The sequence below is a fragment of the Lagenorhynchus albirostris genome, chromosome 11 (genome assembly GCF_949774975.1).
Source record: "Lagenorhynchus albirostris chromosome 11, mLagAlb1.1, whole genome shotgun sequence".
Classification (NCBI taxonomy): Eukaryota; Metazoa; Chordata; class Mammalia; order Artiodactyla; family Delphinidae; genus Lagenorhynchus; species Lagenorhynchus albirostris.
In genome coordinates this window covers 71,123,044-71,615,370 of record NC_083105.1, presented here as the reverse complement: position 1 = coordinate 71,615,370, position 492,327 = coordinate 71,123,044, and the positions used below count along the sequence as shown (strand labels likewise).

The 492,327-nt window shown below is 35.3% G+C and overlaps 2 protein-coding genes and 1 non-coding gene across 3 annotated transcripts; 2 read left to right on the top strand and 1 right to left on the bottom strand.

Annotated features, from left to right (window-relative positions):
• Positions 1-171,876: 171,876 nt before the first annotated feature.
• Positions 171,877-174,081, bottom strand: LOC132528922 (14-3-3 protein gamma-like). The gene has a single exon (XM_060165091.1). It carries the CDS (start codon positions 173,925-173,927, stop codon positions 173,175-173,177), a length of 753 nt encoding a protein of 250 aa, XP_060021074.1. The 5' UTR covers positions 173,928-174,081; the 3' UTR covers positions 171,877-173,174.
• Positions 174,082-255,776: 81,695 nt separating this feature from the next.
• CNTN1 (contactin 1) lies at positions 255,777-485,591 on the top strand. The gene is made up of 24 exons (XM_060166540.1): positions 255,777-255,791; positions 322,533-322,668; positions 324,058-324,090; positions 332,514-332,646; positions 336,095-336,267; positions 338,023-338,118; positions 345,378-345,584; positions 348,863-348,962; positions 349,116-349,297; positions 352,140-352,264; positions 352,916-353,033; positions 356,784-356,934; positions 362,506-362,633; positions 362,943-363,118; positions 378,470-378,590; positions 400,445-400,603; positions 411,144-411,293; positions 419,793-419,863; positions 422,275-422,509; positions 424,845-424,948; positions 432,105-432,291; positions 441,768-441,880; positions 442,664-442,820; positions 485,304-485,591. Exons 2-24 carry the CDS (start codon positions 322,608-322,610, stop codon positions 485,378-485,380), a joined length of 3,057 nt encoding a protein of 1,018 aa, XP_060022523.1. The 5' UTR covers positions 255,777-255,791; positions 322,533-322,607; the 3' UTR covers positions 485,381-485,591.
• On the top strand, positions 365,777-365,907 carry LOC132530110 (small nucleolar RNA SNORA18). The gene has a single exon (XR_009543668.1). It is a non-coding gene; the product is annotated as a small nucleolar RNA SNORA18 (small nucleolar RNA).
• Positions 485,592-492,327: the final 6,736 nt, after the last annotated feature.

Here is a 492,327-nt window from a genome sequence, read left to right as displayed (position 1 = left end):
ATGGCAGGATTTCCTTCTTTTTTAAGGCTGAATAATATTCCATTGTGTTTATATATCACATTTTTTAATCTGTTCATCCATTGATGAATATTTAGGTTGTTTCCATATCTTGGCTAAAGTGAATAATGCTGCAATGAACATAGGAGGGCAGGTATTTCTTCAAGATCTTGATTTATATTCCTTTGGTTAAATACCTAGAAGTGAGGTTACTGAATCATATGGTTACATTCCTACAAACAATGTACCAGGGTTCCCTTTTCTCCACAATCTTACCAACCCTTATATTTTATTTTTAATAATATTCTTCTTAACATGTGTGACGTGATAGCTCATTGTGGTTTTGATCTGCATTTCCCTGATGATTAGTGAGGTTGAGCACCTTTTCATATTCCTGTTGCCATTTGTATGTCTTCTTGTAAGAATTGTCTGTTAAGGTCCCTATCTTATTTTCAATTGGGTTATTATTATTATTATTTGCTATTGAGGTATGTATTTCCCTTATATATTTTAGGTATTGTTTCCCTGCTGTGCACAAGATTTTTAGTTTGATGTAGTTCCACTTGTTTAGGGGTAGTCCATGAAGAGGACAGTAAGCAAATATATATGTCAGGTGGTGATAAGAGCTATTAAAAAATAAAGCAGGGTGAAAGTTTAGAGAGCATATCTTTTAGACAAGATGTTTGGGAAAGACCTCTCTGTTAAGGTGATATTCGAGGAGAGATGTGAATGAAATGGAGTCATGTCAATTTATGGGGTAAGAGCTACCTAGAAAGTAGCATGAGATCTTTGCATACTACATGCGAAGTTACTGCAGTATGACCAGACTATTGTTTAAGACATGAGACCAGAAAGATTTTGAAAACCCACAGCCACCGTTCTACATTCCCACAAGCAATATTTCTTTACATAATTGTCAGCACTTGTTATTGTCTGTTTTTTTTTATTATAGTCATTCTATAGCTTATTTAACCTCATTTTAAGCCCCAGTTTTCTCACTTGTAAAATAGGACTAATAAAAATATGTGCTTCATAGGTTTGTTTGAGGATAGGATGAGAAATATGTATAATGCATAAACATCTGTTTTTCAATCAGTGTTATTATTCTACCTTTCCTCAACACTGCAGGTCAATCTTATGGCAGTTTTGTAAAGTGACTTCCACACTGCTTACTTTATTTCAACTTAGAAATTGAGAAAACAGAGACGAAAATAACATTCCTAAGTATATAGGAAATAACCATTTCATAATAGTAATTTGAAAGGATATTAGATAGAGGCATTATCATAACTGAGTTTTGTCATAAAGAAATATTTCAAGCTTTGGGGGTTGAGAAGATGAAGAAATACAGGGCAACAAAATGTTCTACTGTGCTCTAAATGTGGCACTTGCCATTATTCTACAAAGTAGATTATAAGAAAATAAAAATTTTCAGCTACACTTAAAATAATTTTATTGTGTTCCATAGACAATATTCTATGATTATATTTTCAAAATTTGTTTGGAAATAATTTTTGTTCATTTTAATCCTATTGTTGAGCTGGTTGGTAACTAATCCAGCTAAAACTATGTGGACATCTGATATTTTTCCAGAATTATCAAAAGCCAATTTCACTTTCACTTATGTGTAGAAATCCAAACTTGAGGGTAAAGAAATGCCAAATTTGTTACTGTATGGGAAAAAGGAATGGAGAGACATTCCACTTAGTTGTGACATAGAGACACTGCCTAAATCATAAAGTGGTTGTAAGAATCAAATGATATACTTGATATTCGGGGTTTCCTGTGAAAACCCTAGTCACATGGAAAGAGCTTTGTTGCCATTCTTATTGCATTCCTTGCTTTCCTTTTTTTGTCTCTCTAAGACTCTGCCATGTTCCTAACCTCTATCTACTTTCCTCAGGGCTGGAGCTACTTGATGCCTACCTTTAGCTCCAGCCTTGCACAGTCTTTAGGGTAAGTTCTAGCAGGCACCAATGATTAAGCAGCTCCCATTCAACTTTCTAAATCTTTGTTGTGAGTCTCGTGCTGAATTAGACTCCGATAGCTGAACTTTCACCTTGTTCCTGAAATGGACTCACCTTCTTTACCAATTTTGAGAAAACACCCTTTATTTTCCTAGCACTGGATTTCTTTCTTGGTAACTTGCACATAGCAGCATCTCAATTAGAGGATTCACCTTGCTACTTTAGTACCTCCTATCCCCACCCTTTCTTTCTCTGTCTGTGTCTCTTTGGGTTTTGGATTCTGCTCTTTACTAACCAATTTTTCCTCTTCTGTCTGTTGTCTGCCTTGATTTCCAAACACATTTTGGCTCAGTTAGGTAATTTTGTTAATTTGTATGTGACTTAGGCAACACTGAACCTCCTCTTCCAAGAGTATATTTATTGCCCTAGGCAATAGCTCTTCTGTCAGAGAATGCTCAGGAAATTTCTTTGCTTCTACAGATTATTCATGGACATTGAAAGAACTGTCCACCCATGCTCCTTGATTCACATGAGCTCAGGAGTCTTGTGACAAAGAAAATGAGCTTGCTATGAGGGTTCCAGTCATTAATGGACTGGTCTTTCCATGGTTAGAATCATATTCAACTGAATTAGAGATTGAGCTCTTAATGATGCCAGAATCTTCACAAAGCATTAGCCACTATTTCTTATGAGGCTCATGAGAGAGCTACATGCTTTAGGAACAATGAGAATGAGATGTAAGCTGCTCTTACACTGTTAACCAGACTTGTCCTGGTGACATGTGTGAAATAGTTCCTTCTCTATGAATGGAAATAGAGGTCAGTTAAGGAGGCAATGTTCTCCTGTCTTCTCTATTCTCTTCATTCTGAGTTAATTCAGTGGACTTAATACCAAGTGTATGGTCAATTAGGGTATGGCTGTCTCAGAAAAGAAAAGAAGTAAATGAGTATCAGGGAAATACTTCTAGCATATTTATTTTCTATGCTTTCCTTTTCTTGTCCCTCTGGAACTCTGCCAGATTCCTAGCATCTCTCTACTCTCTCCAAGGCTGAAGAGTTTTGCATTGTGCCTATGTGTCCACTTGGTTCTAATAATAAAACGAGCATTTTACTTGTTGTCTTTACACACTTCTATAATTATGAAGTGTCAAAAAAATCATTTAATTCCTATAAATTTCCCACAATATATTTGGGTGAGAATTCACCTGTTTTATTTTGCTTCTTTTCATGCACAGCTGTGTAATCCAATCTGGTATACCAAAGAGTGCTATGTAATAGACACCATACTGATCCCTTCTATAGATATTTACTGAATAGCTGCTATTCTAAGCCTTGGAAATACAATGATTCATAAGCAGTTAAGATTCCTTATACAGAGTTTACATTCTAGATAAGCGGGAGTATAACAAGATATAAGTGAATATTATTAGGAGTTATGTGGAAAGTGAAACAGATTGTTAGTACAGAGAATGAGAACATGATGAAGCAGCTACTTAAAACTTTTCTTAGTGTGTCATTCAGGACAGAAGAGGATACTATAATAACAAATTAACTCCAAAATTGTAGTGTATTATAGCAACACGTTTATTTCTCACTCATCCGAAGTCCACCCTGGGTTTTATAAACTCTCCAGGACAGCAATCCTTCAGGTATTGCCTTAGTAATTAAAGCTACTTTAATCTTATGCTTTACCATCTCAACATGAGACTCTTCAATTGTGACAGAAAGGGAAGAAGGGAGATTAGAACCCTGAGAAGAGAGATTAGAACACTTCTCACGGACTCAACCTAGAAATGATACATTTTACTTTCGCTCATGGTCTGCTGATCAGAACTGGTCAAATGTGCTTAAGCTGTTCCAGCAGAGTCTGGAAGTATAATCTTCCAAATATCTAGCAAAGAGAGGTGTGCACTACTGATATTTATGCCACATAGGAAGTTCTCTCTGAGACCTGAATAACAAGAAAAACCAGCTATGTGAAGATAAAAGTGAGTAACATTCTATGTAGAAGAAACAGGGAGAGCAAGTGTCCTAATTTTGGAAGAGAAAGGCCAATGCACTAAGGGAAGAGTGGTAGAGATTATGTCAAAGAGGAAGGCAAGAGACTGATCACAGAAGGCACAAAGACCAAGTAAATATGATAAGAAATCTTTGACAGTGTTTAGAAAAAGAAATGATGTGTTTTGATTTATATTTTAAAAATAGCAGACTGATTCATATACAGACAATTGCTTGCATAAAGGCAAAAGTGGAAGCAAGGTATTATTGCAAGTACCCACATAAGAAATAGTAGTGGTTTAGCCTCATGTGATGTGGTAGACTGAAAAATGGTCACAGATTCCTCCCATCCCTTTTTGCACAACTTTTGCTACAAGGCTTTACCTTTCTTCCCATCAAAAAGTGGAGCCTATTTCTTCTGACCTTGAATCTGGGTTTGACCTGATGACTAGCTTTGGTGTTACAAGCAGAGGCTTGAAAAAAGAACTAGTCTGTTTGAGCTTTTTCCATCTTGATCCTGGATGTTCTTCCACTATCATATGAACAAGCCCCAGACTGGCATGATTGAAGATGATGAATGAACCCAGGACAGGTGTTCCAGTCATCCCAACCATCCCAGCGATCCCATGTAAGGCCTCAGATGTGTAAGCAATATAATTCTAAATCATTCAGTCCTAGCCAGACCAGCCCACACTAGAAGAACCATCCACTTAACCCACATAATTGTGAAAAGTAATAAATTATTGGTGTTTTAAGATACTAAGCTTTTGGGTGGTTTGTTATGCAGCAAAAGCTAACTAATGATTGGCAGTTAGTGGTAGTAGCAGTAGTAGTAGTAGTATTAAAAATGGAAGAAGTAAATAGATTTAGAATATGTTTTGGGAGTAAAGCTTGTAGGACTTGCTAATAGTTTAGATACAGAGTAAGAGAGAGAAAGGAATCAAAGGTAGATATTAGGGTTTTAGTATCATTTATTAAGATGAGTAAGTCATCTGTAGGGAAGGGGTAGATCAGAACAGAATTATCCATAATACCAACAAATCAAATGCTCCAAATTTAAACAGTATTTATTCTCTATCATTATTATTTTTCCACAGAAAAACATATATCTCATAGCAAATTTAAGAGATAAAATGTTAAAAGGTATGCAATATAAATATGAAATGAAATAAGTTAGGCAAAAACTCTTTATTTTTTCATTTTTAATTGGAAATGTCAGTATGAACTCAGAATTTAGTTTCTTCATTCTAAAAGCATGCATATTTTCTAGTTTTGTCCACTCAGTTTTCTTGAAGCAATAACAACTAGTAGAAAAAAATATACCTTGTGCACAGATTTTCATCTTCAAACATTTCCTACTAAAAGGAACAAGGTCTCCTTAGAGAAATGGCAGATTCTTCAACTGGATACTAAACGTAAAACATGGATCTGAGATATCTTGTCATTTCTGAAAGCAAGGAAGCTTTCCAAAACTCTTGAGATCATGTCAAAAAGGCACAGAAACCAGTTTGAAAGGGCTTAAATTGGCCAAAGATAGATCAGCTTGAGCATCAAAACAATAATTATTAAAATGCACTGAAATAAATATAAAATATAATATATGGGTTTATAATGATACTTTAAAAAAATCTCTTTAGCAACTTTAGGATAATTGTTAGATACCAGTTGGTTTTTCTAGAAACTGATAAAGGGAAAGAATCAAGTATTTGAAGGAGAGGTCAAGATGGCAGTGTAGAAAGATCCTGACCTCACCTCCTTCCACTACACACCAAATTTACAGCTATTTACAGAACAATTATTGATGAAAAATCCAAACCTACCAGAAAAGATCTTCTACAACTAAAGATATAAAGAAAGAACCACAAGGAGACTGGTAGGTGGGGAGGAGTCATGATATAGTTAAGTTTCATACCCCTAGGAGGGTGACCACAAATGGGAGAATTGCAGAATTTCTCCCAAAAGAGTGAGGGGTCTGAACCCCATATCAGGCTTCCCTGTTTAGAGGTCTTGTGCCTGGAAGATGGCTTTGAAGGCCAGTGGTGCTTACTTTCAGGAGTCTCAGAGGACTGGGGGAAATAGAGACTCCACACTTAAAGGGCACATACAAAATCTCACATGCTCCAGGACCCAGGGCAGGAGTAGTAATTTGAAAGGAATCAGAGTCAGACCTACCTGCTGATCTGGAGTGTCTCCTGGAGAGGCAGGAGGCAACTGGAGCTCACTCTGGGAACATAGACACAGGCAACAACGATTTCTGAGAGCTTGTTTTACCACATGGACACTGGTTCTGGCAATCTCCATTTTAGAATACTTTCTCTAGCTTATTAGACTCAGAACTTAGCCCCACCCTTGCCCAACAGCTTGTAGGCACCAGCACTGAGATGTCCCAGGCTAAGCAATTAACTGGGCTGGGACATAGCCCCACCCACCATCAGGCAGACTGCCTTAAGATCCCCTGAGCCCAAATCACCCCTGGACATGGCCCAGCCCACCAGAGGGCCTATGACTTGGCCCCACACACCAGTGTGTATGCACTATACCAGGAGCCCCCAGGGTCTTGCCTTCAGAGACCTGGGACCCAGCTCCACCCACCAGCGAGCAGTCCTCAGCCCCAGAATTCCTGGTCCTGCCCACCAGCTAGCCTGCTTTAACGTCAGGACCAACCTCACCCATTAGTGGACAGATACAGACCACAGGACAGCCACAAACCTGAAGCCTGTGGACACAGCCCACCTACCAGCAGGCTAGCACCTACCCTGGAACTGGCTGGGCTCTGGCCCCACTCTCTAGCAGGCCAACACAGGCTTCAAAACACCATAGGCCCCTCAGCGAGCTGTGTCAGGAACCAGTCCCACCAATAAGCAGCCTGACACCACCTCTGGAAACCCTGCGGCCAGACCCCAAGATGTGGCTCTGCAAGCCAGTAGGCTGGTACTAGCTTTAGGATCTGGCTTCACCAACCAGTGGGCAGGCACCAGCCCTGTGGTCTCCTGTACCCCAACTCTGTCCACCAGTGAGCCAGCACTAGCCCCAGGGCCCCCCAGGGTGTATAGCCAGCTGCATCATGACCCAGCCCTACCACACAATGGCTGTCAACATCCACACAAGGCAAGGCCAGGCAAAAAACTGGACCAGGGCCAACCAAGCCTACCAGACTGGCCAAAGTAGTCAGCCTGCCAGAAAATAAGAATTCATGCAGCCTGTATAAGAGGAACCCCAAAGAGCATATAGCTCTGATGTCGAGAGGGGAGTGTGCTGCTGAGATGCCTAGGACATCTCCTACAGAAAGCCACCTCTCTAAGGTCAGGAAATGTAACCAACCTACCAGATATGTAGGAAAAAAAAAAGGAAGTTAGGCAAAATAAGGTGATGGAGGAACATGTTCCAAATGAAGGAATAAGATAAAACCCCAGGAGAAGAATGAAGTAAAGTGGAAAGAGGCAACTTACCCAAGAAAAAGTTTAGGGTAATGATTGTAAAGATGACCAAAGAACTTGAGAGAAGGATGGATGCACAGAGTGAGAAATTAGAATTTTTAAACAAAGAGTAAGAAAATACAAAGAAAAAACAAACAGAGATGAAGAATACCATAACTACAATGAAAAATAACTAGAAGGAATCAACAGTATACTAAATGATATAGAGGAATGGAATAGAATAGTGGAAATCACTGATGCTGAACAGAAAAAAGAAAAAAAGAATGAAAAGAAATGAGGACAGTTTGAGAAACCTCTGGGACAACATCAAGTGCACTAACATTCACATTATAGGGGTCCCAGAAGGAGAAAAGAGACAGGAACGTGCTTAGAAGAAATAATAGCTGAAAACTTCCCTAACTTGGGAAAGGAAACAGGCTTCCAAGTCTAGGAAGCATAGAGATTCCCAAATAGGATTAACCCAGAGAGGAACACACTAAGGAACACTGTAATTAAAATGGCAAAAATTAAAGATAAAGAGAGAATATTAAAAGCAGCAAGGGAACGGCAAGAATTTTTACATACAAGGGAACTCTCATAAAGGCTATCAGCTGACTTTTCAGCAGAAACTCTGTGGGCCAAAAGGGAGTGCCATGATATATTTAAAATGATGAAAGGGAAAAACCTAAACCCAAAGATACTCTCACAGCAAGTCTCTCATTCAGATGAGAAGGAGATCAAAATTTTACAGAGAAGCAAAAGCGAAAATATTTCAGCACCACCAAACCAGATTTACAAAAAAGTCAAAGGGACTTCTCTAAGTGAAGAAGAAAGGCCACAACTAGAAACAAAAATTATGAAAGGAAAAAGCTCATTGGTAAAGACAAGTAAACAGTAAACGTAGTAAATCAACCACACACTGAGCTAGTAGGAAGGTTAAAAGACAAAATTAGTAAAATCATAATGTATCCACAGTAAGCATTTGAGAGATATATGAAATAAATAGATGTAAAATACAATATCAAAAACAGTAATTGTGAGGAGGGGAGTACAATTGCAGGGTCATTAAAATTCATTTAAAATTAAAAGATCAGCAATTTAAAACAATCATGTATGTATAAAGATTCCTATATATAACCTTTATGGTAACCACAAATCAAAAATCTATAATAGATACACACACAAAAAAGAAATAGAAATCCATACATAACACTAAAGATAGTCATCAAATTACAAGAGAAGAGAACAAAAGAAGATGAAAGGGAAATAAAAGAGCTACCAAAAAAAAAACAACAACAAAACAATTAACAAAATGTTGATAAGAATATACATATCAATAATTACCTTAAATGTAAATGGACAAAATGCTCCAGTAAAAAGACATAGAGTGGCTGAATGGATACAAAAAGAAGACCTGTATATATGCTGCCTACGAGAAACTCACTTCATATCTAAAGACAGAGTGAGGGGATGGAAAAATATATTTCATGCAAATGGAAACCAAAAGAAAGGCAGAGTAAAATAGAGACACAGATGTAGAGAACAAATGTATGGACACCAAATGGGGAAATTGTGGGGCGGGTGGTGGGATGAACTGGGAGATTGGGATTGACATATATACACTAATATGTATAAAATAGATAACTAATAAGAACCTGCTGTATAAAACTAAATAAATTAAATTAAATTAAAAAAAAGAAAGGCAGAGTAGCAATACTTATATCACACAAAATAGAATTTAAAACAAAGACTGTTACAAGAGATAAGGAAGAAAGTTATATAAAGACAAATCTATGAAGATATGACAATTGTAAATGTATATGCACCCAGCATAGAAGCACCTAAATACATAAAGAAAATATTAACAGACATAAAGGGAGAAATAGACAGTAATACAGTAGTAGGGGACTTTAACACCTTACATCAATGGATAGATAATCCAGAAATGAAATCAATATGGAAAGATTTGCTTTAAATGACACATTAGACTAGATGGACTTAATAGATTCCACCCAAAAGCATCAGAATACACATTATTTTCAAGTGCACATGGAACATTCTCCAGGATACATCACATGTTAGGTCATAAAAAAAAGTCCTGGTAAATTTAAGAAAATTGAAATCATATCAAGCATCTTTTCTGACCACAATGTTATGACACTAGAAATCAACTACAAGTAAAAAACTGCAAAAAACACAAACAGGTGGAGGCTAAACAATATGCTACTAAACAACCAGTGGATCACTGAAGAAATCAAAGAAAAAAATAAACCTGCAGACAAGTGAAAATAAAAACACAACAATACAAAATCTATGGAATGCAGTAAAAGCAGTTTTAAGAGGAAAGTTTATAGCAATACAAGTTTATTTCAGGAAACAAGAAAAATCTCAAACAACCTAAATACATACCTAAAAGAAGTAGATAAAGAACAAACAAACCCAAAGTTATCAGAAGAAAAGAAATCATAAAGATCAGAGCAGAAAAAAATGAAATAAAGAATTAAAAAACAATAGAAATAATCAATGAAATGAAGAGCTGGTTCTTTGGAAAAGTAAATAAAATTAAAAAAACCTTTAGCCAGACTCATCAAGCAAAAAAGGGAGAGGGCTAAATCAATAAAATCAGAAATGAAAAAGAAGTTTCAGCTGACACCACAGAAATACAAAGGATCATAAGATACTACTATGAACAATTATATGTCAATAAAATGGACAAGAAGAAATTGACAAATTTCTAGAAATGTACAACCTGACAAAACTGAACCAGAAAGAAATAGAAAATACAATCAGACCAATTATTACTAATAAAATTGAATAGCAATTTTTAAAACTCCTAACAAACAAAAGTACAGGACCAGATGGCTTCAGAGGTAAATTCTACCAAACATTTAGAAGACAAACATTTGTCCTCAAACCATTCCAAAGAATTGCAGAGGAAGGATCACTTCCAAATTCATTCTATGAGATCAGCATCACCCTGATACCAAAACCAGACTAAAGGAGAAAATTACAGGACAATATCATCGGTGAACATAGATGCAAAAATCCTCAACAAAATATTAGCAAACCAAATCCAACAATACATTAAAAGGATCAAACATCATGATTAAATGGGATTTATCCCAGAGATGAGATGCAAGTATTTTTCAATATCTGCAAATCAATCAATGTGATTTGCACATTGACTGACCAACAATTTGAAGAATAAAAACACATCAACAAATTGAAGTATAAAAACCATATGATCATCTCAATATATGCAAAAAAAGATTTTGACAAAATTCAACACCGATTTATGATTAAAAGCTCTCCAGAAAATGGACATAGAGGGAACCTACCTCAACATAATAAAGGCCATATATGACGAACCCACAGCTAACATCATTCCCAATGGTGAAAACATGAAAGCATTCCCCCTAAGATCAGGAACAAGACAAGGATATCCACTCTCGCCACTTTTATTCAACATAGTTTTGGAAGTCCTAGCCATGTCAATCAGAGAAGAAAAAGAAATAAAAGGAATCCAAATTGGAAAAGAGGAAAACTATCACTGTTTGTAGATGACATGATACTATACAGAGAAAATCTTAAAGATGCCACCAAAAAATTCTAAAGCTTATCAATGAATTCAGTAAAGTTGCAGGACACAAAATTAATATACAGAAATCTGTTGCATTGCTATATACTAGGAATGAACCATAAGAAAGAGAAACTAAGAAAACAATTCCATTCACAATTGTATCAAAAAGAATAAAATAACTAGGAATAAACCTACCTAAGGAGGTAAAAGACCTGTGCTCAAAGAAGTATAAGACACTGATGAAAGAAATTGAAGATGACAAAAATAGATGAAATGACACACTATGTTCATGGATTGAAAGAACTAATATTCTTAAAATGATCATACTACCCAAGGCAATCTACAGATTTAATGAAATTCTTATCAAAATACCAATGACATTTTCCACAGAAGTGGAAGAAATAATTTAAAATATTGTATGGAAACACAATGACCCCAAATAGCCAAAACAATCTGGATAAAGAAGAACAGAGCTGGAGTTATTATGCTTCCTGACTTCAGGTTATACTACAAAGCTACATTAATCAAAACAGTGTGGTAATGGCACAATAACAGACATATAGATCAATGGAACAGAATAGAGGACCCAGAAATAAACCCACACACTTATGGTCAATTAATCTATGACAGTGGAGGCAAGAAAAGAAATGGAGAAAAGACAGTCTCTTTAATAAGTGTGATGGGAAAACTAAAAATCAACATATGAATGAAATTAGAACATTTTCTAACACTATATACAAAAATAAATTCAAAATTGATTAAAAATCTGAATGTAAGAAGAGAAACCATAAAAATTCTAGAATAAAACATAGGCAGAACACTTTTTGATGTAAATTATAGCAGTTTTTTCTGGATCTGTCTGCTAAAGCAAAAAACAAAACAAAACAATAACCAAAAATAAACAAATTGGACCTAATTAAACTGAAAAGCTTTTGCACAGCAAAGGAAACATACTGAATGGGAGACAATATTTGCAAATGATATGACTGACAATGGGTTAATATCCAAAATATATAAACAGCTCATACAACTTAATGTCAAAAAAACAAACACCTGATTCAGAAAACATGAATAGACATTTTTCCAAAGAACAAGTACAGATGACCAATGGGCACATTGAAAAATCCTCAACATTGTTAATCATCAGAGAAATGCAAATGAAAACCACAATGATATATCACCTCACACCTGCCAGGATGACTATCACCTGGTTCCACATCCATGAGTTCAACCAATCTTGGATTGGAAATAGTAAAAAAAAAATTCCAGAAATTTCCAAAAAGCAAAACTTGAATTTGCCACATGCCAGCCCCTATTTATATAGAATTACATTTTATTAGGTATGATAAGTAATCTAGAGATAATTTAAAGTATACAGGAGGATGTGTGTAACTTTATGCAAGTATTACACCATTTTATATAAGGGACTTGAGCATATGGGTATTTTGGTCTCCACAGGGGTCCTGGAACCAATCCCCCACGGATATGGAGGGATAACTATGTTGTGATTATATTTTTCTTTTTAATCCATATCTGTTAGACATATATACTCGAGTATTTATTGGTGAATGATACGATGTCTCTGATGTGTTTTAAAATCTCCAGGAAAAAAAAAAGTGATGTTACTCTTGGGTGTTTCCTTTGATACATGCTGGATGGAGTTTGGCAAAAGGAATTCTCTGGAGACAATGAGGCATAAAAGGATTAATGTCTGGCTTTGACTACACAAAGGTTTGAAATAAAATTCACTTGTACTTCAGAGAAATACCCAGACTGTGGCTTTTTTCTTTTTATAAGAAAGTTATACTAGGTTCTCAACACTTCTGTGCTCATTTCACACTTTGAAATATTACAATTGCTATTGTAAACTTGAAGAGATTAAAAGACCCAATATGACATGATACAAGTCCACAGCATTATAGAACATTTACTCTTACGGTGTGACAATAACTCACAATGTTTGTAGAGCATCAGCTCTTACCACACTATTGCCTTGATTGCCCTTCAGCACTGTAAGCTGTGGTTTATTGCCCTGATCATGCCCTCTTATCCATTCACATGTCAAAAGTTCTTGAATATTTCAATAAAAATAAGATCTATTTTTGGTGTCAGCCTGCAAGTTTCAGTGTTTGACATTGCCATTATAATATGCATATTCAATTAATTTACAAGGAACAAGAGTGTATAGCCTGACTGAAAGGTTTGAGGCATGCAATTTGAGTACCCAAGGTCACATTACTGTACCTGTTTAGGTAAACATTCCCAATAATAGAGTTACTTATATATAAAGTTGATTTCCCCTTCACCAAAATATTGAAGAGAAGTGAGCCATGTGACATGGTCGAAGCTCAAAATATTCCTTTGGAATAGCATGTAAGCTATTGCTTTAAAAATTCAGAAGCATCTTGGAAGCTAATGACCTATGGCACAACATAAAAATCATGTAAGCACTTTATGTAAGGGAATTGGTTAAGTCTTAGTATAATCATACTTAATGACTGGTTTTGTCAGTCAATATGGTCAAAGAAATGTAATTCCATATAGTTCCATATGCTATTTAAATCTATACCTGTATATTGGAGAGATTTATTTATTACTTTAGAAGTTTTTCAAGAGTGTTCTAAATTACTGTTGTGTACATGAAGCCTTTAGTAAATAATTCTTTTTTTTGACTTAACTTTAATCTCCATCTTCTTGCAATAAAATTACTTACAAGAACTTTCAATAAAAGTATAAACACATTATGTTGTGGTTTGAACAAAGTCCTGATAGATGTGAGAGAGAGAGAGAAGAAGGGATAGGGCCTGATGAAATAAAAATTCATCTTTTAAGACAGGACAAGAAAAATTTAAACAAATTTTTTTCTCTGCCCATTTGTTCTCTTCCCTTCCATCTAGTGTGCATCGTGTTTCTGCATTATGTGTTAACCAGATCTTTCCAATGGCAAAAACACCTGCTCAATTGTAATGATCAATTTTTTTCTTCTGGCACCAGCCATGTAACTTCTTAGAAGATAACATTCCTTTCTCAATCCTGTAGGGGGTCACAATGGCCAACCACTCACCTTGTATGTTCAGACATCTCTGTTGAACGTTATGTACAATGCCAATATATCATTTTCCTCAATGATAGCAATTGGTGCAGAACAGACTGGTCAGATGGCCTGGGGAGATGCTGGGTCACACCTGATGGAAGTTCTTAGCTTAAATTGTTACTTATGACCTTATTACTATTATAAGGTAGTACTACTATATTACTTTATTCTGACTATTTTATAAGATTATTGTTTCTTGCATTACCAAATATGTAATTTGGACTGAACCTTCAATAAAAATAATAATGACTAGGTGACTTGAAATGATTGACCAAATATATAGTTCTACAGGGTCAGTGATTGTAATAGTGCTGTTCTAGGTATGGGAAGAAGCAAAAAACCTCCACACACTATAATTGGTGACCAGAATCTTAGGTGTAGATCATCAAAATATAAAAAAGACCAGAGGAAAGAAGGGAAGCCTAGAAAACTTATACCAGAGTTCATACCTGAGCTACTTGGCTGTTTTACCAAAAGGAAACATTAAATTTTATAGCTCTAATCATCTTATACAGAATTGTATAGAACATGTGACGACACAAACTTTGTCCCAGTTCTGGACTATGAGAAGAATTTTTCATCAGACTATTGGAGTTCATTTTAATCTTTTTCAAAAGAAATAGGTGTGAAGAATGTAAATATTATGAAGGAAATTATGTGCAAAAACTGTTCTTGTTTATGTAAGTTATTCTGACAGTTTATTAGGAATGATTGTATCTCAGGAAAAGAGACAAATGCTCATTCTGCTTATGCTTGTCATAATTATTATCTATTCTTCGTTAAATTTTTTACTGAGCATCTACTCTGTGCCTTGCTCTGCAAACGTGCCATAAGCATGTTCTTGCAATCATGGGTGGTTATAAGATGTGATTGCAAAGGAAATAAAAAGGAACTTACTTTAAATATGGCACAACATAAGGTTTCTTCGAGATAAGGTTTAAGATGAGACCTGAAAAATGAGAAAGTGCCAGCCACGCTAATAGTGAGAAGAGCATTATGGGCAGAAGAAACAACGTAAGAGAATCTTGGCATTTTCAAAACCCAGAAAATCAGCTCATGTCACTTAATTTATTAAGGCAAAGAGTATGCTGAGATGAAGCCAGAGAACAGGTAGTTGCCAAACATGTAAGGTTTTACAGGTAAAAGTATGGCTTTTGTATTTTATTCTAATTATAATTTGTCTGTATGTATATATTTATAGAACTTGGATGCTACGCAGAGAATAAATTGGAAAAGGACAAGGGAGGAAACATAAATGTTAAACCTAGTATTTATGCATTACACATCTACAGGAAGAAAATTATGACAGATACAGCCTTTGGTTTACAGATAAGTGTTTTTCTTATTATTACTCAGTGAAGTGTTTCTGAATTCAGGTTGCAGCAAAATCATTGTTGCTTGCAGATGATTCTGCAAATGCCAGAATTATCTAAATATGTTTATGTCTTCTCTAAACTCTCAATTTGCCTTCATCCATCTTTAAGTCAGTAATCTAGCTGATGAGTTGGTCATAATTCAACCAGACACAATCAGTGTGGACCAGTCATGATTTCTGTCATGGAGAAATGTGGAATAAGAGCAGGGGGGCATAAAAACTGACATCCCTCCCCAAGGACAAATTATTGTAAGTGCCTATACATAAAAATAAAATAGTTTGGATTTCCCTATGCTGAAGATTGGGCTAAGAATTCATTTTTAAATTGGATTAATTTGGAAAGAGAGAAACTATTTGCATAATGAAGCAATTAAAATAAAGCTCAGAGACATTTTACTAAGAAGGCTGTATTTCAAGGCCTAAGTGAACTTAATAACAATATAAACTCTAGTGTAAAGTAGGATCCAAGTCCATCCCATATCTAACTTTTAGTGATTAGTAATCAAATTCAGTGATGAAACATGATGGAAGAATTGAAACATGAAAACAGAATTGAAACATGATGGAAGAAATCCATTCTTTTGTAGGAATAATACAGCAGTTAATATTTCCCAGTCTTTTTACTTAAATTTATATATTTTCAATTTTCAAATAGAGATATTTAAAAGAATTAAGATAAAGTATAGGCAAATAGTTCCTTCCCTTATGACATTCAGTTTTACTAAAAAACAGACCAGCAAGTGTACATTTGAAGGACTTTAGAAACTATTTTTTTTTTTTTTTTTTTTTTTTTTTGGTATGCGGGTCTCTCACTGTTGTGGCCTCTCCCGCCATGGAGCACAGGCTCCGGACACGCAGGCCCAGCGGCCATGGCTCACAGGCCCAGCCGCTCCGCGGCATGTGGGATCCTCCAGGACCGGGGCACGAACCCGTGTCCCCTGCATCGGCAGGCGGACTCTCAACCACTGCGCCACCAGGGAAGCCCTAGAAACTATTTTATCTACTACCTGGACAAGCTAAAGAAATCTCCAGAGCAATAATGTAGCAGGTTAATTTATTTCACATTGGCCCAAAAACTAATGTATGCAATATTACCGAAATTTTGTCTATTGCTATGGCAGGGCTAAGAAAGAGGAAGCCCCCTGTGGTTTGTACCCTCAAAACTTTTTCACATTCTCTGAAATATTGATGTGTGTTTCTGCAGAGGTGTTCTCTCTTGTTACCAGAAACTTATTCTGTTTAGTTAAAAACTAACAAGACATAGACACTAAATAGCAAATTAACAAGTACTATAATCCAGGGTCAAATTTAACCACAATAGTAGAAAGAAAATACTTTCTGAACACCACATTTGGCATCTTAATCAGTGGAATGAGCAGGCAGTTCTCAAAAACCACATGCAAATAATCAAAGAATTAGTGTAGGGTATACAAATGATCCCACTCTCAATGCCATCTTTCACAACTTTTTCTTTTTCATGCAGATTCACTGGGCTACTTCTTTTGGTGCCTGCCCTTTCAGGAAGAGATACTTTATGATAGATACTCTTCTTTAGTAATAAAATGTGAAGAGTTGGACCAGTACTTTTTCTTTCAGTCTTTTCTACCGATTTTCTAGTTACTCTAAATACTTAAGCATTCTCTGTTCTAAATAATCATAATGAAGTGCTTAGATTTTCTTGAACATGCTCTTCTATGTCATTTTTGTGTCATCATTTATTTTCTCTTTCCCTATTTTGTTCAAGTGATAAATACCAACTTGCCTATCATTGCCTGCCTGCCTGCCTGCCTGCCTGCAAGCCCTTCTCATGAGAATGCATGACTCACGGAAGAAAAAAAGTCTTATATATCCAGAGACCCTGCTCCATCTCGGCATAGCTGACTATATCAGGATGGGTAACTGATACAACTGGGCTAATAGGATTCTCTTTCCCAGGATTTTGGATTTTGGATATGAAGGGGCTGTACCAAACAACCTTAGGATGTACAAAAACAGACATGGAGAGGGACAAAACCAGAAGTGGTCATGGGAACAGAAAGATCATTTAAAGTGAGTTTAGTTGGCACCAGCAAGCCAAAGCATCATGGAAACTGAAATGATGACAAAGCAGAAACTAAGAGTCTTAAGGAGGAGAAGTGAAACGACTGGAAAGAAGCAGAATTGAGAGACGATGTCGCCTTAGAGAAAGAGGTTGAGAGAGCGAATACATCAATGTGCCACTCTCAAGAGGCCAAGCTGTTTTGTTCTGCAGAGAGAGATTGATTTTCTTCCATATTTTTTAGTAAATTCCTTTTCAACTGGAGTATTTGGAGTGGGTTTCTGTACTTAACAAAAATTTGTCTTAAAATTTTTTTATTTTATTGTAGTACGGGTACTTAATATGAGATATACCTTCTTAAAAAACTTTTAAGTGCACAATAAAATATTGCAGACTATAGACACAATGTTGTACAGCTGGTCTCTAGAATTTATTCATCTTGCTTAACTGAAACTTTATGCTCATTGATTAGTTTTGATCAAAACACTGTCCTTCTACATTTACCTCTATTCTACACCTCCAGTTCTGCAGTCATCTCTCTCCAGAACACCTATCTTTTCCTATCCTTCCCTCTATTCTCAGGTGCCTCATACATCCTGTACATGTTCTTTCACAACCCTCATAAACCTTTGCCGGATGAACTTTATGTGTCTGTCTCCCTTATGTTAGATGGTAAAGTTCTTAAGAGATGAATTCTATCTTTTGAGATTTATATTCCTGACACCTAGTACTGTGCCAAACACATAACTTGCACAATAATAAATATCTACAGAATAAGTAAGTGAAAGATTGAGTGGATGAGTAAATAAAATAAACTTTAAAAATCTCAACTGTGCATTCTCTTTCTGTTCCATGCTTTCTTCTTATTCTCTTTTTTCCTTCTAGAAGTTCTATACTGTACTAGTGTTTTCCAAATTCTAGTCCACAAGTAGATACTTACTTGGTAGCCTAATAACAAGCTGTTAAAAATTCAAATTTAGTGGGACAGAGGCGTGGGCTGTACATTTGTATTCGTAAGCATGTTTGGGAACTCATGTTTTCAGATAATATGACTTCGGACTGTAGGAAAACTACTTTTTCCAGGATGAGTGAACTTTAAATGGCTAAATCCCACAAATCCTTTTTCATCATCACCCTGTCAGTTCTACTTTCAGAAATTGCCACTGTTACCTTTATTCATTTAAGAGTCTCTCTCTCCCAGGGAATTTGAAGGTAGTTCTACTTTAATACTCATGCCAGGTTTCTAAATCTCCCTTAATCTTGATCTTTGGCTTCTCTTCTTAAATTTCAAATCATTGTGCCTCAAAGCCTGCATACTGGTCCAGCAAAGCAAAGGGAACTGAACATTTTAAAAAGATACCATAAATAACAAAATAGCCCCAGAGATAGTCCCAGGCCCTGGAAGGGGAGGTTGCAGGGTAGTGTGGAAGCTGGAACAGTAGCACATATAACTTCAAAGCCTCTGTTCCACTCTTTCTCATAGACTCAGATTTGGATGGATCTCATACATTCATCTATTCCAAACTTCTTGTTAAAGATAACTCATCCCTTAGAGGAAAAGTGACTTGCCCAAATTCACAGAGTTAGTTGGTGCAGGGCCAGAACTGAAATATACATCATGGGTGATACAATCAAGTGCTCTTTCTAGGAAATAAACAGAATTTTTTCCCCTTGTTTTATATTTTTAATTGTTTTTTCCTGATTATACAAACAATATATGGATACAATAATTTTGGAAAACTGCTTGGCAGTATCCACTAAAGCTGAGCATTGGAAACCATGTAGTGTAGAAATTCTGCTCTAGGTATACACTCAACAGAAATGTGCACATATGTTTACCAAGAATGTTCATAGCAGCATTAATTTTAATAGCCCTCAAATGGAAACAACTCAAATGTCCATTAACACTAAAATGGATAAATAAACCATGCATATTTAGAAAATAAAGTGCTACCTAAGTCATTGAGAGTCAAAAAAAAAAAAAACTAGCAACTACATATAATAATACAGATGAATTTTGCACAAATAATATTAAGGCAAATAAGCCAGACACAAAAGAGTATATATTTTATGATTCCATTTTTGTAAAGTTCAAAACAGGCTAAACTTATAATAAAAACAGAGGGTAGTTCCCCTTAGGTGGTAGTGTTAGAGGAAGGACTACAGGGCAGAAAGGAGCTTCTTGACTTTCAGTAATGGTTTGTTCCTTGATCTGGGTACTGGTTACACAATGTGCTTACCTTATGAAAATTCATGGTGTTATAAATTTTGCTATGGAGTTTACTTTTTGATAAATTTATTAAAGTATAAATTATCTTAAAGAAAGGATAAATAATATCTGTAGGGCTTCCCTGGTGGCGCAGTGGTTGAGAGTCCGCCTGCTGATGCAGGGGACACGGGTTCATGCTCCGGTCCGGGAAGATCCCACATGCTGCGGAGCGGCTGGGCCCCTGAGCCATGGCCGCTGAGCCTGCGCGTCCGGAGCCTGTGCTCCACAATGGGAGAGGCCACAACAGTGAGAGGTCCGCTTACCGGAAAAAAAAAAATTAATAATATCTGTAGAAAATTAGGAACTCACAGAAAATATTAAACAAGCTGAAATCAACTATTAATATTTTTGCATATTTTCTACTGTATTTTCTGCATACATACAATCTGCACTTTTATAATCCCCAAAGTTCAAAACTAAGTTTTTTTCATAGCTCACATAGCAACAAAATTCTGACCTGAGCAGAATTCATTTAGTGACAAATTTTGGCCTCGACTGTTATGAGGTTGTTTATAGTTTTTATTTATCCCACTTGGGGTGAATATTCATACATTTCTCACAGAAAGACTAATGTGCTTGAATATGGAATATTGCTGCAGACATCACTGGTTTGCAATCTTTAAATTATCTTTTAAATACTAAAAGTTCTGAGTTCCAAAATACATCTGGCCCTAAGAATTTAATATATAGCTTTATGTATTTTTTAAAAAATGTTTTAAAACTTTTATTCTTACTTTCAGAGAATTCAAAGAAGATATACAGATGAAATCTGACAACACATGTGAATTTATTATGGTTTTATATATCGTGATAGGCAAAATAAAGGCCTCCCAAGGATGTACCCACCCAGATCCCTGGAACTTATGAATATGTTAGGTTACATGACAAAGGAGAATTAAGGTGTAGGTAGATCATGGTTGCAAATCAGCTGACCTTGAGATGAAAAGATTATCCTGAATTATCTGAGTGGGCTAATGTAATCACAAGAGGCCTTATGTGTAGAAGAACCAGAGAGATGGCAGTGTAAGAAGGAATCAGACCAACGCTGCTGACTTCTTTGAAGATGGAGGAAGAAGGCCATGAGCCAAGGAAAGCAAGAAGTCACTAGAAGCTGAAAAAGCCAAGAAAACAGATTCTCTCCTAGAATCTGCAAAATAAATAAATATATATATATATATATATATATATTGCCCTATCGACACCTTGATTTTAGCCCAGTGAGACCAGTTTTGGACTTCTGACCACCAGAACTGTAAGATCATAAATTTGTGTGGTTTAAGCCACTTTTTGTTTGTAATTTGTTATAAGCAGTTATCAGAAAATTGCACATATATATACACATATATGCCATAAAATTTATACACACACATATATGCATACATATGTGCATCCACATACGTAGTTGATGTATATGCTTATATGCATCCCTAGCCAATATCTAAATCATGCAGTGCCTGGCACAGGGTAGAAACTCAATAAGAATTTTAAATATATAAATGGATGAATGCATGAATAAATGAATAAATTGAATGACTACTCTATGTTTTATATATGCAGATAGGGATGGAGTTGCATATGAGTTGATAGTAGAGAGTTAGCTCTTGGCCTGTGTAATAGTTAATTAGTACTACATAACAAACTCAAAACTTCTGTGGCAAACAACATGAACATTCTGTCTAGCTCACAAGTTTTCAGCTCAGCTGGAGTAGCTTAGCTTCACATTTCATGTCAGATGGGTGGCTTTGCTTTATGTGTCTCTCAGCCTCTTCTCATGGTGATGGCAGAAGAATGGTGGTGGCCCAACCAGCCAAGCACATAACCTGCATCAAGTCTGCTAACTCACTGACCAAAGTAGATTATACGGCCAAGTCCAAACTCTAGGGGCAGGAAGTATATTTACCTTCTATAGGAAGAATTTCAAAGTTACATTAAAAAGGCATGAATACAGGAAGAATGGAAGAATTGAGACCAAAGATTTATCATAACCTCTCTTGCTTTTTATCAAGAAGTACTGCTGAAGCCAAATATAGATATTAGAGTATGCCAGATAAGACCTTCAAGCACCCTAGAAGGAAAGTGTACACTGTCATGTAAGAAAGAACATGTGAATAGGATGCAATTATCAAAAAAAGAGGGTTTTATCTGATTAGTTGGGAATTAACTAGAAGTGTGGGTATGTTTTAAGACAGGAACTTATAAATATCAGGAAAAGCATTTTCTCCCCTTTTAAATGGGTTTATATTGTAGAGCAATTTTAGATTCACAACTGATGAAATAAAATTTATATTTTAAGGCAGGACAAGAAAAAATTAAACATAAAATTCTCTCTCTGTGTTTTACGGGCCTCCTCCTTACCTCCCTAATGTGCAGTGTGCATCTGCATTACACATTAACCAGAGCTCCTCAAAGATGGCAGTGCCTGCTCAACTGTAAAGATTTTTTTTTCTTTCTTCCAAAGCTAGCAATGTAATTGCTTAAAGAATAGTGTTCTTTTCCAGCACTGTAGGGGGTCATGGTGACTTGCTTTCTGCTTGCTTTGTACATGTTTACCTGAACTATGTACCCTTAATGAACTTTACATAAAATATCAGTATGTCATTTCGATGTATGATCCTGTCTCAAAAATGTATATGACTGTGCCTTTGACTTCTAACAGGCTTCTAACAGTTCTCAGAGCTTTCTGAGAATTTGCTTCCCAGGTTATGATCCTCAGTTTGGCTTGAATAAAATTTGCTTTTTTCTTTTTCACTTGATAGTTAATTGAATTTTTGTCAACACAGCAAAATTTAGCAGAAAGAATAAAGCGTTCCAATTTATCTCCTGCCTGCACCCCACATCCCATTACCTATCCTTCCCCACTGTCAACATTCTGCACCAGAGCAACACATTTGTTAACTTGATGAACCTACATTGACTTATTTTTTATCACCCAAAGTCCATAATTTGTATTAGATTCACTCTTGGTATTGTACATTCTATAGATTTGGAAAGATGTATAACAACATTTTACCTCCATTATAGTATCTACAGAATAGTTTCACTGCCCAAAAAGTCCTCTGTGCTCCATCCTCCCTCCCCACTACCCCCTGGCAACCACTAATTTTTTACTATCTCCATAGTTTTGCCTTTTTCAGAATATCATATAGTTGGAATCATATGCTGTGTATCCTTGTCAGACTGGCTTCTTTCACTTAGTAGTAGGCATTTAAGGTCCCTCTGTGTCTTTTTATGGCTTGATAACTCATTTCTTTTTAGCACTGGATAATATTCACTGACTAGATGAACCACGGTTTATTTATTCATTCATTCACCTACTGAAGGACATCTTTGTTGCTTCCAAGTTTTGTCAGTTATGAATAAAGCTACTATAAATATCCATGTGCAGGTTTTTGTGTGAACATAATTTTCAGCTCTTCTGGGTAAAATACCAAGGAACATGATTGCTGGATTGTATGGTAAGAGTATATTTAGTTTTGTAAGAAACTGCCAAACCATATCCCAAAGTGGCTACACCATTTTGCATTCCCACTAACAATGAATGAGAGTTCCTGTTGCTCCATATTGTCACTAGCATCTGCTATTGCCAGTGTTCCAGATTTTGACCATTCTAATAGATTTGTAATGGGATCTTACTGTTTTAATTTGCATTCCCTGATGACATATGATATGGAGCATATAAGCATATGACATATCCTTTAATATGCTTATTTTCCATCTGTATATATTCTTTGATGAGATATCTATTCAGATCTTCTGGTCTTTTAGTTGGGTTATTTGTTTTCTTGTTGAGCTTTAAGAGCTCTTTGCATATTTTTGATAAGAGTAACTTTATCAGATGTATCTTTTGCAAGTATTTTCTCCTGGTCTGTGGCTTGTCTTCTCATTCTCTTAATATTGTTTTTCACCAAACACAAGCTTTTAATTATAATGAAGTTCAGTTAATCAATTATTTCTTTCATAGATTGTGACTCTGGTGTTGTATCTAAAATGTCATCACCATATCCCAATCATCTAGATTTTCTACTATGTTATCTTCTAGGAGATTTGTAGTTTTGCATTTCACATTTAGGTTGATAATCTATTTGGGGTTAAATTTTATAAATAAAAAATTTATTTTTAATGTGGATGTCCAATTTTTTCACAACAATTTTTTGGAGAGACTATCTTTTCTCCATTGTATTGCATTTGCTACTTTGTCAAAGATCAGTTTACTATAAGTATGTGGATCTATTTCCGGGTCCTCTATTCTGTTACATTAATTTGTCTATTCTTTCAGCAGTATCACACTATCTAAATAACTATAGGTTTATGGTAATTATGGGTCTTTTGCCTCTCCATATAAACTTCAGAATTAGTTTCTTGACATTCACAGAATAACTTACTGGGGTTTGGGTTTGCACTGTGTTGAATCTGTACGTCTAGTGGGGAAGAACTGCCATCTTGAGAATATGAGTATTTATGTCCATGGACAATTTCTCCATTTATTTAGTTCTTTGTTTTCTTTCATTAGAGTTTTGTAGTTTTCCTCATATAGATAGAACTTTTACATGTATTTTTTTAGATTTATAATAAATATTTAATTTTGGGGGGGGTGCCAAAGTAAATAGTATTGTGTTTTCAATTTCAAATTCTACTTGTTTATTGCTGATATATAAGAAATCTATTGAATTTCACATATTAACCATGTATTCTGCAAACTTGCCATTATTGTTTATTAATTCCACAATGGTTTTTTATTTTTGAGTGATTCTTTTGGGTTTTCTACATAGATAATCATGTCATCTGCAAACAGAGACAGTTTTATTTCTTCTTTCCCAAATTGTATACATTTTTATTTTCTTTTTCTTGTCTTATTGCATTAATTAGAACTTCCAGTATGATGTTGGAAAGAAGTGATAAGTGGGCGTATCCTTGTCCCTTACCTGGTCTTAGTGGGAAAGCTTTGCATTTCTTACCATTAAATATGATGTTAGTGTTGATTTTTTGTAGATCTTCCTTATCCAATGGAAGAGAAAAACATTCTTAAAGCTGAAAACTATTAGGTTTAATTAGACCCCATTAGTTTATTTTTGTTTTTATTTCCATTACTCTGGGAGATGGATCGAAAAAATATTGCTGTGATTTATGTCAGAGAATGTTCTGCCTATGTTTTCCTCTAAGAGTTTTATAGTATCTGGTCTTATATTTAGGTCTTTAACACATTTTGAGTTTACTTTTGTGTGTGTTAGGGAGTGTTCTAATTTCATTTGTTTACATGTAGCTGTCCAGTTATCTCAGCGCCACTTATTGAAGAGATTGTCTTTTCTCCATTGTATATTCTTCCCTCCTTTGTCATAGAGTAGGTGACTATAGGTGTGTGGGTTTATCTTTGGACTTTCTATCCTGTTCCATTGATTTATATTTCTGTTTTTGTGCCAGTACTATACTCTTTTGATGACTGTAACTTTGTAGTATAGTCTGAAGTCTGGGAGCCTGATTCCTCCAGCTTCGTTTTTCTTTCTCAAGATTACTTTGGCTATTCAGGGTCTTTTTTGTCTCCATACAAATTTTAAGATTTTTTGTTCTAGTTCTTCAAAAAATGCCATTGGTAATTTGATACGAATTGCATTGAACCTCTTGATTGCCTTGGGTAGTATAGTCATTTCACAATATTGAGGGAGGGAGACACAAGAGGGAAGAGATATGGGAACATATGTATATGTATAAATGATTCACTTTGTTATAAAGCAGAAGCTGACACACCATTGTAAAGCAATTATGCTCCAATAAAGATGTTAAAAAAAAAAAAAGAATGAGGAAGCATGCCTTATAAGTATCTGGTGGAAAATATTCTAGGCAATGAAAACTTAAGTTCAAAGGCAATGAATTATGAATATGATTGATGTTTTCCAAAGTGGAAAGGATGGCTAGAAGAGTGAGTGAGAGGACAATGGCAAGAAATCAGATCATATAGGACTTTGGAGACCATGGCGGGGGGGGGACATTGGATTTTTTTTTTCTAAGCTTTATGAGAAACTAAGAAGCGTTGAGAGCAGAAAACTGACATGACCAGTTAAATTTTGAAAAGATTGCTAGTAATTCTTATAGTGAGGATTGTAGTGTGAAGACCTCAGAATAGAAAGCAAGAAGACCAATGTTTTGATTTGCAGTGGTTCAGGCAAAAGGTGGTGGCTGTGGCTGTGGCTGTGGCCGTGAGAAAGTGAGAAGTGGAAAGGATGGGATAGAAAAGGTGTAATGTTGACTCTAAAGTTTTGGTCCTGAATAATTAGGTGGTGTCCATTCTCTGAGGTGGGAAATATTGGGAGCAGAAGAGAGTTGTAGGGAGAGTTTTGTATATTTTAACTTTAAGATGCCCATTTAACAACCAAGTGGAGATGCCATAGAGAGAGTTGGATATCTGAGCCTTATATTCAAGGGATGGTTTGTACTAGAAATGCACATTAGGGAGTCATTTGAAAACTATAGATAATTTTTGAAACCATGGTAGTAGACAAGATCACCTACAGATTGAGTCTAGTTAGAGAAGTTTTGAGGTTGGATTTCTGGGGCACTCCAAAAAGCAGAGGACGAGAGCCCAGAAGAAGTGGCTTGTAAGGCAGGAGAAAACCCTGGGTCTCTAACCATATACCCTGAATATCTTTGCTATGCCAATCTATCAATAGAATGTGACTTGATCACTATTTCTCTAAATCTCTAAATTTCATAAATATTAGGAACAAATATTCATGCCAATAGTTTTTAATACAATATTGGTAATAAAAGTAATTTTGAGACAACTTGCCCATCTCCATCTTCCACACAATAACTAAAAAAATAATAATAAAACTGACTTTTCCTTTAGACACTCCTGATCAAATTCTAAACCTAAACTGGAAAAGAAACCCAAACCCCAAACTTATTGTATATTAAATATGTATAACTCTCACTCCTTTGAGAGTAAACACAACACATTAGAGATATTCCAAACAAGACTTATGGTTGGTGTGGGGATTCACTCATGCACACAGAGCAATGGGCACTTAGCATACATACATAGGTGCTTTCCATGCTTCATATTGTGTGATAGTCAGATACTGTGTACTGATAATCTAAAAGCAACTAGAACAGGGTGATGAGAAAGTCTGAAGTTGACTCAGATTATCCAAAAAGTCTCAATTGTGGATAATCTCAATTTTATTTGACTCTTATTTTGCTTTCCATAATTTGTTTACCATTGTTCAGTTTCCGGAATTTCCAACAGATTTAATAGGTTCAATATAAAAAATGTTATTAGAAGCAAACATTTAAAATATGGCAAAAGCTAAAAAAATTAAAAGGTTAAATATATGCTAAAAATTGAGGCTGTTTTAAAAATGTATAATTTTGTCAAATCCCCTTGAAGAGATTTAGAAAAACTTTAATTCAATCCATTAGAAAAAACTGATTTTTTTTTAATAGAAAGAAGTCTCTGGAAAAGAAATTAGTCATAAGGGCTATTAAATCTCCTAAAATGATAAATTATATAAATATAATTCCACTGGAAATTATATTAATATTCATAAAAATATTACTTTTACTGACAAGATGTTATTTGCTTTATTAAAATCACCTAATTTGAGGAAAATATCCTCAGAGACATACGAGAACACTGGGTGGTAGGAATATTAAATATGATAAAATTTTAAAACTTTAATCCTCCTCTTTAATACTACTTAATTTTCTTATTTTCTTTCTCCTTATTTTTTGTAACAAACAAATTGCTTTAAAACCTGGAAATTATTGTAATGTGTCCTTGGTGTGATGGCTTACTGGTATGGCCAACTAGTTTTCACTGATGAAGAAGGTTATACTGTCTAAAAAATAGCTTTCCAAGCATAGGATGGCAAATTAGCATCCTTGAATTCTACTTCTGTCTTGTTTCTGGGTGGCAAATTATGCTCAGAAATGGAGATTGTCCTTGGCAAGAATTTATTTAATACAGGTTCGCTGTGGGAATTATAATATTTCACAAGCCTATAGCATATAGGATAATGTTTCTTAGTAAGCCAATAAAGAAATAACATACTCCAAACCAATAATAGATTAATTGCACTATTGTTCCAGGCAAGGGGAAGATGATAGGAATAAAGTCAAATTTAGTTGAGGTGTAACTTTCGATGAATTGATTATTAGGAAAGTGGGTTAGCCAGCTAAGAGGGATCAGCCAGCTGCCCAAGCAAAAGTGAAATCCCTTGTTGCTAGAGTGTGTTGCTGGGAACAAAGGCACTGATGTTGGTAGGTAAGGTGGCCTCCCTGGAGGAGCCTGCAAGTTTTCATCACTGCCAACAAAGAGTTGTTATGCCTGGGTTGGAGCTAATGCCCCCGCCCCCAAGGTCTTCAGAGAGAAATTAAGATCAGCAAAGAGTAAACTTGCCCAGATCAAACACTTGGAGTTGCTGGTCAGACCTCTGTATTAAAGCTAATCGTCCCCTAGCCATGGTTGCTCAAGCCCCCAGCAGTGCTGGTCACTAGCTGAGCTACTGAGTGCTTACCAACAACTACAGATGTGAATAAAAACATCCTGATACAGCTTTCTCAGTGTAAATATTTTCACTCTTAGAACAAAACATATTCATTCTTAGAAACAAATAACAAGTGGATTTTAAATCATATCAAGCCAATACACAACAACTTCCAAGTCATTCAAGGAGTTATAAAGCAAAGCATATAAAATTAGGTTTGGTCTATTCACTCTGGATGATCTCGATGGATACTTTGATTTTGAATGATGTAACCTCACACTGAGCTGCTGGATTCCAGGTGTAGCAATTATTTATACTAGAGTTGGACAGGTAATACAAATTTCTCTTAATTAAAAAATAGATGTTTTTGGGCTTCCCTGATGGCGCAGTGGTTGAGAGTCTGCCTACCGCTGCAGGGGACACGGGTTCGTGCCCCGGTCCGGGAAGATCCCACATGCCGCGGAGCGGCTGGGCCTGTGAGCCAGGGCCGCTGAGCCTGCGCGTCCAGAGCCTGTGCTCCGCAACGGGAGAGGCCACAACAGTGAGAGGCCTGCGTAACGCAAAAAAAAAAAGAAAAAAAAAAGATGCTTTTAAAATTATCTTAGCTATGTGAATACATATTTTGCCATTATGAATCTATGTTGCTCTAGAAAAATTTTTGGCTCAACATACTCTAAAAATCAGCACTAAGGATGTGTCAAAGTTTTTAAAATTGCAAGAAGAAAGGAAAACATACTTTCTTCTGAAAACTGTTAACTCTCACTTTAATTTCTGCTATCCTAGATTGAACTCTTTGCTACTATATGATTTCTACTTTTGGAAGCAAAATGTCAGACATTAAAATATCATTAGAATTTACCTGCTTTGTTAAAAGATGCATTACTGCATAGTACTTCAAATCTGGTTTAAACACATCTCCAAAGCAGAAATATCTATCCTTAAGATGTTGGCAATTGTCACCAGGTTCAAATTGTGCTAACCTTTTAAGTCACATGCAACTAATTTTCTACTTTATTCATTTTGAAATTTTACATTATTTTCTGTTCCTATCTTCAATGTTTCTGTCTTAGTTCAGGCTGCTATAACAGAATACCATAGAGAGAGTGACTTAAACAACAAAATATTTATTATATCTCTCACAGTTCTGGAGGCTAGGAAGTCCAAGATCAAGGTGCTAGCAAATTCAATATCTAGTGAGGATACTCTTCCGGGTTTACAGCCAGCTACATTTTAGCTGTATCTTCACATGGAGCAGAGAGTGAGGGCTCTGGTCTCTTGCTCTTATTATAAGGGCACTAATCCTATCATCAGTACTCCACTCTCATGACCTCTAAACCTAATTACTTTTCAAAGGCTCCACCTCCAAATACCATGACATTAGTGGTTAGGGCTTCAATAGATGAATTTGGGGATGGCACAAACATTCAGTCCATAGCAGTCTCTTTTAAAGCATTAAACCAATAATAATGCCAGTAACAACAACTTTTATTTGTGGAACACTTGCTCTGAGCTAAGCACTCTTCTAAGGATATTACAAACATACTAGCTCATCTAATCTGCACAACAAATCTGTGAGGTAGGGTAATTATTATCGCCTCCATTTTACAAGGAAAACTGAGGAAAAGTGACACTAAGTAGCTTGCTTAATGTCATTAATTTGGGATGTGGCAGAGTTGGGATTTAAACTCAGTCTGATTTTAGAGCCCACTTTCTTCATCAGCATGTAACATAGATTATTTCTTTACTTCTGTTTTTTTTATTTTGTTTTCGTTTAGCTTATTAGTAACTTTTAACAAAGAGTATAGTACATAAAACTAAGGAAAGCAATCTCTAGTTCTTGCTTAATAACTGATCATTAGCTCTAGTGATTCTTAAAAATATAACTCCCCCAACAACCAGGGCTCTCCAGCAAATCAGTGACTGTGTTTCAGAGCCTTGCACAATTACGGATTTATTTGATCACTGCTGAGTTGGGATAGCATGCTAGTCTTTGTGAACAGCACCCAGGTAATTAATTTCATGTAAGAAACGTGTTTAATGAGAAGATGGTAGAATTAAAGAGAAGGTGGGTATCAGATTAGAGGCATCCTGAGTAAGTCAAATTTCTCTAAATTGGGGGGATTTTTCACTAGTAGTAATTAATACCTGGTTTAATTCAGAAAATTTTTCATCTTAAAATTCAATTAGGGAGTTTCTATTATGAATTAACATAGTTTCATGTAAGTATGTGTTTCCCTGGATAGTCCAACAGTATATTAGTAGTAACAGTTTGATTAAAAGTGTTCATATCAAAACAACAAATAAAGCATGCTTTTATGTCCTCTTTTCATTTCAAAACCATTTTGATTATTCAGCCATAGGTATTTTAGAGAAATCCTTAAGAAGATCTTCTGTACTATTAATTTTCAGTTGCCCATAATAGAGTTCTTTGCTGGTCTTCAAAGAGCTTTTCAACAGAATGTTATTACATTAAAGAAAGTGGCAGGCATCATTAACCGTACCATACAGGCAATCGCTCCTGAGGCATAGACAAATAATATTGCCTGACATTACAGAGCAAATCAGTTGCAGAGCTAGACTAATGTTCTGATCTGTTATTCATGGCATAATCTGATAAAAAAGTTAAAACTTTTGTGAAATAAAAATAATAATAACCCCCCTGCCCCAGTTCTAACCTGGGGCAAACCCACCAGTTTGTGAACTTACTGTCACGTAGCTCTGACACTGTTGTAATAAACGTTTTCAGTAAAAAAAAGAATAAAAAAAATAATAACATCATGAAAATATCTGTGGTAGGGCATGGAATTGGAGTACATAAAAATTTGTATTTATAGAATTCTTATGTGAAAGGGCTTTTAGGGAACAAACTTGTCAAATTTCCTGGTAAATTACAGGGTAAGTGATTTACTCAAAACCACACACAGTTTTCTCATGATAGAGAAAGTATAAAATTTCATTTTATTTTCATTCTACGGTTATTGAGAGGATAGTGTATGCCAATTTTCTGCAGTGTGGCAGGAATTCAAAGATGAATAATGTAGTAGGATTGAGAGTAGAGGAAAAAAAGGAAGTAAAAAATAATTGTAATGTGGCATGATTCTTTCTATGAGACGGAGAGTCCACTGTTTTCTAATACTGTTCTGCCCCTATAGCACTGCCTCCTCATATTCCAAGTCAGGAAAACAAATGTACTGTTGTTACCATGATCAAGTTTTGAATGGAAATTACTCATAATTATAGTTACTTCCAAACTAAAATCTGGAAAAGTCAAAGTTATAGCTGGCAAAGTGTTTTGTCAAATTTTGTCAACGTTATCTTTCTAGAAAGATTATCCATCAAGTATATATATGGATATAAATTTACATGTATGTTTATTAACATTATTAAACTTAGTTTATTAAACTTATTAAAGTTAAATTATGGCATATTGTATTTCTTTAATTCTAACTATTGAGCATTCATGCCTGAGTTTTCTGATCAAATAATCACAAATATGAAGGTTTCCCTAGGAGCTTACAATTTATCACTGACTTACAGATGCACATTCCAGCCAAAAAAGGAAACATGAATAGATGAGGAAGTCCAATAATTAATTTAAATGATTCATTTTAATTTGGGACTTTGGGAATACTTATAGATTTTGTAGTACATACATAAGCCTAGCAGAAAAATGATAAAATGAGAAAATCATCACTCAAATTAACCTCCAATATTCCTGGAGGAATTGGAGCAGCACTGCTCAATTGCTCTTACTAGAACTGCTACAAAACACTCTTTTAATCCACAAAAGGAATATAAATTTGAGCGGGTACTTTAAATAGTGCAAGCATCTGGTATACATTACGTTTTCCCAAATAGTCTCATACTAAACTTTTTTATACCTGCATATTCTCTTAGTATATACCACTCTTTTTAAAATTCAAACTAAATTCATACTTCTCAGGGTAAGATAATAGCTTAGAATCTCCTATAACCCCACATTTATTTTCACATAATTGCTTTCTTTTGAGCACATTATTACCATTTCTGATATCTGATCATCCTGTGCCTGATCCTAAGCACACCAAGGATAGCATATCATTTTCTACAGATGTTAAGTTTATAAAATTAGGTTTGCCAAAACATCTTTAATATGAAAGAAATAGGTCTCACAGAAAGGGCTGCCACTGGTTTTCTGAACAGCATTATGCATGTCACTGAACCTCTCCATGGTTACTGCTTTTTTTTTTTTTGAACACATCTATTAGGTATAAGAAGATCTGAGGGCTTTAAAAAATATCTGAGAGAGAAAAGGAGTGCCCTGGGGAGAATTCTCTTAAAATCAGGATGTGACTAAGGGACGTTTGATATAATGTAGTAGAATATAGAGTATGAAAAAAACTAGTGGAGAAAGTGGAGCCAGAATGATGAGGGGAAATCGGTCAGCTCTGCAGGATGCAATTTTCTGTTTGTTGTTTGTTCTTATAGTATTTCTTTGTCAATATTGTCTCTATTTTAATATTTCTAGATGGATGTATATGTTTAATCTAACTTTTTATACCAATAGATGCTATTACACAAAAAAATGTTAAACTCTCAAAAGGCAAGTCTAAAAAGCAAATGTTTTGATTAATAAGATCAATGTGATTTTAAAAATCCAAGCATAGAAAGCTTTTGCTCTTTTGTTCATAGAAAGAACTACTTACAGTAATCAGGATTTAAATCAACATGTAATTTATTAAAGATAAAAATAAAATAGCCTAATTTTCCTTATACTTTGAAGTTCTGTTTACAAATCTCATTATGGAAGTAACTAAAATGCCAATATTTCCCTTAAAGTTTTCTTGGATTAGTGTTTGATCAACTTAATTTGAACAGAATAAATTCCCTTAAACAAGAAGTCTCATTTATAAATTTAATTAATTAAATTTCCTGGAGTATTTTGCACTGTTTTTAAAAATACATCATATTTGAACTGTAAAACACTGCTGAAAGAAACTACAAAAAAATTGCTGGAAGAAATTAAATACTCTCTAAATAAATTAAGAGGTAGTCCATATTCATGGATCAGAAGACTCAACATTATGAAGATAACAATTGTCCCCAAGTTTGATCTTCAAATACAATGTAAAGCCTATAAAAATCCCAACTGACCTCTATTGCTAAAATTTACAAGCCAATCCTAAAATTTGTATTAAATAGCAAAAAATTCCTGAAATAGAGCAAAGTTGGAGGACTTACACTACCCAATTTCAATAACTAATACAAAGCAACAGTAATCAAGACAGTGTGGTAAAGATAGACATATAGATCAATAAAAGAATTGAGGGTCCAGAAATAAACCTCTATGTATTTGACCACTGAATGCAGCTAGAGGTGCTAGGTCAATTTCAATGGGGGGAAACAGTGGTCTTTCCTAACGAGAATGAGGAGAAAATTGGTTTTCCATATGCAAAAAGATGAATTTAGACTCTTACATCACACACTGTACAAAAATTAACTCAAAATGGGCCATAAACCTAACTCTACCAGCTAAAATTATAAACTCTTAGAAGAAAACATAGAAGTAAATCTTCATGGTCCTGGGTTAGGCTAAAATTTTTTGAACTGATGACAAGCGCAGGTGATAAAAAAAATAGTAAGTTAAGAACTTTGTGCTTCAAAAGACACCATTTAAAAAATAAAAGAAAAGGCACAGAAAGAAATAAAATATTTGAAAATCATATATCTGGCAAAGGACTTGTATCCAAAATACAAAAAGAACTTTTATAACTCAATAAGAAGGGAAATGACCCAATTCGTGAATAGATATTTCACCAGAGCAGGTTTATGAATAATCCCATGAAAAGATGCCTAGCACAATTAGTCATTAGGGAATTACAAATTAAAACCACAATAAGATATCACTTCACATCCACAATAATGATGGTAATCATAAAGAAAGACAACAACAAGTATTGGTGAGGATATGGAGAAACTGGAAACCTCATCCATTGCTGGTAGAAATGCAAAATGGTGCAGTCACTTTGGAAAACAATTTGGCAGTTTCTTAAGGAGTTAAATATAAATTTACCATATGACTCAGAAATTCTACTCCTAGGTACCTATCCAACCAAAATGAAAACATATATCCACAAAAAGGGTTTTATGTAGATGATCACTGCAGCATATTTATAATAACCAAGATGTGAAAACAATCCAAATATCCATCAACCATGAATGGGCAAACAAATTGTGGTGTATTCATACAATGGAATACTACTCAGCAATAAAAAAGAGAGATATTACAGCATGGATGAAAGAAGCCAAACACAAAGATCATATATTATTTTATTCCATTTATATGAAATGTTTAGGAAAAAAAATTCCATAGAAATAAAATTAGATTAGGGGCTGTGTATGGAAGGGAAACATGGTAGTTGAATAATGGTCCCCAAAGATGTCCATGCCCTAATCCTGAAAGTCTATAAAAGTGTAATCTTACATGGCAAAAGGAATTTTGCATAGGTCATCAGGTTAAGAATTTTGAGATGGGAAAATTATTCTGGATTATTTCGATTATCTGGGTGGGCCCAGTATAATCACAGGAGTCCTTATTAAGAAGAAAGCAAGAATGTCAGAATCAGAGAGGAAAATTTGAAAATGTTATGCTTCTGGATTTGAAGAAGGAGAAAGAGGCTAGCTAAGAACAAAGACATGCTAACAGCCTCTAGAAGCTAGAGAACATGTTACTGAGTCTAAGCTCTCTCTGCTTGCCGCATGACAGGACAATAAATCAGGAGACAAGGTGTTAAGGCAAGGAATACAACTTTATTCGGAAAGCCAAGCATCTGAGAAGGTGGTGGACTAGCGTCCTAGAGTACCATCTTCTTGGGGTCTGGATGCTAGTTTCTTTTATAGAACAGAGAGGGGGAGGAGGTGAGGGAGTAAAGTTAAAAGGCCATAAATCTTGCAAAACACCTCCTGGTTTGGCCAGCCTTGGGGAGGGGATGTGTTAATTTCTTCTTTCTTACAGCCATTCACAGGTGGGCAGGGTCAGAATGTTTCCCTGTGAGCTGAACAAAGGCACTTTAACATTTAGGCAGAGGAGCAGTGTTCCCCGAGGGAGGCCATTATGTATGCCAATAGCTATAGACAACATGATTTTAGTGATTATAGTAACAAAAAGCAATGGAGAGCAAAAGTTAAAGTAAAAGAAACAGATCCAACATGGAGTCAGATTTTGTTCTTACTGCTTACAAACAGATTATATAAGAAATGACTAGCAAGGGAACAGATTCTCCCTTAGAGCTTCTGGAGGGGAAACAAATCTGTCGTCGTCTCGATTTTAGTATTAAAAGGCCCATTTTTGACTTCCTACTGCTAGAACTGTAAGACAATAAATTTGTGTTGCTTTACACCATTAATCTTGGGTAATTTGTTACATTCATAATAGAAAATTGGGCTACATTCCTTCTAGAGACTCTAGGGAACAAATTATTTTTTGCCTTTTCCTGACTCTAGAGGCTTGCCTGCCTTTTTTGGCTCATGGTCCCACATTACTGACTTCTGCTTCCATGGTCACAACCCCTTCTCTGACTTCTGCTCCCTCTTTTATTTATAAGAACACTTGTGATCACATTGAGCACACCGACGCAAGATAAATCTCCTCATCTCAAGATCCTTAACTTTATTACACCTGCAAAATCCCTTTTGCCATTTAAGATAACATATTTATAGGTCTCAGGGATTAGGATGTAGATATCTTTGAAGGTAATTATTCTGCCTACCACACTTCATAAATATGTTAAAAACTATATACTTAATGCCTATTTAAGCATTTAAAAAAGTTAAGGTTATAAATATATCAAATCAGTGTCTTGAAACTGTTCCAATTCTGTTTATAAACTAAATAAAATTCTGTTTAAAATCACTGATTAATAAAAATTCAAATTACTCTCATATTTAACATTAAAATGTTCATATTATGAGTTTTATTTATTTCAACATTTCTAAATTTAACTGTAAATCCTCCCAGGGTTGAAAGATAGTAATCCAAACAACTTGGTTGAATATCTTTTCAGTCTCAGGAAGCCTGAAGTTACTGGTACAATTGCTTCTTAATCTGAAGATTAAGATAAGGATATATGAACAGGTGCCACTTATGTACAGGAGTTAATGAGCCCCTTTTTATGGATCTTTAATATGAACATTCATGTTCACAGCCTTAGATATGATTGGTTTTGCAAATATGTGTTCACCATGTTCAAGTGGCCACTTGCTTAATTCTTTCATACATCAACACTTATTTCTACTTAATATGATTCAATATATTTATTAACTGTCTGATTGAGTCCTGCATTATTTTTGTTCTTCCCATGTAGGTCACCACATCTCTAAAGTCATTCTGATGGCATCTTGTTAGATTCCCACTTTGTTCTTGTTTTTGTAACAAAAATCTCCATACTATTGGCAACTTGGAGGTTGTGTTGAAGTTTTGCAAATAATACTTCTCTAAGCTAGTTTATACCTTTCCTCACTTTTGTGAACAAAGTCTACTGATAAATGGAATATTGCCTGCCATATCAGTAAATGAAAGATGTCACACTCATCAGTGATCGCAGCCACAGCACGGTGAGCTGGTGAGCCCTGGGAAAACTCTGGAAAGAAAAGAATACCTGCTGTCTAGCAACCATCAGACTACAGCCACTCCCTAGTGAGCCCTGAGGAAACTCAGGATGTGAAAACACAAGATACTGGCCCCAGATAACTGAGGTGCTTATCAAAGGAATGATTTCAGTGAGCCCAGTCCCTTGAATCTTCCCATACATAGAAAAGCACTAAATTCCTTAACTTGAGATATCTAGTTTTCTTTTATTAACAGTAATCTATTTTTCCTACTACCTGCTTCTTGTTGTAAAACTCCTATATAGCCTAACTTCCCCCCTCCCCCGCCTCCTCAGAGCAGTTTTCTCAGGGTTACTTGAGATGTTGCCTCCCGGGCTTGACTGTCCTAAAAATTCCCACCGAATAAAACATAACTCTCAACTTTTATGTTGTGAATAATTTTTTAGTTGACACTACCAAACTGAATTTAACCTTTCTTACTGATAATATATTGTCATTAAAAAAATTATTTCTGTGTTATTGATATTGATGAGTTGCTGTGGCCTAAGCTTGTTCCTAGAATATATACCAAAATATTCTTTTTTGAAATCTATGAACTCCATTGGCTTATTTTTATTAAAAGGAATAGAAAATTTACTTGAGAAGCATAACAGGCTTTTTCAGCAAAATTAATTCTTCTGTTATAACTTATAACAATATATATACACATATACATAATATATTGTATCACATATATACATATCACATATATACAATAACCTTATCATTTCTATTTGCTTTATCCCACCTACTGAGCTGTTTGCAACTTGTAAACTCACAAAGCTTCTGCACATTAAAGGATTAATAACACCTTCTTGAAATCTTCAACAACTTATTTCCTGTTCAACTTAGGGATAGAGCTCAGAATCATGTACAGATACCTGGTAACATGTTAAATTAAGAGTATATTTTTCTCATGTATAAATGAGTCCAAAATTCAGTAGTCTATGGTTGGTGCAGTGACTGAATGCAGTCATCAAGGACCTAGGGCTTTTTTAGCTTCCTGATTTTCTAACCTTATCATGAGACTCTCATCCTCATGCCCATGAGAGTCTATGGTCATATAGGGGCATGTATTGGAGTCACTCCTATAATCACTATTACAATAGTGTATATATATGTACATACACTATACACTCTATATATACCATTATACATACACTATACACTATAATAGTGACCAGTCACTTTTATAATGTGTGTGTATATATATATATATGTACACATATGTACATACACAATGGAATATTACACAGCCATAAAAATTGAAATCTTGCCTTTTGTGACAATATGAATGGTTCTAAAGGGTATTATGCTAAGTGAAATAAGTCAGACAGAGAAATACAGATATCCTATGATCTCACTTATACATGGAATCTTAAAAAGAGAACAAATGAACAAACAAAAGAATGCAACAAACTCATAGATGCAGAAAATAAACAAGTGGTCGCCAGAGGGGAGGGCTGTGGGGAGATTGAGTGAAATAAATGAAAGAGATGAAGAGGTACAAACTTCCAGTTATAAAATAAATAAGCCACGAGGATATAATATATAGCATAAGAAATATGGTCAATAATATTGTAATAACTGTATGGGAAAAGATGGCTACTAGACTTAGATTGTGGTGACCATTTTGTAATATATTTAAATGTCAAATTACTATGTTGTAACCTGAAACTAACATACTATTGTATGTTAACTATATTTCACCAAAAATATAAAACAAAATTTGTGATTTAAGAAAAAATAAACCACCAGTGGTTATCTGTATAAGTTGAACTGTAGATATATTTAGTTTTATATTTCTATATCTCTAGTTTATGTAACTAGTATGCATTTTTTCATAATGCAAATATAAAATAAAAGTTACCATTTTAAAGGGGGAAATTTAGCTTTCCTTGAAACCTTAACAAAATACACTTCCATTTATATAACCTTGTTCTGCATGGAGTTGTCAGGTCACTTCTAACTGACAATGAACTCTGCTCTTAATAAAATTGGGGTTTTGATAATAAATAAGAAGCAAGGGGAGAATGTATTTTGTGTAGGCAAATGGCAGTGTCCAATGTAGATTCAATGTATGTTGAACTTTGTATTTAATTATTACTCAGTTGTACCTTGCCTAAAAGACTGATTTGGAAATAGGTGTATATGCCTAATGATTATATACAAGTTGGTACCTAAACGATATCAGAGTCATGACATAGTGGGAAAAGCATGGTTGGATTCAGTCCTGGGTTTTAATCCCATCTCTATACATCTTATCTTCTACTCTGAAAAGAATGAAAATACCTGGTTTTTGGTGATTCTTAAAAAAGGATAAGGCTATGAAGTGTGACCTATATAGAGGGATAAATGTAGGACTGGAATTACCAACAAGGTCGTATGGTTAAGCCATCCACAGGGAGCTTATTCTAACTCTCTCTATATTGTGTTAGGCCTATTTGAGTTCCAGAGGTGGGAAACTCACAGTTTTTAAGGAATTAATTCTATTGTCTAGCTATCTGTCTTTTGTAAAGTTCTTTCCTTTATTGACTCAGATCTGTCTTCTATTTTATAGCCAAGGCTCTTACAAAAGTAAGAACATCTCTTGGAATTTAATAGTGCTGTATGATAAGTAGACCTCTTTCTATTCATAGTGTTGGATTTGTTATTATTTTCAATATAATTTTTATTTGTTTCAAAGGCAAAATATTTCCTGACACGTTTTCCATTGCAGTAACATTTCTCTTCAATGTTTGTTGCCAGTGTAATTCCAGTAAATAGGTGCCTTTATAAATTAACTTTGATATTACCTAACTAGTGGATATGAATGTGTCCAGTTTGTCCATTTCCTTTCAGGGAAAGCACATCTGGTACTCAGAAGCATTGCTGCAATCTCACACAAAGAGAGTTAGTTGATGAAGCTACTTGAATATCCCAAGCACCAATGAAAGCAACTTGGCTCCCTCTGAATACTCTATTTCATGCCCCAAATACTATGTGAGTGTCTAAAACTGCACATGTCTTTCAGATAGTTTTTTGCTTCCATGAAACCCAGGCCAATATCAAAGGCATTCCTCTATCTTCTTGGTGCATTATCTGAATCCCAGGGTATCTTCCAAGCCTGATGTTTTCATGGAACTGAGAGTCAATAGCCCCATCTGCCCCACCGGAAGTGCCTTTGCCATCTGGCTTGAGGAAATTGGGTCATGTCTAACTTGTTCAAAGTGAATTGGTAGTAAATCTTTCCTATGTGCAGCACAGACACAATCATGAAAAGACTGCCTCTGAAAGGTGGAGAGACACATCTTTGGAGTGATGCTTAGCTTATTTTACCTACATGTGCTGATCAGGAAAGCATCAGTCTAATACCATTTATGGAACGTCTATTACATGCAAGATGTTTTATATTCGTTATCTTTAATACTCATAAAACCCACATGTAAGTTTTATTTCCCCACTTAACAGATCTGTTCCTAGGCTTAGAAAGTTTAATTGAGATGTCCAAGGATGTGCAGCCCAGTAGAAGTGCACATTGGATATCCAAACCTGTGTCACTTCCATGGTCTCCAGGCACACCTGCATTCCACCACCTAAAATCAACTTGCTGTGTGATTCTTCCAGCTTCTATGTCACTCACTTATACATGGACAACAGGAGTTAGCATTATTTTAATTTGTATTTATTATCTGTAGGGATTTTTTTCCTCTGAAATAATAAACAAGCTTTGTTTTTACACAAAACAAAACAGTATTTGGACTCTAACATTTTCAAAAGTCAGAAAAGAAGAGAAAGTCCTTGAAAGACTTCCATGAGTTTTCTTTTAGAATATGCTAGTCACTGACTTTCAGCTCTTTCTCAATTGCTAAGATTTTTTACTTACTTGAAAACAAAATGTTTTAAGCCAACTTATCAGCATTCATTTGGGAAGAAAGGAAAGTTAAGTAGCATGCAAATGTGATTTAAAAGAAAAAAATATTATCTAGTTAAAACTGCTAGATCATTTCAAATGACAAGTCTCAGTCAGGAAAGAAAGAAAGCTAAGGCCAGATGTGTCACTATCTCAGCTAGCGAATAAAGGGTTTCAGAAGGAATTGCTCTTTTGTTTAAAATCGTGGTCTATAAGAATTTTTGTAGACAGTAAACTCAATGTACATTTAAACTTGACCCTCTCATCTTTATTGCTGATTGAACCAGACATTCTTGGAGTACAATAGGAAGACAATTTCTTTGCAATTTCCAGGATCAATTATCTGGTTGAAAGTGCCAAACAAATGTTTTAGAACTTTTAGAATATTAATTAGAGAAGTCATTTTTTGTGGCAAATTGTATACTACAAGAAAAACATTTCTATGTGGTCTATAGAACAAAAAGCTTTCTATCTCTTTTCAAGTAATTGAAATATAGAAATTGCATTTGCTTTCAGAGTAACTGAGATAATTTTTAGAGCAGTATATAGATGTAGGACAACATAGTAAAATGACATGACTAGATGCAATACAAATAAAAATAAAAAATCACGAATTTCATGCAGTTATTTTCTTTTTACCAGCAAATTCCTTCTTTCCAAAGTGAACAGACTTCTAAAAATAGAACCTGAGGTATTTCATTTTTTATGAAGTTCCTTCATGACACCCTTTCTTCCTGGAAGTCTCTAGGTCACCCAATATGCTGCAGTAGACTTAAATTCTGTTGATCTTTGTCAGAGGCCAGAATGCACAGTAATTTAGATTCAAGACTCTGGATGTAAAAGCAACCAGCGGCCAGGGCCCACAGATAGAAAATCTAATTCACCTGAATTCGCTAATGATAGATTCTTAGAGAGAGGCAGGCTGGAGGTCAAACCTGGGAGATGGGATAGAGATTACAGTTTGGAATAGAGCTGGGGACTTTAGAAAGAACATGAGTGGGATACTATATGGTCACACTGGTCTGGGAGAAAGAAACCAAGTGTTAAGGCAATATAACATGATATGATTCCTGCAGTCCTGCTTTGTCTTATCTTCTTTTGCTATACATCTTCCTTAGATGACATTTTCAATTATCATGGATTAAAATAACATCTTTTATTAAGATGTTATCTCCCTTTTGAGTACTGATTTCAGAAACTTCTTCCCACGTGGTCTCCACCAGGGTGTCAGAGTTATAGTCTTTAAAACAGAAATCTTGCATTTTCCCCCAACTCACTTTTCACTTCTACTCTTCTTCATTTTAGTAAATAGCAACATGAGTCTCCTGCCAATTGCTCACTTCAAAATGTCTTTCCTTTTCTTCACTCACCTAAGCCCCATTGATTTTATTTCCAGAAGATTTCACGACTCATTTCTCTGAAGGTCCATTGACATTACCAAGTTCAAGATACTATCACCAATTATTCAGATCACAGTGTTAACTCCTAGCTCATTTTATTTTTTTAAAAAAATTTTTATTGAAGTATAGTTGATTTAGAATGTGTTAATTTCTTCTGTACAGCAAAGTGATTCACATACATACGTTCTTTTTTTTTTTTTTTTTTTTTTTTTTGCGGTACGCGGGCCTCTCACTGCTGTGGCCTCTCCAGTTGCGGAGCACAGGCTCCGGACGTGCAGGCTCAGCGGCCATGGCTCACGGGCCCAGCCGCTCCTCGGCATGTGAGATATTCCCAGACTGGGGCACGAACCCGTGTCCCCTGCATCGTCAGGCGGACCCTCAACCACTGCACTACCAGGGAAGCCCCATACATTCTTTTTTAAAATATTCTTTTCCATTATGGTTTATCACAGAATATTGAATATAGTTTCCCATGCTATGCAGTAGGACCTTGTTGTTACCCATTCTGTATTTAATATTAATAGTTTGCATCTGCTAACTCCAGACTCCCACTCCATCCTTCTCCCACCTCCCCACCATGTTGGTGACCACAAGTCTGTTCTTTATGTCTGTGAGTCCGTTTCTCTTTCCTAGATAAGTTCATTTGTGCTATATTTTAGATTCCACATATAAGTGCTATCATATGGAATTTGTCTTTCTCTGTCTGACTTACTTTGCTTAGTATGATAATCTCTAGCTCCATCCATGTTGCTGCAAATGGCATTATTCTGTTCTTTTTTATGGCTGAGTAGTATTCCATTGTATAAATATACCACACCTTTATTCATTCATCTGTCTATGGACATTTAGGATGTTTCCATGACTTGGCTATCATGAATAGTGCTGCTATGAGCATAGGAGTGCATGTATCTTTTTTAATTATAGTTTTGTCTGGATATATGCCCAGGATGGGATTGATGGATCATATGGCAACTCTATTTTTAGCTTTTTGAGGAACCTCCATACTGTTTTACACAGTGGCTGCACAAACTTACCTTCCCACCAACAGTGTAGGAGAGTTGCCTTTTCTCCACACCCTTTCCAGCATTTGTTATTTGTAGACTTTTTAATGCTGGCCATTCTGACTGGTGGGAGGTGGTACCTCATTGTAGTTTTCATTTGCATTTCTCTAATAATTAGCCATCTTGAGCATCTTTTTATGCACCTGTAGGCCATCTGTATGTCATCTTTGGAAAATGTCAAATTAGTTCTTCTGCTCATTTTTTGATTGGGTTGTTTGTTTTTTGTTGTTGAGTTATAGGAGCTCTTTGTATAATTTAGACATTAAGCCCTTGTCAGTTGCATTGTTTGCAAATATTTTCACCCATTCCATAAGTTGTCTTTTCATTCTGTTTATGATTTCCTTTGCCGTGCAAAATCTTGTAAGTTTGATTAGGTCCCCATTTGTTTATTTTTGTTTTTATTTCTGTTGCCTTGGGAGACTGACTAGCTCGTTTTCTTCCTTTCATTCTCGTCCCCTTATGACACACTGTTAGCCAGCAGTGAGAAACTTAAGATATAAATTGTACCACATTATTCTCTTGCTTAAACCTTCTCATGGTTTTTTAAATTAAAATTTTTTTTTACTGAACTCAGAATAAAATCCAAAAACCTTTTAGTGATCTAAAAACCCTGAATTATCTAGTCCTAGCTTCATCTTTCCCTACCTTTCCCACCCCACCACACCTAACATCCTCTATGTTCTGAACATTCCAAGCTCCGTCCTATCTCTGCTTTTACATGTGCTCTCCCCTGGTATGTACTTATCCCAAATTTCCACATGACTAGTTCATTCTCTTTATTTAGGTCTCAACTTCAATGTTATATCCTCATGAGGTCTTCCCTGACCACCTTTCCTAGTGTAGGGTCTCATCTGATATTACATTGCACACTATTATTATAACTTGCCACTGTTTATTTCCTTTTTCCCCCTGTTACTCTCACTACAAAGTAAGCTCCATGTCTTCCTTGTATACTGAAGTATCTCAACCATTTCTTAAATGTATGATTAAATAAAATAAATAATTTCTGAATGATCAAAAAGCCTCATTTGTTTGTATGAAGGAACATTTGAGAAGATGGACAAGGAGAAGCTTCTCTGGTTAGGGACGGTTTCCAAGGAGCTCTGGGTTGACAACATTCAGGAACAGGAGTTCCTCCAGGATTCCTGGTCAGCTTTGAGTTGATCAAAGGTTGTTGTATCTCTTATATTAATTTATCTTACTGTCATTCCATCTGCTAGCTGTTAAAGAAGAAGTAGGATCATTGAACACTTCAAGAACTATGGAGGTCAGAGAAGCCATATGCCAGATGGGGCAAATTTTCTTGGGTTCACAATGGACTGTTTATTGGTAAAGCTCACCTAATAGCTTCACAGAGGTTTGGAAGTGAAACCAGAAGAGATGGTCTAATGGCAAAATGGGCTGCCATCAGATGGCATCAAAGAGTTGTTTCTTCTTGCATGGCTACGTATTAACTTTGCCCACAATTAAGAATATTAAAATATGATTGTTTACCAAATATATTTAAAGCATTAATGGGTTTCCCCATATAGTATTTATATCTGTTTATTTCAAACAGTACCAATTTGTGGAGTCAATGGGAAAAGTCCACTGCCTAAAAATGTATCTTCAGAACAAAAAAACTCAAAATTTCAAATTTATTGAACTTAAAATGATGGGTTATCCTTTTCTAAAAAATTATTTTTTCTCTAAGATCTTAGAATAAACATAGGATATATATGATGAACGTTATGATATAAACATTTTATATTTGAAAATGAATTAATTCACTTCACACCAATTTGACTCAAAAAATAATATGTGTTGTTGCATTAGGTGCGCTCAATAATAAGGCACTAACACCTTTGTAATTTTATAAGTTATTATGATTATTTTGCTTCCATGTTAGAATTGAACTACTTCAGGTTTCATGAAAGGCTTTAACATTTTGAACCTGACAGTAACTACAGTCATCTCTCTTCATCACCTACTCTAGTCACGGAAAACTCACCATTCCCCAAACACTTCTTTTGCTTCAGTGCTTTTGCTCATGCTAGTCCCAGTTCTGGGAATAATTTCACCAGCTCTTTCTACCTGACAAGTTCTATTTATTTTTCAAAATCCATCTCAAGTGTCACTTCCTCTGAAAAGCTTTTCTTCCTTTCACTGTCCTTTCAGTGAAATTTAAATTTCTATAATATTGTGTGTGTGTGTGTGTGTGTGTGTGTGTATATATATATATATATATATATATACACACAGAGAGAGAGAGAGAGAGAGAGAGAGAGAGAGAGAGAGAGAGATGGCACATGACACTTCATTCAATCATTCGTCCAGTAAATTATTATTTAATTAGCCATGCACTTTACTGGGTGCCAAGAAATATAACAATTGTGTCACTGTTGGCAAAGACTCTGGCAGAATAAGGAGACATTATATGGACAATTATAGAATGATGAAGGCTATGAAGACCTTTAGGAAAACAAGTCTTTTGCATATAATAGAGGCTCTCCTGGACAGTGAATCTAAGAATGAATAGAAGTTAGCTAAAGAGACAAGAATTCTAGGCAGAGGAAAGAGCATGTGTGAAAACCCTCAGTTAGAAGATGACATATATTAGTTTAAGGAAGGACTCAGTGTGCCAGAGCAGAGAGATTGAGGGGAAGAATGACATTCAGATAAGATAGAGAGTTAGGCAGGGGGTAGTTTGTAAAGGCTGCTTAAAGCCTTATTGAGGATATTGGACTTTACCCAACAGTAAGGAGCAATGAGAGAAGCTTTTAAGAAGAGGAATAAAGTAAGCAGACACTGTGTTTTTGATGTATTATTCTGATTGCAAAGTGCAGAACAAATAGAGGAGAACACAGAAGGTTTAGGGAAGTATAAGGAGGTTATAGTAATAGTTTAGGCAAAAGATTTCTGTGATTGTACAAGAGCCTTAACCATGCAGATGGAGAGGAAGTAGAGTGATTTACATGTATTTAGGAGGCAAATTGACAGGGCGTGGTGATCGGCGGTGAGTAGCGAGAGAGCAGAAGCAATCCAGGGAGGCTTCACGGTTTCTAGATTGAGCAGCAGCTGGATAGACAGTCTTGCTAATTCTACGAGTGAATAGATTTTTATTTACCAATTAATATTTAGAATTACATTGATGCTCTATTTTTTAATGTGGTCAAGAATTATATAATAAGAATGAATGTAATGATACATTAAATCTAGGATATGGGATTTCTAAAATTCATATTAAAAAGACTTTCCAAAGAAATATGAATAGCAAAAATTTTCTGTTATGATAATAAATGGGTATATTGGACTGGGAAACTTGCAGTAATAATAATTCCTGCTATCAAGCTCTTTCTGTGGCTGCTTCTCAAAGGAAGCATTTGTAGCTCTCTCTCTTTATTTTCCTGTTTTTAGTAAGGTTCACAACCTTCTGTATTGTGCATACATAACACCTTAAAAATTAAAAATAGAATCTCCAAGCTGCAGATATTCTAATTGAACATTTTAGTAACATCTTTTCTTTGTGTTAATCAACTTTCTAAAGTGCAAGCTATTTTTAGCACCAGTTACACTTGTACCTTTGGGTCCAATTCTAATTCTCTTCACATCGCAGACGATCTCTCTGCAGCGTTCTCTTTGAAATCAATCAGTGCTTTCAGGAGAGAAAGTTATGCAGCGGAGGATGAGAACTGGGTCATGGCGAGCATTCTCCTCCACATAATGCTGAATTCTTTTACTTCCAGGTGCAGAGACGGGGTAAGATGACTACCATTTAGAGAGCACAAAGCGGGCCATTAAAATAGTCGGAAAAAAAAAAAAAACCTTACCTCAGTAAGGTTACTTCAGACTGGCTGCATTGTTGTTTTGGTTCCAGAATTTTAACTTTACCAACATAGTGCTAAGTAAAATTGCTATAAAAATATTCCTAGTCTGAAAAAAGGCAAGCAGTTTCTAACGTAGCATGCTCACACCCGCATTTCCTACTTAGAACCTTGAGAAGACCCAGAAAAGACCGGTAGACAATCTACTCCTTGACAAATCATCTAGTTCCAGGAACTTTAGACATTTCCATTAATTTTAAGTTTGAAGGGATTTAGAATGAGGAATACAGTGATTTGCCCAGTTTTTAAAGGGAAAAATGCAAACCCACCCATCTGAAAAAAAACTGCAAGATCTTTCATCCTTCTTACCCATCTGACAAAAAATTGTAAGATCTTTCATCCTTCCCCTATGGTCTATCTTTTCATTAGCAGTTCAGATTCTGTATCAAACAGAAAAAAAGAAAATAATTTCTGTTATTTTCATTTTGATTTTGAAGTGGTCAGAGGTGTTTTTCCAGGCTTTTCTCTCCACCCCCATAATTCAGGTAAATTGGGGCAGGTTGGGTTGGGGTAGACAAGAGTCCTGAAGAAACCAGGAGGAGACTTTCATTGCATGTACTACATTCATTCATGGGATGCAGGAGATTATTTCCACATCATAAAAGAGTTTATGAGATGATTATCTGGAGATTGATATAAAATTTGGAGCTAGTTCTTCTAATTTTTCACACCGAGGTGAAAAATTGCTTATTCATCCACCTACCCACTTACCTATTGAGGCAACTGGTCCTTGTTGCCTTCAGAGCCTTTAAATTGCCTCTGAAAATGGAAGGCACTAAACATTCTAAAGAAAAAATAAATATCGGAATGAATTTCTAAGAAAAAAAAATACCAAGAAGAATTATCTCAAAATTCAAGAAAAGGAAAAATAATTTTGAATTTCCACAATAAATAAGTAAATATAAAAATAGAATCTTTGACTCTCCTGAAACATAACTTGAAGAAAGAAATTGTAATGCTGGACTGGAAAGTGTGTGCATGAAGAGTCAGTTTCTGATTCTGTCCACTACACACATCTTCCTCTTTCATGGCACAGAAACTAAATAATAAAAGCTCTCTATGTTCTAGGGAAAAGAGCTTGAAATTTGGGAGAGAAGAGCAAGAACCTTCCCATGTGGGTATCTGGGAAAGGTATCTTGCTTTTCCCCCTCTCAAGGCCAAAATCTGGGCTTGATAGGTACCTTCAAGTAGGTTTAGCATTGGAGAGCAGGGGTGCCTTGTGTCCTATCCTTTATCTGGACTGTTAGGAGGGAGGAGTTATGTAGATCACCCCAGTCATAATGGATAAGAATGGATACAGGGCAGTTCTAGGAAGAGAGAGACTATCACCCATTTTCTCCTGCTCTTCATGGGTCCAGTGTGGATGAGCATCTGAATGATTTCCATGTCCCCTTGAAAATGATACAGAGGAAGGCTGAAAAAGTACAGGTGTCATGCCTTGGGGCTGGGATGAAGAATATGTGGAATGAACTATATTGTCCTGGCAATTGAAGAGCAAGGCAGTGCCATGGATAGCAGCAGCAGATGGCAGAGGGGCTGGATGGAGATCATTCAAGGTTAATATGGATCATATATATCTTGGCAAAGGCTAACAAGGGAAGAAAATGGCCATGGTTAGATATCAACTTTTCCTGTGGCCTTAATCATATGTAAGTACTGCTGGAGAGAAAGAAATTTCCCTCTAACCCTCTGACTGATCTAAGAATTAAATTGACATGAGTCAGATTAACAGGAGAAACTCAAACAAAAGTTTAATAACATGTATACATGACAGAGACCCAGGAAAACTAACTCACGAAAATGCCTAAAACCCTCACCTTAAATACTATCTTCAACTAAAAATAAAAGAGGATGTTGAGGGTAGTGGTTTGGGACCTCAAAGGGGAGGAAGGCAATTCACATGGAGATGGAAAAGAGAATTTTTGGTAAAGAAATGTTTGCTGAGCAATGGACAGACTGTGGGACACAGAGTGGACTCTGATCTCTAGGCCCTGCTGTGTTTCTCCCACCACAACTAGCCCATATTCTTTGTGGATATCTCCAGTGATAGCTCTATTCCAGGAACAGACTCTTTAGGCAGCTAAAGGGGAGATAAAAAGAAAGACTTCCTGAGTCTTCGGTTTCTTAAAAATAATCAGCATAAATTAATCCTCATGTTTTATTTCATTTCTTTTTTGGCCATGCCACACGGCTTGTGGGATCTTAGTTCCCCAGCCAGGGATCAAACCAGGCCCTCGGCAGTGAAAGCACAGAGTCTTAACCACTGGACCATCAGGGAATTCTCAATCCTCATATTTTAAAAGAGTGAATTTTATGTTATATGAATTATATCTTGATAAAGTTGTTACTAAGTAAAAGGAATTCCTGGAAAGTTTGAAATGGAAATATAATTTTTGTGTTATTAATGAAACACATGAAATAGATGTCATGAGTGCATCTTCATGAAATGATTGCATAGTTAAGAAAGTTACTAAGTGATAAATCACTTTTTATGCAGTAGGGATTTTTTTTGTAGGCATTTATTCAAGATGCATGCATTCTATTGAACAGTGACAACCTAAAAATGATTTATTGCTAATGATATGCAGCAAAATCCAGAAACTAGAAAGTGAGGTAAAATCAAAAAGAAGAAATGAATTATTCTGGGAAGTGGGTATAAGGCCTTTATGAATGGTCATCCTAGACCATGGTGACTATGATGAAAGATACAAATTAGCTTTTAAGATATCTTATTTTCTTATTTCTGTTTCCTATTGCCTATAATTCCTTCAACATGTAGCATGACTTTTTTCTCTTTCTTCTAAATGGTACAGAAAAAAAATGTTGATTTTTAACTACTTGACAATTAGTTATTTATGCAATGAAAAAAACTTGGATTTTGCTGTTACAGAATTAAAATTAGTAAAAGAGGTTTTTACTAGATCATAGAAATAGAAATCCTAATATGTTTTCATAATTGTTATTTGATTACAGAGTAACAGTCATCAAACTGGAAACAAGTTCTTATGTATCAATATATCGTATAGCATTTATCAGTACCACTCAGATATACAGCCTCCCTGAACAACAAAAAAAAAAGTTTGCAATAGGGTATGTAGTGTGTGCATAGTATTAAATGTTTGGCTTAAAGTACTGTGTTTGAATTTTAAAAAGAAATTGTGTAGTAGTCTAAATTTCAGAGGGAAGATATTGAGGCTGAAGTGTCCAAAAGTTTGAGACACACAAATGAAGAGACCAAAACTCTCCAACTTTGAAGTCCAAGAAAGGGGCATTACAACTTATGAACTAAACTGAGGGCTACACTATAAAGAGTGTAGTTTATGCTCACTAGAATATTCCTTCTTAAGCAGCTCTTCAAATGGGAGAGAGAAACTTTTTCCTGTTTTATTAGCTCTATTCAAATGTCTGAGAAACAGAATCTCCTTTGTCTCTTAAGCTGCAATGGAGCCACTATCTCAGGGATTTGGCATTTCCCTTCCCTTATAAAACTCAGCAAACTATCAGTTAACCACAGATCGGTAAATTTGTATCATTATTATTGTGGCATCTGTAGTGTTTTATAAAGCAACTGATTTAATAAAATCACAAATGTGAGAACTTAAAGTAAATCACATGAATAAGATCCATGCATGTCTGTCAGACTCTCGGGGAGCTCAGGAACAAAATGGTCATGGTGGCAAGGGTAACATTTACATACAGGCTTCGCCTCACCAAAGCTAATCTGGTTAAGAGTACTGTTAAATGTCTGACTTGCCAAAGCAGAGACTGATGTTGCTCTTAATATACCACATACTTCAGAGGTACCAGAAAACATTTGGTGGCAGGTTATCACTTTGAACCATATGATACTGATTTGTTCTCCCTGGAAGAGGCACTTATCCATGGACTTACTGAATACCTTATTCACAATTTCAGAATTCCTCATGATGTTGTTTCTAACCAAAGGACTCATTTTCTAGGGAGAAAAATGGAACAATGTGCTAGAGGCTGAGGAATTTCCTGGTTGTACTATGTCTCTTGTTACCGCAAATATATCCTTATAGAGTAATGAAACAGTATATTGAAGACTCAGTTATGGCATTTTCTGGAAGGTAGTAGTACCTTGTGAGGTTAAGAGACTTTTTTGGAGAATGCATTGTATGAACTTAAGCAGTGATTCATGCTATAATTGGCCTTGATTTTAAGGAACACCATTATATTAAATACCATTAAAAAGGAAAGAAAAGAAAGTGCTACCAAGTAAACAATGGTTTGAAATTATTGTAAGAAGCAGGCCAATGTCAGAGACATAAAAATCTTTTAAAAAAAGGAAAAGACAAAATAGAAAAATATGGTTAATGATACTTTTTCTTTTATAGCCATAATATAAAAGTTGAGGAAACAAGGAGTTGAAATAAAAGTGGTGCTCTAACCCACTGCACCAATGTCACCTTCCAAAAAAATCCCTGCTATTAAAAAAAAAAACAACCTATTCTGACAATTTAATTATGTGGACTTGTCAAAATTTTATTTCAAGGTTGTTCAAAGAATGAGAACTAAGCAGGCCAATTTAAAGGTTGATCTCTTGCTGGTGACACTTATAGAAAAAAGAGTTTTTAGATAATCAGTAGAAGGCTGGGTTTCTGATTGGAGTCATTAGACTTCTAACTGACACTCAGCTGGCAATTAAATGGTGGACAGGTGACTAATTTTCTAGAACAGATCTTATGCTTATTAAAGTTCATCAGGTAAGCATGCAATGGTACCTAAGCAATTTCATTAGAAATTGTAATTTCTCAGAAAGAGGTTGTGAAATTATACCAGACCAGGTTTGAGCAATATTTTTTTCAAATTATAAAAAGGAGAAATGTTTCCACAGGGGACATAACAATGGTTGCATTTTAGGCTCTTCTTGCAACAAGCCAAACAAAATAAAATAACATCAAATGGGATGCGAGTAGAAGAACTGTATTTTCCAATGATTTATCTAATTACCAAATAGCAGTAGGGCTAGTTTTTCACAATGAGGTGTATGTATGGAGCGAAGTGGTCTTCTGTGTTACCTCTTCTACTTGCTTATGTAGTGGTAAAATAAGTTACATTGACCAAATGAACATTCAGCCAAGACCATGAAGGAGCCAGACACCTCAAGATAAAGACTTGGATCAACCTACAGACCAAAAACATAAGCTATCAAACAAAACAAAACCACAAAAATAAACAAAACTAACCAGCTAAGATGCTGGGTGAAGGCAAGAGGTATGGCAAAGGTCTCATGAATACTTATAGAAATGACTATTTAAAGAAATACATAAATTCTTTCTATATTGTGTATATATCTACACCTAAGTAATTTTTTTCTCCTCTTACCTCTTCTACTCTTTTATGTATCATTAATGTTAAATTTCTAATTGAACTTATAGGTTTGTAAATAAGAGAATAATCTAAGCTGCTATAGTTAGTCCAAAATAAAGTGTCTTAAGATAAAAGTTTATTTTTCTCTCATGTATTATTCTGGGTTGTGGTCTAGGGCTGGACCGTAGTTTGAGCCATTGCCAGGGGTTAGCACTCCATTCATTGTCAACTTTCCCATTCCTAGAATGCTTTCACTGTCTGTCATGCCAAAAATAACCCAATCCCACATCCATATTTCAACCTGGAGGAAAGAGGAAGGAAAAAGGGGAACAACATATTTAAGATGTCATTTTAGCTGAACAGAAGAGGAATGAGTATCACCCAAAGACGACTGTAGTAACTGAATCAAAAAGATTCAGTTACTACAGAGAATCAAAGTTATTGGATCAAAGGATATACATACTTTTGAATTTCTCTACATGGACAAATTGCTTTCTGGGAAAACTTGTTCTGGAGTAGACATTCCACTGGCAGAGAATGAGTGTCTGTTTTCAGTGTTTAGTCTTTATAGTCACTGATAATTTAAGTGAAAAGTGGTACCTCGTTGGTATCTTCATTTAAATTTGATTACTAGTGAGGTTGAACACTTTCCCTATGTTTTTGGCCACTTTTATTTCTTTCATTAGTTTGTTCATGTCTTTTGGCAGTTATTCTGTGAGGTGGTAGCATTTTTCTTGTAGATTTGGAAGAGCTCTTGTAATGTTAGTGACTCTTTGTTTGTCATAATTGCAGATATTTTTCTCCACTAGGTTGCTTATTAGTTTTGTTGCTTATATGTATGAGTGTGTGTGTTTATATGTACACAGGTTTTTAATTTTCATATTGATGGATCTATATATATATTTTGTTTTATGCTTATTACAAATATTCAAAGTTTTCTTCTAAATCTGGGAGACAACTTTTAATTTAACTCATTAATCCATTTGAAGCTTATTTTGGTGAAAAGTATGAGTAATAATCTGAGTAATATGATTCTCTCCTCTTGGGGAGAGGGTGACTGCATTTATATCTCTTTAGCAATGGGTATTTTAGGTTGCCATTGTTATTGTTGAAAGTTAAGTATAGAAAGAAATGTGTGTATAAATGTTACTTATCAAAGAGATTGGATATGGCAGATACAGTGAAATGGCACTCACATTCATTCACTCCAACTTTCTCCTAAAGTGGGTTTCCTACACTGCAAAAGTTGGGAAGTTAAAATGGCACTTTAAAAACTCTCTTGAAGCTGAAGTTGAGGGTGACAATTAAGTTCTGTCCATTAGATGTCTACTAGATGGAGCTGCCTCCAATATGGAAGGAAGAAGTCTCCCTGCTGCTTTGGGTGTTGTTTCTGGCAGGCACCACTGTATACTTGTTGTTTTTTTCTAAAACTGGGTTCTAACCACTGACTTGTAGAGTGGAGGTTGGTATATTTTTGTAAAGGTCCTCATAGTATATATGCTATATTTTTGGGAACAGGAGGCCACACAGAAGCTCTGTCTCAACAGCTGAACTCTACTGCCGTCATGAAAGAAGCCATAGACAAGGTATAAATAGAGGTGAGTGGCTGTGTTTGGTGACTGGATTTGGCCTGGGAAGCTCATTTCTAGAGCATGATTTGGAGAGGTAGATGCAAGGAGCATTGTGGTCCAAATTAGCATTTCATTCTCTAGTCACTAACTTCATGGGTGTCAGCGGATAGTTGTGGAGGTGCTGACTTCTTTTTCTCTGAACCACAGCTGTTCTTTGGATCAGTTTCAGAATTGGCCTCCCTGTTTCTTCCTAATTGGTAAAGATTGTAGTTCCTGGTGGGTCAGTTCAATGGTATTGATCTGGGAGTCATTACTGGAGACCCAGACTAAAGATTGGTTTTGTACTCCTTCAGTGATTTTTGTAAGCACTCAATTCCTTACATTAAACTAATGTCTGCTTAAAATATATATAGAATATGTTCTGTTTCTTGCAACTGAAAACTGTCTGATCCTTGCCTATCTCTATACATCAGTCAGAAATCATAACTCTCAATAGGCTAAATGCCAAGAAAGAGAAGCAAAGGCCAAGTGCATTCTAAGATATTTGGTTGTCTAAGAAATACACCCCACCCCCATTTTCTCAATGGAAAGCACAGACAACAATGTGAACAGTGCATGTTGGTCTTAGTAAGAAATACTGGCAAGGAAAGTATAAGATCTGACCTTAGACTCAACAAAACCACACTGGATTATGGTTAGGTGTCACAAACTGAGTACATCAGACTTTTTTTCCATTTGGACAGGAGTGCTACCAGCATCCAAGTGGACAATAAATGGCATAAGAGGTGTTCTGCTTTTTTTTTAGCAAATGTTAGGCCTGGGTTGTTGCTCCCTATTCCAAATTAGTAAAAATAAAATAATTTATAGCTATGTTAAAAAATGCTGATGATTGAGAGGTCAGTATAGTTCTGAACATTCTTTTCCAGTATAAACAGAAGATTAGAAATTGTTAGAAGGCATCTGATTGAAGCAGACATGAAATGATAAAAACCTAGAGGTAAGAAGAAGTGGAGGCAAGGATGCAATGGGAGAGAGCAGAAGTAAAAAGGTATAAATAGAAATACCAACAGCAATCACACAAAAAAAATCAATTTTTCAAAAGAGAACACAATAAAGTTGCAAAATATCAAATCAATGGTATGGTAGAAGAATTTTAGTACTCCTTCATTATACAGAGGAAAAAGACACAGTTGAAAATGAAGGGAAAATGACATCTAAGGAGGAGAGAAAAATAGAGTTCCAATCTAAGAACTATTTACATTCCAAAGGAAACTGAACATAATAAGCAATTACCTTATAGAAAATTTTTCTGAGGTGAAGAATAATTGCATCTGTGGACTGAATGTACTTGCCAAATTCCAGGCAACTGCAATGAAAAAAAAAAAAAAGAAAAGACCCATCAACTTTAGATTTCAGAAAAACAAAAATTGGGCTTCCCTCGTGGCGCAGTGGTTGAGAGTCCGCCTGCTGATGCAGGGGACACGGGTTCGTGCCCCGGTCTGGGGAGATCCCACATGCCGCGGAGTGGCTGGGCCCGTGAGCCATGGCCACTGAGCCTGTGCGTCCGGAGCCTGTGCTCCACAACTGGAGAGGCCACAGCAGTGAGAGGCCCGCGTACCACAAAAAAAAAAAAAAAAAATTAAAAAATAAGTAGCCATAAGAGGGGTTTATCAAAATGATGTATTTAACAACCAGTATTGCACAGAAACAAACCAATGAGATAAATGGTAGCACTGGCTTGGCATGGCCTTACAACTAAGTACTGTCTTAATAGCATCCCTGGTTATGACATAACTCTGTATGTTTTCACCTCTGTGTGAATTCAATGAAAGATATTTTTAAGTAGGCAAGGTCTCAGAACATGTATTGCTAAGAATATACTCTTACTAAGAAAACTACTTGGAAGTGTTCCTTACAAACAAGGGATGAATTAAAATCAAGATTTCGTTGCTGTCTTGGGAGTGTGTGGGCTGCCACCACTAAGAGATGCAGGAACAGGTGCCAGTCGCTACCCCTGCTGACCTGGGGGCATGCGGGCTGCTGATGCCACTGGCAGACCCACGAGTGGATGCCAATCTCTGCCCTCATCATCCCAAGAGCATGCATAGGCTGCCATCCCTGCACACCCTCATATCAAGGGGATAATGGCCAGCATGCACTGAGGAAAAAGGCAGCTATCATCCAAACTAAAAGCAACTCCTTGATTCTGGACAAGATGGTGGAGCGGAAGGACTTGAGCTCACCCCCTCTCACAAAAACACCAAAGTCACAACTAACTGGTGAACAACCATTGACAAAAAAGACTGGAACCTACCAAAAAAAGATATTTTGCATCCAACAACAAAGAAGAAGCCACAGTGAGATGGTAGGAGGGGTGCTTTTGTGATATAATCAACTCCCATACCAGCCAGGTGGGCAACCCACAAAGTGGAAAATAATTACATTACAGTTCTCCCACAGGAGTGAGAGTTCTGAGCCCCACATTAGGCTTCCCAGCCTGAGGGTCTGGCTTCAGGAGGAGGAGCTCCCAGAGTATTTGGCTTTCAAGGCCAGCAGGGCATGAGTGCAGGAACTCCACAGGACTGGGAGAAACAGAGACTCCACTCTTGGAGGGCACACACAAGGTTTCACATACACTGAGATCCAGCACAAAGCAGTGACTCCATAGGAGCCTGGGCTAAACCTACTGGGGGGTCTCGCAGGGTCTCCTGGGGAGATTGCTCATTGTGGGGGCAAGGACACTGGTGACAGAGGCCCCAGGGAATATTTATCAGGTGAGCTCTCCCAGGGGTAACCATTCTGGCACCAAGACCTGGCCCCACCCAACAGCCTTCAGGCTCCACTGCTGGGATACCAAACAACCAGCAGGGTGGGAACACAGACCCACCCATCAGCAGATAGGCTGCCTAAAGTCATACTGAGCTCACAGCCACCTCTAAACACACTCCTTGACACAACCCTGCTCACCAGAGGGACAAGATCCAGCTCCACCCACCAGTGGGCAGGCACCAGTCCCTCTCACCAAGAAACCTGCATAAGAACCTGGACCAACATTGCCTACCAGAGGGGAGAAACCAGAAGCAAGAGTAACTACAACCTTACAGGCTGAGGAAAGGAGACCACAAACACAGATATTTAGGCAAAATGAGATGGCAGAGAAATATGCTCCAGACAAAGGTACAAGATAAAAACCCAGAAGAACAACTAAGTGAAAGTGGAGATAAGCAATCTCCCTGAAAAATAAATCAGAGTAATGATAGTAAGGATGATGCAAGATCTTGGATAAAGAATGGAGGCACAGACTGAGAAGATACTAGAAATGTTTAACAAAGAGCTAGAAAAATTAAAGAACAAACAGAAATGAAAAATACAATAACTGAAATGAAAAATACACTAAAAGGCATCAAAAGCAGAATAACGGAGGCAGAAGAACGAATAAGTGAACTGGAAGACAGAGTGGCGGAAATCACTGTCATGGAACAGAATAAAGAAAAAAGAATGAAAAGAAACAAGGACAGTCTCAGAGACCTCTCGGACAACTTTAAACTCACCAAGAGTTGCATTATATGAATCCCAGAAGGAGAAGAGAGAAGAAAGCATCTGAGAAAATATTTGAAGAGATTATAGCCAAAAATTTCCCCAACATGGGAAATGAAACATTCACTCAAGTCCAAGAAGTGCAGAGTCCCATACAGGATAAACCAAGGAGGAACATGCCAAGACACATATTAATCAAACTAACAAAAATTAAAAACAAAGAGAAAATGTTAAAAGCAACAAGGGAAAAGCAACAAATAAAATTCAAGGGAATTTTCATATGGTTATCAGCTAATTTTTCGGCAGAAACTCTGCAGGCCAGGAGAGGGTAGCACAATACATTTCAACTGATGAAAAGGAAAAACTTACAACCAAGAATACTCTAGCCAGCAAGGTCTCGTTCAGATTCGATGGAGAAATCAAAAGCTTTACAAATAAGCCAAAGCTAAGAGAATTCAGCACCACCAAACAAGCTTTACAACAAATGCTAGAGGAAATTCTCTAGGCAGAAAAGAAAAGGCCACAACTAGAAACAAAAATATTATGAATGGGAAGCTCACCAGTAAAGGCAAACATACAGTAAAGGTAGGAAATCATCCACATACAAACAGTTGTAAATGTATATGCACCCAACATAGGAGCACCTCAATATATAAGGCAAATGCTAACAGCCAGAAAAGGAGAAATCAACAGTAGCACAATAATAGTCGGCGAAATAAAACAGTGAAAATGTTGCCTGATATACTTTTTCTTCTTCAAAAGCATCCTAATATAACTGTACTGATTTATGGGACTGCTATTACCAGCAAATGCTTACATAGAGATTTCTGCTTTAACTATGGTTTTATAAGTGTAATTTTCTGCTATAGTGGCTGGCACACTGATATTAATAGATGTTATTTAAGTACAGTTTGCAACAGAATAAACAATGTCAAACAAAGGTCATTTCTTATTGACTGAGAAAATGAGATGAAATTAAAATATTCATGTGTAATGACAAAACCAAGGTTTGTAAACAAAATATCCTAGCCACTGGCAAGGGTGATTAGTAGAAGAAGCAATATGCTTTAAATATTAGAAAAATAATTAAACTTTCATTCATGCCCTGATCAGAGTAAAATAATATTAGAGATTGTTTATCTTAACTTGACCCCAACTCCCATTCTGCATTGGAAAGATTGCTGATGGAAATTATCAAGTTGGAGAATACTACTTTCTAATTTTTTACTTCAATATACATCTAATTTGACTACTACCTATCTGTCATCTATCATCTATCTATCTATCTATCTATCTATCTATCATCTTTTATCAATCATCTATCATTTTAAATTCCTGTAGTGATATTTGTATCCTTGCATGCAGCATGTAAACAGAACCAACTCTTAAGATTTCTATTAAGTAGGCAGAGATTTATCTTCAGCCCCCTCCTTTCTACCTTTTCCTACCTCCCGTCCTGACTCCCACCTCCCTTATCCTCAAAGGTTTGCATGCTGCTGCTGACAGTCTACTTATCACTACTTCCCAGAGATGGCTAGATGTTTCTAATATCCATGTTCACCTCTGCTTCCCACTGACACTGCTAATTACATTTTCCAGCCCTTTTCTCAGGTATGGCAATCAGACTGAGTTCAGTGATGTGCGACATTTACAAGTCTAGCCCTTAAAGTCTCCTTTGAGATCCCCCTTCCCTTACTCTTCCCTTCTCTGTTAACCAGATGCAAAGCATTCAGTGGAAGACTCAGAGGCCCTCGGTGATAGTCATTTGATAAAAAGAACCTGAGTACCCAAAGGACTATGTGGGGCAGAGCACCCCCTTTCCCACGGACTCTACTCCAACCCACCTACACATTGGACCTTGAGAGGAATCAAAAATAGTTCACTTTTTTTTTTTTTTTTTTTGCGGTACGCGGGCCCCTCACTGTTGTGGCCTCTCCCGTTGCAGAGCACAGGCTCTTGATGCGCGGGCTCAGCGGCCATGGCTCACGGACCCAGCCGCTCCGCGGCATGTGGGTTCTTCCCAGACCGGGGCACGAACCCGCGTCCCCTGCATCGACAGGCGGACTCCCAACCACTGCGCCACCAGGGAAGCCCCAGTTCACTATTTCGTTAAGGTTTGGGATTTGGGAGTTATCTAACAAAAGTTAGCACACTTTGAAAAATACAGTGTCCTTATTTCAAATCATTTGTCCACTCTCTACTTACCCCTTAGGACAGGATTTAGGAAACCACAGCCTGTTGGCCAAATACAGCCATGGCCTCTTTTTGTACAGCTTGCACTATAAAAAATGTGTTTTTTTTTTAATATGTTTTAAAGGATTTGCTTAAAGAATGAAAAGGGGGCTTCCCTGGCGGCACAGTGGTTGAAAGTCCGCCTGACGATGCAGGGGACACGGGTTCGTGCCCCGGTCCGGGAAGATCCCACATGCCGCGGAGCGGCTGGGTCCGTGAGCCATGGCCGCTGAGCCTGCGCGTCCGGAACCCGTGTTCTGCAACGGGAGAGGCCACAACAGTGAGGGGCCCGCGTACTGCAAAAAAAAAAAAAAAAAAAGAATGAAAAGGAGACAGAAGAACAGGAGTAGGAAGAGGAGAGACAATGTGACAGATAGCATGTGCATGAAAACCAAAAATATTTACCATCTGGTCTTTCAACAAAAAAGTTTGCCAATCTCTGCTCTAGAATATTAAGGCAGCCCCAAATCCTTTGCAGAAGCCTCAGTATTCCAGGGCTGTCCATCATAAGATCTCCAATGTCTATGGTAAGGATGTTGACTGAACTCTACCGCAGCTTTCACTATCCATGTAACCAAAGAGCACAGGGCTCTCTGCAGAGATACAAACTTGGCATTGTGTGGGCACCCTAATGCAGCCCTGAGCCCCACTTTTCAATATGGGCACCCAAGGTAGTTCTCTTTGTGCTCATAGCTTCACAGCTTCCCTTGGAGTAGGGGTATAAGCTTTTGGTCTTAATTCTTCATTGGCTGAAAAACAATCTCAAATACCTGGGAAAGGAGAAAGTCTTCACTATCTCATGGTTGTCATGTTCTAACTTATATTTGAAACTTCTATCAGGGTAAACTTTGTCCCCACAAAATCTCTCTTGGACATAAAGATATGAAGGGAGACTAATTGATACCCGTTATTTATTTAGGAAGAGTGTATCTGAGTGTGTGTATGTTTCATGTGCTTAGGGAGTTGTCTACACTAGCAAGCAGCTGGTTAATAATAAACTTTTACACTTGCATTTACATAGGGCTGACCACTGAATAAAAGTATTTAAGATTTCAAGTGGCCAGTAAAGAAGGTATCTATGCCAGGCATTGCCTTTTGAAAGCATGAATTTCCTGTCCCTGAAATTATTTTTAAAAATTAGTAATTACTGAGTCAAATATATTTAAGAACATTTTGAGAAGTAAAACCTGAGGTACTGGGGACAGGAAGCAAATACCACAGCTTCCCTTGGTTGGGAAGTTTATGTGTACCTTGTTAGGTTATGGGAGACAGAGTCTTAGTACCTAAGTATAGGGAAAAACTTTACAATGGCAGTATCTAAGCCAAACTATCCCAAACACTGCTGAGTCTGGCAACCGACTTATCATAGAATATAAAAAACAATTTTCAATCAATGAAGCATTTTAAAATCTCTTGGAATTCGAACTAATGTTGGACTAAGTCATAGTTCAACTACAATAAATTTAAAGGCAGAAAAATAGTAACAAAGAAATGGCTGATTGCTTAAATAATTCCAGACTTTCTGACACCTGCTGACTGTGCAATTTTTTGATCTTGTCAATGTTTTGTTGAAAAATAAGTCTTATCCCAGAGATGTAATTTTATCTAATCAATCATAAAAATTTTAATGAGTTTATGTTGGAAAAGTTTCCAAGAAGAATTAAGTTTTAAACCTTGGGTTTCAGAGAACATGCTAAACAGGCCAAATGTCATCATGCTCTACAAATATTTTAAGATCACATACCCATACTAGAATAAATCACCTATTTCTCCAAAGTAAATGGACCACTGGATGCAATGGCCCACTCTCTCTTCCATGTCTGAGAGGACTACAGCAGAGCCGAGAGATTCTGTGCACAGAACACATGGATGAAACAAATGCTCTTGCCAAGCTCCCACCAACAACTTCCAGGGAATTAACAGTGACAGGTTTCCTGATGTTAGCTCATCGCCTCCACCAGGCTTCTTAGCCATTGTAATTCCCTGAGGAATTGACTGGATAAACAAATCCACACTAATTTAACATCAAAAACTAATGTTTTTTGTGCCTTCAACAAATTTAATAACTTTGGTTTCTTGACAATGTTTGCCCTCACAGGGAAGAGATGTCAAAACCTTTTGTCAAGCCCTAAAATTACTCTTACTTGTTCAAAGTTATTTTAGACAGAATGCTTGAAGACAGGAAAATTGGCACAAACTGTCAGTGTTTAATGTTGTCGGCTTAAACTGGAAGGAACATGGCATACACGATTTTTCTGTGTTTCTGGGATAATGGTGATGTTTCTTAGCAGGTGAGAGTCTTAGGATTTAGAGCAGGGATTTAAAAAATTTGCTCTTTTCCCAAGGGAATAACATTATTTTTGTAGAGAACATATTTTAATCTATTTAAATGTATTTTAATTATTCTAAGAATGACTGGTTAATTTAAACTTCAGAGAGGAGCTAAGGATGAACTTCTTAAAAAGTCTGGCATCAAAGATTACACCTGGACAGTGCTAATGTGTCTTGTACATGGTTAAAATCTAAAGCCAGCCATATGGTTTCTATAGGAGGGCAGTTTGCATGAATGAGCAGGTCTGTACTCTCAGAATGACATACCATCACTTGTTTATAGACCATTCCCATCTTTGTAATAAAAGAAAGTAAGAGAAATTTTCCTCTGGAATTTTATTCCCTTATTTTCCTAATCACCCTTTTCTTGCCTTCAACAACAGAGCCCCCTGAATGGAGACATTTAGGAAGATTGCAGTGTCTCTGCCCACTTTGTCTTGAAATTCTGTAGATATGGATCTCATATTTTCTAGTGTTAATTCTGATTTGATATTAAAGCATTGTTCCCTAAACCAAAGGTTAATTTCTTTTCCTCCAAAATAGTTTAGATTACCTTTTTTAGATTACATTTTTAGAACTATGTTATAAAAGCTTATTTACTGCTCTTTGATGTATTTTATTTTCCCTTGTATTACTTCATAGTTTATTTGAATAGTGGATGGTTTCACATAAAACTGAGTACAGCTATTTGAGTTTTTGTCTATTTTCTTTTTTAAATTGATATGCAAAAATTGCACACATTTAACATATACATTTTGATGAGTTTGGACATATGCACACACTGATGATACCATCACCACAATGAAGGTGCTAAACATCTCCATCATCTTCAAAAATTTACTTCTGTTTGTGTGTGTGTGTGTTAGGAACACAATGTAAGATTTTTCCTCAACATATTTTATTTTATTATTTTTACTTCTTCAATTTTATTTTTATTTAGTTTTAAAATTTTTATTTATTTATTTACTTTTGGCTGCATTGGTTCCTCGCTACTGCATGTGGGCTTTTACTAGTTGCAGTAAGCGGGGGCTATTCTTCATTGCGGTGCATGGGCTTCTCATTGTGGTGGCTTCTCTTGTTGTTGAGCATGGGCTCTAGGCACACAAGATTCAGTAGTTGTGGTGCACGGGCTTAGTTGCTCTGCAGCATGTAGGATCTTCCTGAACCAGGGTTTGAACCTGTGTCCCCTGCATTGGCAGGCAGATTCTTAAACCACTGTGACACCAGGGAAGTCCTTCAACATATTTTAAAGTACACAATACCATGTTTATCACAGATCTCTAGAGCTTATCCATCTTGCATAACTGAAACACACCCATTGAGTAACAATCCCCCATGTCCCCTTCCCCCATGTCTATTTCCTTATATTTTCAAAATTACCATGCTTTAGCAAAATGGTTATAAAAATCAACTCTTTGCAGAAAAATCATTTAAAAATAATAATTTTAATAAGATGATGATTTAAGGCAATGCTATATTTTATGTCTAAAATATTTTTGCATTTTTCTGTAAAATACCAACGAATCATTTCTTAACAATGCCTGTGAAAGTGCAAAGTTGTATTTCACTCATGCCCTGAAGAAGGCAAGAATAGCCTAGAATACTTTGTTTCACAAAAAAGGCACCTTCATTAGGTCTGAAATGGCCTGTAACTTTGAATAAAATTATTTAAATAAAGCTAAATGCAAACTATTGAGAGATTTTCAACAAAGAGAATTTGACAGGAATCAACAACAAGGGCCATTAATTGCCCTGCTTCTAGAGGTAATATCACACCCTCGTGATGTTTCTGAGATGATGGAAAGCAAGGCAGATGGGAAAGATGATGTGGCTGTTAAATGTCCAAGAATATTTTATCCAAGCAAAAGTAAAAGGTGTCATGTAGATTTGAAGAAGAGGAGACTTGAATTTACTTTCAGGGTAGTTGCCTAAAGACAGCTATTTTTTTCCAGCCTTGAGATATTTTGATATACCTAAGATCTTACATTTATAAAGCAATATACAAAAATATAATAACCATACCTACTCAAAAAAGCTTCTGTTACCTCAAAAGAAAGTGGCTGATATATTGTAGGGAGTGCATTCTCACTTTACCTACCCCAAAATATCATTCACAAAAGCAAGGTCAATGGGGAACTTTCTGGGAAGTCATGCTAAATTTCAGGGGCAGAGATACTATGAAATAAATTTAATTAAGAAATTTCAAATTGTAAGTCAGAATTTAAGCAACAAGATTCTGTGACAAATAGCAGACTTATGTTTCTTGTAAGTAAATGAATTTAGACCTTTATCACACTTTCTAATGACAGATGGGGGATAGAAAAAACAATATATTTAAAGAAAATATTCTTTAAAATATAGTTTATTTTTGTGTGTGTATGGTGTTAGGGAGTGTGCTAATTTCATACTTTTATATGTACCTGTCCAGTTCCTTAAAAAACTAAAAATAGAACTACCATATGACCCAGCAATCCCACTACTGGGCATATACCCTGAGAAAACCATAATTCAAAAAGAGTCATGTACCAAAATGTTCATTGCACCTCTATTTACAATAGCCAGGACATGGAAGCAACCTAAGTGTCCATCAACAGATGAATGCATAAAGAAGATGTGGCACATATATACAATGGAATATAACTCAACCATAAAAAGAAACGAAATTGAGTTATTTGTAGTGAGGTGGATGGACCTAGAGTCTGTTATACAGAGTGAAGTAAGTCAGAAAGAGAAAAACAAATACTGTATGCTAACACATATATATGGAATCTAAGAAAAAAAATAAGGTCATGAAGAACCTAGGGGCAAGATGGGAATAAAGACACAGACCTACTAGAGAATGGACTTGAGGATATGAGGAAGGGGAAGGTAAGTTGTGACAAAGTGAGAGAGTGGCATGGACATATATACACTACCAAACATAAAATAGAGAGCTAGGGAAGCAGCCGCATAGCACAGGGAGATCAGCTCCAGGCTTTGTGACCACCTAGAGGGGTGGGATAGGGAGTGTGGGAGGGAGGGAGATGCAAGAGAGAAGAGATATGGGAACATATGTATATGTATAACTGATTCACTTTGTTATAAAGCAGAAACTAACACACCATTGTAAAGCAATTATACTCCAATAAAGATATTTAAAAAAAAAAAAGAGGATAGCAAAGAAAATAAACCATTTTCCAAGGACTTACTTGCTTTAGGCCCTGTGTTTTCAAATATGTCACCAGATACAATTCTCAAAATAATTTTCTAGATAAATATTATTATCCCATTTATATAGATGAAGAAACTGAGACCCATGAAAAATTAACTAAAGTAAACCAAAGCCAGGATTCAAATTCATTTTGACTGTTAATCTCATTCATTTTCTATGCTCTCATAATTCATCCTTTAGAAATCATAAAGATTAATCTTTATGCATTTAAATGACTGATCATTGCTCAGTGAAGGACATTTGTGTCCTAGAGATGCTCATTTTCCATTCAGATCTTGAATCTCCAAAGGGACCTCTGTTTTTGGCTCCAGACCACGTACAGGGAATTTTAACTGTGGAATCCACAATGTGGGAACCAGCGGAGGCAATCCAGGGAGACTTGACTGTCAAACTGTTAGAATGTACTGATGGAGAAATCCTTCTGGGATGGCTGCTGTTTTCTGAGTTAGGGATAGTGATCTCCCTTTAAGATACAGAATAATGTAGCTTCTGAGAGGGAAGAATGTCATTGTGGAGAAACACTCTCCTTTGTAATTAACCTCTGGATTCCTGGACAAGATGTGACTGGATTTTCATCCCAGGATTTCAATCATTTTCTATACTACTCTCTCTCTCTTTGATTTTGTTTCCTATGCCAAGTTGTTCTCCCTTACAAGCTCTAAGTTACTAACCTGTCTTCCCATTCCACATCCTTTTTCTTTAATCTGATCTCTCTAATCCCTGCTTTGTCTTTTGCATCCTCCCATCATTGATTCCACCTTGACTATTTATCTGGATTTCCCTCTCGACCCATTTTTATTTTATATCCTGCTCTGTTTTCTGGTTTGGGCCACACTGTCTCCCCCCAAAAAACCACTTTGGAATCAGGGTCCAGGATCTTAGATGATTTCCTTTTTTCTGCATTCATGCTAAAATCTCTGGGGGCCTCATTAAAGTTGGGACTCTGTGAACAATATGAACCTGATGACTGTTCTAGAATATATTGACTTTAGCATTCTCTTGCACACTCTTGTCCCCTTTTCCTTCCATTATTCTGACTTTCATTCTCCAGTGGGGCCCTCCATGTCACCCAGCAACTATACCATGTTTTCCTTTAGTACATTCACTTTTCCACTGCCAAACATGACTGTTTTATGCCTTCATTTTTCTCCTCCAACCACCAAGTACCTCCTTGTCCCTTTCTAATCTCAACTGATGACCTTTCCTCCTCCACAGAAAATAGAAGAAACCAGATGGGGAAATTCCATATGCTTCCAGTACCATCCCTACAAACCTACTGGTAATTTGCCTTTGCCCCATCACTATGGATGAAATATACACCATCTTATCTAACTAAGGTCAATCCCTATATTTGATCACTAGATCCCAACCTTTCATGCCAATTCAAATAAATTAATTCAGCTGCTGTCTCCTCTCTATGGCATCATCAATTTTTCACTTTTAATAAATCTTTTGCAACATTATACCAATAAGCTATATCTCTAATCTATACCTCTCTTGCTACTGTCCCTTTCCCTCTCCCCTTTCCAGTAAAACTTTTAAAAAATGTTGTCTATATTTGCTGCCTATGTTATTCTCTTCTAATCTTTTTCTGAATCCAGGACAATCAGGCTTTTAATTCACTGAATCAACTCTTGTCAGGGTTTCCAATGACCTGTTCGTTGCCAAGAACAATGGTCAATTCTCTGTTCTTATGTAATATTTAATAGGATTGAACATTTCTGCATTCTCATTTTCTTCACTTGCTGTCTGGAATATCTGTCTCCTTCTCATTCTCTGTCTCTCCATCTGTGTCTCTCCCTTTGTCTCTCCCCCACCTCCTCTCTCAGTTTGTCTCTCCTGCCTCTCTCTTCCTTATTAGCTATTCCTTCACAATCTACTTTGCTGGTTCTTACCTATCTCTCCTAACTCTAAATTGGAGGGCTCCATGACATAGCTCTCAGATGTCTTTCATTACTCCTTAGGTGATCTCAGGCAAACTCAAAGCTTTCAACATGTTGTAAATTTCAAAGTTATACATTGAACCCAGGTGTCTCTGCTGAACTCCAATCTCATATACCCAACTGTCTACTTGACATGTCCACTTGACTGTCTAATAGATATCTTAAACTTAACATGTCCAAACCAAATACTAATTTTCCACATCTCTGCCCCATACCCCCAACCCACTTCAAGCCACTCTATCTCAGTAAATAGCAATTTCATTCTTTCATTTCTCAAGACAAAACATTACTATTTCCTTTCTTTTTCACAATATTCAACCTATTAACTAATCCTACTTGGTCTTTGTTCAAAATACATCTAGAATCTCACTACTTATCACCAATTCTACCATTATCACCACTGTCCAATCTTGTTTGCATTATAGCAATAAGCTATTAACTAGTCTTTCTATTTCTACACTTGTTTCAGTATTCAGTTTATTTACTAGACAGCAGCTAGAATGCCATTTTCACAAATGTAAGGTCAGGTACATTTCTGACCAGTGACTTCCCAACTCACTCAGAGTAGCAGCCAGTGGCTACATTGTAGGTCAGATGGCTCACCATAACCCCACCTGATATCCCACCAGCCTATCAACCCCAACAGGATAGGTCTTTTCTGATAGCTCCAGAAGAAAAGTTTCAGAGGAGATTCTTCTTGGTCTGGCTTGAGTCTTGCATTCTTATTCCTGAACCAGTCACAAGGTCCAGGAAGATGGAGAACTTTGGCCAGTCCTGGATCATATTCCCTTCTCCATGTTTCAGGGGGGTGACCAGACTCACATAACCACATAGAATGTGTTCCCCAAAGGAAAGAGGAATTCTATTACAGAATAAGGAGGAAAAGCTGCACAGATAAAAACAATGCACATCTACTACATAGACAATAAAAATTCAGAATGACAGGTGTTTCACATGAAGAAAGCTTTTTGATGTGTGAAAAAAAGAGAATTCTTTTTGTGTGCCAGGAATGCTCAGAGATGGTAAAAATACCAGTGGAGAGTGCACAGGATGCTATTTTAATATTTATTTTTACCTAGAATATCAGTAAAAAACAACAAATGAATAACATCAAACTAAAAGATAAAAGATTAATTCTTTACCACCTTTTTCTTTTGTCTTCCACATGAGTGGCAGGTAAAAATGTGCTCCCCCAAAATAGAATATTAATTTAAAACTAGCTAAACTCAAGATGGCAGAGAAATATCAGAGTTATGAATTCTCAATAAAATTAGTGAAAATATAAGTATTTAATTGCTTAAAAATGAAAATAAAGAGTCGAGGTCAAGATGGTGGAATAGGAGGGCCTGAGGCTCACTTCTCCCCATAAGTACATCAAGAATACATCTACAAGTGGAACAATTTGCACAGAGGACCTGCTGAACACTAGCAGAGGATCTCAGAAACCTAAAAGGACAAGAAAAGATCCCTGCATAACCAGGTAGGATGAAAGAGAAAAAGGGAAGAAAAAGAAAAAAGGAAAAGGGATGGGACCTGCAACCCTGGGGGGAGCTGAAGGAGAGGAGAGGTTACTGTACCCAGGGAGGCCCCCTCACCAGTGGCGAAATGTACTGAAATAGAGGGGGCCTCAGGGGCTATTGGAAGAAAGTGCAGTGGCTGTTCTGTGGCAGGCAAGACAGAGTGAGACTTGCATGGATTATCTGTGCCATAGCTCTGCATGCCCCAGCCTGAGACAGAAGTCCACCAGTGCTGGTGGGGGCTGGGTGCTGAAGCATGGGGTTAAGAGAGTAGACCCAGGGAGAGGACTGCTGTTGGCTCATGGAGTCAGCCTGAGGGGGTAGGAGTGAGAAGCTCTGCAGCTGAGAATGCTCCTGGATGAATCGCAGACTGCCTTGGAAGTGAGGTGTCATTGTTGAGTGGTGTGGAAGGGGCGGGGCCGCCATTGTGGCTTTTCTCCCTACATGCTAGCTCCTGCCTCCGTGGGCACTGGGAGGGACTCCCAACAGAGCAAGTGTGCGTGCCCCAGTTGTTGCCACCTTGTCCCCCTCACGCTTGAGTGAGCATTTGCACCCCAGTCTGTTGCCTCTTCCTGTCAGCCCTTGCCTCTGTGGGCACTAGAGGGGGATCCCACAGGAGCAAGTGCATGCCCCAGTCATGGCCACCTTATCCCTCTCCTGCCTGAGCAAGCATGCGTGCCCCAGTCAGTTGCCACCTCTTGCACCTCCCACATAAATGAGCAAGCATGCTCCAGTCAGTCACTGCCTTTGCCCCTTCTTGCCTGGGCAGGGAGCAGATGCCTGAGGGTGGTCCACATTCAGAGGTGGGGCCAAAACCAAAGCTGAGCCCCAGGGGCTGTACAACTAAGGAAGAGGAACTGAAATCTCTTGTTCAGCTGCACAAGCCATGGATTAAACCCCTGAGATCAGCCTGGTATATCCAACACCTACGGAACATCTGAATGGACAACGAGTGCTCCCACAACTGAGACCAGTCTAGCTTTAGCAGCTGTGAACTTTGGGGGCAAGTACAAACAGGAGTTGGGCCAGGTCAGAGTCTTAGCTGATGCCACAGTGCCCACAGCAAGTCCAGAGACCTACCTAGAGGTCTTGAAGGGCCTCCTGGGGAGGTGGAGGTTAGCTGTGGCTCACTGTGGGGACAAGGACACCGATTGTGGAGGCCCTCAATGAATTTTTTGTTTTGTTTTAATTTTTTTTATTTAATTATTTTCTTAATTTTTAAATTTATTTTTAATTTTTCTATTTTAATTTTTTAAAATTTTTTGTTTGTTTTTGTTGTCTTTTTTGGCTTTTTTGATTTTTGTTTTGTTCTTTTCTTTCTCTTTTTTCTGTTTTTTAGTTGTTTTCATGTGCTTACTTTTTGTTTGCTTTGCTGTTTTTGTTAGTTTTGTTTTGATTGTTTTGGTTTTGGTTTTTTTTTTTTGGTTTGGTTGTTTTCTTGTTTCTTGTTTTTGTTTCTGCTTTTGTTTTTTGTTTTAGTTTTGTTTCTTTTGTTTGTCTTGGTTTTTGTTCATATGTTTGTTTCCTTTTCTCCCCCCCATTTTCTGGCCATGCTGCATGACCTTTGGGGTCTTGGTTCCCCAACTGGGAGTCAAACCTGAGCCCCTGTGGTGGGACTGTAGAGTCCTGGCTACTGGACTGCCAGAGAATTTCTGGCCCCAGGGAATATTAATCAGGGTGAGCTGTCCCAGAGGTCCCCATCTTGGCACCAAGACCTGGTTCTAACCAACAGCCTGCAAGTTCCAGTGCTGGATACCTCAGGCCAGACAACCACTAAGACAAGAACTCAGCCCCACTCATCAGCAGACAGGCTGCCTAAAGTCATATTAAGCTCACAGATACCCCATAACACACCACTTGACATGGCCCTGCCACCAAAAGGACAAGACCCAGCTCCCCCCACCAGAGCACAGGCACCAGCCTCTCCCACAAGGAAGCCTACACAAATCCCTAGACCAACCTCACCCACCAGGGGCACATACCAGAAGCAAGAGGAACTACGACCCCACAGCCAGAAGAAAGGACACCATAAATACAGTTAGACAAAATGAGATGACAGAGGAATATGTTGCAAATGAAGGAGCAAGGTAAAAACCTAAGAGACCAACTAAATAAAGAGGAGATAGGCAATCTACCTGAAAAATAATTCAGAGTAATGATAGGAAACATGATCCAAGATACCAGCAATAGAATGGAGGCATGGATCGAGAAGATACAAAAATGTTTAACAAGGACCTAGAAGAACTGAAGAACAAACAAACAGTGATGAACAATATAATAAATGAAATGAAAAATGCACTAGAAGGAATCAACAGCAGAATATCTGAGGCAGAAGAACAGATAAGTGAGCTGGAAGATAGAATGGTGGAAATCACTGGAGTGGAATAGAATAAAGAAAAAAGAATGAAAAGAAATGGGGACAGTCTCAGAGACCTCTGGGACAACATTAAATGCACCAATATTCAAATTATAGGGGTCCACGAAGAAGAGAAAGAGAAATGTTCTGAGAAAATATTTGAAGAGATTATAGGTGAAAACTTCCCTAACATGGGAAAAGAAATATTCACCCAAGTTCAGGAAGCACAGAGAGTCCCATACAGGATAAACTCAAGGAGAAACACACTGAGACACATTAATCAAACTAACAGAAATTAAATACAAAGAAAAAAATATTAAAAGCAGCAAGGTAAAAGCAACAAATAACATACAAGAAAATCCTCATAAGGTTATCAGCTGATCTTTCAGCAGAAACTCTGCAGGCCAGAAGGGAGGACTGCATGATATATTTATAGTTATGAAAGGGAAAAACCTACAACCAAGAATACTCTACCTAGCAAGGCTCTCATTCAGATTTGATGCAGAAATCAAAAGCTAAGAGCATTCAGCACCATCAAACCAGCTCTACAACAAATGTTAAATAAACTTCTCTAGGCAGGAAACACAACAGAAGAAAAAGACCTACAAAATCAAATGCAAAATAATTAAGAAAATTGCAATCAGAACACACATATCAATAATTACCTTCAATGTAAATGGATTAAATGCTGAAACCAAAAGACACAAACTGGCTGAATGGATATAAAGACAAGACATATATATATGCTGTCTACAAGTAACCCACTTCACACTTAGGTACACATAGAGACTGACAGTGAGGGGATAAAAAAAGATAGTCCATGGAAATCAAAAGAAAGCTGGAGTAGCAATATTCATATGAGACAAAATGGACCTTTAAATAAAGAATGTTACAAGAGACAAGGAAGGACACTACATAATGATCAAGGGATCAATCCAAGAAGACATAACAGTTTTAAACGTATATACACCCAATATAGGAGCACCTCAAAACATAAGGCAAATGCTAACAGCTATAAAAGGGGAAATCGTGAGTAACACAATAATAGTGGAGGACTTTAACACCCCATTTACACCAATGGATAGATCATCCAGACAGAAATTAAGGAAACACAAGCCTTAAATCACACATTAGACCAGACAGATTTAACTGATATTTATAGGACCTTCCATCTGAAAGCATCAGAATACACTTTCTTCTCAAGTGCACATGGAACATTCTCCAGGATAGATCACATCTTGGGTCACAAATCAAGCCTCGGTAAATTTAAGAAAATTGAAATCATATTAAGCATCTTTTCTGACCAGAATGCTATGATATTAGAAATCAATTACAGGAAAAAAACTGTAAAAAACACAAACACATGTAAGCTAAACAATATGTTATTAAATAATCAATGGATCACTGCAGAAATCAAAGAGGAAATCAAAAAATACCTAGAGACAAATGACAACAAAAACATGACAATCCAAAACCTGTGGGATGCAGCAAAAACAGTTCTAAGAGGGAAGTTTATAGCAATACAATGTTACCTCAAGAAACAAAAAACCCTCAAATAAACAACCTATCCTTACACCTAAAGCAACTAAAGAAAGAAGAACAAACAAAACCCGAAGTCGGTAGAAGGATAGAAATCATAAAGATCAGAGCAGAAATAAATGAAATAGAGATGAAGAAAACAATAGCAAAGATCAATGAAGCTAAAAGCTGGTTCTCTGAGAAGAAATACAAAATTGATAAACCTTTAGCCAGACTCATCAAGAAAAAAAGGGAGAGGATTCAGATCTATAAAATTAGATTATAAATGAAAAATTAGATTAAAAAGGAGAAGTTACAAAAGACACTACAGAAATACAAAGGATCATAAGAGATTACTACAGGCAACTATATGCTAATAAAATGGACAACCTAGAAGAAATGGACAAATTCTTAGAAAGATACAGCCTTCCAAGACTGAACCAGGAATAAATAGAAAATATGAACAGACCAATCACAAGTACTGAAATTGAAACTGTGATTAAAAATTTTCCACAAACAAAAGTCCAGGACCAGATGGCTTCACAGGCAAAATCTATCAAACATTTAGAGAAGAGCTAACACCTAACCTTCTGAAACTCTTCCAAAAAACTGCAGAGGTAGGAACACTTCTAAGCTCATTCTACAAGGCCACCACCACCCTGATACCAAAACCTAACAAAGATATCACAAAAAAAGAAAATTACAGGCCAATATCACTGATGAACATAGACACAACAATCATCAACAAAATACTAGCAAACCAAATCCAACAACACATTAAAAGGACCATGCACCCTGATGAAGTGGGATTTATCCCAGGGATACAAGGATTCTTCAATATACACAAATCAATTGGTGTGATACATCACATCAACAAATTGAAGAATGAAAACTATATGATCATCTCAATACTTGCAGACAAGTTTTTGACAAAGTTCAACATCCATTTATGATAAAAACTCTCCAGAGTTTTTTTTGAGAAAGCCTACCTCAACATAATAAAGGCCATATACAACATATCTACAGCTAACATCATACTCAATAGTGAAAAGCTGAAAGCATTTCCTCTAAGATCAGGAACAAGACAAGGATGTCCACTCTCACCAATTTTATTCGGCATAGTTTTGGAAGACCTAGCCACAGCTTTCAGAGAAGAAAAAGAAATAAAAGGACTCCAAATTGGGAAAGAAGAAGTAAAACTGTCACTGTTTGCAGGTGACATGATACTATACATAGAAAATCCTCAACACAATACCAGAAAACTACTAGAGCTGATCAATGAATTTGGTAAAGTGGCAGAATACAAAATTAAAGCACAGAAGTCTCTTGATTCCTATGCACTAGCAGTGACAGATCAGAAAGAGAGATTAAGGAAACAAATCCATTTACCACTGCATCCAAAAAAAAAAAAAAAAAAACCTAGGAATAAACCTACCTAAGTAGGCAAAATACCTGTACTCAGAAAACTATGAGATACTGATGAAAGAAATCAAACAGATGGAGAGATATATTATGTTCTTGGATTGGAAGAATCAATATTGTGAAAATGACTATACTACCCAAGGCAATATACAGATTCAGTGCAATCCCTACAAATTACCAATGACATTTTTCACAGAACTAGAACAAAAATTTTGCAATTTGTGTGGAAACACAGAATACCACAGATAGCCAAAGCAATCTTGAGAAAGAAAATGGAGCTGGAGGAATCAGGCTTCCGGACTTCAGACTATACTACAAAGCTACAGTAATCAAAAGAGTATAGTATTGGCACAAAAACAGAAATATAGAGAAGTGGAACAGGACAGAATTTACAGAGATAAACCCACACACGTATGGTCACCTAATCTATGACAAAGGAGGCAAGAATATACAATGGAGAAAAGAGAGTCTCTTCAATAAGTGGTGCTGAGATAACTGGACAGGTACATGTAAACAAATGAAATTAGAATACTTTGTAACACCATATACAAAAGTAAACTCAAAGGGATTAAAGACCTAAATGTAAGGCCAGATACTATAAAACTTTTAGACGAAAACTTAGAGAGAACACTCTCTGATGTAAATCACAGCAAGATCTTTTTTGATCCACATCCTAGAGTAATGATAATAAAAACAATAATAAACAAATGGGACCTAATTAAACTTAAAAGCTTTTGAACAGCAAAGGAAACCATAAACAAAACGAAAAGAAAGCCCTCAGAATGGAAGAAAATATTTGCAAATGAAGCAACCAACAAAGAATTAATCTCCAAAATACACAAACAGCTATATCAGAAAAACAAACAACGCACTTAAAAAATGGGCAGATCTAAATAGACATTTCTCCAAGAGGACATACAGATGGTTAAAAAACTCATGAAAAGATGCTCAACATGGCTAATTGTTAGAGAAATGCAAGTCAAAACTACAATGAAGTATCACCTCACACCGGTCAGAATGGCTGTCATCAAAAAAATGTATAAGCAATGAGTGCTGTAGAGGGTGTGGAGAAAAGAGAACCCTTCTACACAGTTGGTGGGAATGTAAATTGGTACGACCTTAACGGAGAACAGTATGGAGGTTCCTTAAAATACTAAATCTAGAACTACCATATGATCCAACAATCCCACTCCTGGGCATATCTGGAGAAAACCATAATTTGAAAATGTTCATTGCAGCACTATTGACAATAGCCAAGACATGGAAGCAATCTAAATGTCCATCGACAGATGAATGGATAAAGATGTGGTACATATATACAATGGAATATTATTCAGCCATAAAATGGACTGAAATTGGGTCATTTGTAGGGACATGGATAGGCCTAGAGACTGTCATACAGAGTGAAAGTCAGACAGAGAAAGACAAATATGATATGTGGAATATAAAAAAATAAGGCTGCAAATGAACTTATCTACAAAACAGAAATAGAGTTACAGATGTAGAAAATAAACTTATGGTTACCAGGGAGTGAGGCTGGGGAGGGATAAATTGGAAGATTGGGATTGACACATACACACATATATATAAAATAGATAACTAATAAGGACCTATGCTATAGCACAGGGAACTCTACTCAATACTCTGTAATGGCCTGTATGGGAAAAGAATCTAAAAAATAGTGGATATATGTATTTGTATAACAGATATATTTTGCTGTACACCTGAAACTAACAAAATATTGTAAATCAATTATACTCCAATAAAAATTTTAAAAAATTAAAAATAAAACACAAATACTTTTTATATATTAAAAATGATTTACCATTTACCTGGGTTCCGATTTTTAAAGTTATAATTATAAAATTATCTGTATATGTTTTCCATAGAATCCATTATTGTCTAAATTATATTTCACTATTTCTATTTTTCACTTTTCCTATTTGACTATTTTTATTTCTTTTACAGTTAATTAAGAGATGTTTCTCTTCCAGTATAGGAAGCAAAGACATCTTTAATAGAAAAGAAAGCAATCAGGTTTGGGGGTTACTGGCTGATCATGTATTCTTTCCTTTGTACTACTGCTTCTATCAAACAGGAAGTGAAAAGAACGTACTGGATACAGCATTAATTACCTGTGGTTCAGTCCTGAAAGCCAAACTGAATTTCTCTGAATAATGAGGAACTGCTGAAAATAAACATTAATGATTACTTTAATTACATTATTAATACACAATAAATAATTACATAATTAACATCACATAATCAATAAACACTAAATGATTACATTAAGTATTATTGACAATGAATTCTTACTCTTTGTGAATCATTTTGCTTATGCCTGACTCTTTTATAAGAACTTGATATCCTTAAATTCTTTAGCCTTCTGTGTGATTCCTCTCTTTAAAACCCAAATAACAGTAGTTTGCATTTTCCTCTCTTGCCTTACTTACAGGAAATAATGTCTTTTACCAAGTTTCCCTCTCCAAAGATTTCTTGGTAAGTTTTAGGAACATTTTCTTGTTCCATGAATGCTTCCTGTATGTCACTTGGCATCTTCAATTCAGGCTGCTTGTCTGGGCTTCTATATACATCACAGCTTGCCAGGTCAATATTACTCTTCCAGGATATTGGAGCTCTCCTAAGTGTAAGAACACATCCAACCAATGATTCCTTAAAGTTTACTGTTTAAGAAAGTTTTACTCAAAGGACTGAGAACAGAAAAAGTTACAATGTAGACTAGGGAAGGGAATCATGGAAATCCCACCATGCTCTCTTTTATCAGGTAGTAGACAGAATAGTTTCTAGAATATATATGCCACACCATTCCTCCAGGGATCTGCCATAACTCTCTTAACCCTCAGATTGCCACTTAGTTGCAGGCACCAATTTCCCTTTCATGATCTTTCCATTAGGACTTTCCTACACAGAGTCCAGATGTGTAAACTGAAGAGATACTGTGCAAAACATTTGGTACTTCAGTACTCAGAAATTTTCCTTTCTAGAGAGGAATTGGATTTATACTTGCATATCTAAAAGGTCTCCTTAAAGAGTTTCCCAATCCAAATCCAATCATACATACATATATGACACATACACCATCTTCATGAAAGAGAATTCTGTTTCCATCACAAAAACAACATGCAAAGTTGCATGTTAACACTATTTAAGAGGAGAACTCAGTAAATATATTTTAAGATAATGAATCACATTTTAGAAATGAATGTAAAAAACTTAAGCCTCTCTGGGGATACAAGAGACTGCAATGTACCCTCTCATTTTCATGAATATGACTTTGTTAGTCTCTTAGAATGATCCTGACTTTCAAATATGAAAATATATCACTGTGAATTTAAGGAGTAAATGATTGCCACAATTAAATCTCCAAATCTTTCTATAGGCCATTTCTAAAATTGGAATGATTTGGAAGTTTCTGGAGCAGAAAGTGAATTACCAGAGTCTACATTTGCAAACTGTTAGCATAGTTTTTAGTAGCTCTACATTGATATAATTATGAAAATAATGCTTCCCTTTCTGAGGGTTTGAATATCCAGGTTAAATTGAAAGAACAGCAGAAGCAAGATGCAATGTCAGAAGATGGCACTACTCTCCAAAACAGAAGGGTTTCTTTTGTCCAGCAAGGTTTCTGCAGTCTTTAACTGGTGGATAACAAGCAACAGGTGGAGAGACAACTGACGTTTGGTTGATAAGTGTGAGGCTGAAAAATCTTTATGTCTAATTCAAATGGTGGTATCATTAGAAAATATAATAATTTTCTCTTTTATTCAATGCACATTTATTGAGTACTTACTATGTGTAATGTTCTGAATTGTGGTGGCTATAAACAAGAAACTGTGCAAAAAGCTAACAGTTTATCGACATTAGATACATATTCATGCACGCACACACGACTGTTAAATAACCTACCATGTAATACATACAATAAGGAAAGGTAGAAAATGATTAGGCAGTTCTGAGGAAAGCCATTCTAGGCACAGAAAGAAGGCAGAATTAGGAACAGCAAAGGGAATAATTTATCTGGAAAAATGGAGTACATGTAAATGGAAGGTGGAATATGATATTGGGAAGATAAGTTGAACTGACCTTGGAGGCCTTTGAGGATCACACAAATGCTCTTATTTCATAATAAGCCTACATTATTTCATCATAATAAGGTTCTACTAAAAGCTTTCAGCCAGGGAGAGCCATGATCAGGGCTGTGCTTCAGAAGTCAGTCTGTTTGGTGGTGTGAAGAAGGTAATGTTAGGATAAAGGAAGAAAAAAAAAGTCTGGAAAAAATTTGACATACTAACAGCTGGTTCTTGAAAGTTGTCATTCAGAAATCATTAATGCGTTTCAAGTAGGAAAAATAGTTTGACATTTAAGGGTCCATATTTAATGTTTATCCAGGCTTATGTAAGTTATTAAGCTGAAACTATTCCAGATGTTTCACGATGTTTACTAAAGTTTCTTTCTGGAATTTCTTGTATTTGCAAATATATGGCAATCAGGTGTTAAATGCTTAGAAGCAGGAGGAAAAAAGAAATGTACCCTTCACCACCCCCCTTGCCGTGTCATACACGAACATGAGTGTGTGAAGCAGAGTGTCTACTGCATTGCTTACTCTAAAAGCACAAAGCTGGATCCTCTGGGCAGTGACAGAGAAAGGAGAAAGCATTCACAAAGGATTCTTGAGAACATATTTGTTGTTTCTTCTTTTCTTTTCAAACCCTTTTCATGCTGAACATTTTAACTGACCTAGCCTTTGGAGAGTTAAGAGAGTGTCTGGAAGATGGAATTGAAAGCTGCCTCAGAAGAATTCTTGTGAAGAAAAAAACCCCACAGTGTTGGAGGTGAAGGAGGTTTTATTTATTACACTGTATCTGGTAAAATATGTTGCTAGCATTCATGCTGACAAGTGTAGAAGAAGGTCACCATTCTCTGGAACTGAATCTTCTTTATCCATTCTCTCATTTATCTAATAAAGGTTTACGAGTACCAAGTGCACATTACCATGCTAAGGCCTGGGAAAACTGTCAGGGACTCCAGCTTAGGGCATAATTAGCAGAACAGCTAAGGAACTTGGGAACAAGAAAAGAATGGTGTGTTCAGGAGCGGGACATGCCAGGGAATGAGGCTGATTAGAAAGCAGAGACCAGATCATATATGCTTGCATAAATTATGAAAAGGTCTGGAATCTACCCTGTAGCAAGTGTGATTCTTTCTGATGGCCATTTTACATACTGAAAGCCTGAAATATATAAACTAAGTACTTGCAAACAAAGTCTGTTCTGGTTGGCATTCCTTTTGATCCTCTTTTGAATTTTTATGGCTCACTCAATATTGACACAATAAAGAAAGACAGTCGCTAGAACTAGAGCTATCTGCTCTGCCAGGTTTTGGGGTCGCTGGTTTAGGCCCTAAATGTGAAGTTGGGCAAATTGAAGTACTTTGCAGTTAGAGGACATTTAGTTGTCAAAGCAGCAACCTCTGTGAGTGAAATTTCGATTGTGAAACATGCGATGGGAGAAAAGCTATGAACACTTACTGAATTTGCATAAGTAAATGAGTTAATTTGTGTGAAATGCTTAGAGCAGTATTTGGCACATAGCACTCAACAAGTAGCTAACTCAATGTTAGCTACTAATAGTGATAGTATTATTTAATTTTTAAAAGAGAATTAGAGTAGGAAGAAATAAGAAACATTATAAATATGGAATAGGATTATTTGCTTGTTAACTCAGCACCAAGATATCCCAAGTGATACTTCAACAAACACTGATCAGCACATACTCTGTGCCAGGCACTGATATAGGCCGTGGGGACACAGCAGGGATCAAAGGAGACAAAAAGCCCTGCCTTAGGGAGGTTACATTCTGGGAGTTTGGCTTAAGCTTTGAAGTCTGGAGCCAGGGTCATATAATTGACTCCAAATACAACAATGACTCTTCCCACCTCTCCTGCAAAGCCTAATGAAGAGGATTCTGGTGAGGGGCAAGATGATGGCCAGAAGAGATGGCACCAACCCAATGGCTATCACCTGAGTGCAGGACTCCACTATTTTTTCTGGCTGCTGCTTCTGGATCTCCTGGCCCAGTGGCCCCTCTCCCCCCAAATAATCTGCTAAATTCTCCCTCTGTGGAGTGATGGTTTCTTTACAGTATGTGATTCTTTTTCTGTAAGAATGTTGCTCCTGCTGCATGGTGGGTACCAGTAGAGACGAGTTCAATTATGAACTGAATGCTAATCAATCAATTATAACTTAGAAGCTTTAGAAGTGTGTTTTTCTCAGAAGCCTGACCTAATCTATCATTGCAAAACTTATACTTTCCAGGAAAGAAAAAATCTCCCTTTTCTTTGTTTAAACTATATACTAAATGTGGGAGCAGATGATGTCAATAGAATGAAGAGTTTCCTGGTCTAAAAATACATTTATTATTGTTTAAACCATATTTTTTCTTTGTAAAACTAAAACCTTACCTGGAAAACTTTAAAAAATTTCACACAAACATCTGTGAAAGTTGGTAAATTTATTCTACTAAGTGATGATTCCTTTAACTCTGCTCTGAATAATGCCCAAAACTTGCTTTAACACTGCTCTACAGAGCATTCAGTGCATACTTCATCAGTCCAAGCACTTCAAAAAAATCTCTTTTTTGTGTGTCTTTTTATCTTTTCACCCACAGGGATGTAGGGTTGATTATTTTATTGATTCTGAAGTAGTTGTTAAACCAGGAAGTATACTAGGGCTTTCAGGATTGAACATTTGAAATGGTGTGGATAGACTCAAACAACTCTGCCTTCTACACATATGTGCACACACACATACACACAAACTATCTTTGGCTAATAATGGAATCATAATGGATTAAAACATCCAGTAAAAGAGCAGGAAATTCAGGACAATTGGTTTGTGAGAATTTAGAATAAGTGTTATTTACTTAGAAGATGGATTTATGAAGTGTAAATCAACCTAAATTATACTTTTTTATGAGGGGTTGGAAATAGATTCCAATAGATAGCTGAATAAATAGCTGAATCAAGAGAATTATATATACTACTATGTATAACTTTCACTGAAATTTTAAACAAATGTCTCAAGATATTCTTGAGGAATATCTCCAGAGCAATGTATATTGGATGACAATAAAGATAGAATTTTTAAAGTTGGTGAACAATTATTTCCAAATATATTCTAGTAAGATGTACCTTAAGACATCTGCTTCTATTTAACATTGTATCAAGAACAAAGTGACACAAGCTATCTTCCCAAATCTGTGAATCAAACAAAATTGGAAGGGTAATATAATGGATAATACAATAAAAATGACAAAGAACTGTCCAAGACCTCAACAGTCCAAAAGATTGGAACTGACAACCTTACATTTAAGGAAGATTAAGGTTTTCCATTTGAATAAAAACAATTTTTAATTAAAAAAAGAAAGTATAATGTGTGAGGTACCTGACTTCATAGAAGTTTATGTGAAAAAAAGATAGTTTTAATTGACTAGAGATTAATATAAATATTTCATGACTATTAAAGATATTGTATAGACGCAAAGAGGTAAAATAGTTTTAATCTTCAATGGTCCTGATATATGTGGTATATTACATTTAGTACTTAATGTGATATTTTAATAGAAGTGTCTATAAACAATGCTATTTCCAAAGGAATTAAAATTACATGGTGAAAGGAATGGAAACCACCTAATGGGAAGAAGCACTGAGGGTCCTAGGAATGTTTAGACCATAGAAGAAAGCATATATAAGAGAAACGCCAGTTGTATTCAAATATACAGAGCAACATTAGGTGGATGAGAAATTGATTTATTCTATATTGGTCAAGAAGACAAATCTAGAATCAGTAAGTGAAAATTAAAAAGGGGCATTTGACCCTAGTAAAGACTTTTCTGGAGGTCAAGATGGCATAGTAGGAGGATGGTGGGCCAACCTCCCCTCCAAATATATCAAAACTACGATGACAGGGCTTCCCTGGTGGCGCAGTGGTTGAGAGTCCACCTGCCGGTGCAGGGGACGCGGGTTCGTGCCCCGGTCTGGGAGGATCCCACATGCCGAGGAGCGGCTGGGCCCGTGAGCCATGGCCGCTGAGCCTGCGCATCCGGAACCTGTGCTCCGCAACGGGAGGGGCCGCGACAGTGAGAGGCCCGCGTACCGCAAAAAAAAAAAAAAAAAAAAAAACTACGACGACACATAGAGCGACTCTCACTGAAATCAACCTAGCGGCTAGCAGAACAGCTCTTCTGCAACGAAGGTTGTAAAGAAAGATGCACAGAGTCTGGAAGGAAGGGAGGAGAAGCAATCTGGTTGGACCCGCACATCTAGCAGGGGACACAGGGGACAGGCACAGAAGAGGAGGGGTATATCACAGGTTCAGGGATCCTCTCTGGGGAGTGAGACGTTTGATCTACATATTAGGAACCCTAGCCTTGGCGTCTGACACAGGGAAGAGGAGCCCCCTAAGCTGGTTTGAAAACCCGTGGGGCTTACTGGAAGGCTGTAAGAAACTGAGACTCTGCTATTAAAGAGTGAGCACACATGCTTGCTTACTCCCAGTCACAGTGCAGAGAGAGCAGACTGAAAACTGTCTAGGGAGCTGGCAGTGTAACATGGCCAAGCAAGCTTACATTGAGATTATGTGCACATAAGTCATTTCCAAATAATACAACCAGTTTTCTTTAACATCCACAGCATTCCTTCATTTCAGTTATATATAAGTAAAAGGTTTTTATGTCTGCTTGAAAACATTTCCTTTCTTTTTTCTTTCTTTTCTTTCTTTTTAACCTACATATGCCCATCCCTTTTTCTTCCTTATTTCTAGAGAATCAAATTTACTATCAAAATCACAACCCTAATTTCTTCCATAGGCCTGTTTCCTGGGAGCATTTTATGGCCTATGCCTTATGCCTTGTCATGTGCATCTCTTCTTTGGGTTCACTTAGAGATAGGCCAGGGGCAGATAACTTAGAGACTTTTAGGCCATGGGGGAAAAGATATTTATTCTTTTCTTCTGAGAGCTGGAAAGTTATTAGGAGATTTTTGAGCATAGGATGACATGATCTATTTATATTGTAAAAGTATCATTCTTTCTATGGCTGAATAGGAAAATGATGGCAGAGATCCAAAAAGAGGCAGGCAGCCAGGGGCAGTTATCAAGCAGAACTGACTGTAGCTTGACCTAAAGTTAGTAGTAGGGGTGATAAGAAACGCTAGGCGTTAGTATATATTGCATTGGGGTTGAAAAAGTTCGTTCGGGTTTTTCTGTAAGATGTTACAAAAACCCAAATGAACTTTTTGGCCAAACCAATATTTTCATATATTTCTCATAAAGCATATAACTGGCACGAGAGAAACTTTTGCCACATAAAAACTTGAATTTGGTCTCTGAAATTATTACTTTATGTCCTCTTTCATTTGGTAATTAGTAACATAAGGGAAAGCTTAAAAGGGCACGATGTTGTAGTAGTGAGCATTTCTGCAAAAGGGCTGAGAATGGTTATTAGTCATCAGTTTAGCTTTTCTATGCCTCTTTTTCTTAGGAAAAGAGAAAAATGGACTCTTTAACACTAAAGTTACCAAAGTGGATAAAGTTATAAACCATATAAGTTATGGTTTATGCAAGTGTTCATTTTTGTCTTAACAGTAGACTCATCTGTACTACTGTTGGTAATAAATGTCTGACTTGGGAAACACATGCATTTTCTGAAAATGTAAGCACTTTAGGATATAAATGGAAAAGCTTTAATGAAAACAAAACTACCTCACTACCATTAGTCTGCTTAGACATTATATATATATATTTATATATATTTACTTGGCAGAAAGTCAGTGTACGTTCCCTCTTAAGTTGTGGTAAATTGGGGAGTTTTGAATTCTCCAATATAATAAGTGTATGGTATATAATTTTTTGGTCTAAATAACTCAGTAGAGTTGAGAATTAATGTTCTCAACAGAAAAAACTGTACCTCCATTCTTCAAGTACCTGTTTTGTCCAAATATCCTAACTTTTATTTAGGATGGTTATTTGGATGGATGGCAGGGAAGATTGGTGAGCCTATTACAGCAGCAATGTTCCTCTGTAACATCATAACCAGTGGCTACACAGAAACTTGGAGTCTATCTGGAAGAATCCCCTATATGCTGACAATCTGACAGTTTTTTCCACCTTTTGAGAAGGGAGTGGCTATCTATCTTGTGCTCTCATAGTTTGGGAAACAATGCAAAATTTATGTAACTGGGATTTTTAGAATAAAATGGGAAATTACTTGGCTACCATTGGGAATAGTTATAAATAGTTTTTGTGTGCTTACTAGATTGAATGTACAAAGTTTTATTTATTTATCTATTTAATTTTTAGTTTAAGCTGCAAAATTTCACTTGGCACAGCTCTTAGAATGTAAGAGAAATTTAGAAGCAGCTAGAGTTGCCCTCCTTTTCACTTTTGTTGAGATTGATGCCCGAAGCTTGATAGAATACAAATTTGTGCGACTCCATCTTATAAGTGGGAACATCCTGTTTACTTAGGCACAATACATACGGTGTTGATTTGATTCTTTGCATAAATAATAAGAACAGAAAAGTCAGCACAACAAAGGAAGAAGGAAAAAACAATTGTTGACTTGCTGAACTTGAGCAGTGTTGAACTTGAATAAGTTGTAGTGAAGTGACACAAAGTAATTGAGAGAATGGTGGAATCGGAGTCTAAATATCTGGATTTGAACCACAGCCCTGACACTCAGTAGATTTATGACCTTGGGCAAGCTACTTGCTTTCCCTGAGTTTCATTCTCCTCATTTGTAAAAATGAGGATAATGATGCTTGTTTTGAAGATTTATGATGAAATCCTGCCTCAAAAGGAACCTGGCACACAGGCTACTTGAATCTGAGAACTCATTGTTCTTTCATTCCAAGTTGCCTGGCTTCTGCTAATATTTCATTATCTTTGAAAGTTTTGGCTTAACTATTTAACAATAACACTTCAAAGTAATTCCAATGTAAGCTGAAGTTAAAAGGAAGGATACTGAATGAGCTGTATATTTATTTTTTCTATTTTCTTATTCTAGAAAGTTTACCTAAAGTTTTGGAAAGTGTACATCTTGTTTTATTCTTTTGGTGGTTGCCTATACATTGGAAATTGTCTTTCAACTAATTTATTTAATTATCCATGTGTAAAGCTATTGATTTCTGCTACTTTGTCACTATTATTTGATGCTTCTGATCCAGATAGCTTTTGTTGCTCACTGTCAGGTATTTTATAACAGTTTTTTCCCCAGCTTTAAAAAAATTATCATCCAGATATGTTTGAGGAGTGTAAAATATTTAATTGATTTTTCAAAACAAGTAGAAATTTATGATTGAAAACAAATAATAATTATTATAAAATTAAAGATGCCTTTTCAAATTATAGTTATGCTTTAATACTTACAATTTCTAGAGTTCCTAATATCTGCCCCTAAGACGATGTTGGAAGAGATCATTGAGAGGACATGACCCCCAGTTGACACTTGATCTGGACCCAGGCAACTGGAGGCGCCTCCGCCCCTCCCCTGGTTTTGGAATGCATGTTCTGCCCACAATTCCTGCACTAGGTGCCACTTCAAGGATGTAGCCTTGAGAGAACAATTTAGTGTTGAGACCATCTGGATGGTATACATGACTGAACCCAGTTAAGGTCTCTCTATATACTTTTAAGATTCTGGTGGGCCGGGGTGCGTGGAGATCTCCTCATCTTGTGACCACCCAAGACAAGTCTCATTTTAAGTTTCCTTGCTCATTAAACCTGGCACCTACTAATCTTCTGTGGTCTGCCTTTTTCTTTGGTTTCTCCTTGCCCTCTGCGTATAAGGGCCAGTTTCAGATTTCACCTGGGAAGCTCCTGAGGTTGCAACCAACAGGCGATGTACCTGATCCCTCTACCTCTCCCTCCTGCCTGGAGATGTTTCTTTTAGCTCTGATTTCCCTTTTCTTGATGTCTTTATGTTAATTTATTTCTTGTAATTTTTTCCCCCTTGGAAGGATACATAAGTGGTATACTTCATGAGACTTGCATTTCTAAAATTTTATTTTTTTTGTCCTTGCAGATAAATGGAAAAGTGGGTTTGATTCCCAGAAAGAAAGTTAAAATATGGGTCAGTGAAAGCTCAGTGTCAGAATAAGGTACTTTTATTTGCATTCCAATTATGACCAAGACTAGCAATATTAAGTCTTAAGGTATAGAAAGTATTTCTCGGGCTTCCCTGGTGGCGCAGTGGTTGAGAGTCTGCCTGCCGATGCAGGGGACACGGGTTTGTGCCCCGGTCCGGGAAGATCCCACATGCCGCAGAGTGGCTGGTCTCATGAGCCAGGGCCGCTGAGCCTGCGCGTCCTGAGCCTGCTCCGCAGCGGGAGAGGCCACAACAGTGAGAGGCCCGCGTACCGCAAAAAAAAAAAAAAAAAAAAAGAAAGTATTTCTCATGCGATGACTTTTACACCTGTTTCATTATAGTTATTAGCACTAAATACCTCCAAGAAATCGCCAGTGTTGTGTGTTTATTTAGCTGGGACAAGAAGAGAGAGGACAAGTTTATAAATATGGTTCTGATCCACAGTGATCAAGTGGTAGCAAAGGAAGTGTTCTGGTGGATAAAACTTTCAGGGCATAATAGAGAAAAGGACAAATGAATGATCTAGAGTATCATTCCAGGAGAATTTTTTTTTTAATTGAAATATAGTTGATTAACAATGTTGTGTTAGTTTCAGGTGTACAGCAAAGTGATTCAGTTATACACACATACATATCTATTTTTTTCAGATTCTTTACCCTTGTAGGTTATTACAAAATACTGAGTATAGTTCCCTGTGCTATACAGTTGGTCCTTATTTGTTATCTATTTTGTACATAGTAGTATGTACATGTTAATCCCAAACTTCTAATTTATCCCTCCCTCCACTTTTCCCCTTTGGTAACCATAAGTTTATTTTCTCTGTCTGTGGGTTTATTTTGTATACCCACTTTTTTATATAAGTTCATTTGATCATTTTTTTTTAGATTCCACATATGAGTGATGTCATATGATATTTGTGTTTCTTTGTCTGACTTGCTTCATTTAGTATGATAATCTCTAGGTCCATCCATGTTGCTTCAAATGGCATTATTTCATTCTTTTTTTATGCCTGAGTAATATACCATTGTATACACATACCACATCATCTTTATCCGTTCATCTGTCAATGGACATTTAGGTTGCTTCCATGTGTTGGCTATTGTAAATAGTGCTGCAATGAACATTTTCAAATTATGGTTGTCTCCAGATATATGCCCAGGAGTGGGATTGCAGGATCATATGGTAGCTCTATTTTTAGGTTTTTTTTTTTTTGTGTGTGTGGTACATGGGCCTCTCACTGCTGTGGCCTCTCCCGTTGTGGAACACAGGCTCAGGACGCGCAGGCTGAGCGGCCATGGCTCACGGGTCCAGCCGCTCCGCGGCATGTGGGATCTTCCCAGACTGGGGCATGAACCCGTGTCCCCTGCATCGGCAGGTGGACTCTCAACCACTGTGCCACCAGGGAAGCCCCTATTTTTAGTTTTTTTTAAGGAACTTCCGTATTGCTCTCCATAGTGGCTGTACCAATTTACGTTCCTTCCAACAGTGTAGGAGGGTTCCTTTTTCTCCACACACTCTCCAGCATTTATTATTTGTAGACTTTTTGATGATGGCCTCTCTGATCAGTATGAGGTGATACCTCATTGTACTTTTGATTTGCATTTCTCTAATAATTAGGGATGTTGAGCATCTTTTCATGTGCCTTTTGGCCATCTGTATGTCTTCTTTGGAGAAATGTCTATTTAGACCTTCTGCCCAGTTTTTGATTGGGTTTTTTTTTTCATATTGAACTGTATGAGCTGTTTGTATATTTTTCAGATTAATCCCTTTTCAGCTGCATAATTTGCAAATATTTTCTCCTATTCTGTAAGTTGCCTTTTCATTTTGTTTATGGTTTCCTTTGCTGTGCAAAAGCTTTTCAATTTAATTAGGACCTTTTTTTTTTTTTTCCTGTTTTTGTTTCCATTACTCTAGGAGATGGATCCGAAAAGATATTGCTGCTATTTAGGTCAGAGGGTGTTCTACCTATGTTTTGCTCTAGGAGTTTCATAGTATCTGGTCTTACATTTAGGTCTTTAATCTATTTGGAGTTTATTTTTGTGTGTGTGGTGTTAGAGAATGTTCTAATTTCACTCTTTTACATGTGACTGTCCAATTTCCCCATCACCACCTACTGAAGAGACTAGACTGTCTTTTCTCCATTGTATATTTTTGCCTCCTTTCTTTTTTTTTTTTGCGGTAAGCAGGCCTCTCACTGTTGTGGCCTCTCCCGTTGCCGAGCACAGGCTCCGGACGCGCAGGCTCAGCAGCCATGGCTCACGGGCCCAGCCGCTCCGCGGCATGTGGGATCTTCCCAGACTGGGGCATGAACCTGTGTCCCCTGCATCAGCAGGCGGACTCTCAACCACTGAGCCACCAGGGAAGCCCTGCCTCCTTTCTTGAGTGTAGTTATATTATTAACTTGAGTTCATTTGTTTCTGATTGCATACAGTTCTAGGGTTTTTTCCTCATTTTTAAAAATTTTAATATTTTAAAAAGGAAAACATTAGTATGCTTCTAAATTTCAAAACTACACAAAAATTAAGCTAGAGAAGCATCATTCCCAGCTATGAACCTTCTCCTAGCTTCTTGCTCCTTTTTACCCCTTACAAGTAATTGATTTCATTATTTTATGACTTATCCTTCCTGTTTCTTTTTGCAAAAGTAAGAACACACACACAGTGTATCATGTACTGATATGCACTTTGCTTTTTCATTATTGTAAGCTAAAAATCACTCCATATTTATTCATATAAGTCTTCCTTATCTTTTTACAGCTGCATAGTCTTCCATTGTGTGGATGTATAGTAGTTTAGCCAACCAATCCCCATGTTTGGACATTTAGGTAGCTTTCAGTATTTTGCAGTTACAAATAATATGCAACTTGTATTTTTATAGTGTTCTAAACATATCTTCATGGTAACTTTCTAGAAGTGGGATTTCTGGTACAAAGTGTAAATGCATATATAATTTTGTTAGATATCGCCAGATTCTTCAAAAGGATTGTACAATTTTGCATTCCCAAAGCAATGTGTGAGAATGCCTGTTTCTCCACAGCCTTGTCAGCAGAGTTCATTATTAAGCTTTTGAATTTGTACCAATTGAATGTTGAAAAAAGATATCTTAGTGAGGTTTTAATTTGCATTTTCTTTATTATAAACAACATTGAACAGCATTTCATGTGTTCAGGGATCATATGCTTTTTGTGAATTCATCTATATTCATATCTTTTGCCACTTTTTCTATAGAATTTTTGTCTTTTTCTCCCCAAATTAAAAAAAAAGTTTATTTTTAGTAGGCATATTATCCCTTTATCTGTAATATATATTGCAAAAAATTTCTCCTGATTTGCTATTTTGTTTTATTTTTTATATTGATAACTTTATGGAAATTATTCTACTGTCTACCTGATAATTCTGATAAATTTTATTTTACTAATGAATTATCAATTTTATTTACATTTTCAGCTTTTTGTGCAGGTGTGCAAAATTTGCTTCCAATTATATTATACTGTATTATATTATTATAATATATATTTATCCCTCTGTATCAATAATTATCTCTTTCATGTCTTCTCTTTTTTTAAAAAAATAGTGTTCATTTAGCTAGTGTTTTGTCTATTTTGTTGATTTTTTTAAAAGTCAGGAGTTTGACTGAATTTAACAGGCTATTTTCTTTCCTCTACTGAGTTAATCTCTACTTTTATCTCTATTATTTTCTTTTATTCTCTATTATTATCACTTTATTTTCTATTATTTCCTTTTATCTCTATTATCTCCTTACTTACATTTTTTGAACTTCTTGAGTTGTGAATTTATTTATTTACTTTTCATTTATCTATTCAAATGGAACAAGAACTGGTAAACTTTTTTTGTAAAGGGCCTATATAGCATACATTTTAGGTTTTGTGAGCTGTTTCAACTCTGCAGTTGTAGTGAAAAAACAGTCATAAGAGAATAAGCTTGACTGTTTTTACAGGTCACACAAAACAGGCATTGGGCTGGATTTTCCCCTTAGGATTGTAGTTTTCTAACCCCTGTTATAGATGTTTAAGGCTATGAATTTTCCTCTGATTATTACTTTAAATATAGCCCACACATTTTAATACATAATGTTTTTGTTATCATTCTTTTTTCAGAAACTTTGTAACTTATGATTATATTTCATCTTCCACCTGGGAGTTATTTAATAGAAGGTTTTTTATTTCCATGTGGAATTTCTTTTAATTTCTAGTTGTTTTGTATTGTGATCAGAGTGTAGTTGTAACTGTTAAATTTATGGAAATTACTGTTCCTTTCTTTGTGACCTAATATATGGATAATTTTTGTGAATATTTTATGTGCATTTGAGAAGAAAGAATATTCTCCATAGCACTGTGTAATGTTTGATATATCACCATATATTCTATATTATTGATTATGTTATTTAGATTTTCCATGGCCCAAGTTTTTTCATTTGATATGTCTTGAACTGAGAATAATGTGTTAAAGTCTCCTATTTTTAATATCTACTTCATCTTTATCTCTCACAGTTTGTTTTAAATAAATAGTTAATATATGTGCATAGATCTTATAATTCTTATTTCTTAATTGTGAATTGTGGCTTATAGCATTTTAAAGTCCCTTTTTTGTTCTCATTTAATGTTTCTGACTTAAATATTACTTAGATATAAAAAAAAACACAAGCCCTGCTTCCTTACTGCTCCCATTTGCTATCTACATTTTTGCCTTTGCCATTGTTTAACACGTTTTAAATTTTATTTTTTCAAATTTTTATTTTTTTATCAGTTATCTATTTTATACATATTAGTGTATATGTGTCAATCCCAATCTCCCAATTCATCCCACCACCACCCCATCCCCAGATTTCCCCCCTTGGTGTCCATATGTTTGTTCTCTACATCTGTGTCTGTTTCTGCCTTGCAAACCAGTTCATCTGTACCATGTTTCTAGATTCCACATATATGTGTTAATATACGATACTTGTTTTTCTCTTTTTGACTTACTTCACTCTGTATGACAGTCTCTAGGTCCACCCACATCTCTACAAATGACCCAATTTTGTTCCTTTTTATGGCTGAGTAATATTCCATTGTATATACATACCACATCTTCTTTATCCATTCATCTGTCAATGGGCATTTAGGTTGCTTCCATGACCTGGCTATTGTAAATAGTGCTGCAATGAACATTGGGGTGTATGTGTCTTTTTAAATTATGGTTTTCTCTGGGTATATGCCCAGTGGTGGGGTTGCTGGGTCACATGGTAATTTTATTTTTAGTTTTTTAAGGAACCTCCATACTCTTCTCCATAGTAGCTGTATCAATTTATATTCCCACCAACAGTGCAAGAGGGTTCCCTTTTCTCCACCCCCTCTCCAGCATTTGTTGTATGTAGATTTTCTGATGAAGCCCATTCTAACTGGTGTGAGGTGAAACCTCATTGTAGTTTTGATTAGCATTTCTCTAATAATTAGTGACATTGAGCAGCTTTTCGTGTACCTCTTGGCCATCTGTATGTCTTCTTTGGAAGAATGTCTATCTAGGTCTTCTGCCCGTTTTTTGATTGGGTTGTTTGTTTTTTTGATATTGAGCTGCATGAGCTGTTTATATATTTTGGAGATTAGTTCTTTGTCCGTTGATTCATTTGCAAATCTTTTCTCCCATTCTGAGGGTTGTCTTTTCATATTTTTTATAATTTCCTTTTCTGTGCAAAAGCTTTGAAGTTTCATTAGGTCCCATTTGTTTATTTTTGTTTTTATTTCCATTACTCTAGGAGGTGGCTCAAAAAAGATCTTGATGTGATTTATGTCAAAGAGTGTTCTTCTTATGTTTTTTTCTGAGTTTTATAGTGTCTGGTCTTACATTTAGGTCTTTAATCTATTTTGAGTTTATTTTTGTGTATGGTGTTAGGGAGTGTTCTAATTTCATTCTTTTACATGTAGCTGCCCAGTTTTCCCAGCACCACTTATTTAAGGGACTGCCTTTTCTCCATTGTATATCCTTACCTCCTTTGTCAGACATTAGTTGACTATAGGTGCGTGGGTTTATCTCTGGGCTTTCTATCCTGTTCCGTTGATGTATATGTCTGTTTTTGTGTCAGTACCATATTGTCTTGATTACTGTAGCTTTGTAGTATAGTCTGAAGTCAGAGAATCTGATTCCTCCAGCTTTGTTTTTTTCCTTCAAGGTTTCTTTGGTTATTCAGGGTCTTTTGTGTCTCCATACAAATTTTAAGATTTTTTGTTCTAGTTCTGTAAAAAATGCCATTGGTAATTTGATAGGGATTTCATTGAATCTGTAGATTACTTTGGATAGTATAGTCATTTTCACACTATTGATTCTTCCCATCCAAGAACATGGTATATCTCTCCATATCTTTGTGTCATCTTCGATTTCTTTCATCAATGTCTTATAGTTTTCTGAGAACAGGTCTTTTATCTTCTTAGATAGGTTTATTCCTAGGTATTTTATTGTTTGTTTAACACTTTTGACTAACTGTTTTAAGTGTATCACATGTACACAGCAGAGAGCTGCGTTTGTTTTATGAGCCAATTTGAAAATCTTTTTCTTTGGTAGGTGAGTGAAGCCTGTTCATATTTATTGATATGATTGATATGTTGCTTCTTTTATATTATTTTATAATTACTGTGTCTATTGTGTTATCTTTACTGTACTTCTTTCTGTATTTTTTGAGTCTTCTTTCCTCTATTTAAAAAATTTCTTTTGGTTATGAGGAAGTTTTATATTTTATTTTAACTATTGCCTATTCAAGTGTACCTTTTATATTACCTTTAATCCACTTATTTCCTGCTTAATATATCAGTATGCAGTTTGTAAAATTTAAATGGTACTCTTTGATCCCCAACTATTCATTTTAACAATAGTCAATGATCTTAGTCTACTTTCTCCTTTCTTGTTTTCTCCTTCTATTCATTAGTTACATTATTTCTACTTTTTCAGAATATGTAATGTTTACATAGTATTTTTTCACCCATGTACCTAAACCTATATCTAATCCTGTATTAGTTCTACAATTAGATGTACTATGTGCTCACCTTCTGTTCTTTTGTAGAAACCTCCCTGAGACAGGCTGGGACCTGGGCCCCTTTGCTGCAGTGCTGCAGTGCTTGCATCTGGACACACCTCTCCTCCAGCAACAAAATATAAAGAAACTGTATGGGACTAAAAATAACTGTATGCATGTGCTGTTGGAGTAAATTCTGGACAAAAGATACACAGAGACCAAAAAACCCAACTGCCACTTTTGAAAAGCTTTGAGCAAAAGCAGGGGGTCAGAAGTAAAAGCAGGGTACTGTGCATGACCCCTGCACACAACATCACCTAAGGGGTGGGAAACCACCCAAGCCACCCCTCTGGCCTGACCCCTGGACACATCGCTACCATTACTCCATATAAGGAGCAAGCTCGTGCCTCCCTCAGGGAGCCAGCAAGTAAGGGAACCTGTTGTTTGTTCTTGCTACCCCCTACTGCAGCAGGAGCCCCAATAAAGCCTTGCCTGAATTTCTTGTCTGGCCTCTAGTCAATTTCTCTTCATTAGGGAAGGCCAAGAACCCTGGCCGGTATGATCCTCGGTCATTATTTGTTTTGATGAAGTTCATCTGGTAGTAGAATCCCCATGAAGAGAGCTCATGGTTACAGTATATCGTGAGTTCCTTCTCATACAAACGTGTTTATTTTTAGAAGCTTGATACTTGAAGTATTGCTTGGCTAGATATAAAATCCTTGGCTCAGACTTCTCTTAGACTTTTTAAAATGCTGCTATCGCCTTGCTTTTAATGTTGCTCTTGAAAAGTTTGGCACCAGTGTAATGGTTTTGTCCTTATTGTTTGATATTTTTGTCCAGGAATCCTGATGATTTTGCTTTTGTCTTTAAAGTCTAATAGTTTTACTAAGATTCGTCTCAGAGTTTACTGTTCTGGGTCAATTTCCTCAGGTATACAATGGGCCCTTACAGTATGTACATTTAGCATTCTTTTGAAAGTTTTTTTGGATTACATGTTTAAATACTACTTCTGTTAGATTGTTTTGCTTTTCTTCTTCTGAAACTACTTATAAGCATGCTGGGCCTTCTTTGCCTTCTTTCTGTTTCATTCAGTCTCTATCTAAGCACTTTTATTTCCTTATCTTACTTCATTTTCTTTGTTACTTTTTTCCTTCTTCAATGTCCCCTGTTAACTTTTCTTTTGAATTTATTATCTTTTAAGTACTTTGTAATTTATTCTTCTTTTCAGAGATGGCTTATCTTTTTGTTAAATTCTTTCCTGAGTTCACTAAACTATGTTATCTTTCTTTCTTGTGAGGAATTTATTGGTAGTTATTTTTTATACCATTTTTAATTTTACTTTTTACATTTTTTTTTTTTTTTTTTTTTTTTTTTTGCTGTACGTGGGCCTCTCACTGTTGTGGCCTCTCCAGTTGCGGAGCACAGGCTCCGGACGTGCAGGCTCAGCGGCCATGGCTCACGGGCCCAGCTGCTCCACAGCATGTGGGATCTTCCCGGACCAGGGCATGAACCCGTGTCCCCTGCACCGGCAGGCGGACTCTCAACCACTGCGTCACCAGGGAAGCCCTACTTTTTACATTTTTGATTCTTGATTTTTTTTAATTTATTTTTTAACATCTTTATTGAACCATAATTGTTTTACAATGGTGTGCTAGTTTCTGCTTTATAACAAAGTGAATCAGTTATACATATAAATATATCCCCATATCTCTTCCCTGTTGCATCTCCCTCCCTCCCACCCTCCCTATACCACCCCTCTAGGTGGTCACAAAACACGGAGCTATCTCCCTGTGCTATGCAGCTGCTTCCCACTAGCTATCTATTTTACGTTTGGTAGTGTATATATGTCCATGCCACTCTCTCACTTTGTCCCAGCTTACCCTTCCCCCTCCCCATATCATCAAGTCCATTCTCTAGTAGGTCTGCATCTTTATTCCTATCTTGCCCCTAGGTTCTTCATGACCACTTTTTTTTTTTTTTTTAGATTCCATATATATGTGTTAGCATACAGTATTTGTTTTTCTCTTTCTGACTTACTTCACTCTGTATGAGAGACTCTATGTCCATCCATCTCACTACAAATAATTCAATTTTGTTTCTTTTTATGGCTGAGTAATATTTTACTGTATATATGTGCCACATCGTCTTTACCCATTCATCTGTTGATGGACCCTTGGGTTGCTTCCATGTCCTGACTATTGTAAATAGAGCTGCAATGAACATTGTGGTACATGACTCTTTTTTTTTTTTTTGTGGTACGCGGGCCTCTCACTGTTGTGGCCTCTCCCGTTGCAGAGCACAGTCTCCAGACGCGCAGGCTCAGTGGCCATGGCTCACGGGCCCTGCTGCTCTGTGGCATGTGGGATCCTCCCGGACCGGGGCACGAACCCATGCCCCCGGCATCGGCAGGCGGACTCTCAACCACTGCGCCACCAGGGAAGCCCATGACTCTTTTTTAATTATGGTTTTCTCAGGGTATATGCCCAGTAGTAGGATTGCTGCATCATATGGTAGTTCTATTTTTAGTTTTTTAAGGAACTTCCGTACTGTTCTCCATAGTGGCTGTATCAATTTGCATTCCCACCAACAGTGCAAGAGGGTTCCCTTTTCTCCACACCCTCTCCAGCATTTATTTTTTGTAGATTTTTTGATGATGGCCATTCTGACTGATGTGAGATGATCTCTCATTGTTTTTCAGTTTGGTTGCTCTCTTCTTTCTTTCTTTTTCTTTTCCTTTTTATTATTCTTCATTTTTTAAAAAAAATCTTCAAAATATTTTTTTTGTTATTTTTTGCAGTACATGGGCCTCTCACTGTTGTGGCCTCTCCCATTGTGGAACACAGGCTCTGGACACGCAGGCTCAGCAGCCATGGCTCACGGGCCTAGCCGCTCTGCGGCATGTGGGATCTTCCCGGACCGGGGCACGAACCTGTGTCCTCTGCATCGGCAGGCAGACTCTCAACCACTGTGCCACCAGGGAAGCCCAAATCTTCAAATTTTTGTTTGAGGATTTAAAATTCAGATTAAAGTGTTGTGTTGCAGTTTTCTCCTGTTTGTGTTTATTTTTTATTTTTTGAGTAGAAATTTTCTCAACTGAAATTTTTGATTCACATTTTCTCTTTTCTTCTTCTAATAGCTTTGTATGAAATTTGTCTCTTTTTTTTTTTTCTACTCTTGAGTATCTAATGGACAAGATTACTGGTTTGAGGGCTACTTCTTTCAGTTTATCAAAATATGTTTGTTAATGGATACTCTTGTTTCTTGTGGTGATGATAGAGGGTGACAAGTTGTTTAATTTTTGCCCCCTTTTGTTTCTACAAGATTATTACTTCCCATCCCCTTCCCCTTTCCTTTCCCTTTACTACCATATCTTCCCAAGGGGCACCATTCTTCTCTATTTACCTTTCTCCTGAAGAAGCAGTTCTTCTCTAAGGCTGCTACCTCCCTTTCTTCCCAGTTTTAAGTACCTTCTCAATGGTTGGTGCAGTGAATTTCCACATCTCAGACCAATATTGGGGCATTTGGTAATGAAATTTTTTTCTAGGGGTGCTTTTTCTGTATTTCATGAATGTACTCTGTCTCTCTTCTCAAGCAATCTCTCATCTCCACACCCACAGGCATGTAGCCACAGTAAGAACTTTCTTGGTCTCTGGTACTTATTTCTTCAGTTACAAGTAATTTTAATTTAGTGGTATTCTCAGTCTTCTAATAATGTTGAAAATTTGGATCACATGTTTTATTTGCCTTCCTTGTTGCTCTTTTTTGGTTTTGTTTTGTTTTGTTTTTGGCTAGTGTGTGAAGAGATTCACATTTGGCAGTCACCATTATCCTCTATACATAAAGGTTTTTTTTGTTTTTTTTTTTACATCTTTATTGGAGTATAATTGCTTTACAATGGTGTGTTAGTTTCTGCTTTATAACAAAGGGAATCAGTTATACATATACATATGTTCCCATATCTCTTCTCTCTTGCATCTCCCTCCCTCACACCCTCCCTATCCCACCCCTATACATAAAATTTTAAATAGATAGTTATTTTTGAAATTAAAATTGTATCAGAAAATACATGGCAAAGCCTCCATATGTACTGTCATAGCAAGAAGAATCTCTCAGTCTGCAGGTTATATTCTGAAAATATCCATTTCTTTTTAGCAGACCAATATTGTGTTGTTTTCCTGGAAAACCACCTTTCTCTGAACAAGTTAGTATGTTTCAAGAAATGTTTTTCATAAATATATAACAGAAATAAATTAGAGTTAGTATCTCTGGACTCAATCTTGTGATCCTGGTACTTAATCTGGTTAGTTCATGGTTTAATTGAGTAGCTTTTCAGCTCTTCCTTTCCTCCCTTCCCATAAATTATCTTAGGCTTACTCTAGGCTCAGGGAAATTTAGTGTGTGGTAGCGGAGTGAAAGTTTGACTACATAAGCAGAAATTATGAGGGTATTTCAATTATTTGAAGGAATTAGTAAATTACTATCATTAGGAAATAAAACACCAGGTTGTTTAATATAAAAGTGTCAGAAGACTTTTCTTAGATGGACTGTCTGCATCAGTGTAGTGGTAACTAACTCTCCTGAGCCCACCAACTGCCAAAGGAGCAAAACCAACAGCCTGCTCCAAGGAGACCAGATGGACAACTCTACAGGACAGTGCATCCAGGGAGAGCTGTCTGTCTGTGACTGGGTGAGTGCTCACCAACAATATTCATTGATTATTTTACTGCCTGCCATGGATATTAAAAAGAAAAACAGTCACGGTGTCATGATTTTTATTTATGCTAAAATATCTGTTGAGGATGAACCATGTTCCATGCACTGTTCTAGCACTGGAGAGACAGCAGTGAATAAGACAGACCAGGTCCTTGTCCTCATGTAGCATATATCCTGTAGAGAGAAATAAATAAGATAAACAAATAAACATTTAAATGCCAAATATTATTTTCTATAGTAAAGTGCCATGAAGGAAAAATAACAGTGTGATATGATAGAGAATCTGAATTAAGGGATGTCCATTAGGAGTGTTATCACAGAAGTCTTCTCTGAGAGATGACATTTAAGATTAGACTTTTTTTATTAATTTTTTTGGAGCATGGTTGCTTTACAATATTGTGTTAACCACCACTGCACAACAAAATGAATCAGCCATACACATACGGATATCCCCTCCCTTTTGGACTTCCCTTAGGTTACCACAGTGCATTAGGTAGAGTTCCCTGTGCTATACAATATGATTAGACTTGAAAACGTATAGAAAGCTAATCATATGAAGAACCAGAAGAGCTTCTTAGAAAAAAGGAAGAGCAACTGAGTTTGGCTCACTTAAAGAACAGAATTTTAGGAACAGCCAGTATGGCTGGAACATATTAAGCAAAAAACTGAGTGATTTGAGATGTCAGAGAGGTAGACCAGAGCCAGACATATGTAATGGAAAAATAATTGTTCATTTGAACTGTAACGCAAGGCCATCAGAGAATTTAAAATGAGGGAGGACTTTAATGAGAGGGGACTTTCAGAATATGAGGACATCCTCTGGTGGAGGAATCTAGCTCCAACAACCCCGGATCTCCCCTCAAGTCTGTTGACCTCTTCTACACATACTTTCCAAAGAATTGTGGAGCACATAAAAATCTTCAGTCCCCACTCATGATTTTCAAGCCCACAGTCCAAATGAACCACTGTAGCGTCTTTTTCCTTTGTAAATGACTTGACCTATGTCCTTTGAGTTCATACTAGAAATCTGCTACTCAGAAAAGGAATTCTTGGGCTTCCCTGGTGGCACAGTGGTTGAGAGTCCGCCTGCCGATGCAGGGGACACGGGTTCGTGCAGCGGTCCGGGAAGATCCCACATGCTGTGGAGTGGCTGGGCCCGTGAGCCATGGTTGCTGAGCCTGTGCGTCTGGAGCCTGCGCTCCGCAGCGGAAGAGGCCACAACAGTGAGAGGCCTACGTACCGAAAAAAAAAAAAAGGAATTCTTGATACTGTAAGAGCTACTTATTTAACCTAGAGTGACTAATAAGGTTGTAAAGAGCAATGGCAACATAGAAAATATTCAGACATTCAGGTAAACTGGGAAAGTAGGTTAAGTGGCTTCTAGCCATATACATATGATTAACATATATACATGTATTTTAAATATATAAAATACATCATGTATATACATGTATGTCTAATATATATGAAATATAGGATATATGTATCAACTCCCCCAGATAGAAAACCAGTTGGAGAGGAGTCCAGGCTTTGAGCCAATTTTTTTCAACGTCAAATGGTACAGATTTTTGGGAAAATAAATAATTATGTCCAGATAAAGGTTAAAGTAAAATTTCTTTTAAGCAGAGATTCTCATTTGGTAATTGGATGGCAGTGAAATGCTCAGATTTGCTGGTAGTAGGTCATAATTTCCTCTTAAGCTATGCTTTGTGCTTTTTTGTATACTGAGGTACTTATGCTATATGTTCCTCATATTATTACTGAATACTCAAAGGAAGGGCAATAGCAGTAATGAAATGGCATTTCTGACTTAATTTTCTTCAAAAACAAACAAATTTTCTTCAATTCAGAGTCCCAAAATATAAATTTTACACATTTTGTCTTTGTCTAGATGGATTTATATTTTTTGGTTCCTCTATCAGCAAATTGCCATATTTCTCATAATTAACTTTCAAGGTAATAGTTCATTAAGGTAAAACATGATTTATATGTTCTTTTTATAGTGAGTAACTATTAATGTGATACTAAAAAAATGCTTTCCATTTCAAATATAAGCAAACTAAAAAATTGCAATTTTTAACTATAAAACTGTATCTATGCTATTCCTTACCTTCCATCTAGTTAATTTATATTTGTTTTTAAAGCTTGAATTAATTTGCCACTTTCCTTGAAGACTTCTCAGATAACATGTAACAGAAGGTAGAAGGGAGTTACTTCCTTTTTCTTTAGTTCTTACCAGGATTCCCAATCAATCAAATATAGCCTTTGCCTTCAAGAAGCTTTTTATTTGTAATGAAGAGAGATATACCAGCAAAAGCCTATAATAAAATATTATAGTATCATAATAAATTTATTTGTAAAGCATAGATGTACAGAAGAGAAGTAACTGTATCTGGGTGTGGGTGTGAGAGGAGAGTTTGGGTTTCACAAAAGAAATAGCAGCTAATACAGTTTCAGAGAATACACGGGAGTTTATCTGGTTGAAAACAGTCTGGGTAAGGGAAGAGAGAAGAATAGTTCACAGGTTGAGAGAACACTGGATGTGAAGACAGGGTCAAACAAAAAGCATGGTATTATGGGTGCTCTGTTTTGTTTGTGTTCCTAATTCATCCTTTTTTTTTTCCCCCACAGGCAACAAACATTTTTTTGAGTACTTATTATGTCCCATGGACTGTTTGTTCTAGAAATGAGCACACAATACTGAACAAAAGAGAGTCAATTTAAGCCCTAGTGGAGATTAAATTCTAGAGAGAAGTAAGGGCATATTCTGCAAGACAGGCAATAAAGCAAAGGAATACAAAAGTTGTATAGTATTGTAGTTGATGAAAAGTGCCACTGAGGAATAAGGGGTAGGGATGTCAATTTTAAATGAGGCAATCAGGGGTAGGCTCATTAAGAAGATAACATTTTAATAAAAATCTGAAAGAGTTTATACAGAAAACAAGGAAGGACATTTCAGGAAGTGAGATCAGCAAGTGCAAAGCCCTTACCATTGGAGTGTGCCTCACTTATTGGAAGAATAGCAAGGAGACCAATGCAGTTCCAATCCATTTTTTTATTCTCTTCATCCTTATGCTTTAGGCATCATCAAATTCTCTCAATTCTTAAGCATGACTTGCTATTTTATATTATGTATCTTTCACATTCGTTTTGCAGCTCGGAATAGCTTCTTAAGCTCTGGATACTAACAATTCTTCCTTTGAAAGTCAACCTAAACATCATCTTGTTTTTCCTCTCTCAGATATACTGAGATTCTGTTTTCATAATGTTCCTTTGTGCCACTAAACAAGATAATTATTTCAGTTTGGGTATTTTGAGTTTTATATGATTTTCAATCATCCAAGTAGAAAAATTTACTAGAGAAACGGATTTGTGAGTCTGCAATGCAGAGTATATCCAATGTTGGAGACAGAGATTTAAAAAATTATCTTATAGGAGAATGTTAGAACCAGAAGAACTTATAATATCACACACTAGAAAAGGCAAAGAGATAAAAGAGTCAAGCACTGGGTATACAATTATTTGTTAAATTAATATTGATAGAAACAGAGAGAAAGAGAAAAAGAATTTGGGGAAGGAGCTTTAGATTTCTTAGAGAACTAAGAAGAGAACCAGGAAAGAAGTTAAAAAGTAATAAGGATATGTGAGGGTCACAATGGCAAATTTTCAGTTCTCAAGGTCTTGTTCTGTAATTAGAGGAAATGCAGGGTCAGAGTAATTTTTCATGAAAGAGACTTAAACATGATTTTATGAAAGGAGGAGGTCTAGAAAAATGGATATTGTCAGGATAAGAGATATAAATGACAACTGCTGAAAAGGAGACAGGAGGAGGAAGGTGGAGAAGAAAACAATATATTTGGTTATAATTGAAACTAGTCAACCTTCAGTCAGAACATCCATGAAAATCCAGGGAAAATCTGTAGTTACAAAAGCCTAGTAAACTAATAATGTCAAACAATAATTTGCTAATTTCTGGATAGATGATTTCTTTTCAACTTTTATGTCTCTTAACTTTTTATAGTTTCTATAATAAGCATAATGATTTATTACATTATGTTAGATTATCCAAGAAACTGATTCTAGAATCAAACTTTGTGTGCAGAAAATTTGGGGTGGGGGGTAAATTTGTATTTAGACAAATTTTCTTTTTTGCCCTCGAGCATAGTTGTAGTTGCAGTTTTAAAATCTTGGTCTGCTAATTCAAATATCTGCCTCTAATCTTAAGTATGTTACCTTTTCCTGTTTTTTTTTTTTCTTTTTGTAGGAGGGGTATCAGGAGCAGACAGGTTTTTCTAGTTATTTTAGATTATATCCTGGACACTGTGACAATACATTGTGGAGATTCTGGATTCTTTTTTCTTTCTTTTTTTTTTTTTGAAGCGTATTAATATGGTTCACTTTTTGTTTTAGAAGGCAGTTACCTTAGCTGAACTCGAACTTCAAACTCTGTGTCCTGTTTGGCAGGCAGCAGTTGAAATTTCTGGTAAGTTCTTATACTAGTTTCCTTTGGCTACTGTAACAAATTATCACCACAATAAAACAAAACAATTATCTTCTCACTTAAAACCACAAAATTTATTTTTCTCACAGTTTGGAAGTCCAGAATGTCCAAATCAGTATCATTGGGTCAGAATCAGTGTCAGCATGGCCACCCTCCTTCCAGAGGATTTAGGGAGTATATGTTCCTTGCTCCTTCCAGGTTTTGGTGGCTTTGGGAATTCCTTGGAATATGGCTTCATCCCTCCAAATTTCAAGGCCAGAATTCTCAAATCTCTCTCTCTGCTTTGTCTTCGCATGTCTTCTGCTCTGTGCATAGTAAAATCTCACTCTGTCTCCCTCTTATAAGGATACATGTGATTGCATTTAGGATGGAGCAGGATAATCTGAGATAATCTTCCCATCTCAAGATCCTTAATCACATCTGCAAAGACTTTGCCATACAAGGTAACATTCACAGGTTCCAGAGATTAAAGAGCATTATTCCATCTACTACAGTTCTGTTAGCCTTATTGGGGCTGCTCGGAGTCTTCCCTGTGTATCCACAGTTCAGAAGTCAGTTTAAAATTTGGCTTATACTCTCAATCGAGGACTCTCTCTTTCTGTATCTCTCCTTTCTGTGATTTCCCCCTCTCATTTTCTTTGTTCCATCATTATCCAGAACTCTGTCCTCTGGTTCTTTAAACCAGAAATTTTTTTTTTTTTAAGACTTATCATGTTGTCTTCTGATTCTTCAAGGCAGAAAGGTTTTATTTATTTGTGTATTTATTTATTTTAGTTTTATTCATCCTGTTTGGAACATACTGGAAACTTTCCTCAAGACAAAAGCTGTATAAAATGGGAAATTCACTCTCTGTCATTTCCCTTTCCCACGTGTAGACATCTTGTCAAGTTCTGCCTGCTTTTGACTATTTTCCAGTGGCCTCAAACAGGTTTTATTTTTTCTTTCTGCTAGAGCTTATCATTTGTACCTGTATGGAGGATGGTTCCACAATAGCTATTCCTCTGTCAACAGAAGCTGAACTTCTATGTTTTTTTAAGAGTACATGGGACTTTCGCCAAAACTGCCTTATAATTTTGTATTATAAACAAAGCCTCAAAAAATTGCCAAAGGTTGAAATCCTTTCAGAATATTTTTCTGACAACAATAAAATTAAACTAAATATTTCAAACAAAAAGATAAGTACCCGAAGTGACTATAAACTAAACAACATATTTTAAAATTATCATTGGATCAAAAAGCATGAAAAACAGAGAAAACAGAGTTTAGAAAAATATTTGACCTGAATGATAATGAAGATAAGACATATTAAAACTTGTCAGGGGCTTCCCTGGTGGCGCAGTGGTTGAGAATCCGCCTGCCGATGCAGGGGACACGGGTTCGTGCCCCGGTCCCGGAAGATCCCACATGCCGCGGAGCAGCTGGGCCCGTGAGCCATGGCCGCTGAGCCTGTGCGTCCGGAGCCTGTGCTCCGCAACGGGAGAGGCCACAACAGTGAGAGGCCCGCGTACCGCAAAAAAAAAAAAAAAAAAAAAAAAAAATAGAGAAGAATACCAAATCAAAACTGAGTGAAGTAAGAGAAAGGAAGTAATAGAGGTAAGAGCAGAAATCAATAGAATACAAAACAAACATACAATAGAATAAAATAATAAAGCCAGAATTGATATTTGAAATGATTAATAAAATTTCTAAACTGGAACACTGACTAGTGAAAAAACAATATTTATCAAAATTAAGAAAATTGGACTGTATATACAAATCTAATATATATTAAACACATAATAAGGGATATTATGAATAATTTGAGGTCAATAAATTTGGATAAAATCGACAAATTCATTCTTTTGTTCTTTTCCTGTTGCTTTTTTTAAAGGAATCATATATATAATTTTTGGCTCTGGTGCCCAGAGTTTTATTTTCTGTTATTTTAAAAATATTTATTTATTTATTTGGCTGCATCGGGTCTTAGTTGCAGCACGTGGGATCTTTCGTTGTGTTGCACAGGCTCAGTAGTTACGCTGCGTGGGCTCTCTAGTTGTGGTGTGTGGGCTCTGGAGCACGTGGGCTTAGTTGCCCCAGGACATGTGGGATCTTAGTTCCTGGAACCTGCCTCCCCTGCATTGGAAAGTGGATTCTTAACCACTGGACCACCAGGGAAGTCCCCCCCTCCACGCCTTGCTTCTTTTGGTTGTTTTGAGGGTAGGATATATATTTGGGTAGATGACCTTTTATAAAGATGCTGATACTATATTCTTAGCAAATAGTTTTATATTGTGCAACTTTACCCCTCATCTTATGGTATAGGAAACCGAGTTTTAAAGTTCAGTCTCTGTCCTCTCAGTTAGTTACTAGAGTAGAATGAAGGTCTCTTAACACTCTGTTCTATGGTCCTATGTCCACCTCAGATGGTGAAGGTGTCCATCATTTCAAGGACATACTGAAGAAAATAGAATTTTCAGTATCTATAACAGCAGTTAGGAAAGAAGGGAAAGGACATGCTAATTAAGGTTGTTAGTGAGAGTTCATAATAGTATATGACTGCCTGCTCTCCATAAAGAGAGACTGAAGGTGCAATTTAATAATTGAATTGAGAATTGGCCCCTCCTTATGCGTTCCTTGAGTTGAAATAATTTGGAGGGCATATTGGCTATAAATTAAGGAGTAACATGCTCTTTTGTTGCATTCCACATTGATTCTTATTATACAAATTAAGCAATATTAAAGAGAAATAGTTGACTCTATTGTGAAACAATGGAATCTGTGTGAAGATATCCTTGCAATGTTAGCATGTGGCTTTTTTGTAAATCTGACCTTCTGGTACACAGTAGTCAGTGACAAAACAAAAAAATAGTCTATTCTTACTCTTAACCTCCAAAAAGATTGCAGTGGTTCTCGGTGAGTAGCAAGCTGCTGCTGTTGACTGTATCTCTAGTCTTTAGTACTTGAAAACTATCTGCCCAGCCTGCTTCCCGCCACGTGGTACTGATAGTGTGTGTGTGTGGGGGGGGGGGGGCTGTGCATGCACACACATCCCTTTGCCTGTGTTCCCAATCGGCTCTGTAAAAGCTAGGTCAGTAGGCTGATGTGATCTTCCTTGAGATGCTGCAGGCTGGGTTTAGCATGATTGTCTTCAAACCAGTTTCTGCTGTGTTAAGTTTGCTTGAAATTTTGATTGGAAAAGCACTTTTTTTCTTACTCTCCCACCCTCTTTCCCATAACAGGCTGTTAGCAACTGTTCTCCTGGGAAGCTTCAAAGTGAGGAAATGGTGGGTTGAGCAGAGGAGAAAGAAAAGGAATACATGCTGTGGAAAGCTGTACTGTTGCTGTAGTTTCCTTTCCTCTCACTGAGATTTAATCACTGGTTGGAGAAAATTGGAATGTTTCAATAATGAGGGCCAGTGCAGGGTGGAAGAAGGAGAGGATGGCAGGAGAATTCAATAATAGGGCCAAGGGGAGATTAGCAATGTAATGCCCAGTAAATTGTGCTCTGGAACTCTGCCAGTGGTTAGGGAAGCAGAGCCATCCAGGGAACAAGGCAAATTTTCCTAGTGTTTCTCTTGAAGATTTGCAAATAATACCAGGCTGCCAGATAAGGGAGATTGAGACATGTTTCTGCAGTTCTCTTCTTCCTCACTTTAGGGACAATGTGTGCTAGAGGCAATCTGTCTAGTTGATCACCCATTTCTATCCACTTTCTTTATATTCCCACACTAGCCCCAGTTATTCTGATCTCAATCTCGTGAGGCAGACCCCAAACATAAAAGCAAACTGAGTCTCAGATACTGATTATGTCCTACTTAATTTCCAGTTAAAATGGCATGCTTTCATATATATTTATAGATGCTGGAAGATGAGTATACCATTGTGTCCGTTCTGAAAACTTCAATAGACTGTGTGGTTTGGGGAGGAGACTGGCTAAGCACTCTCCTGGATGAGATATACCGAAAAATTTATTGTTCATTTAGGTGGAAAAAGTAAGGAACTGGGTTCTAGAGCCAGCTTTGCCCCTAACTAGATACACAACCTTGGGCAAGTTATAATGCCTGAATCTCTTCTTCCTAGAATAATGGGTCGAATTGATGACTTCTAATGTTCTTTAAACTTTCAAATTTTGTAATGCACGTATTCATCAATAAGTATAGGTTGGATATTTCCTACATGTGAAGCATTATATACACAACTATTTTTTATTACCTTTTGTTTCAAAGGAATACATTTCCATGGCTACTTCAATTTCCCCAATTGTGAAATGGGGCTAATAATGATGCTCCTTCTTACTTAAGAACATAGATGGGGATTGTATCTGCAAGTGATTTGGAAAATGTAAAATGCTCTGCAGCAGATATTTCTGATATATCCACATACATAATAAACATGTATTCCAGGAACAGATATGGAAGTTTTGCTCTCTGAGATGATAACCAATAACCTGGAGACAATTTGCTTTATCTGAAAATATATGAGGTACCTATGACCAGATGAACTTAAACTAATACTGTTCCCAAGTTGTCTGTGTGCGTATGTGTGTGGGCACACACCAGCTTGCCTATTTCATTCTTCACTAATATTTGTTGAAGAAATGAAGGAATGAAAGAATGAGGATAGAATAATTCAGTAATCCCATGCTAACCTCAATGCTCAGTGTTTTTCCTTGATACTCTGCCTTCTCACTGCTTAAGTCTAGAGGAGGGTGTGCTATAGTTCATTGTGACTCAAAATAATCTATGCTCAGGGATCAAAAGATGTTATTGTTGATTATACACACTTCCTCTACAATATTTTACTGTCTTGTTTCTTGAATCCCTTTTTAATAAGTTCAATGTATTATTTTTACTTCATTCCCTAACACCTAACACAGCGTGTGACACAGATTAAGTGCTCAGTAAATGCAGTAAGTCATCAACAATTTGTCCAATTCAATGGAACAATTGGTATGGGTGCATAGGTGGAGGCATAAGGCTAACAGGAATATTATGTAGAAACATGAATGATGGGATCTTGAAACTTGCTATTACATTTTAGTTATTTCTATTCAGTGTTAAAAGGGTTTCTGACATAAGAGTCTTATCTATTGTTCACTATAAATTATCTCTAAGATTCCTTCTGACTTCCAAATACATTAATTTGATTCCTCCAGTTTCATGAAGAGAACATTGAAGAGTCTGGCTTAACAGTGATAAGAACCATACGCACGAAGAGCCTACACTTGTTTAACATTTGATAACAATGTCATCTCCACAGTTGTCCAGTGAGCCACATCCATCATAAGCTCTTTGAGGCTGGGAGCTCAGTCATGGTCATCACTAGTTAAGACAGCTACTTAATTTAGGTGGATGAGGAACTTGGCTATTTGCAGAAAGGAAGCAGCCTGTGAGGGAGAAGACTGATTCCTTATATGGCATTAGAATAAGACACCTCCCTACCCTCAATTTTGCTTGTGATTTTCTATGATTATTCCTCAACTAAGAAGTCCCTTGAATTCCACAGCTTTCTGACTCCACCTGGACCAGTGGCAGAGATAGAATGTGGGCAGAAAATGGTTTTACCCTCGTCCTCCTTCACCTAAAAGGCAAGCTTGGGATCATATAGATTTGGGTTGGCTTATCCACCCTCTGCTCCTCAGGGTTTGAGCACAAAAGAAATGATGGCCCAGTATCAGGAGAAAGGGAACAGATTGATTAGTCAGGCTGGTGGTGATTGTTTGAAGACTTTTACCACCAAATGAACTGCCCAAGGCAAGTCTCTTATGCAGTCTGGCTTTAATTGCCGCCTTTTACTCTTTTTTGAGAGGTTATTATCGTAACACTTTTCCATCGAAAACAGTGTTCCTACCAGCGGGTATTTTGGAGTCTCCCTGCGCTACAGAATAAGCAGTTCAACATTTTCTCCACATGAAACACTGCCATGTTACATTTAGGGGAAAGAATGGAAACTTGAAATAAAATTCTCATGCTTTTTCTTTTTCTTATGATTTTTTTCACTTAATTATATGTATTTTTCTATTTTGCTTCATTCGTTACCGAAGTTCGTGCCTCTGTATCGAGGCACTCACTGCTCCTGATATTTTCGCTGTCAAATCTCCCAGAGCAGATGGTCCCTTCAGGGAAGCTCTGGAAAGTGCTGGGTGTCTGGTTCTGGCTGGTCCCTCCCTCCCTCTTGGGGTCTCAGATGACAAGTCAACAAACCAGTTTCCCTCCTCTTAGGGGTCTTTGATCCAGTAGCAGCAGGGTTTGGTTCCAGCGACTGCAGAGACCCTTTGCGGTTGGGTTTAGCAGCTACCCGGGTCCGCAGCGAGCCCTGGTCCTGGGGTGAGAGTGACATTCCTCCTGTCCAATCAGAGACTCGGCTTTCTCTCTGGTGCCCGCCCCAGTTCCCTCGCCGCCCCAATAAGCGCTCTAAAAGGCCGGGCTTCTGCTGTCAAGTAGCTGGGGTGGGCTCGGCCTAGGCGAGGAGGGGCGCCGGGTGGGGAGATGCTCTCCCAGGTGTCTGTGGCGGAAGTGGGAAACCTGTAGGTTATGGTCCAGCTGTGCCGCGCCAAGGCGAGCAGGAGCAGGGAACAGGTAGGAGGCAGGACTTTCCCTTCTTTGCAGACAGAATAAAGAATGCGTGTTTTCCTGCTGCTGTTGCCTCCCTTCCCCTTCCCCCAGCCCCGCCCCGCCCTCGTCACCCCCAGATCTCCTGTAGTCGCCGCAGCTCTCATCGAGAAGGACCGCAGGAAAGACTGGGTGGAGGGTGTGTGGTGCTGGGAAGGAGGGTTACGGGATGCCGGAGCCCGGGGTGACGGGCGGGGCAGGGCGGCAGTACTACGGGAGAGGGCACCGAGCCCCCTCTCCGTCTCGTCAACTTTCCTCTCGGAGGCTGCGGCCGCCACCGCCGGCGACTCGCCCAAGGGATGCCAAGTCGACCTGGCAGGGGAGGGTCTGGGAGAGCAGACCTGTCAGCAGCCGGGAACCTGCAGGTCTTCCTAAATCGAGAAGAGAAGAGCATCTTCTCCTCCCCACGCCTATCCGCACCCACTCGTTTCCCCTCTCCTCCCTTGCCTCTAGACTAGTACAACCCTGAAAAACTGGGAATGATTGCGCTGAGGGGAAGAAGGACTTGTATGTTCCCTGGCCGCTGTTAAGAACCGGCTCCTTTCGGGAGTGGGGGGTTGGGAAAAAAGCCTGCAACTCGCAGGGCATTTTCCAGTTAATTACGTCTCCACTGAGAAGACATCAGCCCTTCTCCCCTATCTGCAGCAGACTGAGGAGGGAAGAGGCAAGGAAGGCTTGGCTTCTTCTCTCCTAGCCTTACGCTCTTTATCGGAAACCACCTTCTCGCCTAGTTTCTAAAAGATGGGTCTATCCTGGGGGATTTGCGGAGAGTCAAGTAATCGTGCCGAAATGGGCTCCCAGGGGCTGCAAGGCAGCCTCCTTGGGTGACCGCATCTGGGTAGTAGGTGTTGGCCCAGTGCCGTTTCCTGCCGGAGTTAGACTGCTGGAAGCAGTAAGCAGAATTGCAGAGAAATTAGACGCTGCATCACTCTCAGCGATTGATGACACCCTGCTTTGACAATTGCTGAAACATTCGGGTGATGGGAAGGGGGGAGAGGGGAGAAGTTGCAACCTTTTCTCATTTATTCATGACACATCCAGCATGGGCATTTGTACACGTACTTGTGTGTGCATATCTCCAAGGTGGAGCTATATATAGCTCCTGCTCACCAAGCCCTGTTTGCCTGCTGCTGAGCAGGCTGCCTTGGTCTTCTGAAGCAATCTGGAAGCACTGAGTGGGAGGGGAAAGAGGGAATCAAATTCTCCATTAGGGGAAAAGCCAGAGAAGATGCACTCAGACTGAGGAAACCTTGCATGAAATAATGTTTCTCTATTGCACATGAAGATCAATATTTCCAAATATTATTTTGAATACATTCTTAGAGTGCTATTTGATCTTCATCCATTTCCCTGCATTTTTCAGCTTCACATGAGCCTTATCAGCCTGAAATGTAGCACATATATCAAATAAATATGAGTCATATGTGGGATATTTTATTAAATTCATCAGAGCATAATGGTTTCCCTATGCCTGTACCTTGGTTGATCGGTGGTAAATTTATTTGGGTAGTAACTCACAGCTGGCAGTATTAGGGGATCTGGGGGAAAATCCCAGATCCACCCACTTTATAGGATATAGAACTAAGGGACCTTTGGAATCTTGGAGGGTAATTTTGATATATTTCTTTGTACAAATTTTACTTGTGGACCTGATATTTAAACTTGTGCTGCTGTTTTATATCATATCTATTTGCATGACATGGACTTTCTTTTATAGGTGTATGTGCATTTATTTTTCCCATTGGCTGGAATTAGTTAATCTTGATGAAAACCTTTCCATTTTCTTAGATGAGAAAACTAAGATTTAGAGGACATAAGTAATTTGTTTAAAATCTTCTGAAAGTCCACTATTTCAACCCTAATATTCCAACAACCTACTGTGAATTAATTGCATAGCAGTTTACCATCAAATAGAATTCTTCAGTTTCCCATGGTTTTTGGACCTGGTAACAATATTTGATCAATATTGATACAGTATAGACCAAGGTTATTCAGTTATTCAGACACTAAGTCTGTTTTGTTGCTTGACCATTATTTGTATGTCTGATTTGTCTTCTAATTAGGCAGTTAGTACTTTGCAGAAAAAGACCATGACCTACATTTTGTATAGCCTACAGTTCTAAGTAGGCTCAAATATTCTTACTGAGGAAGAATCATCATAAGGAATTGTTTGGATGGATGAAGCAATGATTTTGGGTAATCCATTTATTGATAGAAGGCTATGTGTTGAGAACTACTTTTGGAAACTTCCTTTGGCTCCATTGTCTTCTCCATGAGCAGGAATGAATGACATGAGACATTTCTATATCCTTCCAAAGAATGATTCTATTTCCTAGTAGAGGTTATGACTGTGTACAGGTTATTCTATATATACTCTCATATCTTCTTCCCCTTGAGACCAAGTTGAAAGATAGACAATCCATATTTCTCCACACAAAACATGCCATGCCATGTGCCTTATTTTTAAAAAAGTGATCAACAGGGTCCATCCATTTCTACAGATAAATTGGCCATGATCTATGTCATATCAAGAACCAATCCTCTCTAAGTCATCCGTAAGCCCTTCAAGTCCAGTACTTGTTTTCTTTTTATTGGTACATTCAGTTTTCTTCCCTTTTGATCTGCCATTTCTGCTGTATTGTCCATCTCCTCCTTGAAATTTTACTTCTTGGTACCACAGTGATCTGATGTCATAATTATTCTCTCACTTTTTATAACCCTGTCTTTGTGCCCCTCTTATGTCTTCTTCCTGCTCCTAGCTTTCAAATGAATCCCCCAAATGGATGGCAATTTTATTAGAAATAAAACTTTCCTTTGCATTTCCGTTTCTATTCTCTCCTCCATGAGTCATTCCAAAATATTATCCTGGTGGCTAAGAGCACAGGTATTAGAAGGAAGCCTAGTTGTGTTAATATTCATATATCACTAGGCAGATAAGTGAATGTCAGTAAGTCAATTGGAAATTACAACAGCACTTATCTCAGAGATTTTTATGGGATATTTTTCAAGTATTAAGTGAGATAATGCATGCAACACATTTAAAATAGGTATTGGTCCATAGTAATTACTCATAAACAATAGCTGTTAGTAGTAGAAGTACTGTTTACAGTAATGATAATGTACATAGTGACAACCATTTTTTGCTTTCCCCCCATCAGTTGTCATCATCCTTAAGTTGGCTTTTAGTAAAGGATACTGCTGTTTTCTAGGCTTTTCTGATTTGTGATCAGTTTTTTTTTTTTTTTTTTTTTTGTGTGTGGTACGTGGGCCTCTCACTGTTGTGGCCTCTCCTGTTGCGGAGCTCAGGCTCCGGACGCGCAGGCTCAGTGGCCATGGCTCACAGGCCCAGCTGCTCTGCGACATGTGGGATCTTCCCAGACTGGGGCACAAACCCGTGTCCTCTGCATTGGCAGGCGAACTCTCAACCACTGCGCCACCAGGGAAGCCCTGTGATCAGTTTTATTTATTTATTTTTTAGATTTCCTTTTCTCTACCTCCAAATGCCTACCATCCATTCAGTAATAAATTTATTCATTTCTATTCTCAACCTAATTTGTATTTTTCTCTGTTTTCCTTAATACCAGTTTTCATCTGTCATTGCATACCTCCATTAGTGCAGTTATCAAATATCCCAGTGTATAAGTTTCTCTGCTTTAATCTAAGATGTCAGATATTATTATTGGTATAATGTATTTTTAATGCCTCATATTGATTCAATTCTGCTTTGAAACCTGCACTGTGCTTTACTTTTTATCTTGAAGGGCACTGGCTTTGGAGAAAGAATACCTGGGTTCAAATCCTGAGAACAGGACTTACCAGGTTTGTGAACTTGGAAATGTAGCAGGTGGAGGAATGGGGCATTATTTCGCTATGGTTGTCTGGATGACTTACTGTGTAAAGTTGTATTTGAAAGTATATTCATTTAATATTACATTTAAATAACATTTTTATGATTATAAGGAAATATGGGATCATTCAGGAAAAATTGGAAATAAAATATAATTCTATCATCATGCACAGAGATCCACTATCAACCTTATAGTTTTATTTCTATGAATATGCATAGGTATTTTAAATTTACAGATTTGAAATTAGAGTGAATATTCATTTATGCATTCAGCTTTTTCCCCACTTAACATCATACCATAAATATTCATTTATTTTATTTAATATTCTTACTAACCATGTTTTTTTTATGGCTGCCAAATAATTTTTATATAGAGCTTTTAGATAGTTTCCAGTTTTTCACACTTATGGAAATGAACATAAACATTCATTAATCTTTACCTTTCTGACCATTTCCTTACAGTAACTCCTTAGATGTTACTGGATCAAACATATAAATATTTCCAGACTCCTAATGCTTATAGCTAAATTGCCCCAGCAAAAAAACTTGTGCAGAAATTGGTACTCAGTTTAAGCTGATTTGGCAATAGCTTTATTAATACTTGGTACTGTGGTTAAAACAATTGAGACTATTTTGATAGCAGAAATTAGGTATCTAGTTATTCTTTGAGTTGTGTTTCTATGATTTTGAATGAGTTTGAGAAATGTTTTCATTTCTCAAATTGTTTATCTCCTCTTTGTATTTCTTAATTTGTGGATTTCATTTGATTATTTTTTATTGGGGTAATCATAGTTTCTTCATATAATTAGAAATCTGTTGTAAACTGAAAATTTTCCTCACCCTGTTTTTTTTGCCTCTAATTTTTTATGTGTTGAACACACAGAAATTTGTAACCTTACTGTAGTTTAATCCATAAATTGATTTGCAGTAATATCTTTCATTTCTTTAATGCTCAGAAAACTTTCTGCTACCTCACAAAGAACTGAACATAAAAGCACACATTTGAGGGTGCTATTGCTGAACTTTTCTTCTTTGAAGTAGTATTTGGCTTATGTATATCATGTATCTCTGTGTGAAATGGCTCCTGGGGACATAAATACACTCACAGTCTATTGAGATCCCATTATTATTTATGTGACTTTCCCATGAAGTGAATAGTACCTTTATTCTTCCTGAGCTACTGTTGTCCATTTTAGAAGTGCCACAGGGAAAAATGTACTATGGAAGATATTAAAGACCAGGTTACTCCGCCAGAGCAGGGCACACTGTTTGCACAATTATCTGAATGACTCAGGCACTAAATACTGCTTTTGCCAGGATTATCCAGATGGTCCTTAATTCACTGGATAATTGCTCACCCCTGTACTTGATTTTGATGATGTAGACTGACTGTGTCATCACTTTTCCTGCACTGTTTTATTTGTTGCTATTCTCTAAATGCTTAGGGTTTGTCACATTCATTTCTCTTCATGAGAGGCAGTTTCTATGGTCCTAAGAGCACACATTTTAGAGTTATGTAGAGCTTTGCACAAAACCTAGCTCAGCCACTTACAAGCTGTGTGATTTGGGGCAAGTTACTTAATTTCTTTAAGCCTTTGTTTCCTGTGTAGGAAATGAGGATATTCTGAGGATCTTCAGAATTCAGAGCCCGTACTTCAGTCCCACTCTCTGTAGTCTTCTCAAGAACATTCTCCACACTATAATCAAGTGTCTTTCTGAAACCAATCTCAACAGGTGCCTCCTCTGCTGAAAAATTTTTGATAGAGCTCTCTCTCTCTTTCTCCTTTTAATAACAAGATGCCAGAAGTCCTTTAGGTTGTACTTAAAGTCCTTTACTAAATGGTCCTTGTTTACTTCTCTAAATTCATTTCCTCATTATTCCAGTCTCTTTGATCTCCAATCTCCCACAATGCCAATCATATTAAACTGTTTGCATTTCCCCTTATTCAGCATATATTTTTCTCTCTTTTCCCAAACTCCACTTCCCCTCCATATTCTATTTTCTGCCAGACATTACCTGTCTCATTGTCTGCCCTGTAGTTGATCTGCCTAACCTCTTCACTGCCACCATCTTAGGGAGGACTTCTCTGAACTTCCAGGCTGAGTTTTTTGTAAGCCCTTGAAGACAGAGACAATGCCGTATTCCTCTTTGTGCCCAATGAAGACTTTGACATATATTTTATGAAGAAATGAATTAAAGAAGGTTAAGATTAAACACCTTTTTAAGATTTCAACAAGTTAAGAATTTATATCTCTACCTTGGAAACCAAGAAATAAAACTAGAAGCTATGTCAATCTTCTTAATTTGTCAAGGATTAACTTCCTGGTTTTGTTGATTTATACAGCAAGATAGGTAAAACAGAGTCTTTTAATAAGCAATTTGTCAAGATAAGACATGTCTAGGACATTGAATAATTCCCGAATGCTAAATATGTAGCTAACTCTTTTAAATAATTCTTCATTTTAGAAGGAGGAAGAAATATATAATTATATGGATAATGTAGATATATAAGTTTAGCTGTGTTTGAACTAAATATTGGTGAAATTAATCCCCTTTCTCTTCATTTAATAAAAATCTTCCATTGGTGTGGTCTCTGGAAGTTTATAAAGCATGGTTACATGTATAACCTTGTTGGATCCTTTGCAACAATTCTGAAAGTTAGATCGAAAGGTGTGGTTAGCCATTCTTACAGATAAAGAAACAAGCTCAGAGAAATAAGTAATTTGCCTAAGATCACGTTAGTGGCAAATCTGGACAAGATGTAAGGTAATCTTACTCATACTTGCATGTTTGGTCTATTATGCTCAGCCAAAACATCTCACAGAGAGGTGCAGTCCACCATTCTGTCCAGGTCAAGGACATTGGTCTTGAAGGATATAAATAATCCACTGAGAGTCCTGAACAATCCAGTAAAAACTTACTGCACTAATACCTATGTATAGTTGTCACTTTGGTTTTTAATAGCTGAGAAGTAACGCACTGGCAGTGATTTTTGATTTCAACTTATTGTAAAATCGTGTATTTGTTTAATTGATTGATTATGTATATTTATATTTGTTTACATATATATAAAACTTCAGAGTGTATTTCTTTTTATTTTTGGTGACAAGTACAATACCCTTTCCCTTATTTATTTTTACTAGAATATTAAAATGCTTTTTCTAGATATTCTTAATTAAGTAGAAAATATCCAGCTTTTCAGTTTGGCTCTTAGCATATATTCTCTACAGTCTTGGAGAGTCAGATGAGTCAAATATGTTTTTCAGAAATAGTACAAGAGTTGAAAACATTTTTATGAAAAATAGATGGGTGCTTACCTACAGCATTGATCTAGCCTAGTTTAAAAATGAAAAAGACAGAAGTGGGATTCCCTGGTGGCATGGTGGTTGAGAGTCCGCTTGCCGATGCAGGGGACACGAGTTCGTTCACCGGTCCGGGAAGATCCCACGTGCCGCGGAGCAGCTGGGCCCGTGAGCCATGGCCGCTGAGACTGCGCGTCCGAAGCCTGTGCTCTGCAATGGGAGAGGCAAATAAAACACCAAAAAAACATAAGTATTAGACTGATTTTTTTTTGTTTGGTTGTGCAGATAATGTCTTCTCTATAACCACACTTCAGTTATTAACAACAACCATTTTTTGAGTGCTCACTCTGTGTTGAGCATTATTTTAAATGTGTTGCACATGATATCTCATAACTTAATCAAACCCAGTGAAATGGATTTTATTTATTATTTTTACCATTTTACAGATGAGAAAAAATAGATATATTAAAAATCTAATGATTAAAAAAGCTAGAATTCATATGCAGGTTAACTAACTCCTAAACCTAGATTATTAAACAGTGTTTATTCTGCTCTCCATGATATCTAGTTTTAGTATTTTGTTAGTCACAGTTTAAATTTCCTGCATTTGAGGTGGCCATCTATCCCTAGATCTCACATGTACTTAACATCAACACAACAGATAGATTAAATCATTCTAAATTTATATATGTTTTATTTATGGAAATCTCATAAACAAAATGGTCTTTCACTACAGTGATTTACATGGGGCAGTTTTCCAAACATAAATTAAGTAATTACAATGTGCTATTTTAAAATTCATTATTTTAACTTTAAACTAAGTAACAGAATTTTGTATGCTTTTCTGCCCTAATTTTGCTTGCTGACGTTACAAACCATAAACAGTAATTCTATCCTAAGACATCGAATCAGATCGTATTTAATTGTCATGGTTACTGAAAGTACAGATTTGCTATCAGTAACAGGCAAGATTGCCTGCTAAGATATTATAAATAATATTTATAATATTCCAGTTTGAGGCTCAACTTATTTAATATAACAGAAATTTATATCAGATGAAAATTCCCATTGCATATTATTTTTATACATTAAACACAATATATTTTAACTGAAAAATTTTAAAAATATCTACTGGATTGATTTACTGTATGTTTCTTTAGCTTTCAAATATTATTTTAGAGGTCATAACAACTCTTTTGGTAGAATTAACTAATTAACTAATTAACTAATTTTTTCCCAAAAATGTTATTTGGTAACTAAGACATCTATTTCAATAAAACATTGCATTGTTTTTTTAAACCTTTTTAATTAAAGAGTAACAGAAATATAGAAAAGTACACAGAAAAGAGTCAGCACAATGAGTTAAACAAAGTATTTACATCCATGAAATCAACACTCAGTTCTGAATAAAGAACCTTGTCAGCCCCCAGAAATCCTTCTTCCAGCCACTCCTAATCATTACCACCTTGCTTTTCCCCAAAGGTAATCATTAATTCTGACTTCAAGACCATGGAATCATTTTGCCTTTTTTTGAAATTCATATAGACAAAATCATGCAGTATGTGACTTTTTTGTATCAAATTTCTTTTGCTCAACCTTTTTGGTGAGATATATCCATGTTTTTGAATGTAATAATAGTTCATTTTTGTTGTCTTATAGAATTCCATTGTATAAATACTCCAAAAATGTACCTATCTTTCTATTTGATAGACATCTGGGTTGTTTTCAGTTTTGTGTAATAGTTTTCCTATGAACACACATTCTTTTACATGTCTTTTTATACATGTATGTGTATACATTTTTGTTAGGATATAAATAAGATTAAAATTGCTGAGTCAGTGGCTAATGCTTAGTAGAAATTGCTAGATTTTCCCAAGAGGTTGAGCCAATTTCCAGTTCAATCTGTGGTGTATGAGATTTCAAGTTACGCATTAGCTTTGCCTTCACTTGGTATTAATAGTCTTTTAAACTTAAACTATTAGAGTAGTTGGGAATGTGTGGAGTTGGATATCTAATTATGGTTTTAATTTGCATTTTTTTCATTAATATGTAGTTAAACACCTTTTTATATATATTTTGGCCATTTGAATATGATGTTTTGGAGTGTCATTCAAAGATTTTGCCCATTTTACTATTGAGTTATTTGTCTTTTATTTATTGATTCATAGGTGGTTCCTTATATATTCTGAGTTTGAGCCCTTAGAAAATATTTGCAAATATCTTTTCCCGCTCTATAATTTGCTTTATCATTCTCTTAATGTTATCTTTAATCAACAAATGTTCTCAGCTTTAATGTAGTCCATAGTTAGAATTTTTTGTGTTTTATTTAATAAGTCTTTCCTTATTGTAATCATGGAAACATTTTTCAATATAGTATTTGTGCCAGACACTATACTGTTTTCATCTAAACAAAACCTGTAAAACTCATGTATCAATATTAATAATTTCTTATAAGAAAATTTCTCAAAAATTCATCCTTAAGTATTAGATTTTTTTATGCATAATTTTATCAAGTGAAGGAAATTCCCTACTATTTCTATTTGTTAAAATTTTAAATATTTTACAAAATTTTAAATTTATTCAGATGATCATATGATTTTTATCTTATCTTTGTTAATTAAACAAATTATATTGATTGATTTTCAAATGTTAAACTAGAATCCCCACCCAGAATAAATTTAGTTTATTATGTATTTATTACCTAGAATAAATTTAACTAATTCATTATGTATTTATTACCTGTTAATGTATATTACTAGATTAGTGTTGATAATGTTTTATTTAGGATTATTCTAGTAAGGGTTTGTGAATGATACATTTTAATTTCTTGTAGAATCCACTAGTGAAGCCATTTGGCCCTAGAAATATTTTTGTGGCAGTATTTTAAATTAAAAATTCACTTACTTTATGTGTTATGTGTCTATTCGTATTTCCTAAATATTATTTAATCTTTTTTGTAAGTTGTACTTTTCTAGGAATTTTCCCATCAAAATTTTCAAATATATTGGACACTGCTCTTCAAAATAGTCTCATACAATCTTTTTACTATGTATAAGATTTTTAACGACGACTCTTTTCATTCATTTAAATCCACCCACAGAGCTGACTATTCTTAACATTTTGTATATATTTTAAAAGATTTTTATGAATAGAATATAGTTTTATATATATTGTTACTACTATCAAAATGCACCATACTATATGTAATGTTCTGTCACTCATTTTTTCTATCTTGGCCAACTTTTATTTTCACACATTATAGTGCTAACACATCCTTTTTAGTATTTGCATAATATATCTTTGCATGAAACAATTTATTTATGTCCCCCTTATTGGATCCTTGGGATATTTCTAATTTTTTTTTAAAGAATGCCACAAGAACATTATTCTACATATACATTTGTACATTCATTCCAATATTTCCCTAATACATTTCTAGAGTGAAATTGCTAGCAAAGAGATACATCTTTTACATATTATCAGTATTTCCAAATTGTTCTTCAAGTACATTATAACAATATATAATCCTAGTGACATAAATAAGAATGTTTGCTCTTGAATATCCTTCCTTGTACTGCGTATGATCAATCTTTCAAATACTTTTAGAAGTTTTCTTTCCAAATCAGACTATTATTAAAAAGAAAATATAAATAAAGCACAATTATGCACCAATGACATCATAAAACATGAATTTGGTATTTCCCTATTGATTGTTTACTTTTATACATAAAAATATTTTGTGTATTATTGGGATTGTAAAAGATTTCAATTAAATTTGACAGTAAGTTGGTTTTATAAAATTTAAGTGCTAAAAATCTCTCCTGCCTTCATTGTTTGTTATTTTAGTATCATATATTTTCAATATAATATATGGCTATGTTTGCTCATGCAGGAAAGAGTATAGTACTAGCTGTTCAGTAGACATAGATTTAAATCTAAATTCTGGCACTTAGTAGATATGTATTCTTAAGAAATCTACTCAACTCCTGTAACTCTGAGTGGCTTCATTTCCTAAATTGAGGAAAATAGGTATGGAAGTAAGTTTGCAGTATGTCTGTCATCTGATTATTCACTAGGTTTTATTTAGGTGATTAAACTAGTTAGGCAAGGCCTTTTCTCTTTCACTTGCCTATTTATGACCCTCTCAATGCTACTTGTTCTTCAAGGAAAACAGTTTCCAGGTATGAAAAAGGACTGTCTCCCATGAAAAATCTATAAAGTAGGTCCTTCTGCTAGAAATGGAAAGAAATAATGTGATTAATACTTTTTTCCGTCATTTATTATATATTGTATTTGTAAGTGGAGGAAAGGAAGAAGCAGAGAGGGAGGGAGGGAGGGAGGGAGAACAGAAACACACATCTCCTATGTGGTAGGCTTTGTAGTAATGAATAAGTCAGACTTTTTCCTGCCTTCAAGAGACTTCTAAGATAAGTGGGGAAAATAGATGAAAAGATAACCCCAAATTGTGTGATAAGTGCTTTAATACAAGGAGATTCAACATGTTAGGTGAATATTGTATGCCAGGGACATTTAGGAGAGTATGGTTCAAATAACTGAAAGAAATCTAGTATATGATAGAGTATAAACTATAAAGTAGCAAGACATATGGGCAAAGAGGAGAAAATAGTAGATCAAGAAAGTATTTTTAAAGTGTTTGTATTTTACCCTAGAAGCAATAGTCCCAAGTAAGGCAGTGATTTAATTGAATATCCTAAAATGTTTTTTTGAGAATTTAATGAAGTAAAAGAAAGATATTAGGTGTGAGAAGACTTTGTAATTTAAAAAATGTTAAGGAAGTTAACTAGATTTGAAGCAGCATGTCTAGATAATTCTTGATAAGAAATATTGCTACAATATTGGCAGGGCTGTACTCTCCAAATCAACTCTTTTAAAAAGCCCTCCTAATAATTTCATTTTGACTTTATTTTGCTATTAGCATGTTATAAAACTTCCTTTGAGTAAATAAGGAGAGAAAATTAAATATATATTTTCATCTCAATCTTCCCATAGCTTCTTTGAGAGCTAGATTTCTGCTAAGACATATATACCTTTTTATTTTTTATTATTATTTTTTAAACATCTTTATTGGAGCATAATCACTTTACAATGGTGTGTTAGTTTCTGCTTTACAACAAAGTGAATCAGCTATACATATACATATATCCCCATATCTCCTCCCTCTTGTGTCTCCCTCCCACCCTCCCTATCCCACCCCGCTAGGTGGTCACAAAGCACTGAGCTGATCTCCTTGTGCTGTACGGCTGCTTCCCACTAGCTGTCTATTTTACATTTGGTAGTATATATATGTCCATGCCACCCTCTCACTTCATCCCATTCTCTATGTCTGCATCTTTATCCCTGTCCTGCCCCTAGGTTCTTCAGAAACTTTTTTTTTTTTAGTTTCCATATATATGTCTTAGCATACGGTATTTGTTTTTCTCTTTCTGACTTACTTCACTCTGTATGACAGACTCTAGGTCCATCCACCTCACTACAAATAACTCAATTTCGTTTCTTTTTATGGCTGAGTAATATTCCATTGTATATATGTGCCACATCGTCTTTATCCGTTCATCTGTCGATGGACACTTAGGTTGCTTCCATGTCCTGGCTATCATAAATAGAGCAGCAATGAACACTGTGGTACATGACTCTTTTTGGATTATGGTTTTCTCAGGGTATATGCCCAGTAGTAGGATTGCTGCATCATATGGTAGTTCTATTTTTAGTTTTTTAAGGAACCTCCATACTGTTCTCCATAGTGGCTGTATCAATTTACATTCCCACCAGCAGTGCAAGAGGGTTCCCTTTTCTCCACACCCTCTCCAGCATTTATTGTTTGTAGATTTTTTGATGATGGCCATTCTGACTGATGTGAGGTGATACCTCATTGTAGTTTTGATTTGCATTTCTCTAATGATTAGTGGTGTTGAACGTTCTTTCATGTTTTTGTTGGCAATCTGTTAAATATCTTTTTAAAAGCCATAGAAGTTCATGGAAGTTCATAGCAGTTCACTGGACTTTGGATGTCATTTCTAGCCATGGCTGAGAATACCACCATGCTTATTTTATAAACACACATGGTTTACTCTTTGAATACAATTGTATTTTTTATAGGGGCATATAAAATAGCCATTTGTAATATGACTAAATCACTAAAAATGTTTTCCAGTAGTACTCCCAAAAGGTGTTTTGTTGATGAAGGAACAGGGAAATGTGAAGAGAGAACAATGTTTTGGAATCTTTAGCTTCCTGGGTGATCTTTGGAGTTTACTGGATTGCTAAGAATATTAAAATGAGATTTTTGTAGCCTATCCAGTTCTCAGGATGGTTGAGAAAAATGAATATTTTATTTACAAACTCAGAGCAAAGATCACTTGCTCTAATTCTTACATACATATCAATAAAATGGATGCATTATTTTATAATATTAAGTCCTCCAGTGGCTTTTTAATCCTGGGTACTTTTCTCCAATGTAAATTGTATTATGTACTAGAATCTTCAGTCTAAGTTGCAGTTACATTTTCTTCCATTTATTTGATTTTATGTTTGAGAGAAAACATGGTATATTACTCATGGCTATGCTTTTATTTTGGGAAATCAAAATTGTATCACTAAAATGTTCTGTTCACATTTTTCAATACCTATTGGTTTCTGACAATATGCTGAAAATGTTCCACTGCATACTGTCTGATTTGAGGTGGTAGATATGAATGTAATAACTGCTAGTAAATTGAAATATTTCTTTAGAACCAACTGAGAAACAGTGTTACAAATGTTACCACAAATCATGTTTATTCATATTGCCTTCTATTTTTAAGAAGAATACTGCAGAACAAAGGAATTTGGATCCTTGCTAATATGTAGGGTAAGGAGACAATCTTGCTGGACTCAGCAATTATTTTATTTTATTTATCTTTTTAGATTTCTTAGTGTAATTCACACATAACCTAGTTACTTCTGTTTTTGAGTTTTAAATCCAGCCTTCCTCCACAACCCTTCTGTAACGCATTCTGGAAGATGACATTAATATTTATGTTACTAAAAACATCATTGTGAAGTGGAATGCCTTAATTAATTAAATATTGCTTCACTCAGCATGTCTTCATCTCTACTGCTATCCTTAAGCCTATGATGGAGGAGGGATCTCTCCTCTTTCTTAATTCCAATTCCTCTACTTTTTTTCTGGATCTCAATTTTCTACAACATGAGAGAAAATTTGCTCTTATGCTCATATGCTTCCTCCCCAGAAATGCCAATCTTTCTTTCTTAACTCCCTAATATTCCCCTGCCTTCAAACTTTTCAGTTGTTTTTCTACTAACTTTTCTAGGTTCTTTTTAAAATTTCATGTTTTCTCGTCTCTTCCAGAATTACTAGTCTACAGTTTCTAAATATGACCTCAGCTATAGCAACATTCTCCTTCCATTCTTCTGACTCATTGTAATGGAAGAGGAAAGCCAACTTCTTCATAAATTTTTTTTTCTCTTCCTGGGTTCTGGATTACACCCTTCTATCATTTTAGGGTCCTCACTATATTCATTACGACCTCTTTCTTGGATCTTCAACTTTGATCTCTCTACTGGCTTCCTGATGCCAGCATTTAGGCATGCCTAATTCTCTTTCATTTGAGAAACAATGCAGACAAAATTAAACAAACAAAATCATCCTCCAACTCTTTCCTCCCACAAGCTACTGCAGTCATTTTTCCCTTTTCTCTTTCACAGCCAAGTTTCTTTGAACGTTTATCTATGTTTGCTTTACCATATTTTGCCTTCAATTCTCTCTCTAACCTTTGAAACCTGGTTCTTAAGCCAGACATTTTAGTAAAACTGTACTTTACAAGGTCTCCAAAATATCCCTTAGTTCCTAAATTCTGTGGATACCTTTCAAATATCACCTACTTGACCTTTCAGGAGAAAATTTAACACTGTTGAATTTTCCTTCTTGGAAAGGTCTTTTCATAGTTTGGATTTATTGTTAAGAAAATATTCATTTCTCTTCCATTCCCACTGTTAATAGAGCATACAGCTGTACCAATTGATGTGTGTTCAGTCATACGTCTTGCTTTGCCCATTGTAATAATACTAGATGTGTACTAAGCAAAAATTATGCATCTGAGTTTGGCATGGTTCTTACACCCAGTCATCTGCATTGAGAAGAACATATGCTGGGAAACTGCTGATCCAAGGTGAAAGTGGAAACATATGAGCAGACATGAGGGCAATACAAAGCTTGGAGACAGACCCAGTTACTGTACAGCCTAAAGCATGATTGACCTAATCAAACTGTGGACCCATGTGCAAGAGAAAAAGCTATTGTAAATTTGGGATGTTTGTTTTGCAGTGTTATTGGGCAATAGCTGATTGATATAACTCAGTTCCTTGAGATTTCATGAAACTATCTTCTGGTTTTTCTTTTAAGTCTCATAAACCTTTGTAGGCTTTGTAATCTTTTCTTCCAGAGGCTTCTGCCCTAAACCCATTACCTCAGTTTGAATACACTTACTATGAGATCCTATTCCCAGTGATGGTTCTGATTGCTATCTATATGCTGATAACTTCTAAATAATTAGCTTCAATTTGACCTATACATCAGACCCATCTTGTCAAAAATGCATTGGACATCTTCACTTGGTTGTTTCACAATCACACCAAACTCCATTTCCTGAACACAGTGCTTCTGCTCCACAATACATTTCATATTCAACCACAGGGGGGATAAAACTAAAACAGCTATGTATCACCAACATTACAAAAATTAATATAGAGGTTATGATTTATTGCATTTTTGCTTTATGCCTTTAAATGCATTATCTGACTTGTTGCAACAACTCCATGGGTTGTAAATTATTAGCCCTCCTTTGATGGACATGAAGTCCAATTAAATAAAATAAGATCAATAGCTAGTAAGGGACTGAAACAGATCAAATTCAAATCTGTCTGACCCCATAGTGTGGACCTACTTATAAAATTTTATGGGCTGCTTGTTTAAAATCTAAATTTAAGGACCAGACTCTCCAGTGATCTTTTCAAGGTGCTGTACTGCATACACATATTACCTATTCAGCAATAACTATCTCTGTTCCCTCAGAAGAAACTTTTTTGCTATCCTCCACACAAACCACCCACATTACTGCTTCTGTGTCTTTGTTCATGCTATTTATTGTAAATAACGGTAGCTGTCTCCACATATATCCAGATTCTCTCCTTCTCAGATGCACTTCGTTTAAAGATTAAGGCTTTAAGAGATTCTCAAACTATTTCTCGTGACAAACTATTTCTAATGACGTATAACTTGTATATATTATTTAATAGTTTCATATTCCAGTTTCTTTAGCTGTGTCTTGAACACAAAGACTTGTGGTCAGCCTCTTTTGTGTTCATTTCAACACCAAGTACATTTCATTGAAAAGTTGAACTGAGTATTTTAAATGAACTATTTTATTTTTAACCCCTATTATTGCTTTTTCTTTTACTGCTCTCTCAAAAATATCAATGAAGTATCATATCACCTAGAGCAATATTTCTCTCCCTCAAATCATAGATTTATATAATCATTGAAATAATTATAGGAATTGACTTATTTATGTTATTAAGTAAATGCAAATAAAGTTAGCCAAAATCAAAGCTGCAATCTCAGGGAGCTTAGTTATCAAGGTCTTCATCATACTTGTTTATATGAGACTAAATAAAGTATGTGAAAAGTAGAATAGAGTCACTCAGTGATTTCTGTTTCTTTATGCTAACAATTTCTTGATTATTTGACATATTTTAGGTAAGTTTTTCTATTTATGAAATGGCCTAACAGATGTAAATTGTTCAGTGTAGTTTCTCACAAAAGAAGCATTTGATAATAGAAGTGCTGGGTAGGTCATGCTGAAGATGTTATGCTTTTAAGGTTCTATCACATTAAAAAAAGTATCGTGAAGGCAGAGAAGATAGTCATTATTCAGGGAAAATACAGAGGAATTATCTATGTACATGATAAAATAAGTGAAAAAGTAAATAAAATGTCCAACCAAAACCCCTCATTTTCTGTTACCTTAAGAACCGTTGGGAAGTAAATGTATATGTCTTTTCCACATTTAGTACTTTGGTTTAATCTATTATTAAATGGCAGAATCATACTGTTTTTCCTGATATTTTCAGATTACACTCTGCTCTATTTCTCCCTGCTAAGAGAAACAAGATGAGGTCAAATGACCTCACTGGGTAGTAATTGGGATTCTTCTGAATTTCTTTTTCCTTGACTACCTAAGTGGTAAGAGATGGGATGATTAATTATGACCTCACTCTATTCTGTTGTTAGACGTTGGGGTACTAACTAAAAAAATTTCAGGTTTGACCACATATGAATATAAATATGTAGTCTAAAGTCAATATAAATTTTAAAATTGTTAGTTTTTTCTTGGATTATCCATATAATAGGTCTTCTCTAATTATGAGGATAACTGAGTTGACTTAAGCATCTTGTCTGTTTGAAAATTCTCCACTATAGGCACACTAAAGATTTTCAGCATTTCAAGAACTAGATATTCATTTTAACCATTAGCAAACCCAGGAAGTTTTCACAGTTTGGGCAATTCATGAAAAAATGGAACAGACTTCACAGACTCTTAGTATGGGGGATTTCTGGAATTAATAGGTTGGGAAATAGCAATTGTAAAATTTTACTCAGAGGATCACATAATACTGAATTATAACCACCCCCCTCCACCGTCCATTTCAGGCATGATTAAAATGTTGATCATTAATGATGCTATATTTTCCATCTTTATTAGAAAGTGAAAAGATACAGTGGCATATCTAATTACTAATTCTTTATTATATTATAAGGATGCTCTCATCTCTTGTGTCTTCTCAGAAATAGATGTTGCTTGACAATATTATATATATTGTTTGTTTTAAGAAATGACACTTTGAATTAGTTTTCCTGAAGACATTTATTCAATTCTGAACTGGTTACCTTGTAAGATGTAAATTGTCAAGAACTCTAATATGAATTGCTTTATAAACACATATATAGGCATTCATCATAAAGCAACCAAAATGTAAGGCTTAATTTCAGTGAGCTAAAAATGTGTTTATTATGTTAAACATTCTGTAGTTCCTGCAACTTCTGGATTTTTGTACTATCCAGATCCCAGGGGATTCTGATTTCTTCAGGACCTGCTGAAATAGAGTATGACTTTGATATTAAATTTTAGGTTCTGTATTCAATCCACTCAAAAATGGACTGCAAGTGTATTGTTTCTTACAGAAAGGTAAATATTGATCTTTTCAAATCAGAACCTCATCAAATCCTCATGGTCATTTTGTAGATGACTGAAGAAATTCCCTCTGTGTGAAAATTATTTTGTAAGCATTTTTATGGAAAAGGAAAAATAGATGCAGAAAGGAATGAGATGACAATCTATAACACCATGGATTATGAACTGAATTTTATTTGCTTTAGATATCCTCTGAGCTTGTGATTCTTCAGCATGAAAATAAGTATCACTGGAACAGTTTGTTAAAGCCAATGCTCTCAAAGTTTCTGATTCAGTGTTCTGAAGTGGGGCCTGATAATTTGTATTTTAACAAGCTCTCAGGTGATGCTGATGCTGTCTTCTCAAGAACCACCCTTTGGGTATTCCTCTAGTTACCTCTGGTACCAATCCTTTGTTAACTAGTAACACTTACCTTCAGACAATGATAACCACACCAAGAGTATTAGCTAATGGAAGAAAATAACAGAACAGCTTACTTTATTGTATAGGATGATGCTGCATTAGCAGGATTCTTTGCCTTGATTTAACATTACTAACACAGTTTTTCCTTACTATCAAAAAATAACAAAAGTAATCTTCTAGGGCCTGATTTGATGATTCTTGTGTTGGAGAAAATATTGATATTCCTGTTGATTTTGAGAAGTAAATTTGTTATGGTCTCAAGTTTTTATTACAATCAACTCTGGGGAGAACAAGTGGGATACCCATGATGCTTTCTCATTAACAAATAACTTCAAGCTCCTTAGAGTCTAGTAGTTAGAGAATATGAGGGTGAATGTAATTTGCTATGACAACTAGTAAATGTACCCTTGAGATTAACTATAAAATTCCACAAATATTCCTAATATTTTGAAAGTCAGGATGATAGAGTATCTCACAATCTTAGCTGGATATTAAAATCACCTGGGTAATTTAACAATACTGATACCTGGGCCCCACAATTTAGACGTTCAAATTTAATTGGTTTGGGTCTGGTCTTGACATATTGAAATGGGTAGAGGAGAAAGATTAAGGAGGGAAGTCCAGACAGGAAGCCAACTACCATTTCTTGAGACCTGCTTTCCATATGTCAGGAACTATATGAGACATTTTATGAATATTGTCCCTAAACCTCACATAAATTCACAAGATAACCATCAATTAAAAGCTTTTTAAAATCTAAGATAATAGACTTGAATAAAGGGATAAAATAACTTTCTCATGGCAAGAGGTTGTTTAATAAGTGGGAGATTGGTCATTAGAACCCAGGTTGAGGTGGCTCCAGTGTCCATTCTTCTTCATTTCTTTGCATGGGTACTAGATGTCTCTTTCTTCTATCTCAAGTCAATTCTATTGTTTCCTTGAAGGAGCATTATAACTTCACAAGGAAAATAGTTTCATAGCTCTATATAAAAAATACAACTTTGTTTTTCTTGCATTGGTTTAGGTTGAAATTTAGCATTACAATCACCATTGGATAAAATCACTCCTGTAAGCACAGTGTACCTAGTGAATTGGAGGAATCTCTTTTAGTATTTCTCAAGCAAAATAGGGGCCTCTTGTAAGTAATTGTGTTTATGAATTTTTTATAATATTTGGTTTTCATATTTAGGTCTGTATTATTCATTCTTTAATCAGGTTTAAAGATACTAAGTAAAATGGGATTTCTTTGGTTGTATATTTTATCTTTCAAGAAAAGGTTCTAAATTTTTAATTGACTGACTTATAAGTGCAGTAGATTATGGTTTAATTTTTTTCTCTGTTTTTAAAATTATGTTTTCATGTATAATTCAGCCTTTATAATGTTTTTTATTCCATCTGATAGATATCTCTTTTTAAAGCAATGTACATTCTCGTTTGAAACCAATAACTTGCTGGATAGTTTTAAAGGTGGTCCTGAGGGTTATGAAAGTTTTTTCAGTGCTTTCTCTGGTAAGGAAACTGGAGCTTTCCAGTCAACAGTAAGAGTTGGCTTTAATGAATTCAGTCCTGTCTGTAGAGCCCAAAGTACAGAAAAGAGGCCTCTGGGGAAATGGCTGAAGTACTCTACCAGCCCAGCATTCTGGAACAGCATGATTGAATAGAGTACTTAGGTGGCACTATGAGGCAGAGATTATCCCTTCTTTACAGATGAAGAAACTGAGGACACCTGAGGCTACATATTTAGAACCGTAAATCATAGGCTGGCATTTGGACTCAGATCTGATGGACTTTGCACCTATCCTTTAAAGTTTTCCCAGGCTCTACTGTTCTCTTTATTTGAACAGACTGGCTTGTGTATTTCTACGCCCTGGCTATCCATCTGATAAAAATTTGGCATTTCTTTTCATCAAAGCATATTTTCCAAAGGTGCCCTTAGGAAGACAGTCTCATTGAATTTTATTTCTCTTCACCTTAGATGGTATGAGGTGTTAAGTCTTTTAAGAGATGCTATTTGAAATCACCGTTATCTGACTACCTGCATGTTACTACAGTTCAAAACTTGTTAAACATTGGACTATTAAAGTTAATTATATGGTTATTTGTCCCTTGAAGACAGAAGTGTTGTTCATTCAGCTGGAAATAATGTGCTGAAGATGGAAAAGTTAACAGTTGCTGATTCATCACATGGAATAATGCATATTTATGGATATTCTTTTATAATAATAGAGAATGCTAAATAAATCAGTAATATATGAACACAATGGGAAGATGGACTAATAGTCACTTTGACTTAAAATTGAGGATAGTTACATTTTCAGAGTATAGTATTTAGAGAAACTTTATATAGAGGCCTAATAATTTAGTCACCACAAAATCCTTTTAACCCAATAATTTGCTATATAATTTCTAAGCTATTTTATAAGCAACTTCTAAATAACAGTCCTTCTTAACCTGATCGTCTGGCATATAAAATACAGATACTAAATATAGGAGTTGAAAGAAGGGAAGCAGTGGCTTTTAAGGAAATGAGCATTCAACTTTGAATCAGGACCAGAAACTTGACTATATTTCATGGGAAATTGTAGAACCCAACTTATCTCATTATGCTTTGAGGTCAGAAAAATAAATCATTCTTATTTGTTTAGTATATTCTTTCATGGTTCAGAGGAAGTATATAATATGTTAGCTACATAAGTGCAGAGGCTCTTAAACTGCAAAGTAAGTATTAAGTATCTACCAAGTGTTAGCATCATTCTAAAGTTAAAAGAGTAGAATTCTGTTAAAAGATCTACCTTGTTGGTCCTAACACTGACATTCAGCAATGTGACTTTCTCACACTAATCTACTTACGAATCTACTCTCTATATTTTTCACTCAAATTTATCTCTAAAAAATGTTAAAGTCAAAAAAGTGAGTTTAGAAGAACATACTAATTAGCAGTAATTTGATCTCTTAAGTTCTAGCTTTAGTCGTTGTCTTTTAAAGATTTAGTTCAGAGTATGTTTGTTTCATTGTTAAACACTATAGATAGATCTCAGTCTAAGTAACAGATACCCATCTCAAAGGTTTTGTGTGTGTGTCTGTGTGTGTATACACACGCAAGAGAAGAGCAGTATAAAAAATGTTATGACACACAGTCAAATAACATTTAGCTTGTATGGCTGTTTTGTGTTTTTGAAAATTGAATTTTATTTGGAATGTGAAGGTAATATGGTTGCCAGATAATTAAATCCTATTATAAATCCCTTTGAAAAATTAACTATAATCAACTAGTTTTTTATGTAATTCAACATTTTTTAACATAATCTTGTTAGATTATTTAAACTGAAGCTCAGCTGTGATTGTTTCAAATATAAAATAAGGAAAATACATTTTTGCCCTTTGAGAGAACATTATAAGTTGATCCTCTGTCTTCTCTTTCCAAAGCCCAAGCATCACAGTTCATCATGACATCCTCATTTATCAGAGTTGTTTAAGACAATGAAGCCCACATAAAGAATGCAATACTTTGTATCTCAGTCCTCCTTGAGCATCTCCAGACACAACTTTTCACCTTTCCCATCGCATTCCCTGCCCAAAAAAGTCAACAAAATAAGCTAAATGGGTGATGGCCATATAATCACTCAGGACCAGCTCCTATTTTCTCTCTTATGTTGATCTTTTCTTTTTTATATATAAATTCATTTATTTTATTTTTGGCTGTGTTGGGTCTTCGTTGCTGTGCACGGGCTTTCTCTAGTTGTAGCGAGTGGGGGCTACTCTTCATTGCTGTACATGGGCTTCTTATTGTGGTGGCCTCTCTTGTGTGGAGCACTCTAGGAGTGCAGGCTTCAGTAGTTGTGGCTCGTGGGCTCAGTAGTTGTGGCTTGAGGGCTCTGGAGCACAGGCTTAGTAGTTGTGGTGCACGGGCTTAGTTGCTCCACGGCATGTGGTATCTTCCCAGACCAGGGATCGAACCCGTGTCCCCTGCATTGGCAGGCGAACTCTTAACCACTGTACCACCAGGGAGGTCCCTGGATCTTTTTTCTAAGTTTTAAAATTCTTTATTTATATAGAGAACTCTAAAACATCATCTTATTTTCACTGATAAAGAGAAATGCCAATTTGACTTTGATAATCCTAGTACTTAATATTTATTTGTAATTTATTGTCAAAGGATGCTGATTGCTATTGGAGCATGTTACATAAATTTGAACTGTGGGGAACATCACACTTCTCCATCAACTAATAAGTACCTCATGGTGGGGCTACGCAGGATACAAGAGAAGTACAGGTCAACATTTCCTTTCTTATAATTCTAGAATTCAAAAAAAGCTCTAAACATACAACATTGTGATTCATTTGGTGATAAAACCTGATTTTGACTTGAACTCATTTGGTAGCAAAACCTGTTCTGAACTGATCTGAGGCCATTTCTATCTTATGTATTTGATCTGGAGTGAATATACCCAATTTTTGCTAAAGAAATATTGATGTCTTTGATTACATGTTGCTACTCCAGACAGATATACACACTTCCAAAGTTCCAAAAACTCCAAACATATTTTAATCCAAAACATATATAGCCCCATGGACTTTGGAAAAGGGATTCTAGGTCTGTTAGACGTTGTCCTTGCACTCCAGCAGCTTGTAGTTTATTGAGGTGTATGACAGGAACACTACCTTTAAACACATAGTCAACAAATAGTTACTGAAAGTCTACCAGTTGGCAGATATTCACACACATACAGATATATGTATATATTCTATGTATATATATATGTATAATATAAAACTATGTTTTATATATAATGTATATAATGTTAATTTTGCAACATAAGAGAAAAGTAGTACTAGTTTAGAAAAAGTCTAGTGATATAAAAGGTTTCAGAAAGTAGTAGAACTTCTCTCTTAATCATTTTTGAATTTGTTTCTTCATAAAATAAAGCAAAAGCACAGTCAATAAGGAAACCTCTGTATGTACACTGAAGGTAAAAACAAATAAGCCTGTAAAGTTTTGATGAAAACCCTCCAGTAAGTGTGTTTTTCTTTACATATAATAGAAAGCTGTTTTGAGGATAGATCAGTGTAACAAGTTTAGATCAAAGAACCAAATAGAATTTAGTTGACTTTCATTACTGCCCTTACTAGATATGACTTTAGGTAAGTTATTTAAAATCTCTAAGCCTGCTTTATTATCTGTAAAATATTAATAATAAAAGCAGCCACCACATAGACTCGTTAGAGGATTACATCAGGTGATGCATGTATTGGAGGATGTCTGGCACATAGGAAGCACATTTATGCTCCTTATTACGAAGCTGTTCTCATCCAGGCCCAGTGGATAAAGATAGTCTTAGGCTATAGAATTCTATGTAATTCATTCTTAGCTATTCAAGGGAGTTGTTTTCATTGCATGTTATATTTTCATTTGATAGGATAAATTTTTCTATAATTTTTTAAGGTTTCATATCTAATAATGAAAGTAGTTATCTGGTGAAGAAGCCATCTTCAGCTGCTCTAGGCCTTTATGTTTATTACTGGAAGTCTCTCAGCTGACTCACATGAGACTTTTAGATTTAATTTCTAGAATTTCTCCAGGAAGCAGAAGAAATTGGAACAGCAAAGTGTTTTGTCTTATGAAATACTTGATGTGTTATTTACTCCTGATGAGTTCAAGTTTAATATCTAAGCCATTCAATACACTCATAAGGTGATCACACCCTCTGCCCTATAAGAATCTCATTGAAATAAGCTACAATAAGGTATAAAACTAGGTGGTAAAATGGAAAGGGATGATATTCATAATAGAAACTTTGACATATTTTTGCTAGACACAGTGAAGTCATATTAGAATGAAGGAACTTCTAATGTGACCAAGAATCTCTGTATGTTTAAAAGACTCATAGAAAAAGGAAGTGAAAGAGATGGTAGCAGGGCCATGTTATGACTTTCATGAACCCCAGGCACTTCTACCTTTATGGGCCCCTTCCTTAATAAAAAATAATTACAAGTGATATTTTACACCAGTCTTGTTATAAAGATAAATATAATCCAGGCTGGATTTATTATTATATATTCATTAATAGTATATCTATTTTCTCTTCTTTTAAAGCAAATTAAAATTAAAGCATTTTTGTGAACTCCTAAAAGTAACACAGACCATAGGCATTGTGCCTATTGTGTCTGCCTCATGGATAAGCACTATCCTGGATGCTAGTAGAACTTCACCAATCCTTTTTCTTAAAAGCCAAGTATCAATGCAATACCTGGATTTCTACAAGAGCATTTAACAGGCATAGAATACAGGAATGGCCCAGCCAAACAACGGTTCCTTCAATAAAGAGAAAGAAAACTCATCTTCAACATAGACTGACAGATCCTGTCCTGACTTTGTCCAGTTCAGCTTAATTTCTTTCCATCACCATCCCAGGCTGCTGCGATTCTGGCTTAACAAAACGAAAGTAAAGTAATTGAAAACTACTCCCTTGTCTTTTCATTTGTACTCAGAAGATTTGGAAATAGATCCTCAATGTTCAGTATTGAAAAAGCATAGACCGGGCTTCCCTGGTGGCGCAGTGGTTGAGAGTCCACCTGCCGATGCAGGGGAAATGGATTCGTGCCCCCGTCCGGGAAGATCCCACATGCCGCAGAGCGGCTGGTTCCGTGGGCCATGGCCCCTGAACCTGTGCGTCCGGAGCCTGTACTCCGCAACGGGAGAGGCCACAACAGTGAGAGGCCTGCGTACCGCAAAAAAAAAAAAAAAAAAAAAGAAAAAGAAAAAGAAAAAGAAAAAGAAAAAGCATAGACCGTACTCTGTGATCACAAGCAAACAAAAGAACACTTCGGTTCAAAAGACAATGACATTTGAAAAATAAGATAGAGTATATTCTTATGCATTTTTTACTTCAACACAGTAGAAAATTTTAGGATATGTTAGGTTGACTTAAAAATAAATCAACTTTTGATTTTAATCAAATAAATAAATCACAACTTTGCAATTTAAGAGCAAAAATGATGATGAGAGAATGATCTGAAACAAGAAAAATTGCATGGAGTGAAAAACACAACTGCCAAATTAAAACTCAAATAAGAATAGCGACCATTGATGGCATTTCACAAAATCAGTCATGTAAATGACATGTTTAAGAAATTCTCCCAGAATTGGGAAAAGTATTAAGAGACCAAGATAACAAACGACAAAGGGTATGTGACCAAGATAGCCTTAAATTTCCCATCAGTGACTAATTTTGGACAGGTTTCTTCCTGACTGCAGGCCTCTCTCATCTCCCTTTTCTTGGAGGATTTACTTTAGAAAACTTATAATTGAAAATTCTTTCTCTGCCCCCATGAAATGTATATAAATTAGTCCCCAGCCTCTAGCCAGTTTTATAATCCAAGAATGTCTTTCTCAAAAACCTGGGAATCATTCCTTCGAAATATAGTCATCAAGAAAGATCTCTATCTCTCAGTTTCTGTGGGAGGGCAGGAAACTAAACTCAATAAGCACAAATTAGCAAACAGATGGTCTAATAACACTGACCCTCCCACTAACATCTTTCAGTACTATTCCACTAGCTCACCCCAGCTCTAAAAACTCTCGCACCATTTGTTTCAATGGAGTTGAGTTCAGTTTCTTTTCTTACTGCAATAGTCTTGAATAAAGTCTTCCTTGCCTGCTTAAATTTGTCCAGTACAACTTTACTTTGACACATCAAAGCCAGATCTTTTTGATTCAAAGGATATTTAATAAGCATCTAATAATAATAATAACAACAAAGTACAGGAATAACTATTGACTGTGGGCCATGCCCAGGGTGAGGCATCTCGTCTTAGTCCAGGACAATTTTCCAGAGAAAGTGAAGCCATGAACTCACAGTAGCTGGGGGACATGCACTGACCAGTAAAGGAGATCTGAAGGGGGCCGACAACATCTACCATAGACATGCTTTCTGTTGAGATTAATTTTGGCTGCAAGAAAGAAAAAATCTGATGAAAGTGGTTAAAACAAAGTAAAGGCTTTATTATTCTCATGAAGCAAGAAGTCCAGGGATAGGCAGTTTAGACCTGTGCACGGCTCCAGTATGTCAAGGATCTGCACTCTTTCTCCCTTCCTTCTATAGTGTCCTGCTAAGTGTGTGGTTTCATCCTCATGGCTGCTAAATCTTTGTACATATCACCACATTCCAGGCAGGAGGAAGGGGAAGAGCAGAGGACCAAAGGGACAAGCCAATCAGTATACAAGCTCTATAGGTAAAAATCTCTTAGCTTTCCTGGTAGTACTACCCAGTGACTTCAGTGAACATCTCATTGTTAAAATGAGATCACACAATACACCCCTAGTTGTTGAGAATTTTAGCTGTCCACCTTCTTGTAGCAAAGGAGGTCAGATGAGAAGGAGGATTGGGATGACTCTAAACGCCCACAACATTTGCCAAACTGAACAATTTTACATTTGAGTTAAATGACTCTCATAACCCTTAGGAAAACAGAGATCCAGTTCTAAAATAATATGATATTAAAAGTAGCAGAGTAAAAAATACATATAAAATTACGCAATAGGCCTAAGCTATATTCAGAAAAAATTATGTTACATAATAAGGACTGAAAATAAGTGAACTAAGTATTAAGGTAAGCAAGAAAAAAAGTAAGAAAATATGCTTAAGGAAAATAAAGAGAAAATCATCAAAAGCAAAAGCTGACATTTACAAATTTGAAAAAAGAAAAGGGGGAAGGGGAACTGCCATTGTAAACTTAATCCAATACTTGTTCTTTACAAGGTCAGTAAAATAGACCAAGCGTTGGGCAAGACTTATAGGGAAACAAGGGAGAAAGGCACTATATTATGTTAGGAATGACGTAGGGGATGTAACAACATATTTTGGGTGATTTTTCCCCTTAATAAAGAAAATACTATGACAGTTATATGTTAAGAAAAGGCAAAAATATGGATAAAGTGAAAGTGTTTTTTAGTAAAAGACAAATGACCAAAATTGATCCCATAGATAATAGAATAGCATGGGGAAAATGGTTAAAGCAGTAACTTAGTTTCAAAACAACATAGGTCAGATGGAAATGGAACCAACAATAGAGCAAAGTATTCTCAGCACAATTTAAAAGTAAATTTAAAGATTAAAAATAAAGTACATATCCTCTAGATTAGATATTTTGCTTATAGATGTTTTTCTTGAGGGAAGAATGAGAGGTGTATATATAGATTTATGTGACTAGATATGCAATGTCGTGCCATTCATTAGCACTATATATTACAGAAAAATATGAGAAATTATTTAAATACACAAATGTAGAGGATCGTGGTTCATACATGCAGTCAAATAGATTAGATTGAATTGTATGACGTTGCTGCTATCGACCATTTCTAATTTGTTATATAAAACCAGTGATTTCATATGCTCCAAACTAATAAATACACACACTTATATACCCCAATATTTTAACTGTGGTTATCTCTGAGTGGGGGGATTATTAGTGATTTTAATTGTCTAATTAATTCTAATAAATGAACAAAATGAGCACACAACTTGCATGTATTACTTTGTAATGTTCCACTAAATTATGCACTCTTGGGGAACAGGCATTTGGTTTTGGTAATCATTATATTCCTGGTGCAGGAGGAGCCCTGCAAATATTTGTTGAATCAATAACTGAAAAAATATTTATACTATTAAAAAAGATTTTAAATTGCAAATGAGGAGAGCTAGAGAAATTGCTCCTTAAATTATTTGCCTCACCATGTGAAAGGGTTAAAGCAATTTTAAGCCTATCATGGCTCAATTTAGGCAATTATTTTTCCTTAATGTATTCCATATGTTTAGTATCTGATAAGATGCTATTATGAGATGTTACATCGACTTTATGGTTCTCTTTGAAAACATCCAATTAAGTTTCACAAATATAACTTGATGTGAGAAATAATGAAAACACCAATGATTAATGGAGAGATACAATTGCAAGAGAAAAATGTCTGCCCAACAGTTCAGAATAGAATGGTAACATAGTGTTTGAATCTATAATAATAGTGGTATATGAAATTGTATCAGATACATTTTACTGATTCATTATTCAAATTCTCAAATTTCAAAAACTGTGTCCTGGAAGATATACTACAACTTCGTAGACCATGCTCATGGCTTGCGAGGAAAACTGCATTTCAGCACTACAGTTATTTTCTCTAATGTAAAGAGTGGCACAAGAAACCACTGACTGTGATGGTCCTTAGTGCAAAACAAGGTTGAAATCCACATTCACTCAGAAATCCTATTAAGTGCCTCTGCTGAAGAAAAGGCAAAAAAAAAACATTGAAGGGTTAATGATTTGCCTACAGATTTTTTTCTGTCCATGTGTTTGGATAAGCTGACAGGAGTTAATTACATAAAATTCTTTTCTTTCAAATAATTTCACTGATGTAAAACTTCCAATCCAGTTGCATTCTTTGACAATTATTTTAAATATCAAAACACTAATTTTTGCTTACATAATATTAATAAATGATGCAGGCATTTTGCATCATTCTCTGTCCTTACTCATAGAGTTGGCATATACTTTAATTAGATATACAAAAAATACAACTACTTTGTTATTTTTACTGGGAAATTTATTCTTTCCGTCATTGATGTGGTAACCTGCCAAGGAATTAGGAGTTTTTGCATTCTTTGCATTCTATTTATAAAAGAGATACAGTTCCTGGGTATGAACTTGGGCTCTGAGTGAAGATAGGTAGACCAGGAGAGGGTATTTATTAATATTTTAAGTAGATGCATTTATATTTTGTGGTTGATGTCATACTTGATTTGCAATTTTTGAAATATAAAATACAGTGTTCTTGGAATACAATGTTGTCCAGTAACAAAGAGCTTATAAACCCAAATGAGGTTCCATTTATTTTCCAGTATTTTTTTTTTCTTGGTCATAAAAAAATAGCTTAAAATGAAGACTGAAATATACATTCAAAGCTTGCATTCCTTATATGCTATAAAAGTTAGATTTTTTCCAGATATTAAAATATATTTTGTGGCAATATTTGGCATCAAAACAGAAGACTCATATTTTCTTATCATGCTGTCATTTTCAAAAGTGTTCAGGTAAGGAGATCTTTTTCCTGAGAGGAAGAATTCCAAGAGATTTTCGTCACCATGAGACAAAGAAAGTCAACAAGCTTAAAAAGCAGCATGAAGGACTTAGATTGATTGTGGAAAAGTCTTTATTTCCAATAATACTTTTTTCAACATTAAACTAGGGAGAAAAATTGCAGAATATTTCCAATTTGATAAAAAAAATTATATAATAAGTTTAAAAAGTTATATTTAATAAGAATACATTTTCTTCTTTGTCCTGCCTTTTTGCATTCACCCTTAGTACCACATAGCTCCATTTAATTTGGAAAGTTTGTACCTGAAAGACAGAATACAATCTCTCAATTGATCTCTTTGTTTGTGAAGAGCACTGACGATTGATTTGATTGCAGCTCCTGCAGTTAAAGGAGTGTTCATTTCATGATCAAGTAGCTTGAAAATGCTTCCTTAAAATGAATGTTTCTTTTCTATTTGGTGATTCTTTTAGTGCACATCAGGGTCCTTCTTGCCTGGGCTTTCCCTGAAACCCTCCTTTTGACATTTCCATTAAAAAATAAAAATTAGTGTTTACTGATTAACATCTCACTTTAAGAGCTCTGCTAAAAGCCATATTCATGAATCAAAGTCAGTGTGTACCACTTGTAATTAACTTGACAAAATTCAGCTTTCCAGGCTAATCTTCTTCTGGCTGCTTTAGGTAATGGCTGTCAATTCAGCCATTCAGCAATTCAGCCACAAAACAATTGGAGTCCACTAAAAAGGAGGGGGGAGCATAAAAACTAGTGATTAGTCCGTGTTCTCTAGCTGGGAACATATTCTAATTAAAATTCTGAAGTATAATGAGGAAACAGAAACATCCAAAAATGTTGACTTGAGATTCACATATTTATAATTATATAAACCAGCCTAAATAAGATCAAATTGACAGTAGGGGTTAAATGAGAGTCAATGTAATAAATATCCTAGGGCTTACCATGTGAATGTTTCTGAGCAAGATCCTGAAACAGTAGATCATCTGTTGCGCTACAGGGCTTTGTGGTTAAGAATGCTGCCTCTGCAGTGAGACATGCTCAAATACTGGCCTTTTTCTAGTTGTATGATTTTGGAAGCACTATTCAACTTTATTCTGCTTTATTACGTTTTCTCATAAAAAAGTTAGGAAAAAAAATACATACCTTGCATGTTTATTTTAAGGGTTAAACCAAAAAACAACCTTAATTCACTGCCTGGCATTTAGTAGATGCTAAATAATTATCATGTATTATAATTCTATTATTATCATAATCTATTACTTAGAGAAAAGCCAAGTACACAAATTGTTAGAGTATAATATAATAATATAATAAGCATGTTAAGAAATATACAAACAAGTTGCCCTTAGGCTTCAGAAATGGAGAACAAACATTTTGGCTGGGAAATCTTGGAGAATGAGAAGTTGACTTTGGAGATGTTCTTTAAAAAGATAGGTATAGTTTATCAATAAGGTGAGGATATCTATTTTAGTTAAAGAGTATGAGCAAAATCATGCAACAGGAAAAGCATGATGTATAATTGAGGAACAGTAAAGCATTCATTTTACTGGAGCATAAGATTTTGTAATAAAGCAAAAGAAGATTATTCTGCAAGGAAATGTTGGATAAATATTGTGAGTTGAATATATTTAGATCATCAATAGATTGTAGAAAGTTTCAAAGGATATTTTGATCACTTTTTGCAGGGCAAAATATTCCAATATCAGAGAGTCCAACAGAACCAAAGCAGACTAAGCCCTCCTATAAAATCTCAGTTAGCCTCTGTTTAATAATTAAAGCCATTTATAAACTTACAGAGATTAAAACTGCTAGGTTTTATGAAAGCCAATTTAGTACTGTTTTTTAGAAGCAGCAAGAATCTTAAAAATATATGGCAGTATGCTTAAAAATGTACATTTGGTTCATACAAAGAAAGGACAGTTAAGTAGAATCTTTTAAATAATATTAAAGGCCTCTATCTTTGTTTGGCTAGGACACAGGTTTTGCTCCTGCAGAACAGGAGCTGTGAACAGAACAGCTACCTGTGGTGTTTGTCAGTTTACACAGTTTTTGGACTTACACTTGAAGATTCTGATTCCATTTGTTTAGAATGCAACTCAGGGCACCAATAATTTTCAGACACAAGGGAATTTCAATTGTAAAAGAAAGAGCAAAGACACTTGCCCTTTTTCTACTCTTAAATCATTAAAAGAATAACAAAAAAAATATAACCCATGTTTTTAACAAAACTAGGAATATCTGTCCTTTTGAATCACAATTTAAGAAGCAGCATTGTCAAATACAGTAAATATCAATCCAGGGTACGGGAAGATCCTGACAGAGGACATATGCAGTTATGTGTCTCAGACACAGCCAGCTAAATACAAACATTGTTCAGACAATTGGAGTACGCTAAAGAGAAAAAGCAAAAACCCTTGGTTTGAGCCAATGGAAACAACATGTTTAAACCATTTATATAAGTTTTGGAGACATTAAAAATGATACTGTAAAGTGTTTAAGGTCACAAATGTGTAGCAGTAGAGTTTTTAAATCTTTAAGAATGATACAAAACAAATTCAGGCCATTTCTATATCTCAGAGGATAAGGTAGTCAGATTTAGCAAATAAAAATACATTCAAATTGCATATCACATGAGATATATTAAAAATTGAGTCATTGTTTATCTGGATTTCAAGTTTAACAAAGAGTCCTGTATTTTATATGGCAACCCTACTTGGGAAGTGGTCTAGAGGGGTGTACAGAGGTTCCAATCATATCTGTGATGTTTGATTTCCTTAAGGAAAATCAGAAGCAAATATAATCAAATGCTAGAATTTGATAGAGCTTGGTGTTTAGTACAGGCATATCTGTCTTGTAGTCCTATTTACTATTGTAAAAATAATTTTAAATATAATGGGTGAACAGACTTCTTTGGTAGTAACAACACAAAGGAGAAGCTACCTTGGCATAAACTTATCAGTAATTGTCCAGTGTCCATATGAAGAAAACATACTACACTATTGAGGGTTAGGAAGATAAGCATCGATAGAAAAACATGCTATATTTTGTTCTTGGATAGGAAAACTTATGATGTAAAAAAAACTGTGCTTTCTGCGTGAATCAACAATTTAATGAATTCCCCTACAAAAACTCAATATAATTTTTTTGTGAACTAGACAATATAAGAGATTCTAAACTTCATCAGAATAAATAAATTTGCAATAACTGCCAGATAAATCTGAGAATGATGAATAATAAAGGAGATAACCCAACCTTGTAATAAAATATACATCTACTGTTGCTAAAATGAGGGCTATGCAAAAGTATCATAATTACATTTTCTTAAATAAATTTAGTTATTTTTGGCTGCATTTGGTCTTCGTTGCTGCGAGTGGGCGTTCTCTAGTTGCTGTGAGCAGGGGTTACTCTTCACTGCGGTGAGCGGGCTTCTCACTGCGGTGGCTTCTCTTGTTGCGGAGCACGGGCTCTAGGCATGCGGGCTTCAGTAGTTGTGGGACACGGGCTCTAGAGCGCAGGCTCAGTAGTCGTGGTGCACGGGCTTAGTTGTTCCGCGGCATGTGGGATCTTCCCGGACCAGGGCTTGAACCCGTGTCCCCTGCATTGGCAGGCGGATTCTTAACCACCTGGCCACCAGGGAAGTCCCATAATTACATTTGAGTGAAATGGCCATAGAAATAAAATTGTGATAATCATTGCATAACATGGATTTACCCACAGTAAATATATATATGTATGTATATTTTACATTTTTTTGAAGTATAGTTGATTTACAATGTTGTGCCAGTCTCTTCTGTACAGCAAAGTGACTCAGTTTTAGACATACATACATTTTTTTTAATATTCTTTTCCATTATGGTTTATCTCAGGAGATTGGATATAGTTCCCTGTGCTATACAGTAGGACCTTGTTCTTCATAGTATTTTTGAGTCTTTGCTATCTTTCTTATCTTTTTCTTTTTTGCTCCAGTTCAGTTCTTTGGGACTTCCCTGGTGGTCCAGTGGTTAAGACTTCACCTTCCAATGCAGGGGGTGCAGGTTCAATCCCTGTTTGGGGAGCTAAGATATCACATGCTTCGTGACCAAAAGAACAAAACATAAAACAGTTCAGTTCTTTATCACCTTTCATCTGAAAGTTGTAATAGCTCTTTAACTGCTCTTAATACTGGCAGGTCTTTTCTTCAGGTCTTTTCTTCCACCTCGGTCAAAATGATCTATCACAAACACACATAATGTGTTAACTTCCTGACGTAAAATAGTTTGAGGCTCTCCATTGCATCCTAGACAAATGTAATCATATTAGCATGGAATGAAGGACACTCTAGGACCCAGCCCTACCTATCTCTTCAGTCTTGTCTTTAGCACTCACATAACTCAGAAAGCTTTCCCCCATCTCCTCCCGCATACCAGACTATTTCTCACTGCCTGGAATTTCTTTTCAACTTGCTTCACCTGGCCAATTTTTTTCATCTAAAAAATTAATTCAGCTACTATACCTGCCCTCCCCAGTGGGAAGGACTAAATGTACCTTTCCTGGGTATCTCCCTGTAAGTGTCTATTTTATAACTCATGAGTGCATCTTGGAATTTTTAAATTATATACCAGTCTTTTTTTATTACTCAATGTACTCTTCAAGACAAAATTTTATTTATCTTTTTACACTTACTTCCCAGCATACTGTATACATAACTGTTGGTTAATAAATATTGAAGTGACTTGTTGAATGTCAGTTGAAGTCCTTTCAGTAAAATATATCACACATGTGCTCAGACAAGTGATATCTCAAACAAACAACCAAGCAGGCAAACAAATACACTAAAAGTCCTGGAATAGGAAGGTGGATAGCAGTATTTCTAGTTTTACTGGCTATATCCTTACATCTATTTGTTTATTTCACTTTAAATCAGCTTCAATAATTTTGATTTTGACTTCAATTAAACTTATACATAAAATAAATCAATCATAATCTGTATTTCTTCATTTTTCCAAATGTGGTTCCAAGAAAATCTCTAATGAACAAGGTTCCCTCTTTTTTTGGACCACCCATCTTTCTTTCCTATATATGCTCTGTAAAGTATCACATATTTTACCACAAAAAGATATGAATGATGAACTGAAACAATAGCTTTATTTAGATATAATCTGACCTTTTAGCTTTAATTAAAGGCTATTGACTAACCCCCTCAATAAGACTGAATTTGATCACTTTAATATACTTAGATTTCATTTTAAATGACATTTATTGATTACTTATTTGTACCAAACATTATAAATATCAGCTGAATACTTGAAACAACCTGTGCGTTGCATACTATTTTTACTTTCCTGGTGAGGAAATATGACATCGAGTGGTGAAGTAAATGTTCAGCGTAACAAATAGTAAATGTCAACTCTCAGAGAAGCAAATTAGACTAATTCATTTTACTTCAGACTTATTTTTCTTGATCACAAGTATGATCATGTTTTTACTTACCTTCTGTGATAGAGGTATATTAGAGTACAATTATTACTATATGAATTGAATTTTAATAGAAAAATTTTGAAAATTCTAGAGATAGATTCATAATATATTATCATTACTAATAAAATACATTTGAACTTGTTATTTTGTTTTTTTTTTAATTTGTTTTGAGAGGCAGAATTTCTTTTCTCCATTCATTCTAGGGGAAAGAAAATCTAGATTTCTAATTTTTCCAAAGTTTTATTATACTCTCAAGAAATGAAGCAAAACTACTTCTACTTATAATAGGCCTTTCTCTCAAGTTGGACAAACTGGCCCAATAATATCACATTACAATGAGAGTTTGGCTTAAAATGTTTAAAATATAACCTGTGTAACCTAGCCACAACTGGAGGGAGCCAATAATGTTCTCCTACTGTTTGATGACAAAAAGAACTTCAGGGAAGTTGCATTTATCCTGCTCTTTCACTATGCAGCAAGGTGACTGCCAAGTTGAGTTTCACAATAGTCTAAATGTTCTAAAACTAAAAACATTTGGTGGAGTGATATTTCACCATAGTAGCTCTATTGGTCAATAGCTGAACCAAGAGTTTACACAAAGAAGAAAAGAGGAAAATGCTTTGTCTTTTTTGCAGAGAATTCTATCCAAATTAACTTGCATTTGATTACTTAATACTTCAGAAATGACAAAATTTTCAAGGGAGTATGGTTTGTCTTTGCTGCTTTTCAACTCTCTGTCACTTCTATATCTCATCCTCTTTCATGTCCTTTGCCTTATATCCCTAGAGACCTTTCAGGCTTTGCTACTAGTTCTAAGACTAGAACTTGAAGACTGTCTGATAAGAATTACCCTTTCCATAAATATCTGCTTTATAATATGGTGCTCTGATAATTTTCCATTTCAATAGTTTATCAAATGTCATGCCAGAAATTGAGTTAAGTGTTAGCATGTGCTGGATATTCAACTAATATTATTGGAAGAGAAAATGATACAGTGATGAATAAGACCCAGTCCCTACTCTGGAGGAGACTATGGTTTAGTAAGAAAGTTAGATTAGCCAATAATTAAATTCTGTTACCTTACAATAGATAATGTGTCAGATACATCAGTACAGTGTTATGGAAATGTGGTGAGCAGAAAAAATTATTCTGCAGGATGCTGACAGAGGGAAAGGAGGCTTCATTGAAGAAGCAACTTTGAGTCTTGTATTTGCAGGCAGTGATTGAGACAGATGTTGAGGCATGCATAAACCAACGGGGTTGAGAAAGAACCCAACATGTCCTGAGTCTTTCTGTTCAGTTTGGCAGGAACACACGGGGTTGGGTAGGGAGTGTTAAGAGATAAGCTTGGACAATTACACTTGCTCTAGACTTTCAAGAGCTTTCTTTGAAACATTAATGAGTTTGAATTGTTACCAAATGGGCAATGGGGACAACAAATATTTTAAAAATAGTTAGGAAGAGTGACATAGAGAAAGGGAGATAGTTGCAATAATTAAGAATGCCAGCTTTGCCTCTTACTAGCTATGTTAACAAATTATCCTTTTTGTGTGTCAGTTTTGTCTATAAAATAGTGCGAATGTGTATGATTGGTGTAAAGATTAAGTGAGATAATAAAGACTAAATATTTAGAATTAGTGTTTGGAAAAAAAATTTAAAAACACTATAGATGAATGCATAAATGAAGTGAGAGTGGAGAAGATGCATCAAGTTAAGGAGCTTTCTAGAGTAAAAGAGCCTGTAATTGGTTACTTGTTGCTTCGGATAGGAGAGGTAGAGAAAGAAATGAAGTTACCTATTAAGGTTTCCAGCTTGAGAAACAAGTATGGTCACATGAAAGCTTACAGGGGGCCAGGAATGATTGAAGGAATTACTGTTAAGACTTTTGTACAAAATCTTTTCAAGAAAACTCTGGTACATTCAGTTCACTTTGGAATACAGAGGACTGGGAGTTAGAATAGAGATAGTCGTTGGGATAGACAGACTTGGGATTTAGTAAGAATGGAGGATGATTGTTTAAGCCATTCAAAAATGAGTGCATGGAGTAAGAGATAGAATCACTGGGGTACTCCAGTTTCTAAGATGGACAGAGGGGAAATTTCTAAAGATAGATTTATAGTTATATTAGAAATGGAGGTATTCCAATGCAAGGACTCTTGCATGGAAGCATAACACATATGCAACATTATATTTTTGAAAAATAAAATCACTTTTTAAATAGAACATTAGAGGGAATAACTTTTCCAATCACAACCATGATTATCATTTTACAACTCTATTTTTAAACTTCTGTTTCCTAAACAAATGTTTCTTTATATATTTGTGATTGGATTATAATAATTTACAACCTGCTTCTTTCACTTAACATTTAGTATGATCATTCCCCCCAAAAAAACTTAATATGATCCATATTGTCACATAATCATAATCAGCACATTTTGCAGCTATAATAGTCCATGTTGAATTGTACCATATTTATTTAACTATTTTTAATTGGGAGATATAATTTTATTTATTTACTTTGTTCTGGCAAATATTTTCAGACATAAAATTCCTTTCTAAATTTCTCATTTTTCTTAAGTAGTTCTATTTATGAGACCAAACACTGATCATAAAACGTCTATTCAACAGAATTGCTATTTACTTTTACATTAAACTAACACATAAAACTTTCCAACAATTACCATTGTCATAATTATTACTGTCATCTTCAATCCCTTCATTTCTCAGTGATTTTCATTCAAGATATTGGTATTGACATCAAGTGCTCCATTTAAAAAAAATCAGATTTTGGCCAGTCTTATTATTACCAAATAGTATTTAATTGTTAAAACACTTCAAAATATTAAAAATACTGCTTCACAACCTAAGTGTCCATCAACAGATAAATGGATAAAGCATATGTGGCACATATGTACAATGGAATATTACTCAGCCATAAAAAGAAATGAAGTTGAGTTACTTGCAGTGAGGTGGATGGACTTAGAGTCTGTCATACAGAGTGAAGTCAGAAAGAGAAAAACATATACAGTATGCTAACACATATATATGGAATCTAAAAAAAAAAAAGGTTCTAAAGAACCTAGAGGCAGGACAGGAATAAAGATGCAGATGTAGAGAATGGACTAGAGGACACAGGGAGGGGGAAGGGTAAGCTGGGATGAAGTGAGAGAGTGGCATGGACATATATACACTACCAAATGTAAAATAGATAGCTACTGGGAAGCAGCCGCATAGCACAGGGAGATCAGCTCCAGGCTTTGTGACCATCTAGAGGGGTGGTATAGAGAGGGTGGGAGGGAGGGAGATGAAAGAGGGAATAGATATGGGGATATATTTATATGTATAACTGATTCACTTTGTTATAAAGCAGAAACTAACACACCATTGTAAAACAATTATACTCCAATAAAGATGTTAAAAAAATATACTGCTTCAAATAATCTTAGATATTTGTTTAAAAAACTTAATTCTTTATTCATTATTAAATAACTAACTATATGAGTCACAAATGTATATGAATATAGAATAAATAGGCATAACTGAGGAAATTAATTTGATAACATAGGTCAATATAAAAACCCATTCTGTCTCTATCATTTAGTTTCCCGTTGAAAAATGTAATATTTCCTTTGGTCTCACTTGTTGCATTTTTTACAAATGAAATAATCACCTACCAGTTTCAATCTCATTTTTTCAAGCCGTTTGAATTTTGTATATATTGTAATAACATCCTGGGTCCTCTTAATAGTATTGAGGGTCTCTTAAATTGTTTCATTTCTTCATTTAAAATAATCATTAAATGATAACTATGTGCTCAGCTTTCGCTCACTCTTGTCTACTTTTTTAAACTTTTCAGTGTAAACTTTAGCATCAAATTTGAGTGGGGGGAAGGGAAAAAAATAGCTCAGCAAAACAGTTTGCTGTTAGAAGATTTTGAAAATACTTTGCTATGAATTATTTTGGTTTCCTTTGAAATTTTAATACTGTTGGTGTTTTTACTGATTTGTGTCCCCCCCATTCTATATTATCACAAAGAGAAATTTGTTTGATGGCACTACAAAAAAAAGTTTAAAAGGCATTGTCTGGGTTTAGAAATATACACTTAATAGAAAGTTCCCTTGCAGGGTTTACGGGACCTGGAGTTAATTAATTCAATTCATTTAGGATCTGCAGAGCCTTGTGGTTTGGTTGGATTTCAATGGGGTTGAAATTTTGTACAAAATACGGCTGATGACTTGCCAATAAAACCTCTACATAAAGTAAAATAGAATCTCATAGCACACTGAATGAGAGACCAGATCTTTTATAAAACTGGTAGAGGGATATTTTAATTTTATGTTCTATTTTCTGTTTCACTTTGGAAATTCTACTTGTTTGCACATAATTCTTAACATTCATTTTGCTTTAACCTGTGATTCTACTTAATTAAAAAAATAAAAACAAACGTTTGAGCACCTATCATGTTCAAGCCACTCTACTGCATTCAAGAACATTAGAGCACTCAGACAACTCTCCTTAAGGAATTCCTATTCTGGTTAAGGAAACAGACTATATGCTTTTTGGCAGATGAATTAATTTACGAATTGAACAAATATTTACTGAGCATTTCCAATATACTGAATTAGAGACACATTTGTAAAAAGATAGGAGTTGGGTGTTTGGTAGCATCAAAAATTAATAAAAGTAAGTTCAGATAATGATAAATTCTAAGAAGACAAAAAAGCAGGGGAAGGGTAGAGAGTGGTTATGTGTGCATGAATATGTGTGTGTGTGTGTTTGTGTGTGTGTGTGTGTGTGTTGGTGAATATTTTACAAAAGATGGTCAGAGAAGTTCTCATGAGAGAAGTAGGCAAGGAAAAGATGTGGAGAAATTAAAGACAAAGAAGGATTACAATGCAGGGACCCATGAGCCTAGTGACTAAGGGCAGAATGACAAATCCCAGAGCAGAAATGAGGAGGCAGTGTGGGCAAGTACAGAGTTATGTGTGATGCTTTTGTCTTTTCTTCTAAGTATAGGAACACACTAGAGGGTTTTCAGCAGGGTTGGGACCTGATATGATTGCATTTTTAAAATATCAGTTTGGCTGCTGAATGGAGAATGAATTACAGGGGGCAAAAGGAGAAATACTCTAGTCAGAAGGTTATTGCTGTAAAATAATAGCATAAACAACAATATAAAGAGGTTATGAGAAAAAGTAAGTCATACTTAATGCCAATGGACTTAACTTTGATTTGCTGTTAAAGAAATGTTCCTTAATAGGAGTCTGTGATACAAAGAAGGGCAAGTCCATCACAGGCAATGGAAAACTGTTTTGGTAAAAAAGATCTGAGTTTACATTACCTCTTTCTGGGCAATGAGTAGTCCTAGTTGAGTGAAATGGAGTATCTATGAAGAAGAATATTAGGCAATAAATCTGTGTAGGCAAGAGACCCAGATTGTGGAGAACATAAAATACAAGTTTAGGAATTAGTTCATTCTGTAGGCAGCAGAAATAACTGTAGATATCTGAAGAGAACAATGGAATGCACAGTTTGGTGCTTTAGACAAGTTGATCTAGCAGTGGTTTGTAGTATTTTTTGAGGTACTACACTGGATGCAAGAGGATCTACTAGGGAGAAAGGTATCCTGAGGGATATGAGGTGAGCATCTGGGTAGAGACCTGGTTTCATTGTTAGGTGAGAGACAATGGAAAGAAAGTATTAATGTAATGGGTACAAAGAGAAGGAAGGACGAACGGTAACTCCAAGTTTATGTGGAATATACGTATCGCCTTTAATTTTTCAACAAACTGATGATGTAGGTAATATTCTTATTTTACAAATGAAGAAACTGAGGTGTTCAAGGTATAGTAGCTTGCCAAGTTCTCAGCGCTAATGAATGTCAGATGGGATTTTTAAACCCAGGTAAATTATATAACACTGTCCCCAAAATGCTCTGAAATAATTTAACGTTTCTAAAGATTGGTTGTGTATGCATATTGTACTGAGTTCTCAAGATATTTATTTTCATGGAATAGTTTTTATACTTGATAACTGCTGTGCTCATTTACAAATACTGCTGATTCTGTACTCCAGATATTTAAAGCAATCAAAACTGTGTTTAAATAGAAATTTGGCTTTTATTCTCATTGTTTTCATTTAATCACAAAAATAGTATTAATGTATTGGTTTCTAATGTTTTATATATTATATGTTTTATTGCATCTACTCCCTTACTGATTTAATCAACTATAACACTCTTATTGTAAGCCAACACACAGATAAAAAAGTGTGATAAAGTCAAAGGAATCAAATTGAGGAAACAATTTAGTAGAAGGGAAAATGTTTTTACAATAAGTTTAAATAGTTTAAACTTATAATTTAAAATAGTTTAAAAATTATAGGTGCAATATGTATTTTTAATCTATCTTTTCTTGCCAAGTTAATATTAAAATGTGTTAGACCTGAAAATAGATAGAACACCCCTTATGTTCTTATACCTGGTCTTAAACAATAGCATTCTTTGATATTAATGAATTATTTCAATTTAATTCTTTCAGTTATTTAGAAATGATGAACTTGGTGTTCTGACTTATTTGTTCTATCTAAAGAGCACTAATACTTTATTATCTCTCTGGAATTTGATTCAATTTTGTAAGAACAGTTCAGGGACTGAACTATGTAATAATTGTACAGAACTGACCCTTTCTAAATATTTAATGTAAATCACCATAAATTAATATTTATTGATTTCACACAGTGGACCAGGTATTATAGCAAAGTAAATCTACAGTATATTTAAAGTAGACATCCTATATCTTCATTGTCCACCTTTCAATGATATTTTTGACTGAAAAATATTTCTTTTGATTGTTATGCTTAGTTTTATACATGTTTTTGCAAATAGTATTGTGAATTATGTTAATACTAATTGAGATAGCTTTCAAATGAAGGAAATAAGGCTTCTGTTAGGTGGCTATGAGCCAGAATATAAGTTCAGTTCAATAATTTTTTTCATTAATAACCTGGTAGGTGTGAGGTCCTGAGTGAGCACTGAACAAAAAGAATAACTATCTATATAACAACAATAGTGATAGTTACACATAACATTTAACACTCTTAACAACCTTGGGAACCTGATCTTATTTATGATCACCCCATTTTCATGGATAATAAAAATGAGGTTCTAAGGTTAAATAACATGACCAAAAACATGGGATAGCAGAGCCACAATTATAATCCAAGTATGTATGACCATGAGTGCTATAAAATGCTCTTAAGTACTATATTTTTAAAGCAATTAAAAGGTATGTCAATTGACTAATGAAAATGTTTGATAAAATAAGAATTTTCCTAAATTTTGATCAAGCCATGCAAGATATTATATTGGTTGTTCCTTTTCCTTAGAATGTTACCATTGTTGTAGATTTATTTACTATATAATTTGGTCTATTCTTTGGAAAGATAATAGCATGGAAAGTAGATTTAAAGGGAAAGAAAATTGATATAGAAATATATATTTGGTAGTCACATTATATAGTGCAGATAAAAATTAGGAGGGTCTGAAATAAATTCATTATTTACTATACTCGTGTAAATAGTAAAAATACATAGTATAAACAATATTTAGTGAGTGCCTAATATGGGCTGGAGACTGGTGTAAACACAAAGTCCTCAATCTCATTGAGCTTACATTTCACAAAAAGTAAATGTATGTCAGGTGGTAATAGGTGCTGTGAAGAGCTGGGAGCCTGCAGAAGAGGGGCTTTGGGGTTGGGGACAGGATTTTCACTATTTTTTATACTTGGTTAAGGAAGTCTTGAAACTGTCTTGAGATAGATGGAGTCATGTACTATGTCAAAAACTCCTACTACCTCCTATAAAATGAGAACAAAGGATTGACCATTAATTTGGTGGTGTAGAAGTCTCCAGGGTCTTGAAAAAGGTCTTGTATGGATTGGTAAGAAGATAAGCCTGATTGAATTGGCTCAAGACGATGTGAGAAGAGGAAGGGGAGACAGTATTAACAATTCTTTGAGTTTTGCTATAAAACAAAGCAGAGAAATGGAAGAGTAGTTGGATAGGAATGTGCATCAAGGAAGGTTTGTTGTAATTTTTAAGATGAAAAAATTTCTTAAATCAGGTTGCATGTTGATGGGAATCATCCAGTAAAGAGGAAAAATCCATGAGACAGGAGGTAGGGTGATATTCTGGAATACTGTCCTTGAGTAGCTAAAGAGGTATGGATGGCTTCCAAGTAGAGGAGGGATTAAATTTAGGTAGAAGTAGGGCAGCTCATGCAAATTAACAGAAGAAAATATGTAATATATGGATACAGATGAAAGTAAGTGGGTGGAAGTGGGTGGATGTGTACTAGCAACATTTAGAAGTTTGCTCTTGATTGCATTTTTTTTAAAGAAATAGAAATCATAGATAGCTGAGAATCAAAAATAGAGAAAAATTCTAAAGAAGGGATAGAAGTGTGAAAACTCAAGAGAACTCAGTTTGGTGAAAGAGGATTATACAGAAAAATATGTATTTTGAGGATGTATGTTTAAGGTCCTGTGGGTCATTCAAGAAGAGAGGATATGCAATCCTTTTGCTTAGTCAGGAGATTAAGACTAGAAAAAGATATGAGTACTAGTGGCATAGTTATAGTAATTTAAGCCATGATGAAAAAGATATGGCCAGAGAGAATGAGCAAAGTGAAGAGAGGAAGTCAAGGTCATAATTAAAGTATTTCGTCATTTGTTTAGGCAAGGGAAGAGTGCCAGCAAAGGAGAAAATATAAAACAACAACAAAACAGAGAAGGATAAAGAAAACTAGGATAAGGTAACTAGATGAACATTTACAAAAGAGAGTGTTCAGTTTTGGGATTTTTTTTTTTAACATTCTTACTGGAGTATAATTGCTTTACAATGGTGTGTTAGTTTCTGCTTTATAACAAAGTGAATCAGCTATACATATACCCCGGTCTCTTCCCTCTTGCATATACCTCCATCCCACACTCCCTATCCCACCCCTCTAGGTGGTGACAAAGCACTGAGCTGATCTCCCTGTGCTATGCGGCTGCTTCCCACTAGTTATTGGTTTTACATTTAGTAGTGTACATATGTCAATGCTACTCTCTCACTTCATCCCAGCTTACCCTTCCCCCTCCCCATGTCCTCAAGTCCATTCTCTACATCTGCGTCTTTATTCCTGTCCTGCCCCTAGGTTCTTCAGAACCTTTTTTTTTTAGATTCCATATATATGTGTTAGCATATGGTATTTGTTTTTTCTCTTTCTGACTTTACTCTGTATGACAGACTCTAGTTCCACCCACCTCATTACAAATAATGCAATTTCGTTTCTTTTTATGGCTGAGTAATATTCCATTGTATACATGTGCCACATTTTCTTTATCCATTCATCTGTCAATGGACATTTAGGTTGCTTCCATGTCCTGGCTATTGTAACCAGAGCTGCAATGAACATTTTGGTACATGACTCTTTTTGAATTATGGTTTTCTCAGGGTATATGCCCAGTAGAATTGCTGGGTCATATGGTAGTTCTATTATTAGTTTTTTTAGTTTTTTAAGGAAGCTCCATACTGTTCTCCATAGTGGCTGTATCAATTTACATTCCCACCAACAGTGCAAGAGGGTCCCTTTTTCTCCACACCCTCTCCAGCATTTATTGTTTGTAGATTTTTTGATGACGGCCATTCTGACCAGTGTGAGATGATATCTCATTATAGTTTTGATTTGCATTGCTCTAATGATTAATGACGTTGAGCATTCTTTCATGTGTTTGTTGGCAATCTGTATATCTTCTTGGGAGAAATGTCTATTTACGTCTCCTGCCCATTTTTGGATTGGGTTGTTTGTTTTTTTTTAATATAGAGCTGCATGAGCTGCTTGTAGATTTTGGAGATTAATCCTTTGTCAGTTGTTTCATTTGAAAATATTTTCCCATTCTGAGGGTTGTCTTTTGGTCTTGTTTATGGTTTCCTTTGCTGTGTAAAACTTTTAAGACTCATTAGGTCCCATTTGTTTATTTTTGTTTTCATTTCTGTTTCTCTATGAGGTGGGTTGAAAAGGATCTTGCTGTGATTTATGTCATAGAATGTTCTGCCTATGTTTTTCCTTTAAGAATTTGATAGTGTCTGGCCTTACATTCAGGTCTATAAACTATTTTAAGTTTATTTTTTGTATGGTGTTAGGGAGTGTTCTAACTTCTTTCTTTTACATGTAGCTGTCCAGTTTTCCCAGCACCATTTATTGAAGAGGCTGTCGTTTCTGAATTGTATATTCTTGCCTCCTTTATCAAAGATAAGGTGACCATATGTGTGTGGGTTTATCTCTGGGCTTTCTATCCTGTTCCATTGATCTGTATTTCTGTTTTTGTGTCAGTACCATACTGTCTTGATTAGTGTAGCTTTGTAGTATAGTCTGAAGTCAGGGAGCCTGATTCCTCCAGCTCCGTTTTTCTTTCTCAAGATTGCTTTGGCTATTTGGGGTCTTTTGTGTTTCCATACAAATTGTGAAATTTTTTGTTCTAGTTCTGTGAAAAATGCCCTTGGTAGTTAGATAGGGATTGCACTGAATCTGTAGATTGTTTTGGGTAGTACAGTCATTTTCACAATGTTGATTCTTCTAATCCAAGAACATGGTATATCTCTCCATCTGTTTGTATCATCTTTAATTTTTTTCATCAGTGTCTTATAGTTTACTGCATACAGGTCTTTTGTCTCCTTAGGTAGGTTTATTCTCAGATATTTTATTCTTTTTGTTGCAATGGTAAATGTGAGTGTTTCCTTAATTTCGCTTTCAGATTTTTCATTATTAATGTATAGGAAGGCCAGAGATTTCTGTACATTAATTTTGTATGCTGCTACTTTACCAAATTCATTGATTAGGTCTAGTAGTTTTCTGGTAGCATCTTTAGGATTCTCTAAGTATAGTATCAGGTCACCTGCAAATAGTGACAGCTTTACTTCTTCTTTTCCAATTTGGATTCCTTTTATTTCTTTTTCTTCTCTGATTGCTGTGGCTCAAACTTCCAAAACTATGTTTAATAATAATGGTGTGAGTGGGCAACCTTGTCTTGTTCTTTATCTTAGAGGAAACGGTTTCAGTTTTTCACCATTGAGAACAATGTTGGCTGTGGATTTGTCATATACGACCTTTATTATGTTGAGGTAAGTTCCCTGTATGCCTACTTTCTGGAGGGTTTTTGTCATAAATGTGTGTTGAATTTTGTCGAAAGCTTTTTCTGCATCTATTGAGATGATCATATGGTTTTTCTCCTCCAGTTTGTTAATATGGTATATCACGTTGATTGATTTGCATATATTGAAGAATCCTTACATTCCTGGGATAAACCCCACTTGATCATGGTGTATGATCCTTTTAATGTGCTGTTGGATTCTGTTTGCTAGTATTTTGTTGAGGATTTTTGCATCTATGTTCATCAGTGATATTGGCCTGTAGTTTTCTTTCTTTGTGTCATCTTTGTCTGGTTTTGGTATCAGGGTGATGGTGGCCTCACAGAATGAGTTTGGGAGTGTTCCTCCCTCTGTTATATTTTGGAAGAGTTTGAGAAGGATAGGTGTTAGCTCTTCTCTAAATGTTTGACAGAATTATCCTGTGAAGCCTACTGGTCCTGGGCTTTTGTCTGTTGGAAGATTTTTAATCACAGTTTCAATTTCAGTGCTTGTGATTGGTTTGTTTATATTTTCTATTTCTTCCTGGTTCAGTCTCAGAAGGTTGTGCTTTTCTAAGAATTTGTCCATTTCTTCCAGGTTGTCCATTTTATTGGTATATAGTTGCTTGTAGTAATCTCTCATGATCCTTTGTATTTCTCAGTGTCAGTTGTTACTTTTCCTTTTTCACTTCTAATTCTGGTGATTTGAGTCGTCTCCCTTTTTTCTTTATGAGTCTGGTTAATGGTTTATCAATTTTGTTTATCTTCTCAAAGAACCTCGTTTTAGTTTTATTGTTCTTTGCTATTGTTTCCTTCATTTCTTTTTCATTTATTTCTGATCTTATATTTATGATTTCTTTCCTTCTGCTAACTTTGGGGATTTTTGTTCTTCTTTTTCTATTTGCTTTAGGTGTAAGTTTAGTAGTTTATTTGAGATTTTTCTTGTTTCTTAAGGTAGGATAGTATGTGTATAAACTTCCCTCTTAGAACTGCTTTTGCTGCATCCCACAGGATTTGGGTCATTGTGTTTTAATAGTCATTTGTTCCTAGATATTTTTTTATTTCCTCTTTGATTTCTTCATTGATCTCTTGATTATTAAATAGTGTGTTGTTTAACCTCCATTTGTTTGTATTTCTTACAATTTTTTCTTGTAATTGATATACAGTCTCATAGCGTTGTAGTCAGAAAAGATAATTGATATGATTTCAATTTTCTTAAATTTACCGAGGCTTGATTTGTGTAACAAGATATGATGTATCCTGGAGAGTGTTCCATGGGCACTTGAGAAGAAAGTGTATTCTGTTGTTTTTGGATGGAATGTCCTATAAATATCAATTAATTCCAATCTGTTTAATGTATCATTTAAAACTTGTGTTTCCTTATTGATTTTCATTTTGGATGATCTGTCCATTGGTGAAAGTGGGGTGTTAAAATCCCCTACTATGATTGTGTTACTGTCGATTTCCCTTTTTATGGCTCTTAGTATTTGCCTTATGTACTGAGGTGCTCCTATGTTGGGTGCATAAATATTTACAATTGTTATATCTTCTTCTTGGATTGATCCCTTGAACATTATGTAGTGTCCTTCTTTGTTTCTTATAATAGTCTTTGTTTTGAAGTCTATTTTGTCTGATATGAGAATTGCTACTCCAGCTTTCTTTTGATTTTCTTTTGCATGGGGTATCTTTTTCCATCCCTTCACTTTCAGTCTGTATGTGTCCCTAGGTCTGAAGTGGGTCTCTTGTAGACAGCATGTATATGGGTCTTGTTTTTGGATCCATTCAGCCAGTCTATATCTTTTGGTTGGAGCATTGAATCTATTTACATTTAAGGGAATTATTGATATGTATGTTCCTATTCCCATTTTCTTAATTGTTTTGGGTTTGTTATTGTAGGTCTTTTCCTTCTCTTGTGTTTCCTGCCTAGAGAAGTTCCTTTAGCGTTTGTTGTAGAGCTGGTTTGGTGGTGCTGAGTTCTCTTAGCTTTTGCTTGTCTGTAAATTTTTAAATTTTTCCATTGAATGTGAATGAGATCCTTGCTGGGTAGAGTAATCTTGGTTGTAGGTTTTTCCCTTTCATCACTTTAAATATGTCCTGCCACTCCCTTCTGGCTTGCAGAGATTCTGCTGAAAGATCAGCTGTTAACCTTATGGTGATTCCCTTGTATGTTATTTGTTGTTTTTTCCTTGCTGCTTTTAATATTTTTTCTTTGTATTTAATTTTTGATAGTTTGATTAATATATGTCTTAGTGTGTTTCCTCTTGGATTTATCCTGTATGGGACTCTCTGTGCTTCCTGGACTTGATTAACTATTTCCTTTCCCACATTAGGGAAGTTTTCAACTATAATCTCTTCAAATATTTCCCCAGTCCCTTTCTTTTTCTCTTCTTCTTCTGGGACCCCTATAATTCAAATGTTGGTGGATTTAATATTGTCCTAGAGGTCTCTGAGACTGTCCTCAATATTTTCATTCTTTTTTCTTACACTCCTCTGCAGTAGTTATTTTCACTATTTTAACTTCCAGGTCACTTATCCATTCTTCTGCCTCAGTTAGTCTGCTATTGATTCCTTCTAGAGAATTTTTAATTTCATTTATTGTGTTGTTCATCATTGTTTGTTTGCTCTTTAGTTCTTCTAGGCCCTTGTTAAACATTTCTTGTATTTTCTCCATTCTGTTTCCAAGATTTTGGATCATCTTTACTATCATTATTCTGAATTCGTTTTCAGGTAGACTGCCTATTTCCTCTTCATTCGTTTGGTCTGGTGGGTTTTTACCTTGCTCCTTATCTGCTGTGTGTTTTTCTGTCTTCTCATTTTGCTTAACTTACTGTGATTGGGGTCTCCTTTCTGCAGGCTGCATGTTCATAGTTCGCGTTGTTTTTGGTGTCTTCCCCCAGTGGCTAAGGTTGGTTCAGTGGGTTGTGTAGACTTCTTGGTGAAGGGGATTAGTGCCTGTGTTCTGGTGGATGAGGCTGGATCTTGTCTTTCTGGTGGGCAGGCCTGCATCTGGTGGTGTGTTCTGCAGTGACTGTGACTTTATTATTAATTTAGGCAGCCTCTCTGCTAATGGGTGTGTTTATGTTCCTGTCTTGCTAGTTGTTTGGCATAGGGTGTCCAGCACTGTAGCTTGCTGATCGTTGAGTGGAGCTGGGTCTTGGCATTGAGATGGAGATCTCTGGGAGATTTTCACCGTTTGATATTACTTAGAGCTGGGAGGTCTCTTGTGGACCAGTGTCCTGAATTTGGCTCTCCCACCTCAGGTACAGGTCTGATGCCCGGTCAGAGCACCAAGACCCTACCATACACACGGCTCAGAATAAACAGGAGAAGAAAAGAAAGAAATAAAGAAAAGAATAAAATGAAATAAAATAGTTATTAAAATAAAAACTAATTATTAAAAGTAAAAAAATTAAAAAACAATAAAAAAAAGAAAGAAGAGAGTACCCAAACCAAAATACAAATCCACCAATGACAAGAAGTGCTAAAAACTAAATTAAAACAAAAAACAAACAAACAAAAAACAGACAGAACCCTAGGACAAATGGTAAATGCAAAGCTATACAGACAAAATCACACAGAGAAGCATACACATACACACTCACAAAAAGAGAAAAAGGGAAAAAATATTGTATATTGTTGCTCCCAAAGTCCACCTCCTCAATTTGAGATGTTTCGTTGTCTATTCAGGAATTCCACAGATGCAGGGTACCTCAAGTTGATTGTGGAGATTTAATCCGCTGCTCCTGAGGCTACTGGGAGAGATTTCCCTTTCTCTTCTTTGTTCGCACAGCTCCTGGGGTTCAGCTTTGGATTTGGCCCCGCCTCTGCATGTAGGTCGCCTGAGGGCCTCTGTTCTTTGTTCAGATAGGACGGGGTTAAAGTAGCAGCTGATTAGGTGGTTCTGGCTCACTCAGGTCGGGTGGAGGGAGGGGTACAGATGTGGGGCAAGCCTGCGGCGGCAGAGGCCGGCATGACGTTGCAACAGCCTGAGGCATGCCGTGTGTTCTCCCGGGGAAGTTGTCCCTGGATCACGGGACCCTGGCAGTCGCGGGCTGCACAGGCTCCCGGGAGGGGAGGTGTGGATAGTGACCTGTGCTCGCACACAGGCTTCTTGGTGGCTGCAGCAGCAGCCTTAACGTCTCATGCCCCTCTTTGGGGTCCGCGCTGATAGCTGCGGCTCGAGCCCATCTCTGGAGCTCATTTAGGCGGTGCTGTTAATCCCCTCTCCTTGCGCAACACAAAACAAAGTGGCAAGAAAAAGTTTCTTGCCTCCTCTGGAGCTCCAGACTTTTTCCCGACTCCCTCCCGGCTAGCCGTGGCGCACTAGCCCCTTCAGGCTGTGTTCACGCCACCAACCCCAGTCCTCTCCCAGCGCTCCGACCGAAGCCTGAGCCTCAGCTCCCAGCCCCCGCCCGTCCCGGCCAGTGAGCAGACAAGCCTCTCGGGCTGGTGAGTGCTGGTCAGCGCCGATCCTCTGTGCGGGAATCTCACTGCTTTGCCCTCCGCACCCCTGTTGCTGCGCTCTCCTCAGTGGCTCCGAAGCTTCCCCCCTCCACCACATGCAGTCTCCGCCCGCGAAGGGGCTTCCTAGTGTGTGGAAACCTTTCCTCCTTCACAGCTCCCTCCCACTGGTGCAGGTCCCGTCCCTATCCTTTTGTCTCTGTTTATTCTTCTTTCTTTTGCCGTACCCAGGTACGTGGGGAGTTTCTTGCCTTTTGGGAGGTCTGAGGTCTTCTGCCAGCATTCAGTAGGTGTTCTGTAGGAGTTGTTCCACGTGTAGATGTATTTCTGATGTATTTGTGGGGAGGAAGGTGATCACATCTTATCTTCTGCCATCTTGAAGCTCCTCCGAGTGTTCAGTTCTTAAACGAGTTCGAATAGGATGAAGACTAAAAATAGACCACTGCATTTTGAAAATTAGGAGACTATCGGCTATCTAACTGGCAATTATTTCTGAGGAGTGGTGGGTGTAAAGCTGTAATCTAATTGCCTGAAGTTTTAAGGTATTTGACCATAACTGTGGAAGGAAACATCTTAAGAGGTTAGTAGCTGTAAAATGAGGTGGAGTCCAAGGATTATTTAGATTTTAATAAAAGTTTACTAAGTATCTGCTCAGTGCCAGACACTGTCCAAGGTGGCCTTGAACAAAGTGGACGTTGTAAACAGAAGAGAAAAAACACCAGTCCTCACATATCCTGCATTCTAATTTAGGTTATTTCTTTAGCCTGAGAAGCCTTGAGCATTTTTAAGTTTTTTATTAGGAGAAAGATTTAAAAGAGAGAGATGAATAAAAGAGGTGGTTCCAAGGCGTGACAGACTGAAGGGAAGTTCGCAAAGGGCATGGGGTCATTGATATCACAAGAGGAAGCCACTATAAAATGCAAAAAAATCCCAAACACCTGGATTTTCAGTTTATGGCATTTACATGAACAAGGATTTTGTACAGAAACACAGTGGTTCAGTGAGAAAAATATAATAGGTTTCAGAAGATTGTGATTCTATCCCCACACTTAATTAACTATACAAACAGAGGAAAGGCCCTTGAGGGACCATGGTTGCTTCTGTGTAAATTAGTGGTATCTCTTCAATAGCAAGGTGTTCTTACATTGGTTAAATGAGATTATAGATTCTCTAAACAGCCTTATAAGTCAAAACTTTTATTATAAGAAAATGGTAATTGACAGGGCACATCTGCAAATCTTTTGCCCTATATTTTGTAGTTCTTACAATTTAATTTTTATAATCATTATTTTTATTTATTAGACTATAATTGTAGTAAAAATTCATATTTTTTAACAAAGTGAATCAGTTATACATATACATATATTCCCATATCTCTTCCCTCTTGTGTCATATTTTTATTTGATATTTTAATGTTTTTATATTTGTAAAATATGTTTACATTTATAAAACACTTGATTGTTTATTATGAGCAAGTTAACAAAATAAATTTAGAATATATAATTCCCCTTGACAACTGTGCACTAATACAAGAACAAAGACATTATTATGCCTTGTATGATCACATGTTACAATAGATGAGCCTTGGCTTACAATGACTGCTTTGTCTGATGTTTATTAGCCCATGCCTTGGTGCAGTTGAACTTGTCCTAAATTCACTGTTTCAGAGCTACAACGTGTATAGTGCATTCATTGTCCTGTGAATAATACTCTCTTGCTTGAGTCAAGAGACTATAACCTTAGGACTTCTAATGTTCTTTTCTTATAGGTTCTAGAAACTCCTGCTAAAATGTTGAAATATGTAAAGACATTAAAATAGTTCAAATGGTGGAAACTTTATCTGATATGATTTTGAAAAATAACTGTGTAATCTGTATAGGATGAGAATTATCCCTCATTTTCCTTCTTGGTGCAAGCACTAATGAATGTCATCTGAGTGTGGATTTCAATTTGTCGTTAATCTATTTAATTCCAAATAAGACAATTCCATGATACACTAACTTTTTTATAATTCTAATCTCTATTACTGGGAGTTTCCAATAATTCTGAGATTATTACTTATTTTTTTAAATTGATACCACAAAAGTTAAAGACAAAAAATTTGAAGTGTAATATTTTAAATGCTAGAATGCCTCAGAATCTTCTTAGACATATAACTCTGATTTATAAAAACAGTAATGCTCTTTCCCCTTAATCTCATCTATATTACTAAGTAAACAAATAAATACTTAAATTCAGAAATATTCTATGACTGCCCAGCTACATGTTTGGAATGTAGAGCCTAGAATCTCTTCACTACTGCAGTATATGTCATTGCTTTTGGTGGTTTTAATAATTAATTCTGCAAATATGGTGGTGAAGATGGAGTGAGATTTGGCTCAACCCTGCAATAAGCTAGTTTTTCCTGTGCAGGGGGCCGCAAACCATGTATCTACCCTGAGGCTCTGGTGATTCTGCCCAATTCCCCCTAAACAAAGTGAAGAGAAGGAAACTTTACTCTCCTTCCCAACTTGCCTCCTTCCTTTTCACCATCTTCATCTTCAATATTTGTTGCTTTCTTAACTGCTATATACTGAATAGACTTCTATAAAAAAGGTGGAAAATACTAAAGAAAACTATAATTACTCATAGCTCTGTAACTCAGAATAACCAGTCTTAATACTCTGCTATCCAATCATCTTTTGGTATATTATTTATAATGAACACTGTAATGAATATTTTAGAAAAATTAGACCATTTATTTGATACTGTTTTGTAACCTATGTTTAGATTTGGCAGTGTGCTTGGAGCAACATCAGCTATCCTTACATATTCTTCAAGATTATGATTTTTAATTGTTCTATCACATGCTAACGTAAGGATGCATTACAATTTATTTAGTTAATCTACTGTTGGAAATTTATATTGTTTTTAATTTTTTGCTGTTATAAAATAACCATATTTTTTAGACTTTGCTTCATATTGCCAAGTTACCTACAGGAAGTTATCAGTTGCTATCCCAACTTAGTATGAGAATCCTCACTTCCTTGTATGTTTCACAATACTGAGTACACTATACTTATAGGTAGATATATAAATACAGAAGTCTGTGTCTGTATGTTGTATATGTGTATGTATGTATATATGTGTATATATGATAAAGTATAATATATAAAACATATAAGTGATGGTATCTTACTTTTTGTTTTATTTTATATTATTAAAAATTTGTAAAGTGAAACTTTCATATATTACTGCCTATCTCTATATCTTCTTTTGAAATGATTAATCATGTTTATTGCCCAATGTTTTCTTCTGAGCAATAATCTGTAAGAGTTATTCGTGTTTTAATGATATTTTCCTTTTCCTATTATCAGTGTGTTGCAAATTTCCCCCAGATTGTCAATAAGTTCATAGTTTAAAAAAAATCAACCTGCTTTCTTTTTTGTTTTGAAATGCCATAATTATTTCATCTGATGTTAGGTCTTTTTACATACTTCTAGTCCATAAAAATATTCTATTTCTATTTTATTACCATTTTTATATTATTGTTGCTTTATAGTAGATTCTAATACTTTTAATACAACCACACCCATATAAGTTCTGTAAGTTTTTTAAATTGCTTTATTATTCTTGCTATTTATTCACTTATTCTTCCAGAAAAAAAAACCCACCTATTTATTTTCTTTTTTCTTATTTACTCACTCTTCTAAAGAAATATAGTTTGGAAAAGAGAAGTAACAGCAAGTTTGTATGTTAATGGAAACAAACAGTGAGTGTTGAAAAAAATTTTTGCTACAAGAAGAAAAGGGGAGACTTACTTGCGTAGGCTAGAGCAATGGGATCTTATGCACCAGTGGAAGTTCTGCTTCTGTAGAATAACACATGGTGTTTACTCAGTAAGGATGGCTATGGGGGAGGAAATGTTCACAGTCTAAGGAGAGAAAAGTAAGTACAAAATAGTAATCTAGGAGAATCTAAGAGAGTGAATGGTCTGGTTTAATAGCCCTTTTCAAGATACTGTTCATGAATGTAAGGTGAAACCATTCAGTATGATTCTACAGTGTGATATTTTTCCAGCCATGTTTAGATACATGGCTGTAGGGAAAACAGGTGGAATTGATTTTGACTAGGGTTGGATTTAGTTAAGAATAGAGTGAAGCAAGAAAGAGACAAGGGAGTTGGAATTTTAAACAGTGAAGTGATTTAAGTGAAGTATCATGAAATTTATCACCAGTAAGGAAAGTGGTGAGGAGCTGAGTTGGGGATGAGGGACAGAAAACAGGTGGTACCTCCATAGATTGTAGGTCCTGGTGGGGAGGAGAATCACTGGAGTCAGGGTACTTAGAGTGAGTGAACTGGGAAGAAAGAAGGTGGTAGTCAAGGAGTATGATGTATAAATTGAGACTATGGTGGTTTTTTATTTTATTGTTATGACCAGAGGAGATGAAGTAGTGTTGATAACAAGATCACTGAATGAGTGGAAATCGAGGACCCTAGAGGCCAGTGTGTTGAAGGAGTTATGGGTATAGATATTAAAATCACCAAAAGCTGATATAAAATTAGTGTTGGAGATTGTGACAATGAGCAAAGATTTCTGAGAAATGGATATGTAGTTGTACCGAGAAAGGGTACTGGATGGGCGACTTAATATGAGATTCAAAGCTGAGGATTGTTAAGGAGACCTGGTGCACTAGATGTTTCCTATGCCTAGAATGTTTTCCCCCCAGACCTCCCAATACTTTTCTCCTTCTTATTCATTTATTGGGTCTTTGTTCAATTATCACCTCCTTCAAGAGACTTTGCCCCATCCTCTAATCTAAAATAGTCCCTCAAGGCATGCTCTACTTTGTATTTTACTTGTTTTATATTTTAATGGCATTTATAACTAATTGAAAACATCTTGTTTATTTACTTCTTTTTATACACTGGTTCTCTTATAGAATATAAATATTTTGAAAATAGTGATTTTTCTTATCTTGGTTGTGGCTGATTTCCCAGACTTAAGATTTCTGGCATATAGTAGGCAGCCAATAATTAGTGGTTGAATGAATGAATGGATATTCATAGGATTAAATAGTGTCTCCCACTTTCCCGTGACTTCTTCCAGAATCCAAATACACTTTCTTAAAGCCACCTTCCAATTCAGAGTATTCATTCTTATAAAAATTCCTATTTACAACCTCCCCTCAAGAAAGATGAATGTAAAACACAAGTAGGAAAAGGTACAAAAGTAAGCTTGTTCTGTTTGCCTTGTGATAGTTATTGAAGTTAGGACTCAAAGATGTTGTCACTCATTACTTCAAGAAAGACTCACCAGTGGGATAATGAACTTGAAGTATAGTTATCTTCTGATTTATTGTTTTCAACTATCACTATACTGATATACCTAGCAAATAGCTGCCCAAAGATTAGCACTCCACAACAATAAACTTGATGCCCCTCTCAGTATGACTATACCCTTTGCTCACTTTTTTTTGGAAATCAGACTAAAGATAAATTTAAAATCTTATTAGTCAGAAAAAAAGAAGGAAAAAACCCATTTATCTGTCTTCAGTTGTTCTTTCTTTATACAAAAATCTAAATATCTTTATATTTTTATGCTAAATACAAAGTACTAGAGATAAACTTATGTTCTTATGTTTTGACTATAAGTAGAAATATCAAGTAACTAATTAACATGCTATTTAGTTTATGTATAATAAACTAGAAATAGCATGGTATAGAAGAATGAGCCCTTGGTGTTGTTAAGAACTAATTAAGATAACAAATGTAAATTAATTTCCCCTTCTTTTCTTTTTAACATACCAAATATGTGTTATTTATCTTCTTACACAGAATAAAATTATCCACCTTAATTTGATGCCCTAGGCAAGAAATTTTTTCCACATTGTATATGGTTATTATGTAGCATGATTCTAATTGTTGCTGTCCTATTTTTATAAAGTGTCATTCTGTAATCACATCAGTAATGTAATGTTTCTAATCATTTACATTTTAATCCTCTGGCATTATGAACATTTTACACAGTAGTTGATTTATGTTTATATACTCAGAATATTTCAAGTTCAAAACAAAGTGTTCTTTTGGTGTTTTGAGTATTTTATACACAACTGAAAGAGAAATTTGCTTCTATTTTCAATTCTGCTGCCATTTATTGAGCACCTATCAAGTGAAAGGCTCTGTATTAGTCAGCTTGGGATGCCATAGTAAATACCATAAACTGGGTGGTTTAAACAACAGAAACTTATTTTGTCACAGTTCTGGAGGCTGGGAAGTCCAACATCATGGTTGGGTTCTGGTGAGGACTCTCGTCCTACTTTGCAGATGGCCAATTTCTCAGCGTCTCCTCACATGACAGAGCAAGAAGAGAACAAGCTCTTTGGTGTCTCTTCTTCTAAGGACATTAATCTCATTGTGAGGTTTCCACACACATGACCTCATCTAAACCTAATTATTTCCCAAAGACCTCATCCCCAATACTATCACTTTGGGGGGTTAGGGCTTCAACATGTATATCTGGGGGAAACAATCCAGACCAGAGTAGACCTTAAATTAAGAAACACACACTATTTTTTTTGAAGTAAAAATCAGTTAGATTGTAATTGCAAGAGTTTACCACTATTTAGATTTCCTGTTGGAATGTGGTTCTTTACAGCTGCTTGAAAATTATATTTTCTATATATTATGAAACACTTATGGGCACTCTACACTGTAAGATTTTGCATCCAAACAGACTGCAATCTGGGAAATTTTGTTTGTTTTTTTTGTTTTATGAAAAAAAGTTTTTATATTTACAAAACTAGACAGAAAAGTTAATGAACACTTATAAACACATGACCAGTTTCAACAGCTATCAACTCAAGATGAATGTGGTTTTCTCTATACTTCACCGACTTGTACGCAACTTACCGCAAATCTGGAATCAATCATTGTCTCAAAGTTCTAGTATTTCTTTAGTATTTCAAGTTTTCAATTTTTCTACTGGGGTATTTTATTGCTACTAAGTTGGTTATTGTTTTTTTTTTTTTACTTGTTTTTCAGTTGACAGAGTAGGATAAATATGTTTTGTTTTGATTTTGAAAATCATATATATTCTTAGTTCCTACTGATTTTTACAATTGGAATTCAAGATTTGAGGAATTTTAGTTAATTACTTCGAACTTATATTCTCCCATGACAAGAATCTCTGCGTCAGGAACATCAGGGGTGATAAATTTATATTATCACAAAATCACATATTTATTTCTTCTAATGTTGTACATATAACAGTGTCTATAATGCCAACACTACCACCAACATTGTTATTACTGATAAAAGGTAATTTGCAGTTGTTTTGCCCATAGAATAGCCCACTAGGAATCTGAAGTCAAATTACTGTGTATGTGTATTTTCAAAAAGTTATTTTATAGTGAAAAGAACATGAGATCACCCTCTTCACAAATTTTTATGTGTACAATACAGTATTGCTAACTATAAGGACACTGTAGTACAGCAGATCTCTAGAACATATTCATCTTGCACAATTGAGACCTCGTGCCCATTGTTTAGCAACTCCCCATTTGGAAGAGTTCCTCTCAGTGTGGTCATACCACCAACTGGATACACATTTAGGATCATTGGTTTCATTTTATTTTTAATTTTAGAATCTCCTTGTTTAAAATTTGGTTTTGTTTTATAGTCACCTGAAATATTTACATGGGTCAGTGACAAAAATGCAAAACAAATTATATTAAAAAAACTAGCTAGTAGCTCATGTCTTGTATTCCATTCTTTTCATCCCCTTATTTATTAAAAAAGTTTCCACTTACATTGTCATATATGTGTGTGTGTGTATATATATATACACACACACATAAGTATATACATATGCATACATATCAGTAGATGAATGGTAGCCCAAATAGGCCATATATATATGTGTGTGTGTATATATATATATATATATAGAGAGAGAGAGAGAGAGAGAGACAGAGACAGAGACAGAGACAGAGACAGAGACAGAGACAGAGAGATGTTATTGAAATGACAATCTGCTTTTCTTTCTCTAAGTGATTTGGTCATTGTATATGGATGCACCTCCCCCATTTTTTTTTCTTTTTCTTTAAAGTCTGATAATTTTACTAGGATATGTTTTGGTGTGGGGTAGATTATTTTCCAAGGTATGTATGAACTTTCAAAATATAGTTTCAAATCTTTTTCCTTTTTTTCAGGAAATGTTTTAGAATTGTAATTTTTGGTATTTGTTCTATGTTTTGTTTTTACTTTATAAGGATATAAATGAGCTACAGTTCAAATTATTCAATTAATAGTGATTAACATAAGGTTTACCACATGGAGTCAGTTTTGGCCAATACAATCAGACTTTTACTAGTTCTAATGATGGTATGTTACACAGTATTTCCTCTTTGATCTCATAGTCAAAGACTAGGGATGCACTCTGTTACCTGGCTTTCCCAAATTCAACTTTACCCAAACTATGTGCCACAGAACATTGAAATGTTTCTTTGGTAAAATACTTACTCTATAAAATAAGTTGAGAAAAAAAGGTAGATTAGTCAAATTAAGCAGGCTTATTGAAAATGTGCATTATAGTCTTCAGAGAAGATTACATGTAGTGTTCTTCTTCAGAGAAGCATATTTGTAGCATTTCACAAATGTATCTGACAAGTAACATTTTTACAATAAACACATTAACATCTCTAAGTGAGATACAATTTGGAAGATATTGACTTAATTCATTTGCTATGGAACTGTCAACAAAGTTATATAAACACATTCAATTTTTAGTATTTTTCCATTTGTACCAACTTTTAGAAAAATATAATCTACAAATTAATGCAGTAACATTTTTATTTATGCAACACTTTATTTTCTCATAAAATAGTAGGGTATCTTTTTAAAGTATCCTTGACTTAGGAAATTATGATAATATAAGATTTATTCTTTTCTCAATACTCACTAGAATACTTTTTAATCTGCAGTTTTCCTTTTTCTTTTTTGCCTTGTAAAGTGTAAAATTTTAGTAAACTATTTCTAAGATATATGAGTCAATGAATTTTGATTACTGGCTCTCAACTTGGCATTGGAAATGTGGCATTAGACCATATTTTGAGTTTTATGTTATTTCTTAGATGGATAAGTTTAAGATACTCTGAAGAGTAAGAATTTTTTTTACCTCTGACTAATAAGAGTTGCAAATATGAGTGTTCATTTGGTATTCATTTTATTATTATTATTATTTTAAACATCATTTTTACCTCCGCTAGAAGACTTTTTTCTCTTTTTTCTGTTCATTTGGATTTTGGGGAGTGCTGGTTTTGCAATGAATAATCATTGAAAGCTAGAATCATAGAGAAATTAGAGTGTTGTTTTGAATATGCTAAATTTCTAAGCTTAATCAAACTTTCAAATTAACAGCAGAACTTTAATATAAGCTGAGTGGCATGGGGGATAGCTGATTGCTCTGTGTTTGTTAGCATCAGTTGTTACCATGCACCTTGACTAGCATGGGCACCACAAGGTCTCCAATTTCCAGACTGTACACTTTTGATTCCTCTTTAGTTCATAATCAAGCTCGACTGTATTACCCTTTGGGTTACTACAATTAAGCATGTATTTAACTTAAACTAGACCTTTTTATTTCTTTGAAAAGAATACTGAGTACCTACATTATGGATTTCACTTCTGTAAATACAAAAAGTTCACTCCTAAGTTAGCCATCTGCAATTTCCAAAGAAGAGGAAATTCATTTTTCACACAAGAGAGACTGAAGGCAAGCTCTTGACATTTTATGGAATTCATTCATCAGAGATGGACTGCTAAGTGCACTCTTTAATTTTGTAAGTAATAATTAAGATGAGAAAGAAAAGGATTGGTCCATGGGCACACAGTAGACACTATCACCTTAGAGAACAGATTAGAATTTAAAATGATCTTAAAAATTCAAAGAAATGATCAGAATTTATCCAACATAAAGTTCTACTTAAGCAGAAAAAATATCTGCAATATTTAAAATGAGTAATATGTACAATCACAAAAACTGAGCATGGGTTAAAAATAAAACAAGAAAAAGAAAAAAGGTAATACTCCTTATATAGTGTCCAAGGGTAAATACTCTACTGCATATAATAGTGAGAAAAAGAATGGACTTGTGTATAAGGAGCTCAGTTTGAATCTTCACTCTTTATGTATAAGAACTGACAGAGAGCCTACTTTGTGCTGCACCATGTGCAGGGTCTGGAGGTACAATTGTGAGTAAAATCATGCATGGTCCCTTGTCTTCTATGGCTTATATCTAGTGGATGAGACAGAACTCAATCACATAATAATAATAATAATGAAAATATATAGTTAAATAGTGAGATGAGTGATCTGAAGACAAATAAGATCAGATTATAAAACTGCATATTAAAGGAACCTTAACCTTGAGTGAAGGTTAGCAAACACTTTGCTGATAGAGGAATTTAAGTGAAGATCTGAAGGTTTAGTAGAACTTTATTAAGTAAATGATGTGAGGAGGAGGTCATGCAGCTAAGAATATTCCAGGGTGGGAAAAAATAGTGAGAGCAAATATTACGTGGAGGAAGGGAGCATAGTGTTTTGGGAGAATAGAAGGAAGGTCACTGTGGCCAGTGTGCAAAGAAGAGAAAATGGAAGGAATGTGAGGATAAAGAGGTGACTGGTGACAGATCATGGAGGGCTTTGCAGGGGCATGCTAAGGATTTTGACCTTTGTTCAAGGTGCGACAGAACAAGAGGAGGAAAACAAAGTGGGGCTTCAGAAGGATGTAACATCCATGGCATATTCATTGAAAGGCACATGTATTTACTGTGAGTAGGTTGCATTATCTTCAAAATCTCAGCGGCTTATAAGGATACTTATTTCTCACTCATGTGTCTGGCATTGCCTGGAGCAGCTTTGCTCCAAGCTTCAGTCTCCAAACTTGGAGTCTCTCAGAATTTCTCATTAGGGATTCAGTATGTACCCGGGCATGCCTTTCTTATATCAGGAGGTGGAGGAGGTGTGGGTGGTGGGTAGGAGTCAGGGACAGGAATAGCATGGGCCAAGCCAAACCAGGCAAACACTTTTAAATGCTTTGATCACAGATGCCTCATTCACATCTGCTTACACCACTGCTTCCATTAGCCAAAGCTAATCACATGACCAAGTTCAAAATTCATAGAGTGGGAAACATGCTCCTTCTATAGGGGCAGGGGAGTAATTATTTGGTGAACAATAATATAATCTGCCAAAGGGCTTTCTAGAAACCATGGGTTGAAGTATGAAAGAAAAATTACCCTGGGCCAGTAAAACAGGCAAGGAAGACTTTATTCAAGACTGTTGCAACAGAAGAGAGAAACTTGCAATGGGGAAAAGAAAGAGAAAGAATTAACAATTGCAAGTTTTCTAAAGTAAATGCTCTAAGAAAAGGGAGGATATCGAAAGATATCTGTCTAAAGTTTAATCAAGTTGAGAGGAACTTTAAGGCTGTCTTGGTCAGAAGGACGAACAAGCTTACAGTTAGAAACATCTCAGAAATATCCCTTATAATCTTTCTTTATGAAATGATACACTTCCAGGAATTGTTTAATTTCTTCTTTGAAGCATGGATTATTTAGCAGCATACTGCTTAACTCCTCAACAGTTGAGGGTTCTTTAGACACCTTTTTGTTAAACTTCCATTGAGATTAGAGAACACACTCTAATTGACTTGTGAGTCTTGCTTTATGGTCCAACATAAGAACAATGTTTTTAAACGTTCCATAAGCACTTGAAAAGAATGTATATTTACAGTAACTAGGTGTGGTGTTTCATACTATATACTTTAGGTCACACATAAATATAACATGCAGTACACTTTTTTTTGTTTGTTTTTTTTTTTTTTTTGGTCAAATAGGAGTTAAATATTTATTATCTGATAATGATTTTAGTTTATTTTCCTACAATGATTATTTGGGGAAGGAGTGTTTTCAGGGAGGAAAAACTGACACACGAGGCTCCTGAAACTGGACAGAATGTTTACAAATAGAGCTCTTCCTTTAGGATTTTTCTACCAGTAAGCTCCTAGCACCTGAATTTTCACACACTGCACCACAAACTTTCTCAAAACGACCGCCAACTTCTACAACCCAACAGCTTTTCAACCCACCCGAGTGCATGCCCTGGGCACAAGGTACAGTACGGAAGACTCAAGTGAGGAGTGAGACAGCAGTGCAGTCCCTGAGGAAGAAGCTATGGCGGCTGAAAAAAATCAGGATTTCTCTGGAAATATCAGCACAGTAAATGACATACAGACCTGAATTTTCTCTATTTTTGTGGTGTTTAACGTTTCTATTAAAGTGATTAATCATTTTTGTGGTGGATTTAAGTTAAGAAGAAAGAAGGACAAAAATCCCACAGCCATCTGCCAAGCACCTATTCAACAAAACCTAAAGTAGCTTTGATTCTCCTCAGGCAAGCCTTTTGGCCTAGGAGACAGATAACAGCAAAACCAACCTGGATGAGGCTGAATAAGGATGTAAAAGCCAAAATAAGAAAAACACACAATCACAATGGCTTGATGTCACATATGGCTGTAATGTAGAAATACTGTAAACTGCAATTTAGTGTTAATACTGTCAACTAATCAGAAGCTTCTGAAAACTGGCAAGGCCTAAACCACAAGGATAAATATACCTTATGTTCTAAGTCTATCAGCTTGGGATTTTAACTATTCCATGTCTGGTAGAGTACACCCTGAAAAACAAAATGCACAGCTAAAACAGATGAGCTAGAAAGTACCCAGAACTTAAAAGACAAGAGCATATGTACATAAAAATCCTTATTGGAACCACAGAACTTATTGAATGAGGGCTATTCCGTTTAAGTTTTCTTTTCATCTTAAAACCCTATTTTCTAGCAATAAGTTAAATTAAGGACAGCTCCACTTGCATTAATCTACAGAACAGTCCATATGCCAGTGTGAGGCTGCTATTCCAATACCAGCACAGCTAGCCTGACTTTCCACTAGTGGTATTTTGGCAAAAATGTCAAAGAGGCGATCAAAGACAGGACAGGTCGTGGGTTTCTCCCTAGGAAGGTCATCGCTCCCTTTCCCTCCCCCACCCGACCCCCAACTCATGGGAAAAAAATAAAGACTGCAGTAGTAGCATCAGCGTGTGCTGCCAGTCCACCTGGGGGCCTTAATTATTGCCTTCTCCACCGTCGTCGTCTTGCTGATCGCTTGTCCAGAGCGTGAGGTTGTCTCGGAGGAGCTGCATGATGAGCGTGGAGTCCTTGTAGGAGTCCTCGTTGAGAGTGTCGAGCTCAGCAATGGCGTCATCAAAAGTGGTCTTGGCCAAGTGGCAGGCTTGCTCTGGGGCGTTCTGGATCTCATAGTAGAAAACGGAGTAGTTAAGGGCCAGGCCTAATCTAATGGGGTGAGTGGGCTGCATGTGCTCCTTGCTAATCTCATGGGCTTCGCTGTAGGCCTTCTCAGATGACTCCACGACGGTCGCCCTCTTCTCTCCAGTGGCGACTTCAGCCAGGTAGCGGTAATAGTCCCCTTTCATCTTCAGATAAAACACTTTGCTCTCATACTGGGTCTCACTGCAATTTTTGATCAGGTAGTTATCCAGCAGGCTCAGCACATCCTGACATACGGCCTCCAATTCCTTCTCTATTTTTTCACGGTAAGCACGGACCATCTCTATCTTCTTCTCATTACCATCTGCAGATGTCTTCTGCTCAATGCTACTGATGACCCTCCAGGAAGAACGGCGTGCCCCAACTACATTCTTGTAGGCCACAGAGAGAAGGTTTCTTTCTTCATTGGACAGTGGCTCATTCAGCTCTGTCACGTTCTTCATGGCCGCGGCCATGTCGTCGTAGCGCTCCGCCTGCTCCGCCTGCTCCGCCAGCCGGGCTTTCTGCACCAGTTGCTCGCGGTCCACCATCTTCACGGGCTGGGTCGGGCCGGGCGAGGAGACCAGGGCGGCCTGAAGGGCTCGGAGGGCGGCTGCGGGCGCGGCTGGAGCCCGTGTGCCGGAAGGACCGACCCACGAAGCGAGGGGCTGTGGCGACGGCGCGAAGGCTGCGGCTCGAGCTGCGACCGCGGGACCGGGCGCGAGGTGGCTGCGGCTGCTGTCTGCAGTACACTTTTATATATATTAAGATATTAGGTCAACTGAGGATATTGCTAACAAGACTTGATAATAGATTGTGTATGGGGAGACTAGAGTTAATAAAGGAATCTAGAGTAACTAGATTCTTGTTTTATGGTTTGAGCCAGAGTATGAATGGTGATTATATTTCCTGAGGAGAAGACTCAAAAGGAACTAGTTGGAAGAATATGTTAATTTTGGCCATGCTGAGTTCAGATGCTTAATTGACATCCAAGTGAAAAAGTCCATCCACAGCAGTAGGAGTTCAGAGCTCAGGGGTAAAGATGGAAATGGATATATAGATTAAGGAGTCATATAAATGATCCTTAGCAGCATGGATTTAAAGAGGTCATGTTGTGGGAGTGTTTAGTCAGAGAAGAATCCTAAAGCATTCCATCTTCAGAGATAGAATAAGAAGAAAGAACCATCAAAGGAGAGCAAGAAGAAGTAGTTAGCAGAGCAAAAGGAAAACCATAAGAGTTTGGCTAATAGAGTCAAGGAAAAATGTGTTTTTAAGATGAAGTGGTTAACTTTGTTGAATGCTCCCAGGAGGTTAAGTAGTATGAGAATAGAAAAGTGACTATTGGTTTTGATAACTGGAGATGCTTGGTAACCTTAACAAGAACAGTTAGCAAAAGCTTATATAACATTTATCTATATTTTTTTCCAATAGAAAATTTATAACATTATTTAATCATGAAAGAATGAATGGAAGATTAAAAACTATAGTTTATACCTTATACCTTAAGCTCATAGTTTTGAAGGGAATAAGACGTGCAAAAAAATTAAAATAAAATTTTGCAAGTCCTATGCTAAAAATATATCCCATTCTATAGAAGATGGAGATGTGCATGACCAATTTAGCTCAGGGAAGCTTTCAGAGAAGGAAATGTCCTGCAGGCTGAGGCTTGAGAAGTACCTGGCAGTTTTCTAGACAGATGTTGGAGGAAAGAGGTTCCCAAAGGCACTGACGAGTAGGTTCTAAAGACTCAGAGGTAGGACATTTAATGGGATATTTAGAGAACTGTACAATCACCCTCTGAGATATGTAGAAATGTGTGTGATAGGGAGGTTGGTCATGCCAATGACTATAGGGTGTTACAAGCATTTAGTAAGGGGTAGTAATACTAAATTTCCTGGAATCTTTGAGTGGATTCTCCTTCTCAACTTATCCTGTAAACCTCAACAGAGCATTGCTAAACAGAGAAACACTATAGTAGAGTATGCTACATGGCTGAGAGGATGAGTATTTGGAGAGTGGGAATGAAGTCCAATATGACAAATGTTTTAGAAGTAGAATCCATTTAATCTGATGGCAGATCAGGTAGGTCTGAGGTCACGCAAGGTTGCGACTGCCACATTTTAGACATAAATCACTGTGTGGCTAGCAGTTATTTTCAATCAGATAGAAATATAGGGACAGAAGCACATGGCATAGAGTGGGAGATGACAAGTTTGTTTTGGAACAGGCTAAAGGGTTTGTGGTACATATCCAAGTATAATGTCCAGCAGATAGTTGAAAATAGGAATGTGGACTTCAGAAGAGATTGGGAATGGAAATAGAGTTGAAAATCATACGTTAATATTAAAGGAAACCCAGAGTAGGTAACATTTCTCAGGGAGAGTTAGTAGAATAAAGAAAAAATAATCAAGATAAAAAATAAACTTTAAGAATTTTATATGCTTTATTCAAAATTCTTTTGCCATACAAAACTTGTCTGTGTTTTATAAAGTTGTTTTAAGGAAAGCAAATGTAGTGATGCAAGAAACTGTATATTTTTAATATACTCAATCAGAGTATTTGGAAATTTCTATTTAATTTTACATAATATCTACTCTGGTAATTACTAGTGGTCAAGTAGTACTATGATGTAAAATGTTTACTCTTCAAGTATTCCCTAATAATGGAATTGTTTTATTTTTAGTGTCTATTCTTTTCATGTTACTTAAATACTACTTGGAAAGTTACCATACTAAGATAACTAATTATCAAACTAAGATAATTTTCCATTCACTTTTCTATTTTTTTCCTGTTTTTTTTAACTGAAAATAACTTTTAAAGTGTTTTTTCTTAATGAAGTGACTTTCCTAACCTAGTAAATTGTAAGAATCATTAATAGTTCTTCAATCTTTGAATTCATGTTCCTAGGAGGGAAAATCTTAATGTAAGAAATGACTTCATTGCAGTATCTTAATTTAACATTTTATACTTCTGTAGACTGATAACAATGATTTTAAAATTAATTCTCTTTTTACTACAAATGGAGATTGGCTTTACAATCTTACTTCATATTCTTCTTCTATTTTGTTATCTTTTAAATTCCTCATGACATTTGTGTAACATTTCGTAATTTACAAATTATTTGTAGTTATCTTGTAACTAATTCTTACTACAATTTGGTGACATGGGAATTAGTAATGCCGTTTTATGGAAAAGGACACTTCAAATGAGAAGTCAATGTTTTACAGCTCATAAGGGTAGAGTGGGCCCTCAGATCAGCTCCTCTTCTTATATGTCCAGAGTACTTTGACCACACCTGAGCAATTTCAAAACGATATCATATTTTTATTAAAGCACTTGCTCATGCTGCTTTTGCAAATCCCTTGTGAACACATACTAAATTAGAAAATTGTATCCTTTAAAGAAAATAGCTATGACATGATTGATTCCACCATCCCACCCCATACCTGACTTTTTTTTTTTTTAACTAGGTACAAAGGTCTCCGATGAGATTGAAAAGAGTACTACATGTTTGGGGTTATAACAAAGAAAGGTTATTTTCATCTCCAACAGTTCCTGGCTAATCACAGTGTTCCATGCCACAGAAAGGCCTGAATAATTTCGTTAAAGAAAGCACTGAAGCCAAGAATTAGCATTCTTTCTGGGTGAACTGCAATTGCACACAGGTTGACCTCTCGTTTCTGCAGCAGTGTTTTCATTATGTCAGTTGAAAGGCTGCCCCCTCTGTTCAAAGCAAAATCAGAAACTTACACAAGGAAGTGGATCTTCAGCAAGAAAATATCTCTATGGTGCCCTTTGTCTACTTTTTTTCTCAAATTTTAAATAATTGAAACTTTGATGCTTGTTGCTATCAAGGACTGTCTATTTTGATATTATTATACATAAGGCTGTGTTCTTTTTTTTTTTTTTTTTTTTTTGCGATACGTGGGCCTCTCACTGCTGTGGCCTCTCCCGTTGCAGAGCACAGGCTCCGGACACACAGGCTCAGCGGCCATGGCTCACGGGCCCAGCCGCTCCGTGGCATGGATCTTCCCCGACCGGGGTACGAACCTGTGTCCCCTGCATCGGCAGGCGGACCCTCAACCACTGCGCCACCAGGGAAGCCCAGGCTGTGTTCTTTATATGTAACTATACAAGCTCTGGTGGTCTTTCCCAAAACAGTGTGCTATGATGGTCAGTGTGAGCCACTCCTCCAAAAGCAGCATCAACAAAGGGTCTGAGATCATGTCAGGGTCCTCTAGTTGTGACTTATTATTTGTAAATTACAAAGTCATATTTACTGTAGTGCTTCTGTGTGGAAGTATAAAAAAATTATTATTGTTATTTTTATTTGTGAACTCAAAATGTTTGTTAAAAAACTTAAAACTAAAATAAGTATAATAAGTCCATCAGGTGAAATTAAGTAGTTATAATTTATATCTTTATCTCAAGCACATGCACAACTTGATTATTATTAAAAATGGGAGGATAACATTATACTAATTTGGACCACCTAGTAAACATGATTTTAGTACTATTCAATATCACAAAGAATTGTGATTTTTTTGGAAACAACAGCAGAGTATAAAGTGCATCTCACATTTGCCCATGGCCAACAATTAAAATTCCATTTATAAGGAGGACAAAGAATAAAATTGTAGATTTAGTGTTTAATGATATTTGTACCAACATTTATGTATTGAACTGTAGTTACTCTGTAATTAACCAATTAAAATGAAACAAGTGGCAAGTATAAGGACTTATTTAGCTAGATATAGTGTCTAAGATCTTTATTTAAAAATTTAATATTTTGTTCATCATGGATTTTTGCATTAATTTTGATGTTTTAGACTATTACATTAAAATGTTACTTATCTTGATTGCTAATTTTGGGAGGTTCCCTTTAAATTTTGCACTGGGGCAAGTGCCTTATTTTTATCACCGTGGTCCTGGTCCTGGACTGTGTTTAGATATTTTTAAGACAATAATAAATTTTGATATTTGTAGAGATATACCTCTAGGAAAGGTTTCATCCTTAGCCTGTTATCTTAACTAGTTGTCTGTAAATATCTCTTTGACACAATGCTAGTTGGAAAAAAAAAGAGAGAGAGAACTATATATCGAGAGGATAAGACACAAGGGTTTCAGAATTGTACTGCAGAGAAGTGAGAAGAGAGTTCTGCCAGATTATTTTGTACTCTGGTACAGCATTCTTTTTAGAGGTTGTGAAACTGAAACCATAATCCTGTCAAGTTTGGAGAAACCCTATAGCCTTAGGTAAGCCAAGCTTTGAATTTCAATAAATATTAACAAATCATTCTTTATGAAGCAATCAAATTCGTTTAGCACCACAAAGGATGTCAAAGTTACCTGGAGAGAGGGTCCCTTGTAGAACACATTGGCAGTCTTTGCAGCCCCAATCATTCTGGAGAGGCAGATTCGCCAAGTCTGCCATTTAGAAAAGCAATAGCTCTCTGGCCTGTTTTTTTTTCAGAAAATTTTCGGAGGAATTAAGATTCTTTTGAGCTACTTAGGTGTGATATTATTTGGAACTGGAAATAAAACTTGTGCTAGAAGAATTAAATTTGTCTGAAAAAGTATATAAAAATAAAACCAGAAATTTTCTATTTCAAAATTTTTATAAAATATTGCCATTAGATTTATTAACTATATATCTGTATGTAGTCAGAACTTTGGATATTGAAGCCATGAAAATAATTTTTAATGTAGTTTATGCCAATTTGCATTTCAAGGTTCAAACTGACAATTTAGAAGCTAGATGCTGTCATAAAGGCTTAAGAGATAACATATAATTAAAAATATAATCACAAGAATTTCCAAAAAGTGGGTATAAAAGGAGATGATCAGAGACTATGCAAAAGAGATGAGACTGGCTTGGCTTAATTAATGCTTTTTATATTACTTGAGATATACTGGATAATCTAAAGCACATGCTGTGTACAAAATAATAAATATGAAATATGAAGCAATTATATTTTACTAGTGACAGTGAAATAAGCCAAGGCAGGTGCATTATGAAACTAATGGTATGGAAACTTCCTTATTAGGGTTTCAATTTTAATTAATTGTTTTCCAATCCCATGAGTTGAATCTTGCTTTGCTTGTCAAGTCAGAAGTCTCAGTGCATTTTCATTTGTCGATAAAATATTTTGTGACATACTGAGGAAACTTGCTCCAAGGGAAACTTGGAAAAGATATCCAATAGGGTCTCATGAAACCCTTAGACTTGTACGTTATTCTAATAGGAAATCACATTAGAAATAAATCTCAATGTAGTATAGCTAAAAAAAAAATGTTACCTGTGAAATCTTGTTGACTTACTCAGAATCACAGTTAGAACATATTAGAAACTTGGCTGAAATCACTTATGGGCTACAAACCAGAATCTTTTCCTCTTCACCAGCTTGACTCCCTGTAGTCTTGCCTTGAATGTACATTTCTCACATTGGCTTTAGTATAGTTAACTGAGCAGCTTTATTTTCAACTAAGCTAAAGTCAATGTCTAGTGTTATTTATTTTATATTATTATTCTTGTATGTATTCTGCTAGAGATGGGAAACTCTGTATATTTAAGAGGATATAGAGTTTAGACAGTTCATAAATAAGAAATGTAAGAATATTTAACTAATCTATGTTGCTGTGGAAAGTCCTTAATTTGGGATTAGTTAATATAATTGTAATAAGTAAGAAAGGTTTGCACTTCTGTTTTGGTGAGCATCTGACCTGCAGCGTTCATAAGCAGGATGGGCAACTATGGGATGAGGCTGCCTAGAGCACTATCCCAGGAGGAGAATGTCCAATTGTAAAATCAAAATTGGCTTGGGTGGGTGGTGGAGTTCTAGCATAGGTGACTGAAAATAAAATATAGAATAAGTTGTTATTATTTAATAATACTAATTATTTAAATATAACAATTTTATAGAGATTTTTAGTGGTTGCAAAAACAATATAAATGTTCCTTATCTTCTCCCTCCACCTCAACCGCTATGTATTCGAGGAAAGATGTGAACATGGAGGTGGTTGGGGGAGTGTTTTTCTTTCCCTTTGGGAGTGGCCTCTATAGCACCAAGAAAGTGTAAGGTAGCAGTGGGAGAAAAAGCAATGAAATTCCTTTGGTAAATAAATTAAATACATATTTTCTTCATTTGAGGTCTTTATCCCTCATCTTAGACTACTTTGTATGCATTCTATTGGTCTTCTCAACATTCTTCAGTAATATTGAAAGAGTAGACTGCTTTCTAAATTAGGACATAATTAGGGATATACACATATAGCAGTTTGGATGGAGTTACACGGCAAATGTCAGAGGATGGTTAGAACGGAAGTCTCAAGGGCTGCTGATGCCTCAGATTTCTCAGGAAAGCCTGTGTATACTTTTATATGTTAAAGTAAGTTTGCTTGAGAAGAAACTTGGATAGCTGGAAATTGGAATATTAATACTAATATCACCTCTAACATTTTTCTCATATTTATGTTTTATCTGTAAAATAATATAATGTAGATGTTATAGAGAACTGTGAGTTATTCAAGTGATTCTAAATAGAGTTGTTTCTAAACTGCCTTCTGAGTCTTAAAGATAAATGTATTTTATGTATATTGTATAAGTAAAAGCAAGGAGAATATGTTCTTTCCTTGATTGGAACAATCACATTCGTCTATAATCATACTCTCTGTTGCATTCACTTTATGATAGATGAATTACATAGGCAAGTGTGTGGAATAGGAATTTTAACTATAATGTGAGGAGCTTAAAACCAAAAAATAAATAACTAAAATCTACTTTGGAATTAACATTAAGAAAGAAGAAAAATAGAAAGCAGGCATGTAATACTTGTTCAAGTGCTATATGCTTTGAAGATTAACTTTATACCTGTAGGATTTTTGCCATGTTTCCTGTCACCTGAGTAACCCAACACACTGAGTTGAATACTTAGGGTCACCAAAAGGCGTGTGAGTATCATTCTGTACCTTCATAAGCTCAAAGTTAATAGCAGACGTTGGGAAGCCATCGAAGGTATCTGAACAGGTTAATCAGGTGATTAAGGCTGTGACATAGGAATTTTATCTGGAAATAGAGTGCTGGATAAAGTAGAATGAGGAGGCTAGTTAGAAAGTTGTGATTATCTAAACAATAGAAAGGAGTGCTTTATTAGGGCAGGACAGTGAGATTAAAATGGTGTACACTCCATGAAAATTGCCACTTTCATGCACTTACCTTCTAAGAAGTAGAAGCAAAATGCACCGTTTCAAACTGAGATAGTGAGGAAGAAGGGATGAATGAATACTGAGCCTTACTGTGTGCCATCCACAGGTATGCCATTTACACATATTATTTCATCCAACAGTAACAGAAGTACAGTCCACAGGAAAAGAAAGAAGTTATGAAGGGGATTAACAAAGAGGGGCACCATGCATTTCAGACACAGAAGACCTCTAGCATAATTTGGAGAAGACCTTTAGCTCAAGAATTGAGCATCAGTGATTCTGGAACTAAAAGGAAACATCTAGAAATGATCATTAAAACTTGGAAAGTATATAAAATAAGTCATGTATGTTCAGAGAAAAAAATAAGAGAATACTGGTCCAAATTTTAGTTAAGGTCTGTTACTTTTATTGGGTGACAGAAAAAACACAGGCCAATGATAAGGACAGATAAGCCAAGAGACAGCTAGCAGGATGTCCAAAATCATGCTGTATCATAAAAACCAGAGAAAAAGAGAGTTTTAAAAAGGAAAAATTGAACAAAAGCAATATATGCTGTAAAGAAAATGAGGAGAAAGAGGATTAAGGCAAAGCTTTATATTTTGAAATTAGAAAATAATTGGTGATACAAAACTTTGAGAAAACAGGAACAAATTTGTAGCCCCTTCTGAGAAAAGTCAGCAATTCACAGACCAGGCCAGGATATAGCAGCTCTAACACCAAACAATATTTTTGAGAAGAGGATCTTGTTGAGAATGCCATTTAGGAAACTTCTGGGAGCACCATTGGAGAATACAACCAAGCTAAGGCATTCAAACTGTTTGATTAATAGACCTTAAAATAGGTCCAGGTTCAATCTGGAAGAGATTGAGAGATGAAGCAGAAGCAAATCAGGGAAATAGATATCAGTAACATTTATGGGATGAGAAATTCTGAATAACCTCACTCACCAAGTTTCAAAAAAGGCAAATGAACAATTATGATCAATAAAGAATTCTGATACTGCAAATGTGGATTCTGGGTTTAAAAGAAGAACCAATGTCTTGCTGCAGGAAAGAAACTGTGTCTTGCAGCATAATATGTTATGGTCTCTGTAGCCCTGGTCCTCAGCAAGGTGCCTGGCACAATACACTGTCTGTAAATGAAGCAGGAGTTTAGTGAATGAATGAAAAATAGTGGGTTTTGAACAGGAGAATGAAATGACTAGGATAATATTTTAGAAAAGTCACTCTGTCTGCAATAAGGAATAGGTTTGCTCTGGGAATGATTGTAAAAAGCCAGGCTATTGCAGAAACATATACGAGAGCTTTAGAAGAAATAACCATGATTGTTTAAGTGGAGATAAAGAGAAGTGGGTAGATTTGAGAGGTGTTTGAATTGAAGAATCACCAGAACTTGGTTATCAGAAGTATGAGGTAAGAGTGAGGGAGGAGCTGGGATGGTGCTCAGGTTTCTGACTTGAGCAATAGGATGAAATATGATGCCAACAGATAAACCAGGAGAATATAAAAGGGATTAATTGGGGGATGGGTAATGATATGATAATGAGTTCAGCATTAGATTTGTTAAATTTGATATCTCTGTGGACCATCCAAGTAAAGATGATCAGTAGGCAGATCTCAGAAAAGAGCCCTGGACTAGCAACATTGAGATGAGGGTTTTATCAGCCTAGATTTGCTTATTAAAACCATGAAGGGAAATAAAACTGCCCACAAGAAATATACATAGGCAGGCGATAGAAGGACAGAAAAATGTCTGAGGAATGTCTTCGCTAAAGGATGGGCAAAGGAGTTCACAGAAGAAACCAAGGAGTGGTTTAGGGAGTGGAGACAAAATAAGGAGAGTATGGCACTGCTGAAGGAAAAATTAAGGGTGATACAACTGCATAAAGGTCAAAGAAGATCAGAACTAAATATATATGTACCTTTAGAATTGCTTTTATTTAGGCCACTGACCTTGATGAGAGAAATTTCAGGGTAGGGAAGGAGGAGGGAGCTATCTGCAGTGTTAAGACATGAGTGGAGCCTGAACTCTTGGAGTCAGTGAGTGTGTTGGGGAAGCAAGACAGGATTGAGGAGAGTGATGTAAGATGCAAATAGAAGCCAAGGGTTCAAGCTCCTCTTTTCAGAAGTTGGGTGTTGGATGATGAAACAGGGCTACAAGTTTATATTATTATATTAGATCCCCCAAACTTCCTCCCAAACTGGCACCTGTTATGTGGAGTGACTGTGGATAAAGGGCCAGGTCCAAAGCACTAACTGTGCTTTGTTTGGTTGTTTTTGGCTTGCAATGTTATTAAGGGTTGTGGACAGGAAAGAGAAGAAGCATTATTATGAGTCATTTTTTTTCTAAAAGCAGACAAATCCCAGTATTACCATAATCCTCCCTCCATTTCATTATTTTCTCACTTTCCTTATCTTCCTGCTATTCAAAACAGGCCAGAATATTTTGTCTTTCCTCCACCTAAGACATAACATAAGGTTTTAAAAGTACTCCTTTCATGGAATTTTGAATTACACAATTTACCCAAATTAATTTTATAGTTTATAAAAACTTAAAAGTGCCAAAACGGATTATATTGTCATGCTTTGAGTCCTCTTCCTTGAGAATAAAATATATATGTATATATAATCAGAGTGGTATTAAAAATGTTTAACAATAAAATAAGTCCTATCTATATGTATATCTTAACCTTTATGCATATAAATATTTATTTATCAATCTATCTATATGTAGACATTTGCACAAGCTTTCCAGAGTTGTTCTTTCATAGGCAAACGGCATAAATATGAACCTTGGTTGGTATATCATCCTTTTTAAAGATTATTGCAATGTACCCACCGTATCTCTTGACTCTGATCTTAATATTTGTATAAAACAGCACCTTCAATAAATTTTACCTCCATGAAAATTAATACCTGAATTAAAGAAAACTGAATTCCAGACTTGTTATATGAAACAAACGGCTGATAAAACATTCTATGTAAGCCTATAGCCTATTCCCTTTCTGCACTGACTGGGCTTGGCACTTTCAATTTGAGAAAATGGCAATACGGTTAAGTGCATTTAAATTTTACTTTCATATTCATCCTCCACAATAGTGCAGATTCAGACCCTTTCCATCCTTTCAAATCCTCAAAATCTATATTTATTTTTTAAAATATAAGAATGGATGTATAAAACTAGGAGATGATGTAATTATACATAGTATAACATTTTATTGACTTTTGTATGTTAAATTTCTTCTATTGTGAACAGTAGAGAGTTTCAGAGACTTCAAAAACCAAAACCAAAAACAAAACAAAAATAAAACAAAATGTATTAGCTTTAAGATGGTGCTCAGCATTCTTAAAGTTTTTTTTCTGACCCTGCTTTGTTCATGTTGCTATTCTAAGCACTTTGTAGCAACTGTTAGACATTAACCCTGCTTTTTTTTAAAAAACATCTTTATTGGAGTATAATTACTTTAAATTGTTGTGTTAGCTGCTGCTGTATAACAAAGTAAATCAGCTATACATATACATATATCCCCATATACCCTCCCTCTTGAGTCTCCCTCACATGCTCCCTATCCCACCCTTCTAGGTGGTCACAAAACACCGAGCTGATCTCCCTGTGCTATGCAGCTGCTTCCCACTAGCTAACTGTTTTACATTTGGTAGTGTATATAAGTCCATGCTACTCTCTCACTTCGTCCCAGCTTACCCATCCCCTCCCCCATCCTCAGGTCCATTCTCTATGTCTGCGTTTTTTCTTTTTTTTTTTTTAACATTTTTATTGGAGTATAATTGCTTTACAATGGTGTGTTAGTTTCTGCTTTATAACAAAGTGAATCAGTTCTACGTATACATATATCCCCCTATCTCTTCTGCCTTGCACTTCCCTCCCTCCCACACTCCCTATTCCACCCTTCTAGCTGGTCACAAAGCACTGAGCTGATCTCCCTGTGCTATAAAACTGCTTCCCACTAGCTATCTATTTTACATTTGGTAGTGTATATATGTCCATATATACACTACTACTCTCTCACTTTGTCCCAGCTTACGCTTTCCCCTCCCCATGTCCTCAAGTCCATTCTCTAGCACGTCTGCGTCTTTATTCCTGTCTTGCCCCTAGGCTCTTCATGACATTTTTCTTTTTTTTTTTTGATTCCATATATATGTGTTAGCATACAGTATTTGTTTTTATATTTCTGACTTACTTCACTCTGAATTACAGACTCTAGGTCCACACACCTCACTACAAATAACTCAATTTCGTTTATTTTCATGGCTGAGTAATATTCCATTGTATATATGTGCCACATCTTCTTTATTCTTTCATCTGTTGATGGACAATTAGGTTGCTTCCATTTCCTGGCTATTGTAAATAGTGCTTCAATGAACATTGTGGTACATGTGTCTTTTTGAATTATGGTTTTCTCAGGGTATATGCCCAGTAGTGGGATTGCTGGATCATATGGTAGTCTAATTTTAGTTTCTTAAGGAACATCCATACTGTTCTCCATAGTGGCTGTATCAATTTACATTCCCACTAACAGGGCAAGAAGGTTCCCTTTTCTCCACACCTTCTCCAGCATTTATTGTTTGTAGATTTTTTGATGATGGCCATTCTAACTGGTGTGAGGTGATATCTCATTGTAGTTTTGATTTGCATTTCTCTAATGATTAGTGATGTTGAGCATCCTTTCATGTGTTTGTTGGCAATCTGTATATCTTCTTTGGAGAAATGTCTATTTAGGTCTTCTGTCCATTTTTAGACTGCGTTGTTTGTTTTTTGATATTGAGCTCCATGAGCTGCTTTCATATTTTGGAGATTAATCCTTTGTCCATTGCTTCATGTGCAAATAGTTTCTTCCATTCTGAGGGTTTTCTTTTTGCCTTGTTTACAGTTTCCTTTGCTGTGCAAAAGCTTTGAAGTTTCATTAGGTCCCATTTGTTTATTTTTGTTTTTACATCCATTTCTCTAGGAGGTGGGTCAATAAGGATCTTGCTGCGATTTATGTCATGGAGTGTTCTGCCTATGTTTTCCTCTTAGTGTTTTATGGTGTCTGGTGTTACATTTAGTTCTTTAATCCATTTTGAGTTTATTTTTGTGTATGGTGTTAGGAAGTGTTCTAATTTCATTCTTTTACATGTAGCTGTCCAGTTTTCCCAGCACCACTTATTGAAGAGGCTGTCTTTTCTCCACTGTATATTCTTGCCTCCTTTATCAAAGATAAAGTGACCATATATGCGTGGGTTTATCTCTGGGCTTTCTATCCTGTTCCTTTGATCTATCTTTCTGTTTTTGTGCCAGTACCATACTGTCTTGATTACTGTAGCTTTGTAGTATAGTCTGAAGTCAGGGAGCCTGATTCCTCCAGCTCTGTTTTTCTTTCTCAAGATTGCTTTGGCTGTTCTGTGTCTTTTGTGTTTCCATACAAATTGTGAAATTCTTTTCTTGTTCTGTGAAAAATGCCTTTGGTAGTTTGATAGGGATTGCATTGAATCTGTAGATTGCTTTGGGTAGTATAGTCATTTTCACAATGTTGATTCTTCCAATCCAAGAACATGGTATATCTCTCCATCTGCTTGTATCATCTTTGATCTCTTTTGTCAGTGTCAGTATAGTTTAGTGCATACAGGTCTTTTGTCTCCTTAGGTAGTTGTATTCCTAGGTATTTTATTCTTTTTGTTGCAGTGGTAAATGGGAGTGTTTCCTTAATTTCACTTTCAGATTTTTCATCATTAGTGTATAGGAATGCCAGAGATTTCTGTGCATTAATTTTGTATGCTGCTACTTTACCAAATTCATTGATTAGGTCTAGTAGTTTTCTGGTAGCATTTTTAGGATTCTCTATGTATAGTATCAGGTCATCTCCAAATAGTGACAGCTTTCTTCTTCTTTTCCAATTTGGATTCCTTTTATTTCTTTTTCTTCTCTGATTTCTGTGGCTAAAACTTCCAAAACTATGCTGAATAATAACGGTGAGTGTGGACAACCTTGTCTTGTTCCTGATCTTAGGGGAAATGGTTTCAGTTTTTCACCATTGAGAACAATGTTGGCTGTGGGTTTGTCATATATGGCCTTTATTATGTTGAGGTAAGTTCCCTCTATACCTACTTTCTTGGGGGTTTTTATCCTAAATGGGTGTTGAATTTTGTTGATAGCTTTTTCCACATCTATTGAGATGATCATATGGTTTTTAACCTTCAATTTGTTAATATGGTATATCACATTGATTGATTTGAGTATATTGAAAAATCCTTGCATTCTGGGATAAACCCCACTTGTCCATGTGTATGATCCTTTTAATGTGCTTTTGGATTCTGTTTGCTAGTATTTTGTTGAGGATTTTTTATCTATGTTCATCAGTGATATTGGCCTATAGTTTTCTCTTTTTGTGACATCTTTGTCTGGTTTTGGTATCAGGGTGATCATGAACTTGTAGAATGAGTTTGAGAGTGTTCCTTTCTCTGCTATATTTTGGAAGATTTGGAGAAGCATAGGTGGTAACTTTTCTCTAAAATTTGATAGAATTATCCTGTGAAGCCTACTGGTCCTGGGCTTTTGTCTGTTGGAAGATTTTTAATCTCAGTTTCAATTTCAGTGCTTGTGATTGGTCTGTTTATATTTTCTGTTTCTTGTAGGTTCAGTCTCAGAAGGTTGCACTTTTCTAAGATTTGTCGATTTCTTCCAGGTTGCCCATTTTATTGGCATATAGTTGCTTGTAGTAATCTCTCATGATCCTTTGTATTTCTGCAGGGTCAGTTGTTACATCTCCTTTCTAATTTCTAATTCTGGTGATTTGAGTCTTCCCTTTTTTTCTTGATGAGTCTGGCTATTGGTTTATCAATTTTGTTTAACTTCTCAAAAGCCAGCTTTTCGTTTTATTGATCTTTGCTATTGGTTCCTTCATTTCTTTTTCATTTATTTCTGATCTGATTTTTATGATTTCTTTCCTTTTTCTACTATAGGGTTTTCTTCTTCTTTTTTTTTTTTTTTTTTGCGGTACATGGGCCTCTAACTGTTGTGGCCTCTCCCACCATGGAGCACAGGCTCTGGACGTGCAGGCTCAGTGGCCATGGCTCACGGACCTAGCTGCTCCGTGGCATGTGTGATCCTCCTAGACCGGGGCATGAACCCGTGTCCCCTGCATTGGCAGGCAGACTCTCAACCACTGTGCCACCAGGGAAGCCCCTTTTCTTCCTTTTTTAGATGTTCTGTATCTAATTGCTTTAGCTGTAAGGGTAGATAGTTTATTTGAGTTTTTTCTTGTTTCTTGTAGTGGGATTGTATTGCTATAAACTTCCCTCTTTGAACTGCTTTTGCTGCATCCCATAGGTTTTGGGTCATAGTGTTTTCATTTTCATTTGTTTCTAGGTATTTTTTGATTTCCTCTTTCATTTCTTTAGTGATCTCTTAGTTATTTAGTAGTGTATTGTTTAGCTTCCATGTGTTTGTATTTTTTACAGTTTTTTTTCCTGTAATTGATATCTAGTCTCATAGTGTTGCAGTTCGAAATGACACTTGATATGATTTCAATTTTTTTAAATTTACCAAAGCTTGATTTGTAACCCAAGGTATGATCTATCCTGAAGAATGTTCCATAAGCACTTGAGAAGAAAGTATATTCTGTTGTTTTTGGATGGAATGTCCTATAAATATCAGTTAAGTCCATCTTGTTTAATGTGTCATTTAAATTTTGTGTTTCCTTATATATTTTCCTTATGGATAATCTGTCCATTGGTGAAAGTGGGGTGTTAAAGTCCCCTACTATTATTGTGTTACTGTCAATTTCCTCTTTTATGGCTATTAGCATTTGCCTTATGTATTGAGGTGCTCCTATGTTGGGTGCATAAATATTTACAATTGTTATACCATCTTCTTGGATTGATCCCTTGATCATTATGTAGTGTCCTTCTTTGTCTCTTGTCTTTGCTTTGAAGTCTATTTTGTCTGATATGAGAATTTCTACTCCAGCTTTCTTTTGATTTCCATTTGCATGGAATATCTTTTTCCATTCCCTCACTTTCAGTCTGTATGTGTCTGTAGGTCTGAAGTGGGTCTCTTGTAGACAGCATATATATGGGTCTTGTTTTTGTATGCATTCAGCCAGAGTGTGACTTTTGGTTGGAGCATTGAATCTATTTACATTTAAGGGAATTATTGATATGTATGTTCCTATTCCCATTTTCTTAATTGTTTTGGGTTTGTTATTGTAGATCTTTTTCTTCTCTTGTGTTTCTTGCCTAGAGAAATTCCTTTAGCATTTGTTGTAAAGCTGGTTGGTGGTGCTGATTCTCTTAGCTTTTGCTTGTCTGTAAAGGTTTTAATTTCTCCATCAAATCTAAATGAGATCCTTGCTGGGTACAGTAACCTTGGTTGTAGTTTTTCCCTTTCATCACTTTAAATATTTCCTGCCACTCCTTTCTGGCTTGCAGAGTTTCTGCTGAAAGATCTGCTGTTAACCTTATGGAGATTCCCCTGTATGTTATTTGTTGCTTTTCCCTTGCTGCTTTTAATATGTTTTCTTTGTATTCAATAGTTTGATTAGTATGCATCTTGGCATGTTTCTCCTTGGATTTATCCTGTATGAGACTCTCTGTGCTTCCTGGACTTGACTATTTCCTTTCCCATATTAGGGAAATTTTCAACTATAATCTCTTCCAATATTTTCTCATTCCCTTTCTTTTTGTCTTCTTCTTCTGGGACTACTATAATTCGAATGTTGGTGCAGTTAATATTGTCCTGGAGTTCTCTGAGACTGTCCTCAGTTCTTTTCATTCTTTTTTCTTTATTCGTCTCTGCAGCAGTTATTTCCACTATTTTGTCTTCCAGGTCATTTATCCTTTCTTCTGCCTCAGTTCTGCTATTGATTCCTTCTAGATAATTTTTAATTTCATTTATTGTGCTGTTCATCATTGTTTGTTTGCTCTTTAATTCTTCTAGGTCCTTGTGAAACATTTCTTGTATTTTCTCCTTTCTATTTCCATTATTTTGGATCATCTTTACAATTTTTACTCTGAATTCTTTTTCAGGTAGACTGCCTATTTCCTCCTCATTTGTTTTGGTCTGGTAGGTTTTTAACTTGCTCTTTCATCTGGTGTGTATTTCTCTGTCTTCTCATTTTGCTTAACTTACTGTGTTTGAGGTCACCTTTTCCCAGGCTGCATATTTGTTGTTCTTATTGTTTTTCCTGTCTTTCCCCAGTGGGTAAGGTTATTTCAGTGGGTTGTTTAAGCTTCCTGGTGGAGGGGACTCGTGCCTGTGTGCTGGTGGGTGAGGCTGGATCTTGTCTTTCTGGTGTGCAGGACTTCGTCCAGTGTTGTGTTTTGGGGTATCTGTGAACTTATTATGCTTTTAGGCAGCCTCTCTGCTAATGGGTTGTGTTGTGTTCCTGCTTTGCTAGTTGTTTGTCATGGGGTGTCCAGCACAGGAGTTTTCTGGTCATTGAGTGAAGCTGGGTCTTAGCATTGAGATGGAGATCTCTTGCAGAGCTCTCACTGACTGATATTACATGAGGCCTGGAGGTCTCTGGTGGTCCAATGTCCTGAACTTGCCTTTCCCACCTAAGAGGCTCAGGCCTGACACCTGGCCAGAGCACCAAGACACTGTCAGCCACATGGCTTAGAAGAAAATGGAGGAAAAGCAAGAAAGAAAAAATAAAATAAAGTGAAATAGAATAAACAAATTTATTAAAATAAAAAATAAGAATATTATTAAAATGAAAAAATTAAAAAAGTTTTTTAAAAAAAATAAGACAGCAACCAAACCAATAAAGAAACTCACCAATGATAATAAGCACTAAAAACTATGCTAAGATAAATATAAAAATCAGAAACTAGTCAGTCATTTACAGCAAACCCCAAGTCTACAGTTGCCCCCAAAGTCCACTGCCTCAATTTTTGGATGTCTTGTTGTCTATTCAGGTATTCCACAGGTGCAGGGTACATGAAGTTGATTGTGGAGATTTAATCCACTGCTCCTGATGCTGCATGGAGAAACCTCCCTTTCTCTTCTTTGTTTGCACAGCTCCTGGGGTTCAGCTTTGGATTTGGCCCTGCCTCTGCATTTAGGTCACCCTCTGGTGTTTGTTCTTTGCCCAGACAGGAGGGAGTTAAAGGAACGGCTGATTAAGGGGCTCTGGCTCAGTCAGGCCGGGGGGGAGGGAGGTGTATGGAATGTGGGGTGAGCCTGAAGCAGCAGAGGCCAGCATGATGTTGCAACAGCCTGAGGCACGCCGTGTGTTCTCCTGGGGAAGTTGTCCCTGGATCACGGGACCCTGGTGGTGGTGGATAGTGACCTATGCTTGCACGCAGGATTCTTGGTGCCTGCAGCAGCAGCCTTAGCATTTCACACCCATCTCTGTGGTCTGCGCTGATAGCTGTGGCTCACCCTCATCTCTGAAGCTCATTTAGGCAGTGCTCTGAATCCCTTCTCATAGTGCACCCTGAAACAATGGTCTCTTGACTCTTAGGTATTTCCAGACATTTTCCCAGACTCCTTCCTGGTTAGCTGTGGTGCAGTAGCTCCCATCAGCTATGTTCACGCCACCAACCCCAGTCCTCTCCCTGCGCTCCGACTGAAGCCCGAGCCTCAGCTCCCAGCCCCCGCCCGCTCTGGCGGGTGAGCAAAGCCTCTCAGACTGGTGAGTGTTGGTCGGCAGTGATTCTCTATGCAGGAATATCTGCTTTGCCCTCTGCACCCCTGTTGCTGCACTCTCTTCCATAGCTCTGAAGCTTCTCCCCTGCCACCCCCCGTCTCCATCAGTGAAGGGGTTTCCTAGTGTGTGAAAACTTTTCCTCCTTCACAGCTCCCTCCCACTGGTGCAGGTCCCATCCCTATTCTTTTGTCTCTGTTTTTTCTTTTTTCTTTTGCCCTACCCAGGTATGTGGGGAGTTTCTTGCCTTTTGGAAAGTCTGAAGTCTTCTGCCAGCATTCAGTAGGTGTTCTGTAGGAATTGTTCCACGTATAGATGTATTTTTGATGTATTTGTGAGGAGGAAGCTGATCTCCACATCTTACCTCTCCGCCATCTTGTAGGTCCTCTTTAAATCTTATATCCTGATAAAGGGTAACATATATAGGTATATTATGAATAAGCCATGGTTCATGTTCTTTTTTGTACTGTTTACATTTTACTTCATTTGAAGAACCTTTCCTTCCAATTCCAGGTAATGCAAAGAGCTGTAAGGCTAGAAATCATCACTCAGGAACAAAAGTGTACAAATATCTACATCCATGAATTTAATGCAAGACTACAGAGAGATACATGATGTTTTGTTATTTGTAGGCACCAGCAAGTTTTCACAACCTAAGATCAAGATTTAACACAAAGAGTTATTACAATGGCTACTTGAAATGGTGCAAAATTGCCCTGGGAAGTATGACCAAAAACAAACCAGCAAACAAACAAAAACAAACCTTAGAGGTCAGTGTAAGGCAAAAATGTACTGTAGTTAGTACATTACTGCATAGTTACTTTATAGGTCAGTTACACATCTAAATAGATCTTAATGCTAGAAAACAAAATTTATTTGAGTCATAAGTGTGGTTTATTATTATCTATTGTGAAAGCTACAAATGCAACTATTTAGGGCATTTACCTCATTCCACAGGGTGACCTGTAATGCTGATGCAGCCTATAGCACTAACATTTCTCTATTATTATTTTATTTTATATTTCTATCATCATGATTAAGTTGGGAGGATCTACAATATTCTGAGACAGATGAGATCTTCTTATGGCTAGGTCAAATATTGGACACATAAAAGTAAAGCCTCATAAAAATACTAAAATCCATTGAATTGTACACTTAAAATGTGTCAATTTTATGGTATGCAAATAATATCTAAATAAAGCTCCTTAAAAAAAAAAGATAGAAGCAGGACAGGATATCACTTGAAGCCACTACTGATTGATGACTTGGGATTCCTGGATCTTCTGTGAAATACAGTAGTGTCAGTTATTCATCTCCAACTTTTTATCTTAAATTGCTTTCTTTCTTCCAGATACTTTTCCATCTTCAAAAATGTCCAGTCAGCTTCAGCTCATAAAAACAAATATGAAACAGAACAAATCTTTATCCTTCTTTCCTCCTTTTCTGCCTTCTCTTAGGTTTTAGATTTTTTTTAAAATGTCTGCACATTCTATTTCTTCATCTTTACCCTCCACCGAGTTCTGGCCCCTCACTTTATTATCGGATTGAGACTGACTGTGCAGCATTCACTAGTTGTTCTTGGATTGCCAGATATAGTGATTTCTGCACAGTTCGCATCTTCCTGGAACTCTCTGAAGTAAGGGACATTCTTGAGAATCTCTTTTCATTAACACATTCTTTGTTTTTGGCTTCAGTGATGCTATTTTTAACTTGTCATATCCCATCTCTAATTAGAGTTCTACAGTGTTATTTCTTTTTTTGGCTTATCTTGTAGGTCCCACTTCTCCCAATCCTAGACGCTTCCCAACTACATTCTCTCATTCTCTTGGCATTAGCTCTCACACTTCTATGAAAATGACACCCAAATCCCCAGCTCATCCTTACTCACTGTCTTAACTTTGGGTACATATTTTCCACTTTCTTTTTGATTTCTCCATCATCTCATACTGAACTTCAAAAAAGGAATCTTTCCTCTTCCCCCAGACTTTATCTCCCAATCTTAATTAATAATATATTCATACATCTAGTCAACCATCTTATGATATTTATATTATCTACAATTCTTATCTCTTTCTTATTCTCTGTATCCAGGCAGTTACCAGGTCCTGTCATTCCTATCTTGAAATTTCTTTCATGTTATATAAAACCTTTCTCTGTTTTCATAGTTATAAACTATTCCCAGGACTTTAAGGCAGGGAAGGGACTGTTACATATACAGTCTAGTAGCACAGAATTCCCTCAAGACCTTACTTTTTGTAACACTCCAGGAGGCTGTCCTGACACAAAATTCATCATAATGTGAAAGAACAATGTCTTTAGAATCAGGCCAGGACTGGAGCTATTACATATGGTTCATTGCTGTAAATTAGAAAAAGAATCCTAAAATATACATCTTTCTATCAAAAAATAGTCATAATATTGATTTTTTCAAGACAAATAAACTCTATTGACACCTGTGGGAAATTTTCAATAATAAATATACCAATCTACCTCATCTATACCCTTATATGTAGTGTTCTAACAAGTGCAGAAATTACACAACCATACATGGTAGCACTGCATGGGTCTAATTTTTCAAATCCTGGCCCTACAGCTATGTAACATTGGTAATATACTTAACCACTTTAAACTTCAGATTTATGACCTATAAAGTGTGACTAATACTACTATATCTTTCAGAGTTTTTAGCAAGGGTAAATAAGAAAAAAAACTATATATATATATATATATATATATATATATATATATATATATATATATATATATAAAATTAGCAACTTCAAGTTTACCTGCGTATGTTCTCAATCTGCTGCCCCAATAGTACAAATCATTAAAAGATGCCAGATTGTGGAATTCCTTACACTAATATAAAGATGAGATGAAAATACTGTTGGTTTTAACAGCTCACTATAAATCATTAAAATTTTTACCTCTGAGAGTATTTCATGGAGGACATTTCAAAAGAATTAGAAGAGGGCTTCCCTGGTGGTGCAGTGGTTGAGAGTCCGCCTGCTGATGTAGGGGACACGGGTTCGTGCCCTGGTCCGGGAAGATCCCATATGCCACGGAGCAGCTGGGCCCGTGAGCCATGGCCGCTGAGCCTGCGTGTCTGGAGCCTGTGCTCCGCAATGTGAGAGGCCACAACAGTGAGAGGCCTGCGTACCACAAAAAAAAAAAAAATTAGAAGAATAGATGTCCTATTTTTCCATTAACTAAGGGTTGTAGCCCAGAGCCTAATGTTTATACCTGAAAGCTGCTGTTAGCTATTTGGACAAAATGATGAGAAAGCTTTTAGCACACTACAAGAAAGTGTCTTGGTTTCATCATTTCCATGTTATGATTATATTTTATTATTCTCTTATATTAGGATCAGCAAACTACAGGCCATGGGCCTTATGTACTCTTTTTGTAAATAAAGTTTTATTGGGACACAGTCACACACATTTATATATGCATTGTCTAGGCTGCTTTTCCACCACAATGTTAGAGTTGAGTAGTTGTCACAGAGAACTGTTGGTCCACTAAGCAAAGAATATTTACTATCTGGCCCTTTTCCTAAAATATTTGCTGATCCCTACCTTTCTGGTCACTTTAAAAATATTAATTCACTTGAACTTCAATTTTGCTCAATTTTACACATATGAAGAAAAAAGATTGTATTAATCTGGAGTATGGTGAGACTTATTTTTCCTTCCAAAGTATATTTTATGGCTCAACAATGGAAAGTTAGTTTCTGTATGCTGCCTTAAACATGTACAATTCTCAGGTTTTTTTTTTTTTTAAAAGAAAACAATACAAACAAAAACCCCCTAAGGCAGAAAAACCTGTTTCTTTTCACCAGATTTTTATTGGCATTACCTAGAAAATATTTCCTGTAAGAAATAAGCTTTTTAACAACTGATATTTTCCTTTCTTTTAACATTAAAAAGTGATAGTAGGGAAACATCCATTTAATAGTCAGAAGAGCCATGAATTTGATGACATAGTGATGGAGTTATTTCCCTGTTGGAAACTATTTTTGATTGAAATTCAGGGAATTCATGATTACCCATTTTTTTCATTAAAGCAAGTAGTTGAAACCATAATTTTCACACGGGAAAACAATTCATATTTTGCAAGATTAAAAAAATTAATACTCTACATTAAAAGCTCAGTAAATAATGGTTTCTCAATAGTAGTTAATTTTTTATAATAAAGATTAAGTTCATTAAGTAAAATATGTCAAATTATTTCAGCATACCCTTCAAAAAGTCTATTTAATGATCAACTCCCCATCAGTTTGTTTTGAATTACTTAACTGTTCCTTCTGTGTGCTACTTCTCATTTTTAAAAATGAATAAGAATTTAACACTCCTCACCTTTTTTCACCTTTAACTTAAAAGAATTCTACCAAAGACATTTATAATTTAAAAGCTCATTGTCTGGTGTCATTTGGATGTGTAGATATACCTAAAGGTATAATTAGTTATGGAGCAAGGAAATATACAGCAAACTTTAAGATATTTATTTTTTATCAGGCTTTCCAATTTCCTAAATATCAATGGCCAGGGAATGGACCTTAATTAAAAGAACATCCTCCAAGAAGTTTGCTGTCAGTTAAGACATTCTTTGTAGTGTGTTTTAGAGTCAAGTCATGAAAGTTAAGTTTTCCTATTATTAACTGTGAAGCAGTTAAGAAATACTTTGGGATCCAATATAGAAAATCCTCAAAGTTAAATAAAATTGTTAGGAGAAATGAAATCTGTTTTTAAAAGAAGAAATTGATTACAAAAAAGTAGCATTTCCACTGATATCAAAATATAGGTACAAAGCACAACAGGTGCATATTAGCTGGATTATGAAAGATATTCATAGACAAGCATAGTTCAAAGCAATCTAGTTCTGGTTCCTGCTGCTGTCATTGTTATGAGGATTCATTTTATCTGGAAATATAAATCTCCCTAAAGTCACAGTGGTTCCTGGGGAAAACATAAAGAATTTGAGCTTAGAATTTAGTCTGGATTCCTAAGATCTTTTGGACCATGTATCTTTCTCCTGAAAAAGCTTCAGACCAAATTGTAGTCTATATTTTATATTGTATTCTAGACTGTGGTCCTACAAAGCTTAAAATTTACCTCCTTTGGGGACTATAGCTCATCAGCACAGGTATATGGAAGAGTTGTTCTGTACTCTTATTATACCAGGAGTGCTGCTCACCAAAACAATCAGTTTATTCAAGTAATTGGAAAACAATGTGAAGTATTTATACACAGTGAACACAGCCTAAGACAAAAACTATAGTTTGGGAAAATAATAAAAAGTTAGGGTTGGACAAGATGGCCATAAGAAGTTATCTATCTCATTTTGTATAAGAAAGGCATACTGGAAAGATAACAGGTAGACTTGCTGTATCTACATTCCAGTTGGGAAAAGGGATAAAGAATAATCTGAATGATTAGGCTTTAAAGTTTAAGGCCATTAGAGATTTGGAATGTTTGAGATGAAAGATCTGAAACATCAGCCAAGAATTTATTTAGTTGTCAATAATGTGGGAAACTATTGATACAATATGGTTCTGGGATATCCAACATAGAAAATAAAATTTGAAATTGTTTCTCACACTTGTCTTTGTCTCATATTTTTATAGTTTCTTTTTTGAGGAAAAAAGAAAAAAGACCAAGCTTCATTTTAAGGTTAATCTCAAAATTCCATGAATGAAAAGAGAAGGACTTTAAGGAAAGGTCAAGGCACTCTAGTCGAGCCTCTTGTTTTGGTTAGAGGTTCAGGGCTTATTGAGTAAGAAGATGTGATGTGTTTTCTGGAATGACCAATCGCACGAAAGGGTAGACTTTCTTTTTAAAGAATTTTATGCAAAGATGACAGAAGTCTCTTTTCTTTATGAAGATGTATGACTCATTAATGAATCAGTCTTTGTCTTGCACTAGACAGCAATCACATGCTCACTAGTAAGGTTGCTTCTGTTAGCAAGAACTGTCTCATCCATAAGCAGCTAAAAGTGGAAGCCAAATACATGAAAATAAGTTGAATGCAAAACAAACTCAAGATTTTGAAATGTAAGTGATCAGCAAAAGGAATGATAACCTTGGAATATAAGTAATGACTGTATTAGGTCTATTAAGCTATCTATGAATAGATGGGTAAAGTGCTAGGAACAGGCAAACCCACAATCATGTCTGGGACAAAGGGTCTCAGAAGAGACAAAGGGATGAAGTCAGATGTGAAGAGATTTTGTGTAAGCCACCAGAAGAAACACGAACACTGCACTCTCACACTTGGGTCTCTATCTCATTGGGCATCTGTCTCGATCATTCAAAATAGAAAATTTTAAATCTCAGCTCAGGCTGGGCCATTACACATGGCCCCAATCCTATGCTGAGTATGTGGCAGAGAACCCTGGGTAAACTTTCCTCTCATTTCCTAAGGGTTCCATTGGAGACAAGTTTTCCCCTCACGTATTAGGAACAACTTACATGTAGAATGAATTCTGTTTTTTTTAATATCTTATGTGGGATAAGAGGAGAGTTGGCCATTGTTATTTCTTCCTTCCATAAAATTAGTCACCAAAATGAAGTATTGGAACAAGAGTACTCAAAACAACATCATTAGGTGAATAAGGCAGCATAAAAGGCCATAAATTTAATTATCTCTGTGTGTACACTGTCTTCTCAATTGTACCCTATTACAAAGTGGATACTTATTGATTTACTTAGTGTCTGCTTATATTTTGTTTTCTGCATCTGTTGTCATTTTCCGTAAGGAGAAAAGAATAGCTTTCCCTTAGAGTAGCAATGTAAATGATCAAAGTAACAGATCTTTGGAAACTAAGTTCTCTTTTTTCTGTTCTGTTCCTTCTACTGTTTTTCATTAGTCATCTCAGGAGATTAAATTTTCTTTAGAATACTAATTGGATGTAATTTTGCCTTGTCACTTAAGAAATTGTTAATCCTGGAAGTTAAATTTTGTGACAAAACAACATTTTAATTGATTTACTTTTCAAATCTGCTGTAATTAACCAAATGTGTCTGGTTCTTGAGGAAGAGGTCTATAATTCTCCTGTATGAAAATATCGAGCAATGAAAGTCTATCTGGAAAAGATTTTTCTCCCCAGCCAAACACATGGTTTTTCCCCTTAATTAAAAAAAAAGGGAGGTATTCTAAATGCCAGCTGCACTTTTCCGTTGACCAGAGGAAAGCTCATAACAGCCTCCTCTATCTTACTGAATGCAGCAAACATGCTTCAGTCCTCATCAGACTTGTTCTCTGCAGCCTCCATACTCTTGCCTTGTCAAGGTCCCTCCTTCCACAGATCCTTCTTCATGTCTTCCATCATGCCATACTCTGTTGGATTTTCCTGAGTTTCTTTGTTTCTCTTCAGTTTCCCTTGCTGGTTCATTTTCCTCTGCGCATGCCTGCATTCTCCAGGGCTCTGCTGGCATTAGCCTCTCTTCTCACTTCCCAACTCTCGTACCTTATGCAGTACAGCTAAGTCTTTAACAACACAGGCTACATAAACTGACTACCTATGTTTAATCCTGTGCATTAGTTTCCTGTTTCTGTGTAGCAAATTCCCACAACTTTGTGGCTTAAGACAACACTCATTCAGCATTTCACAGTTTTGCAGGACAGAAATCTGGGTGGAGTTCAGCTGGGTTCTCTGCTCAAGGTCTCACCAGGCTGAATTCTAGCTGGAGGCTAGGGCTGAGGACTCATCTGAGAGGCTTGAATCTTCTTCCAAGCTCACTAGTGTTGGCAGAATTTAATTTCTTGTGGTTGTAGAACTGAAGGTCCCATCTTCTTGATGGCTGTTGGCCAGGGCCTAGTGTCAGTTCTTAGAAACTGCCTGTGATTCTCTGCCACGTGACCCCCTACCTAGACCTTCTAACACTTCCAATTTGACGTTCTTTTAAAGGGATGAACTGATTAGGCTAGGCCTACGTCATCTCCCTTTTGTTTTTAACTCAAAGTCAACTGATTAATAACTAAATAGTAGGAATTGTATCCCATCACAATTACAGATTTTGCCCTGCACAGGAGAGGAAATTGTGTGTACAAGGTACGTACACCAGGGGTTAGGAGTGTTTGAGGCCATCTTAGAATTCTGCCTATCACATCCTAGTTCTGCCATTTACTAGCTGCATGAATTTAGGCAAGTTATATAATTTCTCTGTACCTTGGTTTTTGCATCTTTAAAGTGGGATAATAAATAAAATATTCTTTGTGGAGTTATTTTGAGGACTAATGGGATTGATACATGTAAAATCCTTAGAACTGTGCCTGATACATAGTAAGAGCCTGCAAATTTTCAGTTATCATTATTAATCTATTTTCTCTCCATAGATATTGCATCCACTCCCATGACATCACACAATTACTGATATTCTTATGGTAGATATTGCTTTTCCAAATAATTGCACTTTTTAAATCTAAACTTATGACTTCACTTGCAAACCTGATCTTTTCTAGTGATTCTTATCACAGCAAATAGTACAATTATACTATTATAGTATAACAGTTCCTTATGCTTTCCAATTTTCTCTTCCTTTCCTACCATTCATTCATTAAAAAATTATTTTTTGGAGTATCAACTATGTACAAAGCATATGATGACAGAGGATATAATGGTCAGTAAAAAGATACAGTCTCTGCCCTCATAGAACTTATAATCAAGTTAGAGAGACAGATTATACTGTATCACACAAAACTTATTAAAATAAACCCATTTTCTCAATATCTTTTGCAAACACTCAAGTCAAAGCCACTACCTCTCTTTCCTGAACTAGAGCAATAACCCTTCACTGGGTTCCAACATTCACTCTTCCTCCACTTTTTTCCTCCTCTCAGAGCTACCCTCTTCAAGGAAACCTTATTATGTCACTCATCTGCAGAAATCCTTTCAATGGCCTCTTGTAATATGTAAGATAAAAACAAATCTTCTTCATAACCTGCCGTGCCCCTGCCAGAGCTCTCCAGCTCTGTACACCCCCACTCACCCCTCCCGGTCTGTGCTTTAGCCCTATGGCCTTCTTCTTGCTCCTCCATGGTGCCTCGCTCCTTCATGCCTCAGCACTGTGCACCTGCCAGTCCTTCAAAACTGGCCACTCTCTCTCTTCCCTGCTCTGTCTTTGCCTGATCATTCTGAGTTTAAATTTTATTCCCTCCAAACTAAATCAGCATCCTCATTATACTCAAAGTACCATATGAGTCTTCTTCATCACATTTAATATAACATATAGTTATGTATTGATTTGAGTCATTATTTGATTAATATCTGCCATCATTCTGAAGAAGGGATGTTTGAGACAAGATCTAAAAGAAGAGCTTCAGCCACATGAAAAGTTATATTTCATAGATTTCAAGTGTGTTTTGTTTATGAGGGAATATGACATAGCTTGTATTTTAAATGTAAAGACTAATCTCAGAATGGGTATTTGAGGGGCAAGCTTCCTATGTAACTACCTCTGTGTTAATTCAGACCGAGCTTACCTTATTAGTATTTGGGAGGGAACACATTTGTGATCATGAGGGTTACTGAAGACTTGAACAAGAATGTGAGAAAGTGTTCTTTAAACTATAAAACTCACAACATGACTTTTGCTGCTGTTATTGTTAATATCACCAAAATATCAGGTTATCCAAACACTTGAGCTCAGTTGAATTTGATCCATTAAATTACACCCAAATACTTGGTTTACTTTACCAAATTATTTAGGTCTACCTGTGTTTTTTTCCTTAAATTTACTTATGTGTGTGTGTGTGTGTGTGTGTGTGTGTGTGTGTGTGTAATACCATTCTATCAATATGTAAACATACATTTGGAATACTCACACATATACATATGGTGTATGTGTGGTGCGTATGGTATATACACACGCTTCCTATAGTATATTTTAGTCTAGTGTTCATTATCATAAAATGGGTCAAGTTCAGAAGTCCTATTATTATAGCTTTATTTAAAATGTTAATTTTTAATACAATTTAATAATGCTTAATAAGATGATATTTGGGATATAACTCATCAATAGGCTTTGCAAATAGTGAAACAAGTCAAATTCCTTTAGCTTAAAAGTGTTTACTGATTTTTAAAATATATTTTATGAATATTCCAAAACTTTAGTGGTCAAGGCAATAAACAAAAACTTCTAGATGATGAATATGCTACTAATTTTTTGTAGAAAATATTAAAAATCATTGCTAAAAGTAAAAGCACCTTTATCTTCAAGCTAACTGACTGTAGTTTCATAATTATTGACTTGTAGATATCTGCTTTGGATGGTTTCTGAAGCCAAATTCAAAACAATCTTAAGGTAAGCTGTTTACTCGGGGGATGTGTATGTTTATGTACGTGTATTTTAGTTTTAAAGAATAAAAATTATGCCAAAACAGTGTGTAATAGAATATTCAAATGTATTTTTAGTAACTGAGCATGGAGAAATTTTCCGGTTCATGATAAACACTCAATGTTATTGGTTCTGTTTTATCTGTTATTTCTCAACTTCAAAAATATCAAAACATGATAAACTGTTTGATGATTACTTATTAAATGTCCTTTCAGTGCCCTCTCGCACAATAGCCATACAAGTAAATCACTGTGTAAATACATAAAACAAGTAAAGGACAATTAATCCTGAGTTAATAGAGGTTGGAATGAGTTATCAAATATGGGCTGAATGAGAAACCTGAGGCTGGTTAAAGTTATGTAGCTGGTAAGTGGCACAGTTACAAGCTGAGGCCTAACTAACGCCCAAATTTTGGTTTCTTATCACTGTGTAAACTACCTGGAAAAGATAAGAGTTAAACCGAATTTTGCAAATTTTCTACTGAAGAGACAATGAGAAGGGAACGTTTTGTGCTATGACGACCGTTAACAAAAGCGTGAAAGATCCTATAGATATGCAGTGTGCTAGAGTGACAAGTTGTAATGAAGAGCATTTGAGAAAAATGTAATAAAAATTGTATAGCCAGAGCAGATTGAGATTACGGACATACTTTGATGGATAATATTGAGTGACTGTTCCAGTTTCATCTCTAGTGTCCTCTACCTGCAAACTACTAAATTGGATTATTGCCATTGGAGTTGGGTACAAGAATCCACAATGTGGTCAGGGTGATCAGTTAAAAAAGATAAAAAGTATTGAATTAAAAGGGATCTTTGAAAATTACCTAGTCCTGTCAAGACATGAAGTGATGTCCTAATTCTAATAGAGGCCAGAAGACCTGGAAGCAAACAAATATGACAGCTCTTTATGATAGATTAGATAAGAGGAATGAAGGAAGAACAGAGAGGGTTTTAAGATTATTCTCACAGAAAAAAAGGAAAAATTTTAAAACTGATAGAAAAGGAATATAAACTATTTTGTTAGAGAACAGAATGAGTTTGGTTTCTCTATTTTGCATCTGAAATATTGAAGGGGACCCACATTCACAGTTCTTACAGGACATAGAAAGTTAAATGAAGAAAGGGGTGAAGATTGGGTCCTAATTCCATTAAATGTATTTATTACTTTAGAGGGGGTGATTACTCTGGAAGGATTAGTATAAAAATAGAAGAACATATGGCTGATATTTAAACACCATTTTCAGTTGAACATTTTAAGAACAAAATATAGGGGTGTAAGCTTGAAAAATATATGTAAGAAGATGTAACTTGTATGCCTTCTATATGTAACACTAAATTCTCAAAGGTTTTATTTGTTTTGGATTATTGTTTTGGGATTTTGTTTATTTCTTTGTTTGGCAACATAGTGTATTTCTTTTAAAAGTAAGTAATGCAAATTACTTAAAAATCAGCTCTGGAAAACATTTATTTTAAATGCTGACAATGTTACTTCTTTTACTTTAAGGATTTTCTTTCATTGGGCGTTACCATTATCCTGTTAACAATGCTTCAGGCAAAATACAATTTTAAATTACTTTTATTTAAGAATCTAAGCTCTCATTCATTCATTGTGCAATGAAATATGTGAATTAGATGGTAAACAAGAAGAGAAAGAAAGAAGGGAATCTCTACTTAGAGTACAAATTACTTCATTTGGAGTGATGTCTCTCACTAATGCTGGCCTACAATTCTATAATATTTCTAGTAATACTAAAAAAATTTTCCCTAATATTAGTTTAAAATACAGGTTAAAATAATATGTATACAGAATTATAAACTTCTTACATTGTACTAAACATACTCACTCATAGATTAAATTCATCAAATATCTATTCAGTACCTAAATTCAGTGCTAAATTCTGGGCCCATTACAATACTTTTAATACATATGGCTTCTCTTTTCAAGATGCTCACAGTCTAGTTAAAAAAAAACAAACCCAAATATATAAACAAATTATTACATCATAACATAATCCCTTGTTATGGAAGGACAAAGGATTGGATTACTTCTGATTGAGTGGATCAAGACTGGTTGTAAATATCAAGGAAATGTAGATCTTTAATTTACAAATCAAAAAGTAAACATACTTTCTAAATCTAAAGATTTGAGCTTAATTATGTTTATTTAAAATATAAAAGCAGTACAAAGACTAATTGAATTTCTTAGAGTTTGATTCTCAAAGACTATGTTTTTTTTTTTTTTTCTATATTTGGAGTCTGGAGGAGAGTCTTTATATAGTGCTATCAATACATTTTTAGAAAGTAGAGACTTAAAATGTGAAACATATTGCCTGTGGTCTGCTAATTTTTCTTGACATTAGTACCATCAGGAACTGTACTTGTTTCTGGTTTTATTTTTAAATTTATTTATTTATTTATTTTTGGCTGTGTTGGGTCTTTGCTGCTGTGCTGGGGCTGTCTCTCTGGCTGCGGTGAGCGGGGGCTGCTCTTCTTTGTAGTGCGTGGGCTTCTCATTGTGGTGCTTCTCTTGTTGTGGAGCACGGACTCTAGGCATGTAGACTTCAGTAGTTGTGACAGGCAGGCTCAGTAGTTGTGGCACGTGGGCTTAGTTGCTCCGCAGCATGTGGGATCTTCCCGGACCAGGGCTCAAACCTGTGTCCCCTGCATGGGCAGGCGGGTTCTTAACCACTGCACCACCAGGGAAGCCCTGTACTTGTTAAATGCATGAAGAAGTTGAATGAAAAAACTATCACTTTGATAACAGTTTTACTTAAGGTAATAAAACCCTTGTACAGGCAACAAACTGTATTACTTCAATTTTTTTTTTCTTTTTTTTTTTTTGCGGTACGCGGGCCTCTCACTGTTGTGGCCTCTCCCATTGCGGAGCACAGGCTCCGGGCGCGCAGGCTCAGCAGCCATGGCTCACGGGCCCAGCCGCTCCTCAGCATGTGGGATCTTCCCGGACCAGGGCACGAACCCGTGTCCCCTGCATCGGCAGGCGGACTCTCAACCACTGTGCCACCAGGGAAGCCCACTTCAATTTTTAGAAACTAAATTTAAGTAGGATTAAAAATAATTTATAGAGCGTTCCTTTTCTGGCAGCTGTTAAATGAAAAACTCTAAAAATATGACTATAAAATACTTCTTTTTAAATGCTTTTCTGAAAGGGTAAGAAAGCAAAGAATCCAAAGGGGGCAAAAACGAAGTGAAAAAAGAAACCCAAGAGGTAAGTAAGGGAAACACTGGGACAGAAGATGAAGCAAAGGGCTAACTCTAGTTGTAGTCTGATAGAAGTGTCTCTCTCAGAGAATCAGAACCCTTAAGGACAACACTCTAAGAATAAGGGTCTATACAAAATAAACCTACCACCAAGAAGGTACATCAAAAAAACATGCCTATCTAGACACTGCACTGGGTGGAGGGACACAGAATTGTCCTTAGAACTCAGAATTATTAGATGGCTTTCACTGAGACTTGGTGGCAGAATTTACCTGTGTGATCAACGAACTTTATCCAGTAATTTAGAGTGGTTCCAGATTCACAGTCAGTGAGTAGAAGCAAAATAAATCACTTGCTTTGTGAATCCAAATTGAATGTTCCCAAGATAAATTTCTAAAATAATTAGTTACTAATTTAAAAATTGCAAAGCATAAAGAATAAATTAGACTTGAGAGAAAGCTGAAAAAAACCATACAGAAGACATAGTCTTACAAAGATACATTGTATTGGAATGATCAGATTCAGAAAAGGAGTATGTTGAATATTCTAAAATTAAAAGAGAAATTAATTTTCTATTGCTATTTTTATTTTCTATGACAAATTACCACACACTTAGTGTCATAAAACAACAAATTGTACAAGTGTCACCAGATGAAACTCAAAGTATAGGCAGGATGCAATTCATTCTGGAGGCTCTAGGGAGAATCGAATTAATTTCTTGTTCATCTGGGTTGTTGGCACAAGTCAGTTCTTTGTGGTTATAGGACTAAGCCCCTTGTTTTATTGTTGGCTCTAGGTTGAGGGTTTCTCCCAGTTTCCAGATGCTGCCACATGACTTGACTTTGGGCTCCTTTTTTACTTTCAAAGCCAGCAAAGGCAGGTTGAGACTTTCTCACATCATATCTCTCTGACCTCTTCAGTCCAAGTTGGCAGTGTCTCTGCTTGTATAAGATTCTCAAGAGCTCTGTGGATTTTCCATAGATGTCACAAGGATTCAATCCATTAGACAAAGAGGCTCATGCGCAGATCTTTCCAAGAAAATCTCTACTTTTGGCTTCTGATGAGATGACTGATGGGATTTATGATAACTTCCTTAATTTTTTCAAAGAGTCTTTTATGTTACTGATTACTCTGATCTTTCGATCTTTCTGAAATAGCTCAGAAAAATAATCTCTTAATTTTTAAATAAATTTAAATGAATATCTTAATTTTAACATTTTGCCATATGGGAAGGCTGAGAATTTCCAAAATCATCAAGTTCTGATTCCTTTTTGTTTAACAGTTCCTCTGTCAGTTTATCTCTTTCCTCTTGCATTTACTCTAAGGGAAAAGAAGAAATCAGTCTGCACATTCAACACTTTACTTGGAAATCTCCTCAGTTAGATATCCAAGTTCATTGCTTACGAGTTCTGTTTTCCATATAACTGCATGACACAAGCCTGCTAAGATTTCTATGTAACAAAAATCCCTTTTCCTCTGGTTTCCAATAACATGTTCTCATTTCTTTCTGAGCCCTCACCAGCAGCATTCTTAAAATCCATGTTTCTATTAATAGTTTGTTCATGACCATTTATATTTTCTATGAGGCAATTTAGGACTTCTCTGTAATGCTCTTTACTTCCTTCTGAGCCCTCATGGACATTCTTTAATGTCCATATTTCTGCTAACAGTCTATTCAAAGAAAACTAGGCTTTTTCTTCCATACTTCATAAAATTCTTCCAGCCTGTACCCACTGCCTGATACCAAAATCAATTTCACATTTTTAGATATTTGTTACAGAAACACCTCAATTCTAGTACTAAAATCTATATTAATTTTCTATTGCTGCAAAAAAAAATTACAAACAGTGGCTTAAAATAGCATAAGTTAATTATTGTATAGTTCTATAGAACAGAAGTTCAGTACAGTACAGTTCTCATTGGACTGAAATTAAGGGTGGCAGATATGTTCTGGAAGTTGTAAGGCAGAATCAGTTTTCTGCCCATTCACATTACTGACTGAGTTCAATTCCTTGTGGATGTAGGACTGGGGTCCCCATTTTCATGCTGACTATAAACTGAAGGTTGTTCCCAGCTTCCAAAGGCTGCTGCCTTTCTTGGTTTATGGCCTCTTCCTTACCTTTCTACAGCCAGCAACACTGGGCTAAGTCCTTTTCACATTGCATCTCTTGACCCATTCTTCTGCCTTCCTCTTCTGCTCTTAAGAGCTCATGTGATTGGATTGGGACCATCCAGGTAATCCAGGATAATCTCACCATTTCAAGGACACTACCTTGATCACATCTGCAAAGCCCCTTTTCCCAGGTAAGGTAACATATTTGCAGGTTTCTGAGGATTAGGTCATGGACATCCTGGGAGTGGAAGGAGGACCATTATTCTAACTACCAAAAATATATTTAAAGAAAAAAATGTCTGAAAATATGAGCAAGGAACCAGACAATGTAAAAATGAGAAGTGGCTTTGGAAAAGAATAATAGAAATGAAACATATTATAATTGAAATTATACACTTAAAAAGCAGTTTAATAGAATTGACCCAGCTAAATTTGTGATCCAAAGAAATAATTATCAAAGACAGAAACATCACAGAAAAAAAAATACAAATTACCAGAGAGACTATGGACCGTGGAACAGATGATGAACAAAATGAAAAGATGTAAAACATGTAATTAGTGTTCTAAAATCAGAAAATAGATATAAGGAAGAGGAAGAAATACTTAAAGAAGTAACAGCAGAAAATTGTTGAAAAATACTTAATCTTCAGATCTTGGAAGACTAAGGAACCTGAGACAGGATAAATTATAAGAAAGTTTATGTGTAAACACATAAAAATGAAACTGCAGAATGCCAACACTAAAAGAAGAACTGGAAGCAGCTAGAGAAACAAGACAGCACTGTTAAATGGAAGGTGATTAGATTAATGGTCAACTTCTAAGTAGCTAAAATGGAAGCCAGAGTTACCGGGATATGAGATCTACCAGAGGATTCCATTTTTCTGTGAGCAGCCCGTACCTCACGCTACTCTCTTCTTCCAGTTATGGGTGTTATTGTGAAGGCTTATTTGTATTTCTTCACTCAACCTTTAAATACTGTGTAGTATTTCTAATATCTAACAAATATGAGCATAAATAAAAGTATAGCACATATAACTATCGATTTATTCAACAAATATTCATTATCAGTTCCCTGTGATGCTCACTAGAATGCAGATTCTATTCTAGGCATTGGGGATATAAAAAAAAAAAATCCATCCCCGTCAAGTTATCTACTTATATCAATCTCTCATGAATTAGAGGTTGTAAGCATAAAGTCACACCTTTTTTATTTATAACGTAAATCCTCTCATTTGTTTGCCGGTCATAAACCTTGATATCTTTATAACTTTTATATGATTTTCAACAATTCCATGCACCCTCCTAAATGCTACAGTTTGCTCAGCACTTAGCAGCTATCATCAATCAAAAGTAGTTTGTTTAACACCAAATATGTGCTCACTCTTGCACTTGGCACTTTTGGGAACAATGGGAAAAACACTATAGCCCTAGTGTATCTTTCAGTGCCATTAAATACTATTTATTATAATGAATTTTGGCAGACTCGCCTTGTTATTTCTGTTGCACAACTGAATTATTTTATATGCTTAATAAAGTTTCTCATTAATTATATTAGAATGAATTATTGAATATATATTAAAAGCTGTGGCTTTATTTTTTGAGCATGGCTAATGTAAGAAAATTGCATGAATTTTTATTCCATTTCATCAAAACAATAATTGTTTTCTTCAATAAAAGAAAATCCAGGAAGAAACAGGGGATTTAGTGCCTGAGATTCAATGAACAGTAAAATAAAATGACTGTGAACTTTTCATAAAGCAAACATAAGCTTTATTTTCTCCCAGAATTGCACAACAGCATTCATCTGGAGTTTAAGAAAACATTTTACTAATTACTAGTGAATAATAATTTACTAAATTTTGCTAGAGGTATAATTTTATCTGGAAAATATATAATGTCTATGACATCCCTTTTGTAGAGGATAGAAGATTAGTGTCAAACAGGATTGGTTTGAATTCTAGTTTTGCAAATTACTAACTGTGGTTGATTAGGCAAGCTATGTGTCATTTTTGAGCCTTCTTCCCATGATAAAAAAAAAAAGCAACTGGAATTCAAATGCAGTCACATCTCTTTTATTTTTTTTTCACATAACTTGAAACTTGGCATGCCCATATTAGCAGGAAGTCCAATGCCTTCCTCCTGAGGTCCTTGCTGCCCTCACTCCCATTGCTGAAGATTCCCAGAGGATCACTCTGTCTAATGTAGTCTGCCCTGCTTCCAAATCCCAAGCAGAAAGAAAACAGGGGAGTCCATCCATTGCTTTCTGTCAGCATACTTGGAGCTGCTATGGAAAACTGATCCCCCAGCAGATTCCACCTGGTGATTTTGCACTGCTACAGGGATGTCCTGTCTGAACTGATCCCTGCACACTGTGGACTTAATAATTCTATTTGTCATCAGCTATCATTCCTGCAATTCCCACCATCATATATTGGCCAGGACAGGAAAGGCTGCCAGCCTCAACCTTTCTCCAGGAATCTCTAAATTATGGTTCTGAGCTTGGGTCAATGGCCTTGTACTCCCTTGCCACAGGGTGACCTTGCTGAGGCTCCTGATATCCTTTCCTGCTGACAACCTCAGTCAGAAACAGAAATCCTTTAAGGAGGTTTCAATAACACTAAATCACAAAAGGATATTCTCCAACCCCAAGTAACCTCTTGGAAAACTTAGTGACCCGCTCTTGTGGGAGGTGAGCCATATTTTAGCAGGTCATAAAAGGTTCTAAATAATAGAAAACGTTCTAAATAATCTTTCCCCAGGAAGATAGGTACCTACTAGGTTACTAAGGACAAATCACATGACTCTTTAAAAAGAGATTCTCTCTAGATGACTTACTGACTTCACTAGAGAAGCTTCTTCTCTTCCTCTTAGGTTCTGCCTCATCAATTACATTGTACATCCTGTTGCTGAGAGAGTAAATGAGATGACACATAGCAAATGCCTATCAGTTCCCACTATTTAGTAGACACTTAATAGATTCCAATTTTCTCCTTTGTCTTATATTCTTAATTTTTAGTTTAAAGCTTTACTGTTATTTTGATTATTCACATAAATTTCATAAGTGAGATTATAAAACCAATAAGGGAAGAGAGTTATGTCTTGTACATTTTTTAAGGCTCAGCATAATACCTTACAGAAAAATATTAATTACTATGTAATTATTGATTTAGTTATTACTTTGAAGTTTATTTTTCCATATGTAGATAATATAATCTTCTTTTTAAATTTCCTTGTATGACTTTCTGCTATCATACTAAATTATTATTCTGAGCAGAAGCTTGGCATGGAAAGGATATGAAATTCTAACATATATATTTGCATTTTGATTACTGAATCACCTATCAGTCAATAACACTTAAATTGCTTAGAAATTTTCACAAGCCCTTGAAATGATGGGTTTCATTCCTTCTCATAAATGGTGAGGCAAGAACACATTAGTATGTGTTGCACTGAAAGGAACTGAAGGGAACTTAAATTTGAATTCTAAGTCTCTGCTGACACCTGTAAGAGTATAGACAAGCCATTCAGTGTGCCTCCTGTAGCACAAAGGGTAACAATAAAAAAATTATTATAATGATTAGAGGAAATAACTGTGTAAGTGCTCTATAATAAGAGCCCTTTAATTTAAAAAATGCACACTTATTTTGAGAAAAAATGGAGAATAAGTGAAATAACTCATAATCTCACCTCTCAATAATAAATTTTTGTTAACATCTTGAGATATTTTGAAGTCACAGATACATACATTTTAACATTCTATTTTTTTAGTTCATCTTATAGTGTGTTGAATTTTGAAACTTTTCATGTCACAAATTTTTCAAAACCATTTTTTAATATTATAACATATAATTTGGCCACTTCTCTTAGTTACATGGTTTTTTTCCTAATGTTTCACTTAAAGATAATTTTATTTTTAACATCCTTGTAATGTTCTTATATTCATGTATATGAACATTTGTAAGATTCTTACATTTTAGATTTACATCTTTAATATTTGCTACTTTAACCTTCCTTGTTCCATTTAATCTGGAAATACCTCCATAGACCCAAGACTTGTACAAATCTATTATTCATTTTACTGAAATCCACACTTGGGTGCTGCCCTGGGCTAGTGTTACTAGTACTCACTTCATCTATTGAAGTCTAGTGGCTGCCTGCCCCTCTCTCACTCAGCTTAATTTTTCTCCTCTTTCCACGGTCCACATTGAATCTATCTTTACTAGAGTGTTATAATAATTCATCAAACTGTCCTTCCACCCAAAAAGTATTCTTTTAATTCATTTGATTTTCTAGGGTTTTATTTATTTATTTTTTAGCACTTACAATCACATCTATTTTTTCTCCCTTCTGTGCTTTGCTTGTTAAGTTTGGTGTCAGAGCTGTAGTTCTAGGTTTATACAATGAAAGTGGTAGCCTAAATCATATTCTACAGAGTACAGTGCAAACATGGGAAAGTTAAATATAACAACTTGCCATTATATAGCCCAGTAGCTAATACTTTGGAAAACAGAATCAATATTCAATTTATTGCAGCAATTATAACACTGAGCTCAAAACAAGATAAAATATTACAGACATAAATATAAATTTTTTTCTTTTATATTTGAAAATATAATTCTATAAATATGGGGTGGTAAGGGATCTGACTTGACACCAATTCATATGAAATTATATAATAATAATAATATATATAATAATATATATATAATATATATAATAATAATATATAATAATAATTATACTTTTTTAGAAGGACCACAAGTATACGTACCAACAAAGCACACTAGCAGCTGATATAACTCATGTCAAAATACATTGTGTTTATAAATCAGAAGAAGGGTGGCACTTTTCTCACCATGTTTCTGAGATTCTTTCCAGCAGCAAATTCTAGTACATGAGAGACTCCTACAAATATGTATGAGTCCTGCTGTTAAGCCCTGTGTCCGGCTGGTCTTTGGAGCTTGTCCTATCCAGCTGATACCCTTAGCTACCTCTAAAGGGTAACACAGATGATGTTTAGGAGTCAGTGAGTTCCCCCTGCAGCTTCTGAGATGGACAGTCTTATGGATAGGAAACCACATTCCCCTCTTATCTCAGAGAACCATCCCTACATCTGTGATACTATCACTTCATTCTACCAGGATACCTCTTACAAGACTGTTCCCTAAGTTACAGCTTCCAACTGTGGTCGTAGACTACCTAACTAATAGGAAACTTACAGTTCTTGCCATGCATCGTGGAGTCCCACAGGAAACTAGAGTGGGCTTTGCTCTCTTCTCCCTGTCTGTGCCTTTTGGCCATCTCCCATCTGTCCAGTTCCCAGGCTCTGACAACACTGGAAATATCTGGGATTCTGCTGCTCAGTAACTTGCAAGCAGGAAGGAGAGCCAGCACCCCACATTCAAAATCACATCCAAATCTCAAGGGAGGGTTTTCTGTTCACTTCTCCTATACCCTACCAACACCAAACAGAGGCAGGGGAACAATGTAAGTCTCCTATTTCTCCATAAATTCTTCTCTTCAACTCTCTTTCTTAACCTTCTTTTAAAATTTCTTCGATGTTAAAAGATCCTAGGAAATCAGTTCTGCCTATTTCCCAAGGAACCACGACCCTAACCCAAATTGAGGGAGGATCCTTTGCAGCAGTTAAGGGCTGGGCCTTTATTCTCAGCCAGCTGAGGATTGTCACCACAGGATTGAACCCTGCCTTTTCCTTTCAGACACAGCTTATAAAAGAGGCTTACCACTAGTCTATGGCTGAGGTTAGGAAGGAGCACTTTCCTCAAATCTTTATTTTATGTTGTTACAGCAATTCTTATTACTCACTTCAGTTAGAACTAATAATTTTCTACTCTTTTAAGTGCTGTATTTGACAAATTTAGAATTATTACACACGTTAATTCACATGATATGTATGTAGTTTATCAACTAGTTCCTTTTTACATTTTAACCAATGAAAAGGTGATCACTTTTAAAATGTCATCAATTTATCTTTGATTTTCCTTAAGCCATGTCACTGTATTGCTCCTGGTTTATCACCTTGATCTAGCAATAAGTACAGGCAGCATTAATGCTGATCTCTATTACCGCTCAATACATCTCAAATTCTTTTCTATGGTCTGGAATTCCCAATGTTCCATTTATGAATGCTCTTTGTGATCAAAGCTGGACCATTTTCCCAGCAAGCCAGTTAAAATACATATGGGCATTGATTTGTTTCTTTTGAAACTAGGACATTGATTCAATTATCATATTGGAGGAAGTTCATGTCGGTAAATTTATATCACTTCTCTTATACATATCTAATAAATGTTCCACAATTCAGGATTTTACCTAGAAGTATGTAAAATGAAAAAAATATTCAGGACCTTGACAAAATAGAGTTTAGTTTAATATCACTGTCCTTGCACAATGAAGAAACCACCTGAGATAAATATGTTCTTCGAGTAGCACTTTTCATGAATATTTTTTAGCTATTCCTGTAAGAGACAGCAACATTATTTTTGTATTGCTGAAGTGCTTTGAGAGTAATGTCCTGGTGACAGCATAAACAAAACACAAAGGCCAGTTTGTTTTTATACCTAAATGGGGGATTGTTGGTGAAGAGCTGTGCCAGCCAGTACAGAGTGGGATAACATTTTATTCCTCTCAAGATAGATGGATTGCTGAATTGCCTGAGTTCCTGCTGTTTTATACCTTGCCCCTTGAATTTGAAAATGAATAACTGCTCCTTTTATTCTGAATGGATAGTGAGAAAATATATAATTCAGTAAAACTCAACTCATAATATTGTCATTAAAATTATGTCCACCTGGTATTTTATCCACACAATATATTGCCAAAATATTAAATGTCTTATTTATTAAATATTATATTTTTGGTAAATTATATCATTATAAAACAGGGTATGGGCAATTTGCCAGTGGGTTACACTTTTAAAATGTTCCTTCAAATGAAGGGAATTAAGTTTTACATCATTGATAAAGCCATTACTTGAAACTTTTTTGTTGGGAGATAATAAATTCAACAAATGTCTTTTGAGTGCCACAGTGAAAAGTCTCTGTAGGGGATAGACATAAAAAGAAAGCATAGTTCCCACAATCAAGCTCTAAACAAGCTCTAAACAAGTAGAGAAAAATTATTACATGTACAGAAGATTATAACAGAGAGATGCAGGAAAGTTACAATGACTATGAGACAAAAAAGGGAAAGTACTTCCCATGGAGATGAATAATTGAAAACGATGGAACATGGAAAAGGAGTCTCACAGCTGAGGAGGGAGAAATTAGAAGAAAGAAAGAGAGTTGGATCATGGAGATCCTTAAATACAAAGAGAGAATTTGATTTTTGTCCTGTAGATATAAAGGAGTTATGATGGCTAGTTTTATGTGTCAGTTGACTAGGCTGTAACATTTAGTTGTTTAATCAAACACCAATTTGGCTTTGCTATGAAGGTATTTTGTCAATGTGGTTAGCATCTAAAATCAGTTGACTTTAAATAAGTAAGTTATCCTCCATAAGGAGGGAGGACTTCAACCAATCACTTGAAGGCCTTAAGAGGAAACACTGAAGTTTCCCAGAGAAGAAGAAATTCTGCCTTAAGTCTGTAGCATCAGCTTCTGCCGAGTTTCCAGCCTTCTTGCTTACTCTAGGGATTTCTTACTTGCCAGCCTGACACACACAGTCAACTGAGCCAATACCTTAGAATAAATCTTTTTATATATAAACACATATATATCCTATATACTGTACATATATATTCTATATGCTATACATGTATTCTATACATTATACACACACACACACACACACATTATGTTGGTTCTATTGTTCGTTTCTCTGGAGCAGCCTGACTAAATCAAGACTTATTACAAATTTTAAACAAAACTGTCTTTATAACTATTATGACACAATTAAGTCTTGTAATTTTAAGCTTTTATTGAACATTAATTTATGCCAGGCTTAAATGCTTTGAGAAAAAATAAGCATAAAATATAGTACCAGTTTTAGTAATTTTCTGCACTCTGCACAGGAAAATACTGTTTTTTCCAAATTCTTTCATTTAACCAATCAATACAACATTGCTATAAAATAGATATTAATAATGAGGCTATTATTATCTTTCTAATTTTACTAATGAATAAACTGAATTTACAGCTAATATATGTGAGGCTTAGGGACAAACTGCATGCTACAGCTCATGAAATGTTGTGTATTTAACCACTAAAGTGCACATCTTCTAATGTAAAACAAATTGGCTGCAGTCAATGACACATGATCAGAATAAAACTATGTTCTTAAATATTCATAAAAGAAAACATAAACAGGCATATTTATTAGAGAAGAGAGTTTTTAAGCAGATAAGTCTTCATGGGTGGTAGAAGGAGTCTGATGGCTTCAATAGTGAAAATAGGGAAGTAGCTTAGATCATGACTACCAGATCTAAGAAAAGTTAAAGCAATTGTAGTGTTTTCACAACCTCAGACAGCCACCTTCCACCAGATTTTAACAAACGTTGACAAACTATTACAGTAGTGCTATTCAAAGTATGATTCTAAGACTATCAACATCAGCATAATGACTCAGGAATTTACTAGAAATGCAAATTTGGAAGCTTCAAGACAGATTTTATATATCAGAATATCTTAGAGTGAGGCCTGGGAATTTGTATTTTAAAAGAGTTTACCAAATGATCCATGTCATGTACAGTTTGAAAAGCACTGCACTACAGCAGCAAGGACCAGCAAATAAGATGTGAGGTAGCCACAGCAATCAGAGAAGAAAAGGAAATAAAAGGAATCCAAATCAGAAAAGAAGAAGTAAAGCTGTCACTGTGTGCAGATGACATGATACTATACATAGAGAATCCTAAAGTTGCTACCAGAAAACTACTAGAGCTAATCAATGAATTTGGTAAAGTTGCAGGATACAAAATTAATGCACAGAAATCTCTTGCATTCCTATACACTAATGATGAAAAATCTGAAAGTGAAATCAAGAAAACACTCCCATTTACCATTGCAACAAAAAGAGTAAAACATCTAGGAATAAACGTACCTAAGGAGACAAGAAACCTGTATGCAGAAAATTATAAGACACTGATGAAAGAAATTAAAGATGATACAAATAGATGGAGAGATATACCATGTTCTTGGATTGGAAGAATCAACATTGTGAAAATGATTCTACTACCCAAAGCAATCTACAGATTCAATGCAATCCCTATCAAACTACCACTGGCATTTTTCACAGAACTAGAACAAAAAATTTCAAAATTTGTATGGAAACACAAAAGACCGCGAATAGCCAAATCAATCTTGAGAATGAAAAACGGAGCTGGAGGAATCAGGCTCCCTGACTTCAGACTATACTACAAAGCTACAGTAATCAAGACAGTATGGTACTGGCACAAAAACAGAAATATAGATCAATGGAACAGGATAGAAAGCCCAGAGATAAACCCACGCACATATGGTCACATTATCTTTGATAAAGGAGGCAGGAATTTTCCAGTGGAGAAAGGACAGCCTCTTTAGTAAGTGGTGCTTGGAAAATTGGACAGGTTCATGTAAAAGTATGAGATTAGATCACTCCCTAACACCATACACAAAAATAGGCTCAAAATGGATTAAAGACCTAAATGTAAGGCCAGAAACTATCAAACTCTTAGAGGAAAGCATAGGCAGAACACTCTATGACATAAATCACAGCAAGATCCTTTTTGACCCACCTCCTAGAGAAATGGAAAGAAAAACAAAAATAAACAAATGGGACCTAATGAAACTTCAAAGCTTTTGCACAGCAAAGGAAACCATGAATAAAACCAAAAGACAACCCTCAGAATGGGAAAAAGTATTTGCAAATGAAGCAACTGACAAAGGATTAATTTCAAAAATTTACAAGCAGCTCATGCAGCTTAATAACAAAAAAACAAACAACCCAATCCAAAAATGGGCAGAAGACCTAAATAGACATTTCTCCAAAGAAGATATACAGACTGGCAACAAACACATGAAAGCATGCTCAACATCATTAATCATTAGGGAAATGCAAATCAAAACTACAATGAGATATCATCTCACACCAGTCAGAATGGCCATCATCAAAAAATCTAGAAACAATAAGTGCTGGAGAGGGTGTGGAGAAAAGGGAACACTCTTGCACTGCCGGTGGGAATGTGAATTGGTACAGCCACTATGGAGAACAGTATGGAGGTTCCTTAAAAAACTACAAAAAGAACTACCATATGACCCAGCATTCCCACTACTGGTCATATACCCTGAGAAAACCATAATTAAAAAAGAGTCATGTACCAAAATGTTATTGCAGCTCTATTTACAATAGCCCAGAGATGGAAACAACCTAAGTGCCCATCATCTGATGAATGGATAAAGAAGATGTGGCACATATATACAATGGAATATTACTCAGCCATAAAAAGAAATGAAATTGAGCTATTTGTAATGAGGTGGATAGACCTAGAGTCTGTCATACACAGTGAAGTAAGTCAGAAAGAGAAAGACAAATACCGTATGCTAAAACATATATATGGAATTAAAAAAAAATGTCATGAAGAACCTAGGGGTAAGACTGGAATATAGACACAAACCTACTGGAGAACGGACTTGAGGATATGGGGAGGAGGAAGGGTGAGCTGTGACAAAGTGTGAGAGAGGCATGGACATATATACACTACAAAACGTAAGGTAGATAGCTAGTGGGAAGCAGCCACATAGCACAGGGATATCAGCTCGGTGCTTTGTGACCGCCTGGAGGGGTGGGTTAGGGAGGGTGGGAGGGAGGAAGATGCAAGAGGGAAGAGATATGGGAACATATGTATATGTATAACTGATTCACTTTGTTATAAAGCAGAAACTAACACACCATTGTAAAGCAATTATACCCCAATAAAGATGTTAAAAAAAAAAAGATGTGAGGTAAGCTTCGCCAGGACACCAGAATAAAAATACCAATTTAAAAATAACTGGAATTAACAATGGTTGATGAATGTTCTGTCTTAGTATGAGACAAGATAAGAATCTGGGACCACAATAAATCCAGAAGGGACAGAACTTAAGTAGTATCATGGAGAAGATGAAACTCTCCCACTCAGGTAAGGATGAGTTTGGACACAAAGAATAGGTTACATAGCATAAGTGAAAGTGGTCAGGGTGATATGCATCAAGGATCAAAGCAGAGTTAAAGATTAGGGCAGATGTGATAAGCTGAGGAGGCAAAAATCCTGGGACAAAAGAATAGCTATTTTAGAGTGTGACTAAAGATTTAAGAATCCATAGCCAAAGGTCTAAAGTTGAATATAAACTATTTATTTGAAAACAGGCATCCCAGATCTGTTAGGCCAACCACATCACATTTGCCAATTTTCCATCCTAAGGAATTAGGTCTTGTTAATAGATAATACTATCACAAATTGTGCCACTGAATCATATGTCTATGAAGCCACAAAAATATTTTCAGCACTCTTTATGTGCCAAGTTCAGTGATAAATAACAGAGATAAAAAATTAAGTGAGACAAGTGTGATCTCTGCCATTAGGAGAGTCAGGCATTAAATACACAGTAATTATGATTGCTGTAAGTATTACCCAGGAAAGGTACAAGTATTATGAGACTGAATCACAGGATACCTAAGCTAGCCTGCAAAGAGGAAGGGTAGGAGGATGATCAGGAATGGTTCCCAGAGGAAGTAAATTTTAAGTTATAACCTCAAAGATGAGATGAAGTTGATTAAGACAAGAGCTCGGGAAAAAGCATTCTAGGCCAAGAGGGCAGTCTGTACAGAATCTGTACATTGGGGAAAAACATGAGGATGGCCAGGGTGGTTGGAATACAGTGAATAAAGGGAGAATGCACAAAATGAGATTAGTGATGATACAGACCCGTTATGCCCTGTTGAAGAATTGAATAGCATCCTAATTGCAGTAGAAAAACACAGGACAATTTTAAGCCAGTAAATAATGTGATGACATCTGCATTAAAAATATATCATTCTAGGTGATATGATAGGGTATTTGACATGAATTACACAGGGAAAACTTTTAGGAGGTCATTGTACTAGTTCAGGCAAGGCATGGTGATGACACAGATTATGTTAATGGTAGTGAGGAAAGAAAAAACAGACAGATTTAATATATGTATATTTACCAAGTACAAACCAATGGGCTAGTGGCCAAAGAGGAAGAAGAAAATATAAAGTATACAATCTAGGTTTTTGGTATGAGCAGATGAGTAGAGATTTGTACCATTAACTAAGATAGGGAAGACTGGTGGAACCAAGTTTCAGAGAAAAGTCAAGAATTCAATTTTGGGCTGTCCAAGATTAAGATGCCTATCAGTTACCCAATATAAATGTAAATATAAAGTAGACCAGTGGACTGATGGGTCTGAAGCTCAGAAAAGACACTTTGCCTGAAGATGTAAGTTTGGATTCATTGTACGTGGTAGGTCAAGTTATTAGGGTGGATGAAAATGCCTAGGAAGAGAAGATGAAATGAGAAGAGATCTCTTATCTTTCAATCTTTAAAGGATGATAATAAAAATGTTGCACTGGCAAAGGAGACTGAAAAGGAATGGTTAGAAAAGCAAGAGGCAAAGATGAGTGCAACAGAAACCAGTTGAAGAGATGTTTCAACTAAGAAGGAGTCAGTAAATATGAGACAGAGAGCAAAAGGATTAAAAAGAATGAAGTGAATAGGACTGACCAATTTACAGTCCTTTATTTTCCGGCACTTATTGTACTTTCTTAGTCAATCTTGGTTACACGTGTCCACATCCACTGATTTATTTCAAGTCAGAATCCTCAATGTCATTTGTAACATCTTCTCTCTAATCTCCCACATACAACCTCATCTTTAAATAGCATCTTTAAAATATGAAAGAAAATGGAAAAAAAAACCCTGTCAATCTAGAATTCCATACCTAACAAAATATCTCTCAAAAATGTAGTATACATACTTCATAATTTTTTAGATAAAGAAAAACTAAGCAAATTCATTGCCATCAGACTTGTACCATAGTAACGGCAAAGGAAGTTCTCCAGGCAGAGGGAAAATGATACCAGATGGTGTTCCCTAGAGCTGTGCAATACAGAAGCCCAGAGTATCAAAGCCCATATTCTATCTACACTACTTTTGAGTCAGAAGCTGAAAGCGATATTGACATAAACCCAGTTGTCATTTAACTTATTTTTAAACTTTTTATATATTTATAAATGAACACTAGTAAGTTAAATTAATGTATCAGTCTCAGATTACCTAATATCAAATCGATTGTTTGATGTCTTATATAATTGAAATTTTATGCACAATAAAATCTATTATTGAGTAGTTACTTAATAATGTATACATAATACAATCTCTTACTTAGAACTTGCACTAAAATTAGTTGTTTCACCATGCCAGAATATAAAATACAGTTATGTTATGTTCAATACTTAAATTACTTTAAAACCCTGATAATTTTTTTTTCATCTTATCATTAAGGAGTTAGTGAAAATTTGAATAAGAATCAACAAACACTTTTAAAAGGTGTTCATATCATTTTTTTTTTTTTGGCAGAAAATAACCCTTGTGTTTCTACAAATGGCTTTCTTAGTGGGAGGTAGTATTTTATTTTTCTTTTTCTCTTAGGGTTTTACTGAGATATAATTGACATATAGCATTGTATAGGGTTAAGGTATACAGTATAATGATTTGACTTACATACATGATGAAATGATTACCAAAATAAGTTTAGTGAAGATCCATCATTGCATGTAGATACAAAATAAAAGAAAAAAATATTTTTCCTTGTGATGAGAACTCTTAGGATTTACTCTCTTAACAATTTTCATACATAATATACCAGTGTTAATTATATTAATCATGTTGTATATTACATTCCTAGTACTTATTTATCTTATAACTGGAAGATTGTATGTTTTGAAACACCTTCCTCTAATTTCTCTTCCTCTCACTCTTGGCCTCTGTTATCCAAAAATCTGAAAAAAGGGTTTGTTTATTTGTCTTTTGAAGTATAATTGACCTACAATCCTATATTACTTCCTGGTGCACAAAATAGTGATTCAATATTTCTATACATTACAAAATGTTTGCCACAATGTTTCTTTACCATATATTACCATTCAAAGATATTACATTGTTATTGACTATACTCCCCACACAGTTTATATCACCCACATGACTCATTTATTGTGTAACTAGAAGGTTGTACCTTTTAATTTCCCTCACCTATTTCACTCATCCCCCACTCCTTTCAATTTCCCTTATGGTTGTTCATTTACTTTATTCTTTTATTCTATATAAAGGTGAAATATATGATATTTGTCTTTCTCTGATATATTTTACTTAGCACAATATGCTCTAGGTCCATTTATGTTGCACAAATGGCAAGATTTCATTCTTTTCTTATGGTTGAGTAACACTCCAGTTTTTATTTATACCACTTATTTATTCATTCATCTATTGATAGGCACTTAGGTGGCTTCCATATCTTGGCTATTGTAAATAATGCTGCAATGAACGTAGGGGTGTATATATCTTTTGAATTACTACTTTTTTTTTTTGAATTTTATTTTATTTATTTTTTTATACAGCAGGTTCTTATTAGTTATCTATTTTATACATATTAGTGTATATATGTCAATCCCAATCTCCCAATTCATCCCACAATCACCACCCCCCACCACCTCCCCTGCTTGGTGTCCATGTTTGTTCTCTACATCTGTGTTTCTATTTCTGCCCTGTGAACCAGTTCATCTGTACCATTTTTCTAGGTTCCACATATATGCGTTAATATACAATATTTTTCTCTTTCTGACATACTTCAATCTGTATGACAGTCTAGATCCATCCACATTCTCTACAAATGACCCAATTTCATTCCTTTTTATGGCTGAGTAATATTCCATTGTATATATGTACCAAATCTTCTTTATCCATTCATCTGTCAATGGGCATTTAGGTTGCTTCCATTACCTGGCTATTGTAAATAGTGCTGCAATGAACATTGAGGTGGATATATCTTCATGAATTACAGTTTTCTCTGGGTATATGCCCAGTAGTGGGATTTCTGGGTCATATGGTAATTTTATTTTTAATTTTTTAAGGAACCTCCATACTGTTCTCCATAGTTGACTGTATCAATTTACATTCCCACCAACAGTGCAAAAGGGTTCCCTTTTCTCCAAACCTTCTCCAGCATTTGTTGTTTGTAGATTTTCTGATGATGCCCATTCTAACTGGTGTGAGGTGATACCTCATGGTAGTTTTGATTGGCATTTCTCTAATAATTAGTGAGGTGGAGCAGCTTTTCATATGCTACTTGGCCATCTGTATGTCTTCTTTGGAGAAGTGTCTATTTAAGTCTTCTGTCCATTCTTGGATTGGGTTGTTTGTTTTCTTGATATTGAGCTGCATGAGCTGTTTATATATTTTGGAGGTTAATCCTTTGTCCATTGATTCATTTGCAAATATTTTCTCCCATTCTGAGGGTTGTCTTTTTGCCTTGTTTATAGTTTCCTTTGTTTTGCAAAAGTTTTAAGTTTCATTAGGTCCCATTTGTTTATTTTTGTTTTTATTTCCATTATTCTAGGAGGTGGATGAAAAAAGATTTTGCTGTGATTTATGTCAAAGATTGTTCTTCCTATGTTTTTCTCTAAGAGTTTTATAGTGTCCAGTCTTAAATTTAGGTCTCTAATCCATTTTGAGTTTATGTTTGTGTATGATGTTAAGAAGTATTCTAATTTCATTCTTTTACATGTAGCTGTCCAGCTTTCCCAACATCACTTACTGAAGAGACTGTCTTTTCTCCATTGTATATCCTTGCCTCCTTTGTCATAGATTAGTTGACCATACATGCGTGGGTTTATCTCTGGGCTTAGTATCCTGTTCCACTGATCTATATTTCTGTTTTTGTGCCAGTACCATATTGTCTTGATTACTGTAGCTTTGTAGTATAGTCTGAAGTCTGGAAGCCTGATTCCTACAGCTCCATCTTTCTTTCTCAAGATTGCTTTGGCTATTCAGGGTCTTTTGTGTTTCCATACAAATTGTGAATTTTTTTGTTCTAGTTCTGTGAAATATGTCATTGGTAGTGTGTAAGGATTGCGTTGAATCTGTAGATTGCTTTGGGTAGTATAGTCATTTTCACAATATTGATTCTTTGAATCCAAGAACATGGTACATCTCTCCATCTGTTCGTGTCATCTTTGATTTCTTTCATCAGTGTTTGTAGTTTCCTGAATACTGTTTTTTTACCTCCTTAGGTAGGTTTATTCCTAGGTATTTTATTCTTTTTGTTGCAATGGTGAAAGGGATTGTTTCCTTAATTTCTCTCTCTGACCTTTCGTTGTTAGTGTATAGGAATTCAAGAGATTTCTGTGCATTAATGTTGTATTCTGCAACTTTACCCAATTCATTGATTAGCTCTAGTAGTTTTCTGGTGGCATCTTTCGGATTCTCTATGTATAGTATCATGTCATCTGCAAACAGTGACAGTTTTACTTCTCTTCCAATTTGTATTCCTTTTATTTATTTTTCTTCTCTGATTGCTGTAGCTAGGAGTTTCAAAATGATGTTGAATAATAGTGGTTATAGAGAGAGGACATCCTTGCCTTTTTCCTGATCTTAGAGGAAATGCTTTCAGTTTTTCACCATTGAGAATGATTTTTGCTGTGGGTTTGTCATTTATGACCTTTATTATGTTGAGGTAGGTTTCCTCTTTGCGCACTTTATGGAGAGTTTTTATCATAAATTGGTGTTGAATTTTGTAGAAAGCTTTTTCTGCATCTATTGAGATGATCATATGGTTTTTCTCCTTCAATTTGTTAATTAGGTTTATCACATTGATTGATTTGTGTATATTAAAGAATCCTTGCATTCCTGGGATAAACCCCACTTGATCATGGTGTATGATCTTTTTAATGTGTTGGATCCTGTTTACTAGTGTCTTGAGGATTTTTGCAGCTATATTCATCAGTGTTATTGATCTGTAACTTTCTTTTTTTGTAGTATTTCTGTCTGGTTTTGGTATCAGGGTGAAGGTGGCCTCAGAGAATGAGTTTGGGAGTGTTCCTTCATCTACAATTTTTTGGAAGAGATTGAGAAGGATGGGTGTTAGCTCTTCTCTAAATGTTAGTGAAGCCATCTGCTCCTGAGCTTTTGTTTGTTGGAAGATTTTTAATCACTGTTTCAATTTCATTACTTGTGATTTGTCTGTACATGTTTTCAATTTATTCCTGGTTCCACCTTGGAAGGTTATATCTTTCTAAGAATTTGTCCATTTCTTCCAGGTTGTCCATTTTTTGGCATAGAGTTGCTTGTAGTAGTCCCTTAGGATGCTTTGTATTTTTGTGGTGTCTGTTGTAACTTCTTTTTCATTTGTAATCTTATTAATTTGAGTCCTCCCCCTCTTTTTCTTGATGAGTCTGGCTAAAGGTTTATCAATTTTGTTTATCTTCTCAAAGAACCAGGTTTTAGTTTTATTGATCTTTGCTATCATTTTCTTTGTTTCTATTTCATTTATTTCTGTTCTGATCTTTATGATTTCTTTCATTCTACTAATTTTGGGTTATTTTGTTCCTCTTTCTCTAGTCCCTTTAGGTGTAAGGCTAGACTGTTTGTTTGAGATTTTTCTTGTTTCTTGAGATAGGCTTGTATTGCTATATACTTCCATCTTAGAACTGTTTTTGCTGCATGCCACAGGTTTCGGTTCGTCGTGTTTTCGTTGTAATTTGTCTCTAGGTATTTTCTGATTTCTTCAGTGATCTCTTGATTATTTGGTAACGTATTGTTTAGCCTCCATGTGTTTGTGTTTTTTACATATTTTTTCCCCTGTAATTGATTTCTAATCTCATAGCGTTTTGGTCGGAAAAGATGCTTGATATGATTTCAGTTTTCTTAAATTTACTGAGGCTTGATTTATGACCCAAGATATGATCTATCCTGCAGAATGTTCTGTGTGCACTTGAGAAGAAAGTGTAATCTGCTGTTTTTGGATGCAATGTCCTATAAATATCAGTAAATCTATCTGGTCTATTGTGTCATTTAAAGCTTGTGTTTCTTTATTAACTTTCTGTCTGGATGATCTGTCCATTGATGTAAGTGAGGTGTTAAAGTCCTCCACTATTATTGTGTTACTGTTGATTTCCTTCTTTTATAGCTGTTAGCAGTTACCTTATGTACTGAGGTGCTCCTAGGTTGGGTGCATATATACTTATAATTGTTATATCTTCTTCTTGGATTGATCCCTTGATCATTATGTAGTGTCCTTCCTTGTCTCTTGTAATATTCTTTATTTTAAAGTTTATTTTTTCTGATATGAGTGTTGCTACTCCAGCTTTCTTTCAATTTCCATTTGCATGGAATTTCTTTTTCCATCCCCTCACTTTGAGTCTGTATGTGTCCCTAGGTCTGAAGCGGGTCTCTTGTAGACAGCATATATATGGATCTTGTTTTTGTATCCATTCAGCGAGCCTGTGTCTTTTGGTTGGAACATTTAATCCATTCACGTTTAAGGTAATTATCGATATGTATGTTCCTATTCCCATTTTCTTAATTGTTTTTTGGATCCTTTTTGTACGTCCTTTTCTTCTGTTGTGTTTCCTACTTAGAGAAATTCCTTTAGCATTTGTTGTAGAGCTGGTTTGGTGGTGCTGAGTTATCTTAGCTTTTGCTTGTCTGTAAAGCTTTTGATTTCTCCATTGGCTCAGAATGAGATCCTTGCCCAGTATAATAATCTTGGTTGTAGGTTTTTCCATTTCATCACTTTAAATATATCTTGCCATTCCCTTCTGGGTTGTAGAGTTTCTGCTGAGAAGTCAGCCATTAACCTTATGGGAGTTCCCTTGTATTTATTTGTCATTTTTCCCTTGCTGCTTTCAATTATTTTTCTTTGTTGTTAATTTTTGACAATTTGATTATTATGTGTCTCAGCATGTTTCTCCTTGGGTTTATCATACCTGGGACTCTCTGCACTTCCTGGATTTGGGTGGCTAGTTCTTTTCCCATGTTAGGGAATTTTCGACTATAATCTCTTCAAATATTTTCTCAGGTCCTTTCTCTCTCTCTTCTCCTTCAGAGACCGCTATAATATGAATGTTGTTGCATTTAATGTTGTCCCAGAGGTCTCTTAGGCTGTCTTCTTTTTCTTTCATTCTTTTTTCTTTATTCTGTTCCACAGCAGTGAATTCCACTGTTCCATCTTCCAGGTCACTTATCCGTTCTTCTGCCTCAGTTATTCTGCTATTGATTCCTTCTAGTGTATTTTTCATTTCTGTTATTGTATTGTTCATCTCTGGTTTTTGTTCCTTAATTCTTCTAGGTCTTTATTAAACATTTCTTGCATCTTCTCCATCCTTTTTCCGAGGTCCTGGATCATCTTCACTATCAATATTCTGAATTCTTTTTCTGGAAGGTTGCCTATCTGCACTTCATTTCATTGTTTTTCTGGGGTTTTATATTGTTCCCTCATCTGGTACAAAGTCCTCTGCCTTTTCATTTTATGTATCTTTCTGTGAATGTAGCTTTCCTTCCATAGGCTGCAGAATTGTAGTTCTCTTGCTTCTGTTCTGTGTCCTCTGGTCAAATTAGTATTTTTCTTTGAAAAAAAAATAGAAGTGGAATTGATAGGTTGTATGGTAGTTCTGTTTTTAATGTTTTGAATAATCTCCATACTGTTTTCCAAAGTGACTTCACCAATTTATCTTCCCACTTACAGTGCACAAGGGTTCCCTTTTCTCCACATCCTTGCTAACAGCTGTTATTTGCTGTCTTTTTGATAAAAAACTATTCTGGCAAATGTGAAGTGATATCTTATTGTGATTTTGATGTGTGGTTCCCTAATGATTAGTGATGTTGAGCATCTTTTAATTTTTCTTCTGGCTATCTGCATGTCTTCTTTAGAAGAGTATCTATTCAGATCTTCTGCTCATCTTTAATAGGGTAGTTATTCTTTATCATATTTAGTTGTATGTGTTGGATATTAACTACTTATTAGATATTTCATTTGCAAATATTTTTGCCATTCAATATGCAGCCTTTTCATTTTGTTGACAGTTTCCTTTGTTATGCAAAAGCATTTTAGTTTGATTAGGTCCCTTTTGTTTATTTTTGCTTTTGTTTCCCTTGGCTGAGGAGACGTTCCAAAAAACTCTTGCTAAGAGCAATGTCAAAGAACACACTGCCTATGTTTTCTTCTAGGAGTTTTATAGTTTCAGGTCTTACCGAATGGATTTAACTCTAATCCATTTTAAGCTTATTTTTTAATATGCTGTGAGAAAGTAGCCCAGCTTAATTGTTTTGCATGTAGTTGTTCAGTTGTCCCAACACCATTTATTGAACAGCCTATCTTTTCCCCAGTGTATATTCTTGCCTCCTTTTTGGTAGATTAATTGACCATATAAGTGTGGGTTGATTTCTGCACTCTCTATTTTGTTCCACTGACCTATGTGTCTAGTATAGTTTGAAACCAAGGCATGTGATACCTTCAATTTTGTTCCTCTTTTGCCAGATTGTTTTGGCTACTTGGGGTCATTTGTACTTCCATGAAAATTTTAGAATGATCTGTACTAGTCTATGAAAAATGTCATTGGTATTTTGATAAGGATTTCACTGGATCTTAGAATGCCTTGGGTAGTATGGTCATTTTTAAAATATTAATTCTTCCAATGAGCATAATATATCTATCCAATCATTTGTGTCACCTTCAGTTTCTTTCATCACCCTCTTATAGTTTTCTGAGTACAGGTCTTTTACCTCCTTAAATTTATTCCTGGGTGTTTTATTGTTTTTGATGTGATGGTAAGTGGGATTGTTTTTAAATTTCTCTGATAGTTTGTTGTCAGTGTATAGAAACACAACAGAATTCTGTACGTTATTTTTTATCCTGCAACTTTAATTAATAATTTATTAGTTCTAATAGTTTTATGGTGATATCTTTAGGATTTTCTCTATATATATATATATCATGTCATCTGTAAACAGTGATAGTTTTACTTCTTCCTTTTCAACTTGAATTCCTTTTATTTATATTTCTTTTCTGATTGTGTGGCTAGGATTTTCAATACTATTTTTTTTTTCCTCAAGTCCATTCTCTAGTAGGTCTGTGTCTTTATTCCCGTCTTGCCCCTACGATCTTCATGACGTGTTTTTTTTTTTAACATCTTTATTGGGGTACAATTGCTTTACAATGGTGTGTTAGTTTCTGCTTTATAACAAAGTGAATCAGTTATACATATACATATGTTCCCATATCTCTTCCCTCTTGCGTCTCCCTCCCTCCCACCCTCCCTATCCCACCCCTCCAGGCTGTCACAAAGCACCGAACCAATAGCCCTGTGCCATGCGGCTGCTTCCCACTAGCTATCTACCTTACTGCGTTTGTTAGTGTGTATATGTCCATGACTCTCTCTCGCCCTGTCACAGCTCACCCTTCCCCCTCCCCATAACCTAAAGTCCGTTCTCTAGGAGGTCTGCATCTTTATTCCTGCCTTACCCCTAGGTTCTTCATGACATTTTTTTTCTTAAATTCCATATATATGTGTTAGCATACGGTATTTGTCTTTTTCTTTCTGACTTACTTCACTCTGTATGACAGACTCTAGGTATATCCACCTCATTACAAATAGCTCAATTTCGTTTCTTTTTATGGCTGAGTAATATTCCATTGTATATATGTGCCACATCTTCTTTATCCATTCATCCGATGATGGGCACTTAGGTTGTTTGCATCTCCGGGCTATTGTAAATAGAGCTGCAATGAACATTTTCGTACATGACTCTTTTTGAACTTTGGTTTTCTCAGGGTATATGCCCAGTACTGGGATTGCTGGGTCATATGGTAGTTCTATTTGTAGTTTTTTAAGGAACCTCCATACTATTCTCCATAGTGGCTGAACCAATTCACATTCCCACCAGCAGTGCAAGAGTGTTTCTTTTTCTCCACACCCTCTCCAGCATTTATTGTTTCTAGATTTTTTGATGATGGCCATTCTGACTGGTGTGAGATGATATCTCATTGTAGTTTTGATTTGCATTTCTCTAATGATTAATGATGTTGAGCATTCTTTCATGTGTTTGTTGCCAGTCTGTATATCTTCTTTGGAGAAATGTCTATTTAGGTCTTCTGCCCATTTTTGGATTGGGTTGTTTGTTTTTTTGTTATTGAGCTGCATGAGCTGCTTGTAAATTTTGGAGATTAATCCTGTGTCAGTTGCTTCATTTGCAAATATTTTCTCCCATTCTGAGGGTTGTCTTTTGGTCTTGTTTATGGTTTCCTTTGCTGTGCAAAAGCTTTGAAGTTTCATTAGGTCCCATTTGTTTATTTTTGTTTTTATTTCCATTACTCTAGGAGGTGGGTCAGAAAAGATCTTACTGTGATTTATGTCATAGAGCGTTCTGCCTATGTTTTCCTCTAAGAGTTTGATAGTTTCTGGCCTTACATTTAGGTCTTTAATCCATTTTGAGCTTATTTTTGTGTATGGTGTTAGGGAGTGATCTAATCTCATACTTTTACATGTACCTGTCCAGTTTTCCCAGCACCACTTATTGAAGAGGCTGTCCTTTCTCCTCTGTACATTACTGCCACTTTTATCAAAGATAAGGTGTCCATATGTGCATGGGTTTATCTCTGGGCTTTCTATCCTGTTCCATTGATCTATCTTTCTGTTTTTGTGCCAGTACCATACCGTCTTGATGACTGTAGCTTTGTAGTATCATCTGAAGTCAGGGAGCCTGATTCCTCCAGTTCCTTCTTTCGTTCTCAAGATTGCTTTGGCTATTCGGGGTCTTTTGTGTTTCCATACAAATTGCAAAATTTTTTGTTCTAGTTCTGTGAAAAATGCCAGTGGTAGTTTGATAGGAATTGCATTGAATCTATAGATTGCTTTGGGTAGTAGAGTCATTTTCACAATGTTGATTCTTCCAATCCAAGAACATGGTATATCTCTCCATCTATTTGTATCATCTTTAATTTCTTTCATCAGTGTCTTATAATTTTCTGCATACAGGTCTTTTGTCTCCTTAGGTAGGTTTATTCCTAGATATTTTATTCTTTTTGTTGCAATGGTAAATGGGAGTGTTTTCTTGATTTCACTTTCAGATTTTTCATCATTAATATATAGGAATGCCAGAGATTTCTGTGCATTAATTTTGTATCCTGCCACTTTACCAAATTCATTGATTAGCTCTAGTAGTTTTCTGGTAGCATCTTTAGGGTTCTCTATGTATAGGATCATGTCGTCTGCAAACAGTGACAGCTTTACTTCTTCTTTTCTGATTTGGATTCCTTTTATTTCCTTTTCTTCTCTGATTGCTGTGGCTAAAACTTCCAAAACTATGTTGAATAAGAGTGGTGAGAGTGGGCAACCTTGTCTCGTTCCTGATCTTAGTGGAAATGCTTTCAGTTTTTCACCATTGAGGATGATGTTTGCTGTGGGCTTGTCATATATAGCCTTTATTATGTTGAGGAAAGTTCCCTCTATGCCTACTTTCTACAGGGTTTTTATAATAAATGGGTGTTGAATTTTGTCAAAAGCTTTCTCTGCATCTATTGAGATGATCATATGGTTTTTCTCCTTCAGTTTGTTAATATGGTTTATCACATTGATAGATTTGCGTATATTGAAGAATCCTTGCATTCCTGGAATAAACCCCACTTGATCATGGTGTATGATCCTTTTAATGTGCTGTTGGATTCTGTTTGCTAGTATTTTGTTGAGGATTTTTGCATCTATGTTCATCAGTGATATTGGCCTGTAGTTTTCTTTCTTTGTGACATCCTTGTCTGGTTTTGGTATCAAGGTGATGGTGGCCTCGTAGAAGGAGTTTGGGAGTGTTCCTCCCTCTGCTATATTTTGGAAGAGTTTGAGAAGGATAGGTGTTAGCTCTTCTCTAAATGTTTGATAGAATTCGCCTGTGAAGCCATCTGGTCCTGGGCTTTTCTTTGGAAGATTTTTAATCACAGTTTCAATTTCAGTGCTTGTGATTGGTCTGTTCATATTTTCTATTTCTTCCTGATTCAGTCTTGGCAGGTTGTGCATTTCTAAGAATTTGTCCATTTCTTCCAGATTGTCCATTTTATTGGTATAGAGTTGCTTGTAGTAATCTCTCATGATCTCTTTTATTTCTGCAGTGTCAGTTGTTACCTCTCCTTTTTCATTTCTAATTCTATTGATTTGAGTCTTCTCCCTTTTTTTCTTGATGAGTCTGGCTAGTGGTTTATCTATTTTGTTTATCTTCTCAAAGAACCAGCTTTTAGTTTTATTGATCTTTGCTATTGTTTCCTTCATTTCTTTTTCATTTATTTCTGATCTGATTTTTATGATTTCTTTCCTTCTGCTAGCTTTGGGGTTTTTTTGTTCTTCTTTCTCTAATTGCTTGAGGTGCAAGGTTAGGTTGTTTATTCGCGATGTTTCCTGCTTCTTAAGGTGGGCTTGTATTGCTATAAACTTCCCCCTTAGAACTGCTTTTGCTGCATCCCACAGGTTTTGGGTCGTTGTGTCTCCATTGTCATTTGTTTTTAGGTATTTTTTGATTTCCTCTTTGATTTCTTCAGTGATCACTTCATTATTAAGTAGTGTATTATTTAGCCTCCATGTGTTTGTATTTTTTACAGATCTTTTCCTGTAATTGATATCTAGTCTCATGGCGTTGTGGTCAGAAAAGATACTTGATACAATTTCAATTTTCTTAAATTTACCAAGGCTTGATTTGTAACCTAAGATATGATCTATCCTGGAGAATGTTCCATGAGCACTTGAGAAAAATGTGTATTCTGTTGTTTTTGGATGGAGTGTCCTATAAATATCAATTAAGTCCATCTTGTTTAATGTATCATTTAAAGCTTGTGTTTCCTTATTTATTTTCATTTTGGATGATCTGTCCATGGGTGAAAGTGGGGTGTTTAAGTCCCCTACTATGAATGTGTTACTGTCGATTTCCCCTTTTATGGCTGTTAGTATTTGCTTTATGTATTGAGGTGCTCCTATGTTGGGTACATAAATATTTACAATTGTTATATCTTCTTCTTGGATCGATCCCTTGATCATTATGTAGTGTCCTTCTTTGTCTCTTTTAATAGTCCTTATTTTAAAATCTATTTTGTCTGATATGAGAATTGCTACTCCAGCTTTCTTTTGGTTTCCATTTGCATGGAATATCTTTTTCCATCCCCTTACTTTCAGTCTGTATGTGTCTCTAGGTCTGAAGTGGGTCTCTTGTAGACAGCATATATAAGGGTCTTGTTTTTGTATCCATTCAGCTAATCTGTGTCTTTTGGTGGGAGCATTTAGTCCATTTACATTTAAGGTAATTATCGATATGTATGTTCCTATTCCCATTTTCTAAATTGTTTTGGGTTCATTATTATAGGTCTTTTCCTTCTCTTGTGTTTCTTGCCTAGAGAAGATCCTTTAGCATTTGTTGTAAAGCTGGTTTGGTGGTGCTGAACTCTCTCAGCTTTTGCTTGTCTGTAAAGGTTTTAATTTCTCCATCAAATCTGAATGAGATCCTTGCTGGGTAGAGTAGTCTTGGCTTCAATACTATTTTGAATAAAAGTGGTGAGAGTGAATATCCCTGTCTTGTTCTTGATCTTAGAGGAAATGCTTCAGCTTTTCATCATTGAATATGATGCTGGCTTTAGGTTTGCCATATAGGGCCTTTATTATATGGTATGTTCCCTCCACACACAATTTGTTGAGAGGTTTTCATCATAAATAGATGTTGAATTTTGTCAAAAGCTTTTTCTGCATCTATTGAGATAACCGTATGATTTTTATCCTTCATGTATCACATTGACTAATTTGTGGATATTGAACCATTCCTGAATTCTGGGATAAAACCCACTTGATCATTGTGTATGATCCTTTTAATATATTGTTGGGTTCAGTTTGCTAATATTTCATTGAGGATTTTTGTATCTATGTTCATCAGTGATATTGGCCTTTAATTTTCTATTTTTATAGTGTTTTTGCTGGTTTTGGTACCAGGATGATTCTGGCCTCAGAATGAGTTTGGAAGCATCCCTCCTTCAATATATTGGAATAGTTTGAGAAGGACAGGCATTAGTCCTTTTTTAAATGTTTAGTAGAATTCAACTGTGAAGCTGTCCTGGACTTTTGTTTGTTGGGAGGTTTTTATTTTGTTTTTTTTTTTAACTACTGATTCAATTTCATTACTGGTAAATGATCTGATATCTAGGTATTTGTCCAGTTTTTCTTGGTTATCCATTTTATTGTTGTATAATTGTTTGTAGTATTATCTCATGATCTCTTGTATTTCTGTGATGTTGGCTATAATTTCTCATTTTTCATTTCTGATTTTATTTACATCTTCTCTTTCTCTCTCTATTTGATGTGTCTGGCTAAAGGTTTATCACTTTTGTTTCTTATCTTTTCAAAGAAATAGCTCTTTGTTTCATTAATATTTACTGTTTTTATGGTCTCTATTTCTTTATTTCTGTTCTGATCTTTATTATTTCTTTTCTTCTACTAACTTTGGGTTTTGTTTGTTCTTCTTTTTCTGGTTCCTTTAGCTGTAAGGTTATGCTGTTTACTTGAAATTTTTCTTGTTTCCTGAGGTGGGTTTGTATCACTATAAACTTTCCTCTGTGAGCTACTTTTACTGCATCCCATAGATTTTGGATCATTGTGTTTTCATTTTCATTGGTCTCCAGGTATCTTTTGACTTTCTCTTTGATTTATTCTGTTGTTTAGTAGCATATTGTTTACCCTCCCCATGTTTGTGTTTTTTGTAAGTTTTTCCCTGTAGCTTATTTCTGTTCTGATAGCATTTTATGGCTGGAAAATGTGCTTGATATGATTTCAGTCTTCTTAAATTTATTGAGCCTTGTTTCATGGTGTAGCATGTGATCTCTCCTGGGGAATATTTCATGTGCCCTTGAAAAGAATGTGTATTCTGCTTGCTATTGGATAGAGTGTTCTTTATATATCTGTCAAGGCTGCATAACCTAATGTGTCATTTAAGGTCACTGTTTCCTTATTGATTTTCTTTCTGAATGATCTCCCCAAGGATGGAAGTGGGGTGTTAAAGTCCCCTATTTTATTACTGTCAGTTTCTTTCTTTATGGTTTCTAATATTTACTTTATGTATTTAGATACTTCGATGTAGGGTGCATATATATTTATAATTATTTTATCTTCTTTTGATCGATCCCTTTAGCATTATATAATATCCTTCTTTGCCTCTTGCTACATTCTATGTTTTAAAGTCTACTTTGTCTGATATGAGTATTGTTACTCCAGCTTATTTTCATTTCCATTTGCATGGAATTCCTTTTTCCATTCTCTCCTTTTCAGTCTGTGTGTCTTTAGATCTGAAGTAAGTTTCTTATAGGCAGCATATATATAGATCTTGTTTTTTTAATCCGTTCAGCCAGTTTATGTCTTTTGACTGGAGGATTTAGTCCATTTACACTTAATGTAATTATTGATAGGTATGTACTTATTGCCATTTGTTAATTGTTTTGGGCTTATTTTTGTAGTTCTTTTCTTTTCTTTCTTCCCCTGTGATCTGATGATTGTTCTAGTGTTACATTTGGATTCCTTTCTCTTTTTTGTGAGTGTATTTATTGCAGATTTTTGGGTTTTGGTTATCATGAGATTTACATATACTAACCTATATATGTGTATACATGATTATTTTAAGTTGATGATCCCTAAAGTTCAAATGCATCTAATAACCCTGCATTTCTACTACCCACTCCATATTTAATGTTTTTGACATCATATTCTACATCTTTTTGTTTTCTATATCCCTTTACTTATTGTCGCTATAGTTGATTTTACTACTTTTGTCTTTTAAGTTTTGAACTAGCTTTAAAGGGGTTTACTTACTACATTTACTGTATATTTGCCTTTACCAATGAGATTTTTCCTTTCAAAATTTTTATATTTCTAGTTGTAGTCTTGTCTTCTCTGCTTAGGGAAGTCCCTTTAACATTTCTTGTAAGGCCTATTTAGTGGTGCTGAACACTTTTAGCTTTTGTTTCCTGTAAACTAGCTTTTAATCTCTCTTTCAAATCTGAGTGATGGCCTTTTCCTGAGATAGCATCTTCTGAGTCATTAAAATCTGATAAAAAAGAAAGACTCAGAAAGAAAATCTGGTTGAATTTATCAATCAATCAATAAGCATTTGTCATAACCTATTTTATGTAAGCTCTGTGTTAGATGCCCATTATCAGAAATATAAAGCATGGTGATAGATTGCAGGGAGTTTATGCGATAAAAGTAACTAACAACTTTTAACACTCACTATGTTGAAGTGCTATATGAGGTAAGTTTTTTTCATGTTCTTTCATTTAATTAAATCTCACAGTATTCCTATTATGGAGGCATTATTATTGTTATTTCATTTAGCAAATAAAAATATTGAGATTTAAAGGGCTTAAGTAACTTGGTTATGGACAAACAGTAAGTAAATGTAAAACACGATACTAAACTACAAGTGTAAGAAATTAAAGCTTATATTTTCAACTATTAGATCCACCACCTCTCTCTTTACAACACATTGGGAAGGCAAGAAAAATATATTTGAAAAAATGAACAATGCAAGTTAGGAGAAAAAAATACTCTTTTATTTTTCTTTGTTTAGGCAACATTCTCTACTGTTAAGCAATACTTGTGAACTTATTAAATTGAAAAATATTATTAATAAGCATCTTCAGCAACTAGGGCTTTCCCAGTTTTAATGAAGAAGGAAAAAGCTTAATCAGTGAGAGTACAGAAATAGATGACACCCTGAAAACCATAAGTTAGATAAGTTAAAGCCATCAAGGCTCTTTCAACATCTCTGGCAGTTATCGCCACACCAAATTTGAACACATCAGCCTTAAACTACTAGAAATTTAGGAGCCAGCTAAGAAAATTATCAAAGGGCTGAAGAGAATCTCCCTAGAGAAAGTAAAGTTAAAACAACAGCTAAAGTTGTTAGAATTAATAGAAGTTAATCAGTGTTCTGTTTTAGGCTGAACCGAAGTGGGTATATAAGACAACAGAGAATTCAAGTAGGTCAGGGCATAGGTGAGGTTGTGGAGATAATAAAACTTCTCCACTTAAGGATAAATGAGTTTGGACACAAAATCAGAGCAGAATGTCCAGTATGAGTAACAACAGGTCAGTCTACTGACTGGTACAAGTTTGACAAGCTAGGGAGTCAAAATCTTGGGACAGAGATAAGTGGTGCAGATTTTTAGAAAGAAGCTTAATACACAAGAACTCTTAGCCAAAGATCTAAAATAAATGAAACATTTATTCAAAGGCAAGCAGATCAGTTCTATCTTTTCAACTCTATCATAATGCCTGATAATTCAAACTTAAAGAATCAGACCCTCTAATATAAGCACACACTGTGTATTGATTCAGTCTTCCATGCATTCAGCACATACTTAGTACCTTGTGTAATAATCACAATGATGCACATCATACCTGTGATAAATGAAAGGTAAATGAAACAAATATGATCTTTGCTGTAGTGAAAATTATATTATAGTGGAAGAGTTAGACATTAACTAAACAATTATAAAAGTGTGTTTTTTTTTATTTTTTTATTTTTTTACATCTTTATTGGGGTATAATTGCTTTACAATGGTGTGTTAGTTTCTGCTTTATAACAAAGTGAATCAGTCATACATAAACATATGTTCCCATATGTCTTCCCTGTTGCGTCTCCCTCCCTCCCACCCTCCCCATCCCACCCCTCCAGGCTGTCACAAAGCACCGAGCAATTATCCCTGTGCCATGCGGCTGCTTCCCACTAGCTATCTACCTTACTGCGTTTGTTAGTGTGTATATGCCCATGACTCTCTCTCGCCCTGTCACAGCTCACCCTTCCCCCTCCCCATAACCTCAAGTCCGTTCTCTAAGAGGTCTGCGTTTTTATTCCTGCTTTACCCCTAGGTTTTTCATGACATTTTTTTTCTTAAATTCCATATATATGTGTTAGCATACGGTATTTGTCTTTTTCTTTCTGACTTACTTCACTCTGTATGACAGACTCTAGGTCTATCCACCTCATTACAAATAGCTCAATTTCGTTTCTTTTTATGGCTGAGTAATATTCCATTGTATATATGTGCCACATCTTCTTTATCCATTCATCCGATGACGGGCACTTAGGTTGTTTGCATCTCCGGGCTATTGTAAATAGAGCTGCAATGAACATTTTGGTACATGTCTCTTTTTGAATTATGGTTTTCTCAGGGTATATGCCCAGTAGTGGGATTGCTGGGTCATATGGTAGTTCTATTTGTAGCTTTTTAAGGAACCTCCATACTGTTCTCCACAGTGGCTGTATCAATTTACATTCCCACCAACAGTGTAAGAGGGTTCCCTTTTCTCCACACCCTCTCCAGCATTTATTGTTTCTAGATTTTTTGATGATGGCCATTCTGACTGGTGTGAGATGATATCTCATTGTAGTTTTGATTTGCATTTCTCTAATGATTAGTGATGTTGAGCATTCTTTCATGTGTTTGTTGGCAGTCTGTATATCTTCTTTGGAGAAATGTCTATTTAGGTCTTCTGCCCATTTTTGGATTGGGTTGTTTGTTTTCTTGTTATTGAGCTGCATGAGCTGCTTGTAAATTTTGGAGATTAATCCTTTGTCGGTTGCTTCATTTGCAAATATTTTCTCCCATTCTGAGGGTTGTCTTTTGGTCTTGTTTATGGTTTCCTTTGCTGTGCAAAAGCTTTGAAGTTTCATTAGGTCCCATTTGTTTATTTTTGTTTTTATTCCCATTACTCTAGGAGGTGGGTCAGAAAGGATCTTGCTTTGATTTATGTCATAGAGTGTTCTGCCTATGTTTTCCTCTAAGAGTTTGATAGTTTCTGGCCTTACATTTAGGTCTTTAATCCATTTTGAGCTTATTTTTGTGTATGGTGTTAGGGAGTGATCTAATCCCATACTTTTACATGTACCTGTCCAGTTTTCCCAGCACCACTTATTGAAGAGGCTGTCCTTTCTCCATTGTACATTACTGCCACCTTTATCATAGATAAGGTGTCCATATGTGCATGGGTTTATCTCTGGGCTTTCTATCCTGTTCCATTGATCTATATTTCTGTTTTTGTGCCAGTACCATACCGTCTTGATGACTGTAGCTTTGTAGTATAGTCTGAAGTCAGGGAGCCTGATTCCTCCAGTTCCTTCTTTCGTTCTCAAGATTGCTTTGGCTATTCGGGGTCTTTTGTGTTTCCATACAAATTGTGAAATTTTTTGTTCTAGTTCTGTGAAAAATGCCAGTGGTAGTTTGATAGGAATTGCATTGAATCTATAGATTGCTTTGGGTAGTAGAGTCATTTTCACAATGTTGATTCTTCCAATCCAAGAACATGGTATATCTCTCCATCTATTTATATCATCTTTAATTTCTTTCATCAGTGTCTTATAATTTTCTGCATACAGGTCTTTTGTCTCCTTAGGTAGGTTTATTCCTAGATATTTTATTCTTTTTGTTGCAATGGTAAATGGGAGTGTTTTCTTGATTTCACTTTCAGATTTTTCATCATTAGTATATAGGAATGCCAGAGATTTCTGTGCATTAATTTTGTATCCTGCCACTTTACCAAATTCATTGATTAGCTCTAGTAGTTTTCTGGTAGCATCTTTAGGGTTCTCTATGTATAGGATCATATCATCTGCAAACAGTGACAGCTTTACTTCTTCTTTTCCAATTTGGATTCCTTTTATTTCCTTTTCTTCTCTGATTGCTGTGGCTAAAACTTCCAAAACAATGTTGAATAATAGTGGTGAGAGTGGGCAACCTTGTCTTGTTCCTGATCTTAGTGGAAATGCTTTCAGTTTTTCACCATTGAGGATGATGTTTGCTGTGGGCTTGTCATATATGGCCTTTATTATGTTGAGGAAAGTTCCCTCTATGCCTACTTTCTGCAGGGTTTTTATCATAAATGGGTGTTGAATTTTGTCAAAAGCTTTCTCTGCATCTATTGAGATGATCATATGGTTTTTCTCCTTCAATTTGTTAATATGGTTTATCACATTGATAGATTTGCGTATATTGAAGAATCCTTGCATTCCTGGAATAAACCCCACTTGATCATGGTGTATGATCCTTTTAATGTGCTGTTGGATTCTGTTTGCTAGTATTTTGTTGAGGATTTTTGCATCTATGTTCATCAGTGATATTGGCCTGTAGTTTTCTTTCTTTGTGACATCCTTGTCTGGTTTTGGTATCAAGGTGATGGTGGCCTCGTAGAAGGAGTTAGGGAGTGTTCCTCCCTCTGCTATATTTTGGAAGAGTTTGAGAAGGATAGGTGTTAGCTCTTCTCTAAATGTTTGATAGAATTCGCCTGTGAAGCCATCTGGTCCTGGGCTTTTCTTTGTTGGAAGATTTTTAATCACAGTTTCAATTTCAGTGCTTGTGATTGGTCTGTTCATATTTTCTATTTCTTCCTGATTCAGTCTTGGCAGGTTGTGCATTTCTAAGAATTTGTCCATTTCTTCCAGATTGTCCATTTTATTGGCATAGAGTTGCTTGTAGTAATCTCTCATGATCTCTTTTATCTCTGCAGTGTCAGTTGTTACCTCTCCTTTTTCATTTCTAATTCTATTGATTTGAGTCTTCTCCCTTTTTTTCTTGATGAGTCTGGCTAGTGGTTTATCTATTTTGTTTATCTTCTCAAAGAACCAGCTTTTAGTTTTATTGATCTTTGCTATTGTTTCCTTCATTTCTTTTTCATTTATTTCTGATCTGATTTTTATGATTTCTTTCCTTCTGCTAACTTTGGGGTTTTTTTGTTCTTCTTTCTCTAATTGCTTGAGGTGCAAGGTTAGGTTGTTTATTCGAGATGTTTCCTGCTTCTTAAGGTGGGCTTGTATTGCTATAAACTTCCCCCTTAGAACTGCTTTTGCTGCATCCCACAGGTTTTGGGTCGTTGTATCTCCATTGTCATTTGTTTCTAGGTATTTTTTGATTTCCTCTTTGATTTCTTCAGTGATCACTTCATTATTAAGTAGTGTATTGTTTAGCCTCCATGTGTTTGTATTTTTTACAGATCTTTTCCTGTAATTGATATCTAGTCTCATGGTGTTGTGGTCAGAAAAGATACTTGATACAGTTTCAATTTTCTTAAATTTACCAAGGCTTGATTTGTGACCTAAGATATGATCTATCCTGGAGAATGTTCCATGAGCACTTGAGAAAAATGTGTATTCTGTTGTTTTTGGATGGAGTGTCCTATAAATATCAATTAAGTCCATCTTGTTTAATGTATCATTTAAAGCTTGTGTTTCCTTATTTATTTTCATTTTGGATGATCTGTCCATGGGTGAAAGTGGGGTGTTTAAGTCCCCTACTATGAATGTGTTACTGTCGATTTCCCCTTTTATGGTTGTCAGTATTTGCCTTATGTATTGAGGTGCTCCTATGTTGGGTGCATAAATATTTACAATTGTTATATCTTCTTCTTGGATCGATCCCTTGATCATTATGTAGTGTCCTTCTTTGTCTCTTTTAATAGTCCTTATTTTAAAGTCTATTTTGTCTGATATGAGAATTGCTACTCCAGCTTTCTTTTGGTTTCCATTTGCATGGAATATCTTTTTCCATCCCCTTACTTTCAGTCTGTATGTGTCTCTAGGTCTGAAGTGGGTCTCTTGTAGACAGCATATATAAGGGTCTTGTTTTTGTATCCATTCAGCTAATCTGTGTCTTTTGGTGGGAGCATTTAGTCCATTTACATTTAAGGTAATTATCGATATGTATGTTCCTATTCCCATTTTCTAAATTGTTTTGGGTTCATTATTATAGGTCTTTTCCTTCTCTTGTGTTTCTTGCCTAGAGAAGATCCTTTAGCATTTGTTGTAAAGCTGGTTTGGTGGTGCTGAACTCTCTCAGCTTTTGCTTGTCTGTAAAGGTTTTAATTTCTCCATCAAATCTGAATGAGATCCTTGCTGGGTAGAGTAGTCTTGGCTGCAGGTTTTTCTCCTTCATCACTTTCAGTATGTCCTGCCACTCCCTTCTGGCTTGTAGGGTTTCTGCTGAGAGATCAGCTGTTAACCTTATGGGGATTCCCTTATGTGTTATTTGTTGTTTTTCCCTTGCTGCTTTTAATATGCTTTCTTTGTATTTAATTTTTGACAGTTTGATTAATATGTGTCTTGGCGTATTTCTCCTTGTATTTATCTTGTATGGGACTCTCTGTGCTTCCTGGACTTGATTAACTATTTCCTTTCCCATATTAGGGAAGTTTTCAACTATAATCTCTTCAAATATTTTCTCAGTCCCTTTCTTTTTCTCTTCTTCTTCTGGAACCCCTATAATTCGAATGTTGGTGCGTTTAATGTTGTCCCAGAGGTCTCTGAGACTGTCCTCAGTTCTTTTCATTCTTTTTTCTTTATTCTGCTCTGCAGTAGTTATTTCCACTATTTTATCTTCCAGGTCACTTATCCGTTCTTCTGCCTCAGTTATTCTGCTATTGATCCCATCTAGAGTGCTTTTAATTTCATTTATTGTGTTGTTCATCATTGCTTGTTTCATCTTTAGTTCTTCTAGGTCCTTGTTAACTGATTCTTGCATTTTGTCCAATCTATTGTCCATTCTATCTCCAAGATTTCGGATCAACCTTACTATCATTATTCTGAATTCTCTTTCAGGTAGACTGCCTATTTCCTCTTCATTTGTTAGGTCTGGTGCATTTTTATCTTGCTCCTTTATCTGCTGTGTGTTTTTCTGTCTTCTCATTTTGCTTATCTTACTGTGTTTGGGGTCTCCTTTTTGCAGGCTGCAGGTTTGTAGTTCCTCCTGTTTTTGATGTCTGTCTCCAGTGGCTAAGGTTGGTTCAGTGGGTTGTGTAGGCTTCCTGGTGGAGGGGGCTAGTGCCTGTGTTGTGGTGGATGAGGCTGGATCTTGTCTCTCTAGTGGGCAGGTTCACATCTGGTGGTGTGTTTGGGGGCGTCTGTGGCCTTATTATGATTTTAGGCAGCCTCTCTGCTAATGGGTGGGGTTGTGTTCCTGTTTTGCTAGTTGTTTGGCATAGGTTTTCCAGCACTGTGGCTTGCTGGTCGTTGAGTGAAGCTGGGTGCTGGTGTTAAGATGGAGGTCTCTGGAGATTTTCGCCGTTTGATATTATGTGGAGCTGGGAGGTCTCTTGTTGATCAGTGTCCTGAAGTTGGCTGTCCTACCTCAGAGGCAGAGCCCTGCCTCCTGGCTGGAGCACCAAAAGCTTTTCATCCACAGGCTCAGGATAAAAGGGAGAAAAAGTAGAGGGAATTAGTAGAAGTATGAGGAAAGAAAGAAGGAAAGGAGGGTAGGAAGGAAGGAAGAAAGAAAGAAAGAAGCAAAGAAGGCAAGAAGGCAAGAAGGAAAGAAAGGAGGGAGGGAGGGAGGGAGGAAGGAAGGAAGGAGGGAAAGAAGGAAAAAAGACAGAAAGAAAGAAGATACAGTAAAAATAAAATAAAGTATAATAAAGTTATTGAATTAAAAACTTCTTATTTAGAAAAAAAAAAAAGGGACGGAAAGAACCTTAGGACAAATGTTGGAAGCAAAGCTATACAGACAAAATCTTACACAGAAGCATACACTTACACCCTCACTAAAAGAGGTAAATGGGGAAAAATCCTAAATCTTGCTGTCAGAGACCACCTCCTCAATTTGGGATGATTCGTTGTCTAAAGGAGGGAAGGAAGGACGGAAAGAAAGAAAGAAAGAACGAAGGTAAAGTATAATAAGGTTATTAAAATTAATTATTAAGAAAAAAAATTAAAAAAATAACATGGACGGATAGAACCCTAGGACAAATGGTAGAAGCAAGACTATACAGACAAGATCTCACACAGAAGCATACACATACACATTCACAAAAAGAGGAAAGGGGAAAAAATCATAGATCTTGCTCCTAAAGTCCACTTCCTTAATTTGGGATGATTGGTTGTCTATTCAGGTATTCCACAGATGCAGGTACATCAAGTTGATTGTGGAGCTTTAATCCGCTGCTTCTGAGGCTGCTGGGAGGGATTTCCCTTTCTTTTCTTTGTTCTCACAGCTCCCAGGGCTAAGCTTTGGATTTGGCCCTGCCACTGCGTGTAGATCGCTGGAGGGCGTCTGTTTTTTGCTCAGACAGGATGGGGTTAAAAGAGCCGCTGATTGGGGGCTCTGGCGCACTCAGGCCGGCGGGGACGGAGGGGCACAGAGTGCGGGGCGGGCCTGCGGTGGCAAAGGCCGGCGTGACTTTGCACCAGCCTGAGGCGCGCTGTGCGCTCTCCCGGGGAAGTTGTCCCTGGATCCCGGGAACCCGGCAGTGGCGGGCTGCACAGGCTCCGCGGAAGAGGGGTGTGGAGAGTGACCTGTGCTCGCACACAGGCCCCTCGGTGGCGGCAGCAGCAGCCTTAACGTCTCCCGCCCGCCTCTGGGGTCCGCGCTTTTAGCCGCGGCTTGCGCCCGTCTCTGAATTCCGCGCTTTCAGCCGCGGCTCGCGCCCGTCTCTGGATTCCGCGCTTTCAGCCGCGGCTCGCGCCCATCTCTGGGGTCCGCGCTTTCAGCCGTGGCTCGCGCCCGTCTCTGGGGTTCGCGCTTTTAGCCGCGGCTCGCGCCCGTCTCTGGAGTTCCTTTAAGCAGCGTTCTTAAACCCCTCTCCTCACGCCCCAGGAAACAAAGAGGGAAGGAAAAGTCTCCTGCCTCTTCTGCCCGTGCAGGCTTTTCCCTGGACTCCCTCCCGGCTAGCTGTGGTGCACTAACCCCTTCAGGCTATGTTCAAGCCGCCAACCCCAGTCCTCTCCCTGCGCTCCGGCCTCAGCTCGCAGCCCCACCCGCCCCGGCGGGTGAGCAGACAAGCCTCTCGGGCTGGTGAGTGCCGGTCGGCACCGATCCTCTGTGCGGGAATCTCCCCGCTTTGCCCTCCGCACCCGTTGCTGTGCACTCCTCCGCGGCTTCGAAGCTCCCCCCTCCGCCTCCCGCAGTCTCCGCCCGCGAAGGGGCTTCCTAGTGTGTGGAAACTTTTCCTCCTTCACAGCTCCCTCCCACTGGTGCAGGTGCCGTCCCTATTATTTTGTCTCTGTTTTTTCTTTTGCCCTACCCAGGTACGTGGGGAGTTTCTTGCCTTTTGGGAGGTCTGAGGTCTTCTGCCAGCCTTCAGTAGGTGTTCTGTAGGAGTTGTTCCACGTGTAGATGTATTTCTGGTGTATCTGTGGGGAGGAAGGTGATCTCCGCGTCTTACTCTTCCGCCATCTTCCGCCTTCCCCCAAAAGTGTGTTTTTAATTATAATTTTGATCAGCTATAAAGGAAAGTTACTGAGTATTGCAAGAATGAATTACAGAAGGAAGTATCCAAGTTTGCAAATTGGTAAGGTAGAATATACAGCCTGAAAGACAAGTCAGTTAGCCAAGCAAATATTTGGGAAAAAAATTCCTGACAGAGGAAGAATAGTCTTAAAGTTAGGAAAACCAAGGAGTTGGCCAGAGTTGCTAGAATACAGTGAAGAAAGGGGAAAAGAGAACACGATGAAGCTGTAGGGTTGGCTAGAAACCAACAGGACATTATATACTATGTTGAAGATTTTGAATATTATCTTAATTGTAGCTCAGGAAAACACTGAACACTTTTATGCCAGTAAACAATATGATGACATTGACATTTTTAACATATCGTTTTAGATGATCTCACTATGTATTTTGTATGGATTAGACAGCAGCAGAGTAGATATGGGGAGCTCATCTATAAGACTGTTTCAATAGTCTGAGAGATGATGATAGCTTGAACTTTGCTATTAACAATAAAGACAGGAAAAAGTAGATGGATACAGTATATAATTAGGCAGTAGAAAAGAGGGTTGAAGCTGTAGGCTTTAAGCATAAATAGGATGGTGTAGGGTGATGTCATTTACTAGGATAGGAAGGACTGGAGATGATCAGATTTGGGGGAAATATTGGGAATTCAGTTATCTAAGAGTGAGATATAACCAAGTAGAACTATGAAGCTGATGTGTTGAATTTCAGAAAAGATTTCTTGCCTAGAGACAAAATTTGAGTTCATCAGCATATAGATAATCTTTCAAGTAAAAAGGTGATATCTCAGTTTCTGGAATGAGTAGATTAGTAGATGATAGTACCATTTCCTAGCACAGAGGAGAAAAAGGAAAACCAAATTTAGAGAAAGGAAGTCGAGTTCATTTGTGAACTGCCTGAGATAAACATCAAGTACAAAAGTAGGCTGATGGGTCCGGAGTTCAGAAAATAAATTTTGGATGGAGATATAAATTTAAATTCAGTATACATTATCTGTCAAGTTATGTAAGTACATAAGGTACAGTTTATATCATTTTTATTAATGATGACTGTTTTTAACAACTGTCTTGCAAAATCCTGAAATTTAAAATGGTCTCTAACACTGGGCTGGCTCCAACAGACCACTGATTCTAAGTTAGATTTTGACCTATAGCCCATGTCAGTGAATATTTCCCATGTCAATTAATATTTTTCGGAAAAAAAAAGGGCCCAAGTCATGTTAACTGGACTGGAAAAAAGGTGCTTTTGCATTTATACCTGCATGCCCCAAGCCAGTTTTTTTCCCTTCTATTTCATATACTTGTTTTTCTTTGTATTGTTTATTTGGATTATTTTTCAAACATAATTTTTACTGGGTCATATGCTAGATAAGAGTTTTGCATCTGACAGTTTTGTGCCAACGGTCAGTCTAGATCATATGTTATTCTTATATTTAAATTAAGACTTTCAATCCCTATGTTCAATCAATCATCTATTTTTAATTTAAACTCGTGTATTTCAGTGAAGTGTCACTTTTTTCATGAAGATCCCAATACCCACTCCCTACAACTAAAATATTAGTTATATTTTTAGATACTTTATGAGTGCCTCTTCAAATTAATAGGACAAATGTCTCTGATAAAATATTTTCCAGGAAATTACAGTTGCAAGTTTAAAGATAAAACTCCTTATGAAGAAGCAAAGTTGATTGCCTTATGCAATGACTGTATGAAAACCAATATTTTACAAAAGGACTTACTGGAATATTAATATCCTGCTATGAGATCTAGTTTTGGTAGAAAAATAAAATGCATTGCAAAGTATTCATATAAAAAAGAACTTATACAAAATTACCTTATTAAATGAAAGTATAACAGTTACATTTTACATTGAACCTATGGTCAAAAAAGAATAGAAAGAGTGTGAATAAAAGCCTCTGTCCAAACTTATTTCTGAAATGATTTTATATCTAGAGAATTCTACAGCACTAGACATTGGTTTTTAAAGGTTGTGTAAAAATTCAGGTGAAACTAATCTAGGATGTTAGCCTGCAGGACAATAGTTATCTTTGTGGGTGGTGGAGGATGGAAGGGAGAACACAGGGACTCTGGGCTCCTAGTAATGTATTGTGTGTTGATCCGAGTGTGGGTGACATAGTTGTGCCGGTTTGTGAAAATTCAACAAGTTGTATGATGTTACATGTACACTAATGTGAAATATAGTATACTGCCATTAAATATTTAAAATATTTGTATACATATGCACATCCACATATACATACACAATGTAAACTTCTGCAATATAATCATGATGTGGTCATTTTTAAAATACATCTATTTAGAAGTTTTTAATTAAGTACTTTTTAGTGATAGTGAGGCTAAAACTTGTATAAAGTCCATAAAAGGAGTCTGTGTTTTTAATGGTTTAATCAAGTATTGTAGTGAATGTATGATTTATTTTATTGTTGACATTTATTCATTTGTGAATTCATACAGTAAACCTTATTTTTCTAAACCTTCTTAAAGGAGTTACTTACTGGTCAAGTCATTCTTTTCAAAAGCTCACAACTCTTAAAGACCTAAGAGAGTACACACTTTTCTTGAATAAAAGAAATTGAGACATAATGAAGTAAATCTAAATTGCCTTGAGACTTGATATTTATTTAGACCAGACTATTTTGAAAATATTTAAATTTGTTACTAGAAAAAAGAAGCAGGATTAAACTTGTAAAATTCTTTTCTAATGTGTATCTAGAGATACATACTGGCATATTCCCAGAGGTGTTCAGTGAATCTCATGGGATAGAACTGGTTGCTGGTATCTCTGACTTGAAGTTAAATAGGTCTTCTTCCAAGAGTATTTAGTCCCTTAAAAAGGAAAACTGCTTCTCTAAAAGTAAGTACAATTAAATAGGGATTATTATAATTATTTAGACTTAAAAAACTTCATAGACTTAAAAAACTTTGTTATATTTTTCAATTATATCTGTAACCATTAGCAGAAATCTTATTAGGTTCATTTTATATGCAGGTTAAACTACAGTTGGGTGATTTGTATGAGACCTTGGAAATCATTTTGGTATATTAAGCTCTATATGCTAACTGAAATATTGAGAAAATGTTGGGTATATTAATGGAACTAAGAATTCTTTAATTTTGTATGGACAATGTACAAATCTATCAAATTTTGGGACATGTTGGGATACCTGTTCCCTACAGATATTTTCTTCTTTATTTAACTGAAAGATGTGTGCCCACTACCAGCTTAATAAATATAAATATATGCAAATAAAATTCTCTATACCCTCCTTCCCAATAATACCCTTCCTCCTCTCCCCAGAAGTAAGTACAATCCAGATTATGGAATTTATATCCAGGCCTTAATTTTCATGTATCTTATTTACATATACCTTTAGGCAAAATATAATATCATACCATTTGCTTATTTTTAAATTTTATGTAATTGGAATTATGATATATGAGTTCTGCACTTTTTTTCCTCAGCATTAAGCATGCAAGCTCCATCTATGTTGATGGTTGTAGCTCTATTTTGTTCATCTGTTGGTGAATTTACAAAAATATTGTTAAAGGATATTACAGCGTAATAACCCTGAGCTTTGGTCATGTGGTACTTTGTCTTATTCTTTAATCTATGTACCCTTAAGAAAGTTACTGAAAACTATTTCAGCCTGTTTTATTACCTATTGAAAGGGATGGTAATGTCTTCTTTATAAATTAGTTTAGACATAATTACATAGTGTGCATTTGGAGATAAATATATAGATATATAAAATATTATGTATTTGGAACAATAATAAATTATTTTTCTTTTCCATATTTTAATTTTTTTCTCTTATTTTTAAAACAAGTAGTGATTACCAGACATACTTGTTTTGTATACTTTTAATACAAAACTCACTTTTTGCTGGTCTTTTGGGCAGAGATGGAGAGAAAAGCAGAGATGGAGAGAATGCATTCTGTTAGGACTGTGGTTCTTGGAAGCGGTTCAGCAGCTTGATGTGGTTTAAGGTGTGAATTGTGAACTTGGAAAATCTAGATGTGACTTCAGTCTTACCTGTCATTGGTCATGTGACTTGGCCAAATTTCTTAGCCTTTCTTTGAGCCAGAGTCTTCATTGATAAGTAGAGGTAAATGTTACTTATCTCACAAGAGCTTTGTGATGATCAAACCAAATAAGTTTATTAAAGTACTAAGCATGTTCTAGCCTTATAGTATACGTTTAACATATATTAGCAGGTTCCCCTTCTGTAGTCAACTTATTAATGATATCAAGATATTTATTTAATGTAAGGCTTTTATGTACATTTTCTTATCTACATCTCAGGGTTTCATCCTCCACCTTCTTTTCTCTGTACACCTTCAACCCTGAGTTGCTTCCTCCACTTCCATAGCTTAAACAATCTGGCTACTCCCAAACCTATTTAGTGAGCTATAGCTTCATTATCCAAGTGTCTACTGGAAGTTCTATAAGTGTCCAATTCTTTACCAACTCTTCATCTTTCTTCTGGTTTGTCTCTCCTTTGTTTCATTTAATATTATAATCTCATTACCTCACCATCTTCTCATAATATCGGTGGTTCTTCTTTTCTTCTTCTTTATTTTTTTTGGATAAGGATGAGGGGAGAAGGACACTGAGTGACTCAAGTCCTAAAGTCCTAAAGTCTTCCATGATTTCTCCCTGTCTCTTAATCCGACTTAGTCCTACGCGCTAATGTTTAAATATCTCTAGAATATTCCTATCTCTGCTTTGTGCAGGCCCTCATCACTTCTGGTAAACTAAAATCATATCCTATTAAACACATTTTTTATTCTGGTTACTGCATCCAATCTATCCTCTAGCCACAAAATTTAGTCATTTTACTCTCTTGGTGAAATCTTTAAATATCTCTTTCTCTGTAGAATAGCTTCAAACTCCTTCCCAGATTAAAAATGTGGTATATAATCATGATTTTAACAGTTTTTAAAAAGAGTCCTATACTATCAGATTTTGTATAATTTTGCCTCATCACCTGACAAAATGTTTATTGTATCCAAAATTATCATAATATAGATACTTCAGTTTCTCAAGCATATCATGTGATGTCCTGTCTCTACAAATGCATACTTTTCTCTTTACTAAAAATGGCTTTCCCTTCAAGCCTTTTCTTCAAGACTAAGATTTTGGAGAATATAAATTAATGTTTCTAAAGTCCTTACTGTGTAAGAAACTGTTTTAAGTGACAAAAAGACATTGTAATATTTGAATTTTCTAATAACTCTGTGATGGCAATGAAATTTCCATTTAGAGATGAGGAAATCAAGGCAGGATTTAAACTCTCATCTGGATGACTATAAAAACTGTGTTTTTAATTATTATTCTGTAAGCCATTTATTTAATTCTTATAAAAAGAAAAAGAGATAGATATTTAACTAGATTTCTACATGATAAAACTCATGCTCATGGAGTACGGGTAGCACAAAAAAGGTCACATGAACAAGACCCTATGGTGCTTTCCTGCAACAGATCCCTCCCCCCATATTTTCTCCCTGCCTTTTGTTTGTAGAAAAACTGCAGTCTCCCAGGCATCCCCTGAGTCACAAAGGCCTGGCTCAAGAATTAATGATCGATGAACATTGGGGTACATGTGTCTTTTTGAATTATGGCTTTCTCAGAGTATATGCCCAGTAGTAGGATTGCTTGGTCATATGGTAGTTCTATTTTCAGTTTTTCAATGAACACCCATACTGTTCTCCATAGTGGCTGTACCAATTTACATTCCCACCAACAGTGCAAGAGTGTTCCCTTTTGTCCCCACCCTCTCCATCATTTATTATTTGTAGATTTTTTTTTTTTGCGGTACGCGGGCCTGTCACTGTTGTGGCCTCTCCCGTTGCAGAGCACAGGCTCAGCGGCCATGGCTCATGGGCCTAGCTGCTCTGCGGCATGTGAGATCTTCCTGGACCGGGGCACGAACCCGTGTCCCCTGCATCGGCAGGCAGACTCTCAACCACTGCGCCACCAGGGAAGTCCTGTTTGTAGATTTTTTGATGATGGCCATTCTGACCGGTGTGAGGTGATACCTCATTGTAGTTTTCATTTGCATTTCTCTAACAATTAGTGATGTTGAACATCTTTTCATGTGCCTCTTGGCCATCTGTCTGTCCTCTTTGGAGAAATGTCTATGCACTATTCACAATAGCCAGGACATGGAAGCAACCTAAATGTCCATTGACAGATGAATGGATAAAGAAGATGTGGTACATATATACAATGGAATATTACTCAGCCATAAAAAGGAATGAAATTGAATCATTTTAGAGATGTGGATGGGCCTAGAGTCTGTCATACAGAGTGAGGTAAGTCAGAAAAAAAAAACCAAATACCATATATTAATGCATATATGTAGAATCTAGAAAAATGGTGCAGATGAACCTATTTGCAGGTCAGGAATATAGAAGCAGATGTAGAGAACAGAAGGGTGGACACAGTGGGAGAAGTGGAAGGTGGGATGAATTGACAGATTGACATATATACAGTACCATGTGTGAAAGAGATAGCCAGTGGAACTCTGCTGTATAGCACAGGGAGCTCAGCTTGGTGCTCTGTGATAACCTAGTTGGGTGGGATGGGGGGGTGGGTGGGAGGGAGGTCCAAAAGGGAGGGGATACATGTATACATATAGCTGATTCATTGTGTTGTACAGCAGAAACTAATACAACATTGTAAAGCAATTATACGCCAATAAAAAAAGAATTAATGATCAAAAAGATGTGAACAGGTAGTGACAAAAGTAGCAGTTGAACCAGGAGAACTGGTAACAGTTTAAACAGTAAATCAGCCATGTGGCATTCACAGAATCTTTAGTTCCTCCCTGATATACCTGGATAACAGTATCTGAAACATATTTCGTGAGTTTTTTAACAGATGCTAACACCCCCACCAAATGGAAGAAGTTAACTACTTGATGACCTTGACCTACTGGAGCCTGAGGATTGATAATGTTAACCCCTGTGACACTGCCCTCTTAACTCACCACCAACCGATCAGAGAACTGTGCACAAGCTGATCACATACACCAGAACTCCCCTCCCTCACCTTGCCTTTAAAAATGTTCCCTGAAACTCATCTGGAAGTTTGAGTTTTTTGAGCATTAGCTGCCCCAGACTCCTTGTCTGGTGCCTTACAATAAATGCTGCACTTTCCCTCACTATAACCCAGTGTCAACCTTGGCTTTCCTGTGCAGGGCAAGCAGACCGAAGTTTGGTTGGGTAACAAATTGAGGAAGCTTGAATTTAACTTCAAATTTGACAAACATTAAAGCCCATGTTAGTTCTATTTACCACACAGTTTCTTTAAATAGTACCCCCTCCATGAATCATTTCCTAATGCCCCATGAGCAGTTGGTGATGCCAATATTTCTTCTGCTTCTATGCCTCATATATAACACTTATCTATCAGTTACTTAGCATACAGGCACAGCATACTTTAGTAATTACCTCATTTGCATACCTTAACGTGTATCAGAGGTAATTATATTCATCACTCTGTATCTACGTCTTTTCTTGTTTTCTTCACTAAAGCATGAATACCTTGGGGGCAGCCACTATATATATTTGTCTTCCTAGCATATAGTACAATTTGTTTCATACAGAAGGTACATAATAAATATTTTTTGATTGAATGAATGTGTTATGATTAGGGGATGACTATGTTATGGGTAGGACAGCTTGAGAAAAGAGGAAAGAATATCTTAAATCTCAGAGAATAAATGCAGTCTGCTCCCACAACCCTTGAGTTCAGTAATGTAGAAACTTTGGCAGGCTAAATTATTTTCCTAATTCTACATGGCATTATGTATTCTTATAGTGGATATAAATTATGCATTTTTCCAAATGACAGGCAGGATAGGTATATGTCTTAATAGATATTGCAAAACTAGCAGAATAAATATGTTTGATTTATTCACAAATTTTGGTTCATTTTATTGACCCTATTGTACATTACAGAGTTCACTCCATATTTTACATGCATTATAACTTCAAAATATTGGAAATCCTCTAGGATCAGCAAAGAGATCAAATTCATCTAAAAGACCCATCTCTGTTTTCCATCCATTTGAAAAGATTTGTTAAGTGTGTTTCTCAGGCATAGCCAGACTTCTGGAAAGTGGAAATTGGTACTTATTACATTCTCAGGCTTCATCTTATCTGGGAGTACAACTGATTATTTTTACTCAGGTGTTTCCCTTCAAGGTTTACTTGTTGCCCCCACTCTGATTTCTTAGGGACTTACTATCTCCATAGCTTTTCCCATGCCATACTCTTCTCTTCTTTGCTGACTCTAATCTTGGTCTTTTCTAGGTTGATGGTGTGTGTGTGCAAGTGTGTGTGTGTGTGTGTGTGTGTGTGTGTTTCAACTCTCTCCTCACCTTTAAAACAATTGAATCTGAAAATTCACCAAGTAGATGAAAAGTTGCCATCACCGTTTTAGACTTGGATCTTGGATATTTGTATGTGAGAAAAGATATTGTCTTTCACTCACAGCAGAAGAAGAGAAGGACAAAGCTAATGCTTTTCCTATCCACCTAGTTATGCACTATTGAATTATGTCATTTCAGAGAACTTAAATTTCCAATGCTTACGTTTGTAATTATTTTTGGTTTTGTCAGCAATCTATATCTCCTAAATGAATGTACTCTATATCCTTATACCTAAATGAATGTACTCTATATCCTTATACATGATAACTTAAGTTTCAAAGTTTTCAATTTTCTACTATTTTTAAAAGAGATGTTATCTTCATATAAAATTGCTTCTCTAAATGATTAAATTGATACAACTTTTGGCAGGAAATTAATCCTTAGCTATACCTTTTGTAATTTTTAAGTGTTTGAGATCTTCTGTATAAAGAATAAAGAATATTACTCTGATAAATGGTCTTCTTACAGTTTAATTTTATTATTTAAATTTTATTATGTATATATGTAAGCATACAAAAAGAATCTGGCTTGGACAAAACAAAACATTGCAGAATATGGAATATATAATGTACATAGTAATTGGATAGTTAATTTCTCACACACCTTTAGAATATTTTAGCATAATCTTTATCAGCTAGGTGCACCTATTTTCCCAATGACCTAGCAGGGATTATGCTCTTACTGCACTTGGAAGGAAGAGCCATCTCCCTGAACATCCCTGAACTCCATTGCTATTGTCATCAGGGCTCCTACTACCCTCTCATGCTGGTATCAGTTGTTACTGGCTTATTGATACAAATCACCATTGAAGAGGCTTTGGAAAGACATGGCATTAGGCTTCTAAATGATCTCAATAACATCAGTCCTCTTTGGTGGATAAAGCTTAATTCGTTTTTACAATTAAGATACTTTGGGAAATAGACAAACATTTCTTGTACATAAATGCATTTGGTATTTTACATGGATCTCCCATTATGGTAACTTTTAAAAATATTATACTACTATGTTTTCTCCTGATGAATATTAGCATACTAAAAAGCACAATTTGTTTTAAAGCTTACTTTTTTGAGGCAGTGAAAAAAGACTAGTAGAAATCATGGCGTGTTCTTAGGAGCTTAAATTCAGAGAGAAAGGGCTCTCAGAACTACTGACACACCCAGAGCACAGGTGCTCATGATCCAAAATAGTTAACAATGATGTACCCACTATGATGATTAAAAAAAAAGAAATCCTCTTCCACATTATTGAAATAAAAATTGTTTTTAAGTTAAAGTCTTCAAAGAAATGTTATTCAAATGAGCCCAGATAAAAACTTCTATGATTTATACCAATACACCATTCTTTTTTTTTTTTTCTTAATTTTCCGTTTAGCCCTGTTAATTTTCCCGAGATGGTAGGAAAAGATCAACTCTGTATATTTCACTTCTAATATAAAATATTCAACCTAAACCCACAGAAAGTATATATTTTGAATAAAAGAAAATAGATGCTATAGCATTTCTGCGGAAGAGTCCAGTTTAAACATTCTGCAGTATGCAAATGCCATCTCGTTTATGTGAATGTTTTACTCGAGTGGATGCTGCAGGGTTGGAGGCTTCTGCCTGTGATTTAGGTTGTAATTTTATTTGTGGAAATAAACCAATCGCGTACCTCCAATCGTCTTAACGATGAGGTGATCAATAGCCCATTACTGGATAGAACAGAGGCTACAGGAAGTGCATTGAAGATTCTAATGCATGAATTATGCATGCGGTGCTCATTCTTTAGTCTCCGAACAGAATGACGGGGTTTGTGAAGTCGCCTCAGATAGTTTCTTGCATTAAGTGACTGCAGTGAAATGCTTAATATTTTCAGGCATAGAAGCAGCATTGACTCTAGCCAGCTGAATTTGGATGTAAATCCCACAGCTCGCAGCACAGAATGCTTTATTTGAAAGTATTGCTATGTAGAGAGCCAGCTTTACTGTCATCTAACCTGCTCTCCCCAGAAGGTTGGCTGAAGGATGGGAGCGGCTGTGCCTGCCTCTGAGGTCACAGCTTGAAGTCCTTTTAACTTGCTTTCTGCTGCAGGAGAGAGACGTACTGTGGTGTGACTGTCGTTGCATTCATTCAAATGGACAGCTTGCAATAAATACTATACACAGAACGTCAGATAATTCAGCATATGAGGTAAGTCCGAGGTTTTTCTCTAGGTTAGTAAATTCCAAGGGAGAATGTGCTGAGTTAGGAAAGGGTGATGCAGTGTTAGTAGGATTGACTCACACCTCATTATTGCTATGCGGTGTCAGGGTTCTCAATTTTTATGTTAATTGAAAGCTGATTTTATTTTATATTTTTGACAAGTTGCCGTAGGGTATTTTATCTTGCACGCAAAAGCTTTTCAAGAATGTACCAGAGCTCAGATGTGTGTCTCAGATAGACAGAAACCTGCAAACTGGGGAGGGGCAGCACTGAAAGTATGAGCTGAATCAATAAAAAATTACCTCCTGTGGAGAAGTTTTAGCAGGGCTGTGGTATTCCTTTGGCTCCTATTATTTCCTTAATGTCAATAATTTCAAATTATGGTAAAAAATGTTGGTAAACACCAAAAATGCTCAATCCTTTCACCAGAAGCAGAGGAAAGCACTGAGGTACTCAAACTCAAATACTGTGTTGCATACAAATGGAACAGATGGAATTAAAGTAATTTGGACTAGCTTGTCCTTGAAGGAAGACCTTGTTGTCAGAAACAAAACAGTTTGACTTCTACCTGTAGTGTTTTGGGTTTTTTTCCCTCTTGTCCAGAATGCCTTACTCCAAAAAGAATGCATAGATGTAATATTTTGAAATTTATGCCCCCATCCACCAAAAAAGTTTTCTTTCCTTCTTGGTCTTTTAAAAATTAAGCTTATACAATTGCAGAACCCACTGTATAAAAGCCAAATAAAATTTACAAAAACTCTGCAAAACTGAAAAACATAGTTCTATCTACTACTATATTTGCCAGTCTTTGTGAATTAAAGCTGCTTGCTTAAATATCATGACAAATAATTAATAAATATGCAGATAACATGCAGTATGATATAAATTCCTAAACCTTTCTTTAGGGTAGGAAAATAGCATTTAATAAACATTCAGCAAGAAACTCTAGATATAGTAAAAATTTTTAAGGATGCTTTTCAACAGTACATTTATACTATTAGTATATATATGTATACACATATGCATAGATGTACATATATGCATACATACATATATGCACTATAATATATAATTTATGAAACATTATATATGCAATATAACAGGTATATCATATAAATTAGATAATATAACATTGCCTACTTCTCAAGTATGTTAATTGATGCTGTTTTTAAAAATTTGTTTGCTGAATAATCTACCAAGAACCAGTAATAGATAAGGCCAGTATTTTTTGTAAAATAAGGATTATTATTAAAAAATAAAAATTAAAAAGGGAAATAGAGTAATGATAGTAAGACCACAGGAAAAATACCCTTCAAGCATTTCACAGTACATTTCAGTTCTGCTACAGTGTTACTCTGTTACTTGGCTTTCCTGTCAACTGTCTGGTGGTGGTGTGGCACTGCGCTCCCAGCACTGTAGAATGTGTTTTATGAGGACACTCACGTGTGAGTTTTTACTTAGGGAGGGGAAGAAAGGGAGGATAGGTAACTGCCTATATGTCTTAGAGGTCTCCCGTTGCTGAGTCATGGCGTTCAGTTCTGCTTAAATGCCTCCTGAATGAGGTGGCCCCTTAACAGCTACTAAAATGGAATCTAAAAGAAAATGAGAAAGAATGGAGGGAACAGAAACTTAAAGGTATTTATTACCTAATGACATACTAAATTCTGAATAATGAGTATAATGGCAGTGCTACTTGTTGGAGCTGGCTGAGGTGACAGTAGAAGAAAAGCCCCCATGATGGGTGACAAGATCATAGCAATGAAATTAATGGACCAACTTGGGGAGATTGTATAGACAAAGGGTTCTATGTAACATTGCACTTGTACTTACCTAAGCCTCTTTGTCATTGTTCTAGTCTCAACCCAGGCCATTAATCAGTCTCACTGAAAATATCTAATGGTTTTGATAAAGAATATTTCCCAGGTCGTCTGAGGGGAATCTGGAAAGAGATGTGCTCAGTTCCCAATTCCCACATTAGTTGCAAATAATTTTTATAGGTTATCAATTGGGAGAAAATAACAAGAGATTAATGAGAATATTTGAAAATCAACCACAATATATGAGTTGAGACACCAAAATGAGTTTAGATAATGATTATTATGGCAAAGTATAATAGTATAAATTCAGTTGGAAAGGAAACTAAAGATATACAAATGGTATAATAAAATGGAAAGAAGGAAAATGGAATTAGAAACCTATATAGTAGTGAAATATCAAATGTAAAATTTTTGAAAGTGAATTTAATCCATAGTTGATATATATTATTTATGCCTCTAAAATCAATTTATAAGAATTCTGAAATATTATGATTCACTAATATAAGGTTTTGTAATTTAGCTTAAAAATGAATTTTAAAGGTGACTTAGAGTGATAAATCAGTTGAGAAGAATATTTTAAACTGGTAAACAAGCAACTTTCTTATAGAGAATAAATATATATATTAATAAGGGATGTTTTCACCTACATTATAATAAATCTAAGAAGAAAACTGTATTTCTATCTATACTATATTCAGCATTAAATAAGATTATAGAAAAGTTATGAATCATTTATGGAAGATTAGAAGAGTAAAAGATGAGAGATGATATGGCCATTTTCCAAACCTAAAACACACATACGAATTGATTAAATCTGAGTTTACATTTATAAGACAAGGTAATCCCCTATAGGGTTCTTTAGTAAATAGTCCTGATGTGCTACAAGCTTTGTAAAATACACAGAAAACTTTTTTCAAGTATGAATTTATAACAAAGAGTGATACCAAGAGATTTTATATTCTTTTCTCTTACATTGGAGAAAACGATAAAATTAGTTCCTCCTTAAAATATTTTCCCTAAGAAATTATAGTTTATGAAACATTTTCCTTTTATATATGCTCTTAGGAGTTGACACTGATGAGTGTGTCTTTTTTTTTTTTTTTTTTTCTGTACGCGGGCCTCTCACTGTTGTGGCGTCTCCCGTTGCGGAGCACAGGCTCCGGATGCGCAGGCTCAGCGGCCATGGCTCACGGGCCCAGCCGCTCCACGGCACGTGGGATCTTCCCGGACCGGGGCACGAACCCGTGTCCCCTGCATCGGCAGGCGAACTCTCAACCACTGCGCCACCAGGGAAGCCCAAGAGTGTGTCATTTTAATATAGCTTCGTGCATGTTTCACCAATTTATTCCCTCTGATTATAAATATATATTTTACCCAATTATTTATTATTTCCTAATCACTTTAATCTTACAAGACAACTCAGTGTAATGAAGAAGCATTTATTAAGGTCTTCTTGTGTGCTTTTTCTAGGTACTCACTGTAGATGCAAAAAAAAGATGAAGGGCTATGCTTTCAATAGAACAAATAGTTCAAATGTAGGAAAAAAATTAGAGCATAGCATCAGGCAAAATACTTGGTTAAAAGTTTTAGTGTCACAGGAGAAAGGGGGAACCAAGCTCAGAAATGTTAAGTGGAGTCCAGGAGAAGAATGTGCATACAGGGGTGGAAACAAAAATCAATATTATATATTCTGGTGTCAGGACTTAAATAGAGGAATTGTATAGGTGTAGGTGAGAATAAACAAGGTGGGAGCAGGTTGTTAAGAACTTAACCAACAGAATAACTTGCTTAGACGTGGGTCTTATAGTTATTGGGTACTCACAGACATTATTTAATCACACTGGAGTCATTTAATGCTAAAGATATTTCTAATCTCTGAATCAGATGAATTCTCAACATTTCTTTTTAATGATTGTTAATCCTGAATTGAATATTGTATTAACTATATATTTTTTTCTGTATTCTAATGCGTTGCCTTGCTAACCCTGGAGGGACTGCACCTCCCAGGGTGAGCTAATCACGGGAGTTAGTAAGCCACTGGCCCTCAAGTTCCCTTTTCAAATGCAAACCAACCAATCCAAAGCCCTGCCTTCAACCTTCTTATTAGAATTCTCACATCAAGACAACTAGGTACAGCCCCAATGCCCCAGAGCTACCTAAAATAATTCAAACTGGCCAATCCTAAATCCACTTTTATCTTGCCTCCTTCCTGAGAAAACCATAATAAAGGCTCTTGCCCACAGTTACCCTTTTCCCTCTGCCTCTTGGCCAAACCTGCACCCCCATGATTCCTTGTGTGTCCCCAGGCATGTCCCGCCTTCTCAGGATCTGTGAATATAACAAGCTATATTTTTCAATGACAGTCATCACCAGATCTATTGGCCTTACCATACCTAGATAACAATAAAACATATTAAAATAAACATGAAAAACTTATCAACATCTTTTTTAATGTTAATTAACATCAGTAGAAGTATTACATTCCTAGTATTTAAAATAAATCAGTCAAGTCTTTCTGAAATCATTATCTTTTTATTAAAATGCTATATTGTTAGCACAAGTTCATATACCTGAAGCACAGTGAGGCCAAACAAACCTAAACGTCGGAGTTTGGAGCAGTGAAAGGTTAATTGCAGGGCCATATCAGGAGACGGATGGCTCATGTCCCCAGAAACCTTGAACTCCCCAAAGGGTTTTAGCAAAGCATTTTTAAAAGCCAGGTGAGGGAAGGGGATTGCAGAGTGTGTGATCAGCTTGTGCACAGTTCTTTTGTTTGGCTGATGAATGAGGTAACGGCTGTGTCACAGGGGTTAACATTATCAATCCTCAGGCTCCAGTAGGCTTGGGGGCTATGTGCTTATGGTCTTCAAACAGTTAATATTTTCCATTTGGTAGGGGTTTTTCACATCTGTAACACAATTCAGGAAATGTGCATCCGATACTGTAATCTACATACTCCAGAGAGGAGCTAAAGCAGAGGATATGGGGGGAAGGCCTGTCCTGGGAAGGCCCCATAAGTGTCCTGCTCCATTACATTATTATTTTGAATATAAGAGTAATTTCTAACTGAACCTCCTGTAAACACAAGCTTAATTCTTTTCTAAGTTGTGGTTGATAGAGGAAGGGTATTACTCCAGAAATGTGAGTGGACAATTAGTTTTTAGTCTCATTACAAGGTACGTAGGTCTAAAGTTTTAAATATTTTCCTGAGTCCACTTTAACTTGTAGTATGTTTCCTCTGCTACATGAAAATAAGCATCTACCTCATCAAGCAACTAAATCAATGCCCAGGGAAAATGCCACCTTATGCTCCTTAAATATCAAATTCTGAAACTGTAATAATCAAATGCTAATGTTGTTTATATAGCCTCTTTGGCATCCAGTAGGCAACTATAACACACATCTTAAATAAAAAATATTTCTGCTACATTAAGCCTAAAAATTTGAATTGAACTGTCTTGAGAATGTGGTGTTCAAGGAAAGGTTTTTGGTAATCAGTGAATGCAGAACTTTGGAACAATGGCAAATGCACTTAACCACAGGACTAAGAAGAGTTGAGCCACACAGAAGTAGTGTGCAGAAGAAATGTATATGAAAAGACATTAGTGATATCTTTCAGTAGTGCATGCTATTCCTTCAAAACATTATGATTAAAAGAAGCTGAGAAAAGTAAATGACTTTAAAGCATAGAAGAATTAAAACATTAAATGCATGTTTGAGCATTTTGGCTTTTAACTTCCCTATCTACTCCAAGATTGTGTGATTATAAGTAACTATTGCAATCACAATAATCCTTTAAGAGATAAACTTTTGATAAAGAAATTCAAGTAGATAATTGGAGACAATTTAGATTGGGAACAGGTTAGAAAAGACACTAGTCATGCTAGCAGATGGAAGGGCAGCAAGGTAGGTGGCTGGGAGAGAATCTGGAGGCGGAGCTGTGCCAGAAAGAACATAGGAATTTAAACAGATGGAAGATGATATAAAGTTGGCAACACGAGAAGCTGGGTGACAAACAGAAGAAATCTGTTGAAGAACTGGGTGAGCAGGAAGCCAAGAGGTGAATTAGGCGGACTAGTGATAAACTAAATAGGTCAGTATGAGGGCACCCAAGTTCCAGAATAAATAGGTAAGAATAATGGAAAACTGCAATTTTTCCCTTTACTTGAACGTAGGAAATGACTTTTATTATAATTTTTAAAGTGCTTTGAAACCATGATGAACACTGATCTTCTACAGAGGAACAGTTTTAGTAGAAAATTCTGAGATGTTTACTACTGAGGAAATGTATTCTGTGAAATTATCATGAACATAAAATTTATTTATTATTTACTAGTTTTGTGTTTCCTATAATTTGAGTTCTGGCCCTGGCTTGGAGGATTTGGCTGGAAAATAATACTGAGAGGTAATACCTGTAGAGAATAAGAACTTTAATCCTTACCAAAAGAGGATTTATCAGACTGTGGAAAATCTGAACATAATATTATCTTTAGAAAAATTTCTTATGTTGTACTTGCCTGTTAAAAGTGATAGTAGCTCTGTCTCAGTGAACATTAAGAAGATGATTACAAGTCATTTTGTCTCATTTTTGTCTTCGGACTTATCTATCCTTAAATCACTACATTCATGGACAATTATCCATGCTTACAAACACTTGGTAAAATTATATAACATAGTTAAGTACTTTAAAATTTTATTTGTCATTATAGACAAATATAAAAGTGCCGTATACAGGAACATTTGTATGAGAATCTTGGCATTATGTCTATCTTGATTGATCTTCAGATAGATACATGGGTTCTAAGTGCAAGAGACACTGCCATTTGCTACGTTTATAAATTTAGAATTAACTCCACTCTTTCCTTTTGTTCTCCAATCTAACCTCTAAACTTATTTTTCTGATACATCAACTCTATTTCTCAGATATTTCTTGCTATCTATTTTACTAGCCAAAGTCCTTATGCCACTGTGTCTAAAACTCTTATGTTTATTGCCAGCATAATTATTTCTAAAATATCTGCATTCCAATTAATCCCCCACACAGAGCAAGGATCATTTATCAACAGTTGTCTAGACTGTATGACTGTTCTTTTGGAGTGATGCATTTAGTTGCAACTTCAATCCCTTGAATTAAACTTTTGAGCACAAAGCTAGTAACAGTATCTTCCCAAGTTCCAAGTGCCCACTTTATGTGTGTGTGTAGATGTGTGTGTGTGTGTATACACACACAACTCTCTTGAATTGAAGAACCATATTTGGCAAATCTTGCACATATGCTAGCTACTATACCAGACTTTGGGGATACAAAAATGAGTACAACATGAACCTTTCCATCAAAGAGTTTATATTCGGATGGAATAAATAGATTTATATATACCAGATACTATGGTACAATCTAATTGATGGAATGTTATTATATTCATATGTAATAGATATGTATATTACCCTACATGATTGTGAATCTGTTGAGGTCAGGGAACACATTAATTTATTAATTCAGCAAATGTTTATTAAGCTCCTTTTATGTGCATTGGCTATGCAAAGGGAATTATATTCCTTGTTTCCATGGATAGAATAGTCTGTTAAAAGAAGGAGAGAAAATAACTGAAAGCTCACTGGACAAAGCTAACACTTGTAAAGGTAGAAGCAGGTACAGTAAGTGCATATAAATTGAGCTCTAGCTAAAATTAAGGGAGGACATCAAAAATAACTTCCTGAATGAGGTAGTAAAATGATACTTAAAATAGTTTAGAAATATCGGTATAATGATTTAGTCAGTGCAGTTATGAAATAAATGGTGTTGACTGTAAATTTCAGAGGTTCACACTAAAAAGAGATAGGTAGTTAAAATACAACTTGAAAGGAAAAAAGGTTTTGCTGAGATCATGCTTAAATGAATAATCTCATTTAATCCTCTCTAGGAGAATATGAGATCCTCACTTTAAAGATGGGAAAACTGAAAGATAGAGGTTATACTGTTACTAAAACTCTAGGTTCAGGATTAGGAGATTAAAGTTTCTTTTCTATATCCCCATAATTTTACTAAATTTTCTTGGCACTCTGCAGGAAACTTCAAATGTCAATGCATGCATATAATCAATGACATTTTGAACCCCTATGTTCATAAGTTTGTTCATCTTCCTTTCATTGTAACTAAAATGGGCGTAATGGAGGCAGTGCAAAATTGAAAATTAATTTTTATTATTATTTACTAGAAGAAAGTCAAGTTTAATTTGAAAAAGAAACTATCCATAAGCATAATCTAAGGTCAAAATGGTCATTTTGCTCAAGTATGGAAAATCTGACTAGTGGATAAGGAACAAAATGACACTTGAAGAATACATAAATTTTACAAGATGTCCAATATATATGTACCCAGCTTATTGCAGAGTAGTCTGATGAATAATGTTTTTAATAAATTTATATTAATTAGTTCATTATTAGTTCCTCTAAAATATGAATTAATTATGAGTAATTTTAAAATTCTTTTGTTGGGGGAAATGCTTTTAGAACCCTTTTCTTCTTCTTAACATCTTCAGTAGAAAAAATGATATTAACTAGGGGAGTTTTCTGTATTTGATTGAAGAATAGAAAGGGTGCCTGCATTCCCAGTGTCTAGCACAGTGTCATGAACATAGTAGATGTTCAATAAATCTGTGTTGGATGAATGTTCACATGAATTAATGTTATCACATTTTATTAATTATAAGACACTACTGTTTAAGTCACACTATCAAATGAATAGACTTTGGGGAGAATATTCATTATGTTAATTATACATATCAAATGCAAGGTGAATCCTGTGGTAGAAGATATTTTTCTCTTTTTTTTTATTGAAGTATAGTTGATTTACAATATTACATGAGTTTCAGGTGTACTACATAGTGATATTTTTATAGATTATACTCCATTTAAAGTTATTATAAAATAATGGCAAAAATCTGTCTCGAACTAGCTTAAGCAAAAGGGGAGATTTATTGGAAGGATATGGTGTCATGTGACTCAAAGCTGTACAAGCAAATGTTGGGAAGGATGGGTTGTGATGTAGCTGGACCTAAAGTATACCTGTACCTGGATATCTGATTGTCCTATCAAAAGTGTCAACTTCTCTGTGAGTGTGGTTTTCAATCTCAGTGAAGATCAACTTTGATATATGCCTTCGGGAACATGTCTGGCTACCAAGATTTAGATATCTTTCTATCTTGTAGCCCCTTCTCTCCCACCTCCACCACTAGCTGAGTGTATTTTGTGATAGTTTTTACAAAGACTATGTTGAAATTGGCAAGTTCAGGTGATTGGAATGAACAAAGTGGTTTTTTTTTACATTATTGATTAGAATATTAATGCAAAAATATTTGGTGCTTTAAAACTTGAACAAATATTATGTCCAGCAAAAGTGCTGTGGCTATTTTAATTAAAGATAAATTATGGCTTATGCAGAAGTTATGTCAATAGCAGAGATGAAATTAATAAAAACTGTTTTAAATTATTTTTAATGATGTTCAACATATTTTCAGACACCATGGGAACAATTGTTCTGTTTATGTCCATATTTCCAGCAATTAGCGCATTGCCTGAAATATTGTAAACAGCTGGTAAATATTTGTCACTAATATATTGATAATAAGGTCTTCTTCATTCACATAATTAATTCATAATAGTAATAGTGAAATGGACTACACTGAGGCAGTAGGAATGTTAAGAAAGTATTTAAAATATCAGTGTGTGTATTCCATGTTGTGACCTATTCACAGCTAAATGACAAATTATATAAAACAATATATTTAGATGTAAGTGACCTGAAAGATAAGTAGAGATCCAAGCCATAAAGAATGTGTCTTGTTGAGTCTGGATTTGTATCATTTATTAAAGATGACTCGAAATTGTACATTGGTTCTTTGGAACTTACTCAAGATGTTAAATACATAGAAAATTCTTGAGGGGAGTAGAACTAAGCACAAATAATAATAAAGATACTGAGAGAAGTGGCTATTTGTCCCAGAATACTCAGCTAGAAGAGAGAAAACATGGCCAATTGTTTACATAGATATATTTGGATAAGACCTTTACAGCAGAGGATGAATACCAAATACTGTTGATTTTTTAATAAATGATATACTTTAATCATTTTTTGTAGCAAAAAGAAAATTCTTTGGCACAGTGATTATTTTGAAGTTATTAAATGCAAAAAAAATCTAATCTAATAATTTTCTCTCTCTGTATTTTATTGCAGTAGGATATAGCCCTCACCTATGCAAATGTTAATGCCTTTAGGTGAAGCCCTCCTTTTAGTCAAATTGAACTTAAATAGATGCTTCATGCAGTAATGAAGAAAATATTTTTGTTAATCCAAGATGAAGATTATTTAGAATTTGTCTGTCTAGTCCCTCATCAAGGATAAAATGAAATTTTAGAGTTGGAATGTGTCAAATGAAATTGTGACTAATCCTTAATTTTTGCATGTGGAAACTGAGTTTCTAATGATTGAGAGTTACAATTTAAGACCTTCTATTTAGACATACCTACATATAGAAAAACAAGTTTCAAAGTGTACATGGTTAAGAAGTCAATAATAACATAAAAATTGCAGTAATATTTTCCCTTAACTGTAGAATTCTTGTTCAGATGTAATGTTCTTCATGTAATTAATTTCTTAGCTTAATGAAATTTTTTTTGTTTTTTTAATTTTTTTGAATTTATTATTTTTTTTTGAATTTTTGAAATTTTGAATTTTATTTTATTTTTATACAGCAGGTTCTATTAGTTATCTCTTTTATACATATTAGTGTATACATGTCAATCCCAATCTCCCAATTCATCCCCCCACCCCCCACTGCTTTGCCACCTTGGTGTCCATATGTTTGTTCTCTACATCTGTGTCTCTATTTCTGCCTTGCAGACTGGTTCATCTGTACCATTTTTCTAGATTCCACATATATGCATTAACATACGATATTTGTTTTCCTCTTTATGACTCACTTCATTCTGTATGACAGTCTCCAAGTTCATCTGAAAAATGTTTTTAATGAATTGCTTTTGCTTCTCTAAATTATCTATCTCAAGAATCATTCTTAAGAAAAGAAATTTTAAATGAAAGAAAATTATTTCTCTGTGATTCAGAACACATATAATTCTTAGATCTTAACCACAGAACTATAATGCTCATTCATGAACATTGATTAGGAAATGGGCACCCCTTGAGACATGCTCAGTATCAATATAAACTTAATTCTTCTTTAAAAGAGCTAGTCATGTGTCAATCAATGTGCTGAAAATAAATGCTTTGGTTATATGACTTAAAAACAGAATTTTCAGTAGCTTATAACTTAGGAAGAAATAGGAGTAAATGTGTTAAAGCTGAAATGGGGGTCGTATGAATTTCTATTGCTCATATGGAAGATTGATTAGGATTAAATTGGCCCAGCAAAGTGTAGATATGCAATAGATACTAAATGCAGAAAAACGATGATCATAGTGCCTAGCAACTGCTAAAACAGGGAGAATGAAGAACACATATTTGTTAATTGCCTGTAATTGTTACTACCTGTTTCACAGTAGAATTACTGTTTATTGTGTTTTGTTGACAGAATAAAGCATAATTTAAAGAGGGAAATTGGTACACCAACATTTATTCATTTTTCACTCTGTGCTAGGCATTGTGATAAGTGTTTTGCATATTTATTAAAATGTTATCACTGGAGTAACAATAGGTATTTAAAATGTGTTAATAAAACCCAATATTTTAATTTTGTATAAGAAATGATATTTTTGTCATATATGTGTCAAATACAAGTGATTAGTTATTTAAAAATAATTTAGTATTAAGTCTTTATTTATGCAATACATAACTGAATATAAGACAAATTACAAAGAAATATAGTCTCCTATTTATTTATTATTTTGGTAAGAATAGAGCAATTAAGTTTGAGCTGTAAAGAAACATATCAAAATGCATTTGAGTAGAATGGAAATCAAATATTCCACATAGGCAGTAAAAATAATTGTACACAGATTGAGTTAATTAGGGAACCTGAATCATGTGTTAATTTTAGAGCCTGATCTAAATAAAATGAATTCAGCAGACAAATCAATGGAAAAGATCCAGTTTATTGATGATAGAAGAGATTACTTTAGCAATGCACTGTAGTGGAAGTTAGAAAAACATATTGAGATTTGATAATTGATATTAAAAGAAGAGAGCAAATCTACCAGTAGTTGGAAAAAAAAAGTTGGCAAAAATTGGGGGTGAAAGTGTTAACAACTCAAATGCTTCCATTAAGTTTCCTTAAAGACTTAAGTATTCACTTCCTTTCTTCCTATGCATCATCATCCCATAGAGCAGTTTTTCATTTTCAATATTTCTAACAAATTAATTCAAATCAGCCGAAGTTTTCTTTTTTGTTTTCTACTTGCATATTTTGGAATGAAAATTGAAGTTACTAGTGGTTGCTCCTTCTTTCAATCTGTGTCACTTTCAAGCATTGTGTGACCTACTTATGCTAACTAAAAATGTGAACTAAAAATTATTTGAATTTTATTGTTTGCAAAGATCTTAGGAAAAGCTTGAAAAATAGTGAGTTAATAATGTGACTAACAACTAGAATTATATCTTACTATTTATGCCACAGACACATTCCTAAATAGGGAGCAGTAGAGTTAAAGCTTGAAGGAGTGAGTTGTTCCTCCAGAGCTTCTAAACTTCTAAACTCTACACATATATTGTCATAGGAGAAGAAAGCTTTATGCCTACATAGAATGAACTCTCAGAGCTGCAATTTGACACCAGAATTAAGATAAGAATATGTATATGAAGAATGCATCTGATTTTTTCTTTTAAATTATTTTTTTTTCCCAATGACATTTCTATAACATCAAAATTTTTCTTAGTGTTCAATGTTAGGAATTTTTTCTTTTTTGCATTGTCAGCTAGGCAGATTTTAGCTAAATATTCCTTTCAATTAATAAGTAATGTGCCCTAAGCTAGGTTACATGATTTCCTTCATACTGGGATCTCATTCTTCTATCACTGTGTTAAAAGCTTCGTTGACTATGTAAGCTGTAACAGATTCCTTTTGGAAGCATTAGTGAATATATAATGAACAAATAAATATGTGAACAATTTATGAGAGTTAGCATCTAGACCTCACTGGTTTTGACTGAGTCAAGAGATTAAAGTGCTATTTTGGAATTTATGAACAATATGGAATTTATGGAATTTTGGAATTTATAAATTCCAATTTTGGAATTTATGAACAACTAATCTGACCACATATAGTTCTCTTTAAAAGAGATAAAATGTAATAAAATAAAGAAAGAATATTTCAAAGATGCTTTTCTGATTAATTATAACTTTATTTCAGGGCTTTTGCTGGATGTGTTTCATATGTCTGGCAGCCAGTGTAGTCTTTAGGGCTTCTCAAAGATGAAACTCCTACTTAAGTTGTACAGTACTGAATTATATATCATGGCTTTGTAGTACAGACAGAATCTAGAGCATCTGAAAAAGAAAAAAAGGCAGTAGGGACTGGTTATAAAGGAGAAAAATCACTTCTTTCTCTATGAATTGACCTCTCAGACAAAAATAATCAAATGTAATATAAGACTATAATATGATAATATCTGTGATAGATCCATATAACTAAGCATAGATAATGAAGTATCAAAAGAAAACATCTCTGTGTGCTTAAAAGTATCAATAAATACGAATGTGGTAGTATCATCAAACTACTGGACTGATTAAGAACCAGAAAACCTGAATGTATTTCCTTTGAAATTTCAGACAAATTACTTAACCCCTCTAAGCTTCAGGTTACTAATCTTAAAATGGGAGTTAGTAATATTGGCCTCACCAATTTTCAGACTGCTTGTGGAGTACACATAAAAATTTCATGGAATTGTTAATAATTTTTACACCTCTAAAAGAAAAGGTATAAAAACCAAAAAAGTAATTTTAACATTAATAGCAGCAATAAAACTTATACTCTTGGTAAAGAAGGTTAATTTAATATCATCATTACATATATTTATATGTTTATATAACATTATATATATGTGTGTGTATATATATATATATATATATATATATATATATACATATAGTCTCATTCAGGGAAAGTAAAAAATGAACAAATGCAAAATTTATATTAATAATTGACCCCCAAAACAAGTGTATTGTAGGTTGGAAATCATAGTCAATTTTTGAACAATTTCCTGCAAAATTGACTCACAGTTATGCTCCAATCCACTCTATCCATCTATCCTCTTGTCCTCCTTATCCTCACAAATACTAATAAGAGCACTTAGTTGGGATTTACAAGGGGAAACAGAGATAACACCTTTGTAAATATTTTTGTAATAATTATTAATAACTAATAGTGATTTGTATTATTAAAATAAAGATTTTCAAACAATTTCTCAGCCATGTCAGGTATAACCAAAGCAAAACAAACTCAAATTAGGAAGAGCCTCTCTATTTTTTCTGCTGTGAGTCATAGAGTACTATCTTAGTGGGAAATATATAAATGAATTAGTAAAGAATCAATCAATCAACGAATCAACTCTTTAGAGGATATTAAAGTTGTCTATTTGTTGATGCTTACAACTTTAGCATTATAAGTGCTGCTTGTTGATTTCTATTTAAATTAAATTGTGTTTTATACAAAGGCACCTCACAATTTGCACATTTTTTCTTAACATTCTTACTATGGATATTCCTTACTATGGATATTATACTGTTCATTATGAAATCAACTCACAACAAATCTAATTGTTCATTTCATATTTTTAAAAGACTGTCAGCTTAAAGTTTTTGAGAACTTGGCCAGGATTATCTTTTCTCTTGATTTTTCAGATAAGAGTCTGAATTGATTCAGTACTTTTCAAATGTTGCATTAGCTGCAATCCAAAGTCCTGCAGGGCTCCCTAGGAGTGTGGTAAAAGGAGTGAATAGTAACTAAAAGCTCTGCTTCTTTATGTGTCATAAAACAGAATGGAATTGTTAAAGCTTCCAATCTATTCCTTGATTATGCTTTGTATTTTAGAAAAAGCTTTCACAAATGCAGACACACAGTCTGAATCTATTATTGTTCCTATTTCAGCTGACATAATCAAAGTTATCCAAAGTGATGATATCAAAATATGAGCTTGGCTGGAGTAAGTTGCTTGTCTAGATAAATAAGATAGATAGTTTTTGTATTCTTCAGCTGTCTATGAGATTATACTTGGTTCAGATATACACCAATTGACTTGAAAGTATTTTTTATGGGAGTAAAGTATTTGTTAATGGGAGTTGTGTATGAAGCTATTTATTCATCTTTGCATTATTATTGCACTAAACTGAAACCAATTACAAATTATCCAGTCTCTTATTTTATTATTTTTCATTTTTAGCTTTAAAATACCCCCCTTTTTGGCATAAGGATGATAAATTGAACTCAGTGTTAATGGTTATGTCCATTCAGTTGCCTTCAACAAGGACATCTAGACCAGTCATCTAGACATCATTCATCTAGATCACTTTCAGACTGTAGGACATAAAAGGGAAATATTCCAATTGGGATTCTGTTTGGGATTGTATATATCATACAGTGAAATTTTGATTTTCTACAAAGTCATTTCCAAAGGCTTTGCATAGACTGCTCCTCAAAAAAATAAAAACAGAACTACTATGTTGTCCAGCAATTCCACTCCTGTGTATATATCTAGAAAAAACAAAAAACACTAATTTGAAATGATAGTGCACCCCAATGTTCATAGCAGCACTATTTACAACAGCCAAGATACGGAAGCAACCCAAGTGTCCATCAACAGATGTATGGATAAAGATGTGATATATATATACACACACACACACACACACACACACACATACACACACACACACACACACACACACAATGGAATATTACTCAGCCTTAAAAAAGAATGAAATTCTGCCATTTGCAGCAATGTGGATGAACCTAGAGAATATTATGCTTAGTGAAATAAGTCAGAGAAAGATAAATACTGTATGATATCACTCATATGTGGAATCTAAAAACTAAACCGAATGAATGTATATAGCAAAACATACTCACAGGTATAAAAATCAAAGTAGTTTTTACTAGTGGGGAGAGTGAAGGCGGGAGGAGCACGATACGGGTATGGGATTAAGAGATACAAACTATTATGTATAAAATAGATAAGCAAGAAGGATGTATGTATATAAGCACAGGGAATCATAGCCATTATTTTGTAATAACTTTCAATGGAGTGCAATCTGTAAAAATACTGAATCACTATGCTGTAACACCTGAAAATAATATAATATTGAAAATCAACTATACTTCAATAAAAAAACAGACTTCTACTACTGGTGGAAACGGGAGCTCTTCAGATCAAGCTCTTAGTGAAAGGTACTGACAGAGCTCCTATGTACCTGGAGTATCAATGAATACTTATGCAAAAACAAGGCTTAGAAATAGAGATGACTCGGTCTTTAATTTGCATGTATTCTTTTCACTTTTCTCTTTCCTTCTTATGCTCTTTGCTTTTCCAGTGCATTAGGGATGAAAGCCCTAACTAAAAAACATCATATATATATATATATATATATATATATATATATATATATATATATACACACACACACACAACACACACACACGTGCAGTGCCTGTATGCACGCATTTGCATACATGTGTATATGCTTTAAATCATATTTCACAAAAGAGTAGATACTAATGTGAAATACCAGTCAAAAAGGAAGTTCCATCAACATTTTGGGAGCCCTCTGGGACATCTGACTTTTAACCTTTCACATCTTAGGCTCTCTGGGCTTAGTCTTGCTACAGAGCTACATGCTCATTTTCGTTAAATCAAGCTTTAATTTGTAAAGTTGTTATATATATATCTTATCCTCTCATAATAATTCCTCAGATATTCCTAAGATTGGTGTGAAAGATAATTTTATTACCATTTCATAGATGAGGAAACAGATTCAGAGAAGTTGGCTTCATAAACATCTTGAGACCGAGCAGCAATAATTATTTTTAATCCAGGCCAGCTCTGCCTGGGATCACTGCTCTTTCTGTACATGGTATGATTGTGGCTTGGCTTCCAAGCTTTTTATCAGATTTATTAGATTTCATTTTATTTATCCAAAAATGTTTATTAATATTTATGAATCACATGTGTTTTTTTAGCATGATGTTTTCTTCAATTCTTAATGGCATATTTCCCCCACTTTAATGCTATTAAAATTAAGATGTCACAAAAATTAATGTCACAATGACATTTTTACAGAATCTGAAATTAAATTGCTAAAACAAATGATGTGAAAGATCTGAGAAAGCAGTATTTTGTGTCCCTATGCTTAGGAACATACATAATATGTCTTTGATTCTCTTCTCCCTGCTTTTTGCATAAAATCTTTATATGAAGATTCAAATACTATTTCATTATTTCTGTTCTTATAATTCCCCTAAACTGCTGTCAAATCTTACTTTATTAATTTTCATAATCTTCTAAACTTGTTTTTCTAAGTTACTTGATTTCCTCCTGAGAAGATAATTCTCATTGTATAGTTTTCTTTTCTGAGAGAATTTGATCTAATATCTATCAGTTTTTCAGTGATTTCACTGAATAGTTACTGAAGTTTTTCAATAACAGCTTGATTTATTGGAGTCTCTTTTCTTCTTTGTGTTATTTTTTTGTTTTGTTTTTGAATTTTATTTTATTTACTTTTTATACAACAGGTTCTTATTAGTTATCCGTTTTATAAATATTAGTGTATATATGTCAATCCCAATCTCCCAACTCGTTACACCATCACCCCCCCACACTTTCCCCCATTGGTGTCCATACATTTGTTCTCTACATCTGTGTCTCAATTTCTGCTCTGCAAATCCGGTTCATCTGTACCATTTTTCCAGGTTCTACATATAAGTGTTAATATATGATATTTGTTTTTCTCTTTCTGACTTAATTCACTCTGTATGACAGTCTCTAGATCCATCCATGTCTCTACAAATGACCCAGTTTTGTTCCTTTTCATGGCTGAGTAATAATCCATTGTATACATGTACCACATCTTCTTTATCCATTTGTCTGTCGATGGGCATTTAGGTTGCTTCCATGTCCTGGCTATTGTAAAAGGTGCTGCAATGAACATTGGGGTGCATGTGTCTTTTTGAATTATGGTTTTCTCAGGGTATATGCCCAGTAGTGGGATTGCTGGGTCATATGGTAATTCTATTTTTTAGTTTTTTAAGGAACCTCCATACTGTTCTCCATAGTGGCTGTATCAATTTACATTCCCACTAACAGGGCAAGAGGGTTCCCTTTTCTCCAAACCCTCTCCAGCATTTAATGTTTGTAGATTTTCTGATGATGCCCATTTTAACTGGTGTGAAGCGATACCTCACTGTAGTTTTGATTTGCATTTCTCTATTAATTAGTGATGTTGAGAGGCTTTTCATGTGCCTCTTGGCCATCTGGATGTCTTCTTTGGAGAAATGTCTATTTAGGTCTTCTGCCCATTTTTGGATTGGGTTGCTTGTGTTTTTAATATTGAGCTGCATGAGCTGTTTATATATTTTGGAGATTAATCCTTTGTCCAATGATTCATTTGAAAATATTTTCTCCCATTCTGAGGGTTGTCTTCTGCCTTTTTTGTAGTTTCCTTTGCTGTGCAAAAACTTTGAAGTTTCATTAGGTCCCATTTGTTTATTTTTGTTTTTATTTCCATTACTCTAGGAGGTGGATCAAAAAAGATCTTGCTGTGATTCCTGTCAAAGGGTGTTCTTCCTATGTTTTGTTCTAAGAATTTTATAGTGTCCGGTCTTACATTTAGGTCTCTAATCCATTTTGAGTTTATTTTTGTGTATGGTGTTAGGGAGTGTTCTAATTTCATTCTTTGACATGTAGCTGTCCAGTTTTCCCAGCACCACTTATTGAAGAGACTGTCTTTTCTCCATTGTATATCCTTGCCTCCTTTGTCATAGATTGGTTGACCATACATGCGTGGGTTTATCTCTGGGCTTAGTATCCTGTTCCACTGATCTATATTTCTGTTTTTGTGCCAGTACCATATTGTCTTGATTACTGTAGCTTTATAGTACAGTCTGAAGTCAGGGAGTCTGATTCCTCCAGCTCTGTTTTTTTCCCTCAAGACTGCTTTGGCTATTCAGGGTCTTTTGTGTCTCCATACAAATTTTAAGATTTTTTGTTTTAGTTCTGTAAAGAATGCCATTGGTAATTTGATAGGGATTGCACTGAATCTGTAGATTGCTCTGGGTAGTATAGTCATTTTCACAATATTGATTCTTCCAATCCAAGAACATGGTATATCTCTCCATCTGTTTGTATCATCTTTAGTTTCTTTCATCAGTGTCTTATAGTTTTCTGCATACAGGTCATTTTTCTCCCTAGGTAGGTTTATTGCTAGGTATTTTATTCTTTTTGTTGCAATGGTAAGTGGGATTGTTTCCTAATTTCTCTTTCAGATTTTTCATCATTAGTGTAAAGGAATGCAAGAGATTTCTGTGCATTAATTTTGTATCCTGCAACTTTACCAAATTCATTGATTAGCTCTAGTAGTTTTCTTGTGGCATCTTTAGGATTCTCTATGTGTACTATCATGTCATCTGCAAAGAGTGACAATTTTAGTTCTTTTCCAATTTGTATTCCTTTTATTTCTTTTTTTTCTTTGATTGCCATGGCTAAGACTCCCTAAACTATGTTGAATATTAGTGGTGAGAGTGGACATCCTGGTCTTCCTGATCTTAAAGGAAATGCTTTCAGTGTTTCACCACTGAGAATGATGTTTGCTATGTGTTTGTCGTATATGGCCTTTATTATGTTGAGGTTGGTTCCCTCGATGCTCACTCTCTGGAGAGTTTTTATCATAAATCATGTTGAATTTTGTCAAAACTTTTTTCTGCATCTATTGAGATGATCATAGGTTTTTCTTCTTCAATTTGTTAATATGGTGTATCACATTGATTGATTTGCGTATATTGAACAATCCTTGCATCCCTGGGATAAATCCCACTTGATCATGGTGTATGATTCTTTTAATGTGCTGTTGGATTCTGTTTGTTAGTATTTTGTTGAGTATTTTTGCATCTATATTCATCAGTGATATTGGTCTGTAATTTTCTTTTTTTGTAGTATCTTTGCCTGGTTTTGGTATCAGGGTGATGGTGGCTTCATAGAATGAGTTTGGGAGTGTTCCTTCCTCTACAAAGTTTTGGAATAGTTTGAGAAGGATAGGTGTTAGCTCTTCTCTAAATGTTTAATAGAATTAACATTTGAGAAGCCATTTGAGAAGCCATTTGAGAAGAACATCTGAGAAGCCATCTGGTCCTGGACTTTTGCTTGTTGGAAGATTTTAAATCACAGTTTCAATTTCATTACTTGTGATTGGTCTGTTCATACTTGCTATTTCTTCCTGGTTCAGCCTTGGCAGGTTATACTTTTCTAAGAATTTGTCCATTTCTTCCAGGTTGTCTATTCTACTGGCATAGAGTTGCTTGTAGTAGTCTCTTAGGATGCTTTGTATTGCTGTGGTGTCTGTTGTAACTTCTCCTTTTTCATTTCTAATTTTATTGATTTGAGTCCTCTCCCTCTTTTTCTTGATGAATCTGGCTAATGGCTTATCAATTTTGTTTATCTTCTCAAAGAACCAGCTTTTAGTTTTATGGACCTTTGCTATTGTTTTCTTTGTTGCTATTTCATTTATTTCTGCTCTGATCTTTATGATTTCTTTCTTTCTACTAAATTTGGGGTTTTTTTTATTCTTCTTTCTCTCCTTCCTTTAGGTGTAAGACTAGATTGTTTATTTGAGATGTTCGTTGTTTCTTGAGGTAGGATGGTATTGCTATAAACTTCCCTCTTAGAACTGCTTTTGCTGCATCCCATAGGTTTTGGATCATCGTGTGTTCATTGTAATTTGTCTGCAGGTATTTTTTATTTTCCTCTTTGATTTCTTCAGTGATCTCTTGGCTATTTAGTCAGGTATTGTTTAACCTCCATGTGTTTGTGTCTTTTATGTTTTTTTCCCTGTAATTGACTTCTAATCTCATAGCGTTGTTGTCAGAAAAGATGCTTGATATGATTTCAACATTTGTAAATTTACTGAGGCTTGATTTGTGACCCAAGATGTGATCTATCCTGGAGAATGTTCTGTGTGCACTTGAGAAGAAAGTGTAATCTGCTGTTTTTGGATGGAATATCCTATGAATATCAGTTAAATCTATCTGGTCTATTGTGTCATATAAAGCTTCTGTTTCCATATTAATTTTCTGATCTAATTATTAATTTGGATGATTAATAATCATCCAAATGATCTGTCATTTGGATGATATGTCCATTGGTGTAAGTGAGGTGTTAAAGTCCCCCACTATTATTGTGCTACTGTCGATTTCCTCTTTTATAGCTGTTAGCAGTTGTCTTATGTACTGAGGTGTTCCTATGTTGGGTGCATATATGTTTATAATTGTTATTTCTTCTTTTTGGATTGATCCCTTGATCATTATGTAGTGTCTTTCCTTGTCTCTTGTAACATTCTTTATTTTAAAGTTTATTATATCTTATATGAGTGTTGCTACTCCAGCTTTCTTTCGATTTCCATTTGCATGGAATATCTTTTTCTGTTCCCTCACTTTCAGTATGTATGTGTCCCTAGGTCTGAAGTGGGTCTCTTGTAGACAGCATATATATGGGTCTTGTTTTTGTATCCATTCAGAAAGCCTGTGTCTTTTGGTTGGAGCATTTAATCCATTCATATTTAAGGTAATTATCAATATGTATGTTCCTATGACCATTTTCTTAATTGTTTTGCATTTGTTTTTGTAGGTCCTTTTCTTCTCTCGTGTTTCCCACTTAGAGAAATTCCTTTAGCATTTGTTGTAGATCTGGTTTGGTGGTGCTGAATTCATTTAGCTTTTGCTTGCCTGTAAAGCTTTTGATTTCTCCATCGAATCTGAATGTGATCCTTGCTGGGTAGCATAATCTTGGTTGTAGGTTCTTCTGTTTCATCACTTTAAATATATCATGCTACTACCTTCTGGTTTGTAGAGTTTCTGCTGAGAAATCAGCTGTTTACCTTATGGGGGTTCCCTTATATGTTATTTGTCATTTTTCCCTTGCTGCTTTCAATTATTTTTCTTTGTGTTTAATTTTTCCCAATTTGATTACTATGTGTCTTGCTGTGTTTCTCCTTGGGTTTATCCTGCCTGGGACTCTGCCATTCCTGGACTTGGGTAACTATTTCCTTTCCCATGTTAGGGAAGTTTTCAACTATAATCTCTTCAAATATTTTCTCGTGTCCTTTCTCTCTCTCTTCTCCTTCTGGGACCCCTATAATGCGAATGTTGTTGGGTTTAATGTTGTCCTGGACATCTCTTAGGCTGTCTTCATTTCTTTTCATTCTTTTTTCTTTATTCTGTTCCACAGCAGTGAATTCCACCATTCTGTCTTCCAGGTCACTTATCCATTCTTCTGCCTCAGTTATTCTGCTAATGATTCCTTCTAGTGTATTTTTCATTTCAGTTATTGTATTGTTCATCCCTGTTTGTTTGTTCTTTAATTCTTCTAGGTGTTTTTTCTTTAATTCTTCTATGTCTTTGCTAAACATTTCTTCCATCTTCTCCATCTTTGCTTCCATTCTTTTTCCAAGGTCTTGGATCATCTTCACTATCATTATTCTGGATTCCTTTTCTGGAAGGTTGCCTATTTCCATTTCATTTAGTTGTTTTTCTGTGGTTTTATCTTGTTCCTTCATCTGGTACATAACCCTCTGCCTTTTCATCTTGTCTATTTTTCTGTGAATGTGTTTTTTGTTCCACAGGCTGCAGGATTGGAGTTTTTCTAGCTTCTGCTGTCTGCCCTCTGGCGGATGAGGCTATCTAAGAGGCTTGTGCAAGTTTCCTGATGGGAGGGACTGGTGGTGGATAGAGTTGACTGTTGCTCTGGTGGGCCGAGCTCAGTAAAACTTTAATCCGCTTGTCTGCTGACGGGTGGGGCGGGGTTCCCTCCCTGTTGTTTGTTTTGCCTGAGGTGACCCAACACTGGAGCCTACCTGGGCTCTTTGATGGGGCTATTTGTGGACTCTGGGTGAGCTCACACCAAGGAGTACTTCCCATAACTTCTGCTGCCAGTGTTCTTGTCCTCACGGTGAGACATCGCCACCCCCTGCCTGTAGGAGACCCTTCAACTCTAGCAGTAGGTCTGGTTCAGTCTCCCATGGGGTCACTGCTCCTTCCTCTGGGTCCCTATGTGCACACTACTTTGTGTGTGCCCTCCAAGAGTGGAGTCTCCACTTCCCCCAGTCCTGTCAAAGTCCTGCAATCAAATCTCGCTAGCCTTCAAAGTCTGATTCTCTAGGAATTCCTCCTCCCGTTGCTGGACCCCCAGGTTGGGAAGCCTGACGTGGGGCTCATAATCTTCACTCCAGTGAGTGGGCTTTTGTGGTATAAGTGTTCTCCAGTTTGAGTCACACACCCAGCAGTTATGGGATTTGATTTTGTTGTTTTTGCACCCCTCCTACAATCTCATTGTGGCTTCTCCTTTGTCTTTGGATGTGGAGTATCTTTCTTGATGAGTTCCAGTGTCTTCCTGTCAATGATTGTTCAGCACTTAGTTGTGATTCTAGTGGTCTCACAAGAGGGAGTGAGAGCACCTCCTTCTACTCCACCATCTTGAAACAATCTCCTCCATTGTGTTATTGTAAACATTACCTATCTTGAAACTTACCTATATTTCATGATATCTCCCCAGTACATTTTCAAATTAATGGGGAAAATATATGTAAAAACACTGAGTTTTAGAATTTCTTGCTGAACTTTTCTATCTTTGCCTTAACCTGTGTAGGTTTTGTTAGCAGGGATAACATGACCTGAGAAGAGTGAAAGTCAGAGTTGAAAAAATTAAAGTGTCCAAACAAATGACCCTAAGAGTTAGGGGAAAAGCAGAGGTAGATAAGATTCCAAATGACTGCACTCATTCAAACTCAAAGAATGGCTCTATTTTGGCAAATTAAAGCATAGCATAAGAAACTAAAGATGAGTCCTTGTTGAATGGACCTACCCACATGGTAAATGTTAGTGAAAAACTAAACTGAGGGCTCAGTCCAAGGCACATATGAAGTCAAAACTATTTTCAACAATTAACAAAACAGAAATCATTCATGTGTTTATTGTCTTGGTATGATTTCATTGATTCATTCAGCATCTATTTATTGAATACCCACAATGAGTGAGATTTTATGCTAGGCATTGGAACCTCAGTGCTAAGCAATAGATATACTGTCCTTTTTTTCTATAGATTGTCACCTAATTTAGATGAAGGTAGAAAGAGTCTTGGTGGAAGTGTGAATTCAATTATTTTGAATACAGAAGGGTAAGGATTTTTTTCCAAGCCAGAGCATGGGGTAATAATTAGGAGTTAGCCTCAGTCCATCCTCTCATACTTCTAGATTTACAAATTTGGTCTTGTTTTATGAATATATGAATTAACTTAAGTTTACATGTCTATAAATCTGGATCAGAAATCATCTGGAGAAATAAGGAAACAAAAACCACCACCATGTAAACATCTAACCATTTAAAATATGAGGATTCAAGGAGCCAAAGCAAGATGAGCAAGTGAAAGTGTTATGCTTCCATTATAATTTGTTTCTTAATCTGAAGTCATGTGCTATGCCAACACATTAAGGGGATTTCTAACTCATAATTGGAGGACCAAGGAATATTTTCTAAAGCAAGTGATTTCAGAATTGAGACCACAGTGATGATTAGCAGTGAATTAGGAGAAGGGCAGATGGTGGAAGCAGGGCAAGAGGAGGAAGGCAGTGAGAATGAATCTGGAAGGGAGAAGAATTTGAGAAAGGGCCCAGAGACAGGAAGCTGGGATGTCTTGCAGTTCAGTTTCCGTGGGATGGTGGTAAAGAGCAGCAGTGGCAACAGTAACTGGAAAGGTACACAAGGAAAGACACTGAGAAACCATTGCATTGTATTAAGTAGTAACTTGATTGAATTTTTTGCATTTAAGCATGATCACTCTTGCTGCAGTTTTGAAGACATTTTTGAGTGGGGAATGGCTGCCAGGCAGGAAGAATATTAGAAGATATTGCAGTAACCTTGGTGAGAGATAATAATGGCTTAGACTAGTGCTTTTCAAACCTTTTTCCTTAAACTCCCCTTAAAGAATTTTTAAAGTTAAATATTCTCTCATATACTTATGAACTGACTTACAAACTCATCATAAGTTTAAACAGTTGAAAAAGATGTAATTTTCAGCATATTGTAAATTTTGACATTTTAAAATAAATCTGTTGTTTCACTCCTAAATATATCCTTTAAGAGTCTGAAGAGCATTGAGAGTCCATGCTCATCATTATCCAGTTAAAAATATTTGAAATAGCTCTTGTAAAACAAGAAATTCTCCAGACACTAGCTGGGTATCCAAGAATTCAACTCAATTTTGACACTATCACCCTAGAGATAACATCAAATTCTAACCCTTTAATAACATCGTTGGCTCCTTTGGCAACCAGCCCCCATTCTCAGGTGCTTTCCAAAAGTCACCTTATTAATGTAGCAAAAGACACCTGTATCACTTTCAACACTTTGGAAATATCAGTTGTTTGGGGAGCTATGAGCCAGGAACTGTGGACAAAGACAAAATATAAATAAAAAATATATTTTGGCCATCTGAACGACCACATGTATATTTCTTACAAATCACGATTCCATAAAACTCTTTTCAAAATCAAGTGAACATAAAGGTAAAGGTTTACTCCCATACTCTGAATTCTATTCTATTGATTTATATGTCTATCATTATACCAGACTACACTGTCTTGATTACTGTTGCTTTATAGTAACTTTGAAATTTGGAACTATGAATTCACCAACTTTGTGCTTATTTTCACTGTTCTTTTGACTATTCTGGGTCCTTTGGATTTCCATATTAATTTTAGGATTGACTTGTCAAATTCTGCAGGAAAGCCGGATGGGATCTTGAAAGGGATCACATTCAATCTGTAGAACACTTTGGGGAATATTGACGTCTTAAAGATGTTAAGACTTCTGATCCTCAAAAACAAGATGGGTGTCCTTTATTTTAGGTCTTCTTTAGTTTCTTAAACAATGTTTTGTAATTTTCAATGTAAAATTTTTACACTTTTGTTAATTTATACCTAAGTATATTATTCTTCTTGATGTTATTATAAATGTAACTGTTCAAATTTCATTTTCAGTGGTGATTGATTTTTGTATGTTGACCTTGTATTTTGCACCCTTGCTGAACTCATCTATTAATTCTATAGCTTTTTAAAATTGGGTTCCTTGAGATTTTCTGTGTATAAGATCAGTCATTTGCAAACAGAGAAATACTGCTAGTTTTACTTCTTCCTTTACAATCTTTTTTTTTTTTTTTTTGGTCTAATTACCCTGGCTAGAACCTTGACCAAAATATTCAACAGAAGTGACAAGAGCAGACATCCTTGTCTTGTTCCTAATCTCAAAGGGAAAGCATTTCAATCCTTCATCATTAATATGATGTTAGCAGTGTTAAAATGTAATATTAATCATTACAGTAATATATAAGCAGTAATATGATTCATAGCTGCCCTTTACAAATTGAAAAGTTCCTGGCTATTCCCAGTTAATTGAACATTATTATTGTAAAAGGTGTTGGGTTTTCTCAAGTGTTTTTTTCTGTGCCTTTTGAATTGATCATGTGGTTTTGTTCTTTAGTATATTAATAGGATGTATTGTATCTATTGATATTTTAAACCAACCTGCATTCCTGGGAAAAATCCCACTTAGTTATGATGTATAATCCTTTCTATATATTGCTGGATTCATTTTGTTAGTATTTTGTTGATAGTTTTTACATTTAAGGGTCACATTGTTTCTTTTCACATCTCATACATTTTTGTTGGTAACTGGACAATTTAGGTAATAATATTATAGCAACTCTGGATACCAATACCCCCAACAGGAGGTTGTTACTTTTGTTGTTTGGATTTTGGGGGACATTTGTTTATTTTTTTAATGATTTGGTTGAAATAGTCTGTGAACTCTACTTCTGTGCAGAACTGTTTAAAAGGCCAAACTTAAAAGGTGTATATACACATCTGCCCCAATCCCAAATGCCAGAATTCACACACATGACCCAAACTTAGCTGCCAGAGGCACTGGGAAAGGTAGAGAATTAGTGTTATTTGGTGAATGCCAACAATCTCTGCCACAGTCCAGTCTTCCAGTCATCCTTTTCCATACACGTGTGCCCATTACCCTCTTCTCTAGGGGGATTCCATCCAAAATTACTGCATCTAGTTCAAAATCCAGGAACTCTCAGGTCAGCATATGCATCTGCTTGGTCTAGTGATCTGAAAAATAAAAAGACAAGGTCTTTCTCCCCTCCTCTGCATTCATAAATGCACCTAGCATAAACAGTGAGGTGGGGGCAGAAAAAGTATAACCACATGTACCATTCAGAAAATGGAAGCCTGGATAACATACAAAGATGACTTGCCTACATAAATGTGGTGACTGGACAATTTGTGCAGTCTCTCTGCCCTGGAAGTGGGGAGAGTCCCCTGATGACTCATGCTCTGCTATCCAGAAGAAAATTTCTTGTCTGTTTTCCTTTCTGGACCCTTGCTCTGCCCTCTTCCTCTTCCACATTGAGTGCACGTTTTGGAGTCATACCGTTGGGGAATCTACAAAACTTTCATAGTTTATGGACAGTTTGGTTTAGGTTTTCAAATTCAGAAACTTTGTTGGCATGAGTTCTTAGAATCTTTGGAACAAAATTCTCTCCACAATTTTAGTAAGACCTGATGTTTTACTTCTGGTTTGGCCATGTTCTAGTAAACACACCTCAAAATATTTTCTAAACATTGTTCTGAAATCTGATTTATTTTTTTTCCCTTTATCATGACACTTCCTTCATCTGCCTATCAACTCTATGGCAGCTACCAAGGGTATCTGGAACAATTGATGCGAAGGCCACACCCTTAATCAAGCTTTTCTCTACTCTATTTAAATGAGTTTTCATGGGCCTTTCTCATTTAAAACCTGTTTTATTATTTTATCTTATCATTTGGTATCTACAAGCATTTGTCTTTTTCAACCCTGAAAGACTATTCATTTCTGGACTTACTCTATTCCTTTATATTCCTCTTGCAAATTGGCAAGTTGTTTCCTGAGCTAATTTATTTTTGATAATACTTAGCCAAACACAACCAGCAATAATCAATACTCACTACAAGACTTTATATGATAAACCAGTACTCATGTGATCTGCTTCCCAGGATTCTGCAAGAAACATCTTTACCAAAATTTGCCATTGCTTAACATGAATCAAGGTCTTTCTAGCATCCAATATTAGCTTCCCCACTGCTTACAATCTGACCATTATACTCTTGTCTCACACTTTAGGATGAGTTTTGAATTTGCAGCAGCATCCCTCTTTAAGGTACCAATTTCTTTATTAGTCAAACATGTTAAACTATGCTGTAGCTATAAACAATCTAAATATCTATTTTAACCTAAAAGGCTTATTTACTCACATCACATCTGTTACTTTGCCATTTGGAATATGTGACCTCAAAGGCCACTGTGTTAGGGAGAGAGATGGCTAGAGAATTTTAAGAGCCAGGCTTAGAAAAAGGCCTTATGCCATTGCTATCTACATTTCATTGGCCAAAAGCAGTCATAAGGCTCTAAACTTATAAATGCAGAAGAGAAGAGCAAAAAGATAGTGTTTGTAGTCTCTGCCAATTATTAAAACATTTTATCATCATAAAATCAATATGAACCTACTATTTTACCAAAGCCTTCTTTCAAGCACAGTACTGTCAAGCACAGTACTGAATTTCTAATCTATTCATTAATTAATACTTTTATTAAAAAAAATATTTATTTAGCACATACAATATACTTAGAACAATAGAATCACTTAGAAAATGAAGATAAGGAGTACTGGGGACAGACATATAAATAATCAGAAGGTAATGTAATATGTACAGCATTATCCAAAATGCTAGAGGGATACAAGAAGAGACAGTGTTTAACTTTGCCTTGGGCTATTGGAGAAGTTCAGGTTTTAATTCTCAGAGTCAAAGGAAGTGACACATGAATCCTGTCTTTCTGGATAGAGAAAGAATAATGGCCTTCCAGGCTGAAAATAATTGTGGTCTAGTCAGATTTTAAAACAATAAATCAAGTTAAATTTTAGTTGCTCCTGAATGGATCATGTTCTTGATTGTGCAGTTATGAATCACTTGTATATACTTAATAGCAGCTCCATGCATCTAATTATAATATCCTATAAACCTTAAATGAATTTCCCTAGTCACCTTGATTAGAGCATATAGAAATATGTGAGTGTTTTAAAAAGATTAGTCGTTTGTAGAAGCCTAGTACTGAAGATCAACATATTCAAATTTTATTTTCTTCTAATTTGTATTTTTCTTTTTGTTAAATATTTAATAATATATAAAGGATCAATGCTGGCTTCTTTATGTAAAGGGAGAGAAGAATAGAGGTGGCCTTTCTGGATTTATTTATTTATTTATTTATTATAATTATTTTTTTCTTGATGATATCATTGGTGGTACTTTTATGTTCACTTTAGTATGAATAGAAACAACTTTGGATTATTTCTTAACTTCAAACATTATGGGACTTGTAATTTATGGCTTTGCCTTTATTAATAACTACTGGAAAAATTACCCACTTTGAGGAATTAAAAGTTTCATTGAGCAAAAGTCACAACTTATTAAGGTTTTTTACATTCCATTCTTTCTTGAGATGATGGCTCCTGTTTCCTTTGTTAGTTTTTAATTATAATGTAATTCCTTTCTTCCAGTAGATAAGATCTTTATCTCCATAAACCAAAATAATTGTCCCCATTGAAATTTTATATTAATTAGTAGGTAGTCATTTGAATGCTAACTTTTCTTTATACAGAAGCCATTAAGATTTTATGTTTTTTTTTAACATCTTTATTGGAGTATAATTGCTTTACAATGGTGTGTTAGTTTCTGCTTTATAACAAAGTGAATCAGCTATACATATACATATATCCCCATATCTCCTCCCTCTTGCATTAAGATTTTAATTGGGACAGATATTTGTAATTCATAAGTAAAATTTCAAAGCAAAGCCTATGATCTAATTTGTTAAACAGGATTACAGAGTGTATCTATTTCTATTATTATTGCCATTTGAAGGAACTTTGAAAGTTATCTACTCCACCTTCCTTTCAAAGTAATATCTTACATAGAGCCTGCTGATTATGCCAAGGTACTTAGTGACATAAATATTTTTAAGTCCTGTTATCGTGAGGTCACAGGCTTCAGCAGCTATCATTGACATGCTGAACTGTGAAGAGATCAATTGGAAAACTGTATTTCCTTTGTGTAAGGTGTGTAATTTATATATGGAGAATTTAAGATTTTTTTTTAAAATATTGGGCCTTTGAGAAGTGATTAGGTCAGTGATCAAAAAGCCCTCACAAATGTGATTAGCGCCCTTATAGAAGAGGCACTAGGAAGCTCTCTTTCGCTTTCCACCATGTGAGGACTCAACAAAAAGATCACCATCTATGAACCAGGAAGTGAGATTTACCAGACACCAAATCTGCCAGTGCCTTAATCTTGGACTTCCTAGCCTCCAGAATTGTGAGAAATAAATTTCTGTTGTTTATAAGGCACCCAGTCTATGTTATAGTAGTCCAAATGGACTAAGACATCATTCATCTCCAAATATCTTCAAATAATTCAATGATTCCAATACTTTCTATGCTTGCCTTATTTAAATATGGCAATACACATAGAGATATTTCCACAAATCAGTCAATCAAAACAAAATATGTGGAACATTTCTAACCACATCTAACTCAAATTCATTTTTTAAATTAAGAAGGGTAAATCAATATAGAGAAATCTATAATTTTAATTCATCCAATTAATAGACCAAAGAGTGTTCAAGTAACCAAAGATTGGTCTGCATTAAAATAAAAATTGGAAACAACAAGGTCCTACTGTGTAGCACAGGGATATATATTCAATATCATGTGATAAACCATAATGGAAAAGAATATATATATATATATAAGAATGTCTATATGTGTATAACTGAGTCACTGTGCTGTACAGCAGAGATTGGCACAACATTATAAATCAACTATACTTCAATTAAAAGATTTATATTAAATAAATGGTAGTTTAAACCTAATTTCTAAAATAGGTCAGGGTATAATTCGGAGAGAATGTGAATGCTGTGTAAGTGAAAACTAGAGAATCTGAGGATTGTGTAACCAACTACAAGGGATGTGTAGTTATTTTACACAGGATTTATTTTAATCTATCAAATTCAGAAATGTCAGTGAAATGATAAATATTTCATGTATTTTTATTGGTAAGAATTTTAGATTTTTCTCTGGTTTGTATTATTTGTTTGTTTGTTACCGCATACATCTTCAGCATTAATATCTTCTAAAGGATACTTACTTTCTTGTTCATTTGCTGTAAGGATTAAATAAGTTAATTATGTGAAATACTTCAGATATACAAAAGCTATAAAGAGAATATAATACATATCAAAGTATTCACGGTGAAACTGAAAAGATAGAGAATTATAAATCATTTGAAACATAAACGTATTCATCCCTAACTACATTCACCTCTTATCTTCTGCAGATATATCTATTTTTAAAATATCAATATTTATCCTTCTCATGCATGCTTACTACAGGGGTATAAATTATTAAACAATATATGGAAATGGTTTCAAATTTTATAATGACTAAGTCCAACTATATTCAGTACCCCAGCTTTTAATGATAAATATTACGTTTGTGTAAGTCATCAGAATTATTATATGAAGTTCTGGCTCCTTTAATTTCACTACTCTCTAGTATTCTATTTCATGAATGAAACAAATTTCTTCATCTATTCTCTTACTGATGTATATTTATATTTGTTTTCAAAATTTTACTCTTTCATAAACTGCTACAGAAATAATAAAATGATGAAAGTAATTTAAACAATTTTCTCATACTTACTATGTTTTAGGCACTGTTTTAAGTAATTTACATATATTAAATCATTTAGTTCCACAGCAGTTTTTTAAGTATTAATATTTTATACCACATATATATATAAGGAAACTGAGTCAACATCACAGAACTAGTATATGATGTTGCTAGAAATCAAATGAGACAATTTGGCTCAAGAGTCAGTTCTCTTAACCACATAGCACTTTAGGCACACAAGTGAGAGCAGGTCTAAGACTGGCTCTCAGTCCTGTCTGCAAGTTAGAATCATCTAAGTGCTTAATTAAAAAGGACATGTGCCCAGTCCTCTCTCTGGGTCAGTTGACTCAAAATCTCTCGGGATAGGATCTGTAGATAAATATTTTTTAGTCTTATTTTAAATTAAATTTTTATTTTGAGGTAATTGTAAATTTACATGCAGTTGTAAAAAAATAATACAGAGCAATCCCATGGACCATTTACCCAGTTTCCCCCAATGATAAAATCTTGCAAAACTATAGTACAATATCACAACCAGGATTGACATTAATAGTGTCAAGATACAAAACATTTCCATCACAACGAAGATCCCTCCTATTGCTCACCTATAGCTACACCCATTTCCCTCCCACTGACTCCCCTCTTAAGCCTGGGCAACTCTGTTCTCCATTTCTATAATTCAGTCATTTCAAGAATATTATGTAAATGAATTATACAATATATAACCACTTGGAATTGAGTTTTTTCACTTAGCATAATTGTCTGAAAATTCATCCAGCTTGTTACCTGTATCAAAATAGCTTGTTCCTCTTTAATTGCTAGTGATTTTTCATGGTATGGATGTGCTGCGGTTTGTTTTGTTTAACTATTCACCTGTTGAAGGACATCTCCATCATTTCTAGTGTTTTGGCTGTTACATATAAAACTGTTATGAATATTCATTTATAAGTTTTGCTTGAGCATATATTTGCATTCCTCTGGGATAAATGCCCAGGAATACAACTGCTGGGTCATATAGTAGTTATGTGTTTAATTTTTTAACTTCTGAATAGCCCTGATGTGAGTATTTTCATAGTTTCTCATAATTTGGGTATCTTTGTGCTAGGGTTTATACCTAGGAGTGACATTTCTAGGGCATAGGGCATATACATTTTCAACTTTACTAGAATTTGACAAATTGTTTTCCAAAATGAAAGTGACCATTTATATTCCTGTGTGTGAATCTGTTGCTCACTCCTCACCATCACCTGGTATTTTCAAAATCTTAAAATGTTTGCAGATTGAAGAGTGTTTAATGACATTTTACTATGGTTTTGTTTTGCACCAATCTGCTAGTGAGATTAAACATCTTTCTATACATTTATCAACTTTGCAGCTTTTTCTAAGCTTCCTGGTCAAAGTCTCTGCCCAATTGTCTATTTCTTTTCTCTTTTGTCTTTTTCTATACTAATTAGTGTGACTTTTTTGACATATTCTGGACATGAAACTTTAATTAGTTATATGAATTGCAAATAGGTTCCTCTGAGCTGTGGCTTGTTTTTATTTTTCTATTTTGTTCATGGTGTCTTTTGATGAATAGAAGTTTGTGGGTTTTTTTTTTAACATAGCCAAATTTATAATCTCTTTTCATTGTGATTTGTGCTTTTATTTCTTTAAAAAAATTATTTCCCCTTATGAGGTCATAAGTATGTTTCTATATTTTTCTAGAAGTTTTATGCTTCAAATGTATTTAAAGAAAAATTAAAAGAAAATTAAACGTGGAATTAATGTGAGGTTAGGCTAATCATCCATTGCTTGGATCATCAGTTGTCCCAGCTCCCAATTATTAAATGATCCTTCTTTCCCCTACTAGTTGCAGGAATATTTCTATCATTGATCAGGTCTCCTTGTATGGTGGGTCTGCTTATGGACTTTCTATTTGGTTCTGTTGGCTTATTATTCCACCCTGGCACTGTTACTATGCTGACTTAATTCTTATAATATTATAATAAATCGTGGATATGCTGAAGTAAGGACCCCACTTATTTCTTTTATTTTTACTGGATTATAATTGCTCTACAATGTTGTGTTAGTATCTGCTGCACAGTGAAGTGAATCAGCCATATTCATACACACATCCCTTCCCTCTTGGAGCTCCCTCTCCCCATCCCACCCAACTAGGCCATCACAGAGCATCGAGCTGAGCTCCCTGTGCTATACAGCAGGTTCCCACTAGCTACCTATTTTACACATAATAGTGTATTTATGTCAAACCTAATTTCCCAGTTCATCCCACCCTCCCCTTCCCCCACCATGTCCACATGTTTGTTCTCTACACCTGCCTTTCTATTCCTGCCCTGCAAATAGGTACATCTGTACCATTTTTCTAGATTCCATATATATGTGTTAATATATGATATTTGCTTTTCTCTTTCTGACTTTCTTCACTCTGTATGACAGACTCTAGGTCCATCCACATCTCTACAAATGACCCAATTTCATTTCTTTTTATGGCTAATATTCCATTATATATATGTACCACATCTTCTTTATCCATTCATCTGTTGATGGACATTTATGGAGGTTCCTTAAAAAACTAAAAATAGAACTACCATATGACCCAACAATCCCACTACTGGGCATATACCCTGAGAAAACCATAATTCAAAAAGACACATGTACCCCAATGTTCATTGCAGCACAATTTACAATACTAATTTATTTTTCAAAATTGTTTTGACTATTCTTAGTTGTTTGATCTTTAACATAGGTTTTAAAATCACCTTACTACATTCTCTACTAAATAGTGTTGATATTTTGACTGGAATTGTACTGCAGTTACAGACTAATTTGGGAGAAAATTGAAATCTTTAATATATTGAGTTTTCCTATCCAAGAACATTTAATACTAACTCTAAATTTAAATTAGCTCTTCTCCAAACTCTTTTAGAAAAGTTTGTAATTTTCTCCAGAAAGGTTTCACACTACTTTTGTAAAAATATTATCCTAGATGTATAATAGTTTTTTTGTTAACGTAAATATTATTTTTATGACATTTAACTACTTGCTGCTTGTCTATAGGATTGCAACTAATTTATATAATTGATCTTATAGAAAAATTGCTGTACTATTATTAGCTATAGTTAGTAATTTTTGTTTTAGATATTTTTTTGTAGACAGTCATACTCTGAATAATGACGGCACTCTTTTATCCTTTCTAGTTCTGTCTTTTATTTTTTTCTGACCTAATGGCTCAAGTCTCAAATATAAATTTGCATAGAAGACGTAGAAGCAGACATCCTGACTTATTCTTGACATTAAAAAAATTATGTTAATTCACCAACCTCTTTTTTTGATCACACTTGAAGGTAAAATACAGTGTCTATCTCAAGGTAAAATTAAGTTTTTTTACTCTGAGGATGTTTTTTTATCACCAACCTTTTATTTTTAATTTTGAGTATAAATGTTATTTCTAAGATCTTGGAAAACATGAAATAGCCACAGATTAAATACTGCTACCATGGGCTTCCCTGGGGGTGCAGTGGTTGGGGGTCTGCCTGCCAATGCAGGGGACATGGGTTCGAGCCGTGGTCTGGGAAGATCCTACATGCTGCGGAGCAGCTGAGCCCATGTGCCACAACTGCTGAGCCTGCACACCTAGATCCTGTGCTGCACAGCAGGAGAGGCCACCGCAGTGAGAAGCTCGCGCACCACAGCGAAGAGTGGCCCCCCACTCGCCGCAACTAGGGAGGCCCGCGCGCAGCAACGAAGGCCCAACGCAGCCAAAAATAAAAATACATAAAATAAAATAAATTTTTAAAAATGTTAAAAAAATACTGCTAGCATTAGTTAGTGAAAAAACAGAACTTATTGTTTAAGGTTTTCTCACTGATGATGCATACTGCTAGTTTACTAGGAAATTAATATCATTATTCATTCATTTTCCTACCTTTGTTTTCTAGATATAGCAGATGAGAGAAAAAACAATCTAAATGCTTAAGCAGTGTTCACTCTCTTACAGCCAAATTAAAGGAAGTGTATTTTTCTAATAATATGTTCATTGACTTGAAATCAAAATAATAGGGATGCTTTGAAGAAAAAAAACACTTTTTAGAGTAAACTGAATATAAAATGACATTTAAACTTTATAGAATCTCATGGAAAACTTGAATAGCATTGAATGATATTCACATCCTAGAAACACGTAGTATCTTCTGCTAAATTTGACTAATCCATCAATATAGCCACCTTTATTCTCAAAGTTTTTTTTTATTTTTTATGACACTAGAGCCAACAAAAATAAAGCATAATGCCATAGTATGGGAAATATAATTAAATTATCACAGAAATTTTAAAAATTTATTACAGTTATTTAAATATTTTAATATGTCTATTCCTATACCAAAACATTTCCTACTAAGTATATGAACTGAACATATATTCGTTGTTAGCTTTTCTTTTCCTACCTGCTGCAGAGATTTCTCTGCTTTGTCAAGACAGAAACATAATTGTATTAACTTCCTGTATAGGAAACGTATTATTTTTCTCTTTTAACAAAACTTTAATAGAAGAGCTTTGTGATGCTATCATTTTCATGAGTTTAGTCTATTTATAAAGGAACTGATAAATCCAATGTGTTTGCCTCTGTGCATTATTTTTCTTGAAAATTTAGCCTAGATAATTATGAACTATTTACCTATATAAAATGTTTTGAAGCCTAAAATTTAAGTGTATCTTAATTTTCTATTGAAATTTAATCACCTGGTTTTGAGTTGCTCTAAGAACTGAATTTCACCAAATAGTTGTGAATGTGAATTCTCTTGTTTTGTGACCTTGTTATCATGACAACTTCACTTGCTTCCCTTTCATCAGCTCTCATCTGCCAATGTGCCATGATAGCTACCCTAACATTTAAGTTTAATTCTCTTGCTTTGGGATCAGTGAAGGTCAGGGATATTTAATCAGAATTTTCCATGTGAAAGTTGAAAATTTATACCTTGAGTATCCTTGCAATTGCTACTGTGCCTTTAGTAACTATTCCATGTTAATAGGTAAAATGATGTGTTCAATTAAATAGACTTATGAATGATTAACAAATACAACCACACCATCTTGCTATAATTCTTTAAAATTTTAATCAAACACTGGTTTTTCACCCTAAAATTTCTTTTTGTGAAAGAATGAAAGTGAGAAACCTAAACATGTTTTTAAATCTTTCCATTCAAAGGACGAAATCATCTTAATCTTTATGAAGTTGACATGGTTAATGCACTTTCTATCAGTTAATGAGATTTGTTCACACTATTTAGCTTCCTGTGAGATTTCTTAGGTTAATTTTTTTGTACTCCATCTAAAATTAATAATAATATGAAAAAAAATCAACATGACTGGGGACTCTGAAGGTTGCTAAGGTCAGAAGTCTCAGCCTTGGTTTATTCAGAGATTGATTAATAACTAACTGTGCCTTGGAGTTGGCTCATGTGCAGGAATTAAATCAATGTAATGGTTTTTCAAGTTGAGATTTTAAAGTACCAAGATGACCTTAATTACATGTATTAAATCACTTATCAAATATTATACACAGCACATTTTGCTCTTTTCTTCATCTAATTAGTATTTTATTTACTATTTCTCTAAAAGATTTTCTTATATTCTCCCCACAATAAAGAAAGTTCCATTTCTCTGGTATATGTTCTTTGGAATCTCTTAGCTTATTAAAAAATTCTGAGAAAACAACAAAGATCCTGCTGCTAGAAGAAATAACAGATATGGGATTCCCAAGAAGAAAAATAGTTTATGTCACCCCCAGAGTGTTTCTCTTCTCCTCTCTCCTTTCTTTACATTTATGCAAAATAAATCCAAGGGTTGGAGATTAAGAGCAAGAGAAGAAAATCAGGAAAGGAGTGAGAAGTTTAGAATTGAGGAAGCGACTAGTGTTACCACCCCAAAATAACAAGACATAAGTTCCAGGAAGCAGCAAGGGATATAGAGAAACTAGCTGAAGGATGGAATAAGAGAATCCTCTCAGTCTTGTTCTTGATTTCCCATGTATAGGAGGAAAATACAGTTTCCTATAATAAGACAGAATAAGAGGGTCATAGAGATACATAATTTTTTGTTAAAATTAATTCTACATATATTGTGACTTTTACCTTGAATACAACTTTACTTCATGGTTTGTTCATCTGTTGGGAATTTTCAATTTTGTAACAAGAAAAAGAAAAAAAAAACTGTTAACTCTGTAGAAGCAAGAAATTCTTAGTGATAGTTGTATGCTATATGAAAATAAATAGGATTATCATCAAATAAACTGAATACAGATTGTAAAAATACCTGTAATTATACCTGTGCTCTGGGGAGCTAATATATGTAAGGAGCACAGTGTAATACAGAGTGTTCTCCTTAGGAACAAATTTACTTGGGGTGATAAGTATTCAGAGATAAAGTAAAATTTATGCAATAAAGAGATAAGACAGAATAGCAATAAAGAAAAGGCAAATTATTTAGCTAATGCATACTGAGTATATTCATTAATTCAACAACTATTTGTTGAGTATCAAAAAATCCAGAGTCAACTAGATTATAGAGGTTGAAAGATCATTGTGAGTTATAGGATTTAGGAAGTCTTTTAGGAGAAGAATTATCTTTTGCTGAGTTCTTATGGGTAGGTTGTTTAGAAGAAGAAGTGGGAAAGCATTCTTTCTGAGTACGTGTACATTTACTGAGTAAAGCAAATTCATTGCATTCTCAGGGTTTAGTAGCAGTAAATTACTTTGCCTAGAATGCAGTGTACAAATAGATTTGTGTTAAAATAGAAGTGAAAGTTCTAGAAAAGACAGATTTTAATCACTAGCCAGGATATTTGCAATTGGTGTTATGGTCAAAAATGAATCTACTCTTAAGCAAGTAAGTGGCATCGTGAAAGAGTGTGCATCACTTAGAACAGAAAACCCAACTACAGTTGACTGAGGAAGGGGTTTGTCTGGAACATATCACTGAAAAATTCAGAGGTAAACAGGGCTTCAGGAATATCTTGGGAGTAATTTAATTAGGAGTTAGTTTTTATCCTTGTCTTGACATTGTTTACATTCTCAGCCTCCATATCGTAATTTCCTTCAGTTTTAGGCTCACATCCTCCCAGGATTAAGTCCAGTAGAAAAGAGAGAGAAATATCTAACTCCTGAATAATGTTACTGTATTTTATGCTTGAAACTTCTAGAGTCACAAACTTATCTCTGAGCCAATCATCATGGCTAAAAGGACAGAATTATATAGATTTACCAGGTGTGGGTCACAGACCTATTCTTGAACCATACCTCCTGTGAATAAAATCATTCAATAATTCATTATTATGAGTGATTGGGCATAGAGCCTGTGTACCATCCCCACTTCCACATGAATCAGAATCAAGAAAGGCTTGTTTCTCAGAGCAAATTTCTTCTTGAGGGAGAGAGAGAGAGAATGGAATGTGAATTTTGGTGCTAAAATACCACTCCAGGATGTTGTTGTAGAGTGGATTGGAAGAAAGAAAGCCCCAAAACAGGAAGACCAAATACCATTGACATAAATTATATGAATCCAATCTATATAAATTGGAATGGAAAGGGTAACATCAATATGCAAAATTTTTCAAGGATGACTTGGTATAACTTGTTAATTGATTAGCTACCGGTGGTGACGAAGGTGGTGGTGGTGATGGTGATGATGATGATGATGATGGTTAGCTTGTTGATCCATTAGCTGTTCCAACAGTTGGTATTTTCATAGTTATACATGATTTAGAGTTATACTATAGCCCAGAGGTTCCCAAACCTTTTCAAATTACAGCAGCCTTAATATCTGAGTCATTTTTTGTATGTTATCCCTACACCAAAATAAATACCTAAGAGATCTGTTTAATAAATATTTAGGTCTGAGAAATAATATGGTTGGGTTTCACTCCAAAAATTTTAAATGCCCCATGGGTCCCATCTTTTTTGAACCATAGCTATAGTTATTGACTTACAAAAGTGTTTCATTACTTCTTAAGAGTAATCAGGAAATCAAAATTAGATAGTACAAGAGTTTCACAGATACTAGTTGAGTAACATTGTGTATAAAGGAGTATCAAACTCACTTATGCAGATCTTAAGTAGGTAATCAGTATATACCATTTTGTCCAATTTTTTTCCCAGTTTAAGCTCTTTTTTTTTTAAACATCTTTATTGGAGTATAATTGCTTTACAATGGTATGTCAGTTTCAGCTTCACAACAAAATGAATCAGTTATATATATACATATGTTCCCATATCTCTTCCCGCGTGCGTCTCCCTCCCTCCCACCCTCCCTATCCCACCCCTCCAGGTGGTCACAAAGCACCGAGCTGATCTCCCTGTGCTATGCGGCTGCTTCCCACTAGCTATCTACCTTACGTTTGGTAGTGTATATATGTCCATGCCTCTTTATCGCTTTGTCACCATTTACCCTTCCCCCTCCCCATAGCCTCAAGTCCATTCTCTAGTAAGTCTGTGTCTTTATTCCTGTTTCACCCCTAGGTTTTTCATGACATTTTTTTTTCTTAAATTCCATATATATGTGTTAGCATACGGAATTTGTCTCTCTCTTTCTGACTTACTTCACTCTGTATGACAGACTCTAGGTCTATCCACCTCATTACAAATAGCTCAATTTCATCTCTTTTTATGGCTGAGTAATATTCCATTGTATATATGTGCCACATCTTCTTTATCCATTCATCCGATGATGGACACTTAGGTTGTTTCCATCTCTGGGCTATTGTAAATAGAGCTGCAATGAACATTTTGGTACATGACTCTTTTTGAATTATGGTTTTCTCAGGGTATATGCCCAGTAGTGGGATTAAGTTCTGATTAATGAAGTATGATTAGAAAGTAAAAATTGATAAAACTAATTTTACAAATAAGGCATTTGTAGTTGGAGAAGAAATTGATTTCCTTTCTATATAGTTAGTCTAGACAATTTTGCCCCCCTTTGCAAAGTGTGATTTGTTTTGGGACATGTGAAGTTATTTTTATGCCATTTATAACTTATTGTAAGTTATCAGAGAACAGTTCTCTGTTGGGAATAGATAAAGGATAGGAGGATGGAGCCTCATTACAATGGGCAACAGGTGGTGAGCTAAAGGGGCACAGGGACAGGAAAGATACACAGAAGTAGAGCAAGAATAACTTATGAGTAGCCTGGGTCACTTCTTAGTTTCTAAGAGTTAACCTTGATTATGATTGGATAAGGCAAGAGAAGAGCCAAGTAAGTATCAGGAAAATAGGCATACAGAATGATATATAGAGAACAAGTTGAACTGACAAGCATTTTTAAACCCTTTAAACTCTCTTAGTGATTCCTTTTGATTATTTAAACACGAGTTAAATAAACCTCATCAGTTTATTTGTGTCCCTTCTTAATTTGATTCAAAGACTATTACATATGAGAAGAAACATCATTAACAACAATAAAAGTAGACAACTCTAAAGCATTGTAGAGTGAAAATAAATGGTGTACTGTCCCAGATAATTTTTGTTTTCAATTCACTTTCCTAAAGAGTTCTCTAACAGACTGGCTGGAATGTGCAACCCAGAAAACTGAGTAATATGAACACTGTTATAGATCTTCTCTCTTCTAAGACCACTGGATCTAAACCTATCAGAGGAAACAATGTCATCTGGACCTCTTTCTCCTATTGCTCACCCCTTAGGATCTGTGCCACATTTAATTGTATGTTAGGGCTCAAAATAATATTCCATCTTCAATAAACCCATGTGGTATGGACACCTTTCTATAGCCAATATAAATATTAACACACAGTTGCACACATAATCTCCTTTTAAAATGCTTTGAATTTAACATACTCCATATTTAGTATAAGTAAAATAGTTTATAGTGAAATGAAGACTTTTTAAAACTATTTCTTACTTGCTTTTAACATATGAGGCATTGATTTTTTTATTTGGGGTTCTTTATTATTTTATTATTTGAACTTTACATTTGAGTAATTGTAGCAAATCTGTGTTTAAATTAATATACTTGAGATATGTCCTGGTATCATCTTTCACTCATTTTTTAAGAAACTTTATTCATCACTTACTAAATGCCTTGCACGTTGTTAGGGAAACAAACTCTGGTACTGTGAACACTGTAATAATGCAGTGGTTTTCAGTCCAGGCTCTACTACATTACTATCACCTGGGGAGATTTTAGTCAAGCCTCACTCCAGAAGTAATAAGTTGGGTTTTGAACCCGGGCATTGGTATGTTTTAAAAGATTTCTAGGTGATTCTACCTTGCATTTAAGGTAGAGAGTGAGTGATCTAATGAGAAAGCTGATTTTTTAGGATCAGTGGCTATTTCAGGTCTTGAGAGAAAAACAATAACATAGTTATAGTTTCTGTTCTTTTTCAGTCCAAACCCTTGACAAAGAAAAGTGTTACTGAAATTATATAACTGTGAATGAAAAATTCAAATATATTCCCCCAAACTTAAAGCATTGTAGTATACCAAATTGAATAAGAGAATGCTAGTGATTACAGAATTGATATTCCTTTTCTCTCTTTGCAGCTGCCTACTAGCCTAATTCACATTGTTTATTCACAGGATGAAAGAAATGTTTTTAGGCATTCTCCACAGAAGATTGTGATAGATATGAAAAAGACACTCTGGCTTAAAGAATGTTGCTAAGTAACACAGTTTGCAGATGAAATGTCCTACAGAGCTGTCTATCATCCCATAATAAGAAAGTAAAGTGGTAACATGTCCTGATTTTAAAAGTAGAAAAATAATCTGTTAAAGTGTAACCAAAGGGAATCTGTTATAGTTTCATTTAAATAGTTTCATTTTGGAAATAGTTTTGGTTTATTTATGTTACACTGAAACTTCCAGATATTCTGTGTGTGTGTGTGTGTGTGTGTGTGTGTAAGGATAAAAATGTAAGCATATAATAATACTTTGTCAAAATAATCACTTTTAAAAGAAATACACATAAATGAAAAATAAACTCATCTTAATTTTTGCTTTAATAATAATTTTCTGACAATTAAAATAATATATCCTTTATCACAGGAAAATTTGGATATATGGAAAATATAAAGAAGATAAAGATCATCCATAATGCTACCACATAGAAATAACCATATTTTGGGGTTACTTCTTCTTACTTTATTTCCTCTAAATACTCAGTACATGTTAGCTAGGGTTTTTAAAGTTTTGTGTTTTTTTTTTAAAGTATGTTACCAAGAGAAAAACAAATATCATATATTAATGCATATATGTGGAACCTAGAAAAATGGTACAGATGAACCAGATTGCAGGGCAGAAATAGAGACACAGATGTAGAGAACAAATGTATGGGCACCAAGGGGGTGAAGTGGCGGGAGTGGTGATGGTGGTGAGATGAATTGGGAGATTGGGATTGACACATATACACTAATATGTATAAAATAGGTAACTAATAAGAACCTGCTGTATAAAAAAATAAATAAAATAAAATTCAAAAAAAACAAAATAATAAAGTATGTCCCCTGCTTTTTAGCAGATAAATTAATTTAATCCATTTACTTTTATTGTAATTTCTTATGTACCTTGATGTATTTCTACACTTATTTATTTATTTACTTTTTACTGCCCATACTGTTTCTTTTTTCTTTTTTCTCCTTTCTTGCCTTCTATTTTATTTAAAGTCTTTTTGTACCTTGTATTTTTGAGGTCATACTCTATAATATTTACTTCTGCTTTTTCACATAATATAATAGAATAAACTTTCTCTGATTCTGATTCTTATTATTATAAAGCACTTGTAAGCATAATTTTAAGGCCTCCCTAATATTTCATCATATTACCTTATCATAATGTAAATAACTCAAATTATTTAATTATAATAGATTTCTCTGTAGAGAATCACTGTATCAAAATATCTGAACTATTTTAAAACTTTTAATATATAGTACAAAATTATTTTCTCAAAAGATTTTCTTAGTTACTACTTGTAGCAATACAGGAAAATATCAATCATTGTATCAATTCCAACACTGAGTACTATTATTTTTAATGCTGTGAAAATTTGATCAAATAAAATATACATAGCATTTTAAAGAATTTGTATTTTTGATTAGTTTATTAGTCATTCATATTTAGTCTTTCATATACGTTTGTAAACATGTCCTTTATCAATTTATCTATTGTGACATTAATATTTTTTTACCTCTGTTACTGTGGGTGCCTTATAGCTGAGCCTGTAATTTTTTGAAGCTTTTCCCATTTGCATTTTCACTTTTAAATTTCTTCATCCCTTTTTGTATATGCAATTTAAAAATTCTTCTTTGTGTTTTCTTCTAGTCAGGGACTGCTACATTTATTTCCTTTTTCTATTAGCTTTTCAAATGGGTTTGATTTTATATTTCAATATTTAATTCATCTGAGTTCATGTTGATGTATGAAGCAAGATTAGAACATTTACTGATTTTTCCATCTAGCTATCTGATTACCTAGTGCATTTTATTAAATCATATTTCATATCTTTATCTGTTAGTGCTTTTACAAATGGAGAATATAACAGTATGAAATGTAAGCATGGTTTCAAACTCACTTCACTACTTGTTAACACCACCATTTTGGGCAATTTGCTTAATCTATGTGTCTCAGTTGTGTCATCCTGAAAATAAACACAAAGAAAAAGTATAAATCACAGGGATATTATGAGGGGTAAGTGATGTAATGTATCTAAAGTATTGGTACATAGTAAATGCTCAGAAAAATGCTATCTATTATGGAATCTGTTTATATTAGAATATCATCACACTTTTATTAATGGAGCTTTATTATAATTTTCTATCTGTTGATATTTTTCTCATTTTATTAGCCTTGGGAAACAATTTGGCACAGCATTTAAGCACATGGATTCTAGAGCTAGACTATCCCGGTGTGAATCTCAATATCCAAACTAATTAACTGTGTGACCTTAGGTAAATTACCTCACATCTTTGTGTTTTAATTTCTCTATTTGTAAAACTGAGATATTTGTGGCATTTATTTCAGAGATTTACTGTGGGGATTAAATGAGAATTAAATATGTTTAAAGTTGTTAGTGGTAAGTGTAATGGTAGCATTAGCTATTATTTGTTTCAAGATGTTTTTAATGACCTTTTCATCCATTTTTATTCTCTAATGAAATTGAGATATTCTGTGAAGTTCAGAGACATCCTTATTTTTTATTGAAATGTACAGTATTCTGGAAAATTTTAAAAATACTGAGTCTTCTTATCAGGGGAAATGGTATATTTCTTGAATTTTTCAGTGATTCTTTTAGATCTATTAATAGATATTTATAGCTTGTTATTATTCTTCACACTATTTATTAAGAGCATTACTAGGTAATTAATTATCTGTTCTTAATATTGTAAATAGTATCTATTTTTCTTATTTCTAAGTAGTTAATTGTTGGTACACAAGAAAACCATTGTTTGGTTTATATTTATCTTCTGCTTAACCGTTTTGCTGAACTCTCTTAATTGTAGTATTTCATTTAAATCCATTTTCTTTGCTATTCTGGTACATAATGATATTGTATGCAAATAATAGTTTTGCCTTTTCTAATTCTTGAAATCTGATTTTTACTTCATTTTAAACTGTATTTGCTTAAGCTTCCAGAATAGTGCTAAATTCATTGACCAAATATTCAATGGGCGTTTTCCATGTTTCAGATACTGTGGATAGCACTTGGGATAGACCAACAGACAGCAAAGCCAAAGAGCTTGTCCTCATAAAACTTTAAATCTAATCCTGTGGTCTTAACATGGTATCAGTCTATCAAATGTTTTATGTGGGTTTACATTATTTAGAGAAGATGTTACATAGCTTCCATTAGATAATCAAAAGAGTTAATGGCCATAAGAAGTGAAAAACCATTAACTTTAATGTATAGCAACAAGTTGTAACCTTAGTTATATACTGATTAATTTTACTTCATGATGATTTAAATGTTCTTATTCTCTATTTTAGAATTTTTAAATGTGAAGGAACCTGTATAGTGCTACTAGTTTCCTTATAGGTATATATATTAAAAATAATCCACATTCTCAAAAATCAGTTACTGATTTTCCATAGAAATATGGTAAAGTAACCTATGCAGAACTCCAAAATAACCTAAAAAGGACTCTTTATAGATACATTAGTTTAAATGTAAAAATATATATATTTGAATGTTAAAAGACAATACTGAAAACATAATTCAAGTGCATAATCACCGATTGATCACTTAAGCTTCCTAAGAAACATAGGAATAAGTTAGGGTATGATTTTCAATAATAACTTGTGGTTCTAGACAATAGAATTGTAAAGAAACGTATTTGATAAAATAAAAAGCAAACAAATAGTCTTGTGTGTGTTTGTTCTTTTTCACATTTCTATTGCTGAAACAGAGAAAAGATAGAAAGTATTTTCTCTAATAAAATTGCCTGATTCATAGGGAAGGCAGAGGGCTTTCTCAGGTTTTGATGGAGAGACTATGGGAACACTTTATCAGAGTAAGAGGTGAATAAGCCGAGTGGCTCTCAACAAAAAAGATTGAGCCCTGTGAGAGATGCCTCAGAGGGAATAGATCACCTTTCTTGATTTAGCAGCTAGGAGAAAACCTTCATGGGAGGGGAATGCATCAGGACAAAGAACAAGTCTCCCTTCCCTGACTGCCTCTCAGTTCACTCCACAATATGCCAGTGAGGGCACAGGTTTGGGCCTGCAGAGATTCGCTTCATGGGGAAGGTCATCTGAAATTTCTTTAAAGTATTCTGACTAGAGCTGTAAAAAATTAAAGCATTTAAAAATTCCTTCTCAGGTTATTCTCTGTAAGGGTTCATCCTTGTCTTAGGAAATTCACTTCCTATCTATCCACTTAATGTAGGAGAGAGGTTCATTAAAAGGTTGGTGAGAAGTAGCTAGGCCTACAATAAGAATCACTGGCCTCATTGGCTGAATTTTAGACCATAATGTGAAGCAGAAAAGACAAAAATTTTGGATATTATGAGTGGTTTAAAACAAAACAAAATTACTAAGACAGTTTAACATGGTGGTACAGTTAGAATGTGATTGAAGAAAGGAAAAGGGCACTTGGTATGTCATTACTTTTCAGTCTTCAATTTATCCCTTCAGGTATTGTGCAAATATTAGCTAATTATGCTTGTTTTTAGGTCAATAGATTAATTTTGACTTTCAAGGCATTTGTTAATTTATACATTCAGAGATTTTTTTAAATGTTTATTAAGTCCTTCTTGTGTAATTAGACATTATGGTAGCTTCCAGGAGTTTTATAGTTTGCATTTTATATTTAGGTCTGTGATCCATTTTGAGTTTATTTTTTGTGAAGAATGTAAAGTCTGTGTCTAGATTCATTTTTTTGCATGTGGATACCTCATTGTTCTAATACCATTTGTTGAAAAGATTATCATTGCTGCACTGTAATGCCTTTGCTCCTTGGTCAAAGTTGCCTATATTTATATTGGTCTATTTCTGGGCTCTCTATTCTGTTCCATTCATCTGTCTCTTTTCTCACCAATATCAGTGTCTTGGTTTCTACAGATATATACTAAGTGTTGAAGTGGGGTAGTGTCAGTTCTCTGACTTAGTTTTTCTTCTTCAGTATTGTGTTGGTTATTCTGGGTCTTTTGCTTCTCCATATAAACTTCAGAACAAGTTTGTCAATACACAAAATAACATAAAATAACTTGCTGGGACTGGGATTGGGATTATCTTGAATCTATAGATCAAGTTGGGAAGAACTGACATCTTGACAGTACTGAATCTTCTTCCCTATCTTTTCAACTTTGCATGAAAATTTACTAAAATATTTGTTCAATAAAAGAATAAATTGAACTCCTCCATACCATAGCCATATCTCAAAAGTTTATCTTCCTTCCACAGCTTAACACTGGCCAAATAACCAGCTGGCTAATGAGGTTAAACAAAGTTCTACCACTGAGAGGTTGCATCTTTGCATCAGGCCTGTCTGAGGGTGAAGGATGTATAGATTAGAAGTATTTAGCAGAAGGTGAGAGAAAGAACATAATTACAGTGTAGCTGAACTTACCTCAGGTTCAAAATCTATATGATTATAGATTCAAAATCTATATGATTCAGGTTCAAAATCTATATATACTCCAGAAGGGTCAGGGGAGCTTCTCATTCTCAACAAAACATTGTTGAGGTTCAAAATCTATATGATTACATACACTCCAGAAGGGTCAAGGGAGCTTCTCATTCTCAACAAAACATTGTTTACCAACTAAGAATTTTTACTGTGAAAGACTATATTATTGACTCCTACTCATATAAAGATATTAATTGCAGAAAACAAAATGGTATCCTCCCATAAAAGGAAACAGACCAACAGAAGAGACAATAGAACCATAACAAAATAATCATTACTATTGGCATTTTTAAGGAAGCCCTGAGGATGAATGCCTATAATAACTGACCAACCTTCTTGTGTATGTCAGGAATAACACCTGATTTAGTTGAGATATTGACTGTCCATTGATGGAAATGCTAATCATTTTTGTGACATAACTTATTCAACAACTGCATACTTATAGTTTCTTAAATGGAAGTTCATTTCTCCAAGGGCAAGAGATTTGCAATCTGATATTTTGTAACTTTTTAGCTGAGCTCTCTGTGAGGCAACTTGCCAACATCTCATTATATAATGCATTTTAAAAGAAATATAAAGGTACTTTATATGGTACTTTTTGTTTCTGCTAGAAGGCTGAGAGGTTTGGTTCAGCAGAATACAAATCATTACAAATACCCTTTCCCAGAAATTCAAGACATCAATCAAAACAAATGTAACAAAAATGAAAACAACTGGAGGGTGAATAAAGAAAAATATGATGGAGTTGAAAACATAATGCATTTATTGATTGGAAAAAATTACTTATTAAGATACACAAAATTAAGCATAAAGATTCTGGTTATTATTATTATTAAAGATTTCAGATATTGTTCAAATACAAATAAAGAATGAATGGTCACTTAGATAATTCAAGTAAAAGTATTGCCTTTGCCTGAAGTTTCCTGATTAATTACAAAACCTTCCTTTTCACCTTGACTGTAGAGATTGTTATATGATAGTCATGTAAGGAATTTAATTTTCAAGTGAAATCAAAAATCCCTTAAATGTCAATGATAATTCAAGATTTCAGACAGAAATATGGACATATTGAATTCAACACTGATAGTTAATTAAGACTAAAAGTCCTTGACTAACCCTGATAAACCTTATATTATGCATTGAAAATTAGTTCACAAAAGAGCAGATACATTTTTGCATTCTAAAACTTGTGAGATCTTTATTCTAAGAAACTGAAACTACACTAATGTTATTTATTAAATCTTCAGAACACCCAAGAAACTGTTTTGTAAATCTTTTTTAAAAATGTTCAGCAAGAAATTTTTTTTAAAGCATCTTTATTGGAGTATAATTGCTTTACAATGGTGTGTTAGTTTCTGCTTTATAACAAAGTTAATCAGTTATACATATATATATGTCCCCATGTCTCTTCCCTCTTGCATCTCCCTCCCTCCCACCCTCCCTATCCCACCCCTCTAGGTGCTCACAAAGACTGGAGCTGATCTCCCTGTACGATGCAGCTGCTTCCCACTAGCTATCTATTTTACATTTGGTAGTGTATATATGACCATGCCACTCTCTCACTTCATCCCAGCTTACCCTTCCCTCTCCCTGTGTCCTCAAGTCCATTCGCTACATCTGCATCTTTATTCCTGTCCTGACCCTAGGTTCTTTAGAACCATTTTTTTTTTTTAGATTCCATATATATGTGTTAGCATACGGTATTTGTTTATCTCTTTCTGACTTACTTCACTCTGTATGACAGACTCTAGGTCCATCCATCTCGCTACAAATAATTTCATTTCTTTTTATGGCTGAGTAATATTCCATTGTATATATGTGCCACATCTTTTTTATCCATTCATCTGTTGATGGACACTTAGGTTGCTTCCATGTCCTGGCTATCGTAAATAGAGCTTTCAGCAAGAAATTTTGAACAAAAGCCAAAATATTTCTTTTAACATCATAAAGAAAGTAAATAATTCTGGCAAGAGTGCAAAGAGCTGCAAGATTCCTGCCAATATACAGCTGTAGCTGCTTTGTTCTTTTATTTTAAAGTCAGTGAGCAGGCCAAGATGGGTGAAAAATTAATCTCAGGTTTATATTTCTGCTGTTTAATTTATCTTCTTTTCATTTCTCCACTGTATAAAACAAATTGATTAGGAGGTTCTACCTATTACTGAACTTCAAAAATATTATCTCTGTGCAGATCCCTTCCAAATACCTGTTCTCTCCCCCAGCTTGTCTCCAAATTCTGGTCTCATTTACTCAAGTGTTCACTAAGTATCACCTCTCGGATGTCTAATGGGAAACTCAAACCTAGCACATTCAAAAGTAAATTCTTCGTCAACTCACTTTCCCACCAAAACACTACCTCCCCTTTGCCAAATGGAAGCATCTTCCACTCCCATGGGCAAGCCAAGAGATAAGGACTCATCTCTGAACTCTTTCCTTTTGCTCACCTCCTACTTCCAATCAGTGTTAATTTCTCACTGGTCCATACTTGAAGCCAAGGGCCACATATTTTGGCTCTATTAAATCTCTAGGATCTAGCCCAGTGTACATGATAGACACAAATATTTTAAAACAAATTGCCTATATAACTGCTTCTACTACAGCTACTGCTAAGTAAATTGCTGATTTTACCTACCTATATTGAAAATTGTATTGGCAGCTGCACTGCATTAGAGAAGTCATAAGATCTTGGAAGAGAAATGGCATCATTTTGTTCCTCCCAATTAGATAAATGCATGAAATTATCCTCAAGTCAGCGTTAACTGTTTAACAGTGATTCTTGTGCTTTAAGTGTTCTAAATGACAGCAGCTTCATAGCCATTCACAACTGTGGTGCTTTTTCTTTAGTTATCAGCTTTCTTCTGTGACATCTAAACCTTCTGTGGCATTAAACACACACACACATACTCACACACAAGTGCACACACATATATTTATTAATCACACCTTCCATGCAAAGTATTTAATCCTTAATAAGAATATAAATATATGTATAAGGTATGTCCTATTCCCTAACTTCTAATCTAGTTTGTGGTAATGAGAAATTAACACAAATGTCATGTGTACATTTGTCAAATAATTCTCACAATTGACATATGCTGGAATAACTTGTCCAAAATGGACTAGCTATATGAGTGAGTTCTGACTTTATCCACACTCTTGTCTCTCAATCTCATTGCCTTTTGATAATACAAAAATCTAAAATACTGTGACCATATGTATAAATTTCCCAGGACAGTTTCATAGTCAGATATTTTACTCTACTTATTTTCTTCATAAGCCATCAAGACCTATCAGAAATAGCAGATTTGGGGCTTCCCTGGTGGCACAGTGGTTAAGAATCTGCCTGCCAATGCGGGGGATATGGGTTTGACCCCTGGTCCGGGAAGATCCCACATGCCACGGAGCAACTAAGCCCGTGCACCACAACTACTGAGCCTGTGCTCTAGAGCCCATGAGCCACAACTACTGAGCCCATGTGCTATGACTACTGAAGCCCGTGTGCCTAGAGCTCGTGCTCCACAACAAGAGAAGCCACCACAATGAGAAGCCCATGCACTGCAATGAAGAGTAGCCCTCGCTCGCTGCAACTAGAGAAAGCCTGTGCACAGCAACGAAAACCCAACGTAGCCAAAAAGAAAGAAATAGCAGATTTTGACAAAGAAACCATTTCTCCAAACTACTTTTTTTTCTCAATCTCTTAAATTGTCTTCAAATGTTTAATAATCAAATGTCCCTATATTCATTTGGAAGTGGCCTTGCATTTGGAAGACAAGCAAGCACATAATAAGGTATCAGTGAGTCAAACAGCTGCTCCAAGACTTTAGACAAGGGATAGGACCTCACAGAAGGATATTGTCAGAGGACAGTTTTTCTTACAAAGATGATCTTGATCTAGGTCTTGATAATAGGAGAGGTTTTTGTTTTCTCATCCATAAACTGAGGTTAATAGTAGTAGCTACATTATTGGTTCATGAAAGATTACTTGAGTTAATGCTTAAGCTTCTAGAACAAAGCCTGGCTTACAAAATCAGAGGTAATAGAGTGTAGATATCTTAACTACTAAGCTAAAACTTATAATTGAGTTTTTTTATTTCTGTAACATAGTATAATGTGTACCACATACAATAGATACTCAATAGATATTTGTTGAAGTGATGGTGTATCACTGATAAATTTTGAAGCAGAGAGTACAAGTAAGCTAAATTTTCTAAAGATAAATTTAATTTTACATTATTCACTAGGTTTCAGATATTTGGATACATGTTCATTAAAATAACAAGCGCATAGGCAAGAGTTCCTCTTGGTAGCAGGGATCAAAGGCAGATCCATTGAGATTGCACTGATTGTTGTGCTTAACTAGACTCAAAGCTTTTGAAGTTTGAAAACTTGCCTCTACTTCTATTTGCATCTGGGGCTTGTATAGGGACTTTCCCATATTAGGTACCCAGTCAGTATTTGTGACTGATAAGACTTGGGTTTGATACAAAGAAAGCATTACTTACATTAAGAGAGAATAAAATTATTTTCAGAAGTTATAGATCCCTCTTTTATATTTCAGTTTTTTAATAATCTACATCTTTGTTCTGTAATTTCAAATAAATGGAGGGATATCCACTCTTGCCTTACTGGTAATTTAATTAATCTTTGATACAAATTTGAATAAAAAGGGTACAGCCCTAGACCTTGTTGTCACTATAAATCTGAAACCTTGATTCTGTGAGGACATAAGGATTCAGGAGCTAGGGAGTTTCACCAATATCTGCTCTGGTAATGGAATGCTGAAAAGGAGCCTGAAGAACAGTGTTCTTCAACCAAAGCACTTAGGATTAAACATTATGATGACATTTTCTTTCAGAACAATTCAGCAATGGAAACTTACTCACTGCCTGTGGAAGAAACCAAAAGTTCAACACACGACATTTAAGGTCCTATAATTTGACGATATTTTCTCCCCACTTATCTTTCTTAAATGCTCCCATGAGCGTAGGCTGTGGCCATATTAAATACCTGAGTTCTCTGAATTTGACATATACTTTCCTACTTTATGCTTTTACTATTGCTACGTCCTCCTGCTTGCTTGGCTCTGTGAGCCAAATGTACACCAGTGATTTACTTTTAGAAATAGCTCAATAAATTTATTCAACAGATGTTAAATTGAGCATCTGCAATGCGTAAGACATCACATCAGGTAATATGGGGCATTGAAAAATACAATCTTCTATTGAGGTATTTATAACCTAGAAATTCCCTCACTAAATATACATCTTTGATTTAACAATACTTATGCTGCTGCTGCAAAATGTCTCAATTTGGTAGCTACTTCACAAATATGTATGGAATTAATGAATGAATAATTAAAAATTACCATACAGCTACCTTTATATGATTATTTTATACTCTTCAAAAGAAAATGAAACAAACTTCTCGGTCTTTGAACAGCAGTCAATAAAAAACAACGTCTATTAAATTGCACAAATATTCAAAGACATCTTACATGTGTTTCAAAAATAAATACTTATTGAATTGTTTGAATTGAAGCATGTTAAAAATGATTCTCTTATGCTGTTTCTAGAAATAAGGGCCTAAATTATCTGGGTAGAAATCAGTCATGAGTTTAAGCACTGAAACAACGACAAGAGTCAGTGACTCTTCCCTGTTATTTAAAATAAAATGTCAATGGTTACATCTTGTTCTTTCCGAAGGTCTGTGCCTTCGTGTGGTATCTCTCTTAACCTGAACAGCCGCTAATAGGAGTTGCAAGATCATCAGCCTCATTCTGCAATCATGGACGGGTTACTTGTCATAAAACAGTATGAAATTCTATGTACCTTTAGATTGGTGAGGTAGAACAAAGGTCTGCTCTTTTATATGCAGGACATACAGAAAGATCTGTGCAGTGAGGAGGAGTCACTCACATCATGGGCCTTTGCAGTTGCTTTAGGGAGAAGGACTTAGAGTGGAGCCTCAATAGCAGAGTGGTAGCAGCAATGAAGCCTTGTTATTAGATATGGCCATTTCCACAGAGGAATAAAGCCATACAAAGGGGAGATTAGGGTCCAGGAAGTCTTTAAAACTCCCAGTGTAAATTGAGTGAGTGGTTTCAACCTGCCACCTTTTCTTCACAGGTCTTGTCCTTTTGTGCATGTGTGGGAAAGCAAAAGTTCTATCTTGCTGGCATGGGAATTTTTTCTGCTGTCAAAGTCTTATTAAATCCTACTTTGGATTTTTAGATATGATTCACAGGGAAGGTATCACAGAGCACGTTTCTTTGTAGTAGTCCAGCTATCTCAGATCAGTTTGAACTTCAGTTAGGCAACAAGAGAGGTTAATAGAACGTTCAGTCATGTCATTATAGTCCAACAAGAGAGTCTTATTTAAAAGTAGGAAAACTTCCAGGTATTTGTCAAAGCAATATATCAAAATGCCTTGTTCATTATGATAAATCAGAAGTAAAGTAAATCAGATGTAGACAGAGAGGATATTCAATTCTCACCCAGACCAAATGCCACAAGGTACAATGCAGACATAATTTTAAGAGGTAGGTTATTAAGTGTTGCATATCTTGATTTGGAGAGTGCACTGGCTAAAGATGTGGCCTAATGAATTCAGAACACATTTGCATGTTCTTTGCGAGTAGTGGAATATTCCAACCTTCACTTAACACATTAACTGCAATAGTTCTTGAACTTTAGTATGCCTACAAATTACCTAGGAAGCTTGATTAAAATGCAGACACCTGGACTATTCCCTTAGAGACTCTAATTATTCTTGGGAGTTGTCAGAAATCTGCTTTATTAACAAGCACACCAAATACTGTTAATGTAGGTGGCCCCTAGACCATATTTTGGGAAACACTGACAGTGTTTTGAAAGATATGTTAATCATTGAGTGTACAAAATATCATTTCTTATGATTTAGAGCAAGAACAGATTCTAAGTATCTTTAAAAAAAAAATTAAACAGTAGAAAATAAAGGATTTAAATCTGCCTGGAATAGAATTCAAACCCGGCTCTGTTACCAGCTGTGTGTCTTTGGGCAATCACCATGATCCTCAGAACTCATTCTATTTGGCAAGGTCTAATGAGGTAATATGTAGATTGGGAACTTGTAAAGTTTTTAGCACATTTACATGTTATTGCTCCTTAATTTTTCCCATGTGTCTGAAGTTACCTTTAGTTTTCTCATTCATCCACCTGGCTCTGTTCAGTTCCTTCCAACATGAACCATAATGTAAATCATTGACAACAGAGGAATTATTAGTTCCACTCCCCACTGTCCTTCTCTAAGTCCTACTAAAACTCACCAGCTATGTTTTACTTTTCATTTAATATTTATCTGATATTTTGCACAGCAATTCTTTGCCACAGCTAGCACTAGATTCTGAGGATTCAAAGTAGAATAAATTATGGAGTTGAATAATAAACTGATTCTTTTTTTATTTAGTATCATTGATTTAAAATATATTAGTTTCACATGTACAGCATAGTGATTCAATATTTTTATAGATTACACTCCATTTAAAGTTATTATAAAGTATTGGCTATATTCCCTGTGCTGTACAATACTCTTGTATCTTATTTTATGCATAGCAGTGTGTACCTCTTATCCCCTACCCCATCTGTCTTCTCAATGGTAACCACTGGTTTATCCTCTATATTTGTGAGTCTATTTCTGTATGGTTATATTCACTTGTTTATCTTTTAGATTCTACACGTAAATGATAACATATAGTATTTATTTTTCTCTGACTTATTTCATTAAGCATAATACCCTCCAGGTCCATTAGTGTTTTTTCAAATGACAAAGTTTCATTTTTTTAATTGCTGAGTACTATATATTATATAATATATATATTATATTATATATAATTATATTATATTATACATGTATATTATATGTATATAATATCATATCATTTGCAAATATTTTCTCCCATTTTATAGGAAATCTTTTCTTTTGTTGAACGTTTCCTTTGCAGTGAAAAAGCTTTTAAGTTTAATTAGGCCCAATTTGTTTATTTTTGCTTTTATTTCTTTTGCCTTGAGAGACTTATCCAAGAAAACACTGCTACAATTTATGTCAAAGAGTATTTCACCTCTGATCTTCTAGAAATTTTATGCTTTCAGGTCCTACTTTAGGTCTTTAAACCATTTTGAATTTATTTCTGCATATAGTGTGAGGGAATGTTCTAATTTCATTGTTTTAAATGTGACTGTTCCATTTTCCCAGCACCACTTGTTGAAGAGACAGTCTTTTCTCCATTGTTTATTCTTGCCTCCTTTGTAGTAGATTAATTGAACATAAATATGTGGCCTTATGTCTGGGCTGTCTATTCTGTTCCATTAATCTATGTGTCTGTTTTTGTCCCAATAACACACAGTTTTGATTATTGCAGCATTGCCATATAGTTTGAATACAGGGAATGTGAAACCTCCAGCTTTATTCTTTTTTTATTAATCAAGATTGCTTTCACAGTCTTTTGTGATTCCATATCAATTTTAGGATTATTTGTTCTACATCTGTGAAAAATGTCCTGGGTATTTAGATAGGATTGCATTAAATCTGTTGATTGCTTTGGGTAGTGTGGACATTTTAACAATGTTAATTCTTCCAAACCATAAACATGGGATATATTTCCATTTCTTTGTATCATCTTCAATTTCCTTCAACAATGTTTTATAGTTTTCAGAGTATAGGTCTTTCACCTCCTTGGTTAAGTTTATTCCAAGGTATTTTATTCTTTCTGGTGTGATTTTAAACAAGACTGTTTTCCTGCTTTCTCTTTCTGAAAGTTCATTTTTGGTGTATAGAAAAGCAACAGATTTTTGTATGTTAATTTTGTATCCTTCAATTTTACTGAATTCATTTATTAGTTCTAATAGTTTTTTGGTGGAGACTTTAGGGTTTTCTATATAAGGTATCAGGTCATCTGCTAATAGTGACAGTATTACTCTTCCCTTCCAATTTGGATGCCTTTTATTTTTCTTGTATGATTGCTCTGGATAGGACTTCCAAAACTATGTTAAATAGAAATAGTGAAAGTGAAAATCCCTGTCTTCTTCCTGATTTTAGAGGAAAACCTTTAGTTTTTCACCATTGAGTATGATGTTAGCTGTGGCTTTGTCATAAATGGCCTTTATTATGTTGAGATATGTTCCCTCTATACCAACTTTGATGAAAGCTTTCATCACAAATGGATGTTGAATTTTGTCAAATGCTTTTTCAGAGTTATCAAGAGGATCATGTGATTTTTATCCATTGTTTTGTTAATATGGTATGTCATATTGATTGTTTTGTGGATATTGAACCATCCTTACATCCCTGGAATTAATTCCACTCAATCATGATGTATGATCTTTTTTATATGTTGTTGAATTTGATTTGCTAATATTTTGTTGAGGATTTTTGCATCTATATTCATCAGAGATATTGGCCTATAATTTTCCTTTTTTTTGTAGTGCCTGTGTCTGGTTTTGGTATCAAAATAATTGTGGCTTCATAGAGTGAATTTGGGGTGTTCCCTACTCTTCAATTGTTTGGAATAATTTGAGAAGGATAGATATTAAGTCTTCATTGTACATTTTGTAGAATTCCTCTATGAAGCCAATTAGTCCTGGACTTTTGTTTGCTGGGAGATTTTTGTATACTGATTCAATTTCACTATTGTGATTGATCTGTTCAGATTATCTATTTCTTCCTGATTCAGTCTTGGAAGATTGTATGTTTCTAGGAATTTATCCTTTTTTTCTAGGATGTCCATTTTTTGCCACAGTATTCCTTATTATTTTTGGTATCTCTGTGATAACAGTTGTAATATTTCATCTTGCATTTCTTATTCTGCTTATTTGTGTCCTCTTTCTTTTTTTTCATAATAAGCCTGGCTAAAGGTTTATCTATTTTATTGTCTTTTCAAAAACTAGCTCTTAGTTTCTTTGATCGTTTCTATTTTTTTTTTTGGTCTAAATTTTATTTATCTCCTTTCTGATGTTTATTATTTCCTTCCTTCTACCAACTTTGGGCTCTGATTGTTCTTCTTCTAATTCCTTTAGATGATAGGTTAGGTTGTTTAATGGAGATTTTTCTTGTTTCTTGAGGTAGGCCTGTATTGCTACAAATTTCCCTCTTAGAACTGCTTTTGCTGCATGCCATACATTTTGGAAAGTTGTGTTTTCATTTTTATTTGACTCAAGGTATTTTCTGATTTCTTCTTTGATTTATTCATTGAACCATTAGATTTTTAGTAACATGTTGTTTAGGCTTCACACGTTTGTGTTTTTCACATTTTTCTTCCTGTAATTGATTTCTAGTTTCATACCATTGTGGTTGGAAAAGATGCTTGATATAATTCCTATCCTCCTAAATTTCTTGAGACTTGTGTTGTGATCTAGAATGTGATCTATCCTGGAAAGCGCTTCATCTGCAGTTGAAAAAAATGTGTATTCTGCTGGTTTTGGATGGAATGTCCTATAGATATCTATTAATTCCAACTGGTCTGATATGTCTTTTAAAACAACTGTTTCCTTATTGCTTTTCTGTCTGGATAATATGTCCTTTGATGTAAGTGAGGTATTAGAGTACCCTATTATTTTTGTATTATTGTCATTTCTCCCTTTATCTATTAATATTTGATTCATATATTTAAGTGCTCCTGTATTAGGTACATACATGTTAACAAATGTTATATTCTGTTCTTGTATGATCCCTTTATCATTATATAATGCCCTTCTTTGTATTTTGTGTTTTGTAACTTTGGTTTAAAGTCTACTTTGTTTGATATGAGTACTGCTATCCCAACCTTTTTCATTTCCATTTTCATAGAATATCTTTTTCCATACCCTTACTTTCAGTCCGTGTGTGTCTTTAGCTCTGAAGTAAATCATTTGTAGGCAGCATTTTTTGTTGTTGTTGTTGTTTTTTGACAGAGACATCAATAATTTTTTGGAGAGAGGGATCTTACAAATCTAAAACAAAGGGTTCTGGAGCAACACCTCACAGTGTACAGCAGGCAGGACATTGTTTTGTTTTTTTATCCAATCAACTACCCTATGAGTTTTGAGTGGAGTGTTTAGTTTGTTGACATTCAGTGTGATTATCGCTGAGTATGTACTTATTGCCTTTGCTTATTTGGTTTCAGTTTGTCCTGTAGTTATTCTCTGTTCTTTTTTTAGGCTCTTCCTCTGTGGTTTGATGACTATCTTTAATGTTATGATTTTGTTCCTTTCTCTCTGGTTTTTGTTTATCTATTGCATGTTTTTGATTTGTGGTTACCATGGAGTTCACATATGTTGACCTGTAGCTATATCTACTTGTTTTAAATTGGTAGTCATTTAAGTTCAAACACATTCTGAAAGAGGTACAGTTTTTACTCTCCTCCCCCATGCTTTATGTTTTTGATGTTATATTTTACATTATCATGTCTATCCCTTAAGTGTTTATTGTGGTTATATTGATTTTACATTTACTGTCTTTTAATCTTCATACTAATTTATTTAAATTGTTGAGCCACAGCCTTTATTATATATTTGCCTTTACTAGTGCTATTTTCCCTTTCCTATAAATTCTTCTTGTAACCTTTTCTTTTCCAACTAAAGGTGACCCTTTATCACTTCTTGTTAGATCAGTTTAGGGTTGATGAACTCTTTTAGTTTTTGCTTGTCTGAGAAGTTATCTTTCTCACCTTTCATTCTGAATGATAACCTTACTGGTTAGAGACTCCTAAGTTTTAGGTTTTTCATTTCAGCACTTTATATATATCATGACACTCCCTTCTGGCTTGCAAAATTTCTGCAGAAAAAATCAGCTGAAGCTTTATGGGAATTCACTTGTAAGTGACTCTTTGTTTTTCTCTTGCTGCCTTTAAAATTCTCTCTTTATCTTTAACTTTTGCCATTTTAACTATGCCATTTTAACTTTTGCCATTTTAACTATGAGTCTTTTTGGGTTCATCTTGTTTGGGACTCTCTGTGATTCCTGCACCTAGAAATTTGTTTCTTTCTTCAGCTTCAGGAAATTTTCAGCCATAATTTTATCAAATACATTTTCTACCCCTTTCTCTCTTCTCCTCCTGGGATCCATATAACACAGATGTTAGTGCACTTGATGTTGTCCCCAAGGTCCTTTAAGCTATCCTCATTTTTTTTAAGTTTGTTTTTCTTTTGCTCTTCTGATTACGTGATTTCCATTATTCTATTTTTCAGATCACTTATGCATTCTTCTGTATCACTTATTCTGCTGTTAGTTCCTTCTAGCATATTTTTCAGTTCCATTATATTTTTCTGATCTAATTGGTTTTTATATTTTCTAGTTCTTATTAAAATTCTCACTGTGTTCATCTATTCTTTCCCCAAGTTCAGTTAGCATTCTTATTACTACTTGTTTGAACTCTGTGTCTGGTAAATTATTTATTTCTATTTCATTAGGGTTTTTTTCTTTTTTTGTTCTTTCATTTGAAACAGTCTTCTCATTTTGTTTAACTTTCTTTGTCTCTACAATATTAGGTGTAACAGTTACCTACCCCAGTCTTGAAGGGTTATTCTAGTGTGGGAGCATTCCTATGCAGTCTGCATGTATCCAGTGGCTTTGGTGGGAGAGATGGATCTGAAGTGAGCATGGGTCATGTTTTCCCTTGGAGTGTGCTGGCAAATACCACCTTGGAGGGAGGTAGGGCTGAAGATGGAGTGGCTAGGACCAGAGTCAGGTTTAAGCCAGGGCTTCTCCTGTGCTCAGTGGCAATCAGCCCCCTATCAAGGGCAGGGTTGGTGCCCAAGGTGCTGGAAGAGAAGCCCTAAAGTTTGTATCTGAGCTGGTTTCATTCTAATTGTGTAAAGTCTCCTTGGCAATGGCAGCTTTCACCCTAATGGAGAGCAGCACCAGTGCAAGAGAGGCTAGATCCAGTGCCTGCTATGGGCTGAGGTGCGTGCTGGGATGATCACAGGAAACTGGTCAGAATTTCAGGCAATTTTCAATCTACAGCCTCTGCACCACTCCTGGGAGTAAGAAAACATCTGCATGCACTCTTCACAAGAAAAATCTTGGTTTCTCATAGCCCTCTGGTAAGTCTCACAGGTTTTCAAACCAGCTAAGGGGACTCATCTCACCAGGGTCTGACTCCATGGCTGGGGTGCCTCATATGTGATTTGATCCCCGGGGAGGATCCTCAAGCCTGTGATATCCTCATTCCTCTTCTGTGTCCCCTGCTAGGGGCCTGGACCCTGACCGAATCATTTCTTTTCCCTTCCTACCTGATTTCCCTTCCTACCTGAGGTGGATCTTTCTTTAAAGTTTTGGTTGTGGAAGAGCCTTTCTTGCCAGTCTCCAGGTTGTTTTCAGCAAGAGCTGTTCCATGTGTAGATGTATTTTGATGTGTTCATGGTGGAAGGTCAGCCCAGCATCCTCCTGCCCTGTCATCTTGATATCCCTCATAAACGGATTCTTATTAGTACACTGATGAGAAAGAGGTTGAGTGGAATCCCACATGTATATGTTTGAGTTTTAAATCTTGCTTGACAAAGCAGCCCCTCCCTTATTCATTGACTGAATCAATGATTTTGGGAATTGCAAATGAAGAAATCATATTGCATTATTTGCTTATTATTACTATATCTATTTTCCATTACCTTCTCAATTTTGTAATTTCAAGCAAAATAATTATGTAGTATTGGTACCATGTCAGTTCCATTGGGGAAATAGTTTAGAATCAGCAGGAACTTTCTGCATTTTCTTGAATTTCAAGAGATATCTAACCACACATACACATACTCCTGAAATGTGGGACAAAAATTCTGTTGGACTGTCAGTTTATTTATCATGTAAAAATGATGGTTTACTGAAACTATCCGAACATAATGCATGACTACATCAGTTATAATCTTGCATGACATCATGGGCTGGCAAGAAATATGTGCTATAAATATCACAAGCAGGGTTCCATTATTTTTAAGTCCTTCTGCAGGCATTACATCATTTTAGAAATAAACAAGTAATTAATTTAATCATAAGTCCAATTATCTAAAAATATGAGCATTCAGTTTTCTGTAAAATGCAAGGTGTGCTGTCAGCATGCAATAAATACCCATATCTTCAGAAAGCCTTTAGATATTTTTTCCCTCAGCAGCCTCCAAGTCATTAATTTCACAGTCTGATAATTTTATATTTATTGAAATGTATTTATTATATTGCTTTTCTTTTTACATATACTTCACACATAATCAAGTGGCAGGCTGCTTCAGCAGCTAAGGCAGTTGCAATCTGAAAACCATCACATTCTACCTGTTAGTTGAGCAGTGTATGACTCTATTCTGGAAAAGAAGGATAATGTTTATAATCATTTTCAGAAAATGTGGTGTCTTTCTTGGCTGTGTACTGTTATTCCTTGGCTTAAAACAGCATGCTCTTTAAATTTTTTTACATCTGTAAGCTGCTAAAACACTGTTAAAAACTATTAGACTGAGACAATAATAATTTGATAATAGAGTTTAAAGAAGTCAGTATGAGGCTGGAGAAGACCATATAAAGTACGCAATTATATAGGTAGAGGGAGTTGTGTCTCCTATGTTTAAATTGTTTTTAATAATCTGAAAATTAACTGGAGCTGTAAAATATTGATATACAAATGCTTAATGTGTAGTATATACAGTATCTCCTTTCTAAAGGATAATAAATTTTAAATATATAATATTCCTTTTTTAAAAGATTCCCATTTTTAAATTCATAACTGATTTTGGGACTTCCCTGGTGGTCCAGTGGTTAAGACTCCGTGCTTCCACTGCAGGGGACATGGGTTCAATCCCTGGTCAGGGAACTAAGATATCTTGTATGCTGTGTGGCACAGCCAAAAAAAAAAACAAACTAATTTTATTTCTGGAAAATTTTAGTTAATTTCACTTTAATGTTTTGACTTCTGTTATATACAGATGTCAAAGGGCTTTTACTTACACACATGTATCCATATGCATAAATAATTTACTCCTCACAACAATCTTCTGAAGAATGGACTTGGATTTCCATTCTACATACTGGGTGACTGACACCTCAGGAAGATGAAGTGATGTGTTCAGCAAAGGCAGAATTTCAGATTGAGTCGAGGATAAAATGTCCCCTGGTTTTGTAGAGTAAGAGCTATTGATGTCTTTTCACCTAGAATCATCTGTGCTCAGCACCAACAAGCTTCTTCTATTTTCTGGAAACTGAACTTTATAGCAAATATTCTTTAGAACCAGAGCAGAGTGATGAGTATCATAAGTAAAATTTTAGGTTAAATATTTTTTAACATGGCCTTTCATGAGCTGTGTTGAGGATAAATCAGAATACGTTCCTGATATCCCCCCAAATCTTTTTTCTTTCTGAAAGAGATGCGACAATTTGCCAATACATATTAGTATTTTCTCAGTATTTCTAAAATTTTGTTCTCTCTCAATGTAAATGCTTGAATAAGCATCAGTTCAATGAAATATTAGATTTATTGATATTGATGGAACAAACTTTGATTATACAGCAGCACTAAATACTTTGTGAATAATTGTTAGTGGCTAAATGTTTGTTAATGTACTGTTGAAGCTTTTTTGAATAAAAAATGCATACATAGATATGGACCAAATTTCTCAAAGGAGAACCATAGCATCATCTAAAGTAAAGAGGTCAGAGAAAGAAAAGCATGGAAAGACAGAAGGGAGAATGAAGGAAGGGAATAGAGATTGTCACCCTGTGTTGCCTTATTATATTTTTTTTTGTTGTAGTTGTTTAAATACATGAGTAAGAAGAGATTTAGTAAACGATGTTGGAGAAAAGAAGTTAAGTTCTTTGGAAATTACTATAGTTGCAATACATGTTAGAAAAACACCAGTCACTGGACACCTATAGAGTTGTGATGGGTTTTGGGGGGAAGCATCTGCACGGCCTGGTGTAAGGCCTAGGCTGAGAGCAGCAGAAACCAGGGAGCTAGACAGCACAGTATGGCCTGGGGACAGGAATGCATACCCGGGTTCCAGGAGCTGGTCATTCTGTTCTTCTGGTTATTGAGAAGGAAAATGTTCACTCCTTTAACTGGCACATCTTCGTCCGACTTGTTTTCTTCCTATGCCACTTCACTTGCTGCAACGCTTTCAGGCCCATGGGGGCTGGGATCTGTCTGTGGATTACTGAGTGGCAGGTCCTCAAGGGACAGTTAAGAAGAGCCATTTCTTCCACACTAGCAAGCATGGGCACAGCCTTGCTGCCTCTCTCCTCTACTGCACTGCTGAGAAGATAGGATCAGGAGTTACAGTGATGGGATAACTGGGGACACAAGAAAACAAATCAGCAGCAGAAAACAAATGGGTGCACAACATGCGAGAGATGCTTTTATACTGAAACAACAAGAAACCCATTAAATAAAATAAAATACGTTCTGCCAGAATGAGGACTCACTATCCTATTGAAATAGGCAATATTTTGGAGTGAAGGAAAAGATAGTGTGGCTCAAAATAATGAAAAATGTTTCCTTCTGACTAGAGTGAGCATATTGAAATCAGAAGACAGAGACTTCCAACACTCAATAAAGTGCATAATAAAAATGTTTTAAAATATTGCTGCTTAGAATATTCCTCTTCTAGAGTGTATTTATATGCAGCAATAATCCCTATCAAAGACCAGAGCCCCATTAAGAGATACTCCTTATTACCTATTGTCAGCATCCTATCCTTATTCTAAGGAACTAAAGTTTAATTTTGTTTGTGGCAAGTGTTTTGGAATACAGTTATGGAATGGTCCAGTCATTTCTTCATTTATTCAATAAATATATATCAAATGGCTTCTATGTGCCAGGCATTAGAGGCATAACAATAAACAATGACATGTTGTTTTCTCCTGCAGCCTGATGGACCTAAGATCTCGTAGAACAATAGTTAATATTTATCGAATACTTTCACAGTAAACATTTCACATTGCACAATCTTATGCAATGCTTGTAATAGTCCTATGAAATAGACATTTTTTTCATACTTTGTGCATGAGGAAAACTAGAGTCAGAGCTTGAGTGATTTGCCCAAAGTTACAAGCTAAATAATGGTTGAGCCAAACTTCAGACAAGGTCTGGCTGACTTCCCCAGATCTCTTTTTACTATGCCTTATCTCACTTTCCCATATACTGTGGGTGTTGTCTAAGAAGGAAATGTAAAATAATATCCTTGACCTAGAAACTCCTTCTGTACCTTATTTACAATTTCCTGAAATCACTTGCTCTGTGTAGACACAGCTAACCTTCCTTTAGACCTTCCCTCTTTCTTTCCCAGATTCCCTGTAGACTCAATGAGGTAAACAGACCAAAATCTCACTCACACAATTCATCAAAATTAATAATCTGAAGGATACTCTCACTGTAATTGTCCTTCATTTTTTTTTTTTTTTTTTTTTTTTGCGGTACGCGGGCCTCTCACTGTTGTGGCCTCTCCCGTTGCGGAGCACAGGCTCCTGACGCGCAGGCTCAGTGTCCATGGCTCACAGGCCTAGCCGCTCCGCGGCATGTGGGATCTTCCCGGACTGGGGCACGAACCCGTGTCCCCTGCATCGGCAGGCGGACTCTCAACCACTGCACCACCAGGGAAGCCCTGCAATGCTTTTAATTAAAATTAGCAACATGCTTTCAAGTTTAATAGCATGTAGATCCAAAAAAGTTTCACTGCACTGACTTGTGTACACATAAGTGTTCCTATTGATCTGTGAAATTCTTAAGGGTAAGCAGACTATGTCTTTCTTACAGATTCCTTTATCTGTATGCTTGGTCGCAGATGGATTTACAAAGAAGATGATGAAGCTTAAGTCATGGGACCCCTCACTTACATGGGGCTATTTCAACGTTCTGAAACCTCACCAGTATAATCACGTGGTCATAAGTTTTTGCAGAATTTATAAAAGCAAAATATTTTATTTAGACTGCTGCATAGTTTCATAGCTTAGTTTATATTAGTAATTTTATCTTTTTATCTTTAAAGATGGTTCTCCAAATTTTAAAGATTTGGCCACACAAAACCTAGATTCTTCCTTATAAGGAGTAATTATTTACTTTCTGTTAAATGAATAAAAGAAAGAAATGAAGAAGGGGAAAGGGAATGAATATATTATTAATCAATACATTTTAATGTCTAAAAATTAGCATTTCTGGCAAAATTTTTCCATAAGCCACCAACAGGCAATGCTAACGTATAACTCTTGTACAGTGTCTATGCATTTACAAAGCCCTTATACAAATATATCTTTTATTAAATCTTTCTACCAGCCCTTCAAGTAAATTTAATCTTCAATTTAAATAATTGACATTGAAATGTTCACAACTGTGCTATTTGTAAAAAAACATATTACTATGCTCAATTATTAAAAAGTTAAAAACTAAAACATATGAATTGAGTGACATGCTCATGTTTCTTACCATGTCAATACTGGGAGGCAGCTGAAGCCCTGATGCAGAATCTACTCTTTTCATTACAACATGGGGTTTACAAATGTACATAAAAAAACTAAAACATTCTACAAATAAGAAATATAAAATAGGGGCTTCCCTGGTGGCACAGTGGTTGAGAGTCCGCCTGCCGATGCAGGGGACACGGGTTCGTGCCGAGGTCTGCGTACTGCAAAAAAAAAAAAAAAAAGAAATATAAAATAAAATAGAATTGGTAATATTGTTGACCCCAAATGATGAACATTTTCCCTTCCTTTTCTTCCCTTTTCCTTCTCTTCTTTCTCTTTTCTTTTCTTCTCTTCTCTTCTCTCTCATCTTTTTATGCAGGTGTTTAATATTCTCCAACTGCCATAAAGTTAAAGCTTTTTTTGAAAATTGAACCTAACCTCTACTGAACACAAGATGAAAATGTGGTTGCTGGTCAATCACCTTGTGATTGTATCTTTTACAACCTGTCTATCAGGTAAGAAATATCCTTTGTATAATCTCCAAAAATTATGCCAATGTAAACAATATGCTGTTCACTTCATTGAATCTGGTGTATAAAGTTAGAATTAATATTTTCTTTTGACACGTGGGTCAGACAAGTAAATTCATATATATTAAGGTTGGCCCTTGTTTTCTTTTCTTTTTTTTTTTTAGTTTCAATTAAAATTCACAAGATTTAGTTAATCAGTCTTATATAGTGATGTGCTGGTAAATGTTTAAAATCTGGATCTCTGGGAGGAAAAGAAAAATCCCTGCTGTGTAGCATTTGCCAATTCCTATAGAGTAAGTCATCCTACTATTCTCAATGTCGACAATGAAATCATTTAATGTGGTGGCAGAAAAGATATGTAACAGCTCACCATTGTACAGTATGTTCACTATATAATTATAATAGACTTAACCTCATTAGCATACATAAAAGTAAAATACAGTAAAATAATTAGAAAATAATGGATTTTAAGCTTTTGTTACCTTTGTTCTTTTTTATTTATAAGTTAATATAATTTAATTTTTATTATTGGCTGGTCAATCTTATGAAAAACAATTCAGAAATAATCTACAATGTATTCAGGGACTTAATAACAAAGCAGTTTTAAGAATGCTATAGTTTTAGGACAAACAAATACTATATTTCTATCTTTCAAAGACAAGTGTGAAAGATTCAGAAATATTTTCTACAAGGAGAGGTACGTTGTATTTTTATCTGAAGCAGCATGTTTTCTACAATCAGTTTTTTCTGATACCTTTGTCTCAATTACCTTAGGTCAGTGCTTGTTGAGTTGTTATTAAGTTCAAGACTTAGTTGGATATCATTTTATCATTTATCAGTCCCCCTTGATTGCTTTAATGATGAACTTGATAGGCATCTTATTGTATTTCTTATGTATTATTAAGGGAATAAAAAAGTTATTTTAATTTTGGGAGTAATTTTTATTATGATGACTTCAAAATCAAGAAAAATATAATAATTTTATCAGTACTTAAGAATTTTAATGACATTGATATAACCACATAATTATACACACACACATATATAATTATATGCTTATATATTATATAAGAAAGAAAAATTTTGTGGTAAGGTTATTATTGCTGTATTACCTTTATGAATAAAATAAAACAAAAATAATCTTATTAGTACTGAAAATCCATACTAATTCTGTTGACCTTAAATTTTAGTGCTACAACTATAAAATTGCAAAGACAAGAAATAAATATTTGCAAAGATATGGTGATACTTCAGCCTTAATAGTGAAAGGCCAGTAACCTTATTTCATTAACTAATATCTCAGTTATCTGAGTAATGTTTGAGACCACAACCTGAAGAGTTGGGGATTAATTTTTTTTCTTTTTTTCTTTTTAGAGTTTACATGGCACAGAAGGTATGGTCATGGAGGTAAGTTGATGAAAGGGTTAATTTTTAAATAGCTTTCCTCAAATAAATCATATTTCATCCTGCTTTAAGCTATTAATTCTTCAAACTTCAAGCAAGTGATTAATGTTAGAGCACTTGGAAATTTTGTAAGATGATTTATCTAGGGTCTTCAGGCAACTTGTTTGATTGCCAGAATGAATGAATGGATACACCATGAACAAATATCCAACTAGAAGATTGTAGCAGATGGAATATATTCAACACAACCTGTATTTTTTCCTGCATGCTTTGTAACAATCCTATGCTACTAAACTTTGAAGCAATATTTTCAATATTGTAAAAATCTAGCTTATTTTGAAAGCCTCCTGCTTTGCTGCACACATCTCTTTAACTAAAGTTAATGAACTTGGAACCTTAAGATTCAGTTTAATTAGAAACCAAAGACCTTGCAAAATTTATTGTTTATTTTTTATTGAATATAATTAGCAATCCTGCTAGTTTAGATTCTATTTCAACCACTGAACAGTTCTTGCCAGAAATATAGGCAATATAGTAGACTGCAAAAAAGAGAATCTAGAGTAAGGCCAGCCTGGATTTACATAGTCAACCTGGTATTCACTAGTTATGTGATCTTGTGCAAATTATTCAACTTCTATGAGACTCAAGTTTCCAACATGTAACAATCACAGGATTCTTGTGAGAACTAAAAAAATAATGTGACAGGGCTTCCCTGGTGGCGCAGTGGTTGGGAGTCCACCTGCCGATGCAGGGGACACGGGTTCGTGCCCCGGTCCGGGAAGATCCCACATGCCGTGGAGTGGCTAGGCCTGTGAGCCATGGCTGCTGAGCCTGTGCGTCCGGAGCCTGTGCTCCGCAACGGGAGAGGCCACAACTGTGAGAGGCCCGCGTACCGCAAAAAAATAAAAAATAATAATGTGACAATAGCTTCCAGCACAGTGACATACATAGTAAGTGCTCAGTAAACATGGTAAAACTGGTAACCAATAAAAGCCACAGCATAGTGGTAGGAGAATGAATAATTAGGAAGAATCACTGAGCAACCAATGCAACAACTTCCATGCCAAAGCAAGATATTCATGCCAGAGTGGGTCTGAATTTCCGTCTGTAGGGAATTAAGAAAAAGGACAGTCCTAGCATGAAGCACATCAAAGCTATTTCTGTTTCCTCCTTGTGAGTTAGGAATAACATTTAGGCTATATAAAGATCAGTGAGATATGTTTCTTGACTTCAAGAACCTTACATATAATAGGGAATAATAAAAGGAAGATTAACAGATTTATAAGAGAAATAAGCATTTTAAAACAATTACTTTGAGGAATAAATGAGTATTTAATGATGGAGCTAGTAGGTAAGGGAAACTCGAAGTATTTCAATTATTAGAAATGGAGCTAATTCTTAGAGGCAGTGGCACAAATAAAGTGCAGATGTGGGCAAATATGGGCTGTGTTAGATCACTAATTCAAAGAACTCTTGTTCTGCAGGATGTTAGTAGGACTTCATTGTCAAGTAAATTTGAGAAAGCCTAGTTCATAAAAGTTCAACAGTTTATTATTAAGTGTAATATATGTATTAGTTTCCTCGGACAGCTATAGCTATAATAACGTGCCACCAACTGGGTGGCTTAGAACAACAGAAATTTATTGTCTCACAGTTCTAAAAGTCCCAAACCAAGGAGATATCAGGGTCATGCTTCTGCTAAAACCTGTAGGGGAAAGCTCCTTCCTCGCCTCTTTCAGCTTCTGGTATCCCCATCATTCCTTGGCTTGTGGCAGCATACATAGGTAGACATAAGGTAGGTGTGGACAGATGCCTAGATAGTTATGCAAAACACAGTGTCTAGGGCTTCAGGGTTGGACCATAGGTCAAGGAACTGGTTGCCATCAAGAAATGTGATAGGCTCTTCTTAGGCAGGTAATGCCATGCTAAGGAAAATTTAGTCAACTTAACCATTCTGCTAACCAGATCCTAATCTTCCTTCTAATTATTGGATTTCTGCACATTCTCAAGGCCAACTCCTTATATTTTAGTTATGATAAATTACTCCAATGTTACCTATTACCCATGAGACTAAAGAATTAGGGCACCAGAGTATTCAAAGCCTAAGCCCTAAATGTCCTTGTTCTCTTATCAGTGGGGAACGATTGACAATGAAGACAAGAAGCATGCTTTGAGACAATTTAAATATTGTTTCATTTGGAGAGTTTATTGTATTTCAAGAGAGCCTACAATACTCCCTATCCCATAACCACTGTAGCATTGTAAATATTGTAAAAATTCTAATATTAGACTGCGTTAAAATTTTGTTTTCATTGCTTTTTTCTAATAGATTTTTTTTCCTGAGAATCTTATTACAGCATACTCATATAAAATTATGTTTGAAAACTATCAGATTGAGATGACATATTACAGAGTGAGAAATAGGATTTGATTCATAATGAATATAAAATGAATAAAAAATAACTCTCAAAAAAAAATAACTCTCAAGCACAGATGGTAATTATACTTTCAATTTCCAGAGATAAAATAGGATAGCAAGGTTACAGTGGACCATCTCTATATAGTGAGAGGTGAAGTAATGCCATTTAAGATCATACAACTAAGTGATTACACTAACCATGAAACTGAGAATGCTACTGAAAAAAGCAGCAGTTTTTGCCTGTTGCTCACATCTGTGAATTTGACAGCAAATATTCATACATGATTTCTTTTTTTCTGTTAATCTTCTTGATCAGATTTAAGAAATGAACTTACTTCTGCAATATATTACCACTATATGGTAGAAAATACACAAATTTGCATTGAGCAGATCAAAAAAAGAGTGAAGTGCTGTCTTCAATTAGCTTGAGAAGTCATCTATATAATTGTGTGCTCCTTTTTAGAAGAATATATCCAGTACAAAAAAGAGCATGTGTTTTAAAAATAATCTTATTTTTTTAACATATTATCCATGTGTTTCTTGTACCCTTTAAGCCCATAATACTTCCAAAGCATGATCATTTGTCATCTAATTATTTCCATGGCCCTAGAAGAAAAGCAATGGATGGCTTAATTCTTGTTAATGGAGATTATAATGCTTATATTAATGGATCCTTTACTGAACCTTGTGTTGTATTCCCCCTGAAAGTTCTTTTTCCTTGATCTGGGCTCCCTAGCTGAGCTAACAGAGCAATGAGCTCAGGTAGTATTCAAGGGGGTTATGAAGTTCACATTCAGAAGTTCACACTGAGCATGCCACAACAATTCAAAACCTTGTGTTGAGTGATTTATCTTCCCAGAGCCCAAATATGTTCTCAAAATAAAATGTATAGAGTAATTGGTAAACCACCTAATGGAATATTATGCATTATTTTAATCAGGCTCGAAAATTTTACAAAAGCTAGAAATGCACATTTATAATATATACTGAGTAGAAACACTAATGTGATGTGGTGTGTCATATTCTGCTTTTTGATCTAGAAAGTGGGCAAAGGGAAATATCTTAAATGTAATATTTTCTCAAGTGAAAAATAAATTAAATATTTTATCGGAAATTAGCTTCATATTTTTATCCCTTAAATGTTTTGTTGTCTCTTCCTATAAAGGGCAGATGGAAGTGGAGTACTAGAAAATATCTGCATATAATTTTGGAAAAGCACTTGTCATTGAGAAAAAATAGCATGGGGCACTGATAATATACAGTTTGGCCTATAAACTTCAACCCAGCTCATCCCAAAAGTGTTTTATTTTTACATCTATCCTTTGAGGGATTGCCTATCAATAGATATAGTCCCATCATTATTAACATGTGGCATTCCATTATTTTCAATGGAAATATTCATTGCTGGTATCTTTTCCAGAAAAACAAAAAAAAAACTAAGCATTATGATCATGATGAAGAAACTATAAACAATATTTTCAGTTTACTAAAAGATGACCGATTTTTATCTCAAAGGCATATACCTTAAAATCATAGAGTCAGAAAGTATGTTGGTAGATGCCAGGGGCCAGGAGGTGGGGGGGTGGAGAGGGCGAATGGGGAGTTGTTAGTGTTTAACAGGGACAAAGTTTCAGCTTAGGAAGGTGAAAAATTCAGGAGACAGATGATTGTGAGAGTTGCACAACAGTGTGAATGTACTTAGTGCCACTGAACTGTACAGTTAAATATGGTTAAAATAGTATGTTTTATACTATGTGACTTACCACAATAAAAAAATATTAAGAAATAAAATAAAGTAAAAATGAAAAAAGATACACTATCAAAAAATATGCATTTTATGAAAACATGCAAATCTACTAATCTCTACCTCCATATTGATGTATGTTTATGTGCAACTGTCTTTGTTGTATTTCAAAGCACTGTACAGTACTTTAAACAATCAAGGCAACTTGGAATGAACAAAACTCACTTTATTTCAAAGTGATAAAAGTAGTTATTTCAAGAAGGCTAATAAAATTATAAATTAAATTGAGAATTCAGAATTATTACAAACCCAATACTGGCACTACCAGACGGCACTCTAGAAGCAGGTGCTAGCAGGCCAGGATTAACTATTTCTACATTGGAAATACAATACTGTTGAAGAATCTTTAGGTAATGAAACCCTGCACCTATTGAGATGAGTTCAAATTTTGTGAAATAATGTGTAATCACCATTATTAAACGAAGTAGATACTTAATTAAGTTGACAGTCTTTTCAATTTGCTGCTTAATGCAAAATTTTCCGATGCAAGTTGGAGTCGACCTAAAGAAAAATCCCTAACCTTAAAGACCTGAAATTCTATTAAAAGTGTCTTTCATAGGGGACTTCCCTGGTGGCACAGTGGTTAAGAATCCACCTGCCAATGCAAGGGACAGAGGTTCGAGCCCTGGTCCTGGAGGATCCCACATGCCACGGGGCAACTAACATGTGCCACAACTACTGAGCCTGCGCTCTAGAGCCTGCTAGCCATAACTACTGAGCCCACGGTCCACAACTACTGAAGCCTGTGCACCTAGAGCCCGTGCTCCGCAACAAGAGAAACTACCGCAATGAGAAGCCTGCGCACCGCAACAAAGAATAGCCTCCACTCACTGCAGCTAGAGAAAGCCCACATGCAGCAACGAAGAACTAAGGCAGCCAAAAATGAATGAATGAATTAATTTTAAAAATAAATTTTTTAAAACAGTGTCTTTCACAGAGCATAACTTTTAAATTTTAATAAAGTCCAACTTATCAAATTTTTTTCTTTCATGGATCATGCTTTTGGCATTATATCTCAAAACTTCACCATATGCAAAGTCAGAATCAAGTCATTGACTGAATTAGGGACAACCAACACCTCAACAGATGACCAACAGCCTCACAGATGACCATCTAAAATTCTTATGCTGCCACTGATGTAACAAATGGAAACTCAAGATCTAATCCAGTGCAGATCAGGGGGTTTCTGCTTAAATTATATGCATAATTGCACCAAACATCCATTCCTCTTTAAATTTGATGATCTTTTCTATTAGTAATGATAGTAATACCATAATCATCAGGCTTGTATATAAATACAATGTACTTAGAAGATATTCATGAGCTTTAAACTCCCCTAAACACTTTATTTTTAGTATTCTAAATATTTAGTCTATTTAGGTATTTTTTTTAATTGTTCAAAAAATTTCATACTAAACTCATAATTCATCAGGGGGTAAAGTGAGAATAGAAGTCATCTTACCTTCCAGAAGAGAATCAAAATATGTTAATAAAATTGAACTCCTCTGCTTGTCTTTGTAAGCTTTTTTGTTTTTTTTTTGGGGGGGGCGGAGTTGGGAAGAAACAACAGACTCTCCAGGGCAGCAGTGTTACTAAATTGCTCCAGTCAGAAAAGCTGTGCAACTGGGAGAGATTCAAGGAAGAGCTTATGAGATTGTCCAAGTGGGAAGAAAAAATAGCATATGGTTTTTACCATAGATAAGCACAAGGTCGTTTCTTTCAGAGATTAGAATATCTAGACCCTACATCCAAACGAAGGTCTAGTTATCAGGGATTTGGGTTTCATTTCTCATTTTTCTCTGGTGTGCTATTATATCCTGAAAGGCCAGAAAACATTGGCCATCATCAGGAAAATTATAGAAGCAAAGCAGAAAACATTATATGCATTTCTAGTTTTTATAACCTCAGGGATATGGAACTAGACACAGCTCAGAGCAGGACTTCAAGAGCATTAGCAGAGGACTTCTGTGAACACCTTGCACTCATTGTCTTACTTATGGCTGCAGTAGGCCTGTGAAGTCCTTAGGGCATGTGCCCCTATTCCTTTCTTTTTTTTAAACTGTAGATACCATGTAGAACAAACTTATATAAAACAACGGCTAGAACACTGCACAGCTGGAGCTAAATCCCAGTTTCTCTGGTTCCTCCAATTCTGATCCAGCAATTTATCTGCGGTCTGAAATAGAATGGTGGTTTTGGAATGTAACTAAGGTCTATAAATTCTTGAATGGCAATTTCAGCAAATTCCAACTAAAAATGAGGCTTCTCCCTTTGAAATATTTCAGGTCAGTTTAGAAAAATTAATGCTTCATACTGGGAGAAACTAACTGAAGGTTTTTGTTAGTCATCTATGTACACAGAAATATGTATTGACATAATGCTTATGGCACCATAGCTACAAGAATGAATAAAATTTGGCCCCTGAAGTTTTTGGAATTAGTCTAAGAGATGATATATATAAGATATTTAAATTAAATTTTGAAAGCATTGGCAAATTCATGAGAATCAGTAGTTATTGATTACTGACTACATGGGTTGTCTCAATGTAATTCTCACAATAGTCCAATGAGATAGATTTTATTATTATCCACATTTTATAATGCATGATATTGAGTCTTGGAGACATTAAATAATTTTTCCAAAAGCACTGCTAAACAGTACTAAAGCAAGATTTAAAAGACGTAATTAAACTTCTTGTTAAGAGAAACTGGGAGAAAGCTTTTATCCTTAAGTTTGATGTTAGAACAACCAAAATTTCAGTGTAGCATTTGCCTTACACTCTCTCTTAAAAAGTAAATTGGAGGAGTGAACCATAGCTTTTGATCAAGCAGAGACATTACAATGATCCCATGTAAGACTATTCCTCATTTCTAGTAATATACATCAGTATTAATTCATTTGGGGTATATGGCTCTTAGCTGTGCTCTGTAAATGGTGCCACACTGATGACATGGGAGTGAATCTCTTCTCCTCATCCTGCTATGATGTGTCACACCTGCCCTTCAGAGAGGATACACAGTCAGGAACAACTGCTTCTCAACACTATTTTTGTGGTAGATTTTTTTTGTGTGTGTGGTAGATTTTGTGGCATTTTTGTGGTAGATTTTAAATGAGTTGGCCAGATCCCATATCATGTAATTAGTTTACTGATTGTTCTAGATGTTGCTAAGTACGAGTGCTGGTCACATGTTTAAAGACAAAAACAAAAATTAAACAAGAACTGACCCTCAAAAAGGACTCATTTCCCCAGAGCATCTAGAAATTCATTTGTTATGTTGTTCAAAAGTTGTTAAGTACCTAGTATGTTCCAGACCTGTCCCCAGGCATCTGCAATCTAGTGAAACAGAAAGTTGTATCAAGAATCACAGCAGGTGTGTTAAGTGTCATAAGCCTGATAGGGAGTTATGAGAACATAAATGAGGACCAACTAAAGCTAGGAGGGGTTGGAGAGGTGGCTTCGTGAAGGAACTAACGCTATGACTAAATCATAAAGGAGTGTACAAAGTTTTTTTTTTTTTTAGATTTAAACTTTTTTTTCTTTTTTTCTAATTTATTTATTTATTTTTGGCTACATTGGGTCTTTGTTGCCGTGCACGGGCTTTCTCTAGTCGCGGTGAGCAGGGGCTACTCTTTGTTGTGGCGCTCGGGCTTCTCATTGCGGTGGCTTCTCTTGTTGCGGAGCACCGGCTCTAGGCGTATGGGCTTCAGTAGTTGTGGCACGTGGGCTCAGTAGTTGTGGCTCACGGACCTAGTTGCTCTGCAGCATGTGGGATCTTCCCAGACCAGGGCTCGAACCCATGTCCCCTGCATTGGCAGGGAGATTCTCAACCACTGCGCCACCAGGGATTCCAGGAGTGTACAAATTTTGATAAGAGGAGAAAAGTCAGATGGTGATTCCAGAAAGAGGAAAAGTATGTGCAAAGTGTCAGAGGCATAGAAAGCATGACTTGCGTGAGGAGCCGTAAATAGTGAAGCATGGCACCGCAGAGTGCTTTTGGAGAAATGCTGAGAGATGGGCAGAAAAGAATTTTGAATAAAGAACCTGAACATTTTCCTCAAGATTATAGTGGCAAATATCTTTGGTTTGAATGAAAATGGAGATTCCATGTTTCTGACCTTTTTTTCAAAAAATTTTTTAATGTACCCAAATTATCTTTGATTTGTAAAATAGAACAATGTAAAATAATTGTATTTTTCTTATAGTTTCTGAGGAAGACAAAGGATTTGGACCAATTTTTGAAGAACAACCAATCAATACCATTTATCCAGAGGAGTCACCGGAAGGAAAAGTTTCACTAAACTGTAGGGCACGAGCCAGCCCTTTCCCAGTTTACAAGTAATGTACCTCATTGCTCTTTTCAGAAAGAAGTGTTGAACTAAAGATTACAGATCAGCATCTATGATCCTGTATCTATAGAGAAAGCTATGGCATAAAGCTTTCTACGAAGTCCAGGAACATTAACAAAAATATTGTCATACAGGTTATTTTTTTAAAGTTGTTAATACCCAAATAGATAGTTTTCGCAAATATATGCAAATAATTCACTTCCTATTTCCTGCAGAGATAATGCCAGTGTCATTTGACATTATCCACTTAAAAACTGGCTAATGGAGATCATGCTATTAAGTAAGAAAATGGTTATATGAATAATATGCACAATTTAAATATATGCATTTGAGGATAAGCTGGTTTTGTATGTATTGGCCTGGATAACTCATACCTACAAATGATGGATAGTATTTCTATATTAACTACATTTAAAGAGCTTCTTACATAGATAACTCTAGAAAGCACTATTTTTTCAGTAGTCTCAAATCTATATTCCAGACAACAAAGCAAATTCCTTAAATGTCTCTACTTATAGGACAATCTATATAACATACCTCTTTATGTTTTTCTGGGGTACATATTTATGCTATCAAAAATAACTTTATAAAAAGTAACATTTGGTTCTCTTGCTTCAGAGTGTTCAGAAAAGTATACTAACAGTTTCTAGCCTGATGTAAAGAATAAGATTTAAAACTTAAGCAAATGCCAATGGATTTTGGTTCCAGGAAAACAAAGGAAGTGATTGATGGGGAAATTGGGTCTCTAGTGTGTTAATGTCACCTGAGTTAATTGAAGGTTGTCATTCAATAAAGTTGATTTTAGTACTAGATTTTTCTTCTCATGGATAGAAAAATAACTTTCTATTTTTATTAAAAAGTTGTTATCATGGAGAATACCCCTTCCCCCCATTTAATTATACTTGAACTCATTTTCTCTTGCCTTTGGCTATAATTACAAAAATTTTCTTAAAATAAATATAAATTTATATATAAAATCACCATCTCTTTAAAATTATTTTTATAATTTTATAAAAGTAGAAGTAGATATTTTATAAATTATAAATAACACATTTGTTCTGAAAATATTTGATGGGCTAGATTTATTTCTACCCTTAAGTCATATATAATGGGCATTTATGTACATAACTGTGGACATGGCATAGTATAACTAATGGGGGCTCTAGAGAAGATTTAATCCAGGTACAAAATTTTATGGGAGAGGAAGCTGAGTCCTGAATAAGTAAGTTGACTTGCTCTTCTCCAGAGCTAGTAAATCACAGATCCAGGGCTGAAATACAGGTTTTATGACTTTCAAAGAAACATATAATTTTTTTCAGTATTTATCTATCTAGACGGGTCAATAGCATTTCAAAAACTATTTCAGTGACGGTTATTCTGTGACAGTTATTCTGTGACAGTCTGTCCTTGACATTCATACACGGAACCTAAGCAAATCAGCCTCCAGGCTCCAATGGAAGAGAAAAGAACAGCAGAGGCTGTTCTCAGATAGTGTTCTACGAACATGTACTTCTCTTTGCTGCCGCCACTACCACCATCCAGCAGAGACAGTAAAAAGCAAAGTTTTACATCAATAAAATTTTGTACATGTTGATTAGCACCTCTCTCTAGCTCCCTCCTGCTAGTCCCACTTAGTCTTCTCATTAAAATATAAAAAATAACAATGAAAAGCAAAACTTTGCTTGGCAAATACATCACCAACTCCCCCCCAAAGGTTGCATCAGCACATAAGTCCCCAGGACAAGTACGGCCTGATTATCTACACGTTAATGTAGAGAGCTGAAGGGGAGAAGTAGACGTTTAATTGTTAGGAAGGTGATCTGCATTTGACATCAAAATAAAAAATATTCAGCTCATGATGCAGCTTGTCTGACAGAAGAACACTTGCAGTTATGAACTTACTTAATATTACTTAATATTCAGGGCAAGCCATACTTACCTTGGTAATCATGTAATTTGTCATTCACATGGTACTTTTATATTTATGGCATGTTCTATGATAATTTGTTATTCGTGGCAACATCATGAACGTTACAACAGGGAACTTTACCTTTCACTCATCAGCCTTGAGGTTTTCATTATCTTGCCTTGTCTCCCACAATAACAAGAACTCCAATAAAAATTGTGTTTAAAGCTGTGTAAAAGGAATTACAGCAAAGGTGAATCTTCCTGAAAATAAAATAGACCTGTGAACTTACCTTAACACAGCAAAACTTAATCATTATATAACATCAAGGGCAGAATCAGTCCCACTGGGAAGAAGTTAAAGCAATAAATAAAAATTTAAAGTAAATATAATGAGGGGGCATAAAACATAACAATGGGAACTGCCTAACAAAGAAACCCATTGCCTTGGCAAGTACTAAGTGACTTGACATTGGATGGTTCAGTCAGGGACAATATTGCCATCAGCTGGGGTGAGGGGGATGATTTATTCATTGGGTTGGTATTTGGTAGGTTTTCAGAAGCAAAGCACAGTTTTCTGTTGTTCGCTTTTGAATTACTTCCTACACAGTAAAAATTAAAACTAAAAATGTTCCAGTAATTTGATTTATTAAAAAATATTATAAAATCATTAGACCTCTTTGGCAAGATTCTGACCCTAATCAGAATTGTGCAGCCAGGCAATGAATGATGGGACCACAGCCCACTGGTTCACCATGGCTCGTCTTATAACATTGCAGAAGACATGGAACCTTAACCCTGATAGAACATGAGTATAAAATTATGCAGGTGGTCAACTTAATTGACAATTATTTTATATATGCAATCTTCTCATCATCTCACCAAGAAACTTAGATTCCTGTTTCTAGTTGGTTTATTCATAACGTCATCTCCATGTAAATATACCTTCAATAGTGTACTTGTGGCTTGGAAACGAAGACCCAGTTGACTTTAATCATGTTCAAATAGTGTGATCGACCTCTAGTGGTCAGAATATGACATTTACTGAGAAGAATCCTGATTTCAATTAGTATGTTTTTTTCAAAAATGACTCATATTTAGAATCAGATATTGATATTTTATATTTTATTTCTGCTATAGGAATGTTTTTAATATTTTATACAATATATCTATATGCATTAATCTAAACTAGTGCATAAAAGATTATCATTTATAATCCATGTATATCTGCTAAGAAACCAGTTTATGCAGCAAAATTCAATGAAATATTTGTCCTTTGGGATGCCTCATGAAAAAAAAGGAAATTATTCATACACTTGAACATTTACCTTTCTGTGTCTGAGCTGAATTATAAATCATGAGCCCAGAGGCACAGAATTATAGGATGTGAATAAATACCACTCTGAGTCAACTACTTAATCACCTGACTTCACATGGAGCTATACTCATATTATTTTAGAACAATGTTAGCCCAGTACACTGTTTGCAGTCCTCTTGGCCTTTGATATGACATTTATTTCTTTTTTTCACAGATGGAGAATGAATAATGGGGATATTGATCTGACAAGTGATCGGTACAGTATGGTAGGAGGAAACCTTGTTATCAACAATCCTGACAAACAGAAAGATGCTGGAGTATATTACTGTTTAGCATCAAATAACTACGGAATGGTCAGAAGCACTGAAGCAACCTTGAGCTTTGGATGTAAGTAATTGTAACTTTAAAAAGGGCAAATGCATTTGGGAGAAGTAAAACTTAGATGTTATCATAAGAGTTTAACAAAAGGAGAAATCAAGAAAAAAAGAAAGTGAAGGACTCCATAGATGAGGTGTGTCTTACCAGATTAGTGGGCCTTAATTGTGTGGAGAAGAAAAAATTTCAGGAGAGCAAAATGTCACGAGGGGTGTTATGAATGTACTTGAAGTAGTGAAAGATAACACTGGAAAATAAACTAAGGCCATGTTCAAAAAGATCTTGAATAAGTTTCTAAAGATTACTATCAATGGAAATGCTAAGCTATGCATTCTCAGTGGGGGTGATATCACCCCCAAGGTAGTGAAAATTGGTTTTTGCGGTGGGGGGAACCATCTTAGATATTACAACATAATGGTCTATGGCTCTCCAACGCTCAGCCCCACCCAACAAAACTTTTATTCCTTAGTATTTAATTTTTCTTGTTAAGAATAAATTAAAGAAAATTTCTCATTTTGGGGACAATAATAATGAAAATATTTTGAGAAACATTGTGGTAAACTAAAAGTTAGAGGTTATTCTGAAAGAGAAATGTGTGTTGGGAGAGGAGCTGGACTAGGTGTTCTCCGTGCGTGATTTTATGTCAGCGTTTAAATATTCTACAAAGTGAATTATAGGATGAAAGTGACATTTTAAAAGGACCCAAGTGGTAGTGATTACCAGGAGGGAGTGAGACAGGGTCAGGAAGTGCAGTCCGATTAAATTGGTGTGGTGACAGTGGGAATGAAAATAATAAACTCAGTCCTTGAAGAAATACACAACAGATTGCATTGCATTGAAAGAAAAAGACCTTCAATATTTTCTTAAGGAAAGTCTAGTCAAAAGGCAGAAACATTCCGCTCTCTTTAAAATGGGATGGGCGCAAGTAAGACCAATTTCAAGGATGGGAGGAAGCATTTAAATTGTCGCTTCACATGCAGAGGTGACATTAAGTTATCCACAGTGAGATAGATGTCAGCTAAGTTTTGAGGACAGGGATGGCATTCCAGTGAGGCATCAGGACAAGAAAAGTAGATTTGAAGCGTTCTTTGCAAAAAGGTAGTTATTGGAATGATAAATTTTCAGGGACATAAGTATACTGAGAGAAGTAAAAACTAGATTTTATAATTCGAGTACTGATCACATGTAAGGAATAAGAGATGAGGCAAGACTGAAACAGAAAGAGAACCAGTAAAACAAATGAAGAATCAAATAGTAGGCTATCAAAAAACCAAGCAAAATGTGAGTTCCAAATACACAGGAGAGAGTAGAGGAAATAAAACAGGAAAACCCAGAATTTGGAAAAGAGCAAGAGATAGTTGACCTTAACATTCCTCATCTAGCATCCTGCCCTTCATCTTTATTCCTTCTCCCCATTGGAGTCCTCCCTAAAACTTTCTCTGGTAGAGCCCTGGGTTTTTCTGAACACACTATTTCCAGATACTCTTATGGAGATTCTTCCTAAATCTGAAACAAAGTTTAGGAAATGCTCAATCTTCAGGGTTGTCCAAATAGTTATCAGGTGCTACCAATGTCCATACTCTTCTGTAGTGTGTGCACATCCCAGTGTGTGTAAAAGGGAATTAATTGACTTTGATAGGTTTCACCAAACCAACAGAGAACTATTGTATCTAAAAGTGAGTTAGTAGCTGAAAAATAAACTTTAATGAGTATCAATCTTTCTATTGCCCAGAGAGTGAATGTTCTCCTTTTTGTTTTCATGATTAGATCTTGATCCTTTCCCACCTGAGGAACGTCCCGAGGTCAGAGTGAAAGAAGGGAAAGGAATGGTGTTGCTCTGTGACCCTCCATACCATTTCCCAGGTAAACTTAGCTCTTCTGTGATTATAAGCACCTAGGAAATGAAATGGGGAAGTTTCTGTTTTCTATTTTTTTGTTTTATTTTCTTAATAATAATGGAACATTTATAATTAAATAAGACTCAATATTTGTGTAACCTTATAATGCATGACTTACTAGTGATTATAGATGCTTGCTTTTTAAATTCCTTAATAACTGGGCCTTAATTCCAAAAAATCTATGGTCATTTCAGTTTATAAACAATATATATGTTGGATTATGTCCCTATTAAAGTTCCTGGTACACAGGAGAAAACACTGTAGATTTTCTACAAATGACCTCTGAAATAGAATAGTACCAAGGAAGAATATATAATCAACCATTTTATTAACAATTTAGCATCTACAGTATACTGTGAACTGTAATTAAACACTAGAAAGGAATAAAGGCATAATAAATTATTAATCTCTGTAGGAGTACCAATCCAGAAGAAAGGGGCTAAATCAAATGTCACCTATTAGAAGATTCAACTTTTGAATTCATGTTTTCAGTAATTTGATATGGCTAAAAGAAAAGCCACCAAAGTGTTAATTAAAAGATGAACACTGCATACATTTCACTTGTTTTATTTATCAAATATCCTCTTCAAACAATATATTAATACCACTTTTCTCACAGAAAAAAATGTTTTGGGTTCTTATAGTTTTAATATTATGTCATAAAGACATAAAATATTATATCTTTAAATATCTCCGTAGAGAATGATTCATAACAGGCTAGTATAAATTATTTTCTATGGAATATATTAGTGTGGCATATATATACATATATATATATATACTATTCCAATTATGTATATATAAATTCAAATTTTTTTTGATCATTTTCTTTCTAATAGCTATGGGAGAAAGATAATTAATTGATAAACATAGGAGGAATTTATGAATCCAAAATGTTGTAAAAAAAATTTCAAAGAGGGAGTAGTCTTTTTTTTGAAGAACTGACAAAACTATGAAAAAAAAAATCCTATCATGTTCATAGTGTTTCCCACAAACCGAATGACCATAAGTCACCAGTGTCTACACTTGACTATATTCAACACTGGATGGGTTTCATTCAATCACTCATTCACTCAACAAATCTCTTGTGAGCACTTGTTATGTATCAGGCACTGTTTACACCACAGAAATACCTCATTGAGCAAAATAGAAAAAGCTACTCTCCCTCAGAGACCTTCTACAGGGAGAGAGACAATAGACAAGATAAGTAGTTAATAGACATAGCATGTTAGATATTAATAGATAAGTGAAAGGGAGAAAAAATAATCCAGGAAAATGGGAAGAGGAAGTGTTGAAGGGATGACTAAACTTTTATAAAGGGCATCACTGAGATGGTAACTTTGAAATAAAGCCTGAAGGAAATGAAGAAGCTAAAATGAAGATATTTGAAGGAAGGACATGCCAGATATATGCCACAGCAAGAACAAAGTTCCAAAATGGGAGTATGGAGGAAGACAAAGTGAGCCAGGTTGCTGAATGAGATACAGGGTAGCAAGGAATGAAATCAAAGCGATACAAGAGATATATTGGTTGGAACCTTATAATCCATAGCAATTACATTGGCTTTTACTTTGAGTGAGAGTTACATTGAAGGGATTTAAACAGAAGAGTCATATGACATCACTTAAGTTACAGAAAGTTAAATCTGGCTACTGCTGTAAGAAAAGACTCAGGGGAGGGTAAAGGTGAAACCAGGAGATCAGTTCAAAGGTATTGCAATCATCTGGGCAATGAATGGAGGACCAGAGCAGTGGCACTGGAGGTGGAAAGAAATGGTTAAATTCAAGATATATTTTGAAGGAAAAGCCAAGAGGACTGGCTGGTAGACTTTCTGTGAGATATAAGAGAAAAACAGGAGTCAAGGATGACATCAAAGTTTTTGTCATGAGCTCTTGAGAGGATGCAGCTGCAATTGCCTGGAGGAATAGCTATGGACATAAGAGTGAGGTGCCTGATTTAAACTTTCAAAAGGAGCTGTCAGATTGGCATTTCTGTGAATGTGGAACCCAGGGGCAACATCTGAGCTAGGAATATCAGTTTGTGATACATCATTTTATAGTTTTAAAAGCCATAGGAATGCATGTGATAACTTAGGGAATTAGTACAAATAGAAAGGGGGAAAATGTCCAGGGAACAGGCTTTGAGATTTTTCTGAGATAAGTCTTGTTTTCAAGTCTCTGTGACATCTTTACTACTGTGCCGAATGAAGAATTTCATGGACCAAAACAAGGTTGATAGAAGCTTCAAATCATTAAGCGAAATGACTAATTACCTCTTCATCCTGATAAAGATACATATGTTTATATGGGCAGGGGCAGGGCAGGGAATTAAGTAGGTCTTTTAAATAAGCTGGAGAAACATCATTAATCATAGAATAGAATCTGAGCTGCTCTTCATCTCCTTTTGTCCGCTTGTGTTCTTAGCGGATTATGACCTCTTTGAACTTTAGACATGCCATCTTCAAACATAAGAATGGACATATGCTTCAAAACCATAATGTGTGTATGTATGTGTACTATTTTACCATCTCCATGCCATAAATCTGTCTTCCTCCTATATGCAGTTAAGTTAAGGTTTTGTGTTTGCAGTTTAAAACTTAATGGCGTTGAAGGAGTAAAGGAACCTGCCTTTGGATTCTGAGCCTCAAAGAATGTTATATACGCAGCTATTTATAGTTGTCAAACCCTGCTGCTCTACTTGGTGATCTGATAACCTAGGATTTAGTCCTTACTAAGTCAAGTCAACTTAGACATATCTACATCTCAATTTCCTTGTTTAAAATTTGAGAATAATAATTCCTGTGCCACCTACTTCATAGACCTTGTTGTGAGATTTAAATTTAATAATATATTTTTAAATGATAAAATGGATATATAATAAAAATGGATTATTATTAAAGTAAATAAAATACATTTAGTATTTTGAACCTTATTATTAAAGCAAATAAAGTACTTCTTACTCTACTAAGAATTTTTTATTCACGATTATAGCAATGTTGTCTTTCTCATTTATGCACAGGAAAAAGATCTAGAAGGGAAGTCTCATTGTTTACAATCCATTACATTTTTCTATGGATTTGGGTGTTCTACAGTTTCTTGCAAAGGGGAGAACTCTGATTTGAACCAGTTTACTTATTTATCAAGAATACTTATACGTAACTATATCAGTACAGATGTTGATTCAATTTTATAACAACATTTGATATACAACGGATTGCCTAATGCCTAGCACAGAATAAGTGTCCAAAAAATATTTGAGGACTGAGAGAGTGAAAGAGTAAATAAATGTGTTCATTAAATTGGTGGATATGTAGTGATTACAATTTCATTAAAAGATAAATTTTCCTGTTAAGATTTTGTTTTATTAAATAGCAATCAATAATTCATGAATGTGTAAGACTTCCTAAACCCCTAGACCCTCAGAATATGAAAACATGATGCTTTGTTTCTGGCCAATTTTCAGAACCATCAGAAATTGAGTTATACATCTCACAAAATAGAAATCATATATGGGCATATTAAGTGAGAGAATAAAGATGAAATCCATTGTTCAAAGGGTGGATACTATTGACAAAATATGGAATACCAAGTAATAGATATGGTGTGAATTTTTTTAATGAATAAGAAAGTGGGAATACTCCTAAGAAAAATAACTCATGAAATGGTGAATATGATATTGAATGAATCTCAATAGACTAAAAAGGTAAGCACAAAAATAGACACGAATGCCAGAGCATCGTAGGGAATATGTGAGCCCACGGTATAAGTTGGTATAAATTTCTTTCTAAAAGAGTTTAATGTATAGTTTATTGTGAGTATCAAAGAAAAATTAGGAGCTATAGTGATTTTTTTGGTATAGGTAAATTCTGTTCTATTGAGGTTAATTAACAAAAAAAGTACAAACATCTTCTTAAAAGTTTGTGAATTATTCTTCCAGGGAACACTTAAGTACTTTAAATCTATTTCAAGGAGAAATATATATTATTTATCAAGGTTAGATAAGTGATGTATTTCAAAGTAATACAATGAAACTAGTCAAATGCAGTAAAATTGGCCAAAACAAATCCCTCTGTAATATGGTCCAGACTCTCTTGAGGCAAAGGAAAAAACATCCCAGACATCTATCAATAAAAGTAATGTTTTTGAAACAGGTGCTGGTACTTATTACTTTTTCTAAAAAAGTAATTTTATAATAATTTATTTTTTAAGCCAGACAACAGGGCTATGAAGAAAGCAGGTGTTGGCTTCTTCAGAGATGGTTAATTTTACCATCTGCATGGGGCAGGGGAAGACAGATAGATAATCGATTGAGCCCCTGTGAGAACTTGGTCAGGGTTTGGCTCTTGATTGCCTAAATTCAGTCTCATTCTTAAGTCCGAGCAGCAGGGCAGCTACCACACCAGTCGAGGAACCGTTTTGGTAGTTCTGGGGTGGAAAGGGAAGTTGGAAGATCTGTTCTGCCTCCCTACTGCTCTATATCCCCGGGGAAGTCAACCAGCTAAAGCTCTGTGTCCCTGTTTAAAAATAGCAATAGCAATTCCTACCTTTATTTTAATGAGAAATGATAGCTTCCAACATATTGCAATTATTCTTTCATCCAAGTAGATGGCTTATCAGTAGGCAAAAATTCGTTATATAAATTTAGATTAACTATTAATATTACAAGTCCCATAAGGGCAAAGGCCAAATCTGTCTTGTTTAGTGACACATAGAAGATAACTCAGTAAACTGGAGAATCCACATTGGGCATTAAATCAGCCAGACCAGTTGCTCTGTAGTCCAACACTTATGTTTCTATCAACATCATGGAAATAACTTCTCTGACCTAGCGTTTCTCCCTTGAAGATTCAAATAGTAAAACATTATCCCATTCCTCTTTTCTAATGAGTGGTAAACAGAAAACTTTCTTAAAATTTACAGAAACTGAAAAATATAGTAATTAAAATAGACTGACCAAAATCATATTTAGTCTAGATTTAAAATACAGTTCTCCATATTCACATAACTATGGAGTACTCAGACTATTCTGAATGTATTTTGTGTGTGGTATCTTGAAATCATTGTATAGCTAAGAAAATCCTTCTTCTGTAAGGAAATCTATACTTTCCTGACTCTTTCTGACTTTTTGGAATTTAATTTTTTGCAGAAATCATTACAAAACTATTAATTTTCTTTTTAAGTGAGAATACAAAAAATATTTCAAAATTAGACAGGTTTACAGTTGTTAAAATATACTATAAATATTATTTTGGATCAAAGATTACATGGAATTATTTGTGCCCAATGCCAAGAACCTGATTTCAGCAATTTAAGCAGCCCCCAAAGTTTCTTCTTATTTTGTTTCTCCTGTGGTTTTTACCTGACCTTAAATCAGCATAAGAATAACAATTAAGATAATAGAATCATTCACAGATATAAATGCCTAGAAAGATGTATGCTAACAATGATAACTCTGAGTTGGAGAATTATGGTGGTTTAATTTTCTTTCTCTTTTTAACTTTATCTGTATTTCCTATTATTTTAATAAAAATAAACTTCTATAATTAAAAAGTTAAGATGAAAAAACAGAATAATCATCTTCATTCGCTTTTATAATATTGTATATTGCTGGAGAAAATTACATAGCTAATCTAAATGGAATCCCCTGGATTATTATTCTCAAGCATGCTGAATGTATATAGTGTGCAATTCTTATAGTTTTTCCTATTCAGCTCTCTTTCACACTCCCATTAGCAGCTTCACCAATCACCTTGAGTTCCCTGAAGCAAAAGGGTATTATGTCACGATTTTTTCTGTGTGTGTGTGGTACGCGGGCCTCTCACTGTTGGGGCCTCTCCCGTTGCGGAGCACAGGCTCCGGACGCGCAGGCTCAGCGGCCATGGCTCATGGACCCAGCCGCTCCGCGGCATGTGGTATCTTCCTGGGCCGGAGCACGAACCCGTGTCCCCTGCATCGGCAGGCGGACTCTCAACCACTGCGCCACCAGGGAAGCCCCATGTCACGATTATTTCATTTTTAAAAGATCATGACTTTCTACCATCTTACATCTAAAATCCTTTCTAACTTGAACTAAGAGATCCCCTCTTTTTCTGAGGTGATCTTCCTAGTGGCAGTTGTCTTCACATGGTTATGATGTTTTAAAGGGAATCAGCATATTGTGACTGAGAAATACGCATTGCCCAGAGTTCCCTCTTGCACATTACTGCTGCACATGACTACTGGGGGGTCATTCCTCAAAACTGGAAGGGGATATAGGAATAGAAAACTGCATGAAAAACAGCAATTTAATGAGGAAATTCAACTTTTGGCCTAGCCAGCCAGTATGTTTAGCCAAAGGAATTTCCTACAGTTAAAAGTTACCATATGATCTGCTTCCTAATATTTAAGAAAACAAATAAGATACCTTCCTCGGGCTTCCCTGGTGGTGCAGTGGTTGAGAGTCCACCTGCCGACGCAGGGGACACGGGTTCGTGCCCCGGTCCGGGAAGATACCACATGTCGTGGAGCGGCTGGGCCCGTGAGCCATGGCCGCTGAGCCTGCGCGTCCGGAGCCTGTGCTCCGCAACGGGAGAGGCCACAGCGGTGAGAAGCCCGCATACCGCAAAAAAAAAAAAAAAGGTGCCTTCCTCTGTTTCTGTAGTTTTCACTTTTTAATGTGGCCAGAATAGGCTATGTAAACTCATTCCTAAATCAATCATTTAAAATAGGAGTATAAAAATAAAAAGATATAGAGCCACAGTATAGTTAGTAATCTTGATTTTATCTTTTAAATGCAGTAGGGAAGATGGAATTTGGAATTATTAGACCTGGATTCAGAATCCTAATTCTTCTTAGCCATGAAATTCTAAGCAAGTCATTTAACCTCTCTGAGTTTCGTTTTGCCCATCAATGAAATAAAAAATAAAAATTAGTAATCCATAAATAATTGAGAGAGAGAGAGATATAATTGCTTAGCATCACTTTATACTCACTCAAACTACAGTAGCTTTTAGAAAATTTTCAGTTTATCTTGGCCTATTTCCAACTTCTTGGCTCTATAAAAGCTTAGATTAGATTATGTGCTTATTACTAGAAAGCAAAATCTTTGCTTTTGGAGAAGAGATTAATACTTAGTCAACAATATTTTAAGAGCCTACATTAGGTTATGGGCTAGCTTATTATTAGAAAACAAAATCTTTGCTTTTGGAGAGGAGGTTAATACTTAGTCAACAATATTTTCTTCTAGATGATCTTAGCTACCGCTGGCTTCTAAATGAATTTCCTGTATTTATCACAATGGATAAACGAAGATTTGTGTCTCAGACAAATGGCAATCTCTACATTGCTAATGTTGAGGCATCAGACAAAGGGAATTATTCCTGTTTTGTATCCAGTCCCTCTATTACAAAGAGTGTGTTCAGCAAATTTATCCCACTCATTCCACTACCTGAACGTAAGTATCATATTTGTTCCTCTGTTTTTGCAAGTTTGTCTGCTTATGGCATACTTACAATAATGAAAAGAGATATCCAGTGGGGAGAGGAGCTGTCTGCTCTGTCGGAGCAAACAGAGGATACGTACTTTGTAAGCCTTGCCCTTCCTTAGTTTTTCCCATAGAGAAGATTTACATCATAAAAGTGTCCCTAAGGTGGTTGAGTTTGGACTGGTTGCCTCTAGCTCAGGGAATGCATAGAGAACCAATCAATTCATTAGCAAAATACCAATATATCATTTACAATGGGAATCACCAGCAACTGCTTTTTGTTTCATGTCCAATCCTACTTCTTAGTAAATTCATGAAAGAGAATGAATGATTAGATCAAAACAAACTATAGTGATTACAGAATTGGGGGGCGGGGGGAAGAAGGCAATTGGATTATTTTGATATTTTTAAGAACTATTTACATGAAGCAAATAAGTATATAAATTGCCTTTCTACTGTAAGTAGTGTAGGGTATGACTACCGTGGTGCCATATTTGATGACCACTAACATTCTTGACTGGCCTTTTCTCAGGCTTCAATTGAATGAACTGCATTCCGTTTTTTAATGTACCACTTCCTGAGAAATCAGATCACAATATGTTTTCTTACTTCACATTATTTTTATCTCAGTCCTGCTGCTACACTCATATTGCTGAGTTCAAGCTTCTGAAGAAATACTGGCACTGTTGTTGGCAGACTTAGGTTTGGTTCCTACCACTAACCTTAAGTTGTATATAACAATGGGGAAAAGTCCATCATACCATAAAGATTCTATTTTTATTATTCTTCTCAAGATAGCAGTCACATGGTTAGAATTCAATAAATATCTTCTGATTTTCTGGCTTTTTTTCCCCTCCCAAATCTTAGGAGATACTCTCACCACTACTTCGCAGAGTGAAAAGGAGCCATCATGTAAAAATTTCCCTAACTTTCTTCCCTATGCTTCCCTCGACATTCAGTGCTTCTTTCTTTCTCGGTGGAAGAAGTGCTTCTCCTGCTGCTCAGGCTGCTTCCTCCAGTTGCCCTGGTTCACAGTCCATTTGATTCATTTAAGGACATCACTACATCACTCTTTCCTTTCTTTTCTGAATCTTCAAACTCTCCTCCATTCCTTTCCCTCTGCATATTATTTTGTATTCAATGAATAAGTGAAACCACTTCTTATTTGCTAAATCCAAAGGATATTTTCAGGCCTGATACTGTATGAATTTTGACACTTGTTGATCTCTCTGCCTCTCTTGAACTCGCCCTTCTTTTCCTATTTTTTCTGACTACTGCCTCCGCTCATCTCCCACCTGCCTTGCTGACAAATTCTATACAGTATCCTTCATCAGATCTTCCTCCTTCTAATATTTCTTTCTAATCTTTTTTCAAATATTCTCACTCATTTACACCTTTTTCTCTAGTAGCCGTATGTGATGACTCCAAATTTGCATCTCCAAAACTTTTCCCTATATTTAATCCTGAATTCTACCTACATCCTGGGCTTGACACACAGAAAGTTCCCAAGGATGTTAAGTTTGAAATATTCCAAGCACATCTTTTATCTCCTCTCTAAACCTCCTCTTCTGGTGTTCTTCATCTCATTTAGCAATACTGTCATATTTCTCATTTAGCAATAATTCGAGGGGAGCATTTTTAATCATCAGCTCCTCTCCACTGCCATCCTCAGGACAGTGAGCACAGCGGTTCCCATTTAGGACATAAGCACTTGGGAAGTTTGAGGAAAATGTGGAACCCAAAGATAGTGATTCAGCAGACCTATGATGTGACCCATCCTAGACCCCTAGGAAGTGATCTGCAGGTTCAACGAGCATCCCAGGTGATTCTGATTAATTGGATTTTTGATCTGTACCTTGAGAAAACATTGATCCAAGGGGCAGTTCTTTTGATTTTGCCTGTAAAATACAACTTGGATCTGCCCTTTCCTTTCTGTTCCCACTGCAACTGTGCCCTCGTTTAGTCCCTCATCTATTTTTCTGAATTTATGAAACTCACTCCCTTAGATCTCTGACTCTCTGCTATTTTTCTTCTCCATATTCCTTCCTTTAAAACTGACAACAAGGTCTTCTACTTAAACCAAAATTAAGATTCATATCACTTCTTTTATCAAAACCTATTAGTAGTTACCCATTGAGGAAATTAGCTTCAAAATGTTTAATATCACAGTTTCAAGTCTTCTATGTTGTAGGTTCAAGCTCATCTTCAACTACATATGCTTCAATATCATTTTGATTCCTAGACCTTTTATAATTCCCTGCACACTCCTGAAGTTGTGTCATAATATGCTATTTCCTCAACTTGAACTGGTCTGGTTCAAATGCCCTCTTTGCTTGAAATTCCCTTGGCCCCTATATACTTCCAACAATCCTCCTTGGCTGCCACTCTTTCGGAGCATTTACTTTTGTTTTGGCTTGTATTTCAGGTCTTTGTGTATCTATTTGTCTTTATAGTGTTATACAGTGTAAAATACACACTCATGTTGTGATCCTAAACAGTGTATTTAGCCTTTCTGAGCCTATTTCTTCCACTGTAAGATAGAGGGAATTACATCCTTCAGTAACGACATGCTAAATAAATGTTGTCATTGATGAACACGGTGATGTTTAAATAAACAATTTTCTTCTTTCCTTCTCTCCTTCCCTCTTTTAAAATTGTTTTCTCTTTTCCTTCATCTCCATGGACACTCCTTTATTCTTTTCTTCCTCTTTCTTCCCTTGTCTCCTTCTTTTGCACTCTTCTCTCTTCTTTCTTCCCTTATCCCTCATTTCCTTCCTTTTTCTCTTTTTTCCTGATTCCCATAGAGTACCTGGCAGATCCAAGTTGTATTTTAGAGGCAGAATCAAAAGGAATGCCCCTTGGGTCAATGTTTTCTCAAGGTACAGATCAAAAATCCAATTTATCAGAATCGCCTGGGATGCTCGTTTCATACGTATTTTATGCTTGTTTTATACCTATTTGATGCTTCCTAAAGAATTGTTGAATTTTTTAGTTATTTGAGTCAAATTGGTTACACCGTTGTCAGAATGAGCCAATATGATTGAAAATGCTTAATAAAATTCATACTGTATGCATACTATGCATAAATAAACAAATCTATACATTGTGACATGATCAGATATTTTCCAGTACTTGTACAGAGAAAAGTCTTCCATACTGAAGCAATTCTAATCCTATAAAAACCACAATGTTAAACAAACGCTACTCTGCTTACTAATTAGTTGATATTTTTGTTTTTCTTAAATTAGGAACAACAAAACCATATCCTGCTGATATTGTAGTTCAGTTCAAGGACATATATGCATTGATGGGCCAAAATGTGACTTTAGAGTGTTTTGCACTTGGCAAGTAAGTATACTCACAGTTTTTATTAACATATATAGAAATACATTAAATTTTGTATTGTTAGGAAATAAATGTTGTAAATGTTTAGCTATAAACATAGAGTAAATTGTCTTTTAAGAATTGTGGACCATTAGCTCTTACTTTCTCCTATTTAAGTCCTGTTCCTGATATCCGTTGGCGGAAGGTCCTAGAACCAATGCCAAGCACGGCTGAGATCAGCACATCTGGAGCTGTCCTGAAGATCTTCAATATTCAGCTAGAAGATGAAGGCACATATGAATGTGAGGCTGAGAACATTAGAGGAAAGGATAAACACCAGGCAAGAATTTATGTTCAAGGTAGAGATATTGTTTTAATTTTCCATACATTTAATCAATATCTTATTGAAAGCCACTTTCATACTTGAAAAACTAGCATAAAATGATTAGTTTAAAAATAGTGATGTGAACTACATTATGCAAAAGGATAAAATATTCATCTTTATGTCTAATTAAGTCACAAATATGAGTATATAAGTTAAGAGTTTATGCCACTGGTATCATAGGAACACCAATGGATCAATAGTAGTGTTATTGATAATTTTCAGAAAATATAATTCATATAGTTTGTAGACTTTCTTCAAGCTCTCTTTTTTATTTGTACAAGAACCTAGGCATTATGATTTAGTTTAACCCAGTGGTTCACAAACTTTACCATGTTTTAAAATCATCTGGGGGCTCATTAAAAACACAAATTGCTGGTTCCCACCCTCAGAGTTTCTGAGTTAGAAGGTCTATTTGGGACCCAAGAATTTGTATGTCTAACAAATTCTTGGGAGATGTTGATGTTACTGGTTCAGGACGCACACTTAGAGAACAACTGGTCTAAGGAAAAGTTTTCTTTAATATAATTTTCTTGGCACAAGTGTTTGATTCTCACACATTAAAATAAGCTTATGTTTGGGAGGAGAGAATGTTGTTTCTCAGTCAGTGCTTGAAACTTTTCAGGCTGAAATCATCCCTACAAATCCATTCACAAATCTACAATGTGAAGTTTGCAGGTCTAAATAAACATCTAAATAAACATCTAAGTCTTCAACAAGTGTATACTGAGTGTGTCCTCAGAGGCAGACACTATGATAGGAGCAAGGACTTAAAGGAAATATTCTGTCCTTGAGGAATTCATACTCTAGTCATATCATACAAAACCCCCAAATGTATACAAGCATATACAGTCAAATAAATATATACCCCCAATATATATAATTATAAAGAAAATAGTGAGAGTGCGATATGGAAAATTACATAAGATATTGATAAAGCATATGGCAAAGGGGTACCTTAGTCTCATCAAAAAGATACATGATAGGAAAAACTGGAGATGATGCCTCAGCTGAACTGGAATACCAGAAGGCTGAAAGGGTACTGTGACAGGGTCAAGTCCAACCCCTACCCCTATCTCTCAGACCCCAGGCCTCTGTCTATATCGGAATAAAGTAAGTGTCTCCGATGACCCAGGATTTGCAGCCTCACCACCACCATCTCATAAAATCCACTAAGATTAGGATCATTTTACCTTCACCCTGTGCATTTCATTTGCCTTAAGAAGCCCTTGGTCCAGGGCCTCCTTCTGACCTGCACTTTAATACCCACAGAGCTCTGCACATGTCCTACTTAGTCTCTATTTCCCCCTCATTCCCAACTTCTGACGTCTTTATACTATGCTTCTAGAGCACATAGTCCATTATCAAAATCCCCTATATTCTCAACTTCTTTGAACATTCCCTTTATTCTCTTGCTCTAACTGAAACTTGGCTCTCCCTTAAAGACACTTTCCCCTGTAGACCACTCAAGCAGTGGCTGATTTTTCTTTCACAGCCCTCATCCCCAGGAGTGACTGGCAGTACTGCCAATACCTGCCTCCCTGCTCTTCACTGCTATTGCTAGACTATCTTTCTTTTCCTTTAATCATCCAGTTTACAATCTTATGTTAAGTCGCCCCTCCTCACTCATTGCCCTAAGATTTTCACTATTGACAACTCTCACCAACTACAACTCTACTCCTGACTTCATTCTTGGTGACATAAAATCATGTAGACTAGGGGCTTCCCTGGTGGCGCAGTGGTTGTGAGTCTGCCTGCCAGTGCAGGGGACACGGGTTTGAGCCCTGGTCTGGGAGGATCCCACATGCCGCGGAGCAACTGGGCCCGTGAGCCACAACTACTGAGCCTGCGCATCTGGAGCCTGTGCTCCGCAACAAGAGAGGCCGCGACAGTGAGAGGCCTGCGTACCATGATGAAGAGTGGCTCCCGCTCACCGCAACTAGAGAAAGCCCTCACACAGAAACGAAGACCCAACACAGCCAAAAATAAATAAATTAATTAATTTAAAAAAAATCATGTAGACTATAATAACTTTTCCAATAGTTTGCCCTCTCAGTTCCTTTGAACTCCTTTCCTCCAATGATCTTGTCCTACAACCTTCCTCAGCAACTCACTCCCACTGCCATGCTTCAGACCTTATTGTTACCCTTAATGTCGCCTGGCAACTAGACTACATTTCTCCAGATTCACCTACCTCTCACTCTCTTAGATGACCATTTCATGCCTTCATGATTTCCTTCAAACCCACAGTACCTCCTCCTTCAACCTTCCTCTCAGCTAATAACTTGGCTTCTTATTTCACAGAGAAAATGGTAGTAATTAAATTGGAGCTTTCACAAACTCCCACTCCACATCTACTGACACCTACTTCTCTACCCTTATCTCTTTATATTCTAGGTTCAGCTGCTCTCTGAGGTCAACATCTCCACTTGTACCCTAGACTCTACCCCTCTTACATAATAAATTAACACATAATTCTTTAAAACTTTATATGTAATTTTGAAAGATTTACATTATAAGAAAAAGATAAATTATTTTAGTGCTATTCATGAATTAGCTTTCCAACAAAACGTGGTTCACAAATAGAAAAACAATTATGAATTTAATTACAGTTACCTAGTGCTGTAATATTGTAAGATAAAGTTTACCTGCTGACCTGTAGAAATACAATTTCACTGACTCTATCATTGATTTTATGACACACAGAGTATTTGATGTATTTTCTAGAGGAAGATCAACTAAGTGTAATATTTGTCCTCTTGAGATGATGATGAATGTTGACTTGCATTTGACAATTTTCAATGTCCTTTACTTTTAAGCATTTCCTGAGTGGGTAGAACACATCAATGACACAGAGGTGGATATAGGCAGTGATCTCTACTGGCCTTGTGTGGCCACAGGGAAGCCCATCCCTAGCATCCGATGGCTGAAGAATGGATATTTGGTATGTATGTTCAAGTGCTTTGCAGTTCTTGAGCCTATGTTCTGGTAACATTTCTGGGTGATCCTGGGATAAAGTTAGCAGGAGTGTCAATAGATTAAGGGCATCTAGTCCCTGAAATATAAAAGTCTCCTTTAAAAGAAAAAACCAGAAAGTGAACATAAAGTGTCTTTTTCCAGCTTAAACATTTTCTTATGTCTACCTTCTCTCTCTCTCTCCTTATTGTTTCCTTTGTTCCACTTTTCACCCTCTTCCTATGCATCCATCTCTACTACCTGATATTGTCCTCTTTTTCTTGCCACTGTTTCCCTGACCCCACAGAAACAGAGGTAAGAATGAAGGTCCTACCTTTAGCCCTGGGGACAAGTAGCAGCAGTGGGGTCCTTCTCTACCTTCCCACTGTAATCTCCCAGCTGGGCCAAGAGGGAAAAAGGTGGACTCTCTTCTCTGTAGGATGAATAGAACAAGAGCCACTGGGCATGGTAAGTGGGTTTTACTTCCCCATACCATGAAAACCCTACTCCACTAGACTTAGTTAACAGTGGGGGCAAAAATAATGTACCTAAATGGAAAGACAACCAAGCCCAAACCCAAATGAAACCATTTCTATTAAAGTCTATCAAGAAAATGTGTTTCACTTTGTGTTCTTTCCAGTATCATAGAGGGGAATTGAGACTGTATGACGTGACCTTTGAAAATGCTGGCATGTATCAGTGCATAGCTGAAAATACACATGGAGCCATTTATGCAAACGCGGAGTTGAAGATCTTGGGTCAGTATTATTTCTGGTTTCTGTTAACAATCAGCAAGAAAGCAACATGTTAAAATGATCCTTCATTATATACAGATTATATTTAATTTCACATTACTTTCTTGAATTAGAAGTTAAACATTTCTAAAATGTGGTTTGAAATAGAATGATATTATTATTTTCCTTTCATTCATGAACAGTAAATAAATTGGAGGCAACATGGAGTATAAAGGTTTTTAAGACTTTTTTAATGGTAAAGCAAACTTTACACCTGCCAATTTTTATGTCTTGTTCTCTCCTATGTTTGGGCAGCTAAACACTGCCAGGACATCACATAGTGAAGATTGATGCTTCCGCAATGCCTGTGAGCCAGCCTCAGATGAGTGTTTAGCACTTGGTAGCTTTATCAGTCCCTGGGTCCCTGGATTAAAATTGCTATTGAAAACCTTCGAGACATTCCTCAATCCCCTTACCCCACACTCACTCCTACTTTCATATTACTTTCTTACTTCTCCATGAAAATTGAAAAACACTGAAATAAAATATTTCAACCTCCCATCCCTCTTCAAAACTATCTGAATCTTTACTACACTTGTCCTTTTGATACTCTTTATCCAGAGGACGATGTATCTTGTCCCAAAATAATCCCTTTATCTCTGCCCTCAACAGACATCCTTTCTTCGTGTGCATGTGTGTGTCTGTGTGTGTGTGTGTGTGTGTGTGTGCGTGTGAGTGTGTGTGCATATCCTCAGGCTGCCTCTCTTTCTGGTCATGCTTTCCTCTTGAATTCTCCTCTCTTTTGTCCTTGGTGATGCCATGCTCTGATACCTCCCAGATTATTTTGTCTTGATCGCCTTCATTTTCCTTTTTACCCCTTCCCTGCTCAGTTGGAAATCTTGCTCTCTTCTAGATTTCCATTCCTCTGGTTGCATTCCATTTTCTTACTCATTCTTTCATGTATTTTATAATATTATTCCTCAATTATTATTATTTTTAAATTTTTTAAAAAAACCTGGATGATATCTTCTTCTTTGCCCATTAACTATCAAGGACCCCTTAATTTATACATCTGGCCCAGAATTTTATCCTCAGCTTCAAGCTCACTATAAAAGCTTCTTGGTAGAAATGGTCATCTGGGTAACTTCACAGATATCCCAAACTCAGCATGTCTGAAACCTAATTCATTATTTCTCACTCATTCACATCATCTCCTCCTGAAATATTTACTGTTCTAAAGAATGACACAATCTACTACATACTTTCCCCCCATTACATCTATTAAATTTCTCATTTTTATCCCATAAATCTCTGAGATTTTTTACTTTCTTCTTATTTTCATTACAACTACTTTAATTAAAAGTATCATGTCCTTTTCATACTATCATGTCCTTTTCATACTATTTGAAGTGGCTGTCACCAAGTTTAGTAATATTGTAAGTAATGAATCAGGTGGGCAGGATTTCTCTGCTAGAAATGATTACTGAAAAGATAAAACAATGACTCAGTGCAGTCTCTTTTATTCTTGAGACACCAAAGGGAAATTTTTTAAAACATTGGTATCACTGCAAATTGAGTGACACTAAAAGAACATGAAAGACACTAAGACAGTTATAAGAAAGTATTAAAGAAAGCTATCTTTAAAAAGAGTTGAGGCCTTCTTGATTTTAACTTTTCCTGCCTCTTCTTATAATGCTGAGTATCATATTCCATTTCTTCCCCCTAAAGTCAAAATTCCTTGCTAATATATTTAATCTAGTTTCTTTGGGTATCAAGGAAACATTTAGGCTTAGGCTTCATACCCTATCACTTTGGTATGAAGTGCAGTAAAATCATTTTGACTCTTAGAGAAGATATGAGGTGAATTTCAATTCCTTCCAAATGTAAATGCTTTTGTTTTCTGTTAAAAGTTCTTGTTAATTGTTATATATTACAAGAGAAAATGAAAATTTAACAGCTCAGACTGAAAAATATTTCTGTCTTCAAACCTAAATCTTGCAATCATTAATCTATTAAGGCAGTAATTAAGCAAATTGATCATTTTGAGACTGAGATTAATTCCTGACCATCTTTATATTTGTTTCAATCTATTTTTGTTTATTACCTTTAGGAACAGTGTTTCTCTCTCTTCTTTCCTGAGTTATTTAGTTAATTCATTTATTCATCCACCAAATGATTATTGAGTGCTTACTCTGCACCAGATACTAGTCTGTAATAGGCTCAATAAAGAACAAAAGAAAAAAAATATATATATATGTATGTATACATGAACATGGTCTAGATTCTGTCACTAGAAATTCAAACATTAGGTAAGCATGGGTCATTTAAATGACTGCACCAAATCAACGATTTTATTAAGACTGAACAGATTCGGAAAAAAGTCTTATTTTCTAGATAAATTTAGTCTTATTTTCTAGATAAATTTAGACTTTCTAGATAAATATAATCCGATGAAAATTTCTCTCATATTTTATAAGCAATATGTCACCCACAATATTTATTTAGCCTATACAAAATACCACATGCTGTGTTAGGTGTACAACACAGTTGGTTGTTTACTTATTTATTTCCAATTATAAAAACTCAGACTAAAAGAACAATGGGATAACCTAAATCATTTTTATAAAAAGTGTGTTCTTCAGAGCTTGTTAGAAGTGCTGAATATCAGATCCACCCCAGATCTATTAAATAGCATTTTACCAAGATCCTCAGATGATTATGATGCACAAATAAAATTTGAGAATCATGGGACTAGATGATGAAGGGTCAAGACCTGGATAAAGATATACTTAGGCCTAGAAAAGCCCCCAGAAAGGACAATTTTATAGATGATTGGGATGTGTGGAAATAAAAAGATGGAATCCCCCTGGAGTCTGCAAAATGACAAAGAGATTGAGAAATGAGCTAGATGTGGGGACACTAAAGAAAATTAGAGCATATCATCAAGAGAGTAATATTTTTTGAGACTCTATAGCATGTTTTCATAATTATTGATCTGTACTTTGAAGTAAGGATGAGCTACAGGTGCATTATGTACTTCTCAATTAATTGAAAACATCATTCCCATAACTGTTTGTAGGTTGGTCCTGAAGGCAGGGGTCTCTCTGTTTATTAAGGCATCTCATAGTGTCTTCATGCAGTTGGTACTCAATAAATGTTTGTATAATGAAGGAGGAGTCATATTGTTTATTGAAAAGAGCATGCTTGCAAATCAGACAGATCTAGATTCAAATGTAAATCCCATTTTATACCTTACTGCCTGTGGCACCTTTGGCAAATTATATAATCTTAATAGGTATCAGTTCTTTCATCCGTAAGCTGGGGACAGTTCATTCAAAGTGTGACTATGATTACGGATTATGAATATGTGTCAATATTAATAATTGCTCAATTTCCTCTATCCTTTCACTTAACTTCTCTTGCGCAACTGAGTCAAGACACTTGAATTAGGTATTACCTTCAAGGTAAATATTCATACAGCATTTGATTACAACTTAAATGTGTAATAATTAATTCAGTTATCACCAAGAATTATACATTTAAAATGGGTAAATTTTTGATAAGTAAAATATACCTCAATAAAGTTTTAAATAAAAGAAAACAATTATTATTATTAGGCATGGAATGTCTGTTGGTCATTGCTGATAACATTTGGTGAGATTAATCTTTTCTATTGATTATTAATCAAAAGGGAATAAAAGATGCTATAGTATAGAAGAAACTTCTGTTTCTTTTTTTAGCAAAAGAGACAAATAATAGTTTACTTTCTTTTAGCTTTGGCTCCAACTTTTGAAATGAATCCTATGAAGAAAAAGATCCTGGCTGCTAAAGGAGGAAGAGTTATAATTGAATGCAAACCTAAAGCTGCACCCAAACCAAAATTTTTATGGAGTAAAGGTACAGAGTGGCTTGTCAATAGCAGCAGGTCAGTCCAGAAACTAGAAATCAGATTGCAACTCAGTACTTGGGAAAGTTTACTTTGTAGAGAACTTGTTTTCATATTCATAGTGTAAATAATTTTTGTTCTAACTTTTCTCCCCAGAAGATATCACAGCTCTAAGGTAAACAGAAATACCCATCACTGTCAGTATCTATTATAAACAGAATTCAATTTTTAGACTTCTAGAGTTTATAAGGAATTTTAAAAATTGAGGCCCAGAGGTTTGTGACAAATTGCCCAAGGCCACAAAACTAATTAACAATGGGAAATAAAATAGGGTCTTTATAATTTTTCCCCTAACAAGGGCTTCTATAGCCATTCATATTTGATTTAATTTTATGCAATTAACCTATTAAATATTTCAGTAGGGAAATAAAAGGTGATTTTAAAGTACAAATCACCTCTTCCCTCTTCTGAAGTGAACAGGAACTTCTAATCTTCCTAACTATCTATGGGGAGAAGGAATGTTGGGAAATAGGAGAATTGGGATGTGAAGGTTGGGGAGCAGCAAATATTTCAAGCAGGGAGCACAGCATGTGCAAAGGCCCTAAGGCAGAGAGCAGAGGATGTATAAGGAATGTAAGAACTAAAACCAACATGGCTGTCTTTAGAATAAAATGGAGAACAGTTTTAAGGGATGACGCATAGTAAGCCAGGTCATTAGTAACAACATTTTCTGTGGCTTCATCTAAGAGTAGTAGAAATCTGTCTAAAGGCTTAAATAAGGGAGGAAAAAAGTAGTTTTTGCCTTTAAAAAAATATTCTAGCAAAAGTATAAAAGATAAATCTTTACAGTAATCCAGTAAAGGATGTAAGGTGGGTGTTATCTCTGTTTTGATGTATCTAAAGCCTGGAAAGTTTAAAGTGACCTTCTGAAAATGTATCAGTAATCTCCAAGCCAGAACTTGAACTTGTGCCATGCTGATATGGAATGAACACATGGCAACACAGTTTTCTTACTAGGATAATCACAAGTATGGTTGTGCATGAGACAAAGCTGTGGTTGGGGAGGGGTGTGCAAGGACAGCAGCTGCTTCCCTGAATACATTAAATTCTACAGGTAATATGTCTGACTAAGATTTATTAACACTTTAACAAAATGATACTAGAAGAATCAGTGTTAAAGGAAAAGTCAATCTGTGCAATACAGGGTTGAAGCTTTAGCAGTCAGATAATGAGTGATGCAGACCATGATCATAAGGTAGTTCCAATTTTAGGTATTCACTACTGCAACAGCCTAGAGCATAGCATTCCCTGTTGGCTGCACTATTAGCTCTCTCTCCTTAATGAAAAGAATCTTGCTCTGATTCTGATGAGGACCCATGCCATGGGCCTCTGCAACCACAAATATCTCAGAACCATGCTTCATGGATTTGTTTTTCCTAAATACAAACATGTGTTCAAAAAAAGAAAAGTCTAGCTCCTAAAACCTTATTATTCTAGTCCTGTCAATATTTTTAAAGTATTTGAATCAAATTGTATGACCTTTTGATGAAAGAGTCTATAAATCTAATTTTTGCTCACTATGTTAACCCATTAGTAGCTCAGATTATTTAAGTATCTCTTTATTATAGATTTGGTATTTCATGTAAAAATAAGTTTGAATGTTATAAAATAGTATGTATTAAGAAAAGTTAAACTAATAATTACTTTTAGAGAAACATTTCTGTTGAAAATAATATTAAGGAGTAACTGAATAACTGTCTTTGAGCATAACTATAATCTCATTCTGATTAATATAATTACCTAAAAAACTGTTCCACATTATTAAGTTATCTCTGTGCCTGGTAAATGGTTTGTAAAATGGCATATGAAGTACTTGCAATCAGGAGAGAGGAAACATAAATCTTGATAAGTTGTAATTAAGTTCTCAATTGTATGATTTTATTTAAGGTTAAAATGATATGCATCCTCCAACAGAATTTCTTTGTAGTTGTTCATTTATAACCAATGGACTGCTATCAACTCTAAAATGGTCTTTATCTGAGCCTTTTATATGAGAGTCTCTCCAAGATTCTTTTCTACCCCAGAGTTGGTGTGCTTTAAACATTAACAAATAAGATGGAGGTTATACTGGAATAATTTTGGCAACAATAAGTGACTACTTTATTAAAGACCAGATGGTTCCTGGCTTGTTTGACTGTTTATCTATATGATCTAATCTGAAAATAAGGATAAGATTCTGATAATTTAACTACATTGACTTTAGAATATGGATCATTATTCAAAACCATCAAGTTCCCTAAATACTCTTACTGAAATTAATTATAATGTCATGGACAAAGTATCTGAAAGTGTAGGTGAGCTGAACAACACAAGGAAGTATACCCTTTAAAGACGACAATGATCAATTGAGAGCTAATATATATGAGAAAACTAAGAATATAATGTGGGTTTTAGAAAGATTAATTGTTGCTATTGTTGTTTCCATTGCAACTTGATGATAATTTTCATTGCTTTACGTACAAAATAAGTAAATGGGGTGGGGGTGGAAAATTGGCTAAGGACTTACACTAGAGCTTAGTGAGAAAAAATGAGACATTAATGTTAGTACTGTGTTAATATGAGTTCTATGAGAAGAAGATGACAATGCGGGATTAGCCATGCAAGAGATTTATTAATGGCAATGCCTAGGAAGGAAAACAGAGAAGACTCTTGGTGAAGCCTGGGACAGCCAGCTGAGATTCAGGTCTGCTTCCAAATGAAAGGGAAAGGGAAGGAAGGAAGAAAGGTTGGGTAGAAATGGACTGCAGTGCAATTTACTAGAGTGTGGTAAGACCACTGGAAAGCGTTCCAGCTAAAAATGCCCATCAGAGGAGCCTGATGTCTACCTGGAATATGCAGTCTTAAAATTCCTCCTGGACTCAGTCATTGGCTGAGAGCAACCTGTGGAAAGTGTTGTTTTGGCTCAAACACAGTGATGGATTTCTGAGTGCAGCAGCTAGAGCTGTGGATCAGTTACACTCCTCACAGTGAGAACATAGAGGGACATTGGCATAGCTTCCACAATATCAAATAATTACTTTTATGTTTATATTATGCTATTACATTATTTCTTCAATAAGTAAAAAGTATTCTGAAATGAGCTTAAGTTGGAACTGGAGAGTTAAAGACGAGCAAGGAAATTATGGAATATATTATTGGTGAAATTTTTGGTGTTTTCTTATATGGAGATTTTTATTAATAAAGTATGTATGTAGTAATTGTCCTTTATGAAGCTCTGCTCTTAAAATGGAATATATGGAGAATTGTTGGCATGTGTTTGTACAAAGCTTCAGAGATAAATTAAGGTTTTGGAAATTATATATTTAAGGAAAGTAAAAATCAGATCTAAATAGACATTTCTCCAAAGAAGACATACAGATGGCCAATAGGCAAATGAAAAGATGTTCAGCATTGCTAATTATTAGAGAAATGCAAATCAAAACTACAATGAGGTACCACTTACACTGATCAGAATGGCCATCATTAAAAACTCTACAAATAGTAAATGCTGGAGAGGGTGTGGAGAAAAGGCAACCCTCCTACACCCTTTGCCACACCCAAAAGCGTGGCAAAACTCCACCCTTTTGAGGGTGTGGAGGTTCCTCAAAAAACTAAAAATAGAGTTTCCGTATGATGCAGCAATCCCAATCCTGAGCATATATCCAGACAAAACTATAATTTGAAAAGATACATGCACCCCAATGTTCATACAGCATTATTTACAATAGCCAAGACATGGAAGCAACCTAAATGTCCATTGACAGATAAATGGATAAAGATGTAGTATATATATACAATGGAATATTACTCAGCCATACAGAAGAATGAAATAATGCCATTTGCAGTAATATGGATGGGCCTAGAGATTATCATACTAAATGAAATAAGTGAAAAAGAGAAAGATACTATATAATGTCACTTGTATGTGAAATCGAAAATATGACACAAATGAACTTATTTACAGAACAGAAACACATTCACAGACATAGAGAACAGACGTGTGGTTGCCAAGGGGGAAGGAGATGTGGGGGGATGGATGGGGAGTTTGGGATCAGCAGATGCAAAATATTATATATAGGATGGATACACAATAAGGTCCTACTGTAAAGCACGGGATAGTCAATATTCTGTAGTAAACCATAATGGAAAAGAATATCAAAAATTTAAAAATAAAATAAAATCCAATGACAGGCAATCCAATATTGAATGTAAGTGCAAGGCATTATATAGTAAAGTTATATAATAAATATATAAATTATATGTAATATATCATAATATATGTAATATTAATGTAATATAAATTATATGTAAGAGTTAGGTATAATAAGGTTACAAATAATGAGTTTTCGGTCTCCTGACTCCAAGGAAGAGGCAGACAGGCAGAGGGAATACATTTAAGTTCTATTAGTATGAAAGATTTAGTTTCTGTTCATAGAAGAATTTCCTAAAAGTAATCTGTTACAGAAGCTTTTACTAGGTAGATTTTACAATATCATTCTTTGAAATTTCCTAAAATTAAAATATGTTTGTATTCCTCTGTGGCTGTGGAAATGACAGTCCATTCTAACTACCAAGGCTGAAGTCCTGGGGTCATGTTCCTGGAAGATCTGGGCTCACTTCTTTCAGGCCTATGACTGATCTAAGTCTGTCTCACAGTGGTTTAAAAGTCATTTTATGGTGGTATGTAGAGAGCCACTGCTTCAGTTAAACTCTATGTAGTTCATACATTCAAAAACAGGTTGATCAAGTGCCTACTCATTGTTTCATGTCTCACTCCTTAAGGAATTCCTGGAACATAGTTTTTTGTTTTTTCCTAATGATTGTATACGTTAATGAATATGTTACCTTGAGATGGGGCCACAAACAAAGCAGATACAAATTCCTGACATCAGGATGCTACCATCTAATGCAAGGATAGATTAACAAGTAAAGCTGAAGTATGTCTGATGAAATATGTGTTAGGAAGAAAAATCTGGGAAGAGGGATATCATGGGGAATGCCAGGACAGCAGCAGTGCCATGGGTGGGTGTGTGCATGCCATACTAACTAGAATTTATCAGACAAAGCTTTACTGAAGGTGCCACTGTGCAAAACCCTGAAGGTTGTGAGAAACAGATTGTGAAAACGACCAGGGCCTAAAAGGGCAAACCAAGGGCTGTGGCTTTTACTATGCATGAGATGGAAAACTCACTGGAGGCTTCTGAGCTGTAGAGTGACATCACTGAGCCAAAGAGTGACATTGTATTACTTATGTGGTGTATGTCTTCATGTCTGGCTGACATGTGGGAAAAGAAACCGTGTAGAGGCAAGGTTGGCAGCAGGAGGACAGTTCGAGATTACTGTGATAAGTCCAAGAAAAAGATGAAGGTGGTTTTCCAAAAAAACTTGATGCTGAGAAAGAATATTCTAAACAAAGGCTAGAATGTTTCATCTTGAAAAAAGTCTCTGTCAAGCAATTTATGTAAAACTTTAATGATACTAAGATGTTAGTGTTTTTAATCTAAGACATAGAATAGTAACGTATTTCATTAAATTAATTTTGTGAAATATGTACTTCTTTCATTTCAATAGAATAGTCATTTGGGAAGATGGCAGCTTGGAAATCAATAACATTACAAGGAATGATGGAGGTGTCTATACATGCTTTGTAGAAAATAATAAAGGGAAGGCTAATAGCACTGGGACTCTTGTTATCACAGGTAGGAAACCATTTGATTAACTTTACTTTTTTTTTTTAAGTTTGACAGTGCTTAATTTCTAATGTACTATAAGGCATGATTCAGCACTAAGCTTATAAGACAATCCACGTTTTGATGTTTCCATTTCAAAAGCCTTCTGTGCAAATCTCTTGTTTGATGAAACTATTCTTGGAATTTAAATTTGTAAACATCTTATTGTTTTGCACAGAGATTTCAACTATATTGATTTTTATTTTTTAATGTACTAGATAATATGGTGTCTCATATTTTTTTGAATTGTGGTTTACTCCTTTATTTAAAAATGTATAGATCCCACACGAATTATATTGGCTCCAATTAATGCCGATATCACTGTTGGAGAAAATGCAACCATGCAGTGTGCTGCTTCCTTTGATCCTGCACTGGATCTCACATTTGTTTGGTCCTTCAATGGCTATGTGATCGACTTTAACAAAGAGAACATTCATTACCAGCGGAATTTTATGGTATGTGTTTTATTTTTCATCTTATTAACATCCCAACACCCCCCATGTGTCTGCATTGCACCTGCTATTACCATAATCATGTACATGAGACTGGAAAACAGGTAAAATTTTTTTATGGGTCTCCTTATATTAATTGTAATATTCCTGAACCTTTCTAAAAATGGCTAGCCCTGAGGATTTTGGTAGCGATATTAATCAATAAATATTCATTGTGCTTTAGGTCCACTTCCTCTTTATTATAATACAATTTTTATATTAATGTGTACTCTGCCTCATTATATCTGTACTATAGGTTCTAAGTGCCTTCACATTCATTTTAAACTAAGTAAGAGCACAGAACTTATCCTTTGTTATAGTGATGACTTTATGGCATTTATTTTATTCTTTGAGGGTAAGAAATAGACAAGCTATATATGTGGGAGGGTTTGGAGAACTAGTCCATGCAATTTTTAAAAGGGTTAAATGGCTGTATTTTAAGAATAAGAAAGCTTACATGATACAAGTCCTATAATTAAGCATAGTGGTATCATTGTATAGAAATGAAAATAGAGGAAAAAGACTGGGAAGTAACGCAAGTATAACAACTTGCATAGGAACACACTTGTTGCACTGATAGGGCTACCTAAATTACAGTGTATTTAAAGGGCAAATTGATCACTTCTTCTTCCAGTCTGTTCTTTAGAAAGGCAATCATTTAGGAACCTAAAGACCTATTTAGAACATATGCTTAGTCAAGAAAACTTTAATTCTAATTTTAGAAGTCAATTTTTAATAAAAGTTTGAATTAACTCAGTATTTAAGATTTTCAAGTCCTATGAACTCTGAAGTTTGATATGTATCTATTAGAATATTATGTTTTCAAATTGTCTAACTCTTTCAAAAAAATTCTTCTAGAACTTTCCACTTTAAAAAGCCAAAACAAGTTTTCAGTCAGGTTAAGATTGTTTTTAACTAGATGGGAACATTTATTCTTAAATTTTTATTAGATAGATTCATAGAACAATTATCAATACAGTATCAATGTTTGTGCCTTCTATATGTTAACTGTAATTCCAGTTTTTTTCTTTTTAATCTAACAAATCTAGCTAAAACTGTACATCTACAGTGAATCTACTGTCTTTCAGTTTCTGAAACAAATTTATACTTTAAAAATAAACAACTGGGAATTTGTAGAGAATGATTTTAACATTATACCATGTGATATTTTTTCTTTATATATCTATTTTGATGTGCTTAATTATAAGAATGCCCAACATTAATAAATTTGGCACCATTGTCTTTAATAATTTCTTCAAATTGTGTTTTGTTTTGCAAGAAAAGCAAATACCACTCAGTTTTTACTCATTTGAAGAAAAGAAGTGAGCTAAACAGAGATTTTATTTTAAAAAAGTAGACTTTTGAATTTGCTTGATATTATATATTGAATATTTTCTAAAATGCAACAAGCATAGTTTATACAAGTAGTTACTTATAGCTGCAGTAGAGTCTCTGAAAATAGATTTGAGGTATAACTTACCCTAAGTTAAGCTGAAACTTCATATGTGGAGCCTCTTTATGTTCTTTAAAATAAGTTACTTTATGTTGATTGACGTAAATAAACATTTCAAAAAAAGAAATGAAGGAAGGAAGGAAGGGATGGAGGGATGGAAAGAAGAGAAAGAAAGAGAGAGGTGCGGGGGGAGGAGGAGGAGAGAGAAAAAGACAAAAAAAGAGAGAAATAAGATAAAAGAGACCCATGACTTGAAAAAAGAGAAAAGTAAACCACTGAAAGACTAATTAAGAAATAATTATTACATTAGGTCATAACAATGTAAAAGACTTTGGTCATCACCAACTATACTCCTTCCTTTTGTGGATGTTAGCCACAGGGGTTCAGGTTGTTGCCCCTCAGGGAAGCCAGAGCAGACCCTGACTCTGAGCCCATACTCTGGCTTCAGGGGCTCAGTTTCAGCTTCATTCCACCATATAAGAAGCATAATAACAATCAGCGGCATAAAACATACTCACTGGTTAAGTATGCAACTTCAGTGAGTAAAAGTATCAAAGACACATTTTTAGCACTTTGTAGATGGACAAGTTGATTTAACTCTGTAAATAATTAAAAAACCCAGATAAGAAATGTATTTTGAATTATTAAACTTAATTCTGCCTTTTGAACCTAAGAAAGATCTATGAAGCTTTCCCTTGCATCCTCCTTCTCTTTTAAAGCAAACTTCAAAGTCACACTTCACTGCTAAATGTACCACACAAATTTGAGTAAAACACTGTATGGGTCTGATCCACCTTTTGGAAGCCAGTCCTAATGGCTAGTAATTGCTTCTGGGGTCACTAATAGAACACTCAGAAGGAGGGGTTCTTCCAACCTAAAGCTCAGTGAATGAAAACATAACAGGGATGGCAGGTATTGGGGAAAGCAAATTCGAAGGAAGGAACACTGCTGCCTGCTTTTGTCTGTTATTCAAATTGCACTAGCAAATATGTCAGTATATAATTTTTTGGTTTTTTAAATCGTTTTTATATTTTATTTAATTCTGGCAACATTTCAATTATTGAATATCACTTGTTCGTTTAAAAGTATAGTACTGAACCCATACCACAGCAGGAATAGTGATAGACACTAGGGTGTATAAAACAGTGAATAAGACGAACACAGGCACTGTTGAGGTCTATCCCAATGGGACTATTTCTGCAGACCTACATTGTTGGAAATGCCTCATAGAGTAATCGTGTGGTTTCCTTTACTGAGAGAACTACGTGTTAGACCTGTGGGAAAGAACTTCAAGATAGCTGCTAATAAACTATGAAAAACCTAACAGTCAAACTTTTTATATTGGGTATTGGCATATCCCAACGATCTGTACTGTTCTAAGGTGTGATAGCTTAAGAGTGAATATGGTTTGAACTTAATGCATGTTTAGAGGGTGTCTAAAATTCAGTGCCAGGCAGATCCATCTCCTTTGACCCTAAACATGGTCCTAAAGTAAATTGCTTGAGGAAATTGGATCCCAAAGATTACAGGTGGGGAATTTTGAAGTGTGTCCATATTCCACTGGAGATCAAAGAAGCCCAACTAAAAGAATTGTGGACCGACAACATGACAACTGTGGATTGAGACAAAATTCTTTTTGAAAGGGTTATCTTGAAAATTATGGATCAAACATTGGAGAAACCAAGGTGATTGGCAGTGGAAGGAATCAGAACATGTGAAATTCCTTAAAAATGTATTGACTTAAATAATTTTGCCTGTGTTACACATAATAACAAAAAAACCTTTACACTTTTTGTAGGAACAAAAGACAAGCACAGACTCTGATCCAAAATAAATCAGAGCTACCCTATGAGTTTAAAATTTAAATATAAATGACTTGGTAGCTATCACAGTTAACAAAACTGATGTCATTGTCACCATCATGTTTTAATAATTTTAATTGCTAAAAATTAATATCAGAAACTCTAATTCATGAAGAATATAGACATAAAAATTTACACTTTTAATTTTAAGAACCTAAGTTTTTATTTTCAAGTTTGGCTTCAATAATACGTTATATTCAATAATCAAGCATGCTGTGAGTTTAGCTTGCTATTCTTGATCTTGACCACCATGTGGCAACCGTGCATAAGGTTTCAAATTTCACAGCCTGACCTACTTGGAACTTGAAGCTTTATGAAATTAAACAAATTATAATATATCTATCATATATATAAAATTATAATATATCTAATATATCTATATCAAATTAATTATGTCTAAGATGTGTGATTTAAATTTTTTTCTTTATACTTTTTCCAATTATATTAATATAATTATCAGGAAAAAAGTAACTATATATTTTTGAAGATGTGCATTTCTTTTAAGAATTTATAGTGACCTATAAAATTTAAATATATAAATAACATTTCTATTACATTTATGATCCTACTTTATGTAAAACTCTTTTGAATTAATTAGTTTTAAAATGTAGCTATTAATTTTAAAGTTGTAAGTAAACAATACCGATTATAGAAAAAATATTAAGAAGTTAAATATCTAATTTACCTGTCATGTTATTTTTTCTTTCACTATTCAATAAATATTCACTGAGTGTTACATCGTTATGTAACTAGGGTCAGTAAATGTTTCATTTGAACTTGAATTTATGCGTTGATGTTAAGTATATATATGTATATATACATATATATATGAATTACAAATTTCATAACTTTGGAGCTTTGATACAATAAGCTTATAAGTAGCTTATCTGGCATTCTTTTATTCTGTCAAATTTATATGGCAAATACCTATATTTTTCAAGACCAAATATAAAATGATTTCTATTTTGATTTTCCAGTCCAGTAGCTACTTACTCGTTTAGAGTAAATACAAAAGCGGAGTCATTTTACTTACCAATTTAATTTATAATCCCTTTTGTTCTATAAAGGATGTAAGACTATCTACCAAAAAATATGTATTTGTAATATATCATTTTATTCCTTTCTCATGGTGGTACCTGATCTGCAGAAATTTTTTTTCAGGAGCTATCTAACTTTTGACACCCACTTTGAGTCATTTTCCTTCAACTATTTGACAGTTCTCCCTGTCAGAGCCATTATTTTAGTTAACCACGTTGAGTTTCTTAAACTTTCTAATTCTGGTATTGCTGCTATAATACCTTTTTTTCTGTTTACAAATAAATGTTAAAATTATAGTTCAGTTAGAAGATTTTACATACCTGCTTTGAATTCATAAATATCATATGAATTGTTCAGAGGCTTTGCCACAACCAGAGCTCTAGGCTCCATTAAGCTTAATCTAGAGTCAGTGATTAAGCCTCTCTAAGTTTCAGATTTCCCCCTCTGTAAACTTTTATTAGTAATTCACTTATTTCATTCAGGTTACTTCATTGGGTTTGCAATACTGGTTACTTCATAAAATTTTTGTGAGAATTCAATGAGAGAATGCCTATAAAGTTCTTGGCACAAAATCTGGTAGGTTATTACTAATACTTTTTATAATAGAGCAATCATTCTACATCGAAAATTTCAGAAGCTTTTGCCAGATAGTTTTTTTCTGGTTATAGATCTCATTTTTCATGATTGATATTTTGCACTGCTTGCTCTACTGGATACCTAGTTTGAGACAAAGGATTCTAGGTATTTCCTTGCTGAGGGCAATGGAGAGGTAATAATAGTCAACATTTTACTGAGTGCTTGCTGTTTAGCCAGCATTGGATTAAATGCTTTTCATGTATTTCTCAGGTGATCTTCATAGCAGTCCTCTATGGAGCACATATTACTGTGATTTTTTTCTCAATTTCTGAGGTGGGGAAACAAGATTTGAAACGTTAAGTAACTTGTCTAAAGTCATACAACTTACTGGTGGCAGAGAGAGGATTTGAAACCAAGGTGGTTTGATTGTAGACCCTGTGGTCTTCACCACTTGTTTCTAATCCATTGACTGGTACTCATGTCTATAACTATTTAAATAACCTCCCTCCCATTATTTGAAACACTATAAGACAGCGGTTGAACAGCAGTTCAACTCCTAACTTATTCTATAATCTTGTTTAATGAACTTTTTATGTTCAAAGTTATCCAAATTACTTTATTCTCCCTACACGATTAGAAACCTTTGCATCACATTGTAAGTCGAGTCTACAGAGTTTCAGATTGCCTAACTATAAAACTCTAGGCAGTTCTTAGTGATCTCCTTTAGAGAGATAGGTTATGTGTGTGTGTTTGCAGGTGTGTGGACATGCATTTGTTCTGACTGTATAGACAGCATTCAAAACCAAAGTAGACAGATTTCTTACCCTAAGGCTGAAAGAAAATATTAATTCTACTGAACATGTCACAAAAATGTGTTTAAATCTGAAACATGTATCTCATACTAGAAGAACAGAATTTGAACAGATGTTTTGCTTCTGTGCATGCAAAAAGAGAGAAAGAGAAGCAGTAATAAACAGAAGTCATTTTTTTTTTTCAATTTCATTGGCTCTCTGTCATTATTGAACAAGAAGATAAAGATTGTCCAGAGTTATGGGGTAACAGGTTACAGCAGAAAAGGAGTGTTAGGCCATAATCCAGACTAAGACAAGAATCAAATTAGAGCTGAAGAAACAGCAGAAAACCAAGAGGGCACAGTGAGATGATGTAAGCCCTAAAATGGTTGTTCTAAACCAGGAACAATTTTTCTCCCTAGGGAAATTTGGTCATATTTGGAGACATTTTTGTTTATCACAACTGAAGGCAAGTGGTGTATTACGGGCACCTGTCTAGCACAGGTGCTGCTAAATATCCCATAATGCTGAGGACAGTCCTCCACAACAGAGAATTAACTGGTCCAAATTATCCATAGGGTCAAGATTGAGAAATGCTGTTCTCAAGGGAGATTTTTTTTAAAAAGACTTAAGAAAAAAGGGACTGAAAAGTTTTAAGCATAGTATATTGGAAACAAAGAGAAGTTATATTATTTTGAGCAAATGAGAGTGCCGAAGACAAAAAAAGAAATTATAAGAGGATAGATAAAGCATTTTTCAAAATAGTATCAGAAGTAGAGGATAGACTGCATGTGTTTCGCGAATTCAAGACTCTTTAAATTTTGGGAGAAAGAAAGAAATATGTGAAATGTCCCCTGACATAGTTCTGTGGTCCACACAAAACCCACAAAGGCAGGCTACCTGTGCCCAAATTGTTTCTCTACTAAGGGTAATTAACTGGAAAAGAGAGAATTCTATCATCCCTCATTCTGTCTGAACTTTCTCTACCTCCCTTTCATTACCCTAATAAAACTTGACTTACACCTAACTATTCTATTTTATTTTGCTATCTTCTAGATCATCACACTTCCAGGGCAGAGATCATGCCAGCTAAAGTTATTCTCTAGCAGAGACTCCCAGAGTCTAGACTTTAGGAAGCATTTGTCAAAGATAAGGTTAAATATTTGGAATTAAGCACATATAGCAGCAAGTCTTTTTTCTTCAGAAATGTACTGGTTTGGAGAAATTTCCAAAAATTCATTCAAAATTAAAGTCCCATTTGTTTTACATAGAACTCCTTGCATACTTAATCATCACTGGAATAATTATTCTGGCTCTTTATGCTTGCAAAATACAGTGTGTATATAAAATAAAAAGAAGGGGAAATAAACAAACTTTTGGTGTCTTAGGAATTTTATTTTATAATTTTACATTGTCAATTTTGATGTTTTATTTACTATATCACACTAGAAATATACTATTTTGTCATTAGCTCTCATATTCCCAAAAAACTAACTAATTTTTTAAAAAACTAGTTTTTAAAACAGAACTTTATCTAAAGATCTGGAATTTTGTTGTTGTTTTGCCCTTGACAAGTTATATGATCTTGGGCAAAACAGTCAATCTGTGCCTCAGGCTTCTCATCTGTCATATGAGGAAGTTGGGCCACACCAGAAGTTTTGAAAAACAGCAACAGAAGGTTTTTAGCAGCAGAATTCTTTTTGCAAAGAAAATTTAAATTAGAACCCCAATAAATATCAAAGATGAAGGTAAAGTTGGTCTGACTGAAAAAATTGTACCCATGTTTGTGACCATGTGTAGGAGACCAAAGCCTTAACTATAGGGCATCTCACATCTTCCTGTCCCAAAACACATCCCATTCTGATCCCTTCTTTCTACCAAGTGATCCATGAAGGTCTTCAGAACCCTAAGGCTAATGGAAACCAATTTAAAAACCATATAAATTAAACAGTGTTCAAGTTTTCTTTCAACTCAAAAATATGGGTTCTAAACCCAAGGCTTTGATGGTTTTGTCCATCATTTAAAATGCTTAGTAGACATCGAAAAGAAAATTTCCTTCCTTATGAGTTTTAATTTAAAATGGTCCGATTGATCAAAATTGAACTCTTCAGCCATCAAAATAGCCAAATTCAGGGATATTCAACATCTCCATTGATCGAATAAGTACGGGGTGACCTCTCAGTAATTATCCTAAACTATTTCCCTAATATATTTAAGTATGTATATTTGTAATGATAATACTCATTTTCATAAGATTTTGTAAGTTATGTCTTTTTAATTTTTTTTTACATTCAGGCAAACTTAATGCTGATACATTACTTAAAATAACACTAACTTGAATATTAGATCATATTAGGAAATTAATGTTAATTATGTTGTGTGTGAAAATGGTTCTGTGATTATTTAAGAGAATGGTTTTACCATTTTGGAGATTCAATTTAATATTTTGACGAATGAATTACGATGGTATCAGTAATTTGTTTTTTAAGGGTTCAACAATAGATAGACAGCTAGAAAATTAGATAAAGTGAATATGGCAAGAAGTTTACAACTGTTGAATCTAACTGGTTAGTATATGGGTGGCCATTGTACTATTCTTTCTATTTTCTTATGTTTGAGCATTTAAATAGGTTAAAAATTAAAGAAAGAAAGAAAGAAAATATAACATATTGTATTTTTCCTGTTATGAGAAAATATCCACTTTTACCTACCAAACTGTGAATCTAAGTTCGATTGTTTGATCCATGAAGGACTACTTTGGCAACAGCTTAACTTGGGGAAAACAGGTTAACTATTGAGCCTTCTACCAGTAGCTTAACTTAAAATCTAAAATTCCTTATGTGTAAAATGGAAAGATTAAACATATCTCCCTGAGTCTTATAAAAATTAAATAGGAAACATATATGTAAAGTAGTTAGCACATTGCAAGGCATCTTAAGGGCATTTAATAAGCTAGATCAGGTATTAGTAGGAGTTCGTAGTAGCTACAGCAATGGCAGTAACAATAGCAGAAGTTGTAGTAGCAATCTTAATATTGATATTAATAGCAGCAGTAGTAGTATCCTATTAACGGCAACAGTGGTGGCAGTAGTGGTGGTTGTAGTTACAGTATTATTGTGTCCTCATCTCTAAAATACAGTTAAGAATAGTACCCCTTTCCCAGGGTTGTTGTTATAAGTGAATTTGCACATGTAAAGTATTTATAATAGCCCCTGGCACCTATAAAACGCTTACTGTTTTTCTTTTTTTCTTTTTCTTTTTTTTTTTTTTGCTCGTGTGTTGGTGATGGTGGTGTTAAAGTTTGCAGTTGCATCTGATGAATTTGCTAGTTATTCCTTCTTTAACCTAGGAAGCCAAAAGTAAAAGAGAAAAATGTTTATTTTTCATGGATATAGCATGTATCATACATATTTATTAATTTTTGCTTACAGGTTTCTAGAGTATTCTCTTTAAAGGCCATGCTTTCCTCCAGTCTTCCATATTTGTCTCTTCATTCTGAACTTCAATGGAACAAAAGAGATGTTTTTATAGAGCCATTATGACCTCTAATCTTTACCTAGACCTTGTATATACTTTATGGCATATTTCTTTGTTCATTATGATTAACTGAATTTGTTAATACAACTTAGTAATTCAGACTCATTTATACTGCAGGACTGATTTTTCAAAGTTAGTTCATGGGGGAGTGGAAAGGAAGGAATAGGCATTTATATTTTGGAAGTCTTTTGATTTAAACTTGGGAAGTTTCTAAGTGGTAAACCACATATACACTTTGGAACATCCCTGAGCTGTGCTATCACAATTTCCAGTATGTGATTCAACTCTCCTCATACGAAGGGAAGCATTTTGTAATTCAGCCAAGCTGTGGTTTTTAGTGAAAATAGAGAGAGCATTCGTATCTAATTTGTGGCTAGAATGTGCTGAGAGCCATGATCTTTACTTGCTTTGTAAGCGTTCTGTCGACCACTGAGAACCTCAACTTCTCCTGGGGTATGGAAAGTGCTAGTGCCATTTATAAAAACGTCAGCAAAGCTTTTATACATACACAACTCAATTGGAAATGATATAGCATATTTTTTCTTTATTTTCCTTTTGAGGTGTTTCAGTGCCGCACCTTCACCAAATATAGATCAAATGAGAATAAATGTTAAAGTCGCTTATTACTGCTTTATGCAAATCGGCCTATCATTACCTACCTAAGTCCTAATGTTTAAAACAAGCCTAACTTTTAAAATGAGTTTAGCATTAAACTTTTAGAATAGTTTAATTAAAAGTTTTTAAGGAGTTTATTATGAAGATTTAGTAAGTATAACTTTAATATGATATTTTAAGACAAAATAGTTTGTGTTTTTCATTACATGTGAAAAGTATGAAAAGCATAACAACATTATTCCTCTCAGGATTAAATAAGTGAATATGAAAACAGCACTGTGTTTCAAACTGAGATTTTGGGGAAAATTATAGCAATTTCATTAAAGAAGATTATTAGGTGTACAGCATTCAAATATTTTACAAAGGGTAATTATGGTGTCGCAAATTATTTTTATATTATTTTCCTGCTCTCATTTTTTTATTATAAGGTTGAATTTTTTTAAATTTTAATTTCTGAAGTATTTTATTTTTTAAATTCCAATATAATCCCATGGTTCATTGAAATAGTGGAAGTTTAGCAACAGGATTATCTTTCATTTGGATACATGGAGCAACCCAAGTAGTGAGTTAACATAATAAAAGCATGCAATAGAGCTAAGTGCTTTTAATTTTATGCAAACATTATTCTTTCTCAAATATAACTATTATCTTGTGTCATGATAGTTTAAAAATATTTTTTAATATCTTTCCATTAATGAATATTTAATGTCAAAGTTCAGTACTATGATGTATTGAACTTTAAGGATGTTAAAGCACATTAAAGCAGTCTGTTTTATTAATATATAGTGTTTAAATTATTTTATTTTACGGTAATTATTTTATATTATTTTATTTTTTCTCACTAGAAATTGTCTCAGAAATATGTCAGTTAGCACCTACAATGGCTCAAGAAAAACTCTTTTATTATTACCTTCCCCATATACACAACTTTACTCTCTTCTTACTTTAAATATTTTTAAAAAGATAGCTATAGGTAATAAAATAATATTTCTTTACCCCTCCCCCCTTAGGTGAATTCTATTTAGTATGATATGTAGAATTGGTCAACTACAAAGTCAGGCAGAGTCCTCAAGACCATCTTCAGTTCTGAAACCAACTGCAAGTTCCAGGATTTGCCAAAACCAGCCTCAGTTTCCTTGTGCTAGAGGGAACTCACAGAATTCCCTGAAAGCTATTATGCTCATGGTTACAATTTATTACCCAAATAGCATGCAGATTGAAAGCAACGAAGGGAAGAAATGCATGGGGCAGAGCCCAGGAGACGTACCAAACATAGAGCTTCCATTGTTCTCTCCCCATGGAGTCAGGATACATTACTCTACCAGCTATGGTCTGTGGCAGTAGGCACAGAGAGAGTATTGCCAACCAGGGATGCTTTCTTGAGCTTTGATATCTAGAGATTTAACCAGGGCTTAATCATGTAGGCATTGATTGACTGATTGATTGCCCAAATGGTTAATCTTAATATCTAGGTTGATTGATAACACATGACCCAAAGCCCCTACCCTAAGCCACAATGTTAGTCTTTTTGGCATGGTCAGCCCGTACTCTAAAACTATACAGGTGTGGCTAACTTCCACCCTAAATCACATGGTTAGAACTCTTCAGTATGACCCAAGATGCCCAGGCAAAGAAAGAATACTACAGGTTACCTTCCAGAAGCTGACAGAAAGGGCAGATCTCTCTGTAAATTTGTGATTTGTATTATAAATTTTGAATTTGTAAAGGCCTAATTCTTTACAGCAAATATGGGTGGTTGAAAAACTTAGAGGTGTCCATTTTCTTATATGTCAACTGCATTCTTTTCTCTATAAATTTACACATTATTCCTAAAACGTTTATATTTACTGATGAAATTGTTTACAAATAATTTGAAATATTAATTGATAGCTGAACTCAGATATATGGATAGCAATAGTTGTTCTCAATTCAGCTATTTTATCTTATAATATTATCATTATCTTACCTGAAAAATCATATGAAATTACTAAAAGAATTTAATAAAAACATTTTAGATAATAGGTATTTTAATTCATTTATGCAATATTTATTTGTTGAATTCCTCCTGTATGTCAGATATCACAATACATAATTTGTATGTAATAATAAATAGGACCTAGTCTCTTCCTCAAAGAATTACAGTCTAGTAGAAGAAATGAACAATTAAATAATTAGAATAGAAAGGGATAGTTAAAATGAAAATATGCAAGGGGCAATCCCCTAACCAGGACTTTGGATTCTAGAGAAGAAAGGGGCATCTAAACCATGACTTGAAGTTAGCCAAGTGATAGAAGTGGGAGATGGGAGAATCCAGGCAATGCAAGTGATATGTACAAAGGTCTGCAGGAAAGAGAACACATGGTAAAATGTAAGTAAAATGTAAGTTTCTGGGGCACAGGAAGTGGGAAAAGAGGTGACAAGAGTGTGTACTTCATCCTGACATCAAAATGTCTCATTATTTGCTTACAAAATTCTGCCATTGTGATGCGCTATATGAACTTGCTATCCTAACTCTGCTTGTACCCGAAAAGAAGTAAACATATATTATCTTAAGAGCAGATGCCAGAAGTCTTAATAAGCATGCTGAAAAATTCACTTAAACAATGTATATTTGGTGTTGTTATATCCCTGGGACTGTGCTGGTCTTAGGGATACAGCACATACAGCTGTACACATGTAACACAGGGATACAATGCTGAAGAAATCAGGCATGTTTCCTCCTCTCATAAAACTTACAGTCCTTCAGGGAAACCAACTTTAATCATATAATTGCAAAAATATTTTATTGTAAATGATATATATAATATCACATTAAGTAAAATGTGCTATGGCAAAATGTAACAACAGAAAACAGAAAGACTTGCTTAAGGAAATGATTTGAACTGATATTGGTGGGGGAGGGTAAATGTTATTTAGATGAAGGTGGTAAGATGGTGGGGTATGAAGAGATCAAATTCCAGGAAAGGAAACACCTTGGAGAACCAGAGATAGGAGATAACAAGATACATTTAAGGTCTTAAAAAGGGAATGTTCTTCTGGAGAACAGAGTGTAATTGCAATGGTGGCACTAGTTGAGCTGGAATATTGGACAGAATTTAGAGAATGGAGCCAAGTTGACTATCATAACACTTACGGCTTTTATTCCAAGAAGTGGAACATTTTTAAAGGTTTTAGTTTGTTTTTATAGAAAGGGATGATTTGATCATAATTTGCATTTTTTAAAGGTCACCCTGAGTGCTAAGTAGAGAAAAGAATAGATGGGACAGGGGTGAGGGTCATGACCAAATAGGACATAGTAGTTCAGTGAGAGATGTTGGTAGCTTGGACAAGGTCAGAGGAAGTGTTGAAGAAGAGGAAGGGATAAATTCAATAATTTATTTTGGAATTATAGGGAAGTTGAAGAAGATGAGAGGTTAAGAATTTTCTCAAACTTTCTGGAAAATGTGCTGTCACAGATGACTAGAAAAGTTGGGTGTTTGGGGAAGAAAGGTCAAGTGCTATTAGAAGTCAAGTAAAATGAGTTGAAGAGTTGGGAACCAGATTAAAATGGACTGAGGGGTAAGAGGTAAAGAAACGGCAAAAGCTAAAAACAGAAAGTAAGGGTTTGAGGAAGAAGTATCGTCAGAATCCAAGCAACGATCCAATAATTAAGCAGCTTAACGAGGAAAGAAGAATAGTTGTTTGTTTCCAAGGGAAAGAAGAGAAGAGCAGAGAGAGGTAAGATATGGGAGTGAGAGTGAGTGCCAACAAGATGATAGGGAACAGAGACAGGTGAAGGTCACTGAGAAATCCTTAGTAAAATTATGACCAGCAGGACTTTTAAAAATAGAAATATACAGTGGATGATAATTGCCCTACTTTGTGGGATACAACCAATTCCATGACCTTTAACTCTTTAGTACACCTACTTTACTAGGGAATACTTCATGCTAGTAGGTTTCATGGCAAAATAGAGAAAAGGTTGGTCTGGAGCTCCTTGGTCAAGAGAACAGAAGGAAAGAATTCCCCTACCTTAGGAATTTGAGGAAATCTTGGAAACTGGATTTTTACCCAATCTTAGACCTCAAGGGACAGGAGGACCCCAACTAACATTAAATTGTATGACCCCTAGTTTCATTTTTCAGAGATTTTAATTACTGAAACCAAGGAACAAGGTGTGTGGCCACTGACCAGTTCTTTATATGGAGATAGTAGTATTCTATTACAACCAATTGAATCAATCTGCTCAGATGATAACTAGCTATTATTTTTAATTAATCTTATTAATCAAGCAAGGATTGCAACCCAAATACTTTCCAAGACCAGCAGGGAATTTAATATGTGAAGGGGCCACCAGCAGAACCAATGGTGAAGCAGAGCATTTATTCCATATATAGTCATTAAATAATTAAAATTTGCAGGTCTGTCATATAACAGAAACAATACCTTCATCTATTACGTGAAATATTAACCTAATCATTAGTTTTTCATCCTTTAATGTATCTGGATATCTATAATTGCAATAGTAAATCAATATTTTTGTTTCTCAGGGAAACCAAATGTCTATTTAAAAATCGAGTTTTCCAAATTTTTCTCTTAAGAGAGTATTTTGGAGATAATGAGCATGGACTATGTTATGCTCCTCCAACCAAGCAAACCAAGTAACCATAGTTAAATTACTTGGCTACTCTAAGTCTCACTTTTATCTTTAGTAAAATGGACAAAATAGGACCTATCTCATAGGAGTGTTTTCAGAAGAGAATCCCAGGATCTGTATAGAGGAGGCATTCTATAAATATTAGCTATTTTTAGAAACTGCATTGGGATGGTGCCTTATCATTCACAAGCAAAATTCCCTCAAGCCTCCTTAAAAAAAACATATGTTAAACACTATTCTAAGCACTGGGAATAGAGCAGTGAACAAGACAAAAATCCTTGCCCACAAGGAGGTTATATTTGGCCAAAACAGAACATGTTAGTAGAATTGTCCATTTTGACAGTTTCTGCACACTTTTAGTATCTTTGTAAAATGAACTGTGGCACGTCTTGAAATTAGTTGTTTAGACTGGTTTTACATAACCAAATTAATAATTCTCCCTAGCCATACAGCATTTATGTATCTTCATTGATATTGAGCATCAAGATTTTTGGACCTTCACATTTCTTTTTAAAAGACATCAATGAAATAGTTTCATCCTGTGTTTTCTCTCAAAATGCCCTCTGATTATATAAATAATAGAATACTAAAGACATTAAAGCTAAAAATGACCTTAGGTAATTCACTCTATTTTTCACTTGAGATACAAAAGCCCAGAGTTTAAGTAACCTAAGAACACACAGACAGTTAGCACATCTCGAACAGGTGTTCATTTTGTTAGGGGAAAATGTACCTCTCATATCCTAAATACCATTTAATTGGTGAAAAAAATGTACTGATTTGAATGACTGCTGTTTTTGCCAACAGCTGGATTCCAATGGCGAACTGCTCATCCGAAATGCCCAGCTAAAACACGCTGGGAGGTACACGTGTACCGCTCAGACAATTGTGGACAATTCTTCAGCCTCAGCTGACCTTGTTGTGCGAGGTAAGAGTTTCAACATTTTGGAATCACAAAACCAAAGCTATATGACTTACATAAATATGTATAATCTTCTGGTAACTCTGGTACGAATTCTTATATATTTAGAGTCTCAATCCTTGAGAACAGTTCTTCACCCATGCCTGATTTATGCCAGCCAAGTAGTAAACAGAACTGATTTTGTTTGTTTTACAAACTACGTATTTTTTAGCAACTTACACCACAAACCTCTTACTAAATGTTTGTGCTTTTAAACTTAGTACTTACCAGAAGTTCTCAGTTCCTGCTAATACTTTTCATGTGTTGAGTAGAGTTTTGTTTCCTTTTTTATTTTTTATGGAAAAAATACACTGGTGCTGTTTATTATAACCTCAAGTGTTATACATTTACCAGTATCATCTTAGAATAAAAAATGATTTGTACATGTATCATGTTTCTATTTGTTACTGATTTTCAGACTAGTGCTTTTGTTCTTATAAATGATTGAGAATGTGCTTGGATACATGCTTATTGAAAATACAATGCCTTTGCTACTGGCCTCTGCTATATAGCTGTGAGCCCAGCTCAGAATATGCCTTACTTTATTTAAAATCATTCATCAGCTCTTTACTCCCTGCCTACAGAATGTAGACCATTCCTTTTAGCTAAGTGCCCAAGAAGTTCCATGAGGTGTGGTGATCTCGGCCTGTTTAGCTTTAATCTCTCACCATTCCTCCTGACCAACTAGTCCACAGAAATACCCTAGGATTTCTACCTCTGTTCCTTGGTTCACAGCATTCCTTCTACATGCTGTTTTCATTGATTGTTGCCCAAATCTTATCCATCCTTCAAGACTTGGCTCAAGAAGTAACAAACTCATGAGTCATTTTTATGAGGTCCCAAATATGAGCCCTCTCTTCTAAACTCTCATAACAATTATTACTTTCTCTAATGTGTTTTATAGCAATCTGTACATATGAGTTACCTTCTCTACTAAGTTGTGAAATTCACATATGCATTTTTATTAATATTTAGTGAGTTGCAGAATTCTATCTCATAGTTTCATTGTTCTCTTTTTCCCTCTGTCTCAGTGACATGTTAAATTTTGTTTTTTTTCACATTTTACCTACTAGAAATATTTATTGACCATTATTTATTGCACTTTTTTTTTCAGTCAGCTTTTGCACAATCAGATAAACAATTAGTAAATGAGATGATATTCATGGTTTGTCTTAATACCCATTCTGGATTAATTGAAAATTAATAAAACTCCAAGGCTACAAAATGCTAAATTAAAGGAAGTTCATTTAAGTTCAGTATTTCCATTAGGAATATTTTGTTATCTGGGACATCCACTGTCTGTGAGAGTTATCAGGGAGAGGGACTATTCACTGTTCTTTCTAGTCAGACCACTAGCTGTTAAGTCACTTCCAGCAATACTCTATGCTTGTATTTAATTGAAATTATTTGCATATTAAAAGATTATCATTAGTGTTACAATAGGGGTTATGTTACAATGCCTGTGCATCAGGCATTGCATCAGACAATGCCTGTCTTCATATAATTACATTGCAGCAAACTCCCAGTACTCACAGGGAAGACGAAGTTTTACAGATGTAGTCAAAGAATATTAATAACCTTATCCACTCATACTTAGGTAATTAATAATCATCATACTCTGTATTTTTTACAGAAAAACCAATATAAAAAAGGTATAGCAGGTATTATGTGAAAATATAAAGTTTTTTTTTTTTTTCTAAAGCCCTTTAGTCATAGGAAATATAATTTAAAGCAAAGCAATCTGGCAAGTGCACTTAGTAGAAATATGATATAGCATTTTAAGTCCCTGCACTATAGCAGGATGTTGAAAAAAACTATACAGGTAGATAAAAAGTATTGCTTAACACTGATAAAAGTCTGAAAGTTGTAATCATTCTCCAAATGTTATTTCTAATAATATAAAAGGTATTCATTTTATATCAAGAGAAATTTGCAATTCAAATAGTCAAATACATTTCTGCATAGCTGCATTCTGATGGCCAACTACTCAGCAGCAGTAATAAAAGTCACAAGGTAATTGGGGGATCCAGACTTCAAGGTGACCCTCAGTGATCCTTGCTTTCTGATAAACCAGCCCCTGTGTAATCCCTCTAACACTTAGGGTTGGTGTATGTGACAGCACTGAACATTGTCATAAATCACATTGCTGCTTCTGCCTTGGTTTTTGGAATTCTCATTTTGGAGGAAGCCAACTACCATGTCATGGGGATATTTCAGCAATCTTGTAGAGAAGCCCACATGAAGAGGAAATGAGACCTCCTATTAATAACCAATACCAACTTCCCAGTCATTTGAGTGAGTCATCTAGAGAGCAGATCTTCCAGTCAAGCTTTCAGATGACTGTAGCCTTGGCCAACAGTTTGATTATAACTTTCATGGCAGACCCTGATCAAGCATTATTCAGCTAAGCCACTCAAGAATTCTTAATCCACAGAAACTGTAAGAGATAACTGTTTATATGTATAGCTGATTCACTTTGTTATAAAGCAGAAACTAACATACAATTGTAAAGCAACTATACTCCAATAAAGATGTTAAAAAAAAAAAAGAGATAACTGTTTACTATTGTTTTAAGCCACTCAGGCCTGGGGTAATTTGTTATGCAGCAGTAGATAACTAATACAACCATGGAATGTGCTGAAAGAAAAATAACTCTCCACCAAGAAGTATATATACAGACAAGTTATCATTTCATAATGAGGAAAAATAGTTATATTTAGACCAACAGAAACAGAGTTTATTTCCCAAGAGACTCTTATGTCTAAAGGAATATTTAATGGGTAAATTTCAGGAAGAAGGAAAATAATGCCAGAGTAAAGTTCTGAGACATCAAATAGCATGATGAACAAAGAAAACAGTAAAAATACCCAAATCTAAGCAAACAGAGCTAAACTAGACTTCAGAATATGCTGTGGTCTGGGTTTGAGAACTGGCAAGAATAAGTTGCACACTGATCAAGTTGATAGTTGCTTTTACTTCAAGTTTCTATTAAAACAACAAATCTGACAGATATATGTATGTATGTATGTATATGAATATGTGTGCATATTTTATATGGTCAAATATAGAGAATGCATGAAAATGATAATCACGAAATATAGGGGAGTTGTTACCCCTGGGTTGGAGATAGGAGAGGAGGTGAGTGTGGTTAAGGAGGGAGGGGACCCACAAAAGGCTACATCTGAATAAGTAATGTTTTATTTCTTAACCTGAATGGTGAGTTTTTAGGTGGTCATTTCTTATTTTATACAGCTTTACCTAAATGTTAAATATTTCTCAATATATTTAATTTAATTAAACAGGGTGACCTGCTATCCCCTACTTCCTCTCCACCAACCTTTTCAGCAAAGATTCATGAAAAATCTTTGTGTAACCTCTGGGTGCAGGTGCCAGACTGGGCTGTACATCAGATTTACTACTACAATTAATTTTAAATACACAATTCTAAGCCTCTCTTGGAAGTTTCTAAATTAATAGCTCTGGGATGGGTTTAGCAAAGCTAGCTTAAAGATTGGCCTGGTGAACCATGGTGCATCAACAATGGACACAGAAATTGACCCATACACATATGCTCAACTGATTTATAACAAAAATGAAAATTAATTCAGTGGAGGAAGATTAGCCTTTGCAATAAATGGTCCTAGAACAAATGAGGATTCATAGTTCAAAAAAAAAAAAAAAGGGCCTTGATCTAAACCTCAGACCTTATACATAATTAACTTGAAATGGATCATGGACTTATTTGTAAATTTTAAACTATGAAACTTTTAGAAAAATAAAGTATAGGTGAAAATCTTCAGCTCTTAAGGCTAGATGAAGAGTTCTTAGACTTGACACCAAAAGCATAATGCATAAAATGAAAAAGTGATAAACTGAACTTCATCAAAATTAAAAACTTTTGCTTTGTGAAAGTCCCTGTGAAGATGATGAAAAGACAAGCAACAGACTGGGAGAAAATATTTGCAAACCATATGTCCAAGAAAGGTTTGTATGTAAAACATATAAATAACTCTCAAAACTCAAAATTAAAATAACCTAATATGAAAAAAGATAAAAGATGTGAACAGACATTTCATCGAAGATGATATACAAATGGTAGATAAACACATAAAAGATGTTCAATGTCATTAACCATTAGGGAAATGCACATTTAAAGCCACAGTGATATATCACTACATACCTATAAGAATGGCTAAAATAAAAAAGAAATAGTGATGCAAAACAACAGAGTCACTCACTCACACATTGCTGGTGAAAATGTAGAATTGTACAGCCACCCTGGAAAACAGTATGGCTGTTTCCAAACATGTGCTTACTACAGGACCCAGTAGTTGCACTCTTGGACATTTATCTCAAAGACATTAAAACTTATGTCCACATAAAATATATATACACAAATGTTCATAGCTGTTTTATTCATGATAGCCCAACACTGGAAACAAATGCCCTTAAATAGATGAGTGGTTAAACAAACTGTGGTATATTAGTACCATGGACTACTACTTAGCAATAAGAGAAGAATGATCTATTGATGTGTGCAATTTGGATATATATCAAGGGAATTAATGCTGAGTGAAAGAAAGCCAACCTCAAAAGGTTACATACTGTATGATTCCATTTATTTAGCATTCTTGAAATGACAAAATTATAGAGATGGAGAGTAGATTAATGGTGGCTTAGGGAGGCTAGAGGAAGGGGAGTAGCTGTAGCCATGAAAGTGTACAACAGGGGATCCTCATGATGAAATTGTTCTGTATTTTAACTGTGGTCATGGTCCCAGAAGTCTACGCATGTGATAAAACTAAAAGTTTCTTAGAACTAAACAAACACATAAACACACAAATGAATGAATGTAAAACTAGCAAAATCTGTACTATAAGGTTGATGGATTATGTTGATGTCAATTTTCTGGTTCTGTTATTGTATTTAGTTATACAGAAAGTTATGGTGAGTAAATGAGTGAAGGATATGCAGGACCTTCCTGTATTAATTTTCACAGTTGCATGTGAATCTATAATTATCTCCAAAAAAATGTTTAAGAAAAAAATCACTGGACATAAAATACACTGAAAATATAAAGAAAATATGTACATATGGGCTCTTTTTTCAAAAATAGTATAATATTACTAGAAAGCAAAGAGTATGGCACACCCAGAGGTAATGTTTGAACAAGTGGTGGCCACCAAACTGCCTTCTGAGGAAGTGGATCCAGGCCTGGGAAGGACCTAGTGGGGTTGCAGCTTTGGAACCAGGGTTGAATTACTGAAGGCAGTAGAAGAGAGTGTGTGTTCTACTTCTTTCCCCAGAACCCTCCTTCACTCCTTTTTCCCTATGCATGTCTGTCTCCCCTTTAAATAAATACTGGATATATTTTTAAAGAATGTCATTATGGAGGGCATTAAATTACAGCATTCCAGAGTGACCAAGTGTTTAAACCTGGCCCGGGCTGGCAAATCTGTATTTTTAATAATGCCCCATGATGCCTGTGATGAAGTGGTCTTTAAATGGTTTTTGGAAATTATTGTTCTAGGGAATTCTTGGAAAATAGTTTGAAAGTCCTATTATTTTGTTTATGGAATGGGTAAATTACATTAGAAATGTGTTTCAAAAAGATGGTAAGGTCCCCTTTTCCTCCAATTCGTCCTGTTCAAACCAAATAGAAGTCAATCAACAGACAATTGAAAAACTGTTATGAATATTTGGCTAGAAGTCAGGGAAGGGAGCTCTGATGTAAGGACAGGAGTGGCATGGAAACGCAGGAAGGCAGTCCAGGTGGTGAGAAAAAGAGTTAACTCTTTTTTCCCTTACCCTCATATAATTTTAGCACAGCTACACTTAAGCCCTAAGTCACACCAAATAAGATAGCTTCAAAAACTCTAAAGTTAATCAAGAACCACTCAATCTATGTATCAACAGTAAGTAAATAAAAAAACAAAAACAAAATATGATGAAATATTTCCCAGCTAGAGCACTGATATAAAAATGAAGATAACTTTACAAGAGATTGTAATGCCATTTCTTGGTAATATGGCATTTCAAGTAATTTTTAAAGATTTTACTAATTTTTTTTCTATCAGAGCACATATTGACATCAATTTAAATTATTATTGTATTAGTGAAAGAGGTAATTTCAGAATAAAACTTTAAAACAGAGGTGCATATAATATAGCCAAAGGGATTTAGAACTCAAACAGCTACAAATTGCTTAATATCTAGAAGACCTTTACAGTTTAAAACTATTTTTAGTTAAAAAAAAAAGAACCAGCTATTAGACTTCAAATGGTTTTAGGCTTCTTATATAAAAATCCAAATCAAGAGGATCGATACAAATTTCCTTTTTGTTGTTGTTATTGTAATAAAGGTTGTACTAAATAGGTCCCACAAAAGTGTATTTCAGGTTGTTTCATCAAGTAAGTTTTGATGCACATCAACAGCCCTGTATGAATGTTTTTACCAAAAGATGTTTCTGGAGGACTTAGTGCTTTTCAGTTAAAAAAAAAGTGTCATTTAGAAGGAAAGGTGTTTCAGGATTTATCTGACAGCACCTGTGGGAACATTTACGTAGCTTGCCAAATCTAAATTCTCTTTTATGAGTGCACTTTTGGACAGCCTTCAAAAATGGACCATAAAATTAGGCCACAAAAGCAAGAAATGAGGCTTTGACGTCTGTTTTTTTACTACTTTCCACGGCATTTCTGCTGTATTATATATATCCTTGGCAATGCTACCGACTGTTAGGAGGACCTTCCTGACACCTGGCTGCACATAATGTTTGTCACTAAAATTGCCAAAACAGAAAATGCAATCATGATTATACTTTTCACATCTGCCCCCTCTTTTACATCTTATATACCATATTAAACAAAATTTCTTAATACAAGGCTGAGATTTAAAAACAAACAAAAGAAAAAGACTTTAGTCTGATTCTCAACACTAACCTGTGCTATGTGAAATTTGGAAACATTTAGGAAAAAGTGTAACTAAAGGTCCAGTGGATAATACAAAACTGTGTAAATCATTGCATCCCCAAATTAAGTTTGTATTGTTTATATTTTTATATTAAAAGTTTATATTCATAGTTTTATGTAGATTTTCATTTAGATTAGAATATTGTGTGTGTGCATGTGTGTATGTATGAATGCCAAAATGTGTGTGTGTGTGTGTGTATTTCTAATGCCAAAATACAGTTGCAGAATGGAAATGGATATGTTAGATGTCATCTTTATTTGATGTAATCCCCTGAAGTTTTTAGTACTTGGCCTAATGACATGGTTACCAGATTCTTTCTTAAGGAGGTCATTTTGGTTGATGACTAACCCACTTTTAAATCCTGTGTTGGCTAAGTTAAGGTAATATAGCCAAATAAATAACCTGCTGGAAGCTGTCAATATACTTTTTAGTCTGAATAATACTGCTGTATTTTAAACAATCATAATGGTTGGCCAATGGTCTTTTCTACAGAAAATGCTCTTGAGTATTTGTTACTCCCAGATGTTCTATGTTAGCAGAGTTCATATCCAGAGCACACCTCTCTTCGCTATCCAGGCAAACAATTTTGAACCATTTACTTAGAGATGTTGTTCCAGATTAATTAGTACTCTTTCTTAAAAAATAGGAAGTAAACATTTTCTTTGTCTCAGATAAAAGAGTTCTAATGGTCCTATTATTGGAAAATCATGCACCAGTTACATCTTTTTTCCTTCCAACTTCTTCAGAGTAGCTACATGAAATATCTGCATTTATGTTAAACTTGGAATATACAATTTTAAATCTAGAATTAATCCTGGAGGTCATCTAGAAAATTTCCATTCCTTTATACTACAAAATTTAGACTTCAAGAGAAAGAGACTTGTCTTGTATTGCCCATCTATTTCATAATAATCATTTTGGAACCTAGGCTTCTTCCAGACTGTAAGAATAAATAAAATCTATAGTTAATTTCTAAAACTTCTGTAGTTAGTGCTTTAAAATTTTAATAGTTTAATACACTAAAACTTTCAATAGTTAATTTGGTATAGTACCCAAACGATTACCAAGTCTGTTCTAGAATTGCTGTTACTAAATGGTGAAAGTTACTGACTGCAGTTCTGCTCTTCTTGTTTTCCCATCCATCGTCCAGCACATGCTAATAAATAGTAGTTGGGTTTTTAAAACATTGTGGGAAAAATAAAGCCAAAGGAATTTATTTTAAAAGGTTAAATTACCACCTGTTGGATTATTTAGCATTCTATTTGTATGGCTAACTCAGGGACCCTGGCAATTTGTGAAAGCAAAAAGACGGTGAGTCTGCTGTCATGCTAAAAGTTAGTGGAACTCTTGGTGCTAAATCAGGGTTTAGATTTCTGCGGTATCTGGCATAAATATTTACCCAGTGTTCAAGAATTCCTATATTCAAGTTATTATTAATAACCAAATGTGGATTTAAGTTCAAAATTATTATTTAAGCATGGCATGCCTAAATTAATTCAAAAGGACTTTTAAATTAATTAATTTAATCACTATAAAATTAGGAAGAACAGATTAAAAAGTTGCACGTGATGTGCACACAAAACCAGACAGATGCACGAGTACACACACAGCTTACCACCTCCACCTGCCTCACACACACATGCATATGTGAAGACATCCAGAAAAGAGATTCATTTATACAGGCAGAAAGATGTGTCCAGATCATCAGAGTCAAATCAAAAAGAATAGTTGAGGTAGTTTTTCAAGTATTTGGGTCAGAAAAACACACATTTACCTCAGATACTTGGATAATTGCCTCTGCTTTCCACTTGCTTTGGCCAAGAAAGTTTGCCACAGAGACAGACTACAGATTCCATCTCGTCAGTCCTTGCAGGACTGAGACAGGAAAATGGCCCTCATTGCCCACATTGGCTGGAGCAGCGACTGACAGGGCGCCATTCGGAGGCATCCTGACCCCACTTGGCACTAAACCACAGCCATACATCTATTAATAGTGAAGCCTGCCCAGAAATTAAGCTTTCTCATTTCCATTGAGAATCAACAAATTCAAAAGCTGCTAAGGGCCAGTTCTCCATAACTGTTGTAAGCTAAAGCTGAAATAATGAGCTGAAAGGTGTATCTGAATTTACAAGGTAGCCTGATTGTTTCAAAGCTAGAACTTACACGTAGTTCTATTTGATGAAAGCTCTAGTAAAAGTAGCAGCTTTCCCAATTACTACTAAAGTTATGAAGTACATCAATAATTTGAAACTGTATTTTTCAAAGTCAGTTCGATGTAAATTGACATAAATTCAAGGAAGAGTTCAAATATATCAACAAAGTATGTAGTTCATTCAGAATGAGTCATTATATTTTAAGCTTTAAGATGGATCTTGAAAGTGATTTAGTTTATCCGTTCATTTTACAAATTCAAAAATTGAAACATAACTGTGTGAGGGTTATAAACTGGTAGATGACACTGTGAAGGATGCACTGATATAAATTTAGATTACTTTTCTTTTTCCTCACTGGAGTACAGTGAGAGAAGTTTCCTTGTAGGATTTCTTCTCGTCTTCAATTAATTGCTCCTGACTCTCTTTGTCTTATAATCAAACTGATCAGCTTTTGGCAAACTGGAATTTATTCTTTGCTACACAGTCAGCCTGTATCCATGATTCCCTTAAAAAATAATCAGCAAACTTGTTTCTCCTCACTCTGATTCCAGGAGGGAAAGCAGGAAAGATTTACAGAACTTAATAGTCTGGCAGGCTTTTAGACACTCCACTTCACTGACCCATCATGGGTTTTATACATCAGTGTCTACTTACCAGACAGTAATGTCAAATTATGCTGACAATTACATCAAATTACAAGCAGTACAGATAACCAGTGATATCCAAAAGTCTTTATGGACATGAATAAATGGCAATTAGTTCATATTTTTTAAAAAAAATTTAAATTATGCTGGCAAAATATGTTTCCAACTCTAATCTATATCCTGTGAAAAGACATATTTATGAATATAAAATTTAAAAATAAAGATATGTAATTATATGTTAATGTATAATATATGACATAATTATATAGTATATATTTTAACAAAATACAAATTACATAGCATATATTTATTATGTTAGGATACGTAATATTTATTAAAGCCTTATTTTTTTTAATTTATTTTATTTTATTTATTTTTTGGCTGCGTTGGGTCTTTGTTGCTGTGCATGGGCTTTCTCTAGTTGCGACGAGCAGGGTCTACTCTTCGCGTGGTGCTCAGGCTTCCCATTACTGTGGCTTCTCTTGTTGCAGAGCATGGGCTCTAGGCACACGGGCTTCAGTAGTTGTGGCATGCGGGCTCAGTAGTTGTGGCTCGTGGGCTCTAGAGCACAGGCTCAGTAGTTGCGGCGCACAGACTTAGTTGCTCTGCAGCATGTGGGATCCTCCCAGACCAGGGATCCAACCCGTGTCCCCTGCATTTGTGGGCAGATTCTTATCCACTGCGCCACCAGAGAAGTCCCTAAAGGCTAATTTTAACAACACTATTTTAAGAGATGGATACGATCATTATCCCCATTTTACACATAAGGAAATTGAGTACCAGAGAGGCTAAGTTACTTGCCCAAGATCATTTAGCTACTAAGTAAAAGGATAAGATTTGAATATAAGCAGTCTGGCTTCACATATAACACCCAGTTCATTGCTGTAACATAATATAATCAAACACTAATTCAGATATATTCAATGAGATAAAATAATCAATGTGGAAAAATTAAAATGTAGGCTTTTTTCTTTTTTGGTAAGAAATGTTTATTCTATAGAAAAGTTACTGATACAGATTTTGCAATTTTATTTTTGCCCATAATATATTTATGACTGGTCTAATAAAAAGGGAAAGGTATAATAATTAAAATTATTTTCATGTAGTCAATGTCATACAATTGTAATTACAACAGCAAAAACAATAAATCATAGTAGATGGTTTTAAGCTTGATTTTATAATGTGTTCTTTGGCCTTAAAAATAGTACATTAAAAATGTTTAAGTGTTTTAGATTAGAATGTATGTGTCTACAGGACTTTCATATAAATTTTATCATGTCATCCTAACAAAACTGCTGTGTGGTAGTCATGCAAGGACTGGTAATCCATTCATAGGCAAAGGAAGTTTAAAACAAGAAGAAAAAGAAAATGAAAATATTCCTCAGAGTTCACATGATCAAGCCAGAACTTGGCCAGTTATCAGTGTTTCAAATTCACTACATAACTTACTTTTTCTCACTTCTCTTTAGTGTTTAACTTCCCAAATATAAAAATCAGATCAGATAATTTTATTGTACATCTGTTTCACATTGGTATATGGTTTGTTTGTTAAATTGTCCACCCAAATACTCTGAAGCATTGATAATTCAAAGTTAATTCAGAGAGTAAAATTTTAAGTTATTTGAAATTAGAATTTCATAATATCTTCTTTTTTGGGTTCATTTTATTTAAAAAAGAAGACAAAATGCTTTAGCTTCGTTATTGAAAAAATAACCAATAGAAGACTCAATGGTATAAAATCCCTTTTAAGCAAAACTATTTTTTTGGTGTAATTTTTGTAAAGTCTGCCATTTCAAGTCTCAGGAATGTGCAATTATTTCCTCATGGTACCTTTTGCAGACTGGCTTCCTGCCACCACCATCTATCTCCTTCCCACCAGCCAACCTCATCAGACCAGGCCCTGGGAATTTGATTGGGTCACAGAATTTCTTACACCTAAGTAAATGAAAATGAAGGAAACTCAGAGAAAACTTTTACCCTCTAAACCTGTGGTCAGTATAACAAGCTGTAGAGAGGAGATTTTAGTCCTTTTAAATTCCTATCACACAGGTCCAAACTACCATCATCACTGGGATTAATAGAGCCATACTCAAAGGGAAAGGGAGAAATGTAAAAGGGTACTACAAGCAACTATGGAATCTCCATTGGTATCCTACAAATCCAGCTATTCCATAGTTTGCGCCTTCCCTATTTCCTCTTCAGAGGTGACTACAGGATCCTGTCCTTGTGTGACAGAACCCCGTCTCCCATCCGTTATCTAAATTTGACTTAGGACATCTCATTGGATCAACACAGCAGGGAGCTCCCAATCTTCTCTCTGCCACAGTACCTTTCTATTATAATTTTAACTGCCCAATACACTCATGAGTGAATGAAGATTGTGGAATAAATCCAAAGGGTCTTTTTTTTTTTTCCAAAAAATTAAAGCACCATTTTAATTTCTAATTGCCCAATGCTTGTCATGGTCACTCTGTTGACATGGGATGAGGTGAGGGACTTCGTTGTGGCCCACATGCATTTCCCAGGGCACTGCTGGAATACCAACTCCCTTATCTGAAAATGCATTGAGATGAAAGTGAACAGTGAACAAGAGCTAGCATAATTAAAAGGATAACCTTGAATACACTTCATTTCTACACAAAAAACTAATGTACAAACTTATGAATTTTCAATATTCTTGGTAGCAAATAACTTGTGACTCACTAGAAGGTAGCAATCCCTTGTGTGTCATTGAACAGTCTGGGCTCTGTCACACTGAGGAATATACTTCTGAGCATCATCTCACTACAGTCTTAGTGGCTCTCAACAGCTAGTGCTTGAGCCCCCCCCGCACATCCCTGAGAATTTCTCTGGGGCAAGGGACTGTCCCTGTTTGGAACACACCAGGTACTTCTGATGTTTGTGGTTTAAACAAGTTGGAGGACCACTGTTTGATATGTTCCTGCAGAGGTTGGAAGCCTCTGTTACTAATTCAAGAAATGGCACTCCAATGTGCAACAGTTTGGGGAGGCTCCCTGTGTGACTGTTCACAGCCCCCTCTCTCCACAAAACTACCAAAGCTTCATTTAAAAGGGAGAAAAAAAAGAATATATTTAAAATTAGCAATTTCAATTCTCATCAAAAGACTTGGAAATCTCTTATGTTTGAAAGACAAATGTAAGAGACAAGTGCGTTTTTGTGACCTTTGTTACCATTTATCATAGGACTAAATTTGCAATAAGCAGTCAGCAGTTTTCCTAGATACTATTTCTCCTACTTAAATAACTATAACCAGGGGGACACTAGTAGTTATAAAGTGGTCTAATTATAATAATCAAACTATCCCTAGTTATGGTTAGGGAACATAGGAGGATGATCATCTTGTTAATACCATACTTTTCTATGATAATATAGTTATACTAATATATGCATATAGTCATTAAAAGATCCGCATGGCACAATGGAAAATGTATGGCTTTTGGCATTAGGCAAACATAGATTAGAAATGCACTTCACCTGCTGAATAACCTGTGGTCTTAGGCCATTCGGTTAATCATCATAAGCCTCAGAGTCCATATTTATGAAAGAGAATAACAGCTCCAGTTCACACGTTGCCCATGATGACTTTCTATAAACATTTTCTTTTACTTCCCTCCCTTTTGCTATTAACGTCTATATAGACATAAACAATAAATATAATATTAATCAAGAAACAGGTTCCCATGACTTCCAGCCCCAACCTCTGATTAAATTTCATAAATCACTGCTTAAATTTATCCTCAGGATTTTTTTCTTACTTAGAAGCCTTGAAGGCATGAGCATAGGTTTGGGTAGGTAGACTTGTACTATGTGGAGTGGAATTACAAAGGCTCTAGGAATTTGAGGGTTTTTTTAAGGGGAGGAAGGGATCCAGTTACAACTCTTGTTCCATACAAAGTCAGTCACTATTTCTGAGGGAAACAGGTTTGATTGGGCCAAAGCTTGTCACTTCAGCCTTCTCCTTTTTGAACTCCCATCTACAGTGTTTAGAAGATGTTTTTCTTTGTTCATTATTTCAACTTACCCATTAAGGATACTTGGCAAATTCCTGAAGTATATGGCTTCCTGCTCCTAAATGGGCATCCACACTTGCCCTTCAGCCTTGATCTTTCCTCTTGCAGGTAAAAACAGAAAAGATGGAGAGAAAAACATGGCGGATCCTTTTCTCCCCGTCTGTGCAAGCCTGCCTCCAACCTGGTGATCGTTGACACTCACTCTTTGTGGGAAAACCTTTTTTTTTTTTTTTTAACATATTATATTAGATTTTACTAATTAACTCAATCTTGTAGCTTCTGCAGTTCCCCCTGCCACAATCTAGTTCTTAGAGGATTTTTTTCCCTTTTGAACATCTAAACATACTTTGAGCAGAATGATATTTTAAAATATAATTGTATAGCTTCATTAATATCTGAAAAATGCCTACTGAACTAACCCAGTACATCATATAATGGCCAAGTAAAATTTTCGTGTTTTCATATCCTGTTTTTCTTTGAAATTACATATCTCAGAAATTAGCTCATTATCTGAAAAAAAAAATGAAGAACTGGTGAATTATAATACAGGAGTGTTGTCACTGAATGGACTGTTTTATTTACCCAAGCAGGTAATGAACACTGTTGTTGTCAAATTCACTAATGAGTCATCTTAATTAGGGTGTAAGCTAAGGGGCATTATTCCAGTGGCCTTTTGTATCCTGGTGCCATATATATTCTTTGGCAAGAAAAGATCAAAAGCAGCAATAAACAACTGAAGACCACCCATGGCTCTGTAAGGTTTTTGGAACAATTCCTGGGACTGGGAAGTGAAATTGGTCAGCATGTGGAGAAAACTGTCATCTCAGTAGCAAGATTTAAGTGAAGATGACTAAGCCATTAACAGCACGTATGCATATTTAATTCTGTTAACTCCTAGCATCAGCCTTCTTGGATCTTTTGTTTTGAGAGGAAGGTCAAGACTTTTTGGAAGGACATGGACAGAAATGGCAGATTAAAATTGAAGTGTATATAATTATTTCTGGAACTGCTTAAATTTCATTATTTGAAAATATTTTCATTTCTGCCCTTTGGTCAAAGAGACATGCTTAAAATTCTTATTTCTTCACAAGAAATAATTTGCTCTTCTTAAACAGGTTTATGGTTAAGGGTGGAATATTATATGAACTTCTCATTTAGTAACTCTAAAATTCCCATCTGTGGTTGGAAGAACTCTTAGGAAAGCTTTGAGAGATATGTAATGACCCCTAAATATGTATGTAGTTAAAAAATAATTGATTAGTCATCATAAAGGAATACATGTCTCTGGCTCAAAATGTTACTTATTTCCACCATTTTTCATTTTCTAGTGTTAATTATTGTCATAGAAGGAAGCATCTTAGGATTTAGACTGGAGATCTAGGGCAACTGTCATTTTAATAAGATATTTTAAAATAATTCAAAATTGTCACGTATCCATAAATGTTGCCATGGAGGTATGCATGAACCAGCATTGTGGTCCATAGTCCATCACTGAAAGTATACCACCAAGATCAGATAGGAATATAGTTTTGGAAAGACAGAATAAAAATTAGAAAGGAAACCACATAACAATTATGACAAGTGGCAGGAAAAGGAGAATATTTTTGTTTAGATAAACTGCATCAATATCAACTAGAATTACATAGATTCATTTAGCTCCTTTATCCTCATTCTCATTTCTAATAGGGATCTATGTTCATTTTTAACAATGTAAGAGGTTAAAATACCAATTTTTGAGATTGAAAAACTACTATATTCCTATTAAATGGTAGAGATGTTTAATATTCAGCTTCATCTTAGTACAGTCTTAACGCTTTAACAAGAGCACACAAATTTGTGTTTTATTACCTTATAATAAAGCTGTTGTCTTAACTAATTTTCAGAGCAAGAACGGGCATGTAGTAATAAAGAGACTCTAACTGACATGTTTTGGTAAAGAAGAAGCCATGTGCCTTGATAATAACTGATGTTGTTTCAGCATTGTTATTTTCAGATTATTTTATTTTAAAAGGGATGATAATTTGTACTGAAAGTTTTTTGTTTTCTTAACATTTAAACTTTTCATTAAAATTTGCTCTTTTGGTAAAAATAAACAGTGAACCACGGGATATTCATATGTGGTGCTTTGCTTTTAATTACTTATGGAGTAATTACAAGTGGAAATAAGATGACGCTGAGATGTCTTTCCTGCTTAGCGCCAAGGCTTGCATTAAATGTGTGCTATGCGGAGTGGAGTCCAAGAAGGACCAGCAGTTTTTTGGGGTCCAGTTCTAACTACAGGTATTTAGAGAGCGAGTCAGCCTTTTGGAGGGAGAAGGTGCGTTAGGGTTACTGCCTAAGTATTGGCGCTGACTCAAGTGACGCCTGGGGTATAGTCATGGGTACTATGCATCCATCGTGTTTAATCCTGGAGGATCCCAGTTTCAAATCTTCTATCCCACTGTACTTATGGGAAAATTAGTCTCAGTTATTGATTGAGAAAATACAGTCAGCTTATAATGTGTGAATGATCATTTTGAAAATTTTTTTCCTGCTATTTTTCCTCAAATGTCTAAAAACTACTTCACTGAGTGTTACTACATTCCTAAAGGAGAAATGGCAGAATTGAGAAATAATTGTATTTATGTTCATTTTTCCTTCTAATTACTTTACATGTGAAAGAAAACTGAGTGGAAATCACATCTGTATTTTGTTCACACATAGGTATTTTTTTCTAAAAACACTAGTAAAATTCAGGAAAGTTTAACAAATCCCTTCATGATAATAAAAAAAACTGGGCATGTAGTAGGAATTTATAAATGGGTGATATCTTTACCTTCACTTATCTGAATTAACATATCACAAAATGATTTAAAAAGCTGTAGTCAATATATTGCAGTTTTTGTCATTTTACCCACAATATACACTAGTGCCCAAGTAATTCATATTCTCCCCAACAAAAAAGGTCTCTAAAGGAAAGCAGTAAATACCATTGTTGAATTTGAAGCTGCTAATGCTGTTTTTAAATGATTGTTTTTACTATAGTTAATGAAAAGTCTCATGGCAAATCAGTTGAGTTCAAGTCTTAGCTTTGCCGTTTGCTAGCTGGATGACTGTGGTTATTTTATTTAATCTGTCCATATCTGGGTTTCCTCATTTGTAAAATAGTGAAAATAATAGTGCCTACGTCATAGCGTTATTTGTAAGAATTATAAAAGATTTAGCAATGACTCAGATATAATAAGGACTCAATAAAATATATTACTTTTATTAAAATAGACAATATAAATTTCCTTACTTAGTAAAATATATTACTTTTATTAAAATAGACAATATAAATTTCCTTTCTTGGATTCACTAACATTTTATGCTCTTATGAGTTCATACTTTTTTTAAAATGCAGGCAAATCCAAGAGAAGCACAGTATAAATGTGCTAGTTATCAGGTAATTCTCTGCAGGCTTTTTGTGGACAGACACGTTTGGGCTGCATGATTTGAATTTCAAACGGGCTTCTTCTCGCTTTGCCTGGGTTGTACCAGGAAACTCAGTCTCTTGTCTTTTTCTGTACTGTCACAGACCAACTGTTTCATTCTGGCAATAACCTTTCTGAACTGCAGCAACGTTTTGTAAAATGTACAGGTATTGGCTTCAGTGATCTCTAAAGTGTGTGTGACCTACATTACATAGCCAAATGTTTTCAATATTTGCCTGTAGTCAGTGATTTAATAGTAAAAACATTGAGAACCTAGAAAAATTTAGGAAAAGAGAATATGGATGTGGCCAGTGAAACTGCATTGAACTACAGATGATAAAGGACCATTCTGGCTATTTCCAAAGCCTCCACTATGTAAAAAAAAAAGTGACAGAAAAAAGCCTCAGTAATTATAGACTCCTTTTGCCTGACTTTGAAGAACTCACAATGTAGAAACATAACACTAACAAGGATCTTGATAGACTACTAATTACCCCCCATAGGTGAGATTTTTTGGAGCTTTCTCAGTCAGTAATCTCTGAGAGAGATATTTAAAGCCAGAGAGAAAGGTTATAATGGTGAAAAACAAGAATTGAAAGAAAGAGGGTAATGCAAATAAAAAAGGAAGAACAGTCCATAGTGGCAGCCTCTACCTGAAGAAGTACAGAAAGGTAGTGGTTGAACACTATGATATTGAAAAGGAAAAGAAGATGCAAAGAATCAACATTGAAGTCTGTACTGTTAATTTATAAAGGAGGAATTTAGTCAGCTGGACAGGCCTAACACAGTTAGTGATGTCCACACTTAACGACATCTGTCAGCATTTGGAAGAATCGGAAAACAAAAATAGCAGCACTGTTTTATGGACATGATACATAAGCTTAATAAAATGAATATCAGAAGTCCAGGGCATGGGGGTATGCAAGTAGTATAGATAAAACCATATTCATAAAAACTAGAACCAAAAAGCATACTTGGAATAACTTTTTATCCCCTCCTTCCTATCTCTTTTTCTCATTTTCTTCTCTTTCCAACTCCTTTAGTATTTACTAATAGTGAGAAGAACTGATGAAAAGCCTTTGCAGGGTTAGTCAGAGAAATATTCCAGTTCCTTCTTGTTTTATTCCCACTATGGATCATTAATGATAAAAACAAAAGACAGAAAAAATGGATGAATAAAATAATTTGTCATCTAATATACTTATGCACTTAAAATACAGGTCAAATTCCAAAGGTCCTTTCCCTCTGACCAATTTCTCTGTTTCATGATAATTTAAATTTGGTATATATAGTGTTCTTAGCATCATTAGCTATCTGCCTGAGGACACCTAAGAAACTGGAAAGGTATACCGATAGAGTAATAGTGAAATAACCTGTATCTAGCTGTCTATTCGCTTACATTTTCCCTAGCTTCAATTCTTTCCTTAAAGATTTCTTGAAAGTGTTTGCACAGTGATGAGAGTTCAAAAAAGAAACAAACAGACTCTGAGTCAGAATTATGTATTGCTTTTTTGTCACTGAAGAAAGAATCAGAAGGAATGCCAGTTCCTAAATGCCTGCCTTTGTGCTGAGGAACTAGTGGCTGCATTATTTCATTTTCTACCACAACAATTTTTCTCCATTCTGAACAGAAAATCTGAACAAGTAACATCAGCTACACTGCTTAGAAAACCTTCCTTCTGGGAGACAGTGCAGGGCTGGCCCAGTTAGAACCACTCTATTTTTTCTGCATCTTGATTCCTTAGTACACATTAGAGGGCCTTCACATCCCCAGCCATTCCTTACCTCCATCAAATTTACTAGAAATACCTTACTTTTGAGTGGAAACAAGTGATAAATGAACAATCGGGTAAACAAATCCCTGTTAATTATTAACAAGTATTATTCCTGTCCTATAGTTCAGATGCCCAGAAAGCTCTTACAGGTGTAACAATAATAACATTAATAGCTAAAATTTACTAAGGACTTCCTGTGGACCAGGCCTAACACTACATTCTTTAAAGGTTTTTTTTCAATCCTATCTGGTCAATTTTTATTACTCCTATTTTATAGATGAGAAAATGAAAGTTGAGTAACTTTGAGAAACTTGCCCAAGATAGATCAAGGAACTGGATTTAAAGTCAAGCCTTTTTTAACTCTAAAATCTCTGCTCTTTAATAGTATATTTTCTCTCAGGTATTTTCTGGGGGATATTTGTATTTAATTACTAGATGGAAAAATCTACTTTATATCAAAGTGAGCCATTACCAAATAATATTGCCACACAGTGGTTTTGGGAATATCAACCAACTCCTTTCCATTTGTTTTCTCAATTTCACCTTCTTATGATGATACAGTATTTCAATACAGATTGTATTGTGAATGACTGTTACGTCTACAGAACTATCTGAAGGTCAATGTGATAAATTTATTTATGTCTTCACCAAATATTTACTAAGAACTCACTATAGACCAGGCATGTATCAGAGAAAAAAATGCATAAGTATAATTACAGTCTTTTGCTCAACAATATTGTTCTTCAGTGAATGGGTGACTGGATAAATTATCATGCATATAATGTCCCAACAAATACACTAATAGTATGTGACTTTAATCTGACTTTGCCAAGGTCATTCATTTGCCATCAAAGAACTTCACAGAATAATAGTAGGGAAATGATTTTCACTTTAATGGTAAAAGACTAACCTATGGCAATTTTGCCTTAAATTCCCTTTAACATTTTCTGAATGCCATAACTTTATGCTCAGAAAAAGTGTCTGAATGCCTTCACTATAAGACTTTCTCTTCCTTTTAAAATTTTTATTTTTCATTTCTAATTTTTAATTTTAATACTCTGAAATATTCCACTCAGTAATTGACTTGGGATGATACTTCATGTGAAATAAGGAACTTGGTGGTTCTGATCAAGAATGTGCATTGTATTTCAATGTGTTTTTTACATATGAAAAATACAATGTGTTCTTTCTGAATATCAAATGTGTTTTATATAATTTATGTGGCTATTTTCATTAATTGTGGATGGTGTATTATTATTACTTTTAATTAACATCAGGAAGTATAAGAATACTATTACAGATTATACATTTACAAAAATTTATTTACCTTTATTAATTTGTTATATAATTCCAAATAAAATTTACTACCATCAATAGGCTGTGTCCTGTGTTATTTTAATATTAGTAGTAATGCAGTTTTGTTGATCTACACACACGTTTTCCTCCTTGGGACCAACCGCAGGGAAATTGGTGAAGGTTTGTGGTGTTCTCTATACCTTTGCAAAGACCAAAGCCCATGTGGAGAAAAAAGGCCAAGTAGACAAAGCATCTGATCTGACATTTAAATAGGAAGGCACCTATTTTCAGCTAAAAGATTAAAACTTTGTTTTATTTAATACTTTTTCAACAAAAAAAGTTGCCACTTAAAAAGGTTGTTGATTATTATATTCACTATGCCTAATTCAGTTGGGGATGGACTCCTTTCTGGTACAAAGAAAACAAGTGATGTCACTGTCTGAAATGTCTATTCTAGGAGTTCTCTGGCAACTGAGAGCCTTCTTTAGCATTGTAAGTGATAGATGCCACATTACCACCTAAAGGACTTTCTGTTACACTTTTACAAAGAAGAAATCATGATGCAAAGTATAAGTATCTTGTATACCATGTATGCCATAATCCTGGCATTCACTACTGTCTATTACTGTTATTTATTTACCGGGCCAATTCACTCTTTTCAAGACAAAGTGCTGTTCAAAATCTAAAAGTTATGTCTCATTTATCTTGTCATCTCTACCACCCAGAACAGTGTTCTCAGTTTAGAGAAGAATATTAATACTGAATTACGAAGCATCTCTGAAAGCCTATTTTTAACATTGTTTTATGTTCTGCAGTAATAATTCTTCTGGCCTAAGACTCTTCAGTATATTATTTGATGTTTTCAGATCATTCCTCGTATATCTGAATTGACAGTTGTTTTCTACATTTTATATAAATAGAAATATTTCTTTTAATATTATTTATTTCTATTAGTTTAACTAACATAAAATGTATTATCCAAAATGATACATACAAGCATTCTCAGAAATTTCTACTCCAAGTAACATAAATTATCTATAACGTTTAGAGTTATATGTCCTGCCTCCTTTTGGGTAGACAGAATGAAACATACGACTGACTACCCTCATATCTGGACTGTGCTGTCAGCTCTGATCCACGTATTCAGCAAACATCCATTAACTATTGCTATGCTACAATCTGTTATGTCAGGTTCATTTGATGCCAAATGCATTTTATGAGTCAAGGAGTATCATATGTTTGTTATAATAATAATGCCATTTTTAAAGGACAGAATTTATCTCCTTTCATACAAAGAGACATCACGAAAGCATTTAGTAAAAAATCATAAACACCATTATTACTGCTTCTTATAGTTTATGTTTAAATGGACTATGACACCACTGATTTCATCGTGTATATGTTCTTTAGATTAATTGCAAAGAGGGCATTTTTGTATTCTAATGTGTACTTAATTCACTAGCTGGGATTCATTGATTCATTACCCAAATTTTCATTTCAGGTCCTCCAGGCCCTCCAGGTGGTCTGCGAATAGAAGACATTAGGGCCACTTCTGTGGGACTCACTTGGAGCCGTGGTTCAGACAATCATAGTCCTATATCTAAATACACTATCCAGACCAAGACTATTCTTTCAGATGACTGGAAAGATGCAAAGACAGGTGAGTTTTTTTTGTTTGATTAATCTGTTCATATTTTGAGATGAATTTTTTTTTTTTTTTTTTTTTTTTTTTTTTGCGGTACGCGGGCCTCTCACTGTTGTGGCTTCTCCCGTTGCGGAGCACAGACTCCAGACGTGCAGGCTCAGCGGCCATGGCTCACAGGCCCAGCCGCTCCGTGGCATGTGGGATCTTCCCGGACCGGGGCACGAACCTGTGTCCCCTGCATCGGCAGGCGGACTCTCAACCACTGCGCCACCAGGGAAGCCCTTGAGATGAATTCTTTCATCAAAAACAAACAAAAAAACCCTGGATGTTTTAATAATTTTATCATCAACCCTGAAAATTTTCTTAAAACAAACAATCCCAATGTTTTAGTAGTAAAGAAAACCACAGCAAACTAAATGTTTTAAAGCTGTAGGGGAAGAAGCAGCATGTCTAAATCTATAATGGGGAAGCAAAGAGAGGTCTCCTGGGTTTCTTATTTGAGCTACGTGTTAAGTCTAAAATGTACTAGGAAAAAATTATAAGGAAGGTAGATTTGGCAAATGGCATCTATAACATTATTTATGACCCTTTTTATCCAATTATATAGGCACTATAGTTCTGCATTCTAAAAAAAGGTACAATTAATCATAAAGATTAAGCACCTAAATCTTACTACCATAACTTTTTACTTTCTGAATATGTTCTTATCTGGCTTGAATTTCCTCAAAACAGGTTTTTAAAGAAGTCTAGTACCTCAACCTTTTTTTTCTCTCATATTAAGATTTTCTAACAGACAAAAACTAATTAAGAGCAAGTGGGTACTTTTCCTTGTGTATAAGTTATTACCATTGCCATTTGTCATCACTAGTCTTCAAATATCACACATCAGCGTATTTTCTCATAGAACATGAAGGAAGATAGAGGATTGTTTTGATAAAATAACCTGTTTATCTTTGTCATTGTTGACAATATTTTTAACCAAACTTGCAGTTGTCAGAATTTCTTTCATATGCATAAAGAAGAGGCATAGAAATATGTTCTCAGTTGTCACCAGATGGGAGAAAAAAAGACAAAAGTGAATAGAGTGTTCCTGTTTTTTAAAAAATGAAAAAGAATTAATCCCAGCATATCTTAAACCTGCTCACTTTAATCTTAACATAACAGAATTTATTTGTATTGCTCCCTGAGAAGTTTTAATTTAGATTCACCTCTTTTTTTTGATAATTTCTTCCTATCATGGGAAATAAATGAAATATAAACTTGAAATCTGTTACAAGGGTTTAGGATATATTTTAGCATTAAGTAATTCTCCACATAAGTGTATGAAGTTCAGAAGAATTAGAAACAAGTGAAACATTTCTATTACATTATGCTTGTGAGTGTAAGAATTATCTATAAATATACTTGGCAAAATCAGACCTTTTGAAAAACAATTTTAAAAACCGTTTAGATATTTGATAAACATAAAGCATGAGCAGTTTCTACTTCTCTAAATAGAATGAAAATGGATGATAATGATAAAACAATAGATGATAATTTATATCTAGCCAAATTTACATTAATTATAGATACTAGAGAGCAAATGAAATAAACATATGGTTAAAATTTGGTTTGGCTTTGAAAAAAGAATAATGATTGCAATCATCTCCATTAGTTCTTACCATGCTTACCACATTATGCTTAACATATGGCTCAATTAAAATATGCTTCCCATTAAAAAAATTTTTTCCACTATAAATTAAGTTCCATGAGGGGGAAGACTTTTGTTTGATTCACTGTGCTATCCCTAGCAACTAGATCAGAGCCCATAGTGCTCATTCATTAAATACATATTTATTGAGCTCCCACTGTGTGCCTGAACCTGTCCTAGATACATAGTTGACCAGCAGTGAATAAAACAGAGAGAAAAAAAAAGTCAAAAAAAGCCACAACCCTACCTTCAAGGAGCTTACATTCTAGTAGGAGAGATGGTAATAAACAACTAATTAAAATATATAATAAGTCACATGGTGATTAGTGATAAAGATAAACAACAGAGAAGGGAGATGGGGAGGCAAGACTTGCATTTAAATAGGATGCTTCTAATATTAGCATAGCCACTCCAATTTGTTATGGTACCTGTTTGCATGTTATATCTTTTACAATTGCCAACCTATTTGTATATTTGAATCTAAAGTATATTTTCTGTTGACAGCATATAGTTGGATCTTATTTTTTATCCAGTCTGACAATCTCTGCCTTTTGATTAGATTATTTAATCCATTGATATTTAATATTATCATTGATGTAGCTGAATTTATATCTGCCACTGTATTTTTGTTTTCTAAATGTTCCATTTGTTTATGTCCTTTTATTTCTTCTTTATTGCTTTCTTTTGCATTAAATGAATATTTTCTAGCATAAAAATTCAACTAATTTAATGAAATTCTCTAAATATAAAAACTTAATTATTACTCTAGAGCTTACCTGGTATAATGGAATTTATCACAATAAACTTCATATTTTTACCAACAATATCAGAGAGATATAGAAACATTACTCTTAGCACTATTCCATTCTGCCCCTTTTTTGTGCTATGGATTATTATTCATACATCTATATTATATATATTATACACCTATGTATGTTGCAAATTCAATAAACTTCTGCTGAAATTATTGCTTTCTATAATTTTAATGTCTTTTAAAGAAGCTAAGAGAAGAAAGGAAAACAAGTATATATTTATAGTTTGTTATATTAAGTAACATATTAAATATTTAGCATTTCTGATCCTCCTCATTTGTTTCTGTCAATTTGAATTATCATCTTATGTTATTTTCTTACTGTAATACAACTTCGCTTCTACCTGTCCCTTAAAGTTATGTCAAATATATTACATTTCTATATGCTGTAAGCCCAACAACACAATTTTATTACATACACACACTGTATATATACATTTATACATATGTATATGTGTATGGGTAGATGCATAAGTAGATAGATAAAGATAGATAAATAGATATTCTCTACAATGGCCTTTAAATCAGATAAGAGAAGAAAGAAGAAATATGTATTTATACTTTTCTAATTACATAATTACCTTTACCAGTGCTCCTTATTTTTTTTGGATGTTTTTTTCAAATTACTGTCAATGGTCAACTGCTTTCAGCCTGAAGAACTTTTTGGAATATTTCTTGTAAGTCAGGTCTGCTCCCAACAAATTCTCTGTTTTTGTTTATCTGGGAATGTCTTTATTTTGCTTTCATTTTTAAAAGGTAGTTTTATTTTCTTGGTTGACAGCTTTTTTCCCCCCTTTATGCCCCTGGTGATAAAGGGCATCTTGGATGGAAGTTCTTTTCTATTCTCAGTTGCTGAAAGTTGTTTCTAAGTCCTTCATACTTACCAATATATTTTCTATTTCTGGGTTTTCCATTGCTTTCTGTAGAACTGGATTTCTATCTGTTATAATTTTTCTAAGTAAGGAACTTCTTTTAACATGTCTAACTCTTCAGGTTGCTGAAGTCAAAGGCCTTCAGCTTTTTTTTACACTAACAAATAGTTTTCTTTTAATATTTAAGTGATTTTTTGGATATATGTTCTAAGCTGCTTTTTTTGAGCACTTAATAAAGTGTCTTTGTCTTTTTGCCTTCATTGTTTCTGACAAGAAGACTATTCTTTTTACCTTATATTCCTGTATTTAATGTGTCCATATTCTCTAGCTGCTCTCAAGATTTCCCTTTGTATTTGCTTTTCAGCTTGATGAGAATATATTTATCCAGATGCAGTTTACTGGCAACTTAGACCTTTGAGGTGATATCTTCCTTCAGCCTTGGAAATTCTCAGACATTATCCCTTTAGATATTCCTCTGTCCCACTCTCGCTCTTCTTGGTCTCTAGTGAAATATATGTTAGATTGTTTGATGTGTTCCACAGATCGTGGACACTGTGTGTGTGTGTGTGTGTGTGTGTTGATTGATTTTCAAACATTGTGTGTAAAAGAACAGAAGAGGCTGAGTAAATATTTTTTTCCCAGGAAAATTCATGTCATTCTTTCAGGGGTTGAGTCAATCTAATCTGTCATTGAGATGATCTGAGCTTTGCTGTTAAATTCAGTTCTATACAGGCTTTAAGTGTTTTGAGTACAGGATCACAACCTTTCCCCCATATTGCATGTCTGGAGGTTTTCCAGTCTTCCTATCAGACTTCAGCTTTCTTCTCCAGCTTGGACATCAGAGAGGGCTCTTGCTCCTCCCCTGCTCCTGCCTCAGACAGCTGTTGTCTGATAATCAGTCTAAAGCACAGAGTGCTGGGGCGGTGGGGGAGAATTTTCTCAGTTCTCCTATCCTTCCCTCAGACTTCACAGATCCAAAGCACCTGCTCCTCAGATGGGAGGCAAATCTCTGTTACCCTCTTACCACTCACCCAGCCACACATGGGCACTCACTTATATCCAGTGTAAGGCTCAGAGTGCATGCAGGGTCTCAATTTTCCTGCTGTGCTCTTAGATTTGAGCAGATCTGAGGTGTCTATGCCTTTAAGGGTGGTCTCTCAGCACTCTTGTCCGGCTTCCGAACTTTCTTGAATGCATCTGGTAAAGCCTACAGAGAAAGAATTAGTCAACAGGTAAGGACTCTCCTTGATTTGGGGCTCCCAGGGATTCAAAATAGCCATGCCAGACTGCACTTTATCTTTAAATATCTATGAAAAGTTAAACTGCCTTTTTCTTATGAACGTCTATGACTAAATCCTCCTCTCCCCATGACGCTACTGATGATGACTTTAGTTCATTGGATTTCTTCACAAACTCAGCTCTCCAATGGGCTCTAAAAAAAACTATTATTTTGTAGATTATCTTGCATGTTCTTCCTGTTAGTTGGTCAGTAAAGTTATTGTGACTGTGTCCTAAGTGGAAGTGGAAAAAAAAATTTATAACCAATGTAGAAATAAAAATCACGTGGTTCTTATTTACAGTGGTGTCCACTGAAAAAAGAAGGTATAGGATTAAATTCAATTTCATGCAGGTAATTAGTTAAGGTGTCCAATAAATATTTTTCAAAGATACCAACTTTCAGCATTCCAATGATTATATTTAGAATAATGAGAATAATAGACTGTAGATCTTTAAAACAATCAACTGTAAGCATTACTTCTCCGGAACATTTTTGGGGATGGACAACAGAAACCTGATACCATTCCTAGGGTTCTACAAGATGCTCAGGTCACGTTTAGAATGTGTGTTGGATTCCGTGCTGCTACTTTCAGAGGAAAAATTATAGAATATTGTTGGTGATGGTGTGTGTGTGTGTGTGTGTGTGTGTGTGTGGAAAAGGAATGTTGGCCAGAATATAAAATGGCCTGGAAACTGTGCTATGAGGAGCAATTGAGAGAACCTCAGATATGTTCTTGAAAAAGGAGAAGAAAAGTGTCTTTATATTTAAAGTTTTGTCTTGCGGAAGACTAGAATTAATTGTTACCAATCCTCTGCAATTATCGTCGTGGCACATAAATGTTCCTCTGAATTTTAGATTATTTCCTCAGAATAGACATTTGTGAGTTAAATTATTGAGTGTACGCATGCTTAAGCCCATGAGCTTACTACAAAATTACGCTGTAGAAAGGTGGAATAAGTTTTATTCCAATCAACAGTATATAAGTGTCTCTTCCACCATACCTTTACTTAGTATTTAGTATTTTCTTTTTAAATCTTTGTCAAATTGATAGGTTAAAAAAATGAAAAAGCGTTAGGCTCCTTGTAGGACATTTACATTTTAGAATTTACTGTTTTATTTTTTGCCTTTCCATAGCTTCACTTTTGTTGCTCTTATTTCAAAGATAAACTTCTGGGTTTTTATGAGGCAGCATGCAAACTTTCCATAGAGAAGAAACAAAGAATCACATTTTCTGGGAATTCAGAGAACAATCCGATTCTCTTTCTCTGCAAGGAACATTGTCACACCTCTGGCTCTTCTCTGAGTCCTGCCAGATGATCTACAGGTTGGGTCTAGAGCCTCTAACATCACACTGAGTAGTTGTGTCAGAGCCAAAGAGAGGCCTTTAATTGTCCATTTTCATTCTGAAACAATGGACCAACTTTTTCAGCTAGATCCCCAAGTGGGTAATTCTTTCTGAATAGTTTCAAATACTTGGGTTTTAGATTTAGATGGAGGATCCTAAGGGTTCAAACTGTATTTAAACCCCGAGGAAATAGCAGAACTCACTAAGGCAACTTCCAAGAATCTAGAACAGGTGTGATTATATTGCCTGGAGTTATTTTTGAAACATCTGCTTTTTAGTCTGGAGGTCATTGTGCCTAGTTCTGAAGCTGCTCAGGGAACTAGTTGTTGTGGTCTGAAGGCAGAGCACCACAAAGCATGGTTGCCAGGCAATTGTGACTATTGGCCTTGGGATACCCATGAGGCTTGCTTCTCTTTTCCTCCAAAGAATAGTCAGAATTTTTTCTATTCTGAGCCTTATGGACTAAAGGTATTTGAAAATAGACCTGTAGATTAGTGCTCATGGCTGGTTATCAAAATAAAACCTTCCAAAGGGGGTCTTTTGACCTGAATATTAAAGTAAGGAGTATGTCTCTTATTCTGTATCCCTTTGCTTGAAATTTACACTTAGAAGTAAAACCAAGATTTAAATAGCTACCAGGTTAATATACAACATTTTAGTTTTTTATAGAAAGAAGCCTCTGACAGCCTTTATACAGTTAAAATCTGCTTTCCAAAACTGAAATTGTCTGTAAAAAGTGGCCTGACTCAGAAATGACCCAGTTAAAACTCAGGAACTTGAGACCACAGTCCTGATTCCTGGTACTTGCCTCTATTTTGCCAAGTACTCTCCTCTCTTTCTGACTCCAGGAATAGCAAACAGGTTGCAAGGAACTTGGCTGAAGAGAGGGAACACAAAGTCCCTCTGCTCCTGATTATTGTGCATTTGGCTTGGAGCAAGAATCTCTTTCCAAAGCAAAGATGACCTTTGCTTCCAACCTATCTATGTGGGTGGTTTTGGAAAAATAAAATCCATCCAATAGATCCTACCAGGGCTGAAGGGGTTGGAGAAGGTACAAATCCTTTTATAAGGACATTTAAGGCTCAGAATAAAATAAATAAAAATGTGTACTAGAGGTTAAACACAGTAGCAGTGGAGGAGAGAAATTGAAAAGGATCAACTCAGAGTTAAAGAGGGTGGGAGAGAGCTTAAGAGGATGGAGATGAGGTCTACCCTCTGCTTTAGACAGGGCAGGATGATTTATGAGCTAAATACAGGCATAAGAGCCATAGAGTGTGGATATTTTGTAGTGGGACAAGGTAACAGAGTGCCCTCTTTTCTTCTATCGGTTGCCTGCCTGATTCAGGGTTGAAGGAGACAATAAAATTACACACATGGCTGTGCTTCTTGCATTAAGACATTGTTGACTCTAAATAAGCACAACTTTTGTATTTGTAGTTTATTTGTATCTTTTACAAATATTTATAAAGTACTTCTACTTACAAAACATCATTCTAGGTGTACCAGGCACTGAGTGGTTCCCAAACATGAATAAGAAGTAAAAGAAACATATGTATGTCCATAAATAATAACCAGGAACAAACAAGGGGGGACATAGAGACATATTATAGGTGTGGCCTGGTATGGACATAGCCGGTCTTGAAGTTCAAGTTGTAAAGTGGTGATATGGGCTACCGAGCTCAAGATTGGACTGGAAAAAAAGTTAGAAAGCAAACTTTTAAACCCTGTTCTTATGATGTGGTATGCATCCAAAGTCCTGTCCCCCTCTGGGGAAGGAAAGCAGGCCATATACAGAGCCATTTTTAATTCTAAATACATTTTTATAAAATGATTGGCTTTAGTCATTTTTTGCTAAGTTAGCCCTATTACTTATATAAATGGTTTTATAGAGGGGGTATTATAAAGATATGCCAAAAACTTATTTGTTTTAGATACTTATCTTCTCATAAGTACTGATGTTAGTGTGTATTAACAATGATCATAATTGATTTTGTTCTAAAAAGAGAGGTGTTCACAACTGTTAGCTATCCTTTTAGACTATATTATTAACTTATAGATATCAAATTCTTTCCTTAATCATTTGGAAGTTACATTCTGGAAGTCCATCTTCCTAACATCCACTTCCAGCTTCCCCTTTTGAAAGTTGTTTGCATCACTGGATCAAGGGTTTCCCACTGAGGTCTATCTTCTCATGGTTGTAACTCCAAGGCTTTCTGCTTATTCATCTTCCTCTCTTCATCTCAGACTTCATTTAGTCACAGGCCTTACTCCTCATCTGGAATCTAAAACCTACCCTAAAATGACACCAGTTGACTTTTCTTTCTTTATCTCTCCCCATTCTTCCAAATGTTTTCTGTAGTAAAGTATGAATTTCTACCCTTTGAACATATTCCTGATCTTCCATTTGTTTGGAGATATTTTCATACTGGATCCTCATACATGCTCAGAATCAGTCTGTCAGCTGTAGTTTTCACTGCACATCCATCTGGCTCTTCCTGTCTGATCCAGCCTTCACCTGCCCCTACTTGTTGACTGCCCAGCTGCTTGGAAAAAGCCCCAGGGTAGCCTTTACCATCGTGAGAACACCATGCCCTTGTCAAGAGGGACCCTTTAGAATGGTTCCCGTATTTCCATTCTTCAAGCATTTAAATGGTGCTGGGGTTTTGCAGCATAAGAAGCAGGAGAGAGGATCAGACTGCCTCCTTGACCCTTCTATAATACTTTTTTACTTGGACACCCCGGACTCACAAACTCACAAATATTTCCATCAGCTTCAGCCTCTAAACCTCTGTATTAATTCCCTATGTCTGTCATAACACATTACCACAGATCTGATGGTTGAAACAACAGAAGTACAAAACTAAGGTGTTGAAAGAGCTGCACCTTCTCCAAGGATCTCAGGGAACAACCCATTCCTTGCCTCTTCTAGCTTCCAGAGGCTCCAAATACTCCTTGGCTTGTGGCTGCATCACTTCAATTTCTGCCTTTGTGGTCACATTTCACTCTTCTATATGTCTCTTTGCTGTGTTTCTTTTATAAGGACACTTGTCATTGGATTTAGGGCCCATCTAGATAATCCAGGATATCTTATCCAAAGATTCTTAACTTAATTTGTCTTAAAATTAAAATGGTCTACAAGACCCTTTCTCCAAATAAGCTCACATTCATAGGTTCTGGTGATTTGAACATAGACATATCTCTTGTGTGGGGGGAGTCACCATTCAACCCACTACAATGGCTCCTTCTATAGGAGGCTCAAAATCATAAAAAGGCATCTAGTGAAGAAGGAGGCCACTCTACCCAGTGTCATAACAACCAGCTCTGTGTTTTCCTTTTCTCCATGAAGAGTCCTTTGCAAATCAAAAATTCATCTTCCCTCTTCCAATTACCTAAAATAACTTCCTATGTACACGAAGTAAGACAAACAAATCCCAATTTGGTGTGAGGAAAGGGTAGAGAAAACCGGAGATAAAGAGGCAGAATTAAAACAGAGGAGAAGGAAAGCCAAACTTTTAATCAGAAAGTCAAAAATATATGTCAATATATATAAAACAAATTCTTAACAAAATAAGAGACTGGATGGCAAAATTAGTGTCTAAGAGAGTTATGCCACACGTGCCACACGTGACAGTGTGAGGCATGGGATAGTCTGAGCCGTTAGGAATTTGTCTAAAAGTAGAAACTGGGCACTGGGATGCTTAACATTTATTGTGATGATGGGTACAACATCTTAAAAAGCTAGTTATTCATGGTCTGCAGTGCCAGATAAAAATTCCTTGAGTAATAAGATAATGAGTCATATATAAGCCTAAAGGAACACATTTTCCAATAAGTGATGTACAGGTATTTACATACATATGTATGTGTAAGTTAATTATTAAAAACACATGTGAGAATATTTTAGGGGAGCTTAACGTATAATCCTGCCTTGGTTGTATGTTTTATCATACCTCAATTAAATAAGCAGTCTTGAACGTATCTTACCCCTGTTATAATTTTCCTGTTAGTATCTAGTAGCATCAATTCTGAGAAATACTTAATAAATCTGAATGAATTATTATAACCTTTATTATCAGTGCCCCAAAGGATTTGGGTATAAATCTAAAAAGCTAACTACAAAAGAGTATAAACATACAGGTACCCTAGTAATAAATCATTCACTACCCATACACTACATCAGTGGCAGTCCATAAAAATTTTAACTGCACAAGTTGTACCTTTGCCTCAAAATACAGCCCCTCGCTGTTCGGGTTGTAGACAGTGGACGAGCAGCAGAAGCAAGAGCTGGGAGCCGGTTAGAAATGCAGAATCTCAGTGCTCCCACCCTGTACTTAATAAATAAATGATCCATGTGCATATCTCTCTTTCTAACGTGTTATCTATTAAGGACCTCTCCTCTCACTCCCTTGAACTTAACATTTTGTCATTCCTACTTTTTATTTTTATTTCAACTCAATGGAACATGTGCCATTTTCTCAAAACAGTAAAATAAAAAGAGAGAATTATAAGAATGATGTCACTCAACTAATATTCTCTATTTAATATTTATTTTATTTAGATCCTCCGATTATTGAAGGAAATATGGAGGCAGCAAGAGCAGTGGATTTAATCCCGTGGATGGAATATGAATTTCGTGTGCTAGCAACCAATACATTGGGTATAGGAGAGCCCAGTATACCATCAAGCAAAATTAAAACAGATGGTGCTGGTATGTAGAAGAAACTTTTTAAAATTTAAAAGGTTTATAAATTCAGTGACACTTTAGCATATAATTGAATGTATTTGGAAATAATGCTCTGAGGTAAGTACTTTATCTAAAAAATGTGTGTATATGTATCTCACACAGGTGTGTGCATTCTGTGTCAAGACAGTCAAAAACCAAAAGAGAAAATATAAAGCTTTAGAATATTCTTACATAATTAATGGAAAAGAGGTAAATAGAGGCAACTATATGATCCACTGAACACCACTTAAATGGAGTTGGTGTTTAGAATATAAACTTTAATGTAAATTGTGAATCTTAACCGGGCAGAGTCATGGTTAAGCAGATTCCATGATTTAGAAGGCTCACAATTTGTTTTCTCTCTCAAAGACATGGATAACCGAACAGCCACGTAGGTGGAGGGTATGGGCAGGAGAGCAGGGTGAGCCTGGCAAGGAGGGAATGTGATGGGGTCTCTTGGATCTATACCACCTGGGGAGTCAGAGCATCTCAGAAATAGCTATAATGTGTTCTTTTAATATTAGGTGTCACTCTAAATGCTCTTTTATCACAGCTCAACCATGGCTATTCTTCCAATTTAGGTTCACATTTTTATGCTAAATACCAACTCCATTTTAATAGCCTTTTATACAAGAAATACCCCACTCTGTTTTCCTTCACCCTTGAATTTCTAGGCAAAAATATTGTTCTGATTCTAATAATAACTCTTCTTTATTATTCCCTGTCTATGAAAAAGAAAATGTTTTGTAGACTCTCTGAGTTTATTTTTACTGCGCCTTGCCAAACTTCAGTGCTTTATTTGGGGGAAAATATTTTAAATGGATGACAGAATGCCATTAAAATTCTGCTGTGATATCTTAATATCACTTATCCACATTTCTGGCTACGTCAATTCCTTGGCCTAACTTCTTAATAGAATTATGAATTGTACTGTCTTTAGTTTTTAAAGCCAAGTTATTCACAGAGACTGCCATCAATAAATTATCTCTTAAAGTTTCATGTAATTTCATGTAATTTATCAGATAAAACTGATGATTCTGTAATAAAGGAAGAACAGAAACACTAAAATACTGATCTGTGCTGAGCATTTTCAGATACATTTCAGTTAATCCTCACAATAATATTTTGAGGTAGGTATTACAATCCAATGCTCATTAATAGGCAGCAGACTCAGAAACACTGAACAGTTTACCTAGGTTAATATAACTACTTGCAAGATTCAGAATTCAAACACAGACCTGATACATTCAACTTTCTCTCTTAAAGGTGTTTTCTCAAGCAGGACTCCTAAACACACAGCCATTTATATGAACCTTTATTTTTGCGTTCTAGTAGAAGCTCATATTTCATTCTAAGTTACAGAGCTAGATATGACTTAAACACCGTTTTTTGTTTTACTATATCCACCTGTGAAATGAACACAATTGTTCCTTTTTCTCTGCCTTGCAGAAATCTCATTAGGATACGGAGGTAATATATGGTGCAGCTTTAGAGAACACAGATACCACATAGCCAGGATCCTTGTGTTTGTTTGGTTTTGATTATTCCCTAGAGCCTCCTATGTTTGTAATAGAAGTTTCTGTGTGATGGACTGAACACAGTTGCCCTTTCTTGAAAAACAAAAATAAAAAGGAACTGGCACATTATCTGACTGGTGGTTTCAACCACATAATTCATGCTGAGAGATCATGCACTTGCTTTGATATAACAAGTATTCATTTTCAAAATAAAATTGCAAAAATATCAAATGATTAAGTTGGTCTAAGCAAACTTATTTCAGTTAAAAATTATAACATGCTTATCTCAGATATAGGCCTTTTTTAATCTCATTGAGCTTGGTTAATTTTCTGTGATCTGTTGACTAGCACAATATGAATTAATTCTGATCCAAAAACAACATTGTTCATGGGGAGGGAAGATACTTTCTCTGGCATTGATGATAGGAGTAGACCCTCCCCGCTGTTACCAAAAAATTGTAGGAACTCTGTTACCAAAAAATTATGTATTATTTATTTCAAAAATGATTGCTTTAGTATACTTCGGTTGATTGTCTGGACAGAATTATAAGAACTCGGATTTTTTTTTTAATCTCAGTGTATATTTGATTAAATTAAATATTTTTAAGAACAGCAACAGCAAAACATGTTTCAGAAAGAAAGATTCAATCTGATTCTTTCATCTGTGAATCTATAAATATAATTTATATTTAGTATCATATTTAGAAGATAAGAATACTTTTTGATGTGCTTGCTACCTGTAGTTTGTATGTAACTCTGAAGACTTTCCAACCTTAATGTCTTCTTATCTTTAGAAATGCTGGGAAAAATTTGTTTTAGTGATATCAAACCTAAAATTTTGGTATGGTTGTTACTTTCAACTAACAACTTTTGGCATCACCTTCATTAAGCATGACCTCTAACATGTTTGCTCAAATGGTATTTTGTTAAGGAATTAATTCTCTCTCTAGTGTACTTGGAAAATAACTTCTCTTAAAGGCCTTCATACACAAAACAAACATATGAAGTGATAACGGTCTTATTCACAATGCAAGATTTGGCCCAATCGTGATATAATAAGATGATGCCTTCCTTTCAGTTGTGAAAAAATAAATCCTATAACCTCTAATACATTTGTTAATCTTTCATAAGAAAATATTTTTGGATCCTTTATTAATCAAGTTTTGTGGCTACTATCATTTATGCACTTGCTGTATGTTATCACAGAGTGCTAAACTCTCTACTTGCATTGCTCCACTTAATTCCCACAATGACTTTAGGCAACTGGTATTATTTATCCTAATTTTACAGACAAATAAGTCAAGATTACACTTGGTTAATGTGAAGCAGAGCTAGTATTCAAATTCAGGGCTTTGCAATTCTAAAAGCTTCATTCCTAAATAATTTTCTAGGAGGGCAATATGCAGTATTAAAGCTCTGAGACACTGATCCTTTAGTAGAATACTGGTTCCATCATTTAAAACTCTGTGATTAGAGGCATGTTACTTAACCTCTCTGAGTCTCAGGTTTCTCATCTCTAAGTGGAAATTATTTATCTTACGAATTTTTTTATGATTAAAAACATGTAAGGAAAGCAAAGTTAGTGCTGTCTAGTGCATAATATTTTCTGAATAAAATTTTTATTATGCCATTAATGCTCATTTTAAGCTTTAATATGCTTATAAGAAAATATTGATCACCTCTTTTGGCAATATATTTCCATTTTTATTAACATAAAAGAGGATCATATAATTTCATGTAATTTTAATCATCTTAAAGGAATAATTTATATATTTAATACAATACAATCCAACAGACTTTCTCTTTAATTTCTGTTTTTCATTTCATCTTATTTTTGAAAAATTGAATATTCATAAAATTGGACATTTACATTTTTTATCCTTACAAAAAAATAAAAATACTTTCTGAAACAGGGGGATGTTTGTCTTGTCACGTACCATTATAACAATTCTCTAAGAGATGCCAGCATACGTTATGTGGGATAAAGGCTGGTTCCCATTTGATGGAAAGGTTGCTCCTGTGCCTCATTATACTGATTGAAAGACAGGACATTATCTAGTGCGGCATATGCCCTTATCTGTCCAATTACTTAATTTTAAGATTGCCAGGCACAGTTGGGTATATTCTTTGGTTTCAGACAAGTGCATTATAAAATGGATGGCCCCAAATGAAGAATTAGAAGATGTGTTTGTAATCATTGTAACCCATTTAATTTTGACTGTAAATAAGAGATAAGAGAAGCATCCTTCAAAGTGATGTGTCATTGTAAGACATACCCCCATAGCTAATAGCTCTGCAGGTGCAGTTGGTAAGTCGATATCCTAAAACGGTACATTCAGGTTTGTTTTGACAACTTTGCTATTTATTTGCCAGATCAAACTAAGAAGGAAAAGAGAAAAAATAACATAACACTGTAATCAGCACTTTCATACTATGTAGAGAGCTTTAATTTCATGTCTAATGAAGCTATTCGGCTGTGTCATTTATTTTTATTTTTTTAGATATGTTTGATAAAGGAGGAGGATGGTGCTAAGAACATGTTTTATAGCTAGTAAGGTGCTATGTTAAAGTTAGCAGCTGTCACTAGTTATGTAATAGAAAAATCTTTTTTTTTTTTTTTAAAGAAGCAAAGAGTGTAGATTTTTAAGCCATCAGGAGGCCTGAGTTAAAGTTGCAGCTTCTCTACATGTGAGTAGTGTGACCTGGGCTATTTAACTAACTACTTTTGGGACTCATTTGCCTATTTTATAAAAAAAGAATAATGCTACTTTTCTGTATATTTATTTTAAAGTGCTGACCTGAGTATCCAATTAAGTACGATATGTAAAAATCATTTCTAAGTTCTAGATGAGTCTTTTAATAAGTTGGGCTTTTTTATTCATTTATTCATTCATCCATTCATCCAGCAAACTTCTACTAGGGATTTTTAACACATTGAGGATATTTAACACATTGAATTAAAACCAGTTGTACATATTTAATTTTACTACACTAGCGTCTTCAGGACCAGAATCAGATTTTATTCATATTGTTAACTTTAGTGCTTAACACAACAGTGTCTATAACTGGTATTTAAAATTATTTATAGAAGGAAAAGAGAGGAACGAGAAGGGAAAGAGGATGGTTCTTGCAATTGTAAGTTAATAGAGGATAATGAAAAGTAGTGATCAAACCTACTGTGATATTTGCATATTAAAATTTAGAAAAATATATTACCAAATATAATTTGTTTTGTTTGAAACAAGGTTAACATATGCATTAGATGCTTTTGTTTTTAATACACTGAGATAAACTAGGAAGTGTTCATTCTTTCACTTAAGTGAAAAATCCATAATCAGTTTGGGTTCTTTATAATAAATTTACTATGCATTATGCTTATTTCAGTTTGTAGCATTCTTTTCTGCCCATCTAAACATTCCCCCAGATGACTTGTGTTTAGATTATCATTCTATTGAACAGTTAACGAATTTACTCTGCTACGCCCATTTAACTTTGCTGTTTGAGAACAAAATCTAGATTAATAAGCAAACTACAATTTTGGCCTGATAAGATCTAAAGACATTAATGTTTTTGTGAACAATTTCAGACCCTATATAATTTTTACCTGGGAAGAGCATCAATTTAACATGGTAGATGCATAAAGAATGTTAGCAATCTGGTCCACCATCAGAGCAGGAGATCATAAGAATTATGAAGAACTCATTTGAATATCCAAATATTATACAGTTAATTTGATTTTATTAATGACTTCAGAAAGAAAATATATTTATAGATAGAATAAAAGCAGATGTAAGGCTTTAATCCCTTTGTTTATCTAGACCCTAGAGCATTACTTACATTACTTACATACCATTTTGAATCTCTTACTAAAAAATTTGTTTTAAATCACAGTGAAATTCTGATGCAAATTGAAATGAGAAGCTACATTCATGGTAACTTTATTTCTGTAAAACTGGAAAGCAATAATTAACAAAAACTGAGTAGTCCATATATTTTAAATCAAGGGCCTTTCTTCCAATACTCCATGACTTTTATAATTTAGGATTTGTCACAGGGCAGTTTGTACATTGTTAAATAAAACACCAAAACCCCAAATGTTGCTTATATGCAAATATTTAAGCATTCAAATTTACAAGTAAAATTGGTAACAGTTTCTTTTCATAGGAAAGAATAATCATGACATTGGCTTGATTTTCTTTTTAAATATTTTTTAGATCTACAACTGAAATACAAAAGCCTTCCTATAAACATCATTAAGGAATCATTATTAGACTGAAATCATTGCAAAAAGTTTAAAAGCCTCACTATTTTAAATTGTTTATTCATTGTTAATTCAAGAATTTTGTATTTTTCCTAAATATTTGTTTAAATTCTTTTGAAGAATTTATTGTTAAGAGAAAGTCTATTTTGCTCACTGTCAGATGCCCTGGAGCCTAAAGTTAAGTAAACTTCCTTGTGCTCAGGGTGATTTACTTCCCTAAAAGGAATCAGTATTTGGCCAAGTCCTACTGTTTTCTGCAGGGCTGAATACAAATACAGAGTAGTTAGGTATTCAGATACATGTCAAATATGTAGGTTATATGCCAATTCCACTTGTGAAAAAATGTCCCTTAGCTCCTAAAGCTACAAATGAACATTCAAAGCTTAAAGAAGGAAATTAAAATATAAAACACTCTATTATTCCAAGTAAGATATAAAACACTCTATTAAGAGATATAGCTAGGGCTTCCCTGGTGGCGCACTGGTTGAGAGTCCGCCTGCCGATGCAGGAGACATGGGTTCATGCCCCAGTCCGGGAAGATCCCGCAGAGCGGCTGGGCCCGTGGGCCATGGCTGCTGAGCCTATGCGTCCGGAGCCTGTGCTCCACAACGGGAGAGGCCACAACAGTGAGAGGACTACGTACCGCAAAAAAAAAAGGAAAAAGAGTTATAGCTACCTTTATTTCTGTGCTTTTGTTCTGTCTTATTTTCAGCATCATGAACTCAATGGATGATCTTTGAGGAGGAAAATAATCTTGAATCATCACTTATTTGAAATGTGTTAGACCTGAAACTAAAAGTGACGAAATGGGAAAAATATTCACTCTAACATAAACATACTCTATTTTTAGCTCTGTTCTAAATAACAAAGGCTAATATTGATTATAATTTAAAAGATTATAGTGAAATGCTTTGGCAAATAATACTTGTCCTGATGAAGGCAATATTTGATTCAACAAATTGCAATATAATAAATTAAATTATTCTAGAGTTATTTTTGAAATTATTTGCCTGTGACCACAATATTTGTACTTAAACACAAAATTTGATTTATTCATTGATTATAAGACATGTTCTTTGTTTCTGTATAGCATGTAAAATTTTAACCTCAGAATATGAGTTATGGGGCTTAAAGGGTTTCCAGCAGTATTTTAATGTCCCAGCCTTCAATATGTATTTCATCTAAAGTGCTGCAAATAAATTACCTTTTAACACCCCCATGCACTCAATTTAATTTCTAACACTCAAGTGGTGACAGTTAATAATAAATAATAAAATAATAAAATAGAATAATAAAATATAATCTCTCAAGCTTCACATTAATTTCTTAATCAGGAAAGGAAACCATATAGTTTTATAGATATAAAGAAAAGCCTGTATTTTGTTTGTTTCTGTGCAATTAATGTGCATAGTTCAGCAAAGAATTTATGTGGCTAACATAGAGGAAGTTTTGAAGTATTTATCTGTGAATCACAATTACTTGTTAGGATCTGTAACTCAGTAAATGAGTACTCTGTAGAAGGTGTGACAGTTTCCTTTAGGGAAGGACTATTTGGGGAGTCATGGAAGAACATTGACATGTCATCTGTTCTTTAAAATGTTAAAAGAGCCAGGAATGATATTTCAGACTGAACCACAGCGGTTGTGTGGGAAAATGTGTGTCCTCAGTAAAAACATGGTCTTCACCTGCATAGCTGGGTAGCTGGTCTCCAACTGCCTGGAGTGCAGGAACAAACTATGCTTTAGTATTATCTGTACAACTCCAATTAGATGCAAATCCAATAAGGTAAAGGCTACAATAAGGTAGAGTACACAAATCTGATAAGATATAGCACCCACCTTGAAGGACTTCCAAGGAGAGAGAATAACTTGGAGAAAAACAAAGAGGCCATTGCACTTGGTAGTTAAAGAAATTTTGTGATTTTTGAGAGAGTGATTTCAGTAATATGAAGTGGAAACAGATTATGGGTTGTTAAAAAGTGATTATGGAGTGAAGTATAAAAATAGTCATATATCATTCTTTGCAGTTCAGTGACAGGAAAGGGTGAGATTAAGAGGAAAACAGTATTACAGGATGATTTTTAAGGCTGGAGAGACTGAAAAGGATAGTCATTACAGTAGAGACTGAAAAATAGAAGGATAATATAAAAAGATGGAAGTAGGTGAGAACTGGAGTCACTGATGGGACAGGGTTCCAGAAGAGATTTAGGCATTGAAAATAAGAGCATAAGAACAGCTCTTTAGAGCTGTTTAGATTTCTGTTTCCAAATATCTCAGGGAAGCATAATCCTATGTTAATGCACATGCACTGTTTCTTAACAGTTATTTGTAGATTGAGGCATAAAACTAACACAACAGTGAGTTGTTAGGTCATAGAGTTCAAAGCGAGCTGTGAAATATTTAACCAATAAAATATGTCTAATCTTTCAAAACCATATTAAATAAAAGGACACAGAAAAAAAAAAGATGGGAAGGCAAATTTGCTTCACTACTTTGTTGAAGGAAACTAGTACATTTCCTGTGGCACTGAACCAATTCTTTTCTTGGCAGTAAAACATTATTACAGCAACTATGTGGCATTGGATCATGTGTGCAGCTTGTCTTTCCTGGTGAAAGAAAACATGTACAGTTTCTAAGTGAATAAGAACTCTAACATAAGAAAATAATTACAGGGCCTCTCATTTGTAGCTTTGTTTATTTGTTTCAGCACCTAATGTGGCTCCTTCAGATGTAGGAGGTGGGGGTGGAAGCAACAGAGAACTGACCATAACATGGGCGGTAAGTGCTAAGAAGTTGCATATGTTAATAGGCTGCTTTACCTACACTTAATCTCAAACCCATTTTGCTTCCTGAAATAAATTGAAATAAAAGACAATGCCCCAAACCCAAACAAGAATAAATTACTAAAATTATTTTTTTTTCTTAAATGCATGCCAGATTTTACCTGGCTTACTATGGCTTAGTGCAATTCTTATACCAAAACAGATTATTGATGCTAAAGTATCTGTAGGTTTAAAGATTAAACAAACATTCAACTCTCTCATTCCAGAGATATTTTGTACTCTCTGTGGCCTGGTAACCCAATTGCAATTCACATTTGCTCTGGACTTTCAGAACTCCAACGATTCAGTTAAAAAATCTTTTGCATCAGCATCTGTTTTAAAATTGGAGCTTGCTTTCTCACTTGAGACTTACTTTCATCACCATGAGTAATCTATCATTAGTCAGTCTTAGAAGTCCCCCCAAAGGACTTGTTATTGAGGTGTCCAAAACATTGTATTAAATTTTTATGACCCAAAGGGGAGTTTTTTTTCAGAGACTATGATGTCTGGAAAACAATGCGTCTTAGCTGAATTTTTGAAGTGAGAGAGATACTGGGGGTGGGAAAGGCTTTGGTAACGTAGATTTGCCTGAATTAGACATCTGGCATTTATCTAGGTAACATGTTTTGTATAGCTCTATGTATCCGTTAAATATTTTTAGTATTTAATCACTGCAGAAAGTCAAAGAACACAACTAAGGCTCCAAAGGATTCTGAGAACTACAGGAAAAATGACAGGTTTTATTCTTTACATGAGTTAAATTGATTTATATAATAAATGGATATTTAGCAGAAATTGACTTCACTCTGTGCTCTGTAGTCATATTTTATACTTGGCATTTAAATCACATTTTTAAGTAAGATTTAGAAAAAAATTGCCTTTTCTTCATTCAAATCTCAAATGATTTGTCAGTTCTAGTGTCAGTGTATCACACAAAAGTAAAGATATTGGGAAAATTTTAACATCTTCCTCCTTTCTTTAGGCTTGATTTTCTTAAACTGTGTAGATATGTGCGTCACAATAAGATGAGGAGCTTGTCAAAAAATTCAGAATTGGGAATTCCTATTTCAAAAATTTGAAATCAATTCTCTGAGACTAGGACCTGAGAATCACTAATTTTTGAAAACTCCATAGCTAATTCTGATCTACTAAATTGCAAAAACTAAGTATAGAACTATCAATAAGAAAAAATATTTAAATTATGGTGGGAATGTTAGGCTATTCTATTAATAATGTAAAATCATATTTTGTACATCCTTGTGATCATGCTTCAGGATTTCTATATTGTGCAAACAAGAACAACTTCTTTTCCCTTTGACCTTTGTACATTTACAGACATTCCTGTTTAACCTATGGATATTCAAGCTACTGTGTTGTATTTAGTTCAAGGTTTTTCCTCAAGACACCGTAACTTTGATATTCTGGTGAAAAAAGTCAATATACAATGGGCACATTTACTTTATTGGCTAAAAAAGACTAAATGATGGATACTCAGTAGAACTTGCTTTGAGTCAGTATTTATAAATAATGGATTGTTAGGGCTGACACAGACTTCTTTTATTGAGCAATTGTTATATAATAATAACTCTGAGAAAATAATGCAAAACAGAGCTCTTACTTCAGCCCTGGAGTCAGACGGGAACTATAGCCAGCCTCCTGCAGATCAGTGCAATGTTATCCCTTCCTCCTTTCGCATTCTTTTTCCTCTGACCAGTTTCTATTGCTTGGTTACAATACAGATATTCCAGAGTATTGTTAACTGTCTTACCATAGCCTTTCAACTCTAAAGAAATTCATTTACTTATCCATTGAATAAATACTACTTGAGGCTTTGTTCTAGAGTCTAGGTAAATGAAACTGACAATAACCCTGCCCTCATGAAACTTATGTTATACTAGTGGAGAGAGACAGTAAAGTAGACAATAAGTAGAATATGTACTGTAGATCATTATTATTGTATTAAAGAGAAAAAAATAAAGTGGGGGGATTCTATATGGATTATTGCAGAGTCTTGAAATGGCAGATCCTGTGGCCAGGGAAAACATCAAGTGGCTTTTTAACCTCAAGAAAGTGAGAGAGGGACCTTCTGACAAATGGGAAAGCATCCTAGAAGGAAGGAACTGAAAGTAAAAAAAACCAGAGTGGGAGCCCCCGTGGGGTGTTCCAGAAATAACGAATTTGGTAAATGAAGTCACCACATGTTGGAGCACATTTGTGCCCTGGCCTTTTCAGGCAGCTCTCACTTACGAACTAAGAATGTTTTTACAGAAAGCATGCTTCCATGTGTAGCATATTTATTGTTTGCATAGTATTTTCCTCGTGTTAACCGTATTGCTTAAACCTATTAAATATTTCAATTTCTTTCAGCCTTTGTCAAGAGAATACCACTACGGCAACAATTTTGGTTACATAGTGGCATTTAAGCCATTTGATGGGGAAGAATGGAAAAAAGTGACAGTTACTAACCCAGATACTGGCCGCTACGTTCATAAAGATGAGACCATGCGCCCTTCCACTGCATTTCAAGTCAAAGTCAAAGCTTTCAACAACAAAGGAGATGGACCATACAGCCTCACAGCCGTCATCCACTCCGCACAAGATGGTAGGTGAAAGAAAGACCCCACTGACCTGATGAGGGATTGTTTCTCCAGTAGGCATTTTGTTTGCTGTCTTTCGAGCCTACTTATTAAGATCTTTTTAAGATACCACACATTTTGTAAATGAGTTAGTAAATTTTGAGCCAAATTAAAATGTCAGTCTCTTTATTTAAATGACAGGAACGTTGCCAAAATCTCTTTCATTCTTCTGATCATGTTTATGGTAGTTAGGAAATCTCCACTAAAATCCTTGGCTTAGACTGCTGTTCCTGGACTCTTGACTATAATTTTGCAGTCAGAAATTCTCCAGACTTGATGGAATCTTAACATACACTTTTTTTGGATAAAATTTCTTCTTTTAACTCAAAATTGTGTATTGTATCATTTATGTAACTTCTTTTGTCATTACAGTAGCATGCTAGAATTTCATTAAAGTAAACTTAGGCAGAATTCTATGAAAAAGGAGTCAGAAAGCAAGTAGAAATTTTTTTCTTGGAAAGAAAAAAAGATATCTGAAAGGCTATTCAGGGGAAAAAAAATACAGATACTGGCTCTTTGTTTTTCTAGAAACTTTAACTGAACTGAGCATGCTTCTGGAGGACTTTATATATCTCTGCTAAATGATACATATTTTTATATTAAACTTAATTACATTGATTTCTATGATTTCCCATTTAAGCTACTACACTTTTTTATTATTTATTTTCCTATTTAAAAAAGTAAGACTTCCTTATTATACCTTTGTACTCACATGCATTATGCAAATAATTAATGGCTAGAAAGGCAAGTAGAGATTTTCGTTGCCTTCTGACCTAACACATTTGTGCTTGGACAAGTTTCCCTTTGCACATGTGTGAGAAGTAAAAATGGAAGGTTTTAAAACTTAAAACTATGTGAAGTACTCTTCTGATCTCTTAGAGGAAAAACACTATCTATTAATTTACCCAATTTACACTAATTTTAGTCCACAATAAACATTTAGCTATCCCTTAGAATTTATGCTCTTCAGTCATAGAGTTATTAGCTTTCATATTTGTTAAAAATTTAATATCTATTCAAATCATCCCATGATCTTTACTTTAAATACAAACATGAAAGACAATCATATATATGTATATATGTTTACACACACATAAACACGTGCATACTTTTCTAAAGTTAGCTCAATGAAATACATAGAAAGAATAACAAGTAGAAATTTCTAAGTTAATAATCAATTCAGGACTATTTAATCCTGAGTAATTAATCCCACATTTTCTACACTCATTCTGATTTGGCAGAAGTATGATAACTTGACTCAATAGTTTGAACAACTTAAGTACGTCTCACAGAGAAAATGAAAGTGTAAAGCATTTTACAAGTTACCTTCTCACCCAATATGATTTTTTTTTTTTACTCGATGCTAAAGTAATCAGGCAAAAGCCATGCTTGTCATCTCTTTGGTTATGGCCATCTGTATTTAATTACATTTCTTTCCTAAATATTTCATGAGTCTCATAAAACGTGCGTGTGACAAAATTTGTTTAAGTGTTCATCTTCACTGCTACTGCTAAGAAATCAGTCACAGTGCCACACGTTTACCTTGATTTGGAAAGACGACAGTGTTCATGTGCAGGACATTTAGGCATAAAAGAGGATTATGGCTTGTTAATAAAAGACAATAAAAACTGATCCCTCCTGCTTAAGATTTCCTTAGTTACTTTGTGTAATTTTTGTAAGGGATGTAAATTCCTTTTTTTTTTCACTGAACAGAGCCTTTTGATACATATTTGACTAGATGCCCAGTTGGACAATTAGACTTATAAAGGCTTTCCTGAGCACAAGAAGCGGTGGATGTCACAACTTGTTTCAAAGGATCTTAAAAAAAAAAAAAAAATCTTAGCTTAAACATAAAAGAAAAAGAGGCTGTATAAAGCTGTATATCTCTATATATACAGCTGTATATAAAGCTGTATATCTTTAGCTCATATTAAATAGGAAGTGTGAGAGAGTTGAAAATTAATTGTAATGACTAATTTTCTATAATAAATACCAAATTTCCTATCTTTGACAATATAGAGTTGATAAGCTAAACATAATAAATTTTAATTTGCATCCACAGGCTTTCATAAACAGGTTAGTTAAAAGAAATACAAAAATATTAGTATGGTTCTTGCTCACAGATATCAGAGAAATCCTTATGGATTTCCATATTTTGTATAAGTGTTTGTATATATGTGCATGTATATGTATCTGTTTGTATTAACATTCATGTATATGAATATGTGTGTGTGCATGTATTACTGATGACCACGAAATAAGCATCTTACATAAGAATGTAATGTTCTCATCAAATTTCAGCTCCCAGTGAAGCCCCAACAGCAGTAGGCGTAAAAGTCTTATCGTCTTCTGAGATATCTGTTCATTGGGAGCATGTTGTAGAAAAAATAGTGGAAAGCTATCAGGTGAGTTCAATTTTTACCAAACTAAATACACTTGCTCATAATTATCAGCATACCTTTTCAAATATGTTGCATCTCTCAACGTTCTGTGTCCTTCTGATATATGTGACAACTAACACTATATTCTCTGTGTTTAATATGTTGGATATTATTAACTAACTTATGAGTAAAGCAGGGGTTCCAAACTGACTTATCTATAAGAGATGTAGAGTCCTGTGTGTAGGTAAACAATTGGCCAAAATAAAAACTAAGGTAATAACACTCGGGCTTAAGCACAATCTTTTGAAACAACCTTTCTCATAAAATGCTGGTAAATCTCCAGTTTTCGGGAAATCATTTTAGTAGTTTGGTAATTTAATTTTTTTTACCCTATTTGACTCATTAGTTCCACTTCCAAAAAGCCCTCCAAAGGAAACACTTCTAAATATACTAAATATGTATCCTATCATGTTATCTATGAAGGCAGAAAATTGACAACATTCAAAATGTCTCAAAGGAAACTTCCTTCAAAATAAGTCTTAAAAGTGTAGTAGGATTTATCCAGAAGGATAGGGGAGGACTTGTCTTAGTCAACGGAAATAAGACCTGGGGAATTGAAGCTAGTTCTGCTGGGATCTTTAATATGAAATTTAGACTTGATTTTGTAGGAAAAGTGAAGTCGTCTCATATTTTTAAGCACAAAGAGTGAAAATTAAGAGGAACTGACATCGTCCTACCTTTGCAGATGAGAAAATGGATGCCAAAGAGATTCAACAACTGTCCTTAGTTAGCGCTAATATACTCAAATAAAGTGCTGCAACCTGGCTTTCTCAAGACCCTGTTTCTGAGATAGAACCACAAAAGCAGCCCCCGGTTTTAAGTTTTAAACTCACAAGCTAACCGGAAGCTTTTTTTCTTGGTATCATAGGTTATGATTTGGGTAGATGTTAAAGTGTTTTCAGATCATCTTTGCAAGTGATCAGCTGAAGTTGTCACCAAGAGAGTGGAATTATAAGAGTGGACTGTGAAGTTTGAATATTCATAACTTATTAAACTTACATTTGCATCTGGTAGAAAAGAAATGGAAATGGAAAAGAGAGAGAAATTCACTAGATGTTAGAAAGCCCTGTAATAAATAAGTCTGAGATATCTTGGGAGAACACATCAATATTTAGAGCTTTCAAGCCATATTTTGGACTTAGGATTTCTTCTTTTTTTAATATTATTCATTTGTAAGCAACAAAATAGAGAAAAAAATGATTATTTAATCTATAACCCATGCATTAACTCAAAGTGCTAAAGATGTATTATTACTTTGCTAAAAACATGCCACAGAAATAGATATTTTCTTTGTCTGAGAATTATATGTTGACTATTTTATAACTTCTGACATGCAGAGTAAAATGGAAATATGAGATGTGAAACAATGCACTGGCACCAGTGAATTTAGACAATAATCAGAATATACACTCTTGATGCGGAATAAGCTAAGTAGAGGATTCTCAATTAAATAGCAAAAAATAATCTTAACAGCTAAGATTTTCTCAAATGATCAAAAACCGTATGCCGTGGAGAAGTTTAGTTTCACAGATTTCTGACGTTTCACAACTCCATACTAGAAAATTATGAGCTCTGCTGCTGAACAGACGTGGGGTTATCTCTCAGCTCTGTCACTTAGAAACTTTGTGGAAAATTTATTCAAACTTTCTGGGCCCTAGTTTCCTCACGTTTTAAGCTGAGAGTAATCAATGCCTCATATCCTGTTGTGTGGAATAAATGAAATAACCTGTGTTTAACGCTTTTCCCTGTTTTATATCATTGGACATTTGAAGACAATGATGACGATGATGATGATGACAATGATGATAATATTAATAATGATAAGAATGATAATATTTGTTGAGCCCTATGATGTCAAACATTTAATTAAGCTCATCGTATTGAATCCACACAATCCCAGGAGATAAACACTATTATTTTCTCCATTTTAAAGGTGAAGAACTTGAAGTTAAAAACATTTATCTGAGTAATAATTGGTATAAACTGACTTGAACCTAGGTCTTGCCTCTCCAGAGGATGGTCAATTAAAAATGTTGGAAGGGCTTCCCTGGTGGCGCAGTGGTTGAGAGTCCGCCTGCCGATGTGGGGGACACGGGTTCGTGCCCCGGTCCGGGAGGATCCCACATGCCGCGGAGCGGCTGGGCCTGTGAGCCCTGGCCGCTGAGGCTGCGTGTCCGGAGCCTGTGCTCCGCAACGGGAGAGGCCACAACAGTGAGAGGCCACGTACCGCAAAAAAAAAAAAAAAAAAAAAAAATGTTGGAAATAAATCATAGAATTATTGTTTCCATTTATTCTTTCTTTAAAAAGCCTTTAAGTCTTTCATACAGAGCTTTAAATATCAAAGAGACAAGCATGAAAGCTTAAAAGAGAAAATCTGTAACATTTATTCTCCTGTAAGAAAATGCCCCTTTATGGGGGAAAAGCTTGACTCACTATAATGCGGTTATTGTTACTATTTTTAGATGTGAAGGAAGAAGCCGGTAGTTTAACAAGATAGACGATCAAGAAAACTAATATCCTACTGCACTTCCCATGATAATGTACTATGGGTCTAAGTTATAAAGAAACAGAGAAAAAAAGCAGGACATTAATAAAATAAGATAAATTAAAAGTTGGAAAAGCCCAAGTCCTGTGTGATTGACCCCATCTCAAGGTTAATTTCCTGACATTTCAAGTGAGAACTGTTGGCAATTGGATTTAAAAAAATCCCTTGTGGTTTTAAAGTGTATCTTGTAGAAAGTTTAAGTTTTATTCTTTTCCCCCCCTGGCCTAGTTAAAGAGCTCCCCACTTTTAATCTTAATTTCCTGCAGTGTAAGTGAACTAGAAGAATGCAAGAAGTATTTCTTATCAAAGGCTTATTAGAAATTTGGGCTCCTGCCCAGGAATCCACAAAAGACTTAGTTTATTCACCCAGCAGGTAATGAATTCACTTAATGAAAACAAGTAAAATATTCTATCAGGAATAATAAATACAAAACCCTTAGCAGCTGAATTGGAGATTAATGCTGATGATTGATTTCACAACTACCTTAAAAGATTAACCATCCTGAGTAGTTTACACAGATGTCTTTAAAAGTTAAATTATTATGGTGAGCATAAGCTCATATTTAGGAAGTGCTGTATTTTCTTATTTTGGAGAAGGCATCTATCTTCATCTGGATCTCCCCAAAGCAAAGTCTGACACACAGGTATAGAAGAAGTTAGTTCTTCTATAGTTTTTGTTGTTATTGTTGTTTGTTTTAAATATGATCCCAGGGAGCAGATATGAGGAAAAAGCAGAATGAACAGGAGAGGGTTAGAAAAATGCTTTATCTTGTTGGCAACCACTGTGGGCACTGGTACTCCATCCCTTGTGATCTTTAAGGAGCTTCATAAATGTGGTTGAGAATTACCCCACATAGAATGAAAGGGGAAGCGTTCATCCACTGCTATTCCCCATTGGTTAAGAGTGGCCCCAGGGGCATCACCTCCCCTCCCTGCATTGATTGCAGGACAAGGTTCACACTGCAGCATCAAGGATGACCCAAGACAGGGAGTGAGAAGTTAGCAGCAATAGCAGAGGAAAACTGCTAACTGGTAGTACTTATGGGAAGCTGGTTGAAGCCTACATAGAATTGTTTGGTTCCTGCACCAATGGCTAGAATAAAAAAGAATTTTGAATAGGTTCCAAGAAGTGTGAGAATACAGATTTTGAGTGATATATATTATTACTATTCCTAACCCATAGAATGTACTAATACTTGAATTAGTCTGGGATCTGGATAATATAAAGTTATTATATAATATCTCTTTTAGATATTTTTCACTTAAATAACCGTATTTAGATTTTTTTCCTAAAAACTGTATTAAATCCATAACAAAAGAATATTCAGCTCTCAGAAGATATTTTTTTCAGAAAATTCAGAATTTGAAGAAGAAAGTTTGGAAATCTGATACAAAAGTTTACTGAAGTGGAAAATAATAAAATGGAGCAAGCCTAATTTTCAAAAGTACTAAATATCTTTAAATACTTCCACAATTGTAACATCCAGGTTTTATTCTAAGCCTCTTTGGAGAAAATGAGATTAAAGAGCTGTTTTTCCTACAAATTTCTTAAATTTTCCTCGGAAAGGATATAACTATTATCTTTGTACAAAAGTACTTCATTGTAGTTCATAAATGTATGGAAATTATAATTATTCTTTGTTATATGATATAGCCCTTTTTCTGAGGCTTTTCTTTTCAGCTTCCCAATACTGTTATAAAGAGTAAATTTTCTTGGGACAAAATTATACACTTAGATCATCCTATCAAATACATTAGTAATTTTATGTGGACTTAAACATTTTGATTTCTTACTTTATTTATAAAGATCTATGGAGGAAAAAAACATGTTTGCTTGGTTCACTACCATATTCCTAGCATCTAGCACATAGCTGGTACAAAGTAGATACCCAGAAAATATTTGTTCAATATTTGTTCAATGAATGAATGAGTGCCATACATCAAATGCAGTCCTATGTACACAGCATTCGAAATAATGAATACCTGTCCTCAAGGAGTTTATAACCTAGCAATAGTAGAGACCAGTAATGGGGTAATTCCATAATTGTTTAATAAGCACTAAGCTAAGTTAACACTAGACATGGGGTGTTGTGGAGATTTTAGGAACATGTAAATAAAGAGTTAAATTTATATAATGCCACAGTGTTAAATAGAAATAAATACACTATATGTTGCTCTAGCATGTGAAAATGAATTTATGGTCTGCTGTCCATAAAGCAGGACCTGCTTCATTTATTTATTTTTTTCCACTAGTTCATCCAGGCTGCCTTTTGGTCTCCCTAGTGATTAATCAAAAGGAGTGCATTTGTTCTGCTGCATGACTACAGGTTCAACCCTTCACTCCAAACAACTTTCTCACAGATTAATATTGGTTCTTCACCACAATGGGCCACTTACTGCAGGGATCAAACACAGTGGTCCAAATTATCTATTTGGAAATTATTTCTAAGTGCATGGCCAGTGCCTAGTTCAGATGAAAAATAATAATAATGCTACATTTTACATATATCCACTATTTATTTTAGAATTCTTTGAAAACATTGCAAGTTAAATCTAAAGGTATGCTTTAAATTAAGGAGAGACAGATTATTCAGCCAAAATAATTTTGTATCAGATGCTTTCATTAGTAGAGGTTTAAAATACTGTAAAAGTGTCTGTAAAAAATCTCATATTCTAAAATAAGAAAGTCAGAGATTATTTGATACACTCACTAACTCTCTCTGTTCCCTAGTTACCAGGGCATAACTAAGGCACTGCTTAAATTTATTGTGAATTTCAATGGAGACTGTGTAATATAGATCCCTGCCAAAATCAGATGAATAAAATAATTGACCATTTAAGATATAGATGCAAAGAGTAAATTAAAGAAAATTTTGTTCTTTCCTTTTGTATTGCCAAAATGCCTCATGGAATTTTGGGTAAACTGTCAAAAAAGTTTGTCACTTTAAGTCCTCATTTTAATACTTAGTGTCTTTTAGAAATGGTCTAGTTAAAAATCTTCTCCTCTTTAAACGGGATAGAAAAGTTGTTATAATGAATGAATAAAATTTTAAAATGTGCTCTCAGTCAACAAGTATCCACATAAAAATGTCTGAACCTCGGGGACGTCAGTTTTGATTGCTATAAAACAGGCTAAATACTACCATTATTGGTTTGTTGAGAAAATAATACACATGGATGATCCTACTTTAGTACCTGGCATTTCACTAGAATATAAATGTTCATTTTATTTCTCTTCAGTCAAGCAGTGGAAGAGGCCTTACATGTCACACAGTTCAAATTTCCACTAAAATATAGGCCATCTTCCTCCTTCTCAGATGAATGTAGGCACTGCCTGGATGCTTCCAACACCAGGAAACTCATGCCTTCACAAGGAGGGTCCCATCCTCATAAAGTCTTTTCTCTGCCAACTGAGATCTGCCTTTGGAGCCGCTTGTAATATTCCACTTCCTCGGTTCTGAAGCCATCCTTCTGGTCAGAGGACAGAAAAGCCAAAGAGATTCCATCAAAACTATTAGGAAATATATTATATTAGGAAATATATATATATATATTTCCTAATATATTTCCTAATATATTATATATATATTATATATAATATATTATATATAATATATATATTATATTATATATATATAATATATATATTATATTATATTATAGATATATAATATATATATTATATTATATTATATTATATATAATATAATATATTCCTAATATATTTCCTAATATATTATATATATAATATATATATATAATATATATATAATATATTAGGAAATATATTTATATATATATATAATATATATATAATATATTAGGAAATATATTTATAACTGAGATGTAATTATAGATTTTTAACCAATAAAACAGCCTTATTGGAAGAATGAATATTATAATTCATAGCTTTTACTTAAACTTTAAGAGACAAGGAAGGCTGTCATTGATATGCTAGTTGGTAAAAGTAATCATTTCTAATCACAACATGAATGAAATTTTTTAAACCTTATTTTAAAGATAACTTCTACAACTAATCAAGTTATTAGGTATAATATTTCTTTGATATCTGGCCTCTATATAAGTTCAAAGGAAATAATTTTATATACATACTTCTGAAATAAGCTGGCAGAAAGTAATTAAGCTAGCATGTTTTAGGCCTCATGACTATTTTTGTTTATCAATGGCTCTTAACAAATTTGCAATCATGTAAACACAAATAAAGCTGGAAATAAATTATATAAATTATTGTGGTAAATACTTCCAAACAGAAACCAGTTTTATAGTTTGAGAGCAAATCTTATGCACATTTTTTTGGCTTTTTCTCTTTTTTCGTCTGTGTGTGACTATTTCAGGCAATGAGGTGAGCCTTTAATTTGCTTTTGACACTTCTGATCAGATATGCATTGTGTGCCTTGCCATTTTCTAAGACTGATAGAAATGTAAGTAACATTAAGTAACATTTGAGAATATGATGCTCAGCCAACATCAAGTGTCAGAACAACTTGAAAAGAATTTTTTGCAACTGAAGTGTCTGAATCATGAAAAAATATTACTCAACTTGTATGTTTGCAGATTCGGTACTGGGCTGTCCATGATAAAGAAGCAGCTGCACACAGAGTGCAAGTCACTAGCCAAGAATACTCTGCCAGGCTGGAGAACCTTCTGCCTGACACCCAGTACTTTATGGAAGTCAGGGCCTGCAATAGCGCAGGGTGTGGACCTCCCAGTGATATGATTGAGACCTTCACCAAGAAAGCACGTGAGTCTCAATATTTGCATTTTATACTTGTCAAAAACTCCCAATTGATTCAGTGATGATGCAGGTATATTTGAGAGAAAATTACTACCTAGCAGTCTGAGCACTTTTGGTTTTCAATTTTAACCTTTAAAATCACACAAGATTTAAAAAAACAAAAACAGAAACAAACAAAAGCATTGATAGTTATTGTAGATGATGAAAAAATGTGGAGAATACCTTCACACATTTAATGTTCCATTACAGAACCTCCCTTTGTAAAAACTGCCCACAAAATTTTGTATCATTAGACAATTAATTTGTTATTGTTTTAAACTTGGTTTTATAGGAATGCATCAACAACATGAGAAAATGAAAATTCTATAATTTTTCTATGCTTTGATTTAAAAACCTTCGTCACTGCACAATGCAAATACAAGTTAAATGTTGTAGCATTATGTTCACTCTCTTATTACTGTATGTTCTCATTGTTAATATAACAAGACCACCTGCCCTGCTCACATTTTTTGTCATACCCATCTCCCTGACTTCACTATGATAGCTCTTTTTTGAACCCAAGTTGAACAGATGGAGGAGGAGAACTTATATTCAGAATTCAGGGAAACTTCACAAGAATTTGAAGACATGATTACCATTAGAGTTTGAAAATTTATGAAATTCACTTGGGGGAAAAGAAAGTTCTAATGAAATAATAGAACATGGTGGTAAGATCCAGGCTTTGGTATCAGACAGGGGTTTCAAATCTGTCTCTATCATTTACTCAATGTGTGACAGTAGACATATTACATCAAATCTTTAAACCTCAACTTTTTAATTTGTAAAAAGAGCATTCATTCCTTTGTTCTTTTTTTAATTTATTCATTCATCAAAAATATGCTACATGCCCAGAACAGGTCTAAGTGTTGACAATACAGAAAGGATGAAGCAAGACCCAGATCCTCTTCTCACAGGCTTTAACAAACTAATGGAAAGAGAAGAAGAGAGAGAGAGAGGGAGAGAAATATGACAAATAAATAAGTATAACAGCAGATGACAGAACAATAAACTGAATAAACAGATAATATGGGAGGAGGAGACCAAGATGGCAGAGTAGAGGACCTGAGCTCACCTCCCCCCATGAACACATTAAAAATACATCTAGACATGGAGCAATTCTCACTGAAAACAAACTGAAGATTGGCAGAAATACTCTTCTACGACCAAGGCTGTAAAGTAATATCCACATGGAGTCAAATAGGAGGGGAGAAGAAGTAATCAGGTTGGGACTCATGACCCTAGTACAGGACATAAAAGAGGAGGGGGATATCACAGAGTCAGAGATCTCCTGGGGAGTGAGGGCTTTGAGCCACATATCAGACACCCCAACCCTGGGGTCCAACACCAAGAAGATGAGTCCCCATAGCAGATTAAACCACCAGTGAGACTTACAAGAGGGCTGTAGAAAACAAGACTCCACTCACGAAGAGTGTGCACACACAGTTGCTTACTCCTGGTAACAAAAGAGAGGAATCAGATTGAAAATCCTCTGATGGCTTTCCTTGGGCTTTCCCAGCATGTGTCCCAATCTGCACCAGTTGCCTTCTTCAGAAAAGTTCCCAGATAGGACAAAGGCTACATTGCCAAGGAGAGTGTGCAGCTGTGGGGGAAGGAACTGGAAAAGAAACAGCACTGCATCTGAATGGGGCAAGGATAGCCATTACTTGTGCTCACAGAGGCTCCGAATTGGGAGCTGTCTCAAGCTCTGACTGGCTTGCCAGGACTGTCTTATCACATGCTCTGGCCTGCACTGGGCACCCACTCTGGCCCCCTTGCTCTAGCACTGCTCCCCTCTGAGGCAATGATTCTGTTGCTGTGGGGAGGGAGAAGACACATTTAGAGGGAATGGAACCAGCTTAGACCTGAACCTCAGGGCTTCTGCTCCAGCACCTTGGGACTCAAAACTGCCCCCAGTAAGGTGGTGATAGCCACTGAGCATAGGAGAAGCTCCAGTCAGTACACACCTGGCTCTAGATCTAGTCCTTCTGTCTCCAGCCCCACATTCCAGCAGAATGGTAGTTACCAGCACACTGTAAGAGGAGATGTGACCCATGCTCGCTTCAGATCCAGTTCTCCCACCAAAGCCACTGGACACACAAAGATTGATAGGGTCACTACAACACAAGAACACTCCTTCAAGAACTGAATAGTTAAATGTTTCACCTAATTTCAAAGAGACTGAGAAAGTTAAATATGAAGACAGAGAAATTAGTTTCAAACAAAAGAAAAAGAAAAGAACCTCTGTAAAAAAACAACTAATGAAGCAGAGATAAAGAGTTTAAAGCATTAGTAATAAGAATGCTAACTGAACTTGGGAAAAGAATAGATGAAGACAGTGAAGATCTTAACTAGGAATTAGAAAATGTTAAAAAGAACAAGTCACAACTGAAGAATGCAATAACTGAAATGAAAAACACTAGATGGAATTAGCAGCTGACTACATGATACAGAAGAACACATAAGCAATCTGGACGATAGAATAATGGAAATAATCCAATCAGAACAGCAAAAGAAAAACATATTTTAAAAAATTGAGAACAGTTTAAGGGACCTCTGTGACAATATCAAGCATACTAACATTTTTTAAAATTTATTTATTTATTTTTGGCTGTGTTGGGTCTTTGTTTCTGTGAGAGGGCTTTCTCTAGTTGCGGCGAGCAGGGGCCACACTTCGTCTCGGTGCACGGGACTCTCACTGTTGTGGCCTCTATTGTTGCAGAGCACAAGCTTCAGACGTGCAGGCTCAGTAGTTGTGGCTCACAGGCCTAGTTGCTCCGCGGCATGTGGGATCTTCCCAGACCAGGGCTCAAACCCGTGTCCCCTGCATTGGCAGGCAGATTCTTAACCACTGTGCCACCAGGGAAGCCCCCATACTAACATTTTTATTATGCGGGTCCCAGAAGAAGAAGAGAGAAGGGGGTCAAAAGTGTATTTGATGAAATGATGGCTGAAAACTTCCCAAACCTGAAGAAGGAAACAGATATCCAGATACAGGAAGCACAGAGGATCCCAAACAAGATGAACCCAAAGAGACCCAAGATGTATCATAAAGAAATGGCAAAAGTTAAAGATAAGGAGAGAATTCTAAAGACAGCAAGAGAAAAACAAAGAATCACTTACAAGGGAACCCCCATAAGGCTATTAGCTTATATTTCTACAGAAGCTTTGCGGGCCAGAAGGGAGTGGCATAATATATTTAAAGTGCTGAAAGGGAAAAACCTACAAACTAGGGTACTCTACTCAGCAAGGTTATCATTCAGAATTGAAGGGGAGATAGGAGAAGCAAAAACTAAAAGAGTTTATCAATACAAAGCCAACTTTGCAAAAAATTTTAGAGGGTCCTCTCTAAGTGGAAAAGAAAAGGCTACAACAAGTAGTAAGAGTTGATATGAAAGAAAAAACCCTACAAGTAAGAGCAAATATATAGTAAAGGCTGTGGATCACCACTTAAATAAGCAACTATGAAGATTAAAAAACAAAAATTGTAAAATCAACTATAACCACAATAGACTTTTAAAGGATAAACATGAAGAAGCAAAATATAACATCAAAACAGAAAATGTGTGGAGGGGAGTTTAAAAAGTAGATCTTTTAGAATGTGTTTGAATTTAAATGATTATCAGTTTAAAACAAGTAGTTATAGTTGTAGGTCAACATATATGGACTCCATGGTAACTACAAGTCAAAACCCACAATTATAGATACACAAAAACTGGAGAGAAAGGAACACGAGCACACCAATAAAGAAAATCAAACCACAAGGGAAGAAACTAAAAGACAACTACAAAACAACCAGAAAACAAGTAACAGGATGACAATACGTATATATCTATCAATAATCACTTCAAATGTCAATAAACTAAATGCTCCAATTAAAAGACACAGAGTGGTTGATTAAATAGGGAAAAAGTCCCATCTATCTGTTACTTACAAGAGACTCACTTCAGAGCTGAAGACACACAGAGACTGAAAGTGAGGAGATGGAAAGAGATTCATGCAAATGGAAACTAAAAGAAAGCTGAGGTAGCAATACTCATAACAGATACAGTCTATAACAAAGATAGAGAAGTGCGTAATATAATGAAATGGTAAAGGAAGTGATACAAGAAAAGGGTATAACATTTGTTATCATGTATGCACCTAAACATATAAATCAAATATTAACAGACATAAAGGGAGAAATTGACACTAATACAATAACAGTAGGGAGCTTTAACATCCCACTTACATCAATGGGTAGATTATTCAGACAGATTATCAATAAAGAAACAGTGGCCTTCATCATCAAAAAAATCTACAAACAATAAATGCTAGAGAGGGTGTGGAGAAAAGGGAACCTTCTTGCACTGTTGGTGGGAATGTAAATTGATACAGCCACTATGGAGAAGAGTATGGAGGTTCCTTAAAAAACTAAAAATAGAGCTACCATATGACCCAGAAATCCCAGTACTGGGCATATACCCTGAGAAAACCATAATTCAAAAAGACACATGCACCCCAGTGTTCATTGCAGCAGTATTTACAATAGCCAGAACATGGAAGCAACCTAAGCGTCCATCAACAGATGAATGGATAAAGAAGATGTGGCACATATATACAATGGAATATTACTCAGCCATGAAAAGAAACGGAATTGAGTTATTTGTAGTGAGGTGGATGGACCTAGAGCCTGTCATACAGAGTGAAGTAAGTCAGAAAGAGAAAAACAGGGCTTCCCTGGTGGCGCAGTGGTTGAGAGTCCGCCTGTCGATGCAGGGGACACAGGTTCGTGACCCGGTCTGGGAAGATCTCACATGCCGCGGAGCGGCTGGGCCCGTGAGCTGTGGCTGCTGAGCCTGCATGTCCGGAGCCTGTGCTCTGCAGCGGGAGAGGCCACAGAAGTGAGAGGCCCGCATACCGCAAAAAAAAAAAAAAAAGAAAGAGATAAACAAATACCGTATGCTAACACATATATATGGAATCTAAAAAAAAAAAAAATGATTCTGAAGAACCTAGGGGAAGGACAGGAATAAGGACTCAGACATAGAGAATGGACTTGAGGACACAGGGAGGGGCAAGCATAAGCTGGGACGAAGTGCAAGAGTGGCATTGACATATATACACTACCAAATGTAAAATAGATAGCTAATGGGAAGCAGCTGCATAGCACAGGGAGATCAGCTCGGTGCTTTGTGACCACCTAGAGGGGTGGAGAAGGGAAGGTGGGAGGGAGACACAAGAGGGAGTGGATATGGGGATATATGTGTATATATATAGCTAATTCACTTTGTTATACAGCAGAAACTAATACAACATTGTAAAGCAATTATACTCCAATAACAATGTTAAAAAAAAAGATTAAAAAAAAAAGAAACAGTGGCCTTAAATGACACATTAGACCAGTTGCACTTAATAGATATCTATAGAACATTCCACCCAAAAACAGCAGAGTACACATTTCTTTCAAGTTCAAATGGCATGCTTCCCAGGATAGATCACATACTAGTCCAAAAAACAAATCTCAAAAAACTTAAGAGGATAAAAATTATATCAATCATCTTTTATAGTGAAAATGGTATGAAACTAGAAATCAATTACAGGAAGAAAAATGGGAAAAACATAAACCTAAGGAACTAAAAAGCATACTACTAAAAAACCAATGGGTCAATGAAGGAAATCAAAGAGAAAATCAGAAAATACCTAGAGACAAATGAAAATAAAAACACAGCTTTTCAAAATCTATGGGACACAGCAAAAGTAGTTCTAAGAGGGAAGTTTGTAGCCATACAGGCCTACCTGAAGAAAGAAGAAATATCTGAATAAACAACTTAAACTACCATCTAAAAGAATTAGAAAAAGAAGAGGAAACAGAGCCTAAAAGCAACAGAAAGAAGGAAATAATAAAGAGAGGAAATAAATAAAATTCAGACCAAAACAAATCAATAGAGAAGATTTAATGCAATTCGTATCAAAATACCCATGACATTTTCACACAACTAGAAGAAATAATTCTAAAATTTTATGGAACCACAAATACCCTGAGTGGCCAAAATAATTTTGAGAATGAAGAACCAGAGCTGGAGGTTGCTGACTTCAGACTATACTACAAAGCTACAGTAATCAAAACAGTATGGTAGTGGCACAATACAGACACATAGGTCAATAGAACAGAATAGAGAGCCCAGAAATAAACTCATGTTCTTATAGTCAATTAATATATGATAAAGGAAACAAAAGTATACAAAGAGGAGGAGCTTTCCTGGTGGCGCAGTGGTTGAGAGTCCGCCTGCCGATGCAGGGGACACAGGTTCGTGCCCCAGTCTGGGAAGATCCCACATGCCACAGCGTGGCTTGTCCCGTGAGCCATGGCTGCTGAGCCTGCGCATCGGAGCCTGTGCTCCGCGACCGGAGAGGCCACAACAGTGAGAGGTCCATGTACCACAAAAAAAAAAAAAGAGTATACAAAGGGGAAAAGACAGTCTCTTCAATAAGTGGTACTGGGAAAACTGGATAGATACATGTAAAAGAATGAAATTAGAAGATTTTCTTAATACCATATGCAAAAATAAGCTCAAAATGGATTAAAGAGCTAAATGTAAGACCAGAAACCATAAAATTCCTATAAAAAAAGATAGGCTGAATATTATTTGACATTTTTTGGGGTCTGTTTCCTTAGGCAAAGGAAACAAAAGCAAAAATAAACAAATGGAACCAAATTAAACCTAAAAGTTTTTGCTCAGCAAAGGAAATCATTGAAAAAATGAAAAGGTAACCTACTGAGTGGGAGAAAATATGTGCATATTATATGACAGATAAGCAAGTAATATCAAAAATATGTAAACAGTTCATTTAACTCAATATCAAAACAACAAACAACCCATTAAAAAAATGGGCAGAAGATCTGAATAGGCATTTTTCCAAAAAGACATACAGATGGCCAATAGGCACATGAAAAGATGCTCAACGTCACTAATCACTGACCAAGTCAAATAAAAACCACAATGAGTTATCACCTCACAGTTGTCAGAATGGCTGTCATCAAAAATACTGCAAATATCAAATGTTGGCAAGGATGTGAAGAAAAGGGAACCCTAGTATATCATGGGTTGGAATGTAAATTGATTCAGCCACTATGGTAAGTGATATGAAGGTCCTCAAAAAACTTAAATCCAGCAATTCCACTCCTAGATATATATCTGAAGAAAATAAAAACACTAATTTGAAAAGATGCATGCACTCCAGCCTTCATAGCATTATTTATAACAGCCAAGGTATGGAAGCAACCTAAATGTCCATCAATAGATGAAGGGACAAAGTAGTTGTGGTATATATATATACAATGGAGTATTAATCAGCCATTAAAGAAGGAATGAAATTTTGCCATTTGCAACAATGTGGATGGACCTGGAGGGTATTGTGCTTAGTGAAGTAAGTCAAACAAAGTCAGATACTTAATGTTACCACTTATATGTGGAATAAAATATAAAACAGATGAATGAACATAACAATATGGAAGCAGACTCACAGATACAGAGAACAAACCAGTGGTTGCCAGGGCAGAGAGGGAAAGGGGGTGGAGTAAAATAGGGGTAGGATTAAGAGGTACAGACTGCTATATATAAAATAAATAAACTACAAGGCTATATTGTACAGCATAGGGAATATAGCCAATATTTTGTAACTTCTGAAGCGGTAGAATCAATAAAAATATTGAATCACTGTTGTACACCTGAAAGTAATATAATATAGTAAATCAACTACACTTCAATTAGAATTAAGTAATAAATAAAATACAATAAATAAACAGATAATACAATTTAAAACTGCCTGGATGGGAGCCAAATTCGAATCTGATGGTTGGGAATATCCTCTTAGAGAAGATGCCATTTGACCTAGGATATGAGTAATAAGAAGGAAGTCTTTGCAGAGGAGATTCTATCAGGCAGATAAAATAACTAGCACAAAGCCTTTATATGAAAAGAGTGCAGTATGCTTTACTTGTAGAAAGGCCAAATAGTTTCAGAGCATAGGCTCTGAGTTGAGGAGGAAGAAGTGTGCTGGAGTTATAATAAGAAGGGTCTTATAAATCATAGTAAGGAGTTTAAATTCTTTCTAAGTGTGATAAGAAATCATTGGAAGATAGTAAGGCAGAGAGTGATATCTAATTTATGTTTTTTTTAAATTGTTCTGGGTAGACAATGGATATTGTTGGAATAAAAGTGAAAGCAGAATAGCAAATTAGGAGACTTTTTTAATATTTGAGGCAGAATAGCAAATTAGGAGACCTTTTTTAGTATTTGAGGAAGAAACGTTGGTAGCCAGCATTAGGTGATAATGGAGATAGAAAGAAGTGGAAAATTTTCGGCAGGCAGAGTTGAAAATTTGCAGCTAATTTGGATGTTGGTAATAAATGGAATGGAAGACTGAATCGATTTTGGCTTGAGAAATTGGGGGTTTGGTTGTACCATTTAGTAAATATGGTAAAGTCTCACAGAAAAACAGATTTGGGGGTACATAGTAAATGTTCTGTCTTGATTATATTGCATTTGAGAAACCTTTTAGACATTTAGGAGGAGATAGGAAGTTGCACATATATGTCTAGAGGTCGAGAGAGAGATGAGCTTGAGATAAAATTGTATGTACTCAAAACCATGGGCCCAGGTGAGAGGTTTAGAGAAGATTCATATATAGAGGAGAGAAGTATGCTGAGAATCAAGTCCTAAGTCATTCCACCATTTGGAAACTGGGCAGAGGACATGGAGCTAGCAAAGGATGATTAATGAGAAGGAAGAACCTGAGAGATAGGAGGAAAGATTATGAGATTATGAAATTTAAGAAAAGATATTCAAGAAAGAATTGGAAGGTCAACTCTGTGAAATACTGCAAAGATGCTTAGTTTTAAAAGAATAAAAAAGTGACATTTGATTTGGCCAAGTGGAGATGATTGATGACCTTGAAAACAGAAATTTCAAAAGACTGGTGGAGGGGCTTCCCTGGTGGCGCAGTGGTTGAGAGTCAGCCTGCCGATGCAGGGGACGCGGGTTCGTGCCCCGGTCCAGGAGGATCCCACATGCCGCGGAGCGGCTGGGCACGTGAGCCATGGCCGCTGAGCCTGTGCGTCCAGAGCCTGTGCTCCTCAACGGGAGAGGCCACAACAGTGAGAGGCCCACATACCGCAAAAAAAAAGAGAAAAAGAAAAAGACTGGTGGAGAGAGACATCCAAATGAAGGTTGATGAGAAGAGAATAAGAGATCATTTTATTACCTTCCTCCCAGGGCCCCAGTGCATTAAATGAACCCATGGATGTAAAGTGCATACCATAGTGCCAGGCAAACAGTACAAACATCAGAATTAGCCATTGTTGTTGTCACGTCATTATCAGTATTATAATTCCCAATGTGATACAGCTTGCAGAATTGAAATTGGAAATGGTGACTATCAGTTGCATGTTATTACTTTCACAGCTCCAAGCCAGCCTCCAAGGATCATCAGTTCCGTAAGGTCTGGTTCACGCTACATAATCACCTGGGATCATGTGGTTGCACTGTCAAATGAATCCACAGTGACAGGATATAAGGTATATAAAAGATTACTAGATTATTTCCCACACAAGCTTCATTCTTACAAAGAGTGACTGATGTTTGGGTTTTTTTTTTGCCAAAACCCATCCAGCTCTCTTTTATTCTAGCTGTGAAGCAGAATCAGATGACATGATAAATTTTGAAATGAGAAAAGATCTTCAGTGAATTCTAGAAATACTATGTCAAATGAGCAAGATAGAATAACTGCTTTAAAGAATAGAGTTGTTAGAATAATTGGTGTTTAAAAAAGAGAGAAAGAAAGAATCCATTTTTGTTTGACAATGATTAAGATAGTGTCGCCAAGTACACAGTGAATTCTTTGATGTATGAGGTACCCTCTGTAAATGAACAAAAATGGAAAAAAAGGTTATTTCTATATATTCTCTATATCACACTATCACATTTTTCAGTCAACACTAACTTTTAGAAACAGTGTGAAAAAATTTTAATTACTAGGCAATTTTTAGACTAATTTAATATATTGAAAGAGCCCTCATTTTTTTACCTTTTTCATTACCAAAACACATTCTATTTTGGTAATTTCAAAAAATAAAATTTAGATGCTTAAGATGCATCCTCTTGGATCACCCTAAAAATAGATGAAATCAATTTCTGTGAATTAAAAATAACATGAATTTTCCAGCTAGTATTACACACAGTTCCCTAAGATTTTTTTTTTAATTAATAAAAGTATAAGCGTTTTTATTCTGGTTTTAATGTTAGGGCATTGACTCCTTATTGCCAATTTATTAAATATAAATATTTTGAAACTTTTAAAGGTACTCTATAGACCTGATGGCCAGCATGATGGCAAGCTGTATTCAACTCATAAACACTCCATAGAAGTCCCAATCCCCAGGGATGGAGAATATGTTGTAGAGGTTCGTGCACACAGTGATGGAGGAGATGGAGTGGTGTCTCAAGTCAAAATTTCAGGTAAGCCAATCATTTAAGGCACGTTTTAATTAAGTACTCGTAAGTTCTAGGCCCATATGACTTCTCAAGGGTAAATGTGGGACTGATATTCACACTAATATCACGTATCATTTGTAAGTAGATTTGAAATGGTAAGGATGCACTGAAACTTGAAACTTCTCCCTTTATGAGTCACAAAGTACATTTGCAACCTATCAGATACCTATTGGTTATTATCTGGACAGCAAAGCACAATTAAAATACCATAATGCATTAAAATGGTACATAATACTAGATCATTAGATAATAATATCCAAAATTCTCTTATATCAAAAGGAAATTCACTGGACAACTATCAGTATTCTTCTCACCCCCTTTTCTTTATCTTACACATATTAATATAATAAGATAGAAAGACAGTAGATGATAGTTCCTTCCTTTACCAGTATGTCTATTTGTCTCAGTTTAGCTATTCCTTTTCTGCAGACTCTAATTATTTCTCACAGCATTGGTTAATTTGAAATAAATATTTAAGGCAGTTATTTCTTCCTGTAGAACTCTACTAATTTTAAAAATTTTGATACTTTCACTCACGCTGTATGCATGGTATAGTTTAATTATACTGAATTAAAATTGAGGTCATTTTGAGAATTTTATGAGACTATGAAGTGCTAGAATATGCTAAAGCAAAGATGGCAATAATTGATTTAGAAGAAAATTTGGGGATTTATAGCTAAATAGATGAATATGTTACATATGAACCTAAAATAAAAACCCTTTGAAACAATTCCAGTGTTTTTTGTCCAATCATGGTTATGCAAAGAAACTGTTGAATTAACATTAGGAAATGTCAGATGTTAGGTGAATAGTACTATTCTAGACTTCTTAAAAATATGTTTGGATTTATTTGCAAATTATTTAAATTATTTGCAGTGAGAAAGCATGTAAATACAAATGGAAATTTTAGCTTTTCTTATAAATTCAAATTATTTACATTGAAAACACTTTTAGTTTAGACAGTATTATTATGTCTTTTTCGAAAATTGCGAAAATATGAAAGGAAAAGAAAATAGTCATATTCCAAACACTAACTGCTTAACTAATGTTCAGTGGAATTTACTTTTAGTTACCCTATATACATGTATAGTTTCATGTGATTTAATATATCGTGTCATATCCAAATTTTACCAATTATGTGTTATGAACATCCCCCATGTCATTGAAAACTTTATGCATTTTATTTAAAATTATACATAATATTCTCTCAAACAAATGTACAAAAGTTATCTACCCATTTCAGTTTTTCTATCATAAATAACACTATTTTGAGTGCATTTTTATAAATATTTCTGCAGGTTAAATTTAAATAATCTTTCTGCAGGTTAAATTTAAACAATAAGTTAAAGAGTTTTACTTCTATATTTCAAATTTTATTTTAAAATATTTATCAACTTATATTCCTATTATCATTGTGTATGAGTACTAATGTTGCACCATTCCAACATTAGTCTCTTTCTTTTAAGTCATCACTATTTTAATAGGAGAAAATGGCATCTTTTTATCTTTGAAACTTTTTCTAAATTTTGAACTTTGATAACACACAGCTTCCATAGTTTCACACTTAGCAGGGCTGTTTCACAAAAGGAAATGAGAGGCAAATGTGGACATTATTTTGAGGGTGGTAAAATGCAAACGAACTAAGTAAAGTACTTTGAACACTGACCTTCCCTGTCTAAAAGTCAGCAGTGGCACACTGTTGCTCTCTTCATTTTTACCCTTGATTCATTCCTAATGCAAAGCAGAACGTAGTTTCTGGAATTTAGACTATAGAAGTTCTTAGCAGGGACAGATGCTGTAGCAGTGACAGTAGCATTAGTACAGTTATAACTAGTGGTGTGATGGTAAATGTTAAACAATTGACTCTCCTGGGTAGGAGGAAGCCCTGGTTTATAGTGTTTGCCAATTTTTGTGATGCAAATATTTCATCATGTCCGATTTCAAGCTTCCCACATGATGTCACTAAATGTGGAGTTGGAAAGAGGTGGTTAGGAGCACACTGTGATAGGATTGTCACCATACAGACGCAACAGGCATAACCTCAAGAGCACTGAAGACAATTAAAATGTAGTAAATAATTACGAAGTGAAGAGACTGAATATTTACTACCTTTGTTTTAAACTTTTTCATTTAACTAATAAGTTTACATAATTTCAATTTTAATAACAGTGTTTTCAACAACTAACTCTTAAACTTCCTTAAAATGTAATGGTTGCCTTTTGGAAGGTAGTATGGACCAGCTGCAGCACACCAAGTTTATAGTCTGATTGCCCAGTGTAAACAGCCCATGTGCAGAAGACACAGAGTATGATTTTTTAGAAACCTCAAACATAGTTTCCTCTTTTTTTGCTAAATAATGGAAAATATTCTTATTAATGCAGAATTTCTATTATTTATCTCAATCTGACCATAACTGTACAAAAAAAAAAAACTGTAGAATTAACATTAGGAAATGTCAGATGTTTGGTGAATAGCACCATTCTAGAATTTTCTCATTTAAGTTTGGATTTATTTTCAAATTGTTTAAATTATTTGTAGTGAGAAAAGCATTTAAATACAAATGAAAATTTTAAGCTTTCTCATAAGTTTAAAAGATTCCCAGTATTTTCCTTTGTTTCAGTTTTCATGCCTAAAATATGTAGCCATGAATATAATACACTGCTACATTTTCATATTTATAACATTATGCTGTCCACCATTCATTGATTCATTCATTCAACAAATATACATTAAATGCCTAAAATATGTGAGGCATAGTTTACATACTTAAAATGTACTACCATTTGTACATTTCCACATGCCTTCGAGTCCACATCACAATCATTCCTCGCTGGCTCTGTGACAATTCTAAAAATTTTTTAGGCTTCCAGTTTTGACTTCCTATAGTCCATTCCCTATGCAGCAGCCAGACTGATCCTTTCAAACATGTCAAATCATATAACTTTCCTCTTAGAAAGATATCCTATAAAATGAAATCTAAATTCCTCACCACCTACCTTTATAATCTGGCCCTGCCAAACTCTCTCCCCTCAGTTAATTGATTTCACCCTTGGTCCATTGACCTCTTTTTGCTTCTTGAACATACCAACATTGTTCGTATTACCTTTAACCACCTGTACTTTTTCTTGCTGCTGCCTGGGATTCTCTGGATCTTGGCACAGCAGGTCATTCTTGTCATTTTTGTTTCTGCTCAGATGTCACCTTCTCAATGAAGAATTATTATACAGCCATCAATGTAAGATAGCCCTCTACTCCAATGTTTTGTCATATCATGTCACTTTTAAAATTTATTCATAATATTTATAGCTATTTAGAATTATTTTATTAATTTATACTGTTTATTGTCTATCTTTATCTTTACTTGAATGTAAGCTCTGAGGAGGCAAGTTCTTGCCTGCCTTGTTCAACCCTTGAATCCCCAGCACTCAGAGGACATATCTGGCACATAACAGGGTTTTAACAAATAATTCTTGAATAAATTCATGATTTCTGTATAGAGTAAGAATAATTTGGCAACTTAAACTATAATTGAGATGTCTAGAATGTTGATAATGCTTTCCCATTGGGTACGTGATTTACATTATGACATACTCATCCACAAGTTTGATTCTTACAAAGATTAAGACTTAGAGATATTCTAGAAAATTTATTAGACATGGTAATCTGTAACTCCACTTATCTCTGACCTTAACACTGTCAGCTGCTGTCTTAATAAATTGTTCCCTATCAGATGTTTATAGCTCACAGTGAGGCAAACATAATACTGTAAATGTTCCATCACAAACATACTATGTCTAATACATTCTATATTGTCTTTTAAGAATCTTCTGTTTTTATAGATCATTGTGAGTTAAATTAAGAATCTGGTGAAGATAGCTACAATATTCTAAATATAAATTTTAATAAATTAATTTAGTTTATGACATATTCACTTACAAATGTTAGAACATAGATTAACAAGGATCTTTGGTCATAAATAAATGTCCACAGAGAAGTGTGTATTTCATTACTAATGTGTGAATGTGCATACTTTGAGCTTTTATTTTCCTTTTAGTTTTAAACACACTATAGCTATCTTAGTCAAATGAAGACTTTCAAGGACATTTTAGAGTCTGGACTTCTTCCTGAGGGCAACAAGTAGTCATTTGAAATCTTTAAGGTGGGAGTAATATGATAAGATATTTGCACTTGAAAAATCACTTTCGTGATTATGGAAAATATATATAGTAGGGGAGTAAGATATAAGGAGATGAATTACAAGGTTATTGCCATAGAAGGATTAAGATGGTGATGGTCTGGACTGGAAAGAGGGTAGTGGTAAACTCTAGGGTACGTTCTAAAAGAACAAGGCATCTTTTCCACTTGATTTAAAGGTACTATATATTTATTTTGTTGACTTCATGTCTTTGAATAAATCTGTAATTTATCCTGATGTCACCATAGATGATGTAATCTAAACATTTAACCTACTATTTTTGGTAACTCCAAGCTATTAAGTTAAACTATATATATAAAACCAAAGCCACTGACTTCAATACTGATGAAAAACACATTTTTTTTCACTTTGTCCTTTCTTCCCAGTAGCAGAAGACAAAGGGCTAGTAAACCAGTCTTTAGGTGGAACCTTTAGATGTTTGATTCCATTACTCACATGCTCCTTTCTCCATTACCCATGTAAGTAGTGTAGTATAAAAGGAACAAGAGGATAGTCGGAATGTTTAGATTTAATTCATGCTTTATGAAATTAAAATTCATAAAGAATTAATGTCAGCAATTTTGCAAAATATCCTTGGTAAGCATTTTCAAAAACCAAAAATAGTTTGAGCATCTAATTTTGTACAATAGCCTGTATATAGAAGAAGAGGGTAATATGCATGGTGGTCTTAGGTTTACTTTATCCTGCCTTCTTTAATGACAGGATGCTATATAATTAAGTGATCCCCAAATATGTAACTTTGTAAATGTCCTGTATCATTTGGAAAAATAGATTTCAATAAATAAATTAACTACTAACCTAAAATTTTGGAATGGTATATTATATGACAATAACGTTACAGTTGCTTGCCATTCTTATAGGTCCATCATCATAACTTTAAAGTCTTGTATTTGTAATTATGACACAATCAGATATTATCATTCATGAAATTCTATCACCCTAACTATTTTGAAATTACCAAATATTTTGCTTTACTTTGCTACATGTTGTGTGGGATTCAAGAGTTTAAGAGGGTGAATTCAACCTATGTATTTCTAGGCTGACAAGTAGCTTACATTTAAAATTACCTCTAAAATATAAATTCCTTTTATTACCATTCAGTCCTGACTACACACTTAAAATCTTTCCAACTGTATAGCATTCCTAGTTTTACAAAAAACATGAAAAAGGACGAGAAGTTATCTGAACAAACTAATATTTTTTCGCATTTCTAAATTTGACTTAGAACAGTGACTGCCTTGATTATTGTTAATGTAGCTCTATGAATGACTCAGGGTTGCTTCAGCAGTTGATGGACAGGGCTAGGAACTCCCAGCAAAGGGAATTCTCAGAGGTTTACTTACCCTTCAGAAGCTTTGAGCAGTAGAAGTTCTAGAAGCAGATTTTGCCACTTTGTCAGGCCATGGATGGCATCTCTGCATCTAAATTAACTCAGGTTCTCCTGAATCTTCCCCAATGGTTTTTTTAGCTACTAGTAAATTCACACAACAGTCCCAACATAATTTGTTCATTTACTTAGATTCAGACATAATTTGATAGGAAAATTAATCAGTGGAATACATTATAAAAATAGAAGGGAAAATTAAAAATAATACTCCAAGATTTACTTACTACCAAAATAATTTTGTTTTATAAAATTTGGTCTTAGTCTCTAAAGCTATACTTTAGTGTTACAATGTGCAAATAGTATTTTCCTCTGATAAATAAACCTTACTCTTAAAATAGTCCATATTTGTATAATACTTTTGCTCTCCAGGAAATTGATTCATTCATTAAACATCTACTGAACACCTACAATATGTCAGGCATTCTGCTAGGTTACTGGTTACAATAATTGGCAAGCCCTTCCGAAGCTTACATGCAGCAACATGGGTAGACCTAGAAATTATCATACTAAGTGAACTAAGTCAGACAGAGAAAGACGAATATCATATGATATCACTTATATGTGGAATCTAAAATATGATACAAATGAACTTGTTTACAAAACAGAAAAAGACTCACAGACACAGAAAACAAACTTATGGTTACCAAAGGGGAAAGGGGGTGGGGGAGGGATAAATTAGGAGTTTTGGATTAACAGATACACAGTACTCTATATAAAATAGATAAACAACAAGTAACTACTGTATAGCACAGGGAACTATGTTCAGTCTCTTGTAATAAACTATAATGGAAAAAAATATAAAACTATATATATATAAAACTGAATTACTTTGCCGTACACCAGCAGGTAACACAACATTGTAAATCAATTAAAAAAAATAAGAAAACTAGTAGATATTAGGAAAATAAAGAACTAACACCAAATAATAAAGTTTATTTATATTTAGCTTTATTAAGGATTATAAGGAAAATATAAGTGGCTAATATAGAGAATAAAAGAGGTAAAACTGATTTAAATGAGATGATCAGTTCAAGCCTCCCTTAAGTAGGAAATGTTTGGGCTGAAGCCTAAAGAAAAGGAACTAGCCAGACCCCTCAAGTGGGGCTAAGAGTGCCAGGTACCGGGAAGGAGACTGACACGTTCAAGGAGACCAGTGTGACCATTACATAGAGGTGTGGGATGAGTTGGAGAGATGAGAGGGGCAAATCCATGAACGGTCTTGATTCCATCTCAGACTCATCTCATACCCTTCTCCTCTCATTTTAACTCTCTCCCTTATCCCGTCCTTAAAGGCTTTTGTCAGAAGTTTGTACCTTATTCTATGTTCAATGGGAAAACATCGAGGAGCCTTTAGGAGATGAGTGATGCAATCTGATTTAAGATCATTTTTGCTATAGTGCAGAAAATAAACTGGAGTGGAACAAAAGGGGAATTGGTGGGGCTGGTGAGTAAAGAGAAAGTATGAAGCCCAATCAGCACAAGCAGATTCATCTTCAGAAAGAATCGATATATAGGATAGTTTACTTTTTTCTTGCTCTGCAAAGCAAAGCAAATTACAAGATCTTTTTGAGGATAAATGACTAAAGAAGATATTACATACTATTCAGAGGGTAAAAATGTACATTTTAGAATGTTTCTTGTAAAAATTTTCAGGTGGAATATAAAAGTTAGAGATAAAAATATTATAAAAGTATTCAGAGGCTTGCTGGAGTAAAATGTCTAGACCATCTTGTTCAACTCCTTCCCAAGGGCTGGAATCCTCTGCAGGACATTGATGACTTATGCTCTCTCAACATCAGCTTAAACACTGTTGGTGATGAGGAGGGAATTCACCCATTTTACAAGCAACCCTTAGACTGTCAATAGCTTTAATCAACAGATTACAGATCTCTGATCAATTCTATAATGATTGAACTAGTTTCCAATAAAATCAGGATCGACCCACATATACTATAAAATTCTTTCCTCTCTCTCTTCTGTCAGTGAAAGATGGTGCAGCTTTCAGGAAAAATGAAACCTCTCTGGATAATTTAATTTAGAGTCTTAAAAAAGAAAACCTTTTACAAGAACTGTGAAAATGAATGTCTGCTGGCTTTAAGAAAAGCAAAGTAGTTGAAAGGAACCCCCACTGGTGTTCCATCTGCTTGCAGTCCCAAAGTAGGGGATCCACAGATGAATCCCAAAGGCAGTGGCACCACCTTCCTTTGATATCAGCTGAGGCCCACAGTCCTGCCCACCACAGCCAGAGCAGCAGTGGCTTCTGCTTTTCTATGACCTCCCAGTTCACCCCCTTAGTGCCTCTCAGTGTCAAGAGAATCTAGGAAATATTGTTTTCACATTTTTACCTCAGAGATAGTCAGGAGGTCATAGGGAGCAAGAGGAATGGTGCTGAAATTCCAAGAAAAATATGTCCTTCTCCAAAAATAAGTAGGTTTACATCAAAACTAATAAGAAGAACCAAGCTAAATATGGATTTTTAGGGAAAGTTAAATTAAATAAAAGAGAGAAAATAAATATGTTTTAACTTCTAAACTGACTTCATGATACAGAAATTCATATTATTAGAAGCACCATTAAAATTATAGGATAAGAGAAGCTGAAGATATTAAAGCTATATCATGAAAATATCTGAAAGGGAGATTTGCCCAAGATATGGAAAATAATGATTAATATCACCTGATCACTAGGACTCACAGATAACAATGTGGCTACTATATTTAGTCACTCCCCATATTTCCTTTTTCAGTATTATGATAACATCATAATGGATATTATTGTATACAGACCTTTTTTCTGAATTTCCAAGTTTTTCTTAGAAAAGATTCCTAGAAGTGGAAATACAGGATTAAAGGGCAGGACTTTTCAAAGACTTGGCAAATACTTGACAATTGCCAAATTGCTATCCAAATAGCAAGGCCCACATTTTATCATTAAACAAGTCTTTTTTTAACTACCATTTTGCTATTCAAAATTTTTTCATTAATTAAGCAAATATATTATCTCATAATTTTTATTATTTAATTACTATTGCAATGAATATATTATATTTAATAGCTACTTAGTTTCAGTTCTATGAAGTTCTGTTTATATTCTTTTTTTGTTTACTATTAATTACTTTCTTTAAATTGTTATGACCAATTTATAAAGCAAGATTTTTAATATTTTCATGCCATATTTGTAGCAAATATTTTTCAAACTTGTATTTAAATGTTATTGACACTAGATTGATATGTTTTATTTTTATTTTTTATTTTTTTTGTGGTACGCGGGCCTCTCACTGTTGTGGCCTCTCCTGTTGTGGAGAACAGCCTCCAGACGCGCAGGCTCAGTGGCCATGGCTCACAGGCCCAGCTGCTCCGCGGCATGTGAGATCTTCCCAGACCGGGGCACGAACCCGTGTCCCTTGCATCGGCAGGTGGACTCTCAACCACTGCGCCACCAGGGAAGCCTGATATGTTTAATTTTTAAGCAAAATAATGAACAGTTATAAAAATTCTCAAATATTTATTGCACATAAACAAGAAGTAATAGAATAATAGATACAATGTAAATTTATTTATATTAAGTTCAAAAAGAATATAATAAAGCAACCTTTAAAGAGGTACATATATGACCTGTAAAACTTCCCCCAAAAGAGAATGATTAACACAAAATTCAGCACAGTGTTGTGAGGGGCAATCAGGAAGAAGCTTATAGGATGGTAACAATGTTATCAATATTTGTTTGCCTGCTGATAAGTATACAGGTGTTTTCTGTTGTTTTTAAATAGTATTTTAAAAAATACTAATTTACATAATTTATTTCAAAGTTGTAAGATTAAAAAGGGGGTTGACAACATTGAAGAGTGGAGAAAGACTATTGAATTTGGTATTTTTTAGGTCTGTATTAGTTGGCTAGGCCTGCCATAACAAAGTATCACAGACTTGTTTAAACAACAGAAATGTATTTTCTTTCAATTCTGAAGACTAGAAGTCTGAGATGAAGGTGTTGGCAGGTTTGGCTTCTTTGGAGGCCTCTCTTTTTGGCTTGTAGATGGCTATTTTCTCCCTCTGTCCTCACATGGTCTCCCCTCTGTGTAGGTCTGTGTTCTAATTTCCCCTTCTTATAAGAACACCAATCATATTGGACTAGAGCCCACCCCAATAACCTATTTTAACTTAATTACCTCTTTAAAGACTCTGTCTCCCAATACAGTCACATTATGAGGTACTAAGGATTAGGGCTTCAACATATGAATTTTCAGGGGTAAAATTCAGCCCATAATAAAATCATTGGTAATTTCAAGAGAAAAACTTCCATAAAATAGTGTGGGTGAAGGTCTTATTTCTCTAAGTAAACCACACAGAACTTACATACTATAGGGAGGAGGTAAAATCAATCTATTGATATATAACATTTTGTCAGGTAGAGATAATGTATGAAGAAAATAAAGCGGAGGCAGGTGGGTAAGGAGGGATCAAAGAGGGCTAGAGCCTATGTTTTCTTTTTCTTTTTTGTCCCATGGAAAGGCATTTTATTTTAAACATAGCAGTGTGTACCTGTCAATCCAAAACCCCCAGTCTATCTCTCCCCTCTGCCCTTCCCCCCTGGTAACCATAAATTCATTCTCTAAGTTTGCGAGTCTGTTCCTGTTTTGTAAATAAGCTCATTTGTATCATATTTTTTTTTTAGATTCTGCATATAAGTGATATCATATGATATTTGTCTTTCTCTGTCTGACTTACTTCATTTAGGATGATAATCTCCAGGTCCATCCAGGTTGCTGCAAATGGCATGATTTCATTCTTTTTAATGGTTGAGTAATATTCCATGGTATATATGTACCACATCTTCTTTATCCATTCATCTGTTGATGGACGTTTAGGTTGCTTCCATGTCTTGGCTATTGTAAAGAGTGCTGCAATGGACATTAGGGTACATGTATCCTTTCAAAACATGTTTTTCAATAAGAGTGGCAGGAAAATCCTGCTCTGACAGGGTGGAAAAGAAAATCAAATGAAGTGAGGAAATTGTCCATGCAGTTATCTGGAAAGAAAAGTATTTCTACAAGAACATTAAAAAGCCCCAAGCAAAGAGTAGGTTTGAATGTTCAGTGTTCCAGCAAGGAGACCAGTGTGACTGGGGCCGAGCAAGCCATGGGGAGAGTGGGCACAACGAGTCTGGAGAGGTAAATAGGACCTGAATCATAACAAGCTTAAGGACTTTGGGATTTACTCTAAGTGTGACAAGAAACTACTGAAGTATTTTAAAATGTGGACTGATATGATCAGATTTATATTATACAAGTTGTATGTTTGCTATTCCTTGGAAGGAAGTAGAAATCTTGTGAATTGTGGGGAAAATCTCGTAAATATCAGAAAATAAGGAGGGCAGGAAATAGTAGCCAAAAGGTGATAGTCCAAGTAAGAGAAGAAGTCAGCTTTGACTAGCGTGGTCACAGTAGAAGAAGTGAGAAATAGTTATAGTCAGTATTTATTTGGAAGAAGACCTAACAATATTTTCTGATGATAAGGGGTGTGAAAAAGGAATTGGCATAACTCTTAGGAATTTAGATTAACCAGTGGAATCATCTACTTAAATGGCCAACAGAATATCTACTTAACAGAATCATCTACTGAAAATAAATCACTGGAGAAAATAATTAGGAGTTCAAATTTTGGCATGCTACCTCATGCTACATCTATTAGACATCCAGGTGTATATGATTTTTAAAAAATTATCTAGCAAAACTGAGAATCCAGCTGAGATCAGATAATAAATTTGTCAGAGAACCACTTGGCATAATTGTATAAGTATCTACAACCCATACCAGTCTGATACAGAAATAGAGATAGCAGATTGTTGTTGGTGTTGCCCAAAGTTATTGTTAATATAATAGGAGATCAAGGGAAAAAAGGATTCATTACTTTTAGTTAAAAAAAAAATTAAATAGCTGGACAGAGAGTTTTTATCTATTAGAATATTTTCAGCTGTCAGTAACAAACTCTCAACTCAAAATTGCTTGAGAGATAGGTAGGCCTTATGTCTTTCGTGAAATCAGTGTCTCAAACATATAATCAAGGACCAGTTTCCCCTCCCCCCTCCCCAGCTTTCTCTACTTGGGAGGTCTCAGAATCAGGTTCATTCTAAGGCTCATCTAAGGCTCTCTGTGGTTGCAAGATGGCTGCCACAGTGCTAGGAATTATTACAAAGAGGCCTCATGATGTCCAAGAAAGAAGGGGTCTCTCTCTTTTGAAACTCTATTCTTAAAATGAATGACCTTTCCCAGAAGGCCCTCAGAAAATCTTTCCCCTATTGTCTAGAACTGAGTCACAAGTCTACCCTTAAATAAATAATATGGCATTTCCATGATTGCTCAATGTGATAAAATTTACCACAAATCTGAGGATGGAAAAATCTTCCTTGGGGAATGAACATCTGAGCAAAAAATGGAGACTGTATTCACAAGGAAGCAAAGAGAAAAAGATTTCTGCTTAATATTAAAAGTTAAATAGAGAGGTAAATAAACGTGGATGTAGGAAAAGGAAGAAGAAGAAACTAAGTCAAAGGCAACTTCATAAAAATGCAGAAGAAGAGAGAGGAATGTTATAGGAAGGATAGAAAGTTAGCTTCAAAAGCAGAAAATTTAGGCAGAATTATTTTTTATTTAGGTAATAAATGGTGATCACCAACATGGATCCTGAGAGTAAAACAAAGATTTATGATGTCAAACAAGTAACCAAAGAGTATGTCAATAAACTAAGTTGAGAGAACTCTAATCCAAAGTCAGTAAACACAAGTTTATCCTTAAAATTATATATTTGTCACTACCACTGTTAAAGAACATGTAAGTAGGTAAATAGGCATAGGAACAGTTTAAGTTATTACTGTCACAGGAGAATTCTACATGTCTTTGCTTTGTTTTGCATTTTAGATTATATAGTCCACGATACTTAAATCTGTGAGACAATCCCTTCCCCTCAAGAGCTGCATTTGGTGGTATTTTCTACATTTAGGAAATTATACTAGGAGGATGGAATCTGGAAAGAATACTGTTGATGTAACTAAAATTGGAACCTAGCTTGAGAAGGGATTTCCATATATAATAAGTGCTTTCCGAAACAGAGTCGTAAATTAAGGAATTTAACATTTTTGAAGAATGTAAGTACATTGAAGAAGCTTCAGAAAATGAACCAACGGTACATTCAAAATGGGCTTTCTTTTTCTGAATTTTGGGTATCAGCAAAATTACAGTCTTACTAAATAGTAATCTGTTTATTTTACCTTGTTTGCATAATACCAAGTTTTGTGGAATATAAAGTTTCAACAAATATTATAACGGGTCATAATATTATGCATCAATAAATTAGTCATAAGATGGGTAATCTTATGCAATGGTATATCTTAAATGTATAGTTTTAATTGTTAGTAAACTCAATTTTGCATTTTATGAATGTTTATATATTGGTGGCTTAAAATAGTACATTAAGATATCTGTTCTGTACACTCAAGTGGGTTGGAAATATTCTATGATCCTAAGGAAGGAATATTAGGATAAATGTACCTCCCTCAAATTATAAGGTATTACTTTAGGGGAATCAGAAAGATGGCGGAAGAGTAAGACGCGGAGATCACCTTCCTCCCCACAGTTACTCCAGAAATACATCTACACCTGGAACAACTCCTACAGAAAACCTACTGAACGCTGGCAGAAGACCTCAGACCTCCCCAAAGGCAAGAAACTCCCCCACGTACCTGCGTAGGGCAAAAGAAAAAAGAATAAACAGAGACAAAAGAATAGGGACGGGACCTGCACCAGTGGGAGGGAGCTGTGAAGGAGGAAAACTTTCCACACACTAGGAAGCCCCTTCACAGGCGGAGACTGCGGGTGGCGGAGGGGGAAAGCTTCGGAGCCACGCAGGAGAGCGCAGCCACAGGGGTGCAGAGGGCAAAGCAGAGAGATTCCTGCACAGAGGATCGGTGCTGACCAGCACTCACCAGTCGGAGAGGCTTGTCTGCCCACCCACTGGGGCGGGCAGGGCTGGGAGCTGGGCTTCAGAGCTTACATCCCAGGGAGAGGACTGGGGTTGGCGACGTGAACACAGCCTGCAGGGGGTTAGTGCACCACGGCTAGCCGGGAGGGAGTCCGGGGAAAAGTCTGGACCTGCCGAAGGGGCAAGAGACTTTTCCTTCCCTCTTTGTTTCCTGGTGCGCGAGGAGAGGAGATTAAGAGCGCCGCTTAAAGGAGCTCCAGAGACGGGCGCGAGCCGCGGCTAAACAGGGCGGACCCCAGAGACAGGCATGAGACGCTAAGGCTGTTGCTGCCGCCACCAAGAAGCCTGTGTGCGAGCACAGGTCACTATCCACACCGCCCCTTCCGGGAGCCTGTGCAGCCTGCCACTGCCAGGGTCCCGGGATCCAGGGACAACTTCCCCAGGAAAACGCATGGCGCGCCTCAGGCTGGTGCAATGTTCCCCCGGCCTCTGCCGCCGCAGGCTCGCCCCGCACTCCATGCCCCTCCCTCCCCCCCAGCCTGAGTGAGTGAGTCCCCGAAGCAGCTGCTTCTTTAACCCCATCCTGTCTGAGCGAAAAAAAGATGCCCTCTGGCGACCTACACGCAGAGGCAGGGCCAAATCCAAATCTGAGCCCCGGGAGCTGTGCGAACAAAGAAGAGAAAAGGAAATCTCTCCCAGCAGGCTCAGAAGCAGCGGATTAAAGCTCCACAATCAACTTGATGTACCCTGCATCTGTGGAATACATGAATAGATAACGAATCATCCCAAATTGAGGAGGTGGACTTTGAGAGCAAGATTTATTATTTTTTCCTCTTTTTGTGAGTGTGTATGTGTATGCTTCTGTGTGAGATTTTGTCTGTATAGCTTTGCTGTCACCATTTGTCCTAGGGTTCTATCCGTCCGTTTTTTGTTTGTTTTTTTTTTCTCTTTAAAAAAATTGTTTTCTTAATAATTATTTTTTATTTTAATAACTTTATTTTATCTTACTTTAATTTATTTTATCCTCTTTCCTCTTTCTTTCTTTCTTTTCTTTCTTTCTTCCTTCCTTCCTTCCTTCCCTCCTTCCTTCCTTCCTTCCTTCCCTCCTTCCTTCCTTCCTTTTTCTTTCTTTCTCTCACTCTCTTTCTTTCTTTCTTCCTTTCTTTTCTTTCTTTCCTCCTTCCTTCCCTCCCTCCCTCCTTCCTTCCTTCCTTCCTTCCATCCTTCCCTCCCTCCCTCCCTCCCTTCTTTCTTTCCTTCCTTCTTTCTTTCTTTCTTTCTTTCTTTCTTTCTTTCTTTCTTTCTTTCTTTCTTTCTTTCTTTCTTTCTTTCTTTCTTTCTTTCTTTCAATTTTTCCCCCTTTTATTCTGAGCTGTGTGGAAGAAAGGCTCTTGGTGCTCCAGCCAGGAGTCAGGGCTGTGCCTCTGAGGTGGGAGAGCCACCTTCAGGACACTGGTCCACAAGTGACCTCCCAGCTCCACATAATATCAAATGGCGAAAATCTCCCAGAGATCTCCATCTCAACACCAGCACCCAGCTTCACTCAATGAACAGCAAGCTACAGTGCTGGACACCCTATGCAAACAACCAGAAAGACAGGAATAAAACCCCACCCATTAGCAGAGAGGCTGCCTAAAATCATAATAAGTCCACAGGCACCTCAAAACACACCACCAGACGTGGACCGGCCCACCTGAAATACAAGATCCAGCCTCATTTACTTGAACACAGGCACTACTCCCCTCCACCAGGAAGCCTACACAACCCACTGAACCAACTTTAGCCACTGGGGACAGACACCAAAAACAACAGGAACTACGAACCTGCAGCCTGCAAAAAGGACACCCCAAACACAGTAAGATAAGCAAAATGAGAAGACAGAAAAACACACAGCAGATGAAGGAGCAAAATAAAAACCCACCAGACCTAACAAATGAAGAGGAAATAGGCAGTCTACCTGAAAAAGAATTCAGAATAATGATAGTAAAGATGATCCAAAATCTTGGAAATAGAATAGGGAAAATGCAAGAAACATTTAACAAGGACCTAGAATAACTAAAGATGAAACAACCAAAGATGAACAACACAATAAATGAAATTAAAAATACTCTAGATGGGATCAATAGCAGAATAACTGAGGCAGAAGAACAGATAAGTGACCGAGAAGATAAAATAGTGGAAATAACTACTGCAGAGCAGGAAAAAAAAAAAAAAAAAAAAACAATGAAAAGAACTGAGGACAGTCTCAGAGACCTCTGGGACAACATTAAATACACCAACATTCAAATTATAGGGCTTCCAGAATAAGAAGAGTAAAAGAAAGGGACTGAGAAAATATTTTAAGACATTATAGTTGAAAACTTCCCTAATATGGGAAAGGAAATAATCAAGTCCAGGAAGCACAGAAAGTCCCATACAGGATAAATCCAAGGAGAAACACACCAAGAAACATACTAATCAAACTGTCAAAAATTAAATACAAAGAAAACATATTAAAAGCAGTAAGGGAAAAACTACAAATAACACACAAGGGAATCCCCATAAGGTTAACAGCTGATCTTTCAGCAGAAACTCTGCAAGCCAGAAGGGACTGGCAGACATATTTAAAGTGATGAAGGAGAAAAACCTACAACCAAGATTACTCTACCCAGCAAGTATCTCATTCAAATTTGATGGAGAAATTACAACCTTTACAGAGAAGCAAAAGCTGAGAGAGTACAGCACCACCAAACCAGCTTTAAAACAAATGCTAAAGGACCTTATCTAGGCAAGATACACAAGAGAAGGAAAAGACCTACAATGACAAACCCAAAACAAATAAGAAAATGGGAATAAGAACTTACATATCAATCATTACATTAAATATAACTGGATGAATGCTCCCACCAAAAGACACAGACTGGCTGAATGGATACAAAAACAAGACCCATATATATGCTGCCTACAACAGACCCACTTCAGACCTAGAGACACATACAGACTGAAAGTGAGGGGATGGAAAAAGATATTTCATTCAAATGGAAATCAGAAGAAAACTGGAGTAGCAATTCTCATATCAGACAAAATAGACTTTAAAATAACGACTATTAGAAGAGACAAAGAAGGACACTACATAATGATCAAGGGATCGATCCAAGAAGAAGATATAACAATTGTAAATATTTATGAACCCAACATAGGAGCACCTCAATACATAAGGCATATACTAAGAGCCATAAAAGGGGAAATCGACAGTAACACATTCAGAGTAGGGGACTTTAACACCCCACTTTCACCAATGGACAGATCATCCAAAATAAAAATAAATAAGGAAAGACAAGCTTTAAATGATACATTAAACAAGATGGACTTAGTTGATATTTATAGGACATTCCATTCAAAAACAACAGAAAACACATTTTTCTCAAGTGCTCATGGAACATTCTCCAGGATAGGTCATATCTTGGGTCACAAATCAAGCCTTGGTAAATTAAAAATACTTGAAACTGTATCAAGTATCTTTTCCGACCAAAACGTTATGACACTAGATATCAATTACAGGAAAAGATCTGTAAAAAATACAAACACATGATGGCTAAACAATACACTACTTAATAACAAAGTGATCACTGAAGAAATCAAAGAGGAACTAAAAAAATACCTAGAAACAAATGACAATGGAGGCACGATGACCCAAAACCTATGGGATGCAGCAAAAGCAATTCTAAGAGGGAAGTTTATAGCAATAAAATCCTGCCTTAAGAAACAGGAAACATCTCGAATAAACAACCTAACCTTGCACCTAAATCAATTAGAGAAAGAAGAACAAAAAAACCCCAATGTTAACAGAAGGAAAGAAATCATAAAGATCAGATCAGATATAAATGAAAAAGAAATGAAGGAAATGATAGAAAAGATCAATAAAACTAAAAGCTGGTTCTTTAAGAAGATAAACAAAATTGATAAACCATTAGCCAGACTCATCAAGAAAAAAAGAGAGAAGACTCAAATCAATAGAATTAGAAATGTAAAAGGAGAAGTAACAACTGACACTGCAGAAATACCAAAGATCATGAGAGATTACTACAAGCAACTCTATACCAATAAAATGGACAACCTGGAAGAAATGGACAAATTCTTAGAAAAGCACAACCTGCCAAGACTGAATCAGGAAGAAATAGAAAATATGAGCAGACCAATCACAAGCACTGAAATTGAAACTGTGATTAAAAATCTAACAACAAACAAAAGCCCAGGACCAGATGGCTTCACAGGCGAATTCTGCCAAGCATTTAGAGAAGAGCTAACACCTATCCTTCTCAAACTCTTCCAAAATATAGCAGAGGGAGGAATACTCCCAAACTCATTCTATGAGGCCACCATCACCTTGATACCAAAACCAGAAAAGGATGTCACAGAGAAAGAAAACTACAGGCCAATATCGCCGATGAACATAGACGCAAAAATCCTCAACAAAATACTAGCAAACAGAATCCAACAGCGCATTGAAAGGATCATACACCATGATCAAGTGGGGTTTATTCCAGGAATGCAAGAATTCTTTAATATACGCAAATCAACCAATGTGATACACCATATTAAAAAATTGAAGGAGAAAAAACATATGATCATCTCAATAGATGCAGAGAAAGCTTTCAACAAAATTCAACACCGATTTATGATAAAAACCCTCCAGAAAGTAGGCATAGAGGGAACTTTCCTCAACATAAAAAAGGCCATATATGAAAAACCCACAGCCAACATCATCCTCGATAGTGAAAAACTGAAACCATTTCCACTAAGATCAGGAGCAACACAGGGTTGCCCACTCTCACCACTCTTATTCAACATAGTTTTGGAAGTTTTAGCCACAGCAATCAGAGAAGAAAAGGAAATAAAAGGAATCCAAATTGGAAAAGTAGTATAGCTGTCACTGTTTGCAGATGACATGATACTATACATAGAGAATCCTAAAAATGCTACCAGAAAACTATTCGAGCTAATCAATGAATTTGGTAAAGTAGCAGGATACAAAATTAATGTAGAGAAATCTCTAGCATTCCTATACACTCATGATGAAAAATCTGAAAGTGAAAGCAAGAAAACACTCCCATTTACCAGTGCAACAAAAAGAATAAAATATCTAGGAATAAACCTACCTAAGGAGACAAAAGACCTGTATGCAGAAAATTATAAGACACTGATGAAAGAAATTAAAGATGATACAAGTAGATGGAGAGATATACCATGTTCTTGGATTGGAAGAATCAATATTGTGAAAATGACTCTACTACCCAAAGCAATCTACAGATTCAATGCAATCCCTATCAAACTACCACTGGTATTTTTCAGAGAACTAGAACAAAAAATTTTACAATTTGTATGGAAACACAAAAGACCCCGAATAGCAAAAAACAATCTTGAGAACGAAAAACAGAGCTGGAGGAATCAGGCTGCCTGACTTCAGACTATACTACAAAGCTACAGTAATCAAGACAGTATGGTACTGGCACAAACACAGAAATATAGATCAATGGAACAGGATAGAAAGCCCAGAGATATACCCATGCATGTATGGTCACCTTATCTTTGATAAAGTATGTAGGAATGTAAGTGGAGAAAAGACAGCCTCTTCAATAAATGGTTCTGGAAAAACTGGACAGGTACATGTAAATGTATGAGATTAGATCACTCCCTAACACCATACACAAAAATAAGTTCAAAATGGATTAAAGACCTAAGTGTAAGGCCAGAAGCTATCAAACTCTTAGAGGAAAACATAGGCAGAACACTCTATGACATAATTCACAGCAAGATCCTTTTTGACCCACCTCCTAGAGAAATGGAAATAAAAACAAAAATAAACAGATGGGACCTAATGAAACTTCAAAGCTTTTGCACAGCAAAGGAAACCATAAACAAGACCCAAAGACAACCCTCAGAATGGGAGAAAATATTTGCAAATGGAGCAACTGACAAAGGATTAATCTCCAAAAATTAAAAGCAGCTCATGCAGCTCAATAACAAAAAAATAAACAACCCAATCCAAAAGTGGGCAGAAGACCTAAATAGACATTTCTTCAAAGAAGATATACAGACTGCCAACAAACACATGAAAGAATGCTCAACTTCGTTAATCATTAGAGAAATGCAAATCAAAACTATAATGAGATATCACCTCACACCAGTCAGAATGGCCATCATCAAAAAATCTAGAAACAATAAATGCTGGAGAGGGTGTGGAAAAAAGGGAACACTCTTGCACTGCTGGTAGGAATGTGAATTGGTACAGCCACTATGGAGAACATTATGGAGGTTCCTTAAAAAACTACAAAAAGAACTACCATATGACCCAGCAATCCCACTGCTGGGCATATACCCTGAGAAAACCATAATTCAAAAAGAGTCATGTACCAAAATGTTCATTGCCGCTCTATTTACAAAAGCCAGGAGATGGAAACAACCTAAGTGTCCATCATCGGATGAATGGATAAAAAAGATGTGGTACATATACACAATGGAATATTACTCAGCCATAAAAAGAAATGAAATTGAGCTATTTGTAATGAGGTCGATGGACCTAGAGTGTGTCATACAGAGTGAAGTAAGTCAGAAAGAGAAAGACAAATACCATATGCTAACACATATATATGGAATTTAAGAAAAAAAATGTCATGAAGAACCTAGGGGTAAGACAGGAATAAAGACACAGACCTACTAGAGAATGGACTTGAGGATATGGGGAGGAGGAAGGGTAAGCTGTGACAAAGCGAGAGAGTGACATGTACATATACACACTACCAAACGTAAAATAGATAGCTAGTGGGAAGCAGCTGCAGAACACAGGGAGATCAGTTCGGTGCTTTGCGACCACCTAGAGGGGTGGGATAGGGAGGGTGGGAGGGAGGGAGACGCAAGAGGGAAGAGATATGAGAACATATGTGTATGTATAACTGATTCACTTTGTTACAAAGCAGAAACTAGCACACCATTGTAAAGCAATTATACTCCAATAAAGATGTAAAAAAAAAAAAGATTAAAAAAATTTTTTTAAGATATTACTTAATATTCTCTCCTGAAAGAAGAGCAACAAATAAGTGAATTAAAATAATTATATTATCTTAAAATGATATATACATCAACCATTAAAGTACTATTTCAAAATTAATTTTCCTATGAAAAATTATAGGCTCTGTTGAAATTTGTAACCTTCTTCGGAATATATAGAGGCAATTGTCTGTGCTGAGAAAGAGAGTTGGGTTTTAAATTTTCTCTCCTGAGGTTTGACACTTACTCACTGTAACATAAATCTGAAAACCATTTAGAAAAGAAAATGAGCTTGTTATTTTTAAAAATAAATTCCTGCAAAATTGTCACAAATAGAACAGGAAACCTTTAATGCTCCAATAAGAGGGAATATAACTCTTAAACTGGCAAGTGATATATCAACATATTAAAATGGTCCATTTGATACTACACTGGGGACCAACTTTAGTGATTGATGAAGGAATGCTTAGGTCTCAAAGTACTTTTCATAGTTGAGTACGGCTAAAAGCCAGATTCTTTGGTAGGTTATTCACAGTATAAAAGCAATGTAATGAAGCAAATGACATTCCAAGGGCACTTTCTATGCAAAATGAGCCAGAAAAAGAGAAAATAAATCATTTGGAACATAATCCAAGAGTATGAATTTCTCCATCCAGTAGTCTTTCTTCTACAACTTATCACTCCAGGCAGACCCTGAATAATTGCCTCTCATCTCTAAAGCAAATCGCCAACCTTCCTAACGTGGCGGTGAGAAGCAGAAAGATGGAAGGGTGTTTGTTGTAGGTTACAGAGGACTTAGGAAGAGTCAAGGATACTGTAGATTACAAAGGAGTAGCGCAACAAGACACTTAGCCCAAGTCATTGCCTCAAAGTCTAGATATACCTGGAAGTTCTGAAATCTTTGAATATCAACATGTGTGGAGATGATCCTTCCAATGTCCTGGCCTCTTAATTCCTGTTTCTTGATGATCTTGCCCTCTGCTTGCCTCAGCCACCCACCCATGATTACAGTCTAGACAGGGCTTCACAGACTTGAATGTGAATTAGAACTTGAGTGGTCCCTGAAACTTGACTGAGAAATAATTAATAAAAAATTTTATTAATTTCTAACTAAAATTTATGATTTCTTCAAATATGAATTTAAGCTACAAATCACTCACTAGTAACAATCCCAGATAGTCTCATATAATAGTTCACCTGTTGCAGTATCGCTTCTTCAAAAAATATATTTATTAGACTGTATCCAATTTCTTATTATGTAATGTTCTAATAAGCACACTATTTTATGTGCTAACAAATATATATTTGTTTTCTTGATATTTTAAAAATGCATTTTAATATAATGTGTTTCCTTTTAACTCTATGTATTGTATTTTATGTATGTAAAAGCATTATTTTCAGTGTTCTCAGAGATTCACAGGATGCCAACGTGTCTATGACACAAAAATCCTTGCAAATCTTGGCTTTACCAATAGCTACAAAAAATTAAAAATTTAAGTTTAAGTTTTTATTCTCTGACCACTAACTGTTATCTTTCCAATTCATTCCTTCAAATCTCCTTCCATCTCCAACAGTTCTTTCACCTTCCCCCACCCAGACCTGCCATTGACCCTATCACTTGTTTTCCTTTCCCTCATTCTCCTTGATGTCCTCAGTTGTGGCCTTAAAGAGCTCAGATTCCATAGTTCATAATTAAAACCACTGTACCTTGTCTCATTCTCTCTTTACGCTCCTCACATGGTTGAATCCAAATTTTGATTAAACACAACTTTTCTCATATTTTATGCCTGCATACAAGCAGAACTCCATGTGCTCCCACCAAGATCTCCTCTTCAATCTCCATCCCCAACATTCACCACTTCCCCAGCACTACTGCCTGGAGACCGTCAAGTCTAATAGATTAATACTACTCTGTGCCCCATTTTCTGGCATCATTTATGTCCAAACTTAGTTTTTAAAAACCTTCCTACTCTGCCTCTGGAATTCATTATCAGTCATCAGTAGCCTCTTATAATATTCATCTCTTCACTGAATGTTTCCTTCACCTTCTTGATTTATCAGAAACCTTACTCCACCCCCCGCCCACGCCGCTCCCAATGATGTTGCTCCTCCTGCAGTCTATTCATATGCCTTGAACACTGGGCCTCGTGGCAAGATAGGTGCTCTCCTTCCTTCTTGATGATGCTTCCATTGTATCCTCCTTCTTTCTTGTCTCAAGTTCCCTGCTTACAACCTCATATCATCTGCTTCTCTCACTTATTTCCCCTTCCTGAAGTATTCTATGAGTCCCTGAGATCATTCCTACTCATTCCTTGAAGATTTTGGTGCACTGGCACTCTCTCCAACACTACTTCTCTCCTACCTTTTGCTGATTTCCATATACATGTCGATGATCCTTACATCACACTGTCCTCTCAGTTCTTTGAAACACTTAATCCAATTTGTGTTGTCCTGGCCATGGCTCCACTTTTATCCTTATCATTGCTGTCTTCATAATCTCAAATATTCTCATCTCTGAAAGACACCTATCTTTCTTCTCACTTTTTTTAGTACTCAGGTTCCTGAAAAATTTTGACCCACCAGGAACAACAAACCCTTTATCTCACCACTTTTCTTATGTCCCCTACCTTTCTCAATCTCTCCATATCTAGCTGAAATCCCACAGCCATAAATTATCATTACTCCTTGGCATACATACCGGTACCCTTTACTTCTCTCACTTCATCATACTCACTTGGAAAAATTGTGGATTAAATCTAACTGTCAAATTACTCAAAATCTACACTCTCACATTTAATGGTGGCTAGAGAAAAATACCCCAAATTAAGACTGGTTACACCTTGAACTCATGACCATGTCAAGTGGGCCCACAGTGCTACTGGGCCATTCCACTAGGTTTTCCTAGTAACTTTATTCTTCTCTCCCTTAGACAACAATTACATACCTCCTTCTCCTTCCTTAAATTTCCAAAGTATCTTTCCTATCTTCCCTTTTTAGTCAATAGCTTGCTTCCTGCTTCCCTGAGAAAATAGAAGGAACTGGAAGCAACCAACACATAAATATGTGTCCATGTGCTCTGCCTTCCTTCCTAATGCCCTGGCTGAGCTCCATATTCTTATCTAAGGGCAGCCGTCCACATGTGAACCAGATGCCATAGCCTCTTGTTAATTCATGAATATTGCTTCAGCCATTCTTTCTTTTCTCTTCTGCATCATTTTTTTTCTATTTGATTTGTCTCATCACTATGCAAGAATTCTGCAAATTTGCCCATTGTTAAGGGAAAATAAAAACAAACAAACAACAACAAGAAAAAAGGAAAATCTCCCCTTGCAACTAATGCATTGTTCTATGATTTTCTATAGAGCAAAATGCAAAAAATAATTTGTCCCTCTTCAGTGTTTCTAATTCCCCTTCTCAAATCCTGTTTTGAATTTGCATCCTCCCAACCCTCTATCAAAATAGCCTTTGTCAAGATCACCAATGACCTTCATATTTTTAATGAAGAAGTTAGTTCTCTCCTACTCCATTTCTTAGCAGCTTGAATACAGTTGATCACTTTCTCCTTCTTGGCTTTCTGGGCACCAGTCTCTTGTAATTTTCCTCCTCCCTAATAAGATGCTGTTCTACGTCTCTTTTGCTGGTTCTTGATTATCCTTCCAATAACTCTATCCTTCTTAGTCCATAAACAATCTTATTGTTTCAAGGCTATAAATGCTAAAAACTCTCAAACATAAATCTCTGATTTCTCCAACTGTCTAATCACTATCTCCACTTGGATATCTAAATTAAACTTTTTTCTTTATATATATACTTTTCCTACACTTTCACCTGTCTCCACAATGCATCTCCAGTCTTCCTGGAAGTCATCTTTGACTTCTTTTTTCCTCCTATATACTAGTTTCATTTCATCAAGAAATCCTATTCCACTAAAGTGGAATTAGTGGCTATTCCTATACCACTAAAATATATCTAGAAACCTCCACCTCTGCTGCCACCATCATGATCCAGCCATCATGCTTTGTCTCCAGGATTATTGATTAGCCATCCAACTGTTTTCTCTGATTTACACTTAGCTACAACCCTACAATTCATTCTCAGCAGAACAACCACAGTGATCATTTAAAAATATGTTAGGTCTTATCTATGCAAAAACCTCCAATGACTTTCATCTTCTCAGAATGGGACTAGATCATATTCATACTTATATTCTGTCTGATTTTTGTCAACGTTGGTCATTTCCATTAACTCTCTAACTCATAAATCTGTTTTGGTGAGATTTTAAATTGGTTTTCCAATATCTTGCAAATTTGCAAATTTAACTCCTCTAATCAAGAGGTCTACAATATTCTTATATATTTGTATATATTTGTATTATTTATATGGTTTGATTATTTAGCATAGGTATATTCTATATTTTACATGTAGAATGGGAACAATAGTGTCCATATTTTATGTGAGTAATAAATAATAATAAATAAATAATAAATAAATTAAAATCTATTTTCCTGTACCTTACAACTTTGCCACCCAATTCCAAACAGAAGAATGATTGGGAGAGATAATACTCTGTACCAGAGTTTCTCAATCTTTTTTCATTATTTTTCTCCCTCATAAGCCTTTTTACATGTTTTTTCTTAGCAGCTGTTGCCACCCATGTAATTTTAATACCACAGAAATGCTGTATATCTGTTTATATACTGTAGCCCTTTGGAGATGCAAAAACCATTGTAATAGCCCAGATATTCTTCACCTCACAAGAACCAATTTTCACCTCCGTGGAAGCCATATTGTCCCTGTAGAGAATGCATGGGCTATGCAGATACCCCCTTCCATCCATTCCCAGGAGATCCAATCAATTTTATAAACTGATCAATCTAAAACTTCAGTGAGCTGTGTCTTTAGAAGACAGTGTTTTCCATCTTCATAGGATTGATTTTTATTGAATTGTACTTTGGTATTGTGCTATTGGCTTATATTGAGGAACATTATAGGAAAAAAAACAACAAAAGCAAAAAACAATTACACGAAATCTGATACCATGTTATTCCTTGATAGTTGAGGATATGTTTTGCTGTACTACAGTGTCATCCTTTTATGGAAATATGATTGAAAATTTTCTCAGATGAGGCGGAACTTAGAGAAGTGAAGACACTGGGCCAGGCTAATAAATAAATATTTAAATAAAATGTCTGATATTTAATATTAAATCAGTATGTTTCAAATTCCTGTACACAATTTAATGGAGAAGGTGAGATCTTATTAGAGGAAGTATATGAAGAAAGACCGCTTCTGTCTAAATACTAGAAAAATTTATCTTCTCAACACCACCCCATGCTTCACACACACACACACAAGAAAAATTCATACAGCTAAATAAATCCATTGTCCTCTGTAGGCACCTTAGATATTACTTACTGGACCATATTTAATAAGAACATTATTCTCCACACATACACACTCTAAATAGGTTATCAATATCTTCCTTCAATACAGTACTCTCCTTTGGAAGATCTAGGGGTGATGGTAGGGGGAGAAGATGCATTTCCAGTATTGTGTAGCATCCTTTATTCCAGGTACTGCCCTGGGAGAGACTGTCCCTTAACCTGCATCCTTTCTCTGGTCTGAGGACCAGAAGTAGAACACTTTTCTTGAGCACAATACTTGTTTTTATCTTTCAGATAATCAACTTTATGATTGATCTATTTTTCTATTTGAATTGCCTGGCCAAAACTCAATGCCATGTTTCCAACATACCTTCAGCAAAGTATCAGTACATAAAGCATTGTATATTTTAACTGAATGTAGGTGAATATAGGTAAAGTGTTTATCAATAGTAGCATTAGTGGATGTTGTTGCTATTTATGTATCATTATCTCAGCTTTGTCTCATTTTTCCTAAACTTATTTCCCTTCCCTTCAATTAATACTTTTTCTTTATCATAATTTATGTATCTTTGTAAACTATCTTAAAGCCTTTTTAAAATGAGGTAGCATATAACTCATAAGTAAATATTTATGTTTTATTCTCCAAAGAACCTGGCAAAGAATTTTGACTCAATATTTATTTTTTCAATTAAACTAGCAAAAGTAAGTGATCTAAATTAATACTGATGTACTAAAATGCTTCAAAGATTTAGATCGTAAATGCCTTAAGAACATGTGTTGACTCTCTAGAACTATAAGACACATGTATTTGATTCCCAATATATGCTTTATGATTAAAATGTAAGTTAAAAAGAATTCTTAAAACATATAAAGTCATAAAGAATGTATTGTAAAATGTAAGAGCCAATAAAATCTAAAGAAAAAAATGCTAAAAATGAAGAAAAATTGACACAATTTAAAAGTGCTTATATTTTTAGTATAATAATTTTCATGATAAATGGAAAACTGACATATGTGATTCTAAAATTACAAAGAGATTGTAATCCAAGGAGAAAACCAAAACATAAAGCAAACTAATTTAAAAGAAAAAAGATTGGAAGCATAAAAAAGTGATGCCATCACGTTTGAAATATATAGCCATCATAATTCTTATATTCATCCAAGTACGTCAAGTAATTTAGTAACTTCATGTATTCTAAGGTTTTTGAGAAATCTTTGGTTTTTATAAATGAAAACATGTTCTTTTTTTTTATACTGTCACCATAAGTGGCTGCCTAACCCTCCAAACATATAAATATATTGTCATGGGTACCTGATATCCAAAGTGAATTTGATGTAGAGAATAAAGTACTATGCGGATAAGTTATTTAGCTTCTGTCTCTTATGTTTTCATTGAATATATTTTTCTGCTGATAACATAGAGTTGGTCCTTTAGAAGATTGCTCATTTCTGGGAACCTTGGTTATTTTATGGTTTTGTTAATAACTTTGCCCTTTATATGGATGATTTTGATAGCTGAACACATCTTTTTGCAGCTCTCTGAAGCCACATATTATTTTGTGTTTTTCTTAGGATTAAAACACTGTCTTTATTAAAAAATTTTAAATGATTATTAATATATTTAAACTAAGGTATATTTAAATTACATTACAAAAAAGATATCTCATATTTATTCAGTTATTACACTTTTGTAGAACTTTAGGTTCAGTTAAAACATAAGAGAATTATTTAACATAGAGTTTTCTTGCTTTGATTTTTTAAATTCTTTTTTGCCTGTTTATCAATTGAATATAATTTATCACTAAATCAAGAGCCCCAATTACTCTATTGTCTTCTTATTCTCTAATTCTTCAAGGAGTAGTTTCTATTAGATATAGTTGTAACTATTAATTATATTCAGTTATTTTATTTAAATAATCAATATTTTAGGTCAGATAAAAGAAGTATACAAATATTCTATATCTAAATTTTATAAACTAGTTCCCTAATCAGAGAGGGGGAAATTTACATTGTTCTCAAAGAAATTAAAGTGAAAATAGGGACGATTTTTTTTTTTTTTTTTTTTTTTTTTTTTTTGCGGTATGCAGGCCTCCCACTGTTGTGGCCTCTCCCGTTGCGGAACTCAGGCTCCGGTCGCTCAGGCTCAGCGGCCATGGCTCACGGGCCTAGCCGCTCCGCGGCATGTGGGATCTTCCCAGACCAGGGCACGAACCCGTGTCCCCTGCATCGGCAGGCCGACTCTCAACCACTACGCCACCAGGGAAGCCCCGAAATTATATCATATTTTAAAATCTCTTTATTATTCTTTCTGGATGAATATTTATTTTTCTAAAATTTGAGATTAATGAAATTAGTAGTAAATTATGCTAGGAGTTCCAGCATTGATATTGGGAAGAAAAGTAAGACATATATCTTACAGGCAATATTAAATTCAGTGTTATAAGTATTTCCTAGAGCACATTTGATTGTAATCATTTCTCTATAAATTAATGATTGTTGTCAATGCCTAGTATCCTAGATTATATGTTTTGCTGTCATGTCAGATGTATGAGGCAACGTTAGCTATATAAAAGATGGAAAATCACAGTGAGAATATGATCAGACAGTTTTTGTTTTAGCAAGAAATGAAATGGTATTCTCTCCTTACTTTAAACTTGAGCAAATTTCTTGTCTTTAAAATTAACCTATTGATAGCATAGGCAAGAACGCTTATCACAGTGCATAGCAATTACTCAATAATTTTATTTAATCTTCAGCAGTTACAGTGAACAGTACAAGCCAGTACATGAATAATGTACTTTACACAGAATAATGTCTTCATATCACATTATCAATTGCCATGTCATATTTAGAGAATTATTTTTTTAGTGACAAGATGAACTAAATGTATTTATATACATTTAGATTTAGAGATTGTCAAGTCGTAGGATGCATTTGTGCAAATTTGATAAATTCCTATTTATTTGTGTTAATTTTAAAATGCCACGTCTCTAATGTTTAATATATTTTCTATACCGATATGCTATATGGTCAGTGAAGAGAATATTCTCTGTGGCTTATCCTCAGGCTTTTATAAAGTAGATGGAATGCAACATTGCCAGTTTTAAAACGAAAGATTACATATTTTTCCAAGTAGTAGATGTTTCTGTTGTGGCTGTTTTCTCAGGTTAATAACTTCTCTTACATTGAGCAACTATATTTGAAATACAGTCTAACAAAATGTGTATTCATCTTCTATTAAATTTATGTTCAAGAATATCATGATGAAATATCTTCTTAAATTTTAAAGTATTTTCATGTTTTTATAATTTTGGAGTGTTCTATGGATTAATGAAATGGAAATTAATATCTCTGAGGGGATTAACTATAACTAAGTAAAATTAGATTATTATAAAGCAGTGGCTTAGAATAAGAGTTTATTTCCTTTTGAATATCAAGGATTACTTTTCATTAGATTCTCTGTTTTTAGTATGCATTTCTTGGTAAATATTTTATTATCACAATAGAAGGGCATTTGTGAAGCACATACATATATTTTGTCCCATCTCTTCTTTCTTAGCTCAGGTCCCTTTTCCTCCAGAAAACTCCTTTTGTGCCACCACCTTCAGCTGCCCCTCATTTCAGTTTTGCTTCCATGGTGTCTTGGGCATTCTGAGTACAAAAAACACTGCAGTGTGGTTAACTTGTGATTCAGCTGTGATCTCCAGGGGGAAGAAAGGCTGTTTCTGCCCTAGCACTGGGCAGAATAGTAGTAGGCTCTCAGTATGTGTAAATTGAATTCATGAACAAATATCAGGCAGTTAAGCTCTTTTTCTTCTATGAAACCTTAGAGAAGCTATCTTAAAAAGAAAAAAATAATCGAAGCAGAGTTGATCAGAATTAAATTTCAATCACATCCAGATGGTTACTGCCTACTTAGCTAAGACATCCAGTAACTCTAACTACAAGGTAGATCATGTCTGTGTACCTTTCTCAGTAGTGACTTCCTTCTCTGTCTTCTCAGCTTCTATTTGCGGCATTATAGCCTAGGGTCTGCTCTTACTTTAAAAGAAGCAGAGGCCTCACTTCAGTACCTAAGATCCGTTTTCAAATTTGTACAACCTTCGATATCCAGAGTGGCTAAATTGTAGTCAGTACAGTGATGCCTTGTGGCTAGTCTTGAATGGTTTTCTAGACTTTAGTTGTTACCTTGCAAATGCCCTTCAGTTTGGGCTTGGCCCAGTACCTTTTCCTTCCTGAGTCCAGTAAAGAATTCTTTGGAATGTGGCCTGCAGCTACCACAGATAAGTGGCAATCTATTCCTTGACAAATGGAACAGATCAGAAAAACAACTTCCCAGTAATTTCAATAGGAAGAGCTGCCAACTCTGACATATTTTTATATAATAGCAATGCATTTTCTGTACCTTTTATTGTTATAAGACACAATTAGGTAAAACTATCCTCATTTGACTGATGAAGTAACTGAGCATCAGAGTTTAATAACTTGCCCAGAATCACATCGCTGTTAAAGAGACGTCAGGATTCAAATGATTTATAGCTCTAATATGTGTACTCTTAATCTCTATACTATGTCCAGAGAAGATTAATTTTGTGTGGCAATTTTTAACAAAAACCTGATACTGGGAAATGACATGGCACAATGGAGGATAAATGAAAACACCCAGAAATACCAAGGTCTTTCTATAAGTAATTCATTATTGCAGAATGAGTAGTAAGTGCCAGATAGGAAGAAGTGAGATTTCCAGCAACCAAACCCAAACCACATTTTGTTAACTATGTAGACAGGATCTGTCACAGCCTCTACCATTATCTAATGAGGCAGCATCCAAATGGTCATTGAAGAAGTTAAATAAACTCAGATTACTTTCTTTTAATTATTTAGACTCTATCTGTACAAGTGGAAAATTCACCTGATTTAAAGTTAAAATTCTTAAAGCACAAATTATGTGTTCAAATTAAAATATTATCTAAATATGTCCCTTTAAAGGAACAGTCTTGTTTTCCTGGTCCAAGATTATATTCTGAACACAGTTGCAACTTAAAATTGGCCAAGATACTACAGAAAGCAAGAAAGATGTTAAATAACACTTAAAAGCTCACAAGTTTATTAGCAGAACTCTCACAAGAGGAAAAAATAGCAAAGTTTTGGCGTGCAGCTAATTTCTCTCAGTGAATTCTATTTCCTTTTGATCCAAATTATAAAATAACTTCTGGCTAACAGTCATCCTCAGAATATGGACTATCAGTGAAGAGCCTTGTTTGTTCATATTTACATCTTGAGCACTCTACTGGATGTTGGTTAAAAGGGATGATTGCTTGATTTTGAGTCTACAAAGAAGTGGAGATTTGATAGGGAAAAAAATTCATTGCACCACATTTTCTCAGGAATGGTCCTTCTCACACATGCCTAGAGAAAGAAAGATCATGGGTAGAATGACAGCAGAGGGGGGTCCGAAGCAGGACCATTAGTTCAACTCATTCAACAAAAATGTACTGAACACCACATGTCTTAGGTAAGACTTGGTCCCTGGAAGTTGGAAGATGAATAAGAACATGGTTTCTGTTCTTAAGGAACCATAAAGTCACAGATAAATAAGACAGGTGAAAAAATAATTGGCAGCACAATGTATTAATTGTTGTACAAGCAAGCACTGAGGAGGAAGTCATTAAATTCATGCACAGTTACCTAAAAGAATGATACTTTGATGACTCTTTTAAGATCAATGAGCATTTTCTAGGCATAAAAGGGGGTAATAGGGCATATGAGTTTGAGGAAACAAGTGTTGACTCTGAGAATATGTAAAAATGGCATCACATTCAGTGAGTCTCTAATGCAGGATTCAAAAAGGAGAGAGAGGTAGTATAATTGGAGTATAGGTTATTACAGACTGTGAAAAGGGGGCAGATTGGATTTGTGGGTTTTGGTTTTTTCATCTTTTTACTTTTCTTGTGATTAAGTAAGAGGTGACGAGGTCCTAGATCACTGTGGCAGAGACAGGAGAGAAAGTGGAGCAGAGAGATTCTAGAGCGATGTTGGAGACGGAATCAATTGTACTTGGTGACCAAGACAGTGTATTGCAAGTGAGAGGAAAAAGCACTTTGAAAATGACTCTATGTTTAACATTCTGATTGCATGACAATCATTAACTGAGCTAAGTAATTTAGAAGGATGGGAAAATGTTATAAGAATAAGGATGGAACAGATGGTGTAGAGGGCAAGAGAAGTGGTACTCTGACAAACTCTGAAGAACGTAATATGGAAAAGCCAGGGAAGGGAAACAAGAGGTAAGACAGTCCAGGTGAAATAAATGTCAAAGCAAATCATTAGTCTCAAACTTCTTTCTAGATTTTATATTTCTTTCAATATCTTGAAAACTAATTATGTTATTTTTAAGCATATTAGTATATCATCATCAATCAACATCCAAAATTCCCTCTGTATAAAACACACTCTCACGAGTCATGGAGACACAAGGCACAAGTCTTATGGAGAGATAGTCAATAATGACTCCCAAAATTTTATAATGAAATGACTGGGAGAAGACTGGTATTACTGGTTAGAAATATAGATGTTGACAAAAGAATTTCAATTTCCACTCAGAGTGAGAGAATTTGATTTGTTCAGTATAAACAAAATGGTTTCTTAAAGCATTCCCCAGAATTCCTGTTGGTTAGCAAGGAGTAACTACTCTATTGATTTTTAAAAATAAACTCCTTACAGACGTAATGAAAGTCAACCTTCTTTTTTTTCCACTTTTTTTAACCTAAAAAGAATTTGGAAAGAACTTAAAATTTCAGGGTTTAGCACCATGAAAACATGACTAAGAATGAACCTTCTGGAAAAAAAAGAACTCTGAAAAATATATAAAAATAACAAAAATTCCATGTAGATGCCATCCAAAGTGATTGAAATTATTTTATATCTTCTACTGAATCAGCACAAACTCTTAGAAATCCTTTGGAGTAATTAGTGTTGATTTCAGCCAGTACCTCCTTACATGTTTCAGACTATTATGAAAATAGCTGAGAAACTGTTTCTTCTGTGAAAGTACAAAAAGAAGATTCAGTTGATTTTGATCCTCTTAATAGTTGTGAAGATTCAATGAATTCAGACTGTTTTTTATAAGAACTTCATGTGCATGTGGAAAAACAGAGAAGCACCAATTAATCCTTGCTGATAGATGGATGACACTGAATCCTACAGTAAGTAGGGGGCCTACAGTAAGGCCCTGAGGTCTGACAAACACATGAGTTCAGGATTATATTAGGGACGAAAATCTTAAATAACAAAATACCACCTCAAACAGGTGAGTCATTCATTTATCATAGCCCCAAAGCAAAGATGAATCAAGAAAAATCAAATGGGACTTCTGCTCTGGTTTGCCCTGGGAAAGCTTCCCAGATATTTGTGACTCTGAACCACCACATGAAACCAGCGGGTGACTAGGATCCTTGGCTGTTGTGACATGGGGATATTTATATACTGGTAATAAAATCCAACTCTCAACTCATTACATTAAGGAAAGTTGGACCACTGCATTGTCTGCCCATATTAAGAAGGATTCATGAAGCATCTTTGGGGTAGAGAAAATAGCACTGGGCTTAGAACCAGGTTTTAGTTCAATAACCAATTTTGCCTTGTGCTAGGTCAGCAAATCTGACTCTTCGACCTTTAATCTGCAAATGAGGATAATGAGACATACTTCAACTGTATTATAAGAATTAAACAAAATAACATGTTGCAAAAGTTCCCTGGACAGAATAGGCACTTAATAAATTAAAAAATAATAATAATCCATCGAACAAATATTTGTTGAGGACATGCTGTAGACCAGACTGTCCAGAAACTTATGAATAAATGATTTAAAGAAATCTTCTTATTATTCTTATATCATAGCTATCTGTACATTTAAATTTTTGGAGTTTTCCTCACAGAAGAAGATTTGATTTAAAAGAAAAGCAGAGGTAATACTTAAATTGAAATTAATCTGCATCTATACTTTGATAAAACCTGACATGTGAATTGAAAACCACCCCCAGGAAGGCCAGCTGGGTGAATGATGGCTGCTAGTTCCGTCCCACAAAAGAGTCACATGAAACTGGATATAGTTGCCACTTTGGGGCTCACAATGCCAAAGCTTAACAGGGGCTTTTCTGTGTCATCCCATCCTCTCATCTCTTGAAAAGCCTGCTGTTCTAAGCAAATTTAAAAGGCAAAATACCTATCCTTTCCTAGAACTGGGGAATGATTTGTCCCACAAATATTGGTACTAGAAATAGGCATGCAAGTATGTGTCTGCTAAAAATATGTCATCTCTCCTATAATTTTAGGGATGCCTGAACAAAATAGACCCTCCATGAATAAATAGTCATGACATCCAGGAGCATGATAGACTAAGCCTTTTTAGTTCTATGGTCTCACCTACAAGCAAACATTGTGCCCATCATGACCTTGAGCATTATTATTAAACTCAGCAAAATATCCTTTACTCAAATTTATGTAAAAGAACAGCTACGAAAAGTTCGGTGGGCTTTGTAAGAAGACATACCTGCCTGCTTCCCTTTGTTTAGCTTTCTTTTGATTACATACACTGATAAGTTTAAGGAAAATTGACTGTCATGTCCAGCTAGTTTTACTCCTACTCTTCATTGTCAGTACTGCAAAACACCAGTTTTTCTCCTAAAAATGTAAAGTGACAAAACTATAGAAGAAGCAAGTATGTCTGTGGGGGATGTAGGAGAGGTTCAGGGAGCAGTACTTCTTCTTAAGTAAACCTGGTAGGGTATGTGTCTGTAGCTCCTGAAGTTGTCTAGGAAGTCTTAGTCATAGATGTGTTCAACTGGGCCCTCAAGCCTAGCACTAAAGAGGAACCATTAGCCTTGGCATGGAGCACACATGAATTATTAAACTTTTTCTCTGGCTCTACTTGTTATTGCTTTGCCTCAAAAACTGATTGGGGAAAGGCAAGGCTGGGGCAGTGGAGGGAATAATTTAATATTTGTTTTTATGAATATTGCAAAATAGAACGAGCATCTGAAAGTCCCCAGGCTCTCTAAATTTTATTGATGTTGAGAAAAACTAATCCCAGTCCTAGTTTGATGCATTCCACAAAACCAGGGCTACCCAAGTAAGCATATTCTGCCAAACAGCTATTTCCAATACCAAATGCAAAGATGATCTAATAAGCTGGCTCTGGTTGTTTGTGAATAAGGAACTTGAGTGTTATTTGTTAAAGATTTTGTATAAGTTGAGGAAAAAATTAAACCCATGAAATGCATTATATGTATGTTGAACATTTTATAGAATAGGAGAGAGTTCTGAGTCTCTTATGTCTCATCCCATGCTTAGGGTATTCTCATATTCACTATATAATAATTTTTAAATGAACACACTAAATTTCATATTTCAGATTCACAATTATCAAATGGCATTTGCTATGTATTTTTAACTTTTTTTTCATTTAATTATCACAAATACCCTGCTGTGAAAATATTGTACTCCCCATTTTCCAGATAAGGAAATGGAGGCTCTGAGAGGTTAAGTACCTTGCGGAGGTCACACACTCAAGCGAGGGCAACAGTATTCAAGTAGAATTCTTTCTAATGCCAAGTCTCAAGCTTTTGTGAAAATCTTACCTTGCATTTCTAAAAAAGTAGGTAAACCAGTTTTAAAAGTCCTCAGAATTATACTCTCATCTTGCCCCCCAATTATATCAAAATTAGGTTATTTAGAATGTGTTTGTTAGTGAATGGACTGTTAGAAGTTAGTTTTATATTTCCCAGCAAATAATTGGTCATCACTCTAATGGAGATGCTTGATCCTTTCTCAAAGAAGAAATGCATCCTTGTAATCTCACATTTCCTGATAGGGAAAGGACCAAAGTAAGGAAAATATATGACTGCCAGGATAAGCTGTCAGCAAACCATACACCCTTGCCAAAAAAAACCAAAAACTATTTTGTTTGACATATGTGTTTATAATTGCCAAGTAAGTAGGAGCAGCAAGATTAGTGGGTTTCACCAGTTTGAAAAAAAAACATCATAGCCACTATCACTTATATGATCAAGCTTTTAATGTATATATATAAACACATATCAACTTTATCATAAATAACAAATATCTTTGCAAATTTTAGGCTCAATGCTTGATATTCTTGAACACATTATGGTTTGCATAGAATCATAGACTAATGGCAGTGCTAGGAACCTAAGGAGTTATAATATTGAACCCTATCATTTTACAGAAGGAAAAATCCACAGCCTTGACAAGTAAAATGGCCAAAGATCACACCAGCCTCAGAGCCATATTTTGAGTCCAAATATTCTCTTTTGCCCAAAGTTACACAACTAGCTATTGACAGAATTGCAAATAGGTCTTAAATTATCTTTTTTTTTTCTTCTTCTTCACATAGCTTAGTATTTTGCTATCTCAAAGAAGCATAAGGAGATAAAATTCTCAAACACAGAATAAGCAAGCTGATACACATAGACACTGTAATATAATAGATATCAAAGGCCAAAAACATCATCAAATATAAAAAGTCTTCTGTATCTCAAAGAAAAAATCCATCTTATTTTCTGATTTCTCTTTTGTTTTCTTTTCCAGAAACTCTTAAAACCGATTGGGGTAAATATCCATAACTCCATTTTGTCAAAGGCAGGTAGTTATGCTTATAATAATGGATTTAAAATTGAAAACTGTAACAGCATTTTCCCCAAGAGACCTATTTGAAGCAGAGCCAACTAACTTTTTAAAGAGATATATCTTTTAATTCTTAATAAGCATTAGACAATTTATAAAAATAAAAATTCTGATATATGGCCCAAAGAAAATTTTAACATTAACCTCACTGAGTTACAGAAGTTTTATTCCAAATTCTATACCAGTTTCTAGTCAAGGGTAAAAAATCTGGTGGGAATCATGAAAAAGAAAATATGAAAGGGAGAAGAGACATATAAGATAGAAATTCCAGAAATGAATTAACCAATAACGAATCTATAATTGTTTTGTCTCAGACATTCTGTAAAATCCCAGTAGTCAAGACAAATTTTGAAGTATTTGTTTTTGCCTCAATGGTTTTACATCCTTTAAGTGTTAAGTCCTGCAAGAAAATTAGAGTACATGAATTTTTAAAAAATTTTCTTGGTCAGAAAATTCATTCATACATTAAGTTATATGTCAGTATCTGAAAGTAAAAAACAGCTCTTCCTCCTTTAACTTTTGTTTTCACCCATTTCTGCCACAAAATTTAAGAAAATAAGTGCCATTTCCTCACTTAAACCTCACAACAATCTAATGGGTAAATGGACACAAATAATTTTCCAAAGGGTACACAGCCAGTAAATGATAGATCCAGAATTGCCAACAGGTCAGGCTAACCCCAAAAACAAAGCTCGTAATCAATACCTGAGATCAGAAAGTGTTGATGTCTTCTTAAGCCACCCTCCTCCTTGGCCACAGTGATTGGTTGAGGGACGGGAACATGTTCCCAGCTAGTTCAATCACACAAATGCACTAATTCAGCCACAGTATTGGTCTGAAAGTACGTATATGACTCAGACTTTGCAAATAAGAATCTTTCCTTGAGAGTTTTCTCACTGGAATTGGAGTAAAAAAAATATCATCTCTTTGATCTTGAGAATGTATGATTGTGAACTTGACTCTCTTGTCTACCTTGAGAAGTCAGTCTGAGAATGTGGGGCAATCTGCAAAGGAAGAAGACATGAAAGTCAGAAATGTAGCAGACACAGGTATTCAGTTAACTAACTAGCTCTAGTTGTCCCAAAGCAGTGCAAAATCAGCTTTTTCTTCAGTTGAGCTCCAGTTACTTAAAACCAAAGATCCCAGACTACCATGTCACAGAGGAGATCAACTTGAGCTAGACTACTACAGAAAAGTCCAATATGCCCTGTGTTGATAGGTGAAAGGACATTTCAGGAATGTTTGTGATCTAAAAGGACACAATGTGTGACTAGGGAACAGTAAATAGACATACAGGTCTCAAATGTATGTTGTCTGCAGGGGACACCTGCTTTATCTATTGTTTTGCTTTGTTTTTATCCAACTACTTTTCAAAAAATACAGTGTAGGACTGTATAAAGAGATGAACAACATCAAGTGTAGTATGAATCACTATCATTTACAGAAGTTTTCTCCCAGCTATGCACTTTTCGAAGTGCTCTACATAAAGCAGCTGTTTTCAAACTGTGATAAGCAGAGCCCTACACATTGCCTGGAGTGATGGGCTTGGGGGAGTACAGGTACAAGCATGAACGTAAAGGAGGCAACAAATCTGTGGTCTCCTGCCCCAGGCCCATCTTTAAATAAAGCATCCCCTCTCCCTGCTTGTTCAGTAAATGGGCTTGCACATATGATTGTTTCTGAAGAAAGGTTATGCTGCTAAAATATATATAAGAACCATTGATATACATCTTCTCCATACTCACAATAAAGCTATGAGATATATTACCCCTGTTTTGTACTTGAAGGAACTAGGGCATAAAAATATTAAGGAACATGCTCAAGATGACCTAGCCAATAAAAGGCAGAGGCAGTATTTGGACTCTTGCTTTCTTTGCCTGGCTCTAGAGCCCCATTACACTATTCACTATCCCCTTACATCTCCTGCTAGGACAGTGACCTGCTTACAGACCCTCATATTTGCCTGTTTGTTCTCAAAATCTAAACAACCAAGGACCAGTTACAAAACTGTAGTCTGATAGATAGTCGGACTACCTATAATTGACTGGATGTAACAAGGAAACGTACCCCAGAGCAGTTGTGGAACACCTCTCGAGTGAGAAGGAGGAACATCTTATGTAAGGTTTGAGTTCTTACTGAAGAATCCAGAGGAAGGTCTAAGGGAAGAAGCAATCAGTTTTGGATCAGTTGCTGTTTCTAAGATGAGGGCAGGAGTATCAGGAATTAACTAGGGTTGGGAGCCGTCTCAAGGGGAGAGTAGTTTAGCAATTGGGTGTTCCTAGTAAAAGATGGGAAGTGTAAAGCAGGTATGGAGTAGCACTGGTAACACAACACTAGCCACTCAATGAAGGGGTCATTTGTGCATTTGCCAGCTGCTGCATGACCTTGGCAGTGTCTCCATTTAAGTTCAAGCTGGGATTATCTGTGTCTGTCATACTACTAACCTGAATAAACGCAGGTGACTTTGCTCTTTTTCCCTCTGAGCTGATTTTTTACTCTCAATCCCAAACAGACTTTTACTCTTATGTTTCTCTAAACTTGCTGCTATCCCAGCAGGAGTTTTATTGAATTCGACAAATTTCAACAGCAAACACCCACTGACGTGTACCTAACACACCTAATATATATGAAACATACCCCTAGGCATGGGGATCAATCATCTTATCAAAACGCTTTCTTCCCTCAGCCCAGGGTTATAAGGCTTTGAAGGAATCCAAAGTAACATCCTATCAAGAAAAGTTAGAGAACCCCTCGGCCTGAGCAGTAAAATAAGGTCTTTCTGATACTGCAGATTTTTAATATCATCTCTCTGATAGGAGAGACATGTCACAGTGGTTACCTTTGTCTTCTTTAAACCCCCGTGTCCTACCCCTTCACTTTCTCTCCCACCTTGTGTTCTGCAATCAGAAAAGGTTCAGGGCTTTTAACTGGAAGAATTATTCATATTATAACTTTATGGTTCAAGACAACACAGCTGAAAATATGATTTGGATATATTCCCTGTCCTGAAGTTGTTCAAAATCTAGAGATATTAACAGGTGTGATCATAAACATGACACCACAAGGAGAAAATTCCAAGTATTAATAGTAAACATTAGCAATTTGGATTGGACCATGGTATCTAAACTTAAGCATCAGAAAAGAGATTTGTATTAAAAACTGACTAGAGTGGCGGTCTATTTAGCATAAAACCTGGAGAGATTGTTAAGCACTGCTTAACTTTTAATTAAATTTCTCTTCTCAATATATAACTCCCTCTAGAGGAATCCTTCCTGAGGGAAAAATAAATCTGGGCAGTTTAGGTTAAAAAAAGTCAAGAAATCCAATGGAAGAGACATAGTATTCTAAATTGGCCTTACATTTGTTCTTATAGGCAAAAGTAATTAACCAGACTGATGACTTTTTCATGTTTGATATTCAGTAGCTATGTGAAAAGAAAAATATACGTTTACTATATACCATGTTAAGTACTGAAATTATGCTTGATATACATTTTGTTAGATGGAAAACCAATATATGTTTAAAACCCCTCAAGAATATAGGGTTCCCACATTTAAAATGACTTTAAAATAGTAATTCAGTCAGGTCTCTAATTTGTGTTTGCAATGTGGAAGAGAATTGAAGATGAAGACCACAGTTACATAAGCTTGAGCCATTAGAGAAATTAAATATAACACACATAAACATGAAGAGTTTATTTTAAATAAATCAAATATCCTGATGTTGAAGCCTCAAATTATGAAATTGTGTTTGGTTTTCATACTAACACCAAAACTTCAAAATGGCATCCATAATTGACTAACTTTCTTTCCTTGGCCACAGTTTGTACTTAGCCAACCCACATATTCAGGCAAATACATGAATGTGTACCCATCACTGATGTAATTCGTGGTCAAAGACACAGTGTTGCAGAGACCCTGCAGTCATTCTCAGACAAAGGTCTTCAGGAAAGATCATTTAAATTAGGTCAAACATTGAAAGCTAATGTTTTTCTGTGTGATTAAGGTTTATTATTGGTCATCTTATTGAATAAAATAATATGTGGGCTGTGGCATAGTTTTAAAATATCTGTGTAGAAAAATAGAAGGAAAAAATGCTACAAGAATAAAGACACTTTGAAACAGCTTAGGTGCTCTGTTTTCCCGTAAGTCATTTGTTTTCCTCCTGTGCCCTTGCCTTGACACTTTAAATGCAAGATGTAATGTCCTAATGCTTTTCTAGCACTGGTACCTTTCCAAAGTTATCTGTAGAAAGTGGCAGAGAGGTAGAAAGAGCATGGGCTTTGGAGCCAGGCCAATCTGAGATCTAATCCTGGCTCTGCCTTCTACTGGCCACTGACCTTGAACAAGTCATTTTACCTGAATCTGAGTTACATAATCTATAAAGTCAGGAAAATAAGATCTGCATCATGATCTATTGTATAAATGTCATAATACATATAAATGACCAGTGTGGTGTCTGTCTTGTGGCTGTAGAACAGTGAACTGTAGCTGTAGCTGCTGTAGAACAGCAATTATCATGGTCATTATTTGTGTCATCATTGCTACTGATAATGCCGTTATGCATTATCATAAAGAGGCTATAAGCAGCTACTCGAGGGCTGTTTATATAGTGCTTGCTCTTCTGCCCTCACTTTTACCTTCGCTGTCCTGCTCATTTCTAAGAACCCCTTTATCAGTGTCTGATAATGTTTTCTCTCTTATATTTTCCATGCAGCCCTGAATGCTGCTAACAGGGCAATAGTGGAATGCAGGTAGACACAATCATCTTCCGCCTTACAGGGAGTATGACTGTGCTTTCAATGACCAAATTCGAGAGAAATGGCCTTGAGTCTTCCTAAACTTAAGAGGAATATTCCAAAGAAAGGTCTATTTAGGCAACTGTTGATATAGTAGATAACAATGATTTAAAGTTTCAATTTAGAGAATAAACTTCCAAAAATGGACACAAATCTATTATATTTACAAGCTGTTGACTGTATTTTTTGCTCATTGAAGAGAGCACCTAATAATTGTGGAGAGTTGAAAGGAAGAGTGTACCTTCTTGGTCCCACTTTTCAGCCCTTTCTCAAGAATTCCAGTGAAGCTGGACTTGGACCCATAAACTTACCTGACCACAGGAAGAGCCCTTCTAGGTGGCATTCAAGACGTAATTTAAGTCTGTAGAATATTACATCATTTTTATTCTTCATTTACATAACATCTCTCAGGGCAATTGTTCTTTAGATAAAAATTTGAATAGGTTATTTATTATTATCAAAAATACATTTCTAAAATCATTGCGTATAAGCCCCTAAATGTTTTAAAACCATTAGGATATGAAATCATGTAGGACCTTCCAGTATACCTATGATGTCATTGCCCCATGTAACATTATTAGCATTTTTCTGCATCTCTTTATCTTATTTGTTCACAGCTTACTGACGATTTTTCACTTATTTATACATGTTTCCTGACCTAGTGCCTTCTGGTAGGAGTTTGGGACTGCTGGATCACAGGAAAAACAGAAACATTTGTGATCTTATTATCATAAATGATTTATATGAACTTTTGGTATAAACAGTCCACACAGTCTCACACACAAAATCCTTGATAAAACATTTTTGTTTTTCTTAAGTCACTTAAGACTAAGTGAAGCTAGTATTTTTTTAAAGGAACCACTTGAGTTTCATGGTTACATAATACCCATAGCAGGGTAAATGAGCAACAGTGACTGTTATCAATGAAATAATATGCACTTTTTTGGTTTACATTATAGGTGCATCCATCCTATCACCATGTCTTCTTGGCTTCCTGCTTCCTGTCCTTGGCATCCTTGTGTACTTGGAATTCTGAATGTGGCATGACAACTGCTGCTCCCAGCCCAGCTCAGAGGACACCCTCCATCTCTGTGATGACTACAATTCCTTCCAAGTCCTGCAACTCCATCCTAAGCCAAATAAATTATACTTTAACAAACTATCCAACTGATTTACAGCATATGTTATGACTGAGGCATTCAGGAACCCCTTCATCCAAAAGAATAAACTTTTAAATGGATATAAAATGATTTTTAACTCGTTCCAATATGCCTTATAAACCACTTAACCTAATTCTGTGACAGTTGCATGATTTAATCCAATGGGACAATTTACAGTGTTCAATTCAATACCATAGGCTGTAGAGTGAAAGTAAAATCACCATACACAGGTGCTTTAAATTTAATAACAAGTTGTGAAATATAATAGAGGTTGAAACGTTGATCGTATGTGGTAAATGTAAGAGTAATACAGTCTCTTGTACTATCCTCTCTGTTTTGGGTCCTGCATATTTTTGAATGGCCCCTATCACTCATGGCATTTTGAGTTTTCTTTAAGAAAAAAGTATAACTAAAGCATTTAACATAATTTCCAATACCAAAACATTCTACTGAATGAGTTGGATGATTTTGAATATTGAAAACCAAATTCTAGAACTTACTTTCAGTATTCTTGTTTTGGAAGTAAGTAATTTTCTAAATATTTGGTCTTCAGAATCAGTAATACTTTTAAGTTAGTTTTTTAATAATAAAATTAATATACTACATGAAGTTTTTTTTTTACTTTTGTATTCTACTCTGACATTATTTTATGTTTTTCTTATCATCAATTTCAAACCTCAAAAAATCACAGCTCTTGTGTTAGAATATCATCATGTTGCTGTATTTATTCACACGTGAACTGATGAATTTTGAGAAGTAGAATGCTTCCATTTTTTAATTGAGATGTGACAGTCTTTACACAGCTAGGAATAAATGACAGTTAAGTGAATATCAAAATTATCTAATATTCTAGTGACTTTGTTTTTGTGCTTCATTCTAAGTAAAACCTCTCTTTATTAAAGGTATGGAATCAAGAAATCACCTGTAGCTCGGAAAAACTACAGTATTCCCTATTTTTTTTTAATTTAGTTTTAAACTCACTTCCTGCTTCAATGCAATACCGAAAACTGGCTATGAATACCAAATCAAGATGTTGCTAATGGTACTTTGAAGAGTATGCAAAACTGGAAGGCCAGGAGGAGACAAATAACGTGTCTGTCCAGTGGTCTCCCAAGTGTTGGTGCTTTAGGTTTTTATAAGTTGTGAAAAGGAAGATGCACATTTCTTCATTCTCCATGGTGTGCACGGAAATGTGTTTGAGTATGGATGTGAAAGAAATCAAGTAATAAAGGATTAGCTGGCTTATGAAATAGTGCAATGTCTGATGCTTCAAGAGGTATAATCCTATTTTATTAGCACAACCTTGCTAGCTAATTAGAGATAGAATTTATCTTTTTAGAAAGGATACCTTATAGGTTCATAAAAAAAATATTTACAGGAAGCAAAATAGATCTATTACTATTTTACCCCCCTTTCTTTAATTTGTATAATTTTTGTACTATATATCTATGTATAAATGTTTAGAGTTTTCATTATGAAAATACCAATAAATATTTCATTAGTTTACATTTAACTCTTTGTTGTAAAATGAAACTTTTTAAAAATAAGTGAAAGGGATGATTCTCCAGTGGAAGTATGTCAACAGTCTTGAGATCGTTACCAGATTTCATAAAATATTTAATTATTTGAAAAAAAAATCTCTTCATACTTTAGGGAAACGAATACTCTGTGAGCCTTCTGTACACATGTTTGTGTCTTCATTGTTACACCTTGGGGTTTTCCTTTTGCAATGTGACCCATGTTGGGCATTTTTATATAGTCAACAACTAAATCTTTTGCCAAATGCATGCTTGCCTTTTATTTTCTAATGTATGGTAATAAAGAGCAAAACTGGTTTTGCATGAAATGGTTCTGAAAGGTAAGAAGAAAACAGACTTTGGAGGTTGTTTGTTTAATTTTAACTTTGTGGCAGAGATAAGGTAGATTAAAATCTCTCATACACTGATAACTCAAGCCTTTCATTTCCTCATACAAGTGTACAAATTTGACTGGGACCATCAGTTTTAAACTGTTGTCAAACTAACTAATGTATCATCTGCTTTAAGACGCAAGATTCTTAATTAAACTTTATATAGATATAGATACATATGTTGTTTCTTTGTATTTCAAGGAAAGGTGATAGTAATTTTATTTGATACTGATAAATATTGAATTGATTTTTTTAGTTATTTTTTATCATTTTTTCAATGGAGTAGTATAGGACTGTGCTTTGTCCTTTTTATGAATGAAAACAAATTATAAAGAAATAAATGTCTTACTGTTACCCAAGAAATAACAATTGTCCTTTCAATTTACCTGAAGTTGAAAATTCGTTTTTAAAGGGTTTTCATTAAAAGTTTAATAGCATGGGAAAAATATATTACATGTTAAACAACAGTTCAATGTTTGAAGCATTCTACAAAAAATATACAAACAAACATAGAGCTACACACATAGACACACACAGGCATTATTACAGTGAAATACTCTCGCCTGGGAGATAACTTCAGTTTATGGAGAGGTCAATGCATATCACTCAGTCTAATGCTGGACACTAAAGCAAGCTGCTAGATGCTGAAAAAATAAGAGACTAGATAAACCCTGAATGAACTGATACTCTTAATAGAGGAATTTACATAAAAGCATAACTCTACAGACAGGAATCTGGTTCAGGTAAAGCTTTCTCTGAGTCCTGAGCCAGACTGAGCCCCAAATTCGAAATGCCAGAGCTTCCTGTGTTTCTGGCTTACAATCCTCCCCTGTGTTCTGATTGTGATTTCTCATTGGCATTCTGACCTCCTCTCCTGTTTCATGAAGCTTGCTTCCACCCTGCATCCTGGTTTCCCTTTTAGACCCTGCCTCTGTTTCTTGACCTTAAGGATTATATTACTTCCATTCTAATATTTTGCTTTTGGTATTTGACCTTGGATTGACCCCATCTCTAATTCCCCAGGCTTTGGGAGATCAAAGCTTCTTTCTGTGAGAGCATTTTCTATGTTAGTTCTCAAACCTGGTCGTCCATCAGGATGACCTGGAGAATTTGAAAAAATAAATAGCTTCCTTAGGTGTTAGTTCAGACTTACCAAACCAGAATCTGGGCAGTGAGACATAGGGATCTTTCTAGGTTGTTCAGGAGTGTCTGAAAAGGAGCCAGGTTTAAGAATCACAGATTTTCATCATTATTACAAGGTAGATTAACTGATGTTTTAAACTTAATCAACAATATTAACATCATGGATACATAATTTAAATATCTCTTAGAAAAAAATCCATTCTCTTGGTTTGTCTAAAATGCTAATTTGTTCATTTGCTCTCTTTTGCTTCTACGTCTTAAGTATCAAAAGGCTATATACTTTCTGTCTATTAAAAATATCCCCTAATTTGTTTGTGTCTAAAATCCAAGCAGCAGACTGAAATGCACTTCAGAAGATTTTTTTCTCTAGAGGAATGTGGATTTCACTTTTTTCTTTCTTTTTTCTTCAAGTAACTTGGAAAGTTAATTAAATTTTAATACCTAATTTCCTGAGTCTATAATCTTCTGGAGATGCTTAATAAAAAGATTGATGAAAGGTGCCCCCTCCCCAACTTGAATATTTTTTTTCCTTCACAATGGAAACATGGCGGTTTTGAATGAGTTGACTTCAAAATTAGTTGATGAGGAGGCCAAAATTAGGTTTGTACATTGTTTATCATATTTTAAAAACAGGTTTCACTTTCAGTTACTAGTAATAGATTTGATGCTTGGGGAAATATACCAGTACCCGTGATGCTATTACAGTTTGGCTCTAGAATTCAGTCAGGCTCATCCTAAGGCAAAACTGTAAAGTGAAAGAACTTGGTCTTCATCTATCCTATCTCCTCAGTCGGGCTCTTTTGCTTGATGGAAGCTGCCCTAAAAGCAATCCCCTATACCTTCATACCTTCTTGTATTAGTTTCGTAAGGCTGCCACAACAAATAACCACAAACTGAGTGCTTCCAATAACAGAAATCTATCTCTTACAGTTCTGGAAGCTGGAAGTCAGAAATCAAGGTGTCAGCAAGGTTGGTTCTCTGAGGGACAGTCTGTCTGTTCCATGCCTCTCTTGTAGCTTCTTGTGGTTGCAGGCAATTCTTGGTGTTTCTTGGTTTGCAGCTGCATGTCTCCAATCTCTGCTTCTATTGTCATGTGACATTCTCCCTTTGTATCTTTGTGTCTAAATTTCTCTCTTCTCATAAGAGCACGAGTCATTGGATTAGGGCCCACCCTAATCCAGTCTGACATCATCTTAACTTGATTACATCTGCAAAGACCTTATTTCCAAATAGATTCCAGCTGGATATAAATCTTGATTCATATCATAGATTCTAGCTGGATATAAATCTTGGTAGAATATTATTCAACCCAGTATACATTCTTTTCATCTTTTTAAAACCTGTATATGCCCCACTCACACTAATGAGGATATGATTGAAAAGCTGCTCTAAGCATGCTTTCATAAAACATTTATGTTGATAACATACAACAGTATGTATGGATTTCAAATGCATTAGGCCAAATGAAAAGAAGCCAGATTCGAAAGGCTGTGTGATTCCATTTATATGACATTCTGGAAAAGACAAAACTCTAGGGACAGAGAAAAAGTCAGTGGTTATCAAGTATTAAGAGTAGGAGGAGAGGGCTTCCCTGGTGGCACAGTGGTTGAGAGTCCGCCTGCTGATGCAGGGGACGTGGGTTCGTGCCCCGATCCGGGAAGATCCCACATGCCACGGAGTGGCTGGGCCCGTGAGCCATGGCTGCTGAGCCTGCGCGTCCAGAGCCTGTGCTCCGCAACGGGAGAGGCCACAACAGTGAGAGGCCCGCGTACCGCAAAAAAAAAAAAAAAAAAAAAAAGGAGGGTTTGACTACAAAGGGACAGCATGAGGAAGTCTTGGGGGTGCAAAACTGGTGGCAGTGATGCAAATCTATTGGTCAAAACTCTTACAACTGTACAACAAAAGGGTGAGTTTTACTGCATATACATTTTAAAAACTTTTAAAATGCAGTTATGCAAAGATCATGGGCATTGGACAAACCTGTGATCATGTTCTAACTCTGTTATTACCTTGTGAGACCTTGGGCAAGTAATGTGACATTTGGAAGATAATTTCCTTTCCCATAAAGTGAGGCTAACACTTTTCAATCATTCAGAATCCTTTCAGTTGCAAAGGACAGATACTCAACTCAAATAAGCTTAAGAAAAACAAGGAATTTATTGGCTCAAATAATGCCATCTGCGAGATATAAGGGCAGGATTTAAAGGCTTAAGTAATGTTCTCAGCAGACTGTCTCTCCATCCACTGATTCTAGTTCTCTCTGTGCACACGTTTCATTTTTAGGCAGGCTATGTCCTTGTGACAGGAATCACGGGTGCTGACCGTTCCAAGCCTACATTCTGCTGGCTGGTGGTCCCAAAGAAATAGGGACTCTTTTTCTGACCTAATACAGATATCAAATCTCATTAAAGACTCATATTATGCCCGGGAGGTTGGCCATCAGGGGCCATCATTGGCCTCCTGCCTGTCCTTCTGAATAATTGGAAGGTGGCAAGAGCACTGTAATAGAAATTCCACCAGGGCCACATGGAGTGGAAAGGGATGATTCCCCTAAAATAAATATCAGGTGCTATTAACAGAAGGAGGGTATTGGACAGACAAAAACATTCTCTACTCCACTTATTCTTCCTAAAATTCTATGAGTTAAAAAGATGATAGAGTTAAAATGCCTGGCATATAGTATTAATATATTCCCCCAAAATCTTAAATTTCCTCTCCCACCCCATGACTTTTCACCAGATATATGCAAATTAGCATTTAGGGCTTCTAAAAATCTTAATTCAGGTGATTGCATAGCTGTCTGTTTATATCTAGAACAGAGCTTAGCATTCACAGTCAACTCAAAGTCACCTATCCTTGGTCAGGTAGAGCTGATTTAGTTGAACTGAATGCAATAGAAGAAAGTAAAAGAATAAGGAAAAGGGTCTGTTGGCTCTGAAATCTTCCTTTTACTACATTTAAATGTATAACATTTTCAATGATGAGGGGTGAGGGGAAACCACTGTCAAACAGTTCTGTCTACACTTTTTTCATTATTTCTAAGAAAGAATGATGTGTATATCCAGACATAGTACAAGTTTTCAAGGGACTTCAGAACTTCAGTGGAAAATCTTATCTACATAGATTATCATGCCAATTAATCAATGGGAAGGGGCATACCATATTAAAGTGGTGAAAACACATACACCATTTTAAGTGAACTATATTAGTTATTTATCACCACAATAATGCTGCAGAAACACAACCACAAAACTTCAGTGACACGTAACAATAAACAGTAATTGCTCACACATCAGGGTCAGCAGTAGATCAGAAATGTGGCTTTGCTAATGTGAACCGGGCTTTCTCACTCGCTTGAGAGCAGTCTGACTGTCAAATGTTAGAGGCTGCCTTTAGTTGGGACCTTTAGGGCAACTTGGATCTGCTCCATTTTTCTCTCATCTTCCAACAGGCTAATTCTGGCATGTTGTCATGACAGTGGCAGAGGTACAAGGAAGCAAATGGAAACGTGCAGGTACACTTTCAAGCCTTCGCTTGCCTCATGACTGCTAATATCCTATTAACCAAATCAAGTCACATTATAAAACCCAGAGCCAAGGAGAAGGGCACGTCATTCACGTATATGGGTGGGCACCTTATAGTTACCAGCAAAGGGTGTGGATATAGGGAATACTGACGAATTGGAGCCAAACGATGCAGTCTACCACAGACATTTACCAAATCCCATTGGATCTAAAAGGCCATTAATTCTACTATTAAGAAAGAAAAAAT

What these genes read in the sequence shown, in the direction of transcription:
- LOC132528922 (XM_060165091.1), bottom strand. Translation starts at nt 173,927, where the DNA reads ATGGTGGACCGCGAGCAACTGGTGCAGAAAGCCCGGCTGGCGGAGCAG.
- CNTN1 (XM_060166540.1), top strand. Translation starts at nt 322,608, where the DNA reads ATGAAAATGTGGTTGCTGGTCAATCACCTTGTGATTGTATCTTTTACA. An exon ending in GGCAAGAATTTATGTTCAAG is followed by an intron (nt 349,298 to 352,139) that starts GTAGAGATATTG and finishes TTTACTTTTAAG; the next exon opens with CATTTCCTGAGTGGGTAGAA. An exon ending in CATCCACTCCGCACAAGATG is followed by an intron (nt 422,510 to 424,844) that starts GTAGGTGAAAGA and finishes ATCAAATTTCAG; the next exon opens with CTCCCAGTGAAGCCCCAACA.